The 499,947-nt window shown below is 38.8% G+C and overlaps 1 protein-coding gene across 2 annotated transcripts; it reads right to left on the bottom strand.

The window, feature by feature from the left end:
* Positions 1-18,575: 18,575 nt before the first annotated feature.
* On the bottom strand, positions 18,576-336,930 carry SLIT2 (slit guidance ligand 2). 2 transcript variants are annotated; one of them, XM_054581986.1, is made up of 37 exons: positions 335,312-336,930; positions 331,742-331,813; positions 330,494-330,565; positions 319,657-319,728; positions 149,758-149,829; positions 137,818-137,889; positions 132,198-132,269; positions 129,468-129,631; positions 127,370-127,508; positions 114,783-114,854; positions 114,212-114,283; positions 107,024-107,095; positions 102,644-102,787; positions 102,368-102,531; positions 101,367-101,390; positions 97,628-97,778; positions 94,561-94,635; positions 92,940-93,083; positions 89,444-89,587; positions 87,702-87,868; positions 86,318-86,450; positions 82,980-83,048; positions 78,804-78,875; positions 78,215-78,286; positions 76,736-76,807; positions 73,907-74,070; positions 65,336-65,460; positions 65,110-65,207; positions 63,709-63,848; positions 45,311-45,404; positions 39,855-39,992; positions 39,510-39,750; positions 37,775-37,905; positions 26,239-26,393; positions 20,961-21,252; positions 20,557-20,768; positions 18,576-19,464 (listed from the first exon to the last, which is right to left on the bottom strand). In XM_054581986.1, the coding sequence occupies exons 1-37, from the start codon at positions 335,488-335,490 to the stop codon at positions 19,223-19,225; spliced, it is 4,593 nt and encodes a 1,530-aa protein (XP_054437961.1). In that variant the 5' UTR covers positions 335,491-336,930; the 3' UTR covers positions 18,576-19,222. The 2 variants fall into 2 exon arrangements, with proteins under 2 accessions (XP_054437961.1, XP_054437962.1); XM_054581987.1 differs by lacking the exon at positions 101,367-101,390.
* Positions 336,931-499,947: the final 163,017 nt, after the last annotated feature.

The raw sequence follows: 499,947 nt of genomic DNA, 5'->3' as shown, positions 1-499,947 counted from the left end.
CCCCGTGAGGTGGGGCTATTTAGGGATGAGAAAACTGAGGCACTGCCGAGTAAATTGACCGGCCCAAGACCACACAGTGGGTGTCTGCTGGAGTCGGGGGTTGGTAACCAGACAGGGAGCCTCAGAGGTCAGCCGCCAGCCACCCTACGACCTTGGCTCACAGTGCATTTTAGAGCAGGGGGCGTTCAGACACCTCCTGTCAATCGGAGTTCCTTCCAATAGGTTAAGGGACTTTCGCTCCCGGGGAAGGGAGGAAATTGAATGTTCCCTAATCATAGTATTGCATTTTTAACTGATATGAAAATTTTTTCTAAAATTTCGAATGTAAAGATCTTATTGTCGTCTTGGTATTATGTGATTGCCGTAAGGGAATCATGTTAGGCCGGTGTGATCACACGTGAGGTCTCTACGGGGAGAGGCTGTCCCAGGGATGAATAAACTGGTGGCCCTTGGAGCTCTTAGGAGAGCCCTGACCGAGAGGGTAGTGGCCTGCCTGAGCATCTGCTGCGCATCCAGCCCCAGGTTCGGGTCCCACCCATGTTCATATAAATGCCACTCATCCCCGCGTCAAAAAGGACTGGACGGCATCGCCATTCCCTCTCGCTGGACCCTTGGCCGTATTTGCCCTTGGTGGTATTTGAACATGAACACTGTGATGTATACAATTGTTGGTGCCTTTTCCATTTACTGGGGTGCCTGTCAAGGCAGGGGAATCTCGAAAAATGAAAGCCTTTACAGGCTCTGGTCGGAGTGCACAAACTTGGGAGCTTGCTCTACAGTGACTGTTAAATATGAACTTAAAGATGTAAATTTGGTATTCAGGGGCGGGTAATCAACTAAAGCAGAAGCCTCCAAAGTTTTTGATCATACAGTAAACATTTTTGAGCCTATTTGACCAATATAGGTGTATTCATTTATTAGTAGATCATACACAGGTAGTACTGGGAAAATGTAAACATTGTGAAACAAATAGAAACAGAATGGGATGGGATGAAAATAAAGGTAGCTGAGAGTTGCCGATTTTCTCCGCTTGCCCCTTGGGTTGTCTTTGCACACGTCCTGGAGTGTCTGTATCCCCTTTCGGGGGAGCAAAGGCATACAAGATGTGCTCATTCATTTCTGTGGATCTTCGAATGCTGTCCCTGCATCAAGTTCAATACTTACCATGCTGCTAATTTGGATTTCATTTTGTTAATTCTTTTAAAATTGGGTGTTTTTTTTTCCCTCTAAATTTGGTTTTGGTAAAATGGCCCCAAGGCAAATTACAACAAGAGCTATGGCTCTAGAATATTTGTTATTCAGTTGAGGGCTTTGGTGGAGAATGTGATTTTACTTCCTAAACCACAGTCTCTTTCCTAAAATTTCTCTCAAGTTTCAGTGTCAGGAAATTCCAGGTTTTTCCAGACAACTGATCCATCCTCATGTTCCGGACATGGGCTGGGATCGTTTCCCACTGTTTGGATGCTAGTTTCTCAGAAGTTAATGTTCCAGCCTCTTCTCCATTTCTCAAAACTTTAAGACAGTCATGTGTTAAATGCTTTGATTCTCTCTGGTTAGTAGTCAAACCTCATCTTGCCTTATTTTGATTTCTTTATCTTATTAGGCAAATCACATCAGAAGAACCACTATATATTGAGCTTGTCCTATGTACCAGAATATTTGGGGGGACTCTATGCACATTATGTATTTGTAACAATTACACAGTAAAGCAAATGTTATTCTGCAGTTTTACAGATGAGGAAAACTGGAGTTGCTTGACTTTAAAGCTACTGTTCTCTTTCCTTTTTTGTTGTAGATGAAACTCATTAACCTACCTCAAGTCCATTTAAGAAACTGAGACTGATAAGTCATCCTATCAATGAGGATAAACCTAACAACCCGTAAATTCTAAACTTATGTGGACAAGCAGTGCTTTGTGAACTCTAGATAAACCAAAACTCACATTTCATATCTCCCCTCTGACTTTCCTAGATCAGCCACAAGGACAGTTGCTTGATGTGGGAGAGATGAGCTACTCATTTGCCAGAAAAATAGAAACACTTGACTCTCTGAGTCCCAAGCAAATGCAGTGCACTTCAAAATCATCCTTTTGTCCCTCTGTCCAGACTTCTCTCTGTTCCTCAGCTCCCCTGCTCTCCCAGACTCGGAGCTTTGACACAAACCACCAGCCTAAACAGCGAGCTCTTCGTCACAAGTAACAGGTTTCTGCCACGGAGCCACACAGAGCTCCCTCAACCTGCACAGGTCCTAGGCATCTGCTGCGCTTTTACCAGCTTGTTCCCATAGCGCTCACCATCATCGAGAGCCGTGCTTCCCAACAGAGCTCTCTGTAATGACGGAAATGGTCTTTCCCTGCACCGCCCAATGTGGTAGCTGCAAGCCACACGTGGCTGTGGAACGCTGGGGGTGGGCTGGTTTCCAGGTTTTACAGGTCCGCTCATGAACTAACACGTTCAATGAAATCTTTCTCATGGGTTCATTTTATACTTATGTGAGACACTTGCATTCACCTTTTCAAAAACTAGATGGCAGAGGTAGTGAAAGGTCTACAATGAATTTATGAGAAATGTTTCTCCTTGGAAACACACGTCAGCCTTAAGTCCGGGCTATCACAACAAATGCTTATAACATGCTGAAGTCCACACAAGCAGCAGAGAGGACTTGACGTGAATCCCAAATATCACATTATCTACTTGAGCCGGCACTTGCATAGGCATGAAGTGATAATGACCATTCTCTCTCTCTTTCTTTTTTTTTTTTTTTATTTTAAAGCAGAAGACTCTACAGACGTGAAGCTTCTATAAAGGGAGAGAGAAGAAAAAGGAGCCAGCCCTCACTGCATGTGGGGGATGAGGGGTTGTGGCCAGAGCCGAAGTTCTCAGGCTCTTCCTTACCCCACCTCCACCCCCTTGAATCCCGACCCCCATGGCCACATCCATGGCCACATTGGCTGGGAAACGACTGACCTGACTCGACCTGTGGGTGCCCAGTGCCTCTTCCCTACCCAGCCTCCCAAACCATTTCTACTTTGCCCTGTGTTCTCACAACAAACCCCTTTTTGCCCCTTACTCCATTTACCTCACAGCCTTAAAAGTCAGCTGAGCTAAACGCTTTCATCGGTACAGACAGGCGTTGGACATAAACTCACGTCTGCTACATCAATCCCCTAGTCAGACAAAGTCGTGCATTTGTAATAACAACGCAAAGGAGAAAGTGGCTGAAGCTGCTGGGAAGTTACATGTTATTCTTGTATTTTCCTTCCATGATTTTGATTTCTGAGGAAGCTTCCTAGGATAAGGAAGGAAGGGTGATAGGGAGGCATGTCTGAGCGTGGCTGAGTCTCTGTGTCTCTGATGTAGGAAAGTACTGGAATCTTAAATAGAATTGTAAAGTAAAAACCACCACTTCTCAAAGGCTTACTCGTGTGCTAGAAACTGTTCTAAACACTTCAGGTGTTTTGACCAGTAACCTCACAAGGACCTAGATACTAGCTGATATCCTTATCTTCAGTTTGCAAATGAGAAAACTGAAGGGCAGAGAGCTTGAATGACTTGCCCAAGGTCAGAGTTCAGCATGGGTGGGGCTGGGATTTGAACCCCCGATGGGTAGCTTCTGACCTGCTCCACAATCCCACTTCTTACCAAGGAAATAATCCTCTGATTAAATTTCTATTTTTAATCAAATATATTGACTCCTATGTTCCCCAAATATTTTGAACAGCTACTCCAAGCCAAGCACTGAGTACCTCACAGAGAAGATGCCCTTGGCCCACGCAGAACTTGTGGTCTGAAACAGAAGAAAAACAACTGCACTTTCAGTTCTAGTTCAGTGGATACAGTATAACAAGTACTACAATAAGAGTAAATAAGAATGATAAGAAACGGCTAATTTTCACATCCATAGTGACTCTGCAGTTTATAAAAAGTTTTCATATGCAATATTCCTGTCACTATTCATCTGCAAAATAAAAACAACACGCTAGAGAGGATGTGGCTTAATACCCCTGTACCATGAGATGGAGAAAAATGTATTCAACACAATTAATCTTTTGAAGGGCTTTTGTTTTGTAAAGGAAAGAGACAGAAATATAGGAGATGAACCAGACAAAGGGCCTGCGTGTGGGGGCGGTAAGGGGGTGCAAGAGAGAGAGGGAGGCAAGGAAGAGGAAGAGTGGAAATGATGGGGAAGATGACTAAAGGCCATTTCTTTAACGTATCTGTCTCCCTGAAGCCTAAGTTTCTGTACTTGAGTCCCTCAAATAGGTTTCTCAGCAACAGATACCAATTTTTACAATAGTAATCATATGGGAAATGCGTGCTGGTATACAGTAGGTCCATTGACAAAAAAAAAAAAAAGAAGAAGAAGAAGAAAAGACAGAGTTTACATTTTTCCTTTTTATCTTTATCTTCTGTTAAAGAACAAAATTCAAACAAGCATATCTGAAGATCTAATTAATTTACTAAGCAATTCATGAACCAGGCAGCATCTCATCCTACAACCAGGGAGCTGTACAAAATTGAAGGGTTTTATAGGCAAAAGGGTGGGGCAAAAGCACAAGTAACAAAGAAAAGAGGGGGTTATTTTTAGGTTGGGGCATCTTGTTGCGGGGAAGGGAAGGATAAGAATTTTTATCATGCAGACTGCCTCTTTATCGTGAGGAAATGGAGAAGGCCCACGCGACACATCATCTCATCTGTATTGACCAGAAAACTCCAGACTGGTTGATTAAAATTATATTTCTGGGAGAGGCTGAAATAGCAATTAGGTCAGGAATTAATCTAGGCTTGGTATCATGGGCTTTAACACAAGTGACGCCATTTTGGGGCTCATGGTTTTCTCTTTAACAGTTTACATGACGCAGTTTACAATTAGGATAACATTGCTTATGCTATCGTGTTGCCTACTTTTTCAGTTAATATGTTGTGAGCTAATATGTTTCAGTTAATATGTTCCTAAAATGTCTCAGTGTCATCTGAATATTTGCTCCCCCCATAGTAAACACCTCCGCATCCCTAGAAATAGTTTGGTCTTTCACAAAGCATCCTTGAGTAGTAGGGAGTTAGACAGACGGGAACGGAGTAGGAACAGTAAGCCAGGTACTAGACAATTGCAGGGTGGGGCCTTGTCCCCAGGTGACCTTTCCCCCCCAGCATATTGCTGACCATTTGGTTTAGACCTCCTGACCTTTTTCATATTGTTGGTCATGTGCTTCAGATCCTCTCCTGACCTTCCCTCCCCTGGCATGTCACGAGTCCTGTGGTGGACACCCGTAGAGGAGGAACAAGGGGGGCAGAGAATAGCTTCATGCCACTCCCATACAGGCGCGTGCACAACCGCTCCCTTAAACACTCAGCCTTCAGGACAGTGAGGTTCTGATCAGCATCAAATAATCTTAGGAACAAAGCCTCAGGTCTGTTGACCTCAGAGGCAGAGTTTTGGCCAAACTAGAGATAACATCTAGGCCTAAGTTGTGTTTCAGCTCCAAGCCCAGAAAAGCAGCAACACCAAGCAAAGGGATGCCATGGCCGACATCAGGACCAGCTGCACTGACTAATGACCTCCCGTCCTGGTGCTGACCCATCAGTGGAGGCCAGAACCCTGACAGGATACACCTAGAAAGCTGATGAATATTCTATGGAAATCCTCCCCTGAGAACGGCCCAAAACTCCTGCCTGTAAAACCCTTAGGGCAGAGGACCCTGCAAGTTCTGTCGCTGTGGAGCACGTCTGTGCCTTGCCCTTCTCCTTCACCCAAGTACGTTCCCTCTGCCTTCCTTTATCCAAAGCCCTTCTTTTGTGTCTGTATCTCATTTCCTGAGCCCATGTAGCCGAGCTGGTTCACGTTTTCTACCTCTGTGACTTTTCTAAATAAAGTCTCTCCTATAATTGGAGTTCCTTGGCTCTGAATTCTTTCCAGCCAACTTCAACTGGGGCTGCCGACCTGAGGTCTGGCACCGTTCTGGTGCCGTTTCAGTGCTAGAATCCTTACTTGGTTTCCTCACTGAACTTGAGGGCCACCTCGTGGACTTGGGAGGGGCGGCTATTCTCACCTAGCCTCACAGATGAGGCAGTCTCGGCAGTCAGCGGTTCACCTAGGCTACAGCATGGTATGGTTGCCTTGGCCTCCATTTTGTTTGGCCAAGCAGCCTGCGAGGCCTTCAATTGACGTTAGCCTCCTCCTGGAAGTACATACCCTGGATTACAGCCTGCGCAGTTACAGCAAAGCTCCTGATAGGATTTCCCCAGCAGTCTGGCGCGCAACAGTCTCCTCCGCCTCCCAGGGCCTTTTCGGTTTGAATTGCGCAGAAATCTCAAAGCATTTTACCCACAGACCCAAATAAAGGCATATGCCCCCGTCTTGCCTCTCAGCCTGAACCCAGCCTTGACATCCTTATATCACCCCTTGAGGAGCACTGTGTACTTCCTCTAGGACCTGAATAATAAATGCATTTCAACTTTCCTTTGGTCTACTGCTAAATTCTACTCACCCCCCATCCCGTGTTTCACTTAACAAGTGTTAATTTAATGAGCTTTCGCACCTGTGCAGGTTAACTAACTTGCTGAAGGGTGGAAGGTCAGTAAGAGCTGTTTGAAAACCTGGCTATGAGAGTGTCCATCCAGAATACATGTCAGGAGTCCGCAGAAAATCTACAGCTCACGATAGTTGCACAAAATATACAGATATTTCCAGTCCTAGTTTTGGGGTTGTAAAAGAACAGTTTTACCTGGACACTTGCTAAAAATGACAAGGAAGACTTTACTCAAGATTGTCGCCATAGGGAAGACATTGAGCTCAACTCTGAATACAAAAGGCACACATAGTGATTTATAAGCAATGGGCAGGGTGAGGGACTGGATGGAAAATTACCCAGAGAAGCTTTGTTAGGTATTAAGAGATAAGAGGAAATTGGTTAGAGATCACAGGTGAGGGAAGACAGGCTATACGGCTGTTAAGGATGGAGGGCTTCTTGGTAAACTGACTCAGTAGCACTCTTTGTTAAAACTGAGCTCAGCAGGCAAAGGACAAGACCTAGTCGGGAAGAGGACTCTAAGGAGCCTGACTGAAGTTTGGCCAAGAAAGGAGTCCTTGTCATGGCCACTGCCAAGAGGTTCTAGTAGCCCCTGGACTCCCCTTGTTTCCCTCCGACAGAGACTGTGACTTTTCTGCTTTCTCATATCCCTTTGTCTGTCCTGGAAACTAAGGCATTTGCAACCTGGAGTGATCACTTCCTTTGGCAGCTGCTCTGTTCGTCCTGGGCTGGTCCAAGGCCAGGGAGGATGGGAGCGGGGGTGGAGGTGGGGGTGGTGGGTGGTGGCTCCAGGAGCGGGAGGATTAGCTGGGGATTTATCCTTGTGGTGTAAATTTTCTTTTTTTCTGGGAAAATACTTCCTGAGTTCTGAATGTCAGGGAACTTACTCCACAGAATTGAAAGCTGCTTCCATGCTCCCAGGATATCTTCTAAATGAAAATACAGTCTGTGCAGCGACTTGGTAGAAACTTTCCACCTACAAAGTTTTATTATGTTTGTGTGCATGTTTATGCAAAAGCATAACCCAGGAGAGAAGACTGCTACTGTCCTGCAGGCCTGGACACCCTGACTGCGGGGGGAATGGTGAGACCTAGTACTCTGGCCCCATTTGGGGACCATTACTGTGACTTTAAAATTCAAGATATATCGCTTTCCCAGAAAAGGCAGCCTGAATGTAGACACAGTCTTTGGGTGATTAATGATTAGAATCCCCTAAGAGTGAGCTCTGGAGGAGCCAGACAAATGGAATTAAAATGTTGCATGTTACTTAACATTCCCTCAGATGGCTCAGAAACTCCCTGCCTGTGGGTCATTTGTTATGTCCTCTTAAATGTCAGTTGCATTTCCAACTATCTGCAAGTTTAGCAAGAGTCTTGATTGAGGGAGGGTTTATTTTTTCTTTTACCCCAAATGATGATTGTCTTTAAGATTAATGTTCCACTGTGTCCATGGTCTGGAAGGGAAAATAAAGATATGAATATATATCCATAAGAATGCTTAAGAATGAATCTCTTAGTACAGGGCCTAGCACATAGTAGGCTGTAAATAACAGTAAGCATTGTTATCATTATCACGTGCCATAAGCATGTGGTGTTTTAACCTGTCCAGAATCTAGTTCTTATGATTGAATCCAGTTTCTGCAATTCTTGTAGCAACACCTTTAATTTTTTGGCGGGGAGGGGGAGTGAAGAGGGTTCAGATCATGCTGAGAACGTTATACCGTAGCAAAGACTAATAATAGCAACTAATTATTTACCGGAACTTAGCCAGCTGCCAGGCACTTTGCATAAATGTCGTCATTTCCTCCCCACAATGACCCCGTGAAGGAGTGCACTGGGGAAGGTAAGAAAGGTGCTATTATGAAGGAAGGCTGCATCCCAGGCTACAAGTGAGTTGAAGGACACAGAAATGTATTTCTCTCTCGCCTGCAACAGTGCTGAGGAAAGGGGTCCAGGCCGGCGGGATCAGCTCTCTCTCTGCAGCCATTCGGAGCCCAGTCCCTTCCATTTCTGTTTCTCAGTCATTCTTTCTCTCATCTCCTGCAGCTCTTTGTCCTTGTTGTGGTTATGGTACATACTTACCATTTTATGGGGCGATTATTGGATCATGTGACCTGTCTTGCTTGTGACTGTTCGTTTTTTCCAGAGGAGAGAACAACAGCTTCCTTACATTGTATCCCAATTATCTAGCACAGAGGTCAGCAAACGATGGCCTGCGGGCCTAATTTGGCTTGATGCCTGTTTTTATGCAGCCCTCGAGCGAAGAGTGGCTTTGACACTTTTAAACGTTTGAAAAAAAATCAAAAGAAGAATAACATTTCATGACACATAAAAATGAAAATTATATCAAATATAAAATTCAGCATCTATAAAGAAGTTTTACTGGAATACAGTCTCTCGTGCATTTACATATTACCTGTGGCTATCACTTACATATCAACAATGGCAGAGTTGAGTGGCTGCAATAGAGACTGTATGGCCACAAGGCTAAAAATATTTACTATCTTGTTATTTGCAGAAAAAATTTGCAGACCCCTGACCTAGCACATTAACCATTTCTTCACAAATTGTGCTGGTGTTGACTTCAGGGGCAGGAAAAGACGTGGCCCGAAGAAGAAAGGAGGAGGAAATCCCTCGCAATATCGTGAGAAATAAACTCCACCCTTGCGATGCCCTGAGCACGTAGGTATTAATGGGGTCTCTTCTGAGGAACAGGAAACCCTGCACTAAGACCTGCCGCCGGCTCCTTTTTTCCCCAGAAGGAAAGATAAATTTTATTCTGTCACCATCTCCATGTAATTCCAGACGAGCAGAGAGAACATATGATGTCGTTGCAGAATACGATTTGGGAAGGGGAGAAAACACAGTTCTACAGGGTAGAAGGGAAGGGGAGGGGGAGGAAGGTCAAGGCTGTTGAAGGAGGGGGGAGGGAGGAGCTGGGGAGGGGAAGGAGTTCAATGGCCTCTCAAATGTGAATACTTGGGAGAGATTACACTTTTAGTTAATGTCAAAACTCTGTTTTTAAGAATATTCACTGACTTCATATGTGACTTTGAACACATTTTTAAATTCCGCCCCTTACAAAGTCCTTTGTGATCAAGCAGGCAGCCCAGCTTCCCCTGCAAAGGCTAGTGAGTGCCGCCCCTCCCCTATCGGTGCCTTGCCTTAGTCCCCTGCGCCTTTTCTGTCCTCCCAACATGCTGCACAGCACAGGCCTCTTCTGCAGGCTGACCCTTCTTCTTCCTAGGATGCCCTTCCTTATCGGTGGAGCTCAGTGTCCTCTGAGAGGTCTCAGCCCAAACATCACCTCCGCACAGGAAACTTTTCTGACCGCCTTCCCTAAAACAAGCTTCTCCCTGTTATTATCTTCTATTCCGATAGCCCCCACAAAGCTCATTACAATTTTGAATTATATAGGTATTTGTTGGTTTACTTGAGTGTTTGCCTCCCCAACTAGTATGTAGGTTCCACAGGGCAGAGGCAAACTCTCTTTCATTCAGTTTTTTAATACCCAGTACCTAGCACGTTCAGTCATTCAAAATGTATTAAATAACTATGTTTTGGAAGTTTCCCTCATCTTTAGGGATCTAAAAGTCCATAGGCATTGAGCAGCACAGTCTGCCAGGAAGACTGGTATTTGAGGAGTTTAGAACAAGAAAAGTGCTTGGGTTGAGTAGTAATGGTCTGGACCTATATGTTTTATGGAGGAAACCAGGCACGGTTTTCTTTCCTTTAGAGTCTGGCACCGAGTTGGTTGCTGGCCAGTGCTTCCTCTAGCATTTCCATGCCTATGGCTAACTGTTGCCTTAGACACTGTCGACAGGAGTCAGGCTTCAAGATGGCCCGAGTGATGATCGCCTCTAATATCTGTGCCCTGGTGTCGTCCCCGTGTGTAGGCTGAATCAGAGCTAAACCTGCTCTGAACACTACCGGGGAGATAATGTGCGACTTTCGTGGCTGCTGTGGAAAGGCAGCCTCCCCTGCAATGCTTGGATCTTACGCTGGGGAAAGCCAGCCCCTGTGCCAGGAAGGCGTTCAAGCAGCTCCGTGGAAGGCCCACACGCAGTAACACTGGGGCCTCTGGCCGGCAGGCAGCTCCCACTCTATGGGACAAAAAAATCTAGCTCTTTCCCCAAATCCCGTCCAATAGAAACCATGACAGATAAAAATGATGATTAATTCTTTAAGCTACTGAGTTCAGGTGCTGTTTGCCATACAACAATGAATAATTAAAACACTGCTCTTTTGGGGACTATCTGATTGGTCAGAGAGAGAAATAGTTACCATTTCTCTTATCCTTCCTCACTTCTTGCTCTACTTGTGCCGGCCTCTAACTGCTGTGGCTGCATCAGCCAGAGAGAACTTGGTTCTTGCCTCTGTCTTGATGGCAAACGCCAGATGTTTGGACTGAATGTTTGTGTTCCCTCAACATTCACACGGTGAAGCCCTAACACTGGGTGTGAAGGCATTTGGAGGTGGGGCCTTTGGGAGGTAGTTGATATTAGAAGAGATCATGAGAATGGGGCTGTCATGGTGGGGTTAGAGGCTTTAGAAGAAGGAGGAGGAGGAGAAGGAGAGGGGAAGAAGGAGGAGAGAGAGGAGGAGCAGGAGGAAGATTAGGCAAAGGAGGAGAAGGAGGAGGAGGAGAGGAGAAAAAGGAGGAGAAAGGAGTAGGAGGAGCAGAAGGAGGAGGGGGAGGTAGGAGAAGAAAACCCTTTTTCTCCCAGCATGCACAGGGAAAGGTTGTGAGAGGACTCAGGGAGAAGATGGTTATAGGCAAGTGACGAAGAGCTCTCACCAGATACCAAACAGGCCAGAACCTAGATCCTGGGCTTTTCATAACTGTGATAAATAAATTTGTTGTTTAAGCTACTCAGTCGATGATATTTTGCTCTAGCTGCCCAAGCTAAGACACCAGATAATTGTTTGCTTGCTCTTGGAAGACGTGAAATGCCCCAAGTCTTAGGAGGCCTTCGGGGAGCTGAAGCGTCATTCTGCAGTGAGGAGGTGGTAATGATCTTTAATGTTTGAGAGGAGACTGCAGGGCCTCGAAGGAAGACCACAAAAAACATGGTACTGGGGTTCTGGTTCTGTAAGATTTCCTGGGGAGGGATAAGTGTGAGACTTATGGACAAGGTAAAGGACGGATATGGAGGAACTTCCTTCCAGTTTCCAGAGCACTAACCATGCGGAGACTTGGACAGCAATGACTGACTCAATCGAAACAGCCTGCCACTCTGCCATCACATCCTGTTTTAGAAATGCCACCCTGACTTCCTGGTTCCATTGTGAGGCAGAAACTTGCCACCTACTGCCACCTCAATGGGGCATCTCATTGGTGCACCATGGTCTCGTGTTCACTACCTGACTTGGAGAAAGGTGTATTCCAGGTGTGTTCCCCAGAACACTGACACCGTATGCACAAAGGCTTATGGGATAGTGCTCTTGGGATCACCACCTGTGGAAGGGGAAGGACGAAAGCAGGCCTGGGCAGAGGGACAAGTTGCGCTGTGATGCAGTCTCAATGATGGTTTCAGCTGACCCCTCGGGGAGCTGGACAGCTGGGATGACCCTTCATAAATGTCCCATATTGGGGAGAAGGGGATCAGGCATTTGTATGCCTGTAATATCTGGTCATTGCATGTAGACTGACCTGGGAAGGGTGTATGACCTTGGACATGACGTTCCTCTTAAACCAGCCAAGTCCAAAATGATCTGATAGTGGGGGGCTACCTGCGGGCAGAGGTCCCATCAGCTGGCAGGGTAGGTCCTTTGGTTTTGGGCAGATATGTCGGGAAGTTTACATGAGATGGATCAAGGCAGGTTAGTACAGCTTGAGGACAGGGTGTGGTGTGAAAGAAGGAAGAGCCCATCTAGAGTGAGGAAAGGGATCTTGGAAAAGTAACGCTCTGACACCCTTAGTCAAGGATGCACTTCCAGGTGTGGCCCTTTTCCTATCCTGGACCCTCTGGTTGGGTTCCATATTGTACTATGACTGTCGGAGCTGCAGCTTCTTCTCTGTGCAGATTCTGCTTTCAGGAGAAATCAGATTCAGGTAAAGAAAATGGGGAACACACAACGCTGCAACTCTTATTTTTTTTTAAATTTTGAATCTCAGACAATTCCTTGGGTAACTTAATTTTTACCTTTATTTCTGCAGGAGAGAAGATTCAGTTTCTATTTCTGGAGTCCTGATTGTATCTCTCAGCTCATGAGCTTATGTGTCATCTGGCCTATGAGTTAGCCCTTCCAAAAAATATCTGCAAATGAAAATCCTTCAGCTGGGGCCAAAAGGCAGCTGTTAAGATATCATGGGTTTTTAAAACCCATGGCTTTGGAATTGGTGAGTTGATAGGTGAAGTGTGTGTGTGTGTGTGTGTGTGTGTGTGTGTGTGTGTGTATGGGGGCCTGGAATAGCAGCGCCGGCCCAGCTGAGCTGACCCGACTGGGCCTCTGGCCTCTGTGTGCTTGGCGTGGGGTGCGCTCTGTTGTGGCCACAGCTTTGATGGGAATTGCTCCCCTACAACCCCTTACTCTCAGACTATCTTTTTTAGTAGTACAATTGTGTGTTAATTTTCTGAACTGTGGAAACAGTTCAAAGAAAAGGGGGAAAGGATATTGAGGTTAAATGAGGAGACAGAGATCTAGGGGTACCATTTCTTCTTCTGCACTGTGGGGCCACCAGGCGTTTTCTGCCAAGTGATAACAGACATATTTCCTAATCAAACAGAGCACTGTGCGTGTCATTCAGAAATGTGTTCCTGCTCATTTCACAGCTCCAAAAAGGAGTTGACAGGCATCAGAAGAGAAGAATTGTAGCTAACATAGGAATAATAGAAATGAAAAAAATCAATGTGGAGATATAATTGAAAGTAAGAACTGGAGGTCAAGGTAATTGAATGGCAGTATTGTGAGCAGAAACCAAGTGGGATCAAGTAACTGCGAGGCAATTCACAGACGAGAGCCTTTCCCCTGAGGTTCGGGCCCCCAAGCCTGTGGACACAGTGTTTATCAGGCATGCTCGTTCAAGTTTATTTTCGTGACCTTTTTTTTTTCCTTTATAAAGGATGCCTTGAGACCTGGAATGAATCCAAGGTTGCGACTTTGCCCCTGTTATAACCAGACCAGGGCACTCCGATGCTGTCCTTGTGACTATCTCAGCAGCACAATTCAATCGCTCCCTGTCGCCTCACTCAACCAAGGCCCACTTGACCAGACCGATGACCTGAAATCCTGAAGCAGCCTCGGAAAACTGGCTCTGTCCCTCCCGCCTCAGTCCCTGGAAGAAACTCCAGTTCAGAGTACTATTTATTTCAAATGGGAGACAAAGAGAAGATTTTAACGTGTTCTTATGGGGAAAGTGAGTGCTCTTCATGGGCGTTTTTCTTATAAAACCAAAATACTGTAACTTGCCTTGAGAAATACGTGTTTCCCTAGCACAAGGCCCTTCGCAGACTTTGCCTATCAATTCCAGTGAAATCAATATTGCATTATGGTTGGAGTCAGGAGATTTGGATTGTGTGACCTTGGGCAAGTCGCTTAATCTCTCTGCCACAATCTATGGGAACAAACGGAAAATAATTCTAGCCACTTCAAGAAGGGAGAGTAAGATTAATGATAGCAAGGTTTTAGACAATTGCCTTTATGGCGGTTGCACCCACTCCCTCATTTTGTTGTGTGTGGGGTTTTTTTTTTAACATTTGATTTTCTTTAGAATCCTAATTCAACCACCTACCATTGACACAAAGACAAAGTTACAGTACTTACAAATGTACAGTGGCAACGCCTTCACTCGGCTGAATTTTATATCTCTGGACACAGTGAGCATTTGTGAGCGTCCTTCATTTCCCCTTTGTGAGAGGAGGAGGAAGGCAACCGAAAAATCCATTTGGAAAAGAGTTTTTGCATATATGTTACTTTCTTCACTTTTTTAGAATTAAAAAACAGTCACCTGATCAATTCATTTAAAATTTGGCAATCATCTAAAATCCCATATTACAGATCTGGACAAACTGCTTTCCTACTCAGACAACCTTCATAGACTTCTATGCCCAGCAGAGAATTCTGAACTTCTTAGTCACCCCCAAATATAATTTGTATACTTCCACTACTGTGCTTTTGCTCAATCCATTTTATTATTTTAGTAGTGAGTCAATATTAAAGCATTTGTCCTCTGATTTTCTGTACTGACAAAGTACTTCCCTCTTCCCATTATTCTCAGCGTGCATCGCTACCATGGCTCTTCCAGGGTTAATTCACATCCACAACAGTTTATTTATAGGGACTACACCTTTCAAGATCTTCCCGGGTATTTTGTGCAGTTTTGTTTTCATCGATGAGACTGGAGGATCCTAGCAGATGAAGAAAGATTTTACTGCATTCATTGAAGGCACAGCTCTGTGGCATCCTCACAAAGTGGCCGCTCTTAATGCACAGATATTTGATGATTTTCCACTGGACTCACTTCCTGAGTCTCCAGCCTTGGTGTTCAGAGAAAGGAATGCATGAGTTTCAAAGCACAGGCTGGCCAGCAGTGCCTCATCTCAATCCTGCCTCATCAGCTTTTGAGGTCAGGAAATTCTTTTGAGATTCAAGATATATTATTCTTAATTTTTAATGCTATTATAAGTATTTATATTTCCTGTATCTTCAGAGGTATTTCATTTGAAGCTGGGGAACAGTATTAAACACAAAAAAACTAGTTGCCATTTTAAAATGGAAAGCCATTTTTGTTGACATTTCCAAAGTGCATGGCAAAGAGACGCTCAAAAGAAAAATTGGACTATAAGAAGTGAGTTTAAAAAGCCAGAAAATGGCCTCTGTATTCCACACATGAAATCAATATATGCCTCACTCTGCCTATACTTGCTTCTTTTGTTACCTGCGCTGCGTAAGAGTTCCCTCCCTCCTCAGGCCTATAGGCAGGCTGCTTTCTCTGCAGGACCCTCACCCTTGACCCCCACATCTATTTCCATCTGCCTCCATCCTAGGTCCTACTTTATCCTTCATGACTCAGCTCAAATGTCACTTTGTCACAGAGGCAGTCCCTAACCTCTCAACATGGATTTGATTGGATTCCACTGTTATGCTATTTTCTAATATCTCATAATTTCCTTCAGGGTCCTGCTCACAGTCTGAAACTAAATGTTGGTATGGTGGTTTCTAGAAAATCTATTACCTACCTTAACCTCAGCCCCAGCCGCATAGAGCGCATGCTCTCAATGGGCAGCAGGGCTGTGTTTGCTCTGCACTAATATCAGAGTTCAGCATGGTTCTTGCAAGTGATTAGAGATAGGAAATAAAGAGGTATTTTTAAATAAATTTTGAGCACACAGAGATGATTATGAACAAAAATAGCTTATGTAATTTACATAGCTTCAGATACTTTTTAAAGCTTATGCATTTTCACAAACACCCCTTTTGAAATAATGGCCTCTATGAGGCAGATGACACTGTGACACTCAACATCTGTAAGTCTTGAATTGATTTCAACAGTCTTTCAATCACTTCCCCAGAAAATGTTGCTGCTGACAAAGCAAGCCTTGCAAAAAAAAAAAAAAAAAAAAAGGCTCACAGCAATTCTAAAACCAGGGTTAGTCTATTACTGCTTAGAAATAATTTCAGGAAATCTGAAAATGTTGAGATAGTTATTCAATGAACACATCTTAAATTGAACACATGTCAAATCTTCATTGCATTTCCTGATGGTGTCTCACTAGTGTGAGAATTTTAAAGTAAACACATTTAATGATTTTTAATCACTCCTTTTCAAATTACAAATGGCCGTTATTCTGTATAGTAGTTTTGAAATGGGCAGAATATTTTTTGAATGGATTGGGCTCTATTGGAAATGCTCTAGAATAGTTAGTTTCCTTCTTAAAGTAATTTTATGGTTAAGGCTTTAAAAGTAAGGAAGCTTTTATAACACAAATAATTGTCCTTCCTTTGCTGGTAATTATTTGGCTATTGGATTTTCTCAAAGAAGAGTTCATGCACAGAAAGTAGTCTCATCCCAAGGCAAACTATCCCTTAAGGAACTTGCTAACTCAACCCAAACCTCAGGTGAAGATAATTCTATTTTGTGCCTTTATAAGCAAGAAGGAGGGGAAAAATAAAAGAGTCTGGAAATTACTGAGACTCACTATTTTTCCCCTTTAAAAAACAAACAAACAAAAAAAACCCCCCAAATATCTCTAATCTAGATTACTTAAATCAACAATGATCAGTAGAGGAAAAAAAAAATTGCGTTGTGGAAATGAGGCTCAAAGGTTTAAAGGAACCTTAGTAGAGGGTTGTGAGTACCGAGCTGCAGCATGGGCATTGGAATTCAGCTCCTCTGTTTCTAGCTGTTTGTGTCTGGGTAAAGTAGGGAGTGCGGTGACCCCATGTGTGGCTTTGTAGTGAGAGCTGAATGCAGCAATTCATATAAAGCCCTAGGCATAGTCCTAGTCTATAAGAAACAGTGGCTCTTAAGATAATCCAGACCTATAAACACAAATCTAAACCATGTCACCCATGTAGATGTTCCTTTGCTTAATGAATGGTCCACAGCTCTTGGAAAAAAAGAGAAGTAACTGATGGGAATAAAAAAAATGTTTTAAGTTGACTTTATAATATTTATGTAATTAAAAATGTAGACTTTTTAAACAAGCGTGAATAAATGATTGGACCCTTGTGTGTGTGAAAGACAGAGTATGTGTGTGTGTACATACACGTATGTGATTTTCTTACAGGAAAATGAGGATATCTCCGCATGGAGGGCGGGCATTAATATTCCAACCAGCCAATGTTGTCTCCCTGTGTAGGTGGTACCTTGACACTACCAACATCTGCCTGGGTATGCCTGTGAAGAAAGACACTCCTTGTTTTTCATTGTTTTCCATCTTTTTCTAATTGAAGGAAAAAGAAGAACAAAATGAAAATACCATTCGTGGTTTAGTTGGATTTCACCTTCTATTTTCAGGGGAATAAATTAATTGAATGTGCACATTTTTCCTAGTACAGAATGTTTCCTTCTACCATCTCTTCTATGTGGTCATTCCAAAGTGCTAAGAAGTGACATGGTGCTAACTGCAACATAATGTCTGACAGGAAAAAATGGAGGTTCTCTTCTCTGTTCTTTCTGTATCACTCTGAATAAAGAATTCTTAAGGAGAGGACTTAAAATACTGTGCAATTGCTAAGAAAATCACCAAGCTGTTAATGCAGTAAATATCTGTTTAATTTACAAACATCAGTAGTATAACTGATATTAGTCTGGAGAAAGACAAAGCACACTGAATTGTACATGTACATCTAATTTTCTCTGTAAAAAAAGTTTGGAAAGAAACATCTTCATCTTTACAGGATACCCTGGGATTTTTAAGGAGGGAAGAGCACAGTCCACTATAAATCATTATCAATTCTACATTGCAATTTAGCAGCAAACATGTTAACATGGGAACATTAAGGTAACAAAGGAGCTTTATTGATTGGAAAAAAAATCACAGTTCTTAACATTACAGCCTTTTCTCTCACCACCCACCCCTCCCCCAAAGGGCCAAAAAGGTCAAGGGAACATTAATTTGTAAAAGATCTACTTTCTAGTGTTGATTGCTACACACCATTTTTGTTCGGTGAGGACAGGTTGCAGAGGGGCCACTTCTTTCTGTACAGGACTGTCTCACGCAAGGACATGACATACTCTCTGCAGGTGTCCTGAGTGAGGCCAGTAGGTCGGTGACATCGGTGGTCAGATGTCAAAGTAAACAGACCAACACGCATTTATCCCAAGATAACACCCTATGTTAGTACTATTGCCAAAAAAAAAAAAAAAATCCTGATTTTTAAGTTTGAAAAATGTACAAAAATATCAGGACAATTATAAATTAATATATATTAAAGCATCGAGAAACAGCAAAAGATGGCCTAAAATGTTAAGTACAATGTACTTTGATACAATAAATATTTCTCATCAAAACTGAATACTGTATAGGGCTGTTTAGAACTCATAGAAACAAAAATTCATATTATTACTAATTTATTTATCAATAATCTATTGGTTCTTTATCATCTCTTTTATCATTTATATTACAAAAAAATTAATACTGGAAAACGGTAGATAAACACTTTTGTGTGCTTCTTCTGCTAACATGCTGACATTTAAAAAGAAGATAAAATTTTAGCATCCCCGTCTTCTCTCACAAATGGAACCCAGGTTGTTGGGACTCTGTGTTTTGCACCAAATACTTCTCATCCGTTTGTTCTCTCTGTGGGTGCTGGGTCCCATTCCTCTGCCTTGCCTCCTCACTCACACGCATGTGCTTGGTCTGTCCTCGTGAACACAAGAGACGCGGGCGAGGGCACGTTCACATCAGTGCGCCATAGCTTGAGCCTCCCTTGTGTGTATGTGTGCTTCTGCTTGTCTTCAGAGTGTTCCAGGGATGGACCCGAGCCGCCGCGGCTCCCGATGTCATTCTCGCGCCTCCGGGGTTATCTGCCTTCACACTTCTCCAGCGTCGGGGAAGCTGTAGTTCAAGCATCTCTATTTTTTTTTTCCAAATGCAGAAAAAAAGTCTTTATTCTCATAATAAAAATAAGTCTGTTCTTTATTTTACAATATATTTCAAATATTTCCACTATGAAGCTTTCATGAGTCCAACATGGTCAAGGAGGAGACAAGATCTTCCAAAGACAAGAGCGGCCAGGGAGGCGGTTAGGAGGTGCACCTGGTACAGCCGCACTTGACCACCTTCTCGACCTCGTCCACAAAGGAGGACCCGTCAGTGCATTCGAAAGAATATTTCCGCCGCTTGCTCCTCAGGGGTCCACAGCACTGCCCTGCGGCACACCCGCCCCTGCATTCCAGGCGGGAGACTTTCTTAGTTGTCTGGCAAGCGGCATAGCCCTGCTGCTTTTGGTAGTAATCTCTAATCCGCTCCCCTTGACAAGAGACTTCTAGGGAAGAACAAAAAGCACAAGCACTTTAAGGGCCGTCTCTGTAAGGCAGTCATGCAGGATGACCAAGAACCCACACCTGGAATCAGAGGTGGCACGTCTGCTTCCTGTTTGTTACTGCTATTGTCAGCCTTACGCTTATATGACATATTATGGACTGGTGGCCTGGCCCACTGTTTTTGGCAAAATGCTTCTTTTTTGGCCTTTATTTTCAGCAGAGAGCATACTATAAATGTGAACTACAAATATTATGGCCCTTGGACTGACAAGAATATTGGATTCCTAAGTCTTTTCCTTTATGGCAAAAATACACATCTTCTGTTTTTACACTCCCAACAGCTGGTTCTGTTCCCCGCGGGGAGTAGTTTCAGAGAGTATGCGATTTAATTTATTAGACCTGAGGTTTAATATCATTCAATCTGTTAATGCAAGTAACATACCGCTAACTTCTTAAATTACCCTGGTAGGAACTAGTTCAAAAAGCGCCATCTGCTAAAAGCTTCCATGGGCACGTTCCTCTTGTCTGGTCCCCTGATACACTAACCGAACCCGTGCCCGGTGGAGGCAGGGCATGCTGGGCACGCAGACACGGGACGGGGAGAAAGGTGGCCTAGCAAGTCAGTCTGTTTCCGTCTGTCTTGCCTGCATAATGCACTGGGATAAATTAGTTCGATTCTAAGGTCACAGGTGATTTTGTCCTCACACTAGAGCCAAATTATCAGCTCCCTCTTCTCCACGCCAGAAGACAACTTCGTAACATATTTGGGTGAGAACATCAGGTAAAGGTAAGAAAGGAGTCAAGTACAGTACACTTCTATGGGAGGCAGAAAGGAGTATTTCTGCAGAGCAGACTGTGAGCCTCTGGCCAGTAAAAATCTTGCAGGGGAGGATAGGACAGTTCCCGGCTGCTGCCTTCAAAACACTGGGAAAGAAATAGGCAGCAGCAACTACAGGTTATAAAAGACCCGGCATTCCCCACATCACTCCCCTCTCTCTGGCTTTCTCTCATTCTGTCTCCCTTTCTCTCTCTTTTCAAAGACGAGGCCCCTCTTGCTTTTCTAAGAAGGGGAGGTGACCAGTGGGCTGGCTTACCTCGGTCACAGCTGTCCCCAGTGTATCCACTGCTGCATTCGCAGTAGGGCTGGCCCAGTCCCGAGAGCCTGCATTTCCCATGCTTGCACTTGATGGCCTGGCAGGGGTTGAACAGATCTTCCTCTTCATCACAGAGGACGCCCCCATGGCCCTCCAGGCACTTACAGCTATAGGAGAAGGCGTTGATGGGCAGGCAGGTGCCATGCACACATCTGCGGAGAGGAGGGACGCAGGAACGAAAATGGGTTAGCAGAAGGGATAAGGATGGAGGGACGGTGATGGAAGAAATATGAAGGAGGCAGTTTAAGGAGCTGACTTCCTTCCGCTTCCCCGCCCTTCCTCCCTTAGGGTTTGCTTTGAGGGTTGCAATATGGGTGTTTACGTACCAAGGAGCACAAACTTACTTATTTCCAAGACAGGGGTCATTGGTCCTCTGGTCACAGAGGGGCCCCGTCCATCCTTCCTCGCACTCGCAGGTGAAGCCTGATGGGCTGCCGGCCTGGCACGTGCCGTGGGCACACACCTTCTTGTGGCATGGCTCGCAGCCGGGCAAGATGCCGGTTTGCATGGGCACCTTGCGGAAGTCCTGCAGCTCACTGTTGATGTAGAGGTTGCGGATGCAGCCGTGGAAGCTGGTGCCGTTCTGCCCGGGGGCCTGGCGCAGGGCCGCAGCCACGTGGTTTTTCCCGGGCATGCCTGGGGAGGGACAGCGAGTCAGAGGTCAGGCTCTTTGGGGACTCCTCAGCCATTTGCCACCCAGACGCTGCTCTTAGCTCTTCCAGCAGGGTGGCCGTCTGTGTGACACTTCTTTAGGAGAAACTGATGTCACGAGCATCCAGTCCTGTGGATCTCAACCTGGATGCACTTTACAATCCCATGGGCTCCTGGAAGAAATACTGATGCTTGGCACCTCCACCCAGACCTCCTTTTCTGGGCAGGGTGGCGGGGGGCAGAGAAGACACGTATGTTTCTTTGCTTTTGTTTTTTATGAAACTCTGGGCAATTTTAATGAACAACTAGATAAAGGACCTAGTTCACTGATGGTCAATCTTTACTTTTTAATATTTGTTTCAAACCAAACCCAACATGGAGGAATACATATACAACATCTGAAAGGCGGGATTGGGAAGGGGGAGGGGACAGTGCTCTCTCCTCTCTCTGCACTCACCCCCTCGGCTTCGACATGACTCCCCAGAAGCCTAGAGTTCCACAAAGTGAGGCTGGTAACTCCCTGACCAATCTCGTCTCTTAAAGACGAAGAGCCCAGGGCCCAAAGAGCTCAGGTGGCATACTCAGTGTCACCCAAGAGGACTGGGTTAGAGTTAGGCAGGTGAGATGAACCTTGCAATCTCTCGTCATGGTTCAGTCCATCCAGGTTCTGAGGGCGGGAGCTGGGGTTCACAGTGACCGTGGACACTAGTCCTTCCAAATTCTGAGCCAGAGACTAATCCAGCTCACCACTGACAACATCCGGAGCCCGGTCGCGGATCTCAGTGCCTGAAAACACTCACCACGCTTCCTATCAGGATGGCACCTCATTCACATCAGTTTGTTCCTTGATAATGGAGAGTGAAGCCATCATATTCCAGGGAATCGGAAATACAAAATAAATTCCTCCACACATAGAATTTGCAGTCTTTGTATATATTCATTCCACTAGTGATAGTCATCTAGCAACCCACATTTGGCAAAACTGAGGAATCTTTCCACAGCTTAAGCCAGACCCTGAAATACTTCCTGGAGGGGCTCCAACAGAAGGCAACTGTCCAGGTCACTGCGGGAGGCTCAGAGAAGAGCTGACTTCACCCTGGTGTTCAGGTCCTTGTCCTGCGGGGTCTCTGAGCTTCTGGCTGGAGAGTCTAGGGGGGTACAATGGTTGTAAGGCCCAAGAGCCTCGGCACTCTCTGGGCCCTGCTGTGTGGCATCGTCATCTTTCCCATCGAAGCATCCTTGCTTGCAGGCGCCACCGTCAGATAGCTAGGTGCACAACACCACAGGGCAAGAGGTCCAAGTCTTGATTGCTGGTTCTGTGTGTACTTGGGCTGGTCATCTCCCTTCGCTGAGGTTTGGTATTCTTGTCCATGACATGAGAGGATGGACCAAAAGAGTTGTTTCCAGGCTAGTCATACATGAGGACCAGCAGACGTTCACGCTCAGAAAGCGGTTCTCCGACCCCCTCTCTCCCTGCCCGGAGTCCAACTCAGCAGGAAGGCCCGGCGTGCAGGAGTCTGCACGCTCACATGCAACTCAGGTGACTCCGATGCGGTGGTCCACAGTTGCACGTGGGCAGCACCAAGTTATGTGCTTGGCCTTTGAAGTTCTGGGTGTTTAGGGTTTTCATCTATGTCCATCTGGCCTTGGGAACTGGGGCGCTTCCGTAGAGCAGGGTCAGGGGATGAAATGTGCCACTAGTCCAAGTTAGAGGGCTAGCGACAGGGAATCCCTTACTCTGGGACACGATGTCCTAATTCAATCTTATCTATCACAAATGTTTGGATTTTAATGTCCACATGTTTATGGCCTTTCTTCAGAGGTTAAAAAAAGAATACCTTTCCAAACTATTTTTAATAGCTCATTGTGACTGGGTTATAATACATATATGTGCATACGTCAAGAATAAATACAGACCGGTGATGTTCCACAGCGGGGACAAACAGGAAAGGCATTCCTTTTATTCCCAAAGCTAACAATTGTACAAGGTCTTAACTGATACTAACAAGCAAGATAGAGAGACCCATAGAGAGAGAGCAGGATGACAGCTTTGGCAGGGCAGGGTAGAAGGACCCAGCAGAGGAGAAAGGGCTCGTGGACACAGACAACAGTGTGGTGACTGCAGGGGGAAGGGTAGTGGAGGTGGCAGAGGGTAGAGGGGGGATAAATGGTGATGAAAAAATGCAATAAAAATAAAAAATAAACTATTAAAAGAGAAGAAGTAGGTCCCTGTTTTTGTTTTTTTCCCCTTTCTGCTTGTTTCCAAGCCTGCAGCTGGAGTTCCATCAGCAGATAACTCAGTAGGAGGCTTTTAGGCTTAACTAGCTCTACCTGTTTTAAAGTGACAATAAAGGCATTAAGGGTCAGAGCTGAGGTCTTCTGTCCAAGGGTGGCATTAGGGGGTCTGTGACACATTGATGGGTCTTTATGTGTAGGTCTTAACTCTTGTTTTTGAACCCATTAGGTAATACTACATGTTCTGATTGGATCATTACACAGAAAAGCACAAAGATCAGACTGCTTTGTGTTGAGCAAGGCCTGGAAGGCAAGGGTAACCCAAGGGTAAGGTAAAGCTGGCTCCCTCTTTTGCTAGAGGACATTCTGCAAGGGGCCTAAGCTGTGGAGTCTTCACTGAGGAGAACCCCTCCTTTCAAACTTGGAGACAAAGGAGAGCTTGTTTACCTCACCTTCCTTTGCTACCTCAGGTTCCCTGCCTTCATCATACAGAATTCAGGGCTGCAGTTTTATGATTGCCTTGTATTTCTTCTTTGTTTTTTTAAAAGATTTTTAAAAATTTAATCTTTATTGTATTTTCTTCCCATTACCATTTAGTCTCCTTATTTCCCTCTCCCCGCAGCGATACCACACTGTTGTCCTGAATCTGAATTACCCTGCACTCTGAGGTACGAGGACATTTGTCTGCTCTGCTCTCTGGCAGTGAGGCGGGGACAGAAGTGGTTTCCTTCAGGCCGGGGTGGGCAGCCGCGTGGGGTGCACATCCAGGCCCTCTACCAGCCAGAGGATGACTGCTTTTAGTTTGGTATCTAAAATATATTTTTTCTTTTTTGAAAAATGTTCCGACTCAAGCCCTCCTGTTCTGTAATCCACCCCGCCGTCACAAATCATATTCTAAAAGGGTTTACACAGATCTAATGAAATTGTTTCTAATGAAAGCATGATGAAATCAAGTGAAGAACTACTCCAGAAAACAACAAAAAGCCACAAACCTTTGACTGCATCCCTTTCTGCTCTATGTTAATCAGTGAGTGGCAATGCAGGTGGCTCTGGGTCAGACAGACCTGGACTTAAGTGAGGTGTCTATCACTTCAGAGCTTTGTGGACTGGGTTGAGTTTTATGAAGTCCCTGAGATTGCCTCTTCGGGACTGTAAAACAAACAAAAAAATCATATCTACTTCCTCAAGTCTCTGAGGAATAAGACTGTAAAAGAAGCTTCGTGTTGAGTGCATAGCATGTGCTTAGTCGATACACTTTCGCTCCCATCTCAGGTACATCCGTGACTTGCTTCTCCACTCCCAAGGCCACGGCTGTTGACTGTAGTACAGGTAAAAAGGAAGGCTTCTGTCTTTCAATGAATCTCACAGTTGTGATTCCCATGTAGCAACTACATCAGTCAACTTGCTGCACAGACTTAACATGTGATACATTTCATGACTTGAAGAGGTGTCTGCCTTCCCCATTCCCCTGAGCACAGAAGAAACTGTTTTTTTCAACTTTTCTTCAGATATCTATTAGCTTAGTTCTTGGCATATGGGAGATGCTCGATAAATGTTTACAGAATGGAACCAAAGACTTTTAACTGCCTCTAAAAACTCAAAAACTCTATCAAAAGTGTTAAAATTTTCTATTCCAAATGATTGAAAATAAAAGTGCTCCAAACGTTCAGGATAATTCCAAAAAATGCTGTCAGGGAAGGCTCTGAGGGGGCTGAGAAAATTGTGTAGCAGCCAAAGGTTATTATTTTGAAGGGAATGATGTGAACTTCATAAAATGCTTGTCATGGTGAAGAAATCAGTTATGCTGACCTGTAGAAAAGCTTTAGCTTATTTATCTGTAAAACAAGTTAATTTTATCAGTCATTTCACCTCAATTCAATGTGATCTAATTCAACATCACATGCTTTCTTGCTCCTTTGCCTGTAATTTGAAATTCTATGTCTCCAGTTTATATCGGCTCCTCCCAATAGAGGCAAGAATGGAAGCTCTCTCCTTTGTCAATCTTCTCTCTGGACTTCTTCAGAATCTTGCTCATACTTCTTTCTTCACCTACGTACTCACCTGACCTCTTGCTTAATAATAGTCCGACGTCTTTATTACTCCAAGCCTGAATCCGCCTGCCCAACTCTCTCTCGTTTGCTCACAATAAGGTTACAATTAAACAAAAATATTTTCTATTACCCCAATACAATTTGTACATTTAGTTGGTTCATAAGTTCATTCATTCATTCATTCTATTTCATTAATATGTATCCTCATTGAGTTAGTAACTCATTGTAGATGACAGGACATTCCTAGCATGATGTCACAGAAGCTGGAGTGTTCACCTCCTCACAGGAGCTGGGGTGAGGTCATGCACTCCATAGTATGTAATCAAACTTGTTTCGTCCTTTTTTCACTGTCTGATTTGACCTCTCACGGCTTTCTTTTTCCACAGACCAGATCAAATAACAAGATGAAATTCTATGATGTGTAAATCACCCAGCATGTGATAGACACAAAGAAATAAGAATGTTCTCCTTCCCCTCAATGACACATTAAAACTGGAGCTGGTATTTACAAAAGGATCCCTTAACAGGTATCTAGGGCTCACTCTTTTCTATCTTTGCTGTCCATCTTTCAGCGATTGATCACTATTGGTCAATGACTACGGCACCAGGCACCAACAACTTCAGAATCAGTCTTTGATGAGAATCACAGGTTTTGGGGACCCACTGGATTTGGAAGAGAGCTTACCTCCTACGTAAAGTGGGGAATCAAAGTTCAGAGTGGACTGCTTTGACAAGTTGGTGATGATTTTGGGGCTCCCTCCATCCACGGAGAGGGAGAGACTCTGATCCAGGGCGAGTAGTTCCACAATGTGAAAGTTTCCATCATTGATCGTCTCCACACTACAAACAAACAAACAAACAAAACTTAGATGATGTTTCCAGTTCTTCGTACTAAAGAAAAGAAGACACAATACAAATGCCGATAAACACTTCTTGGAAAAAGACACTCTTATCTAACATTAATGAAGGTAAAAACCATTAGTTGATTTAAAAATAAGATATTTTCAAGGTGATACTATTTCTATTCTTAGGAATAGACATAAGCTTGCTTTTCCATTGGGAGAAGTGGAAATGAGTAGATTTTATCATTATCCAGTCACATTCTCTTAATATATGAGGTCTGTCCAGAAAAATTCCAGCCTCATAAATATAAAGAGTACAGTTTGCAATGACATGGATGTAACCTGGCAGCCAAGGAGAGTGGACTGGTATGCGCATGTGTGAACAATGATGACTTCACTGTACTAGTCAGTGGGAGTGGTAGATGCCATTGAGTGAGCATGTATCCTGTGTGGCCATTGCATTCAAAATGACTGAGCGAGTAGAGCAATGAATCTTCATCAAATTTTGCATTAAGTTTGAACATCCTTCCACAGAAACTACTAGGATGATTCAGAAAGCCACACCTATGGGCAACTGGTGATTGGCAGCTTCAGCACAATGACATGCCCGCTCATGCATGACGTTTTTTGGTGAAACATGAAATCACCCAAGTGACTCGGCTCCCCTGCAGCCCAGATTTGGCACCCTGTGACTTACGGCTTATCCCAAGACTAAAATCACCTTTGAAGGGAAAGAGATTTCAGACCGTCGATGAGATTCAGGAAAAATACAATGGGGCAGCTGATGGCAACTGGGAGAACTGTGTGCCAAAGTGCCTACTTTGAAGGGGATTGAGGTGTTATTGTCTTATGTACAATGTTTCTTGTATCTTCTTCAATAAATGTCTCTTTTTCATAGCACATGGCTGGATACTTTCTGGACACATGTCATATACACATTAAAAAGATGCTTGATGTATTTGCTGTTAAATGCCACAAAAGTTGCATTTACTAAGATACTGTTCACCCAAATGACATGCAGAAGACAAGGAACCTACACCTGGGTGAAATATCTTCTACGGACTTTAATGTTAGCAGGGAAGTGGCTTCTGCTTCCCTCAGCACTGCACATGTGACTTCCCAGAATCAAATGTACCCAAATTCAGGATGATCCAACGTGGTAGGACCACTGCACTTTTTAAAGTGTGTTCATGGATAATATATTCTTACTTTCTTTGCATTTTTCTGAGGACCACCCATCGAATGATACTGCTGTGAAGAAGTCCAAGTTCAGGGGACAACAGGGGGTGACAAGTCAAACAGAAAGTAGAATACAGTCGCATCTAGGAGCCTACTGGTGACAGGAGCCCTTCAGTTTCTCTTCTATAACATCGCATGGCCAGGAGCAGCAATTAACAATTTTGAGGGGCTTATGAAAATTCGTAATATGGATACAAACAAGAAGATTAAAAAACTTAGATAAATAAAAGACAAGGGTTGAAAATAAGATGAAGTTGGGTACCATTAGTTAGTAGGTGCTGTATGGTTTTAAAATGTGGCTGTGACTCTCCTGAGAGTTCAGCAGGGACAGGTGAAGAAGAGGAACAAGACGCGGTGCCTGGTAGTCATATACTCACCCTTCACTACAGATGCAACACATGGCATAACACAAACTGGGGCAAAAAGGAAACAGTGGATATCGAAGAGCTAATACAATGGTATTTTGACTGGAAAGATTTTTTAAATGGCTCAAAAAAGAAAATATCGAAGCATATGTTAGAGAGATTGGGAATATCTAATATTCCCTACACAAGGTGTTTACTTAAATTTCCAGGCACTGGTATTTACATTTGCAAATGGGTCAAGCCTGGAAAACAACAGAAAAAAAATGTGTTGGCATTTCTGCATGGTTCTCACCACAGAAGTCTAATCTTATTCCTTTTTTTTTTGGCCTACACAGGATAGAAAGGTTTGGTGATTTGATAACAATATAGCGTACTCTGCAGAGCTGTGAAAACATTTGAGGTTCTCTTATTTTAAGTGCTCACAGGAGTCCATGTATGTGGGATCTTTGATAATCTCTGTCAAATATCATCTTTAAAAAATGTTAGATATGCTAATCAATATTTTTGCCTTCTACACATTTAATTATCCCATTAAAATCAATAGAAAAAAGCACTACACGAGGAAACCACTTTCTAAGTAAAGTTACATTGCAACTGTTAGTGGTCTTAGATATTAGTTTTCTAAGGGGTTATGCTGAGTAGTACTATCAAATAGTAGTTAAGCATACAGATTTTTGTTGTCAGATAAACTTGGATTTGAATTCAGGTCTTGAAATTTAACAACTTTTAACTTTAGGTAAGTTACTTAATTATTTAAGTTCAGTTTTCTCTTCAATAGATGTTAATAAATATTCATCCCTCTTACGGTAAATTTGAGGGCTATAAGAGATGAATTTTTTAAAATGCAGAGCGCAAAGCATCCAGCATATGGAGAGGACAAAGTTAAATGTTAGATATTAGTGTCACTATCGTGGCCACCACCAGCTATCATATAATCAATGCCACACTATTTCAGAACTTTCTTCAGAAAAAAATTAGTTCAGTTTTATTTTTAATAATAATTGTAAGATAATATTAAAGACTGGCAGAAATACATTAGCTGCTTTGGAGGGGTATATCTTGTTCAAGTTATTAAAAGTTTTCAGTAAAAACATTAAAATAAAGATGTACATAGAGAAGGTTGTGGCCAATTGCTATTTCTTTGTGATCATATAGAACTTTCAAAGTAGTTTTCTATGAATGTTCTATGAACACTGACTTTAATAAAGTCATAAATATTAATAATGAGCCCCCCCTTTTTTCTTTACAATTGTAAAAAGAAGACCCCAAGGTACTGGGGATGGGTTCTGGGTCACACACGGTTTTAGACAATTAATCCAGGCATGTCATTGTGGATGGTGGTATTGGATGTAGTACAACTGAGAATGCTGCTTTAAAGCAGGAGCCATGCTTACTTATTTCTGTGCTCCTTTGTGTATACAGTAGCGTGTCTGGTATACAGTAGATGCTCAATAAATACATGTTAAGTAATAAAGTATAAGAGAGATATATTAAGTATTATATATGTAGATTTTTAGTAATACTAAGTGGATAATATTTAAAGTTAGTCAAGAGACTTCAAGCATACTTTGGGCAGGACATGTAAAAAAATGTATTTTATTTAAAATACTGGATTTTACAGTGGCCATATCTTGAAGGACAATGCTGGGAGAGAAATCTTGTTCAGCTTGTTCTAGGTCTCATTTGAGGTGTGACAATGGATTTGTGACTTCAGGTAGTTTTTCTCTGCTTTATCTTCCTCATCCAAAAAATATGAGTAATAAGACCAAAGAATTATATAGCACATACTATGAGCTAGGTACTGTTCCAAGAACTTTACATGTATTAACTCATGTAAGACTCACAGCAACCCTAAGATTTGGGCACTTAGGGTATTCCAAGTGGCACTGTCAGCGGCCAAACAGATTTGAAGCCAGGTTGCCTGATTCTAGAGTACATGCTTTTAGTTATTATGCATTGCTTCTGCAAAAAAAAAAAAAAAAATCAAAACCAAACCCCAAAATGAAAGAGTAACTAGTACTATACAATTAACATGTGTTCCTACCACTAACAAGCCTTTAATAAGTGATTTCTCTCCCAAATAGCCTAGGAATAAAGTTCTATGGAAAAAATAACCTTATATGACAGTTACACAACTTTGACTTTTACTAAAAATCAAGGAATTGTAAAAAAAATGTAACAGTCTTATAATGAGTTTGAATTCAGTGAAGGTTATGAGAATGCATCTAAAGCACATAGATACGAAACTTGGATTTGGCTTTAATTTTCCAAAGTATAAGTAAAATTTAGACTGACTAGGTTTCTCTCCTCCCAAAAGCTTTAGGTGTCCAATCTGATCCAGGACTTGGCAAGAGTTATAACCGAGCTTAATTCCACTTTTATTTCCCTATCATTAAGGCCTCACTCTGGCCTTTTAACGAGATCATGAAATTAATATTTTTAGATATTTTTGTTTTTAAGGTGGCATTGTGTAGATGGGGCCTGAGGGAAGTGTGTGAGAGCTGGGAGTATTCTAAATTGGTGTTGCTCGCAGCCTTGTAAAACATGTGAGAGACTGAGGGATGGCCAGGTGTGACCTTTTAAAATAAAAGCTGGGACCGGCACACCAGTTGTAACACAATGAAACTGAGCCATCATCGATTTTCCCGTCTATCACAGTCATCGCCTACCTATCCGCTCGCGATGCGTAACGTCCTCCTGGGTTCTGAGGAGTATTGATAAACCCTCTCTCACTCCTCCCAAGGGAACTATATGTTTGATGACTCACAGAAGTCACAAGTGAACCACTTAACAGCGAGCCTTTCCACTGGGAATGTAAATTGCATTTATGGCCTTTATTATGTAATTCAGTTTTGCTACACTCATCTGTTACTTGAGATTTTATTTTCTTGAATTTCTAAATGGCTGTATAAAAATAAAGCAGTTACTCAGCTATGTCTTGTGGTGTGCTACAGGAAAAGAGTTTAAACACTCAGGGCTGAAAAGAGGCAAGGCCCTAATTTGCCTCAGATTTTCCTGCCTTATGTAGGACATAGTAACAATGGCTTTTTATATTTCTATCTCAACAGTAAATCATAAGTTATTTTCATTAATTTAATAAAAATATATAGTTCATTTTGCTATGCAAGGTTCAGCTTTTTGCCTTAAAAATTTGAAGTATCTCTTGGCATATTCTGTGCAATGGAATAGTAATTTGAAAAATGAGACGAATTCAACGGGTTACCTCATTTTGATATCTCTGGGCTGAAGACACTTCAGCTGTGAAGGGGGATGGTAATGAAGAGCTTCCCTCACTACCTCTTTAACTCAAAATGAGGTCAAATGGGATTAAAGGTATCTACATATATGCATAGGAGTTTTCACAGGACGTTTTACACAAGTTTATCAAATAAAGTTATATTTTAATCAGTACTTTGGAAGCAAATTAATTAAAATGCACCAAAAGAGAAAGTGACGTCTACATAAAGAGTCACCTGTAAGACAATAACATTTGTATTTGGGTATGTATTCTTCAGTGTCTGGATATCTGAGCATGAAGAATACACATAAACCACCACCATTACCAATCATCGTGGGCCTACCCTGTGCCTAGCACTATACTAGGAGCTTTACACTTGTTCCTTCCAATTCTCCCAGACACATGTGAAAAACAGACCGAAGTCCAGTTGCTCAGATGAGAAAATGTAAGCACAGAGAAGTGAAGTAACTTGCTCCAAGTTATAAAGACGGTAAAGAGTGATGTCTTCCCATATGGCATATTAAGAAGGGCTGAGTCTTATCTTTGAAATGAGAAGACCATATCAATTCTGCTTCTCCAATGAGATCCAATTCTTTATTATTATTATTTTTTAAAGATAATTTTTAGAGAGAGGGGAAGGGAGCGAGAGACACATCAATGTGTGGTTGCCCCTCACGCTCCCCCAACTGGGATCCACAACCCAGGCATGTACCCTGATTGGAAATTGAACCGGCGACCTTTTGATTCACAGGCCAGCACTCAGTCCACGGAGCTGCACCAGCCAGGACAATTATTATTATTGTTATTATTATTTTTAATCTAAACCTGTAAATTGCATAACTCAAAGGTTGAGTAGTGAATCAAGTCTAAGAGTCATCAAGGGAAAGTCCTCTGTAGGTGTACCCATTCCCTACATGCTGAAGCTAATTTATATGTGGTATAATCCTGTACTTTTTAAAGATATTTATCTGGTTTTCTAGTTTTAGAGCGTAGTTGACTAGGTTTCCAAAGAACCTCTCTGGGTTAGAAAATGACATTGATTTGAATCTAGAGAAAAAAAGCATTCAATTACATTTTTAAAAATGATTTTGACTATCTAGATGAAAACAAAGTCACTTTGAAAGGCAACCAATTATCAGCCTGCTTGAGAGAAAAATGGGTTGCTCCATTTCCGTCTGAGGGACTATTGTTTATGTTAACTTTAAATTTAGCTTGCCATTCATTCATTCATTCACTCACTCACTCATTCATTCATTCCTGGTGCTATTGCCAAGTCCCTTTTGATGCATTTCTCTAAGCAGTGTAAAAATAAGGCACATGTGTGATATTCTACATTCATTTACTTGTTTAGCAGTTTATGTCATCTCTGTAGTCACTGATTAGGCCCCTTAGACAGCAGGGTGCTGGCGAATGTTCAATGAATGGCTGTTTGAAATAAGAAAAAGCCTGGAGTTTTATTGATTTCTGTGGTGAAAATACTGCTAACACAGCCTGTTTTCAAGGCCAACATCAAGCACGAGGTCTTGGCACTTAGATGTGAGAAGAGATGCACCCCCAGAGCTCTCAGAGCACAGCTCAAATATGTTCCTTTTACAAAAGCGGTTCTGAAATTATGGTCCTTGGACAAGCACATCACCTGGGAACTTACAGAAACAAAAATTCGGGGGCATATCTGGGATCTGAATCAGAAACTAGAGGGGGAGTCCAGTAATCTGTATTTTAACACACCTTTCAGGTGATTCTGTGGCTCACTGTTTGAAAACAACTGCTCCACGCCATCCCCTGCATTGCCTGGCCCTGTTGGCACTATGCATGCCTGCAAGAAACCATGGCCTTCTGGAGTCAGATGTAAGGAAGAAAATGAGAAAATGTGCGTGCTACTTTAGTTCTACTGGGAAAGGAATAATTACTACGTCTTGAATTTTCTTAAACACACTTAAGCTACGTTAACTACTCCCTCTAGACATAATTCTAGGAGATAATGGTTCTCATACAGATTCATTTGTGACAGTAACTGACATCTAAAATGGAACTGTTTAAAGCAAAAAAAAAATCCTATAGAAACAATAACTTAATGTATGATTATTTTCCCCTAATTTAGTCAGCTTTTATTTTACTAAAGTAAAATCTATTTCCATCAATGTCGAAAAGAAACCATGCAACTGAAAAGATGCACCTGTTGTACAAAATGATTCCTGTATGCAATGTTACAATAGCACATTAAATAATCCATAATTTGGAAAAAAAAGTTTACCAAAAGCTACCTTTTATAATATAAAATTATGCAATTAAACTGAACTTAAATTGAACAAATTCTCTGAGGTAAGACTAAATAAAAATACCTCTTTTTAAAAACATTAATGTAGTGCACTTTTCTCATGTTAAATGGAAACACATTAAGATTTGAAAATTTAATTCAACCCAACAAAATATGTACTAAGGAACAGTGTTATTGATGGGTTTTGCTTCAATGGTGGGGAAGGAACACCTTTTGTCACAGTTCACAAGCTAGTAAAGCCTGAGCAAGGTCAGAAGCATTTGGATACATGCCAGAAAATTAGTAGGCGCACAGTTCAGACTTGGGACAAATTTCAAGTTGAAGGTGAAGGAAAGAAAAAGATTAAGGGTAGCTTCACTGCACCTACGATGCCTGAGGACTTGGTGATGCCTCTCAGCGACGTTAGGAATGTGACAGGGACACAGGTTTGGTGGAAGCAAAGGAAAGGAACTCAATTTCAGACATTCTGGAATTCTAATCCCAATAGCTACCATTTTTACTATTTGGTATGCATTGCCCTAAATATTTTACAGGCATCAAATCATAAAATTCTTACTGCAATCCCACAAAGATGAATTGATGATCAATTACAACCTTTTACCAGGTGAGACCCAGAGATCTTATGCCATTTGCTTAAGGCACCCAGTTAATAGGTGGCAGAGCTACGACTTGAGTCAAGGCAGCTGTCTTTAGGGCACCTGCTCTTTTTCATTACTTCAATTTTCATTTTGAGTGACAATAAAATTCAAATGGTTCAAAAATAGAAATGATATGATATGATGATATTCATATACAGGTCTTGCTTCCACCCCATTCTGTTCTCTCTATCCCTCATTTGCCTGTGCAAGCATAAGGGGGTAAAAATACAAAAATTTTTCCACATTTGACACCATTCTGCCTTGCTTTTCTTTTTTTAAGTTGATCATTACATCTTGGAAATCTTTCAATATAATGTATAGGGAAACTCCTCATTCTCTCCTTCTCTTCATCCCGTTTCTTTTTAACAGTGCATTCCATTCTGTGGCTGTGCCATACATAGTTTATTTAGATAGAAACTTGGGCTGTTTCCTAACCTTTGTTTTTACAGCCAATGCCACAGAGAATTACCTTGCACACATGTTATTTCTATATCTTTAGCTATATCCGTAGGATCAATTTCCCGGAGTGGGATTTTATAGGTTAGAGGGTGAATGTATTTGTAATTTTGACAGATATCTTCAAAATACTCTCTACAGAAATTGTAAAACAACCTATACTTCTACTATTAATGTATAAGGATTGAGGGTACACTTTCAACTCCTCTGTGATACTCCACAGAAAAAGATACCAGGAAAACATTCTTGTATTTGTCAGAAGGCCGATGAGAATGAAGACAGTGCGAGTGAGGAGTGAGGACAAAGCTGAGTTTACAATCCGACATTCAGAGAGACCTTACAGGGTAGCTGCTATATCATTAGTTACAGAAACGATTCCAAGGCACAGAAAATCAAGTACCTCGCTTGAGTTTACATCCTAGTAGTTGGCCAAGCCTAGATCTGAATATACATCTTAGCCACTATGATTCTTTCTTATCAAATACTCTATCCTCCTAGTGTGTTGAAATAATTTAATTGTCCTCTATGGTCTCCATTACATAAAAGTATTTTTCTATTCCAAATTGGAATATTAATATATTTATATTATATATTCATATAATCCATATTAAGCAATCAAACTATCATCCGTATTTTAATTCTAGGTAATTGTTGTTTCTTTCCTTTAAAAAATGTAATAACTTTTCTTGACTATTGTGCTATAAACCAAAGAGCAAGAATTAATTAACAGCTCTGCTTTCCCTGGACTTCTAGTTCACATTGAGAAAGTGTGCCATGTGGTGTTAGTCTTTCATACAAAAGCCACAGGGTATGCTCTATTGTTTGTTAGGCAAACATGGTAATGAAGATAAACTCAAAATAATGACTTTATAGTAAGTCATCATTTGGATATAATTATCTGGGTTTCTACAACTTATTGAGAAATACTTTAAGTATATTTTTTGTGATTACCAACTTTAATAAGCCAACCTCAAGAACCTTTATTATGGTTTCTGAAAGTTCTCTGCTGTTTCACTGCATAAAATAAAACAAAAACAATCAAACCCCAAAATGGACCACAAAATCAATTTTCTGAAATCTTTTTATGGGCTGAGTCAAATTGGGGCTTCATGATGTCGGGCCTCACAATCTCTGCGACGCTGGCCCTGATTCATTTCCATTGGGAGATGAACTAACGACTGCATTCCTCTTGGAAACCAGTAATTATGTGTTTGTTTCCATCCTGTAAATATTCCCAAGTGGGTTAGCTCACCACCAAAAGGATTCCATTGATGGCTGCAAATGCCTTCGACTTCCCTGGAACTTTTATGAAGGATCAAACAGGATGTGAAGGCTTTTGAAGCGCACTGGTATACATAAGAATAATAACAATATAGAGGCCAGGATCTCTGCTTAGTTCCAATCAATGCCCACAGATTGGTTGCCAGGCTTGTTTGGCCTTTTGATGCATTGTGTTCACCCCCAATGGTATTTTTAAATAATGTGAACCAATACTTAAGGGAGAAAAAACTTTATAGCTAAAAAAGAATTCAGATTTTTGTCTTTGCTTGAAAAAGCTGGAGTTGCAGCAAACCCACATTTTGGCGTGGCAGCACCAGGGAGGGCTGAGTAGGTGCAGTGCGGTCCTCTTTGCACAAAGATTCGCTTTGGGTTTGCTCCAGATGGAACCACTCCTATTACATTGCCAACATCAAGCCTATTGGCTCTGAAAAGTTAGATCTGTTCAAAAGTAACAGGATGAGACCATATTGTTTTCTTTCAATTGATCTGTTTAGTTCACTTAAGGTACTGACTGCATATGAGTTTATAACCCTGCTCTGCTCGACATGGGAAGAAATGTACTAGGTGTGTTTTCTGCAGGATAATAGAGTTGGTGCTGAGACCCAACAGATGGGCTCTGAAGGTTAGTCTTATGCAAAAATGTCCACTTTCAGCAAAATCCATGCCCCATGAATACCATCCCCTTCACGTCACCAATATATCATCAATATTATATTATTTTTTAAAAAAACTTCCAAAATAACAATAAGATTACCAACACATATCATATGTATCCATTGGTTCATCACACGAAAGCTAAGAGCAGAGGTTTTGTTCCTGAAAGTTTACAACAGGCCCTGACCCATCATAGGTGCTCAATAAATATGTGTTGCACGAATAGTAACTAACTTTAAATTACTCACTGTGCTGAGTTTCTCTTGCTGTTGTTTCTCCAGACCTACTCTTCATGGGTCTTTACCCTGCTCTGAGCCCTGGGAGGCTCCTGCATGACTCGCGTTAGTGGGATCCGTGGATTCTTTGTGTTCCGGCATCTGATTTGACCAAAGGGAAGCTCTGGGTGGGAGGACATTGCTGGGCGGCAGCATCCTTCCCTGCGAGCTGACTCCACGGGAGGCTCATAGCTCCTGTCCTGCGGTCCCCTCCACAGCTCCTGTGGAGTTCCGCAACTGCCGCCTCTTTCCGCTCCTTCAAGCGTATGGGTGGTGGCGGCATCCCAGGTTTCTGCCCCAGGGTAATGTGCTATCCCTACCAAACTTCATAAACACAGGTATCTCTGCCTTTTGCAAGTTCACTTTACCGCTGTTTTGCGGAAGACACTGCATTAGTACCCGTTTTTCCTAACAAAAAGAAAGGAATCTGGCCAAAGGAATGTGAATATAAGACTCTTCTGCTTTTCCTTTAGGAAGTGAAAATAGCATTTGTTTTTCCGTGAGCCCGTAGAGACGCAGCGTGCGCCTGGCGCAGCGAGAGTGGAAACAAAGGGAGCCCCTTCCCGGGGACCCGCACTCAGCATCTCGGGCGTCCAGCCACCCCAGCTCGGAGCTGTGTCTGTGAGCATCTGTGCTCTGGCTCCGTGCAGCTGGCACATCCATCAGCAGCTGGGTCCTCAGGTGACTGCTTTTCCGCTTTACTCCCTTTCGGTTTGTGACAGGTCCTGTGGGACTGCTTCACTTACGGGTTGCGGGGGAGACCCGCAGTCCTGTTCGCAGTCTCTCCTGCAGCTGGTCACCCACTCGAGTGCGCCCTCTGTTCCTGCCAGGCCCTAACACCCTATCACCAAGCCCTCGCCCATTGATTCCCTCCCTACCCATTACGAAATAATGGAGAAGCAGTTCTCCGGTAAGCAATTGTTTTCACCTTTACCAGTAACTGAGAGATCTTCACCTGTAAATGGCAGAAGCCGGGTGAGAGCCGGTGTCATAGCTGGCACGGACGCGTCCCCGGTAGAGTTCCACCGCGATATGGTCTTTGTCCCCCTTATACAGGAGGATGCCGCTGTCTTCATCTGTAGCGATCTAGGAGGAAGGGCCGTTCCGTTAGCAGGATGCACAGTCACCCACACATGGTTCACCAAAAGAAACAAGGCTGCTTAGTGAAAAGTGTTTACTATGGTTTATTTTTCCCTTACGGCTATGAGAAAATACTAATGCATGTTGAAATTACCTGAAAGACAACCTAAATTACTTGGTTGCAAATAAAGTCCTAAAGGACTTTAAAAGGTGTTTCTTTTTTACATTTATAAGCCTATTTTTATTCTTTCTGTACATGCTGGCAACGACAAAGCTTAAAGATGCACGTCCCATAAAATAGCAAAACTGAGGAATTTACATACATAATTTATACTTCAGGAAATTAAAGTTGAAAAATATTTTCCACATCATTACAGAGCACAGTATTTAAAGTAAACCAAGCTTTTCCCTTTAGAGTTCAAACTATATTTTCTCAGCAGAGTATGATAAAATTTAATCATGAATAAAGTGGTCATGTTTCTGTTCTGTTGAAAAAGAACAATAACAAATACTTAAAAAAAAAAATCCACTGGATGTGCTTGAACTTTCGTTTCCGGAGCTTTTCCTGCTCACTCACCTGCTCATTTTGCTTCTGTAAAGGGTTTTATTTACAGCACATGTGAAATGTGACTGCATCGAGCAAGACTGATTTTCATATTTCATATAAAAAAGCAAATTCTTTATAGTTATGGCATGAAAAGAGGGAAACCTCTTTTTATATCCTCCTTTTTGGCTTTTTTGGCTTTTGAAGGATTGGTTCTGTAAAAGTCAGTTCTGGGTACTTCTCATAACCACCTGGCAAATGGTGGAAGGCAGGAAGACTTTAAAAAATAAATAAATAAAGCAAGCCTGTCTTGTTTGCAGGATCCCCTTCCTCATGACTTGTAAAAACCCCCACCCTCATTGGAGTGTCAAGTTGTAAACCAAATACAAAGAGGGGTCTACAGAAAATAGGCTAAAATCGTGTGAATTCAAAACATAGTACAATATTTTGTTTACCAGATAAACGTGCAGCCCCAATCTGCCCCATGTCGCCTACATTGATTGATTTCCTCTAATCCAGTCTAAACTTGTCTATAGGGGTCTGAATCCCTGACTCAAAGCTACTGAGTGACTTGGTGGAAAGACTAACCATTAATCTGAGCTTGTTCATTTCATGTCTATTCTCAAAGGCTTTGTTTGAAAAGTGCAAAGACACTCCCCGATGTTTTGCCGTAGTGTCTTCTGTCCCACCTGTTCTCTCCTCAGCTGAACATTCTCCCAGAAAAGCCTCCCCCGTGCAGATGCTGAATGGGAGTCATAAAAATAAAGGAACAAGCCTTTTCTAGGCATTAAATAAGAAGATATATTTTGTTGCTGTGTTTTTTTCCCCCAAAAAGGGAATGAATAAAACTACGTGGTTCCCATTTAGTTTGGAAAAATACAAACGTTGGAGAGAAAACGGAAGCTTTCCCCTCAAGAGCACTGTCTGTCACTGTATTCTGATGTCTCTGACTGTCCATGTAAGAACTCATATCACTCACAAAGTACCACAGATGTGTGTACTTCAAAGCTTGGCTTAAAATTTGGCTTAAGATAAGATTAGCTCTTGCAAATGGCAGAGATCTTACCTGAAGCGTGATGTTCGTTTGAGGCCGAACCTTGGCCGAAGGAATTTGAAGATAGGACTCTTTGTTTACAAAATTCACACTAACCAACTTTTCACACTTCTCCCCCTGGTAGCCAGGCAAACACTGGCATATTGGCTCGTTTATCCTGATGATACACTGAGCTCCGTTCTGACAATCGAAGTTATCGCAGGGGCTGGTTCGAGGGAGGACCATGGGTGGAGCAAATTCACAGAACAAGCCACTGAAGAAAACCAGAAATACGTGGGTTAGACTTTACTTAATTGCCAATGTGAATGAGTCCCTGGAGGCCCAACGCTGCACACAGAGGCGCCCGGCTCCTTTTACCTGTAACCGTCGGGGCAGGTGCACGTATAGCCATTCACGGCGTCCGTGCAGTGGGCTCCGTTTTTACACTTGTGATCTTGGCAGTCGTCGAAATCCACATCACAGTGCTCGCCTATGTATCCTGGTGTGCAGTCACACCTGTGTGGACAAGCAGGAAAGCGGTTTCAAACCCAGCTGAGCCAAAGTGAGAAAAACAGCAGCATTTCATCTAGAAAAAGATGGCACTGCCTTAAAAAAAAAAAAGAGTATTTAGACAAGCTCACTGAGCCCCCAGATGAAAGGAAACCTAGGAAACATGCTGGTCTGCAAAGTAGCCCATGGCTTCTCACTGTGGTCTGTCAGGGAATGGGGGTCCCATCTTCCTGATGGTAGTGGGGATCCACAGTCCAAGTAAGAACAGAATCATTGCACCAGGGTTCTTGCCTTCTCTTTGTCTTGTTTGCTTTCCTACTTTCCTTTTCCCCCCTTCCCCCCTTCCTCCTTCCCTTTTTTCTCTCTTCCTTCCTCCCTTCTTCCCCCACTTTATTTGCCTACGTGTCTTCTATTTTTGGCTCTAATTCATTTGAGGAGTTGAGATTATAAAAGTGCTGTGATGTCAAATTTACTAAAAATATTAAGCAAGTTTTTAAGTGAATAAAATTTTAAAAACTTTCTAATAGAGAATAAATACACTGGAATAAAATATATTTTTTTTGTGGAAAAATATGTTAACACTGGATACCCCAATTCATACTAAGTCCAGACAATCATTATGGCCAAACAGGACTGACCTAATGGGGTGGAGCAGGGGAACCAGAACAGAACTTGGGCTGGGCTCTGGGACAGCTTCTCTGCCTGTCCCTGTGGGGCTGATGGGTGGAAGGGTCCCCACTGTGCTGTGGGGGGAGACCCAGGGGTAACAGATGCTGATGTTCTTTGAGCACTTCATCTCTGCCAGACCCTGCCCGAAATGCCTCGCTAATGGGGACTCACTGAATGCCCTCCACAGCCCTGAGACATTGATGCTATCTCTACTCCACCCGGTGGGTGAGGAAACTAAAGGACACGTGGCTTAAGTACCTCACATACCCCCGGATGTTCAACTTGTAAGTGCTGCAGCCAGAAACTGAACCCAAACATCTGACAAGGGAGCCAGGATTTCTAACCGCTGCACACGCTGTCGAATGGGTAGTGAATTCCGCAGGGCTCTCTGTAAAGTCTGTTACTCACTAGTGCGGATTACTGGGATCTCTGGCCATAACACCAAGGACCCAGGCTTTCAGAGCTGCCTGAGGGGAGGCGGTGTGGCAAGTGCGGTAGTTTCCAAACTATGCTTTGTGGACTTGTCGGTGACCACGGAGCCCGACAGGTAGGGCCATGGCAGGGGGTGGGGTGCTTCTGGTAGCTTCCCTCCACCCTCCCTCTGCCTCCAACCCTCTCTGGTTGCAATTTATTAGTTTTACGCACTGGGCTTTCATGAGCATTTCTGTTTTGGGTTCGCTGACTTTAAGAAACAAATAAACCAGGGAACTCTGGGTTAACTTTACAGAATTTGGGCTTCTCTGTTAGGACTGGGTTTGTATGCTAGCCTCATTCTTAAGTGTATGTCATATTGACTAAGTTACTTAATCCGACTGCTCATATGTAACACATATAAAATAACTTCCATCTCACAGGTTTGTTAAACAATTAAATAAAAACACTACCTGTAAAGTAATTAGCATAGTGTTTGATATATATAATGCATGATCAATAAATGGTAGGTATTTTAAAAATAATTCTACTAAGTCCTTATAATTCTATAACAGCCTTTATGGTTAGGCTGTAGCAATTACCTGCTTTTCTATTTCAAAGCCATCAGGGTTTAAGTGAATGAGGATAATTAAAAACACCGGAGTGAATGTGGACGTTACTGAATGCCAGGGGTTTCATCTACAAATGCAACACTGGGGCTTAAGAGTTGCTGGAGAACTGATGACTTAAAATAAATGGAGGAACACATAGCCTTGCAGCTCTGCATGTATGAATTAAGAAATAAAATGAGCTCACTGCGTAAGCATGCTTGTCCTAGAGCCAGTGGTTTTAGTGCTAAATCATAACAACGCAAAGTAAACAAGTGTAAAGTTAAATGGATCCTAAGTGACCATAGACATTCTCAAATAGATGGACAAGCACCAAGAGAAGAGCTCCCATCCATGTTAATGTGAGCACAGCTATAGTGCTGAGCATTAAAAGGAAGAAGAAATGCTTTGAAACATTCTGAATTATTTATCTGAGACAAGAAATCAAAGTACAAGATAAGAGAGCCATACATTCACCATAGTGGCTGTCTAGGAGATTTTATATTCTCCTCTAAAAATACCATTTTTCAAGCCAATAAGAACTTGGAGTCACATTTTGACCACCTTTTTTTTTTTTGTCTTTCTTTTGCTCCTCAGACCTAGTTTTAAAACAGGAAGAAAATATTTAATTAGGAATTCCTTAAAATCTGTATTATCAATAAAACCTATCATATTCCCTCAACTCCATTATCTGTCAAAGACTGAGGAAGAAAGCAAAGACTATAAAATATACTGTTTCGAAGCCCAAAAGCTGACTAAGTAAGATGCATGCTTGAAAATACTGCTTATGGCACATCATGGTCTAAAAATATCTCAAAGCAATTTAGGAGATTTATGAGGTATATAATAAGCTGGAGAAGTAAAACCAGCTCTCCTAGCTTAGTAATAAGAAAATGAAGTTGAAGTAACAACACAACTTGTTTGAACAACATTTATCAGTAGAGATTTTTCTTTTGCATTCATCTGGTTTTGGTTTTTAGGTCCATTTTCTTTTTGGAACTGCCTTTCCCACAATGTGGGATCAGGTATAGTGTGGGAGTAACAGCACATGCCGTGACCTCACTCGTTTTCTGCCAAGCTACATCCAGCTGTAAACAAGCTCACGCATTACTGCCGACAACTTCGGGTTCTCAAATGAGCTACCCCGTAATCCAGTAAAATGCACTCCGAAGAGTGTGCAACCTCAAAAAAATTAAAAAAAAAGCAAACCCAGAACTACCTTATGACTCAGCAATTCCACTTCTGTGTATTTAGCTAAAGAAATCCAATTCAAAAAGGTATATGCGTCCCTGTTCTTGTTGCTATATTATTTACAATAGCCAAGATACAAAGGCAGCTTAAGTGCCCAGTGACAGATGAATGGATAAGGGAGATGTAGCACATATATACTACAGAATATTGCTCAGCCATGAAAAGAATGAAGTCTTACCATTTGTGATGACAATGGGTATACCTAATGGGTATTACACTACATGAAATAAGTCAGACAGAGAAAGACAAGTACCACATGAGTTCACTTATATGTGGAATCTAAAGAACAAAATAAGTGAACAAACGAAACAGAAACGGTCTCGAAGATATAGAAAACAAACTGATGGTTGCCAGAGGGCGGGGGGGTTCAAGGACTGGGTGAAAAAGGTGGAATGATTGAGAAGTACAAATTGGTAGTTACAAATAGTTATGGGGAAGTACAGTACAGCACAAGATGTATAGTCAATAATATTGTATTAATTATGTATGATGCCAGGTATGTGCTGGGCTTCTCAGGGTCACTTCATAAATTATATAAATGTCTAACCACTATGCTGTACACCTAAGACTAATATAAAATAATATTGAATGTCAATTGTAACTGAAAAAAAAGTGTGCAATCTAAGTGATAATAATAGAAGACATTGAATTAAAGGTTCATCTTTTTGATGATGAACTTCTTCACTTCGTAATGATTTCCATTAAGTCTTACTAGTACGTTATCTTATAACTACATTGCACGAAGTCCTGTGAAACCTGTATAGCAGATGTGCAGTTGTGGAAAACCACCTTCTTTACTGACAAATTTATCTGAGGAATGATATCTGTTATGTATGTAAAGGACTTTCAACTTGCCAAGTTCAACTGTGACTAGATGAAAGATGTTAGGAGTTTAAGTAATTTATGCACAGCATTTAGATGAACAAAAATGCAAAGCAGAATTTTGTATAAAATAATGATTTCAATAATTTCTTTGGGTTTTTGCATAGGATTGTCATCAAATGGAACTTAAAGGTACTGCAACTGTGTATTTTCTAAAATGATAAATTTTAAACAAAGCTGTATCAAAAATTAAATAAAACTTGAGAATAAATATTTTATTCAGATTGATCTTTAAAGGCAGTGGGGATCTTGGTAATTCTGATCCTTACCTCCCATGCAACAAAGAATGTGTCATGATCTGTTGACAAATTTCAAAATGTTAGAGCCCTCGCTCAAATCCCATCTTCTCTCATAAAACTCTTCTTGACCTGAGTCATTTTTAATTCTCTGAATCCTATGGCAATTAAGCCTGAGTCATTACACCGAGAAAATAAAGACTGTGAAGGCGAGGAGCCATAAAGCACTATAAAAGCATAAGATGGTAGGGTTGCCATGTGCTCTGACCCATGGCAGGTACTCAATAAATAACTGTGTAAAGGAACAAATGATGTTCTTTTTAGTTGTCTGAAAGCACAGCCAAACTCCTGAACCCAACTGTGTCATCCCTGAGAATCCAGCTTACCGCCCATAATAAACCAATGGCAATGTTCATGAACTACCAAACTTCGAAGTGACCTGTGTTAGAAAAAGCACCTGGCTGGGAAGTCTGTGCCTGACCTCCTGCTCTGCCAGTGAGTAACCCTGAGGTCTTTGGACAGCCACTGACAGATCTGGGCTGTGGCTTCCTCACGTTCAAGAGGAAGAATTTGAACAGAACTACTGTTCTAAGAAGAGAAGTTGCTGTTGATAGACCTTTAAATATTTCAGGACAGTGGCAAAGGTGTAACTTCATGTGATACCAAACACATTTCAGCAAGATTGCTGAGGAGAACATAAAAATGATTGGGAAGTTCTGAGTTCACTTGACCGAGACCTCTGCCAAGAATGACTGTATGCTTTCTCTTCCCACATGAGATGGAGGGAAAGGGAAAGCACTATGAATAATTACACTGAGACAACAGGCATAAACTGAGACTGTCCCCGGGCACCCTGGGATATATGTCCCCTCCATCTTCCTCACCTTGGACAGTTAAAGCATGGTGGCAGATCAAAAACTTTCAGTTACATTAAATTAAACTCCATATTTTATGAGACTTATTTCAGATAATAAAGCACCTACCAGATATCTCACACTTATTTGGCCTTCAAATACATTTTTTTAATCTAGTCAAAGGCTATTTTATTTCATACATGCCTTCTGAGGAAGAGTCATGGAAAAAGGAAATGCTCTCTTTTATTTTTTTTAGTGTATTAAAAAAAAAAAGTCCATGCTATTTATAAACATTTAGACAAATGCCATTGACCCCAGGAAATATGTCCCTTTAACCCTGAGTGAAGCGGTGAAGCTAGATCCTGAAAGGAAAGTTCCCCTAATTGTGAGCAGCAAGGTAGCCCCTAACTTACTTGAATCCCTTTGGCGTCAGGATGCACTTGGAGTTGTGCTGGCAAGGGTTCAGGTCCTGGGCACAAAAGTCCAGCTTCTCCTCACACAACTCGCCTGTGAACATGGCAAACAGTGTTAGTTCATAGAGAAAGGTGAACAGGCTTCGGGCTAGCAGGCTGCGCCATGGGCCTTATGAGTTGGCTCAGCTTGTGACTGGGGAAAACAATCACAAGACATGGAAGCAGAAGGTCCAAAATTCTGGTTCTGCTGGTCAACAGTCTTATGATTTGGGACAACACAAGCATTGTGATCTGTGATGAACGCCTGCCCTTTTAGAATGTACTGCTAGAGGTAGAAAAAGGAAATCTGAATGCTTTTAATTTTTCTTTTTTAAAAATATTTTATTTATTTATTTTTAGAGAGAAGGAAAGGGAGAGAGAAAGAGAAGGAAAGAAACACCAATGTGTGGTTGCATCTCGCATGCCCCCTACTGGGGAACTGGCCAGCAACCCAGGCATGTGCCTTGACTGGGAATTGAACCACCAACCTCTCAGTTTGCGGGCCAGCACTCAGTCCACTGAGCCACACCAGCCAGGGCTGAATGCTTTCCTTTCTATTGTTAAATTTATTTTATTTTGGACTTTTTATTGAGGTAGAGCATATACCCAAAGGATAAATGAATAGCTAATAAATATTCATAGACTAAGCCCACTCATGTAACCAGCATCCATGTCCAGAAACAACACCCTATCCCAGCATCCCAGCAGCCTGACCCATGGGGCAAATACCCACTGTTCCGACAGTACCACTGATTAGTTGTGCCTGGTTTTGAGGTGACATCATTCTGTACATCCCCTTTTATGTCTGGCTTATTCTATATTGTGTCTGAAAAAATAATCCTCAAGTCTTCATAGTCTCCAAGGTCTTATAAGTCTAGAATAAAATGTTTTTCCCACTTCTGACTTACTGCAACAGCTTCAGAGAATACTCCTTAGCTACATGCACCAAGGTAGGCAACAAGACAGACTGAAAAAGCAAAAGGAAAATAAATCTACATAGAGAACGTAGACTTTTTTCTGCATATCAGCTAGCTTGTAAGGAATAATTTTTATCAATAAAGGAGACCTAAAAGCATAATCATGCCAAGTCCAGGCACACTATGTTAAACTGCATGTCTAACTCTCTCAGGAAACTTCTTCAGACACAAATAACAGGGTTATATTTTATTTTCAGATACATTAGGCCAAATATGGTTTTCAGTGAGAAGACTTTCCCAATCATTGTGTGAGATATTAAGGGGACTGGAAAAATACAAAATAAAAGTTCATTTTTACCTTACTTCTGCATTACTTCTTAATTATTTTGGTGACACACCTATGGGCCACTGTTCTTTTCCAAGAAACTATTAGAGCTTTTATTTGTTCAAAGTGTGTGGATTTAAACAGCATTGATTAAAAACCCAGGAATTTGCAATACTTCCCTTTGTCATAAGACTGTCTTTTTAGTAATAGTTTGCTAATTGGTAGAAATAGTTGCTTAACAACTAACTCTGGTCTATTATTTACACTTCCAGGATCTTTTTCTATGATGCAAATATATAAATGTACTCATGTAGGTGGTACATCAATTTGATCTATGATAAGCTAGGCTTTTTTCTGTCTTTTAAGATGAACCAATTGCTACTGAAAGTCTCATATTTCTTCTATAAGAAGGTTTTTGTGTCTCTAAATCTGATACAAAATGTTTTAACAACGTATATATGATGAGTTATTTTTAAACAGGGTTTCTCTGAAACTTTCACCTTCAGTTAGTATTATTTTAAGTAATGCATGTTGATAGAATTTATTCATTATAATTTATTGGCCCACCATGATGAAATATCATTTTTAATTTTCTAATCAAACCTAGTTGGTTGGATTCAGGCTCTTTACAGTAGTCTATATCCAAAGCAGTTTGGTTTGAGATAGATAATATATATCATTCTATGTACTTTTCACTTTACACCCAAATAAAAATTGTTTTTAAAATAAAAAAGGGGATATGTTTTACTTCTTATTCATTTTTTATCTAATCCTATTCAATCCAACCCAACCCAACTCAATGAAGGCAATCTGAACCATAGTTTGTAAGGATCTGCTATATGACACTCTGGGCTAGATGCTGGGACTACAAGAATGGGTGTGATAAACGCTGCCTTTAGTCAGCTCTCAATCTACTGGTAGAGAAAGTCCAAGCTGAAGACAGAACATAGAGAAAGAACTTGAGCTCTAAGAGAAGAAAAGAGAGTTGACCTTTTATTCTCCACCAGGCGTTTCTCCATACACTTGATATGTTAAGGAGACAGGAGTTGGTTCTAAGGAACTGTTGGCTGAACAAATTGTCAAGTCCATAATCAATCACAGCTTTAAGACTAAGCATGCCAACTTGAATGTGAAAAGCTATGTCAATGTTAAGTATTTCTCAGCTTTAAAGGAATCTATGTTATGAGAAGAGCATAGCAGAAATAATAATCATTGCTAAAACTGTGTAGGATAGTTCTTTGTGACTATTACCTAGCTATACATTTGACTCACTTACTAAGACTGATTGATTACTTCAAAAAAGGATTTTTCTCCTTTTAAATATCACCAAATATTGTAATATTAACAAATATTACAAGAGCATTTCTGTGTCCCATTACTGCCTAACTCACTTTTAAAGCCAGATCTTCCATCCTATACTGTTGACACCTGTGTCTATTCACTGGTTTATGAATTTATCTCAGATCTGTGCCTGGGCTGATGGTGTTTCATTTTGTTTTAGTAACTTTAATAAGTTCTCTTCTCAATTTTTCCTTTCATTGTATGTCCTCTTCTTTATGAAAATTTCCTGGATATTATTAACCATTTTTTATTTATCTACAATTTTTATATGTCATGTTTGCTTCTTTTTTATGGCACATATTGTATACATTGTTATTGACTTAATAAACAACTATATAGTGCTTTCTACTGTGTGTCAGACCGCTGTAAAGGTCGTGCAAATTTGCGGTCGCTAAGTGTTCATGAGAATCATATAAGGTAAGGTGGTAGGGTTGCATTGTTCTAGGTGCATTGCATATTATTGGTGTTTATCTCATTCCTTTTCTTTGTAAAATCACTGAGGGCAGTATGCTTGGGATATTTGCCTTTATATTTTCCTAGAGTATGGTGTGGAGACATACTAAAATAATAGTTACTGAAAGAAAGATTCATGCTTTTTAAGGCAAAATTCTATCTTGCTGACCTATATTCAACTTGAATTTCAATTTAGCCTTTAGACACTTTTTCTGTTTAAATTTACCGAAGAGTCATTCATCAGTAATAAATACCTTATGCTCTTTTCTTTAAAAATTACTTTAGATATTTCCCTGGCCAAATATTAAAATAAATATTTTCACTGGATTATTTGTTTACTGTGTACTAATTATATTGGATTCTGCTGTATTTTGGGGAAGGCAGCTTTTAAAATTCAAAAATTGCCCTACAGTGTTTGACCTAGGAGCTTGATATAAGGTCGGAAATGTAGCAAGTCCCACAGATAAGTGTAGGACTGATGTCACTTCTCAATCGGTAAGAAAAATTGGACATTTGAAAACACCACTGGTTTTTCAGGAAGAATGGAAATAAAATGCACTAACAGTTCTGTACTCAACTTGGCTTTAGTTACTAATTAAAACTTGCTCCCAAACCTCATAGTATTGTGAGGACATTATGTAATTTTCTTGCTCCTCCTCCTCTTCCTTTCCTTCTTCTTCCTCTGCTTCTCCTTTTGCTTTTCCTCCTTCTCCTTCTCCTCTTCCTCTCCCTCTCCTTTTTTCTTCTTCTTCCTTTCCTACTTCTTCTTTAGTATGTGTGTAGTTGGAGCAATATTTGAGTTAGTGGAAAAATCAGGAAAGCAGATAAGACATTCCAATTTGCTTTTTTAATGGTCCAGGGCCTGCCTGAGTTAATATCATCAGTGGCTGCCTCCTTTCCTGAGATGATGAAGTGTGAGGTGACAGAAAAAGTGGAAATGTTTTTTATGTACTACACATAGTTAATGTTGTAACCTATTATCCTATAAGCAGGTCTTTATATTTTTAATGTGGCATCAGAAAAGTCAGCCCATTGGAGTGGTTAAGGTCAATGTGATCGAATGCATGTTAATTTCTGTGCCCTTGAACTCCTTAACAGATAGGGGTCTCTAGACAGACCTTGACTCTAAATTTGGCTCCAACCCAGGTAACTCTATTTATTTGCTTTCATCCCTAGCTCCATAAAGGTCTCCAATGACAAAGCGATAGTGTAAAATATCATTTTTGCCTGACATTTGTGATTTCCCTTTTGATCAGACAGAGAAATTAATTTTCCTCATGCTTCTAGTTTTCGGCTTTTTTGTTGATGAGAAGTTAAAAAGTTGTGAGAATGTGTGTGTGTGTCAATTGTCTGTGTTTTCAAGAAATAGAGAGAGTGGCCCACCAGGGACCTATTGTGACCTCTTCAGTATATTGGAGTTAGTGAACGATCCACTCTAACTTGTGAAGAAAAAGCACCATATGTCCCAAACAGAGTTGTCTTTTTTTGTGAGAAAGCGATATCTAGTTGTTGGGTCACTTCCCCTGCTGTGTCTGTCAGGTACGTAGGGCAGTTTTGCAGTTACACCAGTAAGAGCTGTGAGAGAGCAGGGCAAGAGTAATGCCCACTTCCCTAAAAAGGTGTGATTCCTCAAAGCCCACCCTTGAGGAAGAGATACAATTCATTACCTACTGAACACCTACTAATGTGGTTTTCCTGAAGGATGTTATGGAGTGGTAATGTCGCCATACATTCTGGCTTGCGCGGGACAGTCCTGGTTTATACCTGTTGTCACACAGTAATTATCAATAGTGTCCCCATACACTCTCACAGATGCTCTGATTAAGATGATGAATGTTAAAGTCACCTTGTCGGTGGTGCAGTGAAAGCTGAATCCTCAGAGTTAATGTTCTGTTTGGAGTGAAGAGTGAGCGAGCATAAAGGGAGAAATCATAGACAGAAACTGCTCTTATGGGCTGAGACGACATCTGGGTTGCTGAGTTATTGCTTGGAATGGCCTTCTGCAACTTATTTGGTATAAAAGAGTGGGGTGGTTGCAGAGAAGTGAACTATTTTACTGTTCTGGGCCCCAATTCTTCATCGGTAAAATGAGCTTCTGAAATTGAAGTTGTATAAGGTCAACTGTGGCTCTAAAAAGTCTTTAAAAAAAAATGCTAATAAAGAGCCAGATAATGCAGACAGCACGTTAGCAGAGGGAGCATCATGCTCAGCTGCACAGAACAACATTACTGCGCTCAGTGGTAAAAACAGTCAGCGTGCGCCCAGAGCCCCCTGTGGTACCAATATTGCGAAGGTGACGGCAATGAGGCAGAAACTGCAATGCACTCTGATGGTTCTCCCCGGAAGTCATGCCCGGAGTTGGCCTTGCCTCCTACTTCATTTTAGATCCACAAACCAAACTGATATTCGTGTTCCTTCCTTTATAAACACAAGGTGCCCTTCCTTTCATCTTCATTTGTACGTCTGGTATCTTCAGTTATCACTTTGTTTGCATTTCTTATTACCAAACTTACCAAATAGTTTCATAACAGTCCTACAAGCTTCTCCCGTGACACCCACTGAGTGATCTGCTGACGATTTTTTCAAATGACTCTGATAGGAAATCAGATTTTTAACATGATCATATATTTTGTATGACAACTATGTGAGAGGCCCTGCGTCAATGTTTGAAGCCTAGTGGTTCATGGCAATGACAACAAACACTGATATCCCTATTCTGAAGGAGCTTATCCATGAGAGGCCGCAGAGAAGATATTCATCTACTGTGCGATACATGTGAAGCAGAGAAATGCCAAGGTGCTGTAGAAGAGGGACTGACTGTGAGGGAGGTTTTTCTGAAGTGAGATTTGGATGTGGGGGTAAAGGGAGATGACGAGAGTGGACAGAGTTTCTGTGCAGCAAGTTAACGTGGAGAATGTGAGCTCTGAGGGATGGGGAGGGAGTCCAGGGAAGCGTGGTGCCAGGAGAGGCCACCCAAGTAAGCAGGGGCCACATGACAGAACGTCTTGACTCTAGGAGCAATGGCTACCATTGAACGGTTTGAAGTTGGACGATGGCCAGATGACGTGTGCACTTTGAAAAGAACATTGTTGCTCCAGGATTACAGACGGGTGGAGACAAACGGACATGAGAGATGATTCCGCCTGCACTCGGGAGATGGGGATGGCTTGGGGAGACGGTTAGGGAGCCAAACACATGGAAATCTGTGAAGGATGGGATGACAAGGCAGCAGAGAAGCCAGTGTCTGAGACTTTGAGGTTTCTGGCGTGTATAATTGGAAGTACCTTTTTGTATGTAGAGGACTGAAAGAAGATCAAGTTTTCTGGTGCAAAGGTCACCAGAGTTTTAAATATAATGATGTGGTGTTAGGGGCTGAATGTGTCCCCTCCAAAAAATATTATGTTGGAGCACTCCAGTTGCTCAGAATACAAACTTATTTGGAGATACCTTTTTATAGGGGTGAGTTAAAATGAAATCATTATGGTGGGCCCTAATCCAATATGACTGATTGGATTAGGGCTCATTATAAAAAAATGGAGATTTGGCAGAGGGGCGGATGACATGAAGGGCCACAGGAAGAGGGTGACCAGTTACAGGCCAAGCACAGAAGCCCACAGCAGATTCTTCCCTCCAGCGCTCCAAGGACCAGCTCTGCCAACACCTTGATTTCAGACTCCCAGCCTCCAGGACTGCGAGTCCAGGGAATGCCGTGGTTTAAGCCCCGCATCTATGGTGCTTTGTCATAGCAGCACTAGCAAACCAATGCGGGCGGTAACTTCTAAATTAACCGAGATTCAGTGTGGGAATAAAAGTTTTAACTGATGTCACTTTTTCTTTTTTTCTGTTTCTCCCTTTTTCTTGCTTTCCTTCCCTCCCTCCCTTCCTTCCCTCCTGTCTCTTTCTTAATTCATTTCATGTGGTTGTTCTCTCTTGTGCCTCACATTTTCTTCCAGGTCTCAGAGCTGCTTTAGCAGAGTCTGTAATAAGTGATGCACCAAGAAAAGTAAGTGGCCCATGACCATGACCTCTGCATTTAAAAGTGGCAAGGACTGAGGAGAGCACAGCAGAGTAGTCTGGCCTTACCTCAGTTTGCTGCCGGAGCCAGAAGCCTCTCTGCAAAGCACTGTGGGACTTGGTTGACTCGGACCGATAAACCCTTAGCCCTCTAGTACTGACTGCCAAGTATGTAAGACAGGACGTTAAAGGTGACAATGTCAACAGAACCACAAACTGGTGTCTTAGAGAGTGGGAGAAAATGCCTTTTTCCATCAACTTTACTATAAATTGGGAGATTGGCTTGAACTTTGAATAACAGCTGGACTTAAAAATAACTACTAATATCTATACTGTCCCTAGTCAAAAAGTAATAATCTTGAAAGTGTTTTATAAACTAAAATTATGTCAAGGACATCAATACTCAACACAAGTGGAGGATACCTGAGTTGAAGCCTCTCACCAATATGATTTACATTCTCTGCACACACTCAGGTTTCTTAAACCATTATTTTTCTTAAAAAATACTGGCTTAACCCATGGCACAGTTGCAAGTTCTTAAGTATAGAGATGCTCTGGCAAATCAGTGAATAATGAAGATACCATCTAGTCCATGACAGTTAACATTAAATGTTTCCTGAAACTAATAATAACATACAAAGACATTACCTTATTGTAATAGCATCCATTTATATATACTCTGGAGTGAGAATTTTTACTTGACCACAACAAAAAGGTGCATTCGTTTAATAATTTTTTAATAACATGTTGTGCAGAAATATTTTCAGCTCTACCTAGCAAATGATTAAAGGGTGAGCATAACTGGACCTTACCCTGGAGGTCATGATTTGTATAATCCAGACAGATAAGATGCCCAATTTTCCAGTACCCCTTAACAGTTCCATTTAGTGACTGGACTATGGACCATTTAGAAACTGCTGAATGACTTACTACTTTTATTTACAACTGAAAACTATACTACGCAGTCCCTGAAATCATTATTACCTCTAAAGAGATGTGTTCTTTATGTAAATTGTGCTAATCAGAGGCAACTTCTGAAGAAGTTATTGGATGGATAATTAATTGCTTTTTATCTACCAAGAGATTTGGGCACCAGCATGTCTCACCTATGCTTATTCAGTCCTCAAAGCTTGCTTAGCAGAGAGTAGGTTGGTCATTTTGTTCCTGGATTAGGATTTCTGGAATTTTCCAATTTAAATCACTCTGTCTAAAGTAGTTATTTGTTTTACACTAATGGAGAAATTTTAAAAAGGGTGGATTTGAATTAATAACTATCTCATTTAAATCTTTCCAAAAGTTAGCCCTTTCAACTCACGTTAGGCATGTCTGTCTATAACAAAAATAATTTGTATGTGGGTAACACGGCAACGTTGGAACACTTAACTGTTGCTAGTTTCTGCTAATGTGGCCAGATTAATTTCTTTTTTCTATGAAACAGGAAAAACCATCTCGGAGTCCATTCTGGGGCTCATAGGTATATGAAATGGGCGGTGAGGGTTCTGGGCTGACGGTGTAGCCTGTTCTTGTTCCTATTCATAAATTGTACCACAATAGGTTTTTTTTTTCAATACAAAAGGATCACTGATATTGATAATAATGGAAAGGGAATTTATGACAGCAATCTGAATAACTGGACCAGAATTCTAATGTTAAAGCTAATCTGTTATGACATTTTCAAATATAATTGTAATGAGGGAGGAAGTCTGGTTGGGTTCCTGACAGAATCCCCGGGACAAAGGTTTTTGGAGGGTCAAATGCATCATTTTTCAAATATTTGCATTTGAGCTCTTACTTGGTGTAAGAAAAAACCTGAGTAAAAAGGTACCGGTTTTACTCTGCTTGAACTGACTCAGCAAGGGAAAGCATCAAAATGCAATTTATTGGATAAAATAAATGAGATTAATTTCTTAACTGTATACTACTTGAGGACAGGGGATAGATGCCTTTATTTATATTTATATGTTTGTACCTCTTTGTTCCCATTGTATTAACTTGCAAATTATCTGCCAACAACTAGATACTTGATGGCTGCTGAACATGTGAACAAGAGCACTTATGTGATTGCATCTTGAAGGAAAATATGTTTTCTAAATGTTAATAAAGGAGACCCACAAGGCATAGGAGACACTGAAAAGAAGCAGAGAGACTATAAGGAAGAGTGGTAGCAGATCTGCGCTCTGATACCTGGCCTGAGATGGGTAGTCTGTGGACTCAGACTTTCCTATGGTCTCATCTGCCAAATAATGACAATCCCAAGGGGCAACAGAGAGGGTGAGCCCGGGAATCAAGGAAGTGTGTGTGTAAGCACTGAAGTGGCATGTTTGAGAAAAGTTCAGATAAATGGACCTGGATGATTCACATGACCAAATTTTAAAAATTCCATCCAATTCCTATCAGAAATTATACATTTCCTATTTGATTTGTTAGTTGGTTTTACTCATTAGATTCCACATGTGAGTGAAATCATATGGTATTTGCCTTCCTCTGGCTTATTTCACTTAGCATAATGTTCTCCAGGTCCATCCATACTGTCGCAAAAGGTAGAATTTCCTTCTTTTTGATTGCTGAGAGGAATTTCATTACGCAAATGTACCTCAGCTTTTTTATTTACTCATCTACTAATAGGCACTTGGGCTACGTCCAATTCTTGGCTATTGCAAATAACACTGCAATGAACATAGGGGTGCTTATATTCTTTCGACTTAGTGTTTTAGGTTTCTTGAGATATACGCCCAGAAGTGGAATCACTGGGTCCAAGGGCAGTTCCATTTTTAATTTTTTGCAGTTATTCCACATCACTTTCCACAGTGGCTGCACCAGGCTGCACTCCCACCGACAGTGCGTGAGGGCTCCCTTTTCTCCACGTCCTCGCCAATCCTTGTTTCTTGATTTACTGATGACAGCCATCCTGGCAGGTGTGAGGTGATATCTCATTGTGGTTTTCCATTTGTTCTCTATTCATGTAAAGGGAACCCTTCTCTCTCCTCTTACAGACCTTGCAGCGTAGCATGGTGATGGATGAGCTTTCGTAGAGGGTGGACACAGTGGATGGGATTATGGGAGTCATCCCAGGACAGGTTAAATGAATTGGACCTGAAAGAAAAGTATTTCTATTTTCCCCCCTTTTGCTGAGCCAGGCCAGGTCTATTTGTTACATACTCTGCTCAAGGCTTTAATCCCAGTCACCACACCACATAGATGATGTCCAGTCTTTAATGTTCTCGGTGGTGATCATACCAATTGGCTTTATTTCCATCAGTAAGTAAAGAAGTATTTATAAATAGCGTGATTCTATTTCTTATTTTTTTTTAAAGAGCCAACTCTTCCTGTAGATTCTTTTTAATAACCTGAGGCTCTCTTATTTGTGTTGACTATCCTGAAACTTGTCCTCTCAATCAGAAATAGTTACTGACCTTCACAATATGATCAATAAACAATCCAGATCATACCCACTTCTCTGAACTTAATTAAATCCCACTGTCAGTACACAAATACAAGGGACTGCTCCTGAGGGGCCCTGAATTTCTGAAGATACATGAGCCACTAATATATGTTCTCTTGGTGCCAAAATTGTGCACATGGGACACATGTTCCAACAGGACATGGCCACAGAGTAACCTCGTGAGGTCAAGTTAATCATAATTCAAAATAGGAAGGCTCAGAAGTATATACTATAAATACAGCTATTAAAATGTTTCCAACAAGGACAATCATTTTATGTTCTCATTTTTGTTCTAAATGATATGAAATGGATTGCTCCATAATGCTTGTTTCCCAGAAAGTTTGGTTAGGCTTCACAGTCAGAAAAGAGTGTTTCTCTTTGCTTACAAACTAGTAAAGTAACTATATGATGCTATTAACTTTATTGGTTTATGAGGAATGATGACTTTGCACTGGCAAAAGAACTGACCTAGGCTGAACTTGTAGGGAGAACCAAAGCCAAAGATTTTGCCTGGTAGACAAGGGTAATGTTTTATGCATTTTTGTATCACTTTGAATGCTTAGCACAGTGTTCTGCATAAGGTATTTTCTCAATAAATATCTTTTGAATTTTTAAAATGGAAAAACTTACCTCCCCAATAAATAAATAAAAAGGAGGTGTTTTTCAGTACTTCCTCATCGGAACATTGGAGCTAAATAATGGAGCCAATTCCAACAGCTACTGAAATGGCAGAAATATTTAAATCTGTTTTTAAAATAAATAAGTCCAAATTGGATTGAATAAGGCTTGGTTAAGCAAAACTGTTGTTCTGGGCTCAGTGGTCTCGGCCTATTAACTGAAGAGCAAACAGGATCATTAAAATGTTTTCTGAGATTCAAAGGCATTTAAGAAGGCTTTGAAAGGTTGGAAGATCAACGAAAACCACACAATATCATTAGGTTGCCAAAGTATTTTCTCTAGTTAAAAGAGGCTGCAGGGATGTCTGCAACCGTATTTGACTTTGATATAAAGACCTTACACATCTTAAGGCAGAATCAGTAACAGAAGGAGTCACTATTTTTAAGAGATCATAAAAATCCAAAAATATGTATAAAACTTAAAAAATGCAACAGAGCCCAAGAGTTCTTCAGCATTTAATATTTCCTTAAACTACAAAGTAGAGTAAGGGGGTAAAAAGAACTAAAAACAACCCTAGGTGAAGTCTTTCCATTTGAAGTGAGCATAAAAATAACAAAATAATAATTTTAAAAAGATAGTACTAAACAATATGGGGAGAAGACTTTCCTTCACACAAATGATTTCCTTTCGGTGGGATTTCCTCTATCAAAATAACTGTAAGGATTCTTATGCCATCAGGAACGGCATCAAATCATCTAAACTATGTCCATGTAGTGATGCTCGTTGGAATTAAGTGATGCAAAATGCTTACATTTCACCAGGCAAAGAGGGTAGCCCTTGATATTTCTGGAGTATAGACATGTAACATTGTAAAGTGTTTTCCCATACATTCTTCCATGTAATTCTGAAATATCTATGTGACTTGGGACAGGTGTCATTATCTCTATTTCACAGAAAGAAAAAAAAAACAACAAGCCTGGGCCGGGGGGGTCCCGGAGTTGATAAATATTAGGATGGGATACCTGAGCTTTCCCCATTAGCTACACAAATTCATCAATATTCCACCTGCTGTAGGTGATGGAATGTAGCCTAGTCATCAGGGACATTAATTAATTAATTAGACAGGCATTGATTAGATACTTTTTTCTTTTTTTTCTCATAGGTAGATAAAACGGATTGCCTGTCTCTACCTGAATTCTGTGGTGACCTTTACTCTTTTCAAATGCACATCAGGGGCCATTCTGCGTAGCAAGCTGAAGAGACAGCAGAAGAAAAGTGTGTCTGGCATCAGTGATTAGTTGGAGCCACTGCAGGGTGTACAAGGGTTCTGAGCCTGGAGGATGGCAGCAGGTAAGACAGGACTGGTCCTAGTGCAAGTCCCCCAACTGGAGTGCATGCCTGGGGGTCAGTGAGACTTAGGCTTGTATCTGGGCCCCTCTTTGCAGGGTGTGAATCCTTGGGAAATGCTCTCTTGTTGTTTTGTAGAAGTTACTGCTCAAATCCTTATTGTTCATATCTACGGAGATTTTAAAAATTAACCGTATGTCAGCTAATTACAGAACCACTTTTTATTTAAGAAGACTACCCTCAGTGTTACAAAGAACCTGGAATTTCATTTCTAGTGAAGATGTGGATTAAAAAATAGAGAATGGTTTGACTGCTTTTAAAAGCAAATTCAGTCAGCAGTGAACTCTTGGAAATAAAAGACATCTTTTATAACATAAGCATGAAATTTAGTCAACACATGAAACCATGTGGTGATTTAAAACACTATCACACTGCCAAGGTTGCTCCTGAGAGTATACAGAGCTATTTAAGGGCCTATTCCTGTGACAGAATAATTGCTATTGTGTTTCTGAGATATAATCAGTCCTTAGACATCCCTGCCCCAGACCACCAATTGCTTTAGTACCTGTGAAAAGGACAGATGACATGTGACCAAGAATGGTATTAAATACATCAATCCACAAAGAATTGACCAGGCTGTATTTTTACCTTTTTAAAATATGAAACCATTTTTTCATGTTTTTCAACTGAATTCTGAACATAGTAAGAGTAAGTGACCAAACCCAGTAAATCACCCGAATGATGCAACAGAAGAAAATGAAGTCCTTAACAAGAGGAGACGGGGCAAGCTGCTGTATAGCATGCTCATGTCAACTCTATATTCTTACACCAACATTTCACATGCAACCAGAACTGTCAAGAAAAGCCTGTACTGGCCTCCGAATACAATACTCTGCCTGCACTTGGCACTCGAAGACTTTTGGTTAACAGAATCAGTAAAAACTCTTATGCTTTTAGTTATAATTCTGAATCTTCAAGATCATGTTTCACAAAGATTCCATAATGATCCCTCAAACGTGCCTATTGCCCTAATCAGCTCTAGGACTTCCTTTCCTGGGTCCTGATGTATTTTGGGAGCTGCATGGGCCATATTGATATCAATGATTAAATGTGGTTCTTTTTATGCTTTACAAACACTGCCTATTACTCATGATATGAACTTGACAATATCATTTTCTAAATCCACCTCTTGGGCTTTGTAATATTCATTTTATAAAATGTTTTCATAAATGTATATACCTTTCAGTGTTTCTCCTGTTTCAGATTACTGAAGATATTAAACAGCATTGAAAAATTCCCACTATTGAAAACATTTCTCTATCTATATCCTATCTGATGTCCTATAAATGATGTCTATTTTTCATTGTAAAAATAATTCATGTCCACGATATCTTCAAAAAAAGTAAAAGCATAATCAATAAGATACACTATACTTAAAAAAAAGTGAAAGCATACAGAAAAGTAGAAAGTAGAAACTGTTAGCCTTTCTTCTTAGCCACCCTTCTTCCCACTTGGGAGGTTTCTGTCACAGCCTGCTAGGAAACTGGGAAAGCATATTTCAGATACCCTTTTTATAATGTTTGTCATAGCTACTCGTCTATCAAGGATCTGCATGACTGATTGAACATATTAATCTCAGATTTTGTCAACATTCCTTTTACCATGTCAGCATTCCAACATAATGAAATCTGTGTAGCTTTAAAAGAAAGAGGGAGACAGAAAAGAAAATCATAATAGACTTAAAAGGCAACTAACCTTTTTCCACCTCATTCAGATTAGCAGCTGGCAGCGACAAAGACAGAAGAGACAAAAGACTTTTTACATTGCGATACAACAGCAGAGCACAGGAAGCTAATGCATTTAACAACAGAGAGGCCAAGGGTGAGAAGGCAAAGTGAAGCAAGGCTTCGATTTCTTACCTATAGCTGGCCAAGCGGACAAACATGGAGGAAATGAGGCAACAGGCAAAGGCCGTCATAGGGAGCCAGAGGTCTGCATCTAAACCAGGTGACTGAACAGCCAGCCTTATTTTATAACCTGTGCACTTAATGGTTTGTGTGTGGGCATTGGAGACTTGGGAAAACAAAGAGATAATGGTACAAAATGGAAACATTAAAGTGTTCTGTTTTCCGCAAAATATATTCTATGTCTTTACATGCCCAACTGGTGTGGAAACTTTCATTTACTGAATTTGTATCACCCCATTAAGCGACACTGTGGGTTACATTGTGATAGATTGTGGATCACCTTTTTATATGGTCCCCTGAGAATAGGGTTGCTTAAGAAACATAGTCTGACCAAGTAGATACAGGGTTCTGACTCTTAGGAAATATGCAAAAACACATTTTTCAGTTAAACACCTAAATTCATACCAGACTTTAAGAAAAGGCATCAAATTTTCAACATGGCAGGGGTTCCATGTTTGCAATTTTCATTTTTATAGGTTTGGAGCTTATATATTTTCAGGAATTCCTTGAAAATTTTCCTTCAAGAAATGCCTTGGTTTCAGAAAGGATAAAATAATTGATTTTTTAATTAAAAAAATCAAAAACACAATCTTTTAAGCTAAAATGAAAACTCTAGAGTAAATTTTAAAATTATTTGTTTAGCAGTTCCAGAGCTGTACTTGCTCAATCCTTAGCATAGTGATTTTAATTTAAAATGATACCGAATTAAACTTCTCAGAAGTTAACTACGTTCAATTCTTAGTGTAGTGATTTTAATTTACAAGCGTACTAAATTAAACTTTACAAAAATTAATTTTTTATAAAGAATATTAGAAATCAACCACTATATACTATACAATTAGAACAGATAACAAATTGAATTAAATAGAAACAACAGTTTTGATAACTGAGCGGGGAGGGTATAACAAGATTTAGATAATCGAAAAACAATACTGACCCTTAAAATTCACATTGTTAATCCCTGCAGCAGAAAAGAACAGAGAGTGTTGTCTTCTAATAAATCAATAGTTATTTACTGTGATGTGCTGACTGCTCATGAGGGCTTAAATCAATTTAATAAAATTTCCAATGGTGGTCATTTTATTTGAATATTTGTAGTTGTGTTTTATAGCCTGTCCATCACACAAAGACTTCTCCACTGTATTGCTTTCAGATCTCTGCATTTTCTCCATTAACAACAGTATGTCCATTCTGACTCTTGCCATGGATGCCAAATGTAAAACCTTTCCCCATAATATTTTACAAGCTTTTTCCATGAAGTTTTATTTGTTCCAGCTAAGGAGTTCACATTTTCATTTATGCCTTTGGGGTATGGAGTAAAAATCTTCAAACAGAAAGCAACTTGTGACTTGAATGATTTTTAAACAATGACAACATTATTATATTCCCTGAGCGTAGCAGGGTTTCTGTTTCCAGATCTCATGCTCATTAATCAGACTCCAAACTTAAATCTAAAATAATACAGCCACATTATAAGAAAATTCCTCCCTAACTGCGGACTTGGATGAAGAAGGATATAAAACTCTAGAGCCCAATTTATACCTTCCTGTAATTAAAGGCCACTATGTGCCACTGATTTAAAAATCTGCAGATGGTTGTTTGATATTTTGTAAATGAGCTCACTTCACATATGGACAAAAATACTACAGTTAATAGATGAGTTACAAAAGGGCCTCGTTTAGATATTTGCTCTAATGCCAAATCGTCAAACTCTTCATTGCCCACAAGACTCAACACACAGTTACAGTGGTAATATCTTCATGCTATTCTATTGAGCTCAGTATTTTTATTTATACTTTGCCAAAATTAAGGCAAACTGATATTTGCAATAATTATGCTTAAGAAGACTAGAAGAGTTCTTTTTGAGAACCAAATGGCTCTTGACAGATAGTCTTGGCAGGTTCCCACATGACAGCTTCTGTAGATGTCACATTTTGGCTAAAAAGTGGTTTTGCTAAGTTTTGGGTTTTTTTGATGTTTCAAAGGAAGAGATCTGGCACACAAAGATAAGGCTTCGTAATACTTCTCAGAGGAAGCTGCGCTGAACAGAATCATTTCGGAGCGGGCAGGTTGGGGCACAGGGGGCAGAAAATGTGTGGTCAAGAGGACCAGGTGTAGGAAGGGAGCTTGGAACATGAAGAATGAGCAGATAAGACAAAGACTCAAAAGAAATGGATAAGGAACAAGGTACGGCAAATCAGAAGCCAAGGCAGGAGGACCCCTCCAAACCAACTCAGAAGAGTCTGCCACTTTCTGTAATTGATCATAAAAAAGGGTGTGTAAGGACCCAGACACTGTGGTGCTCTTAGGCCTTGTTGTCACCACAGAGGGGACACAGACCAGCTCCTGGTTGCTGTGCCCTGGATCTCAGCGGCTGGGCAAGGTGGACTTGCAATGCTGTGGTCCAACATGCCCTGGTCAGACTATATGGGCTTAAAAAGGCCTCAAAGATGAAGCGAATCAGGCTCTTTATAGAATGATTAGAACAATGGTGGGAAAAGAGAAATATTCTATTTAGGTAAATCCAGGTAACAGCTTAGCACAGACATTGGACTTCTTATACAAGTCTAAAGGAGCTCATCCAATAAAACTCAGTTCTTGGGGGCAGCTCAAGGGCTTCAGAATCGGTGCATGCTGACTAGACTGGCTAACCTTCATTAATACAGAATACCAGAGAATGCTCCAATTCTGCCCACGAAGGAGCCCAAGGCCTACATGTATGTAATAGAGACGTTGGTAAATACGACATGTTCAAATTTCTGCTGGAAACTTAGTATATTACTTTATATGGCATCAGGTGCTTCACTGGTACAAAAACAAAATCATACCATGGGACGGCAGCTTCAGAGACTTATGCAGATCTGGGTGTCAAAACAAAACTCCGTTATTCTACCTATCATTTTACCACCAAGAAAGGTAAAATGAAATGTCAAGTTCGAATATCCCAGAAAAGCTTAAAAATTCTATGCTTTCCCAACTAATCCCTGGGACAGTTAATCATACAGATGTGATTCCATCTCTCAGGTTTAGAGATGTTGATCTTAGTCACCTACATAGTTATTTCACCCTCTGATACTCTTAATATGTATTAAATTATATGAAAATAAATGCAATTAATGGAAAATACCCAGCAAAATGAAAATGGTAACTTCAAATAAAGTGACAGAACCTATTGCTCCATTTTTTTCTTATAAATAAAATGTATAACATTCTGTTTTTCTCTATCATATATTAAAACTGGGTGGTTTATTAAAAAAACAAGATTATAACTGTGAAATTTCTTATTCATAGCCACAAAAATAAATCAAAATAGATATTCTTACATAATAGCCAAGTTATAAACTTGATGTTGACTTTAGAGTAAATTGATTTATCCAGGGAAGAAGTTAAAAAGGTTGAATAGTCTTAGGAGAATTATCATCTCAAGAAATAAAATGTCAGAAAAAAGGTGATGGTCTCATAAGATTATTCAAAGTGCTTAATATTTTCCCACTTGTATTTTATTTTAAAGAACATGAGTACTAGAAGAAAACACTCGTTAGTAAAGAAACAAGTATGGATACAATCTCAAATGCTTAATTATATTTTGATTAGGTAAAAAAATGCCTCTTTTCACATATGCATTGGCAGGCTGCTTTGTGCAGGAAAAAATGCTTGGAATAGCCATGTCATTCAATTGTGAGCCTAATAGCTTCAGTACGATAACTCTTTTTTTTGCTGGATGCCATGGCCTGATAGGTTGCTGAGCTTGGCTGGTCTTTCATTGGGTTGCCTGAAAACATCTTTAACTCTGTCAGTTATTTACATTCCATTTAATTTCTCCAACACCTACCAGTTATTAAACAATACAGTGGTTTACTAAACATGTGCAGCAGAGTGCCCGTGATGTGCTCAGATACACAAATTGATGGCCAAGCATTTCTAATTCTTCCTACCTGTGTACTCAGGTGGGCAAAGGCATGTGTAGTTATTAATCCCATCGACACACGTAGAGTTATTTTCACAGTCGTTATCTTCACAGTCATCAACGTTGATTTCACAATGCTCTCCTTCAAATCCATCAGCACAAATACACCTGAACACCAAAGGGGACTAAAGTAAAAAATCCAAACAAAACAAAACAAACAACCCCCTCCCCCTGCCGCCAGCATTTTAAAACCATATGGTCTAAATATTGGGGGTGGGGGTACCCCCAAGTACACTCATTAATTATAGAACTTTTACCTACAAGAAACTGATTTTTAAAATGCTTTTAAATGACATGTTGTAAGCATCAATTTAAGGTAATATCCTCCAAATCAGAAATAATTTGAAAAAGAAATTAATTCTGGCTACAAGATGGCAAATGGCCCCATGGTCCTGAGTTAATAAATCCAATATATTTGCAGATCTAAAACACAAGCAAATTTTACGTAAATCTCAAGTTACGCCCTAATAAAATAATTGATGCTTCCTTGTTCATAAGTGAGGAGGACTGATTCTGATTTTAAAAAAGTGTAACACCCACTACCCTATGTGTAGTGTTCTTCATGTCTCAAAACACAAAAATTGACAATTAAACTTTGTCTTCCTTGCAATTATAAAATGTGAATATTCTCTTTATGTCTCAACAAGTGCAATTTTTTCACTGGCATAAAACATTGCACATTTCATCTTGATAGGTGTCAGAATAATCTTCGAAAAGCCTTGATGAAAAAGAGACAATTTCATAACAGAAAGCAGAAATAAAGCCCGTTTATTATAAAAAGTGATATTTCTAATAAGCTTTAGTAGTACATTAGCATTCTTATGTGAAATTATTAGTGTCATTATAAGAACTCTATTTCATAATTCATGAAGTACATCTGAAGTAATTGTACTGTATGATTAAATAACTCCATATTAAAAATGTTCACAGCATGGTTTTCTGCTCAGATTGGGGCTTGGAAATGAATCATTAATTTTCTGTTTCAGTGGGACCTACACACTGTCTTTTACGCAATACACACAATAACAGATGAATATATGACTTGCAGTGGGAGACTAGCTGGCTATTAATTAGCATAATAGAGCCACTACTTTGTCTCGACCTAATCTAACTTGATTGATTATAATGTGTGCATGTGCATGTTTTTAAAGTTCTGGATGTCTGTAGATTCCTGAGCTGAAAATCCTGTAACATCTCCATTTGTTTTTATATTGCATATCTCAGAGAGGGACTCATCCATATCATCCTTATGAAGAGATTCCTGGCATTCTTTTTAAAAATAATCTTCCTTGATTTGAAAAAGAAAATGCATGTTTGCTTCTTGCGCCAACCCTCCTGACACAGGTCACAGACTCATGAAATGACCTACCAGAATCCATCTTTTTCTCCTTCTTTTAAGTGGCAGGTCCCTCCATGCTTGCAGGGGTTACTGATGCATGCATGAATCGGGACGTCGCAGTCTTGTCCCTGGAGAAGGAACGGCCGAGCACAGTTGAGTGTAAACCAAGTATTAGTTGTCAGCACAACAAAATAAGGCTGATCCACCAGAGAAAGCGGGTTTTGAGATCGTGGCGCCTCTTACAGCTTCCACTTACCTTGAAACCATATGGGCAGGTGCAGCGATAAAAGTCGACGGGATCATTGTTACAGGTGCCATCATTTTTACAGGGATTTGATAAGCAGGGATTACATTTAGCTAAAATAGTCACATCCACGGGACCTTAAATTAATTGAAAAAGTATGAGAAACTGATGCACTTTTAGTTCACTTAAAATTATTTCAATGCCTTAAGGTAACAGTAAATTTTGTATAAAAGTTACTGGCCACATATCTGTATGTAAGTCTCCTCCATGACAAAACTGGAAATCAACTTTATTGTACTATGTTCAAGAATGCAACAGGCCGACTTCTCATTGAGAGGGATGGGAAGACCCTCCAGCACCAGAGTGGGACTCTGGGTTTTGATTTGAGTGGTTAGTATCTGATGCTGATGATGCCCATGTCCTAGGCTCAATCCCTTCATGGATGACCGGCTTCAGTGGCTGAGTTCCACGGTACCTACTGCACCTTAAACTCAGCCAGCTGTCATGGGCGCTGATGTCATCCTTCCCAAAGACGACTGTGTGAGTGTGTCTCTGTGAGTGAGTGGTGCACGCACACTGGGAGATGGGTGGGTGAATTTTATGAATAAGTAGAAACTCATCCATTAAAATATAAATTCATCAATTAAATATAGAGTAGTATGCACCTGCCCCGATAACATTTGTTCAGTAGTAGTATGTTCATATGGGAGATACAAAACACCACTACTTTTATGCATATGGAAATAAACCAAAAAGCGGAATCTCTGTGATATCCTCCCTCATAATCTTTTGGTTCAGTTTGTTAGCACATTAGCACAGGCACGCAATGGGTGAGATTTCTCTGTCTGCCTCTCCCAGAAGGACTTTCCATCGAAACGACCTCTACTCGCAAATCCCACTTTTTGGAAAACACATTTAAAAAAAAAAAAACAAACAAAAACCATAATCCATAACAGGTTTGAATGAAATGCTGATCCAGCTGCAGCCATTTTCCTTCGGTCCCACAGTTTAACCTGTACATGGTACCAGTGTAGCAACGGTACCATCCTCAAAACAAATCACATTCCGCCGATGCTGCTTTTTGCGCTGTTGGTGAGAGCTCCCTGGACTGCCTTTTGGCAGCTGTCAGGTGAGGACACTCTATCAAGGTGACATCTTTATGTACAAAATACAAATATCTTAATTTGGGTTCTGCTATCCCCAGACTCCCTGAAATACGTTATCCTCACTGAGACGGCGACGATCACCCCAGCTGCATGTCTGATCCCACATCATTTCTGGCAAAGTTACCGAGCCGATTGTGCAGCACGTCCCCCGTGTACTGTCACTACTGTAACTTTCTAAGGGGCTCCACCCCAGCAGCTGTGTGACTTCTGCTCATATAAACTACCTTTCATTTCTCTACAGATTAGAGTTTACGTTTGTGAGATTTCAGTCTACTGACGAAAACTCGTGTGTGAAAGAGAAGGTGGCCATAAAACTGCGTAGCTTCGCCTTCCCTCTGCCCGGGAAGGGCCTGCCCATTCATATTATAATGGTTTGAGGGTAAAATAAGAAACAGGATAGTTCTCTGTATGATTCAATTTCTCTACTAATGAAAAAACAGAAATACAGAGATTCCTCTTTCTTCTTCACCACTTGAAGTGGATGGCAGTTCTGGGGATGAGTGTGTTAATAAGAAGGCATCGTGTTTGCTTCCAGGGACCCCTCAGTCATTAAGGGAGGCCTTGCCAATGTCCCCTTCAGTTCTTCTTGGTACCTAAAACAACGCATGCAGTCTCTGTATCAAATTACAGCTGAAAAATTTCTGGGATTAACAATGAAGTGATCCTCATAGAAATCCAATTTCTCACCCTTCCCAACTTATTTATCAATTAAGGATAAAAATTTAGCTATTAAGACTATAGCAGAAGTGAATGGTAGCAGTTAGTTAAAGCTACAAGCCTGCGACAAATGACTTTGTATTTGCTGAAGTTATCACACTTAGAATCAGCAATAGAGAAGAAAATACCTAACTGGTAATGGATCCCTTAGCTAGGCCAGGAAAAAAAAAAAAAGAATCTAACTTTGAACAAAGGTGTAAGCTAAAGCAGCTAAGAACGCACACCAGGAAAACGGCACGTCAGCAAATGCAGGGACTGGACACGTTTGTCTGGCTACTTTCCAAGACCTTGACAAAAATTGTCTTTTTGTCTATTTCTGTGCTTTCAACCTTGTAAGACTGGTTTGAAGAGAGGAGTTCAGGGTTGACAGTTTCTAAGTTTACTCTATGGAATGTGACATTTTTCAAAAATTATGTTTGATTATTTAAATGAGAAACTAGAGATTGTTTTAGGAAAAAAAAACTGGATTCATGGATACATTTTGAACAATTTAATAGAGTGTGCAGGTGACAAAATTGTCAGGCTGAAACAGTCCCTGTTCAATTTAACAAATGGTCCAGAGTTATATAATAAATATCCACTGAACCATATCTCATTAGTAAGCACTATCTAATTTCTCTACTTTGGTTTCCACTATCGCTAATCCTGCTCAATTATTTTCTAGCTGGAAATTCTCATTGGAATACGAAGGGAGATCATTGTCCCTTGAATACATTCAGTTTAGCTAATTGAATCAAAATAATCAGTTTTACTATATACACAGGACTCTTCTAACAATTTCTTAAACCCATGAACTCTTTTGGTAATATCATGATTGGGGAAGATAGAAAAATATTGAGTTCAAACTCCTTCAGTTCGGTAAAGTTGATTACAATAGTTACCATCCTATTTGCTGCTTCTTTTTAAAAATCCTTCTTTGAAAATCAATGCTTCAATGATAATTTTTTATTTCTAGTATTAAAGTTTGAGTAAAGGGTAATTCAAAGGATGTTTGTAAGTTATATAAATTCCAAATGGACGTATCCTCTGATCTATCCAAACACCTTAATTCCCTTTCCTGATTTATTTTTATTGTAAATCCACCTAACTAAACATCCTTCTTATAATTTGATTTATACATCTACATGGTTTATCTAAATCTTATTTCTGTATTCTAATTTGTTGGAATTACAGTTGACCCTTGAATAACTCAGAGGTTACGAGCACTGAACCACAAGCACTTGAAAATTTGCACATAATTTTGATTCTCCCACAACTTAAACTGTCTTTCAGTAACTGCGGGGGGTTGGTTCCAGAACCTCCAGTGACTGCCGAAATGTGCAGACACTGAAGTCCCTTACATAAAGTGGATAGATCACTGCATAGACTGCCCTCTGCATCCTCAGACTCCCAATTTCAGGCAGAAAGCAGTATAGGTATTTACTGAAAAAAAAACACCCCATCTCATATATAAGTGGACCCACACAGTTCAAACGTATGTTGTTCAAGGGTCAACTATCCCTTGTGTCTGGTTCTCTCCTCTTAGTCATCTTCCCACCCATATTTTGCTTCTGTTCTAAAACTATCCTCTAATCTCCTGTTAGTTTTCAACTTATGATTTGTTGCCCACCCAGGACATTTTCTCTGAGGTCCTCTCCTGTAAAATTCTTATTCAAGGGGAATGACATCTTTAGTCTGTTTCCGTAATAAGGAGATGATATCAAAGTTAAAGGGAGAGGCTAAAGAAAGTGAAAATGAAATGGTGAAGAGTTTGCACAGCTCTCCAGAAGCAAGCCGACCCTTGCTGAATTTTGCAAACTTGAGTATTCCCCAGTGGAAGGGAGACGTCCAGGGATAGGAATTAGAAAAGTCTTGTAGCATAATGCCTAGTAATGGAGGACAGAAAATGTGAAGTCCAGCAACTCAAGTTAGCCACCTAGATTTGTCACTTAAGTGTGTGGTCTTAGGAGAATAATGCAGCCATCTCAAGGGGTTGTTTCAAGCATCAAATGAGATGCTAAGGAACGCTTGAGCACGGAGTACGGGGGGAGCGGGGACGGGGCCACAGTGGGCACAGACACTCTTCCTAGACTTCCACAGAAGCGGGGGCGATGGCGGAAACAGGCATGGTTTACGGAAAAGGAGGAATACAGTCTTCCTCTGCTTGTTTGCCCAAGTTTATCACTGACATAGGCAAATTAGATCTTGCCAGTTAGCCTTCCGTCTATGCCAGGAGCTGCTCAAATTCAGGAAAACCCTAGGGGTTACTGTTGTCAAAACCATGGGGGAATGGGAGTGGGTGCCAGGAGAGGGCAACAACACACAGAGGTAATGATTTTGTGTTTTTAAGACGGCAACTTCGATTTGTAAATCCAGTAGGGTCAGCCACCAGAAATAACAGCACAGCACGGAAAAGGAGGGGGTCTCTCTTCTTCTTGCATCCCATGGAAGAAACTACAGCTTGCTTTGATACAGCTTCACTGGTCTTCAGTCTTTCCTCCTCCCTCCCCAAGTAAACTGGTTCCAAGAATTGTTAAAATATTTCCAAAACAATACCCCTCTTAAGATGTGTGCCATAGAGGAGAAAAGCAATCTAGCTCCAGGGATACAGGTTTTCACTAACGTCACTGAAATAAAAGAGGCCAGTCTAAGCTAAATAGACTGATTGAAGCTTTGGTCTTGATTTAAGAGAGCCTTTTAGCATCAGCTATCTGGATTGGAGGTGTGTTTAGCTTAATAATTCAAAGGGAAAATGAGAAGAAAGTTTGGTTAACAATTTGTCTTTGTCAGTTACTTTAATCTTTAATGGAAGAACTGCTGGACCTCAAATCCATTAAAGCTTGTAGGCAGACTTGCTTACTTGACTCAAATCACTAGCTACGCACCTGACACCAATATTGCCACCCACTGAGAATTGTATCTCGCTTTGATTTATGACTAAAAGCTGCCCACAAATTTCTAACTATATTCCAGAGTCTGCCTTCATTCTGGCATCCCTTAGAAACATGGGTCAAATAACAAAATCCTCTAGTACTGACCTTGGAAGGAGTCTGAAGTATGTCAAAGACAATGCAGAAAAATTGTAGGGGATATTTGAGGTTGGGCATAATTAACTAAGAGGAGGTTTTTACCAAAAACCAAAGATTCTACACTCTACTTTCAATTACATTATTGTATTTCTTAAACATGGATATCAATAACATTTTAACATTCCATCATTAAGCGATTCAATTATCAAATATTTATTGAAGGTCTATTTTGTGCAAGACACCAGGCTCAGTTTGGGGGGTTCAAAGCCAAGTGAAATGCTTGAGTTTCTAGAAAAAAAAATTACCGTTCAGCAGTAAGACATTTGTATCAACTACAGAATGCAACGGTAAGAGGATGTGGGTAACGCGAATGTATGTTTTGGAATATGTTTTAAGTTTCTATAAGCCATCAAGGGGGAGGAGTTTACTAAGCAGGTGAGAATATCAATCTGAAGTTCATATGAAAGATCATGTTAGATATCTGAAGCCAAGAGGTTGAAATCAATTAATTTAATAGAGCTAAGGAGAGAACCCCATGCATGTTAATATTAGAGAATGGGTAGGAGGTGTCAGCTAGGATCGAAGAAAGGCAAAGAGAATGTGCAAGAAGGAGCAGTGGCTGCCACTGTCTAGGAGGAAAAGAGAGCAAATGGAGACGGCGAGAGGACGCCACTGAAATCTCCACGATGGGAGCCACTGGCACCTCTCTAGCTTCCCTGGGGGCGTGAAGATGGGCGCGAGACGGTAGGGGGTTCAAATCCTATAAATCTGCATTAAAATCCTGTAAGTGGTTTCCCTGGATGAAAAGAGTCCTCGAAAGGAAACGTTCTGCTGATGAGGAAGAGGCAAAACAAAGAAACTGCAAAAGCACTAAAAGGGATCAAAATTGACAAGTTCAAAAATTGTCGTGTGCAATCCGAAAAAACATCTGATAGGCGTATCGCATCAAATGTACTTTGAAGGTGTCTGAAGTTTAAATGTGCAAGAATGAATATAAGAGTTTTTATAAGTAAACTTCAGGATTTTTGGGTCCCCCCTCCTATAGGCATGCGTTTGAACTCTGAGAACACTGAACAAGCTAACAGGAACCAGGATGCTCTAAGAATGGAATAGAAGTACGTAGCTTTTTCAAACTGTCATCATGGTTTCAAAAAAACATCTCCAAGAAACTCTCTAAACTTTAAGAAACACAGATAATCACTAGCATTTTGAAAAACAGAATACATGTATCTTTGAGCACAAAAAGGTGTAGTAGAATCAATTTGCAGTTTCTCACCTTCCCCTATACAATCTTTCTAAAACCGTTCGGCCCAATAACCTTCCTAAGAATAAGTGTTTATGGCGGTTTCTCCCCTCTTTGACACCCATCTCTCTTTACCACGAATGGTGCACCTCTCTGCCCAGAAATTCACCTCAGGGCACTGGCCCAAGGAGCAGCTGCAGTCACAAAGAACGATTTAAAACACTGGGTATTTGCAAAGGCTCGTGCAATCAATGCACGTAATCCCAGAGAGGTATTTCCAATAAAATTCTACTTTTGATTTTCAATAACAATATTAAAACATGGGTGAATAATTATGTTGTCCTAATCAATGGTGTCCCAATGTATGACTCAGGTATTAGTGCAAATAATTTAGTTGAAAGGAAAATTTAAAAACTCACAGGTTTTTGGTGACAGGACATTTAAAAAATTAATTATATATATATATATGTTTTGTAACAAAGAATGATACAATTTTCTGAGGTAGTAGAAATAAGAATTCAAGGACAAAAATATAAGTTCAAGGAAAAAGAAAAGAGAAGGATCCTGTTTTTGTACTTTAAAATTAGCTGTTATATTTAGATTCCACCAAATACATTGAAAAGACTTAATGGAAGAGTTTTGTTCTAAAATGTCAAACTTTGCAGTGCACTGCAAATGACATATTTTGCAATTATTGTAGCTATGGAAAAAAAGCAGTAGATGCCAAGTTAAAAATATTTGGAGGGGATATAGTTTTTGAAAATTACTTCTTTAATCAATTAATCACAGAGAGTACCTCATCATTTTTTATTGGCCTTTTGAAGTGTTATAATAATAAAATTAGTAGTTAACCTATACTGGTGCTTCCTCTGTGTAAGGTAACATATTTTACATATATTATGTAAAATCTATTTTTCCAACTTTATTGAGGAATAAATGCCACATGTAATGGTATATATTTAATGTGTACAATGTGATGATTGGATATATGTATATATTGTGGAATTAGGATAATTAATGCACCTGTTGCCTCACATAGTTGACATTTTTGTGTCTGGTGAGAATGCTTATGATCTACTCAGCAACTTTCAAGTATACAACATTGTATCATTAGATATTGTCACCATACTGAACATTCCATCCTCACAACCCATTCTTCTTATAACTGAAAGTTTGAACACTTCGACCTACAGCTCCCCACTTCCCCTTTCCCCCAGCCCCTGGTAACCACTATTCTATCCTTGGTTCCTATAAAATTGGCTTTTTATAATGATGCCATCTAATCTTAAGCTCTTTTAGGTAGGTACTCTTGTTGTCTTCTGCTTACGTATGAGAAAACTGAGGCACAGCGCTGCTCCACTGTTGAAGTTCCATAACTACTGAAAAGTGAACGTGGCTTCTAGCCCAGGGCAGATCAGGCTGGGCTTCCGAGCTCATGCTGTGAGCCACTGCACAACATCACCCACTTAGGTACGTTCTCCTGCCTAGATGTGCTAACGTTGGAGGCTTGTCTTCTCAGCCGGGTTTGCGAGGCAAGACCACATCATAAACTTCTGTGGGCTCCAGGATACCCAGGATTTAGTTTTACAGATAAGGCACGTTTAATTAACATTGGCTGATTAGTCATACAGAAGTTTCAAGACTTTCCTCCATTTACTAATAATGGGTGGCCCTCTTGGAAATCTACAATTTAAGAACAATAACCTATTCCATTTTCAGTAAAAAAAAAAACAAAAAAAACCAAAAACAAACAAATCCACACATTTGACTAGTAAACATGGAAAAATATGCAAAACAAGTTCAATAGTGGTTCCTTCTAGGTATTTTTGCAGAAATAAAATGTTCCTTACTGTTTGCATTTTATCCTTTAGATTCTTTAGATTTTTCTATGCTGGGCACATATTATTCTTGTAATAAGAGAAAAAATATTTCTTATTAAGATGCTATATCAAATTCACAAAGACATAAAACAAAGGGGAAAAGGGTTGCCAAGAAGGAAGGAAGCCCAGGTGGTCACAGGAAGAGGGCAGCACAAGAGGCCAGCGGTGGGGCTCGGCCCAGCTTCCAGGCGGGCTCATCCGCTTACCTGGTACCAGGAGGCCACAGGGCCCCAGCCGCCCTGGGAGCAGGGCGCACGTTCAGACAGAGCAAAAGCAAAGTATTTTGTTTGTTAGAGGCTGGGAGAGGAATTGCCAGACATTGTGTACTCTTCATTACTTCGTGCATTTTAAAGAAAACGTAGTAATTTCTAACAAACTATTTCTGCAATGTATTTGAACTTGGACGCCTCTTGTAATGGCTCTGTCTCATCTAAGCAGGGGTGGACATAGTAGTTACTGGGACTATACAGCTAATTCTTTAAAACCCAGTGGCAAATGGTATTCTTTTTCTTTTGGAACTAATACAATGGATTTTAATTCACAGCAATGCAAATGATTAAAAGCCATACCTTGACACGTGAATTTTTTGGATGGAGTTGTGAGTAACAGTTTATCTGCCATTTCTCCAGGTCCAGCACAGCGAGCGATTCCTGGTTCTTTGTATTCTGACTTGACCCAGTCAGATAACCACTGCATGTGACAGTCGCAGTAAAGAGGGTTGGCTCCAATTGCTCTGGAAAACAAAAGTGCACGCACGCACACACACACACACACACACGCAGGAAGTATTATTTTCTAAGGGAACATTAAGTGATGCTCAGTAGGAAACCCCTATATATTTATCGACAAAAACAATTTAGAAGAAAACGGTGGCATTGGAATTACCTACTTTCCTGAATCGTGGGCAACTGAGAGTTAGTGAGTTATTGCCGGTGTTAACAATTACCTGAAATTTAGACAGCCCCCAGGTATTTGCAGAGACAGGTTTGTATTGGGTGCAAATCAACACATCCTTCATTTGCCAATTATTTAATGAGAACCCAATCACTATGCTAGGTCGTGGGGACCCAAATAGGAAAACCACATTATTTTTAACTCCAAAGAACTCCTTCGGCAACATGTGTCACAAGTGTCATTTAGAAGTGCTCTAGTGGAAGTATTTATTTATACGATGAGTATGAACAGAGGATAAGTCCTCTGGGGGGACTGGTGGTTAAAAATGTCTAAGCTTCCAGATGACCAAGTTGGTGGGAAAGACTGGGAAGGGTGTTTCAGAGTGAAAATCCAGTAAGTACAAAGGTACAGAGATAAGAATATGCATGAAATAATAAAGATGCATAAGGCCAGTTCACCAGAGCCATTTTAGACTTCAGTTGGCTGCATGTTCCTTTACAAAGTGTTTCATTTAGAACTTTGGTCCCTACGCACATCAGCAATGGTAAGTAGTGGCAGGAAAAAGTAATCAAGGCAATAGCCAACACCACTTCCCTCAATAGGCAGGAACTGTGGTAAGCCAGTTACATGAATTCCCTCATTTGATCAAGAACAGCATCTTTCTTATTATTAGTAACGTATTTTATAGATGAAGAAACAGAGGCAAAAGAAGTTAACCAATGGGTTTGTAAAATTGCCAAGTTCGGGCACAAGAGATACATAAAATGGCATTTAAAAACTGATTAAGTCTGACTGATAATTAACTTCCGATTAGTAATGTTCTAGGTCTACAGTCTGAGCAAAATTTATCTTACTCTTTTATTAGGAAACCACCAAAATATGCTTGTAAAACCCTAATAGTTTATACTGCAATTTTAATGCCCAACTCTAACCAAAAATTGGAGTAAATGTTAAGCTCATATACATGTTAGATTCAAACCCTTCTAAACTAAAAATGGCCTCATCTTTAATGGCCTTTCCTAAGCTCTGACTATCTTAGGAGGATACAGAAGAAAAAATGATGCGAGCAGAGCTCTTCATAATTGAGGGAGGGAAAGACAAATGCATAAATTAAATACCTGACTGAATAGAACACATGACAGAGAAGGTTCAAGTTGCCCTCCCTAGTCGGGGGTGGTCACACACAGGAACGTCCTACTTGGCTCCAGCCACACCTTTCCTACGCAGCCTTTTCTGACCCAGCGCCCTAATGCTCACAGACGGCCGCTTCTGTCTTTATGCTGCGTCTGCCAGACAGTGCTATAGCTTTATACCCCTGAGGTCCCAGTTTTCGTTAACATTGTACCTCAGGCAACTGACATCCTGTAATTCTTCCGCGGAGGGGTCCTGATGTTGACTTTGAGGCAGATGTTGGGGCTCAAATATGAAAAAAATGAAGGTTTTGCCTCCTGGGACTTAATAGGTTAGTGGAAGGAATATTAACTGTAGGCGTCAGTCAGATGTACAAAAACCTACACTGACAACACAGCCCCCATAAGGCAAATTCACATGCAGCATCATTGATGACTAACTGCTGTCCTCTGCTCACCCCCCTTTCTCAATTTTCTACACATCTTATCTTTTTGGGGTTTGGTGGGTTTTGGAGGGAAGGGCAAAGCCAAGAGGGAACAGGGCAGGCAAGCTCTTCAGGGAACTGGGAACCCACTGACATTGATATTTCATCTACAGCAGAGGGCTGCTCCCAGGGGATGGCAATTCAGCCGGACTTAAGGAGGCTTTGGATTCTAGGACCATTCCCCTAACTTCCTTCTAGGTTTGCCATGGTCTTAATGTACAACTAAAAATAACAGAATAATGGGATTTGACCCAGATGAGTCTCTGGACCCCATTTATCCTACATGAAATTGCACATCCAAGAAATATGGAGCTAAGGATGGCTGCTATGACAGGGAACACAAAGGCAAAACATTTTACCCACCATGAGGGTTTGGCTGTTTCCCTCTACCACACTGTAAAGCCTCGAACTCTGTCCAATCAATTTTTTCATTGTGCCATGGTCAATGTTGAGTGATATTTGCTAAATAAATGAATCCCGTTTCAGCAAATTAGGATAGGCCTCAGGGAAGAGATGATAGTTGGGATATGACTTAGAAAACCTGGGTTTGAAAAGACCCAATCAAAGGAGAGCCAATATTCTAGAATCAGAGAACATCAAAAGAAAAGGTGTCAGTCAGGGAGTTGGGTCAGCCATGTTTGTACGAAGAAATGCTTTTAGCTAAGCAAAGAGAACTTAGCTAGTGGGGAGTGAGGGCAAAAATAACAAATTAAGGCTATCTTGTGGAGTACACCACATCTCTACTGAAAACCTTTACATTTTTGCTAAAGGTGAAACTAACCACATGTTAAGATGTGACAATAGAAGGGGAAGCAGAGCACCTGGATTCCAAACTCACTCATCAGGGACAGTTTTACACTTAAACCCGCATGATGAACTAGGTACTCACAGGTGTGATAATGCAGAAAGATCATTGAAAGCACCTTCAGGCACAACAGAAATGTCATTTCCATGTAAAGAACTAAAAGCAAGAAAAGCAAAATTAAATTTCCTAGGATTCAGAGAGTTCTGAAAAATCCCCATGCATGTATGAAACTTCCGTTTATAATAAGCATTTTTACTCAGTGCAGACAAGATGGTCTACTCAATAAATAGTCTTGGTTCAACTGGGTATCTATTTCAGAAAGCAAAAAAGTTAGTTCCTACCTCACATCATATACATAAAATAAATTCTAGATGGAAAAGGTAAATGTAAAAATAAAACTAAAATGTAGTAAATGGAGGCATTACATAAAACTCAGAAATCATAATGAAAAGAAGTGACAAATTTTGACAACAGAAAATATATTTATAGTATAAAAGATTACATATAGGGGACAGAATGGGCAATATCTGCAACACATATAAAATACAAGGAGTAATTCCTTTGTGAAAAGACCTGCAAATTTAGAGCCAAATGGTAGATGCATAAAGATAGGCATGTTAATATGGAAAAGAACAAGTACCCAATAAAAATTGGGAAACAATATGATCAGCCTCATAGATTAAGCAGCACAAATGTCCAATAAACAAATAAAATGTATTCAAATGCCCTGGTAATTGGAACTGCAAATTAAAGCAGAAATGGAAAATAAAGTTCCATTTGTCATATGACAAAAATAAAAAGATTGACAATATTCAATATTTGCAAGAGTACTTTAAACCAGGTACTCTAGTCAATCATTAGTGGAAAAAATAAATTTGTAAGTTGACAAAATCTTGCTTGAAGGACAACATGACAATTATTTTGGTATTCCCCCAATATACTCGATAGTAACTTCCCACCGCAAATCACTGCTGAAATACTAGCACATTCACACCAAAGTGAACATGTAGGACGTTCTTTAGAGTGCTGTGCAGAGTAACAGGAATTGGAAGTAAAACATATGAGAGTGAAGATGTGGCAGATAAGTTTTATTTATGGTTTTTAAAATCTATATAGCCAGGGGCATACCTGTATCATCATATAAAGCCAAATGTGTATACAGGAGGTCCAGAAAAGAACATCAAAGTATAACAGTAAACTCTTGGGGAGGGTATTAGGGTGGAGAATCATATTTATTTTATATACTTTAAAATTCATATATTATGTAGTCGATAAACTAAATTTCCTACATTTCTTTTAAAATTGACTCTATAGAAAATATATATCTATAGAATTATATATTATCAGATAAACAACTACAGCAAAAACAAGTATTACAGAAGAGGAAATTATATTGTCCAAATCAAAGCTGTTGAGCAATAATAATGAGATATGATTTTCCAAATTTGTACTAAATCCTAATGCATATATTTGAAAACAGCCAAGAATCAACAAAGCGGTTAAATCATTAAGGAGACTCAATCCCTGAGAAAAGAGTAATTTTGTTGAACATACGATGCTTACAGTAATCGAAGAGACTTCAATCCATCGAAGGTTCGAGGAGGAATACATCTCAGACGGTTGTAGCTAAGAATCCTGAAAACACACGTAAGCCAACTTGTCTTACCCAGGTATCCCAGAATGGCCAAATATGATTTTTAAAACAAAGCAGTTAATAAAAGGGTTATTTTAGCATCTTGTAGATAATAATGACACACAATATTTTTAAAAATATGTGTGTTGTGTCACTAATACAGCCTATTTATTTCCTAAATACAGTCCCAAGTGTTTCCTACCACTGTTGGGTGCTAAGGCTGGAACTATGCCACCCCGGAAGTCACTTTCTCCAGTCGCTTGCTTATGGAGCTCTCCTAACCGCACCCCAAGTAGAAACTATTCTTTCTGTCCTTTACAGAACCCAGCATTTTTGGCAATGTCCTGCATTTGTTACCTTATTGAGGAATTATTTGTCTGTTTCCCCCAACAAGTATTTACATTCCTTGAGGGCAGAGATGCTACCTGTCTTGTTTACCAAGAATAATGTCTAATGCCTAGGAAATGCATTTTGTCCAGGGAATTAAAAAAAAACTCAGTACCACACTTTCACACTCACAAAGTGAGGAGCTGGGTCATGTTGCTGAAGCTCTGGTTAGAAAGGGTGCTTATTCGGTTGTTGCTTAAGTCTCTAAAAGAGAAAAAGAAATGGAGTCTCCTGTTACCGCAGCAATTGAAATATTAGTGATTCATAAAAAGAGAAGTTATTTTTGTTTCACAGTCATAGCAGCATTGTTAACACTCAAGTTTTACCTGGACATAACAAAACATCAGGTAACCAGGTGAAGCAGGCTGTAATGGTATTCATGCCCAGTCTGTTGACATTAGAAGGGGCCATACGCCTTCCTAGGCACTGGAGCTGGTTTCACTTCAGCATAGATTTAGAGTGAGCTCTCTCTTCCATACACTTTCTCCTCTCCTGTAAGACTTGGTGACCTTCCCCAGGCCCTGCTACTGATGTCCAGGCCCAGAGCAAAGACATATAGAGGCCATTTTCCCAATACAACAGACACATTTTATGTGTAAGAAAGAAACCTTTGTTCTTGAAAGTTCCATCAGGTACACATACTTTATCTTTATTGGAACATATCCTCACTGATACACAGTCATATCTGATAACTAAAAGAATACCTCCTAATTATATTCACAACGCCATAATTAAAAACTTTGCCCTTGGCAAAGTCACTAGCACATAGCAGGTCCTCAGTAAATATCTGTTTAATGAATGTTAAGTAAATAAGAGAGATGTGAAGTTTTTACCAATCCTAAATGGCTGTTTATAAGTGAATTTTGTACGATGAGTTGTAATTTATAAGTGATTGATAATATAAGTGAACTTGATCTTATTTTTATTATATATGTGATATATATAACAGAATTGCATAATATATACAAATATAATATATAATGCAATATATAACATGACATATTATACATATTTTGCATTTTGCTCTAGAAGAAAATTAGTGAATATGTAAAAATACATATATATGACAATGTGATACAATTATTAGTGAAGATGTATATATTCACTAATTTTTCCCCAAAGCAACATAAATATATAAATAAAAGATTCATGAATAAGTAAAATATTACAGATGATAAATTATGCTCATTTATGTGTGTGTATTTATAATCACTAAATATTTCTGAAGCAAAATATATGAAACAATAAATTCGAGATTCAGAAAAGCTGATATTCATTCCTTTATAAAAGTACCAAAATGCCATTAAAATAGACCAATATAATTATGTAAATAGTAGGAATGTTATAGAAGCTCTAAAATATTGGGTTAGCCAAAAAACTCATTTGTTTTTTCTGTAAGATAGCTCTAGTAGTGCTTAGTGTCTTTAACTTCATTCAAAACAATTTTGTTAGATTGTATTGTGACATTTTTTCTCTTTTTAATTAATTTATTTTTTCAAATACATTTGTTTCTGCCTTCCCTCCACCACTTTCCCTCGCCCCCTCCCTCCTCCCTCCCTCAATCCTTCCCCTTTGGTTTTGTCCATGAGTCCTTGTTATATGTTCTTGACTTTCCCCTTCCCTTTCTTTTCCCCCCACCCACCCCTCCCTCCTTCCCTCTTGTCTGTGTTGGTTTCTTTTCCTTTCAGTGTTGCTGGTCTTATTTTCCTTGCATCTTTGTACTGTTGGTTTGGTTCCAAGCAGAACCAAACCAACAATACAAAGTATTGTGACATTTCAGTGTGCAATTTAAAAACACTTATAAAAACTGGTGAATTTTTGTGTAGACATTTTAATATTAAAGATGGAAAATAAGTAACATTTTTGGTATATGAGGTCTGTCTGAAAATAGTCCACCCATTGCTAATATAACAAGAACAGTTTGTGTGATATCGATGTAACCTGGCTGCCAAGGAGAATGGACTGGGATGCATGTGTGAGCAATGACAGCTTCGCTGTACTAGTCAGTGGGGGCAGTAGATGCTGTTGAGTGAGCATGTGTACTGTGTGGCTGTCACATTCAAAATGACTGAGCAAGTACAGCAATGAATCTGCATCAAATTTTGCATTAAGCTTGAACTTTCCTCCACGGAAACTGTTTTGATAATTCTGAAGGACCCAGCTATGGGCAACTGGTGATAGGCAGCTTCATCATGGCAACACGTCTGCTCATGCATCACGTCTTGTGCAGAGCTTGTGCAGAGGTTTTTTGTGAAACACCTAACCGGCTCCCTACAGCCCCGATTTGGCACCCTGTGACTTCTGGCTTTTCCCAAAACTAAGATCACCTTTGAAAGGGAAGAGATTTCAGACTGTTGATGAGATCCAGGAAAATACGACGGGGCAGCTGATGGCGACTGGGAGAGCTGTGCGAGAGCCCGAGGTGCCTACTTTGAAGGGGATGGAGGCATCATTTTCCTACGTACAATGTTTCTTGTATCTTCTTTAATAGATGTCTCTATTTGTCATATTATATGTCTGAATACCTTCTGGGCAGAACTCATATTATGCTTATTATTTCAAGAAAGGTAAAAATGCAATTGAAACAGAAAAAGATTTGTGGAGTGTATGGGGTAGGTGCCATGAACGATTGAATGTGTCAAAGGTGGTTTGTGAAGTTTCAAAGTTTCATGCTGGAAGTTTCTCGCTGGATGATGCTCTATGGTCAGGTAGACCGCCTGAAGTTGATAGTGATGAAATTGAGAGAGCAATTGAGAACAATGAATGTTCTACCATGCAGGAGACAGCTGACATATTTAAAATATCCAAGTCAATAAAGTTACTGGTGAAAATTGAAAATGTGTCTTTTATTTTATGGAAAAACCCATACAGACTTTTTGGCCAACCCAATACATTTTCTTAACTGCTAAAGGGCTACACCTAAATTTTAAATGTCAATAAATATACCTCTACCAGCAAAATTATTTGCCTACACTTATATAATGACTCCTTGGTAAAACTATTTGTGGATCTGCAAATTCTCACTTTTCATTTTTAAATTGGTTTTAAATAATCACATGCTGTCCCACAAATGACCCAATTCTGCTTAAGTGACCCTTTGGAAATTGCAGCAATTTAATGGTTTATTTAACTGAACAAAATGTATATAATTACTTTTTGCTGCTATTAAATAAATGCTAAAGGCAGAACAAGACACCTGAAAGGATATTCTCTTTTTTTTTTGTTAATTTCATGATTTGTCATTTAAACAGGCCTCTATACTTTCTACAAAGTGTTTTCTCATATTTTTAAGGAAAATTAAAAGTTATCAACATTATTTTAATTAACCTCCCACCTCTCTAGGTTAATCTTTACATTGAGAAATGTGATATTTTCTGCTGCCTTGGCTTCTAGAATTCACTAATTAGGAATAAGCCTCCTTATTATAAGAACACTAGAAACCTGCCTCCTAAGTAGGTCATATTTACTCTAAAATCAGGTAGACAAATTAAAGATAAAGTATTTCCCTTTACATCCACTTCTCATTGCTAATATTTTGTTTTGTGAGAAATTTTACCAATTCCTAACAAGGCTACTCTGAGTGTAACATTATATAGAGTAAGGTTATATATTCAAAAAAAATTTTGCCCATAACTAGATGGAAATGTTTACATGTTTTAAATATAGCTTTGTACTTACAACTTTAAAATGGTAAAAAATATTGTTTATGTCCATTAACAAAAAATGTTATTTTAGGACATCAAACCAAACAAAAAAAAATTTAGTGTTTTGAATTTTATATTCAGAATGTCAGCATCTTTGTTTTCTTAAGTACTGTACAAGTAAATATGGGTTACAAAAATGAATTTGAATACTGGAAGCCCGTAACGTAATCCATCATTTATTATATTAGAGAATCAAACCTAATAAACTAGATTTATATTTTCAGTAAGACTACTACCATTTATCAACTTTTGCTTAAAGTCAAGAATAAAAATACTGTATTTTATCTTTCTTTCCTTGGTTCGTCATAAAATAGTCCATATTCATTATCAATAGAAGTATCCTATTTGCTGCATTGTGATACACAGACCTGATCGTATTTGCAGTTTGAAGAGAGGAGGGCCGTTTCCTAGTAGTGCTGTTGCCTGACTGCTACCCAGTGAAGAGGCAGCCAGCGACCAGAAGTACAGTGGGTGGGGAGGGAGCATCTCTCTGTGAATGATTTATATTATCTGAAAGGTTCACTACATCTCTGCTCCTTGCTATTCCCACTTTTGTGAAATGGAGTAAGAAGTCAAAGACAAAAATACACCATACATTACTTACATAAGGGTTAAATGTTTGTAGTTTGAGAGTTCCTTAGGAATCAGTGTAAACTGATTCCCATCCAGATACCTGCAAATGAGGAAACAATGTTATCTTTTTTAAAGTAACAGTAGCATGCTGTAAAATAGTCGAACACTATTTTACTCTTAATGGAGGCAAGGGAGCACTTGGGAATTTTGACTTGAAGACGGCATGTTCCGAGCTGAGACTGCTATTTAATAGAAGAAGAGGGGAAACGCACTTTGTCCAATCCAGTAGAATTCTTTTGTGAATTTTGAGAATTCACTACACTAAATTCTAAAGCCAAGGAGAGACGGGTGAGTCCAGCTCTTTGTGGTTCATCTAAGAAGTCAGGCATGTGTCCAACCCTTTTCTTGTCGGCAAGAAGGTTCATTCAGATAACCACATGTTTAGTCAAACTCCAGTTTGCTTGTGTTTATGTGGAGTTCATACCATGACAGGCACTTACTACTGGCAGAACCTTGCTATTGAGGCCAAGATCACTCTCCGCTGCCTTCATATGTATTGACACACTTCATAAGCAACAATGCATGGTTTAAAGGAGGCATTTGGGGATCAAAACATAATTAGATTTCAGTTAATAATACCTTAAAATAGTTTCTACCACTGTCTATCTACTTGATGATATTTACTTTAGAAGATTTCTCAGAAAATCACATTTATCAAGTGCACAATTATAGCATATATATGTAAAAGTAATAATAGAAAAAAATACATGTAAATTTTCCCTGTCTGATTAGAGTCAGCAGAATAATCAGAATATAGATAGGCTTTGGGCTAACTGGAAAGACATGAAAGTAAAGGAATGCTTAAAGTTACATTCATGGTGTCTCTCTCTCTCTCTCTCTCTCTCTCTCTCTCTCATACACACACACACACACACACACACACACACACACACACACGAACAAATTCCACCTCCTCCCAAGGCTGTTCTTTCCCACAACATAGACGGTGAGGGGTACAAATGTCTTTCATTAACTTTGGCCATCTGGTACAGATGTGCCCACAATCCATTCTGGCGCACTGGGCCTGTGACCCCTCTTGCCCCAGTGTTGTGGTCAATTTCAGGATCCAGGGTTGAGGTTAGCATTTCTGCTGGATAGAACAGTAGCTGAGGAATTGCCTAAGATAACAATCTGTTTCAACTATTTCAAAATGAAAACAGTTATATAACAGTCACAAATGGTCAAAATACGTAATAAATACTTGATTAAGAGCCTGCACATGTTATGATTCCTCATGCCTACTCAAATTTTCTGACTTTGTATTTCAGCTCCTCTCCCTCCTTTCTTTCTTGTAGCTAAAGTTTTCTAGTTACCACTAGGAGGCAGCATAACCCCGTGCACTTCAATGCTCCCCGTTCATTCCAGAAAACGACTTAAGAGAAAGCTAAAAAGATTCAGCATGTGTGCTATGGATGTTTACATGTAAAACAATCTAAAAGGGAAATTACATGGGAATGATTAAAACTAATAGACACCTCTTGTTTTAAAGTTTCTACAGATAATATTTTGCCAAATTCTTTAATAATTTAATATAATAAGCACATGAAATTTTTCTAATGCCTGCATACATATTACTGTATGGAGGAATCCTGCTGACTTGTTATAGTTCTAAGAGTAAGCTCTCTGGGAGGTAAAACTAGAATTCATGAGAGATGAGCTAATTTCCACATCAGTGTAACTTATTTTCTTTAGCAAAGAGATTATTTTTAAAAAATTTGTAGAGAAGCAGAGCGAAGATTTGCCTATATGCAGAAGAAACACATACATGGTATACACAGGACAGGAATTAGGCAGGGTCTCGAATGAAGTTTAGTAAGGAAATTAAAGATGATTAAAATTTTAAAAATACATATTTCAAAATTATTTAGTGGGAACCAGGTAAAATGACTAAGGGACAGGCCAGTTAGATGGTACAAGGAAAATGCTGGCATCAAAGACAACCTGAATATTATGTTGAGAGCTATGTTCTTGGCTGGGGAGCTCCTACAATCAATGCTTTGCATACAGAGTATTCTATAGGAATCTAGCTTCCCAACCCTGGATGGAGCATAATCATCTGACATAAATACACATTAAAGTAAGAATTAAGTATTTAATTACACACATGCACACACAAAGCAGTGCTTATAGTTAATTAGCAACTGTGACTGGCAGTAAAAGGGAGAAACCGATCATTTTATAACTATTCAAATCTAAGAGGGACCTTTTGTGCACATATGCTAAGATCACACGGTTTTTGTCTAAGTGTTCAATTCAGAACCAAATTAGGATTCATAGAACTGCCCATGATTTGAAAACAAGTTTTTTAAAAACTGAAGTGGTATCTTCTTAAACCTCATTACCTAGGTTCCATGTTGCCAAAAGTTTATCAAAGCTGCTCATTTGGAGTACTTGTACACAGCTGCATTAATTACAGGCACTCATTTGCCTGAGTTAGAGTTAGACTTAAGTCATTTTTGACGTATGGTTCCATACAGACAAAAATCAACGAGGCAAAATGGCTCATTTCTAGTCAAGCATTTGTACATTACCCATTCGTATACAGATAAAGGAATGGAATAGAGCATGCATGTGTGCATTATTATTTAAGCAGCTTATTCTCTGATTTATTCCATCTTCCAATATAGCGCAAGGCAGCTAAGGAGGTATGGGTGGTGCTTAGTACCTAGATATGTGTATATTGGCCACATAACTTGTGGTTAAATGCCAGTAATGAAAATGTTAGAGATCATTGGCTCCAAACGCTTTACAAACTGAAGGACTCCCATTCAAATCCAAAGGGGAGTTTTTCTTTTTAAAGGTAAAAATTATGCCCGCTTTTTCCACCTTGCAGACATTAATGTATCCCATGTGGTGAGATATTCTCCTAAGGGATGCAGAGGTTAAGAATAATTAACCATATGGAATATCTCAGACACTAAAAATAAACTAAATAGACAGCATTTCTGAAGGTGCATTGATGGAACATTAGTCTTACAAGATACTCCAGGAGAAAAGGGCTATAGGACCACGTAAGTACGTGAGCATCCTTATTTTTCCCAATCCTCTCTCGGAGCTTCACAGGGCACCTTAGCATAATAAAGGCACTGAGAAATCCTCAGGAAAACAGAGAACCACACCCAACCAGCATGTCCCAAGGGTGTCTAGACCAGGTTTTCTATTATTTGTTTAAGGTTTTAGGTGATACTAATTGAAGGCCCATAGAATGTAATTTGCAAACAGGTCTCTAAAACCTTTCGTTCAGTGTCCATTTCCCCTGCAGTGTGAGATATGAATTATTCAGAAAGAAGAAAGACAAGCTTTACTTACAGCTCAGTAACATCTCTTGGAATTCCTTTGGGCAAGACCTTCAAGCCCTTATTGCTACATCGGACCACGGTATCCAAGCAGGTACACTCGGTGGGGCAGCGGGAGAGAGGGGAACAGCTGTTGTCATCATTTCCTAAAAGGCCAACAGATATACAGGAAAGCCCAGATTGGCGGCTTTGACGATGTTAGAAGTGATTCCATGCTTTGACATTAACAAAACAAGCACCAGCCTTAAGCCTTCTGATCCCTGATGTATAGGGCTTTAAGCATTTATAGATTGATACCATATATTTAATATAGCGTCATTTTCAGACAGCCATTTTAATATAGCACAGAAGGTATGGATAGATAGCATACATTTAATATAGCGCCACTTTCTGGAATTCAGGCAGAATTCCAGAAAATAATTTCCAATTTGTATTATCAATACAATTATAATATTGTTTTTATACAGTTATTTATATAAATTATACTTTTAATTAGAATATATAAATATTAACTGACTTATGGATAAATTGTAAGGAGACAGACAGGAAGAGACATAAAGTGACAGAGTAATTTAAAATGTTTAGCAAAAATGGAACCGCTCCCTCATTTAGAAATATACGGTTCAAATAAGCTCAGGATTCACTGGCAAATACTGTAATAGCCGGATCTGCTTTACCTACGTATTAGAACCAAATGTCATATTATATACAGTGCATTAAAAAGTGAAAATTATTGATTTTGTTATATTTAACAGCATTTCTATTTGAGAAGTCAATTGCCTTTCTTATTTGAAAATGGCAGTCACTAGAAGAGATGCTTAGGATAATAAAGAAATACTAACATGAAGCTATAAAAAGAGTATCAAGCACAAGTTAGAAACTGGAAAACCTAAAAGATTAAGAAACACAGAGTAGACTTGGAGAGGAAAGTCCCGGCTGGGCAGGTGAGTGTCGTAACGCTAAAACCGTGCAGGTTTCAAGTGTTCAACTCCATAACACAGCATCTGCACGCTGCACTGTGTGGTCACTGCCCAAAGTGAAGTCTCTTTCCATCCGCATTTATCGCCCTTTTGCCCACTTCCACCTCCCCTGACCCACCCCACCTTTCCCTTTGGATATCACCACGCCGTTATCTGTGTCTATGTGTCATTCATATGTGTGTGTGTGTGTATATTTTTGCTTAATTCCTTCATATTTTCCACCCAGATCTCCAACCCCCTCCCCTCTGACAGCTGTCAGTCTATTCTCTGTACCTATGCTTGTGTTTCTATTTTGTTTGTTAAATGGTTTTGTTGATTAGATCCCACATATAAGTGAGATCGTACGGCATTTGCCCTTCTGACTGGCTTGTTTCACTTAGCGTAATTATTTCCAGGCCCATCCAGAGGCTTTCTTACCATCATCGCACGTGAAGTCTTGAATGGCCACATCCTGGATGGGGATTTCTTTGAGGAAGTATGGTTTCTGACATCGAGGATTGCCCGTGACAATTCTTTTCTTCCTGAGCCATTCTCCCAACCAGGCCAGGTAGCAGTTACAATTAAAAGGATTGGCCAAGAGGTTTCTGAGCGCCAAATGCAAACAACGCAGAGTTGAGTCTAAGGTTTCACTTTCTTACTTCTCAAAACCCCATGCTACCGCTATTCCTTTGCCACACTATTTTTGTTGGAATGTTTTCTTCTTTTTTTTCGTTTTCCTCTCCAGTCCCTAGTTCATACTCAATCACAACATACGAGATGCGTTTTTTGTTTTCTGCTAAAACATTTATGTGAAATGTATAAAATAACAACACTTTCCTATAGGAATTCTTCAAATAATTTCATGCAAAAAAAAAGTGAAGGCAGCAATTTAGGGCTTATACAGGGGGTCCTGAGAGACATCTCATTTAGAGATAATTTAAACTTGTCTGGGATCTGAGTTGCTGTCAGACTTCCCTATCCTGATAATGCAATAACTTAATATAAAGATGAAGGCTGATTACCTTATATTATTGAGTTTAACCTGACAACAGCTCTTTCATTAATTTGTCATTTCAAGATTTCCATCTCTTATTTGCTCCAGAGAATAGGTTTCCCATCTGAACTGACAGCCGAGTTGATTAAATGCCAGTTATAAAAATGAATTTACTTCTAGAAATCTCCATACTTTTGGCATCTCACCACTTCAGCACAAACCTATTGACAATTCCATTATTTATAAACATGCCATATTTAATATGCACAAATTAGTCACCCCATGTAAAATGTCACATTTTATGTGGAAAGAGGATTAAGTACTTGGCTGGTGGATGGATGCTTCCCTCAAATTATTTCTTTAATGACTTCTGTTGAACATGTTTTTTTTTTTTTTAATTTCTAACTACTTTTTGAGTTATATTAGTATGCCACCAATACCAGGAAATCAAATCAGTTACAAGATTTATTATTTCAAACACTGCTTCTTAGATACTGATATACAAGGCATCTGAAATACATTGTTTGGAGAGGGTTGGTGTTTTTTTTTTTTTCTTTTTGACACTTTCTGAGTTCTGTGTCTTAGCCTACAAATGTTCCTTATTCTCGAACTGTCTACAAAAAATATCCTTCTGGAAAGGCTCAACCTGTTTCTTCATTTCCCCAGTATCTTAGTAAATGCTGCCCAGCTCCCCGACCCTGGGCCCAGTGAGTAGCTGTTCTTGTTGTCCTGGTCATCATGATGCCGTTCTGTCATTGTGAATGACCCTTCTGAGCACTGCATGGTGGCAATAACCTTATCCACTCTGTTTCTATGCTACTTATACTGAAAAGACTCCGGTGCAAGAACACTGGGAAAAACCGGTAACATTCCTTTTATTTGCAACACATTTGAGTTATATGATTAAAATTATAAATTAAGCCACAGGACATTATTATAAAAAAGAACTGATTGAAAAATACTATGATCTTTCTTTACTTTTAATATAAGACAGTAGGTAATCTTTTTAGAAAAGTTAAAATAAATTTAACATGAACAAATTTGTCTTTAAAAAAAAAATACCTGCATACCTTCATCATGTTTTTAAGAAATGCTCAAAAACGCATTAAAAGGCTATCAATGAAAGTAATAAATGTAATACAGTGGCTCAAGTAATACACAAATGAAGACTAATTTTCATACTCACAGAGTAGATAAAGAATGGAGAGTGTCAAAGGCCCCTGGTGCAACTGTAGTAATTTGATTATCATATAAAGAAAGCAGACGCACAGAACTCAGTCCTATGAAGCTGTCATTCCCTACACAGCTTATGCGATTACTTCTCAACATCCTGAGGGGAAAAAAGGAACATTGTTATGGAGATAAAGCATCAGGCAATCAATTTTGCCTATCTGAGGGCCAAAATAATTCCTCTCTGCAGATTTGTAGCTTTCATTACTGTTCTCCGAATGTTTTCTAGACATTAGGAATCACTGTGGCTACGTACTGAGGAGAACCTTCTGCAAAAGCAAAATGCGCTTCGAGTTAGTTGTCAATGATTACACTCAGTTACAAAAAAGCAAGGAGAGCCTGGCTGTGGATTTCCAACCCCATCAGACAAGGGTAGAATGCTTCCCTTTGATGTTATCATTTTGTTTGCATGATTACATAATGTCCTAATTCACCTACAGCTCTCTAAGCCCTTGAAGTCCTGTGATTTGTGTATTCACTGCAGTATTACATTTGAGGTTGAACAGAAGGGAGGCAGAAAGGAATCAATAAACAGAGCCAATGAGGAATGAAGGGCATCTCAGGGACTTACACGCCAAGTCAATGTCCACATTAGCATGGGGAGTCAAACTCGACGGAGCATCCACAGAGCCTGCACAAATTATTTTATTTATGGAAGTTGTTTCATTGTTGTAAGTTCAGAACTTAAAAAGAAGCAATAGTTAAAGATCTTAGTTGTTCACAGGAGGTTGAAATGGGGCTTCTCTTAAAAAAATTCTGACTTTTTTTTTTAAGTCATTGCCTCGAATACAATTAACACTGGTCATTCTGGCAACACTGCTACAGTTTTGGTTCAGTTCTTGATTCTTGTCTAAACTCTTTATCTGTGGGGCTTAGAAAAAGAACAGAAGTGTCTAAAAATCCCACGTCACAATGAATAGCTGCCATAAATCTCACACAAAATTGCTGAAAATTTAATTTCTTATCCTTAATTTTTCTAAATATGCGTTGACTACCCTATTTGAAGATTGCAGGGTATAAAAAAGAGGCACAATAAATTAACAACAAAGTGTTCCTTTAAACCTCTAGACTGCCCTCTAATAAATAAGAAATATCAGCTGCATCCTGCCAAGTCACAGATAAGAGGAAAGGATGATGCCTCCTTACCAAGACATCATTTTATGGGACAAATGCACAACAAAAAAGGATTTCTCTCAGCACTGTCCGTGGCCATAAATAATCAAGAGTACTTGGTCTTAATTTTGTTGTAGTCACAAACCCCTGGGAGAAGTTAAAGAAAGCTTTGCTTTCTGTCACTACAAAAATCTGTAAGCACATATGGACCACATTTTACCTGTGATCAGGGATTCAAAGAAGTCTAGGGACAATACGGGTGTCCTGTCAAGATCTTTATAGCTCCAAGCTGGAAGTTCCCACTTACAGGACTACATACGTCCAGATAAACCTACTTCAGGCCTTTGGCTACCCGAGCTGGGCCCTAAAGGCTCTATTATGCTTGCTCTGATACAGTGGGATTAAGCAGAGAGCCAGGTGGATATTCACCTCAGGTGCCCAAACAGAAGAGGAACATAAAAATTGCTGGACACATGATTAAGGGGAAAGATGAATTTAGGGACCCCTTTCTCAGGGAGAGTCCTGTGAATGAAACGAGTCAGATGAAACACTTTGTTGAACTCTTTGGAGGGGTGTTATGAACTGAACTGTGTCCCTCTGAAATTTGTATGTTGAAGTCCTAACACCTGATGTGACTGCATTGGAAATAGGACTTTTAGGGAGGCAATTCAGGTTAAATGAGGTCTTATTAGTGGGGCCCTAATCTGACAGGAATCGTGTCCTTATAAGAAAAGAAAGGGACACCAGAGCTCTCCCTCCGCATGCACAGAGGAAAGTTCAGTAAAAACACAGTGAAAAGATGGCAAGCTTAAAGCCCAAGAAAAGAGCCCTCACCAGAAACCAACCCTCTCAGCACCTTGATCTTGGACTGCTAGCCTCCTGACCTGCAGAAAAACGTATTTCTGTTGTTTAAGTCATCCGGTCTGCGGTTTGTCACTATGGCAGCCCAAGGCAGGCTAATTCAGTTGGAGTTACAGGCTCCCCTCCCTTCCCCTCCCACTGCCCAGTCAAGGAGAAACTCAGTAACAAGTAGTCAGTCCTTCAACTACTGTCTAAGAAGGAAGGAGTCTGCTTGTTGCAGGACTTGAGTTTTCCTGAGTCCCCTGAGACAGTTTGGGGGTGGGGCGCGAGGGTGGTGGCAGATGCAGCCAGCCGCCCGCGGTACAATGCTCTGCTGTCCTTCTACACACTCATTATCTCCTCCAAAAAAGGCTGAAGGAATATTTGCATAAGATTTTGAAGGGGCTCCAAGTTGCGCATGAGAGGGGTCCTGCTGGATGGTTAGGTTCCAGGCTACTCCTCAAGGATCTCATCTGTACTTTCCCAGGCAGAAATTTTTCAGCAGGATTTGAATTTGGGATGCTAGTAATACATCCCCCCTGGCTGGAGGACTGCTTGCTCCCTTTGCATCGGATAAAGAGCAGGCCACGGACTCCCCTCCCTTGGCTCTCAGTCCCCTGGTTGAGGCTCTGAGGGCCATGGGAGCAGATGAGGGTTGGGGGGATAGTGGTCCGGGGCTGCCTTCATTGCAGTCGCCAAGGGAGGCTGCTGGGTGAAAACAGTTTTCCTTCGTGTCTTCCACAGCCTTCAGCGTTTGGTTTGTGTCTCTTCCAAGTTTTAGGCCATCCCTTTTGTCAAACATAATTATACACTTTGGAGATAATAAAAAGTATATATGTGCTCTGTAGAAAATTCAAGTAACTCGGAGAGTTGTCGTTACTAGTTATTCCAATCCCATCCTCCTTGGCCGACCGTTTGGAAACATACAGAATTTCTTTTTCCCAACCTCACAACCCCTAAGCAAGTAAGCAGGCATAACTCTTAGCAGGTTTGCTTTGAAATTCATAGTAAATGTTCCAACACCAACCAGTCTCTTCTGCAGTAAGTCCCTGCAGGCGCAGACAAAGGTGTTCTCCAGGTAAGCTGCTCTTCCACAAGGCTGCAGCGGACTCTAAAGCTAGTTACCATAGGCCAAGACAGAGTCTTAGATGGAGGTGTTTGAAGAAAAGGAAAAAGAACGCTCACTCTGAGGCAGATCAGAGGAGCCAAATCTCTACAAGCAGCGGATCAAAGATGACCTGTTTTCTTGTCGTTGTTGTTGAATTGCAGCAAGGAGAGACCCTTTTGCTCTTCTGAAGTTATTGGTATTAGAGTAAGAGACTGTCTGCATCCAGCAACGTGTGTGTGGGGCGGGGGGGTGTGGGGGGAAGAGAGAGATGGCTGGTGGCTAGCTGAGGGGATGAGGAAGAATAGAATCTCCAACCTCTCTCTAGGATTATAATGACCAATGAAGTGCAATCCTGTATTAGAAGAATCACAATGCAAATAAGAATACTTACAAAGTTTTGAGACTTTCCAATCCCTTGAACATCTTATGCTGCACATTTTCCAAGCGATTACTTGTGAGCAGTATTTCATTTACACCAGAGGCTCCTTCGAAAGCTCCCTCTTCAATGTCTGTGATTTTATTGTTGCTAAAGTTTCTAAATAAAAATTGTTGAAACAGATTTTAAACAATTTCTTCCTAACAGGGAAGACACTGAGCCATGCTTGATCCATTTCATCTACAGAATGGCTTCTCACAATCGCTGAGCTCCTCTCTGCCCAGCACTCCCAGGGCTCGGAAGAGACACCACTTCCTGATTCCATCAAGTCAAAGTAATGACAGTACTAAGGGCAATGTTTATAGTGAAAAATACTAGGCTGGTCATCATTAAAGGGATCTGAGTGGGTCCCTAGGAATAGAAAGTTCCTAAGGTCAGCTACTGAGTTGAGTAAATCTTTGTTTGCCACAAAACTTAATAAGGAACTTTCCAAAGAAACTCCCCTGATTAAAAGTGTTGAATGAATTAATGACTAAAAGAAGGCAATTGGGCAGAGAGAAGAATGAACTAAAGTGTGTGAGCCTTTAGACAGTATCAGAACTATATCTGAATAGGAGTTTGTTACCAGTGAGACTTATGTAATACTGCGCCAAAACAACCAACTTAACTGTCCGTATTTTGTTTCTCACTGCTCATTCCAAGACTAGGAACGTCATTTTATTCTTCTCAGAGCATTGCACATAATAGCTGCTCAATAAATATGTATTCAATTGAAAGGTGTCCTATAGCTAAGAAGAAAGAGCAGTTTGTATCAGAGAAAAAGGAGAACACTTAAGAAGGAGAAACTCTCTGGGAGGCAGTTCTTAATACGGGGGTCAAGGTCACAGAAGTAGTTTCAGTCTTCTCCACCTCCCACAGTCTATGGCCGTGGGCCAGGTACACGTATAACAAAGCACGGCTATCACAGGACAATGCCCCTTTCCTCCTTCTGATGTTTCCTCACAGGCGGAGGGCGTTCCCTTGGCCTTACACTCTTGGCCTCTGTCCTGTCCCTTCCTCCCTCCCTGCTCCTCAGGGGCCGGAGCGCTGTCTTGAGCATTGCTGAAACTGCTGAGCTTACAAAATTATTTTGAAATATGAGTTGTGAATGGGTAGTAACACAGATGAGCTATCAAGCCAGTTTAGCAATCATTAATTTTGACTATCTCCTAATGAAAGTTTAATGAAGCAAAAAGTCAAATAGTTGACATGAATGTGCTGAAAGAGAAATAACAGCTTGGTTCCTGGGATAGTAAAGGAAGTTACAAGATGTTACCGAACCCATCTCTAATGTGCTCTGATGCTGGGCTGCGGCTGCGGCCGCACAGCAGACCAGCTGTATGAGTCCCAGCGAGACGCCAGCGCTCTGCTAGGACGATGTGGTTGGCACCACTGGAATGTACAGAAAAGAGCCAATCACTCAGGTTCCTCTCAGGGATTACCCTACATTCATGCCACAGGTAGCCACTGTATGGAAATTTCTTTGGATCTTTTACATTTTCCTATTTTCAAAGAAATCTAAATGAAACTGCAAAGGCATGGGAAAACACAACAAAATACAACAGAAATTTACAAAGATGGCTAATGCACGGCTTACATTTTACGCAACTGAGGAAGTTTCTTGAAGATCCCTGTAGCTTCCAACACTGTGAATTCATTATTATTGAGACGCCTAAGGAAAAGAAACAGAAAAGTTTCATTACCAAGAGGAAAGAAGGGATAAAATTTTATTTGTCATACAGAATTATAACATTACTTAATGATTATCCTAAAGCAAACTACAGGACACACATCACAGAAGATCTGAGGAAAATAGAATCAGCTCTCAATATTTGAGAAGGGTTGCTTCTGGGACACTCCTCGGATACCAAAATCCACAGGTGCTCGCGTCCCGTGTATGAAATAATACAGTATTTGCCTTTAACCTACACACATTTTCCCATACGCTTTAAATCATCTCTAGATTACTTATAATATCTAATGCAATGTAAATGCTATGTAAATAGATGTTATATTGTATTTTTTTAAGAAAATTATGACCAGAAAAAATGTCTGTGCATGTTCTGTATTCAGTACAGGCCAACCATCATAGACCTAAGTACAAAGAACATGTCAGCAACTAGGTAACTTTGAAAAAATATTTTCCATTCAGGGTTGTTTAAATTTGCAAATGCAGAACCCGAGAAAATGAAGGGTCAACTACACTGAATTTTTTTACCATTTCACTCAAATTTTAATGATCAAAAATCAAAACAAGCTCTCTTTTAGTAATCACAAACTTTTTTTCTTACTAGTGCCCCTCCCCAAGAAAGCATTTTAGACCCTCTTTTTCCTAATCACCTTCTCCATAATTTTTGTTATCAATTATTTTACTGATAAACAATTATATGTCATGAAGTTTACCCTTTTAAAGTATCTAATTCAGTGGTTTTTAGTACATTCACAAAATTGTGCAACCATTTTTGCTATCTTATTCTAGAAAGTGTCTGTCACTCATACCTATTAGCAATCACTCTCAATTTGCTTTCCTGCCACCTCAATCCTCAGCCATCACTAATTTACTTTGTCTCTATAAGTTTTCCTATTCCTATGATTTCATATAAATGGAATCATACCAAATGTGGCCTTCTGTAGCTGGCTTTTTTCCCTTTGCATAAAGTTTACAAGGTTCATCCAAGTTTAGCATATATCAGTATTTCGTTCCTTTTAATGGCCAAATTCTCCATTGCATAGACATTCCACTTTATGTTTATCTATTCATCAGTTCATGAAGATCTGGGTTGCTTCCATTTTTTGATTATTATAAATAATGCTATGAATATCAGTGTACAAGTTTTTCTGTGGCTATATGTTCTCAATTCTTTTGGATATATATACCTGTGTGTGTGTGTGTGTGTGTGTGTGTGTGTGTGTGTGTGTGTGTATATGTGAAACTGCTGAGTCACATGGTAAATTGACGTTTAACTCTTTGAGAAACAGCCACTCTTTTCCAAAGGGGCTACATTATTTTACAGTCTCAGCAGCAGAGTGTGAAGGATCCAGCTTCTCTCACCTGTTACTGCCTTTGTTTGTTTGTTTGTTTAATGGCCATTCTAGGGGGTGTGTACTGTTACCTCATTATGGTTTTGATTTCTGTTTCCCTAATGCTTAATGATACTGAGAATTTTTTCATGTGCTTATTGGCCATGTGTATATCTGGAGAAATATCCAAACAAATAAGTTGACCACTTTTTAAATGGATAATGTGCATTTTTATTTTTTACTTTATTGCTGAGTTGTAAGAATTCTTTATTCATTCATTTTGGTTATAAGTCCTTCATCAGATATATGGTGTGCAAAGATTTTCTTCCAAGTGCTGATTTTTAAATGTATAATTTTTAAAAATCCTTAATTTCTTAACACACAAACATGACTTCTGCTGAAAAATAAATTAGACACTAGTTTCTAATACAATTCTTGACTGACAAGTAAGCATACTTAACATATTATATGCTGGAAGATATGATTTGAATTGTAGTTTTTAGTATTATTGGAAATAAGCATAACTCCCTACATGAATACAAAAATAGAGTTTGGGGTTTAACTGCATGATCTGCATGAGTTTCTAAGAGTCCTGTCGCTATGAAATAAGCTTTCTGAACTAACAGGAATAAAAAACCATCACTATAATCACAGGGCAGTTAGTTTCTGTCATCTCTTTGAAAGCATTACATTATTTTTAATTATTCAAATTGCTTAATATTCATTAAGTAACAGGCATGAGTATAGACACAGTGGGGGATAAACTATGAAACACAACGCCAGTCATTAAGGGGCTATAATCTAGTTGAAGGATTGTACATGCAGAGAAAGACAACCAACTATGCAAAGTGGATAATGACAAATACCAGATGGTACCAGACATAAACATGGCTAAAATGATCAGAAAATGATGAGATTTCACCAGGTTTTTCTTGGGTTTTTATAACACTAACATTAAATGTCTCACTTCTATAAATAAAGTCAGTAAAGGCAAACCGTACATGGCCATAATACCTATAAACGATCCCAGCATGTGCCAGGCCCTTTGCGGGGGTTATAAATATAAATCTGAGCACACCCTTTCAGCCCTTCCTGCTACGCTAGCCTTTGTGCTTTGTACTTGACAATCACCAAACCCTTGCAGCCATGAGTCAGTGAGGTAGTAAAGCAGATAAAAAAAGACTCTGAATTCCCAATGAACAAAGAGATTCAAAATGACGATTCTCAAACTACTTTATTGGGTTGCTGAAAAGACTAAATATGCTACGAACCTGTTAATTGGGGCCAAGGAGAGTGGAAAGGGAAAATAGAGACAACTGTACTTGAACAACAATAAAAAAAAAATCTGTTAATTGTTCAGATGTGGGTTTGGCAAATATAATGCTCAAGAAATAAGTATCGCATGAATGCTATTATTCATAGTATTATTAAGCGCTAACTGAATTTCTGTAATTGTATCTTGGGCCAAAAAGATGAAGTAAGATAGCCTTTAAAATATCCTTGCACATAGAAGAGCTACATCAACGTATATTACTTAAGACGAATGTAGTTATTGAGAATAAAAGGGCAAGACCGAGATTCCAATGCTTTGATGCTCTCGTCACCTCCCGCCCCACCTGAGTTTAGTGGGAAGAGGAACTTACAGTTCTGCCGTGTACTGGGGAATGTGGTCTGGGATTTTGGTGAGCTTTTGATTGGAGCAATCAACTGTGGTCCCTTCACAGCGGCACTTTTCAGGGCAAGCCAGATCTGCAAAGCAGTCCCCACTTAATTTTGATCGATAATCTTCTGTACCTATTGAGGATTCAAGCCAAGAAAAATAAAACAGAAAGATACTCAGTCTACAGGATAGAATGTTTGTTAATTTGTAGGAAGAAAAAAGGAGGATATCTATAGATTATGCAGCAGGGAGACAACTTAGGGGTATTTGGTCAATGGATGTCAGGAGAGGGTTAAAACAAGGGCTTGGAATTTGCTGGAAAAAAAAGAGTAACTAGATTCACAGGACAGGAAAACATTAAGAGAGATGAGCTTTTCACAGCTGTACTTTCTGCTGATCCAGTTATGAGCCATTCTAGCCTATTTGACAGCGAATCACACATTGGCTATTAATTGTTAAAAAGATTATTTTTTTCTCGGTGTCAAGAATTTAAAATGTATCCAGTTATAAACATATCCCTATATATCATTTAAAATTAGGGCTTTCAAGGCAGATAGATGTACTCAGGTTTTTAAATTTTCTATGGTCTTTTATTATTCTCCCCCTCTCACATAATCTCCAGAAATGCCCAAAAAGCCCTCTTTTTTTCATTTTGATTTTATAAAGAGAGACCAGTACATCCTGATTTAAGCCTCAGCAGCTTGTCATGCTGTAGAAAGCTGCGTGACGTTCCATGGTGCTTGACGGAACCATGTTTTACTCATACCTGGCAACCACATGGTTAGATCAAGCACAACAGAAAATCTCGCTACATAATCACTACACCATCCACTAGGCCAAGGGGAAGACGGAGAGGAAGGATGAAGGGAAGCAGGAGAAAAGCTACAGACGTTCTGGAAATGTAATACTGTTTACATGACATGCATTCTTCCCGCAGAATGTGTATGACCATAGTAAGAGTATTACTACCGAAGGTTTCCTGGAAACACAAAGAAGGGGCTACACTGAAAGGTGCCTCCGCTGTTCCTCAGAACTGCAGAATGGAAACAACAGCGTTCGGGAACAACATCCAGAAGAAGTTGGACGTGCGCTACAAGGACAACAGAGAAGCTCAAAAGATCTGTGGTTTCTTCTTGAGAAAAAGAAGGCGCAAAAGACCAAGACTAGGAGTAGGTAGGTACAACCAGGATTGAAAAGGGGGGACATTATGTTTCAGATCAGATACATTACTTACAGCCCAAAAGGTGAACTCCTGTAAAAGTAAAGATCACCAAGAAGGAAGGAAAGACAGTAATCCCAATTAAGGTTATAGGCATGTGTATATATATATATAAAACTAAGGTCTCTTTCTTCTTTCCTTACTGTGGCAATTATTGGGCAATGGTATGGTAGGATGGGAATTGTCATGCTTTGTAAACTTTTGTAATATTTTTTTTGAAGCATAGTGGTCTTATAGGAAAAGCAATGGCAGCCAAGATGCATAGCACAAATTAAGTTCTGGTCAATTCCTTTAAAAGAGGAACTCTGCAAGATGGATATTCTTTTGCGTTATCATTGTGGTATCTAGAATGCCAGACAGAATGGTGGGAGGCAAGCAAACGTGTAAAACTACATGGAGATCTTCAAGGACTGTCGTCAGCATGTCTGGATTAATCCTTAGGTTATGGCTCACATGCTTTGTAATCACTTTTCCATTTTACAAATGATGTTATTCAGTTCAAATGGAATCGGATAAAAAACTTGCAAAGCTGAATATAATAGCTTCATTACATTTGGAAATTAATGCCATGACATTTATTGAAAATCTGTTGTACTGTGGTTTAAGCTTTTGTTTTAAACTTAAAATAAGAAAATACTGGGAACAAAGTCTAAGTAATAGGCACACTAGGTATCTTACATTTAAAGTAATTCATCTTCTGTACAATGACAATGATTTTTATTTTGTGGTGACTCTTTAGGTATGCTCGAATTTTCATCAAAATCCGGAAAAAAAGGGAGAGCAGGACCAAAGAATTCTTCTGAGTCCTGACTTCTAAAATTATTGTTTTAAATAATGTAAATTGAATTCTCATAAACTGACAATTAAGTCATGATATCCGATATAAAAGGTATTTTCTAATATCGATTTTGGCTGCTGTCAATAACTGGGCAAAAATGCATTAGAATTTATGAAAACAACCTGACGCTTGTCTTTATTTGGTGAATTGAAAGTAGTATTTTCTAAATTATTAATGAATTATATTTAAAATATTATGTAATAAATAAATATTTAAAATAAAATATGTAATGTAATAGTAAATAATAAAGTATATTTAAATGTAATTGAGTAATTTACTAACAATTATATTAACTGTTATAATTTTGGGATTTAAGTAATATTGTTTTATCCTATAGGTGTTCTGATGTTTAGAACAGAACTTTTTCTGAGTAAGTAATAGTTATCAGATGACTTTCTAGGTAAAAATAAGGTAAACCAATCAATCTCTGTTCAACATGTTACTTTTTTTGACATGCTAATTCTTATGCTGCCAGTATAATGGCTAAAATATTATTGGTCACTCAAGCTTAAAATAGGTAATAAAACAAAATCTGTCAAATGCATAACATTATTCAAATCATAACTCAAGAATGGCAAGCAACACCTATCTCTTTGAAATAGAGACCAAAACCAGAGTTCTTTAAAAAAATAGGTATGGTTTTACACACTAATACTATATAAAGTATCTTTGTTTATAAATGTTAAAATACATTATAGTCTAGAATATACCAGGACATGGTAAATGTGGCAAATCAATTACTACTTAACATACATATATATATTATTTTTAATATAATGGTTTTAAAACAAACAAGTCAAGAGGCATTTTACACAATTGGCAAGCAAGAAAAAAAATAAGTCAAGAAACATATTTCAAAGAGCTAGTTCTAGAATCTTCAGCCTTAACAACAGCGTTAAGAGTGTAATGCTAAAACATTTTCATTACTTCTCTAAGAAAATTTCCTTCATTGGCCTGAATTATTCAAGGTACTTAGTGCCCATGAACTTCTGATGCTTTGTGGGTGGATGTCACGGTTGCTTCTGTGGAGCTACACTCTGGCTCCAGCAGGGCCAGAGTGTTGTGTCAGAGAGAAAGTACAGCTGCATGTCAATCAGCAGGAAGCTGATGCTTTTGTATAAAAAGTGAAGCAACAGTAAGCAAAGTCAAGCAAAAATTAAGGGACGCTCCTTTAATATAAATATAAAACCAATAAAAAATATGTTCCATGACGGAAAACCACGACTGCGTGTGTGTTTGCAGCTGATTTCATGAAGAACTAGCTCTTTGACAACAGAAAGGTCTCTGTCTTTAAAACCAGCTCGTAAGCTATATTTTAAAAACAGGTTGAGATCAGGTATATAATGTAAGGAGAGAAAATGATTTAAGTAGAAAGCCATAGGTTCAAACATTTTAGCTACTGTGAGAAATTTTAGATAATGTGCCAAAGTGAGAGAGGGAGGGAGGGAAAAGGTGGGAGTTTAATAATATATATATTTAACATCAGAAGCTGCATGCAAAGGTCAGGTGTTCAGGAAACAGCTATAAGTGATCTATGCAAAAGTAAATCTATCTACACAGTACCCACTGTACTTTCAAAAGCATGCATATCAAAGTTTTAGAAGCTATATTTTATAAGGTGAGGAAAGGGTATCTGCAGTTAGTCCTACTACCGAGCAAACCTACCTGGAATGAAATACTGTTCTTTAGCTAAATAAAAAAAGAGAAAAAAATAGAATATGCACCTGAATGTCAGCAAGCAGAGATATGAGTTATATTAGATTAAGAATGGACTAAAGTTACCACAGATACTTAAGTGAAAACGTATATTTTCAGCAGGGGCTGAAGTATAACAATGTATAGTGAGTAGTAACATCTAGAATCATGGACAATAACCAGCTTTGTCTTGATATTAGCTTTTTAGTGTGAATTAACTGTTGAATGTGAAATAGGTCTGGAATAGTTAGGTAGCATACTGCTCAAACAATACAGAATATATTTTATTATAAGAAAATAGAAAAGATTAGACCAAAGCAAATTGTAAGTTTCAATGAAGTAAGCCTTCTATTTAATATTAACAAAATGCATTTATGCTTGGCTTTCTATAAATAAATGTAATATTCCCAACATGTTAAAAGATGACCTTTGGGGGGAAAAAATGTAGCCTCATAGTCCTACTCAAAATAAGAGAATGCAAAAATGAGAAAGCAGTATTCAGTAAGGGATCGGGAGATTTTCCCCTACTTCTCAGCCTGAGCAATCACGTAACCAAGTCTCAGTTCATTTCCTGAAGCAATGAAAACATGATTAATTACCTTAAGTTTCTCAATGGAGAATAATACCACAGACATGAAACTTAACAGGCTTAAAAGGCATTGTGAGTTAACTAAAAGGCCCCTGTTATGCTGGCTCCCTGGGAATACAGTATGAAGTAACCATGCATCATTTTTTTCTTGGCCAGTAGCCTATTTCTTCTGTTTCATATAGTGTTAAAAAAATGTTACACATAGGAAGCCTATATGAATTGTGTTTATGACCCTCTTTATTTTTAATTTATGTAAGAAAAAAAGACAAAGAAGTGTGATTGCATAATGTTTGGTAGTTCAGGCAAAGGCCAGCTGTCTCTAGGTGTCCCATAACCACTGTTTTTGGTAACATGGGAAATATCACGTGAGGTAAGAAATTACCTGAACAACGAAATTTCTTGCTTTTGATCTGTCCAATTCTTTTGTTTGCCAGACGCCGAGGGCTGGTGCAGCGTGCACCACTGGTCTCGATAGGGTTGGTGTGGAGGTAATCCGCCAGCCACTTGAGATGGCAGTCACAAATAAAGGGGTTCTGGGCCAAATGCCTTTCAGAAACACATACAGAACACTTTTATATGGGACTTGCAAGGAGCTCAGCTCTGAAGTTCAGAGTGAAAACAAGGGTCATCAAACTCCACCCAAGTCGCATATACGCACATGGTCTGAATGGCCCGGAGAGGTGAAAAGGTCCCCTTTGCGATGGTCTGAAGCTTGTTGTCATATAAGGACAGAAGGTTCAAGTTGTGCAGATCCTGGAAGGCATCTACCCGAAGGCAGTTTATCTTGTTGGCATTCAACAATCTGTTTGATTAAATAGTTGTAGAATTAAAGTGTGGCATCTCCTTATCTTACTTTTGAGATTCTGTCCTTGGGAAAACCCAACCAAGAAACACATTTCTTCTGCCCTCAACACTGACATTTATACTGTCATAACTCAGGTATCCCAGGCTGAAGATCTGGACCAATAGCAGATAAAGCAGGGCCCATGCTGTCTAAGGAATGCCCCAATCTAGAGATATTTACACACTTATTTAATAAAACATGATTAAACAAATTGTCTAGAAGGTGTAGAGGTAGTGCAGTGGGCAAAGGTGGATGAGACCCAGCCTCTGCTGTCAAGGATGCCATCAAAGGGAAAAAAAAGTGCCATGAAACCTTCGTCCATTGAACTGATCTATGAAAGAGAAGTTCAGTCTGTTCCCACAACAGAAGACAGAGTGATGTGATCTGGTCTCCTAAAACACAGACCTAATCACATTGCTCCTCTCTCCGAACCCTGCAACAACTCCCACTGTGCTCTGAATAAAATCAAAGTCCTGACACTAGCCTCTATCACTCAATAAGATCTTTGTGCCCTCTTCTGAACTCGCGACCTCCAAGTTCTCCCCTCTGGGCTATTTCAGTTCCAGCCACACAGGCCTCCTTGCCAGACTCCCTTCTCTGCTTGGAGTGGCCTCCCAGCTGTCTGCCTGGCTAACTACCTTGCTTCTTTGAGTCTGCTCAAATCTTACCTTCTCAGTTCAGCCTACCCTGACCGCTCTCTTTCAACCGGTAGGCCTCTCTTTGCCCCTCCCCAATCCCTAGCACTCTCAGTTCATTTATTTTGATCTACTTCTTCCATTTCATTAAGCACTTATTTCCACCTGTTACATGTGATTTACTTATTTATTATGTTCTCGCTGACTGTCATTTGCATGTCCCTTTCCCCAAGGGCATAAGCTCCAGACAGCAGGGATATTTGTCTATTTTGTTCCTGGATGTTTCCCAGGTGCCTAGCATGTACTAGGTGCTCAGTAAACATTTGTTGTTAAGTGAAAAGTGCACAATCTTCTTGGAGAAGGATATGGTACATTACCATATTAAAGGCCCTCATTTTGCATCATAAATACCTGCTTAACTTAGTTTAACACAACAGGCCACAAACTCATTAATTTCTCATATGTGGATTAATATTCTACATCAATATTTTTCAGAACCATGGCTTACAGATCATACATTGGCAAACATTCTCATAGATGCTAAAGGATTGTGTCTGAACTTTAGTCCTTTGGACTCACCTTTGGGAATATACGTGCCCTACTCTCTACTTTTCTCAAACATCTGGACTATCAAGGCCTCACAGAAAGTCCACATTTTCTATAATATGTCTTCTGCCCAACTACAGTATTCTTCCCCTAGTTTCCAAAAGAAGTTATTCCGTGGTACTTAGCCTTTTTTTTTTTCAGTCAACAAGTTATTTATTGAATTTATTGTCTTAGCTACTCTGAGTTGGCAATAATGAGTGCTGTGAGAAACTGAATTCAATAATTCAGATACTGCATCTGGCACAGAGAAAATGCTCAATAGATGTCATTATTTCTCTTTCATTTCTCTAGTATGAAAACAGAATTGGCCTTAAGACTTTGAGGCAAGGTAACATAGCTAGGGGACTGGCGAATGAGGAAGAAGAACACTGGGTGATCGGATCCCATGTGAAATCCCTCTCACTCCATCTTGCCCGGGTGAACAGACTCCGAGAAGGCTGACAAGTCCCAGAGCTCTTGCATCTACCACAGATGAGTCTATCCATGTACCAATAAGACTTAGTCTTGTCACCTCTCTCAGGGAGGCCCACTTTGCCCAAACAGTCCTCAGTGGGCGGGAAATTTCTTTGATATTTCTTTTTGTCTATCCACATTTAGCTCAGTGCTTTGATACTTAGGACTTCAACAAATATTTTGTACCTCAAAAAATATGTATGTGCTATGCAGCTTGGGTCTGAATGCCTTATTATTTAACACTCTGAAAATGTTTTCCCTTTGACCACAAGAATCTCTAATTAACATAATGGCATTTCTGTTCTACTTGCTTGCTTTTTCAGGTGTTCCATGCATGTGCAAAGCTATGACTTCCTCATGGTGATTTTCTTTGCTGCACTCTTTTCTTTTTTATTCCCCTGCAGGGGCCTAAGTGTTGGCCTTCTCTGTGTTCTACATCATACTTTCTTAAAAGCTCAGAGGCCTGGATTGAGGTATGGACTGGTTAATACCATTCCTCCACAACACAAGTTCCATAGACCTTATTCCCTAGTTCGTCAGCTACCCACAGGAAGAAATTAGAGCACAGAACATCAAGGGCAAGAAACAAGGAAGGGTCCTGGAGGACAACTGAAGAAGGTGCTCTTCTGACCATTTTGTACTTTAAATTTATATGGTCCAAAAATCAAGGGAAAAAAGTATTGGACACTAATTTATTTAGTTCCTCCCATTTACTTACTTCTCCTCCCAAATACTACATTCCTTGAAGCAGATCTAAGATGCTTAATCAAGTTCTCAGTAAGCTGTAAAGAGACAACCATGCCTCTTTAGCTCTGGAAGGCTTATGAAAGGGCCTTAGTATAGAGATAAAACACGAGGCTGAGGGAACGTATATAGAATCACTGAATAAATGATCAGCAACAGTATTTGCTAACTCCAATGTGAGGGCTAAAAAAATCATTTGAAACCCAAAGTCCTTAGGTAAGAAAGATCAGTATTTGCCTTGGCTCATCAGTTTGTTGGAGAGATGGAATGGAGAAATAATGAACACTACTGGGCATAGGAAGGGTAAATGCCGGTTAATAATTTGCTTCATTTGTGTGTGTGCCTGTGTAAAAACTGGGGTGTGATATCAAATACATTCCTAGATAATAATGGAAAGTTTAAAACATGAATAATAGAATATAATTATGAACACATATTTATCAAGTAAGAAAAAATATCTGTATTTGGGAAGTTTGTGGAATTAGGAATAATTTTTTTTTTTACCACACAAATGATATAAACATCAACACCAAAAAATAAATGCATATACCCAAAAGAGAAAATAATATTCTAAATTAAAATTTTTTTATGTTAATGATTTTTCTATTAAAGTTATTTTTTTCAATTACATTTTATATTCAATATTATTTTGCATTTGTTTCAGGTGTTAAATTGTTAAGACAATCATACACTTTATAAAGTGGTCCCCTGATATTTCCAGTACCCACCTGGTGACATACATAGTTATTACACTATTACTGACTATATTCCCTGTGCTGGACTTACATCCCCAGGATTCGTTTGTAGCTACCAATCTGTGCTTCTCAATCCCTTCACCTTTTTCAGCCAGTTCCCCACGCCCCTTCCCCTCTGACATCCATCAGTCTGTTTTCTGTATCTATGAGTCTGTTTCGGTTTTGTTCATTTGTTTACATTATTCTTTGGATTCCACATACAAGTCAAACCACAAATTTAAAAATCTTAAAGTAGGCTGACTGAACTAGCTGAGAGAAGTAATTACATCCTACTCACCTTTGCATCCACAGCAGCTAGGCTAGTGTGTGTTCTAAATGAGGTAACTCTGTCGGTGTTTGGCGATTTGCACAGAATTTGATGATCCAGCAATCATGATCTTAATGCTAGCATATTTTTCCAATTTCCTTTTCATATAAGCATTAATTAAAACACCTGGGGTCATGTCTTAGCCGTGTAACTATGTATAGTAAATAGTTCCTTTGAGGCAAAGGAGAAGTGGCTATTGTTTAAGCAGAGTGGTCTTTAAAGATATAATCCAAGGATTTACAGGTAAATCTCTCACTAAAGATTAGTTTGAGTGTTATTGCTGTGTTCTGGCCTCCTGTACACCATTTTATGTTGGGGGATGTTATTCATCATTCTTGCAGATTCTTTGCACAAAGGAATAAACACATCCCTATGTCTCTCTCCAAGGATTATTAAATCGAACCAGAGAAGTTTCACAGAGGGCAAGGGTTGTAAGAGCTTTAAATGACAGGGCAGACAGGATGCATGTATTTGTGACAGTGTGGAGAGAAAGGTTTTGGGACAACTTCAAAATGGTGTGTCTTCAAATAAATAACCATCAACAATGTTAGTTCCAGTAGGCTAATCTTTTTCACTTCATTTAACTATGCGATTTTGGGCCAAATTTTTCTGAAGCCTCCATGAAAATACGAGATAGCAGACTAACTAAACTATAATATCTGGTTCAACAGATCAGAAACAATGGAATACTTACAGTAGCTGTAAGGAAAATAATCCTTCAAATAAACTTTTTGGGAGTTCTGTGATTTTATTTCCATAGAGAACACTGGAAAAAAACAAAACAAAACATTGTTTAAAAGAAAAAAAAAAACTAGACACCAAACCAGCGCAACAAATTAATCCAACATGTATATATTCAGCATATTGAAGGTTCACAAGCACTCTATACACAGATACATGCTTATGATAGAAAGTTTATAAAACATTGAAAAACAAGGGAAAATTAACAAAATGAACACATTTCAAAATTCTGTTGTCCTCTCACAGAACTGTCCACTGCTAAATTGTCATATTTTTTACACACACACATACATGCACAGTTCACATGTAATGACAGCAGATGCATGTAACAAAAGTGAATGCTAAATATGGAATCCATTGCTCACTGAAGGGATGAGTTTTGGGCTTATGTTGGTAAATAAAAAGGAACTCCATCCACATTTTAGATATACAATGTGTATCCTTGAAAAAAGGTAAGATCTGTGAAGACAGTGATCATTAATACAGAGGAGTTTTTTTAAACGTAGGTACCCCAAAGAAATATGAACAGAAATGCATCCTCACGGTACCCACTCCTGATCAGCCACTACGTGCAAAGACCATGAACGACTTAATCCTCTCAGTATACCTGGTGCCTACCATAGGTTTCGGCACACAGTGATGTTCTACTTGGATTGAGAATGAACACTGTATGATGAGTGAAACAAAAAGTAAATTACCAGAGGAACTAATTAAGGCATACATTAACAAAGAGGGTGAAATAAGGGTATTTCAACAGCAAATGAATGAATATGGTTGATGCATCACATCAGTTAGTAATAATAGGTCTGTAATGTTGGCTATATGTTTTTAGCCCCCAAAAGTAGAAAACCACAATTATGTACAGGAAAAGATGGCAATCATATTTTAGGATGACAATCTGGCAACATATATTAAGAGTCATACAAAAGTTTATATAAATTTTTACATAGTAGTTTCACTGAGGAGATTAAGAAAATAATCAGAGATAAACTGTATTTTATGTACAAAATATTAATCAGGGCATAATTTACAACAATGAAAAATTAAAATGTGCCAGTCATGTTTTAATGAATATTTAGTGACATGAAAGTGTTCATGATATAATGTTAAAAAAGCATAATATCCACATATGTAAATTGATCATTGTGATATACCACATTAACAAAATAAAGGATAAAAACCATATGATCATATCAATAGATGCAGAAAAAACATTTTACTAGCTATGACATCCATTTATGATTAAAACACTCAATCAAATGGGTATAGAAGTAAAGTGCCTAAACATAATAAAGGTCATATAAGACAAACTTCCAGCTAAAATCATACTCAATGATGAAAAACTGAAAGCTTTTACTCTAAGAATAGGAACAAGACAAGGATACCCACTCTCAAAGTAGTACCACAAATCCTAGCCAAAGCAATCAGATAAGAGAAAGAAAAAAAAGGCATCCAAATTGGAATGAAGAAATAAAACTGTCCCTTTTTGCGATGACATGATTCTTTATATAGAAAACCCTGAAGACTCCACCAAAAAAACATTAGAAATGACAAATACAGTAAAGTTGCAGGATACAAAATCATTATACAAAAAACCATTGTGTTACTATCTACTAACAATAAAATTTTAGAAAAAAATAAAAAACCCAATTCTTTTTGCAATTGCAACAAAAAGAATAAAAAACCTAGAATAATCTGAACAAAGGATGTGAAGAACCTACACAATGAAAACTACAAGAAATTATTAAAAGAAATTAAAGAAGACACAAAAAAGTGGAAAGATATTCCATATTTATGGATTGGAAGAATCAATCTAGTTAAAATGGCCATATTACCCATAGCAGTATGTAATTTAATGAAATCCTCATAAAAATCCCAATGGCATTTTTTAAGTAGAACAAAAAAAAAATCAGATTTGTATGGAACCAAAAGATACTCCAAATAGCCAAACCAATCCTGAGAAAAAAGAATGAAGCCAGAGGTATCATACACCCTGACTTCAAATTATACAAAACAATAATCAAACAGTATAATATTGGCAAAAAACAAGACCAAAAAAAAAAAAAAAAGACCAGACACATAGACCAATAGAATAGAATTACTGAGAGCCCAGAAATAAACCCACATGTATATGGGCAAATAATTTTCAACAAAGGGGCCAAAAATACATAGTGGAGAAAAGAAAGCCTCTTCAGTAAATGGTGCTGGGAAAATTAGAAAGCCACATGCAAAGAATCAAACTAAGTTGCTATTTTGTCACCACGCAAAAAAATTAACTCAAATAGATGAAAGACCTAAATATAAAACTTGAAAGAATGAATTACACAGAAAGAATAATAGATACTTAACTCATGGACTTGGTTTTAGAGACAATTTTATGAATTTGACCTCAAAGGGAAGGGAAGTAAAAGCAAATATAAATGAGTAAGACTATATCAAACTTAAAAGTTTCTGCACAGAAAAAACAAACAGTCAACAAACAAAAAGGCAACCAACTGAATGGAAAAAGGTATTTGTACATAACACCTCTGATAAGAGATTAAAATCCAAAATATGTAAAGAACTCATACAACTCAACAACAACAAAACAATCCTACTAAAAAATGGGTGACACTTTTCTCTCAAGGAGACATGTAAATGGCCAACAGACACGTGAAAATATGCTCAACTTCACTAGCTATTAGGGAAATGCAAATCAAAGCTACACTGAGATATCACTTCACACCTATTAGAATAGCTAGAATCAGCAATATAAGTAATAACAAGTGTTGAAGAGGTTGCAGAGAAAAGGGAGCCCTCATTCATCGCTGGTGGTAATGTAGACTGGTACAGCCACTATGGAAATCAGTGTGGTGTTTCCTCATACAATTAAGAATAGAGTTACCATGTGATCCAGGAATCCCTCTCTTGGATATCTACTGGAAAAAATTGAAAACATTCGCAAAGATACATGCCCTCCTATGTTCATTGTAGCATTATTCACGGTGGCCAAGACTTGGAAACAACTAGAGCGTCCTTTGAGAGATGGCTGGATAAAGAAGGTGTAGTGCCTATATATAAGGAATGCAACTCAGCCAAACAAAGAGATGAAATATTGCCATTTGTGACAAAATGGATGGATCTTGAGAATATCATGCTGGGTGAAATCAACCAGATAGAAATTGTCAGGAATCGTATGATTTCACTCATATGTGGGATAAAAAACTGAAAGCAACAATGAACAAACAAGAAAAACAAATAAAAATTCCGAGACACATTAACAGTTGGTGGTTACAAGAGGGAAAGGGGATTAGGGGGAGATAGGATAGCGTACAGGGGGTCAAATATATGGTGAGGGGAGGAGGTCTGGCTTTGGGGGGTGATCACACGACGCGATATACAGGTGGTATATCACAGAATTGTATTCTTCAAACGTATATTATTTTATTACCAATGTCAACTCAATAAATTTAATAAAATGTTTTTCAAAGTATAATATAAAGAACTAAATTATAGCATAATTTAAATTTTGTGTGTGTGTGTGTGTGTGTGTGTGTATGTATATATATATATAGCAAGTGATTTGCCATCCAGGGATTATTTGAATTTGAATATATTTTTTCTTATTTTTTATATTCTCTCCAATGAACATGTATTACTTTTGAAAATAAGAAAAAAATTTTGGAAAATAAATAAATGGATGTGATAATACATGAAGAAAAAGTTGAAATGAGAATCAAAATAATTAGTATGTTTGGCAAGTAGCAGTACATAATTTCTGGTTGAAAAGGAGGAAAATAATACTACAAGAGAGATAAATACGAGTGAGGGGAAAACCTCCCTTTTAAGATGTCAGTGAGAGGTTGGATATAATACAAAACTGAAGACAATTCTCAAGGAAATAAATAAACCTGGGTGCTATATTGCATAAAGATACTTTAAATTTATATGGAGTCCTGTGATATAGGTATGTATGTAGCATGACACAAAATTCATTTCTGTAGACGATAGATTTTTTAAAAGAGTAAATCAATTACAGGAGAAACAATTTTAAAAATCAAAGAAGAGAGAAATCTGTATTGTCAGGGTCACAAAGGTAAAGGAATTTAGAAAGGGTAAAGCAATAATTAATAGGTATTAAAGTCAAGGGTAAGAAAAGAGGAGGCTTTAGGGACACAAACGAGCAGATTATGGCACTGGTCCAGGATATTCAATCCAATGTCATTCAGCAGTAGACACTGCACACTTCCTGTGTGTCTGGAACATGCTAGGCTCTGAGCTCGATGCCCAGTTACACTGAGCCCAACTGTTATTTTCTGAATGTTTCTCATTTCTGCATGTCTCATGCACTGATATAAGGTATGGCTTCGAAGAGCAATCCAAAGGAACAATTTTGAATACTGAACGAGTTTCATATTTTGAACCTATTGAGAATTTAAAAGGAAGTATAATGCATATAAATAGTGGGAGACCTGTATAAGCATTAGGGAAAAATAATTTGGTAGGTTGTGTATTTGAGACTTTTGCTTCAAAGGTAGGCTTGAAAAGTAGGAAAGGAGAACTAGCTAGCTGGGTCATATTTGCATTGTGAAACTATTTTTTTCCCAAAAAATCATTCTGTTTCCTTTAAGATCGTGTTAAAGAAATAGATGTTTACTGCAAATGAGAATGAGGTACATGGGAGAGAAAAGAGAGAACACAAGGATGAAGGAAATCCACCTGTGCAGATGATACTGAGTATACGTAAAAAAAAAAAGATGAAAACATTATAAAAAGGAAACAGTAGGATACGGATGAGATTTTTCTACAAAAAAGTATAGCAATCCTAGGGCTGGGTACCTTTTTCTTACATACAACAAGGTCAACATGATAATAAAGAAAAAGAAGTTAAACTATCAAAAGTCCAAAGACCAGGAACGAGAAGTTGAGTGACAGACATGACTTATATTCAGCATTCTATACTCAGGGTTCAATTATGCTGATGGAGAATTTTTTATAGTTCTTTGGAACAATAGGGAAATCTTAAGGCTTCCTCTGTACCTGTTCGTAGCAGGGAAGGCTAGGAATTCTAAACCCAGTTCCACCCTTGTGAGTTTCAACTCTAGGACAGTAGCAAACTATCTAGTATAGTAGGATACAGTCATGCTGGTGGCCAGGCTTTGGATTCTCCTGCCCTACTGGAAGCCAGAACTCCTACTGAATACAAAAATATCCGAGATAGAAACCTATTATGATGGCTATCATGTAAAAAGTGTTAAGGGCGGACTTCACTATCTCAATATATGGTAGAGAGCTATACTTACAAATTAAAACAATGTACCTCTGATAATTAACACACTAAGCAAGTTTAAAGACAGTATAGGTTGCTACATTTTCATTTTCATTGAAACCCGGTAGTAAAATGCCAGATACTGAGCATGAGAGTTAACAGGAGTCCAAGAAAAGACTGTAGGAAGTGTAAAAGCAGCAGTAAGAATCAAAATGCAACAATCTTTGATTGTAGGTTTCTATGGAACTGGGAAGCTAGTTAGGGAAGGGATGTAAATAGAATAAGTGAACTATAATCATTTGCAAGGGGCTAATACAAAAATGGGAGAAGAGCAAAAATGTATGTTGAGGATTTGGGGCATAAGAGTTCTCTGGGATAACTCAAGTCCAGAAACATACAAATTGATAAACATCAGAAGAATCTGCCAAGGCCGTATCTGTTACATCTTTCTTTCTTTTCTGCTTTAACCAAGCCTGCAGGGGAGGAATCTTATCCCCACTTTAGAGGCAGGACAACTGAAGCACAGGGAAGTTTATAAGAACTCTCCAACCCATTCTCTCTCTTTTGACATTTAATCATTACCTTTGAGGCACAGATACTTGAACGACAAGGAAGCAGCATATTGCTCTGTCCTTTTACAGGGCCGGGAGGGCGATGTCCGCATTTACACTGGATAGTATTATTGTCCAGAGTAGACACGGTAGTTTATAGACAATGTAGGTGATTTACCAGAGCTTCACATTAAACTGTGTTATTTTAAAGGCTGACAGCCCACCCTGAGTACCATACGAGACAAGGTTTTACATTTTTTGTCAACAATTTGTACTCCTAGCCTTGGACTTCCTGTAGTAAAAAACAAACTAACGAAAAAACCCAAACAAAAACACAAAAAAACAACAACGAACCTAAGCTGATACTGCTGAAGTGATAGTTTTTAATTTTCTTTCTTCAAAGAAAATCGTACTTTGCTGAGCAGACCGGCACAGCACCCTGAATATCCCATATGCCCGGGTGAGAGCGTCTGTCTCATTCTCCTCTCAGTGTGAGCATAAATTGTTATATAAACCACAGTGTTTATCTGGGTCTTGCACATGTGTTCCCTGGAATGCTCACTGGTACTGATGACTTCTGAAGTTCCTAAGAGCTCCACAGTAATTTACATCAGCAAGAACCCTCCTCTAAGCATCAGCTCTTCCAAAATACATGCCAGCCTCCACTTTCAAATTTTAAAGTTAAAATTTGACATAAAGGTTACTGTACTTGGTGGACTTCTGAAAGTTTTTACAAGAAGAAATGACAGCGTTTATCCATTCATTTTAGAACCACTTTACATAGCTATCTCCCTGAAAGTCCTCTGACATTAAAAAGCTATAAAGCTTTATCCTCGCACTGTTGGAGATGAAAGCGGGTTCTTTCAGGGAAGTCTTCAGGTGATAAAGCAGGGAGTTGGGGGCGGGTCTCAGTGGTCATCTCTCACTGTTCGCCTCAAGCCATTCCCCAGCCTCCTTCTAAAGTGGACTGATACTGTTCCCAGAGATTGAGGCCGTAGGCTTAAGAATTATAAATACAACTTTGACTGGAACATTCCCAAGTAAATGTTTTCCTCTTATTCCAGAAACAAAAAATGATCCAAAAAAGGGGCTCGTACTCTTTCTCTCTAAACAGCAAAACTATCAGGTCCTAAAATATATACCCCAATAACTGGCTGATGTTAGTGACGGGTAGTATTCCTCAATGAAAACAATGGAATTCATTAATGATTAATGATGATTAATGTTATCAGTAATTCATAATACAAAAACTTCAAGAAGTATGTTTTAAAAATCCAAATTAAAACAGGGCCGCAGATAAGTCAAGCATTGCGCTCTCCTTCAGGGCTGTGGGGATACTCACAGTGAGTTCAGGGAGCGCAGTCCTTGGAAAGCATCTGGTGCCAGTTCAGAGATCTGATTATTGCTCAGGTCGCTAAGATTAGAAACAGGGTTAGGTTAAATTAAATAGAAGGTCAGTGAGAACTACCGCAAGAGAAAGCTATTTACTACCTTTACATGTTAATATTACACCTATTAATATATGTACAAAACTTGTAACATAAAACATCTGAAGTATCCTAAATTAAAATAAAATCATCCTTTTAAATCAAGTATTGACTATTTTCTGAAATATTATAAAAGACACCATTTATTTTTTGAAAATTGGACATCTAAGATTTGACTGTACACTGTTAAAACATGTACATTCACACTGGTGTGAATCAAAATGTTAAATTGCAGAGAACCTTAACATATTACACAGTTTATCTATTAATGCTATAATATTATAGAACTAACAATCAAATAGTCACATTACATAATATTTAAGCTGTTAAACACCTAAATATCCATACTTAAATGGGTGTCTTTGCATCGTCATGACCAGTAAAATTTTTAAAATTTACATATATTCCAGAATAGTATTCACTCACATTCTTCTGAGCTTTTTATATGGTGAGAAAGCTCCAGGAGGGATGACCTTGATTGAGTTCTGTTCCAGACGTCTGCAATAAAAAAATTCATCTTTTAAATGGAAACGTGAGCTCTTGGATATGTTTAATTCAAGCCCAGGATTCATGTCAAGAAGCAAGGTTGGTGTACTTTGTGAGTAATATTTTTTTCAAAAACGACCACTAAAACTAATTGTTCTGTGTCCTCAATGTGGAGTAAGATTGGGAATAAAAACAAGGCCATTATAAAAATTTTTAAAAACCCAGCTTTTAAGCACTACGTGCCCATTAAATATCTTACTTATACGTGGAATCTAATGAACAAAATGAACTGACAAAACAAAGTAGGATCAGAGGCATGAAACAGACTGAGAGATCTCAGAGGGGAAGGGGGTGGGGAACTGAAGAGATTGGCCAAAAAACATACATGCATATATGCAGAGCCCACAGACACAGACCGCAGTGTGGCAGAGGCGGGGTGGGCGGGCAGGGCGGGGAGGAGGGCTGGGCGAAAGGGGGCCGAGGGGGTGAAAATGAGGACACCTGTAACAGTGTCAACAATACAAAAAGGCCACTTAGTACAACAGAGAAAGTACCTGTAAGAAACAAAGTTGTGGGTACATTTTAATAACCTCAGTTCCAGTAAGAGAAATATGGAGAAATACTGAATAGATATATAACATGTTTTAGCGATAATTATAGCTCTTCCACAAAGGAAATTATTGTTGAATATTACATCTTAAACCTTCTATGTCCTCTACAGAAATCATATTATAGGTTGAAAAAAATAATTGTTACACTCAGACAATTACTTTTGACGCTTCTTAAGAAGGAAAATCTTAAATTCTAAATCCGTAAGTGTTACGGGTATTTTCAGGAAGACTGTCTGGACTCTGTTGATTCTCTATGTACATATTTCACGCAAAAAACACTGCAGCAAAGTGCATTCAAACACAACTGAAGTATTTTTATGATGCACTAAAACCAGAGAGTTGAAAATAACTTTCATGTTTTCTACTCTGCAGTTCTGCTCTCAGAGAAAGACAAGATTTACCCATCTAGTTATGAAAGAAACAAAGACATAGACTTCATTAAGTGTTCTGGTAAATATTTCAGTCCATCAGAACATGTTGCCTCTCAGCCTCATTCTGCCCATGCAAACATCTGCTAAACGTTTCCAATTCTCTTCCCCTCGTCTACTCTGCTCTGTATCTCGGAGAGCTGACTTCTGTGACTCAAGAGCCCCAAGCACACCTTCCTACTGGTTTTTGTGAAACGCAGCCAATGGGAAATACTGGTGGGAGACTGAAGGTAGAAGGAGGGGAGATGACAGGATATTCTCCCCTCAGGGGAGGTTCTCAGCAATGGCTTCTTCTCTCCCTAATTTTGGCTATGAGTGGGGCCACCTCCTGACTTAATATAACATCATTTTCTTTTTAGGTCTTTATAGCCCTGGGGGTGGGCACAGCTTTCTCACTTCTGTGTCATATTCTACAAGGGTTTCATTCATTCCTCGTATTAAATCCCTCTACTAGAACGCCACGCATGGGCTCCATTTTCCTTCCTGGATTTGGATTTTAAAATTTATATCTATTTATATATTTATATATGAATATGAGAATATATATTGATTATGTGTGTCAAATACATCAGTCCATTTTTATTGAATGTTAGTAATACTTTATGTTATTGATTAATGAACATCAAATCAAAACAAACAAAATGCCCCTGGGAGGTTGCGTCAATTTGCTTAAGTTTCGGCCTTTTCTGATCCAAAGCCCTTTCACAGCATTATGTTTTCGTCGACAGTCTCAGGGGTTAGCCTCTGACCACTTTAATCTCTATATGCAACGGGCTTCCTCCGTGGCTACTGCTCTTGAACTGAGCGTAGTCTTCGACACTGCTAACAATCCTTCTTTCCTTGAATGTGACACTATATTCCCCTGATTCTCACTCTACGTTTCTTTTTCTAAATTTATGACTTTGCTTTCCAATCCCCTAAATCGAGCTATTCTTCAAGATTCTGTCCCTTTCTCTCTTACAAAAAGGTAAAATCCAGTCCTTAGTATCTGCACTGTTGGTCAAAATATCCCTCGTCTGAAAAACAGAAATTACTTTTTTCATGTTAAAGACATATTCAAGTTTACTTATAAAATATATAAAAATTCTTAGTCACTAGTAGATTTCTCTTAACAGTAATGCAAAACTAGTTCATATAATTACTTTTCATGAATTTCAGGTCCTTGAAAATAAGAAAACCAGAATATATTTAATAAACTACAAACCACACACATTTCAAATGGCATCTTTACTCCTATAAAACAGAGGGAAAAAATATTTAAACCAGATTATAAATAAAGAAAAATGTTATAGTTTTTAGGTGAAGGTTTTTAAAAAGCAAATGAAATGTACATTTTCTATCTTTGCTATCCTCTTATCTTCTATTTTAACAGCACAGAATCTACTGACTCTTATAGAGTATAAATATGAATCCATTGTTCCATGAAGAATCTAATTAAAAACATTCAGGGTTACAAAAACAGATAGTATAATAGCTAAGATATATTTTCATGCTCTGGATAAAATCCACCATAATTAAGAGACTTCCTAATGCTAGTCCTTCACAGAAAGAAAATTCAATACTTCAAATTTCAGAATGAAAATAGATTTAGAAAACTGAATAAGGAAGAGAGAAAATTCTATAAACCACACATTATAAGAAAACCTTTTTAAAAAATATAAAAGTAGCTAGAACCTTACCTTTTTCCTTTTTCTCCACAGACTGCATGTGAACAATTCTAAAATGTTTCATCACTGAGTATATGTGTGTGTATCAATGTCTACCTGTCATCTATCTCTCTGTCCATCTGTCTGTCCATCCATCCACTCATCTGTCTGTTGTTTATCTGTCCATTCATCCATCCATCGATCAGTATTTCTGTCCGTCCGTCCGTCCGTCCGTCCATCCATCCATCCATCCATCCATCCATCCATTTATCTATCTACCTGGTTTATGTGAAAGCAATTTGCTGTCACCACTTCATCAAAACCATAAGGAAATTTTAGTTAGACCTTCGATGAGATAAGAAAATGGAGACAGTTTTCTAACTGCTCCAATCAAAAAATTTGAAAGTATGTTTAATCAGTAAAGACCTTTCCTCCTCAATCCCCAAATATTTTTTCTCTTATTTATTAATTACTGATTTTTAAAAATAAGTCAAACATGTCTTCATACTTTTAGAGTTGCTTAAAAATGAACTGCAACCAATTATTTTTTGGTGCTTATTTCAGGTTATAGAAAATAAAAAAACTATCAAATCCTACATTAGTAGAGTATACAACACAGTGTAGTTGAGCAATTAAAAGACTCCAACTAGTTATGAAGCCATTTACAAGATATTAAATTATCGTAATAACACTTTCAACTTACTTAGTGATCAATTCTCAGGCATTATTCTCAGTGTTTTTCAGATTACATTATTTTGGCAAACTAAACAAAATAACATTTACATGCCAAAGCCAAAGCAGTTCTCCCCAAGAGATATTAATGTTTTGTATATGTGTATACATAAAGACAAACATGTGTAGCTTCATGATTAAATGCTTATATAGACTTGGATTAAATTCTGTTTTTGCTACTGATTTGTTTTCAGGGCCTTGCAAAGTTACTTTGCTTCTCTGTGTCTCAGTTTCTCTTTCTGAAAAATGAGGAAAATAAAACCTACTATAAATGTTTTGGTAAAAATTATGAGATGTAGAAAAAAATATGGTATTTTTTCACAAAAAAATGGAAAAAGAATAAAAATATGGCAATATATATGTGTATATGTGTAATCATACAGATAATAGTTAGCATTATATAATAAAATGCCTAGTCACACACATACACAGAGATTATATAATTGAATAAAATGATACAATTTGATCTCTTGTATGAAATAAATACATATGGTTCCAAAGTATGTTTTTAAACAAATTAGCAGTACAGATTTGCATTTAACTCAGTAACTATATATCAAACACATATACACATACATCATTCATATGGAGGCCGGAAAAAAGTATATATGGTTGCAATTTCCATAATCAACATGGTTAAAGTACAGCATTTTCCCTCATTTGGGAAGGGTCTTAAAAACTCAAAAAAGTTTTTACAGCACCAGTAAAATATGAGATTGGATGGATTGTATCTGTAACATAAAGCCCAGATGCTGATTATATACGGCAATAAAACTGACAGTTCTTTGCAATTTCCCCATCTGCGTTTAATGTAAATGGCAAAAACAGCTGCCAGAGAACAGAACATAGATTTAACGGAGTGAAGGGGGTGTGTGGAATGACTCTAGCTTCTGAATCTTGGACTGTCCAACGTAGCCAAACACTCTCCTCCTCAGGAACGTCAGATCAGCATTTGAAAAGGAGGAAGCGGCAATATTTCTTTGGCTTCGGGGACTCTCTTGTCTATTACATAGCAATTCTAAAGTAAAGACTTTCTAGTTCTGGAATGTTACTTCTAACATTAGTAGTAAATGCCATTGAAATCCTTCATGTGTCTCCACATAAAATGACCCAGAATTCTTTTAGACTAGGATATTATTTCTGTTAAGTAATTGCAGTCCCCAGGACATTGTAAGTTTAATAAATATCTTCAGCAGCTGAGTGAATATTGGCCCCTAGAGAGACATACTTTGCATATACTAGCATTTTTGCCTGAGGACTGTGCCCATACTCATTACCAATCATCCCTTCCCTGGCATGACTTATTCCTGAAAATTGTCCATTTCCTTAATCTTATTTTATTTCTCGTGATGTCATTCTAGGGCACGTTCCCCTGAGTGTAAACTCAATTGATGTTTTCATAGTAGCATTAACTCCTTTTCCACTTCGTCTTTAAGCACTTAAAGCAAGACAAAAATAAGTGTGTGTTCCTATTGACCTCATATTTCAGGCAGTGACATTTCAAGTGTTAAAATTTTCATGCATGCACTCACGTGGATGCGGAGTCAAATGCAAAGACACACTCAATACGCACAATCACCTGGTTTAGATTGAGAGGGGAATTCAGAGGCATGGGCTTGCAGATGGAGTATAGATATATAATGCCAAAAAATACTGTTTTCCTATATAATTTTTCTTTAGTAATCCAGGAAAGAAAAACAGATTGTTCTGTTGCTTGTGTTTCATTAATAACTAAAACCTTGTGACTACTTACTGTGAATCAGGCACTGAGAAAAGTCTTCCATTTGGTAATAATTTTAGTTTTAAAAACATTATGTAAATTATCTTTACACATTGCTTATTTCAAAGTGTTACTCAATGAGTGGGTAGCAATTTGCATTCTCCCCAACCTTGCACTGAGTTATTGTCCAAGTTATCCATCATCTTTTTCCTAAAGTTTAGATAACTGCGTGATCGCTAGTGGAATTTGAACTACATAAATTTTCAACGTAATCTTTCCTGTTGGTAATATACCCATAAATCTATAAATTAATTACTAAAAATGACTCATCTAAGAATGAATAATCACTTGACTATGCCCCAGCTGCCTTGATGTTTCTGTTGAAGTCCACCCAGGTCTCTTCCTTTACATCCAATGGGACCCATGTTTTCCCATAGAAGACTTTAGGAAGACACCACAGCAGCACAAAGGCCACTTGAAATCGCCCGCCATCGCTACCTGCTGCCAAGCCTGCCTTCACCAGGCCTTCGAGAGACAGTTGCTCACATTCCTAGTGAGTTCCTTTTGTCCAAACCTCTCTCTACTCCATATTGAGTGAGTTTTCTAACTAACAAATCAAATCATGCTACTACCCTGCTCAAGACTTTTCCTTGCAACCAGTTTCCTTCTTCAAGATTAGACTTCTTTACATTCTAGCTTTTGAAAACTTTTAATTTTTCAGAGATATTATACTCCTCTCACTTGACTGGGATTTTGCATATGTTCTCTTTCTGTGCTTGCAAAACACATCCTCATACCCGAAGGTTCCTTGCTTCACCCAGGTGAACCGAGGGGTTCCTTCTTCTGTGTTCTCTGTACGTATGCATTTTATTCCTTATCAGATAATTTTAAAAATTTCTCTTTATGTAAAACTTCCATTCTCTGCAGTGTAAACATTTGGAAAGCTGGAACTGTGTTATTTAAACTGTAATGCCTGATGCAGAGAAAGCACTCCAGAGGGAATGGGTGAAGAAGGCAAAAGAGGTGAAAAAATATATATGTTGAGTATGTAGAATTTAATATAATTAGGGGTTCAAAATTCTGAAAAGGGGAAATGCAGTACCAGCATGCAGGAAGGGTTAAACATATATGGGAAGAGTGTTTGTTTAAACCGAAAAAATAGAGAAAAAAAAATATTTTTAAAGTTATGTTCAGTATCATAAATGGAGGTTGTAATCGGGTATAGCATTCATGAATATTCTCACTTTCACTTCTTTACACTTATGCATGTGAGTGGCCCAGAGGAAATAAAAGGAACACAGGGCCTTCCAAACCTCAGACCTGGCTCTGTCATCATGGGTCTCTTTTCGGCCATTTTTATTACTGGCAGCGTAAGAGTAGTTCAGTGAGTTTGCACAGTAAAGTGTTTCCTTTCCATTATACCTATTTGAATAGCATGTCTTAATAAAAGTATTCTAGTTTCTGAGAATTTGCAATCCACCTTAGAAAGCACTGAAACAACACTCAGTGTTCTGACAACATCGCTCTGATCCTTCCCCTTCCCATAACTTAAACTTTCCCCTGACTGTCTTCTCTCAAACCAAAGAAAGATTTGTATGCCTCCCAGCTTTGAGGCCCTAAAAATGGCCAGCAAGAGCAAAGCAGTAGACATTAAGAGTAACTGAGACATGCTAAACTGTTACAACTTATGTCCTTACTAACTATTCTTCTTGATTTATGGAATTTCTCGATAATGGTTTGAACAGGTGATATACCACAGAAAATCTATAACTGGATTAACGAGAACTAAATGTCTACTTTATAGCAATCCATCACATTGTATTTGGAATTTTATACCTCAAAACATGATTTAAGTAATTAATTCTGAGGATTTGATATATAGAGAACCAATTTGCTATTAATGATTTTGTTGCCATGGGCCAGATCGTATGCAGACTGGCTTCTGGCATTCCATGCATACAAAAGCAAGGTTTCAACAAGCAGAGTTCAAAGTAGCAAAGTACTAGCAACCACTTCTTTCTTTTAAATGTAATTTCACCTTATATTACACATTATATTCCCCTCCTCATCTTCATTAGTCTAAATTCCTTTGTCATATGAGACAGTAAAAAAATATGACAAGGAATTTGGACTAATAGCGATCGGAAATATATATATTTGTTTTTCACTATGAAGAAGAGAGGCTTAGAGACTCTCCAGATTGTGTTCCAAGACCCCCTCTGGCTGTCCCCAACACTGTCCTTCTCCCCATTCACACTCTGCTGTGTGTTGGGGCGGACACGGTGAGGAAAGAGACATGGTCCTGCCCTCCTTAAGTTTGCAGTGTAACAGAAGGGTTTGACATTATTCAAAATATAAAATTAAAGCGTTAGAACTTCTATGCAGGCTAAATTCAGGGAGATATGAGAATATTTAACAGAGGATAAGAAAGATGGCATTATAGTTCTAGATATAAAGTAATATGACGCAGGTCTCAGGTTTGCAAACACGCCTGTACTTGAGTGCCTTGTCTCTCTCTATGCTCCTCCTATCTTCTCTCAGCACGTAAGTTTCTTAGTTTCCCGTGCCCTGTTTTTCTGACTAATCAGTCAGACTCTTGTGACTTTTTTTTCAATATTCCCCTTCACTCCATCCCAACAAACTAGGAAGCCATGTCTCTCTTTCTTGGGAAGCTAGACAGAAAAACGAACATGAACTTTGGAGTCAGGTAAATTTAATAGTACAGCCAGTTTAACCACTTCACAACTGAATTTTTGTTTCACAAGATTCCTTAACAGTTTTGAGCCTCACCATTTTTTCTTCTTGTCTTTTTTTTTTAAAAAAAATTATTGTTGTTCAATTACAGTTGTCCCCATTTTTCCCTCATTGCTCTCCCCTGCCTTGCTCAGCCCCTCCCATTCTATCCCCACCCCGGATTGTCCTTGTCCAAGGGTCAAGTCAAGGGACATGTATAAAGAGTCTCATCTTTTTAAAAAGGCAAACTGAAGTTGCCAGCCTTTTAGGCACTTGAGGTAAGCGTCTATGGCTTCATTACAGATGAAATATGACCTTAGAGAAAGATGTCTGAGATATCTGCAAGAAGACTCAATTAAGTATCATTATCTAAGGAAGAAGGAGACCTATTAGATACTGGGTTTGGTCAGTGTGAGAAAGAGAGAGTACAGTCCAAGCCAGTATGAGAAACATGCTATTCATTAATTTTTACAGATTTTATGTTTAAAAAGCACTAATGTCTTTTCTACAGAAATGCACATATATATATTACATATATATGTAATAATTAGGTGCAGTCAGAATCCAGTTTCTAATCTACAAATTGGGAGGACAGATCTTGGGTCATGGTAAAAATCAACAGGATAACAAGCCTCCTTGGAGAAAACCACCAACATCTATCTAACAGATGCCTCTGTGCTGGTTTTCCCAAGTATGCCAGCAAAGGTCAATGGAAAGATCAAATCATATAATGTGTGTATAACATCCAATACTGCAGGTATTGGGTAAATATTAGTCTTTTTCTATTCTTTCTTCTCCAATTCTGACTTTAAAAGATTGTTTCCCTTCTATATATTAACAAGTAACTGTTTAAACAAGTATCAGAAATGTGTAATTACAGATGCAAACACAAAGCAAAAAAAAAAAAAAGGATAAGTTAAGTAAGGTTTTTTTTGGTAATTGATTACTCCAAGAAGAGCACATACATACTTTCTTTTGGTCAGAATTATATAATGAGCCCTGGCTGGTGTGGCTCAGTGGATTGAATGCTGGCCTGTGATCCAAAGGGTCGCCGGTTTGATTCCCAATCAGGGCACATGCCTGGGTTGCAGGCCTGGTCTCCGGTAGGGGGTGTGTGAGAAGCAACTACACATTTATGTTTTTCTCCCCCCCACCCCCTCTCTCTAAAAATAAAATAAATAAAATCTTTTTAAAAAATTAAAAAATAAAGAATTATATAATGAGATAGTTGAAGGAAAAAGGACAAACCACACAGTAAGAAATCAACTCAACATTATTGAAAGAAATATCTGACAACTTTCAATAAAGAAAGTCTAATAATTTATGGTAAAACCCAGACTAAAAAATTATTTTTAAAATATGAATGTATAATTTTTAGTTCATCATATATTAAAAACCTGGATCTATAAAAAATTTTAGAAGATGTTGCACAGCTTTATTTCCACATTTTATGAATTTCACTGATGTCCTTTATTCTAATAAAAAATAGATTACTAAGCTGGTAAATTATGCCAATATAACCTATGGTAATGGGGGTATTTTGTTGGAGTTGAAGATCTAAATGATTTATTACCATATGCTCTACTGATAAAGCTGATAATGTAATAATCAGGCAAATAAAATTCACCTAGAGCTAAACATATATTTTCATCTCAACTTATAAATTTAATTTATTCTAGCTTTACTGCATACACCACCTCCTCAATATAGGCAAAACCAATGGGACATATTATTTTGTATAACTTTTATGTTACTAAATTCTACCATTATACAAAATCTATAGAGCATGCAAAGTAGAAGAAAGGCTCTATTGTAAAAAATAAAATAGACTACATGAGATAAACCATTTTAAATGTCTCATATTACTTTTAGTCTTTCACATTCCTCACTGCCTGTTTCATTTCAGCACCTCCAAGGCTCTCATTGGTACTTTGGCATTTCACAAACATTGCTCACCACCACCTTCCTTACCCGTTTTGGTCCTGCCCCTCAGCTTCTTACATACACCAATATAATCCTCATCTCCCAGTCTCTCCTACTCAAAACTCTGGCATCATCTTTGGTCCATTTTTCTCCATTATTCCCTCATCGCATCAAATTTCAAATCCCATTAATTCTGCTTCCACATCATCATTCTGACAGTTACTTATTAGCCCCTGTTCTTGTGACATCTCCCCTCGATCAACATAATAGCCTCCTAAGAGGCCTCAGGCCTGGTATTCTCTCCTTTTGCCAACCACTGGTATACGGCTGTCAGATTAATTATTGAAGATTCAGATTAAAACTCCCGCATTCAAGTGCTGTCTCAATAAACCCAAAGATCCTTATTCTATCAAAGGCCCTCCAAGAATTGGCTCCAGCCAACCTTTCCAACTTTATTTCCCTGCACTCCCTCTTGCTACAAACACCAAAGTGAGCTTTGTAGTGCCCTGTATCACCATTCTTCCTGCTTTTGCTCATGATGTTTTATTAACATTGAAAGTCTTTTTGTCATCTCTGCATTTCTATTCACTACCTATTCTTCAAGGCCTACCTCACAAGTTACCTCCCCCACACACGAAGGCTTCACTGATCAAGGTACCATTTATTGAATGATTACTATATGCTAAGCGCATAAAGCGCAACATGTGTTAATGATTCCGTGTCAAACTAACAATAACCCTTGCTTTCAGATGTGGGGACAATCTCAAAGAAGAGAAGTAACTTCCACAGTCTCACAGAGAGTAAGCAGTAGGCAGACCTGTGGTTCTAACTAAAACTTTCTGATTCCTATTAACCACTCTCCCTTGCCCTCCACTTTACGCCCTCTGTAATAAATACCTTTGACTTTATTTGTTCCTTTCTTACAATGAGTTACTATTTTGTACCTCATTTCATAGTTTTTGAGTGTCAGATTTGCTAGTCATTTGATGAGAGATCTCTGGAGAACTCATGCTGCCTTTATACAACGTTCAATAAATGCTCATGCCCGGATAGATGAATATGCTATTCCCCCGTTCTAAAACTTAACATGTCTTTCTACTATCTAGTTCACCACATATTACACCTTCTAAGATGAAAGTCCTTCAATACTCTGTGGTCTGAAAATTATACAGAGATGTCCTTTTTCAGGTATCCTTTTCCACGATGCCTCAACATGCACCTAGTACTTCGATTAAGCTCAAATGTACAATCTCTAAAACTCAACACTCACTGCCACCTCTGCCCTAGGTTCCTGCTCTTTCTCTTTTATGGGTTGTCACCTATCTCTTCTGAAACCATATATTATTCTTCTTTCCAGGTTCAGCTAAAAAATACTTAGAGGTCTTCTATGCAAGGCAGTGTTCCATCAGTTAAAAACTAGATGAGAATAATACCATTTTGTGCATACCTTATTCCATGTCTGGATCAAATCTCCATAAATTCTAGAATATCTACAGAGGATCCTGTCTAACACAGCAAAGCTCTAAGCATGTTTTTAATCACATATTAGATGCTTTAAAGTGATGATAGTGGGTCTTGTGAATTAAGGTTATTCTCATATATCATTTAGAATTGGTGTCTTTATAACATGGCTGCCTAGGTGGTTAAGAAGCGCTCTCTCAGTGAATGGATAGTGGAATAAATTAGAGCAGTTAATTGGCAAAAAATAAATAAATAAAAGAAGGAGGCAACTTCTGGTGGCAAGACAGAATATATTGTTGTATCATAAAATTGTACACCTGAAACTTATATTATTACCAATTGACCCCGATAAATGTAATAAAAATGAATAGTTTTTGAAAATAACTTAATTATTTTGTGCCTACTATATAGATTTATCACAAGAAGGAGGCCCTATTTTATTATTTCAACAAAAAGATGCCCAAAGCTATTCATTTAGTTAATATTTAGAATTGGTGTCTTTATAACATGGCTGCCTAGGTGGTTAAGAAGCGCTCTCTCAGTGAATGGATAGTGGAGTAAAGATCTCCCTTCCTGTTTGCGACTTGAGATGGTAGTAGCAGTCCACTTCCCATTTTGCATGACCTTGCTATATGCACATGACTTACGCTTGGCAAGGACAAGAGCACACTGCGGCTGCTCACAAGATCGGAGTGAAATACTTTGTCAAGAGATTTTAACTTCTGATGGGTTTAACGCTGACTCAAATAGGCAAATGTGATCACTCATTTAACTATCTAATTTTTTGACTCATTATCCTTTTTTGTCCTTTGCGGTGGACTATATAATAGTTTGTACAGAATAGCTAAACCGCATTTGAAAATGTGAGCTCTTGAGGAGGGAGAACACTGGTCCTCCTGCTTCTGCGATTTACCCTCTCCGCGTCAGGCTTGAAACAGACTGGGGGGGACCCTTGGACCCTCTAGGTCAGGCTGAAATAGCCATTCTTATTTTTCCTAAATAGCCCCATAACCCTTCCCCAAGGGAAGGAAAAGTATGTTTAACCTTAAAATGCCTTCCTTTAAATTCCACCTGTGTTTTAAAAAGACAAATCCTAGCCATTTTAACAAGACATTTAATTAAACAGAGTAAGGGTCAATACCATTCTGAAAGGAACATTTGTCTAAGCTAATTGATCAGATTTGCCTTTGATAAACCCAGACTCTCCTAAGGAAAGTCATGGTCTGGGTCCCTGGGGAGACAGAGGGGTAGAGGAAGATTTCAGGGCACATACATTTCGGTGATAGTCTCAGGCAGATTCGTGGGAATCTCAGTGAGACCTTTCCCACGACAGTCTACGATATTGTTGCTACAGGTGCAAGCAGCTGGACAATGCAAAACACTGCAAGAAGGAGCCATAAATGACTGGTGACCTGAAAAACACAAAAACACAAACAGCAATTACATTTTTCCTCCTGAACTTCATAATTATGAGACATGCAAGCTCATGTCAAATAACAAAGCATGTCAAATACATTACTCAAATACCTGATTGTAAAATGGTCCTGTATTTCTAAAACAGATTTTAGGAGGCATGCATTTATAATTTTCGTGCCAACACTCTGATGAAGCAAAGGAGATTTTTAAAGGGAATTATAACTATGATAATTTTTAACACTTGAAATCATTGTGAGAAAGGATAAATTCAGATGTGAAACTAGAACTCTATTAGAAACTATTTTGAAGTCCAGAAAAGCATCAGCTTCAGACTAAGCCACGTTTCATTTCTAATAAGCTTAAATAGAGCTTGGTCTTTACTCGACTTGTATAGCTTAACTTACTTTATCTCAAAAATAAAAATTTCCCTCTTGGTAGGCATAACTGTTGATTTTAAATAAGTAATCACGTGGCAATAAATGTGGCGAAAAATTAGTTCATGCCAAGTTTAATGTCTGAATAGGTGCAAAACCAGTCATTTTCAGTTATAATGATAATTTGTAACACAGCATTCTGTAATTGTTGGTATGTGTCTATTTTTGGCTTCCCATAACCTAAAACGTTAGCATAAGTATTCTTTTCCTGCAGGTAGATAACTTTTCTGCTCACTATTTGGAAACGATACTATTTTGAAGTGAGATTTGACTGCTCGAATGAGGCAGGGCGGTGTTGGCGGTGTTTTGGCAAAGGGGTGTGTGCCTGCGCATGGCGCTGCTGCCCGGTGGCCCTCTCTCCTTGCCTCCCAGCCAGCTCTCACACTGGACAGAAATGGTCTCAGCCTAAACAAGAAATGTGCACTTGCCTTCTGGCTCATCTAGGGAACAGGAAGGGAAAAGTGAAGAGAGAAAAAAGTGGTTAGTAACGAGTTGTTAGTCATTTCATTATTTAATTTTATAAAAAAGCGATCAGGCCCTACTGAGTACATTCCATGACATTATAAGAAAATTTGGTTTGGGTTATCAAAAGTGTGTGAAAATACATAAAAAGGACTAAAAGATACCAATAACTTAGAATCCTGTACTAGCACATCTTTTCATTCCTTCAAGAACTGGTTAACTATTTATAATGTATTACATATATTATTAAAATGTCTTTTATTGTATTTTGGACAGTTACTTCTAAAGCAGAACCAGCCCTATATTTATAAAGGAAATTATATGTTAATATGGATCAAAATAATATTAACATATAATTTTATAAATACAGTATACATATCTACCTATTTAACTATTTATCCATGGATTGGCTCATAATATTACATTTCTCAACAGTTGTTATGAGGAAGGTGAAATGAGGCAAATATATGTGAAATACTTAGATTGGTGCTTAAGCACATATAAAGAACTAAGTAAATGTTACCTACTGATATTTTAAACAGTCCATGTCTTATTTTTGTTTTCAGATTTTTGTTACTAAAGCTAGCCATTTATCTCTTTTAAGTAGAAATGAACCCCTAGTATATATGTATACACAGAAAGCATTCTGTCACTCTGCAGCTATAGTGGAGTTACTTTTTGAATTTCCAAGCAGAGATCCAGGATTAATTAATCATATTTCCAGTTGTTAACATAAAAGTAGTTATAAATGATTACTTAAAGGGAAAATAATGAGTAGCAAATAGACCTAAAATCTAGGGATTTCCTATATTTCCCCTGGAGTGAAAACTGAAAAGTCTTTCATCATACTTTGGGTACAGGTAATCAGTAATTACCAACCATGCACAAATGTCTTAGAACATATTATTACCATCACTGAAACCGAGGATTTCCATACAGTGATTAGTGCACAATTGCATGTGTTAGTGAGAAACATCGAAACTCTTAAAGCATGCGTTTTTCACCGTTTCCTTAAATACGGCATAAAATCAAACAGCATAAAGGTTCTGTCTCCCTTACCACTGCAGACAAACTCTCGTTTTTGAACCTCAGCTACATTATGGCCCCTCAGGTGGGACGGGCCCATGCACTGGGTGTAGAGGCCCACGCGGGGCCTCTGACGCAGCCAGTCAGAGAGCCAGGCCAGGTGGCAGTCACAGTACAGGTTGTTGGAATGCAGGCGACTAAATGGAAGGCAAGAAGTTTAAGACAAGAACACAGAAACAGTTATTTCAAAACCTGGTAAAAATTCTTTAGCATTAATAAATAGCTTTATTTCTCAACACATTATTAGATAAAGCTTAGCAACTTTTAATCAAATTATTTGTCTGAAAATTAAACTGGTTTATAAGCACAGAATCAAGTCTCTCGTCTTTTACCTGTAAGCCAAGCAAACAGACTGAAGCTGCAACATGACCATGGAAATTCTTCAGCTGTGTTCACCCAAAAGGCTAAAGAGGAACAGGGAGTCTAAGGCCAGTTGCTCTGCAGTCCAGACACAATGACGGCCAATCGGGGTTGAGGAATGGGGAGGCAAAGCATGGGATAGGCTAGAGGGCTAGGAGGCATGTTAACAAGTCATGGTTCCCAGTTTGAATTATTAGTTAGCCCTCTCATTATTAGTCTCTGCAGAAACTGCTTGTGGAATCTTTTCAGTGGCTCACTTTTATTTTTTGCTCAACAAAACAAAAATATTTCAGTATAAAAATACTTCTTTCAGACCCGTATTCTGATTTCCTTCTTTCTGTGTAGTATCAGAAAAAGGGATCAGCAGCTTTTGGCTCTTGGGAACCTATCCTCAAAGAGTAGAAACTGGAATTAAAAGCCATAAATGGCTAGGAGTGAAGGAATTAAGTGGCCCCCCTCTGTGTTGGCAGGAACCCACACCAGATCATGGAACCCATCCAAGTGGCCAATAGCACTTCTCCATTAATAAAACATCAGACAAATGTATCCACTAAATTAGGCAAATGACTTCAAACTGGCTTTTATGTTTTCTCAAACTAAAGAAAAGGACATCCAAAGCTATAAATCAAAGCATCATTCCCAGAATCACCTATGACATAGTAATACCATTTTAGCCCTTTTTAGCTGATGTGCTCAATTCTAACCCAATAACAGTAATGGATATTAAAACATGGAACTCAGTCCAGAAAGATAATTGTACCATAAAAATGGAATTTTGAAGTAGCAGTGATAATATAGAGTAATGAAACAACCAAAGCAAGGGGATTTAAAGTTAGAAGGTTTTTTCTATTCTCCTTGAGCTTGCAGATATGGAACAGTCTTGCATCAACACTAGGTGGCAAGACACAGAACAAAAAGCTATGTTTTGGGAAGGTTGGGTGACCTATGGCTCAGTATGCCTGGCAGACAGAGGGGCATCCTTTGAAAACCACATAGCACATTCCACACCATTGTTCTCTAAATATTTCCATCTGAACCAATCACATTATAGTGATTCGGTTACATGTACACCCGTGATACCAGAAAAGAAAAATGTAAAAACCTGATCAGTAAGAGAAACTGTGGTGGATTTCTTCAAAAAAAAAAAAAAAATAAGGCACACTATCAAAAATGCAGATGATAAATGATTTTACAGTCTTAGTGGCTTTATTTTGCAAAAAATGAAAGCTTGATCAATTTGTTTTTTAAAAAAATTAACCACATTTAATGAGAAACCAATTTTATTAAATATAGTTTGAGTGAACTGGGCTCGTAATTTGGTTAGATTATCCAAACTGATAGATAGCCCCCAAGAAAACAAAATTTAGTTATATCAGCATACTTTTAGAATTCCTTTACTTTACTAAATCATATTCCAAGAAAATTATAATGATAGATTACTACATACAGAGCTACATGTTAGTGAGAAAAAAAAATGACATTAAGATTTGTATTGCTTGATTATTTAAAGTCTGGCAATTCAATCAATTTTTTCTTATTAAAAACAGAAAAGAATGTAATATATCTAGTTATCAATGGTTATAAGATAAAAATATTTTGAAAACCCAATAAAAATATATGTGTTCTACTTAAAAATATACTTTTTCAAGAAGTCCAATGCTTTGGTTATGTTTCTCACACGTTGTATACAATATACTTTCTTATGTCAAACTAATTCTATAACTGAGTCCAAATGAGATTTATCTTGGAAAATGCTTTAAATAAATATCCCCACCCAGGGCTTTAAGGATTACTTTTTCAGCACGAGGAAATAAAATAGCTGTAGCAGATATTTTATTAGAGAGCCATTTTATTCACCTAAAAATATTGTAACGTCCATCCGTAACCCTGAAAAGGTATTTTTAAATAGAAATGCTGACACAACCTTAATTATAGAAACACTAGAAGGTGATGCTGTAATTTTATGTTACAAAGAATGCTGGAGAGCTAGTTTAGCTTTATTAGGGCTGCGTGACATACAGTAATAAAATCATAAAGATTTACCATTTATCATTTCTGACAGCCAATCAAGGAGCCTTCCATTTCTTAATGAAATGTGACCTCCACAATGGCGCAGAGTAAACTTTCCTCCCCCAAACTTCCCAGAACACATCACATTTAAAACACAGCTTTCAAGTTTCCAGAATAATTTACTCAAATACCATATTTAGAACATTAGTAAAACTGGTGTTTTCCTTTTCTACGCCATAATGAACTATCTGTTCTTTGCTTACTAAAAATACTACTTAAGGGGAAACCTTAATTGATTAGATTGACCTTTATATAGAGATTGTGACTACTTACAAAGTTCTAAGTTTAGGCATATGGTTGAAACTTGCCACAGAAAGTCTGGTAATGTTGTTATTGTTGAGAGTGCTGTAGAATTAAAAATATAGTCAAAAATGTTAGATACAAAATGCATTAATTATTGTATGTGTGACTATAAAGAAAGCGTCTAGTTACTATGTTTACACAAAATAACTACCGCTGGTAGAGATGGCATAGAGAACAAGATGATAAATAAATTTTATACTTTAACATATCACTATGCATTCAGTTATATATTTATTACAAATTTATGGCTTTGGCCATAGCATCTTCACTATTTGCATGTTGTCTGATGCACCATAAGCATGCATGCATGTCTGTTTACGATAACAAGTGCAAGACAGTCACAGTGGAAACAGTGAGTAGTCACATTTCCTTGGAGGGGTATTAAGTGTAATTAGTGTCCATGAGTAAATGAACATATTTGAAAGCTCCAACTGAAATCACCTAGCAATAGCACAGAATCAGTTCTCTCAGGTCCCGAGACAGAGTCCTGCTAATTGTTATTTACTGAAGACATTAGCCACTGTTGAAATTTGAGTAGAAAGAACAATATCCATATTTGGTGTTTGCCTTGGGTGCGGGTGAAGTGTCATTCGGTGGCAGTATATTAAAAGCTTAATATATTCTAGGTGTTTACTTGCAGCCACACATACTGTGCCTTTTTTTTTTTTCAGAGCTATGTGGTAATGATCATGGTTTCATGAAGCTAGAATAAACACAATGGTGGTCAAGGGAGATATGGTGAAAGTAAGTACGATTGTTGCTTGGTTCAAATTTTTCCTGCTTTTCCCCTAACGAGCATTGTTAGTTGTGTTATTACTATTTCTACCGCTATTTCTAATCATTCATTCATCTGATATTTCCTGAATGGCTCTTATTTTTATGGCACCATGAAATATTATAAATAATAAATCAGTTTCATAAACTTATATGAAAATAGCAAATAGTCCAACTGGTGAGGTGAATTACTCAAGTTACGAAAAGTTAAAGAGTTAATAAGAATAAGAAGAGAATTCTTTTTTCCTTTTGGAGACGTCTGGTTGTGACAAGAAAATGTAAAGCTCGTTGTCCAAAGGGTGTGTGAGTGCAGAGCGGAGACAGAACATGATTCGAGCGCATGGAAGATACAGTAGGCTGTTGACTAAGCAGCACAAGCTCCTGAAGGAGGCAGAAAAGATGGATTCAATAGTGCAGGTGGATACCTTGGGTTTTGGAGAAGGCTTTGAATTAGAAGTCACAAATTCACTTGCCTACAGGGGCTAGGCAGGGAGCATACATGAGAGAAGCAGGCTGGTCATACCAAAACACAGTGGGAAAGAGAGACGAGGAAGAGCAGCAGACAGCTGGGAACGAGAGCCCTGCAAAACTAGCGATGATAGTCTTCGTTGCAGTGTTAATATTCGGTGCCAATGGACTAACGCTCTGCTGTCATGTAAGGCTGCCGCACAATCTGATTTTTCTCAAGAGAAGCTAGAGTTGGAAGTTTTGAGATCAATCCTCCTAATTTTTAATTTTTAAATACTGATAACCAACTCAAATATTTCAGAGTCCGTAGGCCAAGTCCATTTGGTCTAAGCAATGTACATTTGGGAGGCCACGTTAGGCCAGCTGGTGGCTGCAGTTGTTCACAGTGGGATGTGGGGTATTCAGGGGTCGAGGGATTAACTTAAACTTCTCGGTAAAGTAAGGCACTAGAGCCACATATCTGGGACAGGCACTGAATCTATTATTCTCCAGTTTTGCAATGTATTGAAAATGAGAACTAATCCAAGTGATTTGATTTAAGTCACATGGAAAAAAGTCCACTTTATGAAGGACCTACCAAGCTCGGAATTGGACAGCTCATGTTATCTAAAAGCCTGTAGCATTCTCCTTGTACAAAAGTGGAATGAGATTTTTTTTCAAGCGCCATTAAATATATCCTGATGTTTGCACTAAAAGGTTTCACTTCTCAAAGGGATTTGCTTTCCAATGACTCCTTTTCCCACCCAAAAAATTTATGCTGACTTTATATAGTAAAAATCTTCAGAGTGCATAGCATACTAAAATGTGACTTTGAGGGTAATATATTTTTAAAGTAATCCAGTGCGGTAGATACACATTCATTCTGAGCTATAATTTCTTCAGATTCTACATAAAAGTGAAATTCACTTAATGTCGAAGCTGGTGGCTATCAATATGAAGCCTCCTCTCAAATGTTAGATTGTGTAATGCAACTGAAGAAATAAATTATCTTAGGATTTTGCTTAGTATTGATGTTGGCAAGTATTGATGTCGGCAAAGCAATATTGATACTGACACCTGGTAACGGAATGATACATGGAACCAATGAAATTTTTACCTAAAATTTAGTAATAAATATGTGTTGATTAGGTGTGATGATGATATGTTCATGTATGTTATGCTCATGAAAAAGTCTATTTCTGGGTTCAATGGTAAGATTTTCTCTTCATAAAGAGTATATTCTTGTACAAAGAAAATCTTGGTATGTAAATATAAAACATTAGCCTTACTAATTACATAGGACTTAGATCTTAACATATTTATTTTTTTATTCCTTTAGTGCCAGGCATAGGATTTGGTAGAGAGTCTGATATTTAATGGTTATGAATCACCGTTTCAACTAAATTAAACTGTGTGCATTCTATAAAAAAGAAAAAAAACTATCTAAAATTAGTAACTCAAGGGATATATTTTATTTTTGATTCAAGCATCCAAAGAAAAAGAAAATATTGATCTAAATTTAATTTCCAATGTTGTTTTTGACATGGTATATTAATATTTAGAAAAAGACAAGTTCTAAATCCTACTAACCAAAATTCCACAGTAAGGCCATGAACATACAAGTGATAAACTGCCTGCTTACTTTAACCTACCTTAACTTTACCTTCTTGATCTTTATTCACTCTACCTTAATATATACCCTAATCTAACAAATTTTCATCCGTGGCCCTGGGTCATTATTCCCATCTCTTGTTTGGCCTCAATATATTCATACATTCATATGTGGTTCATGGAATTAAAATTTTTAAAAATCGAAATCATTAGGGATCTGAAATTTAAGGTATGCAAATTAATGTTCCCTCATTATTTCCACATAATCAAATAATATAGTTTATAGAGTTATGATTGGTAAAAATAAGCAAAGCCGAACTTTCTTTCTGAAACCTTTCAGAAGTTAACTCTATTAAAAAAAAACTCCTGACCAAATGTTTATAATAGGTGAACTTCTGATTTACGTAACAAGATATTTGGGTTTAATAAATTCCAGTGTTTTCAGTACTTCATCCAATATTTCCTTAAATTTTTCAACTAATTTCTCTAAAGGTTATATAAATTATAAGGATTTAAAAATTAACATATATTAAAAGAATGTGTGCTTGACTTTATAAAATTTCAATATAAAATATTTAAATCATCTTGAAAAAAATTCATATTTTCTTATATCATGTGCTAATTTTATTTATTTATTTTTTAGCAGACAAACTCTGATCATTACATATCTCTCTGAGACCCACATATTAGGTCCTCAAAAGAGTTTTCAACACTTTAGACTTTGATTTTAGTTCCGTGAACCATGAAATGTTTATCATTCTTTGGCGTGTTTATGATGGTAGGTCTTTCTAAAGTCACTTTTTATATATTTTGCTAATACAAAAACAAGGTGAATGAGATGATTATGTTTTCATGAATTTACTGCTTCTAAAAGCAATGATATTTGTATTTAACAAAGCAAATAAAGAGTTATAGCATTTATGGGTAGAGGTTTTAATGCCTGCACAGTGCTTGGCACATAACAGGTTTTCTCGCTCAAATACATTCTCTCCCTCTCTCTACAAATGTAAATATATAAAAATACACATTAATCATATCCTCTCTGTCCCTTTCTATAGAGTACTCAACCCATACTCAATATATTATATATGAATTATTCCATATTCAATATTTATTTAAACTCTTAATAACAAAGTACTTGATGGAATTTTAATTTATCCAAAATACTCAGCAAAATTCCCACAAAATGATTGGTACCATTCATATTTCTGGTTAGGAGCACTGACTTAGGATCGATTTTTTTTTGGCTTGATCAGCTCCGTTGAATTAAAAATGGCCTGTGGTGGTCTCTTCACATACAAAGTTTAGTGGCGTGGGCCACAGTCTTGCTATCACACTACTATCATGAAATCATAGTTTCATCGTAATCAGTCTGACTCTGAATTGGCATCAGTGAGCTTCATATATTAAAACTAGCTTTGGAACACAATTTTAAAAGTGGCCTTATAACTACAATGTGTATGACAAGCACCTTGAAGGTTTTCCCTATAGAAAAAGTTAGACTGTTGTCAACAGAAACAAAGGTGACATCTCCTGTGGTTAGAGAACAGTATATATTCTTATAACACAGTCTATCTCTACAAACTCATTCTTACATAAGCTTTTAAAAATAATAACATCATATGATACAGCTAGAAATTCTATTGATTTTTTCACAATTAAAATCAAAATCATATAGAAAATACTGCTAAAATTAAGTCATTCTGCTTGAAATATTAAACTTTTCCTTTTTTTCCAGAATTACATCCTGTTTCTCAAACTCAGTTTATAAAGCAGTGGAATCTTTTTTCAAGGGGGCTTTCATGATTCCCGATAACTTTTACCACATGGACTCAACATTTGAAACTTCTTCGCATTTAATTTAGTTTTGGATTTCTGAATCAACTGAATCAGGGATGAAGCAGAGCACAAAAAAATTATTTTAAAGGGTGAAGCAATGTGTAAGTACATTTGAAAAGCCGGAAATAGGACTCTCTGACTGGAAAAAAAATCCAGCAGCATATAGATGGCCTCAGTGGCTTTAGTAACTCTAGTTTTCATTAAAATTATTTGTATTATGATTACCAACTTAATTTAAATTATGTTAACCAAGTCAAAGATCGGTGGAGGCTACTCAGTTGTCTCTAACCTATTTTGTCCGTCACGTCCGCCCAGGAGGAAAGGGAGAGGGTGCCATTCTATCCCAGCCTCTGTGCTGTGCTCTCCTAAGTCAGTAATGAAGGCTTCCAGTGGGCCTGAGGGGCGGCTTATTAAAATTAGATCGTCAACTTCAAAATAACCTTACAAAATCGATGTTAAGTTACCCGGTTAAAAATGATGTTCTAAAATGTAAAAAAGTCTTTCCATTGCATAGCAACTACAAAATATACCAACATATCAGCTACTCAGAGCTTTGTTTTTGTTGTTGTTGTGATTTTTCCTCTACAACTCATGTTATCTTAACATTTAGCAGTTCTGGGAATTCTCACAAATTCCGTGAAGGAGAATATTTTATTAAAGAAGAAGCACTTCAATGGCATTCTGTGTATGCATTTGAGCGCCCTTCTTAAATAGACAGTGTTACCTAAACCGAGAGATACGACACGCAAGGTTTTGCACACACACTTGGACTCTTCCCTGTTTTCACCGTGAGTTATTTAAGGTGTCTCTTTAGGAGACCATACTGATGCTAGGTTTTAGGCTAGCAGATACGCTTCCACGGGAGCACTCCCCAGACACAAAGCTCCGGTCAGGAGTAAGAGAAATAAGAGATACTTACAGCACTTCCAGGTCCCGGAGAGCCCTAAATGCCCCATCTTCTATACAGCTGATCTGGTTGTAATCCAGTTGCCTGTGAAATAGATTAGAAGAATAGATGTAAAAGGCTGAAGAAGACTTGCAGGGTTACGGGGAAGGAAGTCTCCTGAAGGGTCTAGGAAGCCTGGGCTGCACTAACTGAAACGCTCTCACAAATACGCTCGTCTGCTTAAGAATGTCACGAGCCATTCTGGCCTGGATGCCGCCACTGAAATCTCTTTTTGTTCTGAACTGTCTGTGCAAATAGCAGCCCTTGGAAAGCTCCTGTAAATAATAACTGCACCTTATATTAAATGCCATAGGAATGCAATTTCATTACATCAAGAAAAGCTATCCATTAAGAGCTTTCAGCGTCATCTTGCTGAAACAATTTCATTAAGGTAAAGGACTGTAAATCACTTAATGTCACATGCACCCCCTCAGTGACCTAACAGAATCCATTTATCAGAGCAGCCCAGCTGCATGTTAATTTCACTATCCTTGGCAAGAAAGAGCAAGACTACTTTTAGGTTTTCTTCTTTTAAAAGCAGTTTTCCTTCGAGAACTCCAAATCAAGGAAGAGAAATGAGGTCCCATATATCTCCCTGCTAGTCCCAACCAGGAATACACTTTAGAAAGCTAGCAGTTGTTCTATTTTAAGCTTCACTATTCCCATAATTTGCGCTGTTTATCATTATTGGAGAATTCTCTGCACTGTAAAAATGGCATACTTTTCAGTTAAGGAACTTCCTGAATTATACTACTCTCCAGGAAATACATTTTTTAAGTATTAGGAAATTAATTAAAATTTTTCCTTTTCTGAAAGATGCTAATTTCAACTGAAAACACTACAAAACATACTGCAGCAGCATCATTAAAACAATATCTAAATCTAGGGAAAAAAGTTTCAAAGCTGTATCAGTCCCTTCCAAATAGCACAAAATTCAAACATATAATTCTTTTTTTTTTTTAGTTTAAGTACTCATTTGTTAAAATTCAAATATTTTATTTAAAAAAAAGGTTGCTCCAAACTTGGTTAAGTCTGCTTTTTCTTGCCATTTGTTTTTGGAATTAAAACTTCCTTATTTACACTAAGGAATTTGCTTGGTTAACATGAACAGCTAAATACTGAATCCTATCAGCTCTATAAGCAGTGTTTAAATCTAGTAGCTTGGTGCTTAGCGATATTATTATTCCAGTAAAGAAAAAGTATTGTAATGCTTCACTTGAGATAGAAGTGGAATATTTGATGAAATAATCAGATGAGTTGCCAGCTCTACATGAAGATGTGCAGGGATAGGATATGATCATAGTACAATTGAATCTTGTCCCTGAAGTTTGGAATTCACCAAAAGGGCTAATTCATATCCGAGGTCTATTGTTAAAACAACTGTTTAAACATTCCCATAGAATAACTGTTTCTCTCATAAAACTACTGAAAAAGAGTGCAATGATTTAATCCAGAGGGGCCTCTTTGAATTCCTTACTTTAGAAATTATTGTACCTAGAGAATGTCTCATGAAATATACATCTCATTTTTAAGAAGGTCTCTAGGGGACACAGTCATACAGGAGACTCCCTTGATGTCATGCAAATGTTACCATCTAGGACATGCAATATAAAAAAAGGTGAACCCCAGAGATGATACAATTTTATTGCTTTTATAAACAAAGGTTTTTGCCAAATAATAATCCATGCAACTGTAATCGCCTAAAGCATTTGTACTTATTGGGAAGTTATGCATAAGTATAATTTTATTTTCTAAGAAGATTTTAAAGCCTCATGATATAATACGGCTGCTGTAGTTCCAAGAAAACACTTAACATTCTTCAGCACTTTTGATTTTTCCAGATTAAATTCATTTAACAATTAAGTTAATAACCTTTTATTTTAAAGTGCTAAATATATATCTACACTATTATTCTCTAACCTCTTGAACAATTTATCAAAGCCATTTAAATTAGTACAATGGCATGAAGTGTTACCCTTGACACACTACAAAAGAGAAATTGTTTCCAGACAAATTGGCAAAATCTTTTAATGCTATCAAATTTGCCTAATGCAGTCCCCAGGTTAATCTGTAAAAGGGTGAGCTGTATGTTTGCCCATATCTTAATATCCTTAGCTGTCAATGTATAAATCAGTGCTGACACAGCTTCTTTTAAATCATGCACACTATCCACAAAGCGGAGGCCCCAGCATGCCAGAAAGCACTCAAGCAAATCTTGTCCTACAAGAACTGAAAGGCAGATTACCTTCTGTCTACCCAGAAGTTGAGACGCTGCTGAAAACTTCGGTAATTTCACCCCTCTTTAGCATTGCTCCTGGTTACATGCTTCTGAGTCTTAGCAGAAATCTAAGCCTCTATTGGTGCTAAAACATTAAGACTACTTGGCTCTCGTAAGTCCAGACCTTTCCTAAAAGCTTTCTGAATGCCATCATATCTCTGTCCACGTATCTTCTGAGAACAAAGTTATTTTATGAAAAAGTGACATAAGAAAGTCTAATCAAAACGAAGAGTTTTGACATCAATTGGTGGATTTTAGTCGATTCAAAGGAATGTTTATGGAAAGAGCTGTGCCCACATTGCTGCTCATGAGAAAATCTCTCGGCATAAACCTCCATTTGTCTACATATGGTTCAAGATAAACAGTGTCAAAACTATGCAAACGCATAATTTATTTCAGGGGTTCTGGACTATTTTTCTGCACCTCGTTTTTCTCACCCCGCTCACTTCCCTTGCCGCTACCTTTCAAATCCTAGGCACTTCTGCTTTCTGTAAACAGAAGAGGATCTGTTTTCAGACATGCATTTAGAGACGGGCTGCCCCATTTAGATGAGATTTCCAATTGTGCCATGAAATTATTCTGAATTAAGGAATGAGTAAGAGGAAAGTTGGTGTTTTTCCCCCCCCTCCAAAAAGTAATGTCACAACTCTTCAGCTAAACACGGTGTATATTTGTTGATCTTTGGATGCTAAGGCACTAGGTGCTCAGGAACAACTTTAGGACGCTTGCCCAGCACAGAGGCCCCTTCTGCGGAGGAAGCAAGCTACTGCCTTTCTTATTTTCTGGGAAGAAAAAAATGGTATAGGGAGTATTATCGGTAGTTTCTTTCTGACTTGCAGCTGACATATTTTAGCAGAAACTTTTGTGTCTCCTCCTTATTTGTTTACCTCCAATGCTCCTTCTGTTTAAATTCTAGATTCCCTCTCCATCTGATCCTTCACTGTTCTAGTCCATAAGGGTTTTTTGATACAATTGTTTTATATTTAATTTCATCATATAATATTAAAAAGAATGGAGACTCTTCAAGACCTCTCTCACATTAACTTTCCATAATTCTCTTTTCAGGGATAGCTACTCTTTTTCTGATGCTCTGAAATAACTCCAGGTGCCCATTTTAATTTTTCCTGGTCCTGCTCAATTTTGTCTTAGACAATGTGCTCTGTCTTTATTTAGAGATGTAACTCTCTGTGCCTCACAGACATAAAATTTCTAAAGCTGATGTGATTTTATTTAACACTAAAAATAATTTAGCCTAGTTTCAGATTTTGATCAATTCTAGGTAGGAGAGACAATATGTAATGTTGCTAAATATAAATTTTTAAAATAGGTATATTAAATGACAAAAAGTTGAAATGTTGCTAACTTGGCATCCTGAAAAATAGTTGGAGATATTGCGTTTGGTTACTTTAAGCTTTTTTCTTGTATGGATTTCCTTTTTTAACTTTTCAAAGTTTGAATACCATACGATGTTTGAGTTAGACATATAAAATTTTCCTTCCTACATTAACCTCAGTTGGTTTTATCCTTACCCAAAGAAAATTCATATTTCATTTCAGCATCTGAATAATATCTTACTACTAATTGATTTTTGAAAGAATTAGAACATAATAAACTATTCTTTACTCTGAAACAATATTGAACATAAAAAATCTTTAATAATTTCTAAGTCGGGCAGGTTCCTTCCATGCTTCAATATAATTATTATGACTATGCTCTGGCTTTCCTGTTTTTTTTAAGCTACAAGAAATATTAAGTTTAGTAAATATTACTATTGTAGATAAAAATATTAAAAAATTCAGCTGACTTAAAATGCATCGAAGTAATAAGGATCAATATGAGGGAATACCACAATTCTGCTATTTGGAAACGAGGGTGATAAAGGATATCAATTAAATAGGAGAGAAAGGGAAAAAATGCTATTTAGGATATGGGCATAGCCTGTTCCATTTTTTCCCTTGCATGTATAAAATTGCATCACATCAATATGAGCACCGAAACATACCAATCTTACACAAATAATGATCGTTTAAGAAGTAGTTCGAGATTTAAGTTATAATGAATAGAAGCATAAGAATAATATAAATTGAGCCATATAGAGAAATACTCTGGACAGAAGCTTCAGTGACTATGTCCATTACCTCAGCATAAAAGCACATCCACGTTAACCTGGGTGAAGAAAGCAAGCAAGATAAGAACTAGTCTGAGAAATGCACAATAATTTACATTATTTGTGAAATTAACCTTTTGAGATCTTTCAAAAAACATTTTATTTTTCTCATAAGAAAATAGAATTTCAGTTTTTATTGAAATAATTTATGGTATAAAGTTATATCCAATTGTCAATTTATTGGGAGGAAGCAAACTGTAACTTTAGGAGCGATGGTAATAGAAAATGAATGAAAGACAACTAAGTTGACCTTCATGTTCTGGTAACTCTAAGCAAAATAATCAAAGGCGGTAGAAACTGAAACTGACTATAAAAAAACTGACTATCATTGTGAACACTTATTATTAACAAATATTTGGTCCTGTTCGAAATATCCATGGAGATATTTGATTTAAGCCAAACCATGTACCTAACCCAGTGATTTTCAACTTTTTTCATTTCATGGCACAGAAACTAATTACAGGTACTAAAATTCTGTGGCACATCAAAAAATATATTTTTGGCCAGTCTGACAAAAAAATAGGTATTTTTAAAATTCACTCACACCAGAGAGATATTGCTGTGCTGGCTGTTGTCCTTTTTTTATTGAATCTAAGGGAAAAGAAGTCAGAGCTCCTGACTAAATAGTCAGGTATTGCATGTTTTCAAAATCCTTGCAGCAGACCTGTTGAAAATTGCTGAACTAACCCCTTGTGCCATAACCAGCTAGGCTACCAAAGCAAGAAAGGTTATCATTGCAATACAGGCACAATGGAATTATTGAACAAATAAAACACGATAGCATTTTTAATGTGTTAATCCTATAAAGCAAAAGTAGAAATAAATTTTATGAGTTATTTGAACCCAAACACATTTTCTAAGCATAAGCATTTTGATCATTACCAAATATCAAGAGCCACCTGGCACAGACCAAATGTTGCCATGAATGCTTTGGACAGGACCAGATGCACAACAAGGGCATATACTGAGTCCATAGCAATTGGCAGAATCTGTGTACGTGCCATCTCATTAGTCCTCATTATACCTTCAATAAAAGGTAAGTATGACCATCCTGATTTTACAAATGAGAAAAATGAGGCTCACAGATTTCAATAACTTATTCAAAGCAGGTAGAAAATGGTTCGTAAAATCTCAATTCAATTTAAATTTAAATATATCTGAATCTCCTACTCAATACACAAATGGCTGGGGTGACAGATTCAGAAGCTATTCATTCCACAAATGGGGGTTTCAATTAAATCTCTGATGGCCGATTGTTAAGAAAGAAGCCAGTAAATGAAGAATGCTAAAAATATTCAAGAAGAAAGAGATTACTGTAGGCTGCAGTAATCATGTGTGAGGGTAGGAAAAAACCCAATCCTTAAAAAGTTGGTAGAATCCTGAAAGACAAAAATAAAAACAGTATTCCTCAGGATGGAGAGTGGAATGATCAAAAAACAGTTCTAGGCAGAGGCTCTACAACATTTACAGTGAATGTTCTCAAGAGAGAGACCATGTGGCCTTGAGCAAAGGGCTTGTGTGCAGGTCAAGTGGGAGAGGGGGCTAAAAAACTGGGTGAAGTCAGAATATTATGACCAGTCAGAATATTTAAGCAGACTAGGTGTTACAGCATTTAATAACAATCACTGCTCTCTCAGGGAAAAGTCAATATTCCTATAGGCCCTTTAGAACTATGACAATATTCTCTTATATTCTTTGCCATAGGGCCTATAATAAAGTTTTTTTTTTAATGAAATGGTTTGAATCCAGTAGTGATGGGGTAAAAAATTAATGCTTTATTAAGTGGAAGGTGGGCTGGATGGAGCAGAGCAAAGGGGAAGGGGAAATTGGGACAGCTGTAATAGAATAAACAAGAGTAAAAAATGATCCATTTCAACATAAATTGCAGGTCAAAATTCAATGAGCAGGTTAGTATAATAGAACAGAGGTAGCAAAGTAAGGCTGTTCAGTTTTGCGGAAGCAAGAAATTGTAAGATCTGTCATGGCTCCGGGACAACATGGAAGCCTCAGCAAAATCATGCCAATTCCTACTTTGTGAATTCCTACATATGTGAATTGGATTCCCAATTAATCCAATGTTCTTGCGTTTTGTTTCATTTTGCTTTGAAATGTATTTATGAAGGTTGTATGGATTCATTTTTACATGATAGAAAGCCATCACTGATGAAAAACTGCTAAGGCACCATGGTGTCAAAGCAGAATCCAAAGTTGGAGAGGTTACTGGTAGCAAACTTGACCGCAGGTGTTGGGGATTATCACAGTTCAGTGCGCTGTTAAGAGTGAGTACAAGCCGGGCGAGTTACAGGACCACGGACAGTTCCCAAGGTACTTCTGGCGTCTTCAGACCCGTATTACACCCGAGGACCCAGATAACTGCTGGTTACCTCTCATGTCTACAGACAGCCGTCTGGACGTTACGGGGAGTTCTGGTGCTCATAATATGAAACTCAACTTAATTTACTACCTATCGAAATGAAGCGCGATCTCTCCAGGTTTGTTCAGAAGGTTCTATGTCCCAATGAAGACCTGTGGCATTTAATCTAACACTAAGGATTGCAGGCCCTCTGAATGAGGCACCAGCCTCCCCTTCTAAGTCTCTTCAGCCTCATCTTTCTAAAAACACTCTAGAAAAGAGCTGGGGCCGCCAAAAGTTACAACTTAGATTTGATATCAATGGATTTTATTTTTATGGGTAAATATGTAATAAGTTGAAAGTATGACTAGAAATGTTAAGAACTAAACATAAAAACTAGCCTGATTAAAGTAGACATTTTGCAATTATGACTTAAATTATGTGACAAAGGTAAAGTCTTGCATTTGTATGGAAAATACATAATAACAAGATATAGATTAAGTTTCCTGCTTGCTAAATCTTCTTATTACCAATAATCTTTGCAACCCAAATCGGGCGATATGTTTCCTAAAAAGACATGGTCATACATACCTATTTCCCAAATGACATCATGACTTAGGCAAAGAGGACAAAGCTAGATCCTCTTTAATTTTAGCCCTTGTATATAAATTAATGTATGTCTAAAAAGAGGATAAGTATAATATTTTCCCTAACCTACTTTTTACCAAGAGGCAGTTTTCCTGGAAAGGGATGGTAAGGCTCATAACAGATGTAGGGTTAATGGGTTTGGGATAATGCATGTAAATGGAAAGGATTGTATTTATTTATGAACAGTAAAAGGTAAAGTTTGACTGGAACATGGAGGACATTTTGAGGATGTACTGCAAAATGAAATGAGAAAAAAAGCAAGTGTGATTTATATTATACAGTATATCTAAAATAATGCTGTTGAAATTTAATTATTTTAAGTATTGATCTTGAGCTCACTAAAGAAACTAATGGTAAAGTATATTGGAATTTGCTTGTGTGATATGAATAACAACTTGCAATCTACTTTATTTTTAAGTTCATGTATTTATATATTTTTTATTTAAATCCTGGGATAACCATAACTAGGAATGGTTTCTTATAAACACAAGAGACTTTTGAAGGATTTTTATATGCATAAAGTACATGTTTAGAGATTAAGTTTGTAAGTCTCTGCAATAAAGCAAGGTTTAATTTGAATATTCTCTTAAATTATTCAATTAAATGGAAATACTTCATAAATCCTTGTTTTAAAAAAACACTGGCACAATGTAACATGTCTTCGTTCAGGATTTGGTCAGAATGCAGCAAAGGCTTTACTGCATCAGTGTTAAATATATAAAATATATGCAAAGTTTATAAAGAAAAGTGGTATAAACACTGATTATCATTTTGGTGAGGCATCAGTTGGTAATGATATGGTATCAATACTTTAATTCATACTTGATTGGGTAGTTTGAAAACACAGATGCAAATCCTTAGGAAAAGTGCTGCCAGTGAATATTATAAACGCTATAATTTAGTTGATATTTTAATATAATCTTGCTATTCTCAGATCTTACTATCTAAAATGTCAGGAATAAGAAAGTGGTTTCAATTGCAGCCAAATAAAATTAGGTAACAAAGCAAAATATAAAGCGTTTTAATCTGGTTAAGAAATTAACAGATCGGAGCAAAAAAGTTATAGGAAGTCCTCCCTAGAGATGTTTAAGAGCAAGATAAATGCCCATCTATCTGGCATAATTTTTGTGTGGCTTGCCGGAAGGGAGAGGAATAAGATCTGCTAATTTGCAAAGTTTACACAGCATCCATTTCATATTGTCAAGATGCTGCCGTGAGCGCATTCAGCCAATCCACACAATTAAAGCTAGTCCTTCCGGTGAAAGTCTTCTGATAATTGGAATTTACTCTATGTAAAGTCTGAATGTGGTAAATCCAATAAACCTGTTACAGTCCATTGGGCTGGCTTTTAGTGCTATACCAAATATCGTCTTGATGCAACCCAACCACATATGCCTTCCGTCTAGCCACCTTTTTTCTCTTTTATTCGCTAGATAGCTGAGAACACTAGCCCTCATGGCACCATGCAGCCCTGCCTGAATTGTAAATGCATCCCCTGGAAGGCAACTAGCACAAAGCACTGTACCTCTCCTTCCCACACTGAACATTAATAATATTAACTATGCTAATATTTGTGGGTTTCTATTGAGTTATTATTTGGTGGCTTGTAGCTACCATTTTAATAATAATATGAATTAAAATTTACCCTCAAATTAAATATATTCCACAAGATATATGTTTAACTTTTAATGAAAAAACTAAACTTTATACAAAGACCCGTAAAATTGGACATTTTCTGAACCATGTAGTTTGTACTATTTTTTAAAAGCTTTTATTTATTTTTAGAAAGAGAGGAAGGGAGGAAGAAAGGGAGGGAGGGAAACATCAATGTGTGAGAAAAACGCCGATCGGTTGCCTCTCGCACGTGCTCTGATCGGGGATTGGCCGGCAACCCAGCATGTGCCCTGACCAGGAACCCAGCCAGCCATCCTTTGGTTTGCGGGATGGTGCCCAATCCACTAAGCCACACCAGTCAGGGCATGAACCTTTTTTGAATTACAGAAAAATGCCTTTTCACAGAAAAATTCTGTAAGATTGTAGCTATGATCCTAATAAGTTAAATAAACCTGAAAATGCACTGTGGTATTTCAGTGTTGCTCACATGGCCTCTCTCATTGTTACATGGAAGAAAGTAAAATAGTGGGAATGAATTCTACTTTTGTACAGCTTCTTTAATAAAGTCTTACTTCCTCAATACAAAGCAACCTCTTCAAAGATTCCTTTATACTTTCTTTGAGGAACTCTTTCCTACAGAATTCCCTGATAACTTCAAGCAATCCGTTTTATCTCTTTCTTTCCTCAATACCTAGAGCATTTAATGTCATGGTCTTATGTTATTCATTTAGTTCTTTCTTATATAATTTCTTTTTCCATTTTGTAGCTGCATGTCTAAATGACCCAGAATAGACATGGGTTTACCGTATCCATTCCTAATATTGCAAAATACTTCATGTCCTGCTTTTCTGTCTTCTTGCCCTATCTTTTCCAAAGCTAACTTCCAGCAGTCGGTTAGTGAATAGCTGCAGAATGAAAAGCACTGTTTTACAGCATTTTACTGTTCTAAATTCCTTTACATACATTCTTTCCCTAATACCCACAACAAACCCAAGCAATTATTATATTCACTTTATAAAAGTGAAAACTAAGGCTCAGTGAAGTTTACTATTTTATCATAGCTACAAATCCAATGAATAGCGAAAGATTCTGAGATTCCAGTCCCAGCCTCATCTCACTGTATACAAAATAACTGCCTTAAACTTTGGGGATGAAATAATTCATGGGGTTGGGGAAGATTTTTTAAAATCCTGCTAAGTCAATAATGCATTCCTTTCAGTACACTGGCTAGCATCTCACTTTTTTTTTTTTTATCTCTGAACTTTTAAAATCACATTTTTTAAGGTTAAATGAAGAGGGCATAAGGAAGAATCTCACCATGACTGGTATCCCGTTCCCAAATGTACCCTTAAATTTGGCAGAAGGATTACTTATAGACTTAAATTCCCTGAATATCTTTCCTAAGAAGTAAAAGCCACCTGTTTTAAGGATTTAGAGATAATACTATGGTTAGACTGTAAGTGCATTCCCAAAGTGTGGTCAACTGTAGCCGTCACTCTCCTTTTATGGTGATATATATGCAACTTGAGTAGGTGCTACATAGGATCTTTATATTGTTCTGATCAAATACGATGTGCAGAGGCAGTTTGGAACACTCTATAGCACAGAATCTACTTGAAGGCTTCCCTGAGCCCTAGCTAAAGAAGATAAAAAGAAAGCACATAAATTCCTCTGAACAGGTAAACACTCATAATAACCTAGGGCCAGACTTTAATGGCTCTACACAGTTATATCTACAAGCCTGTCTTTTCTCTTTACTTGTACCTTTAGAAAGCACAAATTTAAAACAAAAACCATTTTCATTGAAAAGAAGACATAGAGACCAAAACCTGTAGCTTTGTAAACAGCTGTTCTCTTTGATGAGGAAAAACATCTGTCTCACTTTTGGTCCTGAAAAAATAATGTTGGATCCTACCACGCTGATTTCTGAATATAAGTTCCCTGCCCTGTTTATTATTGGCTAAAAAATATTGAATTCCTGATAGTTAATCTAAGCGCTCAGGAGCTTTTCTCCCCCTACATTTCAAACTAATGTAAAGGATAAGGAAAACAGTTTATGTCCTAGCTTTTACAGGCTTTAAACCCATCATTTTCAAAGGGTAATATGATATTTAAAATTTATGAAAAATATATACTGACTATTTTAATATCATTATGAGATTTTAAGTCTGATACATACTTCCAGAGCTATGGGCACTGAAACAAACGCTTCTACACAAGGCTACAGATTGAGGATTTATCAAGGAAAAATACAGAAAGTCTTCTTTTTCTTCTTTCTTTTTTGAAAAATATTATACATATATTCTTTCATAAACACCTGAAGAAAAATATTCACACAAAAGGAAAGGAATAATTTTCTCACTCTCACATTGTTGGCATTTAATGAAAATGGTGATCCAAAAAGCTATTTTAAAAAGCTGTAGCTCTAGGCTACAGGTACCTTTAACAAGAAAATTATATCTACTCTTTCAGGAAAAATTGTTTATATTCTGCATATCCAATAAATACCAATAACAACTGAAAAAGGGAGTTATTGAAATAAGTTGACAGTGAAAGGGAGAAAATACATTGAAACTACCTTTTAATCAAATCAATCCCTTTGATTTAACAAGATTAATCACAAGGTTTGAAGAATGAATTTGATAACAAGTTCAGATTCAAGACACCTTCTAAATGAGACTCCTTCAAGACAGCTCATGAAAACAGTATAAAACTGACTGTTACAAGCTCTCCTAATCAAGCATAAAGGTGCACAGCGCTCTTACCACTTTTTATTATATTTTCGTTAACATAAATTTAACTTTAAAATTGGATGGCTTTAAAAAGACAGTATACATTTTAAAAAATACTTACAAATTTTTAATGTCAACTGCTCCACGGAAAGCCTTCCTTGGAATTGCCTGAATTTGGTTTTCACTGAGATCTCTAAAAATAATAAAAAAGAACAAGATCAAGCTATAAAGTATTCGAAATTATTTTTATCAATAATTTTAAAATTATTGTTTGAGAAGTGATAAAATACTGTATTTATAAAAAATGCTAAAAGGATCCTAATGAAATCCATAGCATTAGATGCATTTTTCTAATACAAACATTTTCTCTCTCCAGTATAAATTTACAGGTTGGACCTAATAGTTTCTTGAAGTACTTTTACAGACCTTTAATTTCATGATAAATTATAGAATATGGTTTTCCTAACTTTAAGAGGTGATTCAATTCTGTGCAATAAAATATTTATTTAAAACAAATAGCAAAGTTTTCATAACTCAATTTCAAGGGGTTCTAAAGTTTTAGTACTGATATTTCTACGTCACTGACATAATATACAAAGTACATAGGAAAGCAGTCCATTTTAACATCCTAGAAAGGAGAGGGCAAAAACTGATAAAACCTGGGAAGTATGATTACGTTTTCATAGCACCTGTAAGTAATCTTGAAAATGGAACATGGCAGTACTAACCCAACAATAAAACCAACAGCTCCTATAAGAAATATTATCAGCAGGTTAAATTAAAACCTTCTTTAAATAACTCTTATAACCATAAACACAGACTGTCTATATTTGCATTTTAATTTAATTGAGAAATACATTTTAATCAAGGGGAAAAAGCACCCTTTGAGTAGAAATGAGAAGTTAGTAAAAATCACTCATCTCATGAAATGGATCATTATTTTTCCTTTAGAGTTCACATGCAATTCTATGTGCTCACGCTGTATTATTAGCCTTAACAAGTAGGATATACGCAATGAGCAGTGCCACTGAAAACAGAAAATGCTCGCCTCATTGTAAGTGACACTACTACACTGTAAGCAGAAAGTTGAAGTATCCAATAAGTAAATGATTAAAGTAACCATGACAGTGCAGAAATTAGCATTAAAATCCTAAGGTAGCTGATGCTCACAAAGGAAAAGGAAGTTACGAACCACGGAGGCATGGCTGATGAACACAGAGCCCTTCTCCCAACATGCGGAGGCACGCTGGATGGGCTCGTCCCCCGCCTCTCCCCCAGTGCTTCTCACGTCCTGAGCTGGTGGTTCACACACTTATGGCCGCGCAATAGAGATCATTGGCAGATAGAAAGATTTAGTGTGTGGGTCTTGACCTCATTAACATTAGGACTGAAACAACTAAGATTTGCATTTATATCTCAATATCCTCAATGTTCAAATAAGAAAAGTCTTTGCTAAGCAATCTGTAAAGAAATAAATGGTAGTCTCCTTAAAGAGTAAAGGTCTTTAGGGGAAAAAAGCAAACACATATATTATTTCAAACAGTAGATCTGCAGTATGCGCTTATGGGGAAGGTAAGGCAGCCCTCTGTTCCCTAAGCCCTGCCGCTCCAGAGTGCTTTTAGTATGTGGGTCTATCCCTGGAGTAATAAAACTTCATTTCTGTAAAAAGTGCTTCTTTATTCAGCCTGCCATTTATTGAGACTAACTTCCCTCCTTTGTTTAAGAACAAAGGGTTAAGAAAATTTAACAATATGTATTTAAAAGCCTTGATACTAGAACAGTGTTCAAAGGAGGCTACACAGCAAGGAGAAGGTAAAAAGATACGGGGAAAGAAAAAAATCAGAGAGTAATAAGACAGGAAGAGGGACAGAAGATTGCATTCAAGCAAATTTGAATCTATAATGCTCCCTGAAAACCAGCGGCAGTGTCTTTACCGTTCCGTCACTGTGGATTCAATGTTTTCTTATCCCTCAATTTTTTTTCACTTCTCCTAAGACAAAGGCGGCTTTAGAGACTGTGTAGGGGAATAAATCGGGCAGGGGAGTTTTCTTCGGATCTTGCCTGCTTCCCAGACTCTGCCGTCTTTCCGTGCAGCCAGCTGGAGCCTCACTCAACGCCTGCAGGCTCAGTTCTGCTCAGGTTCTAGGCACAGTTTATTCTGGGGTCATGTTTTCAAACAGGGAGACGGTGGAACGGGAGGAAAGTCAGGGGAGTATTTTATGTGGATCACAGAGACATCACTGAGGATCAGTGAAATGCAGTCAGGAGCCTGATCCTTCTGAATCAGATTTTAGTCCCTTTGGTTATCGTAGGCAGAATTCTGGGTCATGGAAAGTTTTTATCCTGCTAACACTTATCAATCTTTTCTATTCAACAAAAGAGTGAGCAACTGTCTGTCTGAGAGGCTCCACACTCCCCTAAGGTCAATGGTTTCAGTGTGGCTGCCCCCTGAACACATCACTTCCCAGACTACTGTAGGGGCCCTCTGCTCTGTGCCCAGCCCACTCCCGCAGGAAACCCCAGCTGTGGATCCCGGGCCCCTTCGGTTAAGGGGGCCCTGGTCACCCATGACAGGAGGAAGAAACTAAATGCATTTTCAGTACATATTATATTCAACACTTAATTTTAAGAAATAAGATATTATCACATTTGATCTATATTTCCTTTAATATCCGTAACCATCCTATAAATTATTATCCTGGTTTTACATGAAAGTAAACTGACCTTCAGAGATGTCAGGTATTAGTGCTAAACAATGAGGCAGATTGCTAAGGTAAATGTATAGAAAATACAGATAAATAGTGAGTCCAGATTTGGGGATGTTTAAAGGAGATACCAGAAGCTACTTAATCACAATATGGCCTTCCTATGGCCTAGAGCTTAGAAGGCTTTTTCTTAACTCATCCTAGGCCCTGATTTATGCCATTTGCAAAATGAGGGGTAAGACTGCGTTAGAACAAGGATTCATATTTTCTACATATAATCAAGTTGGGATTAGCAGTTACTTTAACCCAATATATATATTTATTTAATATCCAATATACGCAAGGCATTGGCTGATGTTGCAAAAATTACTGAGTCATTTAAGGCCCATTTTCTGGCTTCAGACATTTTCAAATTTAGGAAAGATGATGATGCTGGTAGCCAAACAGAAGGCTAGATGAGAAATTCATCAAATTATTCAGAGTCTAAAAAGTGAGAGAACAGAACAAGAAAAGTAATGTGAATGTGTCTAAATACAAAGATGAAGGGCAGGCTGAGGAACAGCACTTCTCATGAAATAAATTGCACAAGAAAGAATATGGAGGTGGAAAAACCGAACATGTGATGGCAGTAGCTTTTGGTCTGGTTTGTTTAGAAGGCATATTGTAAGTAGTGGAGTGATAGGAAATGAGGCCAGAAGGACAAGTCAATGGTGTGACAAGTAGACATTTTGATACCAATCAAGGAGTGAGTTCTTGTTTCAGCAGACAGTGTTGGGCAGGGATGGGTAACGGGCAGAAGCAGGACAGAGGCTCTTCTTTAGGTACATCAAACAGCCATTGAATACCTGGGGTCAAAGACTTGAGTTCAGAAGACCACATATAAGACTCCTGTGCTAGTTGGAGAGAGGGTAGTGAGAATCTCAAGCAATATCACGACTATTGACACATTGCTTGCTTAACCTGGGCCAATGAATAGATGAGGCAACTCTCACCAAATAGACAGTAAAGGTGGAGAAGATTAATAGTGGTATCAGGGACTCATAAAGAACCAAAACTTAGAAGTGAATTGTACATGAATATGGATTAGGCAAGAGAGAGATGAGACAGAAGTGACTTTGAACTTAGATTAGGGGGACTGTAAACAAAATTGGGAAATCAGAAGAGCAAGTTGCAGTCTCCATTATGAGTTTGTTGGGATATTTTTCAACCTAGTTAGAGAGATGTGATATACTGATGTATCACACAGTTTGATGAGAGCCCAGATAATATATGATAAGTAAAATATGAGTGGTATCTGAGAAAGCTGATCTAGAAGATCAGAAATGTAAGAGTCGTTGGAAGTTTCATTGATTTGAACCCCTTTCAAAAACAAAATGGGATCTTTTTGAACCTTGATGAAAATGACTGAGCTCAGTAATTCCCAGTCTGCAGCTTTGGGGAAGGGGTGGTAGGTGGAAGGAATCCAAAGAGAGAGGCAGCATGCCAGAGGATTTAACAGCATAGACTGCAGACCTAGGCTATCTGAGATTAAATTTTAGCTCTGTCATTAATTAACCATGCGACCTCAGGAAAATTGCTTACCCTTTCTGAGTTTCCATCTCTTCATCTGTAAAACGGAACAATAATCGTGTCTAGTTCATAGGACTGTTAGGTGGATTCAATGAATTCATACATTTAAAAATGCTTAAAAGTACTTGGCAAATTGTAAGCACTCTACAGGTATTGATTATATGTTACAACTATTCTACTAGGAAATGCTATGTACCCCTGAGTGTGTCTGCTTTGTTCCTTGAAGGTTACAGTAGAAAAAGTGAAACTTTCCTTACAGGAGCGAAGTGTTCTACCAATCATGTGGAAAAAGAGGAATGAGTCAGAACTACTGAGTGAACAAGATGGAGTTGCCAAAGAGAGTCAGTAATTATATTACTAAGCAATAGAGTGTAAAAATGTGGTCCAAAGTAGGGAAGTGACTTGAGTGGAGTTGATTTTTAGGAACATTAAACTGGAAATTGAATTTCAGAGCAGACAGGGACAATGAGCAGAGAGGTCCTACTGGGCAGTGCCGGTGGAGGAAGATGGTGGCTCTCTAGTGACCTAGGAAATTCTAGCTCGAGAATATTAAGTAATAAAGGTGAAAGTTGGGCTCAGGTCCAAATATAAGGTCTTCAATGTAAGTTAAGCCTATTGTCATCTTGGGGAGAGCTTGAAACAAATTTTCTGATTAAGAGAACAACAAAAGTTAAAAAGCAATAAAAAGTATTTGAGAAAGACAAGTGCAATAATTGGAAAGCTATGATTGAAGACTACATTGGTTTTGTGATATTTTGGACACAAATATGGAAAGGTTTTGTGTGCTCTTGGATTATAAGAGTTAATATTGTTAAAATGTCCATACTACCCAAAGCAATCTACAGATTCAGTATAATCCCTATCAAAATTCCATGGCATTTTTCATAGAAATAGACCAAATCATTGTCAACCAAAAAAGACTCTGACTACCCAAAGAAGTCTTGACAAAGAAGAACAAAGCTGTAAGCATCATGCTCCTTGAATTTAACTATATCACAAAACTATAGTAATCAAAACAATGTGGTATTGGCATTAAAGGCATACTCATAAATCAATGGAACAGAATAGAGTGCCCAGAAATAAACCTGTGCATATATGGTCAATTAAGTTAAGACAAAGTTTCCAAAAATATAGTGAAAGGATACCTCTTCAAAAAATGATGTTGGGAAAACTGGAAAGCCACATACAAAAGAGTGAAATTGGATTCTATCTTATACAATACACAAAATTAATTAAACATGGATTAAAGACTTGAACATATGACCTGAAACCATAAAACTCCTAGAAGAAAATATAAATTGTAAGCTCCTTGACATCAGTCTCAGCAATGATTTCTTATTTCTTGGGTTTGACATCAAAAGCAAACATTATGAAAGCACAAATAGAAAAGTGGACTATATCCAACTTAAAAGGTTCTGTACAGCAAAGCAAACCATCAGCAAAATGAAAGACGATTTACAGAATGAGAGAAAATATTTCCAAATCATATATCTGATAAGGACTTACTATCCAAAGTATGTAATGCACACATGCAATTCAATAGCAAAAATCATTAAACAACCTGATGAAAAATAGGCAGAGAGACTAAATAAAATGTTTGTCAAAGAAGGAACACAAATGGCTAACAGGAACAATAAAAAGTGTTAAATATCACTACACAAATCAAGTGCAAATTAAATCCACAATAAGTTATCACCCCACACCTATTGGAATGGTTATTATCAAAGTGACAAGAAATAAGAAGTTCTGCGAAGGATGTGAGGAAAGGAACCCTCGTGCACTGTTTGTGGGGATGTAATTTGGTGCAGACACTGTGGAAAACAGTATCTTGAAGACACAACTGTAACCCCGTGATCACTATAGCATTACTTTCAATGACATGCAAACAACCTGCTTCCATCAATGAATGAATGATGAAAAAAAAGTAGATAAAAATGTGCAAAATTAGGAAGATACAATGAAATAATATTCAGCTATACAGAGTGAGGCAAAAGTAGGTTTACAGTTTGTGACTACATGAAACTGAGTTTATTCTTGTATTAATGTTTATTAATTATTGTATTATTTTCCATACAAGCAATTGTAAACCTACTTTTGTCTCCCCCTTTATAAAAAGAAGAAATTCTGCCACTTGGGACAACATGGATGGACCTTGAGGGCATTCTGCTAACTGAAAAAAGTCAGAAAGAGAAAGACATGCTCTGAGCTGTATGAGATCACTTATATGCGGAATCTACAATAAACTGAACTCATACAGGTCAGGGTAGAAGTTGAGGAAAATGGTCAGAGATGGTCAAAATGGACAAACTTCCAGTTATGATGAATAAGTTCTGGGGAAGGCAATGTACAACATAGTGACTATACTTAAAGATACAGTATTCTGTATTTGAAAATTATAAAAGTTCTCATCACAAGAAAAAAATTTTTGTAACTATTGTAAGGTAATGGATGCTAACTAAATTTATTGTGGTAATCAATTTGCAATATATACATATATCAATACATTACATACATTATGTTGTACACCTAAAATGAATACAATGTCAGATGTCAGTAATATCTTAATAAGCCTGGGAAAACACCATGTCTTCCCCCAAAAAAGATTATTGCAAATACTCAAGCATAGTAGTTCGGCATTTACTCCCCCCAAAATTAAAAATATTAAATGTCTTAAACTTGAAAGTTCATTTTCTGAGATGGCAAAAACATAAGAAAGACTTTCCCACTGCGATGCTAATCTTGAAAGAAAAGATATGAATGAGGGTGAACATACGTGGTTTGAAATAGCAAAGGCTCTTGGTATTTGCAAGTATACATGACCCACAGACGTGGGCAACAGGGTGGGGATTGACTGCAGGAGGGGGTGCGTGGGGCAGCGGTGAGCAACGGAGGGAAAAGTGGGACAACTGCAAGAGAAAAAACAAAAAAATTAAAAATTTAAAAAAAGCTCATCTCAAAAATTAAAAAAACAAAACAAAACACAGGCTTCCCCAGCCAGACCTGAGGAGGGCCTAGCTGTCATCTTCCAGGAAATCCTGGGGTCTCCCATTTTAGATCCTTTCTCTTTTACCACCGCCAACCCATTCCCAAATGAATCAAGGCCTTCTCCCCATTCTCCACTGCCGTGACAGCGCTGTTAAACATTCACCACCATGTCTTAGGACTGAGTTTCCAAACTGATCTCTGCCTTGATTCATGATTTTTTTTTTTTTTTTCCCAATGCATCCTCCACACTGGCAACACAGTTTTATTTCCAAAATTGAAATCATGTCAAACTACCTCCTCTTGAAGCCTGGCTCATCTCAGTTAACAAGACACCCTTAGGAGTTTTCACTGTTGTCCTATATTCTTCCACACCCCATATCCAATGCAACAGCAAGCTGCTTGACTCTCTCTTCGAAAGCTATCCGGGATCTGACCTACCTGTAGCTCTGCTCCCCTGACAAAGCCACGGTCTCCTCTTCTCTGGGTTATTCTCAGGGCCTACTAACCATCTCTGCCTCTCCTCCTGCTTTTCTGTAACCATATCTTGCTACATCACTCATCAAAACTCTACTGATGTCCCATATCACTACAAGGGAAAGAGGAGAGTATCACAGAGGTCTACAGGTCTCCAAAATAAACTGGTCAACACACCTACTTTTACCTCACCTCCTTCTACTTGCCTTAGGCAATCTTTTCTAGCCACACTGGCCTTCTGGGACTTTCTTAAAAGCATCAACCTTCTCTCACTTACTGGATATTATTGTGCCTCAGTTTCCACATAAGAATGTCATTTATGCATTGTCTGCTCTTAATTAAGCTTTTATGAAATCATCTTTCCAAATCTCTGTTTTTGAAAATGCTTTTTTTTTTTGTCTTAGGTATATAGTTTCTATCACCATGAGATGGAGAATAAGACATTGCAAGACCCAGAGCAAATAGCCCCTCCTTCAACATAGTTTTTCTCCAATTCCCCAGCCATGCTTAGTGCTAGGATTGCCGTAACCTCCGAGCTACGTGATGCTGAGCAAGGGACTTAGCCTCTTTCCCTAATTGCTCATTTGTAAAATGAGCTGGTATAAATAAATATCTCTTAGGGCCATTTTGCCTTGTCCAAGCCACAATACTGTTATTAATACAAATTTGTATTTAATTAGATACAGTATAATTATCTCATAATTATAAAATATAATTATTTATTATCGGTGAATATGTTTTTCCCTCTTTCATACTCCTAAAGTGACTTGCACACACATTTATTGTAAAACTGCCAACATCTCACTTGAATCCTCTTTCTTAGAGAACTGCCTCTGCAGCTTAGATGACGTAATAAATGAAGGCAGGGATTTTATTCATCTTGTTTCTGCAGGACCCCTGGCACATGGCAGGCCATCAGTAGGGAGGTTGGGAAAGAAAAAAGTTCTGAAGAGAAAACCTACAAAACACGGCAACCTGCTGAGGTACATGCACAAGAGACAGAGATGTCGTGTATCAACCTGTGCTTGGCACTGTGATGAGGAGCAACATCTAACATTATAAACACAATGAAGGGCAACCAGGAGAGAAAGCTGGACTTCTGAGAGGGCTTTTGGTATCAAGGCAACACAGGAGTGGTGAAAGGCAATGCTCACAAAACACTGGAGATAAGAAACTAGAGCTCGGAGAAGAGATCAGAGAGCGAAATACAGATTCAGACGTCCTTGTGCCATGGTGAGAACTGAACTATGCACTACGTATATAAGCCTTCTTTCAGATGGAATGTATCGACACATTTCGAATGGGCAGGTTATTGTCCCCGATGCTTAGTGTACTCGAAATTTCAATATTTGGAAGTGGGAAAGTCAGCTGTGTTCCTTTCTCACTCTCATTGCTATTCTCTCGTTAATGCATTCCGAAGCATTTGTTGACAGCATAAAATGTGATATAATCACAGCTTTGTGAGAGTCCTTTCTCTTTTGTCGTGCTTTTAATCATCCACTTGACTGCTGCTTCTTGGTAAGCGGGGCTGTCTCTTCCACACATGTCCTTTCTTTTCCAGGTCTTAATATTATTCTGTATAGAATAGGTTCTCTTATCATTCTTTGTCAGATGTATGAATGGCCTGTGTTTAGAGGTGGTTGGGGCTGTTCTTCCACTAAAAATTGTTTTGTCATTGAACGCCTGCAGGAAATTCTAGGACTCAGCTACGAAAGCTTTATTGAACACAGCAGTAATAATAGACATCCATTTTTCTTCTAATCGCTAATATACTTGGAAAATATAGTGTTTTCTTTCTCTTAATAAAAAGTGGCAGTAGAAGTTTTTTTTACACAACTTACTGACAATCATGAGACTCCATAGATATTTAAGTGTGGGAAAGCGTGCACTTCAGAATAGATGAAATAAGATAACACCCAAAACTAATATATATTAGGCAATTACTTGCTGCCAGACAGCGCACTTCGATTTATTTGTTTCCATAATCAAATCAGAGTGTACTTTTTCTTCCCATTTAAAGATAAGAAACTGAGGTTTACGGAGGTTACATAATTTCCTTGTGGTCAGAGAGCTGCTAAGCTAGTGGAGCCGGGGTTTGAACTTGGCTCTGCTGTCCTCCAAACCTCATACACTGAACCGTGACTGTCTTGCCTCATATGAGAAGGGCCTTCTGTAGAAGTATGGCTCTCTGGAGCTGTGGTTTCAAAGTGAGGCTGTAGGATCCCCCGTAAGAACCCTCTGGGGAGGTTGTTTAAAACACAGCCAGACCTCTGAGTTCCGCTCCAGAAACACTAAACAGAGCCTCTCGGGGAAAAGCGCAGCAATCCGTCTGCTAGGTAACTGTGATGCCTACGGTCTTGGAACCCCATGTTCGTGGCCCTTTGGAACATTTCCCATAAATGGCATTTTCTAGTGTTTGGTTTGGTTTATAAGCATGACATTTCTTTATGTCCATCTAGTGGGAAGCAGTGAATGCCAATAGTAAATAAAAAATGGGAAGCACCATTAAAGCCAAGAATACATATGGTATAAAAGGTGTGTGTGTACATATATATGATATTAAAGGCCAACTTTTTATGTGGTAAAATATAGACAACATAAAATTGGCCATTTTAACCTCTTTACGTGTACAGGCCACTGACATTAAGCGCATTCCTCTTGGGCGACCGTCCCCTCCATAGATCTCCAGAACCTTTAAGAGCCACGTTCAGAGTTCTTTTTTCACAACGCCGTAATCTTACAACCAGGATACTAACTTTGAAATAATAAATAATTCACAATGTAAATATTTTTTTTCTCTTTCTTCTCTTCAAAAGAGTATCATAACAATGCTTCATATTCATGTCGATCTTTCCAAGTGACATTTAAGTCACCCTTTGGTCACTTATCAGTACTCCCATTTAGTGCATTCAAGGAGGAGTTACTTAATGGGGTAGAGCCATCAGGTAATGAGAGATCTTAAAAACAGTATCTGGCAACAAAAAGAAAACACACAAAACAAAACCTACCACTATGCCTTTTGTGAGAAGGGCCACTGAGCTAATAACCCAGGTTTCATGGTCACCCATGATTTTCGTCGCCTCTGAGAACAGAGATGACCACAGTGGCCTGAAAACACTCCCCGATGCCTGACTGGGTGACGTTTGGGAGGCAACATACCAGGACAGGCCGGGAATCAGGTTCGGATAAATAACCGTGGCTTCACTCCATAAAAATATGGGACCAAGTGATCTTGGCTAAGTTACTGAGTGAAATGCTTTGAGTCATGTTTATTTTCTCTGACTCTAGAAACACTACCCAACTTTTCTGTGCCAAGGTTACTGTGGGGATTGGAGCGTCTGATGAGTTCTATGTAGATGTGTGATGCGCCTTACCTGGTCCTGGCACACAAAGCCACTCACGCATGTCACTTTCCTGCACTACCAGCATTCAATTCAATTCAATGCAGGAATTCTTTTTTGAGGTTAGTGTGTGCTGAACACACTTCTGTTCTTAGAAATAAATGATGAAAATAATACTGTGTCAGTGCTTGAGGAGTTCAGACTCTGGAAGGGAGGGCAGGCAAGTAAGGTGACCATTACACTATTGAACTGCTAAAAATATCAGCAAGGAAATTTACAAAATTTCAAAATAAAGACATCTACTTAAAAACTGTTTCTTGACAATTTTGAAAAAAATTGAATTAAAGATAAGCTTCAGTTAAAAAAAAACACCTACAGCTCAGAAATTGATCAATAAAATTAGCAAATATCCTATCTCAACAAATTTTGACTTCCCCCAAAGAAAAATGTTTTTGAGATAGGCTTTAAAAGTTTTACTGACATACAATTTATATACCAAAAACATTACCTATTTGAACTTTAAAATTGAATGGTTTTAAGATTGTTTATGGAGTTGTGTAATAATCACCATAATCTATTTTTAGAACATTTTGATTGCCCCAGGAGACCTTCTACTCATTAGCAGTCACTTCCCTTTCCCTCCTCCATGCTATAACATGTATGTGCATTTCATTTTTTATTGCCAAATAATATTCCATTGTGTGGATATGCCACATTTTGGTTATGCATTCCTCAGTCGATAGATGCAATCAACTTTGTAAGGCCATTTCAAAAATCAGTAACTACCTCTGCTGGAGGCTAGTATATTTAGTACCCTCTTTGGGTCCTTTGTGACATTTTTGTACTTGATTTAATATTTCTTAATATAACAGAAGTCCAATTGTTAGTCTGTGGCCATCAGGGAGGGGCTCCTGCTTTGGACCGTCTAGAATCCTTTCAAACTCCACACTCCCTTCAAAGCCTTCTTGTTTTGATTCAACTCTGTATATTAGATTATAATATTCTGCCCTAAACTTTACTTCTATCAACCCACAACAGCTTTTTATTACAAGATGTATTCTTTTGGTCATGCTTACAAAATTTGTACAGATGATAGAAATAGCTCTCGATTTGTTTTGAACTTGGGATAAAATTGTTTTACAAAGTGGGAATATATGTATTTCCTATCAATGATTTCTGCCCACACATGTATTCTGTACTGATATAGAGCTGAATAAACATTAGTAATAAATAAATTTTCTAAGTATGTGCATCGTGACAGAGAGAGGGAGAGAGAAACACACACAGAAACACACATACAGAGAGTGAGAGAGATGCAGCTCCTGATATGCAAACATGGGTTTATAGAGGGACATATTAGATACACACACAACACTGTCCCACTACCTGCATTTGAGGTAGAACAATTGGGAAATATTATGATCAAAGAAAGTTTTTAATTTTGGATTTTAAAAGACTCAATTATTTTCCATTTAAAACAAACCTATACCTACTAAAATGATTATTATTAAGTCTCACCTGAGGAGTTCTCTGGAATAGTCTCCATTACAAAAAAAAGGAGATAGGTTAAAAATAATTGTCAAATATGTCTATCCTAAGCACTCTTTATATATCCTCATTTAATCCTTTTATTTCTAAAAAATGAAAGGCAACTTTCAAGAGTATGCTTTTATTAATTGTCATGTCTTTGTCTCTTGCTGGTTCTAAAGATTTTAAAAGGTAAATGTAATCTAACAGTGCTGAAATACTGAATCAGCTTTTAACCAAAGAGCCAATACTGCAGAGCCGCTATTTTATTGCTCACAAAGTATGGTTGCCAGTTGAGTATCCCATTAACCTCAGAGTGCAATGATATCATTTTAATTATATAAATTGAAACAGCAATGTATAATCCCTATATCATGTAAAAATGGATTCACTTTATGTGAAAGTGTCTCAACTATCTTTTTCTATGAAGCAATAAATCTGCTTTAGATGGCAAACCTGCCTGTAAATTTAATTACTGGTAATTTTATTTTCCTCCATGGTTTAACCTCTCTTAGAGTCTGACCAGGAATGTCATAAATCTGTACTTCCATGGACTACTTTGGAAACTACTGAGTAATGATAAATGAGTAGTTGCCCAGATTTCAACTTAGAAAAGCAAATAAATATAAATATGTGTGGGAAATAATGATGCCAACCTTGGATCATCACAGATTAAATTCCTAATTTGTTAAAAAGTATAGTTTACTTACTGAAATGCTTTTTGTTATAACATATTATCAAATAATACATTTCATGGAAGAGAATTATTTTCATGTATTCAAGATCCAAAGAGCTGTGCGTGGATTTAAAATAAAAATATTTCACATAAATGAGATATGTTTGCCTTCATTTAAGAGAAAAAATAGTTTATGGAGAGTACAGACTTGCATGTAAAATTATCTGGTATCATTAGAGTATGTCAGGGATTATACCACAAGGAACTCATGCAAGACTGAGGAGGAGCTGGCAGGTACGGAAGGGTTCCCCATCTCCTTCCTTAGAATTCCCCACAGGGTAGCTATTTCCAAAGGGACCAGAGAGGAAGCATGGTTCGGAAGGGTGAAAAGTAGTGCATTTCAAGGTTGATTAAATAGGACCCAGCCCAGGTGAGAACAATCGTGTGTCTTCCTGTGAGCAGAGAAGAGTACAGTGTGTGTTTAAGAGCCATGGCATTCAAGCAAGAGGGTCTGGACCCACACATCTGGGCTCTGCCTCTTACCGGCTTCGTTACTTTGGGCAAGCTATTCCCTCTCTCTAAACCTCCGTCCCCTTCATACTTGCAAAATGGGGATAATAAAACCACCTACTTGATGAGGTTACTGCTCTAAAAAGCTGAGCTAAAGCCTGTGCAATGCTTGGTGGAGTGCTCAGCAAACAGAAATCCCCCGATAAATGCTAGACCTGCCATGAAGACACAATGGTGCGTGTGTCCTTCTGTTCTCTCCTGTGGGTTTCTTGTGGGCTTGGTCTCTGCCTCAACCATCGAAGAGTTTTATCCTGGAAATTCTACTTATTAGCTCTATAACCTTGAGTTAGTTTTTTAAACTTCTCTAAGCTTTAATTTCCCGACCTTTAAGGCTATTATTTAGAATATTATATAGGGCTGTTGGAAAGATTATATGAAATACTTAGCACAGGATCTCAAGTGCATGAATAATGTTGAGTAAATGTTACATATTATCATTTATAACACTACATACCAACAAACAGGACTTTGAAAGATGGACTGAAACATAGGTAAAATTTTTGCACACCAATTACATCTAACAAAATACAATGCAGGATAAAAAAGAAAAGTCTTTTTCACAGTTAAACAGAGTATTTATGAATCATATTGCTGTCATTATCAATAAATACTTAAAAGAATCCTATCCCAGTAAGCACTGATCTATTTTAAGATAGATTTTAAATTTAGGAAATTTAAGTTTATCACATACTGTTTCTGAATTACAAAGAAGAATAAGAGGGTTCATAACTAGTATCCGGTTATGTCATAATGTTCTGAATGTAAAAAGCCATTTTATAATTTTTGAAAGGCAATCTTAAGCTAATGTTTCCACTTAATGCATAAGCCACCCTTGATTATGCAGCTAGTAGACATTTCCAGGGACCGGAAGTCATATTTTCATGCTATCGTAACTTCTGAAGTATATCTAAATGAGAATTAACTCTAGATATGCAATCTGAAAAGCAACTTCTGGTTCTAAACATGGTGCGCTTCCCCAGGGTGGCTTTCACAGAGGAAGAGAGAGGGGTTGAGCACGGGTCTCCCCCCACCCCACCCACCTGCCCCCACAGTCCACTGTCTGTTTTCCCACGTACCATGTTGATGGGGCGGAAAGGGAACTGCTACAGTGCAGAGAGAATTAAAGAAGATCCGGAAAAGCCAAACAAAGAACTGAGAGCTGTGTTCAAGTAAGAAAGGAAGATAAAAGAAGAAGAGGGCAGAGAGAATGGAGTGACAGAGAGGGGTCGACAAAAAAAAAAAAAAAGACAGAATGAGAATAAGAGGAAGAAAGGATGGGAGGTGTCAAGCAACACAAACAAGATGTTGACAACTTGTGCAAAAGAGGGAAGAATCAGCTGAATTGTTCAAACTGCAATGTCTCTCTTTCCCGAACTTAGCAGAAATGTGTTTCTTCCCTGAGACATTGTTCTATGGCTTTACACATCATACATTTAATTTAACATTCACAACACTAAGAAGTAGATACTCTCTCCAACATTCAGATGAGGAGAGGGAGCCTTGGAAATGAAAGGAACTTACGGGGACCTTTAACGGATACTAGGGATAAATAAGTGAACAGAAAAAAGCCCCTGTCCTCAGGAAGCTAAGCCTAAAATGTGACAGGCTGGATTTGTTCTGGATTCGGAAAGATGCTAAGGATTTGAATGAGAGAAAGTTCTGATGCATCTAATATGCATATTTAATACACCATTCATATCTATCCACTATGCAAAGGTTTCTTTAGCTTGTGACGCAGATTTTGACATTAGAACACCTCATCAATTCTACTTAGACCATGTCGGCTTATGCAATTTCAATGAGGCTAAATTTACTTAAAATTTCCAATACAACTCAAATACTTTGTGTTTTTCCCAGCTGTCTATGGGCATTTTGACCCACCATACTGTACTGAATCTCTTTTAATATCATATATCACAGCATTTGAGTTCAAGTTCATGGATAATGGCACTCCAGCTCTATTGACTCTTCCATTTGCTTAAACTCTATTTAGATGCCAGAGGAAACCCAGGCACAGTTTTGCTGTGTAAGTCCATCTGTTGGCCCTGAATCAATTCTGCCCAACAACTGTTCCCAAAAAGCACTTAAATCAATTTGCTACAAAAGTACTGCATAAAATGATATATGCACAAACTGTACTTAGTTATTATACACAGAAAATTAACCCAGGCAGACTCAGAACTCACATTTAAGTAGAGTTCTCTGTCACAGTATCTTTGTGAGAAATATTCATTGATAAAATAATTCCAACACACACATGCCATTTATGTGTGTGCTAGCAGGAAATTAGCGGGCGAAGTATGAATAGTTTTCTTTTTACAAGATCTTGGGAAATTTTATCCATCTTAACAAAACTCAGTATAGCCTTTTCTTACTTGTCGTATTTCTGTCTTTTTTAACAACATTAGCAGGGAACACAAGGGTCATCTGCAAAGGAAACGGCGCCTGCACTCAATGAGGTTCAAAAAAGTCGGAGGGTCAAAGTTTATCTGAAATGTGGGTAGAAGTTTTTCTGTAGAGTACATGTCTGGAAACAGAATTGCACCTCTTCTTCCTGGAGTGATTGGCATGTTCTCGGGCAGTTGGTCAGGTGATGGAATGAAGTACAACTTCCAGGCCCCTTCTTCTCCAACGGTTATCACTTCCTCTTTTTGGTATCAGAGCAGTGTACCATGAGCCGTTCAGGTAGAAGAAAATGGAATAGAACTGTAAAAGCCTAAAATGTGCTTACAATACAAAATTCGAACATAAAATTAATCTGCGATGCTCTGTTTTTAATGTCCCATTGAAGGAAATGTAGCCTAACACCGTAGGGCACCCGCCTGACTCAGTCAGTGTGATCGGATTTCAGAATCATTCTGGTAGCATCACTAGACAGGGTAGGCAACATTATTTTGACTTCATGTGTGTTGAGACAGAAGTACATTTACTTCTCTCATGGTCTGTTAGAGATAAAAGAAGTATCATGACCACAAGATGAAGAGTCAGTTACCCAACTCTATTTTGATTAAGTTCAGACTTTATCATCAAAGGTACTTTTCCTCTAGTCAGGAAACTGTAGTTGATGACACTGAAAATAAAAAAAAAAAAAGGTACAGGTTCTGTTACTGACTCTACTCTTGGCAGGTTAGATGTGTCAAAGCACGTTTTCAGGAATACAGGCAAAAGCACTGAGCTGTCATTCTTGAAATAAATTGCAGCAGCGGTGGCAGACTGTATTTTAACTTGTTTATTAGCAAGTTACACATTAAATGGCTTCAATCATTTTTTAAAATTTAAATGCTCTAGCTCTCACCCTGGCTGATATGGCTCAGTGGGTTAGAGGTCATCCTGCAAACCCTAAGTTTGCCAGTTCGGTTCCCGGTCAGGGCACACGCCTGGGCTGGGAGCCAGGTCCCTGGTTAGGGCTGTGTGGAAGGCAGCCAGCTGTGTCTCTCCCACACATCGACATTTCCCCCTCTGCCTCTCTTTCTCTGTCCCTTCCCCTCTGTTGAAAATAAATAAATAAATAAATAAATATAACCTTTAAAAAAATACTCTAGCTTTCATACTGCTTGTGTTTTCCCTGTAACGTTAACTAGTTTCTAATTATTGGTCCTTTTTAATTCCTTAATAGTTTAGTTAATACTTGTAATGCTGATGTTCTATTTTCTTCTTTTTAAGCTAATCAAAGTAAAAAAATTAGTTTCTCTGTGTAAGTCATAAAACAATGCAACAGAATAAAACATACATTGTTTCTATTTTTAAAAATAATCTGATTGAATGAAAACTCAACAATACCCTATGGACAAAGTTTCCCAATAAATAATAATAACAGCCAAAAAACTAAACTAAGTTTGCAAATGACCTATCTAGATTTCTTTCAGTCCATGGGCAGAGAGCCTGTAATGATTTCTGTAGTTAACTATCAATAACAATTAAAAGCAATTAAATTTTCAAGCAAAACAATGAATCTCCATAATCCAAATACACAAAATAAAACCAAAAACCCTTTTATAAATGGTTGGAATATTCTTTTCCTGTTATTCCTTGTACTTTAGGATGCTTAAAGAACAATGGCCATTGGGTAACATAAAAGTGTAATCTTTTAAATATACAAACAGGATATTTAATACCATTAAACAAGTGCATTCTTAGCATAGCAATATCAGTGAATATTTTTGAAAGATTAGGAAATGGCAGATTTAAATCACCCAGAAAGACAATGGATGGCAAGTATGTAGACAGACATAGACTGAACCATGTACTTTCTGAGCTCCAAATGTTATGGGTTAAAGGCTTGATAAAATCCCAGCCTATGAAATTTCCATTTCCTTTTGACCAATCATTTCTCTTCCTTTAGACTCACTTTTAACATCTTCATATTGAGGAAGAGCTGTGGATTCCCCTAATACTACTTCTCATTCCCTTTTTTCTCCTCAAATATCTAGCAAGTAAAATAGCCAAAACATCCCAATGATTCTCATTGTGTTGCTGTTACAAAGTAACTGCTTTTGAATTCATTTTCTGCTGTGTGTGTGTGTGTGTGTATGTGTGTGTGTGTGTGTGTGTGTGTGTGTGTGTATCGGGGGCATGGAGAGGCGGGGGCCTGAGGGGAGGGGTAGGCAGAAAGGGGAGAAGAGGGAGGAGAGGAAGGCTGAGACTCTTTCTGGTTTCATTTTTTTTTCTGAAAAGTCGTATCTTTCAACCTAGCCATGTCCTGGCAAATAAAGATGCCTGCCCCTTCGTTGCTCTGCACAGCCGTGTCCTGCAGGAAGGGCAGGGCGTCTGCCTGCCTGTTCACTTCGCATCGGTTCCCTTCCAGGAAGCCCAGGACATGGCACTCTCCCTAGGAGAATTTCTTACCTACTGTCTCAATCTTTTTCTCCCCAAATCAAGAAAGGATATTGAAATTCAAATGAGAGCAGTGTTACAATATGGATAACCTTGAACAGACATTTGAAACAGGAATATTTTGAAATAAAGCTATTTTAGCTATTATAACTGCTAAGTAACTCAGGATGCGCCCCATGCCCGATCTCCACTGCGCCCAGCGAGACCCTCTGGATCTTTGGTAAGACAGCTGCGTCGGTCTGACCCCTGCTCCCTGGCTCACCAGATGCAGCACAGACCCCTCACGACTGGTTCTGGCTCCCCATAGGCTGCGCTGCTTTCCCAGCTGAATAACACTCCCCCAAAGAAAAACAAAAACAACAACAACTGTAGGGTTTGAAAATCATTGCCAAAAAACCTACATATTTTTATTAATAGTCCTAGGAAGTCAGAATGTTATAGATGGTGTGTAGCTCACAAGGAGGGAGAATCAATGTTGTCCGTTTGAAGGATGGCATTCTGCAGACTATCCTTACCTTCTGCCGGCCACCACCTTTAAGCTACATTCACCTGAGCCACCTCTCTTTCTGTCCTGCCCACAATCTTTGTGTATCACGGACTCCCGGATTCTACCTCTGAGCTTCCTCCTGCCTTTGTTCTAGGGAAACCACTCACGATGAAATCAGACCCCAAACTAAAATGTATATGATATTTTCATCAACGTTATCTCATTTGATACAATAAAGAGGAGCTGGGTGTATATTGGAATTTCTGAACATCATTTATTTTGATGACATTATCTGTTTGTTCTCTGAACATATAGTTAATAATGTGAAAAGCTGAATTTAGGTCTTGAATTTCAGATTGTAATATTTTGCATCTGAAAATCAGTTAACTATTTGAACAGGTAAACAATGCAGGGGGGTCTTCGTCATGCAGCTATTCATTTAAAATAATGCATATTCTCTTTCACCTGTTCATTTCAATTTTAAAATTGTAAAGTGCTTGCTTTTAAAAGCTGCATGACTCATTTTTGATAGCAAGGAAAGAGAGATATTTGGACAGTTAGACTTGCATACTGATTTTTGGCTTTTCTTGGCTCCAGACTGGCTGGAAATCCTGGATACAATTTCAAACACTTTCTCCAAATTTGCCCCATCATTGCTACATCACTCTTTCATCTTTATTACCCGTGCCTTAAAAAGTAGCATTTCCCCACTCTCACTAAGCATTGATAGGTGAACGTGGTGCCCAGGGCTGATGGGAACCTCGGGACATTACGTTACATCTATCCCTCCCTTACTGCAAAGCACAAGCAATCCAGGCTACCATAGAAAAACAAGAAACCAAGCTCATGGCTCCGCTCTTTTATTAACAATACCGGCTTCCTCCTTCAATTGCTTGCCTCCAGAGACATACTGCTTTAAGTGGGCAAACCACTGAGAAAATTCCCATCTGACAACTGGCTACGAAGAAGGGTCAAAGGAATTAACCCGTAGTTGAAGAGGCAAGGTTTGCTTAAGTACTTTAAGCACACAGACAGTTGTTGTGCACAGAGACTTGAGCAGCTGGCTTCTGTCTCTGATGACAAATGAACAAGAGGGATGCTACGGTAGGAATGATGACTTTTAGACAGGAAGGAAGATGTCTCCGTAGCATTTATGAAGCATCCACTATGGGCCGGGACTTTGCTTACTCTGCACCATTTTGCCCATTCTACGCCCTTAGGGAATTGTAAAGGCAACCAAGGTTGGAGGGCCACTTCATTCCAAGGCTGTAAAACTAGAAAGGGGTAGAACTTGTGTTCAAACTTAATTTTATGGAACTGAAAAGTCCATTCCACTAAGGCAGTGATTCTTATAAATATTTAATGAGAGAAAAGGGCACTGAGAACCCTTGGAAACTCTTACAAATCTGGGGACCTGTTTCTGGAAAAACATATATGGATACAGCCACAATGTCATATACATGTTTTTAGCTGGTGCAGGAAGTATAGATCCTAATAATAATAATAATAATAATAATAATAATATTCCCCTGTAGTTAAGTACGTTGCTGTTCATGGAATAACAGTAAAAACTGAGCCTAGTTACAGGATGAAAACAATACCTCAGAGAAGAAATGACAACGTCTAAAAGAAGAGATGGCGTAAGTTCCTTCCAGTGTTCTGATTCTATGCAAATACTTTTTAACGTGTTCCATAATGGACATTCCTACGTTCTTATGTGGGAAAAATGCATTTAATTTTGAAACATTCTTTAAAATGTCGTTTAAAAATGGCTCTAAATTAAACAGTACAAATACATAGTGAATTCTTTAAAATACGGTGTTCAGGTTAAGGAATATCTTCTTTTAGGGTAACAGATTCATGTAAAAACACGATTCTGGAAGACTAGTCTTCAAGCATGTTGAGTTACTGGGCCAGAAACCAATTTATCATTTTAATAGCAGATAATTTAATAACAGGGCCGGGTGCAGAGCCTGCTGCCTTAATGGCCAGGAGAAGGCTGTGGAGGCTGGCGGATGGGGACACAGCCTTTAGCAGCCTGGGCCGATCAGAGTCGCCAGCGCTCCCCTGGATCACCCCTCTTCCGCTCCCTGTGATGCACTAGATATGGAAAGGGCACTTACTTTGTGTCCAAGTAACGGGCTTGATGCTGTTGCAAATACAAAGAAAGTACGGGCTAGGGTAGCCAGACAGAGTGCAGTTAAATTTCCAAGTATGTAACAGAGACATAGGCCTGGGAAGCAAGTGCAGAGATGAGTGGCATCACAGAGGGCTTCCTGGAGGAGGTGGACCTGATAATCCACAAGATGTTTGAATGCAGCAGAAGGTAAAGACATGGGATTGAAGAACTGGCAAGTTGAGAGACTTTAAAGGATTTTTCTCTTAACAATGAAATGAAAAGGCAAGTACTATGTTACTAAAAGGCAGCAATAAAAAGGACAATGACAATGCCAAGTATTTATTACATTCATACTTCCCTGGGCGATATCCACTGTTATATCATTGCTAATTCTAAATTAAAAAAAAATATTGTGATGTGGTCAAAATGTTCTCCATTTACAGCTGATAAAGCCTCCCAAATTACGGTTTATACCCAAATTCTAACACGGGTGTGCCTGACCCCCAAGCCCAAAGACACAGAATGGCACCAGCCGAGAGAGCTATCGCAACTGTGTAAAACCTACCAATCACTTAAGTACCAAGGTAATTTTTTTAACCCTGAAGACAACTTTTAGAGAAAACAGTAGAATAAAAATAAAACAAGACAATAGCATGATTACTCATTCATGGTTTTCAGCAGCCCTCCTCCCTTGAGCCCCTCTTGTCTGTTTCTACTTGCCACAATGGCAACTGGTGGCAGTGGCTTACACGATCCTTCTCTTAAAGTTTCACACCCTATGCACGGCCTCCTGAATCTAGAAGAGTAAGCTTGCCTTCTTATTCATAGAGAAAAATGGAAGCTCTCTACAAGAACTTTCCTTCTCTTTCCGCTTTGATAAATGTGTCTGTGCCCACGGTAACCTCTTCCCGGCCCCCCATCTCCATGTGCTGCACTAGCATTCCTTTGTCCTGGAGAATCAAATGGTGGTGTCGCCAGCACACCAAGCCCAGCATCGGACACTTCGGACTGCTTTGTCTTCCTTGCATGCACGCCTCTGTCTTCTGAGTCTCTTCTGGCCACACTGGGTACTCCAGCTCCATCTCGATCTCGAGCTTGATCTCACATTTTGTTCATCTTCCCCAGAGAAGCCATTATATAATGATGCTCAGTAGGGGTTATTCAATGATCCCGCCCACTTCCAAGGCTTCAGTTACTCTCAAATATTCCACGATGACCTCTCCAATACAGACTCGCAGCACCTAAGATAGCTAAGTACATAGTAAGCGCTCAATAAATACTAATCATGGTTATAAAGCCGTTCATGGTCTAGTTCCAAATTACATTTTTAGTTTCCTTTTTATCTTTTCTCCTCTCCTCCCCCAATAGCTGGTGACTTGAGACATTAGCCATGTTTCAATAAACTTGTGATGAATGAATGAATGACTGATGCACTCTAGCGCCCTGAGCTAAAAAGTTACCAGTTTGGGTCAAAATGCATTTAAACGTTATGAGAAAATGTATCATTCCCATGCCTTGTCCCCTAAAGCACCAATCTCTTAAGACTTCAGTCTTCAAGGTTCTGTCCTTCAGAAATATTTTAGGCCTTTTCCAAGAAGGCAGCTATCTCTCACGTGGAGAAAAAAAATTACATCCTATCTGTTTGTGTCTGCACACAGGGAAATGTAAGTCAAAATTTCAGTGGTCCTTTAAAAAGACCAAAGTGAATCCTTTGTGCTCTTCTCAATACTTCATCTTTTAATAAAAGACTTTCTAATCACCAAAGCTATGTGTATGTGTGTTCAAATAAAGTGAACTGTATAGGCTGAAAATGTCACTGCATTCCCTAATGTATTGCTATAAAGGACTTGGAGACTTCCCAGGCATGATATGACCTATGAGAAACAAAATTCTATTCAACTCTCAAGATTCATATTCATGTGATTTTTGTCTAGTCACTTGTAAACTACTGGAGCAAGAAGAAGTAGCCTTTTTTCTATTTCAATATGTTGTTAGCAAAATTCCAACTTTCATTTTTTTTCTTCGGCCTTCTCTCGCATCTGAAAAAAGCAATTCATATCACACTTAAACACTCCCTAGAAAAATATTCAGTAGACATGGAACTTCAGCCATCATTTCAACTGAAAGGAAAATTCCATGGAGTGAGCTGGCGACACAGCAAAGCCTCCTGGTCTTTCTCCTTCACTCTCTAGACAGATCTCGCACTGAATGTGACATCTCCGCTTCCAGTCAACGCCCTCTCTGGGTCATCGTCCATATTTCTCACCAAAGAACTTTTAAACACACACACACAGTCACCACATTCCTTGCTGCAGAGACTTCAAAGTCTGCCAGCTGTGACTCTGGCTCCTCTCTGTCACATCCTGGCCTCATCCATGTCCTCACCCTTTGTGACATCACTCCCCATTCTCAGATGCAATCCACCTCCCCGATCTGGCCAAGCGCCTCCGTACATAACCACCCTGCAGCTGCTCCTCTGCCCGCCCCCACACACCTCCTTTCTCCACTGACAAGAAACTGAGCTCACGAAGACCCCACCTGAACACAACTTATGGTTCCTCCCAAATATTTTCCTTCCCTTCCACGACCACAAAATTTGTATTTCCTTCCTCTGTTTCCGAATAGCAGCTTACCTTGATTGAATCAGTTGCTTGGCTATAACGTTATTATGTGCTTTTCTTACTAAAACAATTTTTAAAACCTATGCATTGGGTTTTCTTACTAGGCTATATCATGCCCAGGAAATAATAATTACAAGTAGAAGTTTTTTTCTAATAATGTACCTTATGGTTCTTACAGAGTGAAAAAGAATTGTTAAACAGTAAAGTTTTGGCTGCTCTACAGTAGCTGGAATATTTGATAATCTACGAGGGGGCTATCACAGCCTTGACTTGTGAGTAGACAGGACACACTTGCTACAAGTTTTTGTTTAGCCTGGAAGTCATTCTCCTCTAACCAGCCCTCAAAGGGCTACAACATCCTTATGCAGAGAGACAGGAAGGGTACTGCTTATGCACATGTATGTGTATATTGTGTGTGTATTTTATGAGACAGAGAGAGTTTCACTGAGAGAACATGATCCCCAGTTACCCGTACAACTATTATTTTGCAGCACATACATATTGGAAGCAAGCAAACGCACCTAGACATGCTATCGGTAGTATTAACACTGAATGTTTGGGGCAAATATAAACAAAAGATTTAACAATCTTTGCAAGAGGTATAAAGACTTGATGAAAAAAAAAGAATGAAAGAAAGAGAGAGAGAGAAAAAGAAAGAAAGAAAAGAGAAAAGAAAAGGAGATGTAAGGAAATAGTCACCTGTGACTGGGACCCAAAATGTATCAGCAAAGAGGGCCTCAGTGAAATGACATAAAATCCAGGTCACAGAAGACGAGACTCTATACTGAACCAGGACACCACCATTCCCTTGTCACACCGAGCACCACAGATTTTTTTTTTAACCAGTTCTTGTCTGAGAGGGGATTTAAAGTCCATAATGAGTCATATTGTATATTATTTAAAAGTTTGCTATTTATAACTTTTTTTTTTCATATGGAAGCTTCAGCCACGTTCAGTTACTCTCATTGTGGCCCTGAGTAAAAATTCTTGTTAAGGCAAAGTTAGATATGTCAGTCAGGGGTGAGGTACAATTTTAACTGCAAGGCAAATCTGTGCTCAGAAGTGCAGAGAAGCTAAAATCCTTCTTAAGGCCTGACTTTGGGCATTCTATCTCCTTCACTTGTGCATCAGCTAAAAATTAGGCCAACCCCACTCCCAAATATTAGAGTATAACTGGATGCATTTTAGCTGGATGTTGAAAACATGAAAGACATCTCAATAATAGCATACATCAAAATACAAAGTAATTAGGGCTACACAAGAATCTTCTAGAATTTAAAATCACAAATATTTGGCATCAACCTGAGAAAACGGCAACTTTCATTTCAGAGGTACTACTGTTTGGAGGACGTCACTGAACAAATGAGATCATTTCAGCACATCTCTCGCAGACCCTGTTTTATTCTTTGTGTTGTCTTCAATTGCCCCATATATCAGTGTTTTCTTAGGCTGTATGCATCAGCCGAAGTTCACAACATACTCTGCTATTTAAAGGGCTGTAGCAGCCAACATCTGTAGAAAGGCTTCAGAAAGTGATTTAAAGTCTGCAACATAAGCATATCCAATCCTAATAGTACACAAGACTATCTGTCTTCTTTGGGAGACTGACATGGCGCCCACTCTGCCTGGTGATGATGCATCCTTGCCAAGCCCAGACGCAGTTTCACCTCCAGGGAGATGCAACGTAATGATGGATTGGTATAACCCAATCATGCTATCATTTGTATTTGGAAACCCTACCGTGCAGTACTGACTATATATATTTACTTTCCCTACCATGTTTTTCCAACTATATCAAGATGTTCTGCCAGGATGACAAGCATAAGATTGAATTTAATGGTATATGAAGATATGGAAGACTGCCTTCCAAAGCAAAATTTCATACTTGGAACTTTTATCTTTTATTAATTAATTGCACTTCTGGCAACCCCACTGAAAATTAAATTAAATGGTGAGGCCATTTCATTAGAAGGCTTTGGCAAAATAAACCCAATAGATGGAAAGCTCTATATAATTTAAAATGGAAAGTGAGCTGCTTGCTGGGTGCTTTTAAGTCATAGGTCTTAATTTTACATCTTTCTCTCATGTTATGTAGTGAGTTCCTCAAGAGCAGGGGCTGAACTCTATTCATCTATCGTTCCTGGCAGCCTCCACCATGCAAAGTAGGCATTTAATAAATATTAGTAAATCCTCGTATGGATTTAGATATTAGGAAGCTGTGAGCTTTGGAATCAGGTTTGAATCAAAGCCCCTCTACTGGTAAAATGAATGGCTGTCATGAATTGAATTGTGCCCCCTACAAATTCACATGCTGATGCCCTAACCCCCCGGTACTCCAGAATAAGAGCTCACTTGGAGATGGGGTCTTTACACGTTAAAATGAGGTTACCAGGGTGGGCCCTTATCTAATATGACTGGTGTCCTTATAAAGAGCGGACATTTGGCCACCAAGGGAGATACACACAGGGAGAATGTGGCATGAAGGTGAGGACAGAGATGCGGGTCATTCGTCTTTGAGCCAAGCACGCCCAGGGTCGCCAGCACCAGCAACTCGGCTGAGAAGGAAGGGAGCGCTTCTCCCTCACAGCCCCTGGAAGGAAGTGGCCCTGCTGACCCCTTCCCCCCATTCTCCCAGCCCCTGGGACTGTGGGGCAGCACAATTCGGTTGTTTAAGTCCCTCCTCCCCACCCCCATCTGTCATAGTTTGTTACAACAGTTCTAAAAAAACGAATACACTGGCTTAGGACCAGCCATTTAACCTCTATGAGTCTTGTGGTAAAATGGAAATAATACCTCAGCATTGTGTCTGACACATGGTTAGTACTCAACAAACAGTAGCCTTGCAAACGGCAAAGGAAAGAATAATCCATCCATCTAATATGCCTTAACCACCTTTTATGTATAGAGCCTGCTGCACTTTTTGGGAAATAGCTATTAAGAAGACTTCATCTTCATAGTGAGAGAAGACAAAGAACAAAAAGGCAAATAGTAGAGTATCTCAAACGATAGAAATTTTTTAAAAACTTATTGATTTTAGAGAGAGAAAGAGAGAGAAACATGGATTTGTTGTTCCACTTACTCACATATTCACCGGTTGACTCTTGTACGTGCACTGACTGGAGAGAGAACCCATGACCTTGGTGTACTGGGGGGATGCTCTAACCAGGGGGGCCACCCAGCCAGGGCTCAAAGGATAGAAATTCTCTGGAAACACTTAGAGCCAGGAAGGGGAATATGAAGTAAAAAGCTGAAGAAATAAAATGTTATATAGTCTTCTCTACATTAATAAAATCTGAAAAAAATTGTAGACCATAGGAAGGAGGTAGCGAGCCACATGGCTAACTGAGGGAAGAGCAACCTAGGCAGAGGGAACAGCACGTGCAAAGGCCCTGAGGTAGAAATATTCCTGACGTATTGCGGTAAAAGCAAGGTGGCAAGTGTTTCTGAGCGTAGCGAGCAGGGCGACAGCTGTATTAGAGGAAGTCCCAGAGAGACTGTGGGAGTCCGGGTAGGGACTAGCAGGCTGGTGACAAGGCCGCTAGGCTGCCTGCAAGCCCCCGCGTGGTGGGTCACTGCAGGGGGCTTGACATGGTAGAACACATTTTAACAGGATCACTCGGGTTGTCGCTTGGAGACTCACGGGAAAGGAGGTAAAGCGGAAGCAGAAAGACCAGTTAAGAAGTTGCTCCTGAGGACAATAAATTATTGACACATTACAGATAAATTACAAAGGTGTTCCAATGCCAGTTGGAGTTCAAATCCCACTGGTGAGCTGGACATCCTTGTGCAAAAGAGTAATTTGCCCGACCATCAAATGGCCCTGAATTGCCACTCGCTTTTCCAGAAGGTCAACCTCACGCTGCATCCTGAAACTAAACCAAGGACTGAGGATACGATGGCAAAAAAAAAAAATGGCTTTGTGTATTTGGAGAGAAAAATAACAGGATGTTTTATGGTGACATGAAAAGAATACACACTGTATGCAAAAACAAACAAGCTCTGGGACTAGGAAAGCACACATCTGGGCTTCTTTATTTAGCTGTTACGCCATATTTTAACGCTAGGCCATTATCGAGTTGAATTGTTTTCCTCATCCTTTTGTCAACTGGCCTTCTTTCACCTGCAGATAGATAATGACAGTTCCACTTCCGTGAGGCCAGAGGACAGTTCATTAGGCAGAAATGCCTGCTGTTCCCCCTACCAGCCCGCAGTCAAAGCTTGCCAAAGCCAGGCCCAAAGGCTCTAAGGACTGCTGCTGGCTTTGGTCTGGTTGGGGGTTGCGCCAAGACACTGAAGCTAACCAAAAGCTATGGTGGTATTTTACTATTCTTTTGGAAGCATCGTTGATTCGCAGCCAATAATAGTTCAGCTGATAACACTGTTTTTCTAAGAAGATCGGGAGGAGATGGGACAATGGAATGGGGCTATCAAATAAAACTATACTTTTTTGTAATTTTAAAAATTAAAACGGCTCTTCTTAAGTATATTCTACCACAGTGAAAACCACCCAAATTAGAACACAAGTACTTCAGTAAGCACTTTGGGGACAGAACACGCCCCTCACATTTCTGTTTGTAAAGGGTTTTTTTTTTTTTTTTTTTTGGCAACTAAATTAATGAATCTATTCAAGAAAATCAGATTTTGTAAAGAGTTCTCCTAATTGTATAATTTTTTCCAGCTTGTAAAATGCCTGATAAGAGCTCTTCAGATTTTCCAAAACATTCCCTTTCTACCACGTTGTGAGAATGACTCTGAAGGCAGCATTTATGTGCGTGGAACAGAGCGCTCTGCGTCCAGGAGCAACGCCCGTTAACTCTAGAATTCAGCCAGTCACCTCTCCTTGCACCTCTGGGGGCCAGGTTGAAAAAAAAATTAAAGGCAAACAAGTCTGTGGCAATGAATGAAGGCTCCGCAGCCCTTTCATAACATTCAAGTTGGTCAGGGTGCTCGTTGAAAGGTCTTACCTCATTTCCCACACATTTTCTGACCTATTTTGTCTGCCTTTTCTCAGAAGGATTTTGCTTGCTCTGCTGTGGACTAAGCAGTAAACTAATTATCTTGTTCAAATCCCTTTGTAACGCCCCTAATCCTATTAGTTATAAGAATGTCTGAATACTGATTGCAAACCTTTTTTTTTTTTTTTTTTTAAAGAGAGAGAAAGGTCCAGGGTTTGGTCTTGGAGGGGGACTCTAGCCAGTTCAGTGAGCCAAGGCAAAGGCAATTCTGGTCCACGAAAATCCCAGGCCACCTCTCATACAGGAAAAAAATAAATACTCTCCTGTATTTATTCATTGTCCCTCTCTCTCTGTGCCTTTCTCTCTCTCTCTCTCTCTCTCTCTCTCTCTCTCTCTCACACACACACACACACACACACACACAGTGGACTTAGTAATCGTCTGTATCTATGTGACTGCCTTACAAAAGTCAAGTTCTGAACACTCCTCCTCATGGTGGAGCCCAGGGAACCCGGGCCCCAGCCAGGAGCTTGACTTCACTTTCCTTCTTTTATCAGGAACATTTTAATGAAGAGGGTGATGCTATTATTACCAGAAGTCAAAGAAGCCATAGGAAGTAGAGGAAATGAACAAATGTTATGGCAGACCTCTACCAGCCCTCGGAGTCTTAACTTCTTTTCTTCAAAGAACTGTCACAAGTCTTGTTAAAGGACTCTCTCTCCCTCTGCAGAAGACGCCAAGGCCACTGCCTCCTGCTGTCTGTTACTGAGGGAACTTTAATCACTTTTCCTTTTTGTTCCCACTGGGGAAGAAGCCGGACTGCGGTGAAAGGCCCGCGGTCAGAGGCGATGCTAAAGAGCATGAAATTTATCTGACTTGCACAAAAGACGTGTTCTGCCCTTCCATTTCCACTTCTGCCAGGCGGGCTGCTTGGGGTTGGCTGCTCTGTCTTAGAAAAAACAAATATTTGCTTTAAACACTGAAGCACAATGCTACTTCCAGGATTTCGTCTGTCTTCCCAGCCCCCTCTTTTCCACCTACAAAGAATGTCTATGTTCTTGGCATACAGAGTCAACTTATTTTACATTCCTAAAATAGGATCTCTCCCTTGCATTATTTTTTTTTCTGTTAGCACAAGCAATCACTGTTTTAGAAATGATCTTGAAGAGAATACAATATGTGTTAGAGGAGAGTCCCTGCTTTAACAAATTTCTAGGGTCTAAGAAAAATGTTACAATCAAGAGAAAAGTACAGAATGCTTAGATAAGGTTGTAAGGCTGCCAACCCAACATATTTCAAGTACTAAGTGCTTATATTTTGATATATCACCATCTGCAGTAACCAACAGAATCTGTTTAAGAGACAGAAAGTTGGGTTTCTCCCCGGCGGTCTGTGGCATAGAAGAACGCGTTAACATGTGTCCAGGGTAGGCGCCTGGGTGCTGGGTGCAGGGGGCGCAGCTTGTGGGGGGAGAGACCTACCACCCCTACCCACAGCTTGCTGTTTCAGAGGAATCAAAGGCCTAAAGAAAGTGCTACATACCTGTCAGCAGCTTTGTTTTTAATAACAATCATTGTGCTCCACATGTCTTTCTTTTTTTTTAACTTGTTTTGATTTTGAGAAAGAGGAAGGAAGAGAGAGAGAGAAACATCACTTTGCTGTTCTACTTATTTATTCATTCATTGGTTGTCTCCTGTATGTGCCCTGACTGGGGATTGAACCCGCAACCTTGGTGTATTGGGACAATGTTCTAACCAACTGAGTTTATCTAGACAGGGCCTACTGTCAGCAGCTCTTTTAAAATAATTAGTGGTGTTTAACAAGTTTTATGGTACCCATATATCCTGTCACTCAATGCAGAAGGGATTCTAGGTAGTTTCCAGAATGTGGGTAATACAATAAGATGCGTACATAAATAACATACAACGAAGGTTAAGTTTAGGGTCCTTCATTCACAGAAAACCCTAAGTAAGAGAGTGACTTAGCTCCATGTTCCTGGCAAAGAGGAAATGCGCCCTGTCTTTGACATTAAAGGAATTCCAGCTATCCCGAAAAAACACATTTCCCCCCGATGCTGCAGCCTGCGGGGTCCCATGATGAGATGGTGCCTAATGTCCTCGAACACACACGTGCCACAGCAGTGTCTTGCATTTTCCCTCAGGAAAGGCAAGGGCACAACAACCGCCATGTAGTTAGGCTGGGACCCAAACCACGCAATTGAGTGGGAGTGTATATGAGTCTCCAGCAGTCCAGCTTGTAAGATCCCAACGCAGTCACAAGACACTGAGTACGTGTCCACAGGATAAAAGGAAAGAAACAAGATAAAAAGAGTTTTGAGAAAATGTATACTAATTTTAAAATACTAATTCTCATATTTCGATTCCGCATTTGCACCGTCGGTGTCTGCTTCATTCTAATAGAATGAACACCCTGTGTCCCTTCTAAAAACTCATAAACTTTCCCATTAATTTTAGTTTTGCTTCAGAAGATCTGCATGAAAATGCCATTTGTTATTACCAATTATTAAAAACATGAAGTGGAGGAGGGGCGCTTGTGAGCGTACATGCGCTGGCAGCTGTCTGCAGAGGAAAACGCACCGGGGCCCACGGGGCTGGATGAGGCCCTCTCCACTCCCACCTCCGTTCTCACTCCTCTCTTCTTCACCTACTCATCACTGTTTTGTTTTGCGGATGCATATAAAAGTGCATCCTGCTGGGATTTTGCAATTTCTAGTCTCTTGGTCTCAAATGCTGTGCAACTCCTCATTCCCGCTTTGCATCGGGAATGAAGCTCAGAGGTCCTGTCGCAGAGAAGCCTCCCCTGACTCGTTCATTGAAAATATCTTTTCTATCTTCCTACTCATTCTCCAGCCCCAAAACATTTTTGATTTTCTTCATATTGCTTATTGTTACAGGAAACTATCTCATTTATTTTTTGTTTATTCACTTAGTCATTTCTTCTAGGTTCTCCGCTTTAAATATAAGCACCATGAAAACAGAAGCCTTTTAAATTTGTGCTGATAACTTTGGTATCTAATAGGTCCCTCCATAAATATCTGCTGAATATGTGAATGAATCAAGTTTACCATTAGGCAAAATTATGGGGTTTTTTTTTTCCCAAAAAATAGGGTGATGACTTAAATCAGAATCTACTTTTTCAACCTTTAGAAAAATTAGGGTTGCCTAGGACAGCAGCCTGCAACCTTTTTGCCACCAGGGATCGGTTTCATGGAAGACCATTTTTCCACGAACGGGGAGGGGGAGGGTTTCGGGCTGACTCAAGCGCATCACGTTCAAGCTCACCTCCTGCGGTGCGGCCTGGTTCCTCTCAGGCCTGGACCAGTACTGGTTGGTGGCCCAGAGCTTGGGGACCCTTGGCCTCTTGGACTCCACGGAGACACATAAAAAATATTCTGCCTCGATTATGAAATGGGAACCGATCACCCCCCACCAAACGTAAGTCTTAAACGTGCTCTGCGGTTACTTTCTTTCCACAAACTGCTTGTGTTCTGAGGCAGCCTGGTCCCCATGAAGTACCCTTAAAAGAGAGTGAATATCCAAAGGTCCATCTGGGCCCTTAAAGGGCCCGGCGACCCAAAACAAAACCACAGCAAATGGACACAAAGCTCTTTCTACATGAAGGAAAAGTGAGGAACACACTCTGACTAGCAGGTTGGGGGCCACAGAACCCCACCCTCCAACCCCGCCAATTTCCAACTGACGCCTGCAGTGACAAAGGCTCAAGGGGTGTCCTATGTGGACTGTGAGACAGCCAGACAGCCACTTCAGCATGTCAGTGGTTTCCCATTTCAAACTGGGACTGCACACATGCCCTCTGTAAGCAGAGGCAAACCAAAGTCCTCAGGAGCCTCGCAGGAGCGGGAGCAGTAACCCACAGGCCAGTCTAGCTGTTTGCAGCAAGAACAGTCCAAGGATAAAATGTTGCATTTTCTGTACCAGCCACTTAGGGGCGCTCAAAGGCTGAGAAATGATCCTGGGAGTCCACACTGTAAGAGTCCTGACCTTCAATGACTATATCATAAACATACTCCTGTACCCCTGCCTAGTGAATATCCGTTCTCCTTCCCTGAAAACAACCAAGTTTCCCTTGTTACGTAACAATAACAAGAAAAAAAAAAAAACTTCACAACACACGGAGCTGCGATGAGTCAGGATAGTATTTTCCTCTAGGCAGGCAAGAAGCAGGTAGGACAGGAAAAGACGTTAGGGGGCCGGGTGATGTGGTGGCCAGGTGCCACCTGGGCCCTGAATGGTGGATTTTTACTACAAATTATCCTGTACGTTTATATGTAATATTCTGTGTGTACATTTCACAAGATAGTAATTCCCTTTGATCACAATTATGTGTCTCCATAGAAACTTTAAAGACACATACTAAAAAGTGAATTTGAATGCACCTTTAAGGACAGAGATAAAAAGCACCACACGAAGGGTCAAACACGGTTTAGAATGTTCCTCCCTATTCTCTTCGAGACTTTGCGCAAGTTACTTCTTTTCCCAGCCTCGGTTTTCTTTTTGGCATAAGTGGATATAAAAACACTGACTTCGCAGGACTGTTGTGTGACTTAGCTGAGCATGAAGGCAGCTAGCACAGCATGGATCGCAGGTGGGGCCTCAAAGTGGGTTTTCTGCCTGTCTCAGTCCGTATTGCCTGCCTGTAACTCCTCCAAGTTCGTTGATTTAGGTCAGAAGCCTTAGTGAAGGGACGTAAAGTTAAAAGTCATAGAGAGCACACGCTGGAAGGAAGGGATTGCAGGTAATATTTTATACATGGTTGGGGAAAGAAAAAGACACAGAGAGGAAAAAGCAGTAATTTGCTGATCATACCATATCTAATCATTATTGGCAAATGTTTAGAGATTAGTGTTACCAGTTGACATTGTTGTAAGGCCCCATTCAAAAAGAATGCGAACTCATAGCTTTCCCCATGCAGCGGCTTCCCTCTATTCGCGCAAAGACTCATGGCCCCTGCTGTCCTGCGGACAGCGGGACTGAAGTAACATGGCATCGGTCCTGCCAGCTCGGAAGCCATGTTTACAGCATGTGCAGTAGAGTCTGGTTCAAGAAGGAAACTACCTAAGTCGTGCCTGGCAGGGTGGAGTGTTCAAGATACCTGCACGCATGACCTGAGCAGACCCGTCTGTAGAGGTGGGGTACCCCAGGATAAGCCCGCCGGGAATTCCCCGACAACATTAAGGGTCTCAAGATATTTACCGAGAGACTAAGAAGGGCGGAGTACAGCACCCTCAAGGAGAAGGGCGGGGTAAGCGGTGGGACCTCAGACCGCTGCCAAGACAGCTGAGCTCCATACACCAAGGTGCTGCTCCACGCCGTGCTGACCTCCCGATGGCCGTGCCGCCAGAGGCTCTGCCCTGCTGCCCCCTGGCTCCAGAGATGGTGCCTTTGCAAGACGCTGACGGCTCCCCTGCCCACCGTACTGTCTCCCGGACCCGCAGGCTGAGACTCGGGGACTCGGGTTCATTATCCCTCAATTCTCTTGTGTGATGTTATTGCTGATTGTTTCTATGTGATTATTATTGTTATTAGGTAAGTGTGGATTTGGAGTGAATCTGCATTAATAAAAGCCAGTGAATAGCATAGTCACGGTGTTGGCTCCCTGCTATTTCTCTGTGCTGGTGTCACTGGCAGGCCTGGTGGTTGTACAGGCGGCTCGGTGCATTTGGTTCCTGAGGCTCGAATCGGATGAGCCACGTGGGGGTTGAAGGCTGGCTTGCAGGAAAGACTACATTGTGAAACACACGCTTGCAACATATACACTATTTGCCATCATGTATTTTTAAATCATGATGGCAAATCTTCCTCTATTCCAATAATTCTTCCTCTGTTCCAATCATTGCCATCATTATTAAATACCAGGTCATCTTTTATTCTGCATCTGGGGCTTTTCAACCAAGTCTCATTTTCTGCTTTCGAGGCTTCTGCTCTGCATTCTTAAGTTATGGTTTTAAGGTTGTCTCTCTTTTTCTTCTCTTCAATGTATCTGCAAACCCTAAAGCTGCACCATTTACCTGTTCCTTACAATTTCAGCTATCACCAGTATACCAGTGGCCCTACCTGTCAAAACCTGCAGTCTTTGCAATACAACACAGGAAAGTTTCTCCAGGTCATCTCTGATTGAATAACCCACTGCTAAATCAAGTGGAGTATGCCTATTTTTGGAAAATTCTTTTTCTTCTACCATCTTCCCTTATACTCCCTGTTGTCTGAAGAGTCTGATTCCTGGCGGCCACGTTCATTCCCTTCCTAGCTTCGACGATGTGTTTCCACATGGAGAACATTCTATAAGCCTTCCCCTTCTCTTCCACGCCCTACGCATGAAGGCTTCAGCCCATGCCTTGCTCATCTGTCAGCACTTTGAGTGGTCTCCTGTCCTTCCCCACCACCTCCGCCTTCCAGGTTCAGAGCGGCGTCATCAAACACGTGTGTCGGTTTCGCCACAGCCAGCAGGCACGGGTTGGTGTCACTCAAGGAATTGAGAGCGCAATGACGGAGCAGGCAGCATCCTTGCTGTCAAGAAGCTCACAGTCTAGAAGGCAGCAGTGACCCAAAACACTCATTTAGACATTAGTGTGATGGGGAAAAAATCACAGATCTCCAGAGAAGCACCAAAAATGGCATCAAAGCCCAAATCGAGGGGTCAGGGAAGGGAGAGAAGAAGTCCTGAGAAACACACCATTATGCAAAGGATGGGGTGGGAGGAAGCGGCAGATGCAAGAAGCAATACATGAAAAAACACGGAAGCTAGCTGGGGAGCGCAAATAGTTCAGGACAGCTGAAAATAAATGCGTACTTGAGTTTCTCCATGCATCGCCTTAAGGTCTCAGCTAAAGGGCCACTTTCCAAAATAAAGTATCCATATAAAATCTATTTGAAAGACTCAAAGAATTTCCTAGGAACTTAGAACTGAACTTACTAAAGGAATTTCTATTTGTGGAAGGTACCTATTTTTTTTTCTTGTCAAACTGATTATAGACAGGGGAGATTTAGGAAATATTTTTAGAAAATAATTTCTGGTAAGTTTTAATTGTATTTAATCAATATATTATGTCTTTAAATAGGAATTTAGATTTCTACCATAGATATACACCACACACATCTATAGGCTGTCATTTATATAAATAAAAGCCATCAGACACTTGGGCAGTATATATTAAAAACAAACCAAGAAATCTGTTGAAAGCTTGGAAACATATGGGCCACAGGTTTAAGAAAATGACACTAAAGAAACCTCAAAGCAATAAAGAAACACCTAAAATAAAATTGAACAAAGCATAAAACTTTGTGACAAAATAAAACATCCTTTTCTATAAAAAGAAAGCCATCCATTAAACACATAAAGTTTGCCCAAGTCCATAAAGCTCAAGATCAATCTCGAAATAACTAAAACTAAAACAAAATTTTATGAAATACTTATAATGAACTTAAAAGTGTTTAAAATGCAAAAAAAGTTCATGGGGCAAAAAAGCATACACAATTCCTTGGGACACAGAGGAGAGTCTTCATGGGGTAAGTCACACCCCAATTAGGGTAATTAGCAAAAATAAGTATGGCAGCGAGGGGAAATACGTAGGCATACTTTATCTGGGCTCCCAACTCTGATATTAGCAAAGTCTCATTCACTGTTACTTTAACATTTGAGTTACTCTGGAATTGGGGCAGATGAAAACTGGTGGCTACAAACATATCAGCTAAGGGACATGGTGGGCACACAATACAGTACAGAGATGACAGAAAGGTACACCTGAGACCTATTCGTCCCTAGAACCAATGTCACACTGATAAATTTAATACAAAACTTTTTAAAGAAAGAAAACAAAGCATGATGCCACCTATAAGCCCCTGAAAGCAGAGCAGTATCTCACAGCATCCTAATAAATGCTCCCATGACTATGTAAAACAATATACAAATTCCTGAAAAGGGGAGGAGCATGTTGGCTTAGAATGTTTCTTAACAAAAAGTGTTGCACAAAAACTGGCTCAACTAGAAAACTGAGCTCTACAGCATCATGTTGAACTATTGTATTTTGGTTGTTTATCCTAAGTATTTTAATAAATTTAACAAATAATATGAAATAAAATTTGAAAAAGGAATCCACTACAAAATACTAAACAGTTATTAAAATTGTTTGGATATTAAGTATTAAAATCCACTGTGAGAATCTGCAATGATAAAATGCACAGATCTTCAAGTAGAAAAGGCATGCCTTTAATGATTAAGAAATAGGACTTCATAACATAAAATATAGATATAGATAGTAATTAAACTTTTCCAGCTTTATTTATGAATAAATGGTCACAATAATATTTGGAAAACACATATAGGACATATAGGTTTAATTTTATTACCTAAAGTGCTCTAACCTGGTTGGTATTTTTGAAGCTACGGCAAATTTCATGGGTCTTTTGAATCTTTTTAACTTTATGACATTTTCTCAAATTATCTTTCAAAATTTTCTTCTAATAGTATTTTATTCCAGAATTCCATACACATAAAGGGAAATCTAATTCAGATGCAAGAACTGGCAGAGAACAATGAGACTTTGTCATTTTCACAAAGTTAAGGTGCTCTGAGATTGATGAGCAGATAAAAGTGTTTTACAGTTAGTTTGATTCAATTTAACATTCCTGGAAGGTGGCAACAGTCAATGGAAAGGGTGCCAATGAAAACGTTTGTCCCATGCATCTTACTCCTGGGCCAGCTCTGGTAACTTGACAAGGAATGGTTTCACTTATACATTTAATTTACTAATTCTCTAAAGCAATGAAAAATGTTACCTTTGCCTGAAAGATCAATCTAAAAAAGTTAAGCAGTAAAGAGAGAGACAGATCCAATATATCCTTTAACTATGAAGTGGTATATCAAATTGACCACATGAGCCAAGATTATATTCCTTTAATAAAAGACATGTAAGTAAAAGCTATACTTAAAACTCAAATACTTAAATGAACCTATAATCATTACTTATTAGTGGTGTAAATAAACACAAATTAAGCTTACAACTTTCCTTACTCATAAAAACAATCTTATCACATATCATGATGACTAAACATTTATATTTGCCTTGTGTTTATACCTTATAGTTCCTCTATCTCATTCATTTATTCAGTAAACAGATATTTACAGTATGTCTATTAATGCCAGTGATAGTACTGACAGCTTCAGAGGAAGGACCCGGGTGCAATCACGCAGACCCCCTCTAGTTAATGAGAACTCCGTCACTTCCAGTCCAAACAGTACTCTTGTCTTCTACCTTCAAATATAATTTAAATTCTAAATAACTACTCCGTATATAAACATATAAAACACTGTATTTCTCAAATTCTGAGTTAAAACTATGGAATTATAATTCTAAAATTGTAGAATATCTACTTTATAGCTTCTTCACTTTGGTAAATATTGGGGAATATAGCAAAGAAGAGTAGAGAATGAGTATTTGTGATATGTTCACTAAATACTTATTTATAATCTTTTTTAGTGCCCCAAGTCTCTTTTTTCTGTTTTCTAAATATCCTTCCTCTATCCCTGTTAGTTCTCTTAGGAAATTTAACAAAATAAAGATCCCACCCAATCTCTATGTTTCCTTTTTGGTCTATCTGTAAATAAAGTGCACTCTAAAAAGCTGGTTGTAATGTAATGCAAATTGTGAGTCACGCCTTTGGTAGGACCCAGAAGGACACAGGGTAAACCAGAAGCCTGAGCAATAGCAAAGATTAGAAAAGAGTGTGTTAGAAAGTATAGAGTAACTTAAGGTAGAGGAAACAAAAACAAGATGAACAGGTTAAACACACATTGTCTAAAGCACTCCCCTTCAAGTAATTTTAAATAGAATTGTTATAAATTTTAAATTTGTTACAAATTGTTACATATTATTATTAATTTTAAATTTAATTTGTTTCCATATGGAAAATAAGGACTCAGAAAGATAGTTGAATATCCTGCATGCTCACTTCACTCCAACCTCCTGTCTCCATCCGAATGTCCCAAGCCTCTCTTGCTTCATAGCAATGGGCCTGGCCTTCTTCCTGTTTCCCAAAGGGCCTGTATTCTTGTTTCAGGCTCCTCAGAGGTGAGGTCACCTCTGTGGTATCCTAGTCTCACTCAGGCCCCTGTACAAACGTCTCCTCCTCACACAGGCCTGCAGGGACCAGAGCATCTAAAAGAGCCTCTTCCACCCCCTTCTGGCGACTGTCTTTCATTACACCAAAGCCATCTTAATGCCTGCATTAGAATGTAAGCTTCCTGAGGGCAGCGACCCTACCCTATTCGATCTGTCTACCCAGTTTCCCTAGCACTTAGAATAGTGCCCAGCACACAACAGGAATAAAGGAAATGAAGAACTAAACCCAGAATAAGATTAACCTGTATGCATATTATTTGCAATAATACAAAATAAGTCCTTTTACATCTATATGGAGGAGGAGAAAGGCAAGAGAATCTCCAACATTCCCTTACCAAATATGCAGAACTCAATAGTTAGGACTCATTATTTCTAATTTAAGATGCATGCAAAATTATCATCAATATTTACATTTATCAGTGCATTATTTACTGAATAGAGCTTTCATTGACTCACTGTAAACAGCAACCTTCTTTATCAAATCTCTTGCACATGGTCTTAGCATTTGACTTATATGCTCTCCTATTATTGGATCTTTTAGAAGCTAAAACCTTGACACTGAGAGTTGGATATAAAAAAATGCTGTGTATCAAAATGCAAAAAACTCAACTATAGCATAAACAATTACACTTAAAATGGTTAATATTCTTATGTATAAAACAGAGCAAATATGCGTCACTGACACAGAAGTTGCTCCAGTAATTTCCACTTTCACACAATGGGCCCAGACAGGCGAAGTGCTCTGCCCATGTTAAGTGTCCAAAGCACACTAATTCATGCCTGGATTAATTTCTGATCTCATACTTACACCTTGACGAAAATTTGGACAAATTAGAAAATATTTTGACATTCCTTACAACAGATTATCTGTAATTCACACTGGAAACACATCCAATTAGTGAGACCTTTTTGTGATATAGGTAATTTGATGTATATATTTGTGCCATCTCACTAAAATGACAATTCAAAGTGAACTAGAAAGCTAGTGGGGATGGGGGAGTGAGGGGGTGGGAAGATTGAGCAAAAAGGAAAAAGGACCCATGGTCATGGACAACAGTTCAGGGATTACTGGGAAGGAGAGGGTATAAGGAGACTAAATGGTAATGGGAAATATACAATAAAGATTAAATTTTAAAAATTAAAAAAATGTATTAGAAGATATGAAGTAGGATCAAAAAGGAAGATTTAAAAATGAACCAAGAATTGACCTTTGGACCCTAGCCAGGTGGCTCAGGTGGTTGTTGTGCGGTCTTGGGCACCCACACATTGCAGGTTCAATTCCTGGTCAGGGCACACGCCTGGGCTGCAGGTGCCATCCCTGGTATGGGAGGCAACCAATCCGTGCTTCTCTTTCACACTGATGTTGATGTTTCTTTCTAGTCCCTCCCCCTCCCCCTCTCTCAAAATCAATAAACATATCCTCGAGTGAAGATTAAAAAAGAAAAAGAAATGACCTTTGAAATAGATCGTCTCCTCATCAGAGCACAGGGGCGGCAGGAACACGCTGTGACCGCACTCCGCCCATGCTGTCGTGCGTCCCACTGCGCCGCAATTCCCGCAGCTCTCTGGGAAGTGTAGGTTGGATACTCTGACAAAAATGAACATGACAGCAAAGCCTAGATGATATGCCAAACGGTCCTGTCACATGGGGACAGGAAGAGGGCGGAAGCCCACACGGCATTCCACCAGGAATTACAAAATGCTGAGGGAGCCTCTTGACATCAGAGCCAGACCCGAAAGGCTGCGTGTTAGGGACTCATGAGCCTCTTCTCGGCTTCTCACAGGGCCCCCTCTTCTCATTACACTGATAAATAAATCTAGAAATAAATCTAGCGACGGTATTTTTCTTAGCCTGTTGGGGGATGTGAAGAAGGGGGAGGTTTCCAAAACAACAACCTCCTACAAAATGGGAATGAGACCATTCACAACGCATTTTAATGAATTTATAAAAAAAAAATTTGACCCATGCTTTTTCACAATCATTAAACTTAAAGCTTTAGAGTCATTACGTTTAAAGCTTTCATCCTCACTCTTTAATATGTGTTGCTCCTTTTAATGTCAACAGGAAATCAACACCGAGGAGGGGACATATGGTGAAGAGGGGGACAGAGGAACTCACTCATCATGAATCAGCTCTCTTCACTACAGGAGAAAAATAAAATGTTTATATTTTTAAAGGTTACTACAAAATGTTCTACCGGCAAGACCAAGAATTCTAAACAGCATGTAATAATCAAACTTAGGTCACTTTCAAACATACTTTGGATTTGAAAGCTGTGCTTGACTTCCTGGAAAAGGCAGAAGACAAACAAATACGTAGCATTCATCAGATTCTTCATCAGATTTAGGGGACTGGCGGTGATCTCCATTTTAATAGCTAGGCTAAGTGCTGGCAATGCTGATCAGCTTTTCTTTTAATTCCTTCTCTCCTAGAAGGGTAAGAATGGTGTCTTTGTCAACTGCCATGACAAAATACCAAAAACTGGTTGCTTTGAACAACACAGTTCTCTTGCCGTTGTGGAGGTCCACAATCCAGGGCCGGCACGCCTGGTGTCTGGTGAGGGCTCTCTTCCTGACTTGCAGGTGGCTGCCTCCTCACTGTGCCCTCACACGGAGGCCAGACAAGGAGAGCAAACTTTCTGGTGTCTCTCCTAATCCTATCATAAGGGCCCCACCCTCATGACCTCACCTAACCCTCATCATCCAGAAAGTCCCATCTCCAAATATTGTCACGTTTGCAGTTAAGGCTTTGAATTGTGGGGGTGGGAGTGGGGGTGGGGGGAGCAGTGGCATTGAGGCACAAATTAGTCCTTAGCAAATGCAGAGAAACTGGATGAAACTATTAAAAAAAAATCATAAAATTCAGGAGAGACAGAAGAGAGAAAATATAAAATTAAGATAGAGCAAGGATCGTGTAGAACACACCTGTACTTTTGCTCTTTGTTAAGAAAAGTAACTGTTAAATGTATGAGCTGACATTTCAACCCTATGATTGGTTTCTAACTTTGTCAAATTCCTAATGGCTGTGGACCATCCATGATTTAACCTAAAAACTCTTAGTAAACATTCTCATTATCTCCAAGAGTCAAAATATATAAATTTCTCTAGCAGACCTGAACTTCCTAGGAAAAAAAAATTCATCTGGTACCTACAGGATTACATAAACGACATCAAATGTTTGGGGAGAGGCAATACTGGTAGATGTTATTGCATTTTCTATGTATGCTACATAACAAACACAGTACCTGTTCTATGATCATTAACACATAATATTGATTATAATAATCAAAATTATTGTGACTAAGCATTTCAAACTGTCTAAAGCTGTCCTTCATTTGTAGGTACCGGTGAGTAGCTGGACAGGAGGGACTTTTTCTGTTGTGTGTGGCATTTGTTTTTGTTTTGTTTTGTTTTTGACTCAAATGTCATCTTGCAATACAAATATCTTGTCCCAGGAATGAGGGTAAGGTTTCATGTTTTCCCTAATTCACAGAGTTGTCATGTGTTCAAGAAGGAAATATGTAAGCAAGTACTCAAGATACTGTACACATCTAAGGGATCTCTGTGATTCTTATATTTATTTACAAATGCAAAACCATGAATTTTAAGTACCTTAAAATGGGAAGAATACAAAATGATCCATTGCCAGGGGCAAAAATAATATCACAAAAGAAGCTAAAGTCAGCTTTTAAACAGATAAATGCACTAACAGTGACCTTCGCCTTTGCTTCCCCCATTTAGACACAAAGTGCCCTGAAGCTGCAGCAGAGGCTGGTAGTGCTCTGCCACGTCTCCTTGGACGGCTCCCTTTCCACTTCTGTTTATGCCAGCGCTCAGCACGCTTTCCCTCTCCACCACTGACGCCTGAGCCTCTCTTTCAATAGCCCACCCCCCGAAAGGCCAGAACACGCTTTCCCTGCACGCACACAATGGACAGGGAGTGACAGGGAGTGATTGACGTCCCCTGACCCTTAACACCTGGCCTGGAATCAGGACTGACTCCAAGCTACAGCTCCAGTCCCTGATGGGAACCTGTCTTGGTCTGACGTCTAAGGCCCCCAGTGCTCGCCTACGGGATCGAGACAATGTGATTCTCTGCTAAACTTGGTATCTCAGCTTTCCTGTTCCCAGTCTCTCCCCTTCCCCTTAGGAACACTTCCTACAAATTATTTCACAGGCACCTGTGTGTCCGAGTTTGCTTCTGAGGAACCCAATCTAAGACATCCCCTGGACTTTCAAATCTCAACATGTAACCTGTAAGCTGGTCCTGACCTCTGGCCACAGTGACACTTTTAAACATTTGACCCAACACCAAACAGTCACCTGTTGAGCAGCTCTCTGCTTTGTTGACGTGATCCTCAACTTCAAGCAATGCTGTGTTCCTTTGTGTCTCTGTCCAGGGAGAAGCCTTCTTTGCTCCTCTGCAGGTCTACATAAAATCTTTATGCTGACGATTGTTTTAGCCTGAAATCTCATTCACCTTGGTGCCTATGCGTCAATAATACTTTAAAAGTCTGGCTTGCACACGCTTAAATGGCTATAGTGTATTATAAGCAATGTTTGAAAGGTCTGCATACATTTGAATACATGCGAGGTCGTTAAACATGCCATAGTCAATCTCCCGTTTTTAACGCAGCTTCAATATAAAGATGGTAATGCTGCCAGGTAAGTACCATCTTCTCCCATTTTGAAGCTGGAAAACTGAGTATCAGGGAGGTTTTGTCAACTGCTTCCGATTATACAGGGAGCAAGGAGATGAGGTGGAGCCCAGCGCTGTCTGTGTCTGGAACCGCTGTCCTATACCTGTTTGTTGTAGGAACACGTGGGGCACAGGGCATATGCTCCCTGAAGGCCATGGGCATTTTCAGTTACTCTGAGTGACTTGTCAAAATTCATTCGAGTAGCAGCTCTTAGTAACAGGAATAAATAATATAAGTAAATAACAAATAGTAAGTTAATAATTAGCTGGACAGGTACAGAAATCCGCCGATGTTTGTTCGACACCAATTCTTTTGCTTCTGACCACTGCGTGCACTCTTGTCTCAAAGTCACAGAGGACTTATCAGAGCACAGCTTAAATGTCATTACGGGCTACCCAGACAACCTAACAATCATGAAGCAGTGTTCCTAGAGAAAAAAATGTGTCCCCAATTTTAAACCGAAAAATTGGACATAAATCTCTAAGACATAAAATGAGGGGACTGCTTTCAAGTGATGAGCCAAGTCTGTATATTACTATCAACAGTGAGAGCGTAGAAAACCAACTATACCATCTTGTAACTTGGAGAGACTGATAAATCTGTAGGCCTAGATGTCTACTTTAGCCTATGTAATTCATGCGCACACAAGCTGGACAAAGCTAAATCCACCAGAAAGGAGAGATGCCTGGCTGTCTGGATAGAACAATGTCGCCTCTAGTGATCTGCATGCTCATAACTCGCACGGCTACAGGTGGGAAACTACATAACTATGTAAAGATTTAGGAATCTTTGTGCAAGTTTTCAGAATGTGCAAGAGGAGAGAGAAGTCAAATGTGTGTGTCTCTCTGTGTGTATTCACATTCTTTATAAAACAATTACAATAATTTAAATTTTAAAATTACAGAAATCATTACATGTAAAAAAAAAAGACACAAACACACTAATTGTGGGAGTTCTTGTCACAGTTATTGGCTTTTAATAGTTGGCTATCTTTCGAGACATTGCAGTCGTGTTTGTCTTCTACTGCAGCACGGCAAGTGTTACTATAATGCGCTATCTAGAAATGTTTTGAAAAGAGAAGTGTTTCATAACTCTTCCTTATCAAGATGGAGCAACATTGTGAGTTGCAATGGTGCCATCTACTGGGAAGTTACTGAACTAAGAAAAGAGAGAGAACACCAAGGTATGCATATAATAAAAACAAAATATGCTATGATATTCTTTTAATCAAGAACTTCCATTAATTAGCATTTCTTAGTGAGGGGGTCAATGGCTATGGTTAGTTTCCTGAGAAGTAAAATGTTCCCACCACAGCCTCTGACATTTGCTTTCTCCCTTGCAATTCAACATAGTTTGTGTATGCTCTCTTTCCTTCCTACTTACTTGAGCCAGAGATAAGAGAAAGTGATTTTTTAAATTAATATTTAATTATTAAAATTTAAACAATTTAATTAATAATTAAAAACACATTTCCATGTGAGACAACTTAGAGGAGCTGTTCTTAAGGTTAATATGCAGTTACTTCTCCCAGAAAATTCACTGCTATTTAAAAAGTCCTTGACGTCTGAGTTTGCACAACACATAACATCAGGGTTGGGTTTGGTTTTGTTTTTTCATAATATCAGGTTTGAGTTAGTGAAATCACCCTCAAGCTTTCACTATTGCCTGTCCCAGAATCACTTGACATCTTATATCAAAAGGAAACAAAATATTCAACATACCCCCTGGTGGGCCTACTTGTTACCCTCAAGCAGGTAACTAGTGTTATGGTAATACCTTGCATTACGAAATTTTCAGCAAAATATAACAGAAAACATGTTTTATCACATGGGCATACTCATAATATCCTCAAACATCCTAGTGCAGGAGAGACACAGCCAACCCTGCAGATCATGGCACAGAGCGCTGGCAACGTAACAAGGTGGAGGATAGTTACTGTGTCCAGCGTCGGGGGTGTGGAAGAAAGGCACGTGCTTCTTGGGACAAGGGGATTAGAGGCCACTCGACGTGATTTTAGTGAACACAGAAGGTATGAGGAAGAGGGTGCTTTGTGCAGATCTGGGGCACAAGTACTCAAGAGAGAGGGGAAAACATATAGAAAGTCTTGCAGTGGGAGCGAGCTGGGTAGGAAGAAGACAGCTCATAGATTAGTAAGAGAGGCGGAGAGTGGTAGGGAACGTGTTAGGAGAAGTGGAAGCCCTATCTCCAAAAACTGAGGCCATCGATAAAAATAGGTCGACTAACAAGGAACAGAGCTGGTAAGCATGAAGAGAATGAGGATGAATCAAGCAATGCAGTAGACCCTCCACACACGTTACTTCTTTAAATCTCCACATTCACCCTATGTGGTGGGTATTACTAGTCCAATTCCAAAGATAAGGTGACCAAAGACAACATGAAGTAACTTCCCCAATGTCTCCCTGATTGGTAAAGAGGAAAGCTCAGATTTGAACTCAAGGTTCCATTCTGTTTCCACTTTGCTGATGTAGACATAGTCAATCTTGAGTGAAAAAAAAAGGTTCTTTAAAAGTTTAAATGATTGACGTGGAGGAATTTCCTGTGGCTAGCAAAACACAGAAGACAAGTCAGATACATTCATGATCAGGCTTTGCTTGTTTAACTGAACAAGGAAAATTTTCTAAATAAGTCTTATCTGAATTGAACGAGAACTGAATGAAAGACTTGAACAGGGATTATACTTTTCCTCTTGTTATCAGAACAATGGCTCATTCTTATATATTTTAATTGTTGCAAAGCTCACGTTCAACTCAATTAATGGGATTGGTAGTCTTTTAAAAACATGCCAGAATAAGCATTATTAAAACAACTAATACTTTAACATTAATTGTATCTTTAAATGTTAAATGAGGGGTGATATTATTTTTCTTCATTTGTAAATATTTTCAAGGGACTATTTTCCTCCGTATCTCACAATCATTATATCAGAGATGGTATTACAGACTGAAATCTGCCCCTCATAGGTTAAAGCTCTCATCCACAATACGACTGTATTTGGTGACAGGGCCTTTAAACAGGTAATTAAGGAGGTCACAAGGGTTAGGTCCTAATCCATCTGGGCTAAGTCTCTCTCTCCCTCTTACGTCCCTCTCTCTCTCTTTGCAAGTGGGCACCTGCTCTCAGATTTTCAACCTCCAGAACTGTGAGAAGATAAATTGGTGTTGTGTAAGCCGCGTCATCTGCAGTGTTTTGTTATAGCAGCTCTCACAGCCTCGCCTGTCTTGGTTCTACCAGGCAGACTGCACCCTCGTATCCTCTTAGATTGAGGCTCACTTGCTGTGGACTCAACCACTATAAGCTGGATTCTAGAGTCAAAATCTGGGTTTCCACACTGAATGGGATAAGGATGTCCTTGTCCCCACATGGATTTAGAATCTAACAGGACTAGAAGAAAGCAAAAGCCAAATGCAATATCATGGAAAAAAATTAAAAAGAAGATTAATTGAACACAGCATAGGGTCAATGAACTGAAATTTTAGCCTCTAGGGCAAAGAGGGTGAGAGTTAGTCAGCTTTGGGGCAAAGCATCTTTAGTCCGAGATCTGAGCATAAATTGTAGAGAAGGAAGCTAGGGATCCATACATTCACCCTCAGAACAGAAAACAGAAAACAGTCCTGAATTCAAACAGACAGTACACAAAATTGAGGCCTGAAAGGGCTTTCTGGCATGAGATTGAAGTTGGGGATTATGTTGTCCTCATGGAATAATTTTATTTTTGTCTATTTTTATTACATTATAGTGTAATAATTTGTTTCTATTCAACTTCTTTCTCCTATCACTTCAGCGTGAGCCCTTCGTGCTAGGCACCACATCATGGGAATATTGTGTCCCCAGCTACTCACTGAGATTGAAAGGCTCTGGTGAACAAAGGAGTAAAATGTAATAATAATAAGCATACAACTGTCTATACTTCATAAGGAACTTTGCAATTGACTTACATTCATCCCACAGTATTTGGATGCAGGTGGGGATAAGGACCAACTGATGATCACCACAGTTCCTCACTTCCCCTCCGCCTTTCTCCACCCACAGCCCCATCTCCACAGATGCCTGAAAACACTTGTCTATTGTAAGTGCTGCCAGTCAAAGTGCTTTGTTTTATTTTGGCTTTTGACCACAGACCAGGCCTTCCACACAGCAGCACACACTAACTTTGGTGTTTGGCCCTCCTCCACCAGGCTAATTTTTCATTGGATACTTAGGAGCTTGAACTTTGCAAAGAAATTTTTAGTTTTCCCCAGCTACCTCCAAATCTAGAGTGCAATCAAAAGTCTGGGAATATGGAAATCTCATATTGTGCTGCAATTATTGCCCACTGAGCTTTGCTCAAACAAACAAAAGAAAAAGTGGCCAAATAGAGCTTTCACAATCACTTGGACTTCTGGAGGCACTTTCATGCTCTCGACAGCTGAGTGTCCTGATATTTTGCTGGCTTGTCTGGGACTAACGTGTTGAGATTCCAAAATCAAGTTCTCCAGGTAGCAATGCTGAATGAGGATAGCGAAGGTAGAGTCCGTGAAAGGGGAGGTTATTATTTGGTCAAAACCAAACAGAACTACAGAAGACAGACACGTCCAGAATGATTTTTAGGCCAGTTTTGTTTCTCATAACTTGCAGAAATAACTTGCAGATCTATATCACATGGATGGGTGATTCAGCATTACCAGATTTGAGCACACATGTCTGCCCACTGTTTCCCATACTCATCTCTTCATTTCTTTTCCCTAAAGACAAAACTCTGACCTAAAATAGAAATTAAAGAAGAGCAGGGACTGAGGAATTTAAGTCTAGTATTTGGGAGACAGTGTGCACTTTGAAAAACCTTTCTCACCACCAAACAAGCCACTCATGTTCATGTAATACATTGCAGCCCTTTGAAATCTTCTCAGGGCAGCGATCTGCTATGTTTAGAGACAGCAGCATCCCAGGAATGCAAGGAGCACATGCATGACCCATGTTTACACCACACAAAATTCTGACTTTCAAAGCAGTAACATCTGGCTGATGTGAGAGGAAAGATGTTTCTAGTAATTATCAAAGCAGCATCTCCAGTAAGTTGCCTACAGATTCAGTGTTGAATTTTATAGGGATATTACATATATATATATACATATACATATGTATATATATATATGTAAAAGTGCACAAGTCATAACACAGCTTGATAGAGTTTAACAAAAATGAACACACCACGTAACAACACTAAAAAAACAAAACACTACAAGTAAGTCCCATGACTTCCCAGCTATTTATCTCCCTGAAGGAAAACACATTTTGAATCTTACTAGAGTAGATTAGTTTGATCTATTTTGGACTTTATATAAATAAGATTTATAGAAAAGAAATCCTATAGTCTGGACCGTAGGGCTTATACAGCATACTTTTGAAAAATCCTGGGGATTTTGTCCAGTCATCTCGACTCACAGAACACTGCAAATTAACCTTGAAATTCTTTAGAAAACACAGTAATGATTTTGGAATAATAAATATCACCTATCTAAATATAGATTCTAAGCTCTTCAGAAACTTTTCTACATTTGGTTATTATTTTATAACTATACAGATATGTACGCTTTTGTTTAAATGTATAAGGTTAACATGGCTTTGTAATGATTCTACGTCTGGGGGGTAACACTTTCTCTTGTCCATTCATTCATTAATTAATTCATTTATGAATTCTTTATTGAACACATGACTGGCACCAGGTTTTGTGCTAGACTGTCAAGCAATATATATGCCTGCTAACTCCCACTGAGCAATTCTTATGTGCTTGGCACTCTTCCAAAAGTTCTTCCAAGAGCTTCCCCTGTATTAACATTCATCATCTTTAAGTTAAACTTATGGGATTCAGAGAATTAAGCTGTTTTCCCAGGGTCACAAAGCTAGGGACAGAGCAGGGATTTAAACCAAGGCTACCTATTTCCAGAGTCCAAGTTCATAATCACTATGCTATTCTGCCTCTACTCTTAAGAAAAGCAGCTTATTGAATGGCATTCTAGAAAACATTTGAAGTTTTAACTTAGAGGATATTTAACTTACATCCAAGGGAAATTCCTTATTATATTTAAGAATTTGTTAAGATACAGTAGAAAATAGTACTAAATTCTAAAACGATATAAACTTCATTCATCATCATATTTTAGGTCTATTGATCTCTGCTGTTGTCTACAAGTATTCATAACATTGAAAAATAATGCAACTGGCATATTTTGAAGGTTTTAAAACTTAAGGACAAATTGTTCAAGTCAACATTTGGACACTGCTATGGACGGGCAACTCATCTTCACTGGAGAAAAATTGAAATTTCAAGTGTGTATGGTCCAAAGAATTAACCTTCTGAACTTTGTATCTACGGGTGTTTTATTCATTTTTGAAAACCAATCAAAACCACTGACTTCTCTTCAACTTCTACATTGTATGACTAACAATGACTAAAACTGCAAACAGGTCTGGGAGAGCAAACTAAAGTTGTATATAAGCCTTTCACCTGCAAAGGCCCCCGACTTGGAGATTCATGAGTCAAATGTGAATCTTAACACTTTGCTAACAGCACTTACTCATCTGTATCAAAAACATAGCACACTGTTACCTAATAAAGTCCTTCCTTCTCTGCTAATTAAGATAGTACCAAATAAATAAATAAATAAAGTTACTCGTTCAGTCATGAGCACTGAATGCTCCCAGTAGGCAGCCTTTTCACAATTCAATTTCCCCAATGGGACTAGAAGAGGAAATGAAACAACAAATTGTACTCCTGATGAACCAAGCAGAAGCTGCTATTCTATAGGGAGCCCTGCTAGGTCAATTAGTTCATCATGCTAACCGAACAGCAATCCAGAAACCATTGCCCAAAAACAAAGGTTCAAAAAAAAAAAAAAAAAAAAAAGAAAGTTCAATGGTCTCTTGTAACACTGTCTCCAGTGGAAACCCCTGGAAATGAGTGTGTGGATTGCCAATAGTATTTTAATGTATGACACTAAGCAAAGATTCATGGTAAGTCAAAATAGGAACACTATTATCTATATAGATTAATATAATTACCATCTATATGTATTTTTCATTAAATGGTACTTACTTGTATTTCCGGAATCAACTTGAGAAATACTGTATAGAAAATGGATTCTTCCCAATTTTTCAACTGTATCTTATTCCACCCCAAAATATAAAATATAAAACTAGCCTTCATTTTTTTTTAAATCCTCACCCAAGCATATATTTATTGATTTGAGAGAGAGAGAGAAAGAGAGAGAGAGGTACATTGAGGTGAGACAGAAATCTTCATTGGCTGCCTCCTATCCACACCCCGACAAGATTTCGAGCCTGCCCCCTAGGTATGCGATATATTTCATACAGGTTATAAATAGTATTTAATCTAGTCTTAACTCCATCATCAGATTAACAGATTCACTTGGCAAAACAGTACAGTGGTCTAAACCTAAGACTGAGCTACCTATCATGAGAACGGCACTATGTGAGGATAAAATGTCCCTGCCGTTGATACTCATATACTGATGTGCACAATGAAAAGAGCTGGCCCCAGCGGCACATGAATTATACTCCAGCGAACAATGGCAGGGCTCTTGATACATGCAACTACTGCTGTGATTACTTTATATATATCAATCTAATCACCACTATGTGTAAGGTAGGGACTATTATTAATCCCATTTTATAGATGCAGCAACTGAGGGTCAGAGGGCTTCAAGATTTGCCAAGGGCCACTCAGTTTATAAATGGCAAGGTCAGGGTTTAAACCCAAATGTCTGCTTCCAGACTAAGGCTGTGGTGTGGGCATCTTCATTATAATATTAGCCCAATTAACATTTTTCCAAAACAGAATGTTTTCCTTAAACCAGACAGTATAATACTGAAAACTTATATTATGCTACTTACCATATTTTTCCATGTATAATGCACATATTTTTTTGCCCAAGTTTTTGAGGGAAAAATAAGGATGTGCATCATACATGAGTAGTACTAATTCTGTATCTATATAAATGTTTTTAATTCTTTTATTTATGTTTATGCATGAAAAGTTAACCCTAGAAAGCAATAACGATAGCCATATGCAAAATAATACCCTGGAATACAATAATTAGTTGTGTTTCTAAATAAAATTGAATAAAAAGTAGAATTAAAAAATTAAAACAAAAGATATTTTTCCTGAAGGTTTGGGCCAAAAACATGGGTATGGACTATAAATGGAAGTGTATTATACATGGCAAAATATGGTACTCCTATCCTTTTAAAATTCAGCCATAATAAGAAAGGAATAAATTTTAACTTCCCTATTAGTGAAATGTTTGATATACAGAAAACACATTTCTTATAATTTTTTTACCATGTTGAATATTTTTCATTAGTTAGCTTAACATTAACCTGCTTATCATTCTTATACCAAAGAATATTTGCATTATCCTAAAATTAATCCTTTATTTAATGTTTTATATTTGATTCAGTGATAACCTTGCATGTTTGCCAACTATAATTTAAAATATAACTAAATCAATTAATAATACCATTAGGATTTTACATTATGTGAAAGATGAATATTACCAATTTAAATATATCTCAGATATCTTATGAAGTAACATTAAATATACCTGCTTGCTGGATTTATGAAAATCATTGATAATTGATAAAGGAATCACCAAGTTAAAGAATGAAATACATGCAAAGAGCAGAACTAAAACATAGAATCAATACACAAATGAATAGTATGTTATTTACATTAGGAACTGGGAGGCAAAAAACAGCACACTTGGGTAATAAATCAGAGAATGTCATATGGCAGTTAGAGAACCAAGTCCCTTGTCGAATTCTAGATGATAAAAGGTAGCTCAAGTTAATGTACACAAGGCATCCCCCAAATTCTGGCCACAAGGTCGTTACTCCCTCCTTGATTTCCATGGCAATTTTCAAGCACTACATTACCTGTCCTCCTTTTCACACCTCCAACTGTGGACTCTTTTGTGCCACTGTCCTCCCCTCCTGAAGCCAGATGGTGCTGTGAAGGCTCGGCTGGAATGATAGAAGCCAGCGCTGCCAAACCAAATGCAAAGGCCCTTTCTCTCGTTTGATCTCTCTCCAGAAAAGTAAACAACATCAACCAAAACACAATTTTTCTAGAACCAGTGTCCTCCTCAGCCGTTTCTTCAGTCTTTTTCCGTCCTCTTCGAGGCCCTCTTCGAGCCCACGGGGGTCCACCACGCTCCCTGAGGCATCTCGGTTACTACCCGCTAACAACTCTGTGGTGTCTCTTTTCACTTCAGGGCTTTGTCTCTGGAGCTCCTAGATCCCACGTCAAGTGTCTCAGGCACCCATCTCCAGGGTATCTCACAGATGCATCGAACATAATACATCCACATATTGGAAGCACTGTCTACTTTTCTCAGTTCTGCTCTTTTTCCTGGAAGCCTCTATGAATAAATGGCTGCACCACTCACATAGTCACACAAGCCGGAAATTGGGGTGTTGTCTTTGACTCTTCCCCGGCCTTCCTCCCCACACAGTTAGTTCTTGATCATACCTGAAATAATTTTTCCAATTTTGACAACCACATGCTATTAAAAACAAACAAACTTGAGACTGTATGTGGGAGGAGAGCAGGTAATATGGTGTTTTTGTACTTGCTGTTCAATTTTTCTGTATACCTAAAACTACTCTAAAAAAATAGTCTACTAATTAAAAAAACATTTAGAACTAGAGAGAGAAGCATGCTAATGGGAAAGATTTAAAACTATGTCATATAAAAAAGAGAGGCAGGGACTTGAAATATTCATCTTCATGGAAAAGATTAAGATAAGGCATGATAGCTGCCTTATAAAACTGTAGAGTGAAAAGGAAGATGAGCTCGTTGACCCCATGAAAGCAAAGCAGCATTCACTACGGAGCAACTACCGAGAAGCAGCTTTCAACTTCTTACAAGGGAAGAAATTATTTAGTAAACAAAAACCTTTGAGAGACAGTAAGCTACTAAATCATTTATTCAACATAGCACTTTGGGGTTTAGAAAGTGCTTTCTTAATATCTGTTATTCTATTTAATTACCATCACAACTCTATTACTAGGTAGGGCAAATATTATTATCTGCATTTTATTAATGGAGAATAAACACAATGAGCTTTAGAGTATTTGAGTCATGGGCCAAAGTCAGGCAGGTAGATCCCTGCCCATAGCACTTAAATAACCCTTCGTACAGAGTAGCGTCTTACCCAATAGATTCTCTATTTCTGGGGTCACCCACCAGTATACAATTAGGGTTCCAAAATTATGGTTGAAGAAATAAAATAACTGGTTACTTAATGCATAAATCAAGCCAGAGTCTAGCATAAAGTTTTAGTTAAGCAAAATATGTTCTCGTTCTCAAGATCTGCTGTACAACCTTGCACCTATTATCACCAATACTGTATCGGAGACTTCAAAATTTGCTGAGAGTAGATCTCATGTTGTACCCTTCCCAAAATCAAATAAAATTTTAAAATAAGAAAGATAAAAAGAGTAGATTTCGGAGAGAAAAAAAAAGCTCCTCTTATCTGTACTTCTTCTGCCGACTATTAGTCTCTATGGTAATAATAAGGCCTGGGCACAGGGTTGCTGTGAGAATGACACAATATGTGCGTGGAAAGCACCGCACGCAAAACTCTTCGCCCTCCTATAGAACTAGTTGAGGGATCCCTAGAAAGCATGACATATTCAGAAGACAGAGGCCCTCAAGAATGAAGAAAAACATTTGAGCATCAACAAGCTATTGAATTACCATGTCTTCATTTTTATGCATTCATTTACTTATTCTTTTAAATAAATAAGTTAACCTTAAAAAGCGCTGGGAGCAGTATCTTATGTATAAGGCTTACCTGGGCTTTGTTCAACATAGACAGTCATACATAAAATAAGATTTAATAAATATCTACTATATTCAAGTTCAGGGATCTAGTGTTAGAACAAAACCTAGGTCCACTTTTGTTTTTTGTTATTACAGGCTTTATGCCAAAATATTTAAAAGGTATGCAAATGGATGTAAGAATAATAAAATATAGTCTTGGAGAACTTTCAGATATTTACTATAGACAGTTTATCCTTATGATTCATATTTCAAAAATATTACTTTACTTATATTAATCATATTATAATGTTGAACACTTTAAAAATTCAAAACAATTCATCTCTAAGCCATTTTGGAAATTCTAACATCATACAATAAATTTCTTGAAAAAGTAAAATTTTGTCTGTTTGTTTTGGTTAGCTTTTTTCCTAAAATTTTCTATAATTGGGTTTTAATGAAAGTAAAAGGTCAGGGTTTAACTTATGGAATGCATATTCTCTACAGTTAACGTTCGGTATACATGAGGGCAATTAAGCTGGTTAAAATTTAAAAATTTAATGATCTATGCTGAGAGCTAGCATGCAGCTATTTACAAAGGCTATAAGCATTTTTATTAGCAATGCAGCCAATGATGCTATGATTTTTTAAACTGGCCAAGCAAGAGAATGAAATCATGGCTCACCCACATTGTGTTGCTGAAATGCTCTAATAGGTGAGTTGGATCACATCACTTAACTCCTAGGGACAAAAGAAAAAAAAACCAAAAAACAACAACAAAAACCTCCAAGGGTCCTAACGCCTACAGGACAAAATCCAATCTTCTGACCCAGGCCCTCAGGTTTCCGCAGAGGCATGGTTACGTTCAGAAACGCTGCCCCCCAGAGCCACCTGCTAAAACAGCCATCCGGAGTGGGTTGGATCTGCCCAGACAGGTTCTCCCCATCCTCCAAATCGCTGTTTGTGCCTCCTTATGTCAAAAAAAATCTATTCATCCTTCAAGTCTCAGCTTAGGAATTACATTCTAATTAATGTTATCTAGCAAAATACCTACTCATAAATGTTTAATATTTACAGCATATAGAGAAATTATAATTATGTAATTAAAATGGCAACATGATCGTACACTTCTGGTAAATAGTTTTCTATATGATTTAATCTTAGAGTAAAGGGTGGTCAGGACAGTGGACGGGTGGGTATGCAAATAAAAAGCAACATTTCTACCAAAGAGACTGAGCCATCATAGTTTACTGTCTAAAAAAACCAGCCACCACCACCGCCAGCAAAGATTGAGATTATTATTTCATGACCAGCTGTGTGCTATCAAGATACAGAGAAAGAAATTACTCTGTGCAAGATTACCACCATCAGCTACTACAGTATTAGACCTCAGTGCTTTATTTACAGAACTCCCAACTGACAAATAATAGAATTGCATAATGAGTATACAAATGCCTTTCCAAGAATAGAACTTGAAAGCTGTTTTCATAAAAATGCCTTCTGGCTGAATTATTGAAACACAAGTGTGCTGACAGTCAGGAGGGACAGTCACACACATGGGCTGCTGGCGGCTAATGGAGTCAATGTCTCATAGCGTGAAAAAGTGGCAGCTAAAGTACTTTAGCAAGGTTTGTGTCTCTCTCTCCATGTGATCCTACAGTGTGACGAATAGCAGGATACGTGTACAGTAGTCATCTCTTTATAAGGGAGCAGAGGGCTTTAAAGAATCCCCAGTTGAAATAGACAAGGTTAGTAGGTTGCTTGGAGAGGTGTAGTGCTACAGAACACACCCCTGGGAGTAAAACCCTATTTGGAAAGAGTAATCCAACAAAGACTCGAAACAGGGATTTTATAAAATTACCGATTTCTTAAAGGAACCTTCTTAACAGAGTTGGGTTTCTAAGGAAATACTGAAAAACAGAAGTTTCAAAAAAATTGTAAAATACTGTCTTGAAGTGGTGTTTCTGCTACAAACATTTTTGAGGCTTTATCTTCCCAAGTAGTTACATATTTTCAAAAGTTTTCTATTTTATTTTCCAACGAAAACCCTTTATACTCGCCTGACTTTAAGGTAAGGCCTGTGACTATGCCCCCGGAGGCACTCACAGGACGGCAGTGCTCACCCTTCCTCCTGCCGTCACTGAGAAGCCTGTCATTGCGTGACTGAGGCTGATGCTAATGCAAGTGAGACAGAGTCATCACACTTATAATAAAATAATACAACCAAGGCAGACATCTTTTATTAAGTCATGCTGTGCAAAAGCAATCTGCATACAGGCCCGAGCACAAAGGGATGTGATTGACTGGGTCCCGCAGGCTGTCCCAGGGAAGAGCGCTGCCCTCAGTCCTTGTCACCACCAATATAGCGAATGTTAACGCGTGTGGCTTGCAAGGCACAGCGCTAAATCCTGGTCCAGCCTGACAAGCCATGAATTGTCAGTAATGAGCATAAACTCTCAAAATTAGAAAATGATGACGGCTTCATCCTCTTCTGTAGGAAGTGCTCGCAGAGAGCAAAGTGTGAACAGAGGACCTGCGCGATGGAAGCAGGCGAGCCTGAATTGTAGTGTCTGGAAACCTCCTAGCTCAAAGGGCTGAGTTAACACTTTACATTCCTAGGGGCACATGCACATGGTGCCAACGATAGGAAGTGGAGTCAGGGGAGCCCCAAAACAAGCCAGGGTGCTTTATCTAAATTAACCAAGGGGGGAGAAATGTAATGAAAAAAATCAAGGTTTTAGAGATTTTCAAGTTCCAAGGGCAAAACTAACCTATTGAAAAACACTTGCTAATAGTAGGTTGTAATGCTAACACTTTGCTTGCAAGAGAAAACAGTACCCATAACCCTGGTCTCTGCTTCCCAGGACTCAACAACTTGGGATACTGAGAGGACCAGAAACAGAGAAATCTCATCAGGCTTTTCGATTTGCTCCGTAGGCTTTCAAATGTTAAAAAAAATCCGAAGAAATTCAAATAGGATGAGCAAGCAAGCATATAAGTTTGTCTCTTAACTATTAGGTATACGTGAACACCTTTCTTGCTGACAACTGGCAGACTGTACTTTCTACCTGAAGAACGCAATGGGCTTACTAGCATCTCCACTGAACCAATCGGTGATCGCTGGTATCCCTTACAACCCTGCATTCCTGTCTCTGATTCAGTACCCGTTTCTTCCTGCAGGGGTCAGCACACTAGTGCTCTCAACGACACTTGCTCCAAACATGATTTTTGAACACGATTTCTGAACAAGACTAAGTTGTCTTCAAAGCAAATAAAGGGAAGAAGTACTGAGATGCCAAGAAATCTTTATTGAGTCTATCTTCTAAAATAACTACACTCCGAAACCTCCCTGAGGGCATGAGTTAGTTTAGGGATGATCAGAACCTACAGCTCAGAGAGAAGACCAAGTCACCAGAAGCTTACCCACATGTTCTATTGTCAGTGTGATACAGTTGGTAAATCAGAAATTGTGTCAAAACATATTTTAACCATGTACTTTAAAGTATTCACATTTTCAACATGATGGTTTCAACAAATGAATTCTGTCATAAAAATTCCAGCTCCAGTCTAATGTATCAGCCATAAAAGCAATGTCTCTGCTGAACAATACAGTTCCTGTATAAAAAAAAAAAAAAAGTACCTTCTGTGACAAATATAATCTTCTCCACAACTAAATAAATACTTGGTGCAATGAAGTCACTAGCAGTTCCCTTGGTGGTCTCTGTTTGTGTGTATATTTCTCTACCTGTTACATTTCTACCTCACACACCTTGCCAGTTGGTCAAAGGGCTACTTCACGCATCAGGAACACGAGGAGGCTTGCGAGATGGGTTGTGTGCATTGTAGCTGGTTCACTTCAGAAAGCTACAAGTTCTGTAGTTTAGTTTATGTACGAAAACACATTGCACCAAGTCTAATAGGTTCCACTAAAAGGCTTTTTGGCCTTTACAACCAAACAGATATTTGTGATAAAGCAACTTGTCTGAATGCTCCCTGAGATGCAAAGTATTTTCCATCTGTAAATGGATTGTTTATGGGTACTATAAAATTACAATTCTGGCAACAAAATATGAATTCTGGGAATGTGAGTTTTTGTTTCAATTACTTTGAAAATTAACTTGAAAGCAATCAGGTATTGTTTTAAGAATTTTGTAGTATATAATTAAGTAATGGAGTTTAGTGATTTTCAATGAAATAACAAAAGCACTGTTTTAAAGTATTTTAGGAAAAATAAAAATGACAACATAAAATACTTTTTAAAGTGTTCAACAATTATGATTGAAAAATAGTAAGCTGGTATTTTAAGTATTTTAAGTCAAATTTTAATTATACTTCATTTTTACATATTTTAATTTTAAAATGTCAATTAAAGAAACACTACTTCTGGAATAATAGAACAAAAACAAAACTAAATTTTTCTTTAATGCAAAAGCAGGCCTCCATTGCCACAGTAACTTTGTGATATATTTCTCAAAAGACTTTTCAACACAACCTTACTAGCACGATTTAGGAACTCAATCCATGCCCTAGAACCCTTCTGTGAGAAGCTATGAAAACCTCTACAACTTGCATCCTAATACTATCTCCATATTATTTTTCCTATACCCACTGCAAAGCATTAGGCTTAAAAATTCTGGGATAGGTTTTGCCACATTCATGTAACTAGTTTATATTTAAAGATCCTTATTGATCCAGGTAAGATCAATAGTGCCGATTATTCAGTGCATTTCGGCTTTCCTCTTCAAAAAACACTTACCTAGAAAATTCTGCATTTCTATCAGACAGATGTCCTTGTACTTAGTTAGAATAGTAAGATTACATTTTCAAATTTGGTCTATAAAAATGATCTAAATTTCAGGCAGGGAGATGTATTCAGTTTATATGCTCACATTTTTTGCCTGATGGGAAAAAATTCTACCAAAGACGTGTGGGGACCCCTAACGAGTTCTGAATTCTACCTTGTTACGGAGCAAAACTTTGTTTATCTGACCATAAAGGCCAGCTCGTGTTCTTAGATGCAAAGAATAGAACTGTGGGTGTTTTAAGGCAGGGAGGGGATTTACTGGAAAACTGGAGAACCAGGCTTGGAAGCAGTGTTCTAAGCCACAGTGTTCAGGTCTTATGAAGAACCAGTTGACCGTAAGTGCCTGGCAAGGAAGCCTCTGCTGCTGAACGGTGAGGCGTGGATGGGCTGTAGGCACCCCCGGCTTCCTGCTCTGGTCCCTGGGTGAGTGCACAGCCACCACCCACCCAGAACAAACTCTTACCATCCCTCCTCCTTAACAACGTTCTGGATTCAAAAAGCCACAGAGAAATCTAATCTACCTCTTTGTACACCCCATTGTACATCAGCTGAGGACTCTTTAACATGTTGCATTTACTGAAATAGACATACACATCCGCAGTTGCCATGTCAGAGAGAGAGAGTTCCTAATGTAGCAATCCTCAAGAACAGCAATAATATTAAGACGCTATTTGCCTGTTTCTTGTTTCATTTTGATGATATAACAATTCATCTTTAATAATAATAATTACAATAACATATTGATAATACCCCATAATAATAATTAAAATATATTAATGATGATAATAATACCTCCTATGGCAATTTTTAGTAATAAATTACACTCACGGAAATGATCTCATTTGATTATCATAACTTGAAAGATAAGTATTAATAGCTACCCACCACACACACAAACTTTAAAAATAAGGAGACCAAGAACAGACATTTTATGTTCAAGCTACAATGAACTAAGGACATTTTCTTAAACCTTCATTTTGCTCATATCTCCATGATGTTTTTAATGCTGCTCTGGGAATTTACTTCTCTTTTTTCAGCCTGGTTTTTCTGTAAATGACCTAAATATATTTTAAAATTTATCTCAGAAGTCACTGACTTTCACTGGGTTATTTATTTTCTTATTTTTGATTTCTGTATATTCTTATGTATTCTGGATACAAGTTCATTATCAGATATATGATTTGCAAATATATTCTCCTACTCCATGGCTTGTTTTCTCATTCTTTTACCAGTATCATTTAAAGACCAGAAGTTTTAAATGTTAATGAAGTCCAGAGTTTCAATTTGGTCTTTTAGGATTGTGCTTTTTATCATATCTGTGAAATCTTTGCATTCAGTCTTTCGCCAGTAAATTTGATGTTCTATATGGGTTTTCATAGACGTCATTTATCAACTTGAGGAAGTCCCTTTCCCTTCTTAATTTCATGAAGTTTTTGTTTTTTTCTTTTTAATCTGGAAAAGAGGTTGAATTTTGTCAAATGCTTTCTGTACATGTATAGAGATGAGCTCATAGTTTTTCTTATGGTTTGTTACTATGATGAATTACAGTTTGATTTTTTTTAAGTGGGAGTGGCTTAAGACCACACAAGCTTATTATATTACAGCTTGCAAGTCTAGAGTCCAGTGAACTTCAAGTCTCTCAGGGTTAAAATCAAGGTGTTCACAGATCTGAATTCCATTCTGAAGACAGCAGGGGAGAATGCACTGCCATGGGTATTTAGGCTTTGGTAGAATTTGGTTACATGTGGTGCTATAACAAACAGGATCATCATTTCCTTGCTGGGCGCCATCTTTGGCTCATGGACGCCTCTTACTGGACATCTGGGAACCAGTAAATGGCACATGAATGCCTCCTCCTGTTACCACATCTCCTCTGCTTCCTCTTAGGCTGTTTGGTTTGTACACTCGTTTTTGTACTAGTCAATGTACAGTGGAATTTTCTAGAAGTTACATGACACTGTGATATTTCAACAGATTGAGTGTAGAAGCTGATATGAGCATCTAGCTGCCTTCTTTTCAGCCAAAAATCAAGATTTGCAAAAATGTAAAACAACGCTGCCCTTTCCATTATTTAATTTAGTATTTATGCTATATCCATATAGTATATACATTATTTTAGCATGTATATATAAATATATTTAATAACTTTAATATGTTGTGGAATTATTTTGCTATTTAAAATGATGGACATACAGTGCAATACACAGATTACATACCAAAGAAATGTACACTTGAAACCTCTATGATCTTATTAGCCAATCTCACCCAATAAATTTAATAGAAAACTTAAAAAAATAAATTAATTAAAAGATTGGTGAAAGCAGAAGCTAAATTTTTTTAATTTTAAAAGTGATTTAATATACATTTAAAAAATTTTTGATATCTAGATATACACAGAGAATAGGGATAACAATCCTCAAAACTTTTTAAAAGTATAAAGGAGTCCTGAGACCAAAAAATAAAAATAAAAATAAAAAGTTTCAGAATCTCTCTAGTGAGTCTCACATCAACAATGAAATGATCTGATTCAACACACAACCCCCCACCCCACCCCTGCCCCACCAAGTCACTGCTGCTCACCTCTGATTGGTCAGAAATGTGCCCTACCAGAGCACAGCCCAGAGATTCTGTCCTGCAAGTCAGAGAGCTAAGAGAATGTTGGCGACCACCACAGAAGGTACTCTCTGTCCCCACCAATAGTCATTTTTCCCCCTAAAGGAAAATAGACAAGCTGTGAAGCTAATATATAACAAATGCCCACCAGATACTCTGTGGGTTCATCTGAATGAGATCACTATTCAGAAAATGCCACCTTTCAATTCCTCCGATTGGAACAAAGTACTTAAAACTGTCTGCATACAGGAGAAGTAATGATGTACTACTACAGAGCCTGCTAATCTATTACTTTGGTCCTTGTATGTGATAAATCCCAGATTATGCTCTTCAATATTTATGTGTCCCATTTCCAGATTATGCCTGGTGTCAATCTATCCCAATATCCATTTAGGAGAAAATGGATTGTATAGTTCTCAATAAATCAGGGGCTAAGAACTCAAGAATGGAGTTTTGATATTATGTTTAAAAGTAGAAACATTAGGTTTTCACATCATACTTCTAGTTGGTTCTACTGCAGGCTCATCACTATCCGTATTTCAGTAAGCTTAATTAAATTTATAGGACTTCAAATGTTGTTTAATGAAGAATATTTTCTGAGAGATTTCTGTTTGACATGATTTGTAAGGATACAATGTGTTGGTTACATACACAACCCTTTACAAAAGAAACAGGTTTAGTATAAATAATATTTAAGTCTCAGATAAAGCCATAAACATTGTATCATCAGGTTAATGAAGGGTACAGCCTGTGAAAAAATTATTAATTCCCACTGTTGTCAGTTTTCTTACCTCTTTTTGATTGGTTAATTTTAGTCATCTGTGTGTGGGAAAATAAATAAAAATCAGTTTATTTTTAAGAAGACTCAACAGCTTTGAGTAAAACCCAAATTATTCTCCTATCAATCAAATGTGTAAGTCTTATACACATACATATATCACACACATTGTGGCATTTATGTGGGATGAGGTAAAAATACTTTTTTGAGTAATTATTTCCTTTACTTCCTGGATTTTGGCTATGTTATAAAGAGTTCAAATTAAATAATACCATAAATAGTTTCTAGATAAATTAGATTGTACTAAATTGAAGTAAATATTTTACTAAAAAAATTTGAGATGTTATTCAATTGTGACCAAATAAATCACAAAAGGACACACAAATTGATACCAAGTAATAAGCAAAATTGCAGAAGGAACATAAATAAACTATATGGTTTTATTTCTGCTAAGACAGCAACTATGTTAATTTTTTTCTTTTTTTCTACAAAAAGAACATTTATTTCACAAGCATGGTGTGATGTAAGAATCACAGAAATTATAATCAGGGATTCTGTTTACTGAGTAGTTTCTAAGTGCCTGGCATATGCTGTGGGTTTGCAGACATTTCCTCACAAAATATTTCTTAAACTGAAGGGTAAGTCCTAACATTGCCTTCATATCACAGATGAAAAAATAACTGAGGCTTAGTAAGTTAAGGTTCAGATCTGACTTGCAAAACCTGTACTAAATTATACCAACAAACTCACTGTACGCTACTGACTTTTCTTTAACATATGCCAGACTCTGTGGCCTTGGCCACTTCTGTGGACCTCACTGATTTATCCATCTGTCCATTAATTTCTTCATAAATTCATTTAACAAATACTTACTGCCTGACTACTAAGAGCCACTCCCTGGACAAGGAGCTGAAAAGACTCATTTGTAAAAATGAAAGCTGGAAGTGACTGTTATAGAGATCAGATGAAATAATGTACAAAAGAGGTTTGATAATTTTTTAAGATTTTTAATTTATTTTTATTTTTAGAGAGAGGGGAACAGAGGGAGAGGGATATGGAGAGAAACATCAACGTGTGATTGACTCTCACATGACCCCCATCAGGGAACTGGCCTGCAACCCAGCCATGTGCCCCGACTGGGAATCGTACCGGAGACCCTTCAGTTAGCAGACCAGCTCTCAATCCACTGAGCAACGCCAGCCAGGCCCAAAGAGGTTTGCTATTTTAAGGTGCTAGTAAGCCAAACTACTTCTGATAACAATCACCACAATTGTTCTTGTTCCATGTAACTTTGTCACAGCCATTGGATCATGACCTATTTCCCCCCCAAACAGCACCTTACTTTGGGCAATGAATTGGTCTGATACAAAAACTTTCCTCAGTGAGCACCCCCTATCCTAGAGAATGATTCACTCTGGTAAGCAAATCTTGTCTCGGGGAGTCAGAGTGTGGGATCTCCAAAGAGAAATGCTCAGAAGGTAGGAGCCGCAGAGGCAGGCAGGCCAGCAGAGCTACCATGGAGACCTGGCGAGTTCTTCTACATTCTGGACCACATTCCAATATTTGATGATGCCTATCTGAGACCCATGAACATATTTTCTTGCTCCCGTGGCCAGAACATATCTCAGGCCTTAAGATCTTTCAGGTAATACAGTAATATATTCTAACTTGCTTTCAGAACTATAAGGAATATACATATGAAATTTGTCACCACTGTTATAAAACAAGTGCCATTGTTTGGCCTGGATTCATTAAAAAATGGAAGATTGAAACTTCTGGCTAAGATTTACTGTTTTTATGTGGCTCTATTCCAGGATTTTCTTTCCGGGGCTGCTTTCTGAAATAATATTAAGCTCTTGTCTTGATTTGCTCTGATCCATTTATAGGCCCACAACTCTGAACCAATTACTGAAAAATATCCTTAGTGACATATCTGTCAGTATGATTGTGAAGATTTATCTGAAGATAAATTTTTACATCTTATTTTTAGTCAGCTTTATAGAGGTATAATTAATGGGAAAGAAAATGAACTAATTTTAAGTATGCAACTCAGAGTTTTAACAAATGTGTGCAGTCATGTAACCGCTAAACCTACCATGATGCAGAATTATTCCGTTGGCCCAAAAAGTCCCCTCATGCCCATTTTTTGACAACCTCGCCTCTCAATTTTGACCCCTGACCACCACTGATCTATTTCTCTCATTGTTACTTTTCCTCTTTTAGAATATCATATAAATGGAATTAGAGTTTAGAGTCTTTTATATCTACTTTCTTTCACTTAGCATAATGCTTTTTGAGAGTTGTTACAGGGACCCATAGTGAAATACTTTTTGCATTGTATAAATCTCCCACATTTGTTTTACCACAGTAGTAGCTGAACAATGAGTTCTATTCTGCTGTTTGGCTATTATTTAAAAAGCTAATCTGAATGTTTGCATATAAACATTTTTATGGACAATAATTACATTTTTCTTGGAAAAACAGGCAAGAGTTGTAAGCAATGTGCATACTGTGACCTTGATAAACTCACTAATTAGAGTAGTTTTTTAATGATTCTTCAAGATTTTCTGCAAAAACAATAATGTTAGAGAGTTCTGCTTTGTCCTTACCAAGCCAGATGATGGCTTAAGATTTATCGGACTGGGTAGGATATTTTAAACAAGGTCAAAAAGGAGTGGTTGCCTTCTCCTTAACTTATAGGAAAGCATTTATCCTATTAGAATACGTTAACTGCAGGTTTTACAAAGATGTCCTTGATTAGTTCACAGAAATCCCCTTCTATTTCTAGATTGTGGAGGGGTTGTTTTTTTTTTTTTTAAATCATGAATAAGTGCTGAATTTTGTCAAATGTTTTCTCTTCTTAAAACATGTTCATATGTTGAATTGCAATGATTGATTCTTCAAATGTGAAAGCAACCTTGCATTCCTGGGACAAACTCCACTAGGTCATGGTGCATAGAACTTTTTTACTTCTTGCTACACTAATGCATTCAATTTTTGAAAAATAATTTTGCGTCTATGTGTATGAGGTATACTGAATTGCAGGGCTTTTTTGTTTTTTGTTTTTGTTTTTTGTAACAGAAATGGTGTGATTTGTCATAGAATGTGTTTGGAAGTATTCTCTCCTCCTATATTTGGCTACTGTCCTCAAAGGGGAGCATTGGTGTCTACAGACTCTGAAGCAACCAGACTTGCATGGACCCTACGTGTTGTCAGCATCCTGGAAATTTGATCTACCCTGTTCGACCAGGAGCCCTCGATAGTGAGGAACAAAGAGCCTCGCAAACAGCTGTTGCACTTTCAATTGCTTCCCTTGTTATAAATTTCACCTGTGGGAGGGCCTCTAAGTCCAGAAAGGCTGAATAAGGAGTGTATGACCATTGCCATGTGTAATGGCACCAAAATCCAAGTGACCTGACTCCCAACGGCATGTGAGCTCTTTATTTGCCTTTTTTTGGATGGTTTGTTACAACTGCCTGGCACAGGAGAACAGCACTCATGATTATTAGTTTATAATACTAATAATATCTCTTGCTTAAGAGATATAGAAGTAAACATTTCGATCATTTCAGGCAGGTACATATGTTTGTGTATCGTTAGAGTTTTTGGGTTTTTTTTTTATTCCATTTAAAACTTCTTAATGGATACACTGACATTCAGTGGGCTTCTTCAGATTTCAGTGATAGGACATATAAAATACTCTAATTCAAAATCAACTAAATTGTCATAATAAATACTTTTAAAATTGTAAATATTTTTTTCAGCTCTCTAATTATACACCAGGAAAAAGAGAACTGCTAAAAGTAGTATAGGCAAAGCTGTGTGTGTTCACTGTTACAGAATCTGCGTATTTTAGGTATTCATCAGTCTTCTTTTGCACATGTTCTATCATCATACACAATGAGACACAACAGGACTTGAAGAACAGAGCTCATCCAGAAAACTGATGATGCCTCTCTTTCTTCAACAGTTATACAATGAATACAGGTGCACTGTACTATTAATCCACTTAAAATATGAACAGATACATGATAAGCAGCACAAAATGGTCCAGTTTCCCAAGATCAAAGTCTTAGAAATCACACTGTGACTAATTGTTCAATATCCACTTACACATACACACTAACCCCGTAACAATGCTTCTCCAGTTTTCATTGCTCCATTCTTCCTAACTAGAATGTCAATGATGCTGTAACAAAAAAAAAAAAAAAAAAAAAGAAAGAAATAGCAATAGAACAAAAGGCTCCATCTAAAATTTGACAACATATTGATGTCTGAAATGTTAATCAATTTCAGCTCTGTGGCTTATTGACACTTGTGGTTTTTCCAGGTGGCAGAAAAGTGATCAATGCATTGAGTGAATATAAATTCTGAGTTTATATTACAGCTAAAAAACACACACACACATAATTTCTTCAAGGTGTTACTATATGAAAATTCAGTAACAACTAAAGGTATGTTTCCTATTTGTTGTCTACAGGAGGAACAGGAAAAGAAGGGATAAAGAAACAAAGGACAAAAAGGAGAGGGAAAAATGGGGGGGGGGAAGTTGATGGAGGAAAGGGAAGAGAAGAGAGAGGTGGAAAGACTAAAAAATGAAAAAAACGGGAGGCACCACAGGAAGGGAACAATAGGAATGGGCTGAGATCTCAATTACCAAAAGATTCACTTTATCCGCTACAGAGTCAGCAGGAAACTATTGACTCTTAGGCAATGAAAAGGACTAAACTGCTTAAGAAGAGGCTAGTCCAATACCAAAGAACAGAGAAATGGTAATCTAAAGGGAAAGCCCCCAAACAGGGTAGTTAGGACACAACCGAAAGCAATAAAGTACACCTTTCATTCATTCATTCAGTGAGCAAATTTTCCCTACACGAACAGAAGCAGCCTAGGAAAGCCGAAGTAGCTAAAGGCGATCGAGGGCCCACAGGACAGGAACACCTACCGCGCCACTGAAGTCCTCTTAACCTCAAGGCGCTCGGAGGCTGGGGGGGCAGGGAGTGGGGGCTAGGTGGGCGACAACAAGGCTGTTGGCCCCGTCCCTTCAGCTGTGGGGCCGGATTTCCCCTCTCCAAGTGGGCCGGTTGGAATTGCTGACCTCTTAATTTCCATAGAAGCCCAGAAACACAAAACTGTGATTTTGAGTAAGAGGCTACCCGAAGTAAAAAATGTATCTCCGACTTGAGAAGTGAAAACATTAATTAGTACACAGTGAAAACATTGACTTTGGCATTTTTCACATAACTATCAAAATTAAGCCAAAACAGACCTTTTTATAGTGCTGAGCTCTGATTGTTACCTTCCAAAGGGGTAGCTGTTTCCACTCAAACGTCCTCATTCTCCCCACCTCCCTTGCCCCAACATTTATTTATTTTGCAATGAAAAATGAGCACTTTTGATTGGGCACTTGGGCGAGTTGAACTGTGTGCCCTACTTCGTTCACGTTGAAATTCTACCCTCAGTACCTCACAATGTGACCTTATTTTGAATTAAGGTTCTTGCAGATCTAATGAGTTAGGATGAGGTCATTAGGATGGACCCTAACCAATATGACTTCCATATAAAAAGGGGACATTGGGACACAGAGACACACACAGAGGGAAGACAACAGGAGAGATTCAGGGAGAAGATGGCCATCTAGAGGCCAAGGAGACGGGCCGGCAACAGATCCTTCCTTCCCAGTCCTCGGAAGGAACCCGTCCCGCAGAAGACTGGATTCCAGGCTGCAAGCCTCCAGAGCTGCGAGGCAACAAATTCCTGTTGTTGACACCACGCTAGCCAACTGCTGTACGTGCCCTCCATGTGCCTGCAGTCGTTTCCCGAAACACTGTGCCTTCACAGTGCAGGTGTCATCTTAAAACCTGCTTTTATGTGACTGGGGAAGCTGAGACACAGAAAAGTGATGCTAATAACTCACATTTCCTAGGTGGCAGAGCCAAGGTTTAAGCTGAGACAGTTCTGAGTGTGTGAGTTTAACCCCTAGACATGTTGCCTTTCATCGATAAGAACAAGTCCTAGGAGACAGGACATCGCCTGGTTTTGCTCACATTTCTCTCTTCTAGTCCTTGCTTCCTGTCTTCCCTGCCTATATCCTCTTGTCCCACAGGTTCCATTTAACCCCTACCTCTGAGATAGCCTTTCCTGAAATTGGATGCGCCTCTTCTATGTGTCACTCCAGAGAAGCATGGCATTACAATTGCACGGTATTACAAGTACATTTCAATTGTTTGTTTCTCCCAGAAGTTTCTGAGCTTCTGGAGGAATCGGAATGGGGGTCACACTAGGTCATTTCTATATATGTGGTTCCTAGAAGCAAGACTAGCACATCCAAAGTATTCAATACATATTTGTCAAATGAGTAAATTAATGTTAAAGGATGCCCGAAGAAATTCTGAAGGAATTAACTCCATTTCTCACACACACACACACACACACACACACACACACACACACACACACGTATTAACAAGAAATACATACCAACTATATTAAGAATATACAAAATTTAGAGGGACTGACATCAAGACTTTCAATACTGGGCATCGTTAAACTTATACATGAAAAGGGAAATGCTTTAGTTTCTTTAAAACTGTTCTTCAAAGCAAATGGAAGAGGCTATTTATGAGGCATTGAATGTATTGAGTTAGGCACTTTAAGCACTGGTATTTGTGTTCCATTTAATAAAGTGAAATACAGAGGACCTGATCCAACAGGAGTCAATGGCAAAGGGAAAATCAGTGACAAAAGATGGTTTTCTTGCATGTGACAATAGAGGCAGAATAGTGGATATTTTTCTTCCACCAAGGAACCTTTGGTTCTTTCTTTCAGAAAGTTGCCAAACTAATTTTGATTATAAATTCCCTAGCAACTTCAAAATGCCATAGGGAGAGAGGTCAAAGATATGTGTTAGTTGAAACAAGTGACTTGAGATTAGAAATGTTGCTTCACATATAAATAGAATGACAGTTCACATCTAACACCTCCTATTTACAAGAAACTGAGTAAGCAATGGGAAAATGATACTCTACATGTAAACACACAGTGGCAATAAATCCATATCTGATGGTTCCTTTAAAGGCAATGTCTCCTCTCCATTAGGTTTATAAAATAGATGTTTATCCCATTGTAGACTTTCAAAACAAAAGAGTGCTCCATAATAGAAGAGATAGTATCTAAGAGATCTTTTCAAACTTTAGAGATAAATACTACTCAACATCTGTATACCAGCCTTCACTGTTGCTGTTATGATGCTTGACGCTGTGAGCGGGCTTATTCTTTCTGTGTCTTGCTTTATACTATTGGATATTTGTAGAACTAAAATGTAAAATTGAGACAATGTGAGTAAATATACCAACAAAGATCATTTCACCCCAAAGAAGCAAAATATACATTCAAATGCACATCAATCAAAAAATCAAAAATGAGGATTTTTTTTTTCCCAGTGTAAAGTCAAAACTTAGCAGGATCCATGCTACAGAACAGAGGAAACTATAAAAATTACCAAAGGCATTTACATTTACAAATAGCACAAATTAACTTTGGAAGTTAAAGAATTAACATATAGCCCTGGCTGGCATGGCTCAGTGGACTGATTGCTGGCCAGCAAACCAAAGGGTCACCAGTTTGATTCCCAGTCAGCGCACATGCCTGGGTTGTGGGCCAGGTCCCCAATAGGAGGCATGCGAGAGGCAACCACACATTGATATTTCTCCCCCTCCCTTCACCTCTGCCTAAAAATAAATATATAAAATATTTTTAAAAAAAGAATTAACATAAATACATTTTTATATTTTAAAGATAATATAAAATCATGACTTCTTTAAAAGTCTAAAGAATGGTTGTATTAAACTATATTTCACCTTTTCTCTTTGTGTTCCTTTTCTACTTCAATCTTCATAAAATTTAATGAGACCTAAAAAGAATGTCCAGTAATCATGGCCATATAAAAGCCACTAACTCTGAAAGCAGATAAATCTGGGTTTGAAGTCAAATTCAGCCCTTTAGGCACCATTTGAGATCAAGAAAATTCCTCTCAAAATCATTTTTCCTCATCTGTAGAAGGGTAATAAAGATCACACCATCCCCAGGGCTGGTTTGAGGACGGAATGAAATCAGGCTTCCCAAGTGCCTGGCACAGTGCGTGATACATGTAAATGACGCTAGACAGCACAGCTCTAAAGTGGCTGAAGAATGACAGCCTGAGCCCTCTCGTCACTTGAAGGAGCTAGTGATGAGAACACGGAGGGTGAACTGGAATTTGTTAAAAATGTATTACACAGAACAGTCATCAATGAAACCTGAAAAGTAGTTAGGCATGATTATTGAGTTCTTCCTTATATTCAAAGTAAGTAAATGTGGCATCATTGTGCAAATTAAGAAATCCTTACACGAACACAGTATTTTGGGCTGAACACACACACACACACACACACACACACACACACACAAGAAAAAGCCCCAAAACATTCATTGCCCATTCAGGGGATGAAAAGTAATTTGTTACACATCTCCTTTCGGTCAGGTTCAATGGCGAGTACCAATGATAACCTCAAGGGATTCTGCAGTCTCCAGTGAAAGGCAAGATCATAAACAATTCTGCACAGTGTGAGAGAGCTGTGATTGCCATGTGCACAGAAGGGTGGCCACAGAGATCCTGTGGGGGTTGGGGGGCATCTAATAGAATCTCCCTGGAGGCTGATGAAGAAAAGAGAAGAGGTATCAGTAGAGGCGCCCCAATGACACTTCCATGTGGATTCTAAGAAGTGTTCCTTCTCCAATACAGTTACAGAAACATAGGTTGGAAAAAAGTGCTTTGCTGTTTTGTCTTTAAAAATATACCAATGTGTGTGTGGATGTGAATGAGCCGCAATAGGTATGTGCATAGAGGGTCTCTGAGTTTGTGTTAGCGTGTTCATTTATGTGAGCTTGTGTGTGCCAGAGTCCATGTGGGTGGCGTGCGCATGACTGTGTGAGAGTATGTACGTGAGTTAGCATGAGTGTATGTGAGTATGTAGAGAGACCTTCCAAGGTCTGTCTACATCATTAACATCATTAGACATCCTTAACGTCTGATGGTGCCCCCGCAGCGGGGTGCTCTGGTGCAGTCCGAGCCTGCCTAACGACAGCGGCAGCTCTAAGGGCTGAGCCAGGGGGTGCAGGGAGAACAAACAGGAAACCATGCCATCTCCAACATAACTGAGGATGGTCTTTACTAGGAGCAGCCATCTGTTGAAAGAAAAGCAATACTATTTGAAAGGTATTTCTGACAGGGAACACACATTGCTGTCCAGGGACTTGGTCACTAAGAGGTGTTGAGGAGGGGGTGGGTTTAGGATAATAAATAGCATTTGATCAGACACATATTTTACCCAAATCTCCAAAATTACACATGGGAGTTGGAACTTCCTCCATTTTATAGGAAAATGTAGACTTAGACAGTTGGTTGTTCAAGACCGCAATGGTACTAAAGGATGGAATTGGTATTTGGATCCAGATCAGTCCAAATCCCCAAGTGATGCTTGTACTCACTGTCACATAGCTATCACCAAGGCCATGACCCCAGGAAAAGGAGGATGGTTTGAGGGGAAAGATAATGAATTGCCTTTTACACCTTCTCGGTTTGAGATGCCCATGGAATATCGAAATGAAAATATCTGAGCAAATTAAATATCCCAGCCTTAGAGCCATGGGCACACTTAGAAGCTGGAGTTGAAGTTCCTGACTCAGCAGCTAGCAGTGCTGCTTCCAGGCATGTACTCCACCATCAGTTAAATCTGTATCTTTACCACAAAGAAGAGCATTTAGTTTGAAACATGTATCTTCCCAAGACGGGCCTGTATCCCTGTTTAGCTGCAGGTACTGACTGCAGCCGGAAGGATGAGGATGACAAGCTCAGAAATGCACAAAGAAAAAGAAATCAACTGAAGTATTTAATTTTCAAAACAGCGGCTTTGAGTGCACTCAGCTTACATTTGTGAAAAGACAAAGGAGTTGTCTACATTTTGAAAGCGCTCTTTCACGCGTCAAGAATGAAACCTGGCTAATGCAGGTCAGTGTTGCGAGCGAGCGTTTAGCCATACAATCTTTCCTCTAGGCCGGCATTCGGGGCCTGCTTAGGTCATTCGGTTCAAGCCTTAAGAACCAAAAATGCAGAGCCTCCTGCACAGCCACCAGTCCTATGGGTGACACCAGCACGGAGAAACAGCAGGGAGCCAACGCAGGTGACTATGCGATTCTCTCAGATTTTATTAACGAAGACTCACTCAGCTTTTATTAATGCAGATTTCCTCCAAATCCATACTAACCTAATAATCACAGAGAAACAATCAGCAATAACATCACACAAGAGAATTGCAGGATAATGAACCCGAGTCCCCGAGTCTCAGCCTGCGGGTCCGGGAGACAGTACGGTGGGCAGGGGAGCCGTCAGCGTCTTGCAAAGGCACCATCTCCTGAGCCAGGGGGCAGCAGGGCAGAGCCTCTGGCGGCACGGCCATCGGGAGGTCAGCACGGCGTGGAGCAGCACCTTGGTGTATGGAGCTCAGCTGTCTCGGCAGCGGTCTGAGGTCCCACCTCTTACTCCCTTGAGGGTCCTGTACTCTGCCCTTCTTAGTCTCTGCATAAATGTCTTGAGACCCTTAATGTTGTCAGGGAATTCCCGGTGGGCTTATCCTGGGGTACCCCACCTCTACAGACGGGTCTGCTCAGGTCATGTGTGCAGGTATCTTGAACACCTCCACCCTGCCAGGCACGACTTAGGTGGTTTCCCTCTTGAACCGAAGTGCAGGGCTGATTGGCAGCCATCGTGGTTGACATAAGAGACCCCACTTTGTTTTGTATATTTTATGCTATCTTAACCGGATCAATGCTGTTTTATTGGTCCTGCTCTCCACAGGCATCTCAAGTCATCTTGTTTGAGTTACACATATGATGCAAGGCAGTGGTGGCTCTCAGACTTTGGTGGCATCACAATCTCCTGGATGACTTGGCCATACACAGCTTGCAGGCCCTCCCTCAGATGTTTGATTCAGTGGTCCGCGGCGGCCCCCAAATTTTCATTTCTGGCAAGTTCTCATATGCTATGCCATTGCGGCACAGAAAATACCATGAGAAATGATTCATGTAAAATGGTCCTCCGAGGTATAAAGTAGAAAGCCTTTCATAGAAAGAAGAAGAATGGAGATGTGAAAGAAACATCACTAGGCTTGGAATGATACAAGGAAGTCTAAGAAGATACCAAAGCCTTTCAGCCAAGAGGGTGGAAACTTAAAATACAGCCAGTCACAATACTCCTAGACATGGTGAGCAACAAGGACAGGCTGATGCTTAAGCTGGTGCTTTGCTTTCTTTTAGCAAAATGAATGAAGCCAAAGGACACAGAGGTTTCTAGACGGATGCCGTGTAGGAGACCTGCCCTTCCTGAAAAAGATGGAGCATGGAGAGGAAGGGCAAGCAAAGAGTGGTCAACGCAAGGCTCTGGCAATCAGGGGCCTGCAAACTTTTTCTGGACAGCGCCAGTCGATGAATATCTTAGGCTTTGTGGGCCACGCAGTCTGTCACAACTACTCACCTCCACTGTTGTAGAGCTAAAACTGCTGGCTGAGGCTGGGCTTGGCCACAGCGGCCGGATTTTGTTTCCATGCCACATTTGCCAACTCCTACTAGAAGCCACGGAGATCGGAAACCAGAAGCAGAACTTCTACCTTTCCCAGCCTGCAAAAGCATTACCATCCCCAAACGACCAGGCGTTGGCAGACAAGGACACCAGACACTTGGGGACAATACAAGGTATTGTTTCAAGACAATACCAGGTGATCCCAGAGGAAACCGAAGACAAAGACAGCACGCCGACCAGACGCACCTCCTTCCCTTGGGACGTGGGGATTTTGCCCTGCTCCCAACGCCACCTTTGGAAGGAAAGAGAAAAGAGTGTGGACTCAATGAGAGGAGACACCTTCTGGGCAGGAAATAGGAATTGAAACTGAACTAATCTGAGAGAGACCAAAATATAAACCCCAAGTGGCTGAAATAATTTATTTAGTCGAGTAATTTTTTTTATCCATCACTGTGGGCAGGGCCCAATTGTTGACAAATAAAATAGAATCTTGTTTTTGTGTGTTTGAGTATGATGTATAAATACGCACCCCGTTAGGCGATACAAAGAAATCATTTCAGTCATCCTACAAGTTCACAGGGCCTTCCTAAAACTGGAGTCAGGATATAAAACACTTCCTTAGAGCACATGGTGTCCAAAGTAGATGCTTCCTGAATCCCTCATATTTACTGCTCTCTGTAATTTTATCATGAGCATTTTTTACTTTTTAAAACTCCCACCACTAGACCAACAGGCTCAGTTATAGGAATTAGTTAAAAGAAGTTTTCCAGATCCCAGCAAAGACCCTGGGCACAGAGTAGGTGTTCCAATGGGACATTGAATTTATTTGCATTGATTTTTACTGGACTAAAATTAAAGTCATTGCTGTGAATCATCCTGATTAACTTGTGCTGATGGCATCTATTTTGAGCTCTACAATATAGAGAGTTGTGGTTTACCTCACACACATGTAACTATGCTCAATTACCTTTTTTAAAAAAAAGGTCAAACTCTGTGTTTAGAAATTCCTTTTTCCTGAGGCATATTGTGAGTCTTAATCTGAGTCAGGCTGGTGGATGACTAGTCTTAGAAATCCCTTTGCCTCTCCTCACCCACCCCTCCCCCTAATCACTTACCTTTTGCTATGCCACCACACTAGTTCAAAAATCTGGAAAACTAGCAATACAGAGCTGGATTATACAGTGATTTCAGCTTAGCTAAAGAGCCCCATTAAAAGTTCCTCAGCCTGACAAATCCTGTTTGGAAAACTGCACAAAGCCTGGCGACAGAATTTGTCAAGTGAGACTTCTGCGTGTATCCGGCTATCAGGTTTCCAAGAAAGGAAGGAAGAAAGAAAGAAAGTGTGAAAGAGGACAGGGCTACCTGCTTTCCTTTACAAACCAATCCGCCCTTGATAGGAAACCAGAGCACTGAGGCTGCAGGGCAGGCCACTCGGGGAACCTCGGAGCCCCACCTGCTTTCTGGAGAGATAATGACTCTGTGACGTGGTGACAAAGAGGCATCCCGGCTCCAGGTCCAGCCTTTCCTCATCCCACACACTGATGGTGAAGATAAGGAGGCACTGACAGGGAACGGACCAGATGTCGCTAATGAACTGAGTTATTCGAAGCCAACGGAAAAACTTCAGGAGGATTAAATGCTACAGTCGGTCACCCAGAACATTTCTGAATCTGCCAAGAGGACAACAGAGAAATAAGTACAGATATCAACTTATTTTATTTGGAGTTACATGCTTATGTTTAAAATGTTCACCGAGAGATGTAAAAATGTGTCAAATACTTCTTTCATTGGTTTAAAATAAATACCTGAATTTATTTTTGTCAGCTTATTTCCATACACTAAAGTTGAACACAGTACCATGTAGTTTTATAAGAAACTTGAGACAAAAGGCTCCCTGAATGTACTCTGCTTGGAACTACGTGCTGCCAGTTATTTTCTCTGTGAGATTAACATTTTTATGAAGTATAGAGAAAAACATCTCAATTACGGTCACTAAAAAAATGAAACATCTTCCAATTTGTGTTTTAGAGTCGCTTAGACACTCAATAAATAGAGCAATATAGCTGAGGTAACATTTTTTGGATGTGATTTTGGGCTACATTTGTTACTCTATCGTCCTCCACAGTGATTTGTGAAAGAGTAGAAATGCGGCCAGCCAGTGCCAGCCATAGTCCTTCCAGAAATATTTGACGAAATGCATGGGGGAGCATGGTAGGGGTGGGAGGCTCCCTAATTCTACCATAACGACAAACCAAGTAAGCCAGGAGCTGCCAATGTCTATCTTTTACACAGTGTTAAAATCCTATTTTATAAAGGAGCAGGAGAGAGGAAAATAGAATCCAGAATGGGAGAAAGAAGAGGGAGCGAGTGAATGGGGGAGGGGAGAGGGAGGTGGAAGCAGGATGGATAAGGCTGAGAATGAGAACAGACACCGGGGCTAAAATGGATGCATCATTTCAGCCTGTGGTTCCAGATGCACCCAAAGCCAGCAACCCCTAGCCTCCCATGTTAAATGAGCCAATGACTTATGGAATACATTATTTAAAATTATTTTTTGACACTTGCAACTGAAAGAGTCCTGATTCATATAGTCTTCGACCCCAAGATTAAGGCACAGTTGCACATAGCTCATTAATAGTTATTTTGCTCTTATTATGACGGCTAAAAAGGGATATTCCATAGGAAAATACAAAGGGCAGCGCTGCAGTCAGGGCTGGGGAAAACGGGCAGCTTCTATACACCACGGGGATGAAAATCACATGAGAGGTGACAGCAAGAGCATTCTAAGTAGAGGGATGAAGTGGGTCAAGGCGGTGTGTTAGGTGCTGTTCATTCAGTGGCAATCCCCACTCGCATGCCTTTGCCTAGCCATTTTCAGGTAGGGGAGGCCATGAAAGAGTTTCACATAAAGAAATGTAAGCCAAAGACTGCTGGATAAGGCTCCTGAGAGGGATTTTATGTTACTGGAAAAAAAAAGATGCAAAAGCTGGCATTGCCCTTTATCTTGCCCTTTTCCATTTCACCTTTTTTGTTGCCTGGAATATAGATAAAAAGTTGGAGATGCAGCAGCCACTTTGTGAACATGAGGTGATAATAGTAAGGCCAAAAGCCAACATACGAAAGATGGTGCAGCAGACAGGCAGAAAAATCCTAGGGCCCTGAAGTCAGCGCTGAGGAGTTACACTAACCCTGAACTATGTACCTACCTCTTCACTTTTCATATCTATATATCAGCAGTTTGTTTGAGACTCAGCAAATTATTCTTTCTGTTAAATAAATCATTTCTAACTGACATAGGGATGTAAGACATTATAGAGCATATATTTAAAAAAAATTAGAGTGAACATCCAGCGGTTAAACACTCATAGGGTGTACAAATGTCTGTTATGAGTAGTTGCTATCTGTGCTGAACCTGTTGTTAAATAACTTGAGAATCACCACTCAGAATAACAAAAAAAAATTCAGTCAACTAAAAGGTATGAAGCAGTGAGAACTGAAGCTGGAAAGACTGGGAATAAATTATGGTGGACCAGAAATGTCATTCTAAGAAGTATAACTTCACTTAGTACAGAACATATAAGATTTCTACCTATGGGCATAAGAAACATGCCATATTGATAAGTTCATTTTGTGCACTAGTGAGAACAGCTCTCAGAAATTCTCTTACATTAACATGCAAACGAGGAGGAACTTCACAATAGACTGCAGTTTAACAGCTTGATTTTGTGACCTCCTGGTACCTGAATTCATCCCTGAAAGTTTATTTTAAAAATTAACTTAAGAGTATTTGAGTTATAAAATTCATAGCCTGGAATTAGTTATTATATCACCGAAAACACCTGGTTTCCCATAGAAGCTATTTGCTTGCGCCGGCTAATTTACATATGTTGTGTGAGAGAAAATGAAGTTCAAGCTTTTCTCAAAATCACCTTCAGAACAGGAAAATGTTTTACATGAACCACTTTTAAATACAATTACACAAAGTGGCAGTTAATATAGTAAGCATAAAAATTTTGTAACTAAGGAAAAATGGAAACTAGAAACCAAACTATTATAAGATAGTTACTGTTGGTTTTAGGATCTACAACTTAATTTGACTTAAGAATTTTTAGATTTTCTTATTATTAATTGTCTGCTAAAATGGTGAACTGGCCAGTTAAGTTCCCCGCCCCCCTCCCCATCTTTGCAATGGAGAGCAACTAAGTGAATAGTCCAGCTATTTTTCAATTATTTGAGCCATAATTAAAAATGAATGCTTATACACACTTGGCCTAAGGGCAGTCAGACAGGACGCAGGAAGTTGGCGTATTCCATTTACAAACACTCCGTGGGGCACAAAGCCTGCATCCCCGTATTTCTCTGAGTGTAAAGTCTGCTTTTCAGAATAAATCATTTGCACACAAGCTGACAGGCATAATACCCCAATGGATGACAGCAAACACCAACTTTCCCTCCCTTGTTTCTTTCAAGTTGAAAAATCAATTGAAGATGGCCTTTCTGATCTGATTATTTTTACATGTATACAAGAAAATAATTTTCCCTATTGCTAAATTAAAATAAAAACTTGGAAACACTACTTCAAAATATATTTGCAATTCTCCAGGCAAAACAGTTTTTCCTCCATCTTCCACAATTCACAGCAACCTCTTTCAAGATGGGACTATTTCCAGTTCATTAAAAACATTATTCTATCATGACCTTTTCTCTTATAATTTGTTGTCAGAAAATACATGCTGCCTAGTTTGTCTATCAAATTTTATGTTTAAATATTCTCTTTCTGGATCCTTATGGATCTGAACTGATATCCTATTTATAAACTTGAATCATAAAAACTTTTAAGTAGCAAATTTATGCCTCTCTCTCTCTCTCTCTCTCTCTTTCCTTTCTTCCTTTGATGGGGGTAGTTTTTCTGGGAGACCTTTCATTTTATTGACTGCAGTTTATTATTATTTTTACTGTTATCATGAATTTCCTCTGCTTTCCAGAAGAATTCTGACTAGGAATACATAGCTGTGTTACAAGAATTTACCCAACGTGAAAGCCCAGTGGAAAACTGGTGGTCCTACTTTGACATATTACCACAGAACGAGAAGTGAAACCAAATGACAGAAACCAAAGTTAGCAAATGTAGATGCAAACAGTCCCCAAGTTATTATTCTTGTCTGCAAAAAAAAATAATTATGGCATGGAAGACACACAACTATCATTTAAATTATCACTGCAGATTAATGAAGTATAACTTTATTTTGTGTTGTTTTCAAAGCGGCATTTTGGCTTAATTGCAGTTTTACTTTTTGTCACCTGTGTAAAGATCATACACATGTTTCAAATTAAGAAAATTACATAAATTTTAAATATTTGTGTTCTCTTATTTCAATGTCATGATCATTTAGTCTATATTTATTTTTTCATGAGGTTCACTGTAAATTACCAATTTAGTAACATAATTTTAATTAGAGATCTGAAGTAGAATTTAGTTCTGGGTTTATTTTTATTTTATTGCTTTTATTGTCATGATTTAATGGAACATAAATGCTGTTACTGTTTCAGTATTTGAAGGTGTACTTAACCTACAGAGTCCCAATGTGATTTAAACAATAAAATCTCTCTTTTAAATATTTTTTATTCCTCTTGGAAAATAAATTGTAAAGAAAACATTTTAATTTTAAGAAAAATAAACTGCAATATTTAAGTTCAATACAGAAGTGTGTGGTTAAAATAAATTAATTTATAAAATATAACAGGATATCTAAATCTTCAGGAGTAAATTAAAAAATAAACTCAAGTATTCATATTTTAGATATAGTTTAAATATTAAAAAGTCTATTTTTAAAGAAAATATACACATTGCTGATGAATGAAAAAAGACAAAGTTTACAAACTAAATACAAAGAACTAAAATGTAGCATTCTCAGAATATAAGATTAATTTAGCTGAAATATACATAGCCCACATCAAAATTATGGCAATCTGCAATTTGGTTTAGAAAATTAAACCATGAAAAACAGCTCTTCCTTTTTGCCAATTCTCAGAATCCAGTAAAAGCATTCAGAGTCCGCCATTTTACAAGTGCCCAATACACTTATTACATTCTTTCCAGAACTGCCCAGTGTTCTCGATGGTGTCTCCCTGCCCTCATCCACCCTCCCTCCATTCCCCAACTCCAAAAGATTTAAGTTAGGTGAATAGAATTGGCTTTAAGGAGCTGGTTTAAAATTCCAAGGGACATCAGTATGTCCTTTGTTCCAGTCCACCAATCTCTTTGTAGAGAGAAGTTTTAGGCTGCTCACTACCTCAGGGAAGATATTGCCCAGTGTGGGGGAGGAGGCAGGAGGGAGGGAGAGGGAAAGCATATGCTAATTAGGCCATCCCTTGGAAAGTACTTTTAATCAGGTGAAAGCAACCATTTACTCACTATTTATTTCTTAATGTAGTGTAGGAGAATTGAACAAGAACAGACCAAAAAAACAAAAAACAAAACAAAACAAAAAAGGTAGGGATGGGTAAGCGTCGCACGTGGTGTATTCTGAATCAAGACTGAAAATCACTTTTAAACTTCAGAATACGTTTATTTAAAAAATGTCTAAAGATCTCTTATATTTCTTATTCAAAAATATTTTTCTGTTGTAGAATCTTCAAAAGTACTATTTATTCTAAAATTTCAGTGGTGCATTTTAATGTGATATACATTCAACCAGGAAAGACCAAAGTTGTTACTACACTGGAACTTAGTCACTAACATTGCTATAAATTTGGATTTTATAATCCTGCTGACATTAATGGAGTGATTTGCACATGCTTTAGAGAGACCCTGAAATCTAAAATTTTAAATGTTTTGTTCTCTAATTTGAGCTCTATTTTTTAAATACCAAATACTTTACATATTTAAGGGTAGAAAGTGCAGTTAATTGCATTTTTTTCCCTTTTCAGAAACAATTTTAACAATGTTTCCCCATTGAACAATGACCTTACCACTACATGTCAATTCAGATTGATTAGTTTTGCATTTAGATCATGTCAATCAAACCGTAAGGCCTGATGTCTATAAAAACCTCACCCCTCTTGGCTTTTAAATTCATAAAAATTTAAAGGTGGAAACAATTCTTTGTGCTGTACTGAAAAGTGCATTTCCATTCCCACGGCCCAGGTCTATGCAGCTGCTCAGAACTGCACACAAATGGTATCTATCTCAATCAAGAGAGAGTTCATTCTAATAATAAGGACAGCATCGTATAAGTAATAGCTCCCCAAAATATTTAATATGGACTTAGTTTTATTAAACACAATTGTGTTTAAATTTAATCTCTGTGGTTTTTGAAATTTAGAAATAAATCTTTTCGATCTTTCTTTTTTAAGAATGCAATTGCCAACACCCACAGTGCTTAGTATATACTGAGAGTCCAATATATATCCATTGATCACTTCATTGATTTTTGTTAGAATGGTTGGCTGGTTACTTGGTTGGATGGATGGATATATAGATACATGAATGGAGAAATGAATAAGTGGGTGAATGGATGGATGAATAATGAATGGATAATAGCTGAAAGAAGAAAGGGAAGGAGGGAGGGAAGAAGGGATGGGGTAGAGAAGAAAGGGAGGAAGAGCTTTTAATAACACAACCTAATATATAAAACAGATATCCCCAGAGTGAATCTGGACAAAGAGAATATGATATTCTCCAAGAAATGTATGGGGATACTCAGGGCATAGTTTGAAAATCACTTACCGAAAAAGCCTTTATATTAATAAATCTACTGAAGGTAGAAATAAATAATAATCTGAAAAAAATTAAGAATAGCCTCTTAAGGTAACTGAAATGTCAACTATTGAACATGTCAATTATCATTTGTTAATCAGATCTGATTAACAATTATTGAGATTTTTTGTTGATATAAAATGAAAATGGATTCATTTTTTTACATAATAAGTAATAGCTGTTGAATGTTGGCCAAGTTCTTCAAACTTTTTATCCCTCAATTTCGTTGTTTCTAAAATACGGATGATAGCTCACAGGTGATGTAAAAATTAGAGTTCATGCATGCAATTGTGTTTAGAACAGTGACTAGCAACTAGTAAGCAGTCAGTTTTAAAAAATCAAGATATTGCCGCTTGCAACAGCGATGGCTTCTAAGGGCACGGGGAGCATCATACACAGTTCTTAGTAAATTATGTTAACAAATCTGACTTATCTCTTCTACAAATCCTGGTTTTAACTGATGACTTAAACTTTTATTTACACAATTTTCACAACAATTTTGTTGAATTTCTACTACTTTGAGGCACTCAGTTCCATTCCACTAAACAAAGAAAATTCATTTTCTAAGCACATTATACTTCACAAAGTATTTTCACACTGAGAACTTCCTGCTGAGTAGAGAAAAACCTATTTGACAAAATAGAAATAAAGTCATTATCCTTACTTTATAAAAAGAGGTCTCTGACGTCCTGGCCATTTGAAGAATCTACCCAAGGTCACAGAACTTTCAGAATTTAGGGATTTACTTTCATTGAAGGTGCATTAATAACCAATGTTATGTCACTCAAGTATTCCTTTTCCTCTCTCCTTATTCCTTTCTTTCTCTCCTTTCTTCCCACTCTTTGTCCTTTTTTAATAAATAACTTGTCAAAAGGAAAGCTTAACATCTGTAATTTAGATTCTTGAGACTCCCTTCATAGTAAAGCCTTCCTGCATTCGTCTGGGATAAAATGGGCTGGTGAAGCCATTTGGAAATTCCAAGGGGAAGACCGAGTCCAAATGTGAAATGCCTCCCCGCCCACTGCCAGACACACCTGAAACTCCCACTGACGTACAAGGGGTCCTCTCTCCAGCTCTCTGCAGAGGAGGAATGAGACGAAAAGGCGGTTACTTAATATTTGATTATTTTTTTTGTAGTGAGAGGACTTAAAGGAAAAGAGTATAATGTTTTAGTATCCCTATGTATCTTTTGGTGGGGCTGGATGAAAGTGAAGATAGGGGATGAGCAGAGTACTATCAGGAGACCTGAGGTAGGAGGGAAGATTCAAATCCCTCTCTTCCCCTTTTTCACACCTACGTACTACACCTTTTCCCCACCACTGTGCTGCTCATGGAATACTCTTTTTTTTCTCACTCATCACCTCATCTTCACGTCCTGTGTAAGGCGCAGTTCCATGCTTGGGAAAAGCCATGCCATTCCACGTGTTCATTGTATTGAGCCAACTGCATCCACCATGAGGAAGCTACTTCCTGCCTGAAATCTTCACAGGTCTGTTAAAGGTAAGGACAGGTAACTGCCAGGGAAGTCACAGCTAACATCATCCTCACTGCCTCCACAACAGCTCACTCATTCAAGAAAAAAGATAAGTGCCTTTTGTGGCAATCACTGGCTTCCTAAGATGATTACTGTTATTTTTGAGAAACACGTGTGAACTTTCAGTGCCAGAAAGCCATCGCTCACATCATCATTACAAAAGTCAATGACCTTGGCAGTTCATCAAAAAGTCAAACATAGAATTGCCATATAACTGGGCAATTCCACTCCTAAGTATGTATCTGAAATAATTAAAAGCAAGGACCTGAAGATGTTTCTTAAATACAATAAATGACATTAACGCATGATTTCTCAGGACCTCTTTGGTCTCATTCATATGCTTGTTCAAGCCCTGAGCATCGCTCACCTAGAGCCAAGCTCCTGAGACTAAAGGCATTGTAGCTTTACTGATATTATTGACTCTTACCTCTCTGCCTTTACCTCTCCTCTGGATTATCACAAATGCAGTCTTTCCACCATACGAATCTGAACATTTTCTGTTTACAGTTGTTAAGTGTTTTATAGATCTTCTCTCTATCTAACAAGGTGGCACAGGAATCCCTCAGACTGCGACAAAAGGCCCGATGGAGGGGTGATCCTCGCCCCTTGACCTCACCAGAAGCTCTCCGGACTCGCTGAAACACGAACTTCGTTGACCATGAGGAGCTGCTCACCTGCCCACCTGTGCCTCCGCACCAGCCTGAAACCACCGCTTTCTCCCAATACCAGGTGAACACATTCTTGCAGACCCTACTCAAATGTCACCCCCGAGTGACACTTTCCCTTCTCCCGCAGCACATCGTAACCCACCTTTACATATCCCAGTGGACGGGAGAGACTTCTTGGAGTAATGATTTTCATGGGTAGGTGCCCCATTGGGGCACAAACCTTGTCTTATCTTTACATCTCTTACTGTGGGCGTGGCATATAAGGGTCCTCAAAGATCAAGAGGATCTTCCTGGTTTTTATGGAAATATCAGAATACATACTAGCTCTTTCCTATAGAGAGCTCAAACTGTGTGGCCCAATTTTATAGAAATTGTAATTGTGCTCTCGTTGGTGTGGTTGTTGCTTTTGCACACAGTCAATCTGTTCTCTAATATGCTACTGATTTGAACCATCTAAATCTCTGGCAGTTAGGATTATCTTTCCTTATGGTGATGACTTCATAGGCCATCTGAGATACCTTTGCCGCCTGTATTAAAGAGAAATTTGTAGATGTAGTGGAGAATTATAACCTCTGGAGTTAGAAATGACTGGGAGCAATCTAAGTTTAATTAACCTATGGAAGCAGGAGCTCCTCAATTTGTGAAATGGGAACAATGCTACCTAAGTCATAGGGCTGTTTTTAGGATTGAGTGAGGCAAAATACGTAAAGCACCTTGGAGACAGACTGTCTCTCACAGAGTAAGTACTTGAGCTCTTTCATTTTTTCCTTGATAATTATTTCAAAATCACCACATGATGCTTATTTTGATATTCCACCTGCCTTACCAATTTAAATTCACATGAAAATCAGACTCCCACCCTGATGACAATGAAAACACCAGATTCCTATTTACTGCAGTCACCTGTAGCCCACAATTAACTGTTCTGCATCAAAAACAAAGCAGGTACATGCTTAAACAGGTAGCAATATGCCTCTACTTGGCTCCCAATACACTATCTAGTAAGACCAGTCTCATCACTTTATGGTATTTGAGATATAACTGAGGTTAACTAAGAAAAATTTCATCAGCAATTGATGAAAAGATTCAAAAATCTATCCTGAGGTACATTTAGCCTTAAAAGATAGAGAAGGAGTGAGAATATAGAGAAATATAGCCGATCTTCTTGACCAATAATTTAAATTCTTCATTTCACAAGCAACAGAATGAATGCATTCAAAGCGATAACCAACTATGGGTTATACAGGTACTTAAAGCTAAAAATTAATGTTATGAATATGCTTAAAATGTATTCCTGTAGCAACGAAAATCCATTTATCAGAAGTAATTATTTAAATAAATGATTTAGGAAATAGTATTTCAATAAGTTAAAATAAACATGGTATACGAGAAGTTTCAATATGTAATAACCAAACTAATCTGTGATCTACCAATAGAGAGCTGTCAAAGGGTGTATTGTTGGCAATATTAATATTATACAATTAAAATTACAGACTGTCAGAATTTGAAAGTGAACTGTAAAAGTGCTAAGAAACCAAAAACTAATTTTAAATTTATGTGAGTCATAGCTAATGACCATGTGCCTTCAAACAATGCAGAGCACATCTTTCCTTTCTTGTCCTATATGACAAACGTATAATTTCTCACTCGTTATAACCAAAGAAAAAGATGAAAGCTACCTAGTGTTACTTCTAAAAAGAATCTCTTTTCAAAAGCTAGAAATGGTATATAGGTATTATGTGGTGGCATATATTTAATTCACACAAGTTGGTATAACATTCTTTATTTTGTACCTCACAAGTATCTATTCAGACTAAAGGGATTTTAAGAGAGAAAGTGACTTAACAGCAAAGCCAAGTAGGAGCAGTTGAATTAGTGTTATGTATATAACACCAGCTTTTTATTCCATAAGCCCCTCAAGATTGACTCAAACAAATTTAAACAAGGGGGGAAAAGTGAATAATAATCATACTCTGTTACCTAATAATTATTCTTATTTTGAAATGTAATGAAAGCCTTAAAATTCTAAATCAAGGTATCTGACTTTCAAGCTTTCCACATTTAAAGGGGTGATGAGAATATGATGCAACTTTAATAGGAACAGAACCAAATTTCCACACTGAGAGACTGGGGTAAAAGTTAATTTTAAATATTTCCAAATGATATTACACATGAAAAAAAAAATGCTGTTTTAACAAAGTTAAAACAAGTTCACATGAGAATAAAATTCTCCATTTGTTTTACCTTGTGACAATTTTATAATTTTTTGAAAGTTCTGCTTTTGTTTTAAACACGCACACTGGGAAGCTATTTTTCTATTTTTCTCCATTTACAAGATCCTTAGTTTACTATGGAGATTTTGAAAAGAAGCACCAGTGGCTGGATTTCCTGAATCTTTAAGCCCTGGACCGGGAGGTATGGGAAGTGGCTAGAAAGCTTTGCACTGAAGAAGGAACGTTTCCAAGCAACCTTGCACAGCAGAGCAGCCAGAAGCAAGGGGAACAATGGCGAACGCTGGCAGGAATCCATTAAAGGGGAGTCTGCAGAAACACTCCGTGTGTGTTTACCCTTTCTTTAAAACACACACAGTTTAAATTTGAACTAGAGTAAATACTAAAGAAAGAAATACTGGAGAAACCAGCCTAGGGAAAAATCAGTATATTCTGCATGCTCTTTCATGGTTTTTTATGCAATGGACACGATAGCAGGAATTTTAACCTCTCTGTGTGAACAAGCATTCACCTCTCAGTTGTCAATCCATATTGTGAATACAGCGAGTTCGGCTCCATTTTACAGTGCACCAATACATAACTAGGTGATCTCATCTTCTTCCACTGGTAACCTCACTTTAGTTTGAAATGGAACCACACAACTGAAACTGATGGTAATGCCATGATGCATTCTGGGACAACTGGCTGGGATGGAGAGGGAGGAGAAGAGTAGAAGAAGGTCACATACAGCCCTTCTCTGTCCATTTGTACAATCATCTGTCTTGGAAATCCAAGTGTCTAGACTCCAAGTTTTAAATATATCTTCTTATGCTAGCTTTTGCTCTAACATCGATTATTTATGTTTCATTTAATGATCTCTGGGTCCTGAATGGCACTCCAGAATAAAGTGTCCATTAAAAACAGGCTGCATAATAAAAAGATCCCTATAGCTTTATAATCATTTAGCTGGCTTCCTATTTAACAACATTATTTACAGGGCTGCTTGATCTGAGTATTTTAAATGTAAGTAAATTTCTTATAACGATAGCTCTTTAAAAGCCTTGCTACGGTCAGTGAAATGTATACATTGGGCTTCTACATTAAATGATATTGGAAGACTAAAAAAATAACAGCAGTAATCATAAAGTAAACTGTCATCTCTTTCACTGTTTTATAAGAAAAAAATTGGTAACAGAGATATATAAAAGGTAATTCCTGGTAGATAATCATTCATTCTTGCCTTTTTACAGGTAGAAGTCAGCCTGAAAAGCCCACCTAGAATATTACAAACAATGTAAAGTTTAGACTTCATTTAAAAAGATTATATTATCTTCTTAGAGATAATATGTATTAGGCTATATTTATGTTTTAATTCAAAGGTTTCATTTCATATGTGCTGTATACATGGTTCACCTGCATTTGCTATGAAGAGTACATTTACACAATGGAATATTATGCAGCAGAAAGAAAGAAGAAACTCCTACCTTTCACAACAGCATGGCTGGAACTAGTGAATATTATGCTAAGTGAAATAAGCCAGGCAGTGAAAGACAAATACCACGTGATCTCATCTATAAGAGGAACCTAATGAACAAAACAAATGAACGAGCAAAATAGAACCAGAGGGAGGGAAATAAGAAACAGACTGACATGACCAGAGGGGAGCGGGGAGAAGCACAAGCGTGGAAAGAAGGGGAAGGGACTAGTCAAGGAACATGTATGAATGACCCGTGGCCATGGACAGCAGGGCGGGGGTTGACTGTGGGAGCAGGGGGTGGGCTGGGTGAAGGAGCGCAAAGAGGGAAAAACTGGGACAACTGTAACAGAACAACGAAAAATAAAACACAGTATGTTCTCAGGAAAATGCTTTTTTAAAAAGTATATCATCTCTCATGAACACACATCTTGCAACCAAACGCAATAGCAGTACATTCTCTTGGAGAGAATTCTACAAAAGGAAATGTCAGTCGTAATTAAACATATCACTTTTTTGTCATTAAATGAAATAAAAATGGCTTCTGTCAAGCTCTAATACATTTAGAAAACCCTCAAAGGCACAAATTACCCTCATTCAATGGCTCTGTAGTAAAAGAAATCTATAGAGGCAGATCAATTTACAGGCCATGGTCAACGCTTTCTCTGTTTACTAGTAGAGTAGGTGTTAAGCAGTATGCCTTAATATTCATTCAAGTGGAAGAAATGTACTTCACCTTGAAGCTATGTGCAATGTTGAGATTCACATACCTGTTGCCATGGTAATTTTGGAAGCTTCAGTAGATATAATTAAAATGCCAAAACAATAAAATCACCTTGCCAAAACTTGAGAAATTTAATCAATTCAAAAATTAGGAATATGTCTTTCCAATTATTTTAAACAACTGACAAATTGAGGAAAAGTAAAAAGCAAGAGCATCGAAGATGCTATTCTTTCTTATTCTTGCTATATTCTTTCTCTCCCTCTCTCCTTTTCTTTAACACACATACACACATGCCCATGTGTGCACTTTTTGTAAAGTTTTTTTCTTTGAAATTCTGACAGCAATTGTATTAACTGTGTTATCATATTTCAGCAGATGGTGACAATATATAATTAGATTTGGTAGGCTTTGCTCACTGAGATCAATTTCTATAGTTTCCTCTACCATTTAACTATTTAGATTGTTTGCAAACCCTACTTAATAAAGAGTAAAGACATTTAGAGCCTGCTGTGCTCATTCATGCAAAAATATTGGTAGTTTTTTTTTGTTTGTTTTTGGGGTTTGTTTTTTTTTAAGCCATACAACGTAACCTATGAGCCTTTCCAAGCACATGCCATGAAGAAAAGGTTCATACATTTTTCTTTAAAACAGTCATCAGAACTTTGGAACATTTTTAGTGCCCTCAAAAATGTGCATGGTGATTGCACCGTTGGATGAGGATTTTGTGCCCTTGGTCATCCAATCAGTTCAGGACCCAGATCAGAACTGTCCCATTGTGTCAGGACTTTGCAGTGAGTGCGCACTAGAGTGCTTTAATCCTCCAAGGCTTTCTCAAATGTCACAGCCATCTGGAGGAAAAGGGGCTTCCCCGCTGGGCTCCGCGGACCACAAATTACTTTCTAAAGAAAAAGACAACAATAGAAAGTAGTTAATAAATATTTGATTTTCTTCTCCAGAAAGGGAAGGTAAAAACTACCTTGCCATCTCAATTTAGTGTTAAATGCTTTTTTTTTTTTTTACAATATACATAAATGAGAAAATAATACCTGACTGGTATTTCATTTGAGAACAGATGAAAAAAATTCATTATGAAATTAAAGAAAAACATGAGAAGATATTTGAGTAACTGCTCATGTAGCACTCACTTTTCTTTGCAGTTTGTTCTGGTTTTGGAATACCTAACAATTTTCTCCTGTGCAAGCAGCATGATTATTTTTAAGTTATGAAAAGCACACATTGGTCTCTGGTCCTGCCTACTTCCAAAGCTCAATGTGCAGTGTTACCAGAATCTTAGTAACCTGAGTGTAGAATAAGCTAACCATTCAGCGCAACGTTCCTTCAGCATCCCCACAGCAAGTTCTAAAAAGAAATCTCGTTCCAGTTTCCTCTGTTAAGGATATGACTGTAATCCTCTTCTCTAAGGAAAGTCGCTTTCTAATCTGACACGAAAGAGAACGGGAAACCAGCTGCATGTCTCTTCTAAGGGATCCTGCAGTTGCATTCAGGATCCATGAGGTTCCGATGTCCTTACCTGAGTTCTCCAAGGGCAAGAAAAACTGTCAGAGGTACGGCTGTAAAACAGTCTGTGTGCAGTGTAGTAGGTAATGTCTGGGCCTGCTCTAAGCAAAAACGTCGCTTTTTAAAAATTATTAAATGTTCTGAGTTATTTGCATTGGATCCTGTCTTTGTGGTTATGCACCTTTAAAGACCCTTCTGTGACATGTCTGGAGACAGTAAAAAGCTCTATTATATCACAAAGAACCTTCATACTGTTGCCGTTATCCTTGCTTTATTGAAGGATGCCTTTTGAAGTATTTCTTTACATTCGGAATACAACAACTGAGTTATGCATTGATATTACAATTTCACCATGCTTTAAAGGGGTGGGTTTTTTTCTACAAAGGTAAAACCTTAATTTTCACGAAAGCCTAAACTTTTACCTTTGCCGCATGTTAATTATGTCAGTAAGTATGTTTCTATACTTGCTACCGATGCCCCCTAAATTTGAATCAATACAATCCTGTGTTTACCTGTCAGAGCACCGCTAGTCAAAAACCAGGAGCTACTCTAGAACAAAGGCAAGATGTGATGTGTCCTCTGGACTCGTCTGATGCTTCTTCCTGTTGCATAAATTGTATTTCCGGATTACACAGCAGCATGTTTAGTGTATAATACTTTTTCTGTTTTATTGTATATTTGTTGACTCAAATATTTTGTAAAAGGCAAAAGAGTCCAAGTCTTCCATGAAATTAATATGCTGTGAGAACTAGTAAATTTGAGGTCCACGTTAACAGGCCCTTTCAAACAGCCAAAATATTACATACTGTTTACCCCATTTGACATATTTTTATGTTCAAAATCTCTAGGCTTGCCGATTATCATTTAACATGCATTAACAAATTGTTCTACTCTTTAACTTCTATGAATCTACGTGAAAAATATCTTAACCCCTAATAACAAACACCAGAAAAAATGAAGATAAAAATGTCAGTTAAAAGATGGGCATAAAATTTTTGAACTACAGCTGTCATAGTAAGAAAAAAAATGATTGCGAGGTAAAAGGGGGTGGGTGGACAAACAAGAGGGTATGGGGCAATAAGTGGTAATGGAAAAAAATCAATAAAATAATGTAAAAATTTTTTAAAATCTAAAAAATAAGGTGAGCAGTGGCCTCTATTCTGCACAACCTGCAGGAGTGAGGAGTAGTGTTATGTAATGAGCTAGAGTGATGATTTTAGGTTTACTGAGGGCCAGAGTAAGTACTGCTCTAACGTAGTTGTTCAATTAACCATTGGAATACTAAGAGAAAAATGGCTGTAGGAAGGAAAAATCACATACACAGAAGCACACAGCGCTGATGTTTTTCTAGCGTAAACGAAGAGCCTACTCAACAAGCAACAGATGTGGTGTTATTCTTGTTCTACAAAATAAATTCAAATGTCTTCATAACAAAAAACACAAATGGAACCCAGGAAGGTGATTGTCACATGTCAATCATGAATAAATGCTGAGGCAAGAACTAGGAAAAGCTATTCCGAGCCCCAACAGGAGGACGACCATGGAAACATGAACTGCATGGTCATTTATGGAACTTTGTTGACATTGGTGATCACAAACAAACTCAGCTGTCTAGGCAGGAGCATTTTTCAGCACCTCGTTAAGGCGCCATTGTTTATGGGACGTGGTAAGTACTCACAGGCACTCATTACAAACACATGTCCTAAAACATCATAGCGTCAAAACTACATGTCATAGCCAAGCAATGTTTATGTCATTTAAGAAACAGATTACATCAAACCTCAGAAATAAATATGTACAATGATCTTGTGTTTCAAAGTCTACTATAAACATTTGTCAATGTTGTGCTAATACTCTCAAATATTTCATTTGCAGTATTAAAAGATACTAAAAAGAGAACCTAACAGAAAAATAAGCAGTCTAAGATTATGTTGCTTTTATAAATAAAGTGGAAATTATTTGGATATTCGAAGGAAAAAAAACACAGCATTTCTTTCTAACTGAATAATTGTTAGCACCTTTCACTTTTTAATTGAAAAAATTAGTATTAACATAACAGTAGCAGAGTTAACATATTCAATTTATTTTGTTTTCTGGACTATGGGTAGCGATTGTAACAGAGATAATTCTGAACTATCAGTAAGAGTGACAGCTTCGTGAGTCAGTAAGCAATGGTATGAAATGAGCTACAGTGATATAATGAGGATATAATGATGGTCCATTATATGTCATACATTAACTAGGGAGATATTAGCACTATTGAGTCTAGTAAAATGAAAGTTTTGCACATGCTCTGGGAAATCAGCTGGTGCCAGCCTACATTTAAGTTATTTTAAAAATCAGGTTGGAGGATATTAATGTTACATCATTAAAACAACAAACAAGCACAGAAAAAAAGCATAATCAATGAGAAAATACTCTATCCACTACTTTAAGAGAAAAAAGTCACTTCAAGATCAAAACCGTGCTCTGCTCAGTTCTTACTGATTAAGCTTTGTTACACATGGTTAAGATTAAAGGAACAAAGTCTAAAATTTCAGGTTTACAACCTAAATTAAAAATACATGGTGGCCACCTCTCAGTTATTTATGCCAATATGTGAACAATTCAGAGTTCAGAAGACCAAAAGAAATCTCTTTTTTGTAGTTTATTTGAAATACATAAAATGCAAACACTGAGATGAGCCACTCCACAGAGGATATCAAGTAGACTGACGCAGAACTCCTGAGATCAAAGAGTAAAACAATGTACTGTAAAGCTGGACAGTAGCTGAGTAGACATACGCCATTCTTCTCTTGAGAAGGGAAAGATGTGTACCGTCCTAGAGGTCCTTGGGCCAAGACACAGAAGGATGCAGGCTCTATGCAGAGTGGCCCACCAGCCCAGGCCTCTCATCTACATCTAAACTCACCCCACAGAGCCAACATCTGACTCTCCATTTTTACATAGATGTCTAATAGGAAGTTTAAATATAAAACTTCTAAGACCATGATTCCCAAACTATGTACCAAGGTAACTTGGGGAATTTACAGGTGTTCTCATGATATTTTAAAATTTCTAGAGAAACCCAGTGGTACTGAATATCTGTTGGAAACCACACCAGCAATTTGCTTAAGGTCGTTCACAGTTCTAAGAAATGCGGTGCTCACACTGGGTCTCTTTTGATAACATCATATCTTTGTAAAGTTGGGATTCAGGGATTGCTGTTAGAAAAAAGGGAAATTACTGAGGGGAAAAAATCAATGTAGGACAGGAAATGAGGGTGGCAAAATTTATTCTTAACCTGAGGTGAAAAAGTTATGAGGAACCCAACAGGTGGACATATCTCTTAAGGGGATATTATTTTCCTTTCAATTTATATGTATAATTTCATTGAACAGCTACTTAATGGTTAGAACATAAATATAATTAAGTTGTGTGTAGTTAACTGCTTTATAAACAGAACTATAGTCAACTGTTAGAATATAAATCTTTATTAAATTGTTGGACCTATCAACCAAATAAATTAACTGTTGGGTATTTCTTTTGGAATAGGGCACCATGAACATATTCCTAAGAAATCAAGAACATTTGTAAACTTCTGGTACGCATCCAATCACTGTATGTAGTAGGAATCTAATCAGCACCCCGAGTTCCCCTTGGGAATGGCATACTTTCCCCATTATCAGTCCAAGCCCTTCAAATGAAATTGGATCTACTTCTGATTCCAGGAATGGATTAACTCAGGGCCAGAAGAACTAGTACATCACAGTCCTATTGCCACAGCGATTTGACCAGAAACAGACATGACTTAATGGGAGCCAAGGCAATGTTATGAGACTTTCCACTTGGGCTGTTAGGAAAGAGGCAAGTGATTTATTTCTACCAAACTTGAACCTTTCAGGATGAGCTACCAGAGGCTGTAGAGTAAGACAGTGAAACCAACTACAAAGGTCAAAGCTGGAGAGGGAATCAAAGCAACTCTTAATGGTGGAGTCAAAGCACCTATATTCCACCTACCTGCACCACATCTTCCATACTATATGTCAATACCTTATTCTCCCAGTACACAGCACAGTGGCTGTCTGTCATCTAGACCTGGCTACCCACAATATTGTCCCATGAACTACAAGCAATGGCATCCTTTGGAACCTTGAAAGAAATGAAAAATCTTGGGGATCTGCTGTATCAGAATCTGCATTTTAACAGGTGATTTGGACACATATTGAAGTTTGCAAGGTTATGAATTAGGGAAAAACCCAATGAAAATTCATTCATCAACTAATTTTTTTAAAATCATCACTGGCACAATTTTGGTTCAGGACCTCAATTTTATTGATTGGTTTACACCATCATCATCTTTAAAGAGACATGTGTTTGCTCAAATCCAGTGTTCAAATTATAACAGTAATGGTTTGGTGTCTTTTTTCCCCTAAGACATAAATCTGTTCATAATATGCTATTGCTTAATATCCTTCAATGGCTCTTCAGTGGTCTAGAGAATAAAGTCAATGTCCATTAGTATAGCATATGAAGACCCATAGCCGAATGCGTGACTCTACAGGTTTACTTCTCTTCGTTCCATCCTTTGCTCGTTGCATCTGCCATATCCCACAACGTATAGTCATCATGTTATCATATTCTGTTTCACTTCTATATGCCCTTCTTCCTCTTTGGAAGTCCTCCACATTCCTACTTTTGTTTATCCAACTCTCTCACATTCTATTCCAGTTTCTTACTTGTCCTACCAGAATGAGAGTCTAGCAAAATGGGAAATAGTGCCAGCTTTTGAGCTAAACCTGATGTTTCTTATGCACACAGTTTATTGAGTCAAAGCCCTTAAGAATTCCTGACATATCTGCCAAACAAATTTGCATAAACTGATGGGCATTTCACATTTCAACTTTAGTGAACAACTTTTATGCCTGTAACCTAGTGCTCACTACAAACACAATATTCCAAAGTAAGGCAAAGAATGCAGTCTTCTTACATACGCACTAAAATATTTGGCAAAGTGAACTGCATAGCTGAAATAGTATATGGTATTATGAAAGGTTTACTTGGATTCTGAGGTTGGATGGATGTGAAACCTGCCTCCTCTGCCTAACAAATAAGCAGCTCTTGGACACAGTCTCTAGTGTTCTGTAAAATGTGAACATCTTGCCTATCCATAAATATCATGCCCCTTCCTTTTCTTTTCCATCCCCCTATTTGGCTACTATTGCCACAAATTTTTTAACTTTTTTTCCTAAAGAAGAATTAATATTTCCTAATTATATATTTGTTGCAATACAGTTTATTAAGAGTTTTGCATATCTCAGTAAGTTTGAGTTATAACAGTGACTCATAACCAGAGGTGATTTTGTTCCCCAAGAGGATATTTGGTAACGTCTGGAGACATTTTTGGTTGTCAGACTTGGGGAATGCTACCAGCGTCTATTTAATATGGGCCAGAGATGCTGCTAGACACTGTAATAAACAGAATTTTTTGGTTCAAAATGTCAATAATGCCAAAGTTGACAAACCTTGGGTTACGGGGCAAATGGCGAAATTTGGAGACTTCTTGCTCCTAGGTGTCCCTTTCCAGGAAGCTGGCTCTACAAAGCTAGGAGAAACAGGATCAAGAGCAGTCGCATAGAAAGACTTTATTATAGATGCAGAAAGGGCCAAAGGTCCTTAAAGCACCTATTGAGACCAGAGGAAAAAGATCCAATTGTTTAATAGGATGCTGGCTCTGGACACTCAAATGCTCAGCCTTGGGGGAAAAAATCCTGTGCCAGAGCCAAGAGCTACAGGTTCTGAAGGACCCATGGAGACCTGGAGAGAAAATGCATTAGTACTGACCAAGATGCACTAAAGACAGCAGCCCTGCCATGATTTTCTGGGTACTACCTAATACCCTCAATTTTCATAGGACCCTGGATGATACCATCATGACTGACATTCAGCTTCCCAACTGCCTTGTAGGATGTTGGGATTAAAATCTAATTTCTTTTACTTAAAAGATAGTGATATATCTTACAAAACTGAGTGAAATCCTATCTGCATCCATTATGCATTCTAGAAGCAGTGATAGTGGGTGCCACCAATACAATCCCTCCCCAAACAAACCTGCATGTATTTATAAAGCACCTATTATATTCTTAGCAAGGTATGCATTACAGGAAATAAAATTAACCATGGTTCCTTGCCTTTCAAAAATATATCATATAAAAAGAAACAAAAAGAAAAGAAAGGAAACATATAAGAGGAAAAGAACTTCAGGAAGCCAGCATTTATCAGTAGTAGTACCTCTTAACCCACTGAGGTTAAGTAGGTTTAATATAATTAAAGGTTCTTATATTTGACTAGATGGTGATCAAGGGCAATCATCCAGAAAATAACTCACAAGAGCTGATGGAGTTAAAATCCCCAGGGTGTCAAGGAGGGAGATAGGCAAAGGCTGCAAACCATGTGTGAGGAGTTTGGCAGTAAAAGGGAAGTTAAAGAAAATGTTCACTATATAACTGGTCTCCCTGACTCAGTCAGTAGCAATAGATGGCTATTCTATAAATTTAAAGCCTCTTATGACCAGGCAATGTCAAAATTTTTGCTAGGAGTGCTTCAGTGAAGAAGTGCAGAAAGAGGAATTATCATCAAATATTGAAGATGACCATGAAAAGGTAGATACCACCTAAGAAAATTTCTCAAAGAATTCTTCCTGGATTGCTCTAATCAGAATGAATTCTCTCTCCCACCAATTCCTTTAGAGTGGGACATTTTCTCATTTTAACACTTATCACTATCACCTTAACCACTGGTGTGCCTCTATATATTTATCTACCCTGGTCTGCTAAATTGTAAGTTATGATAGCAAAAAAACATATGCTTCTATCTTTGTAGTTTTGATATTTCAAAAAAACATACTTTGCAAGGACTAGGCCCTAAACAAACAAACAAAAAGACTTCTGAATGAACATCAATGTAAAATTGTATGAAAAGTTTTATGGTTCTAATGACCAAAGCCATTATCAGAAATAGGAAGTTGATTGGTTTCCTAATAAAAATATTTGGGCTTGTAATCATTAACCTCTCTATCCACAACTATGCTGTGGGTCATGCCCGTTTAGCCAGCACCTGGAATAACAGTAACTACAACCTGTGGGTGCTCTCTAACAATTTGCTGAATGAATGAATGGATGGATGAATGGCTCAATTCAAATGACCACCAGATACCTATTTTAAAAGGTTAAAACAGGAACACATAGATAAATCAACATTTTCATTTTAAACAGCATATTCAAATTTAGATTTTTTGTATTAGAATGATTAGGCTTGTGCTCAATATTCTAGCCTCAGTATAACTTTTTTATGAAATAGAGCTCAGATTTATGTATAGCATCAGTCAAATTCCATGCTCACCCTTTCCAAAATCTAAAGGTATGTAGAGAGTCTACGAAGTGAATGTGACTTGGTAGAACACTGTTAGCAGATGTGATGAGTCTTGATTACTCCTGATATCAGGAATGAAATAAACCACACTACAATTCTTCATTTTGTCATGTTATCATTGACATGACAAAATCATGGAATACTGTAAAATTTACCTACACTTCCATTATTTTTATTATGTTTCCACTGATCAGAAAAAGGTGCTTGTGCAATCTACATTACTACATAAATTTTGGCACACATTGTTAAGCAGACGTTCATACAATTTAGAGTCACAATGGGATGAAAACTTAAGGGAAAATGCTAACTTCCTAGAAATGTGATTAATCATTAGTAATCATAAATTGTACACATTTCTAAAAATCATGTCCCCATGTGCCCATTTATACAAAGAAATCTAGCAACTTCATTTAACCCACTGAACACGAAATATGTTCTATTGCCTTTCTAACCTATTATCATTGCCAATTAATTTATCTTTGATTATGGCTCCTAGAAACAAGAATAAATTCTTTGAAATAAATCACCTGGGAAAAAATGCAACTTTATACAAAAGATTACAAGAGCTTGTTTGATGAATACACAGAATCTAAAATTCAGTGCATTCATAAGTGATTTTTAGATCTAAAAGGCACAAGGTATGGGATCCACCTAACACTAAAAAAAGCTGCAACTATTTAAAATGCTAAGTTTGGACGTACAATACAAGTAATTAGGAGTAATTAATCTCTAAAAACAGGATATCTTTCAATAAACTGTGAATTATTTCCTGGAGTTAAACTTCTGTTGACGTCATTTTTCAGGCTCACAGCATTTTAGGTGGGTGGGGCCGACGGTGAGGCAGAGGCCTGAGCACCTCTGGCTGCGGTGACTACTTCGCCCTCCCGTCCAGGGACCCAGGGACCCAGGGACCCACGTCGGCGGCGTCCCACTCAGTTAACCTGCAGAGGGACGTATCCACTCACCCCTGCCCTGCACCAGGTTCGTGTTGAATGAGGAGTGACAAATGCCTCAAGGAAATTTTCTTTCACTCCATTTGAAAACAAGTGGATTAAAATGCATAGGAAAATGTGCTTATGAAACACCAAACCGCCCAGAAAACAAAGCAATGGGTGGAGCTGAGCAGGCAGCCTCAGCCGCTAGATTACTGTCTGTTGGAGAGAAGAGAAGTTGCTAAGGTTCAAGTACTGATTCAGGACAGTGTCACATCCAACTGTTCCTCACCCAGCGGAGGACACGTTCTCCAGGGGTATTGAATGGGACGGCCATTGCTTTACGTTCGCTTTGCCAAACTCTATGCTGAGCAGGAGGACATGCCTTCCTTGCTCTTTATTTCAATACTATAAAGACATATCTACAAAGTGCAAGACCTTCACCAACTGGGTGACACTGGTGACCCCTCCTTCCTGCCTCTACGCTGCCTTCTTCGTCCACCCCCAGCCTCCTGGATCACGGCCTCCCTCTCCACCTTGAAGTAGCTGCTCTTACCTCACCTTCTCAGTGGAGTTAATCCAGCCACTCTGTTTGAAATTGAAACCAACCATCCCAACCCTCCTTACTTTTTCTCTCTTTTTACCCCCCAAATTTACCATGTTCTAATATATTATAACTTACGTATTAATTGTGTTATTGTTTATTGTCTATCTCCTCTGACCAGAAAGTCAGCTCCATGAGGCTGGGCGTCCTTGGGTATTTTGTTCATTATTATATGTAAGCACCCCAAGGAGAAGCAGCACCAGCTTTTCAGTAAGTATTTCAAGACACAGAGAGCCTCTTGATTTAAAGGAGATGATAATATATGAGTAAGTAACTATAACTCACAACTGATTGTGTCAAGGGATTTTTATTTTGTTTTTGGGTTTTGTTTCTCCTTTTCCTCCCAAGAGTAAAGGAATATGAAGAAAAATAGGTAGAAAGAGAGGAGCAAACTAAGACTGGGAGGGAGAAGAAGGGGAAGAGGGGCAGAGAGAGAATAAAGGAGAAAACAAGGTTTGGACACAGTACTCAGAATACAGGTAAAGGGAATTAGCAAGAAGCTATGAACACACTATTAATACTTAAGGACAATTACAATGATCTCAGACCCACTTGACTATGTGTTTGGCACCTCTGGAACCCTAGAAAGACACAGATCGGGGCCCTACAAAGGTATAACAACGATAAACAGCATAGTAAGAACCAGAAAGGTATTTCTGCGCCTCAGGTGTTTTTTTTACACCAATTCCCAAGTTTTGTAACGACTTGGAGTCTTTAGGATACAAATGTCAGACCCTGGCAGGGAATACCAGCTATTTCAGGGCAACGCCCTGAGCAGTCTTTCAACTATAGGTTCATATTTTCTCACTGCCTTCAAAATAATCCATGTTCGTGCCTCATCCAATCCCTTATGAAATCTAAAAGGGCAGTGTCGTTTCAAGCCTCTGTAAGTTGGCACTCATCACCCCCTTCTCAAAATGTCTTTTGCCCACATACCAATTCATTTGCTAGGACTCCTTTTAAAAATTCCCTCTGAGGAGTCTACCAAGCAGCCCAAGTAGAATTAGAAACACCCCATTTTTCTCCTAAAACCTTTTTTTGGGTGTTCCTGTGTGGGTATTACACGTTGAGCTGCTGGGGAGCAGGGAGTGTGTTCAATTACCGTTCACACCCCTGGCACTAAGATTCTTTCTGGCACACAATGGCTTTTAGCAAATACTTCTTAAATAAGTGAGTAAGGAGACTCTTAAGAAATTGTGAAACCCTAAACTGCCTTTTAGAACCCTCCCCTTCCTCTTGTACCCCCCAAATTAAATCAGGTTCAGTTGCATTATCATGTTAAAGAGCAGGTGATTATCTTCCAATATTGAAAACATATGCAATCCAAACAGAATGCATAATGTATGTCATTTTGTCAAAATATTCAGTTAACCACATAGTCCATTTATTGATTAAGGGAAAAACAGATTGTTGATATTTGTGCTCATAAATAGGGACCGCATAAATAACCAAGGAACCCTTCCCTGATATCTTCAATAATACATTCCAGTTTTTTTAAGTGGAAAAATTTCAGACAGTGGGCTCACGAGCCTACTTTTCCGATGGCATGTAGCCCTTATCCCAAAAGAAGCTTCACTGTGTCTGTCAGGAAACAACGTGGATTTGTCTTGATACACGCAGGGACGCTGCTCTTGTCTATGATTTGCCCAAGAGGTTCCACAGGAGCGAGAGATGGGACTTGCATCCCTGAATACCCTCCGTACTTCCGGCTAAATGAGTTGCTGGGGAGAGGCTGCCCCAAAGCTGACATCGAAGGGTCATGTTCTGAATTTCTGTAGAGACAGAGTGCAGCACCAGCTCAATTCACCCTAATGTTACGGAAGACATTTTTGCCATCAGAAGGGGAGTTGCTGTGACAAACAGCGTGTTGGCCACTGCAGGCTGGAAAGCACTGCCCCTCTTCAGCCATGTGCAATTTAAAAATACTTTCGCCCTCTGTAATTCTGACACAAGGGAGGGAAAAGCTTTCTGAGCAATCCTGTCAAGCTGGGACAAGGTGAATGAGAAAAAAGATTTAAATTTATGAGAGACTGCAAATAAATCATTTAAATACACACACATGCACATACATACAAGCCCTTACTTGTGAGTGATATCCCTGAAAAATTACCTAATAATTGATCCAAAATGAGCATCTTTATTTAAGTGAGTGGCATCTGGCAGGTTTTCTTGCTTTTCCCTTGGATTTACAACTACTAATTTATTCAGCAGGTTTCAAGTGAGTGTTCTGAACTTAGGGTTTTTGATCCATAAAACACTTGGCATATTTGGTGGCATCATTTTTTTTTCTTTTAAAAGAAAAATCAACTGGTACTCGTACAATGTGCTGGGTTCTTTTTAACCCAGGAAAAGCAAAATGGAAAAGGTACCAAAGATAGATGGGTTGAGAAAAGAATGTGGAAGCCATTTGCTGTCTCTGGAGATCAGCCTTTTCGCTCCTTACTGGCCCGGTAGGTGTACACTACCCTGAAATACTGAGTGATTCATACCGGGCCTGGTTTACGCACCGGTATCATTCTCATCCTTTAGCATGAACTGCAGAGACACAACTGAAGTCCATGCCAAGTTACCAAAGTTTCACTTCTGACTCTACAACTGACTTGCCAGTTAATCTAGGACTACTCCTTAAACTCGGCTCGCTAACCTGTCCTTTGTTAAAAAGCAATAATAACCATACTCCCTGTTGCAGTAGTTTACTGAAAGAATCCTAATAAAACACTTTGAATACTCGTATAAGGGACACAGAGAAACAATAAGATCTCTGGGGGAAAAAAAAAGCATGTAGATTTCTTAACCATTTAATCAGAAGCCAGCCTCAAACAAAAATTTATACGGCACTAAACATGTTAAGAAGAAAAAAACGTGGAGCGGAAGTCCTACCTGCATGTATTGAGGCTTTTGGTTTGAAGACGCTGTGGATGTCGATCAAATGGTCGCAGCAAGGATGGAGAGCGGGGTTAGCAGTTGCAAGTTAATGGGATGCAGGCATCCTTTCTTCACACTCTGAGCATGTGAAAACTATTCCTTCGTGGTGTTTATGGCTCATATACATAGGTCTACAGCTTCACATTGTAAAGGAGAAACAAAGTTCAGCTCCTCAGAAGAGCGAAGTGTGGATTAGGGGCAACACAACCAGTGCACTACGCTGACGAATGCGCTTGGGCTGTGTGCAAACTCGGACGGGCCTATGTGTCAAAAGCGATGCGAAGTGACACACAGCCACCCTCTACATCTGGGATGTAACCTGGATTTCTGACATGATCCTCTCTATCCTAGATACATCTCAAACAACATGTTGGTTAGCAAAACTCAGTTTTCTCACTTCTTCTACATCAGTGATGAGGAGCATGCTGTCCCGGCGCAAAACGATGCTGGTCCTACCTTAAGGGATCTGAGGAGAGAAATTAAGCAAGTCCTGCAGTAAGGACGTGGCACTTTTGTTCTCAAATACGCCTTTTCTGATGTTCACATACTTTCTCACCTCAAATATCACTTCTTCAGAAGGCTGGTTCCTGTCTACTCTACCTAAAACAATGTCTCCAACCACTCTTGTTTTCTCTGTTTTCATATTTTTCATAGCACTTACTACTCAGTGATGAGTAGTAAGTTCTATTTGTTTATTGTTTACAGTCTGAGCCTCCCCCATGATAGCAGCAAGTTGTCTCTGTGGTACATGCTGTCGCTGGTGTGCCTAGCATGCTGGTCTTTAACACATAATGGGAGATGGGTCAATACTGGGATTAATGAATGAATGCCTGAATTATAATCACGGACAACGGAGTTCTTCAAGGTTATTAGTACAATCTGACATAAAGATTATAGCATGGCTATAACCACAGTGAATCCACAGGGGGCTATAAGGTGACTGAAGCGTGGTGAGGTGACAGGTAGGATCTGATGGTAAAAGTGAGACGGGTGAGTTGGGAGAGGAAGGAAACTAATAGCTCAGGGGGTGGAAAAAGTTAAAGAAAACACGGTCACCAAATCAGAACACAGTACCTGAAGTGGAGGGGTGACAGATGATGCCCCATCGACTCAGGAACTCCATGAGTGCATGTCTTCCCTCCTGTTTTCTGGGACCCACTCTGGGAGTCGCCCTTTTCTTTCTACTGCAATGGGGTTTCCCTGGTTTGTTTTCTCTCTACATGTAAGGGGTCCCTGAAATGTAGTAGCCTAAGCTCATCCTCATTGTCATTTCACCGTAACTCCTACGAAAGTTAACAGCTTGATAGTACTATGTCCTCTCTACGTAAATTCCTGAGCTCTCTCATTCTTTTATCAAACTAATCACAGCGAACTTGGAAAAAAAATAGCTGAATAATATTTCAAAACCTACAACTAATTAGGTCAATGGGCACCAAACTTTGCAGCAAGTAGCTATTTCTTACGATCTATTAAGCAACATTCTTAAGTACAATAAATGGAAAAAGCAAAAAAAGTCATGGACATGGGCAACAGTGTGGTGATTGTTGCGGGGAGGAGGTATAAGGGGACTAAATAGTAATAAAAAAACACAATAAAGATTACAGCAAAAAAATAAAAGGTAAAAAAATAAAGTACAATAGCTGCAACTGACAAAATATTTTTAACTAGTCCCTCATCAAGTTCTCCTGAATCCATTCTTCCTAAAGGTTTCTCATAAATGTTCACTTATATGTATTTATTTCATCTATACACATGAAATAAAAACAATACAATTCTGTGTACTGGACCTGTATTATTTTCCCCCCAACAAATTAACAAAAGAACTCTCCATGGCTCAAAACTTGAAACAAATAGAGAAAAAGCAATGCCTTGCCAATTTCAGCTGGCCACGGCATCTTTCCCCTCTTTCCCCTCTGTCGGAGGCAGCAGCAGCTCAGGACTATAGAGGAACATGTGTCCGTGAACATATTTTGAAAACAGTCTCCACTCTTGGTTCAGATTTACTCAGAAGAAAGTAAATTTCCCAGCTGCTGGAATGCAACTGGCAAACCAAACTACATAGTGTTCCAAAGTCAATCTGTTCTCAATGGAAAAAAAAAAAAAAAAAGGAGGTGAAAAGTATATAATCATACGATGATTTAAGGGTGAGTGCATAAAGAATGATTCAGGGGCATATGCTGGATTAGAACTAAGAAACTGAATTGTATCTTCAGGTTTACTCCACCCAAAGAAACTCATTGTTTAAAAACAGTGTGTGCTGACAACTGCAAAGTTAGCAATTTCCCAAGTTCTCTGCTCACAGAATAAAACATAAAAGGTGTCTCAGTCAATTACTAATACATTGAAAGCTTCTTTTTTCCCAGAAGAACTTAACAGCACACTATAAAGTGTAACAGTTTTCATTTTAAATTAGTATAAATAAAAATATTCTCTAAATATTTTTTTGAATGAAACAATAATTTCTAAAAAGTCAGGAAGTCATTTTGTAATGGAAAACTTGTAGATACCCTTAAATAGATATTTTTTAAAAAATAGAAGCCATTATATTTTAAGAAATATTTCTGTCCAGAATTGACAAATACAGAGGCTAAAAATCACGGCTGGAACACAGGGCTATGGGGACTGAGAGACGACTTCAAATGGATACTGAGTCTCTTTTGGGCAATGATGATAAAGTTCTAAAATCCAGCAGTGGTGATGACTGTCCAAATCTACAAATATACTAAAACACTCACACACTCTAAAAATTGTATTGTATAGTCTATGAATTATACCTCAACCAAGCGCTTGAAAAAAACTCAGTGCCAAAGATCGGTAACAGAAAAAATAATGAGAAGGTTCATGTAAACTCCCCATAGCACAGCCATAGACACAGCACTCAAGGAATGCTCGCTATAATCACCTGTAATTACCGTTAGAAAACATAAGTGTATTTATCATAATTGATATGTAAATGATAACATAATATAAAACATTTAATTTCTCTTTTTCAAAATGAATGCAGTATGTTTACCCACTGCTTGACTAATTTACTCTTGCAAATCCATAATATTGCTTTTATAAGTAATTATCACTTTGTAACAATAGCTGTAAAGTGCACTTCATTCACTTTGTTCCCAGATAGTCTGATCGTGTGTTACAATTTGTTTTGCCTCCCAGGAGTACTGCTTTTCCCTGTGTCCTGATCATTTCCTCTGTCTATAATGTTGTTTCTTATGTGAATGCACAGTAATCCATACGGAATTTCAGTGAAAGTTGCACATTAATAAATATGCCAGGTGTCACAAAAGACACTGAGTAACTACGAAACGACGACTACCTTTAACAGTGCTTTTGGAAAAACAAAAAAATAATTTACAACAGTGTCATCCATCCATCCCCCCAAAAAGCTGAATTTTCTTACAGATGAGTTTAATGCTCTACAGCAAGTTTTGTTTGTTTACTCGTTTTTGCTGACTTTCTTACTGGCTTACTCTAAGGACAGCTGCAATTGCCGACCAAAGTTTAACAGAGGCAGGGGCCGGCCTTGGCTCTATGACTTTATAAACTTACTTACACCTCATGACTGCTGTTTCCTCATCAGAAATTCAACTGTGGGATCTGCAAGATTCTTTTAATTCCATAAGCCATGGTTTAATATCTTCTTAACTTGTGAATCTTTTAGTACAAATTAATCCCCAATATTATACAGGTTCCTCTCACATTGTCACTTTTCTGGAGAATGCAAGAAAATACCCTTCCCAAATCAAAAGAAGCCCCCAAACCAAGTGTGAGAAATTACAGTCTGTGAGTATATGCTAACAAACATTAATAACTCTCTCGGGGGATTATATAATTATTGTGTATATAACACTTCATGTGTTCCATGTGCTTTAAAGCTATTAATTAATTTTTTCCCTTCCAACATGCTGTGAATCAGCAAGTTACTACTGTCTCTGCCTTCCAGGATAGGACGCACATGAAAAGGAGAACTGGTTTCTCAAAATCCAAAACCGTTGCTGTGTTACCAAATAGGAGCAATTTACAATAGTGCTAATCTAACATCAACCACATCATTATCGTCACATACATTATATTGATTCATGCCTTGCACAATTTCATGTAAGATTCCAGTGGTATTCGGAGACTTCAAACCAACATCAGGTTCTATAAGGAGAGGAGTTTGTTAAATGCATCCCATTTAGCTGTGCTGTCTCATGGAATATTGATTTATTCTAAACTAGTTGAAAAGAAAAATCTATATACTAGTTGATGAAGAAGAAAAAAATAGACCGATCATTTAGCTAGATTTTCGGAGCCAATGTTTCCTAAGTTGCAGTCACAGAGGAGTAAAATCCGAAAGTGTGTAGAGAGCTGCTGACAGTGTTAAATTTTCAATGGGAAGACAAAACAAAAACCGAAGTGGTAAAAGGAGAAGAAAGATGCAAGAAAGACAATAAACATTGAAAGACTTAGAATAGCTGTAGAACTTGACCAAACCCTAGAGAGGAGGGGCAGGCCGAGGAAAGCCTGTCCCTCTGAAAGGCAGCCCATGGGCAGTTCAGAGGATGGCGGGGGTGCAATTAAAACCTACCATCATCTTCCAGTGGAATCACTTATGACCTTGAGCATGTCATTCACAGGCAAATAATTCATACAGGTGGGGCCATCTCCACTGCCCACAAAAACCAGAAGGATTTGAAGTCTGACTTTGAGGGGTAAGAGCAAAATTCATTTCTCAGTCCAAATACACACTTAATTGGTTTATTTAGATCAAATCCATTCTCATGGTTTTGCTCATGTGCTAGAAGTAACTTCTGGTACAATCCCCCCTCAGCGTGAATGCTTCGTCCTGTGAGGCCTTCCAGACAGTATGAGCTGTTCTTCCTTCTATGCAATAAACACACTTAGCAAATACCCCACTAAAGCAAGTCTCTCTTTATTGAATTGTAATGCAATATAATTGTTATATAATTATAAAGCACTGTAATTATTATATCATGATTACAAATTGTAAATTTTAATGTGTTACTATGACTCTCTAAATAACTAAATAATAAGTGTGTTCACATGTCAGTCCTGTAATGGACTGTACGTTTCTTGAATAAACGGCCCATGTCTTTTCATCCTTGTATTCCCTTCACTAACATTGTGACTATTTTGATGCCTGAGGCGCAATTAACATGTAATAATATTGAATAAATGAATGTATGTCTCCAGCCTTAATCTCTTGCCCAAATGCTACCTATTTTCTGTTTACTGGATATGTCCAGGTAATATCTGGGATTGAACATACGTTATTCCTCATATTTGGTCCTATTTTCCAGCTTCCTTGACTTAGTTTAACAACATCATCATGAATCACTTTCTCTCTGTGTCTCTATCTTCCTTATGTCTGTCTTTCTCTTCCTCCCTTCCACCAACTCATACAGTCTTACTTCTGGAACACCATGTTTTGCTCAAGGCCCAGCTCAAAAGTCATTTATCCATTAAAGCATCACTATTACTCTAATACAGTCTATTTTTTGGTTGTCTTTCCTGTTGAATTGTGCATGCCTTTTTCCTAGAGTCCTGATTTTGCTCTTTGGTTTGAATCTACAGTGTCCAATAAAGTGTCTAGTACATAACTGAAATCTAATAACTATTCTTAGATTTTTCTTTACAATTCTACATATCCAAATCCAGTTTTTCTAATGACTTATGTACCTCTTATTCCATCCTATTTATTGTGGCAAAAGACATCAATTAGACCTAAAGATAAAATATAGACAAGCTGCAAACAGAAAATACACTGTATTAATCAACTTATTTGAACATCTAGCAGATGTTAGGAGTTTGGTATTTTTACACATTTTTAAACTCAAAAATTAATTATTTGTTTCATATTAAAAATATAAAAATATATATTCTTCCTCCTTGCCTAATGGGTTTTATTCCGCTTGTAGTCAAAAAGAAATACATCATCTAAGAATTCATAGAAGTGGGTTCAAACTCAAATGTTAGCAAAATATGTTTTATGTGCCATTCATCAAATTACTTCACTTGTCTGGATAGTTTCTCATCCGTAAAAAAAGTTGTTGGACTCAGTGCTGTACAAAATGTATCAGTTGTATCCTACATTTCCATCGAAACCATTCAAAGGACTGAAATAGACATTGCAAGCTGACCACCACCTCCCCTCCCTGTCCCTGGAAACCCCGGGCCAGTTCTCAGGAACTCAGTCTCCCCGGAACACACTTGGATGACCACTGCCCTCTCCAGGGCCCTGCTGGCTCTCACACTCTACAACTCTCATGGAGAATAGGCCCTAAAAGCCACGCGCATCTGGTTCCATGCAGTCTTTCAGACTTTTTGGAAAATTATTACGTGGCCATAGATTAAAGGTCCAGCCCTGACCACATGGTTCGGTTGGTTGGAGTATCAGTCTGCACACCGAAAGGTCGCCGATTCGATTCCCGGTCAGAGCACATGCCTGGGTTGCAGGTTTGATCCCCAGCTGGGGCGCATGTGGGAGGCAACCGATGGACGTTTCTCTCTCCCCTGGATGTTTCTCTCTCCCCTGCCTCCTCTCCTTCTAAAATCAGTGGAAACATCCTTGGGGGAGGATTAAAAAATAAGTAAATAGATAGAATAAAAAATGTAAAGGTTCAAATTCATACACACGTAAAAAACAGGCAACATGGATGCTGCTTTGGCAGGAGTCGGAATGCCGTGGTTCCAACAGGAGAGAGGGTTGCGGTGGGGGTCTTGGAGACAGCGCTCTATGGTTTCGTGTATGTTTACGTTTGGATAAATAGTAAGCATGAATTATACTCGCAACATTTACTGCTTAAATTTGAATTATAATAAGTTATTAAAATTTGTATCACTTAGCAGAATTAAGAGTGAGTTTTGTTATTTCCCAGTGAAATAAAATAAACTGCTTTTAATTTTAAAGCATTTTAGCAATAGTGTTTCCCCATAAATAATTAACCCACTAATTACAAATAATGCTTGCCAATTCATTAAAAGGAAGAAAAACAATTATTCGGTGTTATTTCCAATATTTAAGGCAGTAAATAAAAGCACTAAAGCTTCATGTATTCATTTTTTTATAATTTTTCTCAGAGTTTTTGTTTATTATTTATAGGCTTTCGCTCAACCTAGCTATTGATATTATATAACCTAACTCATTTATAACTGGATTCTGAGGTTTCATTTTATAACCAAACTAAATTAGTTTCCTGGAAAATAAATAGAAGTTCGAGGGGAAAAACGTATCATTCCCAATTAGGCAGACCTGTCTGCTGGTCCATGTTTTATGTCATAAAACAATAAAATAATCTGGCAAATGTTGCTGTTAGGAACTAGCTTCATTAGAAAAGGCAGGAAAAAGCTGCAGCTCTGCATACCCTCAGCATATACTTGGTAATTAAAGCCATATGCCTTCATCAACCTGGGAAGCATATGAATAATAGGAGGAAAAACAAAGAAACTAGCTTAGAAACCTGTTCGAAAGGGTTGAATGTACTAACATTGGCAAAAATTCTGCTGCACCTCTCTCTAAATTTAAACATTCTGGAAACAATTGTCATGTTAATTCCTAATAAAACATTTGTTAGAGCAAACATAATATCCCATGTTTTAATCTGAGAGTCTGGAAGGCAACATCGTTTAATGAGCGTTCCTTAGTCTCACAGATCATTGAATTGTGTGGTTTGGAGATAATATAGAGAGGAAAAGAAGACACAGCCTGAGAAACACTTAGCAAATTTTCTAATTGGAGAGACAGAACTCATTCTCGTGCTTCAAAGAAAGGCTTCAGAATGCTTTCAACATGTCATACAAATAAGGGCAAATTAACAGAGTAAAAACTGAGTAGATAATTCCAAGCAGACTTGGAATAAGAGTCACTTAGAGTTCATTAAGTCTTACCAAAAGAGGTTAAACCTAAGCCAGCTTTTGAAAAACAAGACAGAAGTAAAATGGTTGAAAAGGGGAGGGAGGGGGGAAGCATGTACATGCAAAGAGATTCAGAAAGAATAAAAGCTCAAAGACGGAAATAAGCAAGATGGGTAGCTATGCTTTCTGAGGTAGAGGCACATCACACACCGGGATTCATACAATTAAAAAAAATGTAGGGCCTGTGACAGCATTCAAGAGAGTTAAGTGCCCTTCAAAACATTAGTTTGTAAAATTAGCCACAGGGTCATAATGTATTTTTTTTTGGACAGAGAGAGAGAGAACTATTTTGATGGGAAGAAAATTAGTAACAAAACAAGAAACACTAGTGCCTTCGAAGAGCTGTTTGATGATTAAAATTATTCTAAAATACATTTACATAGATCCCCGTCAACTTTGCTTGTGGACTGAGGCATCCCTAACATGGAGTTATCCTCACAATAGTAAATGTCAGAATATACAGTTTACTTTTTCTGCTATTTATACTCCCGCTACTTCTAAAACAGATTTTTGAAGGGCACAGATAGAGTAAAATCCTAAAAGAACATTAACAGAGTAAATGAGAGTGAGCAAGAAAATAGCAGAACAGTGGCTAAGAAAGGACACTGTCATTTAATGGAAGATTGAGAACTGAATTTCTGGTAGTCAAAGCAAAAGCTAAGTGAGGTGAATTTTTTCATTCCTTTATTTATTCCATCATAAATCAAATATTTCTTGATTGCACACCACATATAAATTATAAGGAAAAAGACTTTGTTCATAGAGAGCTAATTCTTGTCCAGTTTTGAATTCAAAGAGGAATTTCTTGTTCTGATACTTAAATAAGAGACCAATCAGCATAAGGAAGGAATGATGTCCTTTATGTCAAAGTTATAAAAACTGCAAATGTTTCATTTAGGATTGTTTCTTAAAATAAACTTTGATGAAACTCAGTGCAGAATATTTGTAAATATTATGTAAAGGATATACTTTCAAATAAATAATACAGGTACACTCCACCTTACTAATCTGATATAAGAATTAGTAAAGATTAAGTGATGCTCTTTAGTGCAAAATTACAAAAATGGTAACTGCTTTATTTACAACAAAGCTTGGTTAAGCTGAGGACAAAATATCTGGTTATAAAGGCAAATAATGTAGGTAAACTCCATTTTAGTGATCTGATGTAATAATTTGGAAGAATGGATGGGGTAGCAGGTATTTTTCATGATATTTGCTTAGCCTAAATTAGCATTTTCTTTTTGTCTTCCTGTTTTTCTTCTTTGGTCTGTCCCACCTCACCTGCGCATTCTCTAACACATAGGAGTGGGCTTGTATTTCATGACCCTACGCCATTGCTCTCAGTTAATTTAATTGAATTACAGTTAATTGGACATCAGACTAAAATCAGATAAATCTAAAGCTGTCCAATAAAAGGTGGGGTTTTTTTCCTGTTTCGTTTTGTTTTTTTAACCAGAGCATTGTTGTATTATTCTGAAATACTCTCATTGAGTCTAGGTTGTTCCTTTAAATGGACGTGACATAAACTTAAGCTTGAGAGCAGTTCAAAAGCCATCTTCTATAACTGCTTCTCCGTGCACTTGGTAAAAGATAAGGAGAAAGAGGGAAAGGTATGGAGGAAAGGAGCAGAGAAGTGGAGGAAGTAGGACGGAAAAAGAGGTTACGAAGGGGGGTTGGAAATAAAGAAAAAAAGAGAAGGGGGAGAGAGGGTGAGAGAGACTCTGAGAGAGATTGAGAGAGACGCTGCCTGGCTTCCAGAGGCTATTCCTTTTTCCCCTGTTTGCAGGCGTACTGAGGACTTCCTTTTTTCCCCTTTGTTTACGTCGTTACATCATCCTTCGGTTTTAAAGGAGTTTCTAAAAAGAATGTCCCCATGATGACTACCTCTGCTTTAACACCAATGGATGGCGAGCAGGGAAGTACCTGGACAAGTTGGGGTGAGCAGCAGGTCACCAAGACAACATGCTACCCCATCTGCACTGCCCCAGTGCATTGGGAACTTGGAGAAAGCAAAACGAGCACTGTCATACCTAGACCGCAAATCCAAGGTTTCTACTCCAGGGACCGCAAATGCCACATGATGTGGTCCTCCTGTTGGTTTGCTCATGCCACAATGATGGGCCAACCTCGGATACTATTTAGTAAGTTCCATTTCACGACCCTTATGGCCTTGGCTTGCTTTTCATTCTCCCCCCTCCAACTTCTCACCAGCTTATTATTTCTTCTTCTCTTTAAGTGTTTAAGTATGCCTGCCTTGCAAATTTTTTGTTGTCATTAATCAAATTTTCTTCAAACTGCCTTACATATCATGTTATAAACTTAGAAATTAAAAATATTGTTATAGGGATAAAGTAAATGACTTCATAAACACAAATTGAACATGTTATGCGCAACATACTGTATAAGACACGTGGGAAGAATTAAAGAAGAAAAATCAACAACATATTACCTTATGGTAATTCTTCAAGTGACATGGTAACTTAATTTAGCCTATGAAAGTTTCTGCCTGTTTCTCCTATATAATTTTGACTCTGCCCAACCAAGAATTTTTCTATACCAAATAAGGGCTACAGCTAACTGAAGGGAAAGGGAATATTCCTTTTTCAATAGAATGTTAAGGTCTATGTTCCACTTTGGCCAAATTCTCATATCTCCATTTATACTGGAATCTTCCCCTCCTCTGCTTCTTTTGCAGAAAAACTCAGGGGGAAAAAAAAGCTAAAATTTAGACTGACATTTATGTGCATTTGCCATAATTTTAAAAGAAGTCTTTGAATCTTGTTTATATAAATAAAGCTCTTGCTTTCTATTAATTTTAAATATAAATATGGGTACATACAAGCAGTTGTGCTGAGAATTGTTTCCAATCCTTTAAATGTTATTGTCTCCACGCAATGATAGAATCCACTCTCTCTCTTCTCCATTTATATTACTGTCTTCAACTACTTTCAACTGAAAAGGCTAGGTTAGTCTTGCCTGGAAAGCAAGACATCGGAACCCTGATATGGATAAATACTCTGGAAATCCAAGGTCAACACACATTGTTCAGCGGAAATCTACAGAGTGAATTAAATTGTTAGTATATTTGCCCATGTAGGAGATTCCTGCTCTAATCCCCATAGCCTTTCCACTCTCACAAAGACAACAGCACTTCTAAACACAAAAGTTATTTAGTCTTATCTGCAAAATGGAGATAATAAAAGTACTTACTTACATCCCAGGATTTTTATGAGGATCTAATGACATATTTCTATGAAAGTACTTTGCAAATTCCAAAGCATCCTTAAAATGGTACTTAGCCCCCTAATGCACTGCCATAACAGCTCCGTCTCACAGTGTCCCTGAGAGTTGTGGTTAGGAGGTGATGCCATATTGACAAGGGGTAATAAAGAGTCCAGAGTGTTCAATACCATTAGTCTGTGCTGTTCTGAAAATTCATCATCAAAGACTATAAAAAAGCTCTGTGCTAGACACCAGGGGAATGGAAATAGGGCTGTGGCATTGACTTTCTCTTACTAGAGATCTTTTTGGGCATAAGACATAAAATATAATGATTAAGGAGAATAATGCATGATCATTCTTAAAGAAATAGTATCACTACTAAATAAACACTATTGGATTTTATGTCAGAGGAGTTTCATGGGAGTGAGACATAAACATAGACTATGAAGAAATGGTTGGATTAAACAAGCAGAAAGAAAGATGGACAACGTGAGAGGCACAGAGGACCCTGCATTCACAAAGGGCTAAGTGGTGAAGGGGAGGTTCTGGGGAGAGAGGAAGGCAGGAAATGTTAGCCTGGAATCTGGCTGGCCTGTCCCGAGGAGGCTGCTCCTCTCTTCCTCATGCTCCATGATGCTTCTCTTCAAGATTCCACTCCCATGAAAGGGCAACAAAGTGCTAGACAACGTTTCTTGTGCATCCTCTCAGTAAGGTCTCATCTGTGCATCCTAAAGGGGCTCTAGAGTCAGGGAATTGTCACTATGTGTTTAGATCTGTTGGTCCCTGGGTCAGAACTAGTCACTGTGAGCCAGTGCTCTGAATGGCTTGTCAAGGAATTGGGTCTTCGTGGTGTTTCATTCCCTAAAAGGCTAGGAATGGTGTGGCCTGGGAGAAATTTCTGGCTAGGAGCAGAGACAAGTAGTAGTACAAGCCAGGCACAGAGAAAGCAAGGGAAGTCGAAGATCTCAAGGGTGACATGGAAGAAAAATCAACAGAATTTTGGCAATTAACTGACTATGAAATGACTCAATGGTTTGCAGCCTGTGCTTCTAAGGAGAACGTTGGGACCGTTAACAGAAAGAGGAAACCACAAAAAGAAGCTAGTTTGGAGAAAAGGTGGTAAGTTCAGCTTTCAGATGGGTGAAAACAGAGAGATGGGTGGGTCTAGCACAGGGTCCTGGATAACAAGCCTGGAGCTTGAAACATAGGTTGGCGAGGGAAATACAGATGTGTACAGTATGTACATAAATGGAATACTTGACACCTGAGGCCTACATATCAGTGAATGAAGAAGAAAGAGCAAAGGGAAACTCAAAACAAGAGGGCAATCCTTCCACTAACCTACAAAGGCCGGAATGAGGAAACAGGAGCAGGGAGAGTAAAGACAGTGAGTGGTTAAGGAGACCATCAGCTTCGGTGATCACATGACAACTGAACTTTGGGATCACAACCTCAGCCAAAAGGCACGGAGCAGAGTTGAGCCTGTGATGACTGAATGGAAAGCAAGTAGATGAAGGGACTCTTGAGGGTGAAAGGGAGAGAATAAGCGAAAAGGGGGAAAAACTGAGGATGTTAAAAGGTTGAAAGAGTCACTGGCAGAAGGTGTCTATGGAAGGTAAGATGTAATGACTGATTTTGAGTGTTAGAGAGGCTCCTTGTGTTCAGAAACTGGAGGGGAGGAAAAAAGGGCAAGAGTAAAAGACAGTAAACATTTCACAAAGCTAGGTCAGGTGCTCACCAAAGTAGAAAGTGAGACCAACGCGAAGAGTGCGAAGGCGCGGTTTAAATGAAAAAGCAGCAGGGGTTGGCTGGGTCCAGAGGCTGCTCAGGGCAGGAGGGACCCAGGACAGGAAGGAACAGGAGCGTAAGGAGCATAAAAATGGGATGTGTAGGCAGAAGGAAGTGGCAGGGTGGATGTGGTGGTCAAAAAGGGGGACTTTTCTCCCCATTCCATAAGCTTGACAGCTTTACATTTATTTTACTGGAAGATCAGAGTGATACCTGCTTATAGAAGTGCTCTGCAATACCAATATTTTGTATTTTTAATGAAAAGACTAAGTGTGTGTGTGTGTGTGTGTGTGTAAATAAAACTAGGCATATATATCTTATATATATAAGACTAAGTATGCATATGTGGATATTGATACAGGGTCCGGTATGTATACAGGGTCCGGTACAAATAACGTTGCTTTTTTTATTACAAAAAGGAGATAATTACAAAATCATAAGCATGCAATTCTGTAGCATAACAGTATCATACTCAAGCACAATATGACATTTTAGGTGAAATGTTCAAATTAAAACTATAAGTTATGACAACCCATATTTTTACACCACCAACCACAGTCAAGCAGGCCTTCCTTCTGCTGGACTCTGACTTTCTGACATTTGTACTTGACAATGACTCTCCAACAGGGGCGTCCACCTACGGCCAGCAGGCTGCATGCAGCTCAAGATGGCTATGAATACAGTCCAACACAAAATTGTAAATTTACTCAAAAAATTGAGATTTTTTGTGTGATTATGTGTTGCAATATATTTAATGTGTGGCCCAGGAAAACTCTTCTCCTAGTGTGGCCCAGAGATGCCAAAAGGTTGGACACCCCTGGGAGATATATAATTATTTATAATAATGATAATTGGAACATATTAACAGGGCAGTTATGTTCAAAGTACTTTACATAGCTTAGAGTAATTTTCATGTGAAATCTAAGAGCTCAGTACTACTATTATCCCCATTTTACATTTAAGGAGATCAGGACTTAGAAAAGCTAAGTAACTTGATTTCGATTACACTGATAGTAAATGGCAGGCTAGAGATGCAAACTCAGGGCTGGATAATTGCACGGTGATACCAAGGATTCTCATTTCTGCTTACTGAGAGAATAGCTAGAGTCTGACAACTACAAAATCATGTGCACTGCGTGAGATCAAGAGAGAACTGAATGAACACACCAGAGCAGGGTGGAAGAGTGGGTGTAAAATAGTCACAATGTACAGGACACACACATAAACAGGGAGACAAATACTCTCCCTTATGTTTATCTGCACGTTCCCTAATCCCAGACTGACCTATAAGAGAGCTGGTAGAAATTGTGTGTGTCTACACAACAGATCAATAAGCTGACTGCTATAGATGGTGCCTACCTCCCTTGAAACCAGGCGCCAAGGGTGAAAGGGCCCTTTGATCACTGGTGGGGATCGCAACAGCCCCGAGGACCCTCACAGCCCTCGGTGCTGGCTCATCAGGCCTGGGCCTCGCTGAGAGACCAGACACATCTTTATTAGAAAGAAGACATTCCAAACAAGGGCTCTTTGAAGGAAGAGGTTTTCGGTTTGTTGGTTTGTTTTTGGTTTTTTAGTGCTGGTCCAAATCAGGAAAGAAAAAAGAAAGTCCCTGAGAAAATAAGTGATTGACAAGGAAATCGATTAGCAAACCTGTTTTTACTCATCTCTTCAGAAGTTTTTAGGGGGTGCCTAATATGTGCAATGCACTGTGCTGGACATTCTGACCCTGGCCCTCATGAAATTTCAGTCTGAAATTAATAAAAAAATTACACACACATAAGTCAAAACACATAAATTCAATTTAGAAAACACAAGTAAAATTCCAAACCTAGTTAAGTAAAAAGCGCCATTATTATTATTAAACTGTAATTCTTTCCAAAGTAAAAATCAAAACGGTATACCCATCATTTTCAAAATTAAAAAAAAAAAACAAACCAAAAACAAATTTAATACCCCTCCTATTTCCCAAGTCAAGTGAGATCTAGAATAATAGTGGAAGGAAAAGACCTGATGAACACGAATAATTTCATAGTCTAATAATCACATCTCATTTTACCCCGTCTTTGAAAGCCTTCATAGTTTTAAGTAACATTTGCAAGTGCAATAATATTTCTGTACTTGTACAATGTACTGTGTAACAAATTGGAAAACACGGGAACTACTTAAGAGAAATATTTAGGTTGTGTCTAATTTAAATCGATAGTCCAATGGGCAAGGACTCTGTCTAATTCTATGTTACGTACAACGCATTGCAAAATGTTGGCACTCAATAAATGTAAAATAATAACAACAGTCTTTTCCCTTTTAAAATATATAATTACACCTACCCCCTACTGTGCACCAAGCTCAGTGACAGATCTTTTGTTTATTAAACCCACAGCCCTAAAGGCAAACAGTACCACAGCTTCAATATGAATTGCTGTAAAGTCCTCTCTACTCTAGGCGAACCTTTAAATATCTACAAATCCCTAAAGAACATCTTAATTTAGCCGCCCACCATCTATATTACTTAACCAAATGCAGGAAACCTTTTCTAAGTCCCCGAAGTGGAATCCAAACACCAAGTGGAAATGCGTTTTCAAAGTTAGTTTGGAAATATGTCATGGAATAAAATTACTCTTCGCTAATTTACCATTTCTCTCTCCTAAAGGAACGTGTCAAGCTGCTGAGCAAAGCTCTGAAGGCTTTAGATGCAGGAAACATTCAATAGGTTCCCAAGCTTGTGTTCAAAGTGTGCTATTATCCAAGTAGCTTGAACTGAGGAGGAAAAAATAATGACTCATGTACAGCTTTATTTGAGACATTTGCACTACAATGAACTAAGCAAAGCAACAGGTCAAGTTAAAAAAATATTGGAAAAAGCAACAGCAGCCAAAGCCCCCTTCAACGGAAATTTTGGACAGGAAAGCACTTTTGCTTCGTTTCATCATTATTTTCTCCTAGCTTCCCGTGTTTGTATTTGAATGCTCGCACTTGAACATTAGTTTCACAATCACCTATTCCCCATTTGGTATTGATGAAGTTCAACATATGCTCAGCAATTCACTGCTACTAAAATAAGAAATGCAAATTCAGCTAAGTGCGCTCCAAGTCTACTGTTGAGCTGGGCCTGAGTTGCTTTGTAGTTTGTGTAGAGTATTATCATTAGCAGAGAAGGGTTAATGGCAAAGGCCGACGATTGTTTAAAAATTCACATTACCAAAGTGGATTACATTGCATCTACTGAGGGGATCAACAATGTAAGCCTACACTAAGCCATTATTGCAGAAACAAAGCTTTCATTTTAAGCCTTTGGAAACAAGCATAAAATGGACAAAAGAAAAAATTCTTCTGATGTAAGAACAAGGCGAGTACTACATGCTTTTCATCCTGACTCAGTTTTAGAGCCATGATGAATGCGCAAAAAAATGGACCCTCTCTCCCAAGAATGCATCATGAAATTATAACATACCAGCGCTTTGGAAAATGATTCATTTCTATAGCTAGAAATCCAACAAAAATCCTTTATTTAAATTTCTTTGTGCTTTTGCTGAGAATCAGTCACAACATGGAGATGTACATTCTTTAGGATTGTCTCACTATTTGTCCTTTTATTTTCTAATGGGGAGAAAGAGAATGATTTTGAAAAAAATGCATTTCTGCAGCCAGCGTCATGGCTCACCCTTTGCCGCAGTAATTCATCGCGAACAACATGGGTGTGCGGTAACGGAACGCTAAACCGCCCCGACTGACAGGAACGGCCAAGGCCGGATGTACATCTGCTAGTTTCCACAACAGAGTGCAGCCCTGATACCCCATCTTCGGACGTAGAAACTAAGGCTCAGAGCGGTTCAGGAACTCACTCTAAATCACCCCATAGAGGAACAAGGATTCCAACACCGGTAGGGCTGAAACAATAGGTCCCGGCACCTCCCGTTTCCACAGGGCCTTCCATTGGCAAAACACGTTGCTGTCAACTGAACATTTTTGAATAAATATCTGCAAAACTCTCCATGACATTGGAGGCTGTCTGACAAATTTGTTCTCTTTACGAATTTGAGCTCAACGATGAAGTATTTGTTCCATGTATGTAAGTTAGACCTACATGACGTGTGTCATTATTCCTATTGTATGACAGACGTGTGGACAGATAACCTCACAAACTGCAGCAGACATTAAGTGCTCCTGCTGGCATACACCCTGGCAAGTTATCTGACACTTTTCATTCTCCCAAATTTGGCTAAGAACTAGTAAGGAAAACAAACAAATGATCGATAAATAACAAGGTCCCCAGCAGTCAAAATACTCTCCATATTTCATCTGTGCAGACCATGCATTTTCCTCTGAGGAGGGAACTACAGGCCTTCCTCCTGAGTCTATTGGCACTTACTTGAATCATAACTCAGCCAACTTGGTTATCTGCTTCCACGGCAAGCAACAAACTAAAAACAATATATTAGAAAAGAGAAAGGATTCTAAAAGATAATGAAAAAGCTCAAGTTTTGCCAGAAATACAAGACGATAATGCTACCCAAAAATATTCACAAGGATTAAAAATGCATAATATATCAATGGACACTAATGTATAGGTAAAAGAAAAATTACAGCAGTCATTTGGGTACAGTAGATTTATTCCAAAGTAATTTATAATGAGATATAAATATAAGTATATAAAAATAATATTTTATTGTCATAGTAATTAGAGTAGTTTGTTGAACACATTTAATGTAATATTTTATATTATATAAAATAGATAATTTTATATAAAATAGATAAATTTATATAATATAAAATATATAATCTTATACAATATGAAATCAAGAATTTTATACTTTTGAGTATTTAAAGATAAATATATAAAAATATAAATATAATTAAAGCCAATAATTTTACAATGAAAACCCTGGGAATGAATGTCTATTAGAATACATTTGTCTGCTTAAAATTCTGGACTTAAAGAATAGAAATTTTATTAGATGGAAGGTTTTTTGAGCAGATGCGTCTACATGAATAGGAGGACTGAGTGCCCTGGCACCTGACCAGTATAATGCCCACGGCAGTCCTTTGTACGGCGCGGCCAAACTGTCTCCTAAGTGGTTTTTCACACTTCTTCTCTTAGTCCCTCCACAAGATCACACCCTTGCTTCATCTCCTTCGCTACGTGTGTATTTAAAGGTTAAAAATAAAGGGGTTCTGATTGTTGTGTAAAGTTGATAATAAGTATACAATAATAAAACCTTAAACTACGATAAAGAGAGAAATTAAGTAACATAGAATTAATGACATGTTTATAACCTGCAGAACTGTAAACTCCTTGTAGATTAAAAAAGACCCAGAAATACATCTTTTTTTTGTCCACAAGGTTTAGCAAACAATAAATTTTTTAAAAACTGAGTGAATTAATGCATAAAGTTCATTATGCTTTGCCCTGTTTACATTTTTGGGCTGGGAGGAATCCAGAAGGAAGTGACTGTATTACGGACTCTGTTGCTATCCTTGCTTGCCTCACTCCTATTATCAAGGAAATAATAGTCCAAACTAAGCAGAAAAATCATTTCTGGACAAAGGTACCTTGCAAGCAATAGCTCTCAAAGTATTACATATATATACATATGAAAGAGAGAGAGAGACTTCTTAAAAACCCTCAGATACAGAGTTCTCAATACATTTCCAGTAATGAATGACTGAAATTTCTACTGAACACCTACTATAAAAAACATCACAATAGGTTCTGTATTGACCTCCACACTGAGAAAAAGTTTATCAATGAAACTCTAAACAGGCCATTTTTAATAGCTTGAAATTTTGATTTTCTATGTTTTTGTTTCTTTATTACAACATTATACATGATAAGTACAACAATGCAAACAAATCAGAAAGAAGATGGTCAAGTGCTTTTACTTCCCATCTCCCATCAACAATTCCCGTGTTTAGGTAACAAATAGCAAGTTCCACATACATTATTCTCTATCTTTCTCCATTTCCCTAAAACACCTTCAAATTGGTAATAAGTGTGTTTAGAATTATAAAGACAAAAATGTCATCATAGTAAGTTCATCACAAACCTACTTGCTTTTCTCCCTTAACAACATATCACAGATGTCTACCTCAGTCAACAATGATAGCTCTAATTCATCATTTTTAATGTCTGTCTAATGCCACATACTTTGGGCTCACCATAATTTGTTGAACTACTCCATTATGGATGAAACAGTATGATTTTTTCAGTTTTTGCTCTCACAAACATTGCTGAAGAATATCCTTGCGGAGGTATTTCAGGTGTTAGTGCATTGGTATTGAAATATGTTCCTTTATTAAGGGACTTGAAGTTTTTTGTTTCCTCAGATTTTTACTATTACACAAAGTAATGTAGGACAGTGTTAAAGACATCACACTGTAAATAGTGGCACTTTCATCTCTAAAAGGTAGTTTACTAAAAGTAAAAAAAAAAAGTTTACATGTGAGTCAGGGGCAGAACCATATTTTTTTCATTTTTAATTTTACTAGCTAACACAGATCGCTCCCCTAAAAAGTTACAGTTCACATCCCTATGTCGAAATGCACTTATTTCCTCCACACCTTAACTGACACTGGATGATATCAATATTTTTCCCTTTTGCCAATTTTATGAAGAAAATACCGGATATCCTAGGATTTGCATTTCCCATGTTACCGGTGAGTTTGGGCAGCTTTCCATGAATTTATTAGCCATCTGCAGTTCTTTTCTGTGCACTACCTATTAATATCATTTACAATTTCCTTATATTGTTTATCTTTTTAAATTAATTCATAAACTTCTTTTTATATGAGAAATATGTAATGTTTATTCTGCCCTACTTTTTCTTCTTTCCATTAGTTCATGAGAAGATGCATAGAGAAAGCCAAGAAAACAGATAGCCAAGACTGCAGGACTGGATTAAAATAAACATTAGTGACATTAAAGGAAAGCTTGCAATATTCACTTTCTAAAATATTAAGCTCCATAAGGATGAAGGGTCTTTATTTTGTTAAATCATGTATCTTGACAATCTAAAACAGAGCCTGGCAAATAGTAGAAACTCAGTAAATACCTACTTACACATTTATTCAAGATAGAAGTTTGTTGAAAAAATGTGAATACATATTAACCTCTAGAACTGTGAAATACAGGTTTTCCAAAGGTTGGGTGTTCTTTGCCATCATTTAGTGTATCTAATGGTTACCACATCTTCACATCTCATTTAATCCTAAAGGGCAGTTATGACTACTTGTTTTACAGATTAAAAAAATCAAGACCCAGAAAGTTTTCCAGGATAACACAGCCAATAAACAGAGAGGTGGAATCCAGGTGTTCCTAACACCACATAGAGATACTTTTCACTGTGTCATCTTGCCTGTGAGCACATATATTGGACCTGGGTTGGCCAAAACAGCTTATTGTCTAATTTTCAACTTTCATTGCCTCAGGACAGAGAAACAATAAGATTTATAGACCAAGAGTAGCATTGTTTTGCAGTGATAATACATAAGCCATTTATTTTTCATGACCATAAAAATAGCTGTAAAAACATGGGCCCTAAGACACTTAAGCAGTGACGTGGATAAATTTAAAAAGAAAAAAAATAGGAGGCAGAAAGCAATCAGCAGTCTACTTTCTACAGAAAGCCAAATATTGTCCTAAGAGACTATACAAGAATGTGATTAACTCAATCAATGTGACTTAGGAACAAAAAATTCTGCAAGTAGTCTAGAAATACTATCCCAATCATAGAACTACTATCTATAACTATATCTATACCTGTATATCTTAATCATGTCAAATTCTAACACAGTCATAGAGAGATTGTCTAAGATATATGTTTAACAATAAAAACATAAACGTTTTCAGGCTGAAAAAAATTTAATAATAACTTGAAATAAGAAAGATACATACTTTATTAACTATGTGTGTATGTGTGTAAATTATGTAAATTAAGTCTCAGTTGTTTGTATATATATATGTATACATATGACATAATTTAGTAATTTCTACGGAATAAAATGCAATTAGCATTGATTGGACAATTCTCTATAATTCCAGAATAATCATATTAATGCAGTGAAATAACTACATTTTTTCTTTTTTCATATTTTAGGTGCTTTCTCAATATTTTCATAGAGATTGCCAGGGATTAAAGTAACTGTCCATCTCAAGTTCACCTGTGTTTTTATAATTAGTATATATGATAAAAAAAGTTCCCACGGGTCAAAATGTTGGAATTTTTTTTTTTTAATTCAGATTAATCACAGTCTGTTTTCACTGTAAAATCTGATCAAAATACAAATCTCTGAGCTAGCAATTTGATAAAGACAAGCAGAGACACAGATAATGAAGTATCAGTGGAAATACCAGAGGCTCTGATGCTTGGGGGTCAGGGGGTACAGTCACACCTAGAACGCAAAGATGCCATGTAGCTCTTGATTAACACTGTTCAATGAATATCCTTCCTACCCAAAAGCCATACAGTTTGCTGTGGGAATCCAAAACCTTTGTTATTATTATTCAGTTGGGGTTACGTTTCTTTTTTGTCAATCTTCTATGTGAAAAAAAAATTCTCAAAAGACAAAAAAGCTTGGATTAAGAGTAAATGTTGAACAAAGACATTTTTAATAGTTATAAATAATAATCCTGCTATTAAAAATTCAGCAACAAAAATTATAATCAATTTCTTAGAGACAGAACCCCATGAAAATTACTAGAATAATAATTATTAAAACAAAGAAAACTGCTATAAACTTGTCAGTTGAAGAGAAATGAAATTATTAATTATAAGTTCTACCATAAATATTTTGATTTTTCCCTTTAATATGGATAGTTAATTTTATCTAAAAATATAATACATAATGTCTATAAGAATTTAAGAATGGTAATTACTCTTTGGGTTGTTTGGAGAACATTAATTAAAAATAATCTAAAACTAATCTGTACCTCTGAGATATTCACATTTCTATTTCCAAAGTATATAACAAATATTGACAAAATTTTTATAACTTTTCAATGTAAAGTTATGAACTCTATATGAGACAAGTAAAAGTAATTTACCTTGCATTTCAAGAGGAACTCGATGTGATTTAATCATGAAAAAATGTTTATCTGGTAATATAAAAATTATTTCTCATAAACTCATTCTATTATTTATCACAATGGCATTCAGTTAATTTTTCTAAAGTAGTGTCAATTCAATAAACCACTGAAATGACTAAAACTACAGTATTGTTTCCCAGAAGCTGTTCCTGGGACTGAATGTTTTTTTTACACGTACTTTCTTTGTGCTTTTAAAAGATTTTTCACAGCAACAAAGACATATTTATTTCACAGATGACAAGAATTTAAGTGGAGCCCAATTTGACATGCCCAGAATCCAGTCATGATAAGAAACAACGCACTTTGCTGCTCTGGGCTTTAGTTTTCTTTTTCACTGAAAGACGTGGCTGAGGTCCCGCTAGAAGAGAATGCTCAGTCCCACCTCTGGTCCAGCCACCCCAGAACTGCCCCCCTTCTATCACCCATCCTCCAACCACAGCAAACTGCGCGCGGTGGGGGCAGAGGGGAGAGGATGGCAAGAAACCAAGACCCCAAGACGTTGTAAGGGGCATGACATTATAAATCCTTAGTGTTTCACTTAAAGAATAAATTTACCATCCCACTATCATGCATAAATGACAGCTTTCAATTATAATCATTAACCTCTCCTTAGCTCACATTCAAGTGCCTAAATAAGTGAGTAACCTAAATTTTCCATACTGTAACTTAAAACCAGATACTTAACACAGTTAGTGGAAACCCAATATCTGATCCTACAAGCGAGAGTTTCATTTTCTTTAAAATAACACTCTGAGAAACTGTTCTGAAAACACAAACTTCTCATGTTGCACACCTAAACTGTCATGGTCATAAAATGAAACTCTCCAGCTAATCTTTTTCATGAAATATCTTATGTGCTTTTAGAGAACACCACATTGCGGCTGAGCAGCGTTATCCCAGTATGCCTGAAAGGCTTACAGCAGGAAACAATTCCAACTGCATTCCTGGTATTAGAAAGCCGAAATGCTCACAGAAATGGAACTGAGAAACTCAGTAGGTTTTCATCTGAATACTAACTCAAATATCTTATTTTATACATGTTCACCGTGACTTAATAGAGTATTGCATTAATTGTGCAAGAAATCAAACCTCAATATTCTGTATAATTTACTAAATATTCTATTTAAAAGTCCATTTTCAATTATAATGGTAAAAAAAAGAAAAACACAGAAAACCTTTCAAGCTAATACTATTCACTGCCTGTAATAGTATGTAATATAACTTTGAGAAAAAAATTAGTAAAAATATTTAAATTTTATACGTTTCCATGATAACTTGTATTTAAAATATAACTAGAATGCCCATCTACAATAAGCCAAGTCCTATACTAAGATTATTACCTCATTTTTTTAAATTTATAACACCACTATCCAAATGTAAGATAAAGATACATAATATTACTTCATTACATTTTCAAAAAGTTATTTGTATAAATATTTACCAATAAATATAAATATCTGAGGGACAATAAAACTATTTTCTCATTTCCCATCTTTTGCTCTACATTCTTTTTTGAAACCAAAAAATGAAGGGATTAAGTAAAAAGAAAAATCTTGCAACACAAACCACAGCATGGCGATGACCCGAGGGAAAAGGGGGTGGGCAGGGGGGAGAAGAGGGCAAAGGGGCATAAACGGTGACCGGAGGGAACCTGACTCGCGGTGCTGAACACACAATATGCAGGTGATGCATGAGGGAACTGTTCCCCTGAAAGCTATATAGCTTTGTTAACCAGTGTCCCCACAACGCACGCAGTAGCAAAATAAAATAAAATGTAAAATATTTATTCTGGTATACAATATTGGGTCCAGATCGCAGGGCTTTATATAGTGATACACTGTGAGCATACAGGTAATAATAAACACATTCCATTCTTTTGAAGGTTTATAAGTGGAAACTAACTTGAAATTAAGTTAGAAAATAAGGCCATGGAGCGTGAAAGAGCTTTCGGCCTGGTGACATGGGGGGCCTTGGGGTTGGGACAGCGGGTGCCGCAGCAACGGGGGCCAAGCCATCGATGCGACACCTGTTGCCCGGCAGCAAGCCTGTTTTGGACCAATGTGAAAATCTAGGGCAATGGCAAACAGAACGGAAAAATAAGAGAAAGACTCAAGAAATACAAAAGAGACAACATGTCCGGGATTAAAGTTTACTGGATGCAGAGGTGAGAGAAAAGTCTGAGACTGACACCAGGTGCGTGGCCTTGGTGATGCAGGGGACGAGGGTGCTGGGAACTGCAAAGGGAAAGTGAGGGAATAGAACAGTTTGTGATGGGGACCAGGGAGGAGAAGGCCAGCAGAGAGAGAGCAGAGAACTCTTTTGCAAGTTAAGTTTCAGCTGCCGGTTTTTCATCCAAGTTTGTATGAATAGCGAGTATTTTCATGAATGAACCTAAAAGCCTGTGATGGAGATCTAGATTTCAGGGTTGTTAGTTGGTGGTGGCGGTTAAAACTTGAAAAGTGGCTGAGGTTGCCCAGAAAGCATGTACAGAACAGGACAAAAAAAAAGAGCAAGGAATCTGAGGAAACACTGATGTATGACGACGGTGGCACATTCTGTCCAGTGCAGGAAATGAAGACAGACTGGATCATCAGGTTTGGTAAGCAGAAATTAGGAGGATTAGCAATTATTTTATTAAAAGGAGCTTTAGTGGTGTGGCAAAGGGCAGAGGTTATCACAGTGGACTGAGAAATTAGGTAGTAAAGTAAATAAATATTTAGGCAAAGACGCCTCGCTGTAGAGAAGTGAAACCTATAGACAAGCTCGTGAGCCAAGTGCTGCAGCCACTTTCCAATCCCCACCCCTGGTCTCTGAGGGAGTTGGCGTGCCCATTTTACAGAAGCAGTAACTAAAACTCAAAGAAGATGGGTTACCAGTCAACGTCACCTCGCTGGAAAGTGTCGGAGCTTCCTTCACCACGTTATTTCCTCTCATCTTTCTTGTCTGACCTGATTAATTCAATGTAAACCACTTCTTTCCTATCTATTCCATAGAGCATGAAGCTTTGCACTTGTGTGATTTAACACATCCGGTTCTCTGGTGACACCTTGGAGAGCTCCAGAGACCCGATGATGAGCTAGAGGCATCTTCTCCACTGTCCCCGCCACTTACTGAACGCCAAAATCCACTCCCACGTAATGAATGGACGCACTCGCCCTGTGCCCTCCAGGTTCTTGATCTCACACTCCTTCCTCTGCCCAAGAAGGCTTTCTACCTTCTCCAGCTGGTGAACTGCTAATCTTCCAAGGCCCAGCACTGCCCAGATCTGATCTGAAGAGGGTAAAGGGGTCAAATATACGGTGACAGAAGGAGACTGAACTTTGAGTGATGAGCATGCAAGACAATATACAGATAATATTATATATACAGATATACATATATTTATATATTGTCTATGATTTCATCAATATAATGTCACACCAATAAATTTAACTAAAACAATAAATCTGATCCACAGCTCCCTCGGAGCTACCTCTCTCACCAGGCAGAGCTAACGGTCCCTTCCCATGTACCCACAGGACACGTTTCAAGCACTTGTCATTCTGAATCATCATAATTACTTTAATCTCTCCCCTGCTGGAATGTGAGTCTTTCAAAGACACGGATAGTATTTTATTCAATGCAGAATCAATAGTTCATAAAGCGGTGTGTGGCACATAGTAGATAATAAGTAACTGATTGCCGTGTAGTGAAAACACCGGGGGCTTTGGAGGCGGTCAGGGGAGAGGCGTGGGGAGCTCAAATCCCAGGTCTGCCGCACAGCACCTCTGCGCACTGGGGCAGGCCACAGTCTTTGGGCTCTGTGTCCTCATCTGCATGGACATAATACCACTTGCCTTGAAGAGGTGCTATGAGATTTTTTTTAAAAAACTGAAACAAAAAATTACAGTCCCTGGTATGTAATTAAGTACTTAATAAATGTTAGTTTCCTGTCTTTTCACCCCCATCTTCTTGAATGTCAGAAGGCAGAGCAGGTAAGACTTAAAGGATAAGAGTTTTTAACTGATTAAACATATATCACTCAAATGTGCAGCTCAGAATAAAGACTCGTAGGTGCTGTATGTGTGTTAGAGAAAATTTCTACACTGAAGTAGTTGACAATCCTATGAGGGAAAATACAAATTTTACTCAAGTGATGATTTTTAAAATAAGATAGAAAATTGAGTGCTAGACACTAAATTCATGGATACATCTATGGAGAATGCAACAGAGGATGCCGCTGCTTTGGGGAAAATACTGGGAATGGTCACCGAAGATCTGGAATCTGACACACGTTTTGAAGAACTGACTTTAAGTTGGAGTCATGGATATACAAGAATAGGAACGCTGCACAAAAGATTCGGTCTGAGCAAAGGCACACATGCAGGAGAAATCTCTCTGGGAAGGAAGACTGGTCTGGTTTGACTTGCTAGAGGATAAGAAACATGAGAAAGTGAGGTGGGATAAAGACGTCATAATGCAGAGGGAAGAAACTGGCAAACCTATTGAAAAAATTAAACAGTCAATTCATTATCTGGCTTCATGCTTTCTAATTTAAGTCCCTCTACCATACTTAATAGAATTGTCAAAGTTATACACAAAAAGAAATGGAGTTAGAAAACAAATTGTCATTATATACTGGGAATGGAAACAAATTCTATTTACCGATGGGTGGCTTTCATTTCCTATTCACGTTGACTACCTGTGACTATTCATCCTCTGCGGGATTGGGAGGACAGGAAAAACGAATGTGATCAAAGAGAATCTGTACATGAAAAAATAAAAATAAGAAACACTTCCTGAGAGATGCCTATGCCCTGCACTGACCAGCCCTCCTTTCCCTCTGTCCCTACTCAAAATGTGCTACTGCCACCTGCTGCTTTAAGTTTCAGAAGCTCACGCGCACACATGCTCGCACACGAAATCTTTATCATGTTTTACTAATTTAACTGATTCCATTGTTTTACTTTTTTTTTCTTCCTGTTCTTCGAGGACGATAAGGCACTAGGGCTTGTTTCTTAGCCAAAGTAAATTCTTATAGTAATGAAGGTGAAAGAGTTACACAAAACTTTGCAGGAGGAAAATTACAGCTTTGAAAATAATGTGCACATACCTTTTTTTAGGACTTCTCAAAAACTGTACATTCTTATCAGAAAATAGTAAGTGATCCTCAAACACTTCATTTGTCTCTTGTTCAGATGGTACCCCAAACTATCTAAGCCAAGTATATAATCTGTATGTATAATTAGAGGTTTCCCATACACAGTATTCTGTATATGTCAGATTAAATGTAATATAAAGGATACACCTGGCTTCTCTGATGTTACTGAAATTTGTTCATTAACTTCAGTTTCTTAACCTATGCTATAGATCATGAATTTTTTATGTGTTATGATCTAACCAGTTCCAGTTTAACAATTTTTTTTAATTTTTTTATGTCTTTCGGTATGTGTTAGTTTTGGGTGTACAGCTTAGTGGTTAGATAATCATATACTTTACGTAGCTTTCCCATCGACAGTTCCAGCTTCCCAACTGGCACCATACATAGTGATCACAGTATCACTGGCTATATTCGCTGCGCTTTACTTACTTCCCCATGACTATTTTGTAACTACCAATTTGTGCTCCTAAGTCCCTTCACCTCTTCCATCCAGTGCCCCAATAAATATTTTTGTCTTCCTTTTTGACGTGTGTGGGGTAAGAGGTAGGTGGTGCTTCCCCATCCTGTGACCGTTCAGTAGGTCAGGTCGCAGGGATCTATAACAACATCAAGCAAAAATAGAAAAGAAAGCCATCTGGAAAGTTCTCCATCTAACCATGACCAAAAGACACGTCACTACCTTAAGTATGATTTTCTTTCAATACTGTACTCAGCGAACAGTTTGGACTGCCTGCTTTGAGCGAAAATGCAGTAAAAATATTTATTTCCTCTTTTCAGAGGTTCAGTCTAGTGTACCAGCAAAGGGGTTACTCCACTTGCATTTCCGATCTAAATGAATGATGGTATCACAACCCACCAACTAAGTCAGCCCAGGTATGTTAAAGCTATTCTTTTTTAAAATTAAGTTGTATTGAGCCTCTGTTATGTGCCAGACAATGGAAAGAATTGGTTCAATGAGTTGGGTTTTTTTTTTTCCAATGACAGTTTACATTCATTGAACGTAATAGCTTATCATCAATGTAGTTTGAGTTATGCATTATTGCTACATAACAAGGCATTCAAAACCGAGTGAGTTAAAATAATAAGCAATTGTTTTCTCTTTAAATTCTGTGGTGTGAGAGGGCAGACGTTTGTCCTTCATACGGTATAGCAGGGTGCTGGGATGGCTGGAGGACACAAAAAGTCCTGGCAGTTGGGACCAGCTGGGAGCAAAGACGGGGCTGTTGGCTGGAAATCTAGGTTTTCCTTCACATGGACCTTCCTACCTCACTTCCTGGGGTCGCTCACGCATGGTAGCTGGGCAAGATGGTGCCAACACTCCCACGGAACAATATCCACTATGCAGGCTGTGTTTACCAAGCCTCTGCTTGCATCTCACTTGCAAACGTCTCCTTAGCCAGACTCGCAGGGCCAAGCTCAGACGCAAGCAATGGGGCTGCGCAGGCCATGAATTCTGAGAGGTGTGTTCTCGGGTGTCAGTGTAACAGTCTGCCACAAGTCCTCTTCGCCCTTCATAAACAAGTACCTTTGCATTCTTCCTTGAAATAGTCCTCAAGGACCTTCTATTACCCATTTTCACTGCCTCAGTTCAGCATTTAGTTCTCTCACCTTATTTTGTAAAAATCTAGCTCAACTTTTAAAGTTATAGGGAAGAATAACGATGACATTCGTTCAATGAATAGTGGGTAGTAATGAGTAACATACTGCAGTAGGAATGGTGCATTCCTGCTGTGTGTCACAGGAACAAGAAATTGAACAAGATGCCTCTTCTGCCCCCGTAACTAAAATTCTGCCCCATATATGTAAATAGTAGACGCTCCCAGTCCCTCAAACCCTCCTTCTTAACTTTACTTTGCCAGCTTACAGATTTCAACGTGTCACAACCCTGCTTATACACTTTCCATGTTTTCTCCAGCCTACTAGAGGAGATCCAAACTCTGTATCACCTCATTTTTCAAAAAATAAATTATTTACTTATTTATATTTTTCAATTACAGTTGACATTCAATATTATTTTATATTAATTTCAGTTGCACAGCACAGTGGTTAGACACTTACGTAACATACAGAGTGATTCCCTGGGTAAATACAGTACCCACCTGGCACCATATGCAACTATTACAGTATTATTAACTGGATTTACTATGCTGTACTTTATATCCCTGTGACTATTTTGTAACCAATTTGTACTTTTTTAATCCCCTCGCTCAGCCCCCCACCCCCCTCCCATCCGGCAACCATCACCTTGTTCAAGGTCACTTGAACCAGTCTTTCCAGGTTCATCTGCTGCCCTTCAAATTACTCTCATTCTCTTCCATTGGTCTGTGTCTTTAGTCCTGCCATTCCACCCACCTGGAGTGCTCTTCCCCGGTCCTCAGCCCCAGGTGTGTATAATCACCTCCTTACAGCCACTTTCAAATACTGTTCTATGAGGCCTCCACAAGGACAGAGAGGACGGGCCCCAAGCGTATGCCTGCAGTAGGACCTCTCCTCACTATCAGTGCGGTCCCGCTGTTTGCATGCTTGGCCTTTCACTGGGCTGGGGACTCCTTGAGGGCACTATGCCTAGGGTTACACAACTTGGCATTTTCTGCTCCTAGTACAGCTTGGTACACAGGAGGAAACAGAGGAAGAGGGGTCTCATATAACTTCTTTCCTGTCTATGAAATGTGCTGCCTTCACGCACTGTCTCCAAGATAAACATACCACAGTTGTAATTGCATATCGAACTTAAGAGTTCAGAGCTTCTCCAAGATGAAGTATGCCCTAATGATAAATGCAAGTAAATAAATTCCTCTTTAGTGAAAAATAAATAAATAGAATGTAAATATAAGAAGCCACTGCACTTTGGTTCAATCCTTGTTTCATGCCTTGTAATAAGCAAAATGGCTGACTTCCAAGGGTACTGCTAAATTCAGCCGCTAGGAATCTTTGAATTAAACTCTACATTTTTTAAATTATATTTCATTGATTATGCTACTACAGCTTTCCCGATTTTTCCCCCTTTGCCCTCCTCCACCCAGCACCCCCCACCAGGTGATCCCCACACCACTGTTCACGTCCACGAGTCATGCGTAGGTTCTTTGGCTACTCCATTTCCTGTACTGTACGTCAGATCCCTGTGGCTCTTCTGTAACTGCCTATTTGTGCGTAATCCCCTCACCTACTCCCCCACTCCCCCACACCTCCCTCCCATCTGGCAACCATCAAAACGCTCTCTGGAGCCAAGATTCCATCTCTGTCCTTCTTGTTTGTTTTGTTTCTTAGATTGAATTGTTAAAAGATAGGTACTTATCGCCATTTTATAGTTCGTAGTTTTGATCTTTTTTGAATAGAAATCGCTGAACCTGTATTAAAAGTAAGTCTTGCACAGTATAAAACTAAGGCATTCCATATAATACTACTGTCATTTCAAATTTATTACAAGGACCTAGGCACTGAAGTTTTCAAAAGTGTAATGTTTGAATTTATGACACAACAGGATCACACAGATGATGACAATGTGAATTTATAACACGCATGCTCCAGGCCTCATGTAAAATCACCCCTTAGTTGTACAATCCAGTCAGCCTTCGGATCCATTTTAGCAGGCCTTGAATCACGGGGCCGTCTAGGGCTGCCCCATTTCACGCCCCGTCGTCTCCCCAGCTCCTGCCCTTCTCTCTCACCCCTCGCCACATTATCTCACACCCGGCATTTCCCCGAGCGGACGGTATCCCCCTAACGCAACCACCCTCCACAAACGCAACCCGTGTGTCACGAGCCCCCTCCAGGGTCACGTCCTCCTCATAGCCCTTCTGACTGTCTATGAGGAAGTCACCGTTCTGTCCTGGGCAGCGTGTGGCCATTTCAATGTCAAGGCTCTGCAGCTCGGCCACTACTTTGTGTGGGCGTGTCCTTCCCTCCCTTCCATGGGGACTGTGTTCTATTGGACTTGAACATCCCACATTGCCCGGCATGCAGTAGGCACCAGATGAATGGTGAACGATGGATGATAACCAATAGCTGAACAAAATGAAGTTTGAATCTTGTCTTTTCATTTAAACAGTTAATTACTTAAATCATGAACACGCAATAAAAAGATTGACATTTATCAGTTATTTTAATTTTATCTAAGGCTACATTCATATATTTTAAAATAAAATATTGCAAATTAAAAGGATGCAAACTCTAGGTTATGAAAAAATAGATTACAACATGAGCAAAAGCACAATTCTGAAATGGGTCATATGCTTCTGCACCCTTCGGCAAAAGGATGAAAAGAAAGAAAAACTAATCTACATTTCTCCAGTTCTATTTTTGCCACTTATTGACATAAAATCTTTCTGTAAAATGAGGTCAATAATATATCCTTTTCTTACCTCATAGGATATAGATATGAAATGCATATGAAAATCCGTTCCTTAAGCTAAAATATAAAGCCTTATTATTATTGAGCCCCAAAGTTGATATTCAGTGTATTTTTACATTAGGAATGATTGAGCCTGATGAACATTTAGCCCAATCACTGTCTAGCACACTTAGGGAGAATTTCCCTTTGAGAAATAAAATATTCATCAGTTCTAATTATACATGTTACTGTTGTCAAGACAACTTTCCTCATGAGGGATAGCATTATTCTAAAATAGTCTTTAACAATTTTAAAAACCTCAATTCTTATTTACACATACAAATACGTCCTCCCTTCTAATACCTCGTTAATCAAAATATTCTCATCAATTTTAAGAAGTATCATTTGGGAAAGTCTTCAATAAAGTTCTCTTCCTTAGATCTACTAGGGAATTAGAATTCATGACACGAGGGTTGAACTGTGTAGCACTTAAGTTAAAAGCAAGGAGTCTGCAACCAGTGTCACAAAAGTAGCAGGCACAATAGAGTTAGCATGCCCCATTAATGCAGGGCCACTGGGACAAAATGACAATCTGAGGCACGAAGGACAAGAGGGTAATTGGATATAACAGGGATCTCATTTTAGCAAACATGAATCTTGGCCATTCCTCTAAGCATGGTTCACTACAACACTGTAAAAATGAGACATTCTTACACTGAAACTTTCAAAAAGGAAACAGTATGTTTATCCGTCTTGATGTGACAATAAAGATATATCCAAAATAGTCAATATTCCAAATTATAAAAGTCTAGTGTTATCTTTAGGCATAAATTCACAATTATAAAATATTCATAATGTTTAAAGCCCTTCTATACATCTATGCCTCTCCCAACAACCCTGGGAGCAAACAGGGCAGTGAGCATCTAATTTCACATGTGAGGAAACAGGAATATATACTCCTCCATGTCCCACAGCAAGTGAAAATTCAGCCACTGATTTATCATTCCTTAATCAAACCACCTTTTAGTAAGTATCAACTATATGGCACACACCGTACTACATGCTAAAGGAACAGAAAGACTAACGAGATGAATCTCTTAATTAGAAAATCACAGAAAGTAGATCCAGTTTTTTTAAAGGCAAGTTCAGTGAGTACTGATGTATTTCAGGCTCCTACTAGCACAATGAGATCTCAGTGAATCTCTACGCATCACAGATGCTAAGTTTAAAGAAAAAATAAAAGTGTCATAGAGGGAAAAATATAGGTAAATTTCCACCTTCGTTAAAACCAAACAATTAGCTGTAGATTAATTTCTCTTGAAACTTAAATAAGCAATCAAACATTAAATAGGTATTTAGCACATAATATACATCGATCACTATGTTAGTCACTAAATATACTGGAAATAAACACTGAAGTTTTTTTTATAATTCAGAACAAAAAGGATGTTTGTATGTGTATATCTAAATGTGCGACCCAAATATATTCATCATATGTTATAATAGGATATACAGATATGTTGATATGTTGCTAGCTAGTGAAGTGAGATTTTAAATACTGTAATTGCACAGAAAATCATGACATGACATATAGGGTCCAGCAGAAGGAAGGCCCGCTTGAGTGTGGTTTGGTGGGGGAATAACATGGGTGTCATAATTTACAGTTTTAATTTGAACATTCACCTACAATGTCACATGGTGTGTTTGAATGGGATGTTGTATGTTACAGAATTACACGCTTATGATTTTGCAATAAGAGATTTTTATAATCAGACAGGGGCGCTATTTGTGCTGTACCCTGTATATTGTAAACTGTGAAAATGTTTAGATGTCCTTGCACGATATACTTCCATGTCCTTTGTCAAGATAAATGTAAATATCAGACTGAAATTTTTTATAATCTCTGAGAATGTTGTATGATACCATATACCTCACAGTAATTCAAATAAGTAAAACCATACTTTCTACCTTGAGAATAGAACACAGAACCAAACAATTACGGAAATTCAATACTACCCTAAATGATTCATTGTGGCAGACCTTGAAAATCTTTATTTTAAAGAAAGCAACATATGTGGCTTTTAAAATATAGTCATGTGATTTTAATTATTTTATAAATTTGATTAGTTTGTAAAGCAGAAAGTTTCCATCTCCATCAACCTAATCATAAGACAAGGCATCTAAAAGATTTTTGTCTTTGTAACATTAAAATGCCCTATATTTTCTACTTTGATTTTTATTGTGAAAAGATTATAAGATTATCTTTACCTTGAATAAAAATATCATGCACTGGACAAAAGTGACCTTTATTTCAGACTTTCCTAGGCATGACCATAATAAATTAATACAGTTAGTATTATAGACTAAAAAATAGTTAATACAAAGTAGTGCAATATTTATTGTCAATGAAGATTTTCTGCTGTTGGGACGGGTGGAGGCCAAGGCTAGGAAAGTCTTTAGCTTTGACAGATGGGCAATGGCAATAGTGCCAAGCAACCGCCATAGAACATGGACTTGGCTCCCCCTGTTGGGTCTGAAGAGTCCACATTTTTGACCATGACATCGCAGAGCTTGAAAAAAAAAAGTAAAATGAACAACGTAATAAAATAAAAGATCTACAAGCATATTGGAAATCTCTATTTTTTTATAGATTTTATTTTTATATTTTTCTAAGTAAAAAGAAATCATGAGAATCAGCATAGATAATGAAGAGAAATTAATTTTCTATGTATTAAAATAGATAAAAGGTCCAAATAACATGTATAATTTCATGAGGAATAATGCCTTCTTTTTTCATTTAATAACCCTGTCACCCTTTGAACTAAACACACAAGAAAATGAAAGTTGCTCCAACACAAATTATATGGTTTGAGATATGTTTTGGTAATAAAATTTGTTTTTACCATTGTTGATATATAAATATTTGAGAAAGAACTTTTTTTCTTTTAGTGTACACATTTGTGTTGCTCAGAGCAATGCAGAGGTTTATATCTCTTAAGAAACAGCCACCTCTCTTAAGAATGGCTATTGTGATTCAGCCATTGGGTGAGTTGTCTTTAACCTGCTTGCCCGAGCAGGTCTGAGAACAATTGTTGTGGCAAGTGTGGGAATTAAGACAGAGCAAAGAAAATGATACAATTCTTACTCACTTATGAATGTAGGAAAGTAGGGCAAAACATATTGCACAATGCAATACAGCCACTGAAATAAATGCAAAATTACAACTATGAATAATAGAAATGTTACACTATTTAAAAACAATGCATTAAATTGCAATCCGCAATTTGTAAACAAAGAATTTATTATCAATTCCCCTGATACCACCGCACTTCAGCGAAGGCTCTTCTGCTGTCAATATAAGGGCTATTGGAAAAACAATAAAGTTTTGATAACAATGGGGCATTTTGAAGAGGGACAAAAGAGAAGAGAAATTAAAAATCACAGCTAAGCCCTAAAACCAAAAAGTCCAGAGCCACAAAGGGGTCCAAATGCAGTAACTTACACAGAATCTGTTAAAGCGGATTGCTTTCCTTTAAAAGAGCAGGCAGGACAACCACTTGTGGGCCGTGCCTTCATAGAGGTTCACAGACGAGCTCTGGAACCCCTGGATAACAGGCAAAAGGAGGGAACAAATATCAAAAATAGTTTCTTCTGAAAATTCCCGTGGAACCATTTTCTTACCAAAGACCAAGAAAAAAACTATCATCACAGTGCTCTTTCCTGCACAAAAGCTTTCAGAATCTAGCGTGCAAGCAAACATTGGTATGTATCTTAGATACATATGGATTAAATAGGATATATGCACCGGCCTGGGAACTGAACCAATATTTACAACATTGGGTTTCTATAGAAAACCATGTTCCAAGGTCTAAATAATTTACGAACTTTTGGAATACACTGATATACAAATCTTTTGTTCAGAGATATATTATGAAGATAGGGTATAGATTAATCCACGTTTTGTTTTGTTTTTTACCTTGCACTTCTCCTCCACAGCCTGGCAAAGGAATGAAAAGGGTATGTTTTACACAGGTACACAATTGTTGTTTGTAAACACCCTACGGGATTTCTTTTTCTTTAATTAGCAGCAAGAATACATAATAAATTTCTGGTAACGTTAATCTGATTCTACCACAGTCACCCTCCCCTATTTCAATTAGCCTTATTGACATTTATTAGATTGACCACTCGCCTGGGGAATCTCAAAAATGTGATTTTCCAGATTTTGCTGGTTAGCAAACACAGATTTTACTGTGCTCGGTTTCTCTTGGATCTGGAATAAATTGTCATCTGCTGGCAAATAGCTCATTGATAGCATCCAAGTTCTTAGCATTCAAGTTGAAGAGGAAAAAAAATTGAGAACATTTTGCCTCCAAACTCTGAGGCAATCCTTAGAACATTTTAGACATAGAAAATGATTATAAACAGAATAATTTCTTCCAAACTTAAGAAAATATATATCAGAATACGCAAAAGTTTCACTTCAGATTCATCCTTTTTATTTATTACTAAAAATGTGAACTATTTTAAAAGAATCATAACTGATGATAGCACCCATTTATTTTATTAACTATTTAAAAATATTTTATCCAAGAAAGCTGAAATAAAGATTTAAAAAAAAAAGAGGACTAATAAGTACAGTAAGATACAGCGCTGTGAATTAAGAAAACTACTTGTTAGAATGATGTCACCATGATGGGGACAGAGGTTGTTTCTGACCTTGCCCCCCTTCACAAGAACAAAAACATATTCAAGAACAAGACGACACTGAGAGAATCCTAGAGCTCAGGGGTGAGGCAGAAGGCCCTCCCCCAAACCCAGAGCCAAGACAGACGGGACTGGAAGGGCAAGAGAAGCAGCTACACCTTAAATTGCATTTCCCCGGACAGCACAGTCCCACATACAGAGGTTGACCTGAGCCTCTGGTTCCTCCAATGGGAAAAGAGAACCCAGGGGGGACACCCAGGCTCCCCCAGCACTGAGGGTCGCTTTCTAGGAGTCCCTATGCTGATCCTGCACCACAGGGATTACAATGGAACCTGCAGGGCCCAACACGGAAAAGCTGACCATGATGGAGAAGCGGGTAACCTTGCAAAACCAGCCCACAGGCCTTAGCTGACTGAGTTCATCCCTGCAGTGCCCAAGGAGTCATCCCCACCCATGGCTTTGCTCCTCTGAAGAATCAAGTTAGGGGCACATTCTGACCGGGGAACTCAGCAGCGTGCAGATCTGCCTGATGTGGGCTCTCAAAGGAGTTTTGCTGGACCAAAAGCCTGGTTTGCCCATGCCAAAGCAAGGTACTGATGCACAGCCCACCAGCTGTGGAGGCTGCTTCCCAGCCCCAGCTGACCAGAAGGCTGGTGACAATTCCTAGAGGTTGTGTGGGCCAGCAGCGTTTGAGCCAAGTGGTAGCGGGGGACAGAGCTGATAGCCCCCAGAGCAAAGTCCGTGGCCTTGTTCAGTTGGGGAGATGGGAGAGCAGGTCAGCTGGACCTAAGAAAACAAACAGCATTTTGCCAGTTTCAGAGCCATTTCGCCCTCAGCACCTGGCAGAGACTGTAACTCATGGTGTTGCTGTTGCTGCATACAGCCTCTAGCCTGCCTGGCCAGGGAACCTAACGAGAGTGCACAGGAAGCTGTGTAGCCCATCCAACAGCCCTACACACAGTGGCGCTTGAACAGAAAGAAGAGTCTATGGCTTATGACATCCGCGGAGCAAAACCTGTGGCCTCACCTGACCGGTTCTGTACACGCTCTGGCCTGATTTAGGTCCCCAAACATTCTGGAGCAGGGAAGCTAACACACAGCCCCATCTAATACTGAATATAATGCTCGGTCTCAACCATCTAGAAAGGCTGACCAGGGAATCAGGCAACAACAGAATTGATCCTTACAGCCTCATCCAGGTAGAGAACCAAGCCAGCTGTTCTATACAACTCTTCTCAGCCAACTGCACATCCCTCATCTCTATCCGCAGACCCGGAACAGTAACCTCACCCAAAATAGACCATAAGAGCAGGTCCCACTTGCCCAAAGGCATAACTAGCAGTCACACCCATAACCCCCAAAAAAACTAACTAAAAACTATCTGTGCCAAGATAAAGCTATAAAGTCTGCAAGAGGAGCCCCATAATTCAAATGTGCAGGTAACAGTGTAAGGATTCAAAGATCACACACACACACAAATGACATAAATATGACATTACCAAAGGAAAATAACAAAGCTCCAATAGTTGACACTGTGTAAACGGAGATCTATGAACTACCATACAAATAATTTTGAATAACCCTTTTAGAAAAGTTTTATGAACTAAAAAAAAACACAGACAACAAAATAAAATTAGGAAAACAATGTACAAACAAAATGAGACATTTTACAAGGAAATAGCATCCATCAAACAACAGCAACAGAAATACCTAGGCTTGGAAAAAGAAAACATAACTGAACTGAAGAATGAAATCAAGTTTCAAAAGTAGATTTGACCACACAGACAAAAGAATCTGCAGAAAGAATCTGGAAGATAGAACATTGCAAATTACCCAGGCAAAGGAACAAAAAAGAAAAAAAGAATGAAAAAAGAGTGAAGAAAGCCTACAGGAATTATGAGACACAATGAAAAGGAACAAGCCACATTGGGGAATTCCAGGAGAACAGAGAGAAAAGGGGGCAGAATGTATATTTAAAGCAGTAATTCCTGAAAACTTTCTAAACCTGGGAAGAAAAACAAACAGCCAGATCCATGAGGCCAAAAGGATCCCAATAGGTTGCACCCAAATATGGCTACATCATGTCACATTATAATTAAATTTTCACATGTCAAAGACACAGAAAGAATGTTAACAGCAGCAAGAGAAAAAAGAGGAGTTATATAAAAGGGAATCAATCCCCGTAAGACTATAGGTGGATTTCTCAACAGACACTTTACAGGTCAGGAGAGGAGAGAATGACATTCAAAATATTGGAAGAAAATAACTGTCCACTAAGAATTCCATACCTGACAAAGCTGTCCTTTAGAAAGGAAGGAATAAAAACGTTCCCAAACAAACCAAAAAAAAAGCTAAGGGAATTCATTATCATCGGAACTGCCTTACAAGAAATGCTAAAGGGAGTTGTTTGAGTAAAAGTAAAAGAACATTAATTGACATCATAAAAAAAGATAGCATAAATGTCACATTTAATGGGAAATATATAGTCATAGTTAGAGTCTGTGATATGGTAATAGTGGTGCATAACTCACAACTCTAGTTTAAAAGTTTTTTTAAAATGTAGCAAAAATAACCATAAATACAATAATCTGTTATTAAGTACACAATATGAAAATCTGTAAATTTTAACAGCAATAATCTAAAATGTGAGGGAGACAAATATGTGAAGTATACAAATTCTACTGAGTATAAGTTATCAGTTTAAAATAAGGTGTTATGTGTTTAATTTACTCATATAAGCTTTATAGTAACTACCAGGAAGAAATGTGTAGTAATTGTGCAAAGGAAACGATGAAGAAGTCAAGGCATATTAGCAACAAAAGACATCGACACATGCACACACACACACACATTCTCACCAAAAACAAAACAAAACACAGAAGCATAAGAACCAATGAATATTGGATCTATAAAACAAGAAAGCAATTAGCAAATGTCAATAATAAATCCTCACTTATCAATAATTACTTTAAATATAAATGGATTAAATTCTTCATTTAAAAAACACGGAATGGCAGAAATGATTTTTTTTAAAAATCCAACAAAATGCTAACTATAAGAGACACACTTTAGCCTTAAGTGGCAACCAAAAACACAGCCAGAGTAGCTATACTTATACCAGACAAAACAGACTTTAAATTAAAAGTAGTAAAAAAGAAAGCTAAGAAAAAAAAGAGAAATAAAAAGGCTACTTGTAAAGAAGCGGAAAAAGGCGGCCTTGGTGTATGAGAGGGAAAAATGAGCGCTCTGAAAATCTGAATATGTTAACATCAAACCACTTTCAAGGACAATTATAAGAGTTTTTGATTGCATATAACACAATGTTGTGTTTACACTGCCAAGCTGTCACCTATGAATAGAAAGGGCCATTTCACAATGTCACTGGCAAGTCATAAACAGAAAATTGCAAGTTACACACGCTATCACTTTCATTCACTTGTAGTTTCCATCTATCTGATGAAATGTGAAATTTGCTTTCCTTTTCAGAGTTTAAATTCAGCTGATATTAAAAGGAAGTTCCCATTTGTTCACTTCACAGGTATTTCATCACATTAAGGAAGGGCGGTGCAAAAGTACAGAAGAACGTGGGGCATTTAGGCAGCTACTGCACAGTGCTGTTTATATCCCCGAAGCCAACCCTTTAATAAAAACTGGATAGTGGTAACTTCCTGAGGCTCACTTAGCACTATAGCCTCGTATCACAGAAGGGAATATAAGGGCACAGTGGAGTTGTTTACACGCCAATCACTTGTCAGTTTCATGAGTTCTCTACAAATAGCCCTTGTACTTGCAAACTTCTTTACCAATCACTATTATTAGAATTTTTAAATACAGCAATAGACACTTTTTCTAAAACTACTAAATTAAATCACCAGCAGACACAAAAGGGAAGCTAGCGCCATGGTAACTTTTGTGCAAATGAAAATTTACATTTTTATAACTTGTTTCCAGTTCAGGTCACTGGTGTATTTTTAGTTTTATTCTCTTTGTTCAATGCAACATCCTACTCTCCACATCATTTTTACATATTTGACATTATTTAAGTAGGTGAAGTAATAAAATAAGCAGTAAGTTAACTAATATCTCTGTGTTCAAAGCAAGGGAATGTCAACTGTATTCTCATCAGCATAACAAGAGGTAATGAATGGACATTGGTTTGGTTTGCTAATATTTCTAAAATATCTTCATCATGTAAAAGGTCAGTGGACAACACTCAGTAGAAAACATGTGTGAACATACTACTATTTCCTCAATGTTTTTTGGATTGAATAGATTTCATGTATGACACGGACCATCACACGAATGAAATGACAAGGTAGCCTGCTCTACAGCACTCTGTGTCAAAGCATATGATAACCTGAGCACGTGACTCTGCTAAAACCTTATTTAACAATATCTGTCCTTCTTTATTCTGTTCTTCCTTTCTTTTCAAAAGTGGTCTGTTAAGAAAAATCAAGCCTATAAATTTAAGTCAATTTCCTTATAATTATGCCTTTTCAACTGAACAAGATTTAAGATTTTTATAATGAACAGATTATTGTGCACAGATAGAATGTTTCAAGATACCTCCTTAAAATCCTGAAAATAAGATTTTGTTTTGATCGGTTTCCTTTTATTGCCTTAATTAGCTTCTCAGGCAGCTCAAATAACTTTCCAGGGGGTGGGGTGGAGTGAAGACTGAATTGAATCAGCAATGGAATCATTCCCCTTATCCACGGGAAACATTCCAAAGCCCCAGGTAGACGCCTGAAATTGTGATCAGCAAAAAACCCTCTATATACTGTTTTCTTCTATACGTAAGATGCCTTTTCACTTATAGGAAGCGCCCGACAGCTTCTCTTGGCATATAGGAACTGCCAGCCTCACCGCACTTGGGCTTGGGGGCCTTGGAAAGGAGAGGAAGGGCGACTTGAACACCAGCACCGCGGTAACCTGAGTTGGTCTGATAACCAACACGGGCTAGGAAGTGACTGATGGGCGGGCAGCTCTACAGCGTCAGACGCGGGACACAGGGGTGAGTCACGTCCCGGCCCTGGATGTCCCCGCGCTAGTCAGAATGGCACAGAATTTAAAACGTCCAAATTGTTTATTCCTACAATTTTCCCTTTCTTATTTTTGGACGATGGCTGACCACAGGTCACTAAAACCAAGGAAAGCAAAGCCACAGATAAATGGGGACGACTGTAAATAAACTGAGTTGGGGTGACCGGTCATTAAGAGAGCTGATGTGCCTTCTGCCCAAGTATATACAGACCTGGGTGAGGAGTGCCCCCCAAAAGTCTTGCGCAAATCACGAGTCGATCACACAGACCGACCTTGCTCTAAATTAAAGTTAAAATCTTTCCATGGAAATGGATGTTGGATATTCATTTCCCCAGAGGTTTTCAAGTTCACCTGACTGCACAGGCTGTGTTTCAGAGAGGGACCTCAGAGTGAGTTCCGGGGGAGGGGCCCCTCCCCCTTGCTGCTTCAGAGAAATTCTGGTTCATCTGCATTGCATTGTCATTTTGTATCAGATTCACTTTGAAATGAAATTCAGTGGCAGAAATGCTAAAACCAGAAACATGTAAGACATGGTTGTTGTGCAATCTCCCAGTAAAGGAACGGTGCCAGATATCTGGCCCGGAGCCTTCTGCAAGGACCCTGTGAGCCAAACAGGACTATTTATTCCAATACCGAATTACGGTGGTCTTTTGGAGTTATTGTTTGATTCTTCTTTTAGAGGACAACACCTCAGATGTCTTCATGCTTTTGATTAAGTTGCACCTAAATAACTGTCACTTTCTTCTAAACATGTCCAGTTTCCTCAACCAACTCTCATACGATAACAATTCAGGCCTTTTAACACCCCTGGTGCTTTTCTCTGAATGTCTTTCCGTTTGTGTCAATACAACGATGTCACTTTTTCGTATGAGATTGTTTACTTTATGGACCTGACAAGACAGGAATTCTAGCCATGGCTTTATCTTTTACTAGCGAGGCTAGTCAACTTCCAGCTTTCTCATCTGTAAACTAACATATAAATAACTCCTTCGCAAAAAGAAGCTTGCATATATAGTTTAAAAATCCACATATAGCTCTTTGCAAAAGACAAGCAACATGTGAATTTCTTTTCCTTCTATTTTAGAGTCAAAACTATTAGCCAGAATTAAAAACCAAACGAAACAAAATACCCTCCCCGTGAGGCTGGAGAATTTATGGGAGAAAAAAAAAAAAAAGATAGTTAAACACTTATGCCAGTGGCCTCAGGATGTAAACCTCAAAATATGAAACAGAGAGAGCGTGGAAGCTAAGGCTTGTGTACATTTACCTGGCTTTATAGAGAGCCCAGTGTAGCACCTTCACCACATGGTGCTTTCTAAAGACAAAAAGATGTAACAAGCACATGCCAGATTTCGGTGAATTTCAGCAAGGTGCCTTTAAGTAACAACAAAAGGAAACAATAAGAACCTGTAAGACGGAAGCCCTGGGTCCCTGGAGCAGGTGTAGACCAGGCAGCATGGAGTCACAGGAGGACCTCTGAGTGGCAAGATCGGGCCAGCGCGCCACAGTGAAGGTGTCTCCTCCACAGGCTGCGGGAACTTGACTGCTCACATGGCATCTGACACCTGTTTCTCACCTAAGCTTCCAGGGGCCTTTCTGGCATAGGAAGGGTATCATTTTCTTTTTTTATTTTAATATGAAAAACAAAGGCCTTATTAATACATCTAGATCTTCAAACAACAGAGTAAGGGAAGGCTGGTACCTGTGTCAAGAATAAAGAAAGGAAGTGACTCCACACCCTGAAACAACAGTTGTGTGTCTGCTTTCGTGATTCAGTTTCACGCTGGTGGAAGCTAGGAACTCTACGCGACAATCATTTGTGCTTCCAGTAACCAGCGTGCTTAGGGAACTGGCTTTCTTGGTTGTTTATAGAGGTCTTGTTTCAAATTTTAAAATATTATTCTCTATCTAACACCATCATGTTTTACAACAGCTATGCAATCTCTTTGCAAATATCTCTTTATATATCCTTCTCTTTTTCTAATCTATCACCCAAAGCGAGGCCTTGGGACCATGGCATTATTCTGTGACCAACCTCCAGTCTTCAAGTCTCTTTGTACTTCAATTTACACTCGAAATCATCCCAGGGAATTATACTGACCAGAGGACCCCTACCTGCCAGACAAAGGCTGAATGAAATCTTTGGCCTAGCATTTCCGATTCTTTAACATGATTCCAATTAACACTTCCTACATGATCTCTACTTAATTCAATACCACACATGTATGAAGCTTTTTTAGTCAATAAACATACCTTTAAACCATGTCAACTAATGGCATCCTCTTTATATGGATGCTTTTTTCTCTCCCATGTTTTTAGGAACTACAGAAATCCCCTTAGGATGGAATATCCGGGCTGCTTTCCTATGTGCTCGAGTCAGAAGTGGCTTTGGACCCCAGACCCTGTGACACCCATGTGACTCAGCATTATTCTGGGCACTGACGAAAACTCCCTCATTGTGTCATGCCTCAGTCACATGGTGCTTGCTCGTAAAATAGACCAACAAAGGAGGGGAGGTTGTTATTTCCTCAGAAAACAGATTAGCCCGTTGGCCAACCATCTAATGGAATAGTCACATTTTAACTAGTTAAAAATAGATAAGGAATAAACTTCTCCAGCTGTGCTTTTATTATTGCAAATAAATATGAGAAAGGAGTCTGCTGTTAGCATGTTCAAAACTCAAAAATTCTATAAACACTGTCTACTTAGTACCATGCCAACCATTTTCACATATTGTTATCCCTTATAACACATCTGTGAATTAATTAGTATCATTTTCATCTTATAAGGAAAGAAACTGAAGCTCAGAGTGGTTAATTATTTGGCCTCAATCACATATGATTCCAATTACAATATTCTGACTCCAAGTATTTCTATGCCGAGATTAGAAACCTACCATTCATTCATGAGTATCATATCCCAGAGGCGAGAAGAAACGAAGTGGTTGCTTTACATCCAAAGGGTTATAGGAAGCCAACGAATGGGGAGAAGATGACTCCTCCTCAAGTCCTCATGTGGAAGGGGAGCTGGCTACTGAATCTTCAAATTCGTCTGCCTGCCTTTCCAAAACAGAAGACGTTGGGGTGGGCCTGAACCCAGCCTGAAGAGTCCATCCGTTCTCTCCTCAGCATATGCACAGGGATAAGGGACATGCACATGATTCACACATGCACACGTATGCACACAGTGGTGCACGGGACGCCCAGGATGTCCTTACCCTGAGCTCACTCAGCCCTCCCTAAGCCGTCTGAACATGGCATCAAGAAAAAGCTGCAAATCAACTTGGAAACTACCATGACATTGGAATGACAAGTTCAATCAAAAGTTCTCGATAACCGTTTCAATCACGTATCATTATCAGGGCAATTTTGTTAACTTCCAGGGGCAAAAGTAGGCGTACCGCTGTGCATGTGGAAAATAATACAATAATTAATAAATAATAAAACAAAAATAAACTGTGCTTTGCTTACTCACAACTGTAAACCTACGTTTGCCCCCACGCAGTATAACATAACTTATTCATGCATTTATAAATGAATGTTACTGTACTAAGATCAACTGAATATATAAAATACAGACAAAAGCAGAGAGAAAAATTTAAATAGAAATTTAATTATGTTTTCCCATTTTCTTCCTATATGCCAGCCATACTATTACACACGGCATCCCTGTGGGAAAAAAATTTTGAAGGAGCCTCTGGGGGGGCAGGTAGAGCACAACAAGCAGCTGGCAGAGCGTCTCAGCCCTGTTCCCCTCCTCAGACAGGCACTTGCAGGCCATGTCCAACATGCGCCCCAACTACAAGGTCGCTAAAAAGCGGATGGTTCTGAGCCATCCTTGAAGGGTGCACATGCTGCACTGAAGACACTCAAATTCCAACTGTTTACTGAATGCTTTTCCTGGAGTGATTTAGATACCGGAAAAACATCACACAAGGGCCAGACATGCATTCTCATTCATTCATTTGGAAAGATAGCTCTGGGGCTTCTTACGCCAAGTCCTGTGTTAAGCAACGGGCATCTCAGACCAGATTCAATCTACCTGTCAGCTCCATGGGGAGACCGATTAGAAAAGCAGACCAGTGACGACTGCGTTAACAGGGTGCTAGGGCCACCCAGATGAGAGACATCTAACCTAGCCCTGGGTACAGTGAAGCCCAGAGAAGGTAAAGTCTAAGCTGAGCCCTAAAATAAGAGAAGGAAATGGGAAGAAAAAATTGAGGCAAGAAGACAGTAGCTGCTCCTGAAAACTATATACAATTTTCCAGCATTTATGTTATAAGAAAAGACACATGAAAAAAGTAAGGGACTAATAAAAACACTCACCCCTCTTCTACAAACCAAAAATGTAACTTAGTGAGGAAAAGAAAAAAGAAATTAGGCTGGCAAGACAATGGTTGGCAACATTCATTCAAAATATCTTTATTGAGCACCTAGGATATGCTAGGTCAGGCATTAGGGAAACATTAAAGAGTAGACACCCACCGCATTTCCAAGAAACTCAGGCAAAGAAGGAATATTCATTAAACAATAACACTGTGGAGAAAAACTACAAGAAACCTCACAGGGTGACCTGATTATAAATTCCTACCTGCACAGGTCATGGTGGGTAGAAACGCCCCAACCATATAACTTTTTCAGTAAAAGGATTCTTTGCCTTAAGCAAGCCCTGTCCATTGTTCTTGTGCACCTAGGTTAATGCCTTTAAGATAAGCATAAACAAAAGAGCACCTAATCTTACCTATCTTGTAACTGGTTCCTGCCTTGCTTTAGCCCACTTACATGTAAATCTTCCTTACCTTCCTTCCTTAATTTTAAATGTACAACAGAAGCTGCAAAACTGTCATTCTCTGGAGCATTTGAGATCTTGCTCCTCGGCAATTGTCAGTTTTGGCTCCAAGAAACTCATAAGAATTCTCTGCCCTGGCCGGGTGGGTCAGTTGGTTGGAGTGTTGTCCCGTGCACCAAAAGGTTTCAGGTTTGGCATCCCGGGTCAGGGCACATTTGGAAGGCAACCAATCAACGCTTCTCTCTCACAAGTGGGGGGCGGGGGGGCGGTGTGTGTGTGTGTGTGTGTGTGTGTGTGTGTGTGTCTCTCTCTCTCTCTCTCTCCCCCCCCCCCACCCTCCACCACCTTCTCTAAAATATCAAACATATCCTCAGGTGAGGATTTTTAAAAAATTCTCTACATGTTTCTACATTTCTTACATCAACAATACAAATACAAAAAAAAAACAAACAGTTCTGGAAAATATGCTTATAGTGTGGTGTGTAAGGAGAAAATGATTTAACCTGGAGGATCAGGGAAGACTTCCCAGAGGAGGTGATGTTTGAACTGGAATATGAAGGATCTCAATAAGAGTATACTACAGGACACAATGACCATGTATAGGAGGGAAGCAGGGAGCTGAGCAGGCAGAGGTACTGGCCTAGATATCTGCATATGCAAGGGCCCTGTGGAAGTGAAAGGCAAGTCATACTGCAGTAAGTGCACATACATATGCAACTACAGGACAAAGAGGAAAGAACGCAGAATGAAACTAAAGAGTAAGGGACAGGGTATGCAGGCCCCAAAGGCCCACAAAGAATGTGGGTTTTATACGTCAAGTGTAATATCACAAAATAAGAGCGTTCTTTAACCTTTGAGGGCCACATTGAACTCCTCCCTTCCTTCTGTTCTCCTCTCATTCAACAAATACTGATTGAGCAGCTCCCAGTCTAGAACATGTGAGATGCCATTTTGGATGCTGAGGATACAACAGTGAAGAAAACAGTCTCTGTCCTCATGAAGTTCCCATCTGAGAGAAGGAAAGAGATAAAGAGATCTGCACAATGGCATAAGCGATGTCTGCGTCACGGCGTTTCTGTGAGGACCACAGATCACTTAATTATACATTTAGCAAAACATAAACTGAACTGTTATGTTTTAAAAAGGACCTTGCCCTGGCTGATGTGGCTCAGTGGATTGGGCGCTGGCCTGCAAACCAAAGGGTTGTTGGTTTGATTTCCAGTCTAGCGCATATGCCTGGGTTACAGGCCAGGTCCCCAGGAGAGGGCACTCGAGATGCAATCACTCATTGACGTTTCTCTCTCACTCTCCCTCCTTTCCCTTCTCTAAAAATAAATAAATAAAATCCATTAAAACAAAGAAAATATTTTTTAAATAAAATAAATAAAAAGGACCTTTATGAGTTTTTTCTTGGGTGTATTAACTTAGATGTGGTAACAAGATACCCTTGTGGACTCATATTGTAAAAAATTTGAAAATGGAAAATTGGAGTAGAGATGAGATAAAGATGAAATAAGTAAATTCTGACCAAGAAAACACAACAACCATAGCAACTACTCAAAACAAGCCGGTATTATGTGCCTGGCCCTGGGCCTTATACAAATTTTATTTTTAGCCAACTCAAAAGCTTGAAAGATGGGCTTCATTATCCCTACATGCGAAAATAAAGCAAAAAGAAATCAACAATTCCAAGAGGTTCAGTTTTATGCGCCCAAACTAAAACTTGGTATAATAGCAACTTTTCCAAATCCCCATGATAAAATCAAATGAAAATTCATAATTTAAATTCCTCATGGTGGTAAATGGTTAATTCCCACATCAACGAACTGACCCTCCTCTTTAATAGACTGTTGATCTGTTTCAGTTATCCATCCTTCCGAAAATCCAGAGAGGTATCTTAACTAGTTTAAACCAATCACTTAGGGCATTTCTTGGGCAACTCTCGGTCTACAGCTATGCACCTCGCCTAAGTTGGCTCAGTCCACTGGAGGAAGAAATTTGTGGGGAGAAGACATACCTCCTCTCCTTTCTCCCTCCTTTTTTTTTTCCTTTTCTCTGACACTTCTTTCTTCCTCTCCCTCCCACCAAATATGAGCAGGGAAGCATGAATCCTAAATAACAGCCATTTGAAACCAGGAACAAAGCCTTAGGACAAGCTGCCATTGAGAAGGGAAGCATGATGAAATAGCAAGAAATGGAAAGCGATGACTTGACCCACCCCTGAACTTCTTGCTCTGAGAAATCACAGTTTTCCTTATTACTGAAGCCTGATTCAGATAGGACTCAGTTATTTGCAACCAAAAGCATACCCACTAACCATAACCACCTATTTTCTGTACTTAAATGGCTTATATCTTATTGATAAATTAAAGAAAACAGGAGTTTTTTCCAAAGGCATCCACAATATGAAATATTCCCCTGGGTAGAGACGTCATCACCTTGGCATTTTGGAAACTAAAACAAAATGTTCTAATTTTCAAGCACATGAGTAAACCATGCAAATTCATTATAAAGTGTCAGTGTTTCTAATAACATATTAGTGGTATTTATTGAGAATTCATTAAGTGTAAGCACTTTACTGATACCACAAACTCAGTCTCTACAGCAACCCAATAAGGTAAGGAGTATATTCCCTTCACCTACCTGGCAAGGAAGCCAGGCTGGGGGAGTACCCTGTGCAAACCAGTGTTGTAACTCCACCCTGCCTGCCCGCCCAAACTTGGCTCTCTCAGACTTACATGCTGTTTCTTTTTAAATTCTAAAATAAATGAACACAATACGCCCCCATAAGCAACACGATGAAATACAGTAACTGCTGGGATTATCTACCTGCACGTTGCATTGACTTACCAATCTGCACCCATAAACATGCTCTAGTATTTTTCACACATAAACTGTTCAAACATCAGATACAGTGTTCCTGGCAGCTTTTTTTCTTTTTCAAAAGGAAGTTTCCTTTTGAAAATGGAAATTGGAGGTAAAGAATGGAAAGCCCTTATTAAATCTATTTAACGAGCATTTATTGAGCCTCTGCTATGGGCTTAGGGATATGGGGGTTGCTTTGGGGAGCACGAAAATGAAAGAGACTTATAGCAGCTGCCCCCGGAAGCTTGAATGCTAGAAGGACAGAGAGGGACAAACTCACTCTGTTATCAGGCAGCGGTTACCTACTACTAACCGAGGCATAAGCAGGGCAGTGAGGCTGGGCGGCAGGGGAGCCGGCTCCAATTCAGCTCTCCAAGAAGAGCCTCGGAGGAGGGTCACACATTTGAGTCCTTTAGGTCTAGTCTTAAAGTCAGCTTACTGAGTCAAGGCAGCAGTCCCAACTGCAGGCCAGCGCCTAAGGTGACAGTGAGAGGAATAAATATGCCCTCTGCTCTAACATTCTCCCGAGATACAAGGCGTCCTGTCAGCATACAGCGGGGTGCGAGGTATCCTGTCCGGCAGTATAGGGGAAGGGGAAACATTCCAGGGAAGAGGTATCATCTGTGTTAGGCTGGCCAGTGAGACTTCCAAATGGAACGCACTGTTCTCCTGAAACAGAAAGTACATGGGGTTCCCTTTTCTGCAGTGAAATCAAGGAGTCCTGCATAGTGGAGGAGGCACTATCTGGGTCTTGGGTAGGGAAAAGACGTTTGCCTGGTGAAGAAGACACAGCAGTATCAGAAACCAAAGTCCAGAGGCTCGAGAACAGCTCACTTACTTGTATAATTCTTCAAGTATATGGTACAGTGAGAAAACATCAAGAAATAAGAACTCAGGGCCACTAAGGGAAGAGGAAGGCCAAGGCAGGAATCTACACTACAGAGAGTGAGTATTAGACGATGTTCAGGGAAAAAGAACAGTTCCACAATTTGACCAGCCCTGACGTGGTGGGCTAGCAAGTCAGTTACACACTTCAGGCTGCAGCTATTTTATTTCTAAAATTGAGGCAATGGTAAACACTCATCAGAGTTCCTTTGAATGTAAGGTATGGGAAAATGTTTTACAATATCTTCACTGCTCTGCTAATGTGCAAAATGATTTTGGGCTGGAGAGGGGGCATCATCCTTGCGGTGCTTTAGGGCACCGGCCTCTGCCTGCCGGGCAGACGATGGTAACAGTGAAGATGTCACGGAGCAGGGACCCTGGTTGGGAAGTAGGCTAAAGACAGGGAAAGGGGAGGGTAGATGCATGAAGTGCTCGGGAGGGAGAGTCAGCAGAACTTGAGAGTGGGGATAAGGGGGAGGAACTATACAAGGTGACTTGGAGCTTCAGGTTTGGATAAGTGACAGGAAAGGTGGGAGAAAGAGTGTGAGGAGCCCCCTGCAGGGCGCCTACCTATGCGCAGTTAACGATGCATAAAACATGGTGAGCGTTTAAAATGCATCATAAGGCTCATGAATTTCTAGTCTTTTTTACCTAATTAAAGGAAACCTTTGTCTCCAGTCCGTTAACATAAGTGGCGAAGTGCTCTGCACCGCATTCAAACGCCAGCCTGACACTCGGGCAAGTTCCATCATCTCTTCGGGATCTCTGTTTCCTCATCTGTAATTTGGTTGTCCTTCATTGTCGATGAAATGAGTAACTATTAATGTGAATACAGCACTTGGAAGAGCTGCTGGGTCTTGCTCTCCATCTGTGAGATCTACACAGCTGACCTCCCCACTCCCGCCCTCATCGCAGCCCCTTCCTCCAATCAGAGCCTACTTCTGGGAGCGGGGTGCCGGTCCCCAAGCACAGAAGGAAGCACCAGTTTCTCCATAGTTGTGTACAGTCTGTCTCCAACCATATACATGAAATACTGGTCTGCTTTTCTCTTTAAAAATATAAATCAGTGCTTTGATTTAGGGCAAGAAAAATAACAATGAGTAGTATGGTCTCCTGAGTAGTTTCTACAGCTACAACTATTCCAAGAGTAGAGGCAGAGCACACTCTGTGCAAACTTCAGTCTGTCTGTTGAGTGGCCCATGAGGCCAGGATGGGCAAAGGCGCGACTGCTGCTGCTGCTGCTGCTGCTGCTGCTGCTGCTGCTGCTGCTGCTGGACTCACCGCACCCTGCGCATCATCGCTGACTCACTCTCCCTGCACTGCCCTCCAGGGCACAGTCCGGGTTTCCCAGCTTCCCAGCTTCCCAGCTGGGCGTTCCTGACTCACCTCCTCTGTCGGGCTGGATTCCCTCAGATAAGATAATGCCCTTTTATGCAGAGGCACTGCGAATTCCTCCCTACCCCTTGCACAGGGAAGATAATTTAGGTGGAAAGGAATACATCGCTGGATTTAACACAGTGACCAATAGAAAGCCTACTAAAGATGTCAGAGGCCCATACCCCAGAGCGATGCGGAGAGGTGCGAGCTCACCGAGTGATGTCAGCTGTGCCTTCGCAGCCCAGGCACGGAGGCAGCAGGACGACAGGCGACCAGCTGCTCAGCCGCTTCCTGCCGCATCAGCAATGTCTGTTCTGTAGTAACGTTGTAGCGCTTTTGTTGTCTTTGCAAATGAAACAAAAATCACACACGCAGAGACAAATGTGCAAAATACCAAGAAAGGATTGATAAGTACTACAAAAGATGTTAAAAAAAGAAGCCTTTTCTGCAGGTTTTCACAGATAGAATAAACAGTACCACCAGAAGGCACCTGGCACAAAAAAGCCACCTGTGTAGAAGTGCATATCCTATACTGAAATAAAATATGTTGATTAAACAAGTTTACAGATCACTACTCTTTAAACTTAAATGCTATCAAGGGAGAACAAATGCAAAGATATTTATTTTTTTTTAATTTCTTTCTTTTTAAAGATTTATTTATTTTAACAGACGAGAAGGGAGGGAGAAAGAGAGGGAGAGAAACACCAATGTGCGGCCGCCTTTCGCACACCCCCTACTGGGGGCCTGACCTTGCCTGCAACCCAGGCATGTGCCCTGACTAGGAATTGAACCAGTGACCCTTTGGCTCACAGGCCAGTGCTCAACCCACTGAGCCACACCAGCCAGGCCCAAATGCAAAGATACTTGAAAGTGAAAGCTACAAAGGCTTCCTGTAGCTCACTAGTCATGAGAGACGACTGTGCAGCCTTGTGCTGCCTGCACTTTTCCACCCACCTGTGAATACCTGAGTACCCACTCTATGTGAATACTGCTCTATGGTGGACAGAAAGGTTAAGTCCAAGCCCTCGATGAGTGATCCACCTAGTTAGAGGATTCTGTTTAAAACAATCATAATACAAAAATAGAACAATTTTCATATACTAAACTTAGTCTAAGTAGCAAATTTTTAATTCCCTAGGCTAGCGGTGTGTGACTCAATCATGTTAAGAAGTAAACATATCTGCACCTTGGAAGGTGTCTGTTTATTGATGTTGCACAGCCACACAGGGGTAGGGACCCCAGGACCCAGGCAGGGTGGTGGCACCCTCTGACTGACAACAGTCACTGCTGAGGGGAAGTAAGGCGGTGCCTACTCGTTAGCAAGGCCAGGTGGGATTTCAACATTCCTGAAGCAGAACTGGGAAAACAAAAAACTGCATGAAAACGATGAACTCATAAAATACGTAGGAAGAAAGAAGGCAATGATAAGCATCTTTTAATGTGTCTGTGCGTGGTTGGACTTTCCACTGTAACACTAGGGGATGATGGGAAGGCAGGTGTGGGAATGGTTCTCGGCCGAAAACCAGAAGCAATATCAAATGATTTTAACAGATGATGGTAAATGTTTGGTTATTTTTCCTCAGCCAATTTAAGAGTTGTTCAGCTCATGAAAAATATTTAACATCCACTGAACTCTGTGGCCGATGCGCTGCATCGTCTCACCCTCTCCGTGCCTCTGTGACGTTGGGTATCGAGGCCCAGGGTCAGGCAACGTGTTCCAAGTCACACAGCTGGGCAGCGCTGAAGCTAGGACTCAAATTCTGACAAAGCTGTTGCAAAGCATCAGTCGTTCATTCAACCAGTATTTCTTGTGCACCTATGACTATTCTCTGCCTTCATAAAACTCACATTTTTATTGGGAGGGACAGACAACCAGAAAAAGGAGTTGAATATATAGCAGGATAAACGGTGGTGAGAAAAGACCCGGGAAGTGGGAAAGAGGGTGGGGGTATTCAGCTTCCGTAAGCAGCGGGAACCTAAACTGCTAGAAAATGGGTTCGTTTGATGCTTTTAATAAAGTCTAAAAAATAAATGTGTTAATATTGTATGTATTAGAAGTGAATTATTTCTATTAAACCCATTTACCATCAGGCTTTGAAGTAGTAATTTTTTTTTTATCTGTAACCTGGTGTTTCCTTTGATACATTTTTTTTCCATAGTTAACATAAATAAGAACTGGCAGTCAAAGTAACACACAGGGAGGAAATAAGAGACGGGCTATAATTTTCAGTAATGACCAATATAAGTGTCCTGGTGAAAAGAACCTACCTGTCAGGTATATGCAAAAAAAAGCTGTCTTAGATTTATCGTACATATTTTTCCTTTTTCTTCCTGATCTTAATCCATCATATTTAAGTGTGTATATGTTTGTGTGTGTGTGTGTGTGAGGGTGTATCATTTAGTCCCAAAGAGACGGGTTTTGGTAAAAACTACTAAACAAATTAAACTCTATCAACATAGAGTTTCAAAGTCCATTAAATATCTACAAATTGAACGTAAAAATGCTTTTGGCTTCAACACCCTCTCTGTGGAATGGGAAAGGCTCCTGCAAGTTTACAGCCCGCTCTCAGGGCGCATACCTCCTCGTGTTGCTAAAGAATGCCAAGCAAAGCAGGTTTCAGGGAGCACAATAACATAGGCAAGGAAGGAGAAAGAGTCCAGTAATAAAAGCTTTTCAGTCATTAAAGTAGTTGAGCGCTGCTGTGTGTTTTAGAGAAACTTAGATGATTTTGTAAAAATTTCAATAATGTAACACCAGTATTTGCTCAGATGTTTGTGTGTGTGTGTATACATTAACAAATGATTTTACACATAGCACATATCTAAGCAAATACCAGTGCTAAGCTACTAAAATTCTTACAGAACGAACTAAATTTCTCTGTCCCTAACCAAAAAAAAAAAAAAAGAAAAGGAGCAAAGTTCACCTTCAAAGGTGGGCTAAAAAACAGACACTTCAAGCCATGTACTATAAAAAGCCATTTACACTTACCTGATCATTGGTTCAAAAAAGTGTAACATTAACTTTGACCTTCCATGCCTAAAATAGTTTTAATTTTTTTTTTAATCTCAATTACAATGAACAAAGAGTGGTCATTCCTTGGAAGAGCTAAAGGCAGCTCTTGTCATTTGGATTAATCAGTGAAGAGGGGGAAGCAGAGGAAGAGGGGGCCTGAACAGCCAAGTAGCTCTGAGAGGCAAATATTCAACAGTTCAGCCCAGTGCTTTATGGCACCAGGCCTGGGAGCCTGTGCACAAGAGTGCAAGCCCGTCACCGCAGCGGAAGTGGCTTTCCTTACTTCCCGACACATGTGACCACAGGGCGTTTTTCTCCTGTATCCCTGGAGAGCACACCTTAGGACTCATTGCTTTGAAATATAATAAACTTAAAATAATCAGAAGAGGGAAGAAGAGCTGTGCTTGAAAAAATTTAAACTGGAATCATCTTATAGATAACAAAAATAACTTGCAGAACATACCATACCATACTGGTAATATGAGTATAGCATTTATTTGGAAATAAATAAACCTCTAACAAAATGTGTTTTCCTATTCTTGAATAGTGTTGTTAAACCAGGTCAGTTAATTTAGAAAATAAAGCAATATCTGGATTGCACTGTAGTTGTTTTAAACCACTCTTCTTTCTTTAAATCAGTGCATGGTTTTCGAATGGGAAAGGGTTGAAGAACATTTGACCATTTTAATAGCATTCTGTTATATTCACACTTCTTTTTAGTCCCTCTGTCATATTTAGCTCAAATTCTTCATCTGATTTTGATCTACCTTCCCATCTTTGGGCAGCAAAATGATATCTGGTAACTCAGAAAAGAATAAGAAGTAATGTTGATAATAGTCCTACAGCCCATTGTGCAAAGCTTTGCGGGAAGAATGACAAGAATAAAGAAAGAAAACTCTTCCCAGACCCCCTTAGGTGAAAACGCTGGCCCTGAAATATGATGATTGACATACCTTGTGATTTTTAATGTACTCATTGTAGCTACAAATCTCATTCATACAACTTCACATTTTCAAACACTATTTGCTGCAGTGATTTCCCCCGCATCAACTAAATTCCAGAGGATTACATGGTGGGTGGGGAGAGGAAAAAAGGTATTTCCTTTTATCAACTGCAACTATGTTGCTTTCTCATTCCATCACATACTCACCCCCCCACCCCCCCACCCCCCGCCCCTGCGTAATAAAAGAAGAATCCAGGGTGGTCACTTGGAGTACCTGATTAACAACTTTCCTTGAAACTATTCATTAGGTGTGGAATTCATTCCCCTTCAAGAGGGGAAAAGAAAACACACCAAGGCAGAGAGTGAACTTGTCCTTTAGAAACAGACTCCAGGTTTCAGTTGCCTTCAGGGTATTCAGGTTCTCTGCATTCTATTCTCCGTAAAGGTCAGGGAAATTACATTGTCTGGAATACACAATGCATTTACTCAGGAGAGTTACGGAAAATGACAGTCTTTGCACTCAAACCTATTTCAATCAAAAGACGATAACACAAATGAGAACATAAAAAACCTGAGTCAACCAACTCCATTGCACTCCCTCAATTTGCCTTGCTTGGCTTGTAAGTCATTTCTTCATGCTCTCATTAGTGATGTTTGAGAGGCAGGTGATTATTGAAACTACTTCAGTCATATATCACTTATCTCATATTGAGGGATTATCAAGTATCAGGATAACCACTTAATAATGCATAACCATCAAATCTCCTTTAATCTTTTTTTTAAACCTAAACCTTCAAACAAGTCACTTTTAATACAAAGCCATGCAAAACACAAGCAGGCTCTCTTTATCTAGTAAAAAAAAAAAAAAAAAAAAAAAAAAAAGCCTTATTTTCTAAATGCTAATAGGAAAGAAAATAACATCAAACTCATTCATCCACAATCTAATTATCTCATCTAGGTTTATTACCATGAACAATTCCACCATTATAATTTGTGCAAGTCCTGTGAAGAGTTCCCTATAAATTTCTGAAAAAGAGCTAGAACAAATCTTTGATATGCTCTGATTTCCTATCCTTTTCTCAATTCTGTTTGGCCATCCCCTAGACACCAGGAGGAGGCGCTGGACTAACCTCTGGTGATGTGATGGTGAACACAGGAGTTGTGGCTCCCCTCTCACCCGACCTACCATTCACTGGCAGAGAAACTGGTCCTCAAAAAGACATCAAGAACCTTTGCTCAGAATCTGCAGCTAATGACCAGCAGAGCTAGGAACACAACTCCTGTGTCTTCAGACTTCTGATGAAAGTTCCCTTCCTGCCATAATGTATATTTCACTCCAAACGCAAACGATTGGTACTATCTTTTTCTGGCCTCCTTCCAAGCATTCAGTTGGCAAGTATGTAGCATCCAAACCTGCACTAAGCTAGATGCTGTTATGTAAAACAAAGACAAACATTAGAAAAGAAGTCTTTGCAAAGTTAACATGCGTTATGATTACAGAACAATACTTAGCACATTATATGAACCTGATAATAATAATAGTTTTAATTATAAAAACAAAATAATTTTTAAAAAAACACGCTTACTATATACCAAGCATCATACTAAGCCTTAGTCACTGAGTGAATAATTTAATCTATACAACACTTCTACGAGGTAAATTCTATTACCACCCTAGTTTTACACAAGGGGAAACTGAGGCCCAGGGCAGATAAATAAGTAACATTCCCAAGGTTACACATTCAGATTCAGACTCTGGCAGTCTGAAACAAGTGTTTGTTTTCACAGTCACCACATTTTGCTGGATGATCATTTGGAGGAAAATGAAGCAGCTGAGAAAGGTTTGATTCAAGGAAGTAAGGTTACATGAGGAGAGTAAACTACTAAAAACTGGAAGCAGGGAAGGAGTGCAGAAATGTGCTGAAAATTCCAAGTAGTATCAGGAAAACTAGTGTGCCTGGGCTGTAGCATATATGCTGTGATAGCAATGATAAAATTAAAGAGGTAATGTAGACTTAGATTATAATGGGTCTTGAAAGTTAGGCAAAAAGGGTTTTATGCAGAAGGGAAGTTAATTTTAACTACCTAACCACAACGGAGTGAAATAGAGTATTTCTACATCTCCTTTCTCCCAATCTCATTATATGTAATGGTTTCAATAGAATAACTATCAAATATCTTTGTTACAGCATATTGTTTATATTTAGAACAGTCATTCCTATTTTTTTTAAAAGGGTAAACCTGGAGACTTTATCTAAAATAAACCCTGGAATCGCTCCTCCTAACTTCTAGAGATTCCAAATAATTAATGCATAAAATCCTAACACTGTCTTTCTCAGCGTAAGCGCACATCATTGGACTTCTTAGTGTTAATGCAACACAGTTATCTATGGTAAGTGAAAATTCATATAATCTCTCTAAATGTTTATTCTTCAAGCATTTTGAATATTCACGAAGTGTTTATCTTTCTCTAGCTCTTAGTATCCCCACCAAACACACATGCGCGCACACACACACACACGTGTGTGCACGCACACACATACATACCCCCAAAGCTGGTGTGTAATATTGGTTGGTATAATGAACTATATTATTTTAAAAAGCTGGATATCCAGTATGTTAAATAATGAGGTTCTGTTTCTTTTCCCCGATTCTCTTTCATACTTTTTAACTTCTGAGCATTTTGTGTCTTACAAATACTTCAGTCAAAAGGTGGATCCTTATATAATGTTATTAGAATGTGAGTGGGGAAGCAACTTTGGGAAGAAAAAGATCGATGTGGGTCAAAACAAAAAAAAGAGGGAAGTTTTGGGAAAAAGCTGAAACTTGATAGAAGTTAGGAGAGCATAAAGCATTGTACAAAGTGCCTGTGTAATGCTCAGCAGTATTTTGTAAATGAGAATCTAATTCTTGGTTCAAAGCAGGGCTTTCTATTAAGAGATTCTAACAATATTCAATCCTCCTTGCACTCTTTTACCATGAATAATACAGAAAAGCGGGTTTTATCCTGAAGCATTTGAATTTAAACATAAAAAAGGATAAACTTTTTTAGACTCGGTATGAATAAAAATAGTGTCCTTAGACAAACTACACTACAACGGCGTGTTGATTTCTGGAAAAAATAAGAAAGATTTTACTTTAACAGCATGCCTGCAGTACATACTATATTTTTAAAGTTTCATATAGTCAATAGGAAGTTGTATATCCACACAAAATAGGAGAAGTAACAGATACAAGTTCTAATCATCTTTTTAGAAAAATAAAGTGTCACTGAGTATGCAGCTGCCCTTGACAGTACATATTATATTCTCTAAACATTAATAATTGGCCTCAAGACCTTTTCTTTTTACGTAATTGTTTTTATAAAAGATCAAGAATAAATTAAGTAGTTTGATAACATCTAATCACTTAGTAATTGATGAACTGAATTTGAATTTTCATATTAATGGCATCATTCTTGGTACTGTCTATATATAAACCTCTTTCATCACATGATAGTAAGTGACTCTAACTAAATAATCATGAAAATATAATAATAAGGTACCTTTTCTTCCCACAGGATTTCCTTGCCTATGATTATGTATTTTAAGCCTCATTCTTAAAACACTGTTAACTATAGTGGGTAGTTTAAAAGATGTAAAATATTCATAATTAGCATCCTAAATATATTAAACTTCTTAAGGTAAACTAATTGGCAATTTCAAATGTTTTACAGGAGAAAGTTTAGAATGTAAATTAAATAATATTTAAAGGTTAAATATTTATACAAAAAATAAAGTGTTCAATTAAGACTTACTTTTAATATATTTTAATCTAAAAACCTTTAAAACAGACACACCAGGTTTCAAAGGTAATTTAAATTAATATTTTAGGGGAAAAAGGGTCAAGGTTAAACTGTTTGTCTTCCTTAAAAAGTTTATAATGTCCTTTGTGTCTCTACATACAAAAAGAAATCTCAATGAAACTTGGATATTAAAACCTCCCAGGAAACGAACAATAAAAGCTGCTAAGAATTTCACAAGTTTTTTTTCCCCCTCAGGTGTTAATTAAATGATCATTTAACACTGAAATGTAAACAGAGCATTTTCATCTCCTGACAGCACAGCCTATTAAAATCCTGGGCAATAAAAGTCTTGGTGTTAACGCTCTGAACCAAGTTCCCACAACACTCTAAGATGCCTTGTCGTGTCTAAGGTTAAGCATGTAGACACAAAACAAAGCTTGCGCCTACTCGACTTCCAGTTCAATTTTCCCATCGCCCAGTGACCTAGGTAACTCTCTGAGCAATAAAGAATAAATTTAATTTCTCCAGCATTTTGTGAGGATTAGGAACAATTGTCAGCTTGCCATGACTTTTTATCCTTGGAATCTTTTTCCTCCCGAGCATTCCTCCCCAGTCCTAAAAGAGAATTCTGATGGTTTAAGACATAGAACAAACAGAACTTTAAATTAGGCTTTTTTCAATCAATTGGAACTGTTGGAGGGGAAGCAATCAACCTTCCTCTGTGCTGCTCTCAGCTATTCACAAACTCCAGGCTTTAATCTTTTACTAGTAGGAGAAATTTATCATGACGGGGCAAAGCTATCTTTTCCCATTCTGTTTCCAGACTTATTTATTCCTCTTTTCTTTAAGGTGTTTTTTTTTTTTTAATACTGAATCAGGTTGCCATACTTAGCTGTGCACATTCGTTTGGGGGACATTTCAAGAGGCACAGATGTTCTCATAACAACATTTCACACAGCCATGCCGTACCCTCGCCCAGGGGGCTGCCGACGCCAAGACTTTCTACTTCTCTTCGCTTCCCTCTGTAGAATTTAGGGTTTGTTTGTGTATTGCCTGCCCAAAGTTTCTTATATCACAATTTGTCAGATATTCTCTATAAAAAGTCGGTGATAACAATTAAGTTGGTTACGGGGGACAGGTAATAAAAAGGACGTACACCGCATTCACCCAACTGCAAAGCTTATGTGCATATAAAAAACAACCCGTTATGTTCAAAACAAAACTAACTTCGTAATCAAACCTATTTCATAATCAAATGTTGTTAAATCCCAAGTGTTAAAAGGTTGGCAACGTGCACTGCTTTTAGACATAATGTTAAGTTTAAAAATGCCCTTAAGTCATGTGTACCGCTTATTAAAGATCACAGAATGCCCCCCAGATCAAATCATAGTTGCATGTTACAAGCTACACTGATAAATTCCCTTATATTGTTTTAAAAATGGAAACTTCAATTAGTGAAAAATATTCCTTAGCAACGTATGTATATTTCTTAACTTTTGGAATAGTATACTCAGATATCCTAATTTGTATTTTTCCTTCATTGTGATATTTAGGAACACGCATCATTAAAACAATAACCTAAAGATGTAGACAAACATAAGTAGTTTCTGAGCCACAGTCTCTGTTTCTGTCCTTGTTTCATGTTATATAGGAATTCTAAAACTATATGAATCCTCAACGGAGAGAGGGTAAGAGATCTTACTAAGAACATTATGGCCTTAATAGACCTCCTGTGGCCAAACAAGGAGAAATACAATGGTACAAATGCACATTTTAGGTTGATTTGTAATGGCAAAAAAGAAAAATGTGGATATGCATATATATTTGTCATTACATTGAGAATGAATGCAAGAAAGAGGCGAAATGGAACAAGGAGATTTGCTGACTGTGGGCAAGTTGCAAGGACATCTGCGTGACCATTATTTTTACCCTATTTTGCAATGAGAGGATGATAATAATATAAATATGATTCCCATCACACTTGAAAGTTAACAATTTTTTTTCAATGCAGAGTCTAAATTATGACTTGAAATATTCTCAGGAGGTAAATATGATCATTCACACCTTACAGATAAGTAAACTTTACTCCTGAAGTGTCAACTGATTTCCAAAGAAAGCAGAGCCACTGGTATCTGAGCCGGCATTGAAACACTAGCATTTTGCACACCTATCTTATAATACAAATTAATTGATTTTGCTGTCTTAAAACACAATGTAAACACATTAAAATTAGTCCAACAGAACTAAAATGCTATGGAAAGTTATTCCAAAAGTTAATATTTACGTACACTTCAGTCACCAAATTATAATCTTGAGATTGCAGTGGGAACTTTATGATTTACAGTCAAATTTTAAATTACCCCCCGGTGATGTGAATTCATGACATCTCTTTGATGTGAAAACCACACACTTAAATTCATGTTTCAGAAAACACAACCTCTCTATGCTTTAATTTACATATCACAGATCTGTTCACAATGGCTGGGGCCGACAAGCACCACATGTTATGCCAGCGTTTCTCCCCAGCATCTATCACGGTGTTTGCCACATTGAGGTTGGTATGCCACGGGTATTTGTGGGTGGAGATAGGAACGCTTACATTTGGGAAAGCAGCCATTTAAACAAGCACAGGAGTTAGGAGAGACCTCTTGCACTTGACTTTCCTATGCCGTGAACTGTGGATTTCACACTCAAGAGTGTCTGCTCTGTGGGTTGACAATAGTAGAAACCTGCCAAGTTCTGACTTTCTCCAGCAACAAGTCTTCTACTAGAGATCCCTTTGAAGTAAAAACTATCAACATGAGGCCTGGCCAAAATCTCAAATACAATCTTAATCTCCACCGGACTTATAACTTCTAAACCATAGGATTACATGTTGATTTAAAAACAAAATCAAACATAAGTCCTATTCAATGGCTTGCCCCTCCCTCTTTTTTTTTTTTTTTTTTTTTTTTTTTTTTTGAGCAAGCGGGGAAGGCTACTGTGAAGTGCATGCAGACACCCACATATCAAGTCTTTTGTCTACCTTCTTAAAAACAAACCTCTGGTTATGCAATCTCTTTGAATTAAATCCTCCTTGTGTATCCCTATTTTTTTAAGTGGCAGGAACAGAGTCCCTTGGGCCCAAGACTACTAATTAATAAGTTTCTTAATGAATAATAACAGACTTGGTATTGTAATCACTGACACTTAACACTTTCCTAAGTTTCATCTCTCTTACCTGTTGTCTGTTTTCAAAGATAAGGGGGCGGGGGTGGAGGTGAAAGAGGGTACGGGGACATAAATGGTAATGGAAAAACTACAATTAAAAAAAAGAGCCTATCTGTTCCCCGTAGCAAAACATCAGCACTAACAATGCAAATAGCATCTCCTTGCACCAAAGGGTCCCATGGGCACACCGCCCCTGAAGAACTTCTATCCTCTGCACATGCAGCTCAGCAATAGAGAGCAGCAGCGGCTATCAAGGCAGCTCACTAGATGAGTAATGATGTCGATCTGGCCGGACAACGGTCACCGTAGCAACTGGAACCTGCGATCCCTGCACAATCACTGTCGGATTTATTGTGGCAGGGGCCAAACAGGCCAAGAGTAAAATGAAGCAGGAAACTTTGGCTCCTGACACCTCTAGGTCCCCAATCTTTAATCAGAGCTGGCAGAAATTAATTCAGGGCGAATTTCTACACGGTCTTCTCCACTGGTGTATTATGCTCTTATCCTTCAATATAAGAAACTTATGAGACTACACAGGCATCAGAGAACAGGGAGGTTGTTTTTATATAAGTACAGTGTTATATTAAATTAGGGTATATTTTTTGTGATCATGGTATCTCCCCTGCCAGGTAAGTATAAAATAGGGTAAATTTTTCGCTTAGGTGAAAAATGGGTCATTTTGATTATGCTGTGTCTACCAAAACCCTCCATGTTTAGAAAACCTAAGGGGACTAAACCTTTAATTAGCCAAGTTATCCTTTAAATTTAATTCAGTCCTCCATTATTCATAACGCCCTCCCAGTGTTACTATTTGCTCATTCAAGCTACAGACCCTGAACCCACAGAGACTTAATTCAATACATCAAACACTTACTGAGAGCCTTCTAAAGGTCAAGCCTTATACTAGACCTTGGGGATATAAAACAAAATGTTTTCTTAATACATATATACCAGCATTTATATGTATAATCATATAAAAAGTAAACTAAATTAATAATTGATTAAGTATACTAGTGATTGCGTCTGGATGATGAAATAATGAATGTTTTCTACTCCCTCTTTTCTATTTTTCTGAATCATCCGAGCCTTTTTCACATTAACGTGTGCTATTCTTACAACTATTAAAAGACAAAACCTAAGATTCCTTCAATCAGACTAGGCAAAAGGGAAATAAAGACTGCTTGACTGTATATCGGTAATGTTTTGCAAATTAATTTTCACTTTCATAAAATAAAAAGTTAAACTTCCCTCTCAAAAGGCCCCAATTATTACTATCAAAAACAATTTTGAGAATCTGAGATCCTACATGACAGCAAATAAATCGACCTGACCAATCAAATTAAGCAGTCAAAATCTATTTGTCTCAGGTAAGTAAGTAGTCACTGGGCCATAAAAAGAGTCCTTAGATTTAAAATTACTATTTATAACATTCGATAATTTTGTGGCTTCAAAGCTCACCGGGGAATAATAAATGCCACTTGTGAATCAGAAATAAAAAGGCTTTTATTCAAAGAAGTAAAGAAAATAAATCATCAGGACCTATGTATTTATTTTTGTTAGTTTGGTTTTGTTTTGGTAGATACAAGTGAAAAATGAGTTTTTGCTACATGCATTGGGTACCTAAGTTTATATTAGAAGCCTGGGTAAATATAATAATACTCAAAGAAATAAACTGGAAACCACAAAGCAAATATTTATAACCAAATACTCCACCGCAGCACTGCCAATGAAATTCCTCTCTAATGAGCCCAGATTAGTAGTTGTAAACTCAAGCTGAAAAGTGTGAATCACTCCGGTCAGTCACCTTTAAGGTTACATTTATCAAGAAGATTTGTATATGCTGCACACACATATATATATAATTGCTACTCACAAATATCCACCCATCATAACGGACCATTTCAGAAGCCTCTGAAATCTCTCTCAGTTAGCCAGCTTTAAATCGCTCTGAACGTAATTTTCTCCACTCTTAAACTGACAATAAAAACGTTTGGAGGAGGAGCAAAGGGGACAATGGTGTTTCTACAAACAGGAAGAAAACTGCGTACTGTCTCTTTTAACCTCCAACCTAGGGCCCTTTCCTTTCCCTCTGCTTACACTTTCCATCTGTCAACAAGTGCTTGTAATTTTATTACACTGTCCTGTAGTTTATGCAGAGTTGGTATTATTTTACAGAGTTCTGTTAATGGACTGGATAAATGGTAATGCTATTTAAACTAGTCTCCTGCTCCAACAAACACAGCTGCAACTGTACTACTATTTCTGAGCAAACATCTTGACCTGAACATGTAGTGCTCTCTCAACCCGTCCAAAGAGAAATTGGAGCAGACAGCAAAGGAAAAGCATATTTGGCCGCTCACAGCAACCAACCGTGTCAAATCATAGTTCATATACAGTATGCCCTCTTTTTCTTTTATATTGCACTGGGAGTCCGGAGTAGAGTGTGTGCTTCTTCACCTGGCATCTCATGTTCAGCCAAGAGTCAAATGGTGATTATTCATGACAAAAGCTCAGAAAGTGTCTACAGTCAGAGGTAGGCAAAAGTAGGTTTACAGTTGTGAGTCCACGAACATTTATTCTTAAAATAAAGTATTATTATTTATCAATTGTTGTATTTATTACTATTAACCTACTTTCGCCCAGGCCTGTAATGTCCAGTAGACGAGACCAGCTTTAATCTAAGCAAACAATAATAATTAAAAGTCATTGTATACACTATATTTTAAACTAGTAAATTTCTTCATTAGTCATGTATCAGGTAAAATAGTACTAAACAATGGCTAAAGATACAGTAAGTTAGAAAAAGGAATATAGATATTAATTAGCATTATACAATTTATAGAGAAAATAAATTTTAAACTTTTTGTTATGAGTTCTAGATGTGTATGCCTTTATCACATTATAGAATAGGGCAACTATTGATCAATTCATACATACATGCAATAAACTTCCCCTATTCCCAAGAAATTTCCCAGTTACTTGTCAAAAATCCCATATCCTTTGTTCTGTCACTGTGAAAGAAAGATCCATTTTTAAATTAGCATTTTAAAGAACATGTTTGGATGCAGATTTGTGCACATTTTTTCCATCTGTTAGAACATTTGTTTCGGGTGAGCTACTAGGCACCTGTGTCATCTAAAGAAAACATGAACTTGCATCCTTCCTCTTGGAAATTACACTAACCAGGCAGTCAACTTCACAAGTCTTTGTTTCTTTATTTATTAAAGATTCTTAATGGCCGCTGTTTAATTTAACTAGCGGTCACCATCATAAAAAAAAGTAGACACATGTAGCTTATTGGTTATCCTCTCAGTAGAAAGATCACTGCTAACGATCCACTACATCTAATTCAGATGAGACAATGGAGCCTCAATTCAAAAGGAAGTTCCTGATGTGAGGATGGCGAAAAAAAAGACATCTCCATCTTTCTAAGTGCGTGGAGTGTCTACATCAGGTGTCAAATCCCAATCGATAGTAAACATTGAACCATCAAGCTCTAACTTCAGGATTACCAAGGTGTATCCAAGTCCCACTTCCAACCAGTCCCATCTAACAAACGAAACTTCATCGTCCATACTCCCCAGAGGAAACCTTCTTGCTAAACAGGAACATCATAACTCTGAACACATTTCCTAGCTAACCATGCTTCTGTTCTTTAAAATGCTTTTAAATATCTAGAAAAGGTGGCCTTAAGCAGGGGTGTCCAACCCACAGCCCGCGGGCCGCATTTGGCCCAGGATGGTTAGGAATGCAACCCAACACAAAATCGTAAATTTACTTAAAACTGCTTTTTGCTCATTGGTTTTTGTTAGTGTTTGTGTATTTACAGTGAAGCCCAAGACAGCTCTTCTTCTTCCAGTGTGGCCCAGAGACACCAAAAAGTTAGACACCCCTGCTAGTTGTATGAGTTCTGTTTCATTAATTCACTTCTTTAAGATTTGTAGTGTCCTTCATATATAGAGCACCTTAAATTATGAAATTAGAAAACATCATAAAAGAAAATCCCTTGATCCACTATGTGATATTGTCAGAAAAGATGGTAACAGAATATAGTTAGCTGGTAAAGGACTCTGAACTGGATTATACCACCTGAAATGAAGAGTCTCAAGAAAATTAATCCAAGTACTTCTAAAAATCAAATATTCTTATTTCTCAGAGTTAGTGCTGAAGTTTCTTCACCTCTTCAGCTGGCTAATTTTAATGCTAGATGGCAGTCATTCTGTTTAAATTATATTTTCACAGCTTCGTAGAAAATGGACACTTTCCTAGGCAATGTACTGTTTCTATACGTGTGCTACTAGCAGAGCAGTAGCTCAACAGTACTCATTGTATGCCGGCCCTGAAGTCAGTTCTTCCCAGTCCCCTCATTCACCAGAAATTAAAGCAGAAAGGAGGATGCTAGTAAACCCATTTCTATGGCCCTTCTTATAAACTAAGCACAATCATTTAAATAAAAGTATCAATTTATATACATACTATAATCTTTATAATAGCTTATATCCTGTTTCTTTGGTAAAGCTAGTCCCAAGAGAATTATTATTAAGAAGGCAGTCTCTGGGTTGCTTTATTTGATTTTTTTTTCCACATTTACTTAGGTTGAGCCAATTACCCAGCAGGGAACACAAAGCAGAGAAATAGCGCTAGATGACCTGGGCTTTCCTTAGAGGTACAGGAAAGTCAGGCTCTCGAGGAAGGTCAGATGTGTTAGGTGGCTACCCCTTGACCTGCTGGGGAGGTTCTCTCTAGTGAGCTAAGGTATCAGAAGGACCTCACAGGGAGCCTGGTTACAATGAGGACAGGGCCGTGGAAGGACAGTCTCCCTACTTCCAGAATCAATAACAATACTGAGCTAGTAGGCTGAGGAGCCTTGGCTACAAAGAGTCAAGCTCAGAGGAGAGCGGTCTGCTCACTTTCCCTACAAACGCGAACCTACGGGACTTTCCACTGTGCAGGTGGGGGCCGTGCAAAGCAGTTTCCTCTATACAGCCCTGCAGCTTTTCCACAAGATCCATGAACATCAATAATCATTGCTATTTATTTTCCCAACACTTTGTAGCTTATCGCCCATCTGCACAAAATCATTCACATGGCTGAAAATCTAATTTTAAAAGCTTTCAAAAATGTGTTTTCACTATTACACATTAGGTCAGCGAACAAGCATTTTAGGGAAGAAAAGCTGATCCTGCCTACAACTCACATTACGCTCCTTCCCCAGAACTTCCGTTAACAGCCGATGACGTACTTGATATGAAACCCTTACAGTCATTCATATTGCAAAGTTTGGAATTCTGGCCTTAAAAAGGAACATATAAGAAGAAATTTATAGCCCTTTTTAAATACCTTTTAATAACATTTCCAGACTAATAAATATACTTGAGTACAAAAACAATATTTAAAAAGCTGACATTAAGAACCCCCGACTTTACAAGGAAATGTGGCCAAACTTCCTCTAAAGAGGAAGTGCCGGGGCCTTTTTCCTCTTCAGACCTTAATCACAAATGTCCACAAAGAAGTGAGGTAAACCTTCCCGGCATCACACGGCCAAAACAGAATAATGCAATCACAATAACACATACATAAACCAGTAAATGCTAACAAAAAAAAAAAAAAAAAAAAACCAACTGGAATTACGGGAAAACCAATCATAAATTTCCATTAAAAATAAAGGCAAACTCTTAATCCATTAATCTAGTGATGAATAAATTCCAAGACAGCACACTGAAACAAATCCAAAATATGTTTAATACAACACAAGGTCCTACCCAAAGCAACAATAACTATTTCAGTCTACTTACAGCCTGTATAGCTTCGAAGTCCCAAGAAACAGCAACTCTGGAAACAGCTGAAGGTGATTTCTGTTTAAACGCCTTTTGAGGAAAAAAAAAAAAAGAAAGAAAAAACAAAGCGTATGTTACAGAGAAAATACCCAACAATGAGTCTGTAGTGTCATGCCTCATCCTGTATTTCAGGAAAGAAAGAAATGACATTCAAGAGAATTCAAGCATTGCAAATCAAAAGTTGGTTACACCTTTTGTTACATGACTCTTTACGGCAATTTTCCATTATGTTCACTCAGATGATGATTACGGGGCCTAAACTCTCCACTCACATCCCGTGCTACCTCAGTCAACCGGAACATACACGATGTAAAAGGATTTCTTGACTCAGATTCCGGCGTGTAGTTAAGGAGAGAGCTTAACACACAGCAGAAATATCACAGCAAGTGGCACCCTAAAATTCTTCATACATTATCCCAAATAACCTAAATTTTCAGCCAAGGCACTGTGGGGAGATGAATATTTCCATTTTGTTAGCTTTCCATTTCATGGCAGAAAAAACATGTGCAGAAGTGTCAGCGTGATGGGCAAAATTAGAAGAAAACCGGAGTTCAAACCTTAACCCACAGTTCTTGACCCTGAACTGAACTTGAGACTGAGTTATTACTAAGTCATGTCCAAAATGCTTAAATTATGTTTGTAAAATATTTAACTAATATTGGAATGATTTAAATGTTTTAGGGAAAAAAATGGGATTGCAACTCTAACTCAAAGTTGCCATGCTACTGTGACTAAGTTCTTTTAAACTAGACACACTTGCTAAAGGTGAGTCAATTCTGGCCTAGGAGGATGAATATCCCAACCCCATTCATTTTAGGTGTACAATTTAACATTTCAGTAAAAATAAATGTCTATTGCTCTGGTTTCCCCAAATTTAAATAAAATGATGACAAGCTGATGCAAAGTTCACAGTTAAATGATTTACAAGCTGCTACATAGCTCTTGAAAAGAGTAAGAAGGTCCAAACACTAATGCCGCACTGAAGAAACTACAGGTATTTCTTAAGTCTTAAAGATAAAGGGGAGAGTAAAACAGGGGATATCAATCAATCTTGACATATTTAAACAGTCACCAGGTGTAAGCAGAATTACACATTTGGTCTCCAGAGGGCAGACACGGCCAAGGGATTATAACTCTTAAGAAAGCAGGTCAGCAGAAAAACCTTCCTAGGAATCGCAGATAATAAAAAGTGGAATGATCTGTGTTGAGAAACTCTCAACTCCTTGTCCCACACATCTGCAAGCAGGGGCATTCCTTGTTCCCTCCCCTGCCCCCGCTCCCTGCACAGGATGTAGTATAAAGCAGTCCTGCATTAGGTGAAAACTTGGGCCAGGCGAACTTCAGAACTTGTCCAATTCTAAAATGCCATGAGCCTATGATGGCAACCATAACTTCTGTTAGTAATTCATACTGTAAAAAGGTTGGTCATCTACAGAAACACACTCAGCACCTGATGAAACGAATTCTCATAAAAAAGCATGCCAAGATAAATAGGGGGGAATAGTAAAATTAGTGGTAAAAGAATACACTTATTTCCCATTTGCACTAATTGTTATGAATAAAGCACTTAATAAGGTTAATGTTAAAGCAGAACAAAGGCTTTTATTTATTTTTCTCTGCCGGGCATGATTCTGTGGAAGGAAAGCTTCCAGAGTCTATTACTATCCAACTGTGATAAAATATTATTTATTTAGGACTTTGTTTTATTTTTTTTTCTGAACAAAATTAGATTACAAATATTCACAAGAGTGGTAATGAGGATTTTTCTAGGGAAGCAACCAGTCTAGGGAAGACTCTCATTGTTCAAGAGCCAATCCTGATTTCTAAAGGGCAGAGGTGGGCTTCCCTAATCGAACCCAAACCACCCAACTAACAAACATCGTCCACCATTCCCCAGCCACAATAAGCGTGCTCTGTCCAGCCCCGGCGCTGCGGAGGCAGCTCCCTGTCCTGACTGCTCTCCCTGTTCTCTAAATGGTACTTTCTTCCATCCTGCGTGTAACCCCCCTGCTTCTACTCTACAGTTAGTCCCTTCCTTTGCTGCAACCCCACATCCCCATGGCAGATGATAAATAAGAGTCGGCCAGGCTGTATTACAGTTACTCACATACTGGTCCATTTCCCACTAGGCTTAGCTCCGCATGTATAAAGATCGCACCTTTGCTTCTCTCCCTTCCCCCCTGACACTCAGTAGGTTCTAAGGAATGAGGACAAACGGCTCTTTCTGCATTGTGACAGAGTTCAGCAAAGCCCAAGAGGTATTTTAGATTCAGCCAAGTTTCCTCTGGCACGCACGCTCCAAGGCTCCTGACTTGGGATTTATGTCAGTCCCCAGGGAGCCCTAGTCCCAGCACCACACCTGATTTCACAGACCCCACACGGCCATTACCTCCTTTCCCTTCCATCGACCTCCCTCCCTCTGCCGTGCTTAGTACCATCTAGAAGTTGGAAGGAGTTTAATTCACGTTTTCAAAAATTCAGGTATGTAAAGGATTGACCGGGGCCGCACATTTTTTGTTAATGGGTGTACAGCAGTACAATTTCGGGTATTGTCAGAAAGTGGACGTTTCAGGTTGGGTACAAGCAGTGCCTTCTTCTTAATGACTATTTTCACATCCTCAGTGGTGTTTACTTTAGTCCAAAAGTAATAGCTAACATGTCATGGGAGCTTCCTACGTGATGGTGGTCACGGTTCTGAGAGGTTTACGTGAGTTATCTTGTTCATGCTTCAGGAGAACCCCATGAGTAGGTACTATTGTTACTGCTGTTTTCGTGGAAAGCAGAGCTAGAGCCGGAATTCAGGGGAGGGAGGTCCAGAACACACACTCGGAAGCACTCCCCTCACGGAGACAGTCTAAACATTCCTAAACAATAATTCAAAATAATATAAGGCTGAAATTTCCCTTTTCACCAATCTTTCCTTAGGAAAACCATAGCTTTACACAGCCCATTTCTTAATATCAATGAATGAACACCAAGTTTTATTGTTTTTACAAGAACTGGCTCTATGTTCAGCTCACTGTCTTAAAGATGTAGTAAAGATGTAAAAATACCTACAGTTGAGACTAAATGAAAATACATACACCTTCTCTGAATTCAGGTCATTTATCATTATTTCATGAACATTATTACAGATGATCTCAATATGCGTACAAGGCAAGGAAGTATCAAGCAAGAGAGAACAGATAAGCAATGTTGCAACAGGCACAGAAAAGCAGTGTGACTGTGCTTTTTCCTTGAAAAAACTATTAATACACTTTTGGTTCCTGTTCTTCTATTCTTTCTACCACCAATATTAAGAATAAAAGAAAATACAAACATTAAAATAAAAACTGAAACTCTTCCAAAAGAGTCAATCAAGGAAGAAATTTAAGATCAGGAATTCTTGTGCAAAGACCAGAAATTAAAACCTTTAAACTAAAGAGGGTTTTCAAAAATCCAGAATTACTTTAAAGACTATTAAGATGCATCTTAAGATACATAAGATGACTCTTATTTATCAAGACTATTTCGATGCAATTTCTAAATAGAGGTGGAGTACACATAACCTAGCTTCTTTTAATACCACAGAATACTTCTTAGCGGCTTGAAGATGAAAGTGTTACACTAACAACTCTAACGGAAATGGGTGAGAAAAGTTAAAACCTGATAGTCCCAGAACAGGGGGACCGCATGCAGTGAGTTAAGGGCATCTCAGCGGAGGATTTATGGGGATCAGCATAAATTAGCTCCATAAACAGACCAGGTGGGTCGGTTACCTATTGTTCCCAGCAAGGATATGCAATTGTGTCCAAGAGAGAGGTCACACAAATTTAGTGACCACCTTCTCTGTGTCATCACCAGCTGGGTGGAACCTGCCCACAAGATCTCAAGAGCTGATTGAGAAATCTCTGGGTAGTAATTCATAGTGTCAGAAAGGTATATGGGATGAGTCTCTGAGACACGTTTTCTTAAAGCCAACACGAGAGGGACCCCAGTAACGGTGTCCTCTGTGCTGTGGGCCATTTTTGAGTGTGACTTCAGTGGAGTGAATGATCTTTCTGCACAAAACAGCACTGTCCTCTGAAATGCTGATTCTTAACAACCTCACTTTGAAGGGCAGCCTGAGCATTATTGACGAGCATTGTTTCAAATTATCTGTCAGCTGCTCCTGTGACTTGCTCATTGATAGAAGTGACAGTCTCTTACTGTTTCAACTTTCCCCTCAATTCAATTAAGATTTGCCATCTTCACCCCAATTCAAAAAAGTGAAGTGAAAACAGTTTTACCAAAGCCAGTGAAAAATGTATGCCTCCCACTGACCCGTGTAAATGTCAGGTATATTAGCAGCATGCCCGTGGAACAAGGACTCACTACAGGCTGCCTTAAAAAGTCTATCATTTACAGTCTCCTGTTTCTGACATAGATAAATGCCTTCTTCTCAATTAAATTTTCCCTTGTCTTTTTAAAACTTATTATCATCACATTTTAAAGCACACATTTTTAACATTTGCCTACTATTAGCTGAATAAAATAAAACCTACATTTTTAGCAGTGATGTTACTAATTTCATTTTCTACATCTCATGGAAGAGAGATCAAAAATGTTGCTTCCTCTTCACTACCCTTACTTCTCCATATATCCCTGTCTTTTCAGAGAGATTATGAGAAATACTCCAAAACAAAACTTGCAGGCAGTTTTGTACTTTCTTCACATCTTGTCTACTGATCATATGCTATATGATAAAAAAAAAAAATCAGAATGAAAACAATAGTAAATGTGAATGTTCAAAAGTCAAATTTATTATATACACATTTTATGAGCTTCATAATATAAAATAATTCTTAGGCTGAGTTTTTGAAAAAAATAGGAATGTGGAGATACATAAAGAAATACATAACTTTTTTTTGAAATACATCATTCTTTAAGTGCCATGCCCCAAGCATTTTATAAAACCATGTACATTATCTATTTAAATCATGTGCCGTGCCACTATGAGATAAAATTATCTCTGCCCTAAAGGTGAGGAAACTCAAGTTTCAAAAGATAAAGCAATTTGATCAAGATCTCGCGGTGGAATTGAAACCACGGGTTTTCTGATGTCACTCTTACCTGTTCTTTCTGATTTTAAAAGAGGGGAGAGGAGTTTGTATCTGCTTAAAAAGCTTAACCAACAGTACAACCAATGAGAACATTTGACATGTTCTATAGGACACCAGGCAACAGCGTATAAAATCACCAGGTGCCTTAGCAGAGGGGACTCCAGGTTATCCGTACCCCCTGCTCCTCGGGCAGAACCCAGAACGGCAGCACGCAGCTGGAGAAGTAGCAACCTACCTCCAGAGTGGAGGGACCCCACAAGGAAGACAATCACATAAGTTTTGTAAAGATTATCTTAAAGCAACATTCCAGCTCTATTACTACCAAATCATCCCTCCTGTTCCCAAACTTTCATCCTGACAGCATTTGCACCAATATTTCTTCCAGTCCAGCAATAAAAATTGCCTTGGAAAAAAAAAAATAACAGCAATGTAAAGTCTATGCAAGGAAGTCTTTCACTCTGTTTAAAATTGTGAAATCAGTCTAGAAGGCATATTTCAAGCAGAAAGGTATCCAACAGGAATGAAAGACAGAATTCAATGTAAAATATTTGACATTCACTGCTTCCACAAATACATTGTAACAGTGCAAACTAAACTACTCATTTCGGGAGAGGTATAAAAGACACAGCATCCAGCAAACACTGTCACAAAGGATGAGCCCAAAACAGATGTGGGAAAAATAAACAGCCTTGCTGCTTCAGAATTTATAAAACAGTCCCCAAAGAGCAAACAGGCCTTCTCCCCACCGTTCAACTTCAAGGCCCATAAAAAAACGCTGCATGAGAAACCCTCCCTGATGGGTTCAGAGTTAGGCTCAACTTCTAACCAGTGCACGTGCATTTAAGCCTTATGAGGCTATAGTTTGTAAATGTAATTTAAAATAGTTCAATACTGCTTACATACAGGTGAGAACTGACACTTAATTGGTATCACACATGAGGCGATATACATGTCCCTGAACATTTCTGTATCATGTAACATACATACTCAGCCTCTGTTACTACGATTGGTATGTTCTTCAAAGAGCCTTTCCCCAGAAAATCGCTGCACTGATTTTTAAACTTGGGTGTAAAGTTGCCAGAGAACAATTCTTTTGAGATGAGCTTGCATTCTTTTCCAAGGAGATTAGCGTGTGAGCTTGCCCTTACTTTAAGAAGAGGAATGCGTTATGGGTTGCCCACAGACTCCTTGGATTAGCCAGGGGAGGGGCTTTCTGTCAAGGGGCAGGGGATGAGCGGAGCTTCCCTCCGGACCTGTTCCACAGCACATTCTGCACGTGAACTCCTATGGAACGACCTGCACCCAAACCTCCAGAGCCTCAGCTTCATACCGGCTGCCACATGCTTGTATGTAAACAATGTGTGCACACAGAGAAACTAATTCGGCACCACCTTAAAAATAAGAGTAATTGTGACTTTGGCATATCCTTTCAGGACAGTGTTGTGCTGAGTCAAATTTATGTTCCATTGTAATGGAATTTAGACTTTTCTGAATTAAAATGAGCAGTTTTACATCATCTGGGTAGAAACTTTAAATTACTAAGTGAATAGGTAGGTATATTTTCCAGGATTCCTTACTCGGCTTTATTACACTGTTATTTTCAGGACTCACTGTTCAAGTAAACACAAATATAATATGGCAGAGTTAGTAGGAAAATTGTCATTTCAAATCCAAAGAGTCTAAAACTTGGAGAGTTTAAAGCAATATTGGTTTTAAAAGCACACTTTTACACAGAACTGGTAAGAAAAGAAGAACAAACAAGGCTTCGTCTTTTTCACTTCTGTAATTTCCTTACTGTAGGGTATAGAATGACTGTCAAGTCAATGAAAAGCCTAACATCCAAGGTTTTCTAAGGTATGTGATTGGTTCTCATTAACATAATCTAGGCATATAAGCATTTTATTTTGCATATTAACATTTCGTTGCAAGCAAGAGAAAATGTCCTAAACATTTTTTGACAACCTTAAAAAAATTGAAAAACGTTCTCATGCTCTTGTGTTTGTGTTTTTCAGGAACTTGCAAAAGCAGGTGATTTTCACCAGTGAAACATGGAAGGGGCCTGGGTCTTCTTAAAAGGCCAAAAATAGAACTTTAATGATTGCAGCATAATCCCATAAATTGTAAGTGAACAACAAAACCTTACACCAGCACACAAAAGTCCTGGCTCCCAATGTGATGTTTTAACCCTCAAAGACATTATTCACCAGCCAAGAAACACCTTGAATTGACAGTTTTTCATGGAGACTTTATTACAGATATATGCATGTATCTTCTGTGAAGTATAAAAAAGAAGTATATTACCTAAATGTTTCAGTTCTTTACTTTAGCTTCTTGTAGTTTGTTTTCCCTAATGAATTTCCTTTGAATTAACTAATCATTTAAGTGCACTAGATTTCATTTGAACGTTTTGATTAAGCCACGTGAGCCCTGCTAACACAATCTACATGGAGCACCTTCTCAAGCCTTCGTTTTCATCCCAGATATGTGAGTACTGCCGGCAGCAAGAGTATCCATGAAAACGTGCTGCCACACACATCACCTCTGGGAGAACAGTACGAAGCTGTCAAAACAGGAGGTAATGTGTGCTCCTGGTGTGTTAGCATGATTAAAACATTTCTTTCTACAATAATTCATATTCTGATGATGATCATTTCATCTGATGTTTTCTACACAATAGAAAGAAGGGTGAAGAGGTGGGGAGGATTTTAATACCCATCTACTTGACATTTTTACTTGCATGTCATCAATTCTTTGAGGAGGGGAAAAAAACCTTTCTGCTGTAACTATCATGTTTTGACGTACACATAGTGATTTTCTCATTCTATGCTAAAATTAAATTCAACTTAATGACCTGACCCTGTTTCTCATAGATTAAAAGTTGAATTTCTAAAAATGCACAGCTGTTATCTTTTCAGATTTGTCTTCTCTCTCGATCAAGTTAAAATTCTATCAAAATAAAATCTAAAAACTTATCATTTTAAAACACAAAACATCACTTGGAATTGTTTTGGTTTTTATCTTGTTAAAATGAAAAATAACTTAGAACCATAAATTGCACGCAAATAAAATTAATTTTATTTCATTTTGTTCTCACAAAGAATAAAAATTAAGTTACTATAAATACTGTATGAATGGAATTTACAACATAAATCTGCATTTATATACCTTTCCATAATTTAGAGTTTCAATTAAAAAATTCACATCTAAATTGTCAAAAACCATGTAAGATCATACAACATATATTTAGATAAAAACTAATTCATTGATTACCTCCATTCTCTTACATTGTCTCTTGTAGCTTTTCGGGGAAAAAAAGTCAATATTTGTGACATTAATGAAACCACAACTAAAATAAGGATCTATATCACAGGCCATAAAAATTTGATTATGGAAATCTCTGGGTAGCTTTCTTATTTTTACTTTTTTATATTAATAAAATATTAATATACTGAACAAAATGATAATATACTGAACAAAATTTAAAATAGTTTGTTTCACAATAACTTGAATGCATTCTTAAGCAAAACTGCCCTGCCATGTAATGTATTTTAAAAAAAAATAAATATTTGAAAAGTGTATCCACAATGATCCTAAGAAATGGTTTTGAATTCCCGAGTCCCAAGGAGATGAATTGGCTGTCAGATAACAATGCGCTTCCATCAGATGGACTTGGCAGTTGTAAACAAAAGGAATTTTCTCAGGTTTTCCTCACAAATATGAAATATTTGCTCTCGGCCAACAGCTGGGGTGATTTAAAGAAGTCCTGCATATATATTAGTTTTCATTCAATATTCCAAACCCCTCTCCCACTCTGCAACATCTGACTGCATCTTGGCAGGACAGAAAATTGCTCTGAGCTGAAGTACCAGTCCCAGGGAAGTCACAGGCAGAGACTTGCACCTACTTACAGCTCTCATCCAACTTCAGATCAGAAGGCATCTGGTTAATAATTTTTAGGAAAAGTTAATTTATTCAAGATGAAAGTGTGAATCATATTCTAGAGTTGACTTGAAAAATAATGAGAAAGTTTGCTATACTGCAGTCTTCCTGAAAATATTTAAAACTATTAGATAACCACAATAGAAACTGCATAAAAAGCCATCAAGTTTCCTTCAAAAATCTGGAAGATGTTTAAGGATCAAAACCTACAGATGTCCATGTGGTGACTAGTTACGTCGAGTTATTTGTGAAAATACTCCTAATGTTTAAATGATAATTTTAAATTATGTATTCATCTCATTAAGCATTAAAAATATACTGATGCTTCTTTTTAAGTGAATGAACTAAAATTACCTTTGAAAAGGATTTACTAGGAATTAGTTATTCATAAAAGCCTATGAAAGAAATCTAAGAATAAATATTTTCAGAGTTTTTTATATATTAAGAGAACTTATGGATTTTATTGTGAATTTAATCAAATGCTTACCTTATTTTTATTCCTATCCCTCAAACTAGCTCAAAGTAGTAATTTTAAACTTATTTTGAATTCCACAATAACATAAAATTGATCATGGATAAAATTTTATAGTAAAATAAATTAAACATCTCTCTGTTTAATTTATTTGAAGTGATAAGCATGTACCCTATATATTTACAAATATCGTAGGAGCTGACAAGCAATGTCCTACTTAGAGACAAGTGCACGGAATTAACTTTTGCCCAGTTAATGTGAATGTACTAAGCCTTTAAAATGGACTTCATATTTCATTATTTTAAGTGTTCTATTTTTACCTAAAGTGTCTGTTGAAGCAGGCACTTTAGGTAAAAATAAAACACTAAATAATCATTAAAATAATCATTGTTACTTTTAATAGAGCTATATTTGCCCTTAAAATGCAAACCTGGTAAACTTGCATTATCAAGACATATAAGGCATGGAATTCATATATCAAATAACAAAGTGTGTAATTTATCCTAATTATTTCAGACAGAGGTTTTTGTCTCCTGCAGATATACACTGTAGATATAAAATAATAATGATCCTCGAGCAATATATAATATACACCAATCCTTAAGATTTTGTGTTTAAAAATATGTGTATATATTTTAAAATCTAAAGTACACATTAGATCTTGTGGAAAAAAGAATCGATGTTAAAATGACCACTTCTTAATAACATAATTCTTATTTCACTTCTACTAATCTTTATATTACTTGTCCATCAGAAATATGTAGCAAGTTACTAGAATATGAAATATAATTGTGAATGAAAATAATTAACAATATTCACCATAAGTGTTAAATATCAGAAAGCAAATCTTTATCATTAAGAATTTAAAATATTTCTTCAAATGTCACTAATGACACACAAAGCAACAGCATGGAAATGAAAATACTATCAGCAAAACTTCTTTTCCATATGCACCATAAATGCAAATAAAATTACCACCTCTCTTCCTACACAAGCAAATAAAACAAACTAGATCAACAGTAAGAAAACCATGTCCATCTCTTAAGTACCAAAGCAGAAGTTATCAAGGAAGTATGTGTTGCAATAAAGTAAGTCTGGCTCTTTTAGCTTTATTTCAAGTTAGTCCTATTTGTGTAAAAATTCTACAGTCTGTTTCTAAGTTAGTCTGAAAGCCACTTAGTCAACCTCTTGTTTCTATAAATTTTCAAAGACTAAGACATGAAATTAAAGACATGACCTTTGAAATTGAAGTATTTTTGAAAATACAGTTATGTCATCCTAAGTTTGAAGTGAAAACACTTACAGTCTCTCCAGTTCTTTCAGATCCTGGAACGCTCCCCTTTCGATGGTGCTGATCTTATTCTCCATTAGCTGACTGAAAAGCAAAGAGTAACAGGAGTCTTAATGCCACCTCTCCCCAGCTGAGTGAGTCTCAGTGCAGCAACGGAAAGCGTGCAACCTCTTTCCTGTGAGAAAGTTAAAGCTCCTGCTGGTTTGAGAGTCAATATCAAATTTAAGAATGATTTATTTGAAACAAGTCAGGGAAGGGAACTAGCACCCACATCACGAAACTTTCACTTAAAAAATCCTCAAAAAGTTTGTTGAGAAATGTACTGGTCAAGACTCTGAACCTTAAATTACATACAGTGTATTCTCCAGGACAGCCCATGCCTCTGCAGGTTTTATGGCTGCTTTTTTGGTAAACTTACTTTCAACTGAGGCCTCAACTAAGAGAATCAGTGTATAGTAATTCACCATACACATACTTCAATTCACTTTCATCACAAGTTGGAGGAATTCATCATGGTCAAAATGTGTCTTTTAAAAAATGAACACTAAACACACAGTGATCAAAAGTACATGTTCACTGTGCTGTAAATATTTACAAATCTGTGGGTAAAAGAATTTTACATTACATTGAGCCTCCAATGATGTGCACTCAGAATTAATTTAACCCACTAATTAAAGAAGTATAAAATTACAACAATTTTATAAAAGCTACAAAGATATAAAACATAAGAAACAATTCAAAATATGGCCAGTGTACTTTTATAGACAAACATTTCCCATCATAAACCCTGAAAAGCTGGATTGCTTGATTTTAATTTTAGAAATTATGTCTGGGTTGTTTGCTAGAAAAGGCTGGACTTTTCTATATTAGTAATAAAAATGCAGACCCACTTAAAATATTTCTAGTTAATCTCAAATCCTAAAAGTGCATCAAATATCTCACATTACTTATTTATACTGTGAAGCAATTATTTTACATTTTTATATACATAAGGCACATGGGGTATGGTATCACAAACACTTGAGGTTATTTCTATAAGACTGTTTCTATGGCCTGCATCCTACCTTAAAATAAAAGCCTACAGTTTTATTAAAAGTTGTAGTACAGTGATAAACTAGAAAAGAAAGGGAACCAAGACCTTTTAAATGTTGGTTTCTGTCAGAGACAGTTTTCAAACCTGAGATCAGTAATGAGTCAAAATATGCAAGCTTAAAAAACAAAAGAAAAATTCATCAAAACACAGAAGAAGAACATACTTACAGAACTCTTAGATGTCTAAGACCAGCAAAGTCCATTTTGGTAATCCGTGTGATGTTATTTCCATTCAAATCCCTGAGAGAAAACAAGTAGGAAAATGAAAGTTCCACTTTATTTCTATCAATATCTAGTTAAACAAAGAAAAATATAAACTAAATAAGAACTTGATTAAAGATTAGTTCCAATGACTAAAGTAGTTTACAGAGAAAAAGAGAAGAAGGGAAGTAACCTTTGAAAGAATTTTTTAAAAATGATTCTCAACAAGTTTACAGAGTCCGTGCTTGCTGGCATGTGACAAGAAAATGAAGTGGTTATGTTATCACAAGAAGTTCTGGTTTGTGTGTGTATGAGAGTGCTTTCAACCTTTGGGCGGGGTTTTGTTTTGTTTTGTTTTTCTTTAATCATTTTTACTTTTTCAATTACAGTTGATATACGACATTATATTAGTTTCAGGTATACACCCCAGTGATCAGATATTATATAGCTTACTGAGTTATCATCCTGATAAATCTCGTGCCCATCTGACACCATGTATAATTATTAGAATATTATTGACTATGTTGTACTTTACGTCTCTGTGGCTATTCTGTAACAACCAATTTGTACTTTCTTAATTATTTCACCTTTTTCACCCCACTCCGATCTGGCAACCATCAAAATGTTCTCTGCATCTATGAGTATGTTTCTGCTTTGCTTGTTCATTTATTTTGCTGCTTAGATTCCATTGTTGATATGTATTTATTGCCACTTTATTTATATTTTTTTCTTTTTTTTTTCTTCTTCCTAATGAAGACCCTTTAACATTTCATGTTGTACTGGTTTGCTGGTGATGAACTCCAAGAGCTTTTTCGTGTCTGGGAAGCTCTAGGTATGTCCTCCGATTCTAAATGATAGCTTCCTTAACATCATGAAGAAAATAGTCACACAAGTCCAGGAAGCATAGAGAATCCCAAACAAGGCCCAAACCAAGATGCACCATATCTAAAATGCAAAAGGTTAAAGACAAAGAGAGAATCTTAAAAGCAGCAAGAGAAAAGCAGGTAGTTACCTGCAAGGGAACTCCCATAAGACTGTCAGCTGATTTCTCAACAGAGACTTTGCAGCCCGGAGAGTGGCAAGAAATCGTCACAGTGCTGAAAAGCAAGGCCTTACAACCAAGATTTCTCTACTCAACTTCTGATTTTATAAGGTGTGTGTCTATAACTTCACATGTATTCTGCTATTTACTATTATTGCTAGGCACACCCCATAAAGTTCCCTTCAAAAAGTTAAATGAACGATATTCTAAAACTACCCAAGAAGAAATTTTGAAAATCCAAAAAGGCTATCCTGAGGCGGCAGGGTGGCTACCCTTCCAAAGGCAAGGAAAAAGGTAGACTGCCCTCAAAAGAGCTGCACTTCAAAGACTTGCATTTATAGGCATTTACTTTCCAACAATTCCGTGTTTGTATGAAAACTAAACTCTTCATTTTCAGCTCAGGGAACCCCTGCCGTGACTGCAATGTGAAAACTACTAGCGGGAGCAATAATGGAAATAGTATTCAGGCCCTGACTTTTTTACTCAGATTTCAGCACCATGTTTCCTTCGAGAGTCACAACCCCTTTCCTGGCATCTTAGGTCAAGATCTAAACTTGCCCTGGTTCCAATCATTTCAAGTAAAACCAGGCTTTGCTGCGGTTTGAATGCTCTCCTTCACGGAAGTAAGTTTTCTCTTACCTTGACTTGAAAATATCGTGTTTAAAATCTGTGTTTAATGTGTTTATTGTATCAAAGATAGAATTTTATAAGCCAGCACTGAGTAAACTATTTTCTAAAAAATCTTTATAGATTCCTCATAGGGATTTTTTTTTTTCCCAAGACTTTACACTCAATTGCTATTTTGTCCCTTTTATTGACTGAGCTACGTTGGTGCTTAAACTTTAAACTGTTCTGAATAGCATGGAAAGACAAATGTTGAAACAAAATTCTGCACTGCTTTCTCCACAACCCACTTTCCACGCTCAGGAAAGTACCATCAAGCACTCCTACAATTGCTGGGATCTCTCACCCGCTGTCTGACATAACACGAATCCCTACCCACCCACCCCAACCCCAGAGAAACGTGGTGGTTCACATTTTGACAAGACACCCTCCGTAGGGCCGCGACTTGCCCACAGCCGCGGGCCTGGGAAGGAGTGCCGCTGGGGGTGGGGGAGCCATTTGCAAAGGCTCAAGGGCTCAACTCTGGCCTTTACACCGAGGGCCAGGCAAATGGGTTAGGTAAGTGCAGCCGACGGGCTGCGGCCCTGCGGGTGAGGACGAGCGGATTGGAGCCGGTCCTCTGCGCGGCAGGCGAGCCTCAGACCCCCGGGAGCGTAGAGGCCCGAGACTGGAGTCGAGGAGGGCTCGCCCGGGCTGCCCGTGTCCCGCGCCGCCGCGACCACCGGGCCCACGCACGACGGCGAAGGGAGCGCGCCGAGGGCGTTGGGGCAGAGCCGGGCGGCGGCCTCGGCGATCACAAAGAGAATGGCCTCCATGCTCCACTTCTCTGAACTCGAGAAGCGCCCTGCAAGGAGCGCGTGGGCCGTCAACACGGGCTCTGCGATTACTTCTTCATTAGAGACTCGCAGAGACAAGGAGGCGGGGATGTCTGCGGGCAGCGGAGCGCGGAGAGGGAAAGGAAGGGGAGCTGCTGCCACGTGAAGGGGCGCAGAAACTGCCAGAAAGGTGAACCGGGGCTCTAGGGCTCCGGAGGAAGAGCCGGAGGGGGCAGCCGAGGGCTGCGAGGTCGCTGAAGCAGGCAGACCGGAGTAGGCTGGGTCCGGTTGGAGAGGCAGCCCTAACTTCGCCTAACGACAGGACGCGGTCCTCCTCTGCAGTCAACGGCTCGGACAGGTCCCTAGGGACCCACAGCCGCCTGCTCCTCCCGGGGAGGTGTCGGGGGCGGGAAATAGCCTCGGGGTGTTGCGCGCGGCTCCCGCGGAGCTGCCGCCTTCCTGGGGCATCCTTCCCTCCGCGGCCTGTGAGAAGCGCCCCCGGGTGGACCCAGACGCCCCGTGACCCCTTCTCCGCTCCCTCCGGACCCAGAAGAGCGACACAAAGCCAGGGAGTGGAAATTTCTCCCTTGTGAGCCTCCCCGCCAGTCCTCCGCACCACCCGTGGCGACTAAAGTGGGGACCTGGCCCTGAAACTGACCCGCGAACCTTGGCAACGGCACGGTGACTTGCTGTACTGAGTCTGGGGAACAAAGTCGCGTCTTCCTTGCCGCGAGCATCCGCGATTGCTGTCCCCCACCATCTCCCCGCCTCCCCTGCCCCAGAAAACTCGACCGCCCCGGACTGCGTGTGGCGGGACAGAGCGGGAAGAAGGGACCAAGCGCAGCTGCCAGCGGGCCCGCCCCTCTTTGGGCAGCGGCCCCTCCTTGGGCAGCGCCCTCCTGTCCCTCACCCTCCCAGAGACTTCAACCCCAGGATGCGCGTGCAGAGGAGCTAGTGAGGGCAGCCCCAAGCACAGAGACTGGTGCTGCTAGGTCCCTCCAGTCTCCATGCACGACGCAGATGGGGGGTGGGGGTGGAGGAAGAGCCCATACTCACAGCCTCTCGGTGTTGCGGGGGATATTCCTGGGCACGCTGCGCAGCGCCAGCCCGTGACAGTCCACTGTGCTGCCCGAGCAGGAGCATTGCGCCGGACACGCTTGAGACGCCACCTCGTTCAGGATCGCCAGCATTAACCCCAGAGACAGGGACAGCGTCTGCCAGCCGACGCCGCGCATCTTTCCTTGCCGCCCCCTCGCTCGCCAGTGCCGGGGGTTTCTTTTCAGCACGTTGCTCGGCGCAAACTGCGCTGTGGCTGAGGCCCAGTGTCTGGTGCAGGGCTAGCAACCCAGAGGGTCCGGGTAGATGTGCACAAAATAATATGGAAGTAACAGTTATAATATTCAAGGTAGAAGAGCTGACACAGGTACACGCCTCCCACCTCCCCTCCACCCTCCTCGAGCAAGGCAGGCGCTCCTTGGGCAACTTTAGGTCCTGAAGATTAATCTGCCTGGCCAAGGTTGCAGGAAGACCCCAGAGCAGCCGACAGGAGATCACGCGTCGCAAAGATCAACTTGGCGGTAAAAAAAAAAAAAAAGCTGGAGCTTCCAATAGCAGCGAAAATGCAGGAGCCAGTTGCGCGGGGAAGGGGGCTGCTCGGATTCCACGACCCCCTCTGCAAATCCGATTCCGGCGGGGAGGGTAAGAGGCAGAAGAAGGGGTCTCAATAGGAATGGTGGCCTTGATTAAAGTGGGCTCTCGGAAGCTAGAAGGCGCAGGAGCCCCGTGGGCCGGGAGCCGAGCGCGCCGGGCGATTGGGCATGGCGCTCGGGGGCGCACGGGGCGGCGCGCAGCCCGGGGGGCGCAGGGAGGCGCTGCGCTGCGCCCAGCGTGGCTCACTCACGCGGCTTCCCCCCCGGCCTGTGGCTCCTCGGCAGCCCAGACCGGTCTTCGCCGTCTCCCGACAGCCCAGAGCGGTTTGCAAATACACATGCACTTCACTGAATGATGTCTCCACAATCCCGCCTCCCGCCTGGCGTCCTTGGCGACGCTCCGCACCGGGGCCTTCCCCGAGGTCAAGCAGAAAAGACAAAAGGGCAATGGGGCCGCCGCAGCCGGCAGTGATATCCACTAGTCAGGACCCTGGCAGAGGAAATCCAAGAGGCCAAGTTGAGGACCAGAGCTTCTGCAAGGACTGCAGGGAGCTGCTGGCAGGCCCGCCTGAAGGAGTGGAAAGGTCAAGGTGGAAGTGTCCTCTTCCTGGGTCCTGCCGGGGTGTCCTGGGGAGATGGCGAGGTGGCAGTTGGGCCAGTGGGACTCGTTACTCCGAAGAGAGCCCAGGAGGCAGCTAAATGGCAGTCCCGTGTGCGCGCGTGTCAGCCCCTCTCGTCTCCCGGATACGGCGCAGCTCCGCAGCAGACACCTGATGGCAAAGGTAGAAGAAACAAGAGCAGGCTCCCGGGCAGGCGCAGCCCCTCGCCCCCCCTCGACAGCCGCCCACAAGTGGGTCCTCCTTTTCAAAGTGCAGGAACTTTTCCCAGGCTTTGAATCCGGCCAGCCACGGCCACGGTGGGAGTCCTGCCGACGTCGCGACGCCGAGCTCCTGGCGCTGCACCTGACTCGGCGTCCGCAGTCCCGGGCAGCCTGTCTCCTTCTGGCCCCTTCACCTCTCCCGGCGGCTTCCGCTTCTCCTTCTCCAGGGAGGGAAGTGAAGGAGAGGAAAGGCGGCGACGGGAGCGGGGACTCGGTGGCTCTGCTGACTCCCGATCTCCTGGCAAGTCTCTAAACAATAGGACGGACGAGGCAGCCCTAGTCTCTTTCGGCTGCGGGAAGGTGGATTGCTGGTGTAACTGGAGTTGTTCACTTGGGCTGCCTGGCGCTTAGCGCAGCGGAACAAAAACCTGCCCCGCGCCCCTGGAGCCGGTTTTGGGCCCCCGGACGCTCCTCTTTCTGCTCAGCACTCCCGCGGTGCCCAGAAAGCTCGGCAGCTCCCGCCTGCGCCGCGGAGCCACGACGCTCCCATCCCTCGCCGCTGCCGCCGCCTTTTTTTAACCACCGTCTGCGGCAGCCACAGCCGCCGCCGCCACCAGCGCCGCCGCCGCCGCCGCCACCAGCTTGCGCGGTCCGCACGCTCCCCAAATAAATAACCCCAAGTCAGAAGTTAAGCCGGCGCCGGCCTTATATACCCACCCAAGCCCCCACCCCCTCAGCCCCGCCCCGCGCCGCCCGGCACCGCCCACTGACTGAGCGCTGGGAGCCCGCACCTCGCTGGGGAGAGGTGAGGCCCCGGCTGTCTGCGCCAGGCGGAGGCGGCGGCGGGTGGCGCGTTCCCGCGCGCCTCGGCTCGCGCCCTTGCTCCCACGCGCAGTAAAGTTTGCTGGAGGAACGAGGTTCCCCGACCCCAGTTCCAGGGCCCCCCAGAGGTGACCCAGGCTCGGAGACGGTGGTTCGCAGTAGGGGAAGGGGGAGAGGGCGGCTTTGAACGCGACTCCTAGACAGCCCTGCCAGTCAGAGCCTCTGCTGCAGCCTTTGCCTCGCGATCCTAAGGGGGCTGCTCAGTGTTCGCAGTGCAGCAAGAGAGAAAGAGATTATGATTTAAAATTTTTAAAAAATTCTACCGAAATAGATCTGCCCGCGCTCACAGACACACACATGTGTATTTTGGGGAGCTTAAAAGTTCAGAGTTTTTCCAAGTTGGAAACGGCGTTTTTCAACCTTCTAACCAGCCTTTCCATTTCCGAAACACCCCCTTCCGTTTAACCCTTTCCTTATAATCACAGACTTGACAACAACCTGCTCAGTTGATGTCTTGAATATTTAATACACTCACAAAACTCCAAGGGTGTGATTGAATACGTGTGTGAATTTACTCACTTAGGAGGGAAAAAATAAATTCCTAGCAACACACATTGTACCAGAAGGTTTGCTTTATTTCAGGGAAGTTAGGGATATTTTTTTCCTCACTATGTTTTGGAAGAGAATTTCCTTGTTTCTTTTTGTCCTTTTAGTGTGATGTGTGTCTGGCAACCGCTACCCCTCTGCAGCCCTCCATCCCCAACAAAACCACAGTCACTCTTGGTTTGAATTGACACATAAATTGGCTGACAACTTTGCATGAATTTAAATGCCTCACCTAGCCCTTCCTTGTCCCATTCCACCAGGGCTTTCACAGAAATGGGTGCAAACCCCTGGCCTAATGCCGGTCTTGCACTGTGATAATTATTTGTGTAACTATCTGTCACCTACTTGAAAGAAAGAGGATCTGTCCAATTCCTTTTTTATTTCTAGTATATATGCGGTACACATCGCAGGAACTCTGAAATTGACCGACTTCTTTAACACAATAATACCCTCATTTAGGAATTTCTCGAGTATCCCCATTAACTTTATTCCTACCTAAGTTTTTCAGAATGTCTTTTCATAATGGCTACCCCTACCTATGCCATTTTGCCTTCCCTTGAAAACTGGAAGGCCATTTTGAACACATTTCCAGACACAGGCTACTCATTAGGTCACTGAATTGGAACTCTTAGGATATTAATTTTAATGTCATAGGTTGACGCTGCTCTGTTCTTTTAAAGACTTCAAAACATTTAACACTTTTTAACTTATTTGCCCTCCTAGAGTTTTACCTTAAAGTTCTGTTATGTAACTTCCTTAAGAAAGTGGAAGTCGTGGTCAGATTTTCTTAAAAGGACAATTAGGTGAAGAACAAGTATCTGTCGTTGATGAAGAATTCTTCCAACCACCTCTGTGCCTTTCTACCCCCAATGAATTTTCCTTAGTCTGTAACAGTAAATTATGCGGTTGAAACACGTTTACCACTGCACTAATTTACCGATTTTACAATCATGATACTTCATCAGTAACAAGATATATTTATGTTCAACTTTATCTACCACATAGAATCATTGCTCTATATTTTAATTGTAAAAACATATCCTATATTTCATTCTTCATAACTAATGCTATTTGTATCATTGCACAATGCAAGTCACAGACATGAGTTCCAGTTTCAATTTTTTACTTTCCATTCTGCGGAAAACAGAGAAAAGAACTGGAAATAGCTTTGAGAGTGACAGGCCTACAGAAACATTTTTTAATTTGATGCAAATCTAAATAAGAAGGCATGTCCAATGAATTTCATTAAGGAAAAAAAAAGTAAGACTGCAACTAATCTATGAGAGACATGGCACATTAATGTCTTTGTGTCATCAGCTTTTCAGTTAACAAACAGGAAGTTGTACGAGTGACCAGATTTCTCATTTTTTACAAATAGTATTTGTATTATTTCATCAATATTATCAAGGTGTGTTTTCTGGAGACCTCACATTGCATCAGTACCATTAACTTCTAGGTCTTAATTCTACGTTGTTCCCAAAGGAGCCCTGAGACCCTCTCTGACTATTGCACCCATCACAAAGGAAACCTTTTGTGGTGCCTCTTGTCACCACGTGAGGTCTCTATAAATCCTGACCTGGATTAACCAGAAGTGGAATCCACTAGGGTCAAAATTCAAGTCTCCTATTACGTTGAGGGGGGAAAAAAATCAAGTTACTAAAATAATTTAGAAAGCAATTTAGGTACTTAAAAGCCCATATAGCTTCAAAAAAAAATAAAAAAGCAAACATTCTCTCAATTTGCATTTTCTTTGGAGAAAAAGAGTTTGTGAAATTGGGATATAGGGGGAGAAAGGAAAGAAGAGAATTGATTTTTAAAAAAGGTAAATAGTAAAAACAAAGGTAAATCATAGTAATAGCATTGATTACGTTCATGAAACTTACAGAACGATTCCATAACTACTTTTGTGCTACAATCTTTCATGGTTACAAAAAATATTCATGTTAATTATAATTTTTTTCACAAAGTCTCTATTGAAAATATAGATACGGAACCCTAAAATCATTGAAGATTAAGATTTAACTAAAATTTGTTTTATTCTTCCTAAGTGCCAAGCTGCTTGATAGGGTTAAAACCCAGAGTGTAATCCTAGATGGTTGCTGTTTCATTTGTTGTTCAGGTGAGGATGCTGGTCTTCAGCCAGGTCTGATTAAACGGCAGAGCTCAAACCGGAACCTGAGTCCTCTCACCTCAAATCTCAACTCGTTCTCCTACAATCCCCTCTGTCTATAGAACCTCTGAAACTCCCCGGGGTTAAGGAATCTCTGGTTGGTCAGAAACTGTCACCCTCAGACAAAAGCTGTTCACTTCTCTGCACACACTGTTTACGGTCCTCTAAAGGGAGCAGGAGGGGAAGGGTACCCATGACCAGGAGCACTCCAAGGATATTGAAACCCCACCAGCTTCTGCAGCTGGTTTAAATGTCGAGATGATTCTCTCCGTGACTGGTTCTCAGAGTGTGGCGCCTGGACCAGCAGCATCAGAAACACAAGGAACTGCAAGTTAGAAATGCAAATTTTCAGGCCCCACCTCAGACCCACATAATCAGAAGTTCTAGGGTTCTAACCAAGCCCTCCAAGTGGTCTTGATGCTCACTGAATTCTCAGAGCTACTTCTCTGGAGCTTCTCTGTGGTTGTGTCTGAGCCATCGAAGTACAGAGAATGGAGCTCCCAGTGAAGGATAGGTAGCACCTGCTGGACTGGCTGGCTTCAGCTTCTCCTTCCCAGGCATTAAACAATGCACGCTCTTGATAACCTCTAGGGGGCACCAAAATATTTTCATGCACAGCCCACAGAGGCAACGGAGAGCTTAGGCTCCTTTCCCAAAGCCATGGCCTTGAAAAGTGGAAAGAGCCTCCATCTCAGCAAGCTGCTCTAAAAACCATTTCTCAGCCAGTTAAAAAATTTATTATATTTTTTTTCAAGTTAAATGTTACCTATAAATGGGAACAACAATACTTACTTTTCATTATTATTGTGAAGATTAAGATGATATCTCTCAAATTCACAGTACAGTGTCTGGCATAAATCTATGTGCTCATTAAATAAAGGGCAATATCATTATTTTATCATGACTCCTATTAGTAATAAATGAACATTTCTAAAATACTTATTTTCAACGTGAGTATGGATTAGATATTTGAATGAACTATTACTATGACAAGCAGTTTCTTGTTCGGAGCCCTGGGAAACGCTGGCATGGGTGGGGCTGAGGCTATACTTTAAGAAGATCGAGCCCTGCCCAGACCTACAGTATTTCATGAACCAAAGAATGGAAATGGATAAGAGTGGTTTCATGATAATGATACCCCGTAATACTCTTTTGAAGGGGTGGAGTCTGTTTTCCACTGCCACAAAATAGCTTGTTGGAGGTTTAGTGAAATTAAAATGAGAAGTTTGAAACCTAGCTGTGCTGTTCAGTGGGAATTCTTGGGAAGCTGTGAAGATATATCACTTCGATTTTTCTGGCCTCTGTCTTTCTCATTTATGTAGTGTTGGGATTAGACCGGTTGAACCACAAATCCTTCCCAGTTCTCAGTAATAATATAACTAGTTATTCAGTAATGTCTGCATTTCAAACACTGGATGATCACTTATATGGCTAAGTTCTTTTAATTCTCACAACAATCCCCTGAGTTAGAGTTTATTTTTATCCCCCACTTACAGTTAAGAAAACTGGGACTCACAGGAATTTATTCAATTGGTCACGTTCATATAGCTAGTAAGTGGCAAAGTAGGAATCAGTATTTTCATATGACACCAAATCCTAGTTTATAAATATCATAATAAACTGTTTCTCAGGTTCTGTCATTTGAGTGCACTGTGCAATGACTCGTCCTATATCTAATCAAAAGTATATGACGGAGGTGAATGTGGGTGGAGTAAAGTGACATTTGAACATTAATATGTAAGAGTCTTGGGCAAGAACAAAAAAAGGTAAAAGAAATAGTTAATGCTCAATGATGCAGGTTAAAAAACTCATTAACATTTAAAAGCCCCAGGGAAAATACACAGTGAAAATGTTAATAGTTTTATGAGGTTAAAATAAATTTGCAAGAACTTAACCATTGAGGAAGAGGAAATATGGTTATAAATAGTTTTAAATTGCCTAATCTTTTTACTTACTAAGTCTAATAGTGTGCTTTCTGACTTTGCACAGGCGAAAAAGATCTTTCTGTGTCATTTCAGAGGGAAAAGACAGGAACCTCTCAAACCTTCTGCAGGCTCCTTCTGCTATTTTCAAAAAGGTTGACCTTTCTCCTACAGGGTCACAATATCCTGCTAAAATTACAAAGAAATTTGCTGTAGTCTAACATAAACTCAAAATAAACATTTGTAAATCCCAAAGCTAAATATTATATATTTTAGATACAGATCAAATCTGATAAACAGAGACAGTTCATAACCACCATTGAAAAATATACTCAAAGTAAACGCCTGCCTGATGGTCAAAAGCCATTTTCTCATACAAAGCATCACATTAGTGTCTCAGCCCAAGAGAGGGCAAGCGTTTTCTGTAAAGGGCCAGAGAGTAAGTGTTTAGGCTTTACACGCCAATATTCAAAGTCAAGGATGTTATGAGGACGCTTAATATAATAAATAAAGAAAACACATTTCCACAAACATTCTTACTGATGTAATTAAAAAATATAACAACTGACTACAATTTATTATAGTACAGATCTACTAATGAGAATTATGGAATCCTTTCCGAAGGGGTAACAATTCGTTTAATTGGGGTCCAAGGTAAGTTTCCTATCGTCAAATCAATTGTGAAGTTTAATATGCAAAAACCATTTTTAGTTCACAGATAATGCACACGCATACGTGGGAATCCCAGTTTGGCCTTCGTCCAAAGAGGTGGTTATTCAACATATGCGGTCATAGCCTCCTAAAGGGTTATGCGAAAATTCCAAGGGATGTTGTAAAAGAAGAGCTCTGACCTCCATAGTGACTGCTCTGGGCAAGAAGTGAATGTCTTCCTCAGAGCTATCTACCATTCTATTTCTTTAACTCTGAAATGCGCTTCTGAAAAAGCATACAGAGAAAATTTAAATTCACTTCATTTTAACATAAAACAAGTTAGTGCAGGATATGCTGCATATCTATGTCTTGGATGTGCTTTCTATAGAACCAGATGGTCCTCACATAATATAAAATGAAGATAAGTAATATTTATTAAATATTTAATAGATGCAGGTCTTATTCCAAGTGTTTTGCATTATTTTCTCATTTAATCCTCCCTGAAAATGGTATTATCTTACACATAATGAAGTTGAGGGACACAAGTTTGAACAACTTGCCTACATTAACTCAGGTATGGAAAATGAAGCCAGGGAAGGTTAACTAACCTGTCCAGCTCATCATGCCAGGAAGGGCTAGAGCCAAGATCTTAATCCAACCAGGCTTGGTCCAAAGAACTAGGTCTCTCACTAATATATGAAGCAAAGGAAATTTATAATAATTATGTTAAAACTACGTATATGAACTTACATAAACTATAAAATAATGTATTAATGCTCCTATTTGCATTATGGTTATTATTTTTAATTGAGGGTGCAAAAAACAACATTAAAACATTCAGTAGAGACTCACTGAGGTGAATATAATCTAACTTGAACTAACCCTTTTTATTCCCTTTCCATATTAATAGGATCATTTTATTTCTTTGTCATGTCTTAAGATATACTCTCCTTAGTTACATAAGACAAAAGGAATAATTGCCCACCAAAACATCATAGGAATTCTACAACATACAAGACATGAATAAAAAGCAAGTCTATGTAAATTTAGGGGAAAAAACATTATGTAAAGAAGACTCTATAAGTATAAACAAAGAAATCTAACTTCTGAATAAGTACAACATCTGAAAACCTAGAAATATTACTTTATGTCTAGCTAACTAGTGGCATCTTGTTTTATGAGAAATATCAACACCTAAAACTGCGTTCTTCATTGTGATCATAACATAAGTGAAAACATTCCCATGAATGATTTCTTAAGCTATGTAGTAAAAAAATAATATGTGCATTCTAATGCCCCTCAAAAAGTATATCAAAATAAAGTAACTTCCTAAAACTTATTCACTCATTCCAAATTGCTTTATTTTGTGATGAAAGTAGATGCAGTAGCTGTAAATCTATGCAGGGTTACAGTCACAACTCTTTGTGAGTGTGTGTGTGCGCACACATCTGTGCATGCGTGTGTGTCACCTGTGTGTTCCTCTTCTTTGGTGTCTTAGCCAGGATCTTATTAGTGTAATTGTCTTCGATAACCTATCATATGTGGAAAATAAGGGATAGTATATTATTCAACCTCAAAGAAGTTGTGTAGTTTAAATAATTTATTATACAGAGCACTTGGAGACTTCCAGTTCTGGAACAAGATGCTATAAGCTCACATATCGCTGCTCCTCACTAAATGCCCAGGAAAGAACGTAACAGACGATGGTGAAAGGACTCCAAGAGCTGGGAAGAAGAGTGTGGACCATCAGTGGAGCTCAGGGCTCGAGGAATGGCAATGCTGTGGTTTCCTGGGTTTACTTTCTGTCTCACACAGTTGCGGGAAAGGGTAAGCTGAAGAGAGGCCTACTGGAGAGCCCTAAGACCAGCCCCATACCTAGGGCCACAGTTGGCTGATATCCACCTGCAGAGCATCTTTTAAGCCCCCATGGACCCACCTATCCACTGTTGCACAATCACTGAGACACTGTCAGGCAGGGTGATCCACTCCCGGGCAACATCACTGGAGCCCAGATCTCCCTGCCTTCCACTTAGTGGCATAAGATACACACACTCAGGATCTTCTGGCTTTGCCCCGCCCACTGGCAGCAGATGGCCCAGGCTACTACTTCTGCTTCCCCAGGCAGCACCGGCAGGAACTGAGCAGGAGCCCCGGCAGCATCAAGAGAGTGAAACAGGCCAGGATTGCACTGCAAAGGCTGGGGAAGCTTCACTGTCACGGCAACTACAGCCCACAGAAGTAGGCCAGAACCTACATGCTAAATCTAAACACGGTGACTACAAGCTGAAATAGAAGATATAAACAGCCCCGAGAGTCTCCTAGTGTAATGAACACAATTTCCAGGATACATTAGGCAAAGCACTCATTATGCCAAGAACCAGGAAAAACCACAACCTGAAGGAGAAAAGACAATCAAATGAAACCATTCAGAAGGTTTTGGGGATATCAAGACCCTCTCAGCTAGAACACTGGGCGAATTTGTCTGGCCAGCAGACCTACCCTAACAGAACAGCTAAAGGATGTTCTCTAAGACAGAAGGAAATGGTAAGAGAAAGAATCTAGGAACATCCAGAAGGAAGTAAAAGCAATGGACAAAGTAAAATTACAGGTAAAGTCCATATGTTTTACTCTTATTATTTCTGAATCATGTTTGATGGTTTTAGCAAAATTATAACACTGTGATATGTGATTCTCAATGTATGTACAGGAAATAATGAAGATGATTATGAACAGTTGAAAGCATTATCATTTCCACATTAAAGGAATATTTGATTTAGTTCAGACGAAAATGAATATTGGATCCTATTAAGTGCTTGATACTGATCTAGATGTCCAAGAAATGAGGATAAAAAAGGCATACATCTTCCTGTTGGGGAGCTTTTTGACTAGTATAGTAGTCAATATAAAAATTAGGCAATATAAAAATAAGATATTACAAATCACCCCCATGCGTGTGATGAGAAAAATATGTATAGCTCTGTGACAGAAACTAGAAGGATAATATTATTTCGTGACACCAGGGAAGACCTAAGGAAGATAGAACTATAGGTAGGGTTTGAAGGCTTGAAAGGAATTTTCTTGGTGCACAATTTGAATTATTACAGATCCAAACAACATAAAACCATGACCCAAATGCCTTAGCCCATAAGAAAATATATTATCTCACATATTAATAAACCCAGAGGCAGAATGGCCCTGGAGTTGGTAGATCAGGTATTGTATGTACATGTAAATAAAATTCTGAAAGACTCTTACAGACAACTCATAATAACAATGTTTATTTCTCACTCATGCTCCCTGTTCATTCTTGGTCACTTGTGTTCCATTTCATGTCAACTGCACTGCTTTTGCACATCATCCTCACCCCAGGAGCCAGAGCCACTGAGCATCCTGCCTCTAAACATTTGTGATCATCATAGTGGAGCGAAAGAGAACATAGAGATCCACCCTCTGGCTCTTGAACATGACATCATGTGGCAAACATGACTTCTCATATCACATTGGCCACATGAAATCACATCTGACTACCTATCTATCTGAAGAGATTTATTATAAGGAATTGGACGACACGTTTATGGAGGTGAGGTGACAGGTCTCAAGATCTGCAGTTGGCAAGCTAGAAACCCAGGAGAGCTGATGGTGTTCCAACGTGAAGGTCAGCCGACTTGAGATCAAGAAACAGCAGATGTTTCAGTTCAAGTCTGAAGGCAGGAAAAAAAAAGTTCCAGCCTAAAGCAGAAAGGCAGGAGGAATTGCCACCTGTTCAGGAGAGGGTCAGTCTTTACTCTACTCAGATTTGAAACTGATCGGATGAGGCCTATCCACATTAGGGAAGACAATCTGCTTTATTCAGTCTATCAATTTAAATATTAAACTTATCCAAAATCACTCTAACAGGAACACTCAGAATAATGTTTGACTAAATATCTGAACACTGCATGCTCTTGTCAAATTGACACATGAAATTAGCTACCCCATTCCCTAAAGTATTTATACTTAATTGACTCAGGCTGTGCTGGGCATCAGAATTTTTTAAGCTCTCACATGACCTACTATGCAGGCAATGTTAGGAACCACTATACAAGAGGGCAGTCACACTTGTAACGATTGGCAGGCCGTGGAGACTAATGTTGGCGTTTTTTATGGGAAGTAAACAGGGTCTTTATTTTCTCCTCAACTCTTTGACCATCTCACTATCAGTACTTGCTAGTATAATACTCAGTACAGGGAGAGAAAAGAAAAACTCTATGTCTTCCTCCCATTTGGAGTCCATGGATAAATAGAGAAATAGGTCAGGGGAAAAATCTACAAATCAACACACCATTATTAACAAAAGGAGCCACATGCAATAATATCATATATATGATATATATATATATACTTCTGATACATACATATAATGTTTTGATATTTATAGCTTTTGCCTAATCAAGATCTTTTTATTAATTTGTAATGACAATATTTCAGGCAATTATCTGCTTGATATCCCTATAAACATAATCTAATATTACTAAAATTTACACAGATAAGAGATATGACCATACAGATACTTTACCTTCCATCAACTGTTACATAAAGATATTTATCTTTATCTATGGCTGTAGATTAAAACTTATTAATCCCATCTGCTCAGGTAAGAAAGTGAAGTACTCATAGTATGTAAAAACCTTTAAAAAACTCTCTTTTAATCACATGTTAGATGGATTCATAAATTGAAACCTGCTTAATTGGCAATTAAAAGCTGTAGGACAATTGTTGTCTCTCTGTATTTAAGTTCCAACTGTTTCAAGAAAGCAACGAGAAGATTGAGAGAAACTGCCAAGTATCCTGGGGAGAGATGGGAAGTAAAAAAACACATTAGCTTCCATTATTCTAAAGTCATTGTGCCACTGGTTGTAACTGTAAATGCTGTAAATGGAATAAAATACCTCACTTTTAAAAGTTAACCTGCTCTTCACAAGGAAAAGCCTCACACTTTTCTGGATTTGAACTTCATCATAGGACCAACAAATTTTAAAAATAAACTTGATTTCAAAAATAATTCTTGATTCATAGTATTTCCTCAGCAGTCCACCCATTAAATGTTTAACCATTTAATTTGGAAAATGCCCCATTTTTATTAAAGGAGCAATGTGTTTAACGTCACTATAACCATCAGGAAAGTCAACATTATAAGGTAATGTAGCAAACAATTCCCATCCTTTTATCGCTCATAACAACAGAAGTTATTTCTCACTCATCTTCCTGGGTGTTGGTGGCGGCCTGTGAGCTTCACTTCAAGGCTACTCTCTCTGAACTAAGGCTGATGGAGCAGCTACTAACTCAGAGGTCGCCGGACATCAGTGGGTCTTGCACCACCGTGAGAAGATCCATTCTGGAAGCGACATCTAACTCCCATCATAGCCCACTGGCCAGATCCGATCAGATAACTTACTCAACAAGTGAGAAAGAATGTAGAATGCTGCACATGCCCAGGAGGCCGAGAGCTGAAGACATCTGATGAACACCAGTATGAACTGTGACTTGCTGTCCTTCACGTTACCAGACATTGAACTCAGTCTGCCTCTCCCAGGCAAAATATACTCGACCTTTACTCAAAGAAGTCAGTCCAAAGGTCCCATTTACCATGGCATCAAGGTCAAAGCCTAGGCTTTCTAAATACAATGCAGTAGACTCCACATCATCTCTAAGGCTGATTTCTCTTGTTGTGGACACTCACAAACTCAAAAGTTACTTTTCCACACTCTCTACGCAGTAGCAGAACAGAGGCAGGGTAACTGCACTAAACACTCCCATTTGTGGGTGGGAAGAAGAAAAGCTGCTATGTGGCAGAGGCTTGCCTGATCTACAACAGTCCTGAAATCCCATTAAGCAGAGGTGGTGAGGATCCCCCTCGGGAGGTGAGAATGGGATGGAATTGTTCCTTAATTAGACCTTGATTTTGCTGCCTGGCAGGGGAGCCTCAAGCCCATCACGTTTCTTCATGATCTTTGGTGCTGCCCCATTTGCCATCAACAGTGGGCATTGCATAAGAATATCTTCCTCATGGGTTGCATAGCTTTTGCACTCTGCAGCATGTCTACTAAAGGGAGGTGCGGGGGAGCGGGGACCAAGGGTCATTTTAAACCTTTAAGAGTCTCAGACATATATAATTTGGGCTTATGTTTTCTCTGGTTGTACAATTTTCTTACTGATGTTCTAGGGTTTTGAATCTATATCAACATCTGGTCATAGCTGCCTACACTTTCTTTTCTAGACAGACTTGCAAAACCAGCATTGCAGGCCTGTTTTGCTATGAACTCCCCTCTCAGTACTGCCTTTGCTCTGTCCTATAGGTTTTGGGTTGTTGGGTGTTCATTTTCATTTGTTTCCTGATACTTTTTGATTTCTTCCTCAATCTCATTGTTGACTCCCTATGTTCACAGCAGCATTATTTTCAATAGGTAGGTACTAGAAGCAGCCTAAGTGCCCATCAGTAAATGAATGAATCAAAAAACTGTGGTACCTTTACACAATGGAATACTATGCAGCAGAAAGAAAGAAGGAACTCCTACCTTTTGCAACAGCATCGATGGAATGGGAAAATATAATGTTGAGTGAAATAAGCCAGTCAGTGAAAGACAAATACCATATGATCTCACTTATAAGAGGAATCTAATGAACAAAATAAACTAATGAACAAAATAGAACCACAGGCTGACATGGAAACATGGAACAGACTGATAGTGACCCAGAGGAAGGAGGGTGGGGGGATAATGGTGGAAAGAAGGGGAAGGGACTAGACAAAAAATATGTCTGAATGACCCACAGACATGGACAACAGTGTGGGAATGGACTGTGAGAGCAGGGGGCGGGGTGGGCAGAGGAGGGCAAGAGAGGAAAAATTTGGACAACTGTAACAGAATAACAATAAAAAATGATTTAAAAAAACAGCACTGCAGAGGATGAAGGAAAGACTAACACCAGAAGTCTCACTGGTTGTTCAGCTCCTGCTAGGAGACAGGCCAGTGTCGAAATCCTACTCGCTGTGTGACCGAGACACCAGATAACATCTAAGAAGTCCATTGTCCAGTACTTTTTAATGAGCGATAGCTTCATAAAACACATCTCTCCAGAAGCCTTGTTACTATGTCATGAAAAAAGCAATCTTGATATGAGAGTAATGCCACTCTTAAAGAGTTGTTCATTAAAAGCACATTTCAATGCATCTTAAGTAAAACATGTTACTTTAGTGTACCTTTAAAATATTCAACTAGGGGAAAGTAACTAGAAGAGGTCTTAAAAATGTGTTTATAGAAGCATTTGGAGAAGGTAAACAGATGCTGTTTCCGTGACTACATGCTTAGTGGACTGCTGGTTAAACTATTTGCAATGTTTAGGTAGTTCTCAACCTCTAAACTGATAAAATTTCTAACTAAACCAGTATCTCTTGCTCAAGGAATGATTCAATAATTTATTCAATAATTTATTGAAGATATCTATGGATCTGCATAGATTAGAACACTGCTAGAGAGCATAGGGTTGCTCGAGACAATTCATACCTACCTCCGATGGCATTCACTCCACCGATGCCACCAAAGATGTCCCTTATCACTTCTGGCAGAGGGCAGCATCTTAACAGCCTTCTCCTGGAACAATGCACTTCACAGTGTTCCATCTGCATTTCATGTTTATAAACTACAAGGGAAAGGCAGTAATCTGCATCACCCACTTTTGGAAAGGACTAAAAGACATTGATAATACAACTCAATTAATGACTATTTGTGTTTGGATTTAGAGTTCATGCAGTTGGAGAAACATATTCAGGAACAGATGCGAATATGGGCCCTCAACCCTACTGTTTTAGGTCATGTGTTTTGAAGGCAATAGTGGAAGTACTAATGAAGTTCTAAGTAACCAGAGATGATACAGTAAAATTTAGTAATCCACGTATGTGTGGATTACTTATGTGTTTACTATACTTGAAAAACCAAAGTCTTAAATTAGATCTAATACTCTCTCCGAGAGAAAGCAGATAATTGCTTTAAAAGCCTCAGAAATGGGTTCAGAGTGGCCTTGAAAGGGTTCTTTTTGTCCTATGGGGCCCAAGGGATGCTTACTGCTGGCTACTTTCCGATATGTCTATCATGACTCTTCTCAACTTTTTTTTAAAAATGATTGCAGCATTCAAAGTAGGATTTTAATAGGTTCCTGTTGCTGCTGTAACAAATCACCACAAACTTGGTCACTTAATAAAACCACACAATTTATTATCTTGTTGGTCTACGGGCCGGAAGTCCTAAAACAAGTTGTAGATGGGGCCGCATTCCTTGGATGATGTAGGGGATGCTACCCTTGACATTTCCAGTTTCTAGAGGACACCTGCATTCATTGGCTTACGGTTTCTTCCTCCATATTCAAAACTAGCAGTGTAACATCTTTAAATCTCTCTGACTTCTTCTATTGTCAAACTTCGTTCTCAGACTCAAACTCTCCTACCTCCCTTCTCCCCTTATAAGGACTTTTAAGGTTATACTGGACACACAAAATAATCCAGGATAATAGCCTTATATCAAGATTCTTAATAAAATCACATTTGCAAATTCCATTTTGACATGTAAGGTAACTTAGTCACAGGTTCTGATGACTAGGACATGGAAATTTTGTGGGGACATTATTCTGTCTAGCATAAGGACCAAGACTCCAAGGGCCATAAAACCTCATTTCATTCCAATTGTTAACTTAAAAATTATAGATATAGATATATGGAGAGGAAATAACGAAGGTTGCAGAAACCTGTTCCTAGCAACAAACAGCTCATTATTTACTTAATAAAAATAATTGAAATTATGTACATGATTTCTCTGGTACTAAAAATATGCTATATATTTTAAAATTGCCCAGTGTTTTTATTACAACTTATTTCGATAATAAATTGTAAGATTTTTGGAATAGTATTCAGTGTGAGGTAGCATATCACCAAGAAAAAGTCATTACAAGGAACTGATGTGAGGTTACATATACATCTGGACTAGAAACATGAATGATTTATATTTAAGTTTCAGTACATACAACTCTTACAGTTTCGTTTTCAGAAAGAATACTCTCCAAACATATAGAATTGGTTGCACATTTACAACAAAAATGCTACTGATAAATCCAAAATGATAGAATTTTTGTAAGAAAAGCAGCAGAGGGAGACCACCACCCAATCAGGTACCACTATGATGCACTGATAACAAAGCACTTTTCCTGAATTTTTCAGAACTATTCTGACTCTTTGTGTGTATATGCGGCACAAGCTCAGAAACTTTGTCAAGTATTTCTTGGAAGCCAGACTTTCTAGTATAAAATTACTTTAAAGTATCTCAGAAAGCTCTTTGAAATGAGCTAATTTGAATTATAAGGCTACAAAATACATAGACACTCAATAGCTCACTCAGTATTAGGCTACTAAAAAGTAGCCCTTAGATGTATGAAAATATAGAATGTGGGCCATTTACACACCAAATCGTGGAAATTATTTCTTTTTGAGAACAGGTTCAACCCACCATGAGGATTCTTGTGTTTTCCAATGTCATTGTTTTAAGAATCAGTACTTTAGCTAGCACATTTGTCTACTGTTCCATCACACATTTGCCTAATTCCTTTTCATCCAGAAGAAATCAGCTCAGGCATCATTACGTTTTTACTTCTTAAAATCCCAGAGCGCCCAATTCAGTGACCTCTCTGGATGCCACGTGAGTTTGTTCGGGGCAGAGGAGCTTGTGTTCTCTATCTCAGCATCTCTCACCGTATCAGTTCACAGCAAAAGTTTAACAAACGTATAAAGAAGGAAAGGCATTAAGGAGGGATTAGAATAACATCAATAGTTAACATTCATAGGCTATTTACTACATGCCATGTACTCTTCCAATTGCTTTACATATGTTTTCTAACAGAAATAGAAAAGTTGTTTATCTTTTTAACAATATAATGAGCTGAGTTCTATTTTTAAAGCAAGGAAACTGAAGCACAGAGAGATTGTTTAAGGCCATTTAGAGGTAGAAGAAAAAGACAACAAAAAATTTCCGAAATGGAGGCAGAAAAAGAGGAAGGGAAATGGAGAATCCAGCACTAAGTTCACCCCATGGGAACCTACAATGCTTTATCCATTTGGTTCTAGGAGCTTTTTACGGTTCTTCCCCTTTCTCGTGTTCTCATCTTTCTCAGTCGCTACAATATTTTGCTGTGTATAATGCACACTTTTTTGCCCTAATTTTTGAGGGAAAAATAAGGGTGCTTGTTGTATGTGGGTGGCACTAAAACATGGGTGCACATTATACACGGTAAAATACGGAACTTTAAGTTCAGGGCCGTCACTTCAGTCACTTACTCATAACTTTCTCATTGTGTCCTACATACTTAGCAAGGTCCAAAGTTGACTAAATCCAATTCTTTGCCTACTTTATATCTAGAGAAAACTGCACATGCTAGGAAAAAAACACCTGTGTTTCCTGGGACATCACTTTAAATTCATGACCAATGCTCTCAAGTGACCCTTCTTTATGCCCTTTACTCTGCTTAGTCTCTTGTGGTCCGGGTGACTATTTCACAGATTCTATTCTCTCTTCGTTCCTGGCAATTACCCATCCCCCAACCCATTTCTCACTCCAAGATGATGTTCCCATTACATTGAAAAAATAAAAACAATCACTGAGAACTGCACACAACCCTGGAACCACATCTACCCAACTTCCGGCTCTATCCATAGAATCTGTCTTCCTCGTTTGCGCTACAGAAGAACTACTTTTAAGTAAGGCTAATTCCTCCACTTCTGCGCCGGGTGCCACCCCTTGGCACCTACTCAAGAACACAGCCTCAGCAACTCTCCTCTCTTTCCAGCACTATCACTTTATTCCCTCGTAACTGGAGTATTGCCACCAGCCCACAACCATGTTGTAATGTCTCTCCTCTAAACAAATACAAATAAACTAAAAGAAAAAAAGAAAAAACCCCGTTTGACCTCATATCACTGTCTAGCTGTTCCCCTTTACAGCAAAACTCTTGAAAATTTAGTCTACACTCTCTGTCTTCAGTTCCTCTCCTCCTATTTTCTCCAAAACACAGTACAATTAGGCTTTTTTCCCTGACAACTTTCCCAAAGAACTTTTGTTGAGGTTACCTATGATCACTAGTTGCCAGATGCAGCGGTGCAGTTTCAGGCCTCGTCTTAGCTAAACTCTCGGTGTATTATGTGTTGATCAGAGCTGATCATGCCCTCCTCACAGAGACCCTTTTTGTACATTGCTTCCAGTTTTCCTTCTGCTCTTGGTAGTTCAATGTCAGGATCACTGGCTTTACTTCCTTGTAGCCCTGGCCTCTAAACCAGCAGTCTTCTAACTTTTGTGTGTGTATATACTTCTTGCCCATGTTTTTTTTAGTTGACAACTAAATATTTTCATCTTAAATTTAAACTTTTGCACAGTTATCAGTGCCAGCGTATTTTAAGTACAGCCATTTAACATAAACTATGACACCACACTTATAAATTTATCTAATGAAATCATTAAACTATAGCAGATTGATGCAGAGCTTTAGCCATCCATAGCACATGAACACAGCCACTCCCTTTCCTTCTGAGACACTTCTTTTTACTGCGTTCCCAACACAGAATTTTATTCTGGTGTCATTTTAAGACATTATTTTGTGAACTATGCCTTTAGAAAAAATTCACCAAACAAAGTGTAGTGCTTCATCGTTTATCATAACACAGACTCACGTAGCCACCATTCAGGAGACAACATGAGCAGCAATAGGGAAGCCTCCCTTTTCACAGCGCAACCTCCTTCTCCCTCTTCAGAAGCGCCAATTGTGCTTCTTTAGGCTTCATATGTAGATTTCTCTTTTCGTTTAGTCCACGTATTCATCAGTGAATATTATGAGTTATTACCCTGTTTCATGTATAGTCCTCTTTGGCGTTGTTACATGTGTGTTCCCTGAGGAGCTTCATTCACATAGATAAGGAGAGGCTTCCTTATAAAAAGGAAACTTGGTTCTTTGATCACCTTTCAAACTATATGCCCCTGAATTAAATGATTCATCATCACAAATTACTTTTAATAATGTTTTAGGTAATAACTGTATTAAAGTCATCCAATTTCATGGCGATAGAATTGGAAACCCCATGATGATGTGTATAAAAAAATGCATTCTCAGTCATTAGATTTCAATTAGAAATTCATACTTTCACATTTCTCCTTGTCTGAAATCTTAAGTTATTAACACTTGGGCAATACAACACAGGAAGATTCATGATGTGTTAAAAGTATATCATTTGTTTGTAAAGTGCATAAAGGTAAAGTATTTTGAAAGGAAAAATGGGAAATAAGAACATATAGAAGCTCAACTGAAAGGTCTCTGGTCAATCAATTCTAACCATAATTAGTTATATCAATGTTGAGGATGTGAAAATCGATTTTGCCAAAAATATTCCGGCCTAATAGTCCTTAGAAAGTCTTATGGTCATTCCCAGGATACACATAGTCTAGTTAGAAATCCCCATTTACATAGTTTTCAAAGTTTGCCCTTACACTATTTCTCTTTCTTATTCTATTTATTTATCCAATCTCATAACATGACTTCAAGTCTCTCTCTCTCTCTCTCTCTCTCACACACACACATACACACACACACACAAAGAGTGAGGTCTCCCATATCTACATCTCCAGCCCAGACATCTCTCTTAACTCCAGATGGATATATAAAACCTAATATTTGATCTATCCATTAGGCTATCTAATAGATATCTCAAAATGAGTACTTCTAAATCTGAAGTTCTGATGCCCGTTTCCAATCTAAACTTTATTCTTGCTTAGTTTTCATGCTCTCAGCCAAGGAGAAAAATCCATCATTCAGTTATTCTGGCTAAATAATTCTTACTGTTCAGTGAACATGCTAGGCATACTTCTACCGCTGTGTCTTTGTATTCGATTACTGGGTATAGAGCCCCGTTCCCTCAGAGACCTTCATGCCCTGTTCCTACACTTCTTTCCAGTCTTTGCTCAACTGTCACTGTGCTTCTGATGCTTCTACTAACCACCTTCAATATGGCAAGTCTCTTCTCACCTACCTACTGCACACTCCCTCCATTCTTGGGTTCAATTCTCCTCTCTCTAGACCACTTATCATTTGGCATTCTATACATGTTACTTCCTTGTTTGTTTATTCGATACCTCTTGCCACTAGAGTGTAAGCTTTATGAAAGCTGGAATTCGGGTTTTTACATTTTATTTTATATCCTAGTCCCTAGAAGAGTGTCTTGGACATGGTAGCCACTCAGAAAATATTCACTGCCTTTAAGAATGCACAAATTAATTATGGAGCTGACATCAATGAAACAACTTAAATTCTCTAAAATAAGCTTTACTTGAAGGTTAGCCAAGCATGTTACTGAGGAAAAGGATTGTGAGCGGTGTAACAGAAAGGGCACTTACATTACAAGAACTACCTGCTTAGAAGAAAAACTGGTACATAGCCTCACAAAAAGACATGGATATCAAATCCGTTTGAGTTACTACTGACTGAGAAAATGTAAATATTTATGGAATACTGACGGTAGGGTTTGTACCATTGACTACTTCCAAAGGACAAACAGTGAAGTTGGTAGTTTTGAACGTGTGAATTCTTATGCGATGACTTTAAGAACTCCCATTGCTTATTTGTAACCTTATGGATTGGAGCAATTGAATCTGAAAAGGTTAACTGGCAGCAATGTTGAAATATATTTATCTCTGTTTTTTTTTTCAAATTTCAGGGTCAGTTCTGGTTTTCTAAATATGAGCAATGATGCAAAGTATTGTAGGAAAGAACACAGTGCCAATGATGGAATATCTACCCTTCAATTTGAAAAAGATCTGGCATGAAAATCTATTTCAAATGTGGAAATTAGACTGTCTGAACTTTTAGAGTAAGAGCTCTTCAGAGAAATTACCTTATTGCATTGCAAACTTTCACTTCATCTTTCATGTCAACTAAACTGGCATTTGAATATTTGATTAGTAAGAGAACTTGGTATATTTTGGAATCAAGCATTTTTTTCTATTCTGTAGTTTCTTGGTGCAGACTTTGAAGCACTGGAAATTTTCTTGGTGTGTGTTTGGATCATTGTGACAACCTTCTTTTATCTTGTTTCAGTGGTACATTACAGGGCTTGGACTTAATAAAGGCTGAATTCTCTTCCCATCAAGATGCAGCCATAGAATCAATATGTAAGTGGTGACTCACTCTCATAAGTGGGGCAGGATTTCATAATTTTGCACAGATTTCCATAGAAAATCACTCATGCTTTATTGTATATATAATCAATTGCTATGAAATTGGCATTGAACACCCCTCCTCCGACCCCGCCAAGCTGCCTGGTATATTTCTGAATTTTGGCAGTGTTTCATACTTCTGAACATGCAAGTAATTTGTAGCATGCATCATGCTACTGCCTATGTGAAAGGTCAGTAAGTAGATTCACCTCCTTAAAACTGATGATCGTAGTTCTTTGTGTATACACAAGGTCTTCAAAACTCATTGGTGCACTTTATGTAAATACAGGAGCTGGAAATTTGTCAATCTTTTAAAGATTGTTTATTATATATCTCTTCCCACTAGAATTTAGCTTCATAGAATCTGGACTTTTGCTTTGTTCCTTTTATTCTATATTCCCAGCACCTAGAAAGGTGCCTCAGATATGGTTAAAATTAACTAATTCTTTGGTTGAGATCAAATTTTCAGACTTTGTGTAGACACATGGAGTAGATAATTTTAGCATTCACGATCCACCTATGGATGGTGCTAATTTTATATATTAAATAGAGGAGTGATTTTTTTTTTGCAACACCAAAAAAAAACCATTAAGGCATTATTGTATAATCTCTCTTAAAGTGTCTTACTGAAAATTTACTTTTGCAAAATATGTTCTCATCTCTATTTAAAGTTTAGTATTCTGAGGATCTAACTTAGAAAAATCTACAGTTTTCTTCCTCACATGAAGATCCTTTTTAAAAAATAACATTACAAATAAAGTTAAATATAAATATTTGCTCAAAATTGTGTTTACTAAGCCAAAATGGCATTGGTGAATTACGTTTAATTTTAGCTTAGGGAAAACTTACATAATACCCATGAAATTGGATTGGTTCTTTTGTTGAGGAGTGTTTATCTTAATTCTGAAAACATTAACAAATAGCTATCCCACCTAACATACAACAAATAAATCACTGTCACTACTGACCATTCACACACAGGAAGAATAATTCATTTGCTAATTGCCTTTGCAATTGGAGCCCTTGTACTTTTCAAGGGTTCTCTGGAAATCACCATTTTCTCTTTCCCATGGTCCTACTTTTAACAAGCATGACCTATTTTTAAATATTTGATGTAAATTCATCTCGCCTTTTTGTATGTATGTGTGCAGTAGTAGTATCAAACCATAAACAAGACAAAAACCTTCTTTCACATGTGTACGTTTTCATCCATCTTTAAAATATTCTTTGGTAAGTAGCTTAAACTAATATCATAATGAGATATTCACTGGGTCAAATTCTCCTACAATTTAAATTATTTTTGGCATTAAATATCAGATTTTCATGCTTACAATATAACTGATGAAATATTCTAAAATCTCCTCCCACTGTAAAACACATAATACTGGCAGGGATTCACTCAGTCATTTCTGGCCACTTTGCACCAGGGGATTCATTATCAAAAAGGTTTGAAACCTACCTGAGCGGACAACCACTCGTCTTAGGGTTTTAGCTCCTCCACGCTCCAGCCAGGGAGCAGAGCACCGTCTCTCCTCCCGTTTCCAGCCCTGACTGCAGGCGGGGAACCCTGGCCCCAGAGCCCCCCAGTGGCGGAACTATCTTCACACGCTCAACACCTCAGCGCCTCTCTCCCAGCCCCTGCCATGGAAGTCTTTGCTCTTTTAAGGAGGGAAACATTTCTCTTCTAGGAGTCCTTTTTGTTTTCCCAAAAGACACCAGCTTTTGGAAACATGCAAAGAAGCAGCTCTCTTTCTCTTTGTTTCAACCTGTTCTATCCCTTTGTTTTGTGTATCCAGGTGTTGTTAAAATACACTTCTAAAAAACAGAGTCTGGAGGCCAGAGGCTGGTTTCAAAGAGGGAAATTACCTGTGCGTGCGTGCGTGCGTGCGTGTGTGTGTGTGTACGTGTGCACGTGTGCGTTTTCTTCCTATAAAGTTGGCACTTTTGGACTGGGTCTTAACTTACCGCCTCTGATTTTTCAGTCTTCTACATCTCTGTTTACAAGAAAGCATGAAGTTTGGCCTGTACTCCTTTCTGCAGGTTTTGTCTTCTGGGTTTGAGTAAGCTTCTTTGACAGAGTCTACGATATACTCAAAAAGGCTATCTTGTGTTTGAAATAAAAAATCGGGCTAGGGAGAAAACACCCCCGTGCCTGAAGATCTCTTCTTTGTTGTGGCCACGAGTAGTCTCCCGTGGGCTGCTGGTACGTAGTGGTGAACGGGTTCCAAGCCTCTTCTGAGGTGGATGCTCTGGGGCCCAGCCCACTTGCCTGTTAGGACCGAGGTGCTTGTATTCCAGCTGGTGGGTGCGTTACTTGCTGTGGGCTCACAACAGAGGCCTCCCTAGAAGATGTCCTAGGCCAAAAGTAGCCCTTACGGCTTATGCCTCATAGATAGGCAACTCTCTAAGAACAGCCTATACTTACCCAATGTCCCGTCTGTGATTTCTGAAGGATCACCCCAGCTTCAAAGCTTCCCATGACATAGGCTGACACCCTTGTTGCAGCTGCTTTGAATTTCACCTTCTCCTTCTCCCCAGTCCTACTGCTCTCATTTCCCCACCGGGCACAACCAGTGCAGGCCAGTGTCCACCGCCTATCGAAGTTCCATCTCTCTAGTGAATGACCACACCTTCCAAATTCACACTTCCAGATCATCAGCTATAATTGTCATGATCTTGAAACCCCAGTGAGATAACCCGATGTGTTTGCATTTGCGTAGAATTACCTCTTTCAACCTCACCACCCCATGAGGCAGGCATTGCTATTGTTCTTAACGCACAGGTGAGGAAACAAGGACTTACAGGGATAAAGTAGCTGGTCCCTTTTTCACATGTTGCATCCTGGCTGGTCTTCTACTGAGAAAGGAACCAGGAGAATGAAGTGCATCCCCCAGTGTTCTTTCCTCAAATATTTCAAAAAACCCACAGATGCTGCATCTGATTATGTTTAATCCAGTGCAAATAAAGGAACCCCAAGTAGAGGTCCTCATTACTCATGCAGAAAACTCTTGACTATAAACCTTGTCTCTGAAATAGGGATGGCTATGATGTTATGCCAGAAATTTTTAATACTTACTGCCATTCTGCATTATTTTCTTGGACAGAGCAGTATGAGTCTGCCTTTCAATCTTTCTCCGTCTGTAACACACTAGTCAAAAATCCTTGACATTTGTATCTGCTGCTCCTCCTCCATTTCATTGCTGACTAAAATGTCCTATACCTTTACTGTCTTTGATCTTTTTGTTTAGTTTCTTGAGAGGGTGACAGGTGGTTTGAAGCTGTCAGTTAAACTTATATATTTGTAAGCAACCTGGCTTTTGTTATATAATGTGAATTTGCAAGCATTTTTTTTCTGCCATTAGTTATTATTTGAAGATAAATATCCCTGTATCAATTAATTAATTTTCCCTATTAGTGAACAAGGGTTGTGATTTTCTTTTTTTCCCATTTTAATGATATGGTGCACATATTTAATGATATGTTAAATTTCCATCACTTAAATTTTTTATTTAGTTAGGCTACTAGAAATGGGATTACTGCATTAAAAGTTAAGAATCCTTTGACATCTTTGATAAGTAATATTCAATTTTTCTGAGTTTTTTCCTTTTTGCCAATTTAAATTTAATTTTACCATCAATATATACAAATGGCATTGCTAGGAAAAATAGGTCAATTGGACATATTCAAGTGTTATGTTCAAAAATTTCTATTTAGTGTTTGACTTTTCTTATATAGTGTTTTTAATACATTAAAATATGTACATTTTATATGTTACTCTCGTGTCCAATGTGTTTCCTGCTTTGTAGTTTGCCTTTGGTGTGAATTTTGATGAGAATTTCTCTGTTTTGTTTCATTGAACCAGATTTGGTTCTTGTGCAGTAATATACTTTTTTGATCACTAAACTTTAGAGTACATTTAAATATGTTGGAGATAAATTAACATTCATCTTTTTTAATTATTGACAATAATTCTCTACATTTTAAACCTCCAGGTAAGCTTCAAATTCTTATTATTTGCCATATTATAGAATAACCAAATTAGGATTTAAAGTGTCAATATATTTTTAAGTATGTATACCATATCATTAATATAATAAAAAAGAAACAGGCACAACCCTGTTATCATAAAAAAGGGATAGTATATTAATTCGATAGGGAGATATTAATTAATTATTGTATGAAAGAATTTGAAAGACATACATTGAAAGTAATTTGTATAAGGTATTTATAGGTCAGCAATGAGAAGACCTAACTAGGGCATGTGGCTTATATTCATAGAAAGTAAGGGGTTAGCTAGGAAAGGCAAGAACTGATTGTTGATTTCCTTGAAAGACAGAAAGGAAGTTTGATTTGAAGATAATGGGAAGCTATTTACTGTGAACAAGTGACTTATGTGTTGAAATTAACATTTAATAATGATAAGAACATTGATTACATCCCTGTTTTATGCCAGGAACACTTCCAACTTCTTTACAAACCATTTAACCCATGTAAAAGCTCCATGCGGTTCATATTACTGTTAATCTTATTCTGCATGTGGGGAAATGGATAAAATGTTCAAGTGACATTCTCACGGTTACATAGCTAAAAAGTGGCAATACACTCTTCACTATTAATTTATATGTACAGTAGCAGAGACTTACTATTTTCTTTTCTATCACTCCCCACCAAACCAAACAAGAACAATGAAAACCAAACAAACAAGTCTGTTACAAGAATATATTTTCTAAGAGTTTTTTTCCCCCAGATCACCTTTTTTCTCAAGACTTTCCATAGAACACAGCAGGGACAACCTAGCCATAAAAGCTCACTTGAGAAATCATCAAAGTCACCGAAGTTTACATTGTCATAGCTATGTTTAAGAGGAGAAAGACAAGCAAAAACAAACCCATACTGTTTGCTTCTGCGTGATGTAAGGGTAGAGCTCCTGACATTGTACCCAGTGCTCAAGTTAAACCATTTCATGGGTGTATCTATACAATCATTCTTGTTTCTTATTGAACAGCTGTGCACTTATAAATAAAGCTCAAAGAACAGACTTTGTAGAATTTTTTAAAGTGGTCCTGAAAAGTTTTACTTTGTCATGACTGTTTCTTAGGCTCTACTTTTTATATTTTATATAATTCATATTATTATTATTTAAACATGCTGGCTGTTTTTCTTAGGGAAATCTCTCAAAAGGCAAATAATGCTTTGAAAATGTGTTGACTAAAAGAAAATTTCCAGGAAAAAAAATAGCTATTGTCAAAAACATTGTAAAACTGCTAATAATGAGAGAGTGGCAGGGAGGGGGCAAGTTTAACCGCGTGGCAATTGCCTTCCACATCTGTATTCTACATGATTCGTAATGCTGACTTTTGTTTCGAATGGAAATCAGTAATAAAATGAAGTTGTACGCTCAATGATCAATAAATAGTTGTTATAAAAGAGCACAGATGAGGTGTACTCAAGAGAGTCATACAGCACCGTGTACTGGCCCAACAAGAAGATATGAAAACGATATGTTTCAGGGGGATTCACAAATTAGAATAAGTATTCCTACTCACACAAAATGATGATGTGAGAAAGTTTTGTGAAACTCATTTGGAGAATATAACTGACACAATTTTTGAAATCGAGGGTCTCACAGAATTTTTAAAATACTCTCAGCATCACTCCGCCAATTCCATTGGTCATACACTGCTGTCAACCTCTCTTTCAGTTCCGACCTCAATAAATAAGCCATCACCTATGTCTTCCTCATGGCCTTGTAGATGAGCTCTTCAGATCTTTTTCCATTATCAGTCTCACCCATGATCAAAACACTTGATCACCACTGCAAATCTATACATGGCCCTTCTTGCTCTTCTTTCTTCTTTCAAACACACAAACCCAGCTGCTGACATTAACTCATTTTACCTATTCTTCTGTCTGACCACCCATCCTTTTGACAAATATGTAGACGCAGCTACAGCATCAAGAGCCAGACTGCTGGAGTCAGACTGCTTAGGTTTGTTTCTCGATTCTGCTACTTATTATCCCTACACGCCTGAACAATTTATTTAGCCTCTTAATTCTTCAGTTTCCTCATTGATAGAGCATAAAAATAATTAAGCCACCTCCATGGACTTATTTTGAGATTTAAAGGGGATAATTTATAGCAATGGTGTTAAGTGCTTCTAGAGAAAAGTGAATGGTGCCGTAAGAGCTTAGAACAGGGATTTAACCTAGTTAGGTAAGTCAGGGGAGGAAGCCAAGAAATGGGCTATTTCAGAGGAAAGCTGACGGATGAGCTTATATTAACTTTGTCAAAAAGGGGAGAGCACTAAAAACCCAGGCCATGTGTTGAGTGGAATCAGGATGAGTACGAACAGAGATATAAGGTCAGTGAACCTGGCGGGAAAGAGCAAGGCGAGGCTGAAGCGACAGATGGAGAATAGCTGATAAAGGGCTTCACAGGACAGTTTATGGACATTGTGAGCGGCTAGCTGGCCACACTATCAGATTGAATGTGATAAATCTAATGTAAGGAAAGAGTATCAAGTTCATTGCAAGAGGGGCCTGTTTGGTGGATGGTAGACACATTAGGCTATTTTAATAATCCTATTCAGGAGAAAGATGATGGGAACTTGCATTAGGATTATGGCAACAGAGATAGAGAGAAGTGAATGGATTGCAGAGACAACCAGGAAATAAAACTGCCAGAACTTGGAATGAATTGTGTGGGGGGAGGGTGGGGGAGGAAGAGGGAGCGGTATGATTGACTCAGGCTCCTAATTTGTAGAATGAAGAGAGAGCTGACCCAAAGGATGGAAGGTCACATGTTTGGGAATAATTTGCATTTCAGGCACCCAAAGGATACAGTTTTAAGGAGCCTTTTTATTAATTCACTGTTTTTAAAGACTTCACAATCAAATTTATACCGTTAAGTCCAGAATTCAATGATTTTTTACCAATTCCAATTATTTCTCCTCTTCCTCTCTGATGTTTTCCCCAAGCTAATCACATCACTACCTTAAAACATTTGCATGCTGACTGCACTTATGTAGCTTTATAAAATCATTCTTTCCTCATTTTATGAGTGTTTTTTCCTCTTATCTATATTACATAAGGCCTTAGATCAGGAATTGTGTCTCCTACTTATTTAATATTTGTTCTTTATTCCTTAGTCAACTTTCAAAATTACTGAAACAAAAAAAAATGCTTTGTTATACAACCAACTTTTTCAAGCTGGGTGGGATGAAATGGGAAAACAGTTTACTGGTGCATGATTTCTTCATTGTCCCAAAGCCACAGAAATACTTCAGCATTTTCCCATCTCTATTTTTCCTCCCTCATATCCCTCTCAACAGATGGAATTGTTTCAGAAATGCCAGAATGTACCAAGGCAATACACAGCAGAATGAGCATGAGTATCGGCCCGTACACAGGGTTTATTTATCCCTGACTGTGTGGCCTTGGACATATGTATCACTTAACCTTTCTGAGTCAGAATCTTCTCATTTTAAAAATGAAAATATTAATACTAATGTACATATTCATTCATAGTCTAACTTGTGTCTTCAGAGCCTCGCCTCATTGTATTTCCATATATACGCTAGTAACCTGTGTAAACACATTCAAGATCTAAATAGGCATTTCTAAGTGAACTCGATACTGTTTCCTTACATTGGTATGTGCAGAAAGCAAAATTCTAAAGTTTAATTGAAGATGTCGAGAGGGAACACTAAAATACAATAACTGCTTTCAAATCTCCTATGGGAGTCAAATAGACACTTTCAACAACAAAATATTCTAGAACAGGAAAGTGACAACTGTATTAGGGCGCCCACAGTGAAACCTGTTTTCACTTTGGAGTAAATATTTTTTTTTTCTCACAAAAAGATGGTTGCATTGAACTGTAGAAAACTGCCAAATTTAGAGGAAGTTCAGCGATATCTGTAAGCAATTAAAAATAAATTAGTCATAGCTGTGATCAGGGAATTTCCAACTAACTGTCTCGGAGATCAGAAAAAGTAACTCTGAACTGTCATTAAAAAGTAAAAACGACTCATATCATTTTAAATAAGAACTTCAAAATTCAATGAGGATATGGGGTGATGTTTAGTCTTTTTTTTTTTTTAACTATACCCCTTCCACCAAATTAACCAATTCATAAATCAAAAATTCCATATTCAAATTACAGAATCACCAACACCGGAAAGTCTAGAACATTTTAAAGTAAATACATGAAGCTTTTGATGTTTTGCTGACAAGCCAATACAACGATCCAAACAAAATGTCTTTAACCTTACAAGGAGCAATTTCCCCCATATTAACATGACATTAATATTCTTTTCCAAGTATACCTTGTAGGAAAATTTTAAAGGGTGAGAAGTAGATTGCAATTTGGGAGAACAGCCAGATTTATCAATGGGAAAATTTCGTTGAAATCCAAGAGATTTTAAAGGAGTTCCTCTCGCGGACTTTAATCTTCAGTAAGGCAGCTTAGTGCTTTATCTCCAAACGAAGTTGACGGAAAGTTGGCAGGCAGCCTAATACCGTAGTTATCGGGAATGCTGGCCAGGCCTGTCCTTCCTGGCTGCCACGCTCTTCTGAAGAAACGTCACCCTGGGGTGAATCACTGCGTTTCTGGGGCTGCCCCGGCCCCTCAAGGCAACGCCGGCGGATCTGACTGCCAGATGCCTCCGCTCGGGGCCTTTCTCCGAACCTCCCTCCTCCACCGGGCCGCTGGGCATCTTTTCGGCCGCTGGGAACCGAACCCAGGACGCCTCCTGGCCGCCGCTGCAGGCACCGTGGGACCGCTGCCGAGACCTCGGGGGTGACGTCTGATTGTGTTAGTTCGCATCCTGGGTCCAGCACCTTCTTTTATTAGAACCTTGGGAAACACTCGAATTGGGCCTTGGTTTATCTCATCTTGTGAAACATGCAGGTGACAATAAGCGAATCAAAGCTGCAGGGCAGCGGAGTAAAGAGGACTGTTTAAGGCAGCTGGTGTGAGCCTCATCCGCGGCCGACGAGTGACATGAACCAAGGTGTATTCTTTGACGACGCCCCGTTCCCTGGACCTTGTTACTTATCTCCTCCCCCCCATGCACTTGTACTGAAGATCGTTTCACCTGAATCTCTCAACCTAATACAATAATGGAAACTGTCATGTTTCCTTTAACATGTTCACGTGAAAACTCCATCCCAGCTCAAACGTAATGTACTCTTAGGAGGCCTTTCCAAACCAGTTTAGGAATATTTCTGCCCTTGTCTGGTTATCTCTTCCTTAACTTTTGCTTGCACCAGCAACGTCCAACGATTTTCATCTCGTGGCACCCATAAACTAACTACTAAAATTCTGCAGCACACCAAAAAATACATTTTTTTTTTTTTTGGCAATTTGACCGAAAAAAGGTATCATTTTGTTCATTCATACTGGACGGCTATTGTGGTGCTGGTCGGTGTCCCTTCTTTATGTGACAGCCTAAGGCAAAGGGGTCAGCGCCATCACCATCACTGTTACTCCTCCTACCCGTGGTGAGAGAATAGCATCGGCACTACAGTTTTACAAACATGGATCGCATCGTTTTGTGTTTGTTTTCACCTTAGGTCAACCCTTTAGCAATCTTCATCTATGAAGCTTTTAAAAATATGGGTTAAGTTTCTCACAATACATTTTTCGAAATAATTTTTAACTTTTCAAAAGTTTCAAATTAAGAAGTCCTGTCCTTTATTGCTGACTAGAACCACAGGAATCCACACAGTGACTGCCGGGAGGGGTCTGGTGGCCAGATTTGGCAGAATTCAGCGGATCCCTCCGATTGCAGCAAGGGCGGCGGGCCCGCTTTGCCCCTGTAAGGGCGCCCGGTGTGCTGCAGTTACGGAAGGTTGTGAGCGTGGACTCAATATTTTCCTCTTAAAAAAGGGAAAAAAATTACAGTATGGTTAATGAAGTTAACCAGATACAGACCATTTTCAATCTGTGAAATAGGTATTACCAAATTTGATTAAAGATAAAAATTTGCCTCACAGGCCTTGGAGTCTGGGAGACCATTGACATTTTTAGTGCCTGATTTAGTTGACAATGTAGGTACACTACAGAAAAATATCAGCCACACTATTCTGTTATGCCACAGCTGAAATATTAGAGTTTTATCCTGTTTATAAATTTAGTCCTCTCTAACTATAATAAACCTCATTTTTAGGTAAAGTGAGTATATATTTAGTGTTAGAACATTTATGTGTGTGTGTGTGTATGTGTGTGGTTTACCAACATTAAAAACTAAAATAAGTTTATTTCTCTCAAAATAATTAAAATACTTTATCCTGCATAAGCACATATTGTGATCAGTGGAAACATTTTAAACCATATTTGTAGTTTGGGAAAACTGGCCTTTATACAATGGTGTGGTTCAGAAAGCCGTTTTCAGATTTCAGTTTCAAATGGCTCATTGCACTTATGCATTTACTTTTTACTCACCAAATATCATTACCTAAGGAGTCTAAACATAAGAATACATTTAGCATGCTGTTGGAAGCGTCAGATTTCCATCAAAGACTAAGGATCTTTGAAAAATTGTTGGCAAGTATCAAGCAGATGGGGACACAGGAGAGGTCTGTCTATTAGGCAGGTGGGTAGATTTCCTCACCGCAAGATTTGGAAAAAAAGAGTCTCAGCTGGGAATAATAAGGAATGGAGGTGCGAGGTAGCCAGCTAGGCGGCATGGAGGTGAAAGCTGCGTGTCCCAGATTTTTGTATTGCAGTGACTCACCACCGCAGATTTCTTCAAGCCCCTCTTGACATACAGCAAACATGGAGAAACAACCACCAGCTCCAGCAATAGTAAGGGATTTTCCTTAAGGCTTAGCTTCATAATAACTCCTACCTGTTCATTTGAAAATGCAACTCAGAGTTAATTATTGGCTACCTTACAAGCTAGAGCGGGCCAGACATCAATCACTTGCTTCAGTGGCTGGACGGGACCTGCTAGAAAAGCAGAAACACATCCATCGCCATGCCTGGTGGCCATCTGGACCCCCAGTCTATCGCAATCAAACCACAGAAAGTATAAACATTCTCTACCTTTTTTTCAGGGGATGAAAACTTAAACACAATCTCTGAAAAATAAACCACAAGTCATATTATGAGGCCAACACAGACCTCTTGTTTAAGAACATGCAGAGAGAAACCACCGGAGCTGGGAAAAGGCTCAGTGGTCTCACAAAAGGTAGTGCAGAAGGATCAGGGCAAATGCAATCCTGAGAAGTGGACTTACTACATAAAAGAGGAACGAAACCCAAAAGTCCCGCCAGCTCTTATTCACAAGGAAATTTGAGAAACATTGTATGTATTGTACAGCATGGAACAGTATGAGAGTAGGAACTCTTATTCCTGGGGGAAAACATCATTACTAAATTTTGTAATTCTCAGACAAATGAAGAAATGTATTGTAGGTGACAATCTCAATTAGAGATTTAGGAAGTAATCTAAAGAACTTCTCCCAGAAGAAAGATAAGTGAGAAATGATAAGTTACTGAGGGTAGAGTTCTAAGAAAACCAGTGTATTGATAATACAAATGTCAGAGAGTAAAATCATGGTAAATAAAAGAGAAACAAAAAATCAAGAAAGTAATAGAAAAAAACTTTTCTGAGAGGAGAAAGACTATAATTTTAATATTTAAAGGGACCACTTAATACTAAATACATTAATAAAAAGTATATAGATATGTTTGTATGTGTCTTCATAATTTCAAAGATAAAGAATAAATTCAACAACATCTCTTGAAAATAAGCAGAAGAAAAGATATTACCTACAAAAGAGAACATTTGGATAATTTCTTGTCTTTTTATAAAAGGCAAAGAGAGAATGGGGCAATGTTGACAGGAATGTTAGAAAGACTATTGGTAACCCTCAAATTGTATATACTCATTAAAGATAATGCTCAAATGTGTGACTAGAACTTGTTTGGGCCTTCGCATTTCCATTTTTTTCTTCACTTTTAGCCAGGCGTATTTTTAAAAAATTCTTTACAATTGTGTGTGTCCATGTGACTATTTTTTTCTTATGGACCCAATGGAATGTGAGTAAAGTATGTAGAAAAGGAGGGGCAACATCCTTTCTCTGTCTCTCTTTTCTTCATTCTTTTGCTTAGAGAGTAGGACCCTCAACATGATGACTTGCGCAGGAGCAAACATAGGAGTCACGAATATGTGATTGCTCCACGGGTGGGAAAGCATAGAACTGGAGCACCAACATCGTTCATGACTCTGCCCGGTGAGGTGTGCATTCCCTATGCTCAGACTTCTATGTATGTGAGAAACCAATTTTAATATATTTAAGGCATTGCTCATTTGGGTGTTTTTCTTATATATAACCCAAATCTGATCTTATCCTATAGGACATACAAAAGGGGGAACCTATCCACAAGCTTCTAAGGATTCATGACTTAAAGAATATAAATATCTTTTCTGAAAAAAAATTATTTAGAAAATACTCAGGCCACCTGAGAACTGAATAATTATAATGACTCAGATATGGATAAGACATGTGGCCATAGTTGATTTCCAAACAGTTGCTAAAATGGATATAAACAGATATTAAATGCATAATGTAGCAATTAAATTAATACTAATCATCTGGTTGTAAAATTCAAGATTACTCTGAAAAATGCGAGAGTTGTGGGATGTGAAGAAAAGGAAATACAATGCTCATCTCATGAGCCAGAATCAATGATTTATTCTAAAATGAATGATTACATTGTAAGAGAAACAGATGTTTGAAATTTTAAACATATAGGTATCCATTAATAGAGTAAAAAAAAAGTAAAGCTTTTATTCCTTTGGAGACAAAATATAAAGCAACAGGATCATTAGGTATATAGTAAAAGATAGGAAAAGGAAAAAGAAAACAGGCAGTCTGTATAAATAACTAGAAGTCTATTACAGATTAACAGAAGTACGATTTCATTAGTTGGAATTATTGGGGTGCAAGTGAGACTAATTTGACTTCAATCGCAGAAACACAGTTAAGGTTTGTTTAAGCCACTCTTGAGTCACCCTCATGTGTGCTTCTTGTGGTGTGTGAGCCAATCACAGTCCCTGCCCATCTTGCTCTTGTGTAACTGCATCTTTTCACCTTCAAGATACACAGTGGAGAGGAGGCGGTGGAGTCTTTTGCCTTCCAGGCAGAAAATTGTTCAATTTATGTCTCTCATCATCAATATCTTCTATTCCAACAAGGACATTTCCTTTGGGGAGTTGATCAGTAATGCCTCGGACAACTATACTGTGAGTGCCCAACTGACCTTTCCAAATTGGACAGTGATAAAGAGCTGAAAATTGTCATCAACCCTGAGAGCCAGGAATGCACCCTGATTTTGGTGGACACGGGAATTGGCATGACCAAAGCTAATCCCATAAATAAGCTGGGAACCATTGCCAAGTCTGGTATGAAAGCATTAAGGGGGGGTCTTAAGACTGGTGCAGACATCTCCATGATTGGACAATTTGGTGTTGGCTTTTATTCTGCCTACCTGCTGGCAAAGAAAGTGGTCGTGGTCACAAAAGCACAATGACGATGAGCAGTATCCCTGGGAATGTTCGCCTAGGGGTTTCTCCACTTATGAGCTGACCGTGGAGAGCTCAGTGGACAGGGTGCCAAAGTGATCCGTGATCCACCCTCTACCTTGAGGAAGACCAAAGTACTTAAAGGGGAGGCATGTCAAAGAAGTGGTAAAGAAGTACTCATCGTTTATCAGTATCCCTTTACTCTTTATTTGGAGAAGGAACAAGAGAAAGAAATCAGTGATGATGAAACAGAGGAACAGAAAGGTGAGAAAAAAGAGAAAGATCAAATGATGAGGAGAAGCTCAAGGTTGAAGAAGTGTGCTCAGATGAGGAGGATGATAGTGCTAAGAATAAGTACTAAAATATAAAGAAAATTAAGAAGAAATGTTGATCTGGAAGAACTGAACAAGACTAAGCCCATTTGGACCAGAAGATGCCCTGAAGACATCACCCTGGAAGAATATGGAGAGTTTTGTGAGAGCCTTACCCGGGACCGGAAAGACCACTTGGCAGTCAAGCACTTCTTTGGAGACGGTTAGTTGAAATTCACGTACTGCTTTCCATGCCCTGTCAGGCTCCGTTTGGCCTTTTTGAGAACAAGAAGAACAACAACATCAAACTCTCTGCCCACCATGTGCTGCTGTTCATGGTGGACAGCTCAGATAGGCTGAGTATCTCAGCTTCACCTGTGATGTGGCTGACTCTGAGGACCTGCCCCTGGACATCTCCCGGGAAACGCTCCAGCAGAGCACAACCGGGAAGGCCGTTCATTAAAACATACTTAGGGGGTGACTTGGGCTCTCCTCTGCGCTGGCGCAAGACCAGAGGATCTACAAGAAATTCTGCTAAGCATTCTCGAAAAACCTAGAGCCTGGAAACCATGGGGACTCTCCGAATCGGGGACGCCTGTCTGAGCTTTTGCACAATCACAGCTCCCAGGCCGGAAATGAAATTAATTCACTTTTGAAGTATGTCTCTCACAGAGAGGAGACCCCGCTGTCCATCTGTTACACCGGTCTCAGGTACCCAGGAGGGCCTGGAGCTACCTGAGGATGAAGAGAAGAGGAAAAGGGAAGAAGCAAGGCCAAGTTTGAGAACGTCTGCAAACTCCTGAAGGAAGTCTTGGATAAGACTTGGTTGGGACGATGTCTAATCTCCAGGAGGCCCCTGCGTTCACCCTGCTGCATCGTGACCAGCACCTGCCGTGAGCCGCGGACACGGAGCAATCCGTGGAAGCCCGAGCACTTCAGGACAAGTCTCCACGGCGCCGAAGGCACCTGGAGATCGGCTCCGGCGTGGAGGCTGCAGCGGCGGAAGGCGGGGACAGGGAAGAGTGGGAAGGCGGCGGCGTGGCGTCGCTGTTTGAAACTGCACTGCTCTTGAACTCTATTTGGGGATCCCCAGGCCCACTCTAACCACATCTACTGCGTGACCAAGCGAGGCCTAGGCGCTGATGAAGATCGAGTGACAGCAGAAGGACCCAGTGCTGCTGCTTCTTGTGGGATCCACAGCTCCACTCGATGAGAAAGCCTCTCGTATGGAAGAAGGGGAGTAGCAGTTTCCACGCGCAGACGTTGTGTCCTCCTCATAGTGACTCCGTGGCTCCCTCGACAGCCCGGGTGGCCCGAGCCCCGCTGGCTGCCTCTGCTGAGGGCTAGTGGGGTTTTCTCTCCTGTCTTTCTGCCCGAGACAGGACACAGAGGCGTCAAGGCTTCTCTTTCCGCATTTGACACTGGGTTTGGATGTTGTGTTTTGTGAGGTGTTTTCTTTGTTGTTGTTTATTTTGTTCTGCAATTAAGTTATGCAAAATAAAGAACCTGCAATTTAAGCCAAAGTGCAGAATTTATTGCTTCATATTTCAAAAGAGCCCAGGAGCCCAAAACTCCTTGGTGCCCGTTCTCAAATGAGGAATCTCTTACGCCATCCTTTCTGTCCTCTATTTGGAATTTTAAAACTTCCCTGAAAAAACCCCTAAGAAGTCTGAACTGGATCAAAAATAACATTGAAGTATTTGCTATATATGTAACAAATACACTAAAATAATGCAACACTATTTTAAAAAAGGAATGCATATATATGTATATATGTATAATAAATTCAAATAAAAGGAAAGAAGAGGTAACAGTAGCATAAAGAAACTAAATCTAATGCAAAAATTATTTAATTAATAAAAGAGGAATTATTTCTAAGAAATAAAGGTAAAATCTGTGATGACTATATAGTAGCTATAAATGTTTACATGCCTAATAACATAGTTTGTGATTGTAATACAAGTTAGAAATAACAAAAAAATTGCCAACACTTCATATTGTAATAATAACTTTGAAGCTCCTCTCTTAGTCTCTGCAGATAAGTAGACAAAAATATAAATGGAAAAACTAAATTGCATAATGCATAAGCTTGACTTAATATGCTGCAAATATAGAAAATACACACTATTAAAATATATATTAAGTGTTTGCAAAGAGAAACTGTATTTTAGATCTTGAGATATCTTTACAATAAATCTACCAAATTGTAAATTGCATGACCCAATACAATAAGTGGTCCTAAAGTACAATGATATTAGAGACTAATAATAAAACCATAAACTTACACTCACAAATGAGGACATTTGGAAACAAAGTAATATTTTCTTAAATAGATTTTTTAAATAAAAAATACATAACATGTATATATAGATACACACATACAAATATACATATATGCATACATATACCTATATGTCAAGATAATAAATTGTATCAAATGATAATGATACCACTAATGTCCAGACTTGAAGGAAGTGGTCAAAGCTCTACTCAGAGGAAAAGAAGTCTTAAATAATTTTTTATAATTAACAATAAAGAAAAGATAAATAAAGTATACAATTTAAGAAACTAGGAAATATAGTATATAAAAAGATTGATAAAGTTAGAAAAAACAGATGATATAAAAACAAAATAACAAAACCACTTATATAAAAATAATAATAAAATACTCAAACCTATAAAGAGGAGATTTAACCACAGGTTTAAAAAATGCACACAAAACATAGGAGAATAATGTGTGACAACAGCAGCAAAATTGAAGCCCTGGTAAGGCAGCTCAGTTGGTAAGAGCGCCATCGCGCAGGTTCGATCACCGGTCAGGGCACATACAAGAAGCAGCCAATGAATGCATAGATTGGTAGAACAAGAAATCTCTCTCTTCCTTTTTTTCTCCCTCTGCCTCTCTCTCTCTCTCTCTCTCTTCCTCTCCTTTCCTTTCTCTGTAATATCAGCAAATTAAAAACAAATTAAAAACAAAAGAATGGCATCAAAATTGAAATTCTTTTTTGTAGAAAGCTGCAATGCACTAAAAAAGACTTAATTTTTCCAAAAAAATTGAGGGAAACTTTCCACTAGAAATTGTAAAATTAAGAAAATAAATTATTTTATACACACACACACACACATACACACATACCCATTTTTACTCCACATGTGCATATATTTATTATATTTTTTATTGGGAAAGAAAGAAGCTAGACCGTTTTAAGTTTTGAAAAACATCTTGAATGTCTTTACAAATGTTACAAAATTTCCAAAACTGTTTTGCCAATCACTGTTTCTTAATTTTATAGCTTAAGTGGATGTCAAGGGAAATTTAATCCTTATGTTTCTGATTCTTTTATATTTGGCCCATCGAAGTGTTTCATAAGAACCATTTGATGTCTTAAAGTTCTTACAGACTTTTCATTTCAAGCATGTTTAAGATAATTTATTCAGAATTAAGCAGTATTTTATCAGGACTGAATGAAAATGAAACTCAGAAAGCCTTAAATTATTTGAAAATCTAAAGACTGATAAACATCATCAATATTTATTTAGCATTTAAAGGTTTCCTCTGGTCAAAAATATAAATATACCAAAGGGATCTTAGATCTCTTTACTATATTAAAAAAATCTATACTTTATGAGGAAGCAACAGAAATTAGTATAAGCAATTATCTGATTAAGCACTGAATTGGACTTGACATGGTATGAGCTGAATGGCCCTGATAATTGTCTAAATGCGATAAGTGAATGTATATCCTGGCATCCAAAATCACCTGACTGTTTCTGTAACCAGTGGATCCTTCCTGGGAAGTCCCTAGAGAAAACATATGTAGAACTGTATCTAACAAAGGATCAGTTTATTTGAGTATTAAACTTTGGCCCCCAGATCCTACATGAAACTCTATAACCTAAGCTGAATCCTATAAATAATGCATGAGCTTTGGGTCAAATTTGTTGAGTCTGAATTTTGACTCCACAATTTTACTAACTCTGATCTTAAGAGAGTTACGTAATCTCTTGAAGACCTTGACTTCCTTAGCTATAACACAGGAATGATCACAATTTTTGTTTGTTATGATGTATATAATTTATCTTTAAATATTTTAATGTAGGTGCAGTTAATTGTGCATTTAGATATGTTACACACCAGGAAACCAGATTGAAACATGGCTAAGCGAATTTCTTTGTTGGTAGCTCAATCAATATACTCTGTTAAGTAGCATAGTGAAGGTCAGAAACAAGTTATTAATTATAAAATTGGTGGCCTGATAATTAGAACAATGAATGTTAGAAATGGGCTTCAAAGAGTAAAATTAAAGTTTTTGAAAATATGTGGATTAGTTTATATATTTAAAAAAATACTAACGGTGCACTCTATCCTTGCAGAATGAGAGAGAAGAATTTAGGGAAGCTTCAGGTTAATGTTCATGAGGTCCCTAATTGGTTTGGGGGGTTTGTTTAATTGATACTGACTTTAATATTAATGGAACTTTCCCTTTAGAATATGTCATCATCTGCCTTAAATAACCTATTCCTTCATGTTGGTTGGAGTAATGAAATAGACAAACTCAGGGTTCATCAAACCTACAAAATAGGTTGTGAAGCCATTCTGCACCCACTTGATAATAAATCCTTCTGTAATTAATGACTTTAATGCATGGCACATATTTTGACCTGAGATTTATTTTCTTTATAACCTGGTAGAGAGGTTGTGACAAAGTTGCTAACTCACACATCTCAAACTGTTACTCTGTACGTCATCCACCACAAAGCATAAAAGTTAGTTTTGCATGGCCAAATTGGCTTATTCACATCATAGTGCAACTTTGTATGTTTGACGTGAGAAACTAAAAAGTTGTCCCTGTGAGCACTCAGGACAATTACCAGCACGGAGTCAGAGCGCAGGAAATGGTACCATTGTTAGGCTGAAATGGTCTATTACCAGAACAAGCCTTACATGCCTTCTGCTTCCTCTTACACATGCTGAGTGTCAGATTCTACCACCAACTGCAGAAAAAGCCTTTTTTTTTTTCCCCCGAAGAAAAGAAGAGTTTGTGCCATGCCTAGGCAAAGGTGGTCCCAGCCACCCATCGCAGGCCTACTTACATCAGGCACATGTGACACCTATGGGTGTTTCTTACTTTGTAATACATTCAGAAGGCAGAGAATTCTCGGACTAGAAAAGGTAGGAGCTAGAGAGATTTCACTTCTCTATGTTTGAGAAACCACAAAGCCCTTCAGGTTCCACACAATGCCCAGTGAATTCATGAGCCTCTGGGCCTTAAGCTCCATAAACAATGAGGAATTTAACCAACCCGCCATTTCTTCTTAAATGAGAAAGAAAGTGTGTGGTTAGAGGAAGAGGGACCGGAGTGCTCAACTTCCTTTTCCTAAACCAAAAAGGGCACTGAAATGGTTTGCATGCTCCATAGTCCTAAGAGTGGCTTGATTGATGTGATGCATTGTGATAAACATTTTTGTATATGGAGACATATATCACACACACACACACACACACAAATATAAATATCTATATATACATATATAATGCATAAATATCTGTATATCTACACACATAAATACCATGTTATCATGTAAAATAGGCATATATATATATAAATAGACACTGAAATGTGATTGTTTAATTTTTGGTGCTTTTAATTGTTTTATTTCTATCTGTATTTTCCCAGTGGACATAATATACCATGTAATTAAAATGGTGACAATAAGTCCACAAATAAGATTTGTTTCTTTATGCTGTGTTCTCTTTCTTGCTTCTTCTTCAAAAAAAAAAAAGTGTACGTTCTCCTAAGACTGAATTAAGGACAGAGCAAGTTTGTATGAATGTGTTTGCCCAAATGTTATCATTTTATACCTTATAATTAGTAGCAATTAATGTGATCTACGGTTGGCTATAAACTGGGAGTTGAGTGATGGGAAGCAGAATATCTCAGAAAGTGGAGGCAAAATGTGTCAAACAAAGACATCCTCCATCCATTCAAATCTGGCCCAGTGTAAGTTCTGTCTAGGCCAATTGGGAGAAGTTTGATAGGCTCAGCTTTTACTCATTTTTAAAGTTTAACCTTGAGTCATTTTAAATCAAGAAGCTTTTTTTTGGTGGGTGGGGTCAGATCATGTATGCTTTTCATAAGCTGCAGAGGTATTACATATCTGTTCCAAGTCAAATTTTGGAAGCCGTTATTCTTCTCAAAAGTTTTTTTTTTTTTTCTCCCTGTGGCATTTCATGGAAAACACATGAGCCTGCCAACAAGTTATGGATATGTTTTGTTAGAAAAGGTTCTTAATATGAATAAGCTAATTAAAGCCAAGGGAGTAAGAACAATTAACAATTTTGGTTCATAATACAATCATGTAGGTGGAAAGAATCTTGAAAAGTCACCAACTTCAACCATTGTATTTAAGATAAAGGATACCACCAACTTCCCCTTTACCACCTCTTCCAATAAAGGGGTATCTGCCCTGTTTTCAAAACAATTTGGGAAATAAAATACAAGACCACCAGGTTAATTCTGCCTTCTGGTAGTTCTTATAATTGTATAGTTACATGAATATATTTTGTTGCAAGTTAAACTTTAGAACAGTATAAAAATATAAGCCATTTTACTATTATATTTTGTATTGTCACATGTGATCTGATTCTGGGGGCTCCAAATGTCTTCTTTTCTACCACCTTTCATTTTCCAGTTTTCCATTTCTCTGCTGCAGAAGTTATAGATTTGCTGTTGTTGTTACAAGCAACAAAGACTCATCTGTGTTAGTGCCACAATGTAATTAATGGCTTTGTAATGTGTCAATGTGGCTAGGCTGAATTGTTTACCAGAACGCCCTTGAATGCTATGTTTCATTAGGGTCAGATACAAAGAAGGTTATCTCCAGAACTGGAGAAAGAAGGCAGCAGCTGTTTTGTAGGATACCTCAGCTGTTGCTGATCTGCTAACTTACCTCTTCTTACATTTTACTTTTTAAAATTTTTATTAAATTTATTATGGTGACAGTGGCTAATAGGATCGATCATACAGGTTTCAAGTGCACATTTCTGTGGTTCAAGATCTGTATACTGCACCGTGTGCCCACCACCTGAAGTCAAACCACCTCCTTTACTACTAGATCTTTGAATTTGTCCTGCTTCTGATCCTGGATTAGGGTGTGCGAGCAAGCGTGCGCATGTGTATACACACAGGCTCAGCAACTTGAAGGGCCCGACTTCTGCAAGGTGGTCAATACAAGGTCAGAGGCAACGAGAACGGGCACAGGCTTCAGTCCGCCCCTGTGGGGTTCCATCTCTTCTCGAGTGGTTCCACTCTTCCCAAAAATTTGCCCTGGGAACTTAGGGCTCTTGCCATCAGTTGTGGAGGCAGCCTGTGCTGACTCCTTCCCCATCACCCATAATTGGGTAAACAAGTACTCTGTAATACACTCCTTGATATTTCCTATATTGTTGATCTTTACTAGAGAGCAGGATAAAATGGGTTTATTGGAGGAACAACAAAGAAACGCATCACGCCAGCAAGGACGAACTAGGCAGAAGGCCAGATACACAAAGTCAAGTCCTTTTACGGAGGGGCTTTTGTAAACAAAGAGGCCATTGGAGGAAACTGAAAGTTTGAAGTATAGTGGATTTTCATTGGCTGAGCTATGGCAGCTCCCCATTGGCTGAGCTGTTACTGGGCCGGGAGAGCTCCTTTGTCCTCCTACTGAGACAGCAACGTGGTAGCACTTCCCGTCGGAGATGCCAGTTGCAGGTTCCCTTCCTTGAGAGACACGTGAGTGAGAGGTCTCTGCTTTAGCGTCCAGACTCCGTTTTAAATGAGATTTCTGTTTATTAATTTTTACGATGTCTTCGGGGTTCTGCTCCTCTGGTTGAACCCGCCCTGCTACCTGCAGGAAACAGAACTAGAGAGGAAGGATCAGGCTTAGAAATCAAGGCTGCCCTTTATTTGGCTCCCTACTCAGTCTAGCTTCGAGCTTTCTCTCTTTAAACTTTTTCCTGTGCGTTTCCGGAAAACACGTGGGGAAATACAGCCCAGCCAGCCAGTAGAATCACTTAAATATCCAAATACCTGAAGAGGCACCAGTTCCCTTATTCAATATTTATCATCCTCTCGGGACAAACTGAATCTTAGGAAACAGACTGTTGAACGCGTTTGAATCCTGTAGGGTGAGCCACCTGCTGTCTCCAGGGAGGCAGGCTCCAGGGAGGGGTCTGGGCCCTGGCTGGCGCCCACTGCTGCTAGGTCAGGTGGCGCCGGGGAAGACTGAACAAAACGACGGCTGGAATTGCAGCGGTAATTTCATGGGAATAAAAGAAAAATAGGAACTGGCCGGGACTGGTTGTACCAGACATCCGGGTAGGATTTCGCTGGTGGTCTCTGGCCGGCTCCTGTTCCGATCACCTTGTGTCCCTGTCATGTAAGTTAAACATTTTCCGTATCACCCCTCCCTTCCCCACAGATCCAGTTCAACATGCTCATTCATTCATGTATTCCCGGAGTTTGTCATCGGCTGTAAGCACAATATTGGTATCAGGGAAAGCAATGATGAGTTGGGAGGCAAACTTGTAGTCGAAGAGCATGTAATGTAGCTGGAGAGACAGACCCTTCCAACTTCAGGGATGGAAACGATGGACCCAAAGTCAGGAGTGTTAGATCAATGCTCCGCTTTATCACTTATCATTTTGACCATGTAATCTTATGGCACAGGAAGTCAGTAAGGAAATAGACTACCTATTTTATAACTTCATTATTAAATCTGTACACCCTTGGGCCAGTTAATCTTTCCAGGGTAAAGTTTTTATATCTAAAAATAAGGGTAGGGTTGATATGAAAATAAACAAGATACTGTGTGAAAGACTGTATCATAAGAGCGACATGTGTCCTTTTATTTTTAATTTCACGGGAGCTTTTTGTTTGGCCAAGATTTTTTAAAGTTTAAGAATGCCGAGTTTTCCAAATTCCTTTTCAGCAGCTAGAAGTATAATAATGATTTTTACATTTGGCTATTAATTTGATCAATTATATAAATAGATTTTAAAAATATTTAGCCACTGTTACATTTGTAGAATTAACTGACTTGAATTTTTAGTTATCCTCTTGGATTGAATTGACCTGGAATGTATCTGAGACGTTTTAAAAAATCTCTGTGTAGTGGGTTTGATCTTGATGCTCAAATTCAATGGTGAAAAAAGTATCACAGTTTTTATTACCTTTCAATCAGTTTAATTCCAGCTCCAAGCCCATATGCCCCTAGGTTGGCAGGAAATTCCATGTCAGTTCTTCTTGAGCCTCTTTCCCATTGCTAAGGGAGTGTAGTTTCCAGGGTCTACAAAGCCCCAAGGCAGTGGAGGAAACCCGTGTCATCCGTCATCTCGGCTCCTCAGCGGCTCCCACGCCACCTGTTATTCAGTCCTAGGTCCCCAACCTGCCATTTTCTTCGGAGGCTTTACTGCTTCCTAGACCATAGCAGAGCAGAGTGCAGTTCCCTGAGGTTTCAGGGAATTGTAAATCTCTCCTTTCTCATCAGGTTGAGGAATTTCTTCCTTTTTTCCCCTCTAAGTAAAAACTGATCTCCACTCTGAAAATACTTAACCTAATCTCTTCAATGATGCTTCTACCAAAGAGGTGAGAGAATTGTTTAAGGCAACAAATGCACGGTATCATAAATGCTTGGGGTCGAGGAGGGGGATATATCTAGAGGTTTGCAATGTAATTTGATAAAATGAATTGTGACACTTTCCATTTCTTTTAGGCTTTCTAACAATTTAAACAACACAAAAAATGTCAGTTCCTTCTCAGGGTTTGGAAGAATTACTTGCTAAACCATCTGAGCTTCCTGCCTTTTCAGAAACTAGCTCTCTTATGGGTATTTCAATTTGTTACATGGTTATTGGTGTATTTAGATTTTCTACTTTTATTAATCAGTTTTGGAAACATCAACTGTTGTAGAAAAAATATTTCATTGGGATTATTATAAATTGCAGAGAATTATTTAAAGATTGTAATTTTTAAAATCTGTTTCTGGGGTTGTATACATATTATTTCTAAATAATAATGTCTTTATTTTTTGCTTGATTACTTAGATGATTTGTCTATTTTACTGTTATTTTTCAAAGATTCAGCTCTTGGGTTTATATATTAATTCTAATTTAATTTTTCTCATTTTAAGTGTGCTAATTTCTGCCTTATTCTTGATTTTCTTTCTCTAGGTTTGTTTTCTTTTTGCTTTCTAACTTCTAGAGTTGAATGCTTAGTTCATGTGTTTCCAAGTTCTCTTGTTTGATAAGAAATGCACTCAATGTTGCTTTTGCCTCTGATCCTGGTAATGGTCACATGGTAAATTTAATATGGCTTGTTATCTTTGTAATTGTTTTGTAACCTTCTAATAATGGCTTTGTTTCTATTGGCCAAAGGTTTTTTGTATTTGTTAGATTTTAGTAGACTATTTTACATTCTTCATCTATTTTATGTATTTGATTGCTTTATACAGGCACAGACACATACATTATCCCCTACTTTTATTGAGGTGTGATATGCAAGTATTTTCTCTGAAATTTCAATTTTAAAGAGTTTATATTAATTATTTTATATTTTAAATATTAATGGCCTATAATAATTTCTACTTTCTCTTTGTTAAAGAACATTCAGCAGTGGGACTAAGAATTCAAAACCAGTTTGAGAACTTTTCTATGTGCTTAGCACTAAATTTGTTCTAACTATGGCTCCTTCTTACTTCTTGAACTTAATTGGTGATTACTCATTATTCTCTTATGCTCTGGTAGAATGTTGGTTTCATTTAATTCATGATACATTCTCTGTCCTTGACTCATAAAACCCTTGACTTTGGTTCTCTTTTTACCTCAGGCATTTTATTAGCTGCTCTTCCTCTGTGTATCCTTTTATTGTACTTGTAATTTTTACCAGAATTTTTATCTTTGTTTTTCTGTATGTGTCTTTTTTCTTCTTTTTGGCAAATCAGAGTGTGTTGAACAAACTCCTTTATTCCTGTAATATCAGCTATTTATTTTATATTTTCTTTTCAATACCCTGAGGCTAATTTCATTCTAACAACTGCCCACTCAGCATAATCAACGGAATATTATGCTGTTTCCTTGAAATTAATGTAATAGCAGATATAAAATAATAAAAGTGATTTTTGCCATAATGAAGTTAAAATATTTTTGAAGACTTCAATGATAAGCGAATGGAAAATTTCTTGATTAATGCAACATAACTATAATAAAAGATTAGGTGTTTCATACAATAAGTATAATAAAAATTCAAATAAAAGATAGCCTTGAATTCATTTAGATGATTACCATTTACTCGCTATATTGTATCTTTGTAGTTTTCTCATTTAAGTGATTTTTTCCCTGAAATTCTCTCTATTACATCTCATTATCATCATTAAACCTAATTTATCCAGTTATAGAGAATTCTGGGACTGTTTGAAGATATGCTCTAGATTATGGATAAAAGATGTAAATGCAACCAAGATTTCAACATTACCTTCTATGAAATCCTGTTATTTATCTTTTCTTCCTCAAAGTCGATGATCAGGCAAATTTGTGAACATTATTTGTCAACCAATTATGTATTAGCCTAATAGCTATATGATGTCCAAGCTAGATTTTCCTCATTAGTTAGAATGTATTATATGGCATACAGTGTTGTATGACATTGCCTTTTTAAAATCAAGGTAATTTAAATCTTTTCCTAAATTTTTAATGCCTGTCAATCTTGAACATCGATCCCTAAATTAGATGAGTCAGACACAGGTGTTCTTTAGCAAGCTACATTGATGTTTACCTAGATAGTTTCCAAATTCCTTTCAATGTTGCCGAATTTACTTTAGAAAGCAGTATACTCGGAATGCTTTTTGGACTCCAGGTCTCCCTTTCCATGTGAATATAAGCAAAACATGCATTTTAACCAAGTAAATAGATCACATTAAGTGTGCTGATATGACTAATTAATGACTATTTATAGGACAAACGTGAATTATTAAAATATTGATAAATTGCTTTTGACTCCCAGTCTCTCCTTTCAGCCTTTTCCCTTTCTGGCCAAATAAATTCACAGTCACATTCAATATTTGACAACTTGGAAGAAGAAGCTGCATTAAAAAATGTAGTATTTGGTCTGGTGAAAACTTTGATGATAGTTCATTACAATAAACAGATGACCATTGCAACAATGGAATTTGGTATAATGACATAACCTCTATATTAACATTGCACATCTGCTTATTAAAAGCATCATTTTATTAAGTGCTCCTTTGCTCACTTGCCAAATGGCCAACTTTCTGTTTACCATTTCCATCTTAAGTCAAGTTGAGATATCCACACCAGCAAATTCCTCCCCCCTTTCCTTGCTTTTACTATAGAAATCATTTTTTAAGTTCCCATTTATATTACAGAGCTATGAATTGTATAGTGTCAGCCAGTCTCGGTTCAGCATGTTCCAAAAAGAAAAATGATTTTCAAGTAATGATTTCCATGAGACAACATTCAGATGTTTCAAACATCAATTAATGGCTTATTTTCCTTTGCGTTTTAATTACTTAATTCTCCCATAGATCATTGCTGGGAGAGGCTGAGGGAAGGTGCTTACTGCTCCAATCCTAATGAGATGACTAGATCCTGAAAGAATATAAGATCAACAGCTAGTTAAATATTCACTCAAAGGGAATAGAATAGTTGTTTCACTTTTTATTCTTGTTATAATAGGACATTAAAAATACTCTATATGACACCATAATGATGACTACATGTCAGTGTTCATTTGTCCAAACCCACAGACTGTACACCACCCAGAGTGAACCATAATGTAAACTATGGACTTTAGGTAATTACGTGTCAATGTAGGTTCATCATTTGTAACAAATGTACCATTCTGGTGGGGGATGTTGGTAAGGGCGGTGGCTATGCATGTGTAGTAATAGGGAGTATTTGGGGAATCCCTACATCTTTGGCTCAATTTTGCTGTCACTTTTGATCTGCTCTAAAAATATTCTTATAATTAGTAATACATTTAAAAAAACTTTTTCGAACATGGATGATATTTGTAGTACTCACTGTGGTACTCAGGAGGCTACTTAGACCTAAATGGGTGTGATAAATTCTTCCATCAGTGCGCGCAAAGGACTATGCCTCCCAGTGTTGATATCCTGGTAGAGTCGGACCCTTCCCACACTGGGTCTGGGCTAGTGCCACATTAGCAAGTGTGATGTACCAGTCTTGATACATACTTCTGTATCAGGGCTTTTCTGATTGAGATCCTCTCTTAGAACCTGCCATGCTTAAGTATGTCCAAGCTATCCTGCTGGTGACAAAGAGTCAAGAAGAGGTTCTTCAAGATACAAAGCACGTGAGGAAAGATCCCACATGGGGGAGTCCTGAGAGCCCCAGTGGAGCTCCTAGATTTGTGAGTGAACCCTGCCAGTCAACCCACAGAAATGTGAGATATAATACACTTGTTTTAAGCCACTTAAGTTTTGAGGTGATCTGCTACCCATCAGTAATTAACTGATAGCTCACTAGTTATTTTCAGCCCCTTTTATGATAACCACATAAAATGTCACTCTAGGCCCTATAATTCTCCCCGCTTCTCTCTTACACTCCTTTTTTGATTATCTAAATTTCCCTCCCCTATACTTTGATCTTTAGTGCTCCTTAATCATTCTTTTCCTTTGTACCTTTATTCTTACTTTTCATCTGTTGAGAGTTGGCAAGGGGACTATTCATAAAGTTCAGTAGAGGATCATGTTCGATTTGTTTGTGTTTTTTTTTTTTTCCCATCAGCATTCAAAGAAGTTTGGTTAAGTGTCCTATTCCCTGACTCCATCTATTCACTGGGATTATTTGCTTACTGAGACACTGGCCCTGGATGGAATGAGTACTGGCTTTTAAGTATATTCTAACAAGAATAAAAATGGAAAGTAAACCTCTTCTATCCTCTTTTATGAATATTTTCCTGGTTATTGATCATATTCTCTTTCAGAACATCACTTATTGAATCCGCTCACCTAGTCATTTCTTCAGGATTGGAATGATGAGCACCTTCTGCCAGCTTCAGCTGGCAACAATCTACAAGGATGAAGGAATAAAAATAAAACACACACACAAATAAGCCATTAACCAAAGTTTGCAGAATCTGAATGTTCTTATTAAAATATTTGCTTAAACCCCTGGTAACCACTGATTTTTTAAATTATCTGCCCAGGTTTGCTTTTTCCACAATACAATATTGTTAGAAGCACACAATGTGTAGCCTTTTCAAATTGGCTTCTTTCACTTCATACAATACTATGCATTTAGTTTTCCTCCATGGCTTTTCGGGGCTTGAGAACGATGAATAATATACTGTCTGGATGTTCCAGTTTCTCTATCCACTCATCAACTGCATTGGTAAATACCAAGGAGTGTGTGATTGTGGGACCAAAGCGTAAGAGTATGTGTAGTTTTTAAAAATACTGCCAAACTGCTTTCCAAAGTGGCCAGACCGTTTGCATTTCCACCAGAAACATAGGAGCTTTCCTGTTGGGCTACATCTTTGTCGGCATTTGATGGTGTCAGTGTTCTGGATTTGGGCCATTTCAGTAGGTTCATAATAGTATTTCATTGCTGTTTTAATTTACATTTCCCTGATAACAGACAATGTGGGACATCTTTTCATAAGCTTAATTGCCATCCTTATATCTTCTTTGGTGAAGTATCTGTTAAGATCTTTGGCCCATTTTTAAATTATGTTGTTTATTTCCTTATTGCTGAGTTTTCAGGATTTTGTGTATATTTGGGATAAGTCCTCTAGCAGACATGTATTTGCAAATATTTTTTTCTCAGCCTGTGGCTTATCTTCTCGTTCTGTTGACATTGTCTTTTGTACAGCAGAAGTTTTTCATTTTAATGAAGTTTCTCAATTATGTCTTTTATGGATCATGCCTTTGGTGTCCCTAAAATGTCACTGCCATACCCAAGGCCATCTGTTGTTTGTCCCATGTTATTTTCTAGGAGTCTTACAGTTTTGCATTTTATGTTTAGGTCTGTGATTCATTTTTGTGTTATTTTTTGTGAAGGATTTAAGTTCTGTGATTTGACTTCATCATAGTTTTGTAGTTTTCCTTGTAGAGATCTTGTATATTTTGTGTTAGATATACGCTCAAGTAATGGGTTAGCCAAAAAGTTTGTTTAGTTTTTCCATAAAATAAATGATACACTTCATTTTCACCATAACTTTACTAATTTGGATATTTTGAGTATGTCTTCTATCTCATGAGTGGTATAACATAGACTGTTCTCAATTAATGTCTCAATCTGATCACTATCAACTTCAACTGTTATTCCTGACCATGGAGCATCATCCCCCAAGAAATCTCCAGCACAAAATTTTGCGAACCACTTTTGACATGTTTGATCTGTCACACACATTCTCCACACACAACACAGATTTTTTGCATCTCAGTTATGTATTTACCTTTCTTGAAATAATGAAGCATAATACACTGAAAATGTGTATTTTCTTCCATCTTCAATATTAAAATGGCTACACAAAAATTCACCAATTTTGATGTTTTTTTAACGTACACTGATTTGACAGCTGTCACAATACAATCTAACAAAAGCGTTTTAAATGAAGTTAGACAACTAAGTGATACTAGAGCCATCTTACAGGAAAACACCCCCACAAATTTTTGGCCAACCCAACATTTTATTTTGTGGGGTATTAATGTAAATGGCATTGTGTTCTTAATTTCACATCCCACTTGTTCATTGCTGAGATACACAATTGACTTTTGCATATTTACCTTGTATCCTGCAACCTTACTAAATCACGCATTAGTTTCAGAGTGGTTGTTTTTTTAAAAAAAATATATTTTATTGATTATGCTATTACAGTTGTCCCAGTTTTTCCCCTTATTTCCCCCTCTGCCTGGTACCCCCATTCCCTCCAGCAATCCCCCCCTTAGTTCCTGTCCATGGGTCATGAATATAAGTTCTTTGGCTACTCCATTTCCTACACTGTTCTTAACATCCCCCTGTCTATTTTGTACATACCAGTTTGTACTTCTTAATCCCTGCACCTTTTCCCCCATTTCCCCCCCTCCCCATCCCAGATGATAACCCTTGAAATGATCTTCATATCTATGATTTTTGTGTTCCTTTTCTTTTTATTTCCTTAGTTTGTTTTTTAGATTCAGTTGTTGATAGTTGTGAATATATTGCATTTTAATGTTCATAGTATTGATCTTCTTTTTCTTACATAGTTCCCTTTAACATTTCATGTAATAATGGCTTGGTGATGATGAACTTCTTTAGTTTTAACTTGCTTGGGGAGTGCTTTATCTGCCCCTCAATTATAAATGATAGCTTTGCTGGATAGAGTAATCTAGGTTGTAGGTCCTTCTTTTCATCAGGTTGAATACTTCTTGTCGGTCCCTTCTAGCCTGCAAAGTTCCTTTTGAGAAATCAGCTGACAGTCTTATGGGAACTTGTTTGTAGGTAACCATTTGCTTTTCTCTTGCTGCTTTTAAGATTCTGTCTTTTTTAATCTTTGGCATTTTAATTATGTCTCCGTGTGGTTCTCTTTGGGTCCGATTTGTTTGGGACTGTCTGTGCTTCCTGGACACATATGTCCATTTCCTTCACCAAATTAGGGAAGTTATCTTTCATTTTTCAAATACATTTTCAATTTCTTGTTCTTCTTCTCCCAGCACTGCTATGATTTGGATATTGGTACATTGGAAGATGTCCCATAGGCTCCTTGTTCTATCCTAATTTTCTTGAATTCTCCTTTCTTATTGCTGTTCTGAATGAATGCTTTTTTCTTTCTCATGTTCAAAATTGTTGATTTGATTCTCAGCTTCATCCCTTCCACTGTTGGTCCCCTGTAGATTTTTCTTTGTTTCACTTAATGTAACCTTCATTTCTGCCTGGGTCTTTTTTATGCTGTTGCAGTACCCAGTGAGTTCTTTGAGCATTCTGATAACGAGCGTTTTGAACTCTGCATCTGATAGGTTGCTTATCTCTATTTCATTTAGTCTTTTCCAGGAGTTTTGTTCTGTTCTTTCATTTGGACCATATTTCTTTGTCTCCTCAATTTGGCAGCCTCCATGTGTTTGATTTTGTTTATTAGGTAGAGCTGCGTTGACTCTCTGACTTAGTAGTGTGGCCTATTGTAGAAAAGCATACCTGTAAGTTGTATGGGACCGAGCCTTAGGTAATCTTCTGGGCAGGGCAACCTGTTTCATCAGTTTATGACTCTGTGTAGGGAAGGGCTCAGAGAGGGGACAGTGCTGCTCCCTGGCCTCTGGAGATTTGCTCAGGAGGCAGCTGTCCCCTGGAACTCACCCTGTTTCCAGTTATTTTACTTTCTCCCATATGCCACTGGTGTCCTTCCAGCTGTTGCTCTGGTGCTGAATCCCAGAGGTAGTGGGACTGTGTAAGACCTAAGACCTTTGTAGGCCCTTTAAGAGGAGTCTTCTGAGAATCCTGCAGTTCCTTCCACCACTCCAACCCTCCACTGGATTTTACAGCCCAGAGTTATAGGGACTTATCTTCCTGGTGCTGGGACCCTGGGCTGGGTGGTGTGGTCAGCCTGGTCTGGGCCTGATATCCCTTGCTCCTGAGGTATCCCTCCTGATTTTTCTCCACCACACATGAATGTGGGACTGCCTGTTCTGTGTCTCCACACCTCTCTCCACTAATCTGTGTTTCTGTACTTCTCCACATGTCTCCATGTCTCTTCACACTTCTCCACCTCTCTGTGACCCTCTGTGCATCTTGCATCTCTGCCCCTCCTACCCATCTGGATGAATGTAGGTTTTTGAAATCCTTGGTGGTCAGACTTACATACAGCTCGATTTTCTGACAAATCTGGATGATATTTGTTTTGTAGCCTAGCTGTAATTTTTGCTGAGGTTGTATGAGGAGGTGAAGTGTTTTTACCTACACTTCCATCATGACCAGAAATCTGGGGTTTTGTTGTTGCTGTTGTTTTTATCAGTTCTGTTGGATTTCCTACATAGATAATCATGTCATTTGCAAACAAAACAGCTTTATTTCTGTTTCCTAATTTGTATACCTCTTCTTTTCTTGTCTTAATTGCATTAGCTAGACCTTTCAGTACAATGTGGAAAAGGAGTGGAGAGAGGGGACATTCTTTGCTTATACCTGATCTTAGTGGGGAAGCTTCAAGGTTGTCACCATTAGGTGTGATGTTAGCTTTGGGTTTTTTTAAAAAAAAAAAATAGATAATCTTTATCAATTTAAAGAAGTCCCCGAAAGTACTCCTCTTTTTCTAGTTTACTGAGAGGTTTTTTTTTTTATCATGAATGGATGTTGAATATTGTCACATGCTTTTTCTGCATCTATTGATATGTTCATGTGCTTCTTTTTTAGTCCATTGAAGTGATATTAATTGGTGTTCAAATGTTGAACTAGAATTGCATATTTGGGACAAATACCACTTGTTTGTGATGTATAATTTTTATATATTGTTGGATTCAATATGCTAATACTTTGGTGAGGATATCTGCATCTATTCACATGGGAGATATTGGTGTGCATTTTTCTTTTCTCATAAATCTTGATATGGTTTTAGTGTTAGGGTAACGCTGGCCTTATAAAATGAACTGAAAAGTATTCTTTATGCTTCTGTTCTCTGGAAGAGAATTCAGAATATTGGTATAATTTATTTCTTACATGTTTGGTGGAATTCACCACCTGAGCTTGCAGCTCTCTGGTTTGGAAGGTTATAAGTTATGGGTGCAATTTCTTTAATGAATTCTTTAATTTCTAAATGTAGGCTTATTCAGATTGTCTGTTTCTTCTTGTGTGAGTTTTGGTAAATAGTGTGTTTCAAGGAATGTGGGTATAGGGTTGTTCATAGTATTTCTTTATTATTCTTATTGTGTCCATAGAATATGTAATGATGCCCTCTGTTCCATGTCTGATATTAGCAATTTGTAGCCTCTTTCTTCCCCTCTTTAGCCTCCCTAGGGCTTATTAATTTATCAATATTTTCAAAGAACCAGCTTTGTCTCTATTGATTTTCCAGGATAGTTTTCATTTGGGGGATGTTACCATCATCTTTTTATAAAGTATAATTCATCTATCTGTACTGCATTTGTTCCACTCACCTTCCCGTGTATAAGAGATAACAAAGTACGGGAAAAAGTTTTGTATATCACATCAATTCTTTTTCATATCTCTAGAATCTAAAATGTTTTCATGGTCTGCAGTACATTTACTTGAAGTGGCACACACAGATGTTCTTCAATTATATACAATATTAGTAAAATTTCTGCCTCAGCCTAAATCTTATTGGAGCATGAAATTTATTGTCCTGAAAAATGCTATTGTACATCTGGCTTAGTTGACTTGTTTTTGCAACAGGTGCTTCTATGGACTGAATGTTTGTATCCCCTCTGACACTCAAAGAAGAAGCCTTATTCCCCCAAGTGATGGTATTTGGAAGTGGAGTCTCTGGGAAGTGATTAGATCATGCAGATAAAGCCCTGATAAGTGGCATAAGTGTTCCTATAAAAGAGTCCTCAGAGAGCTCTCTTGTTCCCATTAGGTCATGTAAGGACACAGTGAGAAGGTGGTCATCTATAAATCAGAAAGTGGGCTCTCACCGGCCACCATATCTGAAGGCATCTTGACCTTGGACTTCCAGCCTCCAGAACTGTGAGTACTAAATGTTTTCTATTTAGGCCACCTAGTCTATAGTATTTTTTGTTATAATAACCAAAATAGACTAAAAAAAGGTACCATGAGAAAAGTTATATTTTCAGTCCTATTCATAAATTTCTAATTAGCCAAAGAAAAAAATTTCTAATTGCTTTGATTCCCCTTCCCAGTACATGATTTGTTCTTTCTCTCTCTCTCTTTTTTTTTTTTTTGGCAACAGATCCTTTACTATCATAAAGGTTCTGTTTCATCTGTTTTCAACATACCTTGCAGATATTACTAGTTATTCCTTTGAACAAGACTGTGAAATAAATTACTACAACTTTTAGATGAAGAAGGTGAGGTTTGAGAGATTGCCCACGGTTATATAATACATTAATGATAGATATGGGGTTAGAAGTCTCAGTCTTCAGTGTTTCTACTTTCATAAAATCAGACGGATCTGAGCTAAATGATGGCTTACATGAAGAAAGAAGTTTCAAGGAAGGGGCTCATAGCTCCAGGCTGAGGAGCGACAACTTTGCAGTTCAGTGGGTGTGATTGTAAGAACACGTTTGTTTCCCATTCTGAAGTGGATTCTTTATCCCTCCTCATAGTTTCTTTTGTGATCTTACCAAGAAGATATCTAGTGTTAGATGTAAGAGATGTAAACAGTTTAATGTGAGCAGTAGGCTGCCTCTTGTGTGTAAAAACTGAGTCAAATAAGGAAGCATGTGAAATGGTGGTATATTTAATGTAGACCCACTACAGTGATACCAACAAGCACCATTTCCCCAAAGAAATTACATAGTTATCTCAAGTGTTATATGGAGTGCATATTAAATGACCATTGCTAATATATATTCGGTTATACATAGAACCCATTAAAGACACCAGTTTTCTACGATAATTTCTGCTTGTTTGGGGCAGATGTATAAAGCAAAGTATCAAAGAAAACAGAGCACTAGTAGCATCTGTACTTCTATTTTTGCTCAGTATTTTGTTTATTTTCAAAGATTCATTTTAGTAATGTGCACTAAATTAATTAGCTGCAACAGAAACTTTGAATAATTTAAAGAGGCACTTTAGGAAAATTGCATTTTTTTCCAATTGGCTACATCATAAGTTTGTTATGATGAATAATAGGGAGGCAGCTGTTTGGGTTGATTTATTGTTCTTACATAAAAAATTCATGTTATAATTTTTAGCAGAATTGAGGCTATTTATAGCAATTACCTTTTCAAAGGCATCAGTGCAGCAATGCGAGGGAATCCACAGCAGTATTCATTATCTGAACCTTAAATGATAACATGTACTACAGGATCAAGCGGAAGCAAGAATCAGAGCTGCGCTACTCCAGCCAGCCCTTGGAACTGTTATAAATGTGTTGGAGCCAAGAACATTTTTTATATGCTCATTTTGCAATGATTTTTGACTCAAAGATTTTTTTGACAAGTACTATTTTTTAATATACTTCCATTCAGTCTTTTGTTTTCAATTTTGCTCATTAACAGAAATCAGTTGAAAATGATCCCTTGGTGTGCTGCTTTTCGTCTGTTTGCTCTCCCTCTCACCCACCCCATCCCATCTGTCCATCCCAGCCGCATAGTCACCCTATCTCTCTAGTCTGCTGGTCCCTGCCCTGGAATTCTGACTCTTCTAGGCTGCACTGCTGGGTTCTTTAGCCCTCTGGATTCTAGCTGTATTTGGACAAGGAAGCACAACATGACACGGGATGGGGAGAGAGAGGTGCAGCTATGCAGTCTCCATTCTCTTCCTTGCACCCGTTTCTGCCTGAGTCCTGGCTTGGTCAGTTTCTGTGTTCTACGGTGGCATCTCTTCGTGGCTTGGCCCCTCCTCCAGGGACTCAGGTCCTCAGAGTGCTGACTATATAATTTCCTTCCCTTTGGTCCTAGGAATAATGATGGCTTCCCATTGCTGCTAATGTCTGGTCGTTTCCCCATCCCTTACTGGTTTTGTAATTTCTGCCCACATCTCTGTAAATAGTCCTTTCATTAAACTTCAGCTTACCTTTTGAATGGAACATCTGTTTTCTCTGGGACACTGAATGATATAATTGGTTTCCATAAGAATGACCACCTCCTATAAAGAGAAAAAAAAGGGAAAAACCCTTTTACTGTTTCTGAATGCTTTTCATACTTTGTGTTCTTCATCTTCCTCAACCAGTGTCAATCTGAGGCCTGAAAGAGAGGAAACTGGAGGGATAAGCACCCCAACAACACCCTCCTTCTACCTTCTGACCTTTGGTGTGCGCCGTTGACTGAATCCCAGCACCCAGGATTGAAGGGACTTTGTTGATGTCATGTGAGACATGAATCAGGGAGGACAGGGCAGTTGGTGGACCTGAAGGGACAAATGCATCATTGCTTTTGATTTGCTCTCCTGGCAACAGAAGCAGTTTTAGAAGCTTCCACTTGCTTTATACTGTCATAATAATCCACAGCTAACCCATAGGATACATTAGTGGTCCCATCAGACTCACTGTGAGATGAATCAAGATTTCCATCTGTCGCCTGACCTCAATAAATGCCTATTCGTAGTGGACCTCTAGTGATTAGGGACAGTTCAGAGACTTTACTTAATAATCTCCCAGAAGTTCTGAGTATTTCCCTTTGTCAGTACAGAGCTATCCCAGTAACTGGCTGTAGGCCACACAGAGAAGGTCTGGGGAATATATCCAATATTCATCAATAGCTGTGTTGCCCATCTTATCTCAAAGGGAACCGCCTTCCCCTTCAATGGAGAGCCTCCAGACCTGTGTGTTGATTTAGGTGTTAGGACCAGATAAGAGGCTATGAATCCCCATTATGATGACTTGAATTAGATTTTTAACACTAGACTTAGACATTTTCTGCTTTTATATAGGAAGCCACACCTCAGTAGGTTGCTCATCTATTTCATGCTGAGAGACTGAGTGATCAGTAAGTCACTGACACAGGTGAGTGCAGGTCGGCACACTATTGCCATTCCAACCCTTGCCTCATGAGTGTGATTTCAGCACCTTATTTTTGATGGTTATGATCTGGCCTCACCTTCTCTGGCAGACCATTATTTCCACTGAAATACAGGGGCATTTCTATTGAAACATCTCCCACCATCGCTCATCTTTGGCTTGTAGAAGACATTCTCCACAGTGATTTTTCAAAGATGCTTTGGTAGGGGATTGTCCGCCAGGTCTTTTCAGGGTGACTGGTAGAAGGGAGATTAGCAGGTTGTACATAGTAAATCTACTCTAATATTCCCATATCCTTAACACTTCAGATTCCTTCTTTATCATCAGTGGCTTTCAATTCAGGCTGCATAGTAGAATCACCTGGGAAGCTTCAGAAAACCCAGTGCCCAGGACGTACCCCAGGAATGTTAAAATTGGACTCTGTGTGGGTGGGACCTATACATACATTTTTGTTTTACACTCCTTGCTGATTTCAGCGGTACAGCCGAGCTTGAGAGCCACTCTACTATACCAGAGAATTTCTAGCATTTCTTCCTCATTACTTGTAAGCCATTGTTGAGTCCGAAATTCAATGATCTGGTCTTTTGTTGTCAACACCATTCCTTGGGTATTTAAGCCCAACTTACTAACTTTCAAATCTCGTGTAAACATACCTAGGCTTTAAAAATTCAAAAGTCTTATTCTTTCTCTTGTCTGCCCAATTGTCTTAGGGCCCTATTCTTTTTTCTCCAGTGCCCTAATCTTAGTTTACGCTAAATGGCTTTTTTTTTTTTTTTCCATTTAGTTGGTCTGTAATCATTCAATTAAATTCAGTCCTTAGACTTGATTCTCTGTCCTATCTGCCTTGTGGTTATTGGATATAAGGGACTCTTAAATTTCTGTAGAAACTTTCTGATTTTTCATTCATGTTTTGAAGCAGACCTTCCATTTTTTCTTCTCTCTTGCTACAATCTTTGTAATGACTGTTGGTGCTGTAGTGATGAAGTACCACAGTCACTTGATCTCCCACTGCCTTCGTTGCATCTGTACTTCATCTTGTGCCACCACCAGTGATTATTTGACTAATCGCAATGTTACAGCCTGCCAGAGATTATCAGTGTCCCATTTCCTGAGGCAAAGAAGCTGTGAGCTTCTCAAATATACTGGCCACCCAAACCCAGAAACCTATTTTAAGGATGTTTCCTGGGGCCACTTCTTGTGTGTATTACTGAATTACACACAAGCTCCTGACAGGAAACAGATGGCACATTCAAATGGACCAATTAAGGGAAGCTTAATAGAGGACTATTTACAGAAGTATATATAGGGACAAGGAAAACTCAAACTCAAAAAGAGGCGGTACAGCACCCTGGGAGCTTTTACCACCCCTAGGCATTAACTTTTCTCTCCTCCATCCTTTGATCTTCTACTACCTCCCAATGGACAAACTCAATCAGGATAACCCTGCCCAAAGGTCAATAGATAGAGTTGATGACTTTCATACAGAATAATCTCCTTTGGACCCACAGACAGAAGAGAGGGAGTTGGGGTGCATCCAAGCACAAATGGACAGAGTCCAACTGGATGCCCAAATTGGTTGTCTCTTCTGCGCTCCAACATGTATATGAGGCTGTCATTTGAAATCATCAACTACATGTCTTAAAGACATCTCAGACCCAGTATATCGAGGCTCATAACCATCATCACCCATCTAAACCTACTCTGCTTGCTGTTGAAAAGGAAGTCTGCCTGATAGCAAGAAGGCTAAGAATAGTGCTAAACAACACACTCTTTTGCCTTCCAATCAACCTCCAATTCATGCTGGATTTTAACTTCTTAAATATTTCATGTATCTATTTACTTATTTTTATCACTATTAGAACACTGTCTCTATTGTAATACTCCCAACTATTGTTACTTCTTTTTTATCAGGAATAGAAATACATGAATTGTTATTTTTTAAAATTATTTAGATTTTTAATTTTCAAATAGAACATAGATTCAGAGAAGCACATAAGTCTTAAATGTACACCCCAAAGAATGATAATAAAGTGAATGCCAATGTTTCCCTTGAGTTCCTTTCAACCTCTCCTTCCTATTTTCTCCTTAAGGGAGACCTGTTATCATTACCATTCACACTATATGTACAATAGTTTACTTTTCTTAGGCAGACTATTTAAAACAATTTTATTGAGATATTATTCACTTATTTTAGAATATTTTTATCACCCCCAAAAGAAACTATACCAATTAGCAGTCACTTCCCACTCTTTCCAGACTCCCCACCCCAGAGTTCTAGGCAATGCGTAGTCAACTCTCTATTGCTTTACTTATCCTGGATATTTGATAAAATGGGGTCACATAATGTGGTTTTTTGGAGACTGCTTCTTTTGCTTAGCATAGTGTTTTCAAGGTTCATCCACACTGCAGTATGTATTAGTACATCACTCTTTCTTACTGCCTAAAAATATTGCATTGTATGGATATGTCACATTTTATTTATTAATGTATTAGTTGATGGAAATTTGGGTTATTTTCACTTTTTGGCTCTTATGAGTAATATATTATGAGTAATGCTGTTATGAACATTTGTATATAAATTTTGCATGTGGCAGTTATTATTTAGCATAAATTATAGCAAAAGAGCTGTTTAATAGAGAGTACCAGGGAAAATAATGGCTTTACAAATACTCCCATACCCTAATCCCCAGAATCTGTGAATATGTTGCCATTTTTGGCAAAAAGGACTTTACAGATGTGACTAAGGTTATGGATTTTGAAGTGGGAAGAACATCCAGAATTATCAAGGTGGGCCTAACCTAATCTAATCTAATTTAATCTCAATATCTCTATTGTTTCTCTTGATTTACCCTGTATGATGCTTCTTTTTTTTGTTTTAAAGACTTTATTTATTTATTTATTTATTTTAGAGAGAGGAAAGGAAGGGGAAAGAGAGGGAGAGAAACATGCATGATCGGTTGCATTTCTCCAACTGGGGACCTGGCCCACAACCCAGTTGTGTACCCTGATCAAGAATTGAACTGACGATCTTTCAGTCCATAGGCTGGTGCTCAGTCCACTGAGCCACACCAGCCAGGGCACGTATCCCACTTATTCTGTATGTTCAAGGGGTCTGTCTTTCATGAGCTGTGCTCTTGCCTTCTTGGTGAGAGTTCTGATTAGGTTTGAGGTATCATAATGTACCAATGGTACTGGAAGGTGAGAGGAGAGGAGAGGTAGATTATTTATTCCTATGGCTTCCTTTCTTTCTGGCTGTGGGTTTGCAACGATGCCATTCATCTTTTGCCTTCTTCTAGGTCACCTTTTTGAAAAGAATATTCATTATCCATTGAACTATTTCGGCACCATTGAGGAAAGTGAATTGACCATAAAGCTAAGAGGTTTATTTCTGGGCTTTAGATTCAGTTCCATTTATCTATGTCTGTCCTATTGCAAACACCCTAATGTCTTAATTTCTGTATTCTTCTAGTAACTTTGAAATCAGGAGAGTGAGTACTTCGACTTTGTTCTTCTTTTCCAAGATTGTTTAGTTATTCTGGGCCCCTTGCATTTTCTTATGAAATTTAGGATCAGTTTGTCATTTTCTGCAAAGAAACAAGATGGGATTTTGACAAGGAATGCATTTAATTTGTAAATCGATTTTGGGAGTATTGTCATCTTAACAATATAAAGTCCTCTGATCTCAGATTACTATAAATTGTCTTTCTACTTATTTGGGTTTTCATTTTTTGGGTCTTCATTTTTTGGGTCTTAATTTCTTTGTGATGTTTTTTAGTTTTCAAGTTAAGTCTCTGTGCTCTTTTGTTAAATTTTTTCCTAAGTATTTTATTATTATTGATTATATTACAAATGGCATTGTTTTCATATTTTCATCTTTGCATTGTTTATTGCTAATATATATAAACACAATTGATTTTTGCATATTTGTATATTGATCTTGTATTCTGCAACCTGGCTGTACTCATTTATTTGTTTAATGCCTTTTTTTTGATAGATTCCTAAAGATTTTTTTGTATACAAGTACTTATCATTTGCAAGTAGAGATAGTTTTACTTTTTTCTTTCCAATATAGATAGATGTTTTTATTTTTAATTTAATTTTGCTTAATTGTCTTGGCTAGAATCTCCAATACAACATTGAATAGATGTGGCTGGAGTAGATACCCTTATCTTGTTCCAGATCTCAAGGAAGAAACATTCAGTTCTTTCCAATTAATTATGCTGTTAGCTGTTCTTGTTTTGTACTTCAACTTTTTATTAGGTCAGAAAGTTCCCTTCTATTAACGCTTTGTCGAGTATTTTTGTTATAAAAAAGTTTTTCATCAAATGCTTTTTTTTTGCATATTTTGACAATCCTGTGTTCTTTATTCTTTATTTTATGAATGAGATGTATAAATAATTTTTTTAAAAAATTTACTTAATTTTAAGTGAGAAAAGACCTTTATGTCATTGGACAAAAAGGAAACTCATTTTTTTTTTCCCCCTGGAATGGCATTGCAAACTCATGTTTGTATCATAATCAAACACCTACCCATTAAGACACAGGAAAAGGAATGCAAAGATTTAAGGATGCTTTGAACTTCGTAGCAGAAACAGGGCTGTTCTCATAATGGTCCTGACGATGCCACTGAAACAGGATGCTGGCGGGCCTGGGGACCTGATGCACGTTAACTGTTATTTGCCACTTTGCATTACTGGGTCCCACCCCATTTGCTTATAGTATGCAGTCTTTCTTTACATGTTGCCAGGTTTGGTTTGTTAGTATTTTGTTGAAGATCGTATGTCTGCGTTCATAAGGAAACTGGTTTGTGTTTTTCTTATAATGCCATTGTTTGGTTTTGGTATCAGGGTATACTGCCATCAAACAATAAATTGGGAAATATTTCCTCTTCTATTTTGAAGGAAGAGTTTGTGATGGATTAATGTTAATTCTTCTTTAAATATTTCATAACATTCACCAGTGAATCTATCTAAGCCTCAGCTCTTTCTTGCTGAAAGTTTCAAAATTATTAATTCAATGTGTTGGCTTGCCATAATCTATTCAGATTATCTATTTCTTCTTGAATCAGTGTTCCTATGTCTTTCTAGGAATTTTCCATGCTGTTTAAATTATCTAATTTGCTGACATGTCCTTTTACTCTTAACCTGTTTGTGTCTTTATATTTAAAGTAGATTTATTGTGGAAAATATATAGTATATAGTTGGTTCTTCTATATTTGATCTAGAATACTTTACCTTTTAACTGAGGTGTTCAGAACACTTGTATTTAATATGATGATTATTATGTTTGGGTATAAATTTATCATATTTCCATTTTCTTTCCTTTTATTGTATGTGTTCTTTATGTTTCCTTTTACCTGCCCTTTTTGCTACTAATTATATATTTTGTGTGATTTATTTTTACCTTATTTGTGTCTTTAGTGTTTGCTATAGTGTTTTTAATATACATCTCTAGCTTATAGTTTATAGTTTCTTTCCAAGTGACATTACAATTTTACATAGAGCACAAGAATCTTTCACTAGTTTATTTCTAGTTCTCTTCTTGTGTTCTTTGTGCTATATTCTTCACATATGTTTTATTCCTGCATGTTGTATGAACCCCACAGTACATTGATATTCACTTTGTTTTAAACTGGTGAATATCTTTAAAAGGCATTTAAATAATAAAAAAAGCATTTTACATACAACTACATAGTTATCATTTCTGAGTCTGTCTGGTTCTTTGCATAAACCCAAAAATCAATCTGATATCATATTTTTTTCTTTCTGACGGATTTTTTTTTCATATTTCGTATAGTACAGGTGTACTGGTTATAAATTCTTGCAGCTTTTGCATTTCTGAGAAAATATTTTGCTTCTGTTGTTGAGAGATATTTGCTAGTAATAGTATGACCTCGAGAAGGTAGGGATGAGGCAGCCCAACCTTCTTGATTGCTGTTTGTGAAAACCTGACTAGGATAGTAAAGAACCCTAACCCTTACCTTTCTTCTTTTAATAAGTTTCTCCTTTTACTTTCCATTCATGGTCTATTGTGAATGGAAGGCAGTGTTAAGGTTTACTTATATTTTACTCACAGATAGTAATCACTGTGATAGAGACTCATCGTCCTCTCTACCCCTCAGTCATTTGTTTGAGTCAATTATGATAATTCTGCCGCCATCCTTGATTGGGTAATGCCCATGTAGCTCAACTCTGGCCTTTGGGAAGTAAGGAGAAGTCTGCTGGCAGGCCTCTGGGGATTATTTTGTCATTCTTAGCGGAGCCAAAAAAATAGGTGTGCGGCATCTTGACTGAATTTGAGGCCAGTAGCCATCTTTTTGCCAATTTAATTATGAAACTAATGCTGAGGGTAGGAGAGCAGAATGATAGAATAAACCTTTTTACCTGGTAAGTTTTAAGGCACTGAGTTGGTCTACTGTATAGTTCACTCTCCCTCTGGGTTTCCGATTTTATTAGTGATATAATAAATTTCATCATTTCTGTTCCTTGCAGCTGAAGGTACCTGAACTAATACACCATAAATGGTGACTCTGTCATGTTTACTTGTCCACTCAATTAGAGGTTAAAATGATCTGCTTCTTGCTTCATTTCTAGAACTAGAACCGTTTATTCCTTCATCACACTATGTCCTTCAAGGGCTTTGATTCTGCTTCTTATTTTTCATATTGGCTGAAGAGCCACGTATGTTTATATTCAGTTCCTCCAGTGAGTCTGGCTGCCTTTGCACAAGTTGTTCCTTTCTGTCTCATGGCCCCTGCCACCTAATTTATTTAGTTAGCTCTTAGTGATTATTTAATTCTCAGTGACAATGTTGCTTTCTCAGTGCTAACTCCTCAGATCAGGTCAGCTTTCCCTACTGTGTGCCTTCATAATTTCCTGGAGTTTCCCATGCTTAGTCCTTTCTGAGTTTGTGACTATATATTTATATTTCTTTATAATTATATTATAAGATTCAAAGGGTAAAACCCATAGTTTATCTGCGTAATAATATATTCCCTATACACAGTGCCCATATTAGTGTCCTAGGGCCGCCATGACAAAGTACTGCAGACTCGGTGACGGGCACAGCAGAAATTTATTCCTCATAGTTCTAGGGGCTGGAAGGTCAAGATCAAGGCTTTGGCATTTCTTGCCCTGGGGCCAGCTTTTCTCCACATCCTCACGTGGTCTTGCCTCTGTGTGCGCACACGTCTGGTGTCTCTCTCTTCCTCTGTGACCAAATTTCCTCTCATAAGGACACCACTGATCATGATGGATCAGGGCCCACCCTAAATAACTCATTGTAACTTATTCATCATTTAAAGAATTTATCTCCAAATACAGTTATATTCTGAGGTACTGGGGGTTAGGGACTCAACATAGGAATTTGGGAGAACAATGCTCAGCCCATAGCAGTGCATCCCATAGTACTCATCCCTAGGAGGGGCTCATTGGGTAGCTAGTCATTGACTGAAAGCACACGCACGTGGACTTTTCCTTATGTAACAGTTAAGATCAACGGCCATGCACATCGATTGCCTCTGAACATTCCGATAAGTGTGGGTCCCTCTTATAGTGAAAAATTCAGAAATGAACAAAGTAATTCCTTAATTTTTGCCTTTTGGTAGAGTGGTGATTCAAAATGTTTATTCATGGCTTCAAAGCCCATGGTCTTCTGTCTTTTCACTACCCCACCTTTAGAGGGAGACAACTGAAACGAGGCATGTACACGGCGGGGGCAGAAGAAGGAAAAGGAACATCTACTGCCATTTTCTATGGCATTTTGTTTTAACAAACACACTTATTGTAAAGACCTATAATTTTTTAAAAACATACATACTACTTAAGGGCAGTTGGATAGTTTCAACATTCATCTAGCAATTCTTTATTATCTACCATGAATCGGATACCGGATCAGGCACTGGACATAAAAAGTGAGTAATTTATACCACCTTATTTTAAGATTTATATCATCTATATGAGGAAGACAGACAAGTAAAGAGAAAGATACAGCTAAGGTCTCTAAATACTGAGAAAATGGAAATTACAGGATATCATGGTACACATATAAAGGCTGCCTGACCCAATGTGAGACATAACTGTTATAACCTCTTTGACTGCAAGTGATAGAAAACCCACCATGAACTGGCTTAAAAAGATAGATTTATTTGGTTAAGTATTTTAAAAGTTTAGGAGTACAGTGCTTTTAAACACAGCGGGATTCAGGGCTCAAAAATATCATCAGTCCCTAATGTCTCTCCATACCTTGGCATTGCTCCGTTATTGAGAATGTGTTGGTTTCTCTCTTATGCTTTAGCCGGTGGACTCTGGCAGCAGTAGCTGCAGACTCGCATGCTCTCATTCACGAGTTGAGGGGAAAAAAGAGGCCCCTTTTTTTGTTTCTATAGTAATCACCGCACACATCTTACAGAATTAGCTCAGGTCACATGTCAGCCACTAAACTAATCACTATGGCCAGGGTCATTGGATGAAGTGACCTAGTTAGTTCCCATGTGTCCACTAAACCTGTGGGGGGCTGAAAATGGGGAGGCATTGAGTTCCAAATGAAAGTTACAAGAATTGCACATCCATTCAATCCACAAGTATTGGTTGGCCAAAAACTTCACGTGTTTTTGTCTGTAAGATGGCTCTAATAGTGCTTAGTTGTCTTTAATTTCATTTGAAACCATTTTGTGAGACTGTATTGTGACAGCTGTTATATTAGCATGCATTAAAAAAACTTATCAAAATTGGTGAATTTTTGTGTAGCTATTTTAATATTGAAGATGGAGGAAAATACACATTTCTAGTACATTATGCTTTATTATATCCAAAAAGGTTAAAATTCAACTGAAATGCAAAAAAAGATTTGTGCAGTGTATGGAGAAGGTGCTGTGACAGATCAAATGTGTCAAAAGTGTTTTGCAGTTTTGTGCTGAAGATTCCTTGTTGGACAATGCTCCACCATCAGGTAGACCAGTTGAAGTTGGTAGCAATGAGATCAAGACGTTAATTGAGAACAATAGGTGTTATATCATGTGGAAGATAGTTGACATACTCAAAATATCCAAATCAATACAGTTACTGGTGAACACAAAAAATGTATCTTTTATTTTATGGAAAAAACTAAACAGATTTTTTTTGGCCAATCCAATACTCACTGAGCACTTGTTATGATCAGGATCCATTCTTGGTTCTGGGGAGACAACAGGGACCAAAACAGAGTCTTTGATCTCATGAATCTTATATTCTAATAGGGACAGACATAATAAGTAAATAAGTACACACATAAGTAAGTATGCAGTATACCAGGTAGACATGAATGTTATAGAGAGCAACAGAGGTAGACATTTCTGGTCTGATAAGGAGATCTAAAGTAAGTGAGAATTAATTTATGTAACTATTTAATTGAAAAAGAGCAGTCCAGCCAGAAGAAAGGTCAAGGCCATGACCTGGGAGCATGTTTGCCATGTTTGAAGAAAGAAGGGAGACCTGTGGGTCTGGAGCAGAATGAACAATAACAAGGTAAGGGATGACATCAGATTTGGGAAAGAAAAGACAAGTAGGGTTTTGTAGCTGCGATAAAGATGTTGGCTTTCCTCTCAGTGAGAGGGGAGCTAGCAGAAATTTTGGGGGAAAGGAATGACATGCCTTAATCTGTGTTGTAAAAATAGACTTCTTGCAATTGGGTGAATTATAGACTGTGGATTGATAAAGGGGTAGGTGGATCCATTTAGAGACTACTAACAAAATACAAGCAGGAGATCATTTTGACAAATAACACCTTTGCCTAGACTGTTATCAGTAGAGGTGTGGAAAAGTGGTCTGATACGGGATATATTTTGAAAGCCAAGCTTACTAGGTCTTGTTGACAGACATGCGGTGTGTGAGTAAAAAGAGGAGTTACAGATGATTCCATGTTTTATTCCCTAACCAACTGGGAAAAAATGGGATTACTTTTTATGGAAACAGACAATGATGTAGGAAGAAGAGGCTTTGGAGAGAAGATCAGAAACCAAGTTTTAGACATAATAATTTTGAAATGCTACTAGCATTCAACTGGCAATATAAAGTAGGTTGTTGAATATATTAATCCAGACTGCAAGATAGAGTCCTGGGTGGAAGTAAGAGTTTATGGATTGCAGCATATAGATGTTAGTTAAGCCAGGAGACTGGGTAAGATTCCTTAAACAGTGACTATAGATAGGAAACAAGAGGAATGAGAACTGAGACCTGGAAACTCTAAAAGGAAGATCACAAGTTTATGATAAGAAATGGAGAAAGGATATTATGAAGGATTGGCTGCTAAGATAGAAAGAGAAATAAGAAAGTGTGGTGTCTAAGATTCTAGACAAAGAAAAGCCATTCAGAGCATGAGAGTGTTCAGCTGGGCAGAATATTTCTGATAGATCGTAAGATAAGGACGGAGAACTAACCATGGGAGTTAGCGATATGTAGATCACTGGTAATAAAGACCAAATGATTGGTTAGTGGAATTAATAAGTAAATGATTGATTCAGTAGAATTGTGGGAATACAATCTCATTTGCAGGGATTTAAGGGTGCAATAGGAAAGAGGAATTCAGATAATGAATATAAATTACATTTTTAAGGAGTTTTTTTCTTTTTTTATAAAGAGGAGTAGAGAATTACGGCAGTTGCAGGGGAAAGAGATTTCATGAGAGGGTTCTTTCTTTAAGATGTTCACAGTAATGTGTTTTATGTTCATGGAAACAATCCAATAAAGAAGAAAGGTTTGATGAGTCCACCCCGGGGAATAACTGATGGTGCATTGTCCTTGAGAAGGTGGGAGGCAGTGGGCAGATAAGACTATGAATAGTTCCTCTGTGTACTGCACACACAGGACGAGGCAGGGTATATGGGTACAGATGAGGTATGTGGGTGGACATGTGTTTGGGAGCCTGGAAATTTTATTATTTCTTCAACACTGTATGGCTGTAGGAAACACAGGCATTAGGTAATGATAAGGAGGGGACAGTACAAGCGGGAAGATGTAGGAGAAATCAAAAAGCATTACATTGTCAACTGGGAGAGTGGAGAATGACTAGCTCCAGTGACTATAACAGTATTGTTGGGTGTCGATAGGAGCTCTGTTAGGCCATAAATACATCAAACACAGTTGTGTGTTTTCTTCTGGGCATTTTGCAGTGAAGAAAATGCAGGTAAAGAGTGGATAGAAAGTTGAATTTATCCAGCAGTGGGGTTTTCCAGGTAAAAGAATGTAGAGATTCATTGGGAAAGATGGGAATATGAAAATGAATTGTTACGATAGTGGTCTATGAAATATAGGCTGAGTCCAGGAAAGTGAGAACCTGCTATTTTTGAAGAAAGAAACATGTTTTCTGGGAAGAGCAACAAATGTCTACTGCAAAATTGACCTTTACTGGGCTTTGCAACCAATGTTATGCTACGATAGTAAAGTTTGGCAGTGACTGACACACATATACATTGCATCAAATTTTAATAGTGCTAAATTATATAAAAATATAATTCTGTCACACCTTACAATGGAGAATAGTTCAAGTTGAAACATTAATTTGTTCATTCATTTATTTATTCAAAAGCCATGGCAGCATAAATAATAAGAATAACAAGAAAAGTGATGGCAGCATTTTTGGAGAAACTGATTTTTAAGAACCAGCATCTTGACAACAAAGTGCCTGAGCAGTCACACACTGCCATTCCTACCCCAGGCGCCTTCTAACATTTTGCCTTGAGATAAAGTTATTTTCTGGAGTAAAACAAAATCATGATGTAGGGTGATTAGTTTCTATATTTGGCTTTCATTTTGAAGACAGAATTGAATGTAGGGTACCTAGTGCTCTGGGCTGAGAGTACAGTTAATAGAAGGTAAGGTTTTAGTTTTTTCTTTTTTTTTCCTTTTTCACGAAAGAAATTTCATTCTCTTATCAAAACAGTATGTTGAAAAAAATCAGTCATTCTTAACTTCATATCAACCATAGGTTCTTGTTGGGACAGTCACAATTCTCTTTCTCAATATTTACTTTCCAGAGTGGCTTTTGAGGAGTAGAATTTTAAAATTTTAGAATTTAACTAGATGTCATTAGAAGTATAAAGATAGGACTATATTAATCATAAAAGAATTACTTAAAAATAAAAATTTTAATTTTTGCTTACTTGCTCATATGTATTGCTGTCAGACCTTTGATCATAGCAATGAAAACACTTTCTATTTTGTTAATTTTATGTAATAAGAGATGTAATATACTGAGCATTTATTAGGTTCGAGGTAATGATCTAAATGTCTTAAATATATTCAATAACTTTTATTTGCATCAGTCTATGGGGATGCTTCTATTACTATCATCACTATCTCCATCTCACAAATAGGAAAACTGGGGTTCAAAGGTTAAAAAGGAACTTTTCAAAGAAAGAGCAGAGATTCAGAAGCCTAGCATATCAAGTCTCATCCTTGTTGCTATAATTATATAATCATCTCTTTAATATCTATTACATCAAGAAAAGCGTTAAATATGTATTATGTAATAATATTGAACGATCTTTGTACTGATGATGATTTATCCCATCACATCTGTCTTCTCAGATGCATTTTTGCTGCAGGAAAATCTTATATCAATTTAGCTTCCTTAATATTTTAAATTATTTTATTAAAATAAAAACTTCAGGAGATGGAGTGATGTATCAAAAATCTTGAACATTTAGGGTATCTTGATTAGTATTTCCAAAACACATTAGACATGCACAGCTAAATCTGAAGTATTTGATTATAGCCATTTTTCTAATTTTTGACAAAAATCCTTCATCTAGATAAATAGAAATTTCTATCTCATTGTGATTTCAAGTTATTGTAATTACTAGGGCAGTTAGACTTTTTTCCCTTTCTGCAATTAATAAACATTGTATGTTTGCTTTCCAGTAGTAGTTTCTCGGAAGCAAGGCAGCATTGCACAGAGAAAGAATTCTGGCCTTTAAGCCGACCTGATTATGTTCTATTGTCTTAGGCTTATTGCCTTCATTAAACCCATTTTCTCAGCTGTAACTAGGGAAATATTATAATTTGGGATGGGTATTTTCAAGATTCAAGAGAGTGCTTGGCAATCGCCTAAATATCTGCTACATAGATAATACCCTAGAATCGTAGTCGTCATTATTATTATTGCCTATTTTTTCCATAATCTTCTCACTAGAGTTGTACAATTTGCATAATTTTGCATATTTTATAGGTATGCAGTTTTTGCTATATTAGGTAGAAAAAAAGAAAATCTGTTTTGAATTTGTTTTGATCTAACATTAGAAAAAGTTAATATTAATCAGGATTTATTCAAACTGTGATCAAAGAGTTAAATCAAATAAGCAATACAAAATTCCCTTAAGTGAATGGTAATTTTAAAAAATCAGTTTCGTGCTTTTATAATAAAATATAATAAAAACATACTTCCAGTTATGTTTTAAAATGAAAACTTTATTAAAAATAAGAATATATATACATAGTAAAGCAGACTAAATTTATAAGTATACCAGATAAAATTTTTTGAAGTAACTGAAACTCATGGAACAAATTATGTCTTTTTCACATGCTTTTGACTGAAATAAAACTTAGAGTTTGGATTTTAATACATTAAAATTCTATTATAGTATCCTCATAGGGAACATTATACAGTAAAATCAAATCTATATTAAAAAATTCAAATCTGGTGATGTGATTATCTCCTATCGGTCATGAGTAAAAGAACCCCCCAACAGAAATTTTTTCTTTTTATCTACTCAAATATATGAAAAGTGTATGCGTATAAATGTGCTCATTCTATCCTTAGAAAACTTACAATATCCATGAATCTAAAATCACTCCTTTTAATGTTTAGTCCAATAATGCCTCTTGTTCCCTTAAAGAAAGCGTCATATCCCCCAGATGTAAACATTGCTCTAAGAGCCAGTGCCATATGCTGGCAGATGGCATCCCATCTGTGGTTCACTTATTAAAAATAAATTTCTTGGCTATGTTCAATAAATATAGGATATTCTTATCCATCTTTTCTAGAAATGTTTAGTTTTCAACCATAGGTTTAGCAAACCAAACCGCAAAGCTCAATTCTATATAATAACTTGAGTAACAAAATAAGCTTTATGTCAGACTAAAACTATATATTTAGGCTAAGATGTTCAGAAGAGAGAAATAGAAAAAGAAAAATGTAAACTAGTATCTCTGAGTATTATACTTTTGATTGGCCTCATCTCTAATACTAGGTAGGACACTTTTTTAAGAAAATATTTTATTTATTTATTTTCAGACAGAGGGGAAGGGAGGGAGGAAGAGGAGAGGAACATAAATGTGTGAGGGAAACATAGATCAGTTTGCCTCTCGCCTGCCTCTAACTGGGGCCCTGACCTGCAACCCCATGTGCCCTGACTGGGAATTGAACCAGCGACCTTTCGGTTTGCAGGCTGGCACTGAGTCACACCAGCCAGGGCAGATAGGAATGTTTTAAAAAAAATTGGACTCACTTCTAGGAGTTAAGAGGTGGTGGATGGGGAGTAGGATACCAAAGACACTGGAAACATTTTATGCTTTGCTCAGACTTCAAAATCTTGTCAGTAGCTCTTTTTCTGCTGTGTTTTCAAATCTTCAAATTACTCTTTTTTTTTTTTTACATTTTTCAGTGTCAAACTAGACTTTGGAATGAACATGGGATATCTAGGTAATACATTTCTACTCTTTGTAAAGAGACAGATTTTTGTTGAAAGAATGGAAAAGGAAGACAAGCACGTGCGTCCCTGACAGTATTTAGTAAGGGCAGCTTCAAAGACAGGATGTGAAAACTGGTAATCTCAGGGTTATGGAATAAATGGCAAACATTGACCTTAATTTCATGTAGATGGTTGTGGTTGTTATTGAGGTTTGTAGGGTTTTCCCTGCTTCCCTTCTACCATCTAGGTTTTTCCTTTATAGCGCTAAGGAACTCCTTTCTGTCTTCTACTCTGTTAAGGAACCATCCTGTGGGCACACAATGGGTATCAGTGGATATATATCATTCTGAACACCAAGAAACGATGGAAATAAGCACAGTTGGGCAATCGACACTGACCACTTTAAATATTGTCCAGCCTCTTGGCCTATGAAAACAATTACCACCCCTTCATATCTTGGAGTTACAGATCTTGTCCTTGTAAACACCCCTTTGTATTCATAAACACAATCTCTTCTGTCTCATCAGAAAAACTCTGTGTGCTAGATTGGACTGTAACCACACTCCTACCACCAAAAAAGCCTAAAAAGCTATTTATTCATATCCTGACAGCAAATGCAGTGTCTGTGGATTAAAAAAAAACCCCCAAAAACTAAACAGACCCTCTCTCCATGTATTTCTCGGAGTGCCTCAGCACCTGTTCCTTATGCCCCCACAGCATACAAGGGAAGGGCCAGATGCTTATCTCCATGTGCACTGGATTGCACCACCTGAGAGGAACCCCCAAAATTATGAAACTCAGGATTTCTTTAGAAAGGCTGGCACGTTGGCATATCTTTCCCTACAGAGGCCTTTACTCTAGTATGTAAACAAATCCTGTCTGGATAGGGAGCGGGAGAGATCTCTGTCCTGGCATGTTAGCAAATGGTTCTGGGCCAGATAAGCCTCTAAATCTCTCTGAAGCAATATACTTCCTATAACTTCTAAGGCATTTTTTTTGTCAAATAAACTTTGTTTAGCAAAGTTAGCCAATCCTTTTGGCTCAGAAAGTCCATAGCATGTAGAAACATAAAAGTATTCATTGGGAATTGCCTTCCAACAGGAATTAGAAAGTTATTTAATTAACATCAATATTACAGTGGCCAATGGTGAATTCAAAACTAAAATCCAGTCTTCCAACCTCAAATCCCATGATAGAGACACCCTGTCACACATGTATTGTGTGTCCTTACAGGAGACAGAGAGAATTAGTGACTGATAAATGTGAGAGTTTTGGGATAGTATTTCTATTATTCCCACATAATAATGGATCCAATATAACAGAACTAGAAAATGTACCAATGAAGGGAAAAGGGAAAAGTGGTTAATTGTAGCTGAGGTAGTACTTAGAAATGTTAAAAATTAGTGCATATATTAAAATATATATCCACAGAATAAAACAGGAATCAACACTCTAATACAATAATGATTAGAATTAAGTTTGTACTACAAACAGATAAGCTCAGTAAAAAATGGAAAACAATACATCAGTCTCATGAACATAATTAAAAAAAATTCCTAAATAAAGTTAGGAAACTGTGGTAAACAGAATTTTTAAATGGCTCCCAAGATTCTCATTTTTAGAAAAATATTTTATTGATTTATTTATAGAGAGGGGAAGAGAGGAGAAGGAGAGGGAGAGAAAAATCAATGTGTGGTTGCCTCTTGTGTGACCCTTACTGGGGACCTGGCCCCCAAACCAGGCATGTGCCCTGACTGGGAATTGAACCAGTGACCCTTAGGTTTGCAGGCTGGTGTTCAATCCAGTGTGCCACACCAGCCAGGACAGATTCTCATATTGTTTAATTTCTCCTCTTTAGTGTGAGTAGATTCTGTGACTATCATGGGCTATCAATCCCATACTTAGGTAATGTGGCAGTGATAACAGAAATTTGTAGGTATAATTGAGTCTCTAATCAGTTTACTTTGAATTAATCAAAAGGCAAGTTTTTCTAGGTGGATTTTTGATATTAACAGTCATATTGGTTTCAAATAAAAATTTTATCTTCTTTTTTTTATTTTATACTTTATACCTATGATTTCTATATCTAATCTTACACAAGGGAGTCTTTTGATGACTTGGAGTAAGTCTCTAAGAGCTGAAACTAGTCCCAGCCAACAAACAGAGAAAAAAATTGGAGTCAGTTTTATAACCACATAGAAATGAAATTCTACCAAAAACCAATGATTGTGACAGATGACCCCAAGATTCAACTCAGATCCCAGCCCTGACTGACACTTTGATGTCTATCTGGTAAGACCATGAGGAGATGGTCCAGCAAAGCTGTATCTGGACTGACTTAGGAAATGGAAACTCTGAAATAATAAAGGTATGTATGTTGTTTTAAGCCACTATGTAGTCATTTGTCGTACAGCAACAGAAAACTAAACAACAACAAAAAACAAACTCAAAAGTGTATAGAGTAAATATTATAATCATGTGGAATAATAACTGATCAAAATGAGAGGATATATTGGTATAATTTATCATATTAAATTTTAAAAATCATATGATCATCTCTATAAATATAGAAAATATTAATAAAATTCTACCTATATGCATGATAAAAGCAGTCAACACCAAGAATAGAAGAAAGGATTCCCCCTATTATTGCCTCTATTCAAATTATAATAGAAAAATTAGTTAATACATTAACAAAAGATATATAAACCAGATATAAAGCCTAAAATAAAAACATGAAATTATTTTTTTGAAAATGTGATTGTAAATATCAGAAGTCCATAAGATTTTATGGACAAATGGTTATAATTAATAAAATAGTTGAGCAAGTTTACAGTACATAAGACTAATATACAAAAATCACATAATTATAGGCACAAGCCATTATAAAATGTAAATAATATTAAAAATAAGCCATATCATTTATAAAAGCAACAAAACAATAAGGCTATGGGGAATAAACTAATAAAGTATGAAAACCAAAACACAGAAAACCTAAGTAAATGGAAAGTTATGTCATTTTCTTAGAAGAAAACCCTCAATATTATAAACATGAGAATTATCTACTAATTCATCTGTATTTCATTTTGGTTTCAATGAAAATCTCACAAAAGTTTTTTATAAATTCTAAAAAGTTGATTATAAAACTCATATATATAACATTAAGGTCCTAAAATAGGTAAGAAATCCTTAAGGAAGAGGAAGAAGAGTATGTCTCATCAGTTTCTAAGTTGTTAAAACTAAATAATTAAAGCAGTTGCTATTTACATGTGTAAGTAAAATAAAACAAACAAAATAGTTTTAAAATACCCAAATTTGTATGAGCGTTTGGTACATGAATTAAAAATAGCATTAGATATCATGTCAGAAGGAATCGCCGGTCATGCATAGTGCTGAGACAGTTGATTAATCAAACAGAAAATAATCCAAATTCTCACATAACTCCAGAAACACAAATATATTTCATATGCATTAAAGATGATGTGGAAATTAAAATGATAAAACTTTTGGAATACAATATAGAAGCTATCTTTATATTATTAGAATGAGAAATGATTTCTAAGGAAAAATAGTCATCTATAAAATAATGGATTGGTAATTTTGATTACATTAAACTAACAACAATGATAGTAAGCTTCCACCCAAAGAAACATATCATGAAGTTTAAAAAATTTCACAGACGTGAGAATAGGTTTGTAGTCTGCATAGATCAGATTAGCAATCACAATATATAAGGAATTTCTACTAATCAATAGGAAAAGAATATCGTCCCCTTGCCTCACTCCTCGCCCCCTGAAAAAGGTGCAGCAAGTAATATAAAAAGAAAAAAAACCAAGAATGACCAAGAAACCACTATTTAAGCATAGAAAGACGTTCAACATTACTAATAATGAGAAAGATCCAAATTGAATACTACCTAATAGATAACAATAGATAAGTAATGTGTGATAACTTCAAATGCTGTCAAGGATGTGAGCACAAAAAGTTATTTTATCTTCTGGTGCAAGAGTAAATTGGTACATACAGTCACTTTTTCAAACCTAGGAATGTTGAAGGCACCGTAAGCTACCAAGGCAGACCAATTTCACTTCTAGATCTAAGAGAAATTCTCATAGCGCAAGTGCACAAGAGACCATGTGTAAAGTTATTCATCAGAAAATGGCGTGTGAAAGTAATGTAACAGTCTTTCACAGGGCAAATGGGTACATTTCAAAATAGGCTAGAAAAGACGGGTAACCAAATTATTCACATTTATAAAATGATGTATAAATGAAGGAGAGATAAATTGCTATGCAGTGAAATCACACAATGATTTATGGGGACAATGCACATCAACTTCAAACTCATGCTTACCTCTGGGGAGAAATGGGGGTTTTAGTAAGAACAGGGTGGAGCCTCAGCTGCATCTTAGCACTGTGTGCCTTGAGAGGCGTGTGGGGCAGAGGAACGAAGGGAGGGAGGAGGAGCAGAGGAGGAGAGGGCATGGAAGCCAGAGAGGAAATATGGCGCTAGGTTAATGTCTATTAGTGCATAGTTATCCCTGTTACTGTTTGTTAACTTTTGGTAAATATAGAAAATTTCATGACTTACATGAAATTTCATGACTTAAAAAAACATGTGAGTTACAGGGAACAGAGTTAGTAATGTCAGGTCAGAAGTTGGTATTTTTTTCTAGCAAATGTTAAAGAGCAATTGGGGAAAACAAATGGCCTAGTTTATTGGCTTTCTACCATTTTAGGCAAGGCTCACAGCAAAAAAAAAAAAAAAGAAAGAAAGAAAAAGAAAAGCTTTTTACCTATTGACCCCATATATACAAAAGTTTTGCAAAATACTACTTTGCCCTCACTGTGCTAGATACACTGGATTTTCTTGGTTTGTTCTGTTTTACTTTGTTTTGTTTTTAAGTCTGTGTTACTCTGCACTGTGCTGGCTGTGCTCTGCGTGCTATTCTGTCATTTTTCTCTCTTCTATTTCATTTTTAAAAATGCCAGTCCTGACCAATTATATTGACTTTGAGACCCGCTAGTGAATCATGGTCCAAAGTTTGAAACATAGTGGTCCAGTGCCAAGAAAAAGACATTTGAATTAGATCTGCAATTTAGTTCTGACTTTGACATTGTCTGTAAAATCTGTACAACTCACTTCACTGTGTTGGCTCCGTTACACCACCGGAGAAATGGAGCTGACGGTGGCACAGGGCTCATTAATTACTTACTGAGCATCTATCACAGGCTGGATCCTTTTCAAACACTGTAGGCATCAAGATAGTTGATGGTTATTGAGGATGCTTTTCATTAATTAAGGGACTGCATTATTTTTATTATTTTACAAAAGAAAAAAAACCCACCTAAACAGATTCAGCAAAATGTAGACAGCAAAATATAGAATCAGTTTCAATTAGACCAAAGGATTTTTATAAGACCTGGAGGCTTCAAATGTAGTCCTCTGGAGAATGTCAAACATATGCACATTGGAAATAAAATGTTTAACAAGAAAACTTTTCATGGTCTGCATTAAATATGAATTGTACTCTCTAATTCTCTAGTGAATGAAAATGTGGTAACGCTTTCAAAAATAAAATTAAGTCATACTCCCAGCTCTCACTTGCTAGAAAGGGGAGCAGTTTAACCTAATTCGTGCTTTGAGAGACTTCTCAATCTCCTCCTTCACCTCCCTGAAGTCACATTCAGGGTGAGGCGCTGGTTGGTGTTCAGAATACAGGAGGCTTCAGCCTTCAGTTCACTGTGCCTGCTGCGGAGGTGCCTTGTGGTCCATTCCACCCTTTCTTCCCCTTTACCAAATTGGGACAAGAAGTCTTTTTTTATAGCTCCCAATGTCATGGCCCTTGGGCACCATGAACCTCAGTAACTCTACTGCCGAACCCCTACCTCTACCTAATCCTCATGACCATGGAAACACAAACACGCACCAAATCCCCAGCTCTGCCTTCCTTGGAGGCTGCCTGCCAGCTTCGGCCAGCCCATCCTTCTGACTTTCTAAACCCCAGACCTTCTCTCCACCCCATCAAGACTCAGACAGTTTAGGTTTTTTTGAAAAATCAAATCACTTAAAGGTGGTCTGAAGGGAAGGGGCTCCAGCACCTATGAATCCTTGGGTTTATGTGAATAGGGTAAATGGAAAAGTGATTCTTATTATTCCTGATTATTCTGTTAATCAAAGCAGAAATCAGTATCTCTGAAATATTCATGTACAGGCATAAGCACCTATTGGAAGACAATGTTTTCATGAGTAATATTTGGTGGAGAATTTTTCCCCTTTTAAAAATAGCTTATTTTTTATTTTTTATTTTTTGCCCTGGCCAGATTGCTTAGTTGGATGGGGCATGGTCCCATATACTGAAAGGATGCGGTTTGATCCCTGGTCAGGGCACATACCTGGGTTGCAGGTTCAGTCCCTGTTTGGGGCATATACACAAGGTACCTGATCGGTATTTCTCTCTCTCTTCCCCTAAAAAATCAATAGAAATATCCTCAAGTGAGAATTAGTAAAAAAAGGTTTATTTTTACCATTTCCAATTATGTACTTTCATTTAACAAAAAGCAGAGGTTCAAATTAACATATTAATAATTGATATATTTATCTTCAGATTATAGTGTTTAAATTTCCTGTTATGAAATTAATACCCTCAGTTTTTCTCTATATGAGTTGCTAATATCAGATAGGTAAATATTGAAATTTTTATATTTTAATTTTGATTATACATTTTATTATATTTCAGAGGTCCTCATGTCTATACTAATGTGCTTTAACTATTTTATCTGTGACAAATAGAGTTGTAGTAAGTGTGTTTTGGTTAGAATTTATCAGACAGGTTTTTTTAGTCTTTGACTTTTCTATGTGCTTTTCAAGTCTTTGTGTTCCATTTGTTTATTTTTTTTCTTTTGTTTCCCTTGCCTGGGGAGCTATATCTGAAAAAATACTGCTATGAGCAAGGTCTGATATTTTGCTCCCTATGTTTTCTTCTACAATTTTTGTGGTTTCAGGTCTAACATTTACATCTTAAATCCATTTAGAATTTATTCTAATGTGTATGGTGTAAGGAACTGGTCTAGCTCCATTTTTTTTCTGCGCATGTCTGTCCAATTTTGTGAATAAACCACTTACTGAATAAATTATCTTTAGCCCATTGTATGTGCTTGCTCCCTCTGTCAATATTGACTATAAAGTTGTGGATTTATTTCTGGGCTCTCTATTCTGTTCCATTGATCTATGTGTTTGTTTTTATGCCAGTACCATGCCGTTTTTATTACAATGGCCTCATAGTATAGTTTGATATTAGGTAGTGTGATTCTTCCAACTTTGTTCTTTCTCGGATTGCTGTTGCATGGGGGCCTTTTGCATTTCCATATAAATTTTTGAAATATTTGTTCTAGTTCTGTGACTTATGTCATTTGAATCTTGGTAGGAACTGTGTTGAGTCTATAGATTACTTTTGGTAGTATGAAGATCAAGCTAAAAAGTTTTTGCACACCAAAGGAAAATAGTAACAAAGTAAAAAGACAACCCACAGAATGGGAGAACACATTTGTCACTACATCTGATAAGGGGTTAATATCCAAAATTTATAAAGAACTTATAAAACTCAACACCAAAAACAAACAAACAAAAAATCCCAATCCCAATTAAAAAATGGGCGAGGGACCAGAATAGACACTTCTCCAAAGAGGACATACAGATGGCCAATGGACATGTGAAAAGATGCTCAATGTCACTAATCATCAGAGAAATGCAAATTAAAACCACAGTGAGATACCATCCCATGCCTATCAGAATGGCTATCATCAATAAATTAACAAACAACAAGTGCTGACGAGAATGTAGAGAGAGGGGAACCCTTTTGCACTGTTGGTGGGAATGTAGGCTGTTGGTAGCTGTTGGTGAAGCCACTGTGGAAAGCAGTATGAAGATACCTCAAAAAATTAAAAATTGATCTGCCTTTTGACCCAGCGATCCCACTTCTGGGAATATATCCAAAGGAACCCAAAACACTAATTTGAAAGAACATAGGCACCCCTATGTTAATTGCGGTGTTATTTACAATTGCCTAGGTACGGAATCAGCTCAGGTGTCCATCAGTAAGTGAGTGAATAAAACAACTATGGGACATTTACACAGTGTAGTACTGCTCAGCTATAATAAAGAAAGTTTTACCCTTTGTGACATTGTGGAGGAACCTGGAGAACATTATGCTAAGTGAAATAAGCTAGTCAATGAAAGACAAATACCATATGATTTCACTCCTATGTGGAATCTGATGAACAAACTGAATTAAGGAAAATGGGGACAGACTTATAGAGAGCAGGATGGCAGCTAAGGGGTGGGAGGGGTTGAGCAAAGAGGGAAAAGGACGCATGGACATGGACAACAGCGTGGTGATTGCGGGGGGGGGGCATAAGGGGGGTAATTGGTAATGGAAAAAATACAATTAAAAACAATCTTTGTGTTTTAAGTGGGTACCTTGTAAATAAAAACATTTCAAAATTCAGCCTCTACCACCAGTAAAAGGAGTCTGTTCACTTTTATTTTACTGTTTTATTTCTATCATATTTTATGCTTTTTAATTATTCTGATATTTTGATGCTTCTCCATCTTTATTTTTACTGCTATGACTGCTTAAAGTTTTTTATTCAATATCTCTCTTAATAGTTGGACTTTTTAAACTTTTACTATTTTTATGGTTACTGAAATTATAACACATTTACGTAATAAAATCTTAGGTTAATTAATATCTCTAGCCTTCCCTTGAATGATAGATGTAAGAAACCTAAAGTACATAAATTATGATTAACTTACTCTTCATTTTGTTCATTTTTAGTTCTATTTTCTTAAATTTCCGTCATTTTATTGCAATCACAGGTGATACTTATTTAGATTTCTCTTTATATAAGCATTTAGTTTTACACCTTTTATTCTGATCAGTTTTTCTTTGTTTCCTGGGGTTAGTTTCTCCAATTTTGACATTTATCTCTGTCAAAGCATTATTCAAGAAATGATTTAAAAATTCCTAGAAAATAATGAGCATATGACAAAGTTTCATTTAAATAATTGATAACAGTGGAATAATATGGGTGGTTCAAGAGACAGTTTTAGAAACCAGGATGCAGGGATTATGAGGAGGAAGGGAATGCTGAGGTGAGACTTCTGTGTGAGACACGGAACCGCTTAAATAAATAATAAACACACAGACAGATAATGAAAACGTCAGGTCAACTGATAGGTCAGTCACGTGAAAAATAGTATTCAGAGGGATTTTCCTGTTGAGCTAGAAAGGATTAAACATGTTAAATGAAAAAAATAAAGCCATTATTATCTCAAAGAAAAGGAGAAAAATGAAGATAAAAAGAAAGGTAATCACAGTATATTACTAGGGTAGGGTAGAAATAATGCTGATCTAATCAGTCCTGTAGCTATGAATATAATTCAGCCAGGAATTATATTTATATAATACATTTATATTGGAGGGACAGGACTGTAGATACGAGTGTGTGCACGCGTGTGTGTTAGAGAGAAAGATGTTCTGTGGAAGGAGGGAAAAGCAGTACTCGATGAGTGCTAAAACTGTACCTTTCTTCAAAGGAATTGAGTAGAAAATTTCTACAACAGATATAGTAAAGATTTGCATATTATTCAGCAAACATGGAGGTGTTTAGGATGCAGGTATTACCGGTGAAGAGGAATAGGTTGGGCAGCTGAGCTAAGTTCTAAATGAATAAAACATTGTGTCTGAGAAATTGCTAAAAAATAATCTTTCTTAAGATTTTTGCTAACGGCTACAACAGAGAAAAATATTTTCTTAATTTGCTGAGTAGGTAATGATTGTGAGGAGGGGGAGAATGAAAAACTCAAAAGATGAAAGTTATGTCAGTTGGTGGTGGGAGGGGAGACAAAGTTTAAAGCGATTTAAATTTCCTGTTGACTAAGAACAAATGTTGACAGATGTGTTGCTTTTGTCTTAATTTTGGAAAATGTTATTTTGCTCCTGGAAGGAAATTAGTGGAGAAGAAAAACCAGATTTCTCTTGGTCATTGAAGAGTGGTTTTGAATCCTAGAAAGAGCTGAGGCAGTAATTCTCTTTGATGTACTTGCATAGGGGTGAAATGGAGGACTAGTCGACCTTTTCAGTCTGAGAACATCTGAGTGTTTACTAACCAATTTATTAATTCTTTTCACATCTGCTCCTAATGTGATCATGTGTAGATTATTTTCATGTCTTCACCAAAGAGACATTAGACGCTTAGTTTCTTTCCTTCTTGGGAATTGAAGCTCAGCTTGTATTTGCTACTTTCTTGGAAGCATTGGTCAAAACGCTTGTAGAGTTTTATTGTTTTGACAAAGATCTATTAGCCAAGCAGACGGTCCCTCCTCCCGCAGGGCTCCCTGCAGAAGCCGTGGTCCTCCTGGTGGAGAGGTTTTGCTCTAGGAGAACAGAGAACGTAGTGAGACCCATGCTGAGTGATCTGCCCCCCTCCCCAGCTTCCTGTCTTATTTATATTTTGTCACTACTCATGTCCGAGATGGTGGAAATTCTCTGGAAGCAGCCTTTGGAGTAAAGTCAATGTCAGTTTTCTGTTTCCTGGAAATAGAGCAGAGGTTTAAGAAATATTTCTTTTTTTTTCCTTTTCTACTTACATATTTCTTTTTCTCTTTTTAAATCATGAAGTCTCTCTTAAGATTTAAAAATCTGAACTTGTGAAGGAAACTTTCATGGGTATGGGAGATAATGAAACTATAATAATATCGAAGAACTCTTCCCACTGAGAACAGTGACTCAGGTTCTCAGTCTGTGTGGCTCTTGGGCATTGTACCCACTGTGTCACCCATTGGGGGACTCTCGCCCAGGTGGCAGGTCTAATTATCCCCATTTTTAAATTTGTTGGCCAGAAAAGTTCTTTCTAATTATTTAATAATTCGATTCATTCTGAAATAAATTTCAGCATGTTATATTTTGCCATCAGTAAAAACTATGTATTAATTTTATTTTAATCGTCAGTATTAAGGAGGCTGTTAAAACCAGTGAATATCACTGAGGAAAAAAATATGAAATTTGGATTGGAATCAAATTATTAAATACTTAAGGGATATAGTAGTTTTAGAGTTTTATTGCATTCTTATTTAGAAATAGATCATATGTTAGAAGTCAATGTGGATAGATGCTGAATGGTTTTTTGCTTACCTCTATACCTTTCCCCCTTAACAATTTACCTGGTAAATAGAACATGCTCATTAAATATTGATAAGGTTTGTTATTAAATGAGTCAATCAGTGTATCTGGATATGTGTATGTCTAAAAGAGTAAAATGTCAAATTAGAAAGGCTGCTTCTGCTCCATGCTGGTGATTTCTGTGCTTCCCACATGTTTTAGGCTATGGCAGAATAAAATAACATTAAAAAAGTACAAATGCTTACCTGGGCTTACCTGTCCCAAACAGTGGTGGAGCTAACAATTTAAGGCCAGGACTGATGGAACGAGGGAAATAGTGCCAAGCAGGCTTTTCTGAACTGCCATTTCCTAGTATGTAGGTGGGTGATACGATTTGATGGGGAAAAAGCATTTTAAAAGCGCATACATAGCCCAGCTGCGCAGGTTTCCAGCAAAATTATTTGCGAAGATTTTAGTTTGACGAAATTCACTCTGTAAGTAGTTGAGCGCTTCTTTGGCAGAGCACATTTCATATAGACATGTTTATATAAATCTGTTTCCATAGTACCTAGGCTCTCTAAAGCCTTGTCTTAGTAGAAGGCAACCAAAACATTCAGGAAATCCAGTTGATTTTCACCAGGATATCATTACTGAACATACCTGGCTAGTACTGTGCTGTTCTTGGGAATCCAGGAAGATAAAGAGACAGAGAAAGATAGTGTTATCCACTATTGATAAGCGGGGCTGGGAAAGAGATGAGTAAGATAAAATTACCACATGGTTCTAGAAATGAGGGCTAGCTTCTCCCCCTGCCACAGAACTGCGTTGAGGACAGAGGACTGAACAAAACATCCCTCTCAGTGACGTGGCAACCCAGTGAAGGAGACAGCTCCCTTCTCCAGATGAATGGCTTTGCGTGGGAGTGTGAATGAAGATGAAAAATTTCCTGGGCAAAGAATGGAAGGCAGGGCACTGGGGAATAATAAAAATAAATGCACAGAAATGGTAAAGGTTATAGAATGTTCGAAATAAATGGATTTATTGAAAGACTTCATCCCTTTTTTTCATATATATAGCTCATAAAAACCATTTAAACCCTTATTTGTTGTCTTCACTGACTGTGGCCATCATATTCCTCCATTCAAATAGAAATATTACCTCTATCCTGTGAGACAATTGTTTTAAGAGAATGTCCAACTTGATTCTGTATATTCTAAGCTCCAGAAACAATGATATAGTCTACAGAGAGGGGTGATATAGCTCATCTCTTGACTCACAAAAAGATATAAAATTAGTGCACATGTGTTCTACTGAATATAAGTAGTCAATACTGCCTAGTTTGCTTAAGTCCTAAGAGGCTGGGTAGTAGGTAGGTAGATAGATAGGCCATATCCAATAGTTTGCTCTTTGCAAGATGGAGATCCAGGAGAGCTGGAGCCAAGGAAAGCTGGTGATGCAACTCAGTCCAAGTCCAAAGGCCCGGGAACCAGGTGCGTACATGGTGTAAATCCTAGGCCAAGGGCAGGAGGAGATGAGATGAGCTGTTCTCATTTAATCAGTGAGTCTGGGAGGCAGGGGAGAAGGGATGAATTCTTTGCTCTATTCAGGCTCTCAGTGGGTGCTGATGCCCACCCACGCTGGGTGGGGCATCCTGTTTTACTGAGCCCACTGATTCAAATGCTCATCTCATTTGGAAACACGCTCAAGAACAGACCCCAAACGATGCTTAAAATTAACCATCACATGAAGGGAGAGCTAGGAAGAACCATTTGACTTGTTGCATTCATATGATTCTAAATGGTCGATGAGACATTTTTCTACTCTAGTGATAAAACACTTACAGCACTGAGAGACCATACGCCTCACCTAGATATCATAGCTGGCCACAAGGCAATTAGGGCTACACCAAAACTTCATTCTTCACCCAGGGCTTTCCCTGCTATCTGTAACTTTCCCTCACAGAGCTGTGAGTATATTAATGTTTGTATTATTGACATAGGAATAATCCAAACCTGTAGAGCCCTCTTATGAGTTTATTTGAGCCAAGCTGACAATAGTCACCAGGAAGTAAAATCTCAAAGTATTAAGAAAAAGCTCTTGCGAATGGCAGTTTTGCAGCTAATTTTGTATAAATGCATGAGAATAAAAGGAGGAAACTTCAGGAGGGTTACATGAAATCCATTGCTGGTAGATGAGGGGGCAGGAGAAATCTAAGCAGGAAAAGCTCTGGGATTGGATAAAAAGTAAAACAGAAACACAGACTTACATTGGTGGGTACAGGGCAGTTAATGATGAATATTTACAGCACAGAGAGATGGTATGTGGCTGAAAAGATAACACTGGGGGCTTCTGCTCTGGTGCAATTGTGCCCTAAGGGACCTGGAAGAGAAGATCACTCTGACCTTTCAAAGGTATGTTATCTTAGATGCAAAAAGAAAATAGACAGGCTCACTTAAGGTAAAGATTGCCCTTTGCCAGGGCCTCTTATGTGAGTCCCTGCCATGACTAGCTTTCAGTGAGGCATTTTTATGTTCAGACCATCCTAGGTGGTGACTTTTGGGATCTGTTTGTAGGACCTGGCCATGCAGGCCTCCCTGAGCTTGTCAGGGTTAGTATGTGGCCCGGTTTTCATCCAAGTGTGTTCATCAAGGTGTCAGCTGCCGTCTGTGACTTATGTTTTGGTAAATCACAGTCTGTAAGAGGTCTTTGCTCAAAATAAGTCGCTGCCTTGTTGGTTGCTGGACACCAACCCTCCCGCATCAGTGTCCCTCAGCATTTTACAACATGGCCACATTGGTTCATTCGGGATTTCAAAGCCTCAAGGAGAAGATCCTACTATGGGATTCCTTTGAGCTCGATCTTTCGGTTTTGCAGCAGTATCTGTAGAGCTCCAAAAACTGTTGGGTAAAGCTTTTGTAAACTTGTAGCTTTTCACTCAAGATCCTCACAAACTTTACCTAGATTTTCTCAAACTCCAAAGATTACACATTCCTTTGCTGGTACTAGAGGCTCTCTGTGATCTGACCATGGCTGACTTTTACATTCTTTTTTATCATCATATCTCGGTGGGAACCTCCTGGGCCATTCAGAGAACTCAGCGCCTGGCCTTGTCATACACATACACCATGGATTCTCCCACCCACCCTCTGCCTTTCTTTATGCACATGGGCTCCTCGTCATTCCCGCTCTGATAGGCTTTCTGTTTGTGCAGTTTATCCTTATGGTACCAGGTGCTCAGGCCACACGCTCTGAAGCCACCTTGATTTTTCTCTTTCATACCCCATATCAAATCCTTCAGCATGTCCTGCTGGCTTTACCATTCAGAATATATCTAGAGACCAATACTTTTTCACTATGTCTGCTATTATTCTGATCCTTTGTACCACTCTCTCTCACCTGTATTTCCAAAGCCAGCCATGTAACTGGTCTCTTAGCTTTAGGCCTTGCTCACCCCCAGCCTAACAGGATGGGGGCAGCGGCACAATGATGCTAAGGCGTGTGCTATGGTCTAGCACTCCGTCCCCACCGCCACCGCTCCGTGAAGGTGCGTAGCATTTAAGGTAGCCTGCCGGGCCCTGGAATCCTTGGTTCTCACATCTGTCAAACTTTAGCTTGCGAAACACTTTCTTAATCAGCCTGTTGCAGTCATGCTGGATTTTATTCTCTTTCTCACGTGGGCTCACCTGGCCGTGGCCCCGGCCTCACCTCCGGGCCTTTGTGCTGCTTCCCTCTGCCCAGAGCACTGAGCTCCCCTGCGTCCCATGCCTCACTTTTCCTCCTCTGTGACTTTTTAGGGTGTCCTTCTCTTACCTTGCTGTGTAAAATGCATCTCCCATCAGGTCTTTCTACCTTCTTTCCCTGGCTTGTTTTTCTTCATGATACTTATTGCTATCTAACATACACACACACACACACACACACACACACACACACACACACACACACACACATATATGTTAGATATATATAATGTTTGGCTCTCCTGTGTAAATGGGAGCCACCTGAAGGGAGTAATTTTTGTCTGTTTTTTCACTGCTCTTTCCCGAGTGTACATCAGTCTATGTCTCGTATTAGAAATTTGATAAGAGTGAAGAATGTTTTTTTTTTTCTCCCAGCCAAGATGAAATAACAGGGATAGTATTTACTCTTCTAGCTGAAATAAAAATAAAACATAAAAAGATATGAAAAAGCACTTTACTAGATATCAGTAACAGGACAGTAAAATCCCTTAGTGACAGGAAACAACCAGTTAAATCTTAACAGCTTCCCCAGTATATTGCCTTTGCTGAGTCTTCAGGCTTGCTGCAGGGACGAGAAACATAGATGGAGCTGGTCGACTCTTGCATTTCGGGATGGAGTCGGTTGAGAGTTCAGGGAGAACAAGAGGCTAGAATTTCCAAGACAGCGCCGGCGGGAGAGGGCAGCACAGACGGAGAAGCTCGGAGCTTTCCCAGGGGTCCCCTCAGGTATTGATTTGAGTGCTGTTCCATTCATCCTGAGCCTGTCGATGGCCATGCCCTCTGTGAAGAATGCCAGGGGCACTTGCCCAGGCCACGTTACTCTCAGCGAGCCCCACAGACATTTCCCTTGCAGGACACCCTTTACTGAATGGCTGAGCTTGCTCTTGTGGTATTTATTAGAGTCCCAGGATGCACTTCAGTGAGAAACCATTAGAGGACTCTGAGGAACCAAATGTATTGCTCGTGGGTTCTAGAGGGTACAGGGCATGCACAAGAGCCACACAGCAAGGTCATGGCGGGGGGTTGGGGGGGAGAGGGAAAACTCTGTCTTTATTAGGGTCTGATGGTGGAAAGTCTAGGGTTTTGTAGGTTCACTCTTTATGGGCTCATTTAAAGCAACAGAGCAGGAATTGGAGCGAGGGAGGGGAGAAGTGGAGTCACTGCAGCAGTCAGTTATCTCAGTTACCCAGGGCTTTCCGGGAGGGACCTTCAGGGGTGTGGAGGGCCCCGCTCCTTATCTGGCTATTTTGCTCGCTAGTAGTTGAGTCATACAACTGGCCATGTGCTCATTCATGATGGATGTTTTTTGAAATGGTTGCCTTGACAATCAAATCTTAACATCAGGCACTTACACGGCAAATGCCAATCAGCATATGCCTGTGAGGAAACTACCTGAGGACAGAAAATCTCCATCCCCAAAAACGATAAAGGAGAGTGTGCAGGACTCATGTAATTCTGAGGCTAATACCTGTGCATAAGCCAGGTCAGAAAGCCTCACAACTCCCAGGGTGTTGAGTAGAGTCCAGAAAAGGCCTCAGTAGCGGGGCAGAATTAGCCTTAAACGAAGCATGGTTGCAGTCCAGCTAACACCTCTTAAATGCAAGACTTGAAAGAGTCAGATTGTTTCCAAGTAACTGAAATGTAACTCAGAAAAAAAAAACCCCAAGAATAACTTTAGAAATACAAAAATATCCAGCACCCAAGTTCAAGTCCATGATTTCTGGCACACCTCAACATTTACCAACCAGGAAAAGAAGCAGGAAAAATATCCTCAAGTGAGGAGAAAAATCAATCAATTGAAGTTGACATGTAATTGACACAGATGTATTACTTAGTAGTCAGGGAAGTTACAGTTATTATAACTGTATTACATATGTTTAAAAGGAAAATTGGCGGGTGAGGGTGATAGATGTTTCCATCTTGTTCATTGAGCTGATGGTTTCACGGGAGTGTATATTTGTCAAAACATCAATTTGTGCACATTAAATGTGTGCAATTTATTGTATTTTGGTTATACCTAAATTTAAAAATGAATGAATGAATAAATAAAATATTCCCTTTTATTTAAGCTCTCATCCTTTAGTACTTGTTTCATTATGGTATGTTACCTCATGCATTATAGATACCACTTGTATCAGAAAATAAAGCATATAAATATTTGTATCACCTATGAAGTGTACAAAGTTTAGTTCAATTTATATTAGACAGGTAAATAAATTAATAAAATAACTTGGAAGCATCAGAATATGTTGATTGGAATAGAGTGCAATGGTCAAGTGCTGTAAGGTTTTTCCTTATCAATTGAACTTTGGTCATGATGAAAATTTGGAGCGTTCCAAGTGCTTTTCCTTCACTTGGAACATTTTTTTTCTTCCTCATCCCTTGATTAGTTAATTTCCAGTGATCCTTGAGTGTTCAACAGAAAGATCAACTCCCAAAGGGTTAACTCTTCTGACCCCCAAGACTATTTTTTCCCATTGCCGTGCCCTTTGTCACCCAGGCTCCTCCTCTGTCGCGCTGGATCACACCTAAAATTAAAGAATGTTGATTGTAAGTATCTGTTTAGTGTGTGTCACTCACTAAATAGAAGTTGAGTAGATGGAAGGACTGCAGCCCTCTGTATGTACCCAACGTGTGTTTGTTAGATGTAACAAGATGTCAGGCTCAAATGCACACTAGATACGACATTTGGAAGATACCCGCTACACAAAGACACAGAAGACCAAAAGAAATGTCGAGGAGCCCTTTAGTCATAGTGAAGGTGACTGAAAGACTGGGCCTTGAAGGAGGATGTGAGGAGAATTGCTTAGGAAAGAGCTGTACTGTGAGTTTCATCTCCTGGGGACCGGCGATGCTTTTTTCTAACTTCAGGCTGGTGAAAGGGACTTGTCAGAATTACCCAGAAACCTTGGCATATGTTCTGTATTGTGGTGGGACTATTGGTCTGGAGTCCTTTTAAAAGGTGGGGTTCCTGGCAGGAGCAGAAGCTGAGGGGTGGTGAGAAGCAGCCGGGACACAAGGCAGTGCTTCCATCAAAGGAGCCGAAATTGGGAAGCGCAGCCAAAGGGGCTCTGGCTCTGGAAACCTTAGGGAACACGTATCAGAGAAAGAGGTTTGGTATTTACCATGCCAAAGGATGTAGAGTCACATTACAATTCCAATCAAGTAAGAACTTTCTTATGCCTTTTCCCCACCCCCACCCCACACCGTTCCCATTTGATCTCTTGTTATGGAGGTCACAACACATGAATCAGTAACAGACATTTGGTCCTGCCCAGAATGTGCACAGAGACATTTGGTCCACCCCAAAAGGTCCTTGAAATTTGGTCCTGCCCAGAATGGGTATCTTCCACACCAACTGGTTGTTGGTATTTGGTCCTGTCAAAGATGGACATACTGAGAAAAATGCCCCTGGGTTCAGATAACCCATAAAACTTATTTCTACGTTTGGTTTACAGGTTTAATACATACAAAAACGCTACCATGTTTAATTGGCCAATTATTGTGTTGTGGCTTTTTTGCCAGTATTAACCCTTCTTGCCTTGGTAGCTGAGCTGATAGTGGCTCGTGGGGTTAGGTTGATGGGTCAGCATGGACCAAGTGTTTCTGGGGACCTTTTGAACAGGACCAAAAACCCACTAATCATAACTGTCAGTACTTATTGTCTGTCTAGTACCTGGACATTCTGAGTCCTGGTTTGAGAAAATGACTAACCAAGCTTCCTTTCACAGGATACTCAGAGAAGGAACATGAGTGTTAGTTGCCTTTAGTACTAGAAATGTCAGCGCCTTTGCTCCTTACACTGACACACAATAGTTTCATTCTGACCTGTGTATGATACTCCAAGCTGCCTGTGTGTGCTGTCACGTGAAAACCCCACATCCTTGAATGGGATAATTTTGGACCCATTCTACTAGGGGTTCTGAAACAATGAGTAATAATTATTATTCATTAACCTGAAAGTACATGTAGTAGAAACGTATGCTTTTTCTGTTCTAAATGCAGTTTGCCGAAATTTTCTTTAAAATACATGCATTAAAACTAACTAAACGAGTATAACATACACACAGATAATCTTAAAGTCTACGATATCAGAGATGGCCATGAGCACTTAGTCTAGGCATATTTTTCATTGACTTTGGGGCTGGATTCATCTAATGAATGTTGCCAAAAGAACTGAAATGGACATTTTAATAGTCTAGATATTTTAACAGATGGAAGTGAAACTAGTTAACATAAAAAAAAATCCAAAACAAAATAAAAAGAAATCTTAATTTCCACTAAGTTGGCAGCAGAAATAAGATTTCGTAAAAATCAATTTAGTGTGAATTAAGGAGGGTGAATCCCTTGGTTTACATAGGTTGCTGTTACCCTTAAATTCTCTCCTGTTCCAATTCCCAACCCCCATTCTACCCATAAATGAAACAAACTTAGAAGGATCTGGAAAAAATAGTGTTTTAATAAAGATACTTTCAATGATAAAAGGAGGTAAATATATCCTGAAAGTGAAAACCAAAGTGCAGAGGGGAAAATCTGATTTTACAGAATGACATTGTAATATAAAACCAGATTTGTATACTTATAAATATAAGTTGTGTGCATTATTCCTCTGCCAGGAAACTGCATTAGACACATCTGTGTAAAATATATTTCCAATTTAACCAGTCTGGAATGACCACATTCATTTTCTAGTTCATTGCAAGGGTAAGTAACATAATAAGCACAATGTATTCTCCAAATTTAATAATTTAACATGCTTGCTTAGTTAACTTATTATTACCAATGTAACATCTTGGGCTTTATTTTTTTTTCTATATAATATGCTAAGCACATTGAAAATGCTTGCAAATTTAGAATTAAAAGTTTATCTTCTTTAAACTGAGTTTGTTGAAAGGTTTTTTTTAAAAATTTTTTGTCATTAAAATAGTTTTTATTTTAAATAGAGTTCTGTATTTGATAGTTAATCATAAACATACAAACCTCTCTGAAAAATCAAAATGCCCTTCTTCTAAATGAAATAAAATCAAGCTAAACAAAGATCTAAAAATAAAGTCTGTTAAGATGTTTATATAGGGAGAAAATCAACTTTAGAAAGAACGTGCATGTATTGTAATTAGAAAATAGGCTATGGTTGACGGAACACAGACACTATGGAGTTATTTTTTTATTGTGTATTATTTAAATGCAGGAAATATATTCCACAGATGCACTATGTCATTTCCAAAGGGGCTCTTTGTGGCTACAGCTGAAAAACTGATATTTAAGTATATAAAGTACGAAATACAACATGAAAAAAAAACAAATTAGTTGAAAGCAGGTGTAATTTTCTCCTCCATAGTTCTATTCTCAATTTTTATATCAGAGCTCAATACAAACGAGGGAAACCCATACATACTGAAATCCACTAATGAGGACCAAAAAAAAGGATATTATTCAATGTTTTCTTCAAATTTACTTATATGGCATACATTTCCAAACTTATTCTCTCTGACAGAAGTCAAATTCTCATACATTGTCACCATGTTCAGGTCTTTTTCCAAATGTCACGCTATCCCTGAGGTCTTCCAGGGCCCCTTTAGTTGAAACTGTAGCAACAGGGCTCATGGGATGATTACCCTGTGCCCGTGGTTCTTTTCCCTCCTTTTCGGCATTATTTTTCCCCACTCTATGTGCTATTTGTTTATTGATTTTCTTTATCATTCATTGCCTCTACTGTTAGCTATAATTAATATTATAATTTATCGGTTCAAAAATTCAAGGTGTATTAGAAGTATACATCTGTTGTTTCTTGAGATTTAAGTCAGATAAACCTTGACAGTTTTCATCTGTGTTATAGAAATTAAAAAAAATTTCTTTCTTCAACATATTTATCTTCCTATCATCCATAGTCTTTCTCCTTTGGTAATCCCTTTTCTCTAAATTTTCCAGAGCCAAAGCTGAAAGAACATGGTTCTTTCTTTACATGTAACCCAAAGGAACTATTATTTCTTACTGGAACTAAATCATGATTCTTTAAATAAATGCTGGTTTGTCCAGGGTGGGGCAAAAGCAGGTTTACAGTTGTTCAGATGAAAGATAATACAGTAATTAATAAATAATAATACAATAATAAACTCTGTGTTTCACCTACTCACAACTGTAAACCTATTTTTGCCCCACTCTGTGTACACCCCAAATAGCCGGTGGAGTATGGTCCATTTTGTGGCATGTTCTCATTTGAGGAACATGCATGTGTCTTCAAGTTGTGATGGCCACATTCTTATAAAGAGATTTTTAGATTATAATATTATTTGGAACTTTCATCCTACTTCTTTTTAATTTAAAAGTAAATCATTTTGTAAGGATGGTAACAGCATGATCATGAACCAGGAAAATGGTTATGTGATTGTCATTTTGAGGACTTCACAGTCTTCACTTATAATTTGTTAATCTAAGGAGACCAGATGGTTTTTTTTTTTTTCCTGGGCAAAAGAGTCCCAGAAAGATAACTGTTTTAGGTAAGGATGTTCAAAATTGCTGTACACTTTGTGTACGTATATAGACCAATCATGACACGCAGATAGATTTATTGCATGTGTCGTAGCTATGCTGTGTGAAAATTCGTGGGTGTAGGTGTTCAAATGGAACAGATGTAATGGTCTTTGGCCCTTCGCAGGGTATCTGCAAACTGTTGCTCTTTTCGATGGCCATGATAGTAGTACGCTAGTATTGAGAAAATAACAAGAGTCAAGGTTAACAAAGGAACAAACTCAAATGAATCTTGGGTTTACTAACTGGGACAAATCCACTGGTGTTTGACAAATTGTGACTCTTTTTTGCACGGTATGGTATTTGTTGAGATTTCTGTTTTGCCTGTTTGACTTGGGGGGTCCTTGCAGCTATAGCCCCTCACCCCAGGAGTCACTGTTGAGGAACTGGAGAACACTGTCCTCAGGTTTGAAGCCCTCATGAAATTCAACTACCAGGTCAGTTTTTCTGCAAGCAAAATCTTTTTAAGGACTGCCCTGAAGTGAGTGATAGCCTTAGGTCTTAGTCCGCGTGAGAACAGAGCAGCACTAGTTCATTAAATGGGGACCCCTTGCTGGGGTGAAGCATATATGTACTGAGCATTCTAGAAACCTCACAGCACCAATGTCACACATGTGTGAGGATGAACTGAGATCCAAACTCCAGTGCTCTTAAAATGGTGCCCACAAGACAGAAACTACTCCTTCAGTGTCAGGTATGATCATTGTTATACTATTAGCTTCAAAAGTTCAAGAGATAGTAGGGCCTTGGGTCCATTTTATCAGGTAAGGAGGGAAACAGCCATCTGTATCTTGGTAATTCAAAACCTCCCTCCTGGTTCAACATTGTAATCGGCACCGGTGATACCTATGTGAGTGAAACAGACAAGATTTCTGCTCTCACATGACGTTTATATCTCTTTGGGACGTAGGTGCCTAACAAAATGGGTAATGCGGTATAATGAGTGCTCTGAAGGAAAAGAGGAGGGAACAATGAAGGTGTTGAGTCACAGGGGACCCGGCCAAGACTGGAGGAGTAAGGAGGACTCCTTGGGTGAAGTAACATTTGAGATCTAAAGCGTGAGTGGTGATTCCCTCGTTCCAAATGGGCGACAGGGACGCACCGGCAGAGGGCCAGTGCACACGTGCAGGGACTGCGAAGCGGCCGGAGGACTCGTGCGACCTGACTATAGCCACCGAGGGACAGCGGTCAAAGCCAGGACTGGAGGGGACCGTTGGGGCTGCACAGGCCAAGCCAAGTTGTGAATTTTGGATTTTGTCTTATGGACAATGGAAAGAATGAAAGAATTTCCTGCAAGATCTACAAAGTACTGGCTTAATCACGGCACTTTGTCATTTGTGTTGTCAACTAAGAGAGATTCAGGTAGGACTGCTATCATTGACACTGCACGAGGGTGCTCACATGGACACACCTTGGCATCATTATTGCAGGTAATACATGAAGGGCTGAACATGGTAATGCAGTGTTTATCTGAACACGGGTGTTCACAGAGCATGAGCCTGTTAGACGTGGCAGATTTCATACAGCCGCTTCCATGTTGTTGTCTAGGTTGATATGTGTCACTGGGTAAAATAGGAGCCAGACTGCTGGGTTTCAAACCCCATTTCTGCTCTGTATTCTTCGCATGAATTAGAGTGAGTTATTTCCTGTTTATTAGTGTTTTCATCTGTAAAATTAAGGTAAAAAGTATTGTTTTAATCATTAAATAAGTTAATATATGCTAGAACTTAAAGAATTCCTGGCCCATTGCATGCTCTTAAAAATGTTAAAAGAGACACAATCATATTTTATGAAGTACCTGGGGTGTACTCAGCACTCTATTAGGTCTGTCAGAACATAAATAAGGGTAATTTCTAATTTATGGTAATTTCGTGAGGCTTAAATGAGACAATATATCTCAAGTGTCTGGCACGGGCATCAGCTCATAATGAACACGCAATAAATGTGAGAGCTTCAGGAAATTACAGACTTGCTGATCTAAGGACGGCTTGGGGTTCTCCCGAGGGTCAGGGAGTGATGGGAGAGTCCAGTGTTTACGTGGATTGTTTCAGAAGTTTATGCCTTGGAACATTTTCTTCAAATAGTGATTTTAAGAACATCAACTAGAGTTCTGGATTATGCAACAGACAGAATACATGGTTAGGGCATCAGGAAAGTGGAGACATTACAAAATGAAGGGGAGGGTATTTTGTTGAAGGAATTAGACATTAAAGAGTTGTTAAATCACTAAGTAATTAGTATGAGAAAATAAAATAATTGCTATTTTACATTTATTTTTACAAAGAGCTACATTTGTACCTAGATCTCTCTCTATATAGGTATTTTATTTTGAATTACCCATCCAAGGCACCATCATTTCTCAGTGTCTACGGCGCAGTGGAGACCGGGACCTGGCCCTGGAGCAGCAGCGTAAACAGACGAAGCGCCCTGCGCCTCGGCCAGACGTCCACGCGGGTCGGAGGCAACCCGAGCCGTGGTCGCGCTGCGTGAGGGTGGTTCTTTGCCGCAGGAGATTGTGAGTAGGAGCTCTAAGGCAGGTCTTACAAACGGGGTGTTCCTTCATTCATAAATGGGTCAAATATTTATTAAATACCCACTGTATCAGCCAGGGCCCAGTTAGACAAAGCAGAAATCACACTACCTAAGGGAGAAGTTTTAGAATGATTAGGGCTAGGAGATCAAAGGGAAGAGGCCTGGGTTGTGAGGAACGGGAAGCTCGGGGGTCCGTTCTGTGGATGTGGGCAGAGACCAAGACTTCCGAGGAGAGGGTGCTGCCCGGCAGAGATGTGGCCTCCGGAGCGGGGTCCGGCGTGCAGAGGTGGGACGTCCTTTAGGGAAGGGCCGCGGTGGGCACAGGCCGATTTCTCTGAGGAGGCGCCGCGAAGCTGGCCGTGGGAATGTGGGAGAAACTGGGAACTGGAATCAGCTGCTCCTGCCAGAAGAGCAGAAACACAGGGAGAGCAAGTTTGTTCTCCCCCTTCCTGCCGTCCAATATCTCTCATGTGCTCCTGATTAGCAAAACCTAACAGGAACCCGGTTGGCAATGGAGCAGTAGAGTTAGCCAAGTTCCAGTCTCACGAAGTCGACTTTGGAAGGGTAGAGTTAGAACGGAGGGAATTAAAAAAAAGCTTAACATCCAGCACACCTACTGTGTGCTACAAATCACGCTAAAGGCACAGCTGTGCGTGAAACAAAGCCTCTACGATCACAGAGCGTATATCCTAGAAACAATAATAAAATAACAACTAAATAATATTCTTGCAGGCAGCTATATATTCTTGAAAGAACATAAAACCAAAAAGGGGCTGGAGAGTGGCTGGGGGGGTCGGGGCGGAAGGCCTTGTTATGTATGAGAGAGGTGGGCTGGGGAAAGAACAGCTGAACACCGTTTACAAAGATGAGAAGCAGCTCTGTAAGGAGCTAGGCCAGTCTCATTCCATGCAGAAGAAAGAGCAAATATTAAGGCCGTGAGTCAGAAAGCATGCTGGCGCAGGGAGATGCCTTTGGAAATGTAGACATGGCACAGAGCATACAGGCCATTACATTAGGTTTAATTTTATCACAGGTGAAATGGGAAGACATTGGAGAATTTTAAGCAATCCAATTTGTGTATTAAGAAATTGATTCTGGCTCTGACCCCTGACTAGTGTGGCGCAATTGTTGGGTGTCAGTCCAACAAAGTGAAGGGTCATGGGTTCTATTCCCAGTCAGGGCACATGCCTGGGTTGTGGGTTGGTCCCCAGTTGGGGGCATGCGAGAGGCAACCGATCGATGTTTCTCTCTCACATTGATGATTCCCTCCTTCACTATCTCCCTCCCTTCCCCTCTCTCTAAAAATAAATACATAAAATCTTTTCTTTTTTAAAGAAATTGGTTCTGTGTGGAGAATAAACTGTAGATGGAAAAGACAAACCATAAATGTTCACAGATGTGTTTCTTTTGTCTTTCACTGAGTTAAGGAGAAAAAAAGCAACACTTAAATGTTGATAAATTTCTAATTAAATTCAAATATCTGGCTTCCATTGAAAAGACTAAACATCTGGTGTTCCTGGGCCCACAACATGGCAACCATCTGTGGGGGCTAAGTGGCCAATGCCTTTCCCAAAGGGGCAGTCCACCACTACCCACCCACCTTGCACGTTATCTCTGACAAGCCTATTTCCTATTTCCTTAGCTAGTATAATTGCCTGAACCCTATGGGCATTCGAGTTGGTGATGTCTGAATTTATTTTTCTTTTCTGCATTGTTTCAGGCTCTGGAGATACGACAGTGAAGAAGCAGCAAAGTCTGTCTTGCAGAAGTTTAAAATTTCCTTATTTTCTACTTTCAACTGCAAAATAATTAGAAAAATTCTATATTACTGGAATTCAGTGTTCACCATAGTTTAGATTTGTAGTTTTGGAACTGGAGAGTTTTGATTTCTGATATTCCACATTATCACCCAAGAGACTTCCCATCCCTCCCCCCTCATTTATAGTAACGTATTGTCCTTCAACCCATCATCAGTGTGGGCGTGGGCTCCTTACTTTATCTAGCCAGTGAGGGGAGAAGCATGAGCACCAGCCTAACATGTTCACCCCTCTTCATCCTTCCACATTCAGCCTTGTTGCCTCCTGCCTCAAAGAGCAGCTCCTCTCCTAACGCAAATTCCAATTCCAAACCGTTGCTGCGAGCTCGGGTGTCCTCTCAGTCTTCCCTGTTTCCTGGTTCTGGTGGATCGCAGGGGAAGCGCCAGCAGTCAGGTTAAGTCAGGAGCTGGAAATAGAACCTTGTGACACATTATCTTTTTCCAAACACAAAGTCAGCCTCATGCAGAGCTGCTTTAACAGATGAGAAAAAGGGCAACTTTTTGTTGTCTTTCATGAAGGATTTTTTAAGAGCTTGTTCTTATGGGGGCCTGTTTACTATGAGATATTTGCCAGCACTCAGATTTCAATTTACATAAAACTTTGCTGGATTTTAGCTTTTACTAATTTATAGAAGAGTAAACACAATTACAAAGTTTCTGACATTTTAACAGTAATGCTCATGTGTTTGAGATTACGATTGAGTCCATATATTCATTTGTTCATTCAAGCATCATAGAGCTTTGTACTAATTTTATAGTCTTTCTATAAATTAATTATTTGCATGGCATAAAATCCCATCTCACATTGCAAGTATGAAGGACAATATAATTCGATAAAATCATTTCATGGCAATGTAATTATCCAAATTATACCTTAGACAAATCTCTATGCTAATACTACTATTACATATGCAAAGAAGTCTGTGGAATTCATCATGATGATTAACACACTTTGTGTTGAACATAAAATGATTGTGTACATGAAAAAAGGAATGTGGAAAGTAAATAAAACATTGCCATTCTATCCTCTTAACTTTTGGGCAATCCTTTTCATTTATTTTCAAAGTATCCAAGGAAATTGATACTCTCCCCATCCTTAAATACTTTCTCCAAATAGATTATTGAAAGGAAATTGAATTTATTTTTAAGCATATTCTATGTAGATTAGTGTTTGGTTCATTTTTCAGCCCCATTCCATCATTAAGTAGGGTTCCAAAAGGGATAATGCAAGTGATGGGGTTTGTTATGAGCAGTTTGATGATTATTTGGCTGTTTATTTGTAAACCAAGGCCTATAATATAGAAAGTTAAAAATAAAAACTGTCCTGTTCCGAAAATAAAAATCTAAAACTATGTTGAACACAAAATTCCAGTAACATAGTATTTTTCTAATTATTTTGCAGTTTAACATTGAAAATTCAAGCTTCTTTCGGACAGATAATACTTCTTCACTGTTGTATCTCCAGAGCTTGATAAAATACATGGAAGGTATTCAATAAATATTAATTGATTGACTATTGACTATAAGTAAGTGCCTCTGAATGTTTTTTATAAGTTGTCCTATTATGATTATTATGAAATGGAAATGATGATAAGTAAGTTCAACATTGGCTTCAGCAAAATTTGGGATTGGTTTATTGACTCAGGTCATTAAATATTCTTCAAGGGATATGGATTAATGGAAGTTCAGATAGAGAGCCAAATGTAGGGAATAGAGTTAATAATATTATAATAGCCATATATGATGCTAGGTGGGATTAGACTTAGAGCAGGAGCACTTTGTAAGTTCTGTACATTTCTAACCAGTATCTTATACACCTGAAAGTAACATAATATTGAATTTGAGCTGTAATTGAAAAACTTTTAAAAATCAAAGCAAGCAAACACAAACAAACTAAAGTCTGGGGCATCGTTTCCCCAAATGTGGTCTTAGAGCATTTTCATTTCCAGTTTTGTGCATAGTTCTGGTTAGGTAAGAAAAGGTATTCTAGAAAGAGAGTAGGCCGGAGAATAAAGGACCATGGATCCAGCCAGAGGAGGAACGGTTGAAGCTGGTGGTTCTCACAGTGTGACCCTGGACCGGCAGGGCCATCAGGACCTGGCAACTTGGTGGAAATGCAAATTCTCGGGCCTCACCGCAAACATACTGAGTCACACCTCTGTGGCTGGGACTCAACAATGGGTATTTTAGCAGATCTTCCCAGTGTTCACATTCACACTAAGCTTGAGATCTGGTGGCTTAAGAAGCTGAAGTGCCAAGGAAAGCAAATCGAAGGAAGGGGAGCTGCTACTGAGGATGAATCCTATCGCAGGGGAAGGAGACTGATGTGAGTGCCTCCTGGAGGAGTCATGAGCCAGCGCAGCTGGAGGTTACAGTACGGCAGACTTTGGGAAATACTTACTGAATCCCATTTGTGGGCAAGGCCCTCTGCTAAATCCCAGGCAGGGGAAAGCACCAAGGGGGATATGAACCTCCTCTTACGGAGCTCACAGTCTTTTGTGAATGAGAAATCGGCACCTTTCCAGCATGTGATGGGGGGCAGGAGAGACCTCCCCTGCCAGGCTGACGGGCGGGTCAGGCCAGGCCGTGCCCATGAGCTGCTGTTGGGCTGAGTTTTAACAGACTGGCAGGTAGTGCCTGGAGAAGGAATGGGATTTAGGAGAGTGAGAACTGTTCAAAGGTAAAAAGGGAATGAGAGGAGAGAGAGGGGGAAAGCAGGGAAAGGAGAGACAGAGAGAGAGAGAGAGAGCGCCTCATGTGGTTTCAGGCTGCCTTTTTCGCATGTCGCATGAGGTATGAGGAAGAAGCTGACCCTCTGCTTGATGTGAAGAAGGAATATAATGTATTCAGTGCCAATAGGTCCCTTCTAAAATTCAGATGCTCAGCTCCTATCAGCACGATGTGAAAAAATAAAGCATGCTAAAATTTATCTTTGAAACATTTATCTTTTAAATGCAGTTTTTTCCCATGTTACTAACATTCCACCACGCTCAGCTTTGCCTTCCCCCCTGCGTGCCTCCCTTACCACGATGTTGCTCATGGACTCCATCCCCCCTCACCCTCCTCCTCGCCCCGCCACCGCCCGCTGACAGCCACTTTCAGGTCACGATGGTTGATGTCATGGAGAAGCACCATGTCTTATTCCAGCCCACTCTGGTGGTGGCTTTTAGCAAAGACTCTTCAACAAGGAAAGACTTAGTTCTTAATCCAAAAGTTTTCTGTTTTACTGAAACACCTGAAGCAGTCTGGCAAGCTTGTGCTAGAAGATTTTAGGCTGTGGTTGTCACTGGAGTGTAGCTCAATCAACCAGCCTTCTTCTATCGAGTTCGCCAACTGCTCTAAGAAAAAGTGCAACTCAATTGTCTTAGCAGCTTTTAGACTGAGTAAGAAGTGACCAGACCTTTGTTCACGCTCCACGCTAGGGTGCGGGTACCAAGAGACCGTTCTGTACTGATTCTTTTTGGACAGGCAGGGAAAGACATGGTGAAATTGGAACAAAAAGTTTGGCGACTCAGCAACATTACTCTTTTTTTCCCTGATGCAAAAATAACAGTCCATTTAAAATTGATGTAAAATTCTAGAAAAGTAGCAGTCCTGGCGTAACAGGGCCCTGAGAGCGTGGTACGTGCCAGGGAAACCCAAACAGACTGAACCAGCCTGCTTCCTTCTTAACCCTTTCTGGGCACTAGGATTTTTTAAAGGGAAAAAAAAAGCTTAAATAGTCTTTGATTTAAACACACACATACACACACACACAATGTTGAAGTCTGTCTTTCTGAGTAATAAGACTTTCTGTCTCCTGTTTAATGCCTGGCTATCCTACTCACCCGCACTTATGAATTGATTACGACTTGTCAGATCTAATGCTGTCTTCCCACTGTTGTGTCTGCTTTTGTCCTGCTCTGCGCTGGACACCTGATTCCACGCTCTGGGGAAAGATGGTGGATGGCTTTAGACCTGGAGGGGAATTTTGTGTGAGAATATGTCTGAAAGGTTGGAGAGATGTCTACACAGATACGTCAAGCTGTACAAGAACTGGACCTAAATAGTATTCTAGTGATTACAAAGGCGACTTCAAAAGGCTTATGACATTCCTGGACTTTTCCAATCCTGCAGCCTACATCATCCATGGAATAAAAGCAGAGTATTCAAACCCAGGTTCAGAAACTTCTTTTGCCACATCCTAGCTCCCCTTGGGCAAATTGCCTGATCTTTTCACGACTCGGGTTCCATTTCCTGCCCCAGCTTTATCACCTAGATATAGAGCCCTAAAGAAATCATGCTAACTGAATGAAACCAGGAAAAAATAAGATTTAATCATCTTAGTACTTGTAATCCTTTGAAGTGTAAGACTGTTTAAAAAAAACATTAATTTTCTTGGGCCAACATGATGTTACATGGTTCATAGTTAGCTTGTAAAAACCTAGGGGAAAAGTTACTTCTTAGGCACGCAGCATCCTAGGGGGTGCCTATGGAAGAAAGGAGGCCAGTCTCCCAGATCTCCTCTATATGAAGCATAATAATCAATAGGAAAGAGTTGATTACTGATCAATAATCAATATGAAAGAACTTTGATCCATTCCTAGAACTATTTTAAGTGACAGCCAGCATAGCCGTGCAAACTGCTGGTGAATTTTTTGCTTATTTAATAACACAGAACAACCCTTCAAGACTTCATTCAGCAGATCAAACCACAGGCCCATTCACACACCTGTGCTGTCACTTGCTTCTGTACTAAACCACTTTGAAGAAATAAACTTGCTGACAGGCACAAACAAATTCACATAGACATGACTTTGATTTGAAAGCAAAAAATAAAGACTAGATCTGGAGCTGTCAAATTTTGACTCTAAATGAAACATGAAAAGACCTTGCCGCTATGAAATCATTAATTTAAACTCCTTAGGATTTAATTAAAAATTAAATTCTACATTCTTTCTGATTCCTTTAATTCTTTTATAAATGGCAATGGACAGGATATTCAAAAATAGCATATATATGTGCTTAGACCATTTCCCTGGTATTTTCTTTTTTCTCTTATTTAAAGAGAAATGCTTTAAAATAAGACTCAGGATACATAAAGGGACTTTTGCTAAACATTTAAACAACTTGGAGGGGAATGGGAAATCTCAAGATTGCCTCGGCCACAATTTCTGGGCAACCCTTTGAAGACCATAAACATGTATTGGTATTTCCCACATAACCCAAAGGCTAGTATTTACCATCAGTTAACAAGAAAAGACCCCAAACCACATATTATATTTTATAACTTCAATGTTCACTATAAATGAGAAGCAGAGTCCTATTTCATGCAAGATTGGTGTGTGCCCAAGCTCAACCCTCGCCAGAATGTGAGGGCTAGATTGGCTGGGGCACAAATCTGCCTTCTGCTTTCTTTTCTGCTAAATGAAAAATTAAATGAATAGGTGCAATTGTAAATGCTGTCAACAGTATTTGCAGGGTATTTTTAAGATACGGTAGCACTGTCATTTGAGTGATTTATCTTCTAATTATTTGTCAAAACGATGTGATTAAATATCATACTCCGTCATGGGTTTCATGTAAATAGCCTCATTAGCCCCACTCTGGCTCCGAAGGGCACCTCCGCAGAGCTTCTGGATTCTGAGAGACAACTCTTCCCCTTTTGCTTCTGCATAAAAAGGCTACTTCTTTCTCTTTCATCATGCACGACGGTTTATGGGCTTTAACTGCCAGCCCATAGGGTAGAACATCAGGCCCCATGCCTTCATTTATTCTTGAAAGTTATTGCACGTTCTCTACTCTAATGGCCTTGCCCTTCAAAATGCCATAGGTGGAGTCACATAACTCTGTATTAACATTTGGAAATGGCTTTTACCTTTTGGGTCACTTTATGGTGTCATTTCAGTGAGTTACTCATTTGGAATATTACTTAGCTGTATAGACAAAATATCCTTTCCGCTGCAAAATAATCATTTTGCTTTTGATATAATGAATGCATTTAAGTTTGCATAACTTAGCTTTCTACTCAATTGTTTTGCCCCGGTGGTAGGTGTGGGAACAGGGTAGTGATGGTAGATAATCGACTTGGTCAAGTTTCATGAAAAAGACTGATATAACCCATCGCCCTGAACATTTCAATGAATTATTTAGAAAACAGTAGTGTAGATCTGTAGAATCAAGTAAGATAGGGTTATAGAGAATCACTATTGGGGGTTTATATGCCACATCAGATTAAATTCTTTAAACCTTTCAAACATGTTCTCCTTTTAGCTTGTGTACTCCCTGAGAGTCAGTTTTTAATTTAAAACATATCCCTATCACATTGAAGGATTATTATGATGTTTCTCTGCACCTTCACATACGTAAAACAAATAAAAAACAACAAAATTTAGCAACCCATAAAGGGAAATGGAGACATCAGTCTCCTGTGGTAGGTGGGCAAGTTGTCCCCCACCTCCTCCTGTATATCTTCTCAAATCAAAGCAAAGTCAGGGGTTCTTATTATCGTATTAGATATATTTTAACTTTTACATTTTGTAGCAGGCAAAGCCTGTCAGGCATGCTTAAAACTGTTTGAAAAATAGTTAACTTTCCTATTTGTTTGAATAATTCAGATACTTTTATTCTGAGTTTGTTTTAATTCAAATTGCCTCCAGCTAAAATTTGGTTTATCTCTTTGCACAAGTCCAAATGATCACAATCCAAATCCCAAGGACCTTTTAAATTATTATTTTTTTCCAAAGTCAACCAGAGGAGGGACAGTCTCAGCAAAAAACTCCCTTAGCAATGGAAATGTTAAGTTCCTCTGACCCAGAAAGAGTGGAGCAAGCAAAACAATAAAAAGGAAAAACATCAGTGAAATCTTTGGGCTCTATCATCCTTTGGAGGGCTTAGAAAAGTAGCAGGACTGATTTCAGTTCGGCAAGAATTTGTTTATTCTGCTTATCTCTGGTCAGAACTAACAGTCTTAATGAGTGTGAGGAGCCTTAACTGGCCCTGGATTGATGTGGCCAATTGCCGATGAAGGTATCTATTTGAAAATGATCACATTTCCACATATCATTTGTAACATATACACTGTAAGTTGTTACAAGATTTGCAGTCTAGAGAAATAAATACCATCCCCTTTTAAATTCTCAAAACATATTGTCATAGTATCAAGCAAACATACGTGAACGTCTTTTTGAGTTTTGCTGCTCATCGATGGGTATCTTTGGGTTTTCATGGGCAGTAGACACAAAAACCACACACAAATGAAAACGAACTGTAATTCCAGATTCTGATGGCATTCTCTTCAACTTGATGTTTCACATAGTTTAAGCAAATGAATATACATAAATGGAAGATACACTGTGAGACACATTAAATGGAGGAAACATTTAATGAACCGGAACATTTTGTTTACATATGGTTATACATAATTGGTGACTTGAAATGAAGAATCCAATAATCATAGACTCCTTGGATGCTAACTGCTCTAACAGCTGAAAGTCTACCTTCCAAAGAAGAGATCCAGCTAGAATCACTGTACACAAATGGTTCACAATCTCGGCTACTCATTAGATATGCCTGGGGAGCTTTAACAGTTGTGCTAGTGCCTGAGCCTCAACACACACCAATGAAACGGAACACAGGTTTTCCCTGCATGTTGAAAATGTGCATTGCACCACTTCCCTTTTATGAAAGATCTACATTAGTGTACCTTTTTCACTAACCAGAAGAAGTCCAAAGAGGATTTTTCACTTTTAAATTAATGGCACTTCTTGCTTCTTCTCTTTACACCATTTTGGCTTCCCAAAGGATTCATAAGAACGATCTACTTTTACATACTGGGGGGAACCTTTATCTGACCCCCAGAATTTGGTTTAAAGAAAACTTCCCAGGCAATTCTAATGGTCCGCCAGAATTGAGAACCAAATTTACAGACCAATGGATTTCATGTGATAGTTTGTCTTAGGTCACTTGGCAAGCTAGAGTTTTTGATTCAGTGGGTTTTTGATGGGATCTGAGAATATATGTTTTTAACAGGTTCCTAGGTGAGGCTAGATGGTGCTGATGTTGCTATTCTAGGTATTGTGTTTTGAGAACCACTGTTGTATGTAATGCACTTTGAGGACCACTGTTGTACAGTATGTAAGGTATAGCACCCAGGCATAGTAGTAATCATGTATACTTTAGTTGACTGGAAACTCTCCTCTTTTTCCCCCCAAAAGGGTGTAACAAGATGTTTAAGAAAAGTTTCTACTGTATTTCAAAGGTAATGTCAAAGGGATTGACCATCTTGAACTTAAAAAAGACGATTATGGAACAATTATATAATTCTTAAATCCTCCCCCATATTGAGAACAAAAAAAAGGCTGAAAAGATTAAAAAAAAAAATTCTTTTGGAGAGAGCTATGCTGTAAGACCTAATCCCCACTTCCACGGAGAGAGTAGGACTACCGCTTTTTGGGACCATATCTTCTGACTGGCCCCAGACTGAAGGCTTTCCCAAGGCAGGGAGGCTTTGGTGCAAAGACCTGGACAGTCCTGGGAAAGCTGGGTTGCCTGGTCATCCGACTTGTGTGTCCTTAGGTCAAGCCTAGTAAAGGCACTTGGAGAGCTTGAGACATACCTGCGCGTGCGGCCACAGAGGTCTTGTGTTAAGACTCCAGTCTGAAAACACTCAGGGGCAAAAGAAGGCCTGCAAAGATGCCAATGGACAAGCCAAAGGGGAGGTGAAAGATTTGGGATCAGCCTGGAGTTATGGTGAGACGTGCAGTAGAGTTTCCTGTGAGTGAGATGTGAGTGCATTTGAGACAGCCAGTGGGGGTCATATTAGGGTCATATTAGGTCTGACCAATAGAACTTCTCAGATGGGAAAATGGGTTGTAGCAGAGAGAGCTGAAGAATTCTGGATCTAGGCGCAATGGAAGGGGTTGATAATGAGCTCTGGGAAAGTAGATCAGCAGGATTAAGAAGCAAAGGTAAAAGGCCATGAGTTGGAGGAGCGGAAGAGGCTACAAATCACCCATGAAAATTCTCACAGGAGAAAGTGCTTTAAACACCTGCCAGCCCCAGCGAGGGCAAAGGCATCTCACTATTCTGAGGAGACTACAGCTCTGCTGCCTGCCTTCCAGCCTGCAGAAGGCCCTAGCTGACAGAGGGCAGAAAATATATCATTACATCAAAGATGGGTTTTTGATTCTTATACAGAACTGGGCATTTTACATCACTGGCCGAGAATGCACTTGTCTGCCTATGATGAACTTTTTTTTATCTAAGAATGATCAAGAAAGTCATGTGATAACTTGAATTAGCTTCCAAGGACAAAGGAAGAAGTTTCTCCATTGACTCAATCTTAAGGTACGTTGGCTAAAAAATCGCTTTATAATTTTATTGTATGAGTTCTGTGCATCTTCAATATTGGTTATGTAAACAAATTTTTTTAAAAAGGAAAAAAGGCCGTGTTAATGTTTTGGCTTGCTAAATGGGAATTCAGTACCAGATCTAGCTAGATCAAGCAGGGTAAAAGAGTGTATCAGTAATTTCCAAGTCTTGACTCTTTTTTCTTCTTTGATGGTAGAATTCTCGGAGATATTATCGCCACCTGAAGTTCAAGATGTCCAGCAGTTTTAGATTTAAATTCTCCTTGAAAATCAGCTCCAGAATAATTAGGAGTCTATCATTGGCTCCTGTACTATTTATTATAATTAAATCAATTCGGTGCTCTCCGTGGTCAGGCCTGGGTCCCCCAAGTTGGCGGAATGGTTTGATCAGCCTTGAGTCATAACAAAGGGGAGTCATTTAACAAAATAAGTTAGGAGGAGCAAAGGTTGCTGTATAGTGTGTATATATATATGTATATAAAATCTCCATATATAAAACTAGTCTGGAAAAAGTCCAGCCATTGTTAATGTAATGAGATTTGTTTGCGTGACATCCTTGTAACCTGACAAACAAGGAAAGTGAGCTGGAATGTACATGTGTAAACAATGACTTCACTGTCAGTGGGGGTGGTACGCACCATGGAGTGAGCATGTGTCCTGTGTGGCTGCCACATCCAAAATGACTAAGCGAGTAGAGCAACGAATCTGCATCAAATTTTGTATTAAGCCTGAACGTTCATTTGTGGAGACTATTTGATGACTCGGAAGGCCACAACTATAGGTAACTGGTGATTGGCTGCTTCATCACAACAGCGCATCTGCTCATGCATCACATCTGGTGCAGAGTTTTTTGGTGAAACATCAAATCACCCAGGTGACTCAGCCCTGCTGTAGCCCAGATTTGACACCCTGCAACTTCCGGATTTTCCCAAAACTAAAATCACCTTTGAAAGGGAAGAGATTTCTGACTGCTGATGAGATTCAGGAATATACGACAGAGCAGCTGATGGCGACTGGAACTGTGTGAGGTCCCAAGGTGCCTACTTTGAAGGGGATGGAGATATTATTGTCCTAGGTACAGTGTTTCTTGTATTTTGTATCTTCTTCAGTAAATGTCTCTATTTTTCATATTACATGGCTGGATGTCTTTCTGGACAGAAATTTATTATATATATTTTCTCCACTGCAGTCCCCACTATGTTAGTACTTAGTAATTACCAACCAAAAGTTGGATGAACAAGTGACCATTTACAAGTATCACTTCTTTCCTTATTTGCAATGAATTGTTCATAGAGCTCATTTATGACAGTCTCATGGTAAGGCTTATAATGCTGAATCTCAGGCTTGTCATTTCTTTTGTCATTAAAATGTATTAACAATTAATATGTAATATGAAGCAATAAAGGCTTCCCAAGGGTGCCTCATGACTCCACCAAAAATCTTAATTTGCTTAATCTCTTCAGCACTTTTCCGGGCATTCTTTTTAAAGAAATGTAACATTAAATCTATTTTTCAAAACTGCAGTTAAAGACAAAATTTTACAGACCTTCAGACCTGGGAAGGAAATGAGAGGGAAGATAAAAGGTGACTTCATAGATTATTGCCCTTTGTCTGGAAGTGTGACATTACTGATTCTCCATTAATAATAGAAATTGCTCTTAAGAAAAATAATAAAAATTACTTACTCAGAGGGTTTAAGCAAGAAACAGTTAGGGCCATTTGGAATTCTTCCAAAACACATTGACGAATTTTTCTCAGTAGTTAACAAAATCTCTTTTATAAACTGTTTATTCGCTAATGGATAGGTCAGAGCTTGTGTTTAGTTCTGTGCTACTGGTGAGGAATCACGACCAGGCTCTTCATCGGTCACTCTTAAAATTGGATCAGTGCTACAACTAAAATTTTGACTAAAGCTTGAACTCTTTTTCTAACTGTGACATTCAGATTGAGGATCGACCCTTGACTGTATATAAACAGAGGGAGTAAACATTTATTTGGCTCTGAGGAGTGTATGTGTGTGTGTGTGTCTTTTTCTGGATTCTGGGAGTGGGTTTGGATGGGTCGAGGTGGCTGAGGAATAGAATTATGGCTAAAAGGACAATCATTTTACCTTCGATTGTGCTTTCTGCACTCGTTTGCTAGGGCTGCTCTAACCAAATACCATACACTGGGAGATGTAAACAACAGAAATTTATTTTCTCATGATTTTGGAGGTCCCAAGATCAACGCTTTGGCAGGCTTGGTTTCTTCTGAGGCCTCTCTCAGCTTGCAGATGGCGTCCTTCTCACTGTGTCCTCACACGATCATTCGTTTGTCTGTGTCCTCATTGCCTCTTCACGTAAGGACACCAGCCATACTGCCTCAGGGCCAACATCATGGCCTCATTGTACTTCAGTCGCCTCTTTAAAGGCTCCCTCTCTCCCAACAGTCACAATCTGAGGTGTACATTTGAATTCGGGGAGCACAATTCACCTCACGGGACTCTAATTTCTAACGAATATAGCTCAGATGAGTTATGGAAAACCTACTTGTTGCCCTGGTTGGTGTGGCTCAGTGGCCGAGGGCTGCCAGCCTGTGAACAGGTCACCAGTTCCATTCCCAGTCAGGGCACATGCCTGGGTTGTGGGCCAGGTCCCCAGTTGTGAGCCTGTGAGAGGCAACTGATCAATGTTTCTTTCCCTCTTTCTACCTGCTGTCCCCTCTCTCTAAAAATAAATAAATATTAAAAAAAAAAAAAGAAAAAGAAAAGCAAAGCTGCTTACTGTTGCTTCAGAGATGCTGTTTGACAAATCAGTATCCTCTTTTTCCTAATGAAAAAGCTCAAACTTTAGAAGTTGAGGCTTGTCTGAAGTCACTGGATGAGCGAGGAGCTGCACTCAGATCAGAAGGCAGGGTTTTCTGTAACACTTCTTTCCACTCCATTACCCCGCTGCTTTTTAACTCCTTATTCCAACGGAAGGAATGACAATGCAACATTGAAATGGGAAATAAGGAAGGAAGTTGTTGGGTAAAACAGGATAAATGGTGGCACCAGGAAGGTCACTTTAGATAAGAATGACACAGAGTATGAAGCATGTGGGCACAGAAACCTGAGTACTGACCAGGGGCAAACCTTCCTTTTATATGACGGATTGTACTGGGTCCTATTTGACCAAGTTATCGAATAGATGACTTTATTGATTTTGTAAGACTTCAAAAATTATACAATAGTTTCAATTTGCTTAATTTACTCAAACTCCGTACGTCAAAAAAAAAAAAAAAAAAAAAAAAAAAGAAGAAGAAAAGAAAAAGGATTTTAATTCAAAAGCTTGATCACGTCCCAAACTGCTAAATTAACCAATATTTAGTTGTATCTTTATGATTAGCACCATATTTTTGGTCTAGTACATTTAACAATAATGACAACAAGAATAAATATGGAAAAAGGGGAGGCCCTCATTTACACTCAGTTCACATATGTGCTGCTATATTATTCATAACACATTTTAGGGCCCTGCTTATTTAATATGTTCTCTATGTACACTTACTAAATATAAAGTGAAATCTTGAAAAAGCAAAAATTCAGATTTACTAGCTAATATATGAGATGGAAAACAAAAACCATTTCAAGTTGGGAATGCTATGAAGAACTTTCCCCTTCTGTGTTTTTCATATAAATTTCCTAAAATTTAGGAAACTTATACTAATCAAATATGAAAAAAGATGAATCTGATGAAATTGGCTTGCTTTGTGGCTGACTCCTTTTTTGATGGTGTTCTATGAGGGCATAAACTAAGCCCAGATATGGGGGAGATTTTAATCCATTATCTTTATCTTTTAGAAATATATAATATATTTATAAGTAGAATATAGTCTGCATGTTAATGAATAAAGAATAAGAGCATGAAACAGGAAAATCATGAGAAATGAAGATGTAAACTCTGAAGCAGGTCAAGGGATGGACGAGAGTCCACAGTGAGACATTAGACCTTCCGGCATCCAAGCTGGCTGCCTGAAAGGACACAGAGGTTACACAGCAGAGGCCTGAAAGGAACACTGTTCGTTGCTGCAATCAAAGAAAGGGAGCGTAGTAATTCTGTGCATGTGTTTGTGCTTTACAGCATCCTGATACTAATCAGTGTGTATTTCTATATGTGTAAATACCAGATCAATGAGAAACCCTCCATGTGTGTACATTTAGCTTCATGCACCTCCTTAGTTAGATATATAGGTAAATATACACAGAGAAACTAATTGAATAGGAATGAGAATCTCAGTTAAAGTAACATGTATCAAAAACTGCCTGCCATGGATCTGGAATTCAAGCACTCATGCCTGCAAGTTGTAGCATTTTTCTCACTAGATTATTGAAATTGGGAGTTGGTCCAAAGCATAAACAGTGAAGGACTGAATTACTGCAACATGATCTCCTTGGAGATACTCAGGCCACCCAGAAGCTCCTGTTGATACAGGAATCAGCCCCCTTAGGAGTCTGACCAGTCCCAAATGGCTCCCGTGGACAGGGTGACCTGCTCTGGCCATCTTCTCCTTCCTCAGGACAACTTGAAGTTGGAGTTGAGCACCAGGGAAGCCACCATTGGTGAATATGCTAAAGTCCATCCCTCAGAGTATGAAGAGAAGGGAGTGAAGGCACTGCATTTGCCTCATCTTCACAAATCCTTGTATTTTATCCTCTTTCCTTAAGAAAACAGTTAGGTGATCTGATGTCTCATCTTGTTCCTTTCACACATGATATTCTCTTCCTTTTCCCCCCTTTCTCTCATACAGTGATAAAATTCATAAATGAGACTATCAGATGGGACACTCCCAGAAAGACTGCCTTCTCACCAACCATTCCTGCATTAGAACAGCGTGAAACAAGCCTAGTGCCCAGAAGGTGAAGGTCAGTTGGAAGATGTGCAGGGTTTCAGGTGGCTGAGCTCATTGCTGACTAGTTGCAATGATTTAGTCATATTACTGTACTTCAAATGAGGCTTCTTTGGGCTTATTTCATGTGGCTGAACTCATTAGTTTTGTCAGTTATTTTGGAAGTGTGTGCATAAAACCTGTTTTACTTTGCGGGTAGACCTCTGGAAATTGATCTTCACAAGGCTTATTTGAAATACAGTTTTGAAAATTTAGCACAGAATATGTGCCATATTTAAAAATCATTGTCTGAATGATCTGAAAATATACACAAATTTGTATTAGTGTATTTTTTCTATAGCTTAGTGTAACTAACGTAGCAAAAATGATATTCCTCCTCTTCCCTCTCTCTTTCCCCCAAATATCATTAGACACTTACTCAATCTGAACTTTGTTGGTTTATAAAATAGATATTCATTTTGGGATAAAGTTAAACAGATTTAAAAGATTTTTAAAAATACAAATATTTAAAAAAAACTTTCTGAACATAATCAGCAAGATGATTTTTTTAGTGATTTAAAAAGTTTTCTTGATAAACCTATAAAAATGTCATGGCGATGTAGCTCCTCCTGTTTATGGCTACCCCCGAGCTTCTATAGCACACCTCCGCCTTTTCAAGGATTTCGCTTGCTCTCAACTTGAACTCTTGCTTTAAAGCTGCAGCAGGTTACTATGGAAGGAACCCAAGACTTTGAAATTTCATGGAATACCAGTTCTAAAAATAGTTATTAAGCTTATTTAGATGTAATTTCCTAATTGTAAAAAAATGGGTATACCTTGGATTGTTTTTAAAGATTAGAAATGATGTATGAAAAATGTCTAGCATAGTTCCTGGCTCATAGTGTTTAAACATGTGGGTTCTCAGTAAATATAGTATTCCTTTAATTATTGTTTTCCACCAAATTTCGACATACCTCTCAGATATATGCTTACAAAAGGTTTGTGTGTGCTTCCTCACATGAGGATATTTGTTAAACATGCTCATTGTTATCTGTTCTTTTTAAAAACAATTTTATTGAGATATCTTTGACACATGAAAATTGTACACATTTAAAGTGGACAACTCGATGTTTTGAGATCTAGATACACTGTGAAAATATCACCCCCATCAAGGTAAATAACGTGTCCATCCCCTCTACACTTAGCATTTTTTGTGTGCGCGCACACGTTAGCTCTCTGTGCACATGCACCTGGTCAAATATTTCATTTAAGATCCATCCTATTAGCAAGTTTTATGTATACAGCACAGTGTTAACTGTTAATGTTAAACTATCATCACCATGATATACCTTAAGACTCCCCAAATTACTCGCCTTATAACTGAAAGGCTATACACCTTTTGACCAATGTTTCTCCAGTTCCCTATCCCCTACTCTGACAACCTGTGTTCTACTCTTTGTTTCTATGAGTTTGAATTTTTTAGATTTTGCATATAAGTGAGATCATGCAGTATAGTGTTTGTCTCTTGGTGTCCAGTTTATTTTACTTAGGAGAATGGCTTCAGATTCATGTTACTGCAAATGGTCGTCTTTCCTTCTGTCTTAAATCTGAATAACACCCCATTGTATGCATATCCCATTTTCTTTATCCATGCGCCTATCAGCAGACATTTAGGTTGTTTCTGCACTGTGGCTGTTGTGAATAATGCTGCAGTAAACAGAGGCATGCCGATAGCTCTTCTAGATCTAGATTTCATTTCCTTTGCCTATATACTCAGGAGCTCTGTTAACTGTGCTTGGTGTTCATTGGCCTTCTCCACTCTGATGGAAGAGGAGAGAAGCCACCAGCTTAAAAGGCTGGTGGTAGCAAAACCCATTTTCAGGAAAGGTGATTCTCCTTGTTCCACAGAACTGCTGGCCCCATCCTGGGAAGAGCAGAGGGACGTTAAAGGAAGGAGCATTGGAAGACAGAGGCAACCACTATGTAGCGGGCAGCTTTAACTTCTCAAAGTGATGTTTTTTGTTTGTTTAGTCTAAAGTCACGTCCAAAAGAAAAACAAAGAAAGAAAAAAATGGTTCAAAACATGTCAGAAATAATATTTAAACATTGATAAGGCTGATTGATTAATATTTTCTTACTTTTTTACATGGCACATTTTGTGAACACATCTAATGAGCACACATCGACTCACATTCTCCATTCATTACCAGGATTTATTGGCCCTAGAAATTAGTATTGACTGGGGCAAAACAGCCACTGACTTCTCTTGCAGGTCAATAAATCTGGCGATGGAGGGACACCAAACCAGGAGTCACTGCTTTTTTCCCCTAGCAGTTGTTTTTCGCTTTGGCCCTAGGAAGAACGTCAACGCAGCTGCCTGCTTCCAGGGGGCCTATCATGTTTTAAAAAATTTAGTAGCTAGCCACTTAGAGTCTGTTTCCAATTTACATTGTGCACTAATAGGGCCCAGATATAAAATTTCATTCAGATGCATTAATATGTGTAGGTATAATGAGGCCAAAGCATATTTATCACAGGTAAATTTCATAAATAATACCAGAAGAAAGAAAAAGGAAAAATGGAAGATTTAATACATGTGACAATAACCTAGATATTTTACAGGATTTTTATGCATTTCAAATGATGTAACTGAGATCCAGTCAAGTTACTCCATCTTTTTGGGTCTCAGTTCTTTTTTCTGCAAACTTGTTTGAATTTTTCTTTGAGGTCTCTGTCAGCTCTAAGGTCCAAGACGCTATGAATGCTTTTTAAGAGCTTAAGTTTGTGGTGTGGGTTGTTCTCTCAATGTGAACCCCATGGAGAAACTATTCAAGATTTGGGAAGAAGTAACACAGAAGTAGGGCACAACCATATGCGTATATATGTTAAGGACCGTTTGCTCTACATAAAACTGGAGAGTGGGCAGCTTTTTGATTTAAAGAAAGAATGAGAACAGGGCAGTGGTAGGAGAAAAGGAGTTTAAAGGTCTCTTTTTGAAGCCTAGATCTGTCCTGAGGATGTGTGTGTGTATGTGTGTTTGTGTGTATGTGTGTGTGAGTTAAATTAGCACCTCTGAATGCAGATCATTTCTCAAGTCGTCAGCAATACCTTGCACAGTCAAGGGTGAAGGCAGTGTTGAGTTAGGCTATATTAGGAGTGGAGAGATCTTCTCTCTTTCCCTGTAACTGAGCCCTTTCCCTGGCAATGCCGTGAGTCTGGAAATCCTTGCCTTTATAACAGCTAGACCGTTTATCGAGGCATTGCTGCCAGAAAGTCACGAGATACAGGAAAGGAACAGTGGTCTGGGAGGTCTGGTGCCGGTCCTGGCCCTATAAGTAAACTTGTGGGCCTAGTGGGGAAGGATTTAACTAGCAAGAGCCTCATGTTTCTTATCTCTGAATTGGGCCATGATGATTATTTTACAGGGGCATTTGGAGAGGGGAATGATGCCTTCTAACCATAGATCCACAGAGGGAATACACACAGGGGCTTGTCTTCCTCCTTCCTTTCAACCCCTTTTTATTCCCTCTCTCCCTGTCTTACATCTCCATTCCTTCCCTTACTTAGCCTTTCCCTCCCACCTCCCAGCTGTCCACGGACTGTCAGCTTCCTTTGCTGTAACATCAGAAAAGACTCCCTGCCTTCTATAATGGAGCACTTACTGCCTGGCTTCTCCTAAGCAAGACCAATACCAGTAGGGCAAGGTTTCTACTCCAGTTGCTGAATTTATGTATCACCCTCACCCAGCATGGTGCCTAACACGTAGCAGATATTCAGTTGCTATTTGTTATGTGAAGTTCTGTGATCGGCACTGGGGGAAATAGTGAACAAGACCCCGTGATCAATCTCCATGAACTTACGTTTGCTGCCAACCGGTGTCATTACTGGGCGATTCTTTACTTGTTCTTTTGTTCATTCCAAATCATGTAATGAGCTTCTGCTATGTGCCAAGTGCCATCTGGGAATACAGGAATGGAACAATATAGGTACTCTCTTTGCTTTCAGGGACTTGACATTACATTCAGTGGATACTGTGACCGCCCCCCCCCCCCAAAAAAAAAGTGAATGGACAAAATGACCCTAGACAATTGCCCTGAAGATGATATAACAGAGCCCTGGCTGGGTGGCTCCGTTGGTTGGAGCCAATATACCAACGTTGCAGATTTGATCCCCGATCAGGGCACATACAAGAATCAACTAGTGAATGCATCATTAAGTGAAATAACGAGTCGGTATTGCTCTCTCTCTATCAATTAAAAAAAGTGATAACAATAGAATGACAGATTTGGCCATGGGGGGGTGTGAAGGAGCTACTTCAGGCTCAGGAAAGCCTCTGAGGAGGACCTGTTTGGGCTGAGAACTTATGAAAGGTGACGCAGCATATGAAACTATAAGGGGAATACATTTCTGTGCAGAAGTCTCACATTTGGAGAAAGCTTGGGCTGTATGAGAAAAAATAATGAAATAATGAGGCCTGTGTGTGGGTTGCGACGCTGGGGAAAGTGATTCGGGGAGGGGTCAACAGGTGGGCAGAGGCCTTAGGATGGAGAGCCCCCAAACGCCTCCCCTCACCTGCTTGCCCCGGCTCGCTGTGCCCAGTGAAACCATGGGGACTGCGCTCTGCAAGCAGCCCGCTCAGTAACCTACACTCAGGGTGGACTGAGAGACGTTTAATTTGCAGGAAACCTCTGCAAAAAAACCCCCAAACAAACAACAAAAACTAAACAAACACGCGCAGTTTAGAAAGAAGGAAGAAAACACCTGAAAACCATGGAGGAGAGTCCATTTCTGTAAACAGATTTGTTTTAATAAAATAAAGATTTTGCAAAAATGCCTGGTTTCCATAGTCAGTTGGATACGTATCATATGAAATGAAGGCAGGCTGGGAAAACTTTCAGCCTAACTTTCCTAGAAAATGTCCTATGCTCCTCAGTCCTGAGGAACGATGGATGGACACTGAAAAGAAGAAACTGGAACTCCACATTCCTTCATTTTATAGAAGAAACTGTTCCCTGTAGGAAGATTTTCTCGGCCAAAGGATCAAGAGAGTGAAGGAAACACATTTTTGCCAGCTCTTTTGTTTATAAACAAATCTCTCTCTTTTTAAAAATGTTAAAATGCACTTGTATATTTTTTTCTGGAAGGAAAAAAATGCTAGTGCCGCTACCTTGCTCCTCCCTCCTTTCCCAGAAACCTTCCACATTTTTTACTGATGTCGTCAGTAGGGCCTGCCAGGGAAAAGCTTAGTACTCCCTGTGAAAATTGTCTCACTGAGGGGAAGCAAGACAGCTAAGTGATAAGATAATTTAAATGACAGCAGGAAAGACATTTAAAGTGGCTGAGGGTATAAATGACAGAAAGCACAGGAATGAGAGGTTTTGAAGCTGTGATGTAGGCATTAGCTCAGGAGACCATGGGAAAGGGCACGCTGAGCGTGGTCGCATTTTACATTTTTCCCTCTATCACAACAGGAACTTCTGGTTGGAAATAGAGAAGACAGCTATTGAAAATTCACCCTTCAAATCAAAAGAAGCGTAAAAGGACTTCTTCCAGGGAAGGGGGAAGACCAAAACATTTATTGGGTCTTTTTCCTGAACTATCCATTGTGCCTGGTACTTTGTAAGTAATTTTTAAATTATTCCTCACTCAACCCAATGTTGGAAAAGAAAAAAAAAGAAGAAGAAGAAGAAAGAGGAGGAGGAGGAGGAGGAACTGAAGCTTGAGCAGTATAAGAAACTCACTTCAAAGGTCTTGGTGTTGGCGTGAAGCGGCGCGTGCGTCCGAGCCAGGGTGCCCGACTCCTGTTTCGGGGTCATCGCCGGGCTCCCTCGCACGTCTGCCTTCAGTGCGGTGGTGTGGGGTGCTCACACCGGGGACTTGTAATAATAAACTGACAGTTACCGATTTTAGAAGAGAACCTAAGAGCACATACATAGACTGTATTGTTTGCTTCGTTAAGTGTAAAATATTCATTCCATGAACTAGGTTTCAAATGGATGAAATGGTACAAATACAAAATTTGGAAATTACAAAGGACATCATATCAACTTACCATGAAGTAGGTTGCAAGTATAAGACATAAAGCTATAATGAAATGTTTTTCAAAGATAACTCACTCACAAAACAATTGTATTAAAATAATGTGTATATTTAAATAGATGTCCCACCACCATCACCCCATATGACTAGCTTAAATAATCATTAAAAAAGTTCACCCTTAGCCTGTTGCCCTCAGAGCCATATTTGGCACCTCATTTGCTCTTGGTTGAATTGAAGGATAATGGGGCGCTCATCCCTCAGGCTGGATACCGAAGTCTCTCATGCCAGCTGGTTTCTGGTTGGATTTGAGGCCCCAGGAGCAGACTGGAGAGAAGGGAAGGGACCAAGGTATTCTTCCTTCTCTGTCTTGCCTCGCACATCCTCTGGGGCACCAGGTGCATGTTTTCCATGGCCCAGATCCCGCCAGGCAGACTCGTCTTGTTCTAGCTTCCTCCGGGTCACCTCTACCCCTGGGCTCTGGGACCACTGCCGCCTCCCTCTGTCCTTCTGGCCGGGTTTCCCTGCTGCTATTGCTGACATCTCAGTGGCCATGCAGACCTGTTTTGACTACTTAGTTCTTCTATCAGGTGTAACAAATTCCCCCCCCCTTTCACTTGCCTAGGTGGCTCCTCTGTCCTTGAATGAGCTCTCACTACTACCAGCGGTGACAGAGCAACCCTTTGCAGAGTGAGAGAAGCCTGAGTTTTGCTTGCTGGTGCCCCCTTCCTCCTCTGCCCACCCTCTCTCCCATGCCCAGTGGCTTCATAGAGCCTTCCCTCTTGGCCCTCTCTAACCTTTCTCCCCAGAAAAAATAATAGATGTCAGCCAAACAGAGGTTAATAAAAATGTCTACACATGTTCCTTAGACTGTTGTGTCTTTCAAATGAATCTGCACTTAATAGAGAGTAGCGCTTTAAGTTTAAAGTAATAAAGCCCAGAGAAAAATATTCCTGGCATTAGTCGTGGAAAAGGCTGTTTAAAGTGAGTTGTATTTTATCTTGACCCAAAGAATGGTGTTAACAGGGAGGCAACTTACTCAGATGCAAGCCTATCTTTGACCCACGTTTTGCGCTAATCAAGGAAATGATGAATAATTAAAATCAAGAAAACATGGGGGTAGCTATACAAATGATAGAACTATGAACATTTATGAAAGCGTGTGTTATGTATGAGACCCTGTGCTAGTTGAGTTGACTGTATTATTTCATTTAATTGTCACGGTAATATAATGAGGTAGGCATGATTCCTAATGGGAGATGAAGAAACTGAGGTTCAAAGAGGTTAAATAATTTTTCAAGGTCAGAGTTTGTAAACTCTGGAGCCAGGATTTAGGCCCAAGTCTTCTTTATCTATTCACATTATTTCACTTTGCAAAGTACATGATGAGCTGTGGATATTAAAAACCAGTGGGTTATGTGCTGGATTCGACTCAAAGAGGTGTTTTTATTAGTTCCAGAATGTTTAAAATTTTTATGAACCAGCATTTAAAAATGGAAAAAGTGGTGAGACCTAGAAATAATGGGCTTGCATCCTTCAAGACAGATTGGCCATTGGCTTTTGGAGAGATACTGGCTCTCAGGTTGAACAGTCCTCATGTTTCTCCCATGTCTTTCTAGAATTTCCCTTCACCTATCAGCTTCACCACATTATGTTGTCTGCTTGGCCTTGTATACATTTGAGACACCTTCTGAAATGTTTATCCCTGGCATTAATCCCTGAAGACTGCGGTTCTAGTTCTATTTTGATGAGCAGAGAATAAGTAGTAACAAGGATTGTGGATGGACTATCATGGTTCAAATCCCAGCTGTGTGATGTCTTAGTTGTATGATCTTGGGAAAATGACTTAACCTTTCTCAATTTTCCCGTTATGTGAATACCTCATTAGTACTTACCTCAAAATATTGATATGAAGATATAAATAGTTTATTGTTTATAAAGAGTATGTAACAGTGCCTGGCTTCTAATATATACATATGTGTATATACACACACACACACACTTTTTAAATAATAAATTACCTGCAAGTCAGTTTGTACTAATGGAAAACCATTGAGGAAGGAATCAGGAAAACAAAATGTTTGACATTTTGGTGTCTCTGTTACAATATGGACAGTAGCAGTATTTTTAGGGAGGTAGGGACAAAATGTGCTAATATACAGAATTCTCCAACCATGAGGTGGGTATATAAAATGCATGATGGTATTTCAATTTTAGCGATCAGACCAATAGCTTCATATATATTGAGAATCTACATGTCTTTTACAGCTATAGTTGTGGGGTGGAGTATATATTAGAGGTATATAGAAGTATATATAAGAGGTGTATATAATGAGAGGTATAGATTGTGCATCTTACTGTATAAAAACTTATAATTAAGCAGAATTTTAGTAATTCTGTATAATTCTAGTATATGCCACTTTCTTCTTCCACATTAAAGTAAAAATACCTTGATAAAAATGGAAGTCAAATCCTATTATTTTTCTTTCTAAATCTTTCAGTTATCTCATTTTATTCAGAATAGTGTTCCACACTTTGCTTTTTATTGGGAAAAAAAATTTAAAAAATCTAACAGGCATGTTCAATGCTACATTATACTTTAAATAAGCACGGTGACAGAAAACTGCATTCTAAAGATTGCCACTTTCAAAAGATTAATGTTTTTAAACGACTGTAACCTAAATAAAAATTGCAGCCCCTTATAGTCCAGTCTCTGCATGGGGTAGTTTAAACAATCCCAATCTAAACACTTATTAGCGATTAAAAAGGAGTTCTCATCTTTATTTAATCTCCCAAAAGGCATTGAAGGAAACACAATTCATAGCCTGCAGCAAACTTGCCAAAGCCTTCCCCTCCACTCAGCCATACACTCTAAGCTCCGCTTTACTTCTAAGCTTTCATCAGAAGGAATCACTAAAGAGCCCCCTAGTCCCTGCTTGTGAGGCCTTTCTTATTCATTCAGGTTTACACCAAACACGAATTCTCTGTAATTTTGATCAGGCTGATTTCTCCGGCTCTGTCCTGTCCTCTTTTCTCCTGCCCCCAAGTCTTTTCTGTATCGACTACTTCTTTGCACTATCCTTTAAAAAATATGTTCAATGATCTTAGCAGTTTGCTAAGGCAGCATGACATTAGTTTTTCTGTCCCAAATGGTGAGGAGGATTCAATATAATTTAGGTTACTTGCAACTGTTAAACTTGCTGCTTTATTTTCCCAGCTGTAAGTGATGAAAACTCTAATTTCCCAGTGTCCATTGTTAACAAAAGGATCGTGATCATCATTACAGTTATCGTGACCACAAACATCAACATCTTCCTTTTCATCGTCATACTCATTATCGTTCATTTTACTACATGTGCCAGCCATCAAGCTAAGTCCTTTATGAGCATTTCCTGACGACCACGGGGTGAGTTCCACAAGAATCCAGAAGCCAGTTCCTTCCTTTTCATATGGCTTCTACCTCATGGCCCCAGAGGGGTACACCAGCTTCAATGTCATGTCCACACTGCATTTGGCAGTGAAAGAATAAATCCTGGGATGTAAGAAAGTCGGCAGGAACTGTTGACTTCTTAATGGTTTCATGAACATATAGAGTGTGTGCGCGCGCGCGCGAGCCCGTGCGTGCGTGCGTGCGTGTGTGTGTGTGTGTGTGTGTGTGTGTTTTGCTGGGCTCTGATGATTGAGATTTGGGTGGGTAGAAAGGAGGGGTAGGCAATTCATTATGGAATTTCTTATGAGGAAAGGCATGGATAGGTATAAGGGGGTTAAATGTGAGGGTCTGTGAGGAGAAGAATTTAATTATGTTCTGTGAATCCTGTGAAATAGCATAAGATACTGATAAGATGTTCTTCCTGACCTGAGTTTAGTCAGGCTCCTTTGAATCCTTTCCTCTGTTAGACCTCAACCTTTGGGTTTCTGTGTCTATCTTTGCATTGTCTGTATTTTGCAAGAATCCTGCTAAGTCTGCTTCTCCAGAATCCTCACCCTGGATATCTGATCGCTCCCAATATCTGATCCAATTTCTCAGGCTCCATCCAGTCCCCAGGTGATCTTGGATCTGGGACTGCCTTCAGCAAGAATCCCGTCAGAGCTGTATCATCAGACTCTCCCCTCCGACCCCAGTCCCTGTTTCCTCTTAGTAATTATCCATCCCCATCCCACCCCAGCTTGCTCCTTGCCTACCCATCTCTACTAATCCTTTTTGTTATCAGATTTGCACTCAGTTCTCTCCTGAGGTCTCTTTTGTCTTACTGAAAGAGTTCCTCAATTAAATGTTTCCACTGCTCTTTTTTTTTTCTTTTCTTTTTTAAATTAAAGGTTACATTCAATGTTATTTTTTGTTAGTTTCAGATATACAGCACATAGTGGCCAGGCTAGCATACACTTTACAAAGTGCTTCCCCTCATATTTCCAGTCCCCACCTGGCACCATACGTGGTTATTACAATATTACTCACTATATTCCCTGTGCTGTGCTTCATATTCCCGTGACTATTCTTTAACTACCAATTTGTACTTCTTAGTCCTTTCACATTTTTTACCTAGTCCCTCAACCCCCCACCCCTCTGGCAACCATCAGTCTGTTCTCTGGATCTATGACCCTGTTTCCGTTTTGTCTATCCATTTATTTTGTTCTTCAGATTTCATGCATAAGTGAAATCATATGGTACTTGTCTTTCTCTGACTGACTTATTTCACTTTCCACAATACCCTCTAGGTCCATGCATGCTTTCACAAATGGTAAGATTTCATTCTTTTTATGACCGAGTAATATTCCACTATATATATGTACCAGTCTTCTTTATTTATTTATCCACGGATGAGCACTTGCTTTAACCACAGTCCAGCTCTGGATTTCTTCGATAGGACTTGGGGACTGTCAAGCCTGGGAGGGCCACTCAGTCTAGACAATAGAATTTGACTTCATAGTGAGCAGTTACAAGTCCTGGATTAAGGGAATGCCACAGCACAGATCGCCTCCTACACTGGGTCCAGCAGCAGTATGTGACTTGGATTAGAATACAGGAAGATTGGATCTCCTGAGAAGAGAGAAGAGACTCTTTCTTGGTATTCAAATCATCAGATGAAAACTTGAATGAAATAGGGACAAGGGGACCCTATACGCTTTAAACAGCTAAGCGTTTTAAAAGGAAGGACTGACTGCATTTTTTTCTTTTTGCATTAATATCGAATCTGAAGAAGCGTGAGTGGTTGAAGACGATATCACACCATCTAGTTTTGGGGGTTTGGATAATGACAACGCTGATCTTAGAAAGGGGAACCTGGAACCACTGTACAGATGCCATGGGGAGCAAATAAAGGCCTTACTGAAACTGGGAGAAGACTTGAACATGTAATTCGAGGAGCCAGTAATGTAAGTGCAAATGTGAGGTGGGAGGCACCCATCCTGTGTGTCGAACTTTGGTTCACAGATACGGGGCTTGAGCTCTGCAAAGGGGTGTAGTGGGAGGAGGTCTCACCCAACAGCAGGATCCTCACTGTCTTCGTGCAAGACACAAGTTTGATGCAGAGCTCGACCTCTCCTGGTGAGAGAGCCAGGGCGCAGACACAGTGCCCTCCGGCCCCCAACTGGAGCCAGCAGAGGCGCAGGTCTGTGTGAGGCCTCCTGCCGCACAGATCACCACCTTGGTTGCCACATTTACTTCGTCCTCCTTCGTTTCCAACTAAGTTCCAGAAGTCCACACAGACTGTGTCATTACTCATAGGCTCTATGTGAGTTTTTGCAGTGAATCTAAGGAGACTTCTTGTCAGCCAACCTGGACTGAGGGCTTTGTTTTAACAGTAAGTAAGATGCTGATCAGGATTCAATCATCTGTTGCACTGAGCCTGCATGAATGCGTCTAGTAGGAGCTCTATTTTCCGATCTTTTTAGAACCAAGGTTGTAATACTGGATGTATCTCTTGAGAGACAGCCAGAGTAACCCTTTAAAAATCTAAATGTAAGTCCTCTGCTCAAACATACCCAATGTTCCATCTATAGTCTCATGGTAAAACAAGCTCTCCTTGACTGTAAGACTGTGAATCACTTGGTCCCGGCTCCCACCCTGACCTCATCTTCTACCTCTAGCCATTCTCCTGTCAGCCTCAAGGCCACTCGTGAAAGCCGTCATCGTCTTCCTGTGAGATGTCCTTCCCCCAGGTGTACCAGTGGCTCCGTCGCCCCTGCAGCTCGTCAAGGTCGCAGTGACTTCTTCCCTGACAACCATGTAAAACAGGGCCTCCCTGCTGCCCCGTCCCCTTGTTCCCTTCAGCCTTCTGTATTCGTATTCATCTGTAGAGGACTTACCACAAGCTGCTGTGCTTATTTATTTGTACATTGTCTTGCTGCATCCAGCCAAGAGAGTATTGATTTAGACTGTTAATATAAACCAGATTCCAATGTAAAGAAGAATGTTTGTCACATAGTAAATATCAACATATGTTTGATAAATAAATACATTTGAATGAACGACTGTTGGGGTAAATTCCAACTCTTTGGCTAGATGGTGAATAATGTACTTCTCTTGTTACACAAATCACTACTTGAAGCTCCAGTTCATATATGAACCCCATTCTTAAATTTCACATATTCTTAAACTTAACATATTCTTAAAGTTCACAGATTCTTAAACTTTCTGTCACATCCCAACCAAAAGTGGTACTTTCTTCTCTGATCCACTATGTCTAGTCCTAATATGTCTTTCTCTGTGTGATTGATAGCTGTGTGGACTTGGGTCTGTTACTTACAGTGAGCCTGAGTTTCATCATCTGAAAAATGGATAATACCATCTCTCTCATGGTGTGTGATAAATGAAGATAAATGAGATAACTCAAGCATGATACTTAGCATGTGCTCTGGGCAGTTTGTCAATAACTATTACCTATAATTTTCAACTAAGTCACAGTCTCCTGAAAGGCAGGCATCGTCAGTGTGGAAATGGGGGAAGTGCTTACCATCTCTCTCACACAGTAATGATAGCTGAGATTGATGTGTAGGGTTAATTTCTGATTGCGCACATGGCAATAGATCTTGAAATATATATATTTGGTACTGATGATTGCATAGCCTCCTGTAACTCCAGCAATGTGAGAATATCCTACATATACAAGGACCAGAGGTTTTATTTCAGTCTTGAAAATATTCTGGGATTAGGCTCTGGTTATTGATGATTTAGGTGGTTCTTATCCAGCTGAGGGAAGGATGGTATGTTAGTTTTTTGGACTTAAAAAGATATTCACATGTAACCTTACCTGGTTGCCAATTTTAGGCCTACCAGAATTGAAACTCAACCTTAACTACAATCATCACCAAGTATTACTTATGAGGCCCTCCCATGAATATGGGGATGCTCAGGATGCAATAATACACCGTAAGTCTCCTGAGTTAGTTAGAAAAATAAGTTAGCAATGTGGCGGGGGGATCCCCTGACTCAGAGGACAGAGGATAGAAACCATAGCAGGAACAGAGGACCTCTGGAGAAAGTGAAGACATGCCACACAAAATCGACAAGAGCTTTCTGCTTTTCACCTGATATGACAACACTCAGGTCTTGGGGTCAAAATCTTACAGGATTTTATTGGCTGAAGCCTCTGCAGCTTTGTTGCCACAAGGTATCTCATCATCCCATAATCCTTATATTCTGCCTTGGGTGTAAAGAAAGACATAATGGTTTCTTCAATGGGAACAACTGAATCCAATCATCCCAAACCCACAGTGTGTTATAAATGAATCTTAATCATAAAGGAAGTACTATTAAAACTCTGCAATGGCCCTGATTCCTCATCATGGGTCCAAAGACAGCCTGTTTTCTGAGTCCAGGTCTATGGGTGGGAGGAATGTAGTTCCTCTTATCCACAGCCAGCTGGTGGGAGGAGCCCCAACCTAATTCCCAGGCACGGGAGAGCTGAAAGGATCACTGGGTCTTCAAGTCACACCCAAGGAAACAGACTGTGCTCCTTGGCGCTGACAAGGGCGTGGCTGTTCCCCTGTGCAGCCACACCTTCCCCTTTCGAGTCAGGAAGCAGTTGCCATGGACCCGCCTCTCCCAAATTTGCTCCAACAAAAGCAATAAATACCTTACTCTCTCTGGTACATTGAAATATGTCACTGACAGCTAGCACGTAGTTTTGAAGGTGAATACAAGGTTAACTTTATTCATTCTGTATAGAAACACTCTCACTTCATCATTTCTCAAGGTTAGGCAATAATAAGGAAAAACAAAAGAAAAGTAAAGAATTATCTGGTACAAGATTTAAGGTAATTCAATAAACATGGTTCCCAGTGTCTTGCAATTGTGTCTAAATAAAAAAATATTGATAAAGGAAAGTACACTGAGAGACCTGATACTTTATCTTTGTTCACTTAAGCACGACATTACTGAGCATTTAATTGGAGGCAGGCACAATGCAGATGCCTGCAAGTAACTACTTGAAAAACAGATGTGCTCAAGAGAGGCACAGAAGAAAACAGAAGGAAACAAGTACCCTGCTGGGTTAATAAGCAACGCAAAGGGGGAAAGCAGAGAAAGGAAACACAGATTCCCATGGAACCCAGCCCTTATTTTTTGCTTTCATTCATCACAGTAGTAATGACTGATCCAATGTGTGTTTCTCTTCTGAAATATGAATTCCAGGAGGCCAGGGGTGTGTGTACTTTCTCTCTGTTGTATTACCAGCACCTAGTTTTAGGAACAGATTTCATAAGTCTTTGGCCTGGGCCTGCAAGGGGAACGCAGACCTCAACAAATGCCCTGAAGATCTCCTTTATTATCCCCTTTATTATACCTTTCAGAGTGAGTACTCAGGGGATTGTGGGGTTGTTGACAGTTACTTTCACCAGATAGGCACACAGCCAGAGTCTACAGAGCAGTCGGGAGAGGCCAAGAGGGCACCAGAAAATCCCATGAGAATGGCAAATGGAGCTCCTCAAAGCACCTGATGAAATTCTCACCCCGCTCAGGCAGTGGCGATTGCAGTGGGCTATCTTCATGGGAATTGGTGATTAGGGATGTTTGCCTTCCTATAAAGCTTACTCCACTCAGCCCCCCAGTTTGTACAGCTGTGTTCAGAGAGTCAAGTTCATGAATCCTTTACTGACAATCAAGGAACTTGTATTCTTTTCCTTTGCTTATTAATATTTCCCCCCAGGGCCAATCACCACTTACGAGCACTGATTCAGACACTTAATTAAGTGTTCAATAAGCAGTTTTTAATGCATTAATATTAGATGGCTAAATTTTCTGATTATAGAAGCCCTTTATGAACATGTTAAAAATTTAGAGAATGTTAAAATGCAAAAACTATTAAAATCTACTCAAATCCTTGCAAGCAGTCAAAATTGTATAACGTTTATTTCATTCTAGATATTTTTTGTGTGTATTCATATGATTATCTATAAAATCCAAAAAACAATGCCCAGGAACATATAGATATTCCCCTTTTCAAAATATTCTAAGAAAAACTTGATATTTGAAAGGAAAAACTGGGGTTTGTTTTTTTCCTAACCAAATCTAACCAGATCTAGTAGTTTGCTTTATAATCATCAAACTGTTTCAGACATTTATTTCTTGACTATTTGACTTGTCCAAGTAAACAGAGGTATTCTTACAATAACAGTGGTCTCCAGATTTTTCTAGTTTTTCCAACAACTTTTTGATATCTAGGGTAAAAGGGTTGATGGTTGTTTACCTTAATTTTTTACTGCACCTGTGATTGTGTGACAATTGCTTGGAACTTTTTGAAATCAGTATTACCATCTCACCTATATTTTTGTTTGACATTTGTGAATACTTGTTCACTTTTAATTTTAACTTTCTGCAAAGTTTAGATATATTTCAAGCAGTTATTCTCTTTATATCTTAGTTAGCTCATCTGGAAAATGGGAACAGAAACAGTTCTGTCTGAGAGTTTTTCCATGAAGACCAAACTGAATCCCTATAAGGCAGTTATAATAGACCTAGAAGACAGCAAAGGCTTGCTGTTATGACCTTGGATGTGACATTTTCTATTTTCTTATATTTTTACCTCAAAAAGAATTCTTGTCCTTTAATTAATAAATTTAATAATTTTTCTTTAATATTATTATTGATTGAATTCATGTGTCTAATATTACTTCATACTTTAAAATAACTATTCTCTCTTCATTTTCATTCTTTAAATTATTTTTTATTTTTTCAATTGTAGTTCACATTCAGTTTTTTATTAGTTTCAAGTGTACAGCCTAATGGTTGGACATTTATATAATTCATAAAGTGATCCCCCTGATAAGTCTAGTATCCACCTGGCCCCATCCATAATTATTACAACATTATTGATTATATTCCCTGTCCTATATTTTACATCCCCATGACTCTTTGGTGACTACCAATCTGTAGGTTCTTAATTCTTTCATCTTTGTCACCCATCCTCTGCAGACGATGTGTGTTTGTGTTTGTTTTCTAGGTATCCGGAAAACACACATCTCCTTTTATTTTATTTTTTTCCTTTCTTTTTTTTATTTTTATTTTTTTAATTTAATTTTAATTTATTTTTTCAAATACATTTGTTTCTGCCAACCCCCCACCACTTTCCCTTGCCCCCTCCCTCCTTCCCTCCCTCAGCTCTTCCCCTTTGGTTTTGTCCATGAGTCCTTGCTATATGTTCCTTGACTTGCCCCTTCCCTTCCTTGTCCCCGCCCTCCCTCCCTCTTTCCCTCTTGTCTCTGTTGATTTCTTTTCCTTTCAGTGTTGCTGGTCTTATTTTCCTTGCATCTTTGTATTGTTGGTTAGGTTTCACTGTCAGTTTACACTCGTGGTTATTTTTATGTACATTAAAGTATGATGTTAGTCTTTATTTCTGATTATTAAAGCAAATAGGAAAATGTACTTCTTTTGCCTTTTGTATGAAACAGAATTTAGCATTTTTGCTGCCTTCTATCATCCTGATACGTTAATACATTAGTTTGGATATCATTGATTGCTATCAGTGATAACTTTTCTATTGTCTCTGAAAATTATATTTGATGCCTGCTTCCCTTTCATTAGCATTATTTACAATGGAGATCCAATATGGTCCTTTTACCGCTTTCTGTGCTGTCATCTATTTTATAAAATATTTTGCCTGTTACTGAGTGCTTGATTTTACCTCACTTCAGTGTTAGCAAGAGAATGTCTCCGGCTCTTTTTCCCCTGTGTAGCCATGTGGGTGGTTTCTTTTCCTGAGACTGCATTACTCTAGAATGCCTTTCCTTTGACTTTATATACCAGTGAGAGCTTGGAGGGTATAAAAATGTATGGATCACAAACTTTTCTCTCATCAAAGTTTTGTGAGAGACTGTTTCTTTAGTATATTCTGGTATTTAATATTATGGAAAATCTGAGGAGAGCTCAAAGTTACCCCTTTTACACATCTTTCTGTTTCTTTTCTTTTTTGCATGGTTGAGTGTAGGACTTTTTCTCTATCATTATTACTAAAATTTTCCCATATGAAATGTCTAGATGTCTTATTTTTTTTGTGTCTTGCCTAAAATGTTCAGATCTTTTATTGAACATCTTTGGACATGTTTTACTTGCGAGAAAATTTTCTTCAAATATATAATTGCTTCTCCTCTGTTCCATTGTTTTGGCTCCCTCTGTCTTGGGGGACTCCGTCTTGGTGTTGACTGGTTATTTTTTCCCGCACTTCTGTCAACATCTCTTCCATAATTTCCTCCTCACAATCCTTCTCCCCCCATGACTGACAGAAGTCACCCCTACTGATTCAGTTTTCTGGGGTCCATTATTATTATTTTTTTTTCTGTTTTGTTTGTTTTTTAAGTTTCACATAAAGCAAACTCCCAGTGTCTTTTTCACCACTGAACTTTTCTAGGTAAATTTTTATTTTGATATTTTAATTTTTTTGAATGGTACTTCCCACTTTACTCCCTGGTTTTACCAGCTTGTTGCTGTGTGTATCACCCAGTTATGTATCGTGCTTCCCTTTATATCGTTCTCTTGTCGCTCTTTAGCCCTGTGATTTCTATCCTTTTCTCAGAGGCCGCAGATCCTTGCCTCTCACTGATTTCGGAATACTTTTTTATTGTTGGCCTGTACGTTATTCTTTCTTTTGCTTAGGGAGTGCCGCAGAACCATCGTGTTTGGGAACCACTTCCTCATATTCTGCCTCTTGCCCTCCATCAGTGTGGTCCAAATGGAAGCTTTCCTTTTCAAGATTTCACCTCCCTTTTCTGTGACCTTCAGCTCTTTCTCTTTGGAGCTGTCCCTTCCACTATACTGATTTCTGAATGTCGTACAGGTTTTTAATTTATGTTTCTCTCAGAAGTAGCTAAAACGCCAAGCCAGCCTGCCTTCTCTGCCCCACTGAGAATTCTGTTGAACTGTTAGTCTTGTTATATTACAGACATCATTGGGAGCAAGTGAGCCAAAAGCTAGTGAAGGCATGAGTGACACTGGTTTTTACTTTCAGGTAAATAGGGCTACTCTGGTTTCTAAGGGCCATCATGAGCCAGCCTGTGACAGAGTTTGCTCTTAACTTGGTAGCATCTGCCTTAAATTTTGTGAAAATACCGCTCAGATTCTGAAAGTAGTTTGCCAGTCAAAATTTTTGGGTATTTTTATGAGTGTTTCTGTTTATGTGCATTCAGACGTTCAGGTTATCTGTGGGCATGTCAGCTGGAAGTTGGAAAGACCGCAATGGGGGCCATCAGCCAAAGTCCATTTTTCAAGAGAAATCAATTCTATTGGGGATAGCGGTGGCAGAGGTAATGGGAGAGCGGGAGAGTTTCATAGACATGGTGGTATTTTAATTTAAGGAACTTGAGTGATTTATAAAACGAGAGCCTGAGAGGCAGGAAAGATATTTCAGACCATTTGTGATTATCTGAGTACTGGTTAAGTACATGAAAACAACAGGGAAGCAGGAAAATCCCCAGAGAGAACTGGAGATACTTGAGGTTTTATAAATCTATGTAATCATAATCATATTGAAAGCTAGAGCTTGCTGAAACAAGATTGGGCCTAAAATGTTTAAACATGCAAAGGTCATCTATTTTGATGTGTGTGTATGAAGGCTAAATAAAGCAGCTTCAGGCTTATCTGTGTTCAGTGTCCTACAGAGCAGTTTGTGGTTTGCGCACCCTCTTAAATACGGACAAGCGCTCCTCTGTTTATGTGGCCTGGTCAATGGGACCTTTGTAATTAGATGGAGGAGCTATGCCCCTGTCAGCAATTTGAAGAAGCTCTGATGATTTTATTTGAACATTTGACTTTTAAAAATGTAGCAGCACTCTCAATTCTTCATAGTCTTTGTCCCTGTTATATTATGTTATTAATGTCATTTGCTTCTTATTGCTTGTACTAAATGATTACTTTATTTAAAACTGTGCCTAATGCATTTTGGTAGTGCCAAAATGTTCACTCATTAAAACTGGTGACATTAAGTCATCTTGCTTTCATTGCAATGGTTGCTAAGAAAATCATCAGCTTAAGCAATACCAACTCTATTTCAATGGACACATTAATCTTTTCTTGAAAGCCTCATCTAATCTCCCTTGTTCAACAGGAAGTTTTCTGCCTGTAGGCATTTGTGATCTCTTTGGCAGTAAAGAAGAAATATGATCTTTATAAGTAGAACTTTAAGTGATTTTTTTTTTAGAGTAGGAACGCATAAATGTTCTAAAAATAAGATTGACTCTACTTACTAAGGCAAGTTTCAAAAGGAATGGATTTATAAAGTATTTATTTCTGCTAGAAGTACCATTTGGTAGAAAAAGAACACTTTCTTATAGCAGGCAGAGAATAGGATTGTGAAGAAATCATGGCAAAAACTTAATTTATTAAAAACAACATTTGTATTTTTCCAGACTTCTGACCTTGAACAAAAACCTGTGTATCCAGATTTCCCTGTCTACAAAATGTGTTCATTCTTTCTACCTTATTTGGAATATCATTATGAAGATTAATGATGGCTTTTCAGGGATAAGTTCTGTGCAACATCTTTTACTCTTCAATGGAGTTAGTGTAATGCTGTCATCTGTCGCCTCTCACTAGACAGGGAGGTTCAGAGGAAAGATTTTTGGGTGTGCCTTCCAGTTTGCAACAATTTCCTGAGGACCATCTCAGAACGAGTCACTCTGTTTCTAATTACTCTACATAATGCTGTCTGCTCTCATTGTTTCCCAGGGGTCCACAGCCAAAGGAACGTACTTCAAGTTATGTCTCAGTGTGCATGGGGCACTTCCAGCTGTACCACACAACATCAAGGGGCAGATGCTTGGAGAGCCTGCAGCAGCTTCTCCTAGCTCATCATTTCCAGCAAGCAAGCATGAGGGCCGTCCCAACAGGCCAACTGTGTTTTAGGATTCTACGTCCAATCTTGACATTTCATGTGAAGTAGAGCTTGAGGGAGCTCCTCAGTGTGGCCTATAATGTAATGAGATGCTTCATAATCATGTTAAGAGATGGAAAATATTATATCTCTGGAAGTCTGAACTCAAGTGTAGACACTGCAGTGTAGGAGTGAAATTAAGCTATCGGGCCCATATCGGGCCAAAATGTTGGTTTATATCCTTCCCGTACTAATAAATCCCGTTGTCTTCTCCACAATCATATCAACAGTCATCCTAGGAACACTAATCATGATAACAAGCTCAAAGAAAGATGTGATTCTTTATACACACGGTGCTTCCATCCAAGTAGGAAGATAAGCAGTAAGTGAATACTTTGAAGTGTTTAAGTAAGATTGGATCAGGCCTTACAGGCAGACTCTGAAGCTTATTTAATTTTGCTCCCTTTATTAAAAAATTAAAATTAAGTATGAAAACAAGCACTAAATTTCAAAAAAGGAAAATACAATAGATTAAAAATTAAAAAACTGGCAATTAGTGTAAACATAACAAGATCCAGAAAAATAGCATATTAAATTTATTAAAATGCCAATGCAATGTGAAATACCTTTTAATTTTTTTAATTTTTATTTTTGCTGTGTAGTCTCTAGTTCCTTCTTCATATGATAATGAGTTGGGAAAATTATCATAATGGAAATTGAAAGATAATTTAGGTTCCCTTTAGTGTGGTATGAAAATAATGCTTTTTATTTAGTGTTAAGATGTATAAAATACGCAAATTCTATACTCAAAATAACTAGTTGTTTATATTACTGTAATAGGTTTGTGCTCTGCAAAGTTTTTGGTAAGTTATGTTTTATAAGAATTTTATCTCCTAAAATCTACCTCTGTGAATAATTGTTACCAATTAAGCCCAGGATGTCATGAATGCTGTATACAGTGGATCCTTGGCCAGTGGGAAGGTTAGGCGCACCCACCCCCAAGCAGTCTAAACTCAGAGTATCACTTTAGGCTCTGCAGTGGGCCCTTTACATCCACAGACCCCGCCTGCCCCAGATCAGAAACAGTCTTCTCCACCATGGTTGGGCATCTGCAGCTGGAAACTGCGGTTGGAAAGGTGAAAAAAGTTTGCAGTGAAAGTTGGTCGACTCCGCAGACATGAAGCCTGCGGACAGGCAGAGCCAACCGTATTTATTGAAAAACCCCTGTCAGCGATAGTCCTGCACAGTTCAAACCTGCGTTGTTGTTCAGGGTTCACCTATACTGTACATCCCGGGGAACTCATCACGTCTTTTTGTCTGAGGAAAGCCTGGCTCTGATTCTGGGAGGCTGACTAAGGAAGGAAGAATTACGGGAAAAACACAGTCGCAAGGAGAGAAATGGAGGAGGAACAATCTGAAGAAAATGCGAGTTCCATTTTTAGGCAGTGTTAAGCACCTAATGTAGACATCTCATAAAATTAAAAGACCTAAGACCTTGAGATAAATTTTATTTTCCTGATTTTACACGTGAGAGGGCCGAGGCTCCGAATTTTAACTACCTTTCTCAGTCTCTTAGTTAGAGAAAGTTGGGGCCGGAATTCAAGCCCCCATCTGCCTGATTTGTATTTCATTAAATATTTGTTATTAACATGCCGTATATACCACCCTCTGTGGACTGGGCCTGTAAGAATAATTATTTTTGTTACTGTTTCCCATAGGCAGTACTTAACCACGAGTGGTTTCTTCGCCGATAGAAAAGGGAGAAGACAGGGAGAGCAGTGACATACTCATGTGCGAAGACAAAACAATCTCCAAGAGGGAGAAGCTTCAGGGACGATTTCCTCAAACACTGGGGGTGGTGCTGGTGTTGTTATTAGTGCCCCAAGCCTCCCACAATCTTATGAGCAATGGAGTGACACTCTGTCATGTCATGGCTTCCAGCGGTCTGGCCTCTCCTTTTACTGTTTTCATCCCTGGAAGGGGACCGCTATGTTGTAAGAAAGAAAACACAAGCAGCATCACTCTCTTCTAGTGCTTAAGGATTTCTGTAGTGTATTTATCAAATTAGGTTGGATGGTGGGTGTTGATGCAGAAGGCTGTTAATTCAAAATAATTGTTACTTTGGGATGTGCAGACGCTAGTAGAGTTTCCTAAGAGGCACGGAGCACTTAGTATGGTGTCATGATCCCAGCCCGTGCTTTCAACAAATGTAATGATGATGGTGAGGATGAAAGTGAGTGCTGTAATAATGCACACTTAACAATATTTGTTCCATTATTGTAAGCCTTGATTATCTGAAATGTGAGCCCAGTAGTAGATGCCATTTTGATTTGCACTCCAGGACAAGGAAAATAGCTGCGTGTCAACCAGGATGAGATATATAGAATGCGTTAAACCAATCTTGTCGTTTAATATCTGATGAATTACAAGTGATCACCCTTCCTGAAATATGTCAGTTTCTTCAGTTAGCACGCTAGGTAGGTATTGTAGTTATAGCTAGTACAAATTGCTGTCTAAATGTATGCTCAATTTAACAACTGTCTGTTACAGTTATCAACACATTCCAACATCCATTATTCAAAAGAGCCCCTTCATGCATTAAGGCAGAGTGATTATCAGAATGATGCAGAAAGAGAAACACCCTGGGTGCACCTTATAAACTGCACATGCAATTGTTTGGAAATCAGACATTTTTATAGCATAGGAATATATAGTTTAAATTTGATGTGGCAATAAAATTTTTTAAAAAGAGAGCAAGAGCAAAGAAATAAAAATCTTTCCATATTGCACACATGCTAACCTCTACCCTCTGAAACCACACATGGCATAAAACACCCAGTAGGTGTTTTAAATCTTAAATTAATTGCCAGTGCATTATTATTAATTTCAGAAATGCTGAAAGGGGGAAGTAAAAAGTATGTGTTGACATAATGGTACATGGGTTATTTAAAAACAAATATAAATCATAAACAAGTGCAATTGGATGTATTTTGTTTGCACAACAGCAATTAATAGCATACTTAAGTGACTGAAATATTGGATTATTAGATCACAGTTTAATTAGGGAGGTTATAGGGTTAGTAGATTGTGACCAGTGAGGGACAGGAACCAGCCATGTTATATATTCCAGACAAAAGAAGGTGATAAGTAGCATATTAGAATGAGAATGTAAAAAATTCCCTCTATGTACTATACTTTATGGGTACTCTGTAGGCATACACTAAGATGAAATTAGAAAATAGAATATACCTTTTAATTTATTCAGCTCTTTTGAATTAAATTCAACACAATTCCATAACTACAAAGGACCTACTCATACCTGGCACTGTGCTAGCTGTTGTGGGGATCAATGTGATGATTTCAAGTCCTCCTTTCAAACATGGTTATGTAATTATTGCATTTCCCCAGTATTTTCTAATTACGTGAATATTTATAAGAAACTATATAGAATGAGATTAAGAATTCTGACTTGGGAGTCATACAGACCTGGGTTGGAACCATGATTCTACTAATTACACATTATGCAATATTGAGCAGTTTATTTAATTTTTAGGCATCCTTTAATAAAATGAAGATAATAAAGTAAGGTTCATAGAACTGTGAAGGTTAAATAGCTTTTAGTTTTAGCCCAGGACTCAGTGCTTAGTAAGGTCTGGTTGAACGAGGTGATATTTCATCATTTGTGTGCCTTCCTAAATTGTGAGCTCCTTGAAACTTTCACATATTAAAGAATATAGTCTTATTTATCTTAGAATCTCACATATCTGGCCCAGTGCTTGATATACAGAGTACATCTTACATCCATCTGTCTATCTGTCTATGTATGTATGTATGTATGTATGTATGTATGTATGTATGTATCTATCTATCATCTATCTATCACTGACTGACTGGCTATCATTTCCAGCACCAGTCTGGGAGATATGAGACAAAAAGAAAGCCCAAGGTACTCACTGCTGTGTTGGTCCTTGGATCCCAAGGTCCCTAGCTATTGTTTTCTTCTCTCTACCTGTCAGAGTCTTCTTAGGGTTTTAGCTGTACTTAGCAGGAAGAAAAGGGAAAAGTAAATATATTTCATTTTTCTAGAGGCACAATATTATTTAACAGCACTATCAATAGCTTTAGAATCACCTAGCCCTTAATTAAAATTCTTTCTTCCTTAATAGCTGGTAATCTATGGACAAATATTCATCCTATATGACAGTTACTGTACTCAGTCAAAATTTCTAGTAATAATATATGTCAATAGATGATCCTCAACTAAGGTATAATGAATAATGTAGTCTTCTATGAGCAAGTAGTCATGATGTTGATGGTCAAACAAACAAAGAGAAGTCATTAGGAAGACTTATTGATCAAGCAAAGCTAAGTTTATGGGGCCTGCTTCAGGAAGGGAGAGCATCACTGGGTCTTGAGGAGCCCTTAGTGGAAGGTTCCTGGGCCTCAGGGGAACGGACTCTCTCTGAGTCAGGGCTGCGGAGCCATGACAGCAAGGGTGTCTCAGAGGGATGTTGGTGGGCTCTCCAAGGCTGTCAAAAGTTGACTCCTTCACAAACCTAGCAGAATAATCTGTTGATGAAGCAAAAGTGGAATTATTAACCTGCTTTCAAAAAGGAGAACATCAAATTGACCTGGGGTATCAGGAAAGTCAGTGGTATAATTCAGTAAGAGGTCATTGGCCTCAGAAAGGGGTGTAAGTCGCAGAGTTAGATGCCTGAGAATTAAGATCTCCAATGTCCAAGGGCAGGAAATATGGATAGAACCACTCAAAAAGAGAAAGTCTACTCTTCCTTTAGCTTTTTATTCTATTCAATGGATTGGATGATGCCCACCCACATAGGTGAGGGAGGTCGTTTCTCAATCTACTGATTCAAATGCTAATGTTTTCTGGAAACAGTCTCAGAGATACATCCAGAAATAATTGTTTACCAGCTGGGCATCCCTTAGCCCAGTCAAAGTGACATAAAATTAACCATCATAGGGACTGATTGCAATTGGGCAGAGTTCATGAGACAATAGTGTAGGATTGGTAAGGAAATAGTAATGAGAGTCTATTCTTTGGCAAGTAAGCTCTTTGCCCAGATGAGCATTCTATTTTCTTGATAGAAGAAATAATTTCCTACATGAGAAAACTCTTTATACAGAAAATGTGTTTGGAGGAATTTCCTGAAACAAACGTTGAAGCTGTTGTTTGGTTTACAGCCCTGTCTTCCTGGAGAAGAATTTCGTGGTGTCAGTTCATTGTCCTGGTTGCTATGTTACGTAGATACAGATGAGCTTACTTTAAGTGGTTATCAATGTGAAGACATATTATGAACAGGAGAGAAAAATGCTAAGAAATAATCTACTTTTTGGAATATCACATTTTTCTTTGCACACCCAAAGGCTCAACACAAATGCATCCTTTTAAACATCTTCCTAGAGTTTCTAAATTAAAGATTTCTGTTCCTTGTAGTCTTAACAATTTTTATGTTTCAATTATAACAGACATATTTTAGCAGAAGGTTTTAAATCTGTTTTTTTCAAAGCAAGACATTATTTAAACTTTAGTTGTTACCAAACTCAAATCATCTCTTTTTCCATAAAGTCACCGTTTCAAGTCAGGTTAATTTTAAAAAACAATTGCAAAGTAAGCTTCCTTCCTTCCTGCCTCCTGACTTCCTAACTTCCTTCCAAGACTTTATTTTTTAAGAGCAATTTTAAGTTCACAGAGAACTGAGAGGACTCTACAGGGGTTTCCAGTATACCTCCTGCCTCCACCCAGGGAGAGTCTCCCTCATCATGTCCTATCAGAGTGGTTCCTTTGTCACAATGGATGAGCTTACACTGGCACACCATAATAGCCAAAGTCCATAGTTCACATTATGGTGTTGTACATTTTGTGAGTTTGGACAAGTATAATCCATCAATATGGTATCTATCATTATGGTATAATACAGAGTATTTTCACTGCTTTAAAAATTCTCTATGCTTCTCTCACTCATCCCTGGCTATTTGCTCCCAAACCCTGGTTGATCTTTTTAATGTCTCCATAGTTTTGCCTTTTCCAGAATGTCATAGAGTCGGAATCATACAGCATGCAGCTCTTTCGCGTCGGCCTCTTTCACTCAGTAATATGCGTGTAAGGTTCCCCCATATCTTTTCATGGCTTGATAGCTCATTTCTTTATAGTGCTGAAAAACATTCCATTGTCTGGGTGTACCACAGTTTGTTTATTCATTTACCTACTGAAGGACACTGTGGCTGCTCCCATGTTTCAGCAATTATGAATAAAGCTGCTACAAACATTTCTGTGCAGACTTTTGTTTGTAGGTTTATTTTTTATCACCCATTTAAAATTTTTATAAAACTGTTATAACATCCTTCCCAGAATCGAGCACAGGGCCTAGCAATGAGTATGTAGGTCTTAAGTTCATATTTCTTGAATCAATTAACTTCTCAATAAAGTTCGGCATATTTAAGTCATAGTTTGTTTTCGAATTAGTGTATGCAGATTTCTTCCCTTGAGTATGAACTTCCAGAGGGTAGGATGGCCTTCCTGTTCCACTGCTCCTCCACACCCATCAGCCTCCACACCTCCTCCCACCCCAGTTCTAAGACAGAACATGCAGAAAGAGTTGAGGGAATAGAAAAGAGAAGTATTGTGATATAAGCTCTTTTTTTTTTAAACTTCCATATTTTATACTATTCATTAACAGTTTAGGAAAAAATTGGTATTTTATATTTTTTATTTCACGGAATGGTTGTTGTAGAGGTTGCATCCTATAATGAAATATACCTGATATTTTTAGTTTGCTTCAAGGTAATTTTATTTTAGATACTGAGTTGTTGAAATATGGTTTCTATAGAAACTGTATAAGTGCACTGACCCTTCAAGAGAGAATTGAGAACACTGATTGGCTTGCAGAAATTTCCACTGTCCTTTCTAACTGCTTAATGGCAATGAGTTTCAGGGACCTTAATTAAATGTATTATGATACCAACACTGCAGGGCAGACTTTTAAAAACTAATAATCCCTTTTAGTTAAAGAGTAACTCTCACCTCTTATGATAGTGGTAAGGTTTGCAAAGCTATCTTTGGCTTGGTGTAGAGTTCAGGGCTTTGGGATCTTATTCTGAGACTATTTAGAGAGTATGTCTGGGGAATAGGCTTTGGGAAAGTGTTTCTTCTTTATGAGTCTCATGCCTAAACCATTTACATATCCCATATGTGTTTTTTTCCCTCATCTTTGTTTTCTTGATTTAATTTAATTTAATTCCAGATGCTAATTGACAGTAACTTTGTTTGGAGAAAAGTTGATGTTCATGAAGAATTAGGAGTTTAATATCACAAAATGGCATTTTTTCTTATGGTAAAATAAGTAAATAAACATAAGGATTTTCTAGTAAATGTTTAAACCTCCTATTTTGTGGTTCATTTAATGGAAAGCTCATAAAAATTTGCAACTCCTTCCACTGAGAGGTGGAAACTATTTTTCCACCCTTTGAATTTGGGTTTGGCCATGAGACTTGCTTTTGCTAATGTGACACTAATAAATGTGGCTATGGCTTTTGTGAACTCGTAGTAAGCCTATAGAATTTAAAAGAAAGTAGTAATAATCAAAGCACTACCACTTACACAAAAAGTGAAAGAGTTAATTCAAATTGGGAAATAACTTTAGCTCCTCAACTTTCTAGAGGTAGAAAATGGGCTGAGTAAGCTACTTGGATAATTTTTTTTTCTAAAAAGAAGAATTATTCCAAGGGCAGAGCTGAGAACCATGGAGTAAAGTAGACTCATGAATCATGTGTAGGGAACAGGTGCCAGCTCCAATTAAGAAAAATTTTTTCTCCAAATAATGTGACCTGATACCATGTGCCTGGCTAAATTTCACAATTGCAATGGGCCAGACCTTTTGTTTCTTCTTTTTTGAAATAGCAGTATCTAATGTGGTTATTCTGTCTATGTACAGGGAAAGTAACTTATCTTTTTAGTTTTCATGTCATTAAATTACTAGATGAATCTTAGGGGCCACATTCATCTTAGAGCACATACAGATCATGAGATACTTCCTAGATTTGGGGCTTGATGCCAAAATGTGTTGAGCTATTTATTTATTTATTTATTTATTTGAGTCTTTGGGGAGTATTAGTTACTTTGCAAATAGGAGAAATGCAAAAGATTATGGTCATAGGCTGGACTCTGGAAAATTGAAAATAATAAGGCCATGGTACTTTTTCAGCTTTTATGAAGAGGCCGATCTATTTCTCCGGTCCTTGTGATTTACATGAGCCAATGGGATACCCGAAAACATTATGCAAGCAGAGGCTTAAAAGCGTTTGTGCATTAGAGCTTTCCTTGTTTTGATGCTTTAAAATAGTCACCATGAAGAGAAAGCCTGTGGTCAGTGTACCGGACAAATAGGTTATTAGATCTAGCATCCCTTATAGCTCCACCAAAAAAAAAAAAAAATCTAAGCATGTGAGAGGTCTTCTGAGACAAACCAGAAAAATTTTATTGCATACATTTCTTGAAACTTACCCACCAGTTAAGAACTGACTACAAATCCATGAGTGAGCCTAATTGACAACAGAGAGGAGATGTTCTATCTAAACTCTAACCAAATTGCTAACCCACAGACTCATGAGCAAATAAATCATGAGCTGTTGTTTTAAGACATAAAGTACTGGGTAACTTTTATGTGACAATAGGTAACTGGTAAGTTAATTGATAAATGCAAATTTATTTACTAAAGCAGCAACTGTTTATTACATATCCATTATATCCTATTTGGTATAGAAAAGTTTTTATTCTACAGGATTATTTGATGCCAAAATAAAAAAAATATATAAAATTCAAGATATAGCTTATAATTGAGTGGTATATATATTTTAAGTGTACTGACTCTCTAGCTAGAGGTGGACTTAAAAAATAACTACTTAATATCCATTCTGCCTTCTTCTAGTAAGAACATTAATTTTCATGGGAAAATATCTTAGCTGCTCAATATCATTCTATGAGGGGAAACTCCCCCCAAAATTGGAATTATCTTCTGGAGGGCAGGACCCTTGTAGTACAGGCTTCCCTTGCTAGGTGAGTGTTCTAAGAACCCATCTTTATCAGTGGACCAGCTGATGCTGCTGTGAGAGTCTGCATTCGGCTTCAGTGAATTGTTTTTGAAGACTTTTTCAGTGCGTTTGCCCACTTCATGATGAGTGACTTATGAGCGCACCTGCCTGCACCACACTGGGTGTGCAGCAGTATTTGACCAAAAACGGCATGACCCCTGTGCCCCACCCTCCCTATTCACCCCATCTTGCCCTGAGCAACCTATTTTTTTGTTTCCCTGGATGAAAAAAGTCCTCAAAGGGAAATGTTTTGCCGATGGGGAAGAAGTAGGGGGCAAAAAGAAACCACAACAGAAGCACTAAAAGGAATCAAAACTGATGAATTCAAAAACTGTTTTGAGCAGTGGAAAAAATGTCTTGATGGGCGTGTTGCATCAAATGGAGAGCACTTTGAAGGTGACCGAAGTTTAAACATGTAAGAATAAATACACAATTTTTAATTAATAAGTTTTGTTTTTTGGGGTGGAGTCTCCCCATGTACACGTTTCGTTAGAGCTGACTTTACCCTCGTCTTCAAAATAGAAACATCACCAAATAACAGTGTTGTGCCTTATCCAGGGTATGATTCAGGAAAAAGGACATGACCTTTTTCAAATCACTTCCTCTGAGCTTCAGTTCTAGGACTTCTGTTGAAAAAGAGAAGTTTCTCCCTTCTTGAAGAGCTGAGAAGATACTATTGCTTTCTGTCTCCGTCCTACCAACTGAGGAGATACTGACTTAGTATGGACTCAGGAATAATAAAACTGAACTGGAAAGAATGAAACTGGGTCCTGATTACAGTGTTTGAGATCCTGGAACCAGCTTTACTTGAAGCCTAATCTACCCCTTAGAATTTTTACTTTTGTGATCCAACAAATTCCTTGGAGTCTAATTAATTTTGGTTTCCAAAATTTGCAGCCAAAATAGTTCTTGCTAATACTACAGCCTGACATGAGAGTATGTGTTACCCTATATGTTTGACAGAACCCCATTTCCAAAAGAATCTCCCTTCCATACTCTGTTTTTATCCCTCTGATTGGGTTTAATATATGAATAGACCATTGAAAGCCCTTTCCAGATGTGTGGGAACCACCTTTTCACAGTATCCCCGTGGGAAGCTTCCATTTGCTCCACACGGAGGCTTGTTTGAATAAAGTTTGACAAGAACCACCATCTTCCTAATGCAAGACTCTATACCCTTTTGACAATATGTATCCAAAGTAATACAAAATGCATTTACCTCTGGACTGCGATTTGCAAGAGAAAAGTATTTTTATTTTCTTTAAGTAATTATTTTTGCCTCTCTTTGTAAGAGGTTAGTATTTACTGTAACTAATCCTGATTTTTCTTTGACTCTAGCAACTAATTAAATATAATGCATATATTATTCTACCAGACAGGTTTAATGTAGGAAACAGAAACCTCTCTAGGTATGTCCAGCAGCAGGGAATTAGCTACTTCGAAAACTGTTGACAGGCCAGAGGAGTAAATGTTGGCACCACACGGGACCCCTAGCTTCAGGGTCACGGCACTGGAGTGTGACACAGAGAACAGCTAAAGCTCCTTGCTGCTGCTGGAGAGAAAGCTACCATTACCCCGGCCTGAGTTACCAGGCACCGACACGTAGGGCTTAGCAACAGAAAACTCCCATCGCTGTGGGACTTTATTTGATAGAAGATATTTCCTTACTTCTATCTTCCCCAAATCCTACAAATGCAACTCATCAATGCAATTACTATCGCACCTAAGCCCTTAGCTGTAAGGTATTCTGTAAACATAGTTCTGACTTCCAACCCAAGTGATAAAGGGGAAAACATAGAGGGAGGGAGTTGTGGACAAAAAAGTGGGGGCTCCTATGGCAAGTAGCTGCACAGGATGATCTGATCATACATTCCTTCCCGGGCAGGTCAGAGTGGGTAGTCATGCCCCAGGCATGCAACTTTTTTTGTAAAAAGTTTATCTTTGCCCTAAGCAATCACTAACCATTGTTATTGTGCATCTAGATTGTGGTAACACACCTTCTAAATAAACCGTAACCACTCTTAGGAGAGCACATAATCTTGTTACTATCCTGTGATCTAATCTCCACCTCCCTGGCTTCTTCCTTAGTTCCTTTCTTAATTTCTAGTGCATGAAAGAAGCTGACGAATTGTTTTACTCTCAAGCATTTGAGATCTTTTTTCTCCCTGGCATATGTCATTAGTGTGGCTCAAATAAACTGTTCTAAAATTTTCTCCAGGTTTGGACTTTTCTTATGTCGACAGAATGGATAACTTTAGTTAATGTAATTGCTCTCTATATTTGTCAGAATTTGAAACTGAGAGAGAAGGCGGGGAAGAGAGTGAGAGAGCAAGAAAGAGAGAGAGAGAGAGAGAGAGAAAGAGAGGGAGAGAGAGAATGAAAATAAGAATATGACTGATGGAATTTGGCAAGCCCACCATCACTGTGGCAACCTAGAGATTCAGGAGGACCAGCAGTGCAGATGAAGTCTGAGGGCAGTTTTGTAACAGCAGGTAATTGTGATACTGGGGAATTGTAACCCACACCACCATTCTTTTCACATTGTTTCTCTAAGTGTGGACTCTTGACTAATATGTAGCTTGTAGATAAACAGCATGTTCGTGTAAGAATTCTAGCAACTAACTTCAAAAGACTAAGACTCTGACCTTTAGGCTCCAGCTCCGGGAGATTGGCTGACCTTCAGGCGTGGATCCAGGACACATTAAGTCAGGATGACGTAAAGCCAGGATGACAAATTCAGACCCTCACTTGCCTTACTGGAATGGACTGTGCTCGTCTGCCTGTAGGGAACTTTTCAAGCCCCTCCCCAATCTCTTTGTTCTGTTCCTCTCTGCCTCCTTATAAAAATTTGTCCCTCCACTCAGATGGGGAAATAGTCTTTGAGACATTAATCCCCCATCTTCCCAGGCAGGTGGGCTTTGTGACACGAGTCCCCCACCTTCCAGGTGGCCAGCACCTGAAAATAAACCACTTCCCTTCACATCAGCACCTGCCTCTGGAGTGCTGGCTTTCAGAGAGGCAGGTGGCCAGACCTGTGCTCAGTTACAGTTTTCTAGAGAAGTCTTTCTTGCTCAAGAAGGCTGGTCTTTTTGTTTTATTCAGACCTTCAACTGTTTGGATGAGGCCCACTCACATTATGGAGGGAAGTCTGCTTTACTTAAAGTTCACCAATTTAAATGTTAATTTCATCCAGAAAACACCTTCTAAGCTGACACATAAAATTAACTATCACATCTTCCAGTCTTAGGCATCAAGGAAAGATGGTGTTCTTTTAATTATTACAGGTACTGATTTGTAATACAACTGCATCTGGGAACTCATCTGCTTTAGAACTTGTCAAACCCTGTACTTGTCACATTTTGATGAGAAAAAAATGTTTCAGCATTCGACGCTTGCTAGGGACTTGTATGAGTCACGATGCCACCCTGCAAGAGGAAATACTTCATTGTTTGGTATTCAGTACTCGTCAGTTTTGACACTTATCACGAGTGCTGGAACAAATGAACAATGGGTACCGAGGCACCGCTGTATAGGGCTGCATTCTTTTGATAAGGTTTACCTGTGCTTTCTGATACAGTAGCCACCAGCTTCATGTAGCTATTGACCAATGGATATGTGGCCAGTTTTTAAATCGAGGTGTGATTTTGAAGACTTGTATAAAAAACATAAACTCTTTCATTAATGCTTTGTATGTTGATTATATGTTAGATACATCGAGTTAGTCAAATGTTAAAACTACCCTCACCTGATGCTTTACTTTTTGTTTCCAGCCCCCAGGATGGACCGGGATGACCGAAGCCAGCTCACAGACATCAGCAGCACATGCCTCCTCCCCGGAGGTATGAGCTTTCACTTTTTTTAATGTGGCTATTGAAGAGGCTCCTATTACATTTCTGTTAGATTGCCCTAGGCTACTCTATGGTCCAGGATTAGTTATGGTAAATGCTATTTTTAATTAGAAAGAAAAAGGAAACAAAAACTAAACACCTAGAACTTTGGTGGCTTAATGACAGTTCGCTTTCAGACCATGTGAAAACTATGGTAAGTCCCGATGACGTCATGCTGACTTTTTATAGCAGCAATCGTCCATGTGGTGACATCTTCTTCCATAGCTCTACCATGTCAAAGTGATGCCTTCTTGAGTTCTGAGAAGACAAAACTGTACTGTCTGACTATAGTGATGAACTCCTTTATGCCACAAGTGAAAGAGATGCATTACTCTTGTGAAAGCAGAACAAGTCACATGACCTTGCCTAACTGCCTCGGGCCTGGGCAGGATGGGGAAGCTCCGATGATACTTGGTGAGCATGGTTTTTGCCGGAGTCTTCCCATCTGCACACACAATATACCCATGCACTTTTTCACATACAACACAGTTAACTCCTTGCCGAAGCAGACTGCCCAAATACCTACCCGGCTATTCCAGCCAACTCACTTTCCGGATCTCTGGGAGCGGGGAATACTCTTTGCATTAGATTTGAATGTGGTTCGCTAGGTCTCGTCTTCCCCTCACCACCTCATAGCCAGAGCACATTAGTGGAGCAAAGATAGGGCGGCAGCAATAAGCATTCCCATTCAGAAAGGAAAGCACGGAAATTACCTAACAATCGCGAATCCACAGCAACCGGCTGCTCTCCGGAGAGGTTTGGAGCACTTCCCTGGAGCCACAGCGTGCTCCTTGGTTAGTCCCCCGTTCTGCATTTTGGAGGGGCTCCCGGATATTCCTTCCTTCACTGTGACATGGGGCTCCACCCCCGACAGGCCATCTTCCCCTTCCTTTCCCCATGTGGCCCCTCAGAAGTGGATTATGGGGATAGGCATCCTGGTATCTTTCTCTTTTCTACTGGGGAGAGTTTGGTACTCATGTATAATTAGAAGGTTTGGGTAAATATTGTGGATGAAAAAGGGGCTGCTTCTTAAACCTGAAAAGCTCAGGGGAGGCCTGCGTGGTGAGACTTACAAGCTCAAAGACTGAACGTAACCACATAGAATGGTCTGAACATAAAAATTCTTAGGTAAAAGTGGACTGTGGCAGGTAGTCATGTCCTAGGATTGTAGCTTCCTTGACAAATGTCAATCATTACCTTCAGAGAACTTGTCTGTTTTCTTTCTGTATCTAAGATAACATACCTTTAAAATATCATAGTCGTCTTTTCCAGGCTCCCTGGGGCGCTCCCACCGCACCAGAGGACCAGAGACCACAGAAGCCCTTGTTACCTTGTTCCCACCGCATACCATCTCCGTGTGCTGTAAATGTTAAACATCCTGCATCCACCAATTTAAATTGTGCATGTTTCTCTCTTTTGCCTTGTTATCCAGTCCCAGAGATTTCCCTGCTTTGCTTTCTCTTGCTCCCCAACCTCCCATCAATGGGTTTCATGTAACCTTCCTTAAGACTCCTTCTTTTCTTCTAATATATAAAATAAGCTACAACACTGCCATTCTCCGGAGCTCTTTCTCAAGCTGTTGAGATTTTGCTTCCCGGCCATTGTCGTCACTTTGGCTCAAATAAACTCTTAAAAAGTCTCAACAGGTGTGGGCATTTCTCACGTCAACAAGATGGGCCGTTGAGTTGACGCCGTGGTCTCACCGGCACTGCAGCTTCTGAAGACTCTTAGTGGGCTCCTTGTCTGTTTGACTTAAGCTACTGCACAGGCCAGCCACCAGGAACCCAGGTCATACAGAGACAGAGTTTTCACATCGGCTGTATTTCCTCATTTTCTCCATGGCAGGGCTCTCTCTTTGGATATCCTGTAGGCTGTTTTGATTGTAGGGCTTCTGTAGCAAGGCTTCACCCTGAATGCAATCTTTTAATTGAGCTAATTTATGTAAGTGAAAGGCACTGCACGCTTCGTCTAATCTTTGCCCTGAGAATATTGAAAGAGTTGAAAGTGTTACTGGACATTTTTGACTCTTAGTTTTCACTCTTATGTTACTGTTTGGAGGTAAAGCAGCAGGCACCTTTTCTAAACCTGCAAGGTTTTTGAATTTCTAAACTTTATCGTTTCCCTTTCAGTTTTGCTTTCAAATTGACCAGTTCTTTCCTGAGTTTCTTTTTCTTATTACTTGCCATCAGTACCCAATAGCAATCAGCGCCCACTATTGGTGTCCTATTTTCCAACCTCTTCGTATAGATCCACGAATACATTGAATATATAATAGTTTTGCCAATTATTTTGTCACTGCCATAAAACAGATCAATATCCTGCTAAACTTGGAGGTCAGTTTCCTCGTTAGCATGGCAGCCCCCTATTTGCACAGTAGAAAAGAGATCCCATCTCTCGCTACTAATTACAGAGAACACTCATTGAAGTGTGTTCTAGGTCCAAAGACTCTCTGGTCTACTGTCCTTTGTGTAGCAACTCAATGAGTCACTAAAGCAGAGCAGACAAAACACCCAAATTTCTTACCCTGGCACTTATATATTTGACCTGACATAACTTACTTGGGTCCATACACCCCATTACCCAGGGCTTGCTGACCAGAACTAGGCACCAACCAACTGCCAGGAAGGGAGAAAACACAAGAGAGCCCGTGAAATATTTGGAGTCCTGTCTTACACCACTGCCCATTCACCAAGCGATTCCAATTCTAAAGCTGAAGCCTAAGTAAGTAAGACAATTATGCACAAAGATACACAAACAAGGATATCACTATGTAGTTAATTACAGTAGCAAAACAAATTTAAAAAATCAAAAACTACAAACTATAACTGTCCAATAAAAAAAAGTAAACTATATTATGATAAACCTTTTTCCTATAGTTCTGTGTATCTAGTACCATTACATTTATAAAGAATGACAAAAAATATACATTCTATGTGTGTTGTATAACACCGTTGACAATTGGTAACAGTAATTAATACCATGTGACATTAAATGAGTGCTTACTGTGCTCCAGGCAATGTTCTAAGGACTTCACAAGTATTGGCTCAGTTAAGCCTCAGTAAAAGCCTGTTTTATACAAGAGGAAATTGAGACACAGAGATGTGAACACGCTAAGAAGCCATCTATTGAGAGAACTTGATAAAGGTATAGATAATGGCAAGGTTGGAAAGAACAGCCTCCTGCATATATTTAGGGAACTTGGACATAGGATCACTAGAATTGATGGGAAATACTAGTTACAGAGATTCTGGAGATATGTAAACTAACTGTACATGTTACATAGAGTTGCCTTCAGAGTTTTCTTCTTTCTCATTTTTCTCCTTTTTTAAAAAAATAAAAATATCCTCTTAAGCCAAATTAATGGATGCATCCTTTATTTTTAATTTTTATATTGTTATTAGGCATAAAAACCTGGGATATGAAGGAGGATTATAAAATCCATATTTTGTATACATATTATTTCTGTTTCTTTTTCTAAATCTAACTGCAGTATTTTTATCCCTATCAAAATATACTAACTTTCCTGTGAGCAAAAATAATTTTAGTTTTTTTCCCAAACATTTGTATTGGGGAATACAAATGTTGAATCATGGTTATAAAAGTCTCTTCAAAGGTATTTTGGCATAAATTTATTTGACAAACACCTTTTTTTTTTCCCCAAAGTTCCTGTCAGATTATATTACCTGGACACTGATCATATGTGGATATATTAAAAACTATCAGGAAACCTATATTCTTAGAGAGTTTAACAGTGAAAGAATGTTTTGATTACAAGTTTATTAAAAACCCCTCAAATTGTTAACAAATAAAGGAGGTGTAAACATCTCATATAATTGGAAAGAAGTGCAGAAGACACATGGACTGCAAGGTGGGTTTGGTTCAGTGTTTAAATGAAGTTACCAAGGACCCCCTTCCCTCCTTTTCTTCGGCTTCCTGATGAAGCCGTTGTGAGGCAGGCGCCCCCTTGTGATCTCAAGGTGAGTGTCATGCCTCCTCAGGCTACTTTCTTCCTCCTGTGCTCTGGTGGAGGGAACACCAGTCATTTCCAAAAAGTCTTTCATAAAAGGGAGGAGGCTTCTTGCCCGGAAGCCTCCAAAGAAATGGCTCCTCTCATCTCTTTTCCTGAACTAGGTCCCTGGGGTCACGAGTGTATGTTCGTGACAGTCTTTCCTGTAAGTCAGCCGGGCAACTGCTCCGCTCGCTGCCTGCAGAGCAGCCCGGCACCAAGGACCAGACAGGAGTCGCACACACTGACTGTGCCAGTCACTCAGCTGTTGCTGAATGCAGGCTCACTCAGGGTAGAACATCAACACACATTCACATCCTACTTACGCTCTAACGGTCTGAGAGAAATATAACACAGAGCAATCCGTGGGGGATAACGAACCCGAGCCCCAGCGTCTCAGTCTGCAGGTCTGGGAGACAGGACAGTGGGCAGGGGAGGATCTCAGGACCCAGGTGGGCAGCAGGGCAGACAAAGTCCTCAGCCCAGGGGGGCAGAGCCTCCGGTGGCCAATGCCGAGGGAAGTCAGCGTGGCAGGTAGCAGCGCTCTGCTGTGTGGAGCTCGGCTGTCCCAGCCGTGGCCTGGAGCCTGCCTCAGCTATACCTTGAGAGTGGTGTCCTCCACCCTTCTGGGCCTCTTGAGGAGTGTCTTCGCACCCCTGCTGGCAAGTGGGGAATTTCCCCAGGAGCCTATCTATGGGTGGTCCTGCTCTGAAGACATAGCTTCTCTGATCACACGTGCAGATATCTTAGGTGTGTCTCCTTGCCAAATGTGTCTGCTCTGACTTAGGTAGTTTTCCCCTTGAACCAAAGTGTCATGGCTGACTGATAGCCATCTTGGTTGACAAGAATGACTCCACTTTGTTTTATATACTTTATCTTGACTGGACCAACACCATTTTATTGGTCCTGCTCTCCATAGCTGGCAGGCTCCTGAATAAATCTTTATGCTAATTGGCTCCTCCCTGAAATATTCACTGAGGTGAGAGATAGGATTGCTGTGATTCGCTGAGACACTCCAGGCTCTACTCCTGGTGGGAAAATTCCTCAAGCTGCATGAATGTAACACAATGCGGGCAGAATCAATGCGTCAATTATAATGTCAGCTAGACACAAGGCCTTGTAAGAGCACGAAGTCCAAAAGGTTCTTTATGATTGACCAAACTCTGATACCTGAAATTCATGCGTAATAGTGGCCTGTTCAAATGATATCCTTCATTCACCTGAAGCTATGTGAACTTAAGGAACCTGCTTAACATCTCCAAAGCCTGTGCTGGACGTTCCCTGGAAACTCGAATCTGTTCCAGAAACAGGGATTCCATAATAACACTCTGACTTTAGCTCTGTAACGATGCCCCCATATGATGAGAGACATAGGACTGTGTTTCCAGACGGAGAGGGAGTTTGAGGGGTCGGGGCTGGAAATAAAATCTCTTACCTAGTAGGAGTTTTGGTGCCTTGAGAAGTATAATGAATGCAGAACAAGTGCTGAAGGGCTAAAGAAAGAAACATATTGAGATGCCAAATATGCCATTTACCAACTTCACATTTCCCCCCTAAGATTGGCTCACAGCCACGTTTATGGAAAATGAACAGTAATTGACGATAACCGCAGTTCCCTCTGGTGACATCGTCTCTGGGCTGGACTATCTCTCTTGTGTATTTAATCATTGAAGTAATGGTCACAATGTAATTCATAAACACTCTTTCAAGATGGATTCGATTCCTCTGTAACCTCCCGATGATAAGACAGAGAATGGTGGGGGGAGGAGGTAGGGGGGAAGTGGTTCCTAAAGTACTCTCTTGCAAAGGAAACAAAATAAATGGTATCCATATGCTTCCAGATTGGTGTGGATTTTTAAGTCAGAATGAGTAAAAGTCTAGGAAATTGGGTGGGATACCTCTAGATTCTGTTTATCCTCACTCTCAGGGGAGGGTGTTCGGATCATGGCTAAACCCTGGACTGTTTCTGGCTCATCAGCCTTTTGAAGCGGCCTGTCTTGAGGGGGTGGGGTGGAGAGAGGTTTCCCTGTGGATGCTAACCCTCTGAAAAGCGAGCACCCAGACGGTGGAGAGCCAGTTAAGGAACCTCAAGGAATTTTATGTCATCATAAATGCAGGAGAGCTTTATTTATATGTATAAGAAATGAACATTTTGGCAGCATCACAAAAATTTCCATCGCTGTACAAAAATATTGTCCGTTGGATCTTTGTGTGTAGTGAGTTTTCAGAATCATCAAAATGAATGCAAGAGACCTGAAAGCAGTGTGCCAAATGCTTGGTTCAGAATTCAGCCCATTCATTGCCCTTGGAATTTCTACTCAAAAAGTGGTTTCAATACTCCAAAAAAAAAAAAAAAAGAAAGAAAGAAAGAAAGAAAGGGAGAAAAAGTAGACTGTGCCAATTAATCACCTATGTACCATGTGCAAAGTCAAAAACTGATCAGGTGTGTGAGTGAGAATAGGCTAAGCTGTTCAGCCCCGTCAGAGAGCTACCTAAAGTGGGTGCTAAACTCCATAATACCAGCTGACTCCTCCTCCCTTCTCTGTGACCACAGCGTCAGCTGGCCACTTCCGCCCGATGTCATCCTCACCCATGAGCTCAGAATGCAGGAGTCTTCATCTTTATGTTGTAGTTGTCAAAACAGGAAAAAAAAGAACAAAACAAAAAACGAAATTTGGCACATTGCACATTGACTATTAAAACTTCAGCCTAGAAATGACAGTCATCACTTTCACTGTAGTCTAGTGGCCAAAACAAGCCACGTGGCTGCCTGCGCCTTAAAGAAATGAGAAAACTGCGTCCCTCCCATATTTCTATAAGGATATGTGGACACTCTTAGGGAACGACTCTAATGACCACCCTTGCAAGAAAAACAGATTTTGTTTACTACAAATATACAAATACCCTGGTTTTTGGAAAGGGGCCCTTTAGGCTTCTATTACAAATCTTTATATACCATAGTAACCATTTTAGTCGCTAGATTTCCTTACTCATAAAATGAAGTATATTAGGAAGTACTTCAGAAGGCAGCAGTGTTTTACAGCATGTGTTAGTTTGCTGGGACTAAATTGATATGCTAATAAGTGCATAGTTTATTATTTTTATTAACCAATATATTGTGATAAGTTTTTCTATTTCAATAATATGTATAAATGCTCTCAACTTGATATATATTTTCCATAATAAAAGTGCTAAAAGAAGGAGAGCTAACACAAAAATAAATGTCAAAGGAAATAATTTAAATTGGAAGGCAATATAAACTATTTAATATTTATAAATTATCATCCTTAAAGTGAAATTTTAAAAGACCAAATCATTAATTGCCCTGTTCAGTAGAATTTGATCATATTTGTGACAAATGTTCCAGTTGAAGAAAAATTTATTTCCTTTTGAATTGATGTTGGTCATATTTTCAAAAGCATATTCAAAAGCATCTTCAGATTGGTAGATAATGCTTCATACGATGAGGCTATTTCATTTTTTTAGTAACAAAAGGCTTTTGTGTGCTTGTCCTGATTTTTATTTGCTGTAGAGATTAATGTTGCTTTGCAGTATTAAAACTGATTTTAGAGCATTTCCTGGTTTCATGTTGGAATATTCTACAATCACATTCTCATTTTTTCTCTTGCTTTGATTCTGTTAAAGTGTTTACCAGGGACTGTAGCCTATAGCTAATAGTCAAACATTGCAGAGGCCAGCAAACTTTAATAGGATGTATTTGAATAACATAACATTCAAATTTCCTATCAAGATTAACAATACTACACAGAATCATCCATTGAATTGCCAATCAAAAAATGTATTTTGCTTCCTGAACATGTTATTTCTTGGAACAATACTCATAGGAGTGGTATAAAGTATTCCATGCATACAAACTTACTATTTCTGTTTGCAAGAATTGCTCCCCATTAGCAATTCTTGGACAGGGCCATGGACACAAACTTGTTATAACAAGGCACCAGCTGCAAGTAACACTGATCTCCTGCTGCTGTGTTCTGTTTTTTGGAAACGCTGACCTCCCTGCTTTGCTTCCAAACCAGTTTTCCTTTGGACAATTTCTCTGTTGCCAGTAAAGCTTTGATTCTTGTAAGGGAAGTAGAATACTTTTTCTATTTTCTTGATTTCTTGATAGATACTTCATGAGATTCAGGATTTGGAAAACCATAAATTTCCTAATAAAGACGGGACAGGAAGTCCCCCATGGAAACACTATCCAAATGAGAAAAGAGAAGTTGTAATTAGATATCAATACTGCCAATTTGCTCAAGTATAAAAGAAGGAGGCAAGTTACCTAACTCATAAGAAAGAAATGATAAGATTGGATACATGAAACTTTCAATTAGAACTGTGGTTTTCAGAGTAAGGTCCCCTTATCCCCAGCATCAGTGTCACCTTGGAACTTGTTACAACGGCAAGTTCTTGGGCTCCTGCGCGGGAACCGTGGAAACCAGGGGATTCTGATGTGTGGAGCTGGAGGACACCTTCATTCCAGAAGCTTTATTTGAATATCCCTCCTCCAGAGAGGCATTGTTGTCTTTCTTCAGATCTTTTAACTTGTTAATTATTTTTTTAATAATTTATATGTAACTCCCTCTTCAAAGCAGAGAGCTAAGAAACCAGAGTGGATGATTATCTGTAAATTTCTACTTGTACTCTTGTACGGACAATTAAAGTATTTTGGCCTATTGCCTGTTTTCTAGTGGACTTAATCTTTCACTGCCTATTTGAAAAAGAATAGATACATTTTCTTTGGAGAGGAGGATTCCTTTGCAATATTTGGCAAATAATTCTTCTAAAACAATACTCATATTCCATAATTGTTTCTGAAATGTCACTTCATCAGTTGTATGCTTTTAGTAACAATGCTGTTATCAAGTAGTTAAATTGAAATACAATACTCATAACATGCTTAAGTGTTATGTGAAACATTGTAGTATATACAGATATGAACATAACTGCATCCCTCAAAAACATTATGGGTTGGTGTAGTAAGAGAAAAGTGTAGCTTAATACAATATATTAATTTACATATATTAATCTACATATAGTATATTAATCAACTATAATATAAAACCAGTACAATATAGTAATCTACATATATCTTAATATACATATATATAAATCAACTATAATACAAAACAGAAAAATAAAACCTGTGATAAAGGCATGCATAACACACAAAAAATGTATATATGTATATATACATATGCTTATATGTTTACATGTATGTATGTGTATATATATCCGAAAGGTATCTGGCTATGTAATATAAAAAAGAGACATTTATTGAAGAAGATACAAGATCCAAGAAACATTGTACACAGGACAATGATACCTCAGTCGCTTTCAAAGTAGTCACCTTGGGACCTTACACAGTTCTCCCAATTACCATCCGCTGTCCTGTTGTGTTTTCCTAAACCTCATAGACAGTCTTAAATCTCTTCTCTTCCAAAGGTGATTTTAGTTTTGTGAAAAGCCGGAAGTAGCAGGGTGCCAAATTGGGCAATAGAGGAGCTGAGTCACCTGGGTGATTTAGTGTTTCACTAAAAAACTCTGCATGAGATGTGATGCATGAGTGGTTCTGTTGTGATGAAGCTGCCAATCACCAGTTGCCCATAGCTGTGGCCTTCTGAATCGTCTGAATCATTTCCATGGAGGAATGTGCAAGATTAATGCAAAATTTGATGCAGATCCATTGCTCTACTCATTCAGTCATTTTGAATATGAAGTCCACATGGTACATATGCTCACTCAAGGGAGTTTACTAGTACAGTGAAGTCATCACTGTTCATGCATGCGCATTCCAGTCCACCCTCCTTGGCTGCCAGCTTACATCGATGTCGTGCAAATTGTTCTTGTTTTGTTAACAATGGCTGGACTTTTTCTGGACAGGCCTCATTGTATATATACATATGTGTATATATGACCAAATATATATGTAGACAAACATATATACTAGCAAATAAATAAACAAATAAATAAATAAAAACTTTTTCTAAAGGGGTACTCTTCGGAACATTACATTACTCAAGATCAGCCCTTCCTTGGGTTGTTACATTTCATCTCCTGCGCTAACATTGTAAGGATGCTTTCAGTGAAGAAGAGGTCAGATGACTAACTCTTAGCTGAGATGCTCATACGGAAATGGCTGGGCCACAGGGTAGCTTAACCCTTAATTCTATCCATTTCAGTGGTTGCCACAGATTCCCACAACTGACATTGATACTTTTCCTGAAAACAACTGAAAGCTGTCTGGCTTGGTTGCCGTGAGTCACTGTGAATAGTTGTGGCTCAAGTTAAGGATTAAAGTTACATGGAAATATGGCTGTGATACAGGGTTTTTATATCAGCACATGTTATAGAAACCACTGCTCTGCAGATGGCAGGAACTCAATAAGCAGGGTCAAATTTAAGGAAATGATGTGGGAAAGACACCCATTTTTCTAAAACTGAATACACTATATTATATTAAGATCACTTCATCACCATGGACGTAGCTTGTTCCTTAAAATCTTCAAAGGACTGCTTCGGGTACATTTGTGTGGAAGGGCTTAAATTTGTTCTTCAAATGAATCCATGCCAATATTTTCTGATTTCAGTTCTTTCTGATGAATGAGTTGGTCTGTAAGCCTGCTGCATTTATGATTGCTTTTGCTGTAATGCCCCCAGCACAGAAGCGACTACTTTTTCCAAGATAATGCGAAATACCTGTTGCTATATACATAAACCTCAGAATCAAGACAAACCAACTCCTACTACAAATGGCCAACCAACAAAAACGTGGAGTATGGAATGTTGGAAAATGCTATGCTATCATTGGATGTTGCCATATATATATGTATATATATGTTTTTACTTATTATACACATCAGAAAATTACAATTTAATACGCTCCTATTCCTCATCTCCATTCCTGTGGATGGCATTATGGATTCCACATTATAGTGTGTGTGGGATTCACGTTCGTCAATATTTTCAGGTGGGAAAAATACCTTTAGATCTATAGCGCAGCTATAGATCATTCACAGGTATACCTGAAAGCCAAAATTAAATCTATTTGCATATTAGGAGTATTTGTGGATGTCCATGTGGCTTATTTAATCACAGCATTGTAATTGTGACATTGTCGTCGCATCTGTCCTTCCTCGCAATCCATGAGAAATGAGGCTTTAGGCTTTCCCAAGAAATTTTTATATCCTTTGCCTTTGTTGTATTATGCCTACAACATTCACGTGTGTGTATGTATATGTACATATACATGTGTATGTATATATGTACACATACCTGCAAATATTTATATATATTTATCAGTATATCTTTATCTACCTATATGTCTGCTTATCTATCTATGGTATATATCTATCTACCTACCACCTGGATTCCCTGAATAGGTGAGCTGGGGTCACCTATTAAGATAGTTTGTTTGATCCCTTTTCAGTGTGGCGTTCACAGTACAACATATGCCTTGGCATGACCACCATCACTCATGTCACAGCATTTACCAAGTGAAGGAATAAATATTTGTTGTTGTAGATCAGAAACTCCTTGAGGAAGAGACTAATGCTGTTTATCTTATTTATCATTTTATCCTGTAGATCAGGGATGGCAGTTCTGGCTTGCTGCTTTCTTTGTCTACTCCCTGAACTAAGAATGTTTTTAAATTTTTAAATAATTGAAGAAAAACAAAGACTTATTCATAATGTAAAAATTGTATAACATTCAAATTTTGATGTCCGTAAATAAACTTCTACTGAAACACAGCCATAGTCATTCATTTATATATAACCTATGACTGTGTTCATAGTTGCAACAGAAAATGTAACCTGTAAATTCTAAAACAGTAGCTGTCAACCAGGGCCAAATTTGCTCCTAGGCCCCTGGGGACATTTAACAAAGTCTGGAGACATTTTTATTCTCACAGTGGATGAGTTAGATACTATTGGAGTCTTATGAAGAAATTGGGATTTTACTAAATATTCTATAACTAACAATATGGCCTCCTACAGCAGACAATTATCTTTTTAAAAAAATATTTTATTTATTTATTTTTAGACAGAGGGGAAAGGTAGGACAAAGAATGAGAAAGAAACATCAAAGTGTGGTTGCCTCTCACGCACCCCTTACTGGGAACCTGGCCTGCAACCCAGGCCTGTGCCCTGACTGGGAATCCAAGCAGCGACCCTTTGGTTCACAGGCTGCCCCTCTGTCCACTGAGCCACACCAACCTGGGCCAAACAATTATCTTTTATAAATGTTAATAGTGTTAAGATTGTGAAACTTTGTCCCTACATATTTACTCCTGATCCTTTACAGAATATGTTTGCTGAACCCCACTCTAGATCTTAACAAAAATTGAAGGGAACAGAGTTACATGTGATAATTAAAAGGTAGAAAGTTTATATATATACATTTAAGAACATGAGTAATTACAAATTTAGACTACTTTACTGAATTTTATTTTTGAAATAAATATCTAGAAAAGCCACAAAACCTAAGTCAAAATAGTCAAATAGTTCCAACTGTACTCAATAACTAAAAAAAAAAAAAAAAAAAAAAAGTCTAAAGAATGGCAGTTAAAATTACAAAAACAGAGACAGACACACACATAAAATTAATAGTTTATTCTGTGACTTGTGTGCTAAACAACTAGGTGATTATATTTTTCTAGTTTCAACCTGCTTGTTTTGGTTTAATGCAGAGAATAAACGAGTCATCTCCAGCATCCTGGGAATCCTGTTTCTCATACTTCAACAGTCACTTTAGAGTTTTCCTTTAAAAAAATTTTTACTGGGTGTGCCCTTTGTAAATGTGAAAGCCTATTTCTGGTTTTTAAGCCAAACACTGACATGACATAAAAATAATACAAAAGAGACTTTCAATAGTAATGAGTCTTCAATAGTCAGAGACAGAGTAATAAGAACCACGATTGGGAATTTCCTCTCTGACTTACAAGGATCTTATATCAAGTCACCTCTTAAAAATCTATACCTATAATATATGACTAAACTTATTGTCAACTGGATTATATTTTCACTTGGCCTTTTAACCCTGCTTTTTGATTTTTAACAAAAGCACAGGAAATACTTCCTTCTGTGGTAGAAGGTAGGAATGGGAGGTGTTCTTTCCCCTTGTCCATTAGATCATACTAATTTCACATTTTTTCTATTTGGAAACCTGACTTTGAGTTAATATATACCATTCTAACATGTCAAAGATGTTAATTTTTAATTTGAAACACTTGTCTTAATAAGAATGGGTGAGATCATGTTCGCTTTATTGTGATAGCTGAACAGTCCCCTAACAAGTGCCTAATGAAAAGAAACAGTGATACCGCAGCTTTGTCTCATTTTAGACAACAATAATGAGGAATGGCCCCAGAAAAATTGATAGCAGATTCCACGTTTTAATGCAGTGTTCCAGAAATAATCTGGCTTTGACATAGTGCAGAGTCAAGGACAAAAAGGAGGCTGTGGTGAATACAACTAATTGTTTCCAATGCACCGAGAAGTGATGATTAAGATGCTAGTCCAGGAATCAGAAATACCTAGGTTTGAACATCATCGTTGACCCTCACAAGCTGTGTGATCTTGTGAAACTATTCAGCTGTTCTGAGACCCTGTTTCCTCATTGACAAAATGAGGGTAATAATAGTATGCACCTCACAAAGTAGTTGGGATCGTAAAATGGCATGACACACCTAGAATGCTCACTGTATGGTAGCTTTAATTACTGTAACCCTGTTGTCATCCAGGGGTGCCTCTCCCCTCCAGAGAGCTCATTAAACTTGGCTCAAACTTGAGTCCATGTCTGTGATATTCCAAAATTCTCCCCATGATTCTGCCAAGTTCACGGGACTCGTGTCCTAAGGCTCCCCTAAACCCCCGAGCGCTTGCATTCTGATGAAGCATGTCTGTTTTCCTTGGAAATACCTTGGGGCCAAACTCTCGTGTGTTTGCATATGGCTCTTTGCTCACGAATTGCATTTAGTTGAAAAATTACTTCGAAGACTTTGGGCTTCATGTGGGAACCCTCCAATGTTGAAACTCGCCGCCACTGGGAGTCATGCCGTGACCTGTGTCCTCTTCCTCCCCCTTCTTCTATCCTCCTTCCCTGTCCATCTCACTGCACCCCCACCCCCTTCTCCTCCTGGGCCCCCCTCCTGCCCCTCCTACTCTTTTTGGTATCCCTGTGTGTCTCCTCCCCATCCCCCTTCTCCCCGATAGCTCTGCGCTCCCCATCATCCACCCTCAACCCCAGTTGCAGATTCCTCTGGATGCTCTACACTGAACAGCTATTGCATCCGCCCTTAGGGGTTTGGGGGAGTGTTATTTGCTTGGATTCTAACAGGCATATGGTCCTTCTAATGTCACTTTCTCCTTAAGAGAGAACCGGACTTAGATTTAAAAAAATATATAGATGTCTCATCTTCTTATGCAATCACCTCATTCTCTGTGTTGCACACCTCATAACCTCGGCATTCTCTTTGTGTGAATACTCAGGGCACATAGCCTGTGAAGACTCCCCGCGGCACACCTTGCCTTCCACCTTTGAGGGCCCATAATACTCAGCCTCCACTTTTCTTATAATCTTTAGTTGCTCATGCCTTGTGTTGTGGTGATCTATGAGTATTATGTTTTCTATCATATTTTGAAGGACAGGGACTGGGACTGGTAAATTTGGACTTTTCTACAGTGTTACACAGAGGAACATAGTGCATTATATATGTGTTGTTTTTATATGAATAATGCCATATCTAAAAATAAGATGTCTAGAAACAAAAATCCATAGGAAGAAGGAGTATGGATTTTGGCTCTGACTGTCCTAGGTTCACTATTTGCTCTGTGTTCGTGGTTGTGTGAATTAGTCAGAGTTCAGCCACAGTGAGCATTGAGGAAGTAAGGGTATTCTTATAGGAATAAGACTTGAAATGAGTGTGGAAGAATTGACAGAGTGAAAGTCTAGAAGGTGGGGACAAAGGCTCACAGCAGCACTAACCAGTCTTTCTGAAGCACTCGTGTAGGTAAACAAATCTGAGAAGTCCAGCACGTCTGGCTGTTTATATGGGAACACAGAGTGGGAGCTTGTAGAAGATTCTATGGCGACTGTTGCATTTGTATAGCTACTACTTCTGTGATGTGCAGTCATGTGTCAGGGTTGCTTTTGTTCAGCAGGTCAACAGTCGGGAAGATGAGGTGGACCCTGAGTTCAGGAGAGCAAGAATAAACTGCCTCTGTCCAGCACTATGTCTAATTGCAACCGTCTTCTAAAATAACTGCCGGTTGCTTTACACTATCTTCTGAACCTCATGCCATCCCTTCTTTTGACCAACTTTAACCTGCAGCTATATGAGGAATGGTGTTCTGGGGAGCACAGTTCCCAGCCTCATCCAGGCAGACATAGCACAACCCAAGACAGTGTTACTCAATCTCCCTGAGCTTCTGTTCCTCTTTAGAAGAATGGAGATTCTAATTTGCCAAGTAATTGTTAGAATAAGAAATGCTTATACACAACCTCACATATAGTAGGTCCTCAAGTAATGACATCAGTGATCATATTTATGAATGAGATGCAGCCTTGTAAGTGCTCCTAGGTGCTGCTGGCAGGTGTGTTCTAGGTCAGAAAGACGATATGGAGGAAAGACAAATAGAAGGAAAGAAAATAAGGTGAAAAATAATTTTCATGAGCTGAGAATACTTGTAGGTTATACTGCTGGTATCTAAATTAAGGGCTATTAGGAACAGATCACCCTGCATGTATTCTACTTAGAACTTTACATATCATAATTGCTTCAATTATACATTATATGGGAGTGCATTATATACACTCCCATTTTCTTAAGAACACTATAGATCTTGGAACATTTTTCACTCTAGAGCTCTGAACATCTCTTTAGTCAAGATGGGCCTTAATTTTTGACTCCTGTCTCGATGTCTTTTTGTACGACTTTTCAATTTGACACAGAATGATTATCATTGCAGGTAAATCTGAGACCTACGTTAAGGGGGCACACGCTATAAGTGAGGATGGATGAGATTAGGGGAGCTTTCAACAGTTACATTGAAAGTCCAAAGGAAATTGAAATCAGTGCACTTGGGCCACTAAATAGTCACTCTTCATCACAGTGTTTTCCAGAAGAGAACCCAGCCAAAAAACAGATCCTTCAGGTTTATTCATGTCTAAGAAGGGACATTAAAGACTAGAGGGTTCTTTGACTTTCTTTTTTTCCCTAAAAATAGTTTTTCTGCCATCATTGTCCCCTAAAATTCTGGAAACATCTCCAGAAATATGGATGAGCTTTCAACCTAAGACTTTCCTCAAGGACCATCCAGTTGATTGAATGCATAACAAGTGAATCCTTTCTATATTATTGAGCACAAGTGAAGAATCTTTTCCACACATGATTGTGGTCTCTGGTGCTCCTACTTTATATGTGTCTGAAAATTCCACCTTCTGTTTGTGTTCTCCTTAAGTCTGTCATCTTCCTGTGCTCAAATTCATTGTTTCAGTTAGTAGCTTCTACAAACTTGTCTGTTTGTAGTACAAAAGCCAGGTAGTAAATATTTTAGGCTTTGTGGACCAAGAGGCCAAAACACAGATATCACTTAGATGCTTAGATAACCATTTAAAAATGCAACCTTTTAAAAACTGTAAAGAACATTCTTAGATCATGGGCATAAAGACAGGCAGCAGGCCATAGTGTTTTGATGTCTGGTTTACACTTGCCTACAGTGTGACATGTGTTTTAGTGTCCTAACTTGCTCTTTGGTTTGGCTTCTTGCCAAGCTTTCATCCTCTAATTTGGTTTTAGGCACATGCTGACCCACTGTAGGTCCTCACCAGGATTTCTGGGGGGTACTTGGGAAAGTCCCCAGTTGTCCTTCAACACTGACAAGTCCTCAGGCATGATATACTATTATTTTAAGTTTGTTATTTTTAAAGACAGTCTTATTTCTTTGTAAAATAAAACAAAACAGTAGATTTCTAATGACATAATATATTAAATTTTGAAATAAATTCCCAAGGCAATCTAACAGGATGTAAGTAATATAAAAGAAAATACAAATATGCCTTTACCCCAAATATCTTAATAATTAATGAAAACTTGTTTTATGAATTTGAGTGTCACAGATGACTTCTCTTTGTTGTCCTAGACCTCTAACATTTTCCTCTCTGGCATTAATTCATTCAATGAATATTTATTTCACATTTATGGTGTGCCAGAAATTTTACTAGGCATTATCAAATCAGAAAAAACAGCCATCATCCCTGCTTTTGAGGGGCAAGAAGTTGATGGGAGGAGAAAGACAAGAGGAGAGTTGCAAATATAATGCAGGGTAGTAAGTACCCTGGGAGTCATAGTCCAGTGTGCAGTCTTTGAGAATGTCACTAAACCGGGCAAAATGAAGCCAGGGATGGGCTTCCCATAGAATTCGATGTTTGAGCTAAATCCTAAACCACAAGCATTTATCATGACGCAGAAGAGAAAAGGGGTGTTTTCTGCAGGAAAGAAAAACGTCAAAAAAGACACAGAAGCCTGAGAGACCCCAGTGTGGGTAGGGGCTGGACTGTAAAGAGTAAAATCTGTAGTGCCTGGAACCATGCCTGGCAAGAAATGGATGCTTGGTCAAGAACTGTTGACAGACTGAGTGCCAGGAGGTGAGTCTGAAGACGTAGGCAGGGCAAAGATAATCTATGGCAAGCTAAGAAAGTTGAGTTTTATCCAAAAGACATGGCAAAACTTCATAAATGATCTGATGTGATGATATTTGGGTCTCAGAAAAATGCACCCTGGCAGCAGTGTGGGGATGGATCAGAAGGCAGCAAATCTTGAGCCGGGGAGAACGTTTAAGCCAGAGAGGAAATGTTGAGTGGCTGAACCATGAAGGCCACCGTGGGAATGGACAGGAGGGTTACAATTTTAAGTCTTCCAGATCATCACTATAACTTTGTCATTTTGTTGCACAAACATAAAAACAACGAAATCCCATTGTGTTTATGTAACCCTGTATAGTTCGCAAAATATTTTCACAGAGATTTAATCAGTCTATACCACGGTCTTTGCTGACCGGGCCAGATAATTATAATTAAAGAGCAAATAATGAATAATACGACATACACACTGACATATGCAATCTAAGGCCAGGTTTTGTTCGTGATCACTGTAATTCCTACCGATCACCTAATTAATCCCAGAGAGATCTAAGGCTTGAGAATGCAAATATTACACTTTTCGTTGCGGGGTTAATTTGTATTTACCATCCACAGTTTGGCAAATGATTTTCTGTTTTCACCATGAATATGTATGGCTTGCTTT

This window comes from Pteronotus mesoamericanus, unplaced genomic scaffold (genome assembly GCF_021234165.1).
Source record: "Pteronotus mesoamericanus isolate MK-2021 breed Mesoamerican mustached bat unplaced genomic scaffold, CSHL_Meso_final contig_68, whole genome shotgun sequence".
Classification (NCBI taxonomy): domain Eukaryota; kingdom Metazoa; phylum Chordata; class Mammalia; order Chiroptera; family Mormoopidae; genus Pteronotus; species Pteronotus mesoamericanus.
This window is presented reverse-complemented; position numbering and strand designations above follow the sequence as displayed.

What these genes read in the sequence shown, in the direction of transcription:
- SLIT2 (XM_054581986.1), bottom strand. Translation starts at nt 335,490, where the DNA reads ATGCGCGGCGTCGGCTGGCAGACGCTGTCCCTGTCTCTGGGGTTAATG. An exon ending in CCAAGAGATGTTACTGAGCT is followed by an intron (nt 83,049 to 86,317) that starts GTAAGTAAAGCT and finishes CCTCATTTGCAG; the next exon opens with GTATCTGGATGGGAATCAGT. An exon ending in ATGACCCAGCTCCTCACTTT is followed by an intron (nt 78,287 to 78,803) that starts GTGAGTGTGAAA and finishes GTGTGTTTTCAG; the next exon opens with GATTCTTAGCTACAACCGTC.